Source organism: Larus michahellis, chromosome 11 (assembly GCF_964199755.1).
Source record: "Larus michahellis chromosome 11, bLarMic1.1, whole genome shotgun sequence".
NCBI lineage: Eukaryota > Metazoa > Chordata > Aves > Charadriiformes > Laridae > Larus > Larus michahellis.
In genome coordinates, this window is record NC_133906.1 from 1,737,531 (window position 1) to 2,290,348 (window position 552,818).

The window sequence follows — 552,818 nt, forward strand, 5'->3', positions numbered from 1 at the left end:
TCCCATAGCTGCTGCTCTAATCCAGCTTTTATTATTGGTACTAAGCCTCACCGCTTTTCTGCTTTGCAACACCCTGGAACACATTGGATATTTCCTTGTGGAAGCTGTATTTTCAGACTAGTGTTCCGAAGCTGGAGAGCATTTGAGCCATCAATGAGGTAAGAAGGAAAGCAGCTAAAAGGAAAGGAGTTAAAAATTTCAGATTCTAGGAGGCAACATCAATCAGCTTGTCTGAATGCTATGCAAATTAAAAGACTAATATCATATTAGTTTGGTCTTTTTTTCACCTTTGGGCAACACTGCCTTGAAGAAAATTTTTTTCTGTACTCTCGTGACACTGGAATTCAAGTATCTGTGCAGTTCAACACCTATCTTGATTTTTGTAATGTTTTGCTTGTGAGGCATATGCATAAGTAAGAGAAGGTTATGTACAAAGCAAGAATTGCTGTACAGGTTTAGTTTGTTCAACTTAAAGGTTTTGCCAAACAGTTTCTCTGATGCCTTTTTGTTACGTGAGAAAGTGTCAATAAGCAAAGAGACTGGAGAGCTAGGAGTCCCTTGGTTTAGCATTTTTATGTAAAAGTAACTCATACTCCATCTACTGAACAACAATATAATGAACATTTATCTGTTCCTGTCACTATCCAATACCCCAGGTTTACCCTCAGAATGGCAGATGATTGTGTACTGGGCACAGAGCTCTTTTTTCCATATGTTCAAAACGATGCACATGTAAACTTGGGTTTGGGGTTAAAAAGTTCAACTTAAGGAACACAATGCTTATTCACGCAGGCAGCCTGTATCAATTCTTAAAGCCTCACAGTCACCCATGACTTTGTACCGGGTTTGGGTTTGGTTGTTTGGTTTTTTTTTTTTAGCATTTCTTTTTTAGCTGCCTTGATGAATATATCAAGAAATAGAATGATGTAGATGAAAGAAATAAAATGAGGAAACAAAGAGACACTGATTTAGTTGTTAACTACCACCTGATAATGAATATAATGTATATTTTGAGAGGAAGGCCAAGAATCACCCCAGTTCCATGCTAAATTTCCTACCATCTGATACCCAGTAGTGAGTTTGAACCCTTTTAGGCAGAGTTTAACTTTAAAACTTTAAACATAGAATGGTATTAGAGAAAAAGGGTATCATATAATATTATTCTCCATTTGAGAGTTTTAAAAGAAAGCACTGAACTTTGCATAGCAGCACTGCATTTTGCATAGGCTCTGGGCAAAGTCTGCCCTTTAAATGCCAAGTGAACCCAATCCCTTCTGGAAGACTGACATGGGATTACAAACTTCTGGACAACAACTGGGCACTTAAAGGAAAAAAAAAAAAGTTGCTCAGTAGTGTCAGGACACATCTGCACATGCAGAAGCAGAATTTTGTGGGCTTACAGAACTCTACAGTTAAAGAGCTAATGATCTTCAGCAGTGTATTGCCAAGTTCAGGAGACACAGAGCAGGGTTTTCAGGATTACACTTTAAGAAATCTGTCCTTAATTTCCAGTTAAGACATATTTTAAGTAATCTCTCATCATCTGGGCCTTCAGGGCTGGTCCTAACTACTCATGTGATGTTTGGTGAAGTTGAGTAAGACATGCATTTTATATACATGTAATTTTCTTCAACAGTGGAAATATTATGTACCTGCTGAATTTGAAGTATACAAATCCATTTTCCTCTAACAATACATATCACACTGCCCATTTGCATTTCAAATATCTTTGCCTAACTAAACTTACAGTCTAGAGGACTAAACTGTACCAAAATAAAATGAAACAAAAAACTGATCTTCAGCAGAAATTAAATAGTACTGTGAAGTGCAGGAACAAAAATGTTTTGCACAAAACAATTTTATAAAAGAAGAAAAATGAGACAAACTCTATTTTTCTTGTACCTTAAGGATCTAAATGGGAGATGTACAGTAGTGCATGATATGCTTGCTTCTTGAAAATCATATTTGCTCACTTTACCTTGGCTGAAACTTATTAATATCAAATGCCTCCACAACACTAATCTTATTTAAAAATCTTGGCTTAAAAATTTTAAGTTGTATTTTCCTTAAAGCATTATGAATGAATAAATCAGTCATGAACAAACCTGGGAATGTCGCTTTAAATTGAAGTGTGTGATTAGGAATATTATACATATATATGAATTACTAACAACTGTCTCTCTCTCTAAATAAGTGCTTGTATCCCCTTTTTTTTGACTTCTATAAAGATTAAAACAGAAGACAAGCATGTAGTAATGAATGTGGATACAGTTCTTTAAGCATATTTAAAATGATATAAATATTTTCTGCATTATACACGCATTGGCCTGACAGAGAAGGAAGTTAAGAGATTATTCAGCCCTGGTGTCTCCTACAGCAATCCCTGATTCCCAGGGTTTAAGCCGGCTGCTGTCCTCACTTGCCCTGTAGTCCCAGTGCTGGGGGGAACCAACACTGCTCAATACTACTGCAATTTCATTTTTGATCTGTGGCAAGGACAGAAAGCCAGTGTTAGGGACCCCAAGGGATAAAACAATCCTCATAGCTGCTCCATGACCCATATTCCCACATAAACCCAGCTCAGTCCAGAGTTCTGGGTCCCCCCTCACAATCTCATGGCCTCACTAATGACCTCATAACTCCCCTTTCTCTCCAGCTTCCTGCTTTGAGCCAAAAACTCTCAAGATCTGAGCTTGTTCCCCTGGATCTGCATGTGTGCTCCTTTCCCCCATGCACTGAGAAGCACAACTGGAGCCAGCGTCTGTGAACAAGGATGCTGATGGATGGATGGATAGATAGATACATAGATAGGTAATAGATGGATGGATGGGTAGGTAGGTAATTAAATGGATAGATAGATGGATAAATGGATGGATAAATGAATTGACATACATGAATAGACGGATAAATGCATAGATAGATACATACGTAGGTAGAAAGAAAGAGAGAGAGAAAGAAAGAAGAAAATAAAGAGACCTGCCTCTCTCCGGGGACTCTGTCCCTTGCCCTAGCCGAACCCGAGGAGCTGCCGAGTCCAGTTGTTTCCAAGCTGTATTCTGCCGCACCTTCCCATGACTTGCAAATTCACCACGCGGTTTTTTTCCCTGGTGGCTGCTGCCCTCCGCCGGTGAGCAGCGGGAATTGCAGCAGAATATCCCCGGCCTGCCGAGCCAGGCAGGCGGATCCGACCCCGCTGCCTCCAGCCCTGCCTGGGCCAAGCTCGGGGCAGGGGCCGATTTACTGGTGGACAAAAAACTTCATTTAAGTGATCCCAAGGTGTGCCCAAATCTCACTACCTTTTTTGTTGGGCTTGAGCAGATAATATTTTTATATATGACTCATGGACTACAGGTTATTTTATATTAGGCCTCCCCATCATTGATGGAATTCAGTACCCTTGTTATAAAAATAGATAATAGATTACAGATTACTTTTTTTTTTTTTCAGATTTATGAACCCAGCAGTAGAAGAATTTTGACATCAGAGATGTGCTGCACCTGTCCAGGTATAAACTCTTTGGAAAGTAAATTAGCTGTCATGCACCTTCAGCAATACCCACTAAATGCGTTGCTTTCATATCTGTTTACTTTGTAATTATTCACTAGGAACTGTGTGTGTACATCTATCTTTAAGTTGCTGTTCAGTTTTTCATTGCCAGTGTGTCCACTCCATTAGTAAATGGGATATTGACGTGAGTATATGTCTGTTGCCTGAACAGTGAATAAACCCTTTCTGGATTTGTTCCCACAGGATGGATGTTTTCTGCTCTGGAAGTCTCCTCTCTTTCAGAGTATCTACATGTCATTGGTCAGCAGTACTGAACATGTCAAAACATTATCCAACAGAAATATGGCTTTTCACAGCTCAGCTTTGACAAGATACAACAGGTATAAAACAAAATAGTCACAGTACAAGGGTATGTTAGGACACTGAGAGCCTAAACTTCACAACTTGGTGTAAAAGATGTCCCAGAATGTTCACTGGTCACCCTGTATTTCTGGGAATGGTTTAGTTGTGTAGGAGAAACAAGGGTGATATTGTGAGCCTAGAGGGTGCCTTATGTGCAGTTGCTGCTGGAACCATAATGTGAGAGGAATGAACCTGCAACTGGGCATAAAAAGCCTTTGTTTTCCCAGGTATCCTCCCAGGAAGTCTCTGCTGCTTCTGTAAAGCATAGGCCAGATTTATCTTATGCTGGGGTTATACAGCTCTTATTACTTAGCTGGATTTGGTTTACTAACAGTTATGGCCACTTAGTTAACCATTGGACTGGTCACTGTGTCTTCAGGAGCAGTAGACGTGAAGTGTGAGGTGGTTCCCTCACGTTGACCCATCTCCCTATTCACATGTGACATAAGTAAAAGTGACAAAGCCTCAGTTCAGAAACTGGTTTCTTTCCAGGCAGTGACCAACCACACTGTCCATGAGACTATACTTGAATGGCTTCTCCATTGACCGCCATTTTAGGTGGCACTGGGCCAAGTGTTTCTCCCTTCTCAATATGTTCATGCCATCCAATAGTTACAGGATTGGGAACTTGGCATGAAGATAAGCCAAGCCTGGCATCAGGAGACAGAAACTCGGGCACTCATGCTTGCCTTCTCTGGGGACTTAATTCTGTTAAACTGGATGAGATACTAGGGTTCCCTTTGGTTTGCTGCTACCTTCTGATCATTTTCTTGCTCCCCAAGTGGAAGGAGAGGCATTCTGAGGGAGAAAGATGGAAAAGAGGAAATTTATGTCCTAAGCCAGACACTGAGAATGGGGAAAGGACAGGCACAAACTTTCTCCTGTCTTCCTTCTATCTTCCTCTAATCTTCCTCTCCTGACTAACTGTTTTGTTTCTTCCTTCTTTATGTCCATTTTCACTCCTTTCTGATCCATACATCTGCTTTGACTTCAAACCATATCTAATACCCTTTCTGCTTTTCTCCAGAATTCCCCATACTCTTTTCCCTCTGGCTGATTGGACCCCACTTCCCCTTTACTAATGCCTATTCTGATTCTTTTCTTACAGATGCTACACCAACAAGCTTCTCCTAAGTTGCCTTCAGGATGGATCCTCTGTCCTTACCCTTCTTAATCAGCCTTGTCAACAAAACAGGTTCATGCTTGTCCTATCTTGGCCCCTCTTGCATAGCACCTTTCCCTCCTTTAACCATTGCTCCTCAGTCTTCCTGCTCCTGCTTTATCTCCAATTCCAAATCTGCTTCTCAGTTCAAGTCCTGTTTCTCTCCTCAGGTGATGTGATAGAATTTCAATATTATCTCATCCAAAGCCAACCTCTCCCCAGCTTGGTTCTTTCCTGGCTTGTCCATTAAAAAGAAAATGTGCTATTTCTGTGCCCAAAGCAGCATACAGTCTGGTTATTTCTCGCTTTCTTATTATATTGCTCAACTGTTTTCCTTCAATCACTTCTAGTGACTATTTTCAGGTAACCAACAGTAGAAACATTTCTTCACAAGCTGGAAGTTTCTTGCCCTTTTTCATGAAATGCTGTGTGGCACTTCTGTCCCTGAAGTCTCTTTTTCAAGGCTATCCAAATGTCATTGGGAAAATCATCTTATTCTCCTCTGTTGCTTCATGAAAAGCACATGGAAAGCCAAGATTATTCACACAGTGGACCTGAATTGCCTGACAACCTTGTGCTGCTTGACTGTTCATCATGTGACTTTGTGTATTTTCTCCTCCTAGGCAACCACAACAGCCACTGCAGGAAACTGTGGAAGGAGTCATACAGAAATTGGACAAAAGAACATGAAAAAAAAATCTCAATAGATTACATTTTTGGCCCACAAAATGCATGGATTTAGAGCTAGAAATTAAACTATTATTTGTGGGCTGTTTGAGTCCTCAGGATGCAAGAAAACACACAGCTCTAAGGATTTATGAAGAAAATTGTCTGCTGCATATTTGACCTAGGAGTGAGGTCGAAGATGCAAAAACTCAGTACCACTGAGCACAAAGTTTACTAAATGACAATTGCTAAGTTGGCTTCAAGGGTATTCATAGTAGCAAAGTGTTGATGTTGTGATTTATTTTCAAATGAGAAGTACTGAGATTGTCATGGCTAGAGAGAATAGCAAGAATTTCTTGTCTTCAAAGAGGTAGGATTGTTCTCCAGGGGTCAGTACTGGGTCCAGTCCTCTTCAATATATTCATCAACGACTTGGACGAAGGAATGGAGTGTACCCTCCGCAAGTTTGCTGATGATACAAAACTGTGAGGGGTTGCTGACACAGCAAAAGGCTGTGGTGCCATACAGTGAGACTTGGACAGGCTGGAGAGTTGGGCAGAGAGAAACCTTACAAAATTCAATAAGGGCAAGTGTAGGGTGCTGCACCTGGGGAGGAATAACCCCATGCATCAGTACAGGTTAGGGGCTGACCTGCTGGAGAGCAGCTCTGTGGAAAAAGACCTGGGAGTCCTGGTGGACAACAGGATGACCATGAGCCAGCAATGGGCCCTTGTGGCCAAGACCAATGTCATCCTGAGGTGCATCAAGAGGAGTGTGGCCAGCAGGTCGAGGGAGGTTATCCTCCCTCTCTACTCTTCCCTGGTGAGGCCTCACCTGAAATGCTGTGTCCAGTTCTGGGCTCCCCCGTTCAAGAAGAACAGGGAACTGCTGGAGAGGGTACAGCAAAGGGCTACCAAGATGATTACGGAACTAGAACATCTCTCTTATGAAGAAAGGCTTGGGTCTTTTTAGTCTGGAAAAAAGACGACTGAGGGGGGATCTTATCAATGCTTATAAATACTTAAAGGGTGGGTGTCAGGAGGATGGTGGTGCACAGTGACAGGACAAGAGGTAACAGGCACAAACTTGAACATAGGAAGTTCCATCTAAACATGAGGAGGAACTTTTTTTCTTTGAAGGTGGCAGAGCACTGGAATAGGCTGCCCAGAGAGGTGGTGGAATCTCCATCTCTGGAGACATTCAAAACCTGCCTGGACACATTCCTGTGCAACCTGCTCTACCTGCTCTAGGTGAACCTGCTGTGGCAGGGGGGTTGGACTAGATGATCTCCAAAGGTCCCTTCCAACCCGTACCATTCTGTAATTCTGTGTGATTCTATGAAAAGGTCTGGGTAGACATCTGGCAGGTGTCTTCTGTCCAGCATTATCTTTGGAGACTGGAGAGTGCAGAATGTTTGTGAGAAGGTTTGTGAATTCAGACTTCTGAAGCAGGGAATTTCCCTTTATTCTTCAAAGTTGGAAGGTAGGCAGGGGAGATTTTAGAGCAGAAACCACACAAACTGATGCTAGTAGAAAAGAAGTACTACTACCCAGGAGGAAATATGGTCCACCTTGCGGCCAAGGAGAACAAACAACATTTCCACCTCAATCAAAACTCCAGAGTCCTGACAGTAAAGGAGTCGCTGGACTGAGAGAAGACCTGTCCACAGAGCAATACCTGCACACTCTTCTTTAATATATTATTTGAAAATCCATTTCAGCTGATCCAAGGGGCAGTTGGAAGTTCATGATGCTGAAGATGAACTGAATTGGTTCTTAAATTCAGATTACTCTAGGAGGGGACATACAACAGCTGGAGATTGCCTTGTGAAGTAGAAATCAGCCTGTGCTTGAAAACGCCTCCATTTCCTCTCTGTCTTCTGGAAGATGCAGTGCACAACAGATGAGCAATTCTTGCTACATATGTCCATAGCTTCCATCTTTGTTAAGCACATTTAACAGAAGGTTTGTATAGGACGCCTTCTAGACGTTTGATACTTGCCTGAATTATTAATGCCAAACCAAATGTCTCAATAAGTACTAAGAAAGTGCGTTTATTTGCCAAAGACTTCAGGTGGGAAATGCGTTTCATCATTTGCCCTAGCAATAGCCAGAACCTAGCGGAGGAGGTGCGCGCTGAGCGAGACTCGGGAGTGGACGCCCACGTGCAGTTCCTGAGTTGGACGCCCAGCGCCGCTGTTGGCCGGCGCTGTGCGTGTATTGCTGCTGCTGGGCGGGGAGCTGCCAAGCAGGGAGGGACCAGTCAGCACCAGACAGATGCTGCATGGCTGACATTAGCTGAGAGCCCAGCCAAAAAGTCCTAGTTCACAGCCTTTCCAAGGGATATGCTGGGAATTGCCACATCGAGAACCGTCTGGAAAAGCCAAGAGCACAAGGCAGAACCGGGGATGTGAAGGAGGGAGACAGTCTCCCGGGCTTCCCGAGCCCGCTGATGCCACACTCCGTCCCTGGGGGATTTGGAAAGATTTCGCCGCAGGTCTGGAGTGGCTCAGGTTGGTTGGTAAGCACCGACTTAATACCGCGAGAAAGAAATGGTTACCTTTAACAGAGTGATGGGGAAATCATTAACTGGGCTGAAGGCAGAGAGAGTGGAGGTCGGTTTACCTCTCAGAAAATGAACCACAAATAGGATATGTTTCACCGCTATTCAGCGTAACAGAGCCAGAAGTTTGGGAACGATTCTCCCAGCTTTCGTCACCTTTGCATATAGCAGACAGCTCAGGGCAGCAGTTCCGCGGGAGAGCTGGGAATTCAGGCGCTGTCTGAATGCTACACGGGAAAGAAGAAATCCATCCTCGGAGCTGGCTGGGACTGAGAGGACGGGAACGTTAGCCCCTCTTTTCACTCGGGCATGGAAACCACAGTGACTCGGGGAAGCATCTGTGCTGCAGGCAACTGCTCCTCCCAAGCCGCGCTATCTGCAGGCTGTGCTGGAGGTGGATGGGCAGTGACCCGAGGGATGGGGAAGAAGCCTTTACAGAGCGGGGAACAAAACCCGGCATGGGGCCCCTGAGATTTCACTCGGCAGATCTGAATTCCTAGCTGGAAGACCAAGAAGGGGATTTTGGAAACTGAAATTTCTTAGGCTGCTTTCTTAAGTGCGGGGAGAATCCTCTTATAGTTGAAATACAGAGATATATCAGGAACTGAGCAGAATATGTTGCTGTAGCATTTCTCCAGCATTTATATAAATCTCGTGGTAAAGAGGAAACAGTGTTTCGGAAATTTCAAGCTACGTTCTTATGATACAGACATCATCACTAAATCAAAAAACGAGGAAGCTTGCAATATCACAGTGTGCTCAAGGAGATAAGTGAGTTCTCTGACACATTTATGTGAATAACATTCTTATTATGGCTATGGTTCCTTAGTCTGTCCTAAAACACAGTGTGCTCTCATCAGACTTATACATACTTCTTTTTTCCTCTCATACACATCCATTGTATTGTTGTGACCCAATGGAAGACACCGGCATCCAGTGGTGCACGGTAAGTGACCCCTCTTTATTTCACAGTTCTCTAAAACCTGAAAGAATATGACCTTCACTCTAAGAGAATCTTCTGATGTGCGAAGATACTATGATAGCCAAGAGCTCCGTTAAGCATCCCTATTCCTCTTACACCCTTCTACACCTGACGCTGAAGGACACCATTTCCCTTCGGAAATGAGGGGAGCAACAAATCCCGGGTTACTGCAATCAGGGTGTGAAGTGTCTGTGGAAGATCTTCTCAGCTTGTGCCTGTTCCCTGCTGCGTAGTGGTGACAAGGATTAGGTTACAGAGAAGAAAATACACCTTCCCTTCTCGGTGGTGCCAAGAGCTGAGTAGGAGCACTGGCAAAGGCTCAAAGCAAATGTATTCCAGATATCACTGATATTTTTGCATGGCAGAAATGAGGAAAGAAGCCACATCCCCAACACACCTACTGCGGTACTTGGCTTGTGTTTGGTTTTACATCAAGCTTCCGTTTTGGTGATAATGGTAGTAACTCGAGAGATGGAAGAGAAGAAAGGAAGAAAAAGCTGACATGACCTTTGATGTAAGTTAACCTTTTAGATCCAATCACGCTTCCAAGTCAAAGGGCAATAAGAGGATATCACCAAAAAATGGCTGCATCCCTGCAAAGTCCTCTAGTAGCTCAAAATCTGGGGAATCCTAAAGTCGACCCTGATTGTTCTAAGACTTCACTTGGTGAGTATTGTTTGACAGTGTCAGGCTTTTTAGCAACCAGAAATAAGGGGAAAAAAATCTAAGAAACTAAAGGAAAGGTGTCAAAACCAAGGAGGTTAGGATACTTTCTTTGTAAAAAAAAAAATAAAAATAGCGTTGTTCCTTTTATAGTAAAAGCGGAATTAAAATTGTTTGAAGCAAAAAATAAGTAGTGCAAGTTGTATTTTGTTTTCTCCATATATTTTTTTATTATTATTATTCTGTAAGACGAAGACTGGTCTTGGAGGCAGCTGTGCGCAACTCCAGTACATTGTGTGTCCGTTTGCTGGAACTCGCCATGGAGCCCGCAGGAGCAGACGCGATATAAGTCGATCCTCAGGACTGGCGACGAGTGCCTGACCCTGGGGTTTTTATCCGGTCTTTGGCCTGGATCCTCGCTCGCACTACCAGGGCGTACTCAGGACACTTCCCTCTCCCCTTCCACCTCCTTTTCCCCACGGCTTTTCCTCCCAGATCCACTCTTGACCTCTCCCTTTTATGGAGTTTGATCCTGCTTCTAATCATCCCATAATAAGCTTTGCATATTCCTAGAACCCTCCTCAGACACTTCGTAATCAGTTTGCTTTTTCCTATGAGATCCTTTCTGATAATCCATGACAATCTTTTTTTTTTTTTTTTTTTTTTTGCCCCTTATCGCTTACAAGGTTTGTGGTCGAACTTCTTGGAGTTTACACTTGAATGGTTCCTTTAATGGCCCGTCCATCAGTGTCATTAGAGCCCCGGTCTTTACTATTATCTCCCTTAGCTTCTGCTAGTTAGCGCTTGTGTATCTGCGGGTTCAATTTATCCTGTTAGTTTCCTTGCCTTTTGTACTAAACAGCTGTTGGCCATATAGCCTTTACACAGGTGCAGGAGTTCAGTTTTGGTCTCTGAGTACAGGGATTATTTCTAAGCCTGTGTGATAACATCTGAGGAGAAAGGACCGTATACCTCCGAAATATGACAACAGGTTGCAGCATTTCGATTTGTGTGTACGGCTGGGGACATTTTTCATGAATGTGTTATACAATGACACACCTTATCATGGTGTCAGCAGGCAGCAGGGGAGGATACTTCTGTCAATTAAGGAGGAAAACGCTTTTCTGTGTGAAAATTGTGTGTCTTTTGGGCAAGGTGTGATACACAATGTGAAGAAAACAGCAGTAGGATGATAGCTTCTAGAACTAGAACAGCATTATCATTCTAATGTGATGGTGAAGTAAGGGGACCTCTCCCTTTCGGAACCTCTCCCTGGCACCAGCTCTCGTATTCAGTAGCGGTACTTCTCTGACCAGCCGCACTTGCGAACTGTCCTGTGTTGATTAACAAGTGAAGAGAAGGAAAATGCCGCAATGCGTCCTGTGGAAGTGGCAGATCTCGAAGTGCCTACATAACACAGGGGGAAACTAAAGAGCTGCGTATGAAGAGTTCCCGGTGGCGAGCTGGCGAGTGATACCCGGAGCAGCGCTCTGTATGGAGGAGGGAGCCTGCTTCCGAGCGAGGAGAGCTTTTAAACTGCGTTTTTCGGCTTCGGTTTGGCACGGAGAGTGCAGAATCAAGCAATAAACTCGGAATCAGCAGCGCTGCCCGGAATGAGAAGGCAGAGGAAATATTCCCCCTTGCGACGCTGGGTGGGGATGTTGGCCACGGACCGGCAGGTTCCTCTGCCCGCACCAGGTTTGCAGGCATAGGGAGACAAAAAAAAAAAAAAAAAAAAAAAGCCCTGTGAGCTGCTCGGGAAGGGCAGCGGGACACGGAGTCGGGGTGCTCGGCGCCTTTCACACACCCTCACCCCGGATTCCTGACAAACACCGCTCTGCCTCGGACGCTGCTTAAAAATGCTGGGAACCACGGAGGACGCTGGCTGGCTTTTTTGGAGAGTAATGGCGTGTGGGAGACAGAGCAGAGGCAGCAAGAGGCAAGTGATCTTGTTTATTCTATGCGTTTGCGTGTGTCAGAGCGGGGCCGAAACCCTCCGCTATTCTCTGGCGGAGGAAATGGAGAGGGACTCCTTTGTCGCCAACATTGCAAACGACCTGGGGGTTTCTCCGAGCCAGCTCGCAGCTCGCAAGGCCCGTGTTGTGTCCGAGGGAAGCGAGCAGCTTTTCCGCCTTAATCAAAACACTGGAATCCTGACGGCAAAGGAGTCGCTGGACCGAGAGGAGATCTGTCCGCAGAGCGATACGTGTACCCTCTTCTTTAAGATATTCTTTGAAAATCCCTTGCAGCTGATACGAGGGGAGATGGAGGTTCGTGACGTGAACGACAACTCCCCCGAGTTCCCGGAGAAGGAGATGGTTTTAGAGATTCTGGAAACGGCACCACCCGGGTCCCGCTTCCCTCTGGAAGGCGCCCAGGACAAGGACATGGGCAGCAATGGCTTGCAGAACTACAGCCTCGGGTCCAATTCGCATTTCTCTCTCGCTCTCGGAACAGGGAAAGATGGAGTAAAATACGTGGAGCTCGTCCTAGAGCGGCAGCTGGACCGCGAAGAGCAGCGAGAGCTCAATTTACTCCTCACCGCCACCGACGGGGGCTCGCCACCCAGGTCGGGCACAGCTCACGTCCGGGTCGTGGTGCTGGATGCTAATGACAACATCCCGGTCTTCGGTAGGGAGGTCTACGAGGTGCGCCTGGCCGAGAGCAGCCCCCCGGAGCAGCTGGTAGTCAGAGTCGTGGCCATGGATCCTGACGAAGGGTCCAATGGGAAAGTGCGGTATGCTTTCACCCAGACATCGGAGCGGTCCCGGCAGCTCTTCGAGCTGAACCCTGTCACTGGGGAGATACGGGTGGCGGGCAATCTGGACTTTGAGGAAGCGAAGAACCACAAGATGGTGGTGAGAGGCACAGACGGTGGGGGGCTGTCTTCGCATTGCAAAGTGCAGGTGGAGGTCCTGGACGTGAATGACAACGCCCCGGAGATAGTGCTCACCTCCCTCACCGCCTCCATTCCCGAAGATGCCCCGCCCCGGACCGTGGTGGCCCTGTTCAGTGTGCGGGACCGGGACTCCGGGGACAACGGCAGGACGGAGTGCACAATCGATGGGAACTTGCCCTTCAGTCTCAGTCCCACTTTCGATAATTACTATGAGCTGAGGACAAACGCGGCGCTGGACAGGGAGAGGACGGCAGAGTATAACATCACCATCACAGCCATGGACTGGGGCACGACGCGGCTGAGCTCTCAGGAAAGCATCTTCGTGCAGATATCAGACGTGAACGACAATCCCCCGGAGTTCACGCAGGAGATTTACACCATGTCGGTCACAGAGAACAACAGCCCCATGCTCCAGATCGGCAGCGTGAACGCCATAGATGCCGACGCGGGAAAAAACGCCCACGTGCGATACGCGCTGGTGCGTCAGGAGAGCAAGGAGCAGCACAACGTGTCGGTCAATTCTGAAAATGGGGAGGTTTATATCCTCCGCCCGCTGGACTACGAGGAGGTGCGCGCCTTCGAGGTGATGGTGCGCGCCGCCGACAGCGGGTTGCCGCCACTCAGCGCTCAGGCGGTGCTGCGCGTGGTGGTGCGGGACGAGAACGACAACACACCCGTCCTGCTGCACCCGCCCCCCGACAGCAGCGCGACGGCGGGCGAGCTGGTGCCGCGCTGGGCACGGGAGGGCTACCTGGTGGCCAAGGTGGTGGCAGTGGACGCGGATGAGGGGCAGAACGCGTGGCTGTCGTACGAGCTGGCGAAGGCGACGGAGCCGGGGCTGTTTCGCGTGGGGCTGCACAGCGGCGAGGTGCGCACGGCGCGGGCTGTGGCGGAGAGGGACACGCCCCGCCAGAGGCTAGTCGTGCTAGTGCGGGACCACGGGCAGCCGCCGCGCTCCTCCACCGCCACCCTCGGCATCGCCCTGGTGGATGGCTTCTCTGACGCCCATCTGCGGGTGATCGAGGAGGCACCGGCCGCCGAGCCTGATGGGCTGCTGACCCTGTACCTCATCGTCTGCCTGGCCTGCGTGTCGGCACTATTCCTGGCCACCGCGGTGGCCACCGTCGTGGTGAGGGTGCGGCGGGCCAGGAAGAGAGAGGCCGAGACCTTGCCCACGTTCCCGAAGGCTGCCACGGAGAGCAACGCGGGGTCCCTGCCCCGCAGCTACGTGTACGACGTCTGCTTTGCTGCTGGCACCGTCAACAGCGAGTTTCGGTTCCTCAGGCCACTCTTCCCCTGCTTCCCCTCCGGGCTGCCCCCCGGCCCGGGCGAACAGCGAAGCTCGGTGTGCTCGCAAGAGGTGGCCAACCTCGGGGAAGAAGGCGACTGGGCTGCACAGGTGAGGGACCTGTCCGGGCCAAGGCGATGGGGGGAGCGGGGAGGGAGCAGCGCTGGGGGCGGGGGGGGGTGGGGTGTGCCCACCCCTGGCATTAAGGACTACCATTGTTGCAGAGCTGCTGGTGGAGAAGCCACTGGGGAGGGAGGAGAGGGTAGAGAGAGTCTCAAAGCTGCTGGCGGGGCTCCACTGCCCCCCCCGGCGGGGACCTTCCAGGAGGATCCGCCAAGGCTCAGTGGCTCCCCAATGCTGACTTATCTTGCCCCTCTGCATCTAGCTTTATGCCCTGAGTATTTGCGTTAGAGCAAGTCTTTGCTGTCACCGCAAAGAGGGGCAGCTGGACTCATGAGAAGATGAGAAGTAGGGGCCTGGATGTGTGAGCCACACAGTGGGTCCTTTCCATGCACTGTGTAGAGCTCGTAGGGAGCCAGGGCAGGAATGACCCTGCTCCTAGTGACACGTCTTCCCGGAGGCGACAGCACCAGGAATGTAGTGGTCCTGTCCAGTGTCAACAGGGACTGTGGGGACAACGTGCAAAGGGGTGCAAAAAACATCCCTGACGGCATCCCCTGCACTGCTGTTAGGAGCTGGAGCTCGGCGCTGCCAAGTGCCGTCCATTCACGAGGGTGGTAGCAGTACTGAACTCAAGCTGTCTTACAAGCTGCTGGAGGCCACGGAGGTGGGTACCTCTGCCATTAAGTTCCCTTGCATTTTTGTGGCTTGGGTGAACAGTGTTGGCCAGAACAAGGTGGTTATCAGGGCTTTACATATATGAGAGTGAAGACCCACAAACAACATCTTACACCTAAGCCCGAAACACCACAACACCCAATAACATTTTTATGTTTCATAACTACTGATGGCTTGGACTCACTTTACTGCATGTTGTCAGAACTGCAGCCGCAGTAGCCTCAGAGGAGACAAGGACCCACCTCGATACATCAGCATTAAACCACATTTACTGTTTGTGAGAAAGTGGTTTTATTTTGAGCTCTTACCATCTTAAATTACTCCCTCAGACTCCTCAAAGGTTTGCAGAAGTGCCTTTGTGACATCCACAGTGGAGGATGGTTTCCAGCTTTAGATTGTCTCCATTCAGGTCAGAGACCCCCCACCTGGTCCAACCTCCTCTTTGGCTTTGGGTCTTGCTGATGTGTACTTCCCTTCAACGCCCAAACGACAACCTCCACTCTCTGTTCTTTGCAGGGCAGAGCTCCCCTCTCTGAAGAGCCAGGTCCCAGACCTGCGGAAGCAGCTTGCACTGCAAACAGGGGGATGGAGCTAAACATCAATTCTGATCAAAACCCTTGGCTCACCCATCAGTAAGTGAGGAGAAAGACAAGCATGTCTGTCCTCACTGGCTAACGTCCCCACAGGGAAAAGAGAATGAAGAGAACAAGCACCCACCAAAAAAGGACCGGGGAGGTGAAAGGCTTCTCTGTGAGAGAGCAAAACCACTCTCCTTTTGAGCAGTACTTTATTCATGTAGGTATTTTGTAATTGTGATATGGCTGGAAGAGGACTGTGTTGCATGTTGATTACACCGAGACTTGATGTATGATTTTGAGAGTGCTACTGCTTCTAGATGTCAAGGTAAATCCTGAAAACTGGAAGCAGACCTTCAAGATAACTTTTTCCTACATCACCTTTTCTGTGGTATTTTTTGTTTGGTTGTCTGTTTTTCTTATGGAGAGGGCTCTGTAACTGTGTCTTAATTTTCTGCAGTCTGTGCAACACCAGGCCAAACAGATATCATTAAGCAAAATCAAGTGGTGTCTGCAAAGTAACTCCTTAATAACAAGCAGAAGCTGATTACATTAGAAACGGCTGGCATCATTGGCACACTTCGCATATTTGAACAGGAGTTTACAGGTTCTTCGTACTGTAAGATTGAGCTCTGAAGCTTTGAGCAAAATATTCTCTCCTTTTTTTTTTTTTTTGTAATGTGAAGTTGAAATGAACATTTCAGGATTTTTCAGTATAAGGTAGTAGAGAATTAAAAGTGCTGTTTGTGGTTTTACGGTAAAATAGGCTAAAACATTTACATTAAACTTAAGGCACTGTAGAACATAGAGCATCAAGAAGTTTTCTTTCATTAATAGGTATTGATCTATAATGTAACGTGATATTTCCTGTCGCTCACACATTTTTAAGAGTCAAATGCCTGATGACAGAAAACAATAAAACCTACTTGGAATTCCCTCGGGTGATTGTGCTGTCTCGAAGGTCACTTCTTAGTCATCGCTGAGGAAACAGCCCCCCACGAGCAGGATTTCGGGAATAAATCGGTGCTTTTGGAGTAGATTTTATGGAGGGGAAAATAGAGCGACCTGGAAACAGGCCGTTCTTAGAAGCCGAAGCAAGGCTTTTCTGAGCCAAGCCCGAGAGATGCTGCCCCACGCCTCTTTGCGAGAGCTTCCAGTTGGGGGAACAATCTCAGTCCCTTCCAGAAACCCGCCCGAGAATTGCTACTGGGAATTACGCGGCGATCGCTGCCGTGGTTCATGGACCAGCTAGACACCCGTAACACTACACAGCTTTTTGTAGCTAAACAGCCTAAAAGTAATTTCTTCACTGTGCATAAACAGTTCAAGCCGGTGTACGAAGGGACATTAGAAAAACAGCTTTAAATAAATCTAATTTTCAAACAAAAGGCAAACAGAAGCACTGCTCATTCAAGTGGTGGCCATACTTTGAATAGGATTCTATGGACAATTAAATCTGTATGCCTTGACTTCGGAACAGAGAAAGAAATCGGTTTCTCTCCGTTTTGCCGGCTTTGCGCTGGGAAATCTCCGCGTCCTTCTGCAGGTCGGCCGCCTGGTGCCGCTGCTGACCGCAGAGGCGCGGAGGCTCTGCGCAGCTCCCAGATCCGCCTCCCCCGGGGCTCTGCCGGGCGGGGCTGCACCATCCCGGCTGCTCTGCTCGGGGGTTGTCAGGCTGGATGGGCAGCTCTGTCCAGCTCGCAAGGGGAAGAGATCGGTTCGCCGGAAGGGAATGGAGCTGAGGAAGAACGAGGAACCGCTCCCAGGGCAAGCAGTGGCTCTGATCCTGCTTCTCTGTGTGTCGGGGATGAGAGCAGAAACCGCCCGGGACTCCGTGCCCGAAGAGGCGGAGAGAGGCTCCTTTGTGGCGAATATCGCTAAGGATTTGGGACTGACCGCTGAGGAATTATCCGCTCGACAGGCTCGGCTCGTTCCTGAAGGAGAAAAGCAGTATTTACAGTTGGACCAACACACCGGGGATTTGGTGGTGCGAGAGTAGGTGGACCGGGAGGAGCTGTGCGGGCAGAGCGAGCCCTGCCTGGTGCGTTTCGAGGTACTGCTGGAGAGCCCACTGCAGTCCTCCTGAGCTGAGGTGAGCCTCACCGACATAAATGATCATGCTCCCGTGTTCTTAAATAAAGAGATAGTTTTAAAGATCCCGGAAACTGCAATGCCGGAGGCTCGATTTTTGTTGGAAAGCGCTCAGGATCCAGATGTAGGGAACAACAGCCTTCAGCATTACAGGATCAGCTCGACCGACTACTTCCATATCTACACCCGGAGGCGGAGTGACGGCAGGAGGTATGCCGAGCTGGTGTTGGACCGGGCCCTGGACCGGGAGCAGCAGGCAGAAGTGGCTTTCAGTGTCATGGCTGTGGACGGTGGGTCTCCACCGCGCCCTGGTACCGCCTTAATCCGCGTGGTAGTCCTGGATATAAATGACAACATCCCGGTATTTTCCCGCAGTCTGTATACAGTCCGAGTATTAGAAAACAGCGCCGAAGATACCCCAGTGGCGGTGGTGTCTGCTAGCGATTTAGACTCGGGAACGAACGGGGATATAACCTATTCCATAGTTCAAAATTCAGAGGAAAATCTCCGAACATTTAAAATAAATCCAGGGACTGGGCAGATTCGACTGAAAAAGCCGGTGGACTATGAAGAAACAAAGACCTACGAAATAGACGTCCAGGCCACAGACGGAGGGGGCCTGACCACGTACTGCAAGGTGAAGGTGCAGGTGGAGGACGTGAACGACAACGCCCCCAAGGTGATCATCACCTCCCTCACAAGTACGATCTCGGAAGCCGCCCCGCCAAACACGGTGGTGGCCCTCTTCAACGTGCGGGACTGGGACTCGGGGGACAATGGCAGGACAAGGTGCGAGCTGCCGGGCGAGCAGCCCTTCAGTCTCACGCCGCTGGCGGCGGACTCGTACGCGCTGGTGACATCAGGGGAGCTGGACCGCGAACAGGTGGCGGAGTACAACGTGACGGTGCGCGCCTGCGACGAGGGCTTTCCGCCTCTCTCGGCGTCCAAGACGCTGCTCGTGGGGCTCTTGGACGTGAACGACAACGCACCCTCCTTCTCCCAGGACGTTTACACCATGGTGCTGAGCGAAAACGAGCCCGCGGGGACAAGCCTGGGCCGCCTGAGCGCCACGGACGCCGACACAGGAAAAAACGCCTGCGTGAGATACGCGCTGGGGCCGCTGCCGCGTCGCAGCGGCATCCTTCGTGTCCGTGGACGCGGAGAACGGAACCGTGCGGGCACTGCGCCCGCTGGACTACGAAGAGTTGCGTGCCTTCGAGGTGATGGTGCGCGCCGCCGACAGCGGGTCGCCGCCGCTCAGCGCTCAGGCCGTGCTGCGCGTGGTGGTGCGGGACGAGAATGACAACGCACCCGTCCTGCTGCACCCGCCCCCCGACAGCAGCGCGACGGCGGGCGAGCTGGTGCCGCGCTGGGCACGGGAGGGCTACCTGGTGGCCAAGGTGGTGGCGGTGGACGCGGACGAGGGGCAGAACGCGTGGCTGTCGTACGAGCTGGCGAAGGCGACGGAGCCGGGGCTGTTTCGCGTGGGGCTGCACAGCGGCGAGGTGCGCACGGCGCGGGCTGTGGCGGAGAGGGACGCGCCCCGCCAGAGGCTAGTCGTGCTAGCGCGGGACAGCGGGCAGCCGCCGCGCTCCTCCATCGCCACCCTCGGCATCGCCCTGGTGGACGGCTTCTCCGACGCCTTCCTGCAGCTCTCCCACGCTCCTGCGGGGCGGCAGCAGCAGCAGCCGCAGACGCCCGAGGAGGACTTGCTCACCACCTACCACACGGCTGCCCTGGGCTGCGTCTCCTCGCTCCTCCTCCTCTCCGTCCTCGCCTTTTCGGCGGCCAAACTCTCCAAGGCTCGCCTCCGGGCACGCCTTTCGCCTCCCTCTGCCCGCTGCTACGCTGACAGCGACTTCACCGCCGACACCGTGGACGTGGCCGGCACGGTCACTCTGTGGCCGGCCGAGCGCTACGAAGTGTGCCTGAGCAGCGGCTCGGGGAGGAGGCAGTTCCAGTTCCTGAGGCCCGTCCTGCGCAGCCCGCAAAGCAGCGTCGCAGCGGGGCCGGGCAAGGGCGAAGAGCCGCTGTGCAGCTGGCAGGCCGCGGGCGAGAGGGAAGGCGAGGCGGGGAGCACGGCCCCTCTGCCCGTTCAGCCGCCGGACTGGCCGGACGACAGGCGCGTCCATGCGTGAGCCTTGTTGAAACCCGCCTGCCTTCCCCGTCCTCAGCCCGAGACTCCTGAGTAGATGTAGTACCGTGCTGGGCTGTTACATGCATGCTGCCCGATTGCAGCTTCCCCGGCCGGGGAAGGCGGCTCGATCCCTCTGGGTTGCGACTCCGCCCTACGGTGCAGCAGGAAATGCCGTCCCACACTCTCGCCGCCGTGTTCCTGGAACTGCAGGGAGCGGCCGTCCGGGTGCCAAGACTGTCTGCCGGCTCTGGGCAACGGGCATCGGGGAAAGAGACGGGGCAGCTGCCGGCGCTGCCGGTGCGCTCGGAGTCAAGCGTCGGACCCGCAGGATTCCCGGCGCTCCTGCGCTGCGCTTCCCACGCCAGCACCGTGTGCGCGCGGGCCCGTGTGCCGGTGCGAGGCGGCAGCGCGGGCAGCGGGCGGCGGCGGGCGCAGTCCCGCCGCGGGCCGCAGGGTGGTGCTCCCGGCCAAGGCGGCGCCGAGCGGCTGCGGGCGGGGAGGCGGCCCAGCCCAGCCCGCCGTTACCCAGCCCAGCCCAGCCGAGCCGAACCGAGCCGAACCGAGCCGGGCAACGGCGGCGAGCGGCGGCGAGCGGTGCCCCGTGCCAGCGGCTGCCGGGCCAGGGCGGCCGCGCTCCGTGCCGCCATCCGGAGTCGGCGAGAGGGAGGCCGCCCGACCGCCGCCCCGCCGCGCTGCTGCCGGGCGCCGCTCTCCGCGGAGGAGTGCGCGGCGATCCGCGAGACGGAGGCTGTCCGCCGGCCCGAGATGGCGATCGCAAGGCAAGTGCTTTGTCTCTGTGCTTTCCTCTCCCTGCCGCTCGCTCGCTCCGAGCCCATCCGCTACTCCGTAGCCGAGGAGGCGGCGAGCGGCTCCGTGGTAGCCAACGTGGCGGAGGACGCGGGGCTGTCCCCGGCGCAGCTGGCGGCTCGCGGCGCCCGCCTGGCCTCGGAGGACGGCCGGCAGCACTTTCGCTTAGACCCCGCCACCGGCCGGCTCGTCGTGGCCGAGAGGCTGGACCGGGAGGAGCTGTGCGGCCAGTCCGCTACGTGCACGCTCCCCTTCGAGCTCCTGCTGGCAAACCCGCTGCAGTTCTTTCGGGTGGAGGTGGCCGTGGAGGACATCAATGACCATTCCCCCGTTTTCCCAGTGGAACGAGTAGTTTTTAAGATCCCGGAAAGGAGCGACCTGGGCTCGCGTTTCCCTCTGGAGGGTGCTCGGGACCTGGATGTTGGCAGCAACAGCATCCAGGCTTACAGCATTTCTCCCGAGAACGAGTACTTCAGTGTCTCCTTTGCAAGTCAGATGGAGGAGAACAAATATGTTGAACTGGTCTTGGAGAAGGCTCTAGACAGAGAGGAGGAGGCAGAGGTGGTTTTCAGTCTCATTGCCATAGACGGGGGCTCTCCTCCCAGGAGTGGGACCACACAAATCCACATTGTTATTCTAGATGTAAATGACAATTCTCCTGTCTTCACACAGAAGCTGTATGTTGGGCTGGTTTTGGAAAATGCGCCAGAGGGCTCTGTGTTACTCAAAGTGGTGGCAACTGATCAGGATGTGGGAGTTAACGGGGACATCACGTATGAGTTCAGTGAAGCAGTGGGCCAGAGTAGGTCATTATTTGTGATTGACGCCACGAGTGGTGAAATTAAACTCGCGATGCCTCTGGACTTTGAGGTGGCAGAGAATCATGAGCTCAGTGTGCGGGCCACGGATGGCGGTGGCCTGTCAGCAATCTGCAAGGTGTTGGTGGAGGTGGTGGATGTGAACGACAATGCACCTGAGCTGGTGGTCAACTCCTTCAACAGCCCCCTCCCCGAGAACGCATTGCCTGGAACAGTGGTTGCCCTCTTTACTGTCAGGGACCGGGATTCTGGTGCAAATGGGAAGATCTCCTGTGCCCTTGAGGACCAGCTATTGTTCTCCCTGCATCTGGCTTATAAGAACTACTATGAGCTTGTCACCGTCAATGCTCTGGACAGGGAGGAGATGGCACGGCACATCGTCATTTTAACAGCAGCAGACGCAGGGTCACCTCCTCTCACAACCACCCAGACCTTCACGGTGGACATCTCCGATGTCAACGACAATGCACCTGCCTTCAACCAGACATCATACACGATGTACGTGCATGAGAACAATGTCCCCATGGTGCTTGTTGGAGCTGTCAGTGCTGCAGATGCTGATGTGGGGCCCAATGCCAAGGTGACATATTTCCTGGCACCGTCCCAACCCACAGAGCAGCCTCCCTGCTCCTGCATCTCCGTGAACTCTGACAATGGGCACGTGTTTGTGCTGCGGCCTCTGGACTATGAGCAGGTGAAGCAGATTGATGTCTTGGTGAGTGCCTCCGATGCGGGATCTCCTCCTCTCAGTGCCAACGTCACCGTCCACCTTGTTGTGGTGGATGAGAATGACAATGCGCCTCTGGTGCTGTACCCATCACAGGACAGCGGTCCACCATCCAGCGAGCTGGTGCCTCTATCAGCTGAGGCAGGGTACCTCATCACCAAAGTGGTGGCTGTGGATGCAGACTCGGGACAGAACTCGTGGCTCTCATACCACCTGCTGAAGGCCACCGAGCCCGGGCTGTTTGTGGTGGGTGCCCAAAGCGGTGAGGTGCGGCTGAAGAGGCCAGTGACAGAGAGGGACGCTGTGAAGCAGAAGCTTGTTATTGTGGTGCGAGATAATGGGCAGCCACCGCTGTCAGCCACTGCGGCACTGAGTGCACTCCTGCTCAATGACTTCTCAGACGTGCGCCTACCGCACAGCAGCCTGGCCACAGAGGATGAGAGTGACTCCCTGACAACCTATTTAATCATTTCCTTGACCTTTGTCTCACTCCTCTTCCTCGCATCCATGACAGCCTTCATCACTCGCAAGGTGTGCAAGAGAAAGGAGCTGAAGGCAGGGCACGTGCTTTATGGTGCTGGCAACTTGCAGAGCAGCCTGGCTGATGCAGCCACAGCAGGGACCTTGCCGCATGGCTATTGCTATGAGATCAGCCTCACAACGGGCTCTGGCAACAGCGAGTTCAAGTTCCTGAAGCCCATCCTCCCCAGCCTGCCACCACAGCAGTGCACCACGGTTGGGGGCACCCATGATGAACAGGATTTCCCCCATGGCCCCATTACTGCAGAGGACATGGCACCAGAGAACCCCGGGACCCTCTCTGCAGAACAGTTCAATAGTCTTTCCTTTAACTAGCATGGAGTCAGCACATACAGAGGCTTCATTCATGCCTCACGATAGGAAGGGATCCCTGTTACAGCATGTGGCAATGGTTCCTCCCAGGTTAATCTGCATTTGCAATTGGTGTCAGTGATTTCTGCCAAATTCTATGTCAGAAGAAATTTTGTCTCCCCCTCCAAACAAACAAACAAGCAAACAAACAAACAAAAGGACCTCAAGCCTCCTTCACCCAGGAAATAATATTCTTCAGCTGTGAAATGCTTTGCGAGTGGGGTTAGGTCCAGGGTCACCAGTCAAGTTCTTGTCTCACTTGCTGTTAGGCAAGCTCCTGGCCCTCTTATTCTGTGCTGTAACGCAATGGCAAAGTCAGGCAGACAAATCCCATTGTCCTGGTTTCAGGTGGGATAGAGTTAATTTTCTTCCTAGTAGCTGGTAGCCTAGTAGCTGTGTTTTGGATTTAGCATGAGAATAATGTTGATAACACACTGATGCTTCAGTGGTTGCTAAATCGTGCTTGCACTAAGTCAAGGACATTTCAGCATCCTAAGCCCTGCCAGTGAGGAGGCTGGAGGTGCATAAGCAGTTGTGAGGGGACAGAGCCAGGACAGCTGACCCAACCTGGCCAAAGGGATAATTCATAGCATATGACATCATGCTCTGCATATAAAGTGGTGGGAAGTGGCCGGGCATCTGAGAATGCTACTCAGGAAGAGACTGGGCATCAGTCCTTTGATAGTGAGCAGTTGTTTTTCATTTGTGTCACTTGTCTTTTCTTGGGTTTTAGTTATCTTTTGGTTGTTGTTGTTGTTGTTATTTTCCTTTAATTATTATTAGCATTAGTATTTGTTTTGGTATTAGTTTTAGTATTTTAATATTTTATTTCAATTCTTATACTGTTTTCATCTTTACACAAGAGTTTTGTCACTTTTACTCTTCCAGTTCTCTCCCCCTTCCCACTGTGGGTGAAAGGGAGAGGCAGTGAGTGAATGGCTGTGTGGTGCTTAGCTGCTGACTGGGGTTACACCACGACACACACGCTCACAGAAATGCATGTAGTTGTCCACCCGGGTCAGAAAAGCAAGGAAATTGTGAGTACTGTGTTACTGTGTGGTGCAAGCAAGGGACTCTTTCTTCTCGGGGTGCTGGATGGCTCTGTCTGAGATGTGTGGGCTCTGTCTGTTTTTCCGTCTGGTCTCAATGTCTGTCTGGACAGCCGTTGTGTGCCTGCCTATGCTGCAATAGTGCTTCCCAGTGAAGCAGGGAGTTGCTGCCATCCAGACGCTCTGATCAGGCAAGAAGGGTATTTTCAACCATCACCCACAGATCCCTTTCTGCAGGGCTGCTCTCCAGCCACTCCTCTCCCAATGTATATACATACCCAGTACTACTCTATTCCAGGTGCAGAATCTGGCCTTTGGACTTGTTAAATGTCATGCCGTTGATGATTGCCCAATGCTCCAATCCATCTAGATCCCTCTGCAAGGCGTCTTTTTCCTTCAGAGAGTGAGCAGCACCTTCCTGTTTGGTATCATTAGCAAAGTTGCTAATGGTACCTTCAACTCCTGCACCCAGAGCAGTGAAAATAGTATTGAACAGGACTAGGCCTAGAATTGAACCCTGAGGAACACCGCTGGTGACGTGTCACCCGCCAGACGTTGCTCCCCTATTCACTGCAACCCTTAGAGCTCTGCCCTTCAGCTGGTTCTTCACCCCGCTGACAGTGAACGTGCTCATCTCACAGTTGAACAACGTGTCCAGAAGAATTCTCCGAGGGATGATATCTACAGTCACACAAGAATCCAGAAAAACTACATCCACAGCCTTGCTTCATGCACAGGGCAGGTGACCTTATAATAGAAGAGTGTGGACCTGTTGGAGTGAGTCCGGAGGAGGGCCATGAGGATGACCAGAGCACTGGAGCACCTTTCCTATGAAGAGAGACTGAGAGAGTTGGGGTTGTTCAGCGTGGAGAGGAGAAGGCTTCAGGGAGACCTTATAGAAGCCTTCCAGTATGTAAAGGAGGCCTCCAGCAAAGATGGGAAGGGACTCTTTATTAAGGAGTGTAGCAATAGGAAAAAGGGGAATGGTTTTAAACTGAAAGAGGGGAGATATAGATTAGATATTAGGAAGAAATTCTTTACTGTGAGGGCGATGAGACACTGGAACGGGTTTCCCAGGGAAGTTGTGGATACCCCTTCCCTGTAAGTTTTCAAGACCAGGCTGGATGGGGCTTTGAGCAACCTGGTCTAGTGGGAGGTGTCCCTGCCCATGGCAGGAGTGGTGGATCTAGGTGATCTTTAAGGTGCCTTCGAAATCAAACCATTCTATGATTTTATGACATCAAATTAATTAAAGAGGACTTTCCCTTGGTGAATCCATGTTGACTGCACCTGATGATTGCATTGTTCTTTCAATGCTTTTCAGTAGTACTCAGTATCATCTTTAATCTATAATTTTCCCAGGGTCTGAGGTTGGACTAACAGGTCAGTAGTTTCCTGGGTCTTCCCTCTTGCCCTTCTTGTAAATTGGAAGAACATTGTCTAGCTTCCAGTCAGCGGGACCCCCTCCCCAGTCTCGCAAGGCCTCTGGCAGCTGATCAAGTGGTGTCTTGCTGTAACATGAACTAGCTCCTTCAGTAATCTGGGACAAATCCCATCAGGCGCCATGGACTTGTGAACATTCCGCTGATGCATCCAATCCCTGACAATTTCTGTGTCCACCAATGGAAAGTCACTGTTCCTGCATTCGTGGTCCTCTGACTCAGTGGACTGGGCAGCCCAATGTTCATTTGCAGTATTAAAGACTGAGGGAAGAAAAGCATTGAATGCCTCCTCTTCTTCTTCATCCCTGTCGGTCAGGTTACTGTCTTCAACAAGTATCAGTCTCATGTTTTCTTTAGACCTCCTCTTGATATTGACATACTTTAAAAAGCCTTGCTTGTTGTCTGACACAACGCTGGCCAGTTTCCACTCTAATAGTGCTTTGTGCATTCATGTCTTCTCCCTGCATAAACAAACCTCAGATCTGCAGTCTTCCTGCAAAGCCTGACCTTGCTTCCCGAGATCACACAATTTCTTTTTCCTCTTGAGCTCGAGGAGGAGTTCCCTGTTTGGCCAAGCTGCTCTTCTGCCCTGTTTGCTTGACTGTTGACACAGTGGAATTGCTTGCTTGTAGACTGTAACTGTTCAGAGTTGTGAAAACATGCTCATTGCCTTTGGGTGCATTGTAAGGAAACTGCACAGGTTGCTTCAAAGGACTTTGTCTGAAGGTAGAATTGAGGTGAACCTGGAAAAATCCCATTGAGTTTTCTCTGATCATTGTTCCTGAGTTCAGAGGCTTCTTGATGGGAGGGGAAATCTGTCCCACCAGGATTTCCTGGGTTTGTGTTAGAGCATTTGCATTCTCCTTTTTGCCCTTTCTCCTTCTACTTTGTGAACTGTGTTTGAGCATTGTCTTACCTCTTCCCCTTAAGAAGGACTGTCACTCCATGTAGAATATTGGATTCTTTAAAAGAAGGCTGTTTGAATGTTTGAATGGCACAGAATATTTGGAAACGTGACGTTGTGTTGTGCTGCAGTTATTAATTGTAAAGCAGGATACCCTTGAGTGTAAAAATGAAATAAAGAGAACACCTGAATGCCTTGTGTGGAGACAGTAGTCTTTGTTGAGTTGTTTGTTGGTTTTTTTTTTTCTGGGGAAGCTCTGTCAAAGTTTTTCCAAAGGTTGTGAGCTTTTTTCTCATTTTTGTCCCTTGGCTGATGTAAAGTTGAGCAGGTACATTTCTTCAGTTTGGCAATGAGGCCTGTATCGCATTGAGTGAAATTGTGGGGAGCACGGCTTTGCTGACAGACCTGTATGGGTCTTCTGAGCACTGAGTTGCTGGTTGCTACAGGGCCCAGTTAGACCCAGTCAGCAGAAACTGGCCCCCACCCTAACAGGGACCGTGGGTATGCAAAGGCCTCTGCAAAGCAGTGAGGTTGCGGATAGTGACCTATCCCACTCTTCCTAGAGTGCCAGCTGCAGAGGGCAACTGGGAAGGCTTTGAGCACAAAGTATTCTGATTCCAAATGTTTTGATGGATGACAGCATACATGTTGCTTTGGAGAAGTCTTTCGGGGAGTCCCAGGAGGTTGGGAATTGGTGGATGAAGAACTACTACCAGGGATACGGTTCACTCTCAGGAAACGCAGAGCACTACAGGCATCTGCTCCACAAAGGCCTCAAGAAAAGGATAAGGCCTGAGGACAGGCCACTGTAGTGATGCTGACCAGAAGACAGTTGTAGAGCGAGGGGTGAATGATATACTCTCCAGCTAACCTGAGAGGAAACATAGAATCGTTTGGTTTGGAAGAAATCCTTGAGACCATTGAGTCCTACCGTTAAGCAAACACTACCAAGTCCACCACTAAACCCTGTCCCTCAGCACCACATCCAGGGACGGCAGACACTTCCTTTGGCAGCCCGTGTTAATGCTTGGCAATCCTTTTGATGAAGAAATTGTTCATAATATCCAGTCTAAACTTCCCCTGTCACAACTTGGGGCCATTTCCTCTCATCCTATCACTTCATACTTGGGAAAAGAAACCAACACCTACCTCCTTAAATGTTTGAGGCATAGGCCTGTGCTGTCCTGTGCTGTGTTGTGTGGCACAAATCCTTTGGTGGGAAGATAAACTCAGCTCATTGTAATCGCAGAGGCTGCAGGCAAGTCCTGCTTGGTACTGGATAGAAAGCCACCTGCAAGCAAGAAGTCCACCTGCCAAAGTCTTTTACTGCAGCTGTAGAAACAATCAATAGAATTGCTTTCTTGCAGGGAAGTCCTAAGATGGCTTGAATGACTGAAACAGGGACACTCCGTCTTTTCTATGACCAGGGTCTGCACAGCATGTTGTGCATGGCTGCAGTTCTTTCATGAAGCTCCTCTGCTCAGGGTTCTCCACATCTACCCTTCCAGTAGGGTGATCTATAATAGAGAGAGTTGTGAATGACACTTTAGAGAGTGGGCGTGTTTCTCTTGCTGAGATCACAAGGAACCAGCAGCTCCTGGTGTAAAAGTGCTGGTTCTCGGGTCGTTCCAGGTCGAAGGTCCAGGTGTCTGATGCAGTTCATAACCGGATGGTTTCTTACAGTTTGTGACCTATGAAAGGGGACATGGCGTTTCCTGCATTGGAGGGCCAGCACACACGGCTGAGCTTTCCCAAGGGGCTCTTTGCAGGTGCCCTTTAGGAAGGAAAACTTCTAGGCCAGGTAATAGACAGCCCTAGCAGAGGGGAGGCTTTTAACCCCCTGGAAACTGCTTTCAGGGACAAGGGAGCACAAGAGAGCTGGCAGATGTTTAAGGATGCTTTCCACAGAGTGCAAGAGCTCTTGATCCCCACATGTAAGAAATGAGGGAAGGAAGGCAAGACACCAGCATGGCTGAGTAAAGACCTGCTTGTCAGACTAAAGGGCAAGAAGGAAACGCACAGTCAGTGTACAGGGACCTTGCCCAGTTTTGTAGGGATGCGGTCAGGAAGACCAAGGTGTGGCTGAAGCTGAACACAAAGTACAACAAGAAGGGCTTCTAGCGGTATGTCAGACAGAAAAGGAGGGTCAAAGAAAGTGTACCTCCGCTGATGAACATGAGTGGCAAACTGGTAACAACAGGCAAGGAGAAGGCTGAGGCAGTCAGCAACTTTTTTTGCTTCAGTTTTCACTGTCAATCTCTCTTCCCACACTTCTCGAGTGGATGGATCTGAAGGCAGGGACCGGGGGAGCAAAGTCCCTCACGCTGTAAGAGAAGATCAGACCACCTGAGAAACCTGAACATAGAGAAGTCTCTGGGACCTGAGAAGGTGCCTTCCGGAGTCCTGAGGGAATTGGCTGATGTGGTTGCTAAGCCACTCTACATGATATTTGAAATGTCATGGCAGTGAGGTGAAGTCCCTGGTGACTTGAAAAGGGAAACATTACACCCATTTTTAAAAAGAGTAGAAAGGTGGACCCTGGGAAGTACCAACTTGTCATCCTCCCCTCTGTGACTGGGAACATGATGGAACAGATCTTCCTAGAAATTATGCTAAGGCACATGGAGGGCAGAGATGCGCGTCAAGACAGCCAGCATGGTTTCACCAACGTCGTCTTGCCTAACTGACCTAGTGATGTGGGTCAACTTATAGGACGGAATGACTGTATGAGAGGACAAGGGAGGACTGGACTTCTGTAAGGCCTTTGTCACGGTTCCCCACAACATACCTCTCTCTAAGTTTGGACACATGGATTTCACGGATGGAGTATTTGGTGGGTAAGGAATTGTCTGGATGGTCCTATCCACAGAGTCATGGTCAAGTCTCAATGTCTGGATGGAGATGAGTGGAGAGTGGTGTCCCTCAGGGGTCCATATGGGGACAAGTCCTGTTTGACACCTTCATCAACGACACAGTGGGATCAAGTGCACTCCCAGCACGGTTGCAAATGGCACCAGGCTGAGTGGTACGGCTGACACGCCTGCAAGGCGAGACTCCGGGCATGACTTTTGCCTCCCTCGGCCCGCTGCTACGCTGACAGCGACTTCACCGCCAACAGCGTGGACGTGGCTGGCCCGGGCACTCTGTGGCCGGCCGAGTGCTACGAAGTGTGCCTGAGCAGCGGCTCGGGGAGGAGGCAGTTCCAGTTCCTGAGGCCCGTCCTGTGCAGCCCGCAAAGCAGCGTTGCAGCAGGGCCGGGAAAGAAGAACGAAGAACCCCTGTGCAGCTGGCAGGCCGCGGGCGAGAGGGAAGGCGAGGCGGGGAGCACGGCCCCTCTGCCCGTTCAGCCGCCGGACTGGCCGGACGACAGGCGCGTCCATGCGTGAGCCTTGTTGAAACCCGCCTGCCTTCCCCGTCCTCAGCCCGAGACTCCTGAGTAGATGTAGTGCCGTGCTGGGCTGTTACCTGTGTGCTGCCCCTGCGGGCGTTTCTGCCGGGCTTCCCGGGCCGGGGAATGCGGCTCGATCCCTCCGGGCTGAGACTCCGCCCCACGGTGCTGCGGGAAATGCCCTGCCCCTCTCTCGACGCCGTGTTCCTGGAAGTGCAGGGAGCGGCCGTCCGGAAGCCATGAGAGCCCACTTGCCGGAGGGCAACGGGCACCGTGGAAAGAGACGGGGAAGCTGCCGGCGCGGGCGACCGGCCGGAGCCGCGCGTGTGCGCGCGGGCCCGTGTGCCGGTGCGAGGCGGCAGCGCGGGCAGCGGGCGGCGGCGGGCGCAGTCCCGCCGCGGGCCGCAGGGTGGTGCTCCCGCCCAAGGCGGCGCCGAGCGGCTGCGGGCGGGGAGGCGGCCCAGCCCAACCAGCCGCTACACAGCCCAGCACAGCCCAGCCCAGCCAAGCCGGGCAACGGCGGCGAGCGGCGGCGAGCGGTGCCCCGTGCCAGCGGCTGCCGGGCCAGGGCGGCCGCGCTCCGTGCCGGCATCCGGAGTCGGCGAGAGGGAGGCCGCCCGACCGCCGCCCCGCCGCGCTGCTGCCGGGCGCCGCTCTCCGCGGAGGAGTGCGCGGGCGATCCGCGAGACGGAGGCTGTCCGCCGGCCCGAGATGGCGATCGCAAGGCAAGTGCTTTGTCTCTGTGCTTTCCTCTCCCTGCCGCTCGCTCGCTCCGAGCCCATCCGCTACTCCGTAGCCGAGGAGGCGGCGAGCGGCTCCGTGGTAGCCAACGTGGCGGAGGACGCGGGGCTGTCCCCGGCGCAGCTGGCGGCTCGCGGCGCCCGCCTGGCCTCGGAGGACGGCCGGCAGCACTTTCGCTTAGACCCCGCCACCGGCCGGCTCGTCGTGGCCGAGAGGCTGGACCGGGAGGAGCTGTGCGGCCAGTCCGCTACGTGCACGCTCCCCTTCGAGCTCCTGCTGGCAAACCCGCTGCAGTTCTTTCGGGTGGAGGTGGCCGTGGAGGACATCAATGACCATTCCCCCGTTTTCCCAGTGGAACGAGTAGTTTTTAAGATCCCGGAAAGGAGCGACCTGGGCTCGCGTTTCCCTCTGGAGGGTGCTCGGGACCTGGATGTTGGCAGCAACAGCATCCAGGCTTACAGCATTTCTCCCGAAAACGAGTACTTTAGCGTCTCTTCTGGGAGTCGGGTTAAAGGCAAGAAGTACGTGGAACTGGTCTTGGAGAAGGCTCTAGACAGAGAGGAGGAGGCAGAGGTGGTTTTCAGTCTCATTGCCATGGATGGGGGCTCTCCTCCCAGGAGTGGGACCACACAAATCCACATTGTTATTTTAGATGTAAATGACAATGCTCCCATCTTCACACAGGAGCTGTATGTTGGGCAGATTTTGGAAAATGCGCCAGAGGGCTCTGTGTTACTCAAAGTGGTGGCAACTGATCAGGATGTGGGAGTTAATGGGGACATCACCTATCAGTTCAGTGAAGGGGTGGGCCAGAGCAACTCAGCATTCACTATTGATCCTACTAGTGGTGAAATTAAAGTCACGAAGCCTCTGGACTTTGAGGTGGCAGAGAATCATGAGCTCAGTGTGCGGGCCACGGATGGCGGTGGCCTGTCAGCAATCTGCAAGGTGTTGGTGGAGGTGGTGGACGTGAACGACAATGCACCTGAGCTAGTGGTGAATTCCTTCAACAGCCCCATCCCCGAGAACGCATTGCCTGGAACAGTGGTTGCCCTCTTTACTGTCAGGGACCGGGATTCTGGTGCAAATGGGAAGATCTCCTGTGCCCTTGAGGACCAGCTATTGTTCTCCCTGCGTCTGGCCTATAAGAACTACTATGAACTGGTGACTGTCAGTATGCTGGACAGGGAGGAGATGGCAAGGCACATCCTCACTGTCACAGCAGCAGACGCAGGGTCACCTCCTCTCACAACCACCCAGACCTTCACGGTGGACATCTCCGATGTCAACGACAATGCACCTGCCTTCAACCAGACATCATACACGATGTATGTGCATGAGAACAATGTCCCCATGGTGCTTGTTGGAGCTGTCAGTGCTGCAGATGCTGATGTGGGGTCCAATGCCAAGGTGTCATATTTCCTGGCACCGTCCCAACCCACAGAGCAGCCTCCCTGCTCCTGCATCTCCGTGAACTCTGAGAATGGGCACGTGTTTGTGCTGCGGCCTCTGGACTATGAGCAGGTGAAGCAGATTGATGTGCTGGTGAGTGCCTCCGATGCGGGATCTCCTCCTCTCAGTGCCAACGTCACCGTCCACCTTGTTGTGGTGGATGAGAATGACAATGCGCCTCTGGTGCTGTACCCATCACAGGACAGTGGTCCACCATCCAGCGAGCTGGTGCCTGTATCAGCTGAGGAGGGGTACCTCATCACCAAAGTGGTGGCTGTGGATGCAGACTCGGGACAGAACTCGTGGCTCTCATACCACCTGCTGAAGGCCACCGAGCCCGGGCTGTTTGTGGTGGGTACCCAAAGCGGTGAGGTGCGGCTGAAGAGGCCAGTGACAGAGAGGGACGTTGTGAAGCAGAAGCTAGTTGTTGTGGTGCGAGATAATGGGCAGCCACCGCTGTCAGCCACTGCGGCACTGAGTGCACTCCTGCTCAATGACTTCTCAGACGTGCACCTACCGCACAGCAGCCTGGCCACGGAGGACGAGAGTGACTCCCTGACAACCTATTTAATCATTTCCTTGACCTTTGTCTCACTCCTCTTCCTCGCATCCATGACAGCCTTCATCGCTCGCAAGGTGTGCGAGAGAAAGGAGCTGAAGGCAGGGCACGTGCTTTATGGTGCTGGCAACTTGCAGAGCAGCCTGGCTGATGCGGCCACAGCAGGGACCTTGCCCCATGGCTATTGCTATGAGATCAGCCTCACAACGGGCTCTGGCAACAGCGAGTTCAAGTTCCTGAAGCCCATCCTCCCCAGCCTGCCACCACAGCAGTGCACCACGGTTGGGGGCACCCATGATGAACAGGATTTCCCCCGTGGCCCCATTACTGCAGAACACTTTGCACCAGACAATCGTGGGACCCTCTCTGCAGAACAGTTCAATAGTCTTTCCTTTAACTAGCATGGAGTCAGCACATACAGAGGCTTCATTCATGCCTCACGATAGGAAGGGATCTCTGTTACAGCATGTGGCAATGGTTCCTCCCAAGATAATCTGCATTTGCAATTGGCGTCAGTGATTTCTGCCAAATTCTATGTCAGAAGAAATTTTGTCTCCCCCTCCAAACAAACAAACAAGCAAACAAACAAACAAAAGGACCTCAAGCCTCCTTCACCCAGGAAATAATATTCTTCAGCTGTGAAATGCTTTGCGAGTGGGGTTAGGTCCAGGGTCACCAGTCAAGTTCTTGTCTCACTTGCTGTTAGGCAAGCTCCTGGCCCTCTTATTCTGTGCTGTAACGCAATGGCAAAGTCAGGCAGACAAATCCCATTGTCCTGGTTTCAGCTGGGATAGAGTTAGTCTTCTTCTGAGTAGCTGGTACAGTGCTGTGTTTTGGATTTAGCATGAGAATAATGTTGATAACACACTGATGCTTTAGTGGTTGCTAAAACGTGCTTGCACTAAGTCAAGGACTTTTCAGCTTCCTTGCGCTGCCAGTGAGGAGGCTGGAGGTGCATAAGTAGTTGGGAGGAGACAGAGCCAGGACAGCTGACCCAACCTGGCCAAAGGGATAATTCATAGCATATGACATCATGCTCAGCATATTGAGCGAGGGGAATTGTACGAGCATCTTGTGATGCTACTGAGGAACAGGCTAGGCATAGTTTGGTTGGTTTTAGGTTTTTTTTTTTTTATTTTCACTTTCTTCTTCTTCTTCTTCATATATTATTATTATTATTATTATTATTATTATTATTATTATTATTATTATTATTTATTTTATTTCAATTATTAAAAATTTCTCATCTCAACCCATGAGTTTTCTCACTTTTAGTCTCCCGATTCTCTCCCACATCCCACCATGGGGATGTCTAGGGGGGTTAGTGAGTCAATGGCTGTGTGGTGCTTAGCTGCCAGCTGGGGTTAAACCATGACACACGAGCTCACGGAAATGCCCATAGCCCTTGTCCCAGTTCAGAAAAGCAAGGAAGTTGTGAGTACTGTGATACTATGTGGTGGAAGCATGGGGGGCTGGCTCTTCCCTGGGTGCTGGATGTCTCTGTCTGAGATGTTTGGGGTCTATGTGTTTTGCCTTCTTGTCACGATGTCTGTCTGGACAGCCATTGTGTGTCTGCATATGCTGCACTAGTGCTGCGTGGTGAGGCAGGGAGTTGCTCACATCAAACCCCTGTGGTGCACGCAGTTCCAGCTCATTGGGCAAGAAAGGTTTTTTGTCCCCTCGAGTACAGCAGTCTCCTCTTCTCTAGGGGAGAGCAGTAAGGCACACAAGATCTTCCTTTGGCCCACAAGATGTGGTGGGCGTGCTGTCTTCCTGGGATTACCTTGGAAATATAGCAGTGCTAACAGGAGTGGAATGGAATGGAGCCGAGCATAGCGGAATAGACTAGACTAGACTAGACAAGACTAGACTAGACTATAATAGAATAGAATATTTCAGTGGGGACGGACCTGCCAGGATCATTTAGTCCAACTGCCTGAGCACTTCAAGACTGACCAAAAGTTAAAGCATGCTTTTAAGGACATTGTCGAAGCGTCTTTTGAACACTGGCAGCCATGAGGCATCAACCCATTGACTCTGGGAAGCCTGTTCTAGTGTTTGACCATCCTCTTCATGAAGAAATGTTTCCTAATGTCAAGTCTGGACGTCCCCTGATGCAGTTTGCACCATTCCCACGCGTCCTGTCTCTGGATACAAGGGAGAAGAGATGAGCACCTCCCTCTCTCAGCCTCCTTTTCTCCTAACTAGGCAAACCCAAGTCCTTAGCCACTCCTCATAGGACATTCCTGCCAGACCTGTCACCAGATCAGTTGCCCTTCCTCTGGATGCAGCTGAGTATCTTAGCATCCTCCTTTAATGGTGCGGCCCAGGACTGCACAGAGAACTCAAGATGAGGCCGCACCAACACTAAATAGAGTGGGATAATCACCTCTTCTGACTGGATGGTTTCACTGTGTTTGATGCACCCAAGGATGCAGTTTGCTATCTTGGCTGCCAGGGCCCAACGCTGACACGTCCTGGGCCTGCTGTCAACCAACACCCCCAGATTCCTTTTTGCAGGGCTGATCTCCAGCCACTCCTCTCCCAATTTATACTTGTGCCCAGCATTACTGCATCCCAGGCACAGAATCTGGCACTTGGACTTCTTCAATTTCATGCTATTTATGATTGCCCAATGCTCCAACCTAACTAGATCCCTCTGCAAGCCCCATTGTCCCTTGAGAGAGCGAGCAGCACCTCCCAGTTTGGTATCATCAGCAAAGTTGCTAATGATGCATTCAACTCCTGCATCGAGATCATTGGAAAAATATTGAACAGAACTGGCCTGAGAATTTCACCCTGAGGAACATCGCAGGTGATATGTCAGCAGCCAGATATATCCTCCCCCAGCCCCATTGACTACAACGCCTCTTTAGCCTCTTCTTTAGCCAGTTCACCATGAACCTGCTCATCTCAGAGTTGGACAACGTATCCAGAAGAATTCTCTGAGGGACAGTGCCTCAAAATGTACTAAAATCCAGAAATCTACATCCACAGCGTTCCTTCATCCACAGGGCGTGTGACTTCATAATAGAAGGACATGGACCTGTTGGAGCAAGTCCGGAGGTGGGCTGTGAAGATGATCAGAGTGCTGGAGGACCTCTCCTATGAACAGAGGATGAGAGAGTTGGGGTTGCTCATCCTGAATAAGAGGGGGCTCCAGGAAGACCTTAGAGCCCCTTCCAGTCCCTAAAGGGGGCCTTCAGAAAAGCTGGGGAGGGATTCTTTATTGGGGAGCGTAGCGATAGGATGAGGGGTAACAGTTTAAACTGAAAGAGGGTAGATTTAGATTAGTCATTAGGAAGAAATTCTTAGAGTGTGGTGAGATGCTGTCACAGGTTTCCTAGGGAAGTTGTGTATGCCCTGTCCCGGGAAGTTTTCAAGACCAGGTTGGGTGGGGCTTTGGGCAACCTGGTCTTGTGGAAGGTGTCCCTGCCCATGGCAGGGGAGTTGGAACACGATGATCTTTAAGTTGCCTTCCAAATCTAACCATTCTATGATTCTATGATATCAAAGCAGTTAAGCAGGACTTTCCCTTGGTGAATGCACGTTGACTGTGCCTGATGATTGCATTGTTCTTTAAATGGCTGTCATTAGTAACCTGTATGATCTTCTCCATAATTTTTCTGTGAACTGAGGTTAGACTAACAGGTCGGTAGTTTTCCTGGGTCTTCCCTCTTGCCCTTCTTGTAAATTGGAGGAACATTGGCTAGCTTCCAGTCAACAGGGACCCCTCCCCAGTCTCCCAAGGCCTTTGGCAGCTGATGGAGAGATGTCCTGCTCTAACATTGACTAGCTCCATCAGTACTCTGGGACAAATCCCACAGGTGCCATGGACTTGTGAACATTCCACTGACACCGCTGGTCCCTGACAATTTCAGCATCCACCAATGGAAAATCACTGTTCCTGCACTCACTGTCCTCTGTTTCAGTGGACCGGGCAGCCCAGCGTCAATCTCTATTGTTAAACAGCAGGTCAAGAAAAGCATTGAATGCCTCTGCTGCTTCTTCATCCCTGTCAGTCAGGTAACCATCTTCAACAAGTATCAGTCTAATGTTTTCTTTAGACCTCCTCTTCCTATTAACATATTTTAAAAAGCCTTTCTTGTTGTCTGACACAAGGCTGGACAGTTTCCACTCTAATTGAGCTTTGGACTTTCATGTCTTCTCGCTGCATAGACAAACACTAGCTCTACAGTCTTCCTGCAAAGCCCGACCTTGCTTCCAGAGGTCACACAATTTCTTTTTCCTCTTGACCTCCACAAGGAGTTGTTCAAACATGCTCATTTCCTTTGTGTGCATTGTAAGGAAACTGCACAAGTTGCTTCAAAGGACTTTGAAGGTAGAATACAGTTGAACTTGGAAAAGGGACATTGAGTTTGGTGTCATCGCTGTTCTTCCTGAATTCAGAGGCTTCTTGATGGGATTGGAAAGCTATCTTGATAAGATTTCTTGTGTTTCTATTAGAACACTTACATTCTCCATTTTTCACTTATTCTTTCTACTTTGTGAACTGTCTTTAAGCATGGAATATTTGGAAACCCTGAGGCTATATTGTGCTACCTTTATAAACTGTATTGTTGTAAACTGGGATACTTTTGAGTGTAAAAATGAAATAAGGAGAGACCTGAATGCCTTGCGTGGAGACTGTGATCTTTGTAGAGATGTTTTTTTCTGGGAAATGTCTGTCAACTTTTTTCAAAAGGCTTTACCTATCGATGGCAGCTGTGAGTTGTTTGAGTACAAAGTGTTTGTGACTTTAAGGGTGTAGGAGTTTCAGAAGATGGATGGCACAAAGACACCATACATATTCCTTTTGGGAAGTATTTGCGCGTACAGGAGGAAGTGGGCAGTTGGTAAGTGAAATCTGCTGTCTGGGAGAGGCTTTGATCTCAGGAAATGTAAAAGATTTTACTGATCCCTTCCGCAGGGACCGGATAAAAATGTAACACAGGAGGCTGGTGTAGCGAAGACTGTTATATGTCAAGAAGTGAATGCTGCACTATCCAGTTAGCCCGAGTAGCATCATGGAGAAGATCCATGAGACCATCAAGTCCAACTGTTAAGCTTACATTACCAAGTCCACCACTAAACCCTGTCCCTAAGCACCACGTCCACGGACGCTGGGCGCTTCCGTGGGCGGCCGGTGTTAAGGTTTGAGAATCCTTTTGGTGAAGAAATGTTTCCCAACGCTGTGCAACGGGGATCGGGGGAAGAGACGGGGCAGCTGCCGGCGCTGCCCGTGCAGTCGGAATCAAGCGTCGGCCCCGCAGGACTCCCGGCGCTCCTGCGCTGCGCTTCCCTCGCCGGCGCCGAGTGCGCGCGTCCTGCCGCGGAGCCCCGAGGCGGGCGACCGGCCGGAGCCGCGCGTGTGCGCGCGGGCCCGTGTGCCGGTGCGAGGCGGCAGCGCGGGCAGCGGGCGGCGGCGGGCGCAGTCCCGCCGCGGGCCGCAGGGTGGTGCTCCCGGCCAAGGCGGCGCCGAGCGGTTGCGGGCGGGGAGGCGGCCCAGCCCAGCCCGCCGCTACCCAGACGAGCCGAGCCGAGCCGAGCCGAGCCGGGCAACGGCGGCGAGCGGTGCCCCGTGCCAGCGGCTGCCGGGCCAGGGCGGCCGCGCTCCGTGCCGCCATCCGGAGTCGGCGAGAGGGAGGCCGCCCGACCGCCGCCCCGCCGTGCTGCTGCCGGGCGCCGCTCTCCGCGGAGGAGTGCGCGGGCGATCCGCGAGACGGAGGCTGTCCGCCGGCCCGAGATGGCGATCGCAAGGCAAGTGCTTTGTCTCTGTGCTTTCCTCTCCCTGCCGCTCGCTCGCTCCGAGCCCATCCGCTACTCCGTAGCCGAGGAGGCGGCGAGCGGCTCCGTGGTAGCCAACGTGGCGGAGGACGCGGGGCTGTCCCCGGCGCAGCTGGCGGCTCGCGGCGCCCGCCTGGCCTCGGAGGACGGCCGGCAGCACTTTCGCTTAGACCCCGCCACCGGCCGGCTCGTCGTGGCCGAGAAGCTGGACCGGGAGGAGCTGTGCGGCCAGTCCGCTACGTGCACGCTCCCCTTCGAGCTCCTGCTGGCAAACCCGCTGCAGTTCTTTCGGGTGGAGGTGGCCGTGGAGGACATCAATGACCATTGCCCCATTTTCCCGGAGGAAAGAGTCATTTTTAAGATCCCGGAAACGAGCAACCCTGGCTCGCGTTTCCCTCTGGAGGGTGCTTGGGACCTGGATGTTGGCAGCAACAGCATCCAAGCTTACAGCATTTCTCCCGAAAACGAGTACTTTAGCGTCTCTTCTGGGAGTCGGGTTAAAGGCAAGAAGTACGTGGAACTGGTCTTGGAGAAGGCTCTAGACAGAGAAGAGCAGGCGGAAGTGGTTTTCAGTCTCATTGCCATGGATGGGGGCTCTCCTCCCAGGAGTGGGACCACACAAATCCACATTCTTGTTCTAGATGTAAATGACAATGCTCCCATTTTCACACAGGAGCTGTACGTTGGGCAGATTTTGGAAAATGCACCAGAGGGCTTTGTGTTACTCAAAGTGGTGGCAACTGATCAGGATGTGGGAGTTAATGGGGACATCACCTATCAGTTCAGTGAAGGGGTGGGCCAGAGCAACTCAGCATTCACAATTGATCCTATTAGTGGTGAAATTAAAGTCACGAAGCCTCTGGACTTTGAGGTGGCAGAGAATCATGAGCTCAGTGTGCGGGCCACGGATGGCGGTGGCCTGTCAGCAATCTGCAAGGTGTTAGTGGAGGTGGTGGATGTGAACGACAATGCACCGGAAGTGGTGGTAAGTTCCTTCAACAGCCCCATCCCCGAGAACGCATTACCCAGAACGGTGGTTGCCCTCTTTACTGTCAGGGACCGGGATTCTGGTGCAAATGGGAAGATCTCCTGTGCCCTTGAGGACCAGCTATTGTTCTCCCTGCGTCTGGCCTATAAGAACTACTATGAGCTTGTCACCGTCAATGCTCTGGACAGGGAGGAGATGGCACGGCACATCGTCATTTTAACAGCAGCAGACGCAGGGTCACCTCCTCTCACAACCACCCAGACCTTCACGGTGGACATCTCCGATGTCAACGACAATGCACCTGCCTTCAACCAGACATCATACACGATGTATGTGCGTGAGAACAATGTCCCCATGGTGCTTGTTGGAGCTGTCAGTGCTGCAGATGCTGATGTGGGGCCCAATGCCAAGGTGACATATTTCCTGGCACCGTCCCATCCCACAGAGCAGCCTCCCTGCTCCTGCATCTCCGTGAACTCTGAGAATGGGCACGTGTTTGTGCTGCGGCCTCTGGACTATGAGCAGGTGAAGCAGATTGATGTGCTGGTGAGTGCCTCCGATGCGGGATCTCCTCCTCTCAGTGCCAACGTCACCGTCCACCTTGTTGTGGTGGATGAGAATGACAATGCGCCTCTGGTGCTGTACCCATCACGGGACAGCGGTCCACCATCCAGCGAGCTGGTGCCTGTATCAGCTGAGGCGGGGTACCTCATCACCAAAGTGGTGGCTGTGGATGCAGACTCGGGACAGAACTCGTGGCTCTCATACCACCTGCTGAAGGCCACCGAGCCCAGGCTGTTTGTGGTGGGTACCCAAAGCGGTGAGGTGCGGCTGAAGAGGCCAGTGACAGAGAGGGATGCTGTGAAGCAGAAGCTTGTTATTGTGGTGCGAGACAATGGGCAGCCACCGCTGTCAGCCACTGCTGCACTGAGCGCCCTCCTGCTCAATGACTTCTCAGAAGTGCGCCTACCGCACAGCAGCCTGGCCACGGAGGACGAGAGTGACTCCCTGACAACCTATTTAATCATTTCCTTGACCTTTGTCTCACTCCTCTTCCTCGCATCCATGACAGCCTTCATCGCTCGCAAAGTGTGCAAGAGAAAGGAGATGAAGGCAGGGCATGTGCTTTATGGTGCTGGCAACTTACAGAGCGACCTGGCTGATGCAGCCACAGCGGGGACCTTGCCCCACGCCTATTGCTATGAGATCAGCCTCACAACGGGCTCTGGCAACAGCGAGTTCAAGTTCCTGAAGCCCATCCTCCCCAGCCTGCCACCACAGCAGTGCACCACGGTTGGGGGCACCCATGATGAACAGGATTTCCCCCGTGGCCCCATTACTGCAGAACACTTTGCACCAGACAATCGTGGGACCCTCTCTGCAGAACAGTTCAATAATCTTTCCTTTAACTAGCATGGAGTCAGCACATACAGAGGCTTCATTCATGCCTCACGGTAGGAAGGAATCCCTGTTACAGCATGTGGTAATGATTCCTCCAGAGTAAATCTGCATTTTTATTTGGCATCAATGATTTCCTTCAAATTCTATGTCAGAAGAAAGACTATAACCCTCTCCAAAATAGAAACACACAAAGAAAAGAACCTAAAGACTGCTTTAGTCATGAAAGTATATTTCCACTCTGTTACAACCTCTTCCAAAATGCTTTGAGAGGTACAGGTTACCCAGCGTAGTTTTTGTGTCACTTACTGTCAGGCAAGCCCATGGACCTCTTTCTCTGTGCTGTAACGCAATTTCAAAGTCAGGCAGTGAAATCACATTGTCCTGGCTTTAGCTGGGGTAGAGTTAATTTTCTTCGTAGTAGCTGGTATAGTGCTGTGTTTTGGATTTAGCATGTTGATAGCACACTGATGTTTTTGTGGTTCCAAGGTAGTGCCTACAGTAAGTCGAGGACTTTTCAGCTTCTCATACCCTGCCAGTGAGGAGCCTAGGGGTACAGAAGAAGTTGGGATGGGGCACAGACAGGACAGCTGACCCAAGCAGGCCAAAGGGATATTCTATACCATAGGACGTCATGCTCAGCATATGAAGTGGGGGCAGGTGGCCAGGGGTAGGCTTCGGCTTGGGAAGTGGCTGGTCATCAGTCAGTTGGTAGTGAGTAATTGTTTTTCATTTGCATGATTTGTCTTTTCTTAGAGTTTTGTTATCTTTTCCTCTCCCCCCCCCTTATTATTATTTTATAGTAATATTTTATTTTATTTCAATTATTAAGCTGTTCTCATCTCAGACCACGAGTTTTGTCACTTTTACACTTCCAATTCTCTCCCCCTTCCCACTGCAGGGGGAGGGGAGGAAGAGTGATAGAGTCGCTGTGTAGTGCTTGTCTGCTGGCTGAAGTCACACCATGACACACATGCTTGCTGAAACGCACGTAGCCCTCTCCCTGCGTCAGAAAAGCAAGGATGTTGTGAGTACAGTGTTACAATATGGTGCAAGCAAGGGGCTCTTTCTTCTCTGGGTGCTTGGCTCTGTATAAGATGTTTGGGGCCTGTGTGTTTTGTGTTCTGGTCACTATGTCTGTCCAGACACCCGTTGTGAATCTGCATACTCTGCACTAGTGCTGCCCAGTGATGCAGGGAGTTGCTCACATCCAGCTGTTGCGATGCACACAGTTCCGGCTCATTGAGCAAGAGTGGTATTTTTTCCCTTTGAGTACAGCAGTCTCATCTTCTCTAGGGGGGAGCAGCAAAACACAGAAGATCTTCCTTTGTCCCATAAGAGGGTGGTGGGCGTTCTGTCTCCTTGGGATTTCCATGTAAGTATAGCAGTACTAACAGTGTTGGGATGGAACAGAGTAGAATAGATTAGACTAGACTAGACTAGACTAGACTAGATTTCAGCAGGAAGGCACCTGCAACTATCATCTAGTCTAACCGCCTGACTACTTCAGGGCTGACCAAAGTTAAAGCATGTTGTTAAGGACATTGTTCAAGTGTCTCTTAAACACTGACAGCCATGGGACATTGACCCATCAACTTTATGAAGCCTCTTCCAGTGTATGACCGCTCTCTCAATAAAGAAATGCTTCCTAATGTCTGACCCTCCCCTGATGGAGTTTGAACCATTCCCAGGTGTCCTGTCGCTGGATACAAGGGAGAAGAGATGAGCACCTCCCTCTCTCAGCCAAGTTCTCCAAACTAGACAAACTCAAATCCTTAGCTGCTCCTCGTAGGACTTCACTTCCAGCTTTGTCACCAGCTTTGTAGTAGAAAAACTGCATCCACAGCCTTCCCTTAATCCAACAGTCAGGTGACCTTATCGTAGGAGGACATGGACCTGTTGGAGTGAGTCCAGAGGAGTCCACAAAGATGATCAGAGGGCTAGAGCACCTCTCCTATGAAGACAGGCTGAGAGAGTTGGTGTTGTTCAGCCTGGAGAAGAGAAGGCTCCGGGGAGAGTTGATTGTGGCCTTCTAGTACCTAAAAGGGGTCTATAGGAAAGCTGGGGAGTGACTCTTTATCAGGGAGTGAAGTGATAGGGTGAGGGGTAATGGTTTTAAACCAGAAGAGGGTAGATTTAGATTATATATCAAGAAAAAATTCTTTACTCTGAGGATAGTGAGACTCTGGAACCGGCTGCCCAAGGAAGTAGTGTATGCCCTGTCCCTGGAAGTATTCAGTGCTGGCTTGTGTGGGGCTTTGAGCAACCTGGTCTAGTGGAAGGTGTCCCTGCCCATGGCAGAGGGGTGGGAACTAGGTTATTTTTAGGTCCCTTCCAACTCTAACCATTCTATCATTCTATTATGTCAAAGCAGTTAAGCAGGACTTTCCCTTGGTGAACCCATGATGACTGCGCCTGATGATTGTATTGTTCTTTCAATGCCTTTCTTTCACTAGTACGCAGTTATGATCTTCTCTATAGTTTTTTCAGGGTCTGAGGTTAGACTAACAGGTCAGTAGTTTCCTGGGTCTCCCCTCTTGCCCTTCTTGTAAATTGGAAGAACATTGTCTAGCTTCCAGTCAGCAGGGACCCCTCCCCAGTCTCCCAAGACCTTTGGCAGCTGATGGAGAGATGTCCTGCTGTAACATCGACTAGCTCCATCAGTACTCTGCAACGAATCCCATTAGGTGCCATGGACTTGAGAACATTCCTCTGATAAAGCTGGTCCCTGATAATTTCTGTGTCCACTGATGGAAAGTCACTGTTCGTTCACTCGCGGCCCTCTGTTTCAGTGGACCGGGCAGCCCAGCATCAATCTGTCTTGTTAAACTTCGGGTCAAGAAAAGCATTGAATGCCTCCTCTTCTTCTTCATCCTTGTCGGTCAGGTGAGCATCTTCAACAAGTGTCAGTCTAATGTTTTCTTTAGACCTCCACTTCCTATTAACATCCTTATAGACTGTAACTGTTCAGAGTTGTGAAAACATGCTCATTGCCTTTGGGTGCATTGTAAGGAAACTGCACAAGTTGCTTCAAAGGACTTTGTCTGAAGGTAGAATTGAGATGGACTTGGAAAAATCCCATTGAGTTTTCTCTGATCATTGTTCCTGAGTTCAGAGGCTTCTTGATGGGAGGGGAAATCTGTCCCACCAGGATTTCCTTGGTTTCTGTTAGAGCATTTGCATTCTGCTTTCTGCCCTTTCTCCTTCTACTTTGTGAACTGTGTTTGAGCATTGTCTTACCTCTTCCTCTTAAGAAGGACTGTCACTCCATGTATAATATTGGATTCTTTAAAAGAAGGCTGTTTGAATGTTTGAATGGCACAGAATATTTGGAAACGTGACGTTGTGTTGTGCTGCAGTTATTAACTGTAAAAGCAGGATACCCTTGAGTGTAAAAATGAAATAAAGAGAACACCTGAATGCCTTGTGTGGAGACAGTAGTCTTTGTTGAGTTGTTTGTTGGTTTTTTTTTCTGGGGAAGCTCTGTCAAAGTTTTTCCAAAGGTTGTGAGCTTTTTTCTCATTTTTGTCCCTTGGCTGATGTAAAGTTGAGCAGGTACATTTCTTCAGTTTGGCAATGAGGCCTGTATCGCATTGAGTGAAATTGTGGGGAGCACGGCTTTGCTGACAGACCTGTATGGGTCTTCTGAGCACTGAGTTGCTGGTTGCTACAGGGCCCAGTTAGACCCAGTCAGCAGAAACTGGCCCCCACCCTAACAGGGACCGTGGGTGTGCAAAGGCCTCTGCAAAGAAGTGAGGTTGGGGATAGTGACCTATCCCACTCTTCCTAGAGTGCCAGCTGCAGAGGGCAACTGGGAAGGCTTTGAGCACAAAGTATTCTGATTCTAAATGTTTTGATGGATGACAGCATACATGTTGCTTTGGAGAAGTCTTTCGGGGAGTCCCAGGAGGTTGGGAATTGGTGGATGAAGAACTACTACCAGGGATACGGTTCACTCTCAGGAAACGCAGAGCACTACAGGCATCTGCTCCACAAAGGCCTCAAGAAAAGGATAAGGCCTGAGGACAGGCCGCTGTAGTGATGCTGACCAGAAGACAGTTGTACAGCGAGGGGTGAATGATATACTCTCCAGCTAACCTGAGAGGAAACATAGAATCGTTTGGTTTGGAAGAAATCCTTGAGACCATTGAGTCCTACCGTTAAGCAAACACTACCAAGTCCACCACTAAACCCTGTCCCTCAGCACCACATCCAGGGACGGCAGACACTTCCTTTGGCAGCCTGTGTTAATGCTTGGCAATCCTTTTGATGAAGAAATTGTTCATAATATCCAGTCTAAGCTTCCCCTGTCACAACCTGGGGCCATTTCCTCTCATCCTATCACTTCATACTTGGGAAAAGAGACCGACACCTACCTCCTTAAATCTTTCAGGCACAGGCCTGTGCTGTCCTGTGCTGTGTTGTGTGGCACAAATCCTTTGGTGGGAAGATAAACTCAGCTCATTGTAATCGCAGAGGCTGCAGGCAAGTCCTGCTTGGTACTGGTTAGAAAGCCACCTGCAAGCAAGAAGTCCACCTGCCAAAGTCTTTTACTGCAGCTGTAGAAACAATCAATAGAATTGCTTTCTTGCAGGGAAGTCCTAAGATGGCTTGAATGACTGAAACGGGGACACTCTGTCTTTTCTATGACCAGGGTCTGCACGGCATGTTGTGCATGGCTGCAGTTCTTTCATGAAGCTCCTCTGCTCAGGGTTCTCCACATCTACCCTTCCAGTAGGGTGATCTATAATAGAGAGAGTTGTGAATGACACTTTAGAGAGTGGGCGTGTTTCTCTTGCTGAGATCACAAGGAACCAGCAGCTCCTGGTGTAAAAGTGCTGGTTCTCGGGTCGTTCCAGGTCGAAGGTCCAGGTGTCTGATGCAGTTCATAACCGGATGGTTTCTTACAGTTTGTGACCTATGAAAGGGGACATGGCGTTTCCTGCATTGGAGGGCCAGCACACACGGCTGAGCTTTCCCAAGGGGCTCTTTGCAGGTGCCCTTTAGGAAGGAAAACTTCTAGGCCAGGTAATAGACAGCCCTAGCAGAGGGGAGGCTTTTAACCCCCTGGAAACTGCTTTCAGGGACAAGGGAGCACAAGAGAGCTGGCAGATGTTTAAGGATGCTTTCCACAGAGTGCAAGAGCTCTTGATCCCCACATGTAAGAAATGAGGGAAGGAAGGCAAGACACCAGCATGGCTGAGTAAAGACCTGCTTGTCAGACTAAAGGGCAAGAAGGAAACGCACAGTCAGTGTACAGGGACCTTGCCCAGTTTTGTAGGGATGCGGTCAGGAAGACCAAGGTGTGGCTGAAGCTGAACACAAAGTACAACAAGAAGGGCTTCTAGCGGTGTGTCAGACAGAAAAGGAGGGTCAAAGAAAGTGTACCTCCGCTGATGAACACAAGTGGCAAACTGGTAACAACAGGCAAGGAGAAGGCTGAGGCAGTCAGCAACTTTTTTTGCTTCAGTTTTCACTGTCAATCTCTCTTCCCACACTTCTCGAGCGGATGGACCTGAAGGCAGGGACCGGGGGAGCAAAGTCCCTCACGCTGTAAGAGAAGATCAGACCACCTGAGAAACCTGAACATAGAGAAGTCTCTGGGACCTGAGAAGATGCCTTCCGGAGTCCTGAGGGAATTGGCTGATGTGGTTGCTAAGCCACTCTCCATGATATTTGAAATGTCATGGCAGTGAGGTGAAGTCCCTGGTGACTTGAAAAGGGAAACATTACACCCATTTTTAAAAAGAGTAGAAAGGTGGACCCTGGGAAGTTCCACCTTGTCATCCTCCCCTCTGTGACCGGGAACATGATGGAACAGATCCTCCTAGAAATTATGCTAAAGGCACATGGATGGGCAGAGATGCGTGTCAAGACAGCCAGCATGGTTTCACCAACGTCAAGTCTTGCCTGACCAACCTAGTGATGTGGGTCAACTTATAGGACGGAATGACTGTATGAGAGGACAAGGGAAGACTGGACTTCTGTAAGGCCTTTGTCACGGTTCCCCACAACATACCTCTCTCTAAGTTTGGACACCTGGATTTCACGGATGGAGTATTTGGTGGGTAAGGAATTGTCTGGATGGTCCTATCCACAGAGTCATGGTCAAGTCTCAATGTCTGGATGGAGATGAGTGGCGAGTGGTGCCCCTCAGGGGTCCATATGGGGACAAGTCCTGTTTGACACCTTCATCAACGACACAGTGGGATCAAGTGCACTCCCAGCACGGTTGCAAATGGCACCAGGCTGAGTGGTACGGCTGACACGCCTGCAAGGCGAGACTCCGGGCATGACTTTTGCCTCCCTCGGCCCGCTGCTACGCTGACAGCGACTTCACCGCCGACAGCGTGGACGTGGCCGGCACGGGCACTCTGTGGCCGGCTGAGCGCTACGAAGTGTGCCTGAGCAGCGGCTCGGGGAGGAGGCAGTTCCAGTTCCTGAGGCCCGTCCTGTGCAGCCCGCAAAGCAGCGTTGCAGCGGGGCCGGGAAAGAAGAACGAAGAACCCCTGTGCAGCTGGCAGGCCGCGGGCGAGAGGGAAGGCGAGGCGGGGAGCACGGCCCCTCTGCCCGTTCAGCCGCCGGACTGGCCGGACGACAGGCGCGTCCATGCGTGAGCCTTGTTGAAACCCGCCTGCCTTCCCCGTCCTCAGCCCGAGACTCCTGAGTAGATGTAGTGCCGTGCTGGGCTGTTACCTGCGTGCTGCCCCTGCGGGGGTTTCCGCCGGGCTTCCCCGGCCGGGGAAGGCGGCTCGATCCCTCCGGGCTGAGACTCCGCCCCACGGTGCTCCAGGAAATGCCCTGCCCCTCTCTCGCCGCCGTGTGCCTGGAAGTGCAGGGAGCGGCCGTCCGGGAGCCAAGAGCGCCCACCTGCCGGAGGGCTCTGGGCAACGGGCATCGGGGAAAGAGACGGGGCAGCTGCCGGCGCTGCCCGTGTGCTCGGAGTCAAGCGTCGGCCGCGCAGGACTCCCGGCTCCCCTGCGCTGCGCTTCCCTCGCCGGAGCCGAATGCGCGCGTCCTGCCGCGGGGCCCCGTGCGCGCGGGCCCGTGTGCCGGTGCGAGGCGGCAGCGCGGGCAGCGGGCGGCGGCGGGCGCAGTCCCGCCGCGGGCCGCAGGGTGGTGCTCCCGCCCAAGGCGGCGCCGAGCGGCTGCGGGCGGGGAGGCGGCCCAGCCCAACCAGCCGTTACACAGCCCAGCCCAGCCGAACCGAGCCGGGCAACGGCGGCGAGCGGCGGCGAGCGGTGCCCCGTGCCAGCGGCTGCCGGGCCACGGCGGCCGCGCTCCGTGCCGCCATCCGGAGTCGGCGAGAGGGAGGCCGCCCGACCGCCGCCCCGCCGCGCTGCTGCCGGGCGCCGCTCTCCGCGGAGGAGTGCGCGGGCGATCCGCGAGACGGAGGCTGTCCGCCGGCCCGAGATGGCGATCGCAAGGCAAGTGCTTTGTCTCTGTGCTTTCCTCTCCCTGCCGCTCGCTCGCTCCGAGCCCATCCGCTACTCCGTAGCCGAGGAGGCGGCGAGCGGCTCCGTGGTAGCCAACGTGGCGGAGGACGCGGGGCTGTCCCCGGCGCAGCTGGCGGCTCGCGGCGCCCGCCTGGCCTCGGAGGACGGCCGGCAGCACTTTCGCTTAGACCCCGCCACCGGCCGGCTCGTCGTGGCCGAGAGGCTGGACCGGGAGGAGCTGTGCGGCCAGTCCGCTACGTGCACGCTCCCCTTCGAGCTCCTGCTGGCAAACCCGCTGCAGTTCTTTCGGGTGGAGGTGGCCGTGGAGGACATCAATGACCATTCCCCCGTTTTCCCAGAGGAACGAGTTACTATTAAGATCCCGGAAACGAGCAACCCTGGCTCGCGTTTCCCTCTGGAGGGTGCTCGGGACCTGGATGTTGGCAGCAACAGCATCCAGGCTTACAGCATTTCTCCCGAGAACGAGTACTTTAGCGTCTCTTCTGGGAGTCGGGTTAAAGGCAAGAAGTACGTGGAACTGGTCTTGGAGAAGGCTCTAGACAGAGAGGAGGAGGCAGAGGTGGTTTTCAGTCTCATTGCCATGGATGGGGGCTCTCCTCCCAGGAGTGGGACCACACAAATCCACATTGTTATTTTAGATGCAAATGACAATGCTCCCATCTTCACACAGGAGCTGTATGTTGGGCAGATTTTGGAAAATGCACCTGTAGGTTGGGTATTACTCAGAGTAGTGGCAACTGATCAGGATGTGGGAATTAATGGGGACATCACCTATCGGTTCAGTGAAGGGGTGGGCCAGAGCAACTCAGCATTCACAATTGATCCTACTAGTGGTGAAGTTAAAGTCACGAAGCCTCTGGACTTTGAGGTGGCAGAAAATCATGAGCTCAGTGTGCGGGCCACGGATGGCGGTGGACTGTCAGATATCTGCAAGGTGTTGGTGGAGGTGGTGGACGTGAATGACAATGCACCTGAGCTGGTGGTCAACTCCTTCAACAGCCCCCTCCCCGAGAACGCATTCCCTGGAACAGTGGTTGCCCTCTTTACTGTCAGGGACCGGGATTCTGGTGCGAATGGGAAGATCTCCTGTGCCCTTGAGGATCAGCTATTGTTCTCCCTGCGTCTGGCCTATAAGAACTACTATGAGCTTGTCACCGTCAATGCTCTGGACAGGGAGGAGATGGCACGGCACATCCTCATTGTCACAGCAGCAGACGCAGGGTCACCTCCTCTCACAACCACCCAGACCTTCACGGTGGACATCTCCGATGTCAACGACAATGCACCTGCCTTCAACCAGACATCATACACGATGTATGTGCGTGAGAACAATGTCCCCATGGTGCTTGTTGGAGCTGTCAGTGCTGCAGATGCTGATGTGGGGCCCAATGCCAAGGTGACGTATTTCCTGGCACCGTCCCATCCCACAGAGCAGCCTCCCTGCTCCTGCATCTCCGTGAACTCTGAGAATGGGCACGTGTTTGTGCTGCGGCCTCTGGACTATGAGCAGGTGAAGCAGATTGATGTGCTGGTGAGTGCCTCCGATGCCGGATCTCCTCCTCTCAGTGCCAACGTCACCGTCCACCTTGTTGTGGTGGATGAGAATGACAATGCACCAATGCTGCTGTACCCATCACAGGACAGTGGTCCACCATCCAGCGAGCTGGTGCCTGTATCAGCTGAGGCAGGGTACCTCATCACCAAAGTGGTGGCTGTGGATGCAGACTCCGGGCAGAACTCGTGGCTCTCATACCACCTGCTGAAGGCCACCGAGCCTGGGCTGTTTGTGGTGGGTGCCCAAAGCGGAGAGGTGCGGCTGAAGAGGCCAGTGACAGAGAGGGACGCTGTGAAGCAGAAGCTTGTTATTGTGGTGCGAGACAATGGGCAGCCTCCGCTGTCCGCCACTGCTGCACTGAACGCCCTCCTTCTCAATGACTTCTCAGAAGTGCGCCTACCACCCACCAGCCTGGCCACGGAGGACGAGAGTGACTCCCTGACAACCTATTTAATCATTTCCTTGACCTTTGTCTCACTCCTCTTCCTCGCATCCATGACAGCCTTCATCACTCGCAAGGTGTGCGAGAGAAAGGAGCTGAAGGCAGGGCACGTGCTTTATGGTGCTGGCAACTTGCAGAGCAGCCTGGCTGATGCAGCCACAGCAGGGACCTTGCCCCATGGCTATTGCTATGAGATCAGCCTCACAACGGGCTCTGGTAACAGCGAGTTCAAGTTCCTGAAGCCCATCCTCCCCAGCCTGCCACCACAGCAGTGCACCACGGTTGGGGGCACCCATGATGAACAGGATTTCCCCCGTGGCCCCATTACTGCAGCAGACATGGCACCAGACAACCCTCGGACCCTCTCTGCAGAACAGTTCAATAATCTTTCCTTTAACTAGCATGGAGTCAGCACATACAGAGGCTTCATTCGTGCCTCACGATAGGAAGGGATCCTTGTTACAGCATGTGGCAATGGTTCCTCCCAGGTTAATCTGCATTTGCAATTGGTGTCAGTGATTTCTGCCAAATTTTATGTCAGAAGAAATTTTGTCTCCCTCTCCAAACAAACAAACAAGCAAACAAAGAAACAAAAGGACCTCAAGCCTCCTTCACCCAGGAAATAATATTCTTCAGCTGTGAAATGCTTTGCGAGTGGGGTTAGGTCCAGGGTCACCAGTCAAGTTCTTGTCTCGCTTGCTGTTAGGCAAGCTCCTGGCCCTCTTATTCTGTGCTGTAACGCAATGGCAAAGTCAGGCAGACAAATCCCATTGTCCTGGTTTCAGGTGGGATAGAGTTAATTTTCTTCCTAGTAGCTGGTAGCCTAGTAGCTGTGTTTTGGATTTAGCATGAGAATAATGTTGATAACACACTGATGCTTTAGTGGTTGCTAAATGGTGCTTGCACTGAGTCAAGGACTTTTCAGCTTCTCATGCCCTGCCAGGGAGGAGGCTGGAGGTGCATAAGCAGTTGTGAGGGGACAGAGCCAGGACAGCTGACCCAAACTGGCCAAAGGGATAATTCATAGCATATGACATCATGCTCAGCCTGTTGAGTGAGGGGAACTGGCTGGGCATCTTGGGATGCTACTGAGGAACAGGCTTGGCATAGGTTGGTTGGTTGTGAGCAGTTGTTTTTCATTTGTATCACTTGTCTTTTCTTGGGTTTTAGTTAACTTTTCGTTGTTTTTATTTTCACATTCTTTTTCTTCTTGTTGTTCTTATTATTATTTCATTTTATTTCAATTATTAAAGATTTCTCATCTCAACCCATGAGTTTTCTCACTTTTAGTCTCTCAATTCTTTCCCACACCCCACCATGGGGCTGTCTAGGGGGGTTAGTGAGTCAATGGCTGTGTGGTGCTTAGCTGCCAGCTGGGGTTAAACCATGACACACGAGCTCACAGAAATGCCCATAGCCCTCGTCCCAGTTCAGAAAAGCAAGGAAGTTGTGAGTACTGTGTTACTATGTGGTGGAAGCATGGGGGGCTGGCTCTTCCCTGCGTGCTGGATGTCTCTGTCTGAGATGTTTGGGGTCTATGTGTTTTGCCTTCTTGTCACGATGTCTGTCTGGACAGCCATTGTGTGTCTGCATATGCTGCACTAGTGCTGCGTGGTGAGGCAGGGAGTTGCTCACATCAAACCCCTGTGGTGCACGCAGTTCCAGCTCATTGGGCAAGAAAGGTATTTTGTCCCTTTGAGTACAGCAGTCTCCTCTTCTCTAGGGGAGAGCAGTAAGGCACACAAGATCTTCCTTTGGCCCACAAGATGTGGTGGGCATGCTGTCTTCCTGGGATTACCTTGGAAATATAGCAGTGCTAACAGGAGTGGAATGGAATGGAGCCGAGCATAGCAGAATAGACTAGACTAGAGAAGACTAGAATAGAGGAGAATATTTCAGTGGGGACGGACCTGCCAGGATCATTTAGTCCAACTGCCTGAGCACTTCAAGACTGACCAAAAGTTAAAGCATGCTTTTAAGGACATTGTCGAAGCGTCTTTTGAACACTGGCAGCCATGAGGCATCAACCCATTGACTCTGGGAAGCCTGTTCTAATGTTTAACCAACCTCATGATGAAGAAATGTTTCCTAATGTCAAGTCTGGACGTCCCCTGATGCAGTTTGCACCATTCCCACGCGTCCTGTCTCTGAATACAAGGGAGAAGAGATGAGCACCTCCCTCTCTCAGCCTCCTTTTCTCCTAACTAGGCAAACCCAAATCGTTAGCCACTCCTCATAGGACATTCCTGCCAGACCTGTCACCAGATCAGTTGCCCTTCCTCTGGATGCAGCTGAGTATCTCAGCATCCTCCTTTAATGGTGCGGCCCAGGACTGCACAGAGAACTCAAGATGAGGCCACACCAACACTAAATAGAGTGGGATAATCACCTCTTCTGACTGGTTTCACTGTGTTTGATGCACCCAAGGATGCAGTTTGCTATCTTGGCTGCCAGGGCCCAACGCTGACATGTCCTGGGCCTGCTGTCAACCAACACCCCCAGATTCCTTTTTGCAGGGCTGATCTCCAGCCACTCCTCTCCAAATTTATACTTGTGCCCAGCATTACTGCATCCCAGGCACAGAATCTGGCACTTGGACTTCTTCAATTTCATGCTATTTATGATTGCCCAATGCTCCAACCTAACTAGATCCCTCTGCAAGCCCCATTGTCCCTTGAGAGAGCGAGCAGCACCTCCCAGTTTGGTATCATCAGCAAAGTTGCTAATGATGCATTCAACTCCTGCATCGAGATCATTGGAAAAATATTGAACAGAACTGGCCTGAGAATTTCATCCTGAGGAACATCGCAGGTGATATGTCAGCAGCCAGATATAGCCTCCCCCAGCCCCATTGACTACAACGCCTCTTTAGCCTCTTCTTTAGCCAGTTCACCATGAACCTGCTCATCTCAGAGTTGGACAACATATCCAGAAGAATTCTCTGAGGGACAGTGCCTCAAAATGTGCTAAAATCCAGAAATCTACATCCACAGCGTTCCTTCATCCACAGGGCATGTGACTTCATAATAGAAGGACATGGACCTGTTGGAGCGAGTCCAGAGGTGGGCTGTGAAGATGATCAGAGTGCTGGAGGACCTCTCCTATGAACAGAGGATGAGAGAGTTGGGGTTGCTCATCCTGAATAAGAGGGGGCTCCAGGAAGACCTTAGAGCCCCTTCCAGTCCCTAAAGGGGGCCTTCAGAAAAGCTGGGGAGGGATTCTTTATTGGGGAACGTAGCGATATGATGAGGGGTAACAGTATAAACTGAAAGAGGGTAGATTTAGATTAGTCATTAGGAAGAAATTCTTAGAGTGTGGTGAGATGCTGTCACAGGTTTCCTAGGGAAGTTGTGTATGCCCTGTCCCGGGAAGTTTTCAAGACCGGGTTGGGTGGGGCTTTGGGCAACCTGGTCTTGTGGAAGGTGTCCCTGCCCATGGCAGGGGAGTTGGAACACGATGATCTTTAAGTTGCCTTCCAAATCTAACCATTCTATGATTCTATGATATCAAAGCAGTTAAGCAGGACTTTCCCTTGGTGAACGCACGTTGACTGTGCCTGATGATTGCATTGTTCTTTAAATGGCTGTCATTAGTAACCTGTGTGATCTTCTCCATAATCTTTCCAGGATCTGAGCATAGACTAACAGGTCGGTAGTTTTCTGGGTCTTCCCTGTTGCCCTTCTTGTAAATTGGAAGAACATTGTCCAGCTTCCAGTCAACAGGGACCCCTCCCCAGTCTCCCAAGGCCTCTGTCAGCTGATCAAGAGGTCTCTTGCTGTAACATGAACTAGCTCCTTCAGTAATCTGGGACAAAAAATTCCATCAGGCGCCATGGACTTGTGAACATTCTGCTGATGCATCTGATCCCTGACAATTTCTGCGTCCACCAATGGAAAGTCACTGTTCTCGCACTCGCAGCCCTCTGACTCAGTGGACTGGGCAGCCGAAAGTTGATTAGGAGTATTAAAGATTGAGGGAAGAGAACCATTGAATGCCTCCTCTTCTCCTTCATCCCTGTTGGTCAGGTTACTGTCTTCAACAAGTATCAGTCTCATGTTTTCTTTAGACCTCCTCTTGATATTGATATACTTTACAAAGCCTTGATTGTTGTCTGACACAATGCTGGCCAATTTCCGCTCTAATTGTGCTTTGTGCATTCGTGTCTTCTCCCTGCATATACAAACCTCAGCTCTGCAGTCCTCCTGCAAAGCCTGACCTTGTTTTCCGAGATCACACGATTTCTTTTTCCTCTTGAGCTCCAGCAGGAGTTCCTTCTTTGGCCAAGCTGCTCTTCTGCCCTGTTTGCTTGACTGTTGACACAGTGGAATTGCTTGCTTGTAGACTGTAACTGTTCAGAGTTGTGAAAACATGCTCATTGCCTTTGGGTGCATTGTAAGGAAACTGCACAAGTTGCGTCAAAGGACTTTGTCTGAAGGTAGAATCGAGATGGACTTGGAAAAGGGCCATTGAGTTTGGTGTCATCTTTGTTGTTCCTGAGTTCAGAGGCTTCTTGATGGGAGGGGAAATCTGTCCCACCAGGATTTCCTGGGTTTGTGTTAGAGTATTTGCATTCTCCTTTTTGCCCTTTCTCCTTCTACTTTGTGAACTGTGTTTGAGCATTGTCTTACCTCTTCCTCTTAAGAAGGACTGTCACTCCATGTATAATATGAGATTGCTTGAATGAAGGCAGTGTGGCACAGAATATTTGGAAACCCTGACACTGTGTTGTGCTTGAGTTATAAACTGTACCATTGTAAACAGGGATACTCTTGTGTGTAAAAATGAAATAAAGAGAACTCTGGAATGCCTTGTGTGAAGACAGTAGTCTTTGTAGAGATGTTTATTTTTGTTGGAAAGGTCTGTCAAAGTTTTTCAAAAGGCTGCAATTTTTTTTTCTCATTTTGTCCCTTGCCTGATGTACGTCTGAGTGGGTGCAATTCTTCCATTTGGAGATGAAGCCTAAACCGCATTCAGTGATACTGTGGGGAGCAAGGCTTTGCTGGCAGTCCTGCATGGATCTTTGGGGCACTGAGCTTCTGGTTGCCACAGGGCCTATTTAGATCCAGGTCATTGGAAAGCGGACATCCCAATTGGTCAATGGAAATCCCATTCTTCCTAGAGCGTCACCTCTGGATGGCAGCTGTGAGGTGTTTGAGCCAAAAACATTTGTGACATTAAAGGTGTAGGAGTTTCAGAAGATGGATGGCCGAAAAACAGCATACATGTTCCTTTCGGGAAGTATTTGTGGGCACAGGAGGAGGTGGGTATTTGATGAGCGATATCTGCTACCAAGGAAAGGCTTTGATCTCAGGAAATGTAGAAGACTTCACCCATCCCTTCCACAGGGACCGGATAAAAAGGTAACACCGGAGGCTGGTGTAGTGAAGACCATTATCTGTCAAGATGTGAATGCAGCACTATCCAGTTAACCGAAGAAGAATCATGGAATCATTTAGGTTGGAGAAGACCCTTGAGACCATCGAGTCCAACTGTTAAGCTTACATTACCAAGTCCACCACTAAACCCTGTCCCTAAGCACCACGTCCACGGACGCTGGGCGCTTCCGTGGGCGGCCGGTGTAAAGGATTGACAATCCTTTTTGGGTGCAGAAATGCTTCCGAGCAAGGGCAACAGGGATCGGGGAAAGAGACGGGGCAGCTGCCGGCGCTGCCCGTGCGCTCAGAGGCAAGCGTCGGCCCCGCAGGACTCCCGGCGCTCCTGCGCTGCGCTTCCCTCGCCGGCGCCGAGTGCGCGCGTCCTGCCGCGGGGCCCCGAGGCGGGCGAGCGGCCAGAGCCGCGCGCGTGCGCGCGGGCCCGTGTGCCGGTGCGAGGCGGCAGCGCGGGCAGCGGGCGGCGGCGGGCGCAGTCCCGCCGCGGGCCGCAGGGTGGTGCTCCCGGCCAAGGCGGCGCCGAGCGGCTGCGGGCGGGGAGGCGGCCCAGCCCAGCCCGCCGTTACCCAGCCCAGCCCAGCCGAGCCGAACCGAGCCGAACCGAGCCGGGCAACGGCGGCGAGCGGCGGCGAGCGGTGCCCCGTGCCAGCGGCTGCCGGGCCAGGGCGGCCGCGCTCCGTGCCGCCATTCGGAGTCGGCGAGAGGGAGGCCGCCCGACCGCCGCCCCGCCGTGCTGCTGCCGGGCGCCGCTCTCCGCGGAGGAGTGCGCGGGCGATCCGCGAGACGGAGGCTGTCCGCCGGCCCGAGATGGCGATCGCAAGGCAAGTGCTTTGTCTCTGTGCTTTCCTCTCCCTGCCGCTCGCTCGCTCCGAGCCCATCCGCTACTCCGTAGCCGAGGAGGCGGCGAGCGGCTCCGTGGTAGCCAACGTGGCGGAGGACGCGGGGCTGTCCCCGGCGCAGCTGGCGGCTCGCGGCGCCCGCCTGGCCTCGGAGGACGGCCGGCAGCACTTTCGCTTAGACCCCGCCACCGGCCGGCTCGTCGTGGCCGAGAGGCTGGACCGGGAGGAGCTGTGCGGCCAGTCCGCTACGTGCACGCTCCCCTTCGAGCTCCTGCTGGCAAACCCGCTGCAGTTCTTTCGGGTGGAGGTGGCCGTGGAGGACATCAATGACCATTCCCCCATTTTCCCAGTGGAACAAGTAGTTTTTAAGATCCTGGAAACGAGCAACCCTGGCTCGCGTTTCCCTCTGGAGGGTGCTGGGGACCTGGATGTTGGCAGCAACAGCATCCAGGCTTACAGCATTTCTCCCGAAAACGAGTACTTTAGTGTCTCCTTTGCAAGTCAGAGTGAGGACGACAAATATGTTGAACTGGTCTTGGAGAAGGCTCTAGACAGAGAGGAGGAAGGAGAGGTGGTTTTCAGTCTCATTGCCATGGATGGGGGCTCTCCTCCCAGGAGTGGGACCACACAAATCCACATTGTTATTCTAGATGTAAATGACAACTCTCCTGTCTTCACACAGAAGCTGTATGTTGGGCAGGTTTTGGAAAATGCCCCTGTGGGCTCTGTTGTTCTCAGAGTGGTGGCAACTGATCAGGATGTGGGAGTTAATGGGGACATCACCTATCAGTTCAGCGAAGCAGTGGGCCAGAGTAGGTCATTATTTGTGATTGACCCCACGAGTGGTGAAATTAAACTCGCGATGCCTCTGGACTTTGAGGTGGCAGAGAATCATGAGCTCAGTGTGCGGGCCACGGATGGCGGTGGCCTGTCAGCAATCTGCAAGGTGTTGGTGGAGGTGGTGGATGTGAACGACAATGCACCGGAAGTGGTGGTAAGTTCCTTCAACAGCCCCCTCCCTGAGAACGCATTCCCTGGAACAGTGGTTGCTCTCTTTACTGTCAGGGACCGGGATTCTGGTGCGAATGGGAAGATCTCCTGTGCCCTTGAGGATCAGCTATTGTTCTCCCTGCGTCTGGCCTATAAGAACTACTATGAACTGGTGACTGTGAGTATGCTGGACAGGGAGGAGATGGCACGGCGCATCCTCATAGTCACAGCAGCAGACGCAGGGTCACCTCCTCTCACAACCACCCAGACCTTCAAGGTGGACATCTCCGATGTCAACGACAATGCACCTGCCTTCAACCAGACATCATACACGATGTATGTGCGTGAGAACAATGTCCCCATGGTGCTTGTTGGAGCTGTCAGTGCTGCAGATGCTGATGTGGGGCCCAATGCCAAGGTGACATATTTCCTGGCACCGTCCCATCCCACAGAGCAGCCTCCCTGCTCCTGCATCTCCGTGAACTCTGAGAATGGGCACGTGTTTGTGCTGCGGCCTCTGGACTATGAGCAGGTAAAGCAGATTGATGTCTTGGTGAGTGCCTCCGATGCGGGATCTCCTCCTCTCAGTGCCAGTGTCACCGTCCATCTTGTTGTGGTGGATGAGAATGACAATGCACCAATGCTGCTGTACCCATCACAGGACAGTGGTCCACCATCCAGCGAGCTAGTGCCTGTATCAGCTGAGGCAGGGTACCTCATCACCAAAGTGGTGGCTGTGGATGCAGACTCAGGACAGAACTCGTGGCTCTCATACCACCTGCTGAAGGCCACCGAGCCCGGGCTGTTTGTGGTGGGTGCCCAAAGCGGGGAGGTGCGGCTGAAGAGGCCAGTGACAGAGAGGGATGCTGTGAAGCAGAAGCTTGTTATTGTGGTGCGAGACAATGGGAAGCCACCATTGTCAGCCACTGCTGCACTGAGTGCACTCCTGCTCAATGATTTCTCAGCAGTGCGCCGACCACCCACCGGCCTGGCCACGGAGGACGAGAGTGACTCCCTGACAACCTATTTAATCATTTCCTTGACCTTTGTCTCACTCCTCTTCCTCGCATCCATGACAGCCTTCATCACTCGCAAGGTGTGCAAGAGAAAGGAGCTGAAGGCAGGGCACGTGCTTTATGGTGCTGGCAACTTGCAGAGCAGCCTGGCTGATGCAGCCACAGCAGGGACCTTGCCCCATGGCTATTGCTATGAGATCAGCCTCACAACGGGCTCTGGCAACAGCGAGTTCAAGTTCCTGAAGCCCATCCTCCCCAGCCTGCCACCACAGCAGTGCACCACGGTTGGGGGCACCCATGATGAACAGGATTTCCCCTGTGGCCCCATTACTGCAGAGGACATGGCACCAGAGAACCCCGGGACCCTCTCTGCAGAACAGTTCAATAATCTTTCCTTTAACTAGCATGGAGTCAGCACATACAGAGGCTTCATTCATGCCTCACGATAGGAAGGGATCCCTGTTACAGCATGTGGCAATGGTTCCTCCCAGGTTAATCTGCATTTGCAATTGGTGTCAGTGATTTCTGCCAAATTCTATGTCAGAAGAAATTTTGTCTCCCTCTCCAAACAAACAAACAAGCAAACAAAGAAACAAAAGGACCTCAAGCCTCCTTCACCCAGGAAATAATATTCTTCAGCTGTGAAATGCTTTGCGAGTGGGGTTAGGTCCAGGGTCACCAGTCAAGTTCTTGTCTCGCTTGCTGTTAGGCAAGCTCCTGGCCCTCTTATTCTGTGCTGTAACGCAATGGCAAAGTCAGGCAGACAAATCCCATTGTCCTGGTTTCAGGTGGGATAGAGTTAATTTTCTTCCTAGTAGCTGGTAGCCTAGTAGCTGTGTTTTGGATTTAGCATGAGAATAATGTTGATAACACACTGATGCTTTAGTGGTTGCTAAATGGTGCTTGCACTGAGTCAAGGACTTTTCAGCTTCTCATGCCCTGCCAGTGAGGAGGCTGGAGGTGCATAAGCAGTTGGGCGGGGACAGAGCCAGGACAGCTGACCCAACCTGGACAAAGAGATAATTCATAGCATATGACATCATGCTCTGCATATATAGTGGTGGGAAGTGGCCGGGCATCTGAGAATGCTACTCAGGAAGAGACTGGGCATCAGTCCTTTGATAGTGAGCAGTTGTTTTTCATTTGTATCCCTTGTCTTTTCTTGTGTTTTAGTTATCTTTTGGTTGTTGTTGTTATTTTCCTTTAATTATTATTAGTATTAGTTTTTGTATTAGTATTAGTATTTTAATTTTTTATTTCAATTCTTAAACTGTTTTCATATTAACACAAGAGCTTTGTCACTTTTACTCTTCCAATTCTATCCCCCTTCGCACTGTGGGTGGAAGGGAGGGGCAGTGAGTGAATGGCTGTGTGGTGCTTAGCTGCTGACTGGGGTTACACCACGACACACACGCTCACTGAAATGCATGTAGTTGTCCACCCGGGTCAGAAAAGCAAGGAAGTTGTGAGTACTGTGTTACTGTGTGGTGCAAGCAAGGGACTCTTTCTTCTTGGGGTGCTGGATGGCTCTGTCTGACATGTGTGGGCTCTGTCTGTTTTTTCGTCTGGTCTCAATGTCTGTCTGGACAGCCGTTGTGTGCCTGCCTATGCTGCAATAGTGCTTCCCAGTGAAGCAGAGAGTTGCTGCCATCCAGACGCTCTGATCAGGCAAGAAGGGTATTTTCAACCATCACCCACAGATCCCTTTCTGCAGGGCTGCTCTCCAGCCACTCCTCTCCCAATGTATATACATACACAGTACTACTCTATCCCAGGTGCAGAATCTGGCCTTTGGACTTCTTAAGTGTCATGCCGTTGATGATTGCACAATGCTCCAATCCATCTAGATCCCTCTGCAAGGCCTCTTTTTCCTTCAGAGAGGGAGCAGCACCTTCCTGTTTGGTATCATCAGCAAAGTTGCTAATGGTACCTTCAACTCCTGCACCCAGATCAGTGAAAATAGTATTGAACAGGACTAGGCCTAGAATTGAACCCTGAGGAACGCCGCTGGTGACATGTCACCCGCCAGACGTTGCTCCCCTATTCACTGCAACCCTTAGAGCCCTGCCCTTCAGCTGGTTCTTCACCCTGCTGATAGTGAACCCGCTCATCTCACAGTTGAACAATGTATCCAGAAGAATTCTCCGAGGGATGATATCTACAGTCACACAAGAATCCAGAAAAACTACATCCACAGCCTTCCTTCACGCACGGGACAGGTGACCTCATAATAGAAGAGTGTGGACCTGTTGGAGTGAGTCCAGAGGAGGGCCATGAGGATGACCAGAGCACTGGAGCACCTTTCCTATGAAGAGAGACTGAGAGAGTTGGGGTTGTTCAGCCTGGAGAGGAGAAGGCTTCAGGGAGACCTTATAGAAGCCTTCCAGTATGTAAAGGAGGCCTCCAGCAAAGATGGGAAGGGACTCTTTATTAAGGAGTGTAGCAATAGGAAAAAGGAGAATGGTTTTAAACTGAAAGAGGGGAGATATAGATTAGATATTAGGAAGACATTCTTTACTGTGAGGGTGATGAGACACTGGAACGGGTTTCCCAGGGAAGTTGTGGATACCCCTTCCCTGTAAGTTTTCAAGACCAGGCTGGATGGGGCTTTGAGCAACCTGGTCTAGTGGGAGGTGTCCCTGCCCATGGCAGGAGTGGTGGATCTAGGTGATCTTTAAGGTGCCTTCGAAATCAAACCATTCTATGATTTTATGACATCAAAGCAATTAAACAGGACTTTCCCTTGGTGAATCCATGTTGACTGCGCCTGATGATTGCATTGTTCTTTCAGTGCCTTTCAGTAGTACTCAGTATCATCTTTAATCTATAATTTTCCCAGGGTCTGAGGTTGGACTAACATGTCAGTAGTTTCCTGGGTCTTCCCTCTTGCCCTTCTTGTAAATTGGAAGAACATTGGCTAGCTTCCAGTCAGCAGGGACCCCTCCCCAGTCTCCCAAGGCCTTTGGCAGCTGATCAAGTGGTGTCTTGCTGTAACACTAACTAGCACCTTCAGTAATCTGGGACAAATCCCATCAGGCGCCACGGACTTGTGAACATTCCGCTGATGCATCCAATTCCTGACAATTTCAGCATCCACAAATGGAAAGTCACTGTTCCTGCATTCGTGGTCCTCTGACTCAGTGGACTGGGCAGCCCAAAGTTCATTTGCAGTATTAAAGACTGAGGGAAGAAAAGCATTGAATGCCTCCTCTTCTTCTTCATCCCTGTCGGTCAGGTTACTGTCTTCAACAAGTATCAGTCTCATGTTTTCTTTAGACCTCCTCTTGATATTGACATACTTTAAAAAGCCTTGCTTGTTGTCTGACACAACGCTGGCCAGTTTCCACTCTAATTGTGCTTTGTGCATTCATGTCTTCTCCCTGCATATACAAACCGCAGCTCTGCAGTCTTCCTGCAAAGCCTGACCTTGCTTCCCGAGATCACACAATTTCTTTTTCCTCTTGAGCTCCAGGAGGAGTTCCCTGTTTGGGCAAGCTGCTCTTCTGCCCTGTTTGCTTGACTGTTGACACAGTGGAATTGCTTGTTTGTAGACTGTAACTGTTCAGAGTTGTGAAAACATGCTCATTGCCTTTGTGTGCATTGTAAGGAAACTGCACAAGTTGCTTCAAAGGACTTTGTCTGAAGGTAGAATTGAGATGAACTAGGAAAAAGCCCATTGAGTTTTCTCTGATCATTGTTCCTGAGTTCAGAGGTTTATTGATGGGAGGGGAAATCTGTCCCACCAGGATTTCCTGGGTTTGTGTTAGAGCATTTGCATTCTGCTTTCTGCCCTTTCTCCTTCTACTTTGTGAACTGTGTTTGAGCATTGTCTTACCTCTTCCCCTTAAGAAGGACTGTCACTCCATGTATAATATTGGATTCTTTAAAAGAAGGCTGTTTGAATGTTTGAATGGCACAGAATATTTGGAAACGTGACGTTGTGTTGTGCTGCAGTTATTAATTGTAAAGCAGGATACCCTTGAGTGTAAAAATGAAATAAAGAGAACACCTGAATGCCTTGTGTGGAGACAGTAGTCTTTGTTGAGTTGTTTGTTGTTTTTTTTTTCTGGGGAAGCTCTGTCAAGGTTTTTCCAAAGGTTGTGAGCTTTTTTCTCATTTTTGTCCCTTGGCTGATGTAAATTTGAGCAGGTACATTTCTTCAGTTTGGCAATGAGGCCTGTATCGCATTGAGTGAAATTGTGGGGAGCACGGCTTTGCTGACAGACCTGTATGGGTCTTCTGAGCACTGAGTTGCTGGTTGCTACAGGGCCCAGTTAGACCCAGTCAGCGGAAACTGGCCCCCACCCTAACAGGGACCGTGGGTGTGCAAAGGCCTCTGCAAAGCAGTGAGGTTGGGGATAGTGACCTATCCCACTCTTCCTAGAGTGCCAGCTGCAGAGGGCAACTGGGAAGGCTTTGAGCACAAAGTATTCTGATTCTAAATGTTTTGATGGATGACAGCATACATGTTGCTTTGGAGAAGTCTTTCGGGGAGTCCCAGGAGGTTGGGAATTGGTGGATGAAGAACTACTACCAGGGATACGGTTCACTCTCAGGAAACGCAGAGCACTACAGGCATCTGCTCCACAAAGGCCTCAAGAAAAGGATAAGGCCTGAGGACAGGCCGCTGTAGTGATGCTGACCAGAAGACAGTTGTACAGCGAGGGGTGAATGATATACTCTCCAGCTAACCTGAGAGGAATCATAGAATCGTTTGGTTTGGAAGAAATCCTTGAGACCATTGAGTCCTGCCGTTAACCAAACACTACCAAGTCCACCACTAAACCCTGTCCCTCAGCACCATGTCCGGGGACGGCAGACACTTCCTTTGGCAGCCCGTGTTAATGCTTGGCAATCCTTTTGATGAAGAAGTTGTTCATAATATCCAGTCTAAGCTTCCCCTGTCACAACTTGGGGCCATTTCCTCTCATCCTATCACTTCATACTTGGGAAAAAAGACCGACACCTACCTCCTTAAATCTTTCAGGCACAGGCCTGTGCTGTCCTGTGCTGTGTTGTGTGGCACAAATCCTTTGGTGGGAAGATAAACTCAGCTCATTGTAATCGCAGAGGCTGCAGGCAAGACACCTGCAAGCAAGAAGTCCACCTGCCAAAGTCTTTTACTGCAGCTGTAGAAACGATCAATAGAATTGCTTTCTTGCAGGGAAGTCCTAAGATGGCTTGAATGACTGAAACAGGGACACTCTGTCTTTTCTATGACCAGGGTCTGCACGGCATGTTGTGCATGGCTGCCGTTCTTTCATGAAGCTCCTCTGCTCAGGGTTCTCCACATCTACCCTTCCAGTAGGGTGATCTATAATAAAGGGAATTGTGAATGACATTTTAGAGAGTGGGCATGTTTCTCTTGCTGAGATCACAAGGAACCAGCAGCTCCTGGTATAAAAGTGCTGGTTCTCGGGTCGTTCCAGTTCGAAGGTCCAGGTGTCTGATGCAGTTCATAACCGGATGGTTTCTTACAGTTTGTGACCTATGAAAGGGGACATGGCATTTCCTGCATTGGAGAGCCAGCACACACGGCTGAGCTTTCCCAAGGGGCTCTTTGCAGGTGCCCTTTAGGAAGGAAAACTTCTAGGCCAGGTAATAGACAGCCCTAGCACAGGGGAGGCTTTTAACCCCCTGGAAACTGCTTTCAGGGACAAGGGAGCACAAGAAAGCTGGCAGATGTTTAAGGATGCTTTCCACAGAGTGCAAGAGCTCTTGATCCCCACATGTAAGAAATGAGGGAAGGAAGGCAAGACACCAGCATGGCTGAGTAAAGACCTGCTTGTCAGACTAAAGGGCAAGAAGGAAACGCACAGTCAGTGTACAGGGACCTTGCCCAGTTTTGTAGGGATGCGGTCAGGAAGATCAAGGTGTGGCTGAAGCTGAACACAAAGTACAACAAGAAGGGCTTCTAGCGGTATGTCAGACAGAAAAGGAGGGTCAAAGAAAGTGTACCTCCGCTGATGAACACAAGTGGCAAACGGGTAACAACAGGCAAGGAGAAGGCTGAGGCAATCAGCAACTTTTTTTGCTTCAGTTTTCACTGTCAATCTCTCTTCCCACACTTCTCGAGCGGATGGACCTGAAGGCAGGGACCGGGGGAGCAAAGTCCCTCACGCTGTAAGAGAAGATCAGACCACCTGAGAAACCTGAACATAGAGAAGTCTCTGGGACCTGAGAAGATGCCTTCCGGAGTCCTGAGGGAATTGGCTGATGTGGTTGCTAAGCCACTCTCCATGATATTTGAAATGTCATGGCAGTGAGGTGAAGTCCCTGGTGACTTGAAAAGGGAAACATTACACCCATTTTTAAAAAGAGTAGAAAGGTGGACCCTGGGAAGTACAACTTGTCATCCTCCCCTCTGTGACTGGGAACACGATGAAACAGATCCTCCTAGAAACTATGCTAAGGCACATGGAGGGCAGAGATGCGTGTCAAGACAGCCAGCATGGTTTCACCAACGTCAAGTCTTGCCTGACCAACCTAGTGATGTGGGTCAACTTATAGGACGGAATGACTGTATGAGAGGACAAGGGAAGACTGGACTTCTGTAAGGCCTTTGTCACGGTTCCCCACAACATACCTCTCTCTAAGTTTGGACACCTGGATTTCACGGATGGAGTATTTGGTGGGTAAGGAATTGTCTGGATGGTCCTATCCACAGAGTCATGGTCAAGTCTCAATGTCTGGATGGAGATGAGTGGCAAGTGGTGCCCCTCAGGGGTCCATATGGGGACAAGTCCTGTTTGACACCTTCATCAACGACATAGTGGGATCAAGTGCACTCCCAGCACGGTTGCAAATGGCACCAGGCTGAGTGGTACGGCTGACACGCCTGCAAGGCGAGACTCCGGGCATGACTTTTGCCTCCCTCGGCCCGCTGCTACGCTGACAGCGACTTCACCGCCGACAGCGTGGACGTGGCCGGCACGGTCACTCTGTGGCCGGCTGAGCGCTACGAAGTGTGCCTGAGCAGCGGCTCGGGGAGGAGGCAGTTCCAGTTCCTGAGGCCCGTCCTGTGCAGCCCGCAAAGCAGCGTTGCAGCGGGGCCGGGAAAGAAGAACGAAGATCCCCTGTGCAGCTGGCAGGCCGCGGGCGAGAGGGAAGGCGAGGCGGGGAGCACGGCCCCTCTGCTCGTTCAGCCGCCGGACTGGCCGGACGACAGGCGCGTCCATGCGTGAGCCTTGTTGAAACCCGCCTGCCTTCCCCGTCCTCAGCCCGAGACTCCTGAGTAGATGTAGTGCCGTGCTGGGCTGTTACCTGCGTGCTGCCCCTGCGGGGGTTTCTGCCGGGCTTCCCCGGCCGGGGAAGGCGGCTCGATCCCTCCGGGCTGAGACTCCGCCCCACGGTGCTCCAGGAAATGCCCTGCCCCTCCCTCGACGCCGTGCTCCTGGAAGTGAAGGGAGCAGCCGTCCGGGAGCCAAGAGCGTCCACCTGCCGGAGGGCTCTGTGCAACGGGCATCGGGGAAAGAGACGGGGCAGCTGCCGGCGCTGCCCGTGTGCTCGGAGTCAAGCGTCGGCCCCGCAGGATTCCCGGCGCCCCTGCGCTGCGCTTCCCTCGCCGGCGCCGAGTGCGCGCGTCCTGCCGCGGGGCCCCGAGGCGGGCGAGCGGCCGGAGCCGCGCGTGTGCGCGCGGGCCCGTGTGCCGGTGTGAGGCGGCAGCGCGGGCAGCGGGCGGCGGCGGGCGCAGTCCCGCCGCGGGCCGCAGGGTGGTGCTCCCGGCCAAGGCGGCGCCGAGCGGCTGCGGGCGGGGAGGCGGCCCAGCCCAGCCCGCCGCTACACAGCCCGGCCTAGCCGAGCCGAGCCGAGCCGGGCAACGGCGGCGAGCGGCGGCGAGCGGTGCTCCGTGCCAGCGGCTGCCGGGCCACGGCGGCCGCGCTCCGTGCCGCCATCCGGAGTCGGCGAGAGGGAGGCCGCCCGACCGCCGCCCCGCCGCGCTGCTGCCGGGCGCCGCTCTCCGCGGAGGAGTGCGCGGGCGATCCGCGAGACGGAGGCTGTCCGCCGGCCCGAGATGGCGATCGCAAGGCAAGTGCTTTGTCTCTGTGCTTTCCTCTCCCTGCCGCTCGCTCGCTCCGAGCCCATCCGCTACTCCGTAGCCGAGGAGGCGGCGAGCGGCTCCGTGGTAGCCAACGTGGCGGAGGACGCGGGGCTGTCCCCGGCGCAGCTGGCGGCTCGCGGCGCCCGCCTGGCCTCGGAGGACGGCCGGCAGCACTTTCGCTTAGACCCCGCCACCGGCCGGCTCGTCGTGGCCGAGAGGCTGGACCGGGAGGAGCTGTGCGGCCAGTCCGCTACGTGCACGCTCCCCTTCGAGCTCCTGCTGGCAAACCCGCTGCAGTTCTTTCGGGTGGAGGTGGCCGTGGAGGACATCAATGACCATTGCCCCATTTTCCCGGAGGAAAGAGTTACTATTAAGATCCCGGAAACGAGCAACCCTGGCTCGAATTTCCCTCTGGAGGGTGCTTGGGACCTGGATGTTGGCAGCAACAGCATCCAGGCTTACAGCATTTCTCCCGAGAACGAGTACTTTAGTGTCTCCTTTGGTAGTCGGAGTAAGGGTGACAAATATGTTGAACTGGTCTTGGAGAAGGCTCTAGACAGAGAGGAGGAGGCAGAGGTGGTTTTCAGTCTCATTGCCGTGGATGGGGGCTCTCCTCCCAGGAGTGGGACCACACAAATCCACATTGTTATTTTAGATGCAAATGACAACGCTCCTGTCTTCACAGAGGAAGGATACATTGCGCAGGTTTTGGAAAATGCGCCTGTTGGCTCTGTGGTCCTTAGAGTGACGGCTATTGATCGGGATGAGGGAGTTAATGGGGACATCACCTATCAGTTCAGGCAAGCAGTGGGACAGAGCAACTCAGCATTCACGATCGACCCTACTAGTGGTGAAATTAAACTCACGAAGCCTCTGGACTTTGAGGTGGCAGAGAATCATGAGCTCAGTGTGCGGGCCACGGATGGCGGTGGCCTGTCAGCTATCTGCAAGGTGTTGGTGGAGGTGGTGGACGTGAATGACAATGCACCGGAGCTGGTGGTCAACTCCTTCAACAGCCCCCTCCCCGAGAACGCATTCCCTGGAACAGTGGTTGCCCTCTTTACTGTCAGGGACCGGGATTCTGGTGCAAATGGGAAGATCTCCTGTGCCCTTGAGGACCAGCTATTGTTCTCCCTGCGTCTGGCCTATAAGAACTACTATGAGCTTGTCACCGTCAATGCTCTGGACAGGGAGGAGATGGCACGGCACATCCTCATTGTCACAGCAGCAGACGCAGGGTCACCTCCTCTCACAACCACCCAGACCTTCACGGTGGACATCTCCGATGTCAACGACAAGGCACCTGCCTTCAACCAGACATCATACACGATGTATGTGCGTGAGAACAACGTCCCCATGGTGCTTGTTGGAGCTGTCAGTGCTGCAGATGCTGATGTGGGGCCCAATGCCAAGGTGTCATATTTCCTGGCACCGTCCCATCCCACAGAGCAGCCTCCCTGCTCCTGCATCTCCGTGAACTCTGAGAATGGGCACGTGTTTGTGCTGCGGCCTCTGGACTATGAGCAGGTGAAGCAGATTGATGTGCTGGTGAGTGCCTCCGATGCCGGATCTCCTCCTCTCAGTGCCAACGTCACCGTCCACCTTGTTGTGGTGGATGAGAATGACAATGCGCCTCTGGTGCTGTACCCATCACAGGACAGCGGTCCACCATCCAGCGAGCTGGTGCCTGTATCAGCTGAGGCAGGGTACCTCATCACCAAAGTGGTGGCTGTGGATGCAGACTCGGGACAGAACTCGTGGCTCTCATACCACCTGCTGAAGGCCACCGAGCCCGGGCTGTTTGTGGTGGGTGCCCAAAGCGGAGAGGTGCGGCTGAAGAGGCCAGTGACAGAGAGGGATGCTGTGAAGCAGAAGCTTGTTCTTGTGGTGCGAGACAATGGGAAGCCACCATTGTCAGCCACTGCTGCACTGAACGCCCTCCTGCTCAATGACTTCTCAGACGTGCGCCTACCGCACAGCAGCCTGGCCACGGAGGACGAGAGTGACTCCCTGACAACCTATTTAATCATTTCCTTGACCTTTGTCTCACTCCTCTTCCTCGCATCCATGACAGCCTTCATCACTCGCAAGGTGTGCAAGAGAAAGGAGCTGAAGGCAGGGCACGTGCTTTATGGTGCTGGCAACTTGCAGAGCAGCCTGGCTGATGCAGCCACAGCAGGGACCTTGCCCCATGGCTATTGCTATGAGATCAGCCTCACAACGGGCTCTGGGAACAGCGAGTTCAAGTTCCTGAAGCCCATCCTCCCCAGCCTGCCACCACAGCAGTGCACCACGGTTGGGGGCACCCATGATGAACAGGATTTCCCCCGTGGCCCCATTACTGCAGCAGACATGGCACCAGACAACCCTCGGACCCTCTCTGCAGAACAGTTCAATAGTCTTTCCTTTAACTAGCATGGAGTCAGCACATACAGAGGCTTCATTCATGCCTCACGATAGGAAGGGATCCCTGTTACAGCGTGTGGCAATGGTTCCTCCCAGGTTAATCTGCATTTGCAATTGGTGTCAGTGATTTCTGCCAAATTCTATGTCAGAAGAAATGTTGTTTCCCCCTCCAAACAAACAAACAAGCAAACAAACAAACAAAAGGACCTCAAGCCTCCTTCACCCAGGAAATAATATTCTTCAGCTGTGAAATGCTTTGCGAGTGGGGTTAGGTCCAGGGTCACCAGTCAAGTTCTTGTCTCGCTTGCTGTTAGGCAAGCTCCTGGCCCTCTTATTCTGTGCTGTAACGCAATGGCAAAGTCAGGCAGACAAATCCCATTGTCCTGGTTTCAGGTGGGATAGAGTTAATTTTCTTCCTAGTAGCTGGTAGCCTAGTAGCTGTGTTTTGGATTTAGCATGAGAATAATGTTGATAACACACTGATGCTTTAGTGGTTGCTAAATCGTGCTTGCACTGAGTCAAGGACTTTTCAGCTTCTCATGCCCTGCCAGGGAGGAGGCTGGAGGTGCATAAGCAGTTGGGAGGAGACAGAGCCAGGACAGCTGACCCAACCTGGCCAAAGGGATAATTCATAGCATATGACATCATGCTCAGCCTATTGAGTGAGGGGAACTGGCTGGGCATCTTGGGATGCTACTGAGGAACAGGCTTGGCATAGTTTGGTTGGTTGTGAGCAGTTGTTTTTCATTTGTATCACTTGTCTTTTCTTGGGTTTTAGTTAACTTTTCGTTGTTTTTATTTTCACATTCTTTTTCTTCTTGTTGTTCTTATTATTATTTCATTTTATTTCAATTATTAAAGATTTCTCATCTCAACCCATGAGTTTTCTCACTTTTAGTCTCTCAATTCTTTCCCACACCCCACCATGGGGCTGTCTAGGGGGGTTAGTGAGTCAATGGCTGTGTGGTGCTTAGCTGCCAGCTGGGGTTAAACCATGACACACGAGCTCACAGAAATGCCCATAGCCCTCGTCCCAGTTCAGAAAAGCAAGGAAGTTGTGAGTACTGTGTTACTATGTGGTGGAAGCATGGGGGGCTGGCTCTTCCCTGCGTGCTGGATGTCTCTGTCTGAGATGTTTGGGGTCTATGTGTTTTGCCTTCTTGTCACGATGTCTGTCTGGACAGCCATTGTGTGTCTGCATATGCTGCACTAGTGCTGCGTGGTGAGGCAGGGAGTTGCTCACATCAAACCCCTGTGGTGCACGCAGTTCCAGCTCATTGGGCAAGAAAGGTATTTTGTCCCTTTGAGTACAGCAGTCTCCTCTTCTCTAGGGGAGAGCAGTAAGGCACACAAGATCTTCCTTTGGCCCACAAGATGTGGTGGGCATGCTGTCTTCCTGGGATTACCTTGGAAATATAGCAGTGCTAACAGGAGTGGAATGGAATGGAGCCGAGCATAGCAGAATAGACTAGACTAGAGAAGACTAGAATAGAGGAGAATATTTCAGTGGGGACGGACCTGCCAGGATCATTTAGTCCAACTGCCTGAGCACTTCAAGACTGACCAAAAGTTAAAGCATGCTTTTAAGGACATTGTCGAAGCGTCTTTTGAACACTGGCAGCCATGAGGCATCAACCCATTGACTCTGGGAAGCCTGTTCTAATGTTTAACCAACCTCATGATGAAGAAATGTTTCCTAATGTCAAGTCTGGACGTCCCCTGATGCAGTTTGCACCATTCCCACGCGTCCTGTCTCTGAATACAAGGGAGAAGAGATGAGCACCTCCCTCTCTCAGCCTCCTTTTCTCCTAACTAGGCAAACCCAAATCCTTAGCCACTCCTCATAGGACATTCCTGCCAGACCTGTCACCAGATCAGTTGCCCTTCCTCTGGATGCAGCTGAGTATCTCAGCATCCTCCTTTAATGGTGCGGCCCAGGACTGCACAGAGAACTCAAGATGAGGCCACACCAACACTAAATAGAGTGGGATAATCACCTCTTCTGACTGGTTTCACTGTGTTTGATGCACCCAAGGATGCAGTTTGCTATCTTGGCTGCCAGGGCCCAACGCTGACACGTCCTGGGCCTGCTGTCAACCAACACCCCCAGATTCCTTTTTGCAGGGCTGATCTCCAGCCACTCCTCTCCAAATTTATACTTGTGCCCAGCATTACTGCATCCCAGGCACAGAATCTGGCACTTGGACTTCTTCAATTTCATGCTATTTATGATTGCCCAATGCTCCAACCTAACTAGATCCCTCTGCAAGCCCCATTGTCCCTTGAGAGAGCGAGCAGCACCTCCCAGTTTGGTATCATCAGCAAAGTTGCTAATGATGCATTCAACTCCTGCATCGAGATCATTGGAAAAATATTGAACAGAACTGGCCTGAGAATTTCATCCTGAGGAACATCGCAGGTGATATGTCAGCAGCCAGATATAGCCTCCCCCAGCCCCATTGACTACAACGCCTCTTTAGCCTCTTCTTTAGCCAGTTCACCATGAACCTGCTCATCTCAGAGTTGGACAACATATCCAGAAGAATTCTCTGAGGGACAGTGCCTCAAAATGTGCTAAAATCCAGAAATCTACATCCACAGCGTTCCTTCATCCACAGGGCATGTGACTTCATAATAGAAGGACATGGACCTGTTGGAGCGAGTCCAGAGGTGGGCTGTGAAGATGATCAGAGTGCTGGAGGACCTCTCCTATGAACAGAGGATGAGAGAGTTGGGGTTGCTCATCCTGAATAAGAGGGGGCTCCAGGAAGACCTTAGAGCCCCTTCCAGTCCCTAAAGGGGGCCTTCAGAAAAGCTGGGGAGGGATTCTTTATTGGGGAACGTAGCGATATGATGAGGGGTAACAGTATAAACTGAAAGAGGGTAGATTTAGATTAGTCATTAGGAAGAAATTCTTAGAGTGTGGTGAGATGCTGTCACAGGTTTCCTAGGGAAGTTGTGTATGCCCTGTCCCGGGAAGTTTTCAAGACCAGGTTGGGTGGGGCTTTGGGCAACCTGGTCTTGTGGAAGGTGTCCCTGCCCATGGCAGGGGAGTTGGAACACGATGATCTTTAAGTTGCCTTCCAAATCTAACCATTCTATGATTCTATGATATCAAAGCAGTTAAGCAGGACTTTCCCTTGGTGAACGCACGTTGACTGTGCCTGATGATTGCATTGTTCTTTAAATGGCTGTCATTAGTAACCTGTGTGATCTTCTCCATAATCTTTCCAGGATCTGAGCATAGACTAACAGGTCGGTAGTTTTCTGGGTCTTCCCTGTTGCCCTTCTTGTAAATTGGAAGAACATTGTCCAGCTTCCAGTCAACAGGGACCCCTCCCCAGTCTCCCAAGGCCTCTGTCAGCTGATCAAGAGGTCTCTTGCTGTAACATGAACTAGCTCCTTCAGTAATCTGGGACAAAAAATTCCATCAGGCGCCATGGACTTGTGAACATTCTGCTGATGCATCTGATCCCTGACAATTTCTGCGTCCACCAATGGAAAGTCACTGTTCTCGCACTCGCAGCCCTCTGACTCAGTGGACTGGGCAGCCGAAAGTTGATTAGGAGTATTAAAGATTGAGGGAAGAGAACCATTGAATGCCTCCTCTTCTCCTTCATCCCTGTTGGTCAGGTTACTGTCTTCAACAAGTATCAGTCTCATGTTTTCTTTAGACCTCCTCTTGATATTGATATACTTTACAAAGCCTTGATTGTTGTCTGACACAATGCTGGCCAATTTCCGCTCTAATTGTGCTTTGTGCATTCGTGTCTTCTCCCTGCATATACAAACCTCAGCTCTGCAGTCCTCCTGCAAAGCCTGACCTTGTTTTCCGAGATCACACAATTTCTTTTTCCTCTTGAGCTCCAGCAGGAGTTCCTTCTTTGGCCAAGCTGCTCTTCTGCCCTGTTTGCTTGACTGTTGACACAGTGGAATTGCTTGCTTGTAGACTGTAACTGTTCAGAGTTGTGAAAACATGCTCATTGCCTTTGGGTGCATTGTAAGGAAACTGCACAAGTTGCGTCAAAGGACTTTGTCTGAAGGTAGAATCGAGATGGACTTGGAAAAGGGCCATTGAGTTTGGTGTCATCTTTGTTGTTCCTGAGTTCAGAGGCTTCTTGATGGGAGGGGAAATCTGTCCCACCAGGATTTCCTGGGTTTGTGTTAGAGTATTTGCATTCTCCTTTTTGCCCTTTCTCCTTCTACTTTGTGAACTGTGTTTGAGCATTGTCTTACCTCTTCCTCTTAAGAAGGACTGTCACTCCATGTATAATATGAGATTGCTTGAATGAAGGCAGTGTGGCACAGAATATTTGGAAACCCTGACACTGTGTTGTGCTTGAGTTATAAACTGTACCATTGTAAACAGGGATACTCTTGTGTGTAAAAATGAAATAAAGAGAACTCTGGAATGCCTTGTGTGAAGACAGTAGTCTTTGTAGAGATGTTTATTTTTGTTGGAAAGGTCTGTCAAAGTTTTTCAAAAGGCTGCAATTTTTTTTTCTCATTTTGTCCCTTGCCTGATGTACGTCTGAGTGGGTGCAATTCTTCCATTTGGAGATGAAGCCTAAACCGCATTCAGTGATACTGTGGGGAGCAAGGCTTTGCTGGCAGTCCTGCATGGATCTTTGGGGCACTGAGCTTCTGGTTGCCACAGGGCCTATTTAGATCCAGGTCATTGGAAAGCGGACATCCCAATTGGTCAATGGAAATCCCATTCTTCCTAGAGCGTCACCTCTGGATGGCAGCTGTGAGGTGTTTGAGCCAAAAACATTTGTGACATTAAAGGTGTAGGAGTTTCAGAAGATGGATGGCCGAAAAACAGCATACATGTTCCTTTCGGGAAGTATTTGTGGGCACAGGAGGAGGTGGGTATTTGATGAGCGATATCTGCTACCAAGGAAAGGCTTTGATCTCAGGAAATGTAGAAGACTTCACCCATCCCTTCCACAGGGACCGGATAAAAAGGTAACACCGGAGGCTGGTGTAGTGAAGACCATTATCTGTCAAGATGTGAATGCAGCACTATCCAGTTAACCGAAGAAGAATCATGGAATCATTTAGGTTGGAGAAGACCCTTGAGACCATCGAGTCCAACTGTTAAGCTTACATTACCAAGTCCACCACTAAACCCTGTCCCTAAGCACCACGTCCACGGACGCTGGGCGCTTCCGTGGGCGGCCGGTGTAAAGGATTGACAATCCTTTTTGGGTGCAGAAATGCTTCCGAGCAAGGGCAACAGGGATCGGGGAAAGAGACGGGGCAGCTGCCGGCGCTGCCCGTGCGCTCAGAGGCAAGCGTCGGCCCCGCAGGACTCCCGGCGCTCCTGCGCTGCGCTTCCCTCGCCGGCGCCGAGTGCGCGCGTCCTGCCGCGGGGCCCCGAGGCGGGCGAGCGGCCAGAGCGGCGCGCGTGCGCGCGGGCCCGTGTGCCGGTGCGAGGCGGCAGCGCGGGCAGCGGGCGGCGGCGGGCGCAGTCCCGCCGCGGGCCGCAGGGTGGTGCTCCCGGCCAAGGCGGCGCCGAGCGGCTGCGGGCGGGGAGGCGGCCCAGCCCAGCCCGACGTTACCCAGCCGAGCCGAACCGAGCCGAACCGAGCCGGGCAACGGCGGCGAGCGGCGGCGAGCGGTGCCCCGTGCCAGCGGCTGCCGGGCCAGGGCGGCCGCGCTCCGTGCCGCCATTCGGAGTCGGCGAGAGGGAGGCCGCCCGACCGCCGCCCCGCCGTGCTGCTGCCGGGCGCCGCTCTCCGCGGAGGAGTGCGCGGGCGATCCGCGAGACGGAGGCTGTCCGCCGGCCCGAGATGGCGATCGCAAGGCAAGTGCTTTGTCTCTGTGCTTTCCTCTCCCTGCCGCTCGCTCGCTCCGAGCCCATCCGCTACTCCGTAGCCGAGGAGGCGGCGAGCGGCTCCGTGGTAGCCAACGTGGCGGAGGACGCGGGGCTGTCCCCGGCGCAGCTGGCGGCTCGCGGCGCCCGCCTGGCCTCGGAGGACGGCCGGCAGCACTTTCGCTTAGACCCCGCCACCGGCCGGCTCGTCGTGGCCGAGAGGCTGGACCGGGAGGAGCTGTGCGGCCAGTCCGCTACGTGCACGCTCCCCTTCGAGCTCCTGCTGGCAAACCCGCTGCAGTTCTTTCGGGTGGAGGTGGCCGTGAAGGACATCAATGACCATTCCCCCATTTTCCCAGTGGAACAAGTAGTTTTTAAGATCCTGGAAACGAGCAACCCTGGCTCGCGTTTCCCTCTGGGGGGTGCTGGGGACCTGGATGTTGGCAGCAACAGCATCCAGGCTTACAGCATTTCTCCCGAAAACGAGTACTTTAGTGTCTCCTTTGCAAGTCAGAGTGAGGACGACAAATATGTTGAACTGGTCTTGGAGAAGGCTCTAGACAGAGAGGAGGAAGGAGAGGTGGTTTTCAGTCTCATTGCCATGGATGGGGGCTCTCCTCCCAGGAGTGGGACCACACAAATCCACATTGTTATTCTAGATGTAAATGACAACTCTCCTGTCTTCACACAGAAGCTGTATGTTGGGCAGGTTTTGGAAAATGCCCCTGTGGGCTCTGTTGTTCTCAGAGTGGTGGCAACTGATCAGGATGTGGGAGTTAATGGGGACATCACCTATCAGTTCAGGCAAGCAGTGGGCCAGAGTAGGTCATTATTTGTGATTGACCCCACGAGTGGTGAAATTAAACTCGCGATGCCTCTGGACTTTGAGGTGGCAGAGAATCATGAGCTCAGTGTGCGGGCCACGGATGGCGGTGGCCTGTCAGCAATCTGCAAGGTGTTGGTGGAGGTGGTGGATGTGAACGACAATGCACCGGAAGTGGTGGTAAGTTCCTTCAACAGCCCCCTCCCTGAGAACGCATTCCCTGGAACAGTGGTTGCTCTCTTTACTGTCAGGGACCGGGATTCTGGTGCGAATGGGAAGATCTCCTGTGCCCTTGAGGATCAGCTATTGTTCTCCCTGCGTCTGGCCTATAAGAACTACTATGAACTGGTGACTGTGAGTATGCTGGACAGGGAGGAGATGGCACGGCACATCCTCATAGTCATAGCAGCAGACGCAGGGTCACCTCCTCTCACAACCACCCAGACCTTCAAGGTGGACATCTCCGATGTCAACGACAATGCACCTGCCTTCAACCAGACATCATACACGATGTATGTGCGTGAGAACAATGTCCCCATGGTGCTTGTTGGAGCTGTCAGTGCTGCAGATGCTGATGTGGGGCCCAATGCCAAGGTGACATATTTCCTGGCACCGTCCCATCCCACAGAGCAGCCTCCCTGCTCCTGCATCTCCGTGAACTCTGAGAATGGGCACGTGTTTGTGCTGCGGCCTCTGGACTATGAGCAGGTAAAGCAGATTGATGTCTTGGTGAGTGCCTCCGATGCGGGATCTCCTCCTCTCAGTGCCAGTGTCACCGTCCATCTTGTTGTGGTGGATGAGAATGACAATGCACCAATGCTGCTGTACCCATCACAGGACAGCGGTCCACCATCCAGCGAGCTAGTGCCTGTATCAGCTGAGGCAGGGTACCTCATCACCAAAGTGGTGGCTGTGGATGCAGACTCGGGACAGAACTCGTGGCTCTCATACCACCTGCTGAAGGCCACCGAGCCCGGGCTGTTTGTGGTGGGTGCCCAAAGCGGGGAGGTGCGGCTGAAGAGGCCAGTGACAGAGAGGGATGCTGTGAAGCAGAAGCTTGTTATTGTGGTGTGAGACAATGGGAAGCCACCATTGTCAGCCACTGCTGCACTGAGTGCACTCCTGCTCAATGATTTCTCAGCAGTGCGCCGACCACCCACCGGCCTGGCCACGGAGGACGAGAGTGACTCCCTGACAACCTATTTAATCATTTCCTTGACCTTTGTCTCACTCCTCTTCCTCGCATCCATGACAGCCTTCATCACTCGCAAGGTGTGCAAGAGAAAGGAGCTGAAGGCAGGGCACGTGCTTTATGGTGCTGGCAACTTGCAGAGCAGCCTGGCTGATGCAGCCACAGCAGGGACCTTGCCCCATGGCTATTGCTATGAGATCAGCCTCACAACGGGCTCTGGCAACAGCGAGTTCAAGTTCCTGAAGCCCATCCTCCCCAGCCTGCCACCACAGCAGTGCACCACGGTTGGGGGCACCCATGATGAACAGGATTTCCCCTGTGGCCCCATTACTGCAGAGGACATGGCACCAGAGAACCCCGGGACCCTCTCTGCAGAACAGTTCAATAATCTTTCCTTTAACTAGCATGGAGTCAGCACATACAGAGGCTTCATTCATGCCTCACGATAGGAAGGGATCCCTGTTACAGCATGTGGCAATGGTTCCTCCCAGGTTAATCTGCATTTGCAATTGGTGTCAGTGATTTCTGCCAAATTCTATGTCAGAAGAAATTTTGTCTCCCTCTCCAAACAAACAAACAAGCAAACAAAGAAACAAAAGGACCTCAAGCCTCCTTCACCCAGGAAATAATATTCTTCAGCTGTGAAATGCTTTGCGAGTGGGGTTAGGTCCAGGGTCACCAGTCAAGTTCTTGTCTCGCTTGCTGTTAGGCAAGCTCCTGGCCCTCTTATTCTGTGCTGTAACGCAATGGCAAAGTCAGGCAGACAAATCCCATTGTCCTGGTTTCAGGTGGGATAGAGTTAATTTTCTTCCTAGTAGCTGGTAGCCTAGTAGCTGTGTTTTGGATTTAGCATGAGAATAATGTTGATAACACACTGATGCTTTAGTGGTTGCTAAATGGTGCTTGCACTGAGTCAAGGACTTTTCAGCTTCTCATGCCCTGCCAGTGAGGAGGCTGGAGGTGCATAAGCAGTTGGGCGGGGACAGAGCCAGGACAGCTGACCCAACCTGGACAAAGAGATAATTCATAGCATATGACATCATGCTCTGCATATATAGTGGTGGGAAGTGGCCGGGCATCTGAGAATGCTACTCAGGAAGAGACTGGGCATCAGTCCTTTGATAGTGAGCAGTTGTTTTTCATTTGTATCCCTTGTCTTTTCTTGTGTTTTAGTTATCTTTTGGTTGTTGTTGTTATTTTCCTTTAATTATTATTAGTATTAGTTTTTGTATTAGTATTAGTATTTTAATTTTTTATTTCAATTCTTAAACTGTTTTCATATTAACACAAGAGCTTTGTCACTTTTACTCTTCCAATTCTATCCCCCTTCGCACTGTGGGTGGAAGGGAGGGGCAGTGAGTGAATGGCTGTGTGGTGCTTAGCTGCTGACTGGGGTTACACCACGACACACACGCTCACTGAAATGCATGTAGTTGTCCACCCGGGTCAGAAAAGCAAGGAAGTTGTGAGTACTGTGTTACTGTGTGGTGCAAGCAAGGGACTCTTTCTTCTTGGGGTGCTGGATGGCTCTGTCTGACATGTGTGGGCTCTGTCTGTTTTTTCGTCTGGTCTCAATGTCTGTCTGGACAGCCGTTGTGTGCCTGCCTATGCTGCAATAGTGCTTCCCAGTGAAGCAGAGAGTTGCTGCCATCCAGACGCTCTGATCAGGCAAGAAGGGTATTTTCAACCATCACCCACAGATCCCTTTCTGCAGGGCTGCTCTCCAGCCACTCCTCTCCCAATGTATATACATACACAGTACTACTCTATCCCAGGTGCAGAATCTGGCCTTTGGACTTCTTAAGTGTCATGCCGTTGATGATTGCACAATGCTCCAATCCATCTAGATCCCTCTGCAAGGCCTCTTTTTCCTTCAGAGAGGGAGCAGCACCTTCCTGTTTGGTATCATCAGCAAAGTTGCTAATGGTACCTTCAACTCCTGCACCCAGATCAGTGAAAATAGTATTGAACAGGACTAGGCCTAGAATTGAACCCTGAGGAACGCCGCTGGTGACATGTCACCCGCCAGACGTTGCTCCCCTATTCACTGCAACCCTTAGAGCCCTGCCCTTCAGCTGGTTCTTCACCCTGCTGATAGTGAACCCGCTCATCTCACAGTTGAACAATGTATCCAGAAGAATTCTCCGAGGGATGATATCTACAGTCACACAAGAATCCAGAAAAACTACATCCACAGCCTTCCTTCACGCACGGGACAGGTGACCTCATAATAGAAGAGTGTGGACCTGTTGGAGTGAGTCCAGAGGAGGGCCATGAGGATGACCAGAGCACTGGAGCACCTTTCCTATGAAGAGAGACTGAGAGAGTTGGGGTTGTTCAGCCTGGAGAGGAGAAGGCTTCAGGGAGACCTTATAGAAGCCTTCCAGTATGTAAAGGAGGCCTCCAGCAAAGATGGGAAGGGACTCTTTATTAAGGAGTGTAGCAATAGGAAAAAGGAGAATGGTTTTAAACTGAAAGAGGGGAGATATAGATTAGATATTAGGAAGACATTCTTTACTGTGAGGGTGATGAGACACTGGAACGGGTTTCCCAGGGAAGTTGTGGATACCCCTTCCCTGTAAGTTTTCAAGACCAGGCTGGATGGGGCTTTGAGCAACCTGGTCTAGTGGGAGGTGTCCCTGCCCATGGCAGGAGTGGTGGATCTAGGTGATCTTTAAGGTGCCTTCGAAATCAAACCATTCTATGATTTTATGACATCAAAGCAATTAAACAGGACTTTCCCTTGGTGAATCCATGTTGACTGCGCCTGATGATTGCATTGTTCTTTCAGTACCTTTCAGTAGTACTCAGTATCATCTTTAATCTATAATTTTCCCAGGGTCTGAGGTTGGACTAACATGTCAGTAGTTTCCTGGGTCTTCCCTCTTGCCCTTCTTGTAAATTGGAAGAACATTGGCTAGCTTCCAGTCAGCAGGGACCCCTCCCCAGTCTCCCAAGGCCTTTGGCAGCTGATCAAGTGGTGTCTTGCTGTAACACTAACTAGCACCTTCAGTAATCTGGGACAAATCCCATCAGGCGCCACGGACTTGTGAACATTCCGCTGATGCATCCAATTCCTGACAATTTCAGCATCCACAAATGGAAAGTCACTGTTCCTGCATTCGTGGTCCTCTGACTCAGTGGACTGGGCAGCCCAAAGTTCATTTGCAGTATTAAAGACTGAGGGAAGAAAAGCATTGAATGCCTCCTCTTCTTCTTCATCCCTGTCGGTCAGGTTACTGTCTTCAACAAGTATCAGTCTCATGTTTTCTTTAGACCTCCTCTTGATATTGACATACTTTAAAAAGCCTTGCTTGTTGTCTGACACAACGCTGGCCAGTTTCCACTCTAATTGTGCTTTGTGCATTCATGTCTTCTCCCTGCATATACAAACCGCAGCTCTGCAGTCTTCCTGCAAAGCCTGACCTTGCTTCCCGAGATCACACAATTTCTTTTTCCTCTTGAGCTCCAGGAGGAGTTCCCTGTTTGGGCAAGCTGCTCTTCTGCCCTGTTTGCTTGACTGTTGACACAGTGGAATTGCTTGTTTGTAGACTGTAACTGTTCAGAGTTGTGAAAACATGCTCATTGCCTTTGTGTGCATTGTAAGGAAACTGCACAAGTTGCTTCAAAGGACTTTGTCTGAAGGTAGAATTGAGATGAACTAGGAAAAAGCCCATTGAGTTTTCTCTGATCATTGTTCCTGAGTTCAGAGGTTTATTGATGGGAGGGGAAATCTGTCCCACCAGGATTTCCTGGGTTTGTGTTAGAGCATTTGCATTCTGCTTTCTGCCCTTTCTCCTTCTACTTTGTGAACTGTGTTTGAGCATTGTCTTACCTCTTCCCCTTAAGAAGGACTGTCACTCCATGTATAATATTGGATTCTTTAAAAGAAGGCTGTTTGAATGTTTGAATGGCACAGAATATTTGGAAACGTGACGTTGTGTTGTGCTGCAGTTATTAATTGTAAAGCAGGATACCCTTGAGTGTAAAAATGAAATAAAGAGAACACCTGAATGCCTTGTGTGGAGACAGTAGTCTTTGTTGAGTTGTTTGTTGTTTTTTTTTTCTGGGGAAGCTCTGTCAAGGTTTTTCCAAAGGTTGTGAGCTTTTTTCTCATTTTTGTCCCTTGGCTGATGTAAATTTGAGCAGGTACATTTCTTCAGTTTGGCAATGAGGCCTGTATCGCATTGAGTGAAATTGTGGGGAGCACGGCTTTGCTGACAGACCTGTATGGGTCTTCTGAGCACTGAGTTGCTGGTTGCTACAGGGCCCAGTTAGACCCAGTCAGCGGAAACTGGCCCCCACCCTAACAGGGACCGTGGGTGTGCAAAGGCCTCTGCAAAGCAGTGAGGTTGGGGATAGTGACCTATCCCACTCTTCCTAGAGTGCCAGCTGCAGAGGGCAACTGGGAAGGCTTTGAGCACAAAGTATTCTGATTCTAAATGTTTTGATGGATGACAGCATACATGTTGCTTTGGAGAAGTCTTTCGGGGAGTCCCAGGAGGTTGGGAATTGGTGGATGAAGAACTACTACCAGGGATACGGTTCACTCTCAGGAAACGCAGAGCACTACAGGCATCTGCTCCACAAAGGCCTCAAGAAAAGGATAAGGCCTGAGGACAGGCCGCTGTAGTGATGCTGACCAGAAGACAGTTGTACAGCGAGGGGTGAATGATATACTCTCCAGCTAACCTGAGAGGAATCATAGAATCGTTTGGTTTGGAAGAAATCCTTGAGACCATTGAGTCCTGCCGTTAACCAAACACTACCAAGTCCACCACTAAACCCTGTCCCTCAGCACCATGTCCGGGGACGGCAGACACTTCCTTTGGCAGCCCGTGTTAATGCTTGGCAATCCTTTTGATGAAGAAGTTGTTCATAATATCCAGTCTAAGCTTCCCCTGTCACAACTTGGGGCCATTTCCTCTCATCCTATCACTTCATACTTGGGAAAAAAGACCGACACCTACCTCCTTAAATCTTTCAGGCACAGGCCTGTGCTGTCCTGTGCTGTGTTGTGTGGCACAAATCCTTTGGTGGGAAGATAAACTCAGCTCATTGTAATCGCAGAGGCTGCAGGCAAGACACCTGCAAGCAAGAAGTCCACCTGCCAAAGTCTTTTACTGCAGCTGTAGAAACGATCAATAGAATTGCTTTCTTGCAGGGAAGTCCTAAGATGGCTTGAATGACTGAAACAGGGACACTCTGTCTTTTCTATGACCAGGGTCTGCACGGCATGTTGTGCATGGCTGCCGTTCTTTCATGAAGCTCCTCTGCTCAGGGTTCTCCACATCTACCCTTCCAGTAGGGTGATCTATAATAAAGGGAATTGTGAATGACATTTTAGAGAGTGGGCATGTTTCTCTTGCTGAGATCACAAGGAACCAGCAGCTCCTGGTATAAAAGTGCTGGTTCTCGGGTCGTTCCAGTTCGAAGGTCCAGGTGTCTGATGCAGTTCATAACCGGATGGTTTCTTACAGTTTGTGACCTATGAAAGGGGACATGGCATTTCCTGCATTGGAGAGCCAGCACACACGGCTGAGCTTTCCCAAGGGGCTCTTTGCAGGTGCCCTTTAGGAAGGAAAACTTCTAGGCCAGGTAATAGACAGCCCTAGCACAGGGGAGGCTTTTAACCCCCTGGAAACTGCTTTCAGGGACAAGGGAGCACAAGAAAGCTGGCAGATGTTTAAGGATGCTTTCCACAGAGTGCAACAGCTCTTGATCCCCACATGTAAGAAATGAGGGAAGGAAGGCAAGACACCAGCATGGCTGAGTAAAGACCTGCTTGTCAGACTAAAGGGCAAGAAGGAAACGCACAGTCAGTGTACAGGGACCTTGCCCAGTTTTGTAGGGATGCGGTCAGGAAGATCAAGGTGTGGCTGAAGCTGAACACAAAGTACAACAAGAAGGGCTTCTAGCGGTATGTCAGACAGAAAAGGAGGGTCAAAGAAAGTGTACCTCCGCTGATGAACACAAGTGGCAAACGGGTAACAACAGGCAAGGAGAAGGCTGAGGCAATCAGCAACTTTTTTTGCTTCAGTTTTCACTGTCAATCTCTCTTCCCACACTTCTCGAGCGGATGGACCTGAAGGCAGGGACCGGGGGAGCAAAGTCCCTCACGCTGTAAGAGAAGATCAGACCACCTGAGAAACCTGAACATAGAGAAGTCTCTGGGACCTGAGAAGATGCCTTCCGGAGTCCTGAGGGAATTGGCTGATGTGGTTGCTAAGCCACTCTCCATGATATTTGAAATGTCATGGCAGTGAGGTGAAGTCCCTGGTGACTTGAAAAGGGAAACATTACACCCATTTTTAAAAAGAGTAGAAAGGTGGACCCTGGGAAGTACAACTTGTCATCCTCCCCTCTGTGACTGGGAACACGATGAAACAGATCCTCCTAGAAACTATGCTAAGGCACATGGAGGGCAGAGATGCGTGTCAAGACAGCCAGCATGGTTTCACCAACGTCAAGTCTTGCCTGACCAACCTAGTGATGTGGGTCAACTTATAGGACGGAATGACTGTATGAGAGGACAAGGGAAGACTGGACTTCTGTAAGGCCTTTGTCACGGTTCCCCACAACATACCTCTCTCTAAGTTTGGACACCTGGATTTCACGGATGGAGTATTTGGTGGGTAAGGAATTGTCTGGATGGTCCTATCCACAGAGTCATGGTCAAGTCTCAATGTCTGGATGGAGATGAGTGGCAAGTGGTGCCCCTCAGGGGTCCATATGGGGACAAGTCCTGTTTGACACCTTCATCAACGACATAGTGGGATCAAGTGCACTCCCAGCACGGTTGCAAATGGCACCAGGCTGAGTGGTACGGCTGACACGCCTGCAAGGCGAGACTCCGGGCATGACTTTTGCCTCCCTCGGCCCGCTGCTACGCTGACAGCGACTTCACCGCCGACAGCGTGGACGTGGCCGGCACGGTCACTCTGTGGCCGGCTGAGCGCTACGAAGTGTGCCTGAGCAGCGGCTCGGGGAGGAGGCAGTTCCAGTTCCTGAGGCCCGTCCTGTGCAGCCCGCAAAGCAGCGTTGCAGCGGGGCCGGGAAAGAAGAACGAAGATCCCCTGTGCAGCTGGCAGGCCGCGGGCGAGAGGGAAGGCGAGGCGGGGAGCACGGCCCCTCTGCTCGTTCAGCCGCCGGACTGGCCGGACGACAGGCGCGTCCATGCGTGAGCCTTGTTGAAACCCGCCTGCCTTCCCCGTCCTCAGCCCGAGACTCCTGAGTAGATGTAGTGCCGTGCTGGGCTGTTACCTGCGTGCTGCCCCTGCGGGGGTTTCTGCCGGGCTTCCCCGGCCGGGGAAGGCGGCTCGATCCCTCCGGGCTGAGACTCCGCCCCACGGTGCTCCAGGAAATGCCCTGCCCCTCCCTCGACGCCGTGCTCCTGGAAGTGAAGGGAGCAGCCGTCCGGGAGCCAAGAGCGTCCACCTGCCGGAGGGCTCTGTGCAACGGGCATCGGGGAAAGAGACGGGGCAGCTGCCGGCGCTGCCCGTGTGCTCGGAGTCAAGCGTCGGCCCCGCAGGATTCCCGGCGCCCCTGCGCTGCGCTTCCCTCGCCGGCGCCGAGTGCGCGCGTCCTGCCGCGGGGCCCCGAGGCGGGCGAGCGGCCGGAGCCGCGCGTGTGCGCGCGGGCCCGTGTGCCGGTGTGAGGCGGCAGCGCGGGCAGCGGGCGGCGGCGGGCGCAGTCCCGCCGCGGGCCGCAGGGTGGTGCTCCCGGCCAAGGCGGCGCCGAGCGGCTGCGGGCGGGGAGGCGGCCCAGCCCAGCCCGCCGCTACACAGCCCAGCCCAGCCCGGCCGAGCCGAGCCGGGCAACGGCGGCGAGCGGCGGCGAGCGGTGCCCCGTGCCAGCGGCTGCCGGGCCAGGGCGGCCGCGCTCCGTGCTGGCATCCGGAGTCGGCGAGAGGGAGGCCGCCCGACCGCCGCCCCGCCGCGCTGCTGCCGGGCGCCGCTCTCCGCGGAGGAGTGCGCGGGCGATCCGCGAGACGGAGGCTGTCCGCCGGCCCGAGATGGCGATCGCAAGGCAAGTGCTTTGTCTCTGTGCTTTCCTCTCCCTGCCGCTCGCTCGCTCCGAGCCCATCCGCTACTCCGTAGCCGAGGAGGCGGCGAGCGGCTCCGTGGTAGCCAACGTGGCGGAGGACGCGGGGCTGTCCCCGGCGCAGCTGGCGGCTCGCGGCGCCCGCCTGGCCTCGGAGGACGGCCGGCAGCACTTTCGCTTAGACCCCGCCACCGGCCGGCTCGTCGTGGCCGAGAGGCTGGACCGGGAGGAGCTGTGCGGCCAGTCCGCTACGTGCACGCTCCCCTTCGAGCTCCTGCTGGCAAACCCGCTGCAGTTCTTTCGGGTGGAGGTGGCCGTGGAGGACATCAATGACTATTCCCCCGTTTTCCCAGTGGAAAAAGTCGTTTTTAAGATCCCGGAAACGAGCAACCCTGGCTCGCGTTTCCCTCTGGAGGGTGCTCGGGACCTGGATGTTGGTAGCAACAGCATCCAGGCTTATAGCATTTCTCCCGAGAACGAGTACTTCAGTGTCTCCTTTGCAAGTCAGAGTGAGGACGACAAATATGTTGAACTGGTCTTGGAGAAGGCTCTAGACAGAGAGGAGGAAGGAGAGGTGGTTTTCAGTCTCATTGCTAGGGATGGGGGCTCTCCTCCCAGGAGTGGGACCACACAAATCCACATTGTTATTTTAGATGCAAATGACAACTCTCCTGTCTTCACACAGAAGCTGTATGTTGGGCAGGTTTTGGAAAATGCCCCTGTGGGCTCTGTTGTTCTCAGAGTGGTGGCAACTGATCAGGACGTGGGAGTTAATGGGGACATCACCTATCAGTTCAGCGAAGCAGTGGGCCAGAGTAGGTCATCATTCATGATCGACCCTACTAGTGGTGAAATTAAAGTCACGAAGCCTCTGGACTTTGAGGTGGCAGAAAATCATGAGCTCAGTGTGCGGGCCACGGATGGCGGTGGACTGTCAGCAATCTGCAAGGTGTTAGTGGAGGTGGTGGATGTGAATGACAATGCACCGGAAGTGGTGGTAAGTTCCTTCAACAGCCCCATCCCCGAGAACGCATTACCCAGAACGGTGGTTGCCCTCTTTACTGTCAGGGACCGGGATTCTGGTGCGAATGGGAAGATCTCCTGTGCCCTTGAGGACCAGCTATTGTTCTCCCTGCGTCTGGCCTATAAGAACTACTATGAGCTTGTCACCGTCAATGCTCTGGACAGGGAGGAGATGGCACGGCACATCCTCATTGTCACAGCAGCAGACGCAGGGTCACCTCCTCTCACAACCACCCAGACCTTCACGGTGGACATCTCCGATGTCAACGACAATGCACCTGCCTTCAACCAGACATCATACACGATGTATGTGCGTGAGAACAATGTCCCCATGGTGCTTGTTGGAGCTGTCAGTGCTGCAGATGCTGATGTGGGGCCCAATGCCAAGGTGTCATATTTCCTGGCACCGTCCCATCCCACAGAGCAGCCTCCCTGCTCCTGCATCTCCGTGAACTCTGACAATGGGCACGTGTTTGTGCTGCGGCCTCTGGACTATGAGCAGGTGAAGCAGATTGATGTCTTGGTGAGTGCCTCCGATGCGGGATCTCCTCCTCTCAGTGCCAACGTCACCGTCCACCTTGTTGTGGTGGATGAGAATGACAATGCGCCTCTGGTGCTGTACCCATCACAGGACAGCGGTCCACCATCCAGCGAGCTGGTGCCTGTATCAGCTGAGGCGGGGTACCTCATCACCAAAGTGGTGGCTGTGGATGCAGACTCGGGACAGAACTCGTGGCTCTCATACCACCTGCTGAAGGCCACCGAGCCCGGGCTGTTTGTGGTGGGTGCCCAAAGCGGAGAGGTGCGGCTGAAGAGGCCAGTGACAGAGAGGGATGCTGTGAAGCAGAAGCTAGTTGTTGTGGTGCGAGACAATGGGAAGCCACCGCTGTCAGCCACTGCGGCACTGAGTGCACTCCTGCTCAATGACTTCTCAGAAGTGCGCCTACCACCCACCAGCCTGGCCACGGAGGACGAGAGTGACTCCCTGACAACCTATTTAATCATTTCCTTGACCTTTGTCTCACTCCTCTTCCTCGCATCCATGACAGCCTTCATCACTCGCAAGGTGTGCAAGAGAAAGGAGCTGAAGGCAGGGCATGTGCTTTATGGTGCTGGCAACTTGCAGAGCAGCCTGGCTGATGCAGCCACAGCAGGGACCTTGCCCCATGGCTATTGCTATGAGATCAGCCTCACAACGGGCTCTGGCAACAGCGAGTTCAAGTTCCTGAAGCCCATCCTCCCCAGCCTGCCACCACAGCAGTGCACCACGGTTGGGGGCACCCACGATGAACAGGATTTCCCCTGTGGCCCCATTACTGCAGGGGACAGGGCACCAGAGAACCCCGGGACCCTCTCTGGAGAACAGTTCAATAGTCTTTCCTTTAACTAGCATGGAGTCAGCACATACAGAGGCTTCATTCATGCCTCACGATAGGAAGGGATCTCTGTTACAGCGTGTGGCAATGGTTCCTCCCAAGTTAATCTGCATTTGCAATTGGTGTCAGTGATTTCTGCCAAATTCTATGTCAGAAGAAATTTTGTCTCCCCCTCCAAACAAACAAACAAGCAAACAAAGAAACAAAAGGACCTCAAGCCTCCTTCACCCAGGAAATAATATTCTTCAGCTGTGAAATGCTTTGCGAGTGGGGTTAGGTCCAGGGTCACCAGTCAAGTTCTTGTCTCACTTGCTGTTAGGCAAGCTCCTGGCCCTCTTATTCTGTGCTGTAACGCAATGGCAAAGTCAGGCAGACAAACCCCATTGTCCTGGTTTCAGGTGGGATAGAGTTAATTTTCTTCCTAGTAGCTGGTAGCCTAGTAGCTGTGTTTTGGATTTAGCATGAGAATAATGTTGATAACACACTGATGCTTTAGTGGTTGCTAAATCGTGCTTGCACTAAGTCAAGGACATTTCAGCATCCTAAGCCCTGCCAGTGAGGAGGCTGGAGGTGCATAAGCAGTTGTGAGGGGACAGAGCCAGGACAGCTGACCCAACCTGGCCAGAGGGATAATTCATAGCATATGACATCATGCTCAGCATATATAGTGGTGGGAAGTGGCCGGGCATCTGAGAATGCTACTTGGGAGGAGAGTGGGCATCAGTCCTTTGATAGTGAGCAGTTGTTTTTCATTGTGTCACTTGTCTTTTCTTGTGTTTTAGTTATCTTTTGGTTGTTGTTGTTGTTATTTTCCTGTTATTATTATTAGCATTAGTTTTGGTATTAGTTTTATTATTTTAATATTTTAGTTAATTTCTTAAACTGTTTTCATATTAACACAAGAGTTTTTTCACTTTTACTCTTCCAATTCTCTCCCCCTTTCCACCGTGGGGGGAGGGGAGTGGCAGTGAGTGAATGGCTGTGTGGTGCTTAGGTGCTGACTGGGGTTACACCACGACACACACGCTCACTGAAATGCATGTAGTTGTCCACCCGGGTCAGAAAAGCAAGGAAATTGTGAGTACTGTGTTACTGTGTGGTGCAAGCAAGGGACTCTTTCTTCTCGGGGAGCTGCTTCTTCTCTGCTCTGTCTGAGATGTGGGCTCTGTCTGATTTTCTGTCTGGTCACAATGTCTGTCTGGACAGCCGTTGTGTGCCTGCCTATGCTGCAATAGTGCTTCCCAGTGAAGCAGAGAGTTGCTGCCATCCAGACGCTCTGATCAGGCAAGAAGGGTATTTTCAACCATCACCCACAGATCCCTTTCTGCAGGGCTGCTCTCCAGCCACTCCTCTCCCAATGTATACACATACACAGTACTACTCTATCCCAGGTGCAGAATCTGGCCTTTGGAATTCTTAAGTGTCATGCCGTTGATGATTGCACAATGCTCCAATCCATCTAGATCCCTCTGCAAGGCCTCTTTTTCCTTCAGAGAGGGAGCAGCACCTTCCTGTTTGGTATCATCAGCAAAGTTGCTAATGGTACCTTCAACTCCTGCACCCAGATCAGTGAAAATAGTATTGAACAGGACTGGCCCTAGAATTGAACCCTGAGGAACGCCGCTGGTGACATGTCACCCGCCAGACGTTGCTCCCCTATTCACTGCAACCCTTAGAGCCCTGCCCTTCAGCTGGTTCTTCACCCTGCTGATAGTGAATCCGCTCATCTCACAGTTGAACGACATGTCCAGAAGAATTCTCCGAGGGATGATATCTACAGTCACACAAGAATCCATAAAAACTACATCCACAGCCTTCCTTCACGCACGGGACAGGTGACCTCATAATAGAAGAGTGTGGACCTGTTGGAGTGAGTCCAGAGGAGGGCCATGAGGATGACCAGAGCACTGGAGCACCTTTCCTATGAAGAGAGACTGAGAGAGTTGGGGTTGTTCAGCGTGGAGAGGAGAAGGCTTCAGGGAGACCTTATAGAAGCCTTCCAGTATGTAAAGGAGGCCTCCAGCAAAGATGGGAAGGGACTCTTTATTAAGGAGTGTATCAATAGGAAAAAGGGGAATGGTTTTAAACTGAAAGAGGGGAGATATAGATTAGATATTAGGAAGACATTCTTTACTGTGAGGGTGATGAGACACTGGAACGGGTTTCCCAGGGAAGTTGTGGATACCCCTTCCCTGTAAGTTTTCAAGACCAGGCTGGATGGGGCTTTGAGCAACCTGGTCTAGTGGGAGGTGTCCCTGCCCATGGCAGGAGTGGTGGATCTAGATGATCTTTAAGGTGCCTTCGAAATCAAACCATTCTATGATTTTATGACATCAAAGCAATTAAACAGGACTTTCCCTTGGTGAACCCACGTTGACTGCACCTGATGATTGCATTGTTCTTTCAATGCCTTTCAGTAGTACTCAGTATCATCTTTAATCTGTAATTTTCCCAGGGTCTGAGGTTGGACTAACAGGTCAGTAGTTTCCTGGGTCTTCCCTCTTGCCCTTCTTGTAAATTGGAAGAACATTGTCTAGTTTCCAGTCAGCAGGGACCCCTCCCCAGTCTCCCAAGGCCTTTGGCAGCTGATCAAGTGGTGTCTTGCTGTAACACTAACTAGCTCCTTCAGTAATCTGGGACAAATCCCATCAGGCGCCATGGACTTGTGAACATTCCGCTGATGCATCTGATCCCTGACAATTCAGCATCCACCAATGGAAAGACATTATTCCTGCATTCGTGTACCTCTGACTCAGTGGACTGGGCAGTCGAAAGTTGATTAGGAGTATTAAAGATTGAGGCAAGAGAACCATTGAATGCCTCCTCTTCTTCTTCATCCCCGTCGGTCAGGTTACCGTCTTCAACAAGTATCAGTCTCATGTTTTCTTTAGACCTCCTCTTGATATTGACATACTTTAAAAAGCCTTGCTTGTTGTCTGACACAACGCTGGCCAGTTTCCACTCTAATAGTGCTTTGTGCATTCGTGTCTTCTCCCTGCATATACAAACCTCAGCTCTGCAGTCTTCCTGCAAAGCCTGACCTTGCTTCCCGAGATCACACAATTTCTTTTTCCTCTTGAGCTCCAGGAGGAGTTCCCTGTTTGGGCAAGCTGCTCTTCTGCCCTGTTTGCTTGACTGTTGACACAGTGGAATTGCTTGTTTGTAGACTGTAACTGTTCAGAGTTGTGAAAACATGCTCATTGCCTTTGTGTGCATTGTAAGGAAACTGCACAAGTTACTTCAAAGGACTTTGTCTGAAGGTAGAGTTGAGATGAACTAGGAGAAAGCCCATTGAGTTTTCTCTGATCTTTGTTCCTGAATTCAGAGGCTTCTTGATGGCAGGGGAAATCTGTCCCACCAGGATTTCCTGGGTTTGTGTTAGAGCATTTGCATTCTGCTTTCTGCCCTTTCTCCTTCTACTTTGTGAACTGTGTTTGAGCATTGTCTTACCTCTTCCTCTTAAGAAGGACTGTCACTCCATGTATAATATGAGATTGCTTGAATGAAAGCAGTGTGGCACAGAATATTTGGAAACCCTGACACTGTGTTGTGCTTGAGTTATAAACTGTACCATTGTAAACAGGGATACTCTTGTGTGTAAAAATGAAATAAAGAGAACTCTGGAATGCCTTGTGTGAAGACAGTAGTCTTTGTTGACTTGGGTTTTTTTCTGGGAAAGGTCTGTCAAAGTTTTTTAAAAGGCTGCAATTTTTTTTTCTCATTTTGTCCCTTGCCTGATGTACGTCTGAGTGGGTGCAATTCTTCCATTTGGAGATGAAGCCTAAACCGCATTCAGTGATACTGTGGGGAGCAGGGCTTTGCTGGCAGTCCTGCATGGGTCTTTGGGGCACTGAGGTTCTGGTTGCCACAGGGCCTACTTAGATCCAGGTCACAGGAAAGCGGCCCCTACCATAAGAGTGTGTACAAAAGCTTCTGCAAAGGAGTGAGGTGGGGGAGTGACCTATCCCATTTTCCCTAGAGTGTCACCTGTGGATGGCAGCTGTGAGGTGTTTGAGCACAAAGTGTTTGTGACCTTAAAGGTGTAGCAGTTTCAGAAGATGGATGGCACAAAGACAGCATACATGTTCCTGTTGGGAAGTATTTGCGGGCACAAGAGTACATGGGCAATTACTGAGTGAAATCTGCTATCGGCGAGAGGCTTTGATATCAGGAAATGTAGAAGATTTCATCCATCCCTTCCACAGGGACCAGATAAAAAGGTTAACACCGGAGGCTGGTGTAGCGAAGACTGTTATATGTCAAGACATGAATGCTGCACTATCCAGTTGGCCCGAGTAGCATCATGGAATCATTTAGGTTGGAGAAGATCCTTGAGACCATCGAGTCCAACTGTTAAGCTTACATTACCAAGTCCACCACTGAACCCTGTCCCTAAGCACCACGTCCACGGACGCTGGGCGCTTCCGTGGGCGGCCAGTGGTAAGGCTTGACAATCCTTTTCGTGAAGAAATATTTCCGAGCGCTGGGCAACAGGGATCGGGGGAAGAGACGGGGCAGCAGCCGGCGCTGCCCGTGTGCTCGGAGTCAAGCGTCGGCCCCGCAGGACTCCCGGCGCTTCTGCGCTGCGATTCCCTCGCCGGCGCCGAGTGCGCGCGTCCTGCCGCGGAGCCCCGAGGCGGGCGACCGGCCGGAGCCGCGCGTGTGCGCGCGGGCCCGTGTGCCGGTGCGAGGCGGCAGCGCGGGCAGCGGGCGGCGGCGGGCGCAGTCCCGCCGCGGGCCGCAGGGTGGTGCTCCCGGCCAAGGCGGCGCCGAGCGGCTGCGGGCGGGGAGGCGGCCCAGCCCAACCCGCCGCTACCCAGCCCAGCCCGGCCTAGCCGAGCCGAGCCGAGCCGGGCAACGGCGGCGAGCGGCGGCGAGCGGTGCCCCGTGCCAGCGGCTGCCGGGCCAGGGCGGCCGCGCTCCGTGCCGGCATCCGGAGTCGGCGAGAGGGAGGCCGCCCGACCGCCGCCCCGCCGCGCTGCTGCCGGGCGCCGCTCTCCGCGGAGGAGTGCGCGGGCGATCCGCGAGACGGAGGCTGTCCGCCGGCCCGAGATGGCGATCGCAAGGCAAGTGCTTTGTCTCTGTGCTTTCCTCTCCCTGCCGCTCGCTCGCTCCGAGCCCATCCGCTACTCCGTAGCCGAGGAGGCGGCGAGCGGCTCCGTGGTAGCCAACGTGGCGGAGGACGCGGGGCTGTCCCCGGCGCAGCTGGCGGCTCGCGGCGCCCGCCTGGCCTCGGAGGACGGCCGGCAGCACTTTCGCTTAGACCCCGCCACCGGCCGGCTCGTCGTGGCCGAGAGGCTGGACCGGGAGGAGCTGTGCGGCCAGTCCGCTACGTGCACGCTCCCCTTCGAGCTCCTGCTGGCAAACCCGCTGCAGTTCTTTCGGGTGGAGGTGGCCGTGGAGGACATCAATGACCATTCCCCCGTTTTCCCGGAGGAAGTAGTCATTTTTAAGATCCTGGAAACGAGCAACCCTGGCTCACGTTTCCCTCTGGAGGGTGCTCGGGACCTGGATGTTGGCAGCAACAGCATCCAGGCTTACAGCATTTCTCCCGAGAACGAGTACTTTAGTGTCTCCTTTGGTAGTCGGAGGAACGGTGACGAATATGTTGAACTGGTCTTGGAGAAGGCTCTAGACAGAGAGGAGGAAGGAGACGTGGATTTAAGTCTCATTGCCATGGACGGAGGCTCTCCTCCCAGGAGTGGGACCACACAAATCCACATTATTGTTCTAGATGTAAATGACAATGCTCCTGTCTTCAAAGAGGAAGGATATATTGCGCAGATTTTGGAAAATGCGCCTGTTGGCTCAGTGGTCCTTAGAGTGACGGCTATTGATCGGGATGAGGGAGTTAATGGGGACATCACCTATCAGTTCAGGCAAGCAGTGGGACAGAGCAACTCAGCATTCACGATCGACCCTACTAGTGGTGAAATTAAAGTCACGAAGCCTCTGGACTTTGAGGTGGCAGAGAATCATGAGCTCAGTGTGCGGGCCACGGATGGCGGTGGCCTGTCAGCTATCTGCAAGGTGTTGGTGGAGGTGGTGGACATGAATGACAATGCACCTGAGCTGGTGGTCAACTCCTTCAACAGCCCCCTCCCCGAGAACGCATTCCCTGGAACAGTGGTTGCCCTCTTTACTGTCAGGGACAGGGATTCTGGTGCTAATGGGAAGATCTCCTGTGCCCTTGAGGACCAGCTATTGTTCTCCCTGCGTCTGGCCTATAAGAACTACTATGAGCTTGTCACCGTCAATGCTCTGGACAGGGAGGAGATGGCACGGCACATCCTCATTGTCACAGCAGCAGACGCAGGGTCACCTCCTCTCACAACCACCCAGACCTTCACGGTGGACATCTCCGATGTCAACGACAATGCACCTGCCTTCAACCAGACATCATACACGATGTATGTGCGTGAGAACAATGTCCCCATGGTGCTTGTTGGAGCTGTCAGTGCTGCGGATGCTGATGCGGGGACCAACGCCAAGGTGACATATTTCCTGGCACCGTCCCATCCCACAGAGCAGCCTCCCTGCTCCTGCATCTCCGTGAACTCTGACAATGGGCACGTGTTTGTGCTGCGGCCTCTGGACTATGAGCAGGTGAAGCAGATTGATGTCTTGGTGAGTGCCTCCGATGCGGGATCTCCTCCTCTCAGTGCCAACGTCACCGTCCACCTTGTTGTGGTGGATGAGAATGACAATGCGCCTCTGGTGCTGTACCCATCACAGGACAGCGGTCCACCATCCAGCGAGCTGGTGCCTGTATCAGCTGAGGCAGGGTACCTCATCACCAAAGTGGTGGCTGTGGATGCAGACTCGGGACAGAACTCGTGGCTCTCATACCACCTGCTGAAGGCCACCGAGCCCGGGCTGTTTGTGGTGGGTGCCCAAAGCGGGGAGGTGCAGCTGAAGAGGCCAGTGACAGAGAGGGACGCTGTGAAGCAGAAGCTTGTTGTTGTGGTGCGAGACAATGGGCAGCCTCCGCTGTCCGCCACTGCTGCACTGAACGCCCTCCTTCTCAATGACTTCTCAGAAGTGCGCCGACCACCCACCGGCCTGGCCACGGAGGATGAGAGTGACTCCCTGACAACCTATTTAATCATTTCCTTGACCTTTGTCTCACTCCTCTTCCTCGCATCCATGACAGCCTTCATCACTCGCAAGGTGTGCAAGAGAAAGGAGCTGAAGGCAGGGCACGTGCTTTATGGTGCTGGCAACTTGCAGAGCAGCCTGGCTGATGCAGCCACAGCAGGGACCTTGCCCCATGGCTATTGCTATGAGATCAGCCTCACAACGGGCTCTGGCAACAGCGAGTTCAAGTTCCTGAAGCCCATCCTCCCCAGCCTGCCACCACAGCAGTGCACCACGGTTGGGGACACCCATGATGAACAGGTTTTCCCCCGTGGCCCCATTACTGCAGCAGACATGGCACCAGACAACCCCGGGACCCTCTCTGGAGAACAGTTCAATAGTCTTTCCTTTAACTAGCATGGAGTCAGCACATACAGAGGCTTCATTCATGCCTCACGATAGGAAGGGATCCCAGTTACAGCATGTGGCAATGGTTCCTCCCAGGTTAATCTGCATTTGCAATTGGCGTCAGTGATTTCTGCCAAATTCTATGTCAGAAGAAATTTTGTCTCCCCCTCCAAACAAACAAACAAGCAAACAAAGAAACAAAAGGACCTCAAGCCTCCTTCACCCAGGAAATAATATTCTTCAGCTGTGAAATGCTTTGCGAGTGGGGTTAGGTCCAGGGTCACCAGTCAAGTTCTTGTCTCACTTGCTGTTAGGCAAGCTCCTGGCCCTCTTATTCTGTGCTGTAACGCAATGGCAAAGTCAGGCAGACAAATCCCATTGTCCTGGTTTCAGGTGGGATAGAGTTAATTTTCTTCCTAGTAGCTGGTAGCCTAGTAGCTGTGTTTTGGATTTAGCATGAGAATAATGTTGATAACACACTGATGCTTTAGTGGTTGCTAAATCGTGCTTTTCAGCTTCTCATGCCCTGCCAGTGAGGAGGCTGGAGATGCATAAGCAGTTGTGAGGGGACAGAGCCAGGACAGCTGACCCAACCTGGCCAAAGGGATAATTCATAGCATATGACATCATGCTCAGCCTATTGAGTGTGGGGAACTGGCTGGGCATCTTGGGATGCTACTGAGGAACAGGCTAGGCATAGTTTGGTTGGTTGTGAGCAGTTGTTTTTCATTTGTATCACTTGTCTTTTCTTGGGTTTTGTTAACTTTTCGTTGTTTTTATTTTCACATTCTTTTTCTTCTTGTTGTTGTTATTATTATTTTATTTTATTGGAATTATTAAAGATTTCTCATCTCAACCCATGAGTTTTCTCACTTTTAGTCTCTCAATTCTTTCCCACATCCCACCATGGGGCTGTCTAGGGGGGTTAGTGAGTCAATGGCTGTGTGGTGCTTAGCTGCCAGCTGCGGTTAAACTATGACACACCAGCTCACGGAAATGCCCATAGCCCTCGTCCCAGTTCAGAAAAGCAAGGAAGTTGCGAGTACTGTGTTACTATGTGGTGGAAGCATGGGGGGCTGGCTCTTCCCTGCGTGCTGGATGTCTCTGTCTGAGATGTTTGGGGTCTATGTGTTTTGCCTTCTTGTCACGATGTCTGTCTGGACAGCCATTGTGTGTCTGCATATGCTGCACTAGTGCTGCGTGGTGAGGCAGGGAGTTGCTCACATCAAACCCCTGTGGTGCACGCAGTTCCAGCTCATTGGGCAAGAAAGGTATTTTGTCCCTTTGAGTACAGCAGTCTCCTCTTCTCTAGGGGAGAGCAGTAAGGCACACAAGATCTTCCTTTGGCCCACAAGATGTGGTGGGCATGCTGTCTTCCTGGGATTACCTTGGAAATATAGCAGTGCTAACAGGAGTGGAATGAAATGGTGCCGAGCATAGCAGAATAGACTAGACTAGAGAAGACTATAATAGAATAGAATATTTCAGTGGGGACGGACTTGCCAGGATCATTTAGTCCAACTGCCTGAGCACTTCAAGACTGACCAAAAGTTAAAGCATGCCTTTAAGGACATTGTCGAAGCGTCTTTTGAACACTGGCAGCCATGGGGCATCAACCCATTGACTCTGGGAAGCCTGTTCTAGTGTTTGACCATCCTCTTCATGAAGAAATGTTTCCTAATGTCAAGTCTGGACGTCCCCTGATGCAGTTTGCACCATTCCCACGCGTCCTGTCTCTGGATACAAGGGAGAAGAGATGAGCACCTCCCTCTCTCAGCCTCCTTTTCTCCTAACTAGGCAAACCCAAGTCCTTAGCCACTCCTCATAGGACATTCCTGCCAGACCTGTCACCAGATCAGTTGCCCTTCCTCTGGATGCAGCTGAGTATCTTAGCATCCTCCTTTAATGGTGCGGCCCAGGACTGCACAGAGAACTCAAGATGAGGCCGCACCAACACTAAATAGAGTGGGATAATCACCTCTTCTGACTGGATGGTTTCACTGTGTTTGATGCACCCAAGGATGCAGTTTGCTATCTTGGCTGCCAGGGCCCAACGCTGACACGTCCTGGGCCTGCTGTCAACCAACACCCCCAGATTCCTTTCTGCAGGGCTGATCTCCAGCCACTCCTCTCCAAATTTATACTTGTGCCCAGCATTACTCCCATCCCAGGCACAGAATCTGGCACTTGGACTTCTTCAATTTCATGCTATTTATGATTGCCCAATGCTCCAACCTAACTAGATCCCTCTGCAAGCCCCATTGTCCCTTGAGAGAGCGAGCAGCACCTCCCAGTTTGGTATCATCAGCAAAGTTGCTAATGATGCATTCAACTCCTGCATCGAGATCATTGGAAAAATATTGAACAGAACTGGCCTGAGAATTTCACCCTGAGGAACATCGCAGGTGATATGTCAGCAGCCAGATATAGCCTCCCCCAGCCCCATTGACTACAGTGCCTCTTTAGCCTCTTCTTTAGCCAGTTCACCATGAACCTGCTCATCTCAGAGTTGGACAACATATCCAGAAGAATTCTCTGAGGGACAGTGCCTCAAAATGTGCTAAAATCCAGAAATCTACATCCACAGCGTTCCTTCATCCACAGGGCATGTGACTTCATAATAGAAGGACATGGACCTGTTGGAGCGAGTCCAGAGGTGGGCTGTGAAGATGATCAGAGTGCTGGAGGACCTCTCCTATGAACAGAGGATGAGAGAGTTGGGGTTGCTCATCCTGAATAAGAGGGGGCTCCAGGAAGACCTTAGAGCCCCTTCCAGTCCCTAAAGGGGGCCTTCAGAAAAGCTGGGGAGGGATTCTTTATTGGGGAGCATAGCGACAGGATGAGGGGTAACAGTATAAACTGAAAGAGGGTAGATTTAGATTAGTCATTAGGAAGAAATTCTCAGAGTGTGGTGAGATGCTGTCACAGGTTTCCCAGGGAAGTTGTGTATGCCCTGTCCCGGGAAGTTTTCAAGACCAGGTTGGGTGGGGCTTTGGGCAACCTGGTCTTGTGGAAGGTGTCCCTGCCCATGGCAGGGGAGTTGGAACACGATGATCTTTAAGGTGCCTTCCAAATCTAACCATTCTATGATTCTATGATATCAAAGCAGTTAAGCAGGACTTTCCCTTGGTGAACGCACGTTGACTGTGCCTGATGATTGCATTGTTCTTTAAATGGCTGTCATTAGTAACCTGTATGATCTTCTCCATAATTTTTCTATGAACTGAGGTTAGACTAACAGGTCGGTAGTTTTCCTGGGTCTTCCCTCTTGCCCTTCTTGTAAAGTGGAAGAACATTGGCTAGCTTCCAGTCAACAGGGACCCCTCCCCAGTCTCCCAAGGCCTTTGGCAGCTGATGGAGAGACGTCCTGCTGTAAGATTGACTAGCTCCATCAGTACTCTGGGACAAATCCCACAGGTGCCATGGACTTGTGAACATTCCACTGACACCACTGGTCCCTGACAATTTCTGCGTCCACCAATGGAAAATCACTGTTCCTGCACTCGCGGCCCTCTGTTTCAGTGGACCGGGCAGCCCAGCATCAATCTCTATTGTTAAACAGCAGGTCAAGAAAAGCATTGAATGCCTCTGCTGCTTCTTCATCCCTGTCAGTCAGGTAACCATCTTCAACAAGTATCAGTCTAATGTTTTCTTTAGACCTCCTCTTCCTATTAACATATTTTAAAAAGCCTTTCTTGTTGTCTGACACAAGGCTGGACAGTTTCCACTCTAATTGAGCTTTGGACTTTCATGTCTTCTCCCTGCATAGACAAACACTAGCTCTGCAGTCTTCCTGCAAAGCCCGACCTTGCTTCCAGAGGTCACACAATTTCTTTTTCCTCTTGACTTCCACAAGGAGTTGTTCAAACATGCTCATTTCCTTTGTGTGCATTGTAAGGAAACTGCACAAGTTGCTTCAAAGGACTTTGAAGGTAGAATAAAGTTGAACTTGGAAAAGGGACATTGAGTTTGGTGTCATCGCTGTTCTTCCTGAATTCAGAGGCTTCTTGATGGGATTGGAAAGCCATCTTGATAAGATTTCTTGTGTTTCTATTAGAACACTTACATTCTCCATTTTTCACTTATTCTTTCTACTTTGTGAACTGTCTTTAAGCATGGAATATTTGGAAACCCTGAGGCTATATTGTGCTACCTTTATAAACTGTACCGTTGTAAACTGGGATACTGTTGAGTGTAAAAATGAAATAAGGAGAGACCTGAATGCCTTGCGTGGAGACTGTGATCTTTGTAGAGATGTTTTTTTCTGGGAAAGGTCTGTCAAAGTTTTTCAAAAGGCTGCAAGTTTTTTTCTCATTTTGTCCCTTGCCTGATGTAAAGCTGAGCAGGTACATTTCTTCAGTGTGGCGATGAAGAGGCAGTGAAGGCTATACCGCATTCATTGAAATTGTGGGGTGCACGGCTTTGCTGGCAGGCGTGTATGGGTCTTCTGAGCAGTGAGCTTCTGGTTGTCACAGAGCCCTGTAAGATCCGGGTGAATGGAAAGCGGCCCCTACGATAAGATGGTGTGCAAAAGCTTCTGCAAAGGAGTGAGGTGGGGGGAGCGACCTATCCCATTCTTCCTAGAGCTCCCCTCGGATGGAAACTGTGAGTTGTTTGAGCACAAAGTGTTTGTGACCTTAAAGGTGTAGCAGTTTCAGAAGATGGATGGCACAAAGACAGCATACATGTTCCTGCCGGGAAGTATTTGGGGGCACAAGAGTACATGGGCAATTACTGAGTGAAATCTGCTATAGGGGAGAGGCTTCGATCTCAGGAAATGTAAAAGACTTCACCCTTCCCTTCCACGGGCACCTGATAAAAATGTAACACAGGAGGCTAGTGTAGCAAAGACTGTTATATGTCAAGAAGTGAATGCCGCACTATCCAATTAGCCCGAGTAGCATCATGGAATCATTTAGGCTGGAGAAGACCCTTGAGATCATCGAGTCCAAAGTTAAGCTTACATTACCAAGTCCACCACTGAACCCTGTCACTAAGTGCCACGTCCACGGACGCTGGGCACTTCCATGGGCGGCCGGTGTTAAGGCTTGACAATCCTTTTGGTGAAGAAATGTATCCGAACGCTGTGCAACGGGGATCGGGGGAAGAGACGGGACAGCTGCCGGCGCTGCCCGTGCGCTGGGAGTCAAGCGTCGGCCCCGCAGGACTCCCGGCGCTCCTGCGCTGCGCGTCCCTCGCCGGCGCCGTGTGTGCACGGGCCCGTGTGCTGTCCCGCCGCGGGCCGCAGGGTGGTGCTCCCGGCCAAGGCGGCGCCGAGCGGCTGCGGGCGGGGAGGCGGCCCAGCCCAGCCCGCCGCTACACAGCCCAGCCCAGCCCGGCCGAACCGAGCCGGGCAACGGCGGCGAGCGGCGGCGAGCGGTGCCCCGTGCCAGCGGCTGCTGGGCCAGGGCAGCCGCGCTACGTGCCGCCATCCGGAGTCGGCGAGAGGGAGGCCGCCCGACCGCCGCCCCGCCGCGCGGCTGCTGGGCGCCGCTCTCCGCGGAGGAGTGCGCGGGCGATCCGCGAGACGGAGGCTGTCCGCCGGCCCGAGATGGCGATCGCAAGGCAAGTGCTTTGTCTCTGTGCTTTCCTCTCCCTGCCGCTCGCTCGCTCCGAGCCCATCCGCTACTCCGTAGCCGAGGAGGCGGCGAGCGGCTCCGTGGTAGCCAGCGTGGCGGAGGACGCGGGGCTGTCCCCGGCGCAGCTGGCGGCTCGCGGCGCCCGCCTGGCCTCGGAGGACGGCCGGCAGCACTTTCGCTTAGACCCCGCCACCGGCCGGCTCGTCGTGGCCGAGAGGCTGGACCGGGAGGAGCTGTGCGGCCAGTCCGCTACGTGCACGCTCCCCTTCGAGCTCCTGCTGGCAAACCCGCTGCAGTTCTTTCGGGTGGAGGTGGCCGTGGAGGACATCAATGACCATTCCCCCATTTTCCCGGAGGAACGAGTTACTATTAAGATTGTGGAAAGGAGCGACCTGGGCTCGCGTTTCCCTCTGGAGGGTGCTCGGGACCTGGATGTTGGCAGCAACAGCATCCAGGCTTACAGCATTTCTCCCGAGAACGAGTACTTCAGTGTCTCCTTTGCAAGTCAGAGTGAGGACGACAAATATGTTGAACTGGTCTTGGAGAAGGCTCTAGACAGAGAGGAGGAAGGAGAGGTGGTTTTCAGTCTCATTGCCATGGATGGGGGCTCTCCTCCCAGGAGTGGGACCACACAAATCCGCATTGTTATTCTAGATGTAAATGACAACTCTCCTGTCTTCACACAGAAGCTGTATGTTGGGCAGGTTTTGGAAAATGCCCCTGTGGGCTCTGTTGTTCTCAGAGTGGTGGCAACTGATCAGGATGTGGGAGTTAATGGGGACATCACCTATCAGTTCAGGCAAGCAGTGGGCCAAAGCAACTCAGCATTCATGATCGACCCTACTAGTGGTGAAATTAAAGTCACGAAGCCTCTGGACTTTGAGGTGGCAGAGAATCATGAGCTCAGTGTGCGGGCCACGGATGGCGGTGGCCTGTCAGCTATCTGCAAGGTGTTGGTGGATGTGGTGGATGTGAATGACAATGCACCTGAGCTGGTGGTCAACTCCTTCAACAGCCCCCTCCCCGAGAACGCATTCCCTGGAACAGTGGTTGCCCTCTTTACTGTCAGGGACCGGGATTCTGGTGCGAATGGGAAGATCTCCTGTGCCCTTGAGGATCAGCTATTGTTCTCCCTGCGTCTGCCCTATAAGAATTACTATGAACTGGTGACTGTGAGTATGCTGGACAGGGAGGAGATGGCACGGCACATCCTCATTGTCACAGCAGCAGACGCAGGATCACCTCCTCTCACAACCACCCAGACCTTCACAGTGGACATCTCCGATGTCAACGACAATGCACCTGCCTTCAACCAGACATCATACACGATGTATGTGCGTGAGAACAATGTCCCCATGGTGCTTGTTGGAGCTGTCAGTGCTGCAGATGCTGATGTGGGGCCCAATGCCAAGGTGTCATATTTCCTGGCACCATCCCATCCCACAGAGCAGCCTCCCTGCTCCTGCATCTCCGTGAACTCTGAGAATGGGCACGTGTATGTGCTGCGGCCTCTGGACTATGAGCAGGTGAAGCAGATTGATGTCTTGGTGAGTGCCTCCGATGCCGGATCTCCTCCTCTCAGTGCCAACGTCACCGTCCACCTTGTTGTGGTGGATGAGAATGACAATGTGCCACTGGTGCTGTACCCATCACAGGACAGCGGTCCACCATCCAGCGAGCTGGTGCCTGTATCAGCTGAGGCGGGGTACCTCATCACCAAAGTGGTGGCTGTGGATGCAGACTCAGGACAGAACTCGTGGCTCTCATACCACCTGCTGAAGGCCACCGAGCCCGGGCTGTTTGTGGTGGGTGCCCAAAGCGGGGAGGTGCGGCTGAAGAGGCCAGTGACAGAGAGGGATGCTGTGAAGCAGAAGCTCGTTGTTGTGGTGCGAGACAATGGGAAGCCTCCGCTGTCAGCCACTGCGGCACTGAACGCCCTCCTGCTCAATGACTTCTCAGACGTGCGCATACCTCACAGCAGCCTGGCCACGGAGGATGAGAGTGACTCCTTGACAACCTATTTAATCATTTCCTTGACCTTTGTCTCACTCCTCTTCCTCGCATCCATGACAGCCTTCATCACTCGCAAGGTGTGCAAGAGAAAGGAGCTGAAGGCAGGGCACGTGCTTTATGGTGCTGGCAACTTGCAGAGCAGCCTGGCTGATGCAGCCACAGCAGGGACCTTGCCCCATGGCTATTGCTATGAGATCAGCCTCACAACGGGCTCTGGCAACAGCGAGTTCAAGTTCCTGAAGCCCATCCTCCCCAGCCTGCCACCACAGCAGTGCACCACGGTTGGGGACACCCATGATGAACAGGTTTTCCCCCGTGGCCCCATTACTGCAGCAGACATGGCACCAGACAACCCCGGGACCCTCTCTGGAGAACAGTTCAATAGTCTTTCCTTTAACTAGCATGGAGTCAGCACATACAGAGGCTTCATTCATGCCTCACGATAGGAAGGGATCCTTGTTACATCTGCATTTGCAGTTGGTGTCAGTGATTTCCTATCAAATTCTAAGTGAGAAGAAATGTTTATCTCTACCTGCAGGAAAAAAACAAACAATAGTAACTGAATTTTCCTTCAGTCCAATAAGAATATGGTTTTGCTCTCTTACAGCCGCTTCTGAAATTTTTCAAGAGTGGTGTTTGTTCCAGTGCTCCCAGCTAAGTTCTTCTCTCACTTGCTGGCAGTCCAGCCCGTGGACCTCTTATTCTGTGCTCTAACACAATGTCAAAGTCAGGCTGACAAATCACATCCCTGCTGAAATGCACATAGCCCTCTTCCCAGCAATGAAGGTGTGAGTACTGTGTTACAATGTGATGCAAGCATCGAGCTCTTTCTTCTCTGGGTGCTGGGTGTCTCTGTCTGAGTTCTATGGGCTCTGTGTGTTTGTCTTCTGGTCAGCTATGTCTGTCTGGACAGCCTTTGTGTGTCTGCCTGTGCTGCAATAGTGCTGCCCAGTGAATGCAGCAGTTGCTCTCAACTACTGTGGTGACCTCAATTCCAGCTCATCAGGTAAGAAGGGTATTTTGTCCTTTTGAGTACAGCAGTCTCACTTCTCTAAGGGAGAGCAGCAAAACGGACAAGATCTTCCTTTGGACGATGAGAGGGGGGAGGGTGGTCTGTCTTCTTGGGGTTTCCTTGGAAATATAACAGCTGAAGTAAAGTTTGCATAGACAGTAACTGTTCAGAGTTGTTAAAACACGTTCATTGCGTTTGAATGCATTGTAAGGAAACTCCACATGTCACTTCAAGGGCTTTTTCTAAAGTTAGTATCAAGATGAACTTGGAAAAGGACTATTGAGTCTGGTTTTGTTATTGTTACCAAATTCAGAGGTTTCTTGATGGGAGGGGAAAGTGGTCTCAACAGGATATTCTCTGTTTTTGTTAGAGCATTTGCATTCTGCTTTTTGCCCTTTTTCCTTCTACTCTGTGAACTGTGTTTGAGCATTGTCTTACCTATTCCTATTAAGAAGGACTGTTAACCCATGTATAATATCAGATTGTTTGAATGAAACCAGAGTGTGGCACAGAATATTTGGAAACCCTGACACTGTGTGTTGCTACAGTTATGAACTCTACTGTTATAAACAGGGTTATCCTTGTGTGTAAAAATGAAATAAAGAGAACACCTGAATGGCATGTTTGAAAATGGTCTTTGTAGACATGTTTTTTGTGGGAAATCTCTGTGAAAGTTTTTCAAAAGGCCGGGATTTTTTTTTCTTATTTTGTCCCTTGGCTGAGGTTAGGATGAGCGGGTAGATTTCTTCAGCTTGGAGATGCAGCTAATGGAGTATTCAGGAAAATTGCGGGGAGGAGGCAATTACTGGCAGGCCTACATGAGTCTTCTGAGCACTGAGCTTCTGGTTTCAACAAGGCCCAGTTAGATCCAGAAACTGGCCCCTACCCTAACAGGAAACTGGCCCCTGCCCTAACAGAGGCAGTGGGTATGCAAAGGCCTCTGCAAAGCAGTGAGGTGGGTGGAGTGACTTTTCCAATTCTCTCAACAGCTCCAGCTGCAGATGGCAACTGTGAGGTGTTGGAGCACTAAGTGTTTTGATTCTAAATGTTTTGGAGGATGGATGGCAGAAGAAGAGCATACGTATTCCTTTAGGGAAGTGTTTGGGAAAGCCCTCGGAAGTGGGCAATTGCTGGGATAATACTACTACCTGGGAGAGGATTCACCCTCAGGAAATGCAGAGGACTACACCTGTCCCTTCCTTAAAGGCCCCAATAAAAAGGTAAGTCCTGAGGGCATGCTGGTGTAGTGATACTGACTAGAAGACCATTGTACATTGAGGACTGAGTGATCCACCATCCAGTTAATCTGGGAAGGCATAGGCCTGTCCTGTGCTGTCTTATTCTTTGTTGTGCTGCATAAATCCCTGGGTGGCAGGATGAACTCAGCCAGCTCACTGGGGAGCTGGTAGGGAGGGGGAGGGTGGTGTTGTCATGCTGGAGTTGCTGCTTGGAGCGCCCTGGGCTTTGGGTTCTGGTCGGTAAGTGGTGGTACATTAATGGCACTTTGTGTATTCCTCTATCAGTATTATTGTTGTTTTCCCCTTTCCTTTGCTGTTCTGTTAAACTGCCTTCATCTCAGCCCACGAGTTTTGCCTTTTTCTTCTGGTTCTGCCTCCATCCCACTGCTGGGGGAGAGTGAGCAAAAGACCATGTGGTTCTTTATTGCCAGCTGGGGCTAAACCACAACAGTCCTTTTTTGCACCCAACATGGGACGCAAAAGGTTGAGATAACAACAGATCTGACTAGAATATGTTAAAATGAATTTGTTATACACATTTATTTTATTAGTTAAATAGTCACTGGTCACAATGTTGCTTTGTTTGTTTGCATGGCTGTGTTATGAAAATTCATATATGCTCATGAAAATTCTTATATGCTCTATGTACACCCTGTGATCCTGTTCACCTCCTCTGGGAGAGAGATCAGATTATCATTTTGCCGTCCTGTGTAATATCAGCTTATGATATGATAACATCACTCTTCAGGCTGTTATATTGGTGTGTTTATGCAGCATTGCTGTCCTGTTTGTACCTCAGGCACCATCTCTTGGAATTTATTAATAATCGCACCCAATTTATGGGGAAAAAGGGGATTTAGGGGGGGCTAGTTTCCCCAGCTTTTTCACCTCCATTTTCTCCTTTGGGATGAGTACATCGGCTTTTGAGAATTTTGAATATCCTTGGCATGTTCAAACCAGCATGGTTCTGTTGCTACGTATCCTGAAAGTGTTTCAGGTCTTGTTTAGGGTTAAACAACTATTTAAGAATACTACCCAGAGATGTGCCCGAGGCTGGATAGTCATGGGTAGCATGGCATGTGGGAGAATATGAGTGGGTATCTGGAGAACTTCTCACCTCCAATGGTTTGGAACTTCAGCTCCAGACAACTACAGGACCCTGATAAAGTGATAAAATATTTGGAAGGAAAACGCTGTGGCTATTCCAGAGAGGCACAACTTACTGCACTGTCCTGGGCCCTGGCCAGTATCTACCAATCACGGCTCAATACTATGCAGCACCCTCAGAGGAAAGAAAGGGAAACCAGACCATCAGACAGGACAGCTACTCCAATCCCTGAGACAGGCACTGATACAGGTACTGTGGCTGCTCAAACCCTGGTAACAGGCACTGCAGCTGAATCAGAAAACCAACCCATGAGAGTATCAGGTGCCCCTATTCAGAAGAATAAATACACAAAGAAATTGGTTCACTTAGTAAGGGATGATGATAAACCAGGGCCATCACAAGAACCAGACATAATCACCCAATCCCTATCCCTGAGTGAACTTCGAGTTATACAAAAGATTTCAGCTGCCATCCAGATGAGCACATTGTCACGTGGCTGCTCCAAAGCTGAGATAACGGGGCCAGGAGCTTGGAGTTAGAGAGTAGGGAAGCCAAGCAACTGGCATCCCTGTCTAGGGAAGGGGGCATTGACAAGGCAATTGGGAAAAAGACACAAGCCCTTAGCCTCTGGAGGCCACTCATGTCAGGCATGAAGAAAAGGTATTCCTTCAGTGAAGATGTTGCATGTCCTCCAAGCAAGTGGACCACCATAGAGAGAGGTATCCAGTACCCCTGAGGGAATTAGCCATGCAGGAGATAGATTATTATCACCTGGACAATGCACACTTACCCACAGATCCTGATGAAGTCCAATGCACACAGCCCATGTTGTGCAAGTTTGTACAGAGCGCACCATCATCGAATGCCAGTTCATTGGCACTGATGGAATGGAAAGGCGAAGAAGTACCAATGACGGATGAAGTGGCTGGCCAACTCCAGCAATACAAAGAAAGTTTCTCTTCCTCCCTCATCTCAGCTGTGGAGAAACTGTCCTGGAAGTTACAGCAACTCAAAGAATATGTCCTGTTCCCCACCTGTACGGGCCAGTATCTCAGTTCTTAGCAGGAGGCGTCTCTCTGCTCAAGAGACAAGATATAGAGGGTACTCACCACAAGGCACTGTGTGGTTTTACCTGTGTGACCATGGAAAGGACATGAGGAAGTGGGATGAACAACCTACCCTGACCTTAGAGGTACAAGTACATGAGTCACAAGGAAGAACAATCCAGGAAAAGTGCTTCTCCAGTTTCCAGTGGACAGTTCCCCACACAGAGTAGAAGGCTTGATCTTATTTCTGATCCCCTTGAAGGGACTTATAAGTCGTTTTTGCAAGATGTGAGTAAGAGATATTATGGCCATGATTAGAGAGGCCCTGCCTACAGCCAGGTAGAGGAAAGGGACAACCTCATTTATTGGACTGTGTGAATTCAATGGCCTGGCACATCAGACCCACAGGAGTATAAGGCTCTAGTGGACGTTGGTGCACAGTGTACCTAATACCATCAAGCTATAAAGGGGCAGAACCCATCTGTATTTCTGAAGTGACAGCAGGATCCCAACAGTTGACTGTATTGGAAGCTGAAGTGAGCCTAACTGGGAATGAGTAGCAAAAGCACCCCATTGTTACTGGCCCAGAGGCCCTGTGCATCCTTGGCACAGACTACATCAGGAAAGGGTATTTCCAGGACCCAAAAGGGTACCAGTGGCCTTTTGGCATAGCTGCCTTGGAGGCAGAGGAAATTAAGCAGCTGTCTACCTTGCCTGGTCTCTCAGAGGACTGTTCTGTTGTGGGCTTGCTGAGGGTCGAAGAACAACAAGCGACAATTGCACAACATTGCATTGACGACAGTATCACACCAATCAAGACCTTTTGATTCCCATCCATAAGCTGATTCATCAACTGGAGACCCAAGGAGTGATCAGCAAGACTCGCTCACCCTTAAATAGTCCCATGTGGCCAGTGAGAAAATCTAATGGAGAATGGAGACTAACAGTGGACTATCATGGCCTGAATGAAGTTGCACCACCACTGAGCGCCACCATGCTAGAATGTTAGAATTTCAATATGAACTGGAGTCAAAGGCAGCCAAGTCATATGCCTCCATTAATACTGCTAATGCATTTTTCTCAATCCCTTTGGCAGCAGAGTGCAGGCCACAGTTTGCTTTCACTTGGAGGGGTGTCCAGTACGCCTGAAACTGACTGCCCCAGGGGTGGAAACACAACCCCACCATTTGTCATGGATTGATCCAGACTGCACTGGAACAGGGTGAAGTTCTGTAACACCAGCAATACATTGACAACATCATTATATGGGGCAACACAGCAGAAGAATTTTTTGAGAAAGGGAATAAAAGAGTTCAAATCCTTCTGAAAGCCAGTTTTGCCATAAAACAAAGTAAGGTCAAGGGGCCGGCACAGGAGATCCAGTTTGTAGGAACGAAAAGGCAAGATGGACACCATCAGATCCCAATGGATGTGATCAACAAAATAACAACTATATCTCCACTGACTAGCAAAAAGGAAACACAAACTTTCTTAGGCATTGTATGTTTTTGGAGGATGCATATCCCAAATTACAATCTGATTGTAAGGCCTCCATATCAAGTGACCTGGAAGAAAAATTATTTTAAATGGGGCCCTGAGCAATGGCAAGACTTTAAACAAACTAAATAGGTAGTAGTTCATGCAGTAGCCCTGGGGCCAGTCCAGGCAGGGCAAGATGTTAAAAATGTGCTCTACACTGCAGCCATCAAGAATGATCCTACCTGGAGACTCTGTCAGAAAGCACCGGAGGATACTCAAGGTCAGCCCCTAGAGTTTTGGGGTTGGGGATACAGAGGATCTGAGGCCCACTAAGCTCCAACTGAAGAGATACTGACAGCATATGAAGTGGTTCAAGCTGCTTCAGGAGTGGTTGATACCGAAGTACAGCTGCTCTTAGCACCTCGACTGCCAGTGCTGAGATGAATGTTCAAAGAAAGGGTCCCCTCTGCACATCAAGCAACTGATGCTACATGGAGTAAGTGGGTCACAATGATCACACAGTGAGCTAGGATGGGAAACCCCAGTTGCCCAGGAATTCTGGAAGTGATCATGGACTGGGCAGAAGGCAAAGATTTTGGAATATCACCAGAGGAGGAGGTGACGCATGTGGAAGAGGCCCTACCATATAATAAACTATCAGAAAATGAGGAGAAATATGGGCCCTGTTGTATTGTAGGAAAACATCAAAGGTGGAAGGCTGCTGTGTGGAGTCCTACATGACAAGTTGCAGAAGCCACTGAACGACAAGATAAATCAAGCCATTTTGCAGAGGTAAAAGCCATCCAGCTGGCTTTAGACATTGCTGAACAAGAAAAATGGACAGTACTTTACCTCTATAGTGAGTAATGGATAGTGGCAAATGCTCTGGGCGGGTGGGCTTTACAGCAATGGAAGCAGAGCAACTGGCAGCACACTGACAAACCCGTTTGGGCTGCTGCACTGTGGCAAGATATTGCTGCCCAGATAGAGAATCTGGTCATAAAAGTACCTCTTCTTTGATGGTCTGACCTATGAATAATTCAGTCTTATGTTGCCAGTCCAGATCCACCTGAGCCACTTTAATCTTAGCAGCCTGAGGTACTTGCTTGTTGTTTTGATGTTCCCCAGTGGCCCGACTCTTGGGTGAGTATCTATGTGAGGACGATGGCTGAAATATAATTATGGGGAGGCCTGGTGGATTGATTATATCACACTCCCACAAACTGGCCTAGGTAAGTGCCATGTGCTTACAATGATGAGATGGCTGGAAACATACCCTGTGCCCCATGCCACCTCCCAGAACACTATCCTGGGCCTTGAAAAGCAAGTCTTATGGTGACATGGCACCCCAGAGAGAATTGAGTCAGACAACAGGACTCATTTCCAAAACAACCTCATAGACACCTGGGCCAAAGAGCATGGAATTGACTGGGTATATCACATCCCCTATCATGCACCAGCCTCTGGGAAGATTGAAAGATACAGTGGACTGCTAAAACCTACACTGAGAGCAATGGGTGGTGGGACCTTAAAACACTGGGATACACGTTTAGCAAAAGCTACCTGGTTATTTAACACCAAGGCATCTACCAATGGAGCTGGCCCTGCCCAGTCAAAACTTCCATGTACTGTAGAAGGGGATAAAGTCCCCATGGTGTACATGAAGCATATGTTCGGGAAGACACTCTGGGTTAGTCCCTCCTCAGGCAAAGGCAAACCCATCCACAGTGTTGCTTTTGCTCAAGGACCTGGGTGTACTTGGTGATGCAAAAGGATAAGGAGGTTTAATGTATACCTCATGGGGATTTGATTTTGGGTGAGAATAGCCAATAAAACAAATTGTATGATGTTGATTGCCAAATAACCCTGCCACTGTATGTCATCACTATGACAATTACTATGTGCTATATCAATGGAACTATTTTAAGAATCACCGTAACTAATGATGCGTGGACTTTGATGAAACTGAATATAGAGCAGCGGTGATGGGACCAGAACGGGCTTCAGCAATTGGTGCCCAGCAACTTCCTCGAGATCAACATCTTCAACCCAGAGACGGTGGGCACAGGCTGCACCAGATACACCAGCCACAAGCTCCGAAGTCAGCATGTAACTGTCCAGCACCACACACCTTCTCTCCTGCCCTAAGAGACCGTGATAACAGATGGAGCCCAAAGTAATAGATTAAATGAACTCAATGGATATTTCAGAGAGATTGCCCATAGACTAAGATGATATCTGCATGTACATATATATAAATATATATATAAATATATATATATATAAAACAGGGAAAAGTGGTTAATTGGAAAGTGTTAAGATCTGGGCATGATATAGATGGTATAGGATAAGGGCTGAATAATGTCCTGTTTCTGGCAGGGATAGGGTTAATTTTCACAAGGAGCTTGGATGGGACAGAGGCAGTTTGGCCGACCCAAACTGGCCAAATGGGTATTCAATGACAAGTGAGTCATGCTCAGTATATAGCTGGGGGAGCTGGTGGCAGAAGGTGGGGGGGGGGTTGGGCGGGAAGAGGGACGGGCAGTAGGAGGGGGAGAGGGGGCTTCTCAGAGTGGGCTGGTCTTTGGGTTCCAGTTGGTGAGCGGTGGTACATTAATCATGTTTTGTATATTCCTCTATCAGTATTATTGTTGGTTGTTTTTCTTATTCCTTTGCTGTTCTGTTAAACTGCCTTTATCTCAACCCACGTGTTTTGCCTTTTTCTTCCAATTCTCCACCTATCCCGCTCCTGGGTGTGTGTCTGCGTGTGAGCAAAAGACCATGTGGTTCTTTGTTGCCAGCTGGGGCTAAACCACAACAGTGTGTCTGATGCAGTTCATAACAAGATGGTTTATTTTGTTTTTTACACTACGGGAGGGCAAGGCTGTTTCCTGTATTGGAGGGCCTGAACACATTGATGAGCTTTCCCAAAGGGCTCATCGGAGGTGCCCTTTAGGAAGTATAACTTCTTAAGCCAGGTGTTGCATTAAAAAGGTCTTAGTTTTGTCACAGAAACAAGGCCCTGCCAAGGGCCTTCACTGAAACAATTCTGTTTCAGAGCCAATGGCTCTGACTAAGACAGTTTAACATTTGCCCATTTCAGAGACCTGCCAAGGGCTTTTACTGAAATAGCATGACAAAGCTGAAAAGATAAATATTTCCTGCTTCGGAGCCCTGCTAAGGACTTCCACTGAGGCAGTTTCACAAAGTTGAAAAGATAAAATGATTTATTGAAGCAACAGATATAATAGTTTCTGAATTGCTGTTGATAAATGCACTAGCTGCAATAGCGCTAATATACTATAATAATGATAGCAAAATAAATTGATAAATGAATAAATGTTATCACAGGTGTTCTTCACCAAGAGGTGAAGGTGCAATGCTTACCAAGAAGGTGTCCCTGTTTTGGTAGAGGAAGAGGAACACAGCCCATTGACTGTCTCTTCTAGGTCTCAAGTTTCTTCTCCCTCGGAGAGATCTCTCTCTCCTGATACTCTCCTCAACATCCCTTACAGAATCATAGAATGGTTTAGGTTGGAAGGGACTTTGAAGATCCCTAGTTCCAACCCCCCTGCAATGGGCAGGGACACCTCCCATTAGACTATAATACACCATATCATATAACATATCAGACCATAATTTATATCCTAACCTTACCTGATCCCTTCCCTGGGGTGATGTTTTAGCATGATTTGGGTGGAGAGTTGGGTGCTATAGTCATATATGTTTAGTGTGTTCTTCTTTTAGCTCATTACCATACTTAGGGATGCCAACTTTAATATTTATTTAATGGATAATTAAGCAAAAAGTCTCACTCTGGGCACCGCGGGCTTCCAGATTCTGTGCTGAAGCTGTTTATCTGCCCATTCCTGCATTCACGAAATTTTGAGCCAAAACAGGACTGACCTGCTGCCACAAGACTCCCTTCTTCAACTGTTCTTTACACTGACCTCTCAGCTCTTCCCCACAAGGTTTGCATAGGAGATAAACAGTCATTAGCGTTGTTATCCTCTTACATATTAAATTCCCATATCAGGTAATAGACAGCCCTAGCAGAGGGGATGTGTTTCTGGACCTCTCGGTCACCAGCGCAAGTGAGCTAATCATAGATATCAAGATTGAAGGCAGACTAGGCTGCAGTGACCATGCACTGGTGGAGTTCTCAGTCCTGAGGGATATGGGACAGGTGAAGGGTAAAGTCAGGACCCTGAATTTTAAGAAAGCAAAATTCCAGCTGTTCAAGTCAAAGAGACACCCGGGGAAACTGTCTTCAGGGACAAGGGAGCAGGGAAAAGGAAGGTCAAAGAAAGCGTACCTCCCCTGATGAACGCAACTAGCAAACTGGTAGCAACAGGCAAGGAGAAGGGTGAGGTACTCAAGAAATTTTAGCCTCCATCTTCACTAGCAATCTCTCATCCCACACCTCTCGAGTGGATGGGCCTCAAGGCAGGGACAGAGGGAGCAAAGCCACTCTGAATGTAATAAGAAGATCAGGTTCGAGACCACCTGAACATATGTAAGAGAACCTGAGCATATGTAAGTCCATGGGACCTGATGAGATGCTTCCCCGAGTCCTGAGGGAATTGGCTGGTGTAGTTGCCAAGCCAGTCTCCATGACACTTCAAAAGTCATGGCAGTCAGGTGAAATCCTTGGTGACTGGAAAAGGGGAAACATTGCACCCATTTTAAAAAAAGGTAGAAAGGATGACCCAGGGAACTACCAACCTGTCAGCCTCCCCTCTATGACTGGCAAGATGATGAAACAGATCCTCCTAGAAGCTATGCTAAGGCACATGGAGGACAGAGAGGTACTTCGAGACAGCTAGCATGGCTTCACCAAGGTCAAGTCTTACCTGACCAACCTAGTGGCTTCTAGGACAGATTGACTACATCAGTGGGCAACGGAAGAGCTATGGATGTCATCTATCTGGACTTCTGTAAGGCCTTTGACATGGTCCCTAGCAGAATCCTTCTCTAAATTGGAGACACATGGGTATGATGGATGGACTATTCAGTGAATAAGAATTGGCTGGATGGTTGCACCCAGAGGGTTGTGGTCAATGGCTCAATGTCCAGAAGGAGATCAGTCAAAAGAGGTGCTCTCAGGGGTCCATATGTGCACCAGTACTATTTAATATGTTCATCAATGACATAGTTGGATTGAGTGCTCCTTCAGCACATTTGCAGATGGCACCAAGCTGAGTGGTGAGGTTAACATGCCTAAGGGATGAGATGCCATTCAGAAGGACATGGAGAAGGTCAAGAAGTGGGCCCATGTGAACCTCATGAGGTTCAACAAGGCCAAATGCAAAGTCCTTCATCTGCGTTGGGGCAACCCTCAGTATCAATACAGACTGGGGGAAGAAGGGATCAGGAGCAGCCCTGTGGAGAAGGACTTGGGGGTACTGGTGGATGAAAAAATGGACATGAGCTGACAATGTGCGCTTGCAGCCAAGAAAGCCAGCTGTACCCTGGGATGCATCAAAAGAAACATGGCTGAGGGAGGGGATTCTGCCTCTCTGCTCCACTCTCCTGAGACCCCTCCTGGAGTGCCACATCCAGTTCTAGAGTCCTCAGTACAAGAAAGACATGGACCTATTGGATCAGGTCCAGAGGAGGACCAGGAAGATGGAAGACCAGGAAGACCAGTGGGACGGAACACCTCTGCTATGAGAACAGGCTGAGAGTGTTGGGATTGTTCAGCCTGGAGAAGAGAAGGCTCCAGGAAGACCTTATTGTGGCCTTTCAGTACTTAAAGAGGGCTTACAAGGAAGATGGAGACAGACTTTTTAATAGGGCCTGTAGTGATAGGGTGGAGGGGTAATGGTTTTAAACTAGAAGAGGGTAGATTCTGATCAGATATAAGGAAGAAATTTTTTATGACATGAGTGGTGAAACTCTGGAACAGGTTGCCCAGAGAGGTGGTAGATGCCCCATCCCTTGTAACATTCAAGGTCAGGCTGGACGGAGCTCTGAGTCATTTAATCTAGTTAAGGATATCCCTGCTTATTGCAGGGGGTGGACAAAATGATCTTTAAAGGTCCCTTCCAACCCAAACTATTCTATCATTCTATGACTCTGTGAAGCCATGCGGTGGGCAGGACTTGTCAGAGATACTATCCCGAATGCATACATGTAAGGAGTGTTAACAGGGATGATCGCAAGCGCGGGGCTGCAGCAGACGCTGCTCGCTGAGCAGGAGTGGAAGAGCCCGAGCGCTGCAGTGTCTGTCTGCCGCTGCGAGTGTCGCTGTTGGCTCACGCTGAGCCGAAAGGCGGGCGGCGGAACAAGGGCAAGCGGCGAGTGAGCAGCGGGGCTGCAAAGTGCGAGTCCGAAGCAGCACGGGGGGAGCGATCAGAATCGGGCTGCTCGGGGGAAGGTGCGGCGGGAAGAGCGCGGCGGCAGCGGTGACCCGCAGGTCGGCACCGGCGGTCGGAGGGACGAGCGGGCAGCTGGTGCCGGGCTTTGCAATGGCGGAGAGAGGAGGACGCCGGGGCTGGTGGGGACGAGCCCTGTTGTGGTGCGTCCTGGTGGCGGCGTGGGAGGCGGCGTGGGGGCAGCTGCGCTACTCGGTTCCCGAGGAGATGCCGAAGGGCTCGTTCGTGGGCGACGTGGCCAAGGACCTGACGCTGAAGCTGCCGGCGCTCCGCGCCCGCGAAGCCCGCGTTTTTGACACCGGTAGGACGCAGTACTTCGTTTTCGACTTGCAAAACGGCCACTTATCGATGAAGGAAAGGGTGGACAGAGAGAAGATATGCGCAGCTGTTGCTAAATGCGTTCTAAATTTTGAGATTCTTGTTAAAAATCCAGTGAACCTTTACAGAGGGGAGGTAGAAATACTGGATATTAATGATAATTCGCCGACTTTCCCCGAAAGGAACAGCGTCTTGGAAATCAGCGAATATACTGCACCTGGCACGCGTTTCCCATTGGAGAAAGCTCAAGATCCCGACATAGGAGTGAACTCTCTACAGAATTACGAGTGTACCGAGAGCACCTATTTCACCTTGGACGTGAAAAACGGAGACGACGGTATGAAATATCCGGAATTAATATTGGTGAAATCTTTGGATCGGGAACAGCAGGCTGCTCATAATTTAATCCTGACAGCCACGGACAGAGGGACTCCTGTGAAATCGGGATCGACAACAATCAAAATAATTGTGTTAGATGGAAATGACAATGCTCCGGAATTTACTCAGCCCGTTTATAAGGTGACCGTGAGAGAAGACGTGGCCGTGGGAAGCCGGCTGTTACAGGTGTCAGCGACTGACAGAGACGAGGGGCCAAACGCCGAGGTGAAGTACTCGTTCTTTAAAATCCCGGAGAAGTTCGACAAGACTTTTAAACTAGATCCGGAAAGCGGAGAAATTGAGATAACACAGAAGCTGAATTTCGAGGAACAGGAGTTTTACGAATTGGACGTGCAGGCTCGGGACACGGGCGGACTCTCGTCCCACAGCAAAGTTCTCATCACGGTCGCTGATGTGAACAACCATGTCCCTGAGATTGTGATTATGTCCGTGCTCAGTCCGGTCCCGGAAGATACACCGCTGGGGACAGTCATTGCAATTTTCAGCGTTCAAGACCGGGACTCGGGAGCGAACGGCGAGGTGAGGTGCAGCATCGGCGGACGCCTCCCGTTCCGTCTGGAGAAGACCTTTGAGGACTACTACCGCGTGGTGACTGCCGAGGTGCTGGACCGTGAGGCGGTGTCGGAGTACAACGTGACGGTGCGGGCGTCGGACGGCGGTTCGCCGCCGCTGTGGAGCAGCGCGGTGCTGTCGCTGCGGGTGCTGGACGTGAACGACAACGCGCCGGTGTTCGCGGAGGCGCGGTACAGCGCGCGGGTGGCCGAGAACAACGCGGCGGGCGCGCTGGTGCTGACGGTGCGGGCGGCGGACGCGGACTGGGGTCAGAACGCGCGCGTGCGGTACCGGCTGTGGGAGGGGCGCGTGCGGGGCGCGCCGCTGTCGTCGTACGTGTCGGTGCACGCGGAGACGGGCGCGCTGTACGCGCTGCGCTCCTTCGACTACGAGGAGGTGCGCGAGGTGGGGCTGTGGGTGCGGGCGGAGGACGGCGGCGCGCCGTCGCTGAGCAGCAACGTGTCGGTGCGCCTGGTGATCGTGGACGAGAACGACAACGCGCCGCAGGTGCTGTACCCGCCGCCGGCGTCGGGCGCGGGCTGGGCGGGCGTGGAGCTGGCGCCGCGGTCGGCGGAGCCCGGGGCGCTGGTGGCCAAGGTGGTGGCGGTGGACGCGGACGCGGGGCAGAACGCGTGGCTGTCGTACGAGCTGGCGAAGGCGACGGAGCCGGCGCTGTTCCGCGTGGGGCTGCACAGCGGCGAGGTGCGCACGGCGCGGGTGCCGCTGTCCCGCGACGCGGCGCGGCAGAGCCTGGTGGTGGTGGTGAAGGACCACGGGCGTCCGGCGCTGTCGGCCACGGCCACGCTGACGGTGGTGCTGGCCGAGGGCGTGGGCGAGCTGCTGTCGGAGCTGGGCAGCGCGGCGGCGGCGGCGGGCGAGCCGCCCGTCAGCCTGACGCGCTGGCTGGTGCTGGCCGTGGCGGCCGTGTCCTGCCTCTTCCTCGCCTTCCTGCTGCTGCTGCTGGCGCTGCGCCTGCGGCGCTGGCGCCGCTCGCAGCTGCTGGCGGCGGGCAGCGGCGCCTTGCGCGGCGTCCCGGCCTCGCACTTCGTGGGCATCGACGGCGTCCGCGCCTTCCTGCACTCCTACTCGCACGAGGTGTCGCTCACCGCCGACTCGCGCAAGAGCCAGCTCCGCTTCTCGGGCGGCAGCTGCTGCGACACCCTCCCGGCGCGCCCGCCAGCTGAGTCTTCAGGTGATTTCGTGCCTACGGGAGATCGAGTTACTGAAAATGATGGCCAAGTTTCCTTTCAGGTACGTTAATTTATTTTCTTTTGTTTACGCAATGCTTAGGATTGTTAAGGTAGCCACAGACATTTCGAAGTGCATCGTTCGCAGTCTTGTAAATAACATTTTACGATGGTCACCAGTTTATGAATGTCACCTCCTGAACACGTACTGAGTCTGCTGCCTGTGTTTTATGTGTCATGTTCTGTACCTGCTGGGCGGAGCTCGCCTTATCTAGCTGTCTCTAAGACTGGAAGGTTCTGTTGCATGTGCAGCTGCCCAAGGAAATTTCGGTTTCTAGGTCTTATGACACTTCCTTGATTTTTTTAAGTACTTTTTAATACCCAGTTCCCAGCATTTAGTTGCTATCCCCAGTATTAGCTCTCAATTGCTGGCAGAATTGGGCAACCTTGAACCTGAAAGCCAATAACTGAAGTCCCATGTTACTTGGAAATCTACCTTCAACGAACGAATTAATCAGTCCCAAATAAAGACACTCAAATTTTACAAATAGGTTCGTATTACACGGTGAACCAATTCCTCTGATATCCCATCGAGTTTTTTCCCACTGGTGGGCTTCATGGCTTAACCATTCGATACAAAAGTAATTGCCGGTTAGTGTACAGGCGAAATAGAATATATTTACTAGACTACAGATGGAAAATATTTTAAAAGAAAGTACGATGCATCACAGTCTGTTTATCCTGCGTTTAATTTCGAAATGTGAGTTAATCTCAGACTACAAAATATTTTACTTCTTGTTTTCTTTATAATATAAAACATTCTTTCCTGCCAAACACGCTATTCTGTTCTGAAAGCACATCTACCAAACAGGCTATCTTGGAAGCGGCCTGCCTTATTTCCTCCATTACTGACCTTTCATCAAGGACTGAACAGGCTTTTAGGACTTCAGGAATATAATTAATAAATAATATTACATTGCTGTATTGTTTGTTATTCTGCTATTTATGCCGGTGATACTTTGTATCGTTGCATTTTCAAAAAAATCAACTAGTGGCACATAAAAATGACTGCTTTCAAACTGAGAGAAAATCATACTGTAAGATTCCCAGTGAAGGTCTGCACATGGTTTTTTTGTGCTGATCTTAGATCTTGCCAAAATATTGTGACTTTCTACTGGTGTATACTGTGTGTAGTGGGAATGTAAGCCGAGACATAATCTTCACATGAACTAACCTTGTGGTCGTTACCTCTTTCTGCTGCCACCCATCAGACACAAACTCACATGCATGTGGGAAGAACATGTTTCCCTTTCTGATGCAGGCTTGTTCTTAGCTGCGTCCTCCCGGGATTTCACTGTGCTGTGGCCCACAGTATCGGGTACAAGGGGGAAGAGAAAATCCTGGAACTAGGAGACATCAATCTCTGCTCGGAAACAGCGATTTGGAGGGTGCTTCGGTGTGTGAAGATACACGAAAATGTGTTTCTGGGTTGTGATATGCAATTCTCGCTATATAGGAGGTGAATTGACCCCATAAATAGCCACATCCTTCTCTTGTCCTCATATACAGATGCCCACATGATTGCTACCCTTTGATTCCTGAAACACTACAAATTCAAACCAGCTTCTCGTTCTGATAGGTTATTCATTTGTTACCGTGAGTTGTGTATAGGTGCAGCTGGAGGAAAAGACGTTATCCTCCACTGGATAAATGGCCAGCGTTAGCAGGAAAACATATTTTCTAACGACACCTTACTGAGAAGGGGAGGAGATCTTCACATTGGCGCCTACAGAGAGTCAGCATTGGTGTACGCACGAGAGCTGCTCCTCTAGGTAGGTCGTGTGGAGTGTTTTCTAACCGTTTCTTATCTTCTACATAAGGGGCTGTGGTGATATATCCCTCCTTCAGATCTTTTTTTTAATTTATTCTTCAAAATATGAGAGACAAGATTTTAATGTACAGGTGAGATACCACGGCTTTTCATGAGGATGGGATCTATCTATTTTCTCTTGGCTTGTTCAAGCAACAGTAACGGCCGTCGACATTTGCCAGAAAAATGTTCTTAAGGTTCGAGACCCGCTGCAGCAACGGCCGGCTTAGAAATTGAGGCCGTGGTTTGTGAGAGACACAGACAAAAGAAATTCGGGATTGGATTGTATGGCACTGATACGGTGATGCTGGGTTTTGAATGTCGAAAGAGATGGGATCCAGTAGGCCTGGTGTGCCTGCTGTGGTTTTCTCAGTGGCTGGGATTCCCGGCTTTGCTTGTCCATCAGCGACCACTGTTCGAAGTGGGAAAGCTGGGCGCTAAATCGGGATCGTACAACTATCGAAAATAAACCGACTATCTCCAAGCAGCGTCCATCCCGTCCTGCCGTTTCTCTCACAGTGGGCGGACAAGCCCGCGCCCTCACATTAGAGACCAGTAAGATCACTGTGGGGCAGAGATGGAGATCCTCTCCCACATCCACCAAGCAACGGGGGAGGGTTTTTCTTGCAGAATACTTGCAAATTTAAGAAATTCCTACAATGGGAATTCCTAGATGTACCGTTGCAGCACAGATACAAGTTTTCTGTTTGGCGCTACTGGTAACACCTGCGCTTTCCGGGCACGCGTGTGAGTACGAATTAAGGATGTGCACGGCAGGACCTTCGGGCTGTCGTCTTCCTCTCGGACGCTGCGGTTCTCAGGCACCGGCTCAGGGTGTCGCTGTTGGCCAAGGCGGAGAAGCGGCTCCGCAGTCGTCTCCTCCACGGACCCTGCGCCCGCGCAGTGCCGGTCCGGGCAGAGCAGAGCAAAGAGAAGAGCAGGAACTGCCCAACTCAGCCGGTCCTCCGATCGGCAACAGGGATTTTATGTATTTATTTCTCTCAGGTACTGATTCAGCTGCTCGGAAAACCCATTTTAAAATCGTCTGCAGGATACGCTTCATCAAAGCAGAGAATGGAGGTCCGACCGGCAGCACAGGGCCGGGTAGCCGCAGGGCGGGTCGCGCTGTTGGCTGTGCTGCTGGTGTTGTGCTGCCGGGCGGCGGCGGAGCGGATCCACTACGCCATTCCCGAGGAGCTGGGCAGAGGCTCGCCGGTGGGGCCGCTGGCGCGGGACCTGGGACTGAGCCCGGCGGAGCTGCCGGCACGCAAGCTGCGGATAGTCTCTGGTGACGAAAAGCAATACTTCACTCTCGGGGAAGACAATACAAATCTGCGGGTAAACGGGAGGATAGACCGAGAGGGGATCTGCGGGGCCGTGTCGCCCTGTGTCCTCAGCTTGGAGGCAGTAGTGGAAAACCCATTCAATATATTTCATGTAAGCGTTACTATCCAGGATATTAATGACAACGCTCCGCAATTTGACAGAGAATTTGTTGCCATAGAAATGATCGAGTCCACCCCTCCTGGGGCCAGGTTCCCATTGGGCAATGGCAGAGACCCCGACACTGGGGTGAATTCATTGCAAAACTACCAACTTACCCCCAACCCGCTTTTCTCCCTTGTAGTGAGGGAGAGTCCCGATAGGACGAAGCAACCTGAATTAGTGCTGGAGAAAAGCTTAGACCGAGAAAAACAGAGAAATCACCATTTGATACTGACGGCGGTGGATGGTGGGGATCCAGTCCGATCCGGGACCGCCCAGATTAAGATTAACGTGACGGACGCAAATGACAACCCGCCGGTATTCACGAAAGATATTTACAAGGTTCGACTGTTGGAAAACCTGCCAGAGAGCTCCTTAGCTTTTCAGGTGAAAGCTACTGACGGCGACGAAGGCACAAATGCAGAAATTACCTACTCTTTTAGTGACATTGCAAACAGTCCTCATCATCTTTTCACTCTGGACTCCAGGACGGGGGATGTGAAGGTAGCAGGCCCCTTAGATTATGAAGAAGGGAAATATTATGAAGTGACTGTTGAAGGCAAGGACGGGGGTGGGCTGAGTGCGCACGCAAAAGTGCACATAGACATTCTAGACGTGAACGACAATGCGCCAGCCCTTTCCCTCCTGCCTATCCTGAACCTGATACCTGAAGACACGGTTCCAAGCACTGTTGTAGCTGTGATCAATGTCCGTGACAGAGACTCGGGAGATAACGGCAAAGTGAGCTGCAACATCGACGGCGATTTGCCTTTCAGATTAGAGCCGTCATCAGAGAACACCTATAAACTAATAATAGCCAGTGCCCTGGACAGGGAAAAGGACTCCGCTTACAATATCACCATCACTGCCAGGGACCGTGGCAGCCCGTCGCTGTCGAGCCGCGCGTCTCTGGTGCTGGAGGTATCGGACGTGAATGACAACGCGCCGGTGTTCGAGGAGGCGGCCTACAGCGCCTACGTGGCGGAGAACAACGCGGCGGGCGCGCCGGTGGTGCGCGTGCGCGCGCGGGACGCGGACGCGGGCGCCAACGGGCGCGTGAGCTACTGGCTGGCGGGCGGCAGCGCGGGCGCGGCGCCCTACGTGTCGGTGGAGGCGCGGAGCGGCGCGGTGTACGCGCAGCGCTCCTTCGACTACGAGCAGTGCCGCGAGTTCGCGGTGGCGGTGCGGGCGCAGGACGGCGGGGCGCCGGCGCGGAGCTCCACGGCCACGGTGCGCGTCTTCGTGCTGGACCGCAACGACAACGCGCCGCGGGTGCTCTGGCCGCCGCCGGCGGGAGCGTCGGGGTCGGGAGCGTCGTCGTTGCCGGCGGCGTTCGAGGTGGTGCCGCGTTCGGCCGAGGCCGGCTACCTGGTGGGCAAGGTGGTGGCGGTGGACGCGGACGCGGGGCGCAACGCGTGGCTGTCGTACGAGCTGGTGCAGGCGTCGGAGCCGTCGCTGTTCCGCGTGGGGCTGCACAGCGGCGAGGTGCGGACGGCGCGGGCCGTGTCGGAGAGGGACGCGGCGAAGCAGCGTGTGGTGGCCGTGGTGAAGGACCACGGGCAGCCGGCGCTGTCGGCCACGGCCACGCTGCACGTGGTGCTGGCCGAGAGCTTGCAGGAGGCGCTGCCGGAGCTGAGCGAGCGGGCGGCGGGCGCCGACTCGCCGGCCGAGCTGCAGTTCTACCTGGTGCTGGCGCTGGCGCTGCTCTCCGCCCTCTTCCTGCTGAGCGTGGCGCTGGCCGTGCTGGCGCGGCTGCGCCGGGCCGGGCCACCCGCCGTGCTGCGCTGCCTGGGCGCGCAGCGCTTCTCCGTGCCCGGCGCCGCCTTCCCGGCCGACTTCTGCGAGGGCACCTTGCCCTACTCCTACAACCTGTGCGTGGCGCCGGCACGCGCCGTGGCCGAGGGCGCTTGGCTGCCGCCGCCGCCGCTGCCCAGCGTGCCCGCGGAGGAGCTGCTCGGCACGGAGCCCTGCGGGAAGCCGAGCCCGAGCAGCAGCGCCGGCGCGGGAGAGCCGCCCACCGACGCCGACGCCCCGCAGGTGTGTAAGCCCTCTCGCTCTCGCTTTTTTCTTTGATCTGTGCTGAACCTCCTTGGCTGTTCCCCTGGGATTTCGGGGGGTGATGTGGATGGGGAGTGCTGGTCCTTGTGTCCCTGAAGAAATGAAAGATCGGGGTAACATTATTCCATTCAGAGCAAGCCGTTAGCCGTGCTCTCCTTGATTTATGGGTGCTCACGGGTTGATGTTCAGCTGAGGGGTTTTGTCTCCAAGTCTTGTGCTGCCTAAAGTCTTCTGAGGTATTAAGGGTGAAGGGAATGCCTATTGTGTAGAAAGAGATCCGCTGATTCTGCATGACAGACTCGGGATTCAGACGTGCAGTTGGAGATGTTTCATTTCTGTTCGATTTTTCCCGAAACTGTTCACTTGGGCCTGGTTGATAACTGGACACAAACCCGTTGGTTAATGTCTTTTTCGGTATTGGACTCTAAAAGGAAACGTACTTGTGTCTCCATGAACGGAAAAGTGACGGATTTCTCATCCCTAGTGAAAAAAGAGTGTCGCCCGTCTTTTTTGGAAATGCTGCTGCAGAAATTCCAATGGTGGGACGGGTTAATTTTGTGTTTCTGTGGAGCGCTGATCCTCGTTTCCATGAAAGAAGGAACACCGTATCCCCCTTCCACTCACATCAGGAATCAAGCGTCGGCACTTCTTAGTTCTTTGGTGGTCGCAGGTTCAGGTGAGAGCTTTTGGCTACAACTCTCGAATGAGTTAGTAACGGTGAACCCGGTAAATTAATGATTCTGCATGACGAAGTCCGGAAAATGTGGTGTGGAAAGGAAAGGTGCGTGTGGCTCCATGAATTGAGAAGTGACAGTTTCTTCCTCCCTCGTGAATGTTCCCCTGTTCCACCGTCTGCCCTCATCTTTTGGGGAAAGATTGCTGCAGAAATGGCAGGATTAATGGGATAGATAAACTCTTTTTCCAGGCAGACCTTTTCCGAGTTCTTTGTGCAGTTATTTCTCTTTTTTTTTCTTCCATGCTAGGTGGTAGCTCCCTCTTTTTTTCCCGTTCCTGATCAGTCTTTCATACACAGGTGAAGGTGTAAAATGAGATCTCAAGGGGAAAAAAAAAACCAACCAAAAAAAACCCCCACAACAACCCCAACAACCTAAATCGGCGTTTAGTACTTCAGAGCCTGTCTTCTTTACCTCTCCCCTTTTCCCAAAACGAGGTAATTGGACCTAATTGATTGCGTTTACGGGGCAATACTTTTTGCAGCAGTTGTTGTGTCTGCCTGTTTACAAGAGGAGGGCTCTACCCGTCCTGAAAACATATGGAAAACAACGGTAGAATACTCAAAATGACAGCAATTAGGCACTTGAATAGACTCCATTTGCACATTTACAATTGGTCCGCTCATAGTTTAAGGGTGTGCAGCCGTACTTGTCTTCTGTCGTCCTACAGTGTGTGGTCGAAAAGGTGAAGAATCAAGAAATAGATGAATACTAATAAGCATCAGTGTTTTACACTATGATTTCTGAGAAAATCAAAGCCCCTTCCTGGTTGTTCGAGCTACTGAATTACTTGTTTAAATGTAAATGTGTATAAACTCTAAAACCCCTAAATCAATGTGGGCTAATGAAAAGGGAAACCACACAGTAGAGTCCTTCAACTTTCCTTTTCCACTATTAGCTGTCACTGTAAATGTAGCAGCAGTTTAATGTAATTCATCTTCTCTCAACCAATTTAAAAATACTGTTGAGAAGATATTAATATCCAGAAAATAGCTGGACAAGAAGAATTTAGAGAAAATCAGCTCTGCCGTATGACTGCTTTCAGCCCCTTTTGCTGGTGTGGGATACAGACTAGGCAGAGAAGCAAAGGCAGATGTGCCTGTTATTCTTCTTGCTGCACTCGCAAAGCCATTTTCCCTGCAGATTGCGGGGAACCGAGCAGAAGATTCTGGCCAGGCTCACTGCAGGTGCTTCCCGCCTCCCGGGTAGCTGTAGTACAATGAGTGCAAAGTGATGAAGTGACCTACAGCCTGCAAGCGGAGTGGGTCGGAGAGGGTGATTTTCGAGAAGTAGGGGAGCCTTCTCCTGCGCTGTGTTCTCACGAATGTCTTCTAGGGAGAAATCCCAAATTAAATCGGATTCTCTCTTGATTGCCCACACCTTCTTCAGCCTTTAAATGTTTAATCTCAGTCAGTAGTGGTGGTGGTGTCATTAACTTGAAGCGTGTTCCGTGTGAACTGTAGTAATTACAGCAAAGTTCCTACCGCTCAGGTTTTTGAACCTAATACCTGGCAATCTGGTTCTCTGCGGCGGGGTGGGTCTTAATATCAGGTTTTCTATGGCAGAGCCTGTTTTCTTTTGCTGGCCCTGTACCAGTCATTCAAGCATGACTGCTACACAAATTCGTGGTGGGGATTGTTATTTGGGATGAATGGGATAAGACTCGTAATACTCTGCGGGTCATATTACGAAGTTGTTTTACTTTACATCTGTCGCCATTAGGAGGTCATTTTTCCCGTGCAGTAGAAATTACACTCATCGTTAAAGAAAGGAACATCTTAGAGAAAAGCCAAAGGAGGTCTCCATTTGAGGGAGGATCTTCATTGCTACTTTGTTCTATTGGTCGGGATGTGGTGAATTAATGTGGCTGCATGACTCTCTTTTGATCTGCAGAAAGGATGAGTGAAAAGTAATGAAACACGACTGCTACAAAATGCCGTGCAATTCGTGATGGCGATTGTGCTGTCGGGCTATATGGATAATGCTTGTAGCATTCTACACGTCATATTCAGAAAAAAATAATAGCTATAATATATCACCATTACAAAAACACGTTTCCCGTGCGATAGAAGTCACACGCCCAGTGAAGGCGTGTTATTTCTTCTGGTCGTGATTTCCTCGAGGATCAAATGAGAGATGCTCTGGAGAAAAGGCATTGGAGGAGATCCGCGGTGGCCGGGAAGCGAAGTGTCCGTGGCGAGTGTCCCGTCGGCGCGAACTGACCGTGGGAAAGGGCGGCGGGCAGCGCTGGGTGGCTGCAGTACCGGGAGGAGGCTGCGGGCGCCGCTGTTGACCGAGGAGGAGCGAGAGGAAGGCTGGAGCGGTGCAGGCAGCCCCGCCCGCTGCGTCCAGGCTCGCTCGCTGGCTGGCTGCGTGTCTGTTTGAGCGGGCGGGCGGGCGGTCTGCGAGTGTCCCCGCGGTGCGGAGCCGCGGTGCAACGAGGTGGAGGAGCCGGCGGCAGCATCCTGGAGCGGCGACACAGGGACGGAGCTGGAGAGGGAGGCGACACAGCGAGGGGTGGTATTGCGTCGCCGGCGGTGCCGCGTTGGAGATGTTTGCGACGGGGAGGCACTGGGTCCGTCAGGATCGAGCCCTGCTGTGGTGTATCCTGGTGGCAGCGTGGGAGGTGGTGTGGGGTCAGCTGCGCTACTCGGTTCCCGAGGAGATGCCGAAGGGCTCGTTCGTGGGTGACGTGGCCAAGGACCTGACGCTGGAGCTGCCGGTGCTCCAAGACCGCGGTTTCCGCCTCTTGGACAAAGGTAGGACGCAGTATTTCGCTCTGCACGGGAAGACGGGACATTTAGTGACAGCGGAGAGGATAGACAGAGAGCAGCTGTGCGAGAGTGTGCAGCAATGCGTGCTCCGCTGTGAGGTGATAGTGGAGGGAGAAATGCGGGTTTACGGAATCGAAGTGGAAATCAGGGACATTAACGACAACGCCCCCAGCTTCCGAGAGGTAGAAACTGAATTGAGGCTTGCCGAGACGACAGCCCCGGGTTTGCGGTTTCCCCTCCGTGAAGCGCAAGACCCAGACGTGGGACGGAATTCCCTGCAGAGGTACGAGCTGAGCGGCGACGAGCACTTCTCGCTGTCCGTGCAGACGGGCCCCGGCGGGGACCAGCGTCCCGAGCTGGTGCTGGCGAAGGCGCTGGACCGGGAGGAGGCGGCCTTTCACGAGCTGGTGCTGAGGGCGAGCGACGGCGGCGAGCCGTCGCGGACGGGCACGGCACGGATCCGCGTGGCGGTGCTGGACGCCAACGACAACGCTCCCGCGTTCAGCCAGGCGGAGTACACGGTGCGTGTGGCGGAGGACGTGCCCGCGGGCTCCGCCCTGCTCACCGTCACGGCCACCGACGCCGACGAGGGGACAAACGGCGACGTGAAATACAGTTTCCATAAAATTTCAGACCGGGCGTCGAAACTTTTTTCCCTGGACTCTGAGACAGGAGAAATATCCCTTAAGGATGATTTGGACTTTGAGGAAACGTCCGTACATGTATTGCAGGTGCAGGCACGAGACGCAGGAGAACTGTCTGACACGGCGAAAGTCGCGATCACAGTGACAGACGTGAATGACAACGCACCCGAAATGACAGTGTCGTCGGCGCTGAGTGCGATCTCTGAGGACGCCCCGCCGGGGACGGTGGTGGCCCTGCTGCACGTGCAGGACCGCGACTCGGGCCCCAACGGCCAGGTGACCTGCTCGCTCGACGACGGCATCCCGTTCCGTCTGGAGAAGACCTTTGAGGACTACTACCGCGTGGTGACTGCTGAGGAGCTGGACCGTGAGGCGGTGTCGGAGTACAACGTGACGGTGCGGGCGTCGGACGGCGGTTCGCCGCCGCTGTGGAGCAGCGCGGTGCTGTCGCTGCGGGTGCTGGACGTGAACGACAACGCGCCGGTGTTCGCGGAGGCGCGGTACAGCGCGCGGGTGGCCGAGAACAACGCGGCGGGCGCGCTGGTGCTGACGGTGCGGGCGGCGGACGCGGACTGGGGTCAGAACGCGCGCGTGCGGTACCGGCTGTGGGAGGGGCGCGTGCGGGGCGCGCCGCTGTCGTCGTACGTGTCGGTGCACGCGGAGACGGGCGCGCTGTACGCGCTGCGCTCCTTCGACTACGAGGAGGTGCGCGAGGTGGGGCTGTGGGTGCGGGCGGAGGACGGCGGCGCGCCGTCGCTGAGCAGCAACGTGTCGGTGCGCCTGGTGATCGTGGACGAGAACGACAACGCGCCGCAGGTGCTGTACCCGCCGCCGGCGTCGGGCGCGGGCTGGGCGGGCGTGGAGCTGGCGCCGCGGTCGGCGGAGCCCGGGGCGCTGGTGGCCAAGGTGGTGGCGGTGGACGCGGACGCGGGGCAGAACGCGTGGCTGTCGTACGAGCTGGCGAAGGCGACGGAGCCGGCGCTGTTCCGCGTGGGGCTGCACAGCGGCGAGGTGCGCACGGCGCGGGTGCCGCTGTCCCGCGACGCGGCGCGGCAGAGCCTGGTGGTGGTGGTGAAGGACCACGGGCGTCCGGCGCTGTCGGCCACGGCCACGCTGACGGTGGTGCTGGCCGAGAGCGTGGGCGAGCTGCTGTCGGAGCTGGGCAGCGCGGCGGCGGCGGCGGCGGCGGGCGAGCCGTCCGTCAGCCTGACGCGCTGGCTGGTGCTGGCCGTGGCGGCCGTGTCCTGCCTCTTCCTCGCCTTCCTGCTGCTGCTGCTGGCGCTGCGCCTGCGGCGCTGGCGCCGCTCGCAGCTGCTGGCGGCGGGCAGCGGCGCCTTGCGCGGCGTCCCGGCCTCGCACTTCGTGGGCATCGACGGCGTCCGCGCCTTCCTGCACTCCTACTCGCACGAGGTGTCGCTCACCGCCGACTCGCGCAAGAGCCAGCTCCGCTTCTCGGGCGGCAGCTGCTGCGACACCCTCCCGGCGCGCCCGCCGCCCGACGAGCCCGCGCCGCTGCTCGCCGAGGACGCCGACGGCGCCCGCCGCGCCGACCCCGCCGCTCCCCCGGTGAGTTCCTCCCACCACGCTTGCTCCGCGACTTCTTCCTCTCCTGCTTCTCTGCCCTTTCTTACCCATGTTGAGGGACACAAGAGATAGACTTTTCTCCTTTCCTTGTTTAGTGTCCCGCTGTAGAATCGTTCAGTGTGAGGTTTGCCTTCGCAGGGAAGTTTTACCTAGGACACGTTATTCCATCTGTATTGTGAGTCCTGGGAGATTCTTGCAATTTGTCTTCTATCCTTAAGCAATAGCTCAATTATGTACTTATGACCAATGGCATAAGGGGAGCTTTGGGAAGAACAATCTGAGTATTCACTGCCTGCTAAACACCTTTGGATCTGATAGTGTGTGGAAGGCCACATCTGTTATATTGGACTGTCCTATGTGTGAGTTTGATGTTTACAGCTGTAAAGGGAAAGACTTTTATAGACCTGTTTTCTTAAAATATTACTGTAAGAAATGCTCCTGCTTGTGACATAAACATGGTTAGAAGTCAAATATTATCCATGGTAAGAATTTGTCTGAGCACCTTTTCTTTGGATGGAGTCTATCTGCTATTTATGAAGAGCTGTGGCAATAATGCAAGCTACAAAGGGTTTTAGTAGAGTCTTGGGGATGACATGGCACATATTTTCTTGATTCCCAGGGTTTATTCCTGGCCTTCTGAAAATGCATCTGTAGGTGTCCTAAATTTTGAGTTTGTGAGTACATCAGTTTGCCTTCCTGTGGCATGTTTTTCCTTGTGATGGTAAGTATATTCTCAACAGTGCTTCTCAGTGGAAGAAATGCTTTTATTTGTTACATACACACGGTGAGAAGTCAGTGCAGGATCAGCAAGAGACTGGCCTGGAAGTGGAAAAAGAGGGGGTTGTATGGTCCATCTGGCCTGGTGGTGCTTTAATATCCTGCCTACTGCCAAGGCCCTTTTCCTGCATCCTGAGAGCAGATGACAATGTTCTGATGAATTTGTCTGCAAGCAATAGCCGTCGAAGTGCAGCATACTTCAGGGGTGCTATTTCTAGTAATTGCTGTGTGAAACGTTCTTCTTCCAGCTCTATGTCCTTCTGAGACTGTGATGTAGAGTTTCATTTTGTCTGTATTAAAGCTTTTCCTAGCCTTGACCGACCATCAGGTGTTATTAGTGGCTCTTGCTCTTGTGAAAGTTACTTGTGAAGTAACTGCTGATGCTTTGTTGGTATCAAAATTGATGTAAATGTAGGGGATGGGAAGGTATTTTTGTGATGAATTTCTGTCATGTCCGGTGCAGGTTTTCCTGTGAAATGTAGTTACTTTATGTGGATGTAAACATTGCATTAATGGTAGCAGAGTTGCATATCTTTGAAATTGCCCATATGCTAAGGAGGAATGATGGTGTCTTTGAGCAGATACTGATGACTGAGTCTTCAACTGGGCATATTGCTTATGCGATTTAGAACATGAAGAACATGTTTCTTCAAAGGAGTGCAATGAGCAGAGAAGTTGCTCTGCATGTGTCTGCATTGTGATCCTTCTTCTCCCTCAGAAGAAGGATTTATTTCAGTGATGTCTGTCTGCAAAGTTAGCTTCCCCATTGCATGATGTTTGTGCATGTTGAAGGATTCTGTCTGCACAGAGACTCAGCAGGTGGAAGAGTTCACTGTGGTGTGTCTAAAAGGGATATTAAATGTTCAGTTTCTGCCAGTAGTTTTACGAATGCATAGGTGTGGTCCTGTGTATTTTCTTTTTCTTATTGTGCAAAAGAATGACTTTGAGAACTGTGTCTGCGGTGCTTGTTGTGAACTCCTGTGTGATCCTCCCTTGTACATTTTACCAACAAGGTGACCTCCTTGTGACCCTACTACAGTTGACATAATCTGAATTCTTAACTGTGATGCCTTCACTTCTGTAAATTTCCCATTACTTCCTTGTTTTCTCTCATGTTTTAAAGCTAGGCCTTAATTTGGCTGATAGCCCTTAATAATCTATTCAACATTTAAGGCTGGGGAGCAGTTTACTTCCACACCCTGAGGGTGTTCAACTGCCAAGAAACAGACTTTGATATACTCTGTTTCCCTAAGATGTTGCTGAATGAAATGCTCTTTCACCTGTGGCTGAATACATGGCCAAAAGCTGGATTTAGTCTGTGGTGCACCTAAAGTCTGAGAATGTAGAGCAAGGATGGTGGGGAGGACAGATTCCAAACATAAAAAGACGTGGGTCAATGTGGTTTTGTCTGCACAATGGTTTGATTTCATGCCTGGTGCCAAGGCCTGTGCCATTCATGTTACGTTCTTAACTTCACTGTCCGTAAAGGTTATTGTAATCCACTGATAATAAAATATTTAAGCATAAGTGTGTTCCTAGAATGATGATGCATGGATAGAATGGCTTAAAATGCCTGTGTGAAACTGTCTTTATCCGCCTCTATCTCCCTGGAACATTGCGATGTAAAGGTTCTTCACAGTTGTAATTAGACTTTCTTTCAGGCCACTGTTTCCTGGAAGGTCATGGTTTATTTTCCCCATTTCTGGGTTCTGCGATTGCATTTGAAACAGGGAGCGTTGTTTTGTGACAAGTACTTCAACCACTTAAGAAAGAATTTTATGTGTGAGGAAAATAAAGCAGGAGCTAAAGAGGAGTTTCTATATTTTCATAGCTTTAGAAAGATGCCCTTAACAAAGTGCTTACACTTAACAGAATTTTACTGGTAGGGGGATTAGCGGGTGACATAGTGGGGAAAAAAATGGATGTGAGCTGATGAGTATTTCGTGAAATGAAACCCTCTACTATGCAGTCCAGAGTAAGATTTTTAAGGTCACAGCTGGACCTTGAGACCTCAGTGACTTCCAAGTGCTCTGGGGGATGAATTTCAATACCTGCAGTGAAGACCGAGATGTCCTCCCAGTGACTTTCCTCTGACAACAGTTTTCTCTGTTGAGGCTTCCTTCTGTTGCTTGTCTGTTTGGGGTTTTTTTGTTTGGTTGGGTTTTTTCTTTTTTTTTGTTGGTTTTTTTTTTTTTCTTTTTCTGGTCTCCTATGTTGAAAGATATTATTTATTTAGCTTAGATAAGTAAGTTTTAATTAGAATAATTTACTTAGGGTTATACTATGGTGTGATTTACGCTGTTTGCCTAGCTTTATTTGGCATCAGAACTAGACTTGCTGAAGCCTTTAGGCTGCAATAGAGTTCATAGTAATTTTCCTAGCAGCTGTGCTGTGTTTGGTCTTTTAGTATGAGGTACATGTGGATTACATGTTGATGATGTTTTGGTAGTGTTTTCCCTAAGTTAGCTGTGTCATATTTGGAAACATCTAAAAGATACAAGTAGAAGTTCAGTTTCTCCTAGTTGATCTAGGAGGCCCACTGTTGCAGTTACATGCATTTTCAAGATGAAAATTGTCCAAAGAAATTACTTTGAGGAACAGTGGCTCTGGTGTTTTGTGTGACCCCTTTGTAAGCCTCTGGTGGACTTTTTACTAACTAGATAGCTTTCTTCTGTACATACTTCAGTTGTTCTCATATAAGAGGAAGTTGTGTGTGCAACTTTTCCTTCAACGGTGTCTTCCTGCAAAAGTAGCTTTCACGTTGTGTGATGTTTGGTCAAGGTGGAAGATTCTGTCTGCCCAGAGACAGGGAAGGTGAAAACATTTGCTGTGATATAATTTGAAATATCTGAAAGATGGGATTAAAGGTTAAATTAGTCCTAGTTTTTATATGAGGCCTACAGTTGTTCCATGCATTTTCCCTATTTCATTGTCAAAAGAAATCACTTTGAGGTACTGTGGCTCTCGGTTTTGGTGTGAGATTCTGTGTGAGCCTCCTGTGGACTTTTTGCCAACTAGATACCCTTCTTGTGTACCTTCTAATCTGACATACCTGACGCATAATCTGTGTATTTGACAAAATCTGAAATGTGAAGCTATGATTCCTTCACTCCTGCAAGCTTCCCATTCTTGTATTAGTGTTTTTGTTTTGACTTGGTTTGGTTTATTTGTTTGCTTGTTTTGTCCAGGTCTGAAGCTGGGCCTCAGACTGGGTATTGTGGCTGGTAACCCTTAAAACATTGAAAGATCTCTTAGAATTGTTGGGCTGGGGAAGCAGTTTCCATCCATACCTTGAAGATGTTCAACTGCCAAGACAAAGACTTTGATAGACCTCTGTTTCCCTAAGATGTCACTGAAGGAAATGCTCTTTTGCCTCTGTCTGCCATATGGCCAAAATATTGGATGTTGTCCATGGTGCAAGTAAAGGCTGTGAATGCAGAGCAAGGAGCGTGAGAGGCTGGCTTCAAACCATGAAAATAGGTGGGTGACTGTGTCTTTGGCTGAACAATGCTTTGATTTCATACCTGCTTGTCGTGGTTTAGCCTCAGACGGCAACAAAGAACCACGTGCCGCTCGCTCAGGCCTTCCCGATACAGGAAGAATCGGAGGAAAAAAAAGGCAAGACTCTTGGGTTGAGACAAAGGCAGTTTAACAGAACAGTAAAGGGAACAGGCAAACAACAACAATAACACGGATAGAGGAATATACGAACACGATTACGGAACCGCCGCTCCCCGACCTGACCCGGTAGCCCCAGCCCGCTCCAAGCGGCAACTTCCTGCCCCCTCCCCCGGCAGCTCAGGGTGGGCATGGCTCACATGGCATGGAATACCAGGAAAAATTAACCCTATCCCCGCCGGAACCAGGGCATTATCCACCCCTTATTCCATACCATCTATGCCATGCCCAGCAGGTTCCAATGAATTGCCACCACTTTCGCCTGTCATGTATATATATATACATATATATTCATGCAGATATAATGCCCTTAGTTTATGGGCCATCCCTCCAAAGTGTCCGTTGAGTTCTTTTAATCCATGGCTTTGGGCTCCATCTGTTAGAACAGTCTCTCAGGGCAGGTGAGATGCTGGGTGGTGCTGGTCTGTTGCATGCTGGTTTTTTCGGAGCTTGTGACTGATGCACCCGGTGTGGCTCATGCTCACAGTCCGTGGGCTGAAGATGTAGATCTTGAGGAAACTGCTGGGCGCCAGCTGCTGAGGTCAGTTCTTATCCCATCATCCCTGTGCCTTACTTGTAGTACAACTGATAGCAATTATAGCAACGAGGACATACAGTGACAGTGTTACTTAGCAATTAACAGCACACAATCTGATTCATTGGCTATTCTCGCCCAAAATCAGATCCCCATGAGGTACACATCGGACTTCCCCATCCTTCCGCATCACCCACCAAGTGCACCCAGGTCCTTGGGCAAAAGCAATCCCACACATGGGTTTGCCTTTGCCTGAGGCAGGACTAACCCAGACTGTCTTCCCTAGCATATTCTTCATGTGCACTACGGGGACTTTATCCCCTTCTACAGTACGTGGAAGTTTTGATTGGGCAGGGCCAGCCCGATTGTTAGATCCCCTGGTGTTAACTAGCCAGGTAGCTTTTGCTAAATGTGTATCCCAGTGTTTTAAAGTCCCACCGCCCATTGCTCTCAGTGTAGTTTTTAACAGTCCATTGTATTGTTCTATCTTCCCAGAGGCTGGTGCGTGATAGGGGATTTGATATACCCACTTGATACCATGCTCTTTGGCCCAGGTGTCTATGAGGCTGTTTCGGAAATGAGTCCCCTTGTCTGACTCAATTCTCTCTGGGGTACCATGTCGCCACAGGACTTGCTTTTCAAGGCCCAGGATAGTGTTCCGGGCAGTGGCATGGGGCACAGGGTATGTTTACAGCCATCCAGTGGTTGCTTCCACCATTGTGAGCACATAGCGCTTGCCTTGACGGGTTTGTGGCAGTGTGATATAATCAATCTGCCAGGCCTCCCCATATTTATATTTCAGCCATCGCCCTCCATACCAAAGAGGCTTCAAACGCTTGGCTTGTTTGATCGCAGTGCATGTCTCACATTCATGGATGACCTGTGCAATAGTGTCCATGGTCAAGTCCACCCCTCGGTCACAAGCCCATCTATATGTCGCATCTCTCTCTTGATGGCCTGAGGAGTCATGGGCCCACCGAGCTATGAATAGTTCACCCTTATGTTGCCAGTCCAGATCCACCTGAGCCACTTCAATCCTAGCGGCCCGATCCACCTGCTGGTTGTTCTGATGTTCCTCCGTGGCCCGATTCTTCAGTACGTGGGCATCTACATGGCGTACTTTCACAACCAGATTCTCTATCCGGGCAGCAATATCTTGCCATAGGTCAGCAGCCCAGATGGGTTTGCCTCTGCGCTGCCAGTTGCCCTGCTTCCACTGCTGTAACCACCCCCACAGAGCATTTGCCACCATCCATGAGTCAGTGTAGAGATAAAGTACTGGCCATTTTTGTCACTCAGCAATGTCCAAAGCCAGCTGAATGGCTTTCACCTCTGCAAACTGGCTCAATTCACCCTGTCCCTCACTGGCTTCTGCAACCCGTCGTGTAGGACTCCACACAGCAGCCTTCCACTTTCGATGCTTTCCCACAATTCGGCAGGACCCATCAGTGAACAGGGCATATTTTTTCTCATTTTCTGGCAGTTTATTATATGGTGGGGCCTCTTCTGCACGCGTCACCTCCTCCTCTGGTGACATTCCGAAATCCTTGCCTTCTGGCCAGTCCATGATCACTTCCAGAATTCCTGGGCGATGGGGGTTTCCCATTCGAGTTCGCTGCGTGATCAGTGCAGTCCACTTACTCCATGTAGCATCAGTTGCACGATGTGTGGTGGGGACCCTTTCTTTGAACATCCAACCCAGCACCGGCAGTCGAGGTGCTAAGAGGAGCTGTGCTTCTGTGCCAACTACTTCCGAAGCAGCTCGAACCCCTTCATACGCTGCCAATATCTCTTTTTCTGTTGGAGTGTAGCGGGCTTCGGATCCTCTGTATCCCCGACTCCAAAACCCTAGGGGTCAACCTCGAGTCTCCCCTGGTGCTTTCTGCCAGAGGCTCCAGGTAGGGCCGTTCTCCCCGGCTGCAGTGTAGAGCACATTTTTAACATGTTGTCCTGCCCGGACTGGCCCCAGGGCCACTGCATGGACTATTTCCTGTTTGATTTGTTCAAAAGCTTGTCGTTGCTCAGGACCCCATTTAAAATCATTCTTCTTCCGGGTTACTTGATACAGAGGGCTTACAATTTGACTGGAATCTGGGATATGCATTCTCCAAAAACCCACAATGCCTAAGAAAGCTTGTGTTTCCTTTTTACTAGTTGGTGGAGACATAGCTGCTATTTTGTTGATCACATCCATTGGAATCTGACGGCGTCCATCTTGCCATTTTATTCCTAAAAACTGGATCTCCTGCGCAGGTCCCTTGACCTTACTTCGTTTTATGGCAAAACCAGCTTTCAGAAGGATTTGGACTATTTTACTCCCTTTCTCAAAAACTTCTTCTGCTGTGTTTCCCCATACAATGATGTCATCAATGTACTGCAGATGTTCTGGAGCTTCACCCTGTTCCAGTGCAGTCTGGATCAGTCCATGGCAAATGGTGGGGCTGTGTTTCCACCCCTGGGGCAGTCGATTCCAGGTGTATTGGACGCCCCTCCAAGTGAAAGCAAACTGTGGCCTGCACTCTGCTGCCAAAGGGATTGAGAAGAATGCATTCGCTATATCAATCGTGGCATACCACTTGGCTGCCTTGGACTCCAGTTCGTATTGGAGTTCTAGCATGTCCGGCACGGCAGCACTCAGCGGTGGCGTGACTTCATTCAGACCACGATAGTCTACAGTTAGCCTCCACTCTCCATTAGATTTTCGCACCGGCCATATGGGACTGTTAAAGGGTAAGCGAGTCTTGCTGATCACTCCTTGAACCTCTAGTTGACGAATCAGCTTATGGATGGGAATCAGAGAGTCTCGGTTAGTGCGATATTGCCGCCGATGCACCGTTGTGGTAGCAATCGGCACCTGTTGTTCTTCGACCCTCAACAACCCCACAACAGAACAGTCCTCTGAGAGACCAGGCAAGGTACACAACTGTTTAACTTCCTCTGTCTCCAAGGCAGCTATGCCAAAAGCCCAGCGGTACCCTTTTGGGTCCTTAAAATACCCTCTCCTGAGGTAATCTATACCAAGGATGCATGGAGCCTCTGGGCCAGTCACAATGGGATGTTTTTGCCACTCATTCCCAGTTAGGCTCACTTCTGCCTCCAGTACAGTCAACTCTTGGGATCCGCCTGTGACCCCAGAAATACAAATGGGTTCTGCCCCTCTATAGCTTGATGGTATTAAAGTACACTGTGCACCCGTGTCCACTAGAGCCTTATACTCCTGTGGGTCTGATGTGCCAGGCCATCGAATCCACACCGTCCAATAAACCCGGTTGTCCCTTTCCTCCACCTGGCCGGAGGCAGGGCCCCCCTAATACTGGTCTTAGTATCCATTACTCACTTCTTGCATAAATGACTTGGAAGTTCCTTCAAGAGAATCAGAAGCAAGATCAGGCCTTCTGCTCTGTCTGGGGAACGGCCCACTGGAAACTGGGGCGGCACTTTTCCTGGAGGGATCCCCTTTTATGGTTGTCCTTCCTTGCAACTCCTGTACCCGTGTCCACAGGATCGAAGTAGGTTGTCCATCCCACTTCCTCATGTCCTCTCTGTGGTCCCACAGGTAGAACCACAGGGTGCCTCGTGGTGTGTACCCTCTGTACTCTCTCTCTTGAGTGGGGAAATGCCTGCTTCTAATAGCTGAGATGCTGGCCCGTGCAGGTGGGGAGTAGGAGATATTCTCTTCAAGTTGCTGGACCTTCTGCGACAGTTTCTCCACAGCTGAGACAAGGGGGGAAGAGAGACTTTCTTCATATCGCCGGAGCCGGCCAGCCACCTCATCCACCGTTGGTCCCTCTTCACCTTTCCATTCCATTACTGCCAGTGAGTTGGCATATGACGATGGTGCGCTCCGCACAAGCTTCCGCCACATGGGCGTTGTGCATTGCACCTCATCAGGGTCTGTGGGTAAGTCTGCATTGTCAAAGTCATAATAAATCATCTCCCGCACGGCTAATTCTCTCAGGTACTGGATACCTCTTTCCATGGTAGTCCACTTGCTTGGCTGACATACAACACCCTCACTGAAGGGATACCTCTCCCTCATGCCTAACAGGAGTCGTTTCCAGAGGCTGAGGGCTTGGGTCTTTTTCCCAATTGCCTTGTCAATGCCGCCTTCCCTAGACAGGGATCCCAGCTGCCTGGCCTCCCTACCCTCTAATTCCAGGCTACTGGCCCTGTTATCCCAGCACCGGAGCAGCCAGGTGACAATGTGCTCGCCTGAAAGTCGGCTCAAATCTTTTCGCATATCCCGCAACTCACTCAAGGATAGGGACTGAGTAATTATCTCTGGTTCTGCCTCTTCCTCCTGCTCTCGTGATGACCCTGGTTCATCATCATCTCTTACTAAGTTAACTGATTTCTTTGTGTACTTCTTCTGTATGGGGGCAACTGATACCGGCACGGGTTGGTTCCCTGGTTCAGTGGCAGTGGCTGCCGCAGGGGTTGCAGTAGCCGCAGTGTCCGTTGCAGGGGTTGCAGTAGCCGCAGTGTCCGTCGCAGGGGTTGCAGTAGCCGCAGTGGCTGCTGGTCTGGTTTCCATCTCTTCCCCCTGAGGGTGCTGCATAATTCTCAGCAGTGCCTGGTAGATACTGGCCAGGGCCCAGCACAATGCGGTGAGTTGTGCCTCTCTAGAATAGCCACAGCATTTTCCCTTCAAATATTCTACCACTTTATCAGGGTCCTGTAATTGTTCAGGGGTGAAGTCCCAGACCATTGGAGGTGAGTAGTTCTCTAGGTACCTGCCCATGCTCTCCCACATGCCGTGCCACCCCTGACTATCCAGCCTCGGAGCAGATCTCCGGGTGGTAGTCTTAAATAGTCACTTAACCCTAAACAAGACCTGGAACGTATTCAGGAGACATAACACTAGGAACACGCTGGTTTGAGTATCCCAAGGATATTAAAAATTCTCAAAAGTTGTCATACCTGACCCGAAGGAGAAAAGGGAGGCAAAAGAGCTGGGGAAAGTGCCCCCCCCTGTTTCCCCCACAGACTGGGTGTAATTATTAATAAATTCTGAGAGACGGTGTCCAATGTACGGACAGGACAGCAAAACCACATAAACACCCCAAAATAGCTGTCTGAACAGTGATGTTATCATATCATAAACAGATATCGCACAGGACAGCAGAATGATAATCCTCATCCCTCTTCCAGAGACAGTAAACAGCATTGCAGGGAGTACATAAGCCATATAGGAATTTATATAACACAGCCATGAGAACAAACAAAGCAACATGATGACCAGCGACTATTTACCTAATAAAATAAATGCATACAAAAAAAAAATAAATCCGTTTTTCCACGTTCTAGTTGGATTCTGTCATTATCTCAACCCTTCGAGCCCCACGTTGGGTGCCAAAAAGGACTGTCGTGGTTTAGCCTCAGACGGCAACAAAGAACCACGTGCCGCTCGCTCGGGCCTTCCCGATACAGGAAGAATCGGAGGAAAAAAAAGGCAAGACTCTTGGGTTGAGACAAAGGCAGTTTAACAGAACAGCAAAGGGAACAGGCAAACAACAACAATAACACGGATAGAGGAATATACGAACATGATTATGGAACCGCCGCTCCCCGCCGCTCACTGACCTGACCCGGTAGCCCCAGCCCGCTCCAAGCTGCGACTTCCTGCCCCCTCCCCCAGCAGCTCAGGGTGGGCATGGCTCACATGGCATGGAATACCAGGAAAAATTAACCCTATCCCCGCTGGAACCAGGACTCTGCTGCCAAGGCCTGCGGCATTCATGCTGTGATCATGGATTCCCTGTCCTGAAAGATGATGCTAGTCCTCCAATCATAAGGTATTTGCACACTAAATGTGCATGTAGAATGATGATGCATGAGTAGAAGGCTTATAATTCCTGTGTGAAACCTCCTTGATATAGTGCTATGTTTTATATTTGGGATGGACATAGTGTTGGTAGAACAGTGATGTTCTTGGTTGTGCTAAGCAGTCAAGGCCTTTTCTGCTCCTCACGCTGCCCTGCCAGCGGGTAGGCTGAGAGTGCACAAGAAGTTGTGAGGGGATACAACAAGGACAGCTGACCCCAACTGACCAAAATGCTATTCCATTCCATGTGACATCATGCTCAGTATATAAAGTTGGGGGAAGAAGAAGGAAGGGGGAGACAAATTTGGAATTATGGTGTTTGTCTTCCCAAGGAACTGTTACACGTGATGGAGCCCTGCTGTCCTGGAGAGGGCTGAACATGTGCCTGCCGATATGAAGTGGTGAATGAACTCCTTATTTCACTTTGCTTGTGTGTGTGGCGTTTTCTTTACTTATTAAACAGTCTTTATGTCAACCCATGGGTTTTCTCACTGTTACTGTTCTGATTCTCTTCCCCACCCCAAATGGGGGAGAGAGCAAGAGGCCATGTGGTCCTAGCTGCCAGCTGGAGTTGAACCTTGACAGTGATACAGATGGTAGGATTCAGTGTACCCACAGCATTTTGCAGACAACACCGAGCTGAGTGGTGCAGTTAATTCACTAGAGGGAAGGGATGCCATTCAGAGGGATCTGGACAGGTTGGAGGGGTGGCTCCATGTGAAACTCATGAAGTTCAAGAAGGCCAAGTGCGAGGTTGTGCACCTGGGGCAGGGCAACCCCCACATTTTATAGAGACAGAGGTAGTGAGAGCAGCCGTTGAGCCCAAGAAGGACGTGGCCAGCAGGTCGAGGATTCTCCCCCTCTACTCTGCTTTCATGAGACCCTACCTGCAGTGCTGTGTCCAGTTATGGGGCCCACAGTCAAAAAAGACATTGACGTGCTACAGTAGGTCTACAGAAGGACAGAAAAATGGCCAAAGGACTGGAACACTTCTGCTTGCTATGTAGAATGGCTGAGAGAGTAGAGGTTCTTCAGCCTGGAGAAGATAAGGCTCTGGGGAGACTTTATTGTGCCTTTTCATTAAATAAAGGGGGCTTCTAAGAAAGACGGAGAGTTTTTACCAGGTCCTGTTGTGACAGGAGAAAGGCAATGGTTTTAAACTGAAAGAAGGTAGATTTCAATGGAACATAAGGAAGAAATGTTTTACGATGAGGGTGGTGAGATGCTGAAAGAGGTTTCCCAGAGAAGTTGTGCATGTACCATCCACAACTCGACCAACAGGTTGAGGGAAGGGATTTTCCACCTCTACTCTGCTTTCATGAGTCCCCACCTGGAGTGCTATGTCCAGCTATGGAGTCCACAATTGAAAAAGACATGGACCTTTTAGAGTAGATCCAGAGAAGGATCAGGAAATTGGTGAAAGGGCTGGAATATTTCTGTTTGCTATGTAGCAGGCCTGAGAGAGTAGGGGTTCTTCAGCCAGGAGCACAGAAGGTTCTGGGGACACTTTATTGCACTTTCTTATTATATAAAGGGGGCTTCTAAGAAAGACAGAGAGTACTTTTTACCAGGGCCTGTTTTGATAGGAGAAGGGACAACAGATTTAAACTGAAAGAGGGTAGGTTTCAATTGGACATGAGGAAGAAATGTTTTACAATGAGAGTGGTGGAAGAAGTTTCCCAGAGAAGTAGTGGATGTGCCATCATTGGAAGGATTCAAGGTCAGGTTGGGTGGGCCTTTGAGCAATGTGATCTAGTGAAGGATATCCCTGCTCTTGGCAGCCAACTAGATGATCTTTGAAGGTCCCTTCCAACCCAAACTTTTCTATGATTCAATTAAAGACTCGATGTGGCTTTGCACTTTCCCATTGTCAGTCCCTCAAGTATGGACGTGCAAAAGAAGGAACTTTTGTGAACTACAAACAAAATAGCTAATGTTCCTCTGCTAACTTGGAGCTATAAACCTTCCTTAAGGGTGATACTTTTCTCAGTGTGATACTTCTCCCTAAAAAAAAAAAAGTCAACAGTGGTCAAACGTGAGAGATTTCAATGAGACAAAGGGGGAAATGCAGGGAAGGTGGAAACACTTTGGAGGTCTGGCGTGACAGGATTGAAAAGACTTGTGCTTCATTCTTTTTCTGATCACTTATGAATTACTGAAATACAAATATTTCCTTCTGAGTCCCCCATAAAGGAAGCAGAATTGAAAATACCTGACAGAGTGCTAAAAGTCTCCTAATGCATTCTGTAGTTGTAGCATCATATCTTGCTCTTATAACTCTCTCTTGATGTTCTTAAGTGCAGCTCAGTTCCTCTACGTATTGCTCTGCCACAAAGATTTCCTTCAAATATTCACTATGACTCAAGGAGATGACCTAAAAATACTTGACAGCGTATGTCAGTTTTAAAAGCCTTTGAAGTTGAACCAAGAATGTGTTTCTGTACTTCCGGATTCTGGTGTACAAACTGTATCTCAAGTACAAGAGTTACACAAAAAGTGTAAAGTGTCTTAGAACATGGCATTTAAGATTTTGAATTCAATTCTCAGAGTGTGCATGAGGAAACTTCTTTATTGCCCTTGAACACTTATTTCCTTCTTGGTTTTCATGCCAACTAACACCACAAGCCCTAAAAGTCCTTTATCAAGCGTAATAGTAGTTTAAAAATCCACTGCAAGTAGAAAATCCTTTTCAGTATGAGACTGCTGTTGGTGTTAAAATGAAGAGCGTTCCTGCTAACAATTAAGCAAGTGCCTCCGTGCTTACTGAACCTAAAAAAGGAGAGACCCCAAAGCTGGGGGCAGCCACTGAACAGCGGCCAAAAGTCTGGGCCCCGGGAGCGCGGACACGGGCCGGCTGCGGTGTCGTGGCGGCGCCTCCGGGTGCCGCTGTTGGCCGACACGGAGCCGCGCTGGAGCCGCAGCCGAAGCCGGAGTCCCGGCAGCGGCAGGAGGGAGGAGCGCGGCAAGCTCTGGCGAGAATGGCGGTGAGGCAGAATCAGACTGACTGTCGGCGGCGAGCGGCCGGGCGAGCGGTGCTGCTGCCCGCTTTGCTGCTGGTGTTGTGCTGCCGGGCGGCGGCGGAGAGGATCCGGTACGCCATCCCCGAGGAGCTGGGCAGAGGCTCGCTGGTGGGGCCGCTGGCGCGGGACCTGGGGCTGAGCTCGGCGGAGCTGCCGGCACGCAAGCTGCGGGTGGCGTCTGCCGCTAACAGGCAGCTGAAATACTTCACGGTGAGCGGGGAGAGCGGGAACCTGTACGTGAGCGAGAGGCTGGACCGGGAGGAGATGTGCGGCGAGTCGGCTTCTTGCTCCGTCAGCTTCGAGGCGCTGGTGCAGAACCCGCTCAACGTTTTCCACGTCGAGGTGGCCATCCAGGACGTCAACGACAACGCGCCGACCTTCAGCAAGGCTGCTCTCCACCTCGAGATCGCAGAGTTGACCCTTCCCGGGGCTCGTTTTCCGCTGGAGATGGCCCGAGACGCAGATGTGGGCAGCAATTCATTACTGACTTACCAACTCACTGCCAACCCGTCCTTCACTCTGGCCCTCAAGGAGAGACCGGGTGGAAAGAAGCAGCCGGAATTAGTGCTGGAGAGAGAGCTGGACCGGGAGAAGCAGAGCTCCTTTGAGCTGGTGCTGACGGCGGTGGATGGCGGGGACCCCGTGAAATCGGGGACTGTCCAGGTTCGCGTGAACGTGACGGACGCCAACGACAACGCGCCCGTGTTCAGTAAGAGCGTGTACGAGGCGCGAGTGCGGGAGAATGTGCCGTCCGGCTCGCTGGTGGTGCGGGTGCGAGCCACGGATGCGGACGCGGGGTCCAACGGGCGGGTATCCTACTCCTTCGGCAACGTCCCGGACGGCGTCCGCGCCTTGTTCAGTGTCGAGAGCGACAGCGGCGAGGTGAGGACGGCGGGGCCCCTGGATTTCGAGGAGAAGAGTAAATACAGCTTCGGTCTGGAGGCGAGAGACAGCGGCGGGCTCACGGCTCACTGCGAATTGCAGATCGACATCAGCGACGAGAACGACAACGCTCCCGAAATCACGGTGTTGTCGGTGTCGAGCCCTGTGCCCGAGGACGCGCCGGCCGGCACGGTCGTGGCCCTACTGAACGTGAACGACGCGGACTCCGGGGAGAACGGTCAGGTGTGGTGCGAGCTGTCGGGCGAGGCGCCGCTGTCGATGGTGTCGTCGTCGGTGGGGTCGTACAAGGTGGTGACGGCGAGCGCGCTGGACCGCGAGCAGGCGTCCGAGCACCGAGTGACGGTGGTGGCCAGGGACCGGGGCAGCCCGTCGCTGTCGAGCCGCGCGTCGCTGGTGCTGGAGGTGTCGGACGTGAACGACAACGCGCCGGTGTTCGAGGAGGCGGCCTACAGCGCCTACGTGGCGGAGAACAACGCGGCGGGCGCGCCGGTGGTGCGCGTGCGCGCGCGGGACGCGGACGCGGGCGCCAACGGGCGCGTGAGCTACTGGCTGGCGGGCGGCAGCGCGGGCGCGGCGCCCTACGTGTCGGTGGAGGCGCGGAGCGGCGCCGTGTACGCGCAGCGCTCCTTCGACTACGAGCAGTGCCGCGAGTTCGCGGTGGCGGTGCGGGCGCAGGACGGCGGGGCGCCGTCGCGGAGCTCCACGGCCACGGTGCGCGTCTTCGTGCTGGACCGCAACGACAACGCGCCGCGCGTGCTCTGGCCGGCGGCGGCGGCGGCGGGAGCGTCGGGGTCGGGAGCGTCGTCGTTGCCGGCGGCGTTCGAGGTGGTGCCGCGTTCGGCCGAGGCCGGCTACCTGGTGGGCAAGGTGGTGGCGGTGGACGCGGACGCGGGGCGCAACGCGTGGCTGTCGTACGAGCTGGTGCAGGCGTCGGAGCCGTCGCTGTTCCGCGTGGGGCTGCACAGCGGCGAGGTGCGGACGGCGCGGGCCGTGTCGGAGAGGGACGCGGCGAAGCAGCGTGTGGTGGCCGTGGTGAAGGACCACGGGCAGCCGGCGCTGTCGGCCACGGCCACGCTGCACGTGGTGCTGGCCGAGAGCTTGCAGGAGGCGCTGCCGGAGCTGAGCGAGCGGGCGGCGGGCGCCGACTCGCCGGCCGAGCTGCAGTTCTACCTGGTGCTGGCGCTGGCGCTGCTCTCCGCCCTCTTCCTGCTGAGCGTGGCGCTGGCCGTGCTGGCGCGGCTGCGCCGGGCCGGGCCGCCCGCCGTGCTGCGCTGCCTGGGCGCGCAGCGCTTCTCCGTGCCCGGCGCCGCCTTCCCGGCCGACTTCTGCGAGGGCACCTTGCCCTACTCCTACAACCTGTGCGTGGCGCCGGCCCGCGCCGTGGCCGAGGGCGCTTGGCTGCCGCCGCCGCTGCCCAGCGTGCCCGCGGAGGAGCTGCTCGGCACGGAGCCCTGCGGGAAGCCGAGCCCGAGCAGCAGCGCCGGCGCGGGAGAGCCGCCCACCGACGCCGACGCCCCGCAGGTGTGTAAGCCCTCTCGCTCTCGCTTTTTTCTTTGATCTGTGCTGAACCTCCTTGGCTGTTCCCCTGGGATTTCGGGGGGTGATGTGGATGGGGAGTGCTGGTCCTTGTGTCCCTGAAGAAATGAAAGATCGGGGTAACATTATTCCATTCAGAGCAAGCCGTTAGCCGTGCTCTCCTTGATTTATGGGTGCTCACGGGTTGATGTTCAGCTGAGAGGTTTTTGTCTCCAAGGCTTGTGCTGCCTAAAGTCTTCTGAGGTATTAAGGGTGAAGGGAATGCTTATTGTGTAGAAAGAGATCCGCTGATTCTGCATGACAGACTCGGGATTCAGACGTGCAGTTGGAGATATGTCATTTCATGATGTTCAGCTGAGAGGTTTTTGTCTCCAAGGCTTATGCTGCCTAAAATCGTCTGAGTTATTAACGGTGAGGGCGAAACCTTACCATTCATGATCTGTGTTTTATACACAGGTGAAGGTGTAGGCCGAGATCTGAAAAAAAAAAAAAAAAAACAAAAAAGAAAGTAAAATAAAAAGAGAGAGGTACTTGGACCTCCAGGTTGGTCGCGTTGACAGGGGAATACTAGACCGCGAAATTCAGTGTCTCGGACAATTTTGCAACAGTCGTTGTATCTGCCTGTTTACAATGGGAGGGCTCTACCCATCCTGAGAACAAATGTCAATCGAGAAGGAAGTACTCCAAATGAGAGCAATTAGGCACTTTAACAATGTCCATTTCCACATTTACCTGTGTTCCGGGCACAGTTTAGAGTGTGCAGCCGTACTTGTCTCACGCCGTCCTACAGTATTTGGTTGAAAAGGTTTCCTACCAGCGTAAAGGATCAAGAATTAGATGAATGCGTTACTAACAAGCATCAATCTCTTAGACCGTGATTTCTGAGAAAATCAAAGCCCCTCCATGGCCATTCAAGCTATCGAATTACTTGTTTAAAATGTAATTTGGAGTATTAAAAGTGGAAACCACATGTTAAAGTCCTTCCACTTTCCTTTTCCAGTATTAGCTCCGTCTGCAGATGTACCAAGATTTTAGGGTAATTCAGCTTCTCCCATACAATTCAAAAATACTGTTGAGAGTAGACCCATATCCGGAAAACGGGTGGACAAGAAGAATTTGCGGCAAATCAGCTCTATCGTATGGCTGCTATCAGCCCCTTTTGCTGGTGTGGGATATAGACTAGGCATAGGAGAAAAGGCAGATGTGCCTGTTATTCTTCTTGCTGTACTCGCAAAGCCATTTTCCCTGCATTTTGTGGGGAGCTGAGCAGATGATTCTGGCCAAGCTCACTGCAGGTGCTTCCCGCCTCCTGGATAGCTGCAGTACAATTAGTGCGAAGTGATGACCCACAGCCTGCAAGTGGAGTGGATGGGAGAGGGTGATTTTCGAACATTAGGAGAGCCTCCCTCTGTGCTCTTTTGTAAGGAATGTCTTCTATGGAGACATTCCATAGCCCATGGCAGGTGCCTGATCAACTCCACCTCCTCAGGATCTTTACTGGCTTAGCTGGCATATATTCTCTGTTGATTGATCCCGCCTTCCGCAGCCTTTAAATATCTAATCTCAGTCAGTGGTAGTGGTGTCGTTAATTTGAAGCGTGTTCCGTATGAACTGTAGTATTTACAGCAAAGTTCCTGCTGCTTGGGTTCATAAGCCTGATACCTGATAACCTGGTTCTAGGCGGCGGGGTGGGTCTGAATATCACGGTGTCTGTAGCTCAGCCTGTTATCTTTTGCTTTCCTTGTACCGGTCATTCAAGCACCACTGCTACAGAAATTCGTGATGGGGATTGTGCTTTCGGACGAATGGGATAAGGTTCATAATATTGTACAGGTCATATTCCCAAAAAATATTTTAATTCATATATAACGTCATTAGCAAGTCGTTTTTCCCATGCGGTAGGACTAACAGTCCCACGGGATGATTCTACGGTTGTAATCACCTTGATGAAAAGGAAGGATGATGTCGCATCGTTGAAGAAAGGGACGGCTTAGGGAAACGCCAATGCAGGATATCTCTTGGTCTCCATTTGAGGAAGGATCTTCATTGCTGCTTTGTTCTATTTTTCGGGATGTGGGAAATTCATTGATCTGCTGATGAAAACGTTATGCAAGCACGACTGGTACTAAATGCTGTAGAATTCGTGATGGAGATTGTGCTGTCGGACTAATGGGATAAGGTTCGTAATATTCTATACCACGCAAAATATAAAACTCGACATACAAAAAAATTATTAGATATAATATATAAACATTACAAAAGTATATTTCCCGTGCGGTAGAAACACCACAAAGAGGGAAGACGTGTTATTTCTTTCCCGTCTTGATCACTTCGAGGATCAAAGAAGTGATCTGCTGGAGAAAAGGCATCGGAGGAGATCCGCGGTGGACGGGAAGCAATGTGTCCGTGGCGAGTGTCCCGTCGGCGCGAACTGACCGTGGGAAAGGGCGGCGGGCAGTGCTGGGCAGTGCCGGGTGGCTGCAGTGCCGGGAGGAGGCTGCGGGCGCCGCTGTTGACCGAGGAGGAGAGAGAGGAAGGCTGGAGCGATGCAGGCAGCCCCGCCCGCTGCGGCCAGGCTCGCTCGCTGGCTGGCTAGCTGGCTGGCTCTCTGGGCGGGCGGACTGTGAGCGTCCGTGCGGTGCGGAGCCGTGGTGCAGCGAGGTGGAGGGGCCGGCGGCAGCGGCCGGGAGCGGCGAACCTGTGCCGGAGCTGGAGAGGGAGCTGTATCGTGCGTCAGATCGTCGTGCGGCAACGGTGAGGTGCCGTCCCTATTGAGGTGCCGGCAGTGCCGCGTCAGAGATGTTTGCGGCGGGGTGGCTCTGGGTCCGTCAGGATCGAGCCCTGCTGTGGTGTGTCCTGGTGGCGGCGTGGAAGGAGGCGTGGGGTCAGCTGCGCTACTCGGTTCCCGAGGAGATGCCGAAGGGCTCATTCGTGGGCGACGTGGCCAAGGACCTGGCGCTGGAGCTGCCGGTGCTTCGCGCCGGCGGTGTTCGCGTTATGCTGGAAGGCAAGGGACAATATTTTGCTCTGGATATAAAGACTGGCCATTTGTATGTAAACGAACGGATAGATCGGGAACAACTCTGTGGACGAAAAGCAGACTGCGTAATAAAGTCAGAAATTCTTCTTAAGGGGCAGATGAAAATATATAAGGTGGCTATTCACGTTACTGATGTTAATGATAACACTCCCCTCTTTCAACTCAGGGAATTCGTCCTGAGAGTGAATGAAAACGCAGTTAAAGGTTCGCGGTACCTCCTGCCCAAAGCCCAAGACGCCGATATAGAGCAGAACACTGTACAGACGTACGAACTTAGCGATAACAAGCATTTCTCCCTGGAAGAGCAAACGGGACCAGACGGCTCGAAATTCGCCGAGCTGGTGCTGGCGAAGGCGCTGGACCGGGAGGAGGCGGCCTTTCACGAGCTGGTGCTGAGGGCGAGCGACGGCGGCGAGCCGTCGCGGACGGGCACGGTGCGGATCCGCGTGTCGGTGCTGGACGCCAACGACAACGCTCCCGTGTTCAGCCAGGCGGAGTACACGGTGCGTGTGGCGGAGGACGTGCCCGTGGGTTATCACCTGCTTACCGTGAACGCTACGGACGCGGACGACGGAACTAATTCAGACATAACATATTCCGTCAGAGAAAGTACAGACAAAGCATCTTCTATTTTCCACCTCGAGCCTAAAACAGGGGAACTTACAATTCAGTGCGAACTGGATTATGAGGACGATGAAAGTTATGAGTTAGAAATAGAAGCCCGGGATGGCGCTGGACTCTCGACTCGGGGAAAAATATTGGTGCACATTGATGACACAAACGACAACGTTCCCGAGATTACAGTGTCAAGCAGCGTAACAGACATTGCTGAAGACGCTCCGTCTGGAACAGTTGTCGCTCTTCTGAGAGTCAAGGACCGGGACTCGGGCGACAATGGGGAGGTGAGGATTTCCCTACAGGGCAGTCTGCCTTTCCGTCTGGAGAAGAATTTTGAGGACTACTACCGCGTGGTGACTGCTGAGGAGCTGGACCGTGAGGCGGTGTCGGAGTACAACGTGACGGTGCGGGCGTCGGACGGCGGTTCGCCGCCGCTGTGGAGCAGCGCGGTGCTGTCGCTGCGGGTGCTGGACGTGAACGACAACGCGCCGGTGTTCGCGGAGGCGCGGTACAGCGCGCGGGTGGCCGAGAACAACGCGGCGGGCGCGCTGGTGCTGACGGTGCGGGCGGCGGACGCGGACTGGGGTCAGAACGCGCGCGTGCGGTACCGGCTGTGGGAGGGGCGCGTGCGGGGCGCGCCGCTGTCGTCGTACGTGTCGGTGCACGCGGAGACGGGCGCGCTGTACGCGCTGCGCTCCTTCGACTACGAGGAGGTGCGCGAGGTGGGGCTGTGGGTGCGGGCGGAGGACGGCGGCGCGCCGTCGCTGAGCAGCAACGTGTCGGTGCGCCTGGTGATCGTGGACGAGAACGACAACGCGCCGCAGGTGCTGTACCCGCCGCCGGCGTCGGGCGCGGGCTGGGCGGGCGTGGAGCTGGCGCCGCGGTCGGCGGAGCCCGGGGCGCTGGTGGCCAAGGTGGTGGCGGTGGACGCGGACGCGGGGCAGAACGCGTGGCTGTCGTACGAGCTGGCGAAGGCGACGGAGCCGGCGCTGTTCCGCGTGGGGCTGCACAGCGGCGAGGTGCGCACGGCGCGGGTGCCGCTGTCCCGCGACGCGGCGCGGCAGAGCCTGGTGGTGGTGGTGAAGGACCACGGGCGTCCGGCGCTGTCGGCCACGGCCACGCTGACGGTGGTGCTGGCCGAGAGCGTGGGCGAGCTGCTGTCGGAGCTGGGCAGCGCGGCGGCGGCGGCGGCGGGCGAGCCGTCCGTCAGCCTGACGCGCTGGCTGGTGCTGGCCGTGGCGGCCGTGTCCTGCCTCTTCCTCGCCTTCCTGCTGCTGCTGCTGGCGCTGCGCCTGCGGCGCTGGCGCCGCTCGCAGCTGCTGGCGGCGGGCAGCGGCGCCTTGCGCGGCGTCCCGGCCTCGCACTTCGTGGGCATCGACGGCGTCCGCGCCTTCCTGCACTCCTACTCGCACGAGGTGTCGCTCACCGCCGACTCGCGCAAGAGCCAGCTCCGCTTCTCGGGCGGCAGCTGCTGCGACACCCTCCCGGCGCGCCCGCCGCCCGACGAGCCCGCGCCGCTGCTCGCCGAGGACGCCGACGGCGCCCGCCGCGCCGACCCCGCCGCTCCCCCGGTGAGTTCTTCCCACCACGCTTGCTCTGCCACGCCTCCCTCTCCTGCTTCTCTGCTCTTTCCCACCCGTGCTCTCTGTCCTGTCTGTACGATGAGGTTTATTTACAGGGAAGGCAAAGCTTCGTTGATCAGCTCGCTGTGTGGTGGTGCCTCTTTCTCTGGGCAGGTGAACGTGGTCTCATTGCTTAGCATTAGAGTATGTGTGTGAGGCAGGAGAAGTGGGGCAGCTGTTGTCTTGAGTTTGGTTAGATCAGGGCTTTGTGTTGTTATCATGTGCCAGGTCGTTTTTCTTTTTGTCCTCTAACGTGAGTAACACCGATTTACTTGTCAGTATTAACTCTTCTCAACGAATGTTTTGCATTGTCAGCAAAAGGCAGTTTTCTTTATTAGCAGGGTCAGTTATCTTCCCGACAGCACCTGTGCTTGAGTAGGATGGAGTGTCTTGAAAGGGACTGTTAATGGCGCCGTGTTTTACTTAGCTGCTCCTTCTTTCTGCTTTTCTCAGGCTTTTTGTTTCTCCATGATAACGGAGCCATGATGGCTGCCTCTGAAGGTCTATTCCGTGGAGATGTGTTTTGCCGATTCCCGCTTTTTTAAAGTTCATTTATTGGAAAGCCTCTAGTTGTGTCTTGTTTGGACCATAGATGCTATGGTAAGAGCCATATGAGGGTGGGAGGGGAGAGATTCAATGTGTGTGGGAAGACATAAGGAATGGGATGCAGACGTTCACTAACCCAGCCTCCCCTGGTGGACCACTCCCCTTTTACTCTTAGACTCCTGATGTTTCTTCTCTGAAGTGTCATGAGCAGACGATTGTATCTTCCTTCTCAGTATGGAGATGTGAAGATATCTATTTGAAGTCCATGGGGTGCTCCTCATGAAAGGTGAAGAGAAATGTTTTGGGGCACCTGGCTCTTTTATGTCGTGTGCTTGTAAATTATAAGGGTCAAAGAACTCCATGCAAGTTGTGAAGGGCTGGAGATGAGAGTGGTGGGAGCTGTGGGGGGGGGGCACAAGAGATATGTTTGTTCCCTTCACTGTTCAATGTCCAGCGGTAGTATCATAAAATGTCAGTTTCATCTTCCCAAAGAAATTTGGCTAGAGGACATGTGATTCCAGCTGTCTTGGGAGCCCTGGGATGTTCTTCCTCTGGTTTTGCATGTTGTTGTCAATACTTACCTAACAATGAATTATGTACTTATGACAAGTGACATAATGGGAGCTTTGGGAAGAGCTAACTGTGTATTTGCTACCTTCTAAACACATGATTTATGTGCCTTCCTTGTGTGACATAATCTAGAAGTGTATGTTGTGATCCCTTCCTTTCTGTGGGGGCTCACTTCTTGCCTTACTTGTGATGATCTGAAGATGGGCCTTTGTATCTGATAATGTGTGGAAGGTCACATCTGTTACATTTGTCAGACTGTCTTGTACATGCCTTTCATGTTTACAGCTGTAGAGAGAGACATGTTTCCTAAAAATGTTAAGGAGAAATATATCTTCCTTCTTAGGATGGAGATGTGAAGATACCTGTGTGTATGATAGTGGTAAGTGTTGAAGAAAAATGGTTGGGGCAACTGGCCTTTTCATGTCATGTGCTTGCAAATTATAAGGGTCAAAGAACACCATGCAAGTTGTGAAGGGTTGGAGATGCGAGTCCTGGGAGCTGTGCATGAGGGCCTCTTGAAGGACACAAGAGATATATTTGCTCCTTATCCCATTCAATAGTATCATGCAACACGATCAACCTGTTCTCTTATCAACGGTTATCAATACTTCAAGGGTGGATGTCAGGAGGATGGGGCCAGGCTCTTTTCAGTGGTGCCTGGGGACAGGACAAGAGGTAATGGGCACAAACTTGATCATAGGAAGTTCCACCTAAACATGAGGAGGAACTTCTTGACTTTGAAGGTGGCAGAGCACTGGAAGAGGCTGCCCAGAAAGGTGGTGGAGTCTCCAACTCTGGAGACATTCAAAACCTGCCTGGACGCATTCCTGTGTAACCTGCTGTAGGTGACCCTGCTCTGGCAGGGGGGTTGGACTAGATGATCTCCAGAGTTCCCTTCCAATCCTATGATTCTATGATTCTATGATTCTATGCAGTGCGAGTTTCATCTTCCCAAAGAAATTTGGCTAGAGGATGGGCGATTCCATCTCCATTGGGAGCCATGGGACATTCTTTGTTTGTGTTTGCAAGTTGTCATTCTGTTGTTTGCAATTCTCAACTAGCAGTGAATTATGAACTTACGACAAGTGCCATAATGGGAGCATTGGGAAGCGCCAACCATGTATTTTGTACCTACAATTATGTGAATTAGGTACCTACCATAAGTGCCATAATCTAGAAGAGGATGTTGTTATCCTTTCCTTTCTGCAGGTGTTCACTTCTTGCCTCGATCGTTGTGGTGATATAAAGGTGGTCCTTTCTGTCTGGTAGTGTGTGGAAGAAACTGTGAGTGTTGTTTTGCAGCAAATATTTTCTTCCCTTGTCAAGCCTTCAGCCACCTGAAGAAGCCTAGAACAACTTGAGAAAGAGGCCTATAATAAGTGCTTGCACTTATGGCTTCATATTTTTCCGCAGATGAGCAGGCAACAGAGAAGAAAAATTGATGAAAACTGATGACTATTTCTTAAAGTGAACCTCTGTGAGATGCAGTCCAGAGGAAAAACTTAGGTTTGCACTTGTGCTTGAAACATCAGTGATTTGCAGGTGCTCAGGGGGATGAATTTCAACACCAGCAGTGAAGACTGAGAAAAATTCCCAGTGAGTTTGGCAAGACTTTGTCTTTAATGGTTCCTTGCCTTCCTGATCTGATTTTGTTCAGCTCCTGGTTTCCTCTGTATGTAGGTTAAGTTTGAAGTAGTGGCATATCTTCATTTATCCACGTGTTGTGCGCTAGTGCCTCTTGCTTAGCCTTCCTTTTTTGTGGAAGGCGGGAGATGTGAGGTTATATTTGCATTCTGGTTGTGGTACGGAGAGGGGATTAAAGCATGACGTCAGTAGAAGTGCCATCTCTGTGGAACAGTGTGTGTGATAAAAGATGGGAGGAAATTCCCCAGAAGTTGATTGTTAGATTTTCCCCAGTCTCTGTTGGATGTGTGCTCCTCTTTTAGTTCAGACATTTATCATCCATGTGCTTTACAATCCTTCTATTTCTTCACAGAATATTAGTTAGCAGACAAATGTACCTCTTTTTTTGGTGTGATCTTGGTGCATTACACTCTCATGATATGTTTTTGCCAATTCTGACGGTCAGAAGAAAAGCTGCAGGTTGTGTAGGGTTGTAGAGAAGACTTGGGGAAGCTCTGTTGGTGGGGGGCCATAGAAGAACTGATGGTCATTTCCCTGCCTGTCATAGTTAGTCTGTTGGGTACATGGTTGTGGTACTATGCAGTTTCAATTCCTTCTGATGAATATGTTTGCCCTAAGATATATTATTGCACCTGATCTGTTTCTATCTGTTCCAATAGAATATAATATAGTACACAGTGTATATTTTATAGTATTTAATATAGGAAAGAGCTATAGTCAGTAGCTCACTGTCGAGGTGGGCACCAGTAACATGGGGTGTTTCTCTAGGGTCCATACTGGGACCAATACTATTTAATATATCTCAATAATATCTTCCTCAATGAGTGTCATGGTTTCATCTGGGATGGATGTGACGTTCTTGCTAGCAGATGGTGTAGTGCTATGTTTTGGATTTGGGGTGGAAATAGTGTTGGTATAAGAGTGATGTTCTTGGTTGTGCTAAGCAGTCAAGGCCTTTTCTGCTCCTCATGCCACCCCCTGCCAGTGGGTAGGCTGGGAGTGCACAAGAAGTTGGGTGGGGATACAGCCAGGACAGCTGACCCAGACTGACCAAAGGACTATTCCATACCTTGTGGCGTCATGCTCCGTATATAGAACTGGTGGAAGAAGAAAGAAGGGTGAGACTTTTGGAGTTACGGCGTTTGTCTTCTCAAGTAGACATTACGTGTGATGGAGCCCTACTTTCCTGGAGATGTCTGAAGAACTGGCTGCCAATAGGAAGTGGTGAATGAACCCCTTATGTTGCTTGCCTTGTGTGTGCGACATTTTCTTTACTTATTAAACTGTCTTTTTCTCAGCCCATGAGTTTTCTCACTTTTCTCCTTCTGATTCTCTCCACCATCCCAACCAGGTAAGTGAGCAAGAGTCTGTACAGTCTTAGCTGCTGGCTGTGGTTATCCCACAACAATGACATAGATGGTAGGAGTGATCGCACAGCAAGATTGCAGACAACACCAAGTTGAGTGGTACCATTGATTCACTGGAGGGAAGGGAAGCGATCCAGAGGGACCTGGACAGGCTGGCAGAGTGGGCCCATGTGAACATAATGAAGTTGAAGAAGGCCAAGCTCAAGGTCTTGCACCTGGGTGAGGGCAGTCCCCAGTTTCAATACAAACTGGGTTACTGAGAGTACCCTTGTGAAGCAGGACTTGAGGGTAGTGGTAGGTGACAAAAAAGACATGAGCTGTCAATGTGCACTTGATTTCCAGCGGCATTATTGCTCAGAGTTATAGTTGGTATGAGAGGCAGGTAAAGTGGAGTTAACTGTTGACTTGAGTTTCTTTAGAGCGAGGCTTTGTATTTTATTATGCATTACTGTGTTACACACTGTTCACTGACCCACTGTCTCCTGGAGGAGAACTCTTCTTTTACTTTTAGAACCTTGATGTTTCCTTTCTAAAGTGCAGTCAACACACAAATCTATTTTCCTTCTTAGTACAGAGATGTCAAGATATGTACGTGAAGTTTGTGTCCTGGTGCTCGTGCAGTTTATGGAAAAATGGTCTAGAAAGTTGGACATTTGAAGCCATGTGCTTGCCAAAACTCCATGGAAGTTGTGTGGGGTTGGAGAAGAGCAATGCAAGTGTCGTCTTCCCATATAAGTTTGGTCAGAGATATTGGGAGCTCTGGGAGGTGCTTCCTGTGTGTTTGCATGTTGTCATCAATTTTTAACTAACATTTTATTGAAGTACTTATGATAAATCTGTAAGGGGAACTGTGGAGGAGCCAACTGTGTACTCATTTCCTACTAAATACCTTAATTGTGTTTCTACTCTAAGTGCCATAATGTAGAAGATTATATTCTAATCCCTTCCCTTTTGCAGGTGTTAACTTCTTGCCTTCCTTGTTTTGATGTGCTGAAGGTGGGCTGCCTTTTGAGATAATGTGTGGAAGATGCCATCTGTTACATTTGTCTGACTGTCTTGTGGGTGTCTTTCATGTTTACAGCTGCAAAGAGCTTTCACAGACATGCTTCCATAAAGGGTTACTGTGTTACTGTAAGCAATGCTCTTGCTTGTCAAATACAGAAGCTGAGAAATCAAATATTATCCATGGCAAGATGTTGTCTGTGCAACTGTTCTTTGGGTGGAGTCCATCTGCAAATTAGGAAGATCAACAACCATGCAAGCTCTGAATGGTTTGAGAAGAGTCTCTGGGGTGTTGTGTGTGAGAAGGTACTGGTGGAGGGAAGGCATGTGTTTTGTCAGTTCTCAGGGTTTCTTCCTGGCCTATGGAAAATAGGTCTCAAAGTGTCTTATTTCTGGATATCGCATAGTAGTTTGGACTCCAGCTGGCTAAGTTGTGGGTTCATCAGTTTACTTTCCTGTTGCATGAGGTTTCCTGTGAATTCTGGTTTCATTCTTGCCCTTGCTTGTTGCAAAGAGGTAAAGGTTTGCCCCTCTGTGTTTGGTAATGTGTCCTAAAATGTGTGTCTGATAATGTGTCACTGGAAGGAATGCTCTTGCTTGTTGAATACTTGTGGTGAGAAGTCCTTGCCACGTTGGTGAGAGGGTGTCCTTGAAACAGGAAGAAAGGGGGTTGTACACTCCATCGGGCTGGGCTGTGGTATAATTTCACGCCTGCTGCCAAGGCCTCGGTCACTCACTAAGGCTGCCTTTAAGAAACTCCTGAAAGGGAATGACAACGCTCTGATGAATTTTGTCTGCAAGCAGTAACCATGGAAGTGCAAACACGCTTCAGGGTTGGGCACTGTGTCTAATACCTGCTGTATGAAATGTCATCTTTCCATCTATATATCCTTGAAAGACTGTGATGTGGAGTTTTATCCTGGTTGTATAAAGGTTTCCCCAGCCTCGACCAATCTTCAGATGTTATCCATGCTTCCTGCTAATGTGAAATGACTGCTGATGTTTTGTCAATGTTAAAATTGGTGTGAATGTAGGGGATGGGAGGGTATTTTTGTCAGAAATTTCTGGTTTTGGAATTGTTATTTGAAGCATGTGTGAGGCAGTTGCTCATTTAATGACCTGCCATGTCTGGTACAGCATTTCCTGACAATGCTAGTTATTAGGCATAGATGTAAACATTGCATTAATGGCTGCAGAGTCACATAACTTCCAAAGTGCCCATGTGCATGATGGTGTCTACGAGCTCTTGAACTGAGTTGCGGATCCCTTATGCCCCTTAGAACATTTACTTCTGTTTCCCTGAAAGAAATGGTCTTTTTCCTGTGGCTGACACATAACCAAAACATGGGATACTGTCTGTGGAGTAATTAAAGGCTGTGAATGTAGAGCAAGGAAGGTGAGAGGTGGGTTAATGTGGTTTTGTCTGAACAATGGTTTGATTTCGTGCCTGGTGGCGAGGCCTGTGCCATTTTTTCTGTGACCCTGGTTTTCCTGTTGTGAAAGTCACGTAAGACAGAATTTTATGTGTAAGGAAAATGAAGCAGAAGCTAAGAGACAATCTGTTGTCATTTCTGAGAAGACTGAACTTGAGAAAGAGGCCCATGATAAGGTGTTTACACCTATGGATCCATATCTGTGGGAGATGAGCTGGCCACAATGTAGAGGGACATTGCTGTGAGCTGATGATTGTTTCTTAAAAAGAAACTACCTACTAATTAATCCAGAGTGAGATTTTAGGGACACACTTGTAGCTTGCTATATGAATGAATTCTGGTTTGGTGACCCATTCCCTATTACACGGCAGCTTGTCTTATATTTTGGCTGATTATCAATCATGTGCTTTATGATCTTCTGTTTCTTCTCATAATGGTGGTGATCAGATAAACATACCTCCCTTCTTGGTGTGCTCATAGTGCATATCATCTCATGATTTGATTTTGCCAGTTATGAGACAGTCAGGTGTAAACCTGTCAGTTGTGTTGGGTTGTAAAGAAGACAAATGAGCTCTGAAGCAGTTGAGGTTCTTCAGCATGGAGAACAGAAGGCCCTTGGGAGACCTTATTGTTAATTTCTAATATATAAAGGAGGTTTAAAAGAAAGATGGAGAAAGACTTTTTACCAGGGCCTGTTGTGCCAGGACACGGAGCAATAGTTTTAGACTGCAAGAAGGTAGGTTTCAAACAGTCAAAAAGGAAGAACTGTTTTATGATGAGAGTGTTGAGGCAGTGGAACAGGTTGCCCAGAGAAGCTGTGGATGCAGCAGCACTGAAAGGCTCAAAGGACAGATTTAATGATGCTTTGGGCAACCTGATCTAGTGAAGACTGTCCCTGACCATGGCAAAGACGTGGCTTCCATCATCCTTAAATGAACCCAAACCGTTCTATGGTTCTATGAAAGACATGATGAGGCTTTGCACTTTCCCATTTTCCACTTCTCCAGGTATGGAGAGGCAAAAAAAATAACTTTTTGGTGAAGCAGAAACAAAATACTAAATGTTTCTCTGCTGTCTTAACATAGAGTTATACAGCTTGCTTTTAGGATGATACATTTCTTAGGGTGACTATTCTTCTCCTTAAAATAAAAATCTAAAGTGGGTAAAACGTCAGAGACTTCCATGAGCAAAAGGAAGACATGCAGTGAAGATGGAAACCCTTTGTCAGCCCACCATGAAAGAACAGCCCTAACTTCTGCATCATTCTATTTCTGATTACTTACTGATTACTGAAACAGGAATCATTCCTTCTTGGTAGTCATACCATGTCAGGAAACCAGAATTGAAAATACCTGAAAGAGTTCTAAAAAGCCATGCCGTGTTTCTTGCTCTTATAGATCCTTCTGGATTTTATGAAGAGCAGCTGAGTTGCTTTATTTCTTGCCCTGCCATGACTATTTACTACCAACTATTCTTATGGCTCAAGGAGATGACCTAAAAGTACTTGACAGCGCATCTCAGTTTTAAAAGCCTTTGGAGTTGCTGCAAAAAAATATTCCTGTGCTTCCTGATTCTAACAAAAGAGAAACCACAAAGCTGGGGGCAGCCACTGAACAGCGGCCAAAAGTCTAGGCCGCGGGAGCGAGGGCATGGGCCGGCTGCGGTGTCGTGGCGGCGCCTCCGGGTGCCGCTGTTGGCCGACGCGGAGCAGCACTGGAGCCGCAGCTGGAGCCGGAGTCCCGGCAGCGGCAGGAGGGAGGAGCGCGGCAAGCTCTGGCGAGAATGGCGGTGAGGCAGAGGCGGCGGCGAGCGGTCGTGCGAGCGGTGCTGCTGCCCGCTTTGCTGCTGGTGTTGTGCTGCCGGGCGGCGGCGGAGAGGATCCGGTACGTCATCCCCGAGGAGCTGGGCAGAGGCTCGCTGGTGGGGCCGCTGGCGCAGGACCTGGGGCTGAGCCCGGCGGAGCTGCCGGCACGCAAGCTGCGGCTCAGCGCGGAGAAGCAATACTTCACGGTGAGCGGGGAGAGCGGGAACCTGTACGTGAGCGAGAGGCTGGACCGGGAGGAGATGTGCGGCGAGTCGACGTCCTGCTCCGTCAGCTTCGAGGCGCTGGTGCAGAACCCGCTCAACGTTTTCCACGTCGAGGTGGCCATCCAGGACGTCAACGACAACGCGCCGACCTTCAGCAAGGCTGCTCTCCACCTCGAGATCGCAGAGTTGACCCTTCCCGGGGCTCGTTTTCCGCTGGAGATGGCCCGAGACGCAGATGTGGGCAGCAATTCATTACTGACTTACCAACTCACTGCCAACCCGTCCTTTACTCTGGCCCTCAAGGAGAGCCCGGATGGAAGCAAGGAGCCGGAATTAGTGCTGGAGAGAGAGCTGGACCGGGAGAAGCAGAGCTCCTTTGAGCTGGTGCTGACGGCGGTGGATGGCGGGGACCCCGTGAAATCGGGGACTGTCCAGGTTCGCGTGAACGTGACGGACGCCAATGACAACGCGCCCGTGTTCAGTAAGAGCGTGTACGAGGCGCGAGTGCGGGAGAATGTGCCGTCCGGCTCGCTGGTGGTGCGGGTGCGAGCCACGGATGCGGACGCGGGGTCCAACGGGCGGGTGTCCTACTCCTTCGGCAACGTCCCGGACGGCGTCCGCGCCTTGTTCAGTGTCGAGAGCGACAGCGGCGAGGTGAGGACGGCGGGGCCCCTGGATTTCGAGGAGAAGAGTAAATACAGCTTCGGTCTGGAGGCGAGAGACGGCGGCGGCCTCACCGGGCACTGCAAGCTGCAGATCGACATCAGCGACGAGAACGACAACGCTCCCGAAATCACGGTGTTGTCGGTGTCGAGCCCTGTGCCCGAGGACGCGCCGGCCGGCACGGTGGTGGCCCTGTTGAAAGTGCGGGACCGTGACTCCGGGGAGAATGGTCAGGTGTGGTGCGAGCTGTCGGGCGAGGCGCCGCTGTCGATGGTGTCGTCGTCGGTGGGATCGTACAAGGTGGTGACGACGAGCGCGCTGGACCGCGAGCAGGCGTCCGAGCACCGAGTGACGGTGGTGGCCAGGGACCGGGGCAGCCCGTCGCTGTCGAGCCGCGCGTCGCTGGTGCTGGAGGTGTCGGACGTGAACGACAACGCGCCGGTGTTCGAGGAGGCGGCCTACAGCGCCTACGTGGCGGAGAACAACGCGGCGGGCGCGCCGGTGGTGCGCGTGCGCGCGCGGGACGCGGACGCGGGCGCCAACGGGCGCGTGAGCTACTGGCTGGCGGGCGGCAGCGCGGGCGCGGCGCCCTACGTGTCGGTGGAGGCGCGGAGCGGCGCGGTGTACGCGCAGCGCTCCTTCGACTACGAGCAGTGCCGCGAGTTCGCGGTGGCGGTGCGGGCGCAGGACGGCGGGGCTCCGGCGCGGAGCTCCACGGCCACGGTGCGCGTCTTCGTGCTGGACCGCAACGACAATGCGCCGCGGGTGCTCTGGCCGGCGTCGGGGTCGGGAGCGTCGTCGTTGCCGGCAGCGTTCGAGGTGGTGCCGCGTTCGGCCGAGGCCGGCTACCTGGTGGGCAAGGTGGTGGCGGTGGACGCGGACGCGGGGCGCAACGCGTGGCTGTCGTACGAGCTGGTGCAGGCGTCGGAGCCGTCGCTGTTCCGCGTGGGGCTGCACAGCGGCGAGGTGCGGACGGCGCGGGCCGTGTCGGAGAGGGACGCGGCGAAGCAGCGTGTGGTGGCCGTGGTGAAGGACCACGGGCAGCCGGCGCTGTCGGCCACGGCCACGCTGCACGTGGTGCTGGCCGAGAGCTTGCAGGAGGCGCTGCCGGAGCTGAGCGAGCGGGCGGCGGGCGCCGACTCGCCGGCCGAGCTGCAGTTCTACCTGGTGCTGGCGCTGGCGCTGCTCTCCGCCCTCTTCCTGCTGAGCGTGGCGCTGGCCGTGCTGGCGCGGCTGCGCCGGGCCGGGCCGCCCGCCGTGCTGCGCTGCCTGGGCGCGCAGCGCTTCTCCGTGCCCGGCGCCGCCTTCCCGGCCGACTTCTGCGAGGGCACCTTGCCCTACTCCTACAACCTGTGCGTGGCGCCGGCACGCGCCGTGGCCGAGGGCGCTTGGCTGCCGCCGCCGCCGCCCAGCGTGCCCGCGGAGGAGCTGCTCGGCGCGGAGCCCTGCGGGAAGCCGAGCCCGAGCAGCAGCGCCGGCGCGGGAGAGCCGCCCACCGACGCCGACGCCCCGCAGGTGTGTAAGCCCTCTCGCTCTCGCTGTTTTCTTTGATCTGTGCTGAACCTCCTTGGCTGTTCCCCTGGGATTTCGGGGGGTGATGTGGATGGGGAGTGCTGGTCCTTGTGTCCCTGAAGAAATGAAAGATCGGGGTAACATTATTCCATTCAGAGCAAGCCGTTAGCCGTGCTCTCCTTGATTTATGGGTGCTCACGGGTTGATGTTCAGCTGAGAGGTTTTTGTCTCCAAGGCTTGTGCTGCCTAAAGTCTTCTGAGGTATTAAGGGTGAAGGGAATGCTTATTGTGTAGAAAGAGATCCACTGATTCTGCATGACAGACTCGGGATTCAGACGTGCAGTTGGAGATATGTCATTTCATGATGTTCAGCTGAGAGGTTTTTGTCTCCAAGGCTTATGCTGCCTAAAATCGTCTGAGTTATTAACGGTGAGGGCGAAACCTTACCATTCATGATCTGTGTTTTATACACAGGTGAAGGTGTAGGCCGAGATCTGAAAAAAAAAAAAAAAAAGAAAGAAAGAAAAAAAAAGAGAGAGGTACTTGGACCTCCAGGTTGGTCGCGTTGACAGGGGAATACTAGACCGCGAAATTCAGTGTCTCGGACAATTTTGCAACAGTCGTTGTATCTGCCTGTTTACAATGGGAGGGCTCTACCCATCCTGAGAACAAATGTCAATCGAGAAGGAAGTACTCCAAATGAGAGCAATTAGGCACTTTAACAATGTCCATTTCCACATTTACCTGTGTTCCGGGCACAGTTTAGAGTGTGCAGCCGTACTTGTCTCACGCCGTCCTACAGTATTTGGTTGAAAAGGTTTCCTACCAGCGTGAAGGATCAAGAATTAGATGAATGCGTTACTAACAAGCATCAATCTCTTAGACCGTGATTTCTGAGAAAATCAAAGCCCCTCCATGGCCATTCAAGCTATCGAATTACTTGTTTAAAATATAATTTGGAGTATTAAAAGTGGAAACCACATGTTAAAGTCCTTCCACTTTCCTTTTCCAGTATTAGCTCCGTCTGCAGATGTACCAAGATTTTAGGGTAATTCAGCTTCTCCCATACAATTCAAAAATACTGTTGAGAGTAGACCCATATCCGGAAAACGGGTGGACAAGAAGAATTTGCGGCAAATCAGCTCTATCGTATGGCTGCTATCAGCCCCTTTTGCAGATGATTCTGGCCAAGCTCACTGCAGGTGCTTCCCGCCTCCTGGATAGCTGCAGTACAATTAGTGCGAAGTGATGACCCACAGCCTGCAAGCGGAGTGGATGGGAGAGGGTGATTTTCGAACATTAGGAGAGCCTCCCTCTGTGCTCTTTTGTAAGGAATGTCTTCTATGGAGACATTCCATAGCCCATGGCAGGTGCCTGATCAACTCCACTTCCTCAGGATCTTTACTGGCTTAGCTGGCATATATTCTCTGTTGATTGATCCCGCCTTCTGCAGCCTTTAAATATCTAATCTCAGTCAGTGGTAGTGGTGTCGTTAATTTGAAGCGCGCTCCATATGAACTGTAGTATTCAAAGCATTAAGGTATTTAAAGCGTAAAGTATTTAAGGTATTCCTGACGCTTGAGCTAGTGAGCCTGATACGTCTGGTTCCCTGGGGGAGCGTCTGAGTATCACGTTTTGGTTTTCAGAGCTTGTTTTCTTTGCTGGCCTTACACCAGTCATTCAAGCATGACTGCTATAAAAATTCATGGTGAGGGTTTTGCTTTTGGACTAATAGAATAAGAGTCATAACAGTATACAGGCCATATTAAGCAAAAGACAATATTTTATTTCACATCTATAGCCATTAGCAAGTCATTTCTCCCGTGCGTTACAAATAACATGCGTCATTAAAGAAAAGAACGGCTTAGGGAAAAGCCAATGCAGGAAGTCATCGGACTCTATTTGAGGAGGATCATCCTTGTTCCTTTGCATATTATTCGGGATGTGGGGAATTAAATGGGTGAGGGAAACGTCATTCAAGCACGACCGCTAAAACCGCTGTGTAATTCGTGATACAGATTGTGCTGTCGGACTAATGGGACAAGACCAGTTATATTCTATACAACATATTAAGAAAAAATAATAGATATAATCTATCATCATTACAAAAACATGCTTCCGTGCGGTAGAAATCACAGGTCCACGGAAGGTCTATTATTTCTTTCTGTCGTGATTAATTCGATAATCAAAGAAGTGATGGATGGTTTAGAGATAAGGCATCGCAGGAGGGATCCCCAGGGAAGGGGAAACGATGTGTCCGTGTCGAGTGTCCGTCGGCGCTACCTGCCCGTAGGAAAGGGCGGCGGGCAGCGCTGGGCAGTGCTGTGTGGCTGCACTGCCGGGAGGAGGCTGCGGGTGCCGCTGTTGACCGAGGAGGAGCGAGAAGGCGGCAGGAGCGGTGCAGGCAACCCCGCCCGCTGCGGCTCGGCTCGCTCGCTGGCTGGGCGGTCGGTCTGTCTGCGAGCGTCCGGGTGGTGCGGAGCAGTGGTGCGGAGGGGCCGGGGGCAGCGGCGAGAAGGGGAAGGAGCCTGATCGGCAGCCGGATCGGGAGGTAGATCGAGAGGCGGAACGGCGCGCGGCGGTGCCGCGTAGGAGATGTGCGTGTTGGGATGGCTCTGGGTCCGGCGGGATCGAGCCCTGCTGTGGTGCGTCCTGGTGGCAGCGTGGAAGGCAGCGTGCGGACAGCTGCGCTACTCGGTTCCCGAGGAGATGCCGAAGGGCTCGTTCGTGGGTGACGTGGCCAAGGACCTGGCCTTGGACCTGCCGACGCTCCAAGACCGCGGCGTCCGCGTTGTGTCCGAAGGTAGGACACAGTATTTCGGTCTGCACGGGAAGACGGGACATTTAGTGACGGCGGAGAGGATAGACAGAGAGCAGCTGTGCGAGAGTGTGCAGCAATGCTTGCTGCGCTGTGAGGTGATCGTGGAGGGGGAGATGCGGGTTTACGGAATCGAAGTGGAAATCAGGGACATTAACGACAACGCCCCCAGCTTTCGAGAAACAGAAACGGAGCTGAAAATGAGTGAGACGACAGCTATGGGGTCGCATTTTCCCCTGGCCGAGGCTCACGACCCGGACGTGGGACGGAATTCCCTGCAGAGGTACGAGCTGAGCGGCGACGAGCACTTCTCGCTATCCGTGCAGGCGAGCCCCGGCGGGGACCAGCGTCCCGAGCTGGTGCTGGCGAAAGCGCTGGACCGGGAGGAGGCGGCCTTTCACGAGCTGGTGCTGAGGGCGAGCGACGGCGGCGAGCCGTCGCGGACGGGCACGGCGCGGATCCGCGTGGCGGTGCTGGACGCCAACGACAACGCGCCCGCGTTCAGGCAAGCGGAGTACACGGTGCGTGTGGCGGAGGACGTGCCCGTGGGCTCCGCCCTGCTTACCGTCATGGCCACCGACGCCGACGAGGGGATGAACGGCAACGTGAAATACTCGTTCAAGAAAATCTCAGACAAAACCTCGAAAATTTTCCAGCTGCACGTCGAGAGGGGAGATATCATTCTGGTGCGTAGCCTGGACTTCGAGGAAGGCGACTCGTACGAACTGGAGGTGCAGGCACGGGACGGCGGGGGCCTTTCCGACACTGCAAAAGTCACAATCACGGTGACAGACGTGAATGACAACGTGCCCGAGATTTCGGTGCGGTCGGCGTTGAACGACATCTCTGAGGACGCCCCGCCGGGGACGGTGGTGGCCCTGCTGCACGTGCAGGACCGCGACTCGGGCCCCAACGGCCAGGTGCGGTGCAGCATCGCCGAGAGCCTCCCGTTCCGTCTGGAGAAGACTTTTGAGGACTACTACCGCGTGGTAACGGCGCGGGAGCTGGACCGTGAGGCGGCGTCGGAGTACAACGTGACGGTGCGGGCGTCGGACGGCGGTTCGCCGCCGCTGTGGAGCAGCGCGGTGCTGTCGCTGCGGGTGCTGGACGTGAACGACAACGCGCCGGTGTTCGCGGAGGCGCGGTACAGCGCGCGGGTGGCCGAGAACAACGCGGCGGGCGCGCTGGTGCTGACGGTGCGGGCGGCGGACGCGGACTGGGGTCAGAACGCGCGCGTGCGGTACCGGCTGTGGGAGGGGCGCGTGCGGGGCGCGCCGCTGTCGTCGTACGTGTCGGTGCACGCGGAGACGGGCGCGCTGTACGCGCTGCGCTCCTTCGACTACGAGGAGGTGCGCGAGGTGGGGCTGTGGGTGCGGGCGGAGGACGGCGGCGCGCCGTCGCTGAGCAGCAACGTGTCGGTGCGCCTGGTGATCGTGGACGAGAACGACAACGCGCCGCAGGTGCTGTACCCGCCGCCGGCGTCGGGCGCGGGCTGGGCGGGCGTGGAGCTGGCGCCGCGGTCGGCGGAGCCCGGGGCGCTGGTGGCCAAGGTGGTGGCGGTGGACGCGGACGCGGGGCAGAACGCGTGGCTGTCGTACGAGCTGGCGAAGGCGACGGAGCCGGCGCTGTTCCGCGTGGGGCTGCACAGCGGCGAGGTGCGCACGGCGCGGGTGCCGCTGTCCCGCGACGCGGCGCGGCAGAGCCTGGTGGTGGTGGTGAAGGACCACGGGCGTCCGGCGCTGTCGGCCACGGCCACGCTGACGGTGGTGCTGGCCGAGAGCGTGGGCGAGCTGCTGTCGGAGCTGGGCAGCGCGGCGGCGGCGGCGGCGGCGGGCGAGCCGTCCGTCAGCCTGACGCGCTGGCTGGTGCTGGCCGTGGCGGCCGTGTCCTGCCTCTTCCTCGCCTTCCTGCTGCTGCTGCTGGCGCTGCGCCTGCGGCGCTGGCGCCGCTCGCAGCTGCTGGCGGCGGGCAGCGGCGCCTTGCGCGGCGTCCCGGCCTCGCACTTCGTGGGCATCGACGGCGTCCGCGCCTTCCTGCACTCCTACTCGCACGAGGTGTCGCTCACCGCCGACTCGCGCAAGAGCCAGCTCCGCTTCTCGGGCGGCAGCTGCTGCGACACCCTCCCGGCGCGCCCGCCGCCCGACGAGCCCGCGCCGCTGCTCGCCGAGGACGCTGACGGCGCCCGCCGCGCCGACCCCGCCGCTCCCCCGGTGAGTTCCTCCCACCACGCTTGCTCTGCCACGCCTCCCTCTCCCGCTTCTCTGTCCTTTCCCAGTCGTGCTCTCTGTCGTGTCTGTAGGATGAGGTTTATTTACAAGGAAGGCAAAGCTTCGTTTACCAACTCGCTGTGTGGTGGTGCCTCTTTCTCTGGGGAGGTGAACGTGGTCTCATTGCTCAGCGTTAGAGTAGGTGTGTGAAGCAGGAGAAGTGGGCAGCTGTTGGCTGGAGCTTCCTTGGAGTGGAGCTTTGTGTTGTTATCATGTGCCAGGTCGTTTCTCCTTTTGTCCCCGACATGTGTCAGTATTAGCTCTTCTGAAGGTATGTATTGCATGACCAGCAAAAGGCAGTTTTCTTTATTAGCAGGGTCAGCTATCTTCCCGACAGCACCTGTGCTTGAGTAGGATGAGAGTGTTTTGGAAGGTACTGTTAATGGCTCCCTGTATAACTCAGCTGCTCGTCGTTTGCACTGTTCTCAGCCTTTCTGTTTCTCCATGGTAACGTGGTGGGCAACGATATGTCTTTGTATTCGTTCATGCTTTGATCTTTGTGCACCGGGTGGAGGAAGGGACTGGGCAACAACTGGTCCCTTGTCGATGTCTGTCTGCCTGATTTGAAGATGAAGGACAACCGTAGAAGTTGTGACTATTTGTGAAGGTCCTTGGGTGGTTGCATATGAAGGGATATTGGAGGAAATGGGAGATGTGTTTCACCGATTCCCTGTCTTCTAAGTTTGACTTCTTTGAAAGAGAGCTAGATGTGTCTTGGCTTGACGATAGATGCTATGGCAAGAGCCATAGGAGGGTGGGAGGGGAGAGATTCAAGGTAAGGGAGGAGACCTAAGGAGGGGGCTTGGCCCTGTGAAGATGTTCACTGACTCCGTCTTTTCTGGAGGACAGCTCCTCATTTACATTTAGAACCACCATGTGTCTTCCCGGAAGGCTGTTGAGTAGACAAATATACGTTCCTTCTTAGTGCAGTGATGTAAAGATATTGATGTGAAGTCCACGGGTGATTCTGGTGCATGTTGAAGAGAACTGGTCTGGGCAACTGGACCTTTGATGTTATATGCTTTCAAATTATGAGTGTCAAAGGACACCATGCAAGTTGTGAATGGTTGGAGATGACAGTCCTGGGAGTCTTCGTGAGGGTCTGTTGAAGGACACAAGAGATTTGCAGTGTTCCCTGTTTAGTGTCCATGTGTGATGTCATGCGATTGCATCTTCCCAAAGAATTTTTGCTAGCACATATATTATTCCAGCTGTATTGGGAGCCCTGGGTGGTTTTTCCCATGTCATTGCAGGGTGTCATCATTTCTTAACTAACATCTGAATTGTGTAGTTAGGAGAAATGACATAAAGGGAGCTTTATGAAGAACAAACTGTATTAGTTTTCTACTAAATACCTGAATTATGTACCTACTGTAAGTTCCATAATCTGGAAGCGTATGTTGTGATCTCTTCCTTTCTGCATGTGTCAGCTGGGCGATTCTCTCTGACAACATGTGGAAGATCTCATCTGCTATATTTGTCTGACTGTCCCGTATGTGGCTTTCATGTTTACGGCTGTAAAGGGAAAGACTTCCGTAGACATGTTTGGTTTTTTTTTTTAAATATGACTGGAAGAAATGCTCTTGTTTGTCACATGCACATGGACAGAAGTCAAATACTATGCATGGTAAAGAGAAGTTGTCTGTGCATCTTTTCTCTCATTGGAGTGTATTTCCAAATTTGGATGATCAGGGTTTGTTGCTAGACTACGTAAAATGAATCTGAAGGTGTCTCATTTTTGGATATCACACTACTCATATTCCAGCTGGCCAAGTCGTGGGTTCACCAGTTTGCTTTCCTGTTGCATGATGTTTCCCATGAGTGGCAGTTATTGCGCACTGATGCCAACCTTACATTAAGGTTTGAGAGTGACCTGTCTTCCAATTTGCCCAATGTGCTGAGGTCAGATGACGCTGTCTTTGGGGTGATACTTAGGCAGCTGGGTCTCTATTTAAGCTGCAAATCACTTATGCCCTTGAGAACATTTGTCATTTTTTCAAATGAGTATGATGAGCAGAGAAATCTCTTTGCATGTGTCCATGTTGCGATCCTTGTTGTCTGTAACGAGAAGTTGTGTGTGCAACTTTTCCTTCAATGGTGTCTGTCAGCAAAGGTCATTTTCACATTGCAAGACGTTTGGTCAGGGTGAAAATTTCTGTCTGTGCTGAGACAGGTCAGGTGAAGAAGTTTGCTCTGCTATAATTTGAAATCCGTGTTGTGATCCTTATTCTCCATATTATTTAATTTGGTTTGTATTGTTATTATTAGTAGTAGTAGTAGTATTTTTGTCCAGGTGTAAATCTGGGCCTCATTGTGGCTTGTAACATTTAAAACCCTAAAAGATCTTTTGTAATTGTTCGGCTTGGGCAACAGTGGGCGTTCATTCCTTGAAGTTGTTCAGCTGCCAAGACAAAGACTTTGATGGACTCTGTTTGCCTAAGGTGTCACTGAACGTAATGGTCTTTTGCCTGTGGCTGACATTTGGACAAAATATTGGATACTATCTGTGGTCAAGTAAAGGCTGTGAAAGCAGAGGAAGGAGGGTGAGAGGCTGACTCGGAACCATGCAAATATGTGTGTCACTGTAAATTTGGCTGAGCAGTGGTTTGATTTCATGCCTGCTGCCGAGGCCTTGGGCGTTCATGCTGCGATTGGAGATTCCCTGTTCTGAAAATCATAAAGTATTTGCACAATAAAAGTGCATCTAGAACGATGATGCATGGGTAGAAGGGTCTAATTCCTGAGTGAAAGCTCCTTTATCCGTCTGTATTTCATTGGAAAACAGCTATGTGGAGTTTCTTCATAGATGTAATTACACTTTCTTTTAGGCCTTTGCGTCCTGCAAGGTCATGGTTCATTTTCCCCATGGCTGCATAGCTCTTTTGAATTTGAAACTGTGGGTGTTGTTTTGTAGCAAATATTTTCTTCCCTTGTCAAGCCTTCAGCCACCTAAAGAAGCCTAGGATGACGTACCTTGAGAAAGATGCCTATAATAAGTCTTTACTTTTACAACTCCATATTTGTCTGCAGATGAGCAGGCCACAGAGTAGAAAAAGTTGATGAGAACTGATGACTATTTCTTAAAATTAACCCTTGTACGATGCAGTCCAGAGGAAGACCTTAGGTTTGCACTTGTGCTTGAAACATCAGTGATTTGCAGGTGCTCAGGGGGATGAATTTCAACACCAGCAGTGAAGACTGAGAAGACTTCCCGGTGGGTTTCTCTGCAAGACTTTGTCTTTAATGGTTCCTTGCCTTCCTGATCTGATTTTGTTCAGCTCCTGGTTTCCTCTGTATGTAGGTTAAGTTTGAAGTAGTGGCATATCTTCATTTATCCACGTGTTGTGTGCTAGTGCCTCTTGCTCATCCTTCTGTTTTTGTGGAAGGCAGGAGATGTGAGGTTATATTTGTGTTCTGGTTGTGTTAGGGAGAGGGGATGAAAGCATGATGTCAGTAGAAGTGCCATCTCTGTGGAACAGTGCGTGTGATAAAAGAGGGGAGGAAATTCCCCAGAAGTTGATTCTTAGATTTTCCCCGGTCTCTCTTGGATGTGTACTCCTTTTTTGGTTCATATATTTATCGTCCATGTACATTACAGTCCTTCTATTTTTTACATAGAATGTTGGTGAAAAAATCTACCTCCCTTTTGTCTTGATCTTGCTGCATTATACTCTTGTGATATGTTTTTGCCAATGCTGAGGGTCAGAAGCAAGCCTGCAGCTTGTGTAGGGTCGTAGAGGAGACATGGGGAAGCTCTGTTGGCAGTGACATCATAGAAGAACTGATGGTCATTTCCCTGCCTGTCGTAGTTACTATGTTAGGTGCATGATTGTGGTACTATGCAGTTTCAGTTCCTTGTGCTCAATAAGTTTGGGCTAAGAAATGTTATTGCACCTTTTCTGTTAATTTGTATATGTTTTTAACTCTTGCCTTGATTGTCATGAGCTAGAGCCAGTCCTCAGGCTGTCTGATGAAATGGGGAAGGTCAGATTGCTTCTAATTGTCTGAGTGCAGGGGCACTTCCTGTGCCCACCTTGAAGGGTCACAGCTGTAAGAAGGGCAGCTGTTGTGTGCATACCTGTGCTGCCAGAGGCACACTTGTTTGTAGGGAAAGAAAGCAAACCCATTTCTATTGCAGTCTTCAAAGTGCAGAGTGGCAACCCAGCCCAGCCAAGGTTTCCATGAACAGAGTAGGGATCAGTGGGGGAACAAGTGCAGGGTGTTCCCCACCGCATGTCCCATTGCATGGTGGCCTCTGAGTTGGAGAGATATGGGTTGGACAGGTGGACTGTTAGATGGATAAGGATCTGCTGGCTGGCTGCATCAAAAGAGCTATAGTCAGTGGCACAGTGTCCAAGAGGAAACCGGTAACATGTGGTATTCCTCAAGGGTCTGTACTGTGTCCAATACTATTTAATGTATCTCAATAATATCTTGCTGAATGAGTGTCGTGGTTTCATCTGGGATGGACTTGACTTTCCTACTGGCATCTGGTACAGTGCTATGTTTTTGATTTGTGATGGAAAAAGTGTTGGTAAAACACATATATTTTTAATTGTGCTAAGCAGTCAAGGCCTTTTCTGCTCCTCATGCTACCCCTGCCAGTGAGTAGGCTGGCAGTGCACAAGAGGGGATACAGCTGGGAGAGCTGACCTGAACTGCCCACAGGGCTATTCCATACCATGTGACATCATGTGCAGTATATAAAGCTGGGGGAAGAAGAAGGAAAGGAGGGACATTTGGAGTTATGTTGTTTGTCTTCCCATTAATCCTGATGGAGGCCTGCTTTCCTGGAGAGGGCTGAACACCTGCCTGCCAATGGGAAGTGGTGAATGAATTTGTTTTTCAGGAGCTTTGCTCATGTACTTGTGTGTGTGTCTTTAAACTGCGTTTGTCTCGAGCCATGAGTTTTCTCCCTCTTACTCTTCTGATTTTCTCCCCCATCCAGCCCTGGGAGTGAGCAGGCGGCTGCGTGGTCTTAGCTGCAGCCTGTGGTGAAACCACACACAATGACACAGAGTGAGCGAGTGATCAGTGTGGGAGTGAGGGATCAGAGTGAGGGAGTCAGTTATCCCACAGGAATTTTGCAGATGACTCCAAGCTAAGCGGTGGAGTTGATAAGCTGGAGAGAAGGGATGTCATCCAGAGGGATCTGGACAGTCTGGAGAAGCTGGTCCTTGCAAATGTCATGAAGTTCAATGAGGCCAAATGGGAGGTCCTGCACCTGGGTCAGTGCAATCCAGAGTTTCGATACATAGAGGGGGATTGTGAATAGCCTTGTGGAGAATGACTTGGGGGTACTGGTGAGTGACAAATGGGACACAAGCTGGCAATGTGCACTTGCTGCGCAGAAAGCCAATTGTATCCTCAGCTGCATAACAAGTAGCGTGGCCAGCAGGTCAAGGGAGGTTATTCTCCCCCTCTACTCCACTTACAAAAGACGTCACCTGGAGAGCTGTGCACAGCTCTGGGGCCCACAGTCGAAAAAGACATGGAACTGTTAGAGTAGGTCCAGAGAAGGATCAGGAAAATGGTGATAGGGCTGGAACATTTCTAGTTGCTATGTAGAATGTCTGAGAGAGTAGAGGTTCTTCAGCCTGGAGAACAGAAGGCTCTGGGGACAATTTATTGCTCCTTTTTATTATATAAAGGGGGCTTCTAAGAAAGATGGAAACAGATTTTTACCAGGGTCTGTTGTGACAGGAGAAGAGATAATGGATTTAAACTGTAAGAGGGTAGGTTTCAATTGGACATAAGGAAGAAATTTTTTACAATGAGGGAGGTGAGGCACTGGAAGAGGTTTCCCAGAGAAGCAGTGGATATGCCATCCTTGGAAGGTTTCGAGGTCAGGTTGGACAGAAATTTGAGCAATGTGATCTAATGAAGGATGTCACTGCACATGGCAGAGGGGTTGGACTAAATGATCTTCAAAGGTCCATTATGACTCAAACCATTTTATGGTTCTATGAAAGGCTCGACATGGCTTTGCACTTTCCCATTGTCAGTCCTTCAAGTATGGAGACGCAAAAGGAGCAACTTGTGTGAATCACAAACAAAACTGTAAATGTTGTTCTGCTGTCTTACCATACAGCTATACATATTATATTTAGACTGATGCATTTCTCAGTGTGATTATTCTTCCCCCTAAACTAAAAATCAACAGGGGGACAAACACCCGAGACTTCCATGAGCAAATGGAAGCAATTCAGGGAAGAAAGAAAACCTTTGCAGGTCCAGCATGAGAGGACTGCAATGACTTCTGCTTCTTTCTGTTTCTCACTACTTATTTTTTACTCCAACAAGAATATTTCCTATATTATAATACCTAACTGGGTATTCATCCCAGGTAAGGAAAGAACAGTTCAAAGTAACTGACAGAATGCTAGAAAGCTCTTAAAGACTTTGCTAGCTATAAAATAGCTTCCTGCTATTATGGTTGCGGCTAGACTCATGAAGAGCACCTGAGTTCCTTTATTTATTGCTCTGACACGAATAGTTATTTCAGAGTATTTATTGCGTCTGAAGGAAATGACCTAAAAGTACTTGACAGCACATCTCAGTTTTAAAAGTCTTTGGAGTTAATGCAAGAAAATCTTCCTGTGCTTCCTGATTCTAACGAAAAGAGAGACCCCAAAGCTGGGGGCAGCCACTGAACAGCGGCCAAACTACTAAGTCCCCGGGAGCGGGGGCATGGGCCGGCTGCGGTGTCGTGGCGGCGCCTCCGGGTGCCGCTGTTGGCCGACACGGAGCCGCGCTGGAGCCGCAGCCGCGGCAGCGGCAGGAGGGAGGAGCGCGGCAAGCTCTGGCGAGAATGGCGGTGAGGCAGAACCGGCGGCAACCGTTCGGGCGAGCGGTGCTGCTGCTCGCTTTGCTGCTGGTGTTGTGCTGCCGGGCGGCTGCGGAGAGGATCCGGTACGCCATCCCCGAGGAGCTGGGCAGAGGCTCGCTGGTGGGGCCGCTGGCGCGGGACCTGGGACTGAGCCCGGCGGAGCTGCCGGCACGCAAGCTGCGGGTGGCGTCTGCCGCTAACAGGCAGCTGAAATACTTCACGGTGAGCGGGGAGAACGGGAACCTGTACGTGAGCGAGAGGCTGGACCGGGAGGAGATGTGCGGCGAGTCGGCTTCTTGCTCCGTCAGCTTCGAGGCGCTGGTGCAGAACCCGCTCAACGTTTTCCACGTCGAGGTGGCCATCCAGGACGTCAACGACAACGCGCCGCACTTCCTGCGAGACAATTTCCAGCTAGAGATCAGCGAGTTGACTCCTCCCGGCGCTCGATTTGCCTTAGGCGTCGCCGAGGACGCAGATGTGGGCAGCAACTCGTTGCAGGGCTACGAGCTGGAGGCCAACGGGTACTTCGCGGTGGAGGTGAAAGAGAGGCAGGATGGCAGAAAGTTCGCGGAGCTGGTGCTGCGCCGTTCGCTGGACCGGGAGAGCGAGCAGGGCCTGCGTCTGGTGCTGACGGCGGTGGACGGCGGCGATCCGCCCCGCAGCGGCACCGCCCAGCTCTGCATCAACGTCACGGACGCCAACGACAACCCACCCGTGTTCGCGCAGGAACGGTACCGTGCGAGCCTGCGCGAGGACGCGCCGCCGGGCTCGACGGTGCTGAACGTCTCCGCCTCCGACGCCGACGCCGGCACCAACGCTCGCATCACCTACGGCTTCCAAGAAGCTCCGGCCAAGGTGCTTCAGAAGTTCGTGGTGGAGGCGGAGAGCGGGACGATCAGGCTGCAGGAGGCGCTGGACTTCGAGGACACGCGAGGCTACACGCTAGTGGTGGAAGCGAGGGACGGGGGCGGTCTGGTGGCGCACTGCGAAGTGGAAGTGGAGGTGCTGGACGTGAACGACAACGCTCCCGAAATCACGGTGTTGTCGGTGTCGAGCCCGGTGCCCGAGGACGCGCCGGCCGGCACGGTGGTGGCCCTCCTGAACGTAAACGACGCGGACTCCGGGGAGAACGGTCAGGTGTGGTGCGAGCTGTCGGGCGAGGCGCCGCTGTCGATGGTGTCGTCGTCGGTGGGGTCGTACAAGGTGGTGACGGCGAGCGCGCTGGACCGCGAGCAGGCGTCCGAGCACCGAGTGACGGTGGTGGCCAGGGACCGGGGCAGCCCGTCGCTGTCGAGCCGCGCGTCGCTGGTGCTGGAGGTGTCGGACGTGAACGACAACGCGCCGGTGTTCGAGGAGGCGGCCTACAGCGCCTACGTGGCGGAGAACAACGCGGCGGGCGCGCCGGTGGTGCGCGTGCGCGCGCGGGACGCGGACGCGGGCGCCAACGGGCGCGTGAGCTACTGGCTGGCGGGCGGCAGCGCGGGCGCGGCGCCCTACGTGTCGGTGGAGGCGCGGAGCGGCGCGGTGTACGCGCAGCGCTCCTTCGACTACGAGCAGTGCCGCGAGTTCGCGGTGGCGGTGCGGGCGCAGGACGGCGGGGCGCCGTCGCGGAGCTCCACGGCCACGGTGCGCGTCTTCGTGCTGGACCGCAACGACAACGCGCCGCGCGTGCTCTGGCCGCCGCCGGCGGCGGGAGCGTCGGGGTCGGGAGCGTCGTCGTTGCCGGCGGCGTTCGAGGTGGTGCCGCGTTCGGCCGAGGCCGGCTACCTGGTGGGCAAGGTGGTGGCGGTGGACGCGGACGCGGGGCGCAACGCGTGGCTGTCGTACGAGCTGGTGCAGGCGTCGGAGCCGGCGCTGTTCCGCGTGGAGCTGCACAGCGGCGAGGTGCGGACGGCGCGGGCCGTGTCGGAGAGGGACGCGGCGAAGCAGCGTGTGGTGGCCGTGGTGAAGGACCACGGGCAGCCGGCGCTGTCGGCCACGGCCACGCTGCACGTGGTGCTGGCCGAGAGCTTGCAGGAGGCGCTGCCGGAGCTGAGCGAGCGGGCGGCGGGCGCCGACTCGCCGGCCGAGCTGCAGTTCTACCTGGTGCTGGCGCTGGCGCTGCTCTCCGCCCTCTTCCTGCTGAGCGTGGCGCTGGCCGTGCTGGCGCGGCTGCGCCGGGCCGGGCCGCCCGCCGTGCTGCGCTGCCTGGGCGCGCAGCGCTTCTCCGTGCCCGGCGCCGCCTTCCCGGCCGACTTCTGCGAGGGCACCTTGCCCTACTCCTACAACCTGTGCGTGGCGCCGGCCCGCGCCGTGGCCGAGGGCGCTTGGCTGCCGCCGCCGCTGCCCAGCGTGCCCGCGGAGGAGCTGCTCGGCGCGGAGCCCTGCGGGAAGCCGAGCCCGAGCAGCAGCGCCGGCGCGGGAGAGCCGCCCGCCGACGCCGACGCCCCGCAGGTGTGTAAGCCCTCTCTCGGTTGTTCTTGATCTGTGCTGCACCTCCGTGCCTGTTCCCCTGGGATTGGATGGAGTGGATGGGAGCTGGTGTGAATGGTGAGCGCTGGTCCTTGTGTCCGTGAAGAAATGAAAGACTGGCATAACTCTATTCCATTCAGAGCAGGTCGTTAGCGGCTGCACTCCTTAGTTTATCTTCAGTCATGGGTTGAGGTTCAGCTGAGAGGTTTTGTCTCCAACTCTTGTGTTGCCTAAAATCGTATGAGTTAGTAACGGTGAAGGCGAATCCGTACTGTGTAGAATGAGATCCGCTGCTTCTGCATGGCAGACTCGGGACTGACTCTTGCAGTTGGAAATGTGGCCTTTCTGATATATTTTTCCCAAAACTGTGTGTACTTGGACCCGGGTGAGAGATGGACACAAACACGTTGGTTAATGGTTTTTCAATATTGGACTCTCAAAGGCAACCTACATGTGTCTCCGTGTGTGGAAAAGAGACAGATTGCTGCCTCTTCATAACTGGTAGCGGTAGTGCGAGGGGCTCACATTGTGTGTCTGGGGAGCGTTGATCCGATTGTCCGTGAGGGAAGGAACGGGATTTCTCCCTTCCACTCACAGCAAGAATCAAGCGGCGGCACTTCTTGTTCTTCACGTGTTCACGTAACAGTGAACGCGGGAAATTAAGGATTCTGCATGACGGAAACCGCGGTGAACCGTTTGTTTAGGCATTTTTCTTTTCTGGTCGCTTTTTCTGTAACTGCTGTACTTGGACCTGGTTGATAGCTGGATGCAAAGCCGCTGGTTAATGCTGTTTCCCAAAGGAAAGGTGCCTGTGGCTCCATGAATGGAGAAGTTACAAGTTGTTCCTCCTCACAGTTACAGAATGTTCCCGCTTTCCCCCTCTTTTGCCGTGTGCCCCCTCATCTTTTTGAGGAAGGTTGCTGCAAAGTGTCAGCATCAGTTGGACGGATGAATGTTTTCCGGAGATGATTTTTCGGAGCTCTTTGTGCTGTGATTTCTCTTTTTTTTTCTTCCACCTGGGTGGTAGTTCCCTCTTTTTTTCCCGTTCCTGATCTGTCTTTCATAACCAGCTGAAGGCAGAAACGAAAGTGTAGAACGGGATCTCAAGAAAAAAAAAATCGCATTTAGTATTTCATAGGCTGTCTTCTTTTCAGCTCCCATTTTCCCAAAGAGAAGATCCTGGACCTGGTTGATTGCGTTGACAGGGCAATACTAGACTGAGCAATTTGATCTCTTGGCCACTGTTTACAGCAGTTGTGTCTCTCTCTTTGCAAGCGGAGGTCTCTAGTTAGCCTGAGGACATATCCAAAACCAGAAGGAAATACTCAAAAGGAGAGCAATTAGGCACTTGAATTGAGTCCATTTGCACATTTACAAATGGTCCGCGCAGAGTGTAGGGTCAACAGCCGTGCTTGTCCTCTGCCGTCCTGCAGTATTTGGTTGAAAAGGTGTTCTACCCACGTGAAGACTTAAGAATTAGATGAATTGGCTTTACTAGATGGCTTTACTAATGAGCATCGATCTCTTAGACCGAGATTTCTGAGAAAATCGAAACCCCTTCCTGGTCGTTCAAGCTATCGAATTACTTGATTAAATGTGATGTGTGCTCTTAAAAAGGGAAACCACAGGTTAAGGTCCCTCATCTCTCCTTTTCCAGTGTTAGCTTTCTCTGTAGAAGTACCAATATTTTAGTGTAATTCGGTTTATAAAGGGAGAACTTTACCCATCTTGAGAACATACATAACATGAGAACAGCCATCCTATAGCTTTTGGTTGAAGAGCTGTCCTACGAACATGAAGATTCAAGAATTAGATGAATGTTTTATTAATAAGCATCAATCTCTTACATTGCGATTTCTGGAAAAAAAACTTTCTGGCAGCATGGTCTAGTGACCCTGATACCTCTCGTTGTCCGGGTCGGAGCGGATTTTAATAGCACGTTTTCTACAGCAGAGCCTCTTATCCTTTGCTGTCCTTGTACTAGTCATTCAAGCAAGACTGCTAAAGCAATTTCTGATGGGGATTGTGCTTTGCGCAGATCTTTAACCGTCATATTTTAGTTTACGTCTCTCGCCAGTACGAATTCGTTTTTCCCGCGCCTATTCCCCTGGGATTTCGGGGGTCGGTGTGGATGGGGAGGGCTAGTCCGTTTGTCTGGGGAAAGAAGAAAGATTGTGGTAACTCCCGTCCATTCAGAGCAGGCCGTTACCAGCGGCACTCCTTGGTTTCTCGATGGTCACAGGTTCAGGTTCAGCTGAGAGGTTTTGTCTCCAACTCTTGTGCTGCCTAAAGTCGTCTGAGTTATTAAGGGTGAAGGCGAATCCTTACTGCGTAGAATGAGATCCGCCGATTCAGCGTGACAGACTCGGGGTTGGCATTTGCAGTTGGAGATGTTTCCTTTTTGACGGAATTTTCTCCGAAACCGTGTACTTGGACCTGTTTGATGGCCAGACACAAACCCGTTGGTTAATGGTTTTTCGGTATTGGACTCAGAAAGGAAACGTGGATGTGGCTCCATTAATGGAAATGTGACAGGTTCTTCATCCCTAGCGAAAGGAGAGAGTGTTGCCCAACTTCTGGGGGATTGCTGCTGTAGAAATGGCAGAAATGGTAGCAGTAATGGGAAGGGTTAATTCTATGTGTCTGGGGTTTGCTTATTCTCGTCTCCGTGAAGGAAGGAATGGGGTATCCCCCTTCCACTCCCAGCAGGAATCAAGGGGAGGAATTCGGAGACCTGTGGAATGATTTATTAACGCTGAACGCGGTAAATTAAGGGTTCTTCATGACGGAGTCGGGAATGTGTGGTGGACGGTAGGTGATTTTTCCTTCCTGAACGCTTTTCCCAAAGCGGCTTTACTGGGACCTGGTTGATAGCTGGATAATACAAACAGGGTGGTTAATTCTGTGGTACGAAGGAAAGGTGGGTGCGGCTCCATGAATGAAGAAGTTAGAGGTTTTTCCTACATTTTTTAGATATGTGCCCTCTAGCATTTTTGAAGAAGGCTGCTGTAGAAATGGCAGCATGAATGGGACGGATGAATTTTGTCCAGGCATCACTTTTACGAGTTTCCTGTGCAGTTATTTCTCTCTCTTTCTTTTTCTGTTCTTCCATATTCTTTGGTTGTTCCCTCTTTTTACACTTCCTGATCTGCCTTTCATACACAAGTTGAGATACAGAATAGGATGTCAAGGAAAAAATCCCCTCACATTTAGCATTTCAGAGCCTGTCTTGTTTTCCTCTCCCCTTTTCTCAAAGAGAGGTGCTTGGACCTGGTTGATCGCCTTGAGAGGGGAATGCTAGACTGAACAACTTATGAGCAACTTGTTGAAAGAGTTGTGTCTGCCTGTTTACAAGGGGAGGGCTCTACCCACCCTGAGAACATATGTAAATCGACAGTGAAATACGCAAAATGGGAGCAATTAGGCACTTGAATGAAGTCCATCTGCACGTTTACAAATGCTCCGCACAGAGTTTAAGGTCCTGTGCCGTCGTACAGTAGTTGGTGGAAAAGGTGTCCTACCAAAATAAAGATTAAAGAATTAGGTGAATGAATTACTAATAAGCATCAGTCTATTACACCGTGGTTTCTGAAAAGAATCAAAGTGCCTCCCGCTGGTGTTAATGAGCCTGATATCTCAGGTTCTTCGCGGCGTGGTCGGTGTTTATATCACGTTTTGCATAGAAGAGCCTGTTATGTTTTGCTGTCCTCGTTCAAGTGATTCAAGCATGCCTGCTACAAAAATTCCTGAAGCGGACGGTGATTTTGGAGGAATGGGATGAAACTGGTAATAATCTACAGGTCATATTACGAAACAATATTTTACTTCCCATCTATCGCCAATAACAAGTAATTTGTCCTGTGCGGTAGAAATAACACGCATCGTTAAAAAACAGGACAGCTTAGAGAAAAGGCAACGCCGGAAATCCCCGCTTTCCCTTTGAGGGAGGATCTTCCTTGTTGCTTTGTTCTATTCGTCGGGATGTGGGGAATTAATCTAGCTGTATGACGCCCTTTTGATTTCCACAAAGGGTGAGCAAGGAGTAATTCAATCAAGACTGCTTCAAAAAGCTGTGCAATTCGTGGTGGAGACAACGTGATTTCGGACTAATGGGATAAGGGTAGCAGTATTTTGCACGTCACATTCAGAAAGATTAATAGATATAATATACCACTGTTACAAAACGTGTTTCCCGTTCGTTAGAAATAACACAAAAACGGAGGGCTTGTTATTAATTTCTGCTGTCCGTGATCACCTCGAGGATGAGAGAAGAGATGGTCTGTAGAAAAGGCATCGCAGGAGATCCGCGGTGGACGGGAAGAGATGTGTCCGTGGGCAGCGCTGGGTGGCTGCAGTGATGGGAGGAGGCTGCGGGTGCCGCTGTTGACCGAGGAGGAGCGAGAGGAAGGCTGGAGCTGTGCAGGCAGCCCCGCCCGCTGCGGCCAGGCTCGCTTGCTCACTGGGCTGGCTGGGCGGTCGGTCGGTCTGGGAGCGTCCGGGTGGTACGGAGCTGTGGTGCAGCGAAGCGGAGGGGCCCGCGGCAGGGTCGAGGAGCGCGAAGCGGGGACGGAGCCGATCGGCAGGCGGATAAGTAGGCGGAACGGCGGGCGGCGGTGATGTTTGCGGCGGGGAGGCAATGGGTCCGGCGGAATCGAGCCCTGCTGTGGTGCGTCCTGGTGGCAGCGTGGGAGGCGGCGTGGGGCCAGCTGCGCTACTCCGTTTCCGAGGAGATGCCGAAGGGCTCGTTCGTGGGCGACGTAGCTAAGGACCTGGCGCTGGAGCTGCCGGCGCTCCAAGACCGTGCCGTCCGCATTTTAGGCAGAGGCCGAACGCAGTATTTCGCCCTGCACGGGAAGACGGGACATTTAGTGACGGCGGAGAGGATAGACAGAGAGCAGCTGTGCCGGCTGGTGGAGAAATGCGTGCTGCGCTGTGAGGTGATCGTGGAGGGGGAAATGAAGGTTTATGGAATCGAAGTGGAAATCAGGGACATTAACGACAACGCCCCCAGCTTCCAAGAGGCAGAAATGGAGCTGAGAGTGACAGAGATGACAGTTCCGGGGTCGCGGTTTCCCCTAGCTGAGGCTCACGACCCGGACGTGGGACGGAATTCCCTGCAGAGGTACGAGCTGAGCGGTGACGAGCACTTCTCGCTGTCCGTGCAGGCGGGCCCCGGCGGGGACCAGCGTCCCGAGCTGGTGCTGGCGAAAGCGCTGGACCGGGAGGAGGCGGCCTTTCACGAGCTGGTGCTGAGGGCGAGCGACGGCGGCGAGCCGTCGCGGACGGGCACGGCGCGGATCCGCGTGGCGGTGCTGGACGCCAACGACAACGCGCCCGCGTTCAGCCAGGCGGAGTACACGGTGCGTGTGGCGGAGGACGTGCCCGTGGGCTCCGCCCTGCTCACCGTCACGGCCACCGACGCTGACGAGGGGATGAATGGCGACGTCAAATACTCGCTGAAGAAAACGAAGGATATGGCACTAGAGTTATTCCATCTGGATTCTGAGACGGGAGTGATCACTCTGTTGCGTAGCCTGGACTTCGAGGAAGGCGACTCGTACGAACTGGAGGTGCAGGCACGGGACGGCGGGGCTCTTTTTGACACGGCGAAAGTGGCGATCACTGTGACAGACGTGAACGACAACGCACCCGAAATGACAGTGACTTCTCAGCTAAGCGAGATCTCTGAGGACGCCCCGCCGGGGACGGTGGTGGCCCTGCTGCACGTGCAGGACCGCGACTCGGGCCCCAACGGCCAGGTGCGGTGCAGCATCGCCGAGAGCCTCCCGTTCCGTCTGGAGAAGACTTTTGAGGACTACTACCGCGTGGTGACTGCCGAGGTGCTGGACCGTGAGGCGGCGTCGGAGTACAACGTGACGGTGCGGGCGTCGGACGGCGGTTCGCCGCCGCTGTGGAGCAGCGCGGTGCTGTCGCTGCGGGTGCTGGACGTGAACGACAACGCGCCGGTGTTCGCGGAGGCGCGGTACAGCGCGCGGGTGGCCGAGAACAACGCGGCGGGCGCGCTGGTGCTGACGGTGCGGGCGGCGGACGCGGACTGGGGTCAGAACGCGCGCGTGCGGTACCGGCTGTGGGAGGGGCGCGTGCGGGGCGCGCCGCTGTCGTCGTACGTGTCGGTGCACGCGGAGACGGGCGCGCTGTACGCGCTGCGCTCCTTCGACTACGAGGAGGTGCGCGAGGTGGGGCTGTGGGTGCGGGCGGAGGACGGCGGCGCGCCGTCGCTGAGCAGCAACGTGTCGGTGCGCCTGGTGATCGTGGACGAGAACGACAACGCGCCGCAGGTGCTGTACCCGCCGCCGGCGTCGGGCGCGGGCTGGGCGGGCGTGGAGCTGGCGCCGCGGTCGGCGGAGCCCGGGGCGCTGGTGGCCAAGGTGGTGGCGGTGGACGCGGACGCGGGGCAGAACGCGTGGCTGTCGTACGAGCTGGCGAAGGCGACGGAGCCGGCGCTGTTCCGCGTGGGGCTGCACAGCGGCGAGGTGCGCACGGCGCGGGTGCCGCTGTCCCGCGACGCGGCGCGGCAGAGCCTGGTGGTGGTGGTGAAGGACCACGGGCGTCCGGCGCTGTCGGCCACGGCCACGCTGACGGTGGTGCTGGCCGAGAGCGTGGGCGAGCTGCTGTCGGAGCTGGGCAGCGCGGCGGCGGCGGCGGCGGCGGGCGAGCCGTCCGTCAGCCTGACGCGCTGGCTGGTGCTGGCCGTGGCGGCCGTGTCCTGCCTCTTCCTCGCCTTCCTGCTGCTGCTGCTGGCGCTGCGCCTGCGGCGCTGGCGCCGCTCGCAGCTGCTGGCGGCGGGCAGCGGCGCCTTGCGCGGCGTCCCGGCCTCGCACTTCGTGGGCATCGACGGCGTCCGCGCCTTCCTGCACTCCTACTCGCACGAGGTGTCGCTCACCGCCGACTCGCGCAAGAGCCAGCTCCGCTTCTCGGGCGGCAGCTGCTGCGACACCCTCCCGGCGCGCCCGCCGCCCGACGAGCCCGCGCCGCTGCTCGCCGAGGACGCCGACGGCGCCCGCCGCGCCGACCCCGCCGCTCCCCCGGTGAGTTCCTCCCACCACGCTTGCTCCGCCACGCCTCCCTCTCCTGCTTCTCTGCTTTTTCCCACCCATGTTCTCTGTCGTGTCTGTACGATGAGGTTTAGTTACAAGGATGGCAGAGCTTCCTTGATCAACTCTCTGTGTGGTGGTGCCTCTTTCTCTGGGGAGGTGAACGTGGTGTTGTTGCTCCGTGTTAGAGTAGGTGTGGAGGCAGGAGAAGTGAGGCTGCTGTTGTCCTGAGTTTCATTGGAGCGGAACGCTAGACTGTGGCCTTCTCACATGCCAGGTTGTTTCCCTTTTTGTACCGACTTTCCTGTCACTATTAGGAGTTCTGAAGGTATGTATTGCATGATCAGCAAAAGGCAGTTTTCTTTATTAGCAGGGTCAGCTATCTTCCCGACAGCACCTGTGCTTGAGTAGGATGAGCATGTCTTGAAACAGACTGTTAATGGCTCTGTGACCATTTCCTCTCCTGTTTCTCTTCCCTTTCCTACCTGTCTTCTGTGTTGGAGAGAGACTTTTCTCCTTTCCTAGTTCAGTGCCCAGCTCTAAGATCATGCAATGTGGGGTTTAGCTTCTCAAATAAGGCTGGCCTAAAACATGTTACTCCAATTCTATTGTGAGCCCTGGGAGGTTCTTCCTCTGTGTATGCAGGTTATCATCCATTCTGAAGTAATAACCTATTTGTGCACTCATGACGAATGCCATAAGGGAGCTTTGGGAAGAGCACACTGTGTAATCACCACCTACTAAACACCTGAATTAAGTAGCTACCCTAAGTGCCATAATCTAGAAGAGTAAGTTCTGATGCCTTCCTTTCTCCAGGTTTTAACTTCTTGTCTTGCTCGTTGTAGTGATCTGGAGGTGGGCCTTTGGATCTGAAAATGTGTGGAAGATCACATCTGTTATATTTACCTGGACTGTCCTGTACATGCCTTTGATGTTTACAGCTCTAAAGGGAAAGACTTTCATAGATGTGTTTCCTTAGAATATTACTGTTAGAAATTCTTTTGCTTGTCATATAGAGATGGTGAGAATTCAAATATTGTCCATCGTAAGGAGAAGTTCTCTGTGCACCTTTTCCTTGGAAAGGAGTCCATCTGCTAGTTATGAAGATCCACGACAACCATGCAATCTGATGCAATCTGTGAAGGGTTTGAGGAGAGTGTTGGGGGTGGTATGTGTCAGGAGGCAGTGGTGGAGACATGGCATGTTGTTTTTTCAATTCCCAGTTTTTATTGCTGGCCTTCTGAAAAAGAGTCTGCAGGTGTTCTAAAATTTGATTTTGTAAGTTCATCAGTTTGCTTTCTTATTGCATATTTTTCCCTGTGATTGTAATTAAATTCTTGCCCTTCCTGTCACCGGAGTAAACGCTCTTGCTTGCCACATAGACATGGTGAGAAGTCAGTGCAGGTTCAGCAAGAGACTGGCCATGAAGCAGAAAATGAGGGGATTGTATGCTCCCTCTGGCCGGTTGGTGTTTTAGTATCATGCCTAATGCCAAGGCCACTCCCTCTTATATCAGGTGCCCCTTTCCTGCACCCTTGAAAGGGGACGACAATCCTCTGATCATTTCTCTGTAAGCAATAACCATGGAAGTGCAACATGCTTCAGGGGTACTATTTCTAGTAATTTCTGTGTGAAACATCCTTTTTCCAGCTCTATGTCCATCTGAAAGTGTGATATAGAGTTCCGTTGTGGTTGTATTAATCTTTTCCCAGCCTTGACCAACCTTCAGATGTTATTAGTGGCCCTTGCTCTTATGAAGCAAGCTCTTGATGTTTTGTTGGTATTAAATTGGTGTGAATGTAGGGGGTAGGAAGGTATTTTTGTCAGGAATTTCTATTATGTCCAGTACAGCTTTTCCTGTGAGTGGTAGTTGTCTATGTAAACATGGCACGAATTGCTTGCAAAGTCACATATCTTTGAAATTTCCCATGTGGTAAGGAAGAATGATGATGTCTTTGAGCAGATACTGACAACTGAGTCTTCAACTGGGCATATTGTTTATTCCTTTTAGAACACTTTATGCTTCTTCAAAGGAGTGTTACAAGCAGAGAAGTCTCTATGCATGCATCTGTGTTGTGATCCTTCTTCCTAAGAAGGAGGATTTCTTTTAATGGTGTCTGTCTGTAATGTTAGCTTCCCTGTTGTGGGATGTTTGAGCATGTTGAAGCATTCTGTCTGCACAGAGATTTGGCAGGTGGAAAAGTTCACTGTGGTATGTCTATCAGGTAGGTGTAAATGTTCACTTTCTCCTAGTTGTTATATGAATCCCATAGTTGTGGTACAGTGCATTTTCTTTTTCTTATTGTTCAAAGAAATGACCTTGAGAACTGTGACTATGGTGTGAACTCCTGTGTGGTCCTCCTGTGCACATTTTACCAACTAGATAACCTTCTTGTGTAGCCACTACAGTTGACATAATCTGGAATCTTAAACTATGATTCCTTCATTTCTGTAGGATTCCCATTGCTTCCTTGTTTCTTTGCATGTTCTGGAACTGGGCCTCAGTTTGGCTGATAGCCTTTAAAAGTGGATATCTGTTTGATTTCATGCCTGATGCCAAGGCCTGTGCCATTCATGTTACATTCCTAGCCTTGCTGTCCATAAAGGCCCTTGTAATCCTCTGATAATAAAGTATTTGAGTATGTGTGTACCTAGAATGATGATGCATGGGTAGAACAGCTTATAATTCCTATGTGAAACTTCCTTTATCAACCTGCATCTCACTTGAACATTACGATGTAGAGGTTCTTCACAGTTGTAATTAGACTTTCCTCCATGTCTGCCTTATTTATTTATTTATTTATTTATATTATTTATTTTTATAAAATCCTTCATCTGATGATACTGTGCTGCGGTAAACCTAGGGTCAAGCCTGAAGATGGAGGAAGCATGCCCGAGAGTAGGGGTGTGTGTGCATGTGTAGAGTTGAAAGGGACACCCGTTGGCTCAATGGAGTTGCCCACTGTGAAGGGATTCTGGTTCTAGCAGTTAAAGTTTTGAGTGGTGTATGTGTGACTCCTTGAATGATGTGTGAATGCTGGGGCAGCAGCTTCTCCTTTAACACGTAGTTTTAGTTATAAGCAGTAGGTTATCTTCCATTGTGTGTTAGTGCCTCTTGCTGATGCTACAGCTGGTATGGAGGGCAGGGCTTGTGAAGGTACGTTTGTGTTATGTTTCTGGTGGGGAGAGTAGATGTAAACATGACCTTAGTAGAACTCATATCTCTGTGGAACAGTGTGCGTGAAAAATATACAAGGTATGTGTTTTGTTAATTTTGAGGGTTCATTGCTGACCTACATAAAATGAGACTGAAGGTGCCTTGTTTTTGGATATCATACTGCTCAGATTTCAGCTGGCCAAGTTGCGAGTTCACCAGTTTGCTTTCCTGTTGCATGATTTTTCCAGTGAATGGCAGTATTGAGCACCTATGTGTACTTTAGGTTAAAGTTTGAGCATTGTCTATCTTTCAAGTTGCCCATGTGCTGGAGTAGGATGATGGTGTCTTTGAGGTGATACTTTGATGACTGGGTCTTTATCAGAGCTGCATATCGCTTATGCACTGCACTTGAGTACATTTTCTGTTTCTTTGAATGAGTGTGATGAGCAGAGATATGTCTTTGCATGCGTTCCTGTTGTGATCCTTGTTCTCCATAAGGAGTTGTATGCACAACATTTCTGACAGACATTTGATGTCTGCAAAGTTAGCTTCTTTGTTGACTAATGTTTGGGCAGGGTGAAGAATTCTCTCTGTATGAAGACAAGGCAGGTGTAAGAGTTTGCTGTGTCACAGTTGGAAATGTCTAAAAAATAGATGTAAAAGTTCAATTTCTCCTGGTTCTTCTATGAGGCCCACAGTGGTCATTCCGTATGTTTTCATCTTTTTTTCATTGTCCAAAGAAATTACGTTTTGGAACAGTGTCCATGGTCCTTTGTGAGACCCCTATTGAAGCCTCCTGTGGACTTTTTACCAACCGGATACCTTTCTTGTGTATCTACTACAATTGATCTCAGACAAGAAGAAGTGGTGTGTGCAACTTTTCCGTTGGTGGTGTCTATCTGCAAAAATTTTTGTGTTGCATGATATTTGGTCAGGGTGAAAAATTCTGTCTGTCCAGAGACAGGCCAGATCAAAAAGTTTGTTGTGGTATAATTCGAAATATCTGAGAGATAGGACTAAAAGTCATGTTTGTCCTAGATGTTCTATGAGACCCACAGTTGAGGTTCCATGCATTTTGCCGACTTTATTGTCCAAAGAAATTACCCTGAGGAGCTGTGGCTCTGGTCTTTGGTGTAAGCTCCTATGTGAGCCTCCTATGGACTTAACAACTAGATACCTTTTTGTGTACCTTCTAATCTGATATACCTGACACATAATCTCTGTACCTGACATAATCTGAAATGTAAAGCTGTGATTCCTTTGCTTCTGCGTGTTTCCCATTCTTGCCTCGTTTGTTGTTCACGTCTAAAGCTGGGCCTCATTGTTGCCAGTAAGCCTTAAAACATTAACAGCTCTCTTACAATGGTTGGGGTGGGGAAGCAGTTTCTTTCTGTACCTTGAAGGTGTTCAGTTGCTAAGAGAAAGACTTTTATATAGTTCTAGTTCCCTAAGATGTCACTCAAAAGCTTTTTTGCCAGTGGCTGACATTTGGATGGCCAAAATACTGGTTATCGTCCATGGTGCAACTAATGACTGTAAATGTTTTACAAAGAAGGTGAGAGGCTGCCTTTAAACCAGTAAAATAGATGGGTCAAGATGGTTTTGGCTGAGAAGTGGTTTGATTTCATGCCTGGTGCCAAGGCCTGTGCCATTCATGGTATGTGCCTGGTCTCGCTCTCCTGAAAGGCAATGATAGTCCTCCAGCGATATTTGCTGCTCCACAAGTATTTGCACAATGATTGTGCATGTAGAATGATGATGCGTGTGTAGAATGTCTTATAATTCCTCTGTGAAATTTGCATTATCCATCTGTATCTTCCTGTAACATTGTGATGTAGAGTTTCTTTGCAGTTGGAATTGCACTTTCTTTCAGGCCTTTGTTTCCTGGAAGGTCGTGGTTCAATTTCCCCATTTCTGGGTTCTGTTTTTGCATTTGAAACTCTGTGTGTTGTTTTGCAGCAAATACTTACCTCATCCATGTAAAACAAAATTTTATGTGTGAGGAAAATGAAGCAAAATCTAAAAGAGAATCTGTTGTCATTTCTCAGAAGACAGTGCTTGAGAAAGAGGCCCATGATAAGATGTTTACACTTATGGCTTCATATTTGTGGGAGATGAGCGGGTCACACATTAGAAAAAAATCGCTGAGAACTGATTACTATTTCTTAAAATGAAACCCCCCACTCTGGAGTCCAGAGTAAGACTTTAGAGTCGCACTTGCAGCTTGAGATATGAATGACTTCCAGGTGTGCTCAGGGATGAATTTCAACACCCACAGTGAAGACAAAAAAGACTTCCCAGTGAGTTTCTCTGACAACACTTTGTCTTCCACCATTCCTTGCCTTGCTTGTCTGATTTATGGTGTTGGTTTTTTCCTTGGTTTCCTATGTATGTAGGTTTACTTTTAATTACCAGCATAGCTCATTTAGTAATCTGTTGTTTCTTAATACCTCTTGCTCATGCTACAATGGGTGTGAAAGGCAGAAGTGAGGGTATCTTTGTGTTCTGTTATTTCCAGGAAAAATATAGGTGTAAACATAACCTTAGTAGAAGTTGCAAGTCTGTGGAACACTGCATATTATAAGAGGGGAAGGCATCCTGATGGGCTGCATCAGGAGAAGCGTGGCTAGCAGGTTGAGGGAGGTGATTCTCCCCGTCTACTCCACTCTTGTGAGACCCCACCTGGAGTACTGCATCCAATTCTGGAGCCCCTACTACAAGAGAGATATGAACGTGCTGGAACGTGTCCAGAGAAGGGCCACGAGGATGATCAGAAGGCTGGAGCACCTCTCCTATGAGGACAGACTGAGAGAGTTGGGGTTGTTCAGCCTGGAGAAAAGAAGGCTCCAAGGAGACCTTCTAGTGGCTTACCAGTATCTTAAGGGGGCCTACAAGAAAGCTGGTGAGGGACTTTTTAGGATGTCAGGTAATGGTAGGACTAGAGGGAATGGACTAAAACTGGAGATGGGTCGATTCAGACCGGACGTTAGGAAGAAGTTCTTCACTATGAGGGTGGTGAGACACTGGAACAGGTTGCCCAGAGAGGTGGTGGAAGCCCCATCCCTGGAAGTTTTTAAGGCCAGGCTGGAATCGGCTCTGAGCAACCTGATCTAGTGGGAGGTGTCCCTGCCCATGGCAGGGGGGTAGAACTAGATGATCTTTAAGGTCCCTTCCAACCCTAACAACTCTATGATTCTATGATTCTATTCCCCCTAAGGCACTAGTCTGATGACTCATTCTCTCTTGGATGACCACACTTTTTTTTGGCTGTTTATCATTTCTGTGCTTTAGACTCCTTCTTTTTCTTCTCAGAATGGTGGGGAGTAGACAAATGCGCCTCCCTTCCTGGTGTGATCATACTGCATTATACTCTCACAATATGTTTTTTGCCAGTTATGAGAAGGTGAGAAGCTAACTGGCCAGTTGTGTACGGTTGGACAGAAGACAGGGGAGCTCAAGGCAGAGGACTATAGAAGAACAGGTGGTCATTTCTTCCTAGTCACAGTTAATGCAACTGTGTGCGTAATGGAGTACCATGCAAAAGTTGCTTCTGCTCAATAAGTTTGGCCTAAGAAATGTTACTGCACTGTATCCGTACATTTCTCTATGTTTCTAAGTCTTGCCTTGCATCTTGTCATGAGCTCTACCTGAGAGTCTCTGATCATATGTGGACGGTCAGATCTTTTCCACTTCCCTGAGTGCAGGGGCAGTTCCTGTACACACCTTTGATGTTTACAGCTGTAAGGAGGAAGGCTTTCATAGGCATATGCATGGTCCCAGAGGCACACTTGTCGTGTAGCAAAAGCAAGCAAGGTCATCAATCTCTACTGCAGTAGAGTGATGCAAAGTGCAAAGCGGGAACCCAACCCAGACAAAGTTTCCACGAACAGACTGGAAGTCAGCGTGAGAACATGTGCAGGGTGTGCTCCACCACAGGCTGGCCACTCAAATGGAGAGATATGGGTTTGAGAGATGGGCTGTTAGGTGGATAGGGAACTGACTGGATGTCTTCATCCATTATAGTCAATGGCTCAATGTTCAACAGTAACATATGGTGTTCCTCAAGGGTCTGTATTTGGAACAATTACTATTTAGTACCTCCATAGACAGTGGGATTGAGTGCAACCTCAGCAAGTTTGCAGACAACACCAAGCTGAGTGGTGCTGTTGATTCGCTAGAGGATAGGATGCCATCCAGAGGGATCTGGACAGGCTGGAGCAGTGGGCCCACATGTGAACTTCATGAAGTTCAAGAAGGCCAAGTGGAAGGTCCTGCACCTGTGTCTGGGTAATCCCCAGTTTCAATGCAGAGAGCGGAATTGAGAGCAGCCTTGTGGAGAAAGGACCTAGGGGTATCAGTGGGTGACAAATGGTACATGAGCTGTCAATGTACACTTGCTGCTCAGAAAGCCGATTGTATCCTTGGCTACATAACAAGCAGCGGGGTCAGCAAGACAAGGGAGTTTTGGGTTGGAAGGGACCTTTAAGATCATGTAGGCCACCCCTCCTCCACTTTCATGAGACACCACCTGGAGTACTGCGTGGAACTCTGGGGCCCACAATTCAAAGACAAGGACAAAGAGAAGAGAAGGCTCCAGGGTTAGCTTATAGCACCTTTTCAATATATAAAGGATGCTTATAAGAGAGAGAGAGACTTTTTACAAGGGCCTGTCATGACAGAACAAGGTGCAACAGTTTTCAACTGAAAGAGGGCATATTTTCATTTGGTTTAAAGAAGAAATTTTTTATGATGAGGGTGATGAGACACTGGAAATGGTTGCCTAGAGCAGTTGTGGATGTTCCATCATTAGAAGTGTTCATGGTCATGTTGGAATGGGATTTGAGAAATGTGGTCTAGTGGAGGTTGTTCCTGCCCTTGTCAGAGGGATGGGCTAGATGATCTTAAATGTCCCTTCCAACCCAAACCTCTCCCTGGTTACATGAAATACTTCTCCTGGCTTTGCCCCTCAAGTATGGATATGAAAAAAAGAAAGAATTTTTGTGAGTCAGAAACAAAATAGTACGGAATATTCTGCTGTCGTAGCATAGAGCTATGCACATGACATTTGGGTTGATATATTTATCAGTGAAATCGTTCTTCATCCTATAATAAAAATTGACAATGGGACAAAAGTTAGAGACTTCCATGAAGAAAAGGAAGAAATGCAAGAAAGATGGAAACCCTTTGTAGGTCTGGCATGACAGGACTGAAAATACTTTTGCTTCATTCTCTGATTACTTATTAATGATTCAAACACAGATATTTCCTTCTTGGTATTTCTTGCAGGTAAGGAGAGCAGAATTGATAATAAAGTCTTCCGCAGATATAAAATTTTATATTGGTTTTATAGTTCCACATTGATTTCATTATGGACTGCATGGTTTCTTTCTTTTTCACTCTGCCACAAATTTTTCCTTCTGAAAATTCAGAGTGACACAAGGAGATGACCTAAAAGTGCTTGACAGAGTATCTCAGTTTTAAAAGCCTTTGGAGTTGAAGCAATCAAGTGCCCCTACGCTTCATAATCCCAATAAAAGAGAGAGGCCAAAGCTGGGGCAGCCACTGAACAGCGGCCAAAAGTCCGGGCGTCCGCGAGCGCAGGCATGGGACGACTGCAGCGTCGTGGCGGCGCCTCCGGGTGCCGCTGTTGGCCGACACGGAGCGGCGCTGGAGCCGGAGCCGCAGTCGCAGCCGGAGCCGGAGCCACGGCAGCGGCAGGAGGGAGGAGCGCGGCAAGCTCTGGCGAGAATGGCGGTGAGGCAGAGGCGGCAGCGACAGGTCGTGCGAGCGGTGCTGCTGCCAGCTTTGCTGCTGCTGGTGTGCTGCCGGGCGGCGGCGGAGCGGATCAGGTATGCCATCCCCGAGGAGCTGGGCAGAGGCTCGCTGGTGGGGCCGCTGGCGCGGGACCTGGGGCTGAGCCCGGCGGAGCTGCCGGCACGCAAGCTGCGGGTGGCGTCTGCCGCTAACAGGCAGCTGAAATACTTCACGGTGAGCGGGGAGAGCGGGAACCTGTACGTGAGCGAGAGGCTGGACCGGGAGGAGATGTGCGGCGAGTCGGCTTCTTGCTCCGTCAGCTTCGAGGCGCTGGTGCAGAACCCGCTCAACGTTTTCCACGTCGAGGTGGCCATCCAGGACGTCAACGACAACGCGCCGCTCTTCCTGCGAGACAATTTCCAGCTAGAGATCAGCGAGTTGACTCCTCCCGGCGCTCGATTTGCCTTGGGCGTCGCCGAGGACGCAGATGTGGGCAGCAACTCGTTGCAGGGCTACAAGCTGGAGGCCAACGGGTACTTCGAGGTGGAGATGAAGGAGAGCCAGGACGGCAGCAAGTTCGCGGAGCTGGTGCTGCGCCGTGCGCTGGACCGGGAGAGCGAGCAGAGCCTGCGTCTGGTGCTGACGGCGGTGGACGGCGGCGATCCGCCCCGCAGCGGCACCGCCCAGCTCTGCATCAACGTCACGGACGCCAACGACAACCCACCCGTGTTCGCACAGGACCGGTACCGCACAAGCCTGCGCGAGGACGCGCCGCCGGGCTTGACGGTGCTGAACGTCTCCGACGCCGACGCCGGCACCAACGCCCGCATCACCTACAGCTTCGGGAAAATGCCGGCCAAGGTGCTTCAGAAGTTCGTGGTGGAGGCGGAGAGCAGGACGATCAGGCTGCAGGAGGCGCTGGACTTCGAGGACACGCGAGGGTACACGCTAGTGGTGGAGGCGAGGGACGGGGGCGGTCTGGTGGCGCACTGCGAAGTGGAAGTGGAGGTGCTGGACGTGAACGACAACGCTCCCGAAATCACGGTGTTGTCGGTGTCGAGCCCGGTGCCCGAGGACGCGCCGGCCGGCACGGTCGTGGCCCTCCTGAACGTGAACGACGCAGACTCCGGGGAGAACGGTCAGGTGTGGTGCGAGCTGTCGGGCGAGGCGCCGCTGTCGATGGTGTCGTCGTCGGTGGGATCGTACAAGGTGGTGACGGCGAGCGCGCTGGACCGCGAGCAGGCGTCCGAGCACCGAGTGACGGTGGTGGCCAGGGACCGGGGCAGCCCGTCGCTGTCGAGCCGCGCGTCGCTGGTGCTGGAGGTGTCGGACGTGAACGACAACGCGCCGGTGTTCGAGGAGGCGGCCTACAGCGCCTACGTGGCGGAGAACAACGCGGCGGGCGCGCCGGTGGTGCGCGTGCGCGCGCGGGACGCGGACGCGGGCGCCAACGGGCGCGTGAGCTACTGGCTGGCGGGCGGCAGCGCGGGCGCGGCGCCCTACGTGTCGGTGGAGGCGCGGAGCGGCGCGGTGTACGCGCAGCGCTCCTTCGACTACGAGCAGTGCCGCGAGTTCGCGGTGGCGGTGCGGGCGCAGGACGGCGGGGCGCCGTCGCGGAGCTCCACGGCCACGGTGCGCGTCTTCGTGCTGGACCGCAACGACAACGCGCCGCGCGTGCTCTGGCCGCCGCCGGCGGCGGGAGCGTCGGGGTCGGGAGCGTCGTCGTTGCCGGCGGCGTTCGAGGTGGTGCCGCGTTCGGCCGAGGCCGGCTACCTGGTGGGCAAGGTGGTGGCGGTGGACGCGGACGCGGGGCGCAACGCGTGGCTGTCGTACGAGCTGGTGCAGGCGTCGGAGCCGGCGCTGTTCCGCGTGGAGCTGCACAGCGGCGAGGTGCGGACGGCGCGGGCCGTGTCGGAGAGGGACGCGGCGAAGCAGCGTGTGGTGGCCGTGGTGAAGGACCACGGGCAGCCGGCGCTGTCGGCCACGGCCACGCTGCACGTGGTGCTGGCCGAGAGCTTGCAGGAGGCGCTGCCGGAGCTGAGCGAGCGGGCGGCGGGCGCCGACTCGCCGGCCGAGCTGCAGTTCTACCTGGTGCTGGCGCTGGCGCTGCTCTCTGCCCTCTTCCTGCTGAGCGTGGCGCTGGCCGTGCTGGCGCGGCTGCGCCGGGCCGGGCCGCCCGCCGTGCTGCGCTGCCTGGGCGCGCAGCGCTTCTCCGTGCCCGGCGCCGCCTTCCCGGCCGACTTCTGCGAGGGCACCTTGCCCTACTCCTACAACCTGTGCGTGGCGCCGGCCCGCGCCGTGGCCGAGGGCGCTTGGCTGCCGCCGCCGCTGCCCAGCGTGCCCGCGGAGGAGCTGCTCGGCGCGGAGCCCTGCGGGAAGCCGAGCCCGAGCAGCAGCGCCGGCGCGGGAGAGCCGCCCGCCGACGCCGACGCCCCGCAGGTGTGTAAGCCCTCTCTCGGTTGTTCTTGATCTGTGCTGCACCTCCGTGCCTGTTCCCCTGGGATTGGATGGAGTGGATGGGAGCTGGTGTGAATGGTGAGCGCTGGTCCTTGTGTCCGTGAAGAAATGAAAGACTGGCATAACTCTATTCCATTCAGAGCAGGTCGTTAGCGGCTGCACTCCTTAGTTTATCTTCAGTCATGGGTTGAGGTTCAGCTGAGAGGTTTTGTCTCCAACTCTTGTGTTGCCTAAAATCGTATGAGTTAGTAACGGTGAAGGCGAATCCGTACTGTGTAGAATGAGATCCGCTGCTTCTGCATGGCAGACTCGGGACTGACTCTTGCAGTTGGAAATGTGGCCTTTCTGATATATTTTTCCCAAAACTGTGTGTACTTGGACCCGGGTGAGAGATGGACACAAACACGTTGGTTAATGGTTTTTCAATATTGGACTCTCAAAGGCAACCTACATGTGTCTCCGTGTGTGGAAAAGAGACAGATTGCTGCCTCTTCATAACTGGTAGCGGTAGTGCGAGGGGCTCACATTGTGTGTCTGGGGAGCGTTGATCCGATTGTCCGTGAGGGAAGGAACGGGATTTCTCCCTTCCACTCACAGCAAGAATCAAGCGGCGGCACTTCTTGTTCTTCACGTGTTCACGTAACAGTGAACGCGGGAAATTAAGGATTCTGCATGACGGAAACCGCGGTGAACCGTTTGTTTAGGCATTTTTCTTTTCTGGTCGCTTTTTCTGTAACTGCTGTACTTGGACCTGGTTGATAGCTGGATGCAAAGCCGCTGGTTAATGCTGTTTCCCAAAGGAAAGGTGCCTGTGGCTCCATGAATGGAGAAGTTACAAGTTGTTCCTCCTCACAGTTACAGAATGTTCCCGCTTTCCCCCTCTTTTGCCGTGTGCCCCCTCATCTTTTTGAGGAAGGTTGCTGCAAAGTGTCAGCATCAGTTGGACGGATGAATGTTTTCCGGAGATGATTTTTCGGAGCTCTTTGTGCTGTGATTTCTCTTTTTTTTTCTTCCACCTGGGTGGTAGTTCCCTCTTTTTTTCCCGTTCCTGATCTGTCTTTCATAACCAGCTGAAGGCAGAAACGAAAGTGTAGAACGGGATCTCAAGAAAAAAAAAATCGCATTTAGTATTTCATAGGCTGTCTTCTTTTCAGCTCCCATTTTCCCAAAGAGAAGATCCTGGACCTGGTTGATTGCGTTGACAGGGCAATACTAGACTGAGCAATTTGATCTCTTGGCCACTGTTTACAACAGTTGTGTCTCTCTCTTTGCAAGCGGAGGTCTCTAGTTAGCCTGAGGACATATCCAAAACCAGAAGGAAATACTCAAAAGGAGAGCAATTAGGCACTTGAATTGAGTCCATTTGCACATTTACAAATGGTCCGCGCAGAGTGTAGGGTCAACAGCCGTGCTTGTCCTCTGCCGTCCTGCAGTATTTGGTTGAAAAGGTGTTCTACCCACGTGAAGACTTAAGAATTAGATGAATTGGCTTTACTAGATGGCTTTACTAATGAGCATCGATCTCTTAGACCGAGATTTCTGAGAAAATCGAAACCCCTTCCTGGTCGTTCAAGCTATCGAATTACTTGATTAAATGTGATGTGTGCTCTTAAAAAGGGAAACCACAGGTTAAGGTCCCTCATCTCTCCTTTTCCAGTGTTAGCTTTCTCTGTAGAAGTACCAATATTTTAGTGTAATTCGGTTTATAAAGGGAGAACTTTACCCATCTTGAGAACATACATAACATGAGAACAGCCATCCTATAGCTTTTGGTTGAAGAGCTGTCCTACGAACATGAAGATTCAAGAATTAGATGAATGTTTTATTAATAAGCATCAATCTCTTACATTGCGATTTCTGGAAAAAAAACTTTCTGGCAGCATGGTCTAGTGACCCTGATACCTCTCGTTGTCCGGGTCGGAGCGGATTTTAATAGCACGTTTTCTACAGCAGAGCCTCTTATCCTTTGCTGTCCTTGTACTAGTCATTCAAGCAAGACTGCTAAAGCAATTTCTGATGGGGATTGTGCTTTGCGCAGATCTTTAACCGTCATATTTTAGTTTACGTCTCTCGCCAGTACGAATTCGTTTTTCCCGCGCCTATTCCCCTGGGATTTCGGGGGTCGGTGTGGATGGGGAGGGCTAGTCCGTTTGTCTGGGGAAAGAAGAAAGATTGTGGTAACTCCCGTCCATTCAGAGCAGGCCGTTACCAGCGGCACTCCTTGGTTTCTCGATGGTCACAGGTTCAGGTTCAGCTGAGAGGTTTTGTCTCCAACTCTTGTGCTGCCTAAAGTCGTCTGAGTTATTAAGGGTGAAGGCGAATCCTTACTGCGTAGAATGAGATCCGCCGATTCAGCGTGACAGACTCGGGGTTGGCATTTGCAGTTGGAGATGTTTCCTTTTTGACGGAATTTTCTCCGAAACCGTGTACTTGGACCTGTTTGATGGCCAGACACAAACCCGTTGGTTAATGGTTTTTCGGTATTGGACTCAGAAAGGAAACGTGGATGTGGCTCCATTAATGGAAATGTGACAGGTTCTTCATCCCTAGCGAAAGGAGAGAGTGTTGCCCAACTTCTGGGGGATTGCTGCTGTAGAAATGGCAGAAATGGTAGCAGTAATGGGAAGGGTTAATTCTATGTGTCTGGGGTTTGCTTATTCTCGTCTCCGTGAAGGAAGGAATGGGGTATCCCCCTTCCACTCCCAGCAGGAATCAAGGGGAGGAATTCGGAGACCTGTGGAATGATTTATTAACGCTGAACGCGGTAAATTAAGGGTTCTTCATGACGGAGTCGGGAATGTGTGGTGGACGGTAGGTGATTTTTCCTTCCTGAACGCTTTTCCAAAGCGGCTTTACTGGGACCTGGTTGATAGCTGGATAATACAAACAGGGTGGTTAATTCTGTGGTACGAAGAAAAGGTGGGTGCGGCTCCATGAATGAAGAAGTTAGAGGTTTTTCCTACATTTTTTAGATATGTGCCCTCTAGCATTTTTGAAGAAGGCTGCTGTAGAAATGGCAGCATGAATGGGACGGATGAATTTTGTCCAGGCATCACTTTTACGAGTTTCCTGTGCAGTTATTTCTCTCTCTTTCTTTTTCTGTTCTTCCATATTCTTTGGTTGTTCCCTCTTTTTACACTTCCTGATCTGCCTTTCATACACAAGTTGAGATACAGAATAGGATGTCAAGGAAAAAATCCCCTCACATTTAGCATTTCAGAGCCTGTCTTGTTTTCCTCTCCCCTTTTCTCAAAGAGAGGTGCTTGGACCTGGTTGATCGCCTTGAGAGGGGAATGCTAGACTGAACAACTTATGAGCAACTTGTTGAAAGAGTTGTGTCTGCCTGTTTACAAGGGGAGGGCTCTACCCACCCTGAGAACATATGTAAATCGACAGTGAAATACGCAAAATGGGAGCAATTAGGCACTTGAATGAAGTCCATCTGCACGTTTACAAATGCTCCGCACAGAGTTTAAGGTCCTGTGCCGTCGTACAGTAGTTGGTGGAAAAGGTGTCCTACCAAAATAAAGATTAAAGAATTAGGTGAATGAATTACTAATAAGCATCAGTCTATTACACCGTGGTTTCTGAAAAGAATCAAAGTGCCTCCCGCTGGTGTTAATGAGCCTGATATCTCAGGTTCTTCGCGGCGTGGTCGGTGTTTATATCACGTTTTGCATAGAAGAGCCTGTTATGTTTTGCTGTCCTCGTTCAAGTGATTCAAGCATGCCTGCTACAAAAATTCCTGAAGCGGACGGTGATTTTGGAGGAATGGGATGAAACTGGTAATAATCTACAGGTCATATTACGAAACAATATTTTACTTCCCATCTATCGCCAATAACAAGTAATTTGTCCTGTGCGGTAGAAATAACACGCATCGTTAAAAAACAGGACAGCTTAGAGAAAAGGCAACGCCGGAAATCCCCGCTTTCCCTTTGAGGGAGGATCTTCCTTGTTGCTTTGTTCTATTCGTCGGGATGTGGGGAATTAATCTAGCTGTATGACGCCCTTTTGATTTCCACAAAGGGTGAGCAAGGAGTAATTCAATCAAGACTGCTTCAAAAAGCTGTGCAATTCGTGGTGGAGACAACGTGATTTCGGACTAATGGGATAAGGGTAGCAGTATTTTGCACGTCACATTCAGAAAGATTAATAGATATAATATACCACTGTTACAAAACGTGTTTCCCGTTCGTTAGAAATAACACAAAAACGGAGGGCTTGTTATTAATTTCTGCTGTCCGTGATCACCTCGAGGATGAGAGAAGAGATGGTCTGTAGAAAAGGCATCGCAGGAGATCCGCGGTGGACGGGAAGAGATGTGTCCGTGGGCAGCGCTGGGTGGCTGCAGTGATGGGAGGAGGCTGCGGGTGCCGCTGTTGACCGAGGAGGAGCGAGAGGAAGGCTGGAGCTGTGCAGGCAGCCCCGCCCGCTGCGGCCAGGCTCGCTTGCTCACTGGGCTGGCTGGGCGGTCGGTCGGTCTGGGAGCGTCCGGGTGGTACGGAGCTGTGGTGCAGCGAAGCGGAGGGGCCCGCGGCAGGGTCGAGGAGCGCGAAGCGGGGACGGAGCCGATCGGCAGGCGGATAAGTAGGCGGAACGGCGGGCGGCGGTGATGTTTGCGGCGGGGAGGCAATGGGTCCGGCGGAATCGAGCCCTGCTGTGGTGCGTCCTGGTGGCAGCGTGGGAGGCGGCGTGGGGCCAGCTGCGCTACTCCGTTTCCGAGGAGATGCCGAAGGGCTCGTTCGTGGGCGACGTAGCTAAGGACCTGGCGCTGGACCTGCCGGCGCTCCAAGACCGCGGCGTCCGCTTAGTTTCCGAAGGTAAGACGCAGTATTTCGCTCTGCACGGGAAGACGGGACATTTAGTGACGGTGGAGAGGATAGACAGAGAGCAGCTCTGCCGGCTGGTGGAGAAATGCGTGCTGCGCTGTGAGGTGATAATAGAGGGAGAAATGCAAATTTACAGAATCGAAGTGGAAATCAGGGACATTAATGACAACGCCCCCAGCTTCCGAGAGAAAGAAACGCAACTTAGACTTAACGAGATGACAGCTCCGGGCTGGCAGTTTCCCCTGTCCGAGGCTCACGACCCGGACGTGGGACGGAATTCCCTGCAGAGGTACGAGCTGAGCGGTGACGAGCACTTCTCGCTGTCCGTGCAGGCGGGCCCCGGCGGGGACCAGCGTCCCGAGCTGGTGCTGGCGAAGGCGCTGGACCGGGAGGAGGCGGCCTTTCACGAGCTGGTGCTGAGGGCGAGCGACGGCGGGGAGCCGTCGCGGACGGGCACGGCGCGGATCCGCGTGGCGGTGCTGGACGCCAACGACAACGCTCCCGCGTTCAGCCAGGCGGAATACACGGTGCGTGTGGCGGAGGACGTGCCCGTGGGCTCCGCCCTGCTCACCGTCACGGCCACCGACGCCGACGAGGGGATGAATGGCGACGTCAAGTACTCGCTGAAGAAAGTGACGGATATGGCATCGGAGATTTTCCATCTGGACCCTAAGACGGGAGAGATCACGCTGTTGCGTAGCCTGGACTTCGAGGAAGGCGACTCGTACGAAATGGAGGTGCAGGCAAGAGACGGAGGAGAGCTTTTCGACACGTCAACAGTGACGATCACAGTGACAGACGTCAACGACAACACGCCCCAAATTTCGATACGGTCGACGCTGAGCGAGATCTCTGAGGACGCCCCGCCGGGGACGGTGGTGGCCCTGCTGCACGTGCAGGACCGCGACTCGGGCCCCAACGGCCAGGTGACCTGCTCGCTCGACGACGGCATCCCGTTCAGTCTGGAGAAGACCTTTGAGGACTACTACCGCGTGGTGACTGCCGAGGTGCTGGACCGTGAGGCGGTGTCGGAGTACAACGTGACGGTGCGGGCGTCGGACGGCGGTTCGCCGCCGCTGTGGAGCAGCGCGGTGCTGTCGCTGCGGGTGCTGGACGTGAACGACAACGCGCCGGTGTTCGCGGAGGCGCGGTACAGCGCGCGGGTGGCCGAGAACAACGCGGCGGGCGCGCTGGTGCTGACGGTGCGGGCGGCGGACGCGGACTGGGGTCAGAACGCGCGCGTGCGGTACCGGCTGTGGGAGGGGCGCGTGCGGGGCGCGCCGCTGTCGTCGTACGTGTCGGTGCACGCGGAGACGGGCGCGCTGTACGCGCTGCGCTCCTTCGACTACGAGGAGGTGCGCGAGGTGGGGCTGTGGGTGCGGGCGGAGGACGGCGGCGCGCCGTCGCTGAGCAGCAACGTGTCGGTGCGCCTGGTGATCGTGGACGAGAACGACAACGCGCCGCAGGTGCTGTACCCGCCGCCGGCGTCGGGCGCGGGCTGGGCGGGCGTGGAGCTGGCGCCGCGGTCGGCGGAGCCCGGGGCGCTGGTGGCCAAGGTGGTGGCGGTGGACGCGGACGCGGGGCAGAACGCGTGGCTGTCGTACGAGCTGGCGAAGGCGACGGAGCCGGCGCTGTTCCGCGTGGGGCTGCACAGCGGCGAGGTGCGCACGGCGCGGGTGCCGCTGTCCCGCGACGCGGCGCGGCAGAGCCTGGTGGTGGTGGTGAAGGACCACGGGCGTCCGGCGCTGTCGGCCACGGCCACGCTGACGGTGGTGCTGGCCGAGAGCGTGGGCGAGCTGCTGTCGGAGCTGGGCAGCGCGGCGGCGGCGGCGGCGGCGGGCGAGCCGTCCGTCAGCCTGACGCGCTGGCTGGTGCTGGCCGTGGCGGCCGTGTCCTGCCTCTTCCTCGCCTTCCTGCTGCTGCTGCTGGCGCTGCGCCTGCGGCGCTGGCGCCGCTCGCAGCTGCTGGCGGCGGGCAGCGGCGCCTTGCGCGGCGTCCCGGCCTCGCACTTCGTGGGCATCGACGGCGTCCGCGCCTTCCTGCACTCCTACTCGCACGAGGTGTCGCTCACCGCCGACTCGCGCAAGAGCCAGCTCCGCTTCTCGGGCGGCAGCTGCTGCGACACCCTCCCGGCGCGCCCGCCGCCCGCCGAGCCCGCGCCGCTGCTCGCCGAGGACGCCGACGGCGCCCGCCGCGCCGACCCCGCCGCTCCCCCGGTGAGTTCCTCCCACCACGCTTGCTCCACCACGCCTCCCTCTCCCGCTTCTCTGTCCTCTCCCACCCATGTTCTCTGTCCTGTCTGTAGGATGAGGTTTCGTTACAAGGAAGGCAAAGCTTCGTTTCTCCTTTTGTCCCCGACATGTGTCAGGATTAGCTCTTCTGAACCCATGTATCGCATGATCAGCAAAACGCAGTTTTCGTTATTAGCAGGGTCAGCTATCTTCCAGACCGCACTTGTGCTTGAATGGGATGAGAGTGTTTTGGAAGGGACTGTTAATGGCCCCCTGTATAACTCAGCTGCTCGTCGTTTCCGCTCTTCTCAGCCTTTCTGTTTCTACTTGATAACGGGGTGAGCAACGATATGTCTTTGTATTCGTTCGTGCTTTGATCTTTGTTCACCGGGTGGAGGAAGGGACTGGGCAACAACTGGTCCCTTGTCGATGTCTGTCTGCCTGATTTGAAGATGAAGGACAACCGTAGAAGTTGTGACTATTTGTGAAGGTCCTTGGGTAGTTGCATATGAAGGGGTATTGGAGGAAATGGGAGATATGTTTTGCTGATTCCCTTTCTTTTAAGTTTGACTTCTTTGAAAGAGAGCTAGATGTGTCTTGGCTTGACGATAGATGCTATGGCAAGAGCCATAGGAGGGTGGGAGGGGAGAGATTCAAGGTATGGGAGGAGACGTAAGGAGGGGGCTTGGCCCTGTGAAGATGTTCACTGACTCCGTCTTTTCTGGAGGACAGCTCCTCATTTACATTTAAAACCACCATGTTTCTTCCCGGAAGGCTGTTAAGTAGACAAATATATGTTCCGTCTTAGTACAGTGATGTAAAGATATTGATGTGAAGTCCACAGGTGGTTCTGGTGCATGTTGAAGAGAACTGGTCTGGGCAACTGGACCTTTGATGTTATATGCTTTCAAATTATGAGTGTCAAAGGACACCATGCAAGTTGTGAATGGTTGGAGATGACAGTCCTGGGAGTCTTCGTGAGGGTCTGTTGAAGGACACAAGAGATTTGCAGTGTTCCCTGTTTAGTGTCCATGTGTGATGTCATGCGATTGCATCTTCCCAAAGAATTTTTGCTAGCACATATATTATTCCAGCTGTATTGGGAGTCCTGGGTGGTTTTTCCCATGTCATTGCAGGGTGTCATCATTTCTTAACTAACATCTGAATTGTGTAGTTAGGAGAAATGTCATAAAGGGAGCTTTATGAAGAACAAACTGTATTCGTTTTCTACTAAATACCTGAATTATGTACCTACTGTAAGTTCCATAATCTGGAAGAGTATGTTGTGATCTCTTCCTTTCTGCATGTGTCAGCTGGGCTATTCTTTCTGACAATGTGTGGAAGATCTCATCGGCTATATTTGTCTGACTGTCCCGTATGTGGCTTTCATGTTTACAGCTGTAAAGGGAAAGACTTCCGTAAACATGTTTGGTTTTTTTTTTTAAAATATCACTGAAAGAAATGCTCTTGCTTGTCACACGCACATGGAGAGAAGTCAAATATTATGCATGGTAAAGAAAAGTTGTCTGTGCATCTTTTCTCCCATTGGAGTGTATTTTCAAATTTGGAAGGTCAGGTTTTGTTGCTAGACTAAGTAAAATGAATCTGAAGGTGTCTCATTTTTGGATATCACACTACTCATATTCCAGCTGGCCAAGTCGTGGGTTCACCAGTTTGCTTTCCTGTTGTATGATGTTTCCCATGAGTGGCAGTTATTGCGCACTGATGTCGATTTTATATTAAAGTTTCAGAGTGACCTGTCTTGCAAGTTGCCCAACACGCTGTGTCAGATCATGCTCTCTTTGGGGTGATACTTAGGTGACTGGGTCTCTCTTGAAGTTACAAATCACTTATGCCCTTGAGAACACTTGTCATTTTTTCAAATGAGTATGATGAGCAGAGAAATCTCTTTGCATATGTCCATGTTGCGATCCTTGTTGTCTGTAAGGAGAAGTTGTGTGTGCAACTTTTTCTTCAATGGTGTCTGTCAGCAAAGATCATTTTCACATTGAAGATGTTTGGTCAGGGTGAAAAGTTCTGTCTGTGCTGAGACAGGTCAGGTGAAAAAGTTTGCTGTGGTATAATTAGAAATCCTTGTTGTGATCCTTGTTCTCCATATTTTTTAATTTGGGTTGTATTATTATTATTATTATTATTATTATTACTATTAATATTAATATTATTACTATTATCATTACTACTACTATTATTACTATTATTACTATTATTATTATTGTTATTGTCCAGGTGTAAATCTGGGCCTCATTGTGGCTTGTAACCTTTAAAACCTTAAAAGAGCTCTTGTGGTTGTTGGGCTGAAAGAGGAATGTACGTTCATTCCTTGAAGTTGTTTAGCTGCCAAGACAAGGACTTTGATGGACTCTGTTTGCCTAAGGTGTCACTGAATGTAATGCTCTTTTGCCTGTGGCTGCTGTTTGGACAAAATATTGGATACTGTCTGTGGTCAAGTAAAGGCTGTGAATGCAGAGGAAGGAGGGTGAGAGGCTGGCTCTGAGCCATGCAAATAGGTGTGTCACTGTGGATTTGGCTGAGCAGTGGTTTGATTTCATGGCTGCTGCTGAGGCCTGTGCCATTCATGTGGTGATCGGAGATTCCCTGTCCTGAAAAACCATAAAGAATTTGCACAATAAAAGGACACGTAGAATGATGATGCATGGGCAGAAGGGTCATAATTCCTGAGTGAAAGCTCCTTTATCCATCTGTATTTCATACAACGTACCCTTGTACGATGCAGTCCAGAGGAAGACCTTAGGTTTGCACTTGTGCTTGAAACATCAGTGATTTGCAGGTGCTCAGGGGGATGAATTTCAACACCAGCAGTGAAGACTGAGAAGACTTCCCGGTGAGCTTCTCTGCAAGACTTTGTCTTTAATGGTTCCTTGCCTTCCTGATCTGATTTTGTTCAGCTCCTGGTTTCCTCTGTATGTAGGTTAAGTTTGAAGTAGTGGCATATCTTCATTTATCCACGTGTTGTGCGCTAGTGCCTCTTGCTCATCCTTCTGTTTTTGTGGAAGGCAGGAGATGTGAGGTTATATTTGTGTTCTGGTTGTGTTAGGGAGAGGGGATTAAAGCATGATGTCAGTAGAAGTGCCATCTCTGTGTAACAGTGTGTGTGATAAAAGAGGGGAGGAAATTCCCCAGAAGCTGATAGTTAGATTTTCCCCAGTCTCTCTTGGATGAGTGCTCCTCTTTTAGTTCAGACATCTATCCTCCATGTACTTAACATGCTTTCTATTTTTTCACAGAATGTTGGTGAGCAAATCTACCTCCCTTTTGTCTTGAACTTGCTGCATTATACTCTCATGATATGCTTGTGCCACTGCTGAGGGTCTGAAGCAAAGCTGCAGCTTGTGTAGGGTTGTAGAGAAGACATGGGGAAACTCTCTTGGCAGAGGGGCCACAGAAGAACTGATGGTCATTTCCTTGGTTGTCATAGTTACTATGTTAGGTGCATGGTTGTGGTACTATGCAGTTTCAGTTCCTTGTGCTCAATATGTTTGGGCTAAGAAATATTATTACAGCTTTTCTGTTCATTTGTATCTGTTTTTAACTCTTGCCTTGATTGTCATGAGCTAGAGCCAGTCCTCAGGCTGTCTGATGAAATGGGGAAGGTCAGATTGCTTCTAATTGTCTGAGTGCAGGGGCACTTCCTGTGCCCACCTTGAAGGGTCACAGCTGTAAGAAGGGCAGCTGTTGTGTGCATACCTGTGCTGCCAGAGGCACACTTGTTTGTAGGGAAAGAAAGCAAAGCCATTTCTACTGCAGTCTTCAAAATGCAGAGTGGCAACCCAGCCCAGCCAAGGTTTCCATGAACAGAGTAGGGATCAGTGGGGGAACATGTGCAGGGTGTTCCCCACCGCATGTCCCATTGCATGGTGGCCTCTCAGTTGGAGAGATATGGGTTGGACAGGTGGACTGTTAGATGGATAAGGATCTGCTGGCTGTCTGCATCAAAAGAGCTATAGTCAGTGGCTCAGTGTCCAAGAGGAAACCGGTAACATGTGGTATTCCTCAAGGGTCTGTACTGTGTCCAATACTATTTAATGTATCTCAATAATATCTTGCTGAATGAGTGTCGTGGTTTCATCTGGGATGGACTTGACTTTCCTGCTAGCAGCTGCTGTAGTGCTGTGTTTTGAATGAGGGTTGGAAATAGTGTTGGTAAAACACTGACGTTTTTGGTTGAGCTAAGCAGTCAAGGCCTTTTCTGCTCCTCACACTGCCCTGCCAGTGAGTAGGCTGGCAGTGTACAAGAAATTGTGAGGGGATACAGCTGGGAGAGCTGACCTGAACTGCCCACAGGGCTATTCCATACCATGTGACATCATGTGCAGTATATAAAGCTGGGGGAAGAAGAAGGAAAGGAGGGACATTTGGAGTTATGTTGTTTGTCTTCCCATTAATCCTGATGGCGGCCTGCTTTCCTGGAGAGGGCTGAACATCTGCCTGCCAATGGGAAGTGGTGAATTAATTTGTGTTTCAGGAGCTTTGCTCATGTATTTGAGTGTGTGCCTTTTCTTTTACTTTTTAAACTGTGTTTATCTCAAGCCATGAGTTTTCTCCCTCTTACTCTTCTGATTTTCTCCCCCATCCAGCCCTGGGAGTGAGCAGGCAGCTGCGTGGTCTTAGCTACAGGCTGGGGTGAAACCACAACAATGACATAAAAAGTTTCTGCTTGCTATGTAGAAGGGCTGAGAGAGTAGAGGTTCTTCAGCCTGGAGAACAGAAGGCTCTGGGGACATTTTATCGCTCCGTTTTATTATATGAAGGGGGCTTCTAAGAAAGATAGAGAGAGACTTTTTATCAGGGCCTATTGTGACAGGAGAAGACACAATGGTTTTAAACTGTAAGTGGGTAGATTTTGATTGGACATAAGGAAGAAATGTTTTATGGTGAAGGAGGTGAGGCACTGGAAGAGGCTTCCCAGAGAAGTAGTGGATGTGCCATCATTGGAAGGTTTCAAGGTCAGGTTGTATGGGGCTTTGAGCAATGTGATCTAATGAAGGATGTCATTGCACATGGCAGAAATGTTGAACTAAATGATCTTTAAAGGTCCATTTCGACCCAAACCATACTATGAAAGACTCAACGAGGGTTTGCACTTGTCAGTCCCTCAAGTATGGAGAGGCAAAAGGTGCATCTTCTGTAAGTCACAAACAAAAAAGTAAATGATGTTCTGCTATCTTACCATAGATGTATAAACATGATCTTTAGGCTGATACACTTCTCAGTGTGATTATTCTTCTCCGTAAACTAAAAATCAACAGGGGGACAAACATCCAATATTTCCATGAGCAACTGGAAGAAATACAAGAAAGACAGGAACCCTTTGCAGGTCCAACATGACAGGATTGCAATGATGTTCGCTTCATTCTTTTTCTGATTATTTATTGATTACTCCAACATGAATTTTTTTGCTCTACCATGAATAATCACTTCGAACTATTCACTGCAACTCAAAGAGATGACTTAAAAGTACTTGACAGCATATCTCAGTTTAAAAAGCCTTAGAGGGTGAAGCAATCAAGTGTCCCCGTGCTTCCTGATCTTCCTCCATGTACTTAACATGCCTTCTTTTTTTTCACAGAATGTTGGTGAGCAAATCTATCTTCCTTTTGGTGTGATCATACTGCATTACACTCTCATGATATGTTTTTTTCCAATTCTGAGGTTCAGAAGCCAGCCTGGAGGTTGTGTAGGGTTGTAGAGAAGACTTGGGGAAGCTCTGTTGGTGGGGGGGCTATAGAAGAACTGATGGTCATTTCCTTGCCTGTCATAGTTAGTCTGTTGGTACGTGGTTGTGGTACTATGCAGTTTCAATTCCTTCTGATGAATATGTTTGGCCTAAGATACATTATTGCACCTGACCTGTTTCTATCTGTTCCAGTAGAATTTAATATAGTAAGCAGCACATATTTTATAGTATTTAATATAGGAAAGAGCTATAGTCAGTGGCTCACTGTCGAGGTGGGCACCAGTAGCATGGGGTGTTCCTCAAGGGTGCATTCTGGGACCAATACTATTTAATATATCTCAATAATATCTTCCTCAATGAGTGTCATGGTTTCATCTGGGATGGATGTGACGTTCTTGCTAGCAGATGGTGTAGTGCTATGTTTTAGATTTGGGATGGAAATGCTGTTGGTATAAGAGTGATGTTCTTGGTTGTGCTAAGCAGTCAAGGCCTTTTTTTGCTACTTATACCACCCCCGCCAGTGAGTAGGCTGGGAGTGCACAAGAAGTTGGGTGGGGATACAGCCAGGACAGCTGACCCAGACTGACCAAAGGACTATTCCATACCTTGTGGCGTCATGCTCCGTATATAGAACTGGTGGAAGAAGAAAGAAGGGTGGGACTTTTGGAGTTATGGCGTTTGTCTTCTCAAGTAGACATTATGTGTGATAGAGCCCTACTTTCCTGGAGATGTCTGAAGAGCTGCCTCCCTATAGAAAGTGGTGAAAGAACTCCTTATTTTGCTTGGCTTGTGTGCATGACATTTTCTTTTAAGTAAAGAAAATTTAACTGTCTTTATCTCAGCCCATGAGTCTTATTACTTTTGCCCTTCTGATTCTCTCCACCATCCCAAGTAGGGAGTGAGTGGGAGGCTGCGTGATCTTAACTGCTGGCTGTGGTATAACCCAGGAGAATGACATAGATGGTAGGAGTGAGTGATAGCACAGCAAGTCTGCAGACAACACCAAGTTGAGTGGTACCGTTGATTCACTGGAGAGAAGGAAAGCGACCCAGAAGTGAACTTCATCCATAATAAAATTCAAGAAGGCCAAGTGCAAGGTCCTGCACCTGTGTCGGGGCAATCCCCCGTTTCAATACAGACTGCTGGATTGAGTGCAGCAGGTTACTTTTGGAGTTACTTTTGACTTGAGTTTCTTTAGATCGGGGCTTTGTGTTTTATAATGCATTACTGTATTGCACAATATCTGCTGACCCCGTGTCTCCTGGAGGACAACTCCTCTTTTACTTATAGAACCTTGATTTTTTTTTCTAAAGCGTAGTCAACATACAAATCTATTTTCCTTCTTAGTTCAGAGATGTAAAGATGTGAAATCTGTCTGTGGTCCTCTAGACAGTTGGAGCTTTGAGGCTATGTTCTTGCCAAAAACTCCATGCAAGTGTGCGAAGAGAGTCGTGGGAACTTATGAATGTTAGTAGAATGTGCTGTTGAAGGACAAAAGAGGGATGGTTTCCTCTTTCCCTGTTCAGTGCCTAGCTGTAATTTAACACAATCTGAATGTCTTCTTCCCTTGTAAGTTTGGCCTGAGATATTGGGAGCCCTGGGAGGTGCTTCCTCTGTGTGTTTGCATGTTGTCATCAATTTTTAACTAACATTTTATTGATGTACTTACAATAAATCCATAAGGGGAACTTTGGAGAAGCCAACTGTGTACTCATTTCCTACTAAATACCTTAATTGTGTTTCGACTCTAAGTGCCATAATGTAGAAGATTATATTCTAATCCCTTCCCTTTTGCAGGTGTTAACTTCTTGCCTTCCTTGTTTTGATGAGCTCAAGGTGGGCTGCCTTTTGAGATAATGTGTGGAAGATGCCATCTGTTACATTTGTCTGACTGTCCTGTGGGTGTCTTTCATGTTTACAGCTGCAAAGAGCTTTCACAGACATGCTTCCATAAAGGGTTACTGTAAGCAATGCTCTTCCTTGTTACATACAGAAGCTGAGAAGTCAAATATTATCCATGGCAAGGAGATGTTGTCTGTGCAACTGTTCTTTGGGTGGAGCCCATCTGCAAATTAGGAAGATCAACAACCATGCAAGCTCTGAATGGTTTGAGAAGAGTGTCTGGGGTGCTGTGTGTGAGAAGGTACTGGTGGAGGGAAGGCATGTGTTTTGTCAGTTCTCAGGGTTTCTTCCTGGCCTATGGAAAATAGGTCTCAAAGTGTCTTATTTCTGGATATCGCATAGTAGTTTGGACTCCAGCTGGCGAAGTTGTGGGTTCATCAGTTTACTTTCCTGTTGCATGAGGTTTCCTGTGAATTCTGGTTTCATTCTTGCCCTTTCTTGTTGCGAAGAGGTAAAGGTTTGCCCCTCTGTGTTTGGTAATGTGTCCTAAAATGTGTGTCTGATAATGTGTCACTGGAAGAAATGCTATGCTTGTTGCATGCACGTGGTGAGAAGTCCATGCTACATTGGTGAGAGGGTGTCCTTGAAACAGGAAGAAAGGGGGTTGTACACTCCATCGGGCTGGGCTATGGTATAATTTCACGCCTGCTGCCAAAGCCTCTGTCACTTACACTAAGGCTGCCTTTAAGAAACTCCTGAAAGGGAATGACAACGCTCTGATGAATTTTGTCTGCAAGCAGTAACCATGGAAGTGCAAACACGCTTCAGGGTTGGGCACTGTGTCTAATACCTGCTGTATGAAATGTCATCTTTCCATCTATATATCCTTGAAAGACTGTGATGTGGAGTTTTATCCTGGTTGTATAAAGGTTTCCCCAGCCTCGACCAATCTTCAGATGTTATCCATGCTTCCTGCTAATGTGAAATGACTGCTGACGTTTTGTCAATATTAAAATTGATGTGAATGTAGGGGATGGGAGGGTATTTTTGACAGGAATTTCTGGGTTTTGGAATTGTTATTTGAAGCATGTGTGAGGCAGTTGCTCATTTAATGACCTGCCATGTCTGGTACAGCATTTCCTGACAATGCTAGTTATTAGGCGTAGATGTAAACATTGCATTAATGGCTGCAGAGTCACATAACATCCAAAGTGCCCATGTGCATGATGGTGTTTACGAGCTGATACTTAAGACCAATTCTTGAACTGAGTTGCAGATCGCTTGTGCCCCTTAGAACATTTACTTGTGTTTCCCTGAAATGAAATTCTTTTTTTCCTGTGGCTGACACATAGACAAAATATGGGATATTGTCTGTGGAGTTATTAAAGGCTGTGAATGTAGAGCAAGGAAGGTGAGAGGCTGTCTTGGAACCAGGAAAATAGGTGGGTTAATGTGGTTTTATCTGAGCAATGGCTTAATTTCATGCCTGGTGCCAAGGCCTGTGCCATTTTTTCTGTGACCCTGGTTTTCCTGTTGTGAAAGTCATGTAAGACAGAATATTGTGTGTGAGGAAAATGAAGCAGAAGGTAAAAGAGAATCTGTTGTCCTTTCTGAAAAGACTGACCCCTTAATATGTTGTTTAAACATCTGGCTCCATGTTCGTGGGAGATGAGCAGGCCACAGAGTCGAATATAATTGCTGAGAGCCGATTGTTTCTTAAAAAGAAACCACCCACTAAATAACCCAGAGTAAGTCCTTAAGGCCACACTGGTAGCTTGCTGTATGAATGAGTTCAGGTTTGTTGACCCATTCCTTGTTAGATGACAGCTTGTTTTTTATTTTGACCAATTATCACTCATGCGCTTTAGAATCCTTCTTATTCTTCTCAGAATGTTGGTGAGCAAATAAATATACCTCCCTTCTTTGTGTGCTCATAGTGTATTATCCTCTCAAGAGATGTTTTTTGCCAATTAAGAGAGGGTCAGAAGTAAACCTACCAGTTGCATAGGGTTATAGAGAAGACAATTTAGCTCAGAAGCAGTTGAGGTTCTTCAGCATGGAAAACGGAAGGCTATGGGGAGACCTTATTGTTCCTTTCTAATATATAAAGGAGGCTTAAAAGAAAAACGGAGAAAGATTTTTATCAGGGTGTGTTGTGATAGGAGGAGGGGCAACGGTTTTAAACTGCAGGAGGGTAGGTTTCAAATGGTCAAAAAGGAACAACTGTTTTATGATGAGAGTGTTGAGGCAGTGGAACAGGTTGCCCGGAGAAGTTGTGGATGCACTAGCACTGAAAGGGTCAAAGGACAGGTGTAATGGTGCTTTGAGCAGCCTGATCTAGTGAAGGATGTGCCTGACCATGGCAGAGAAGTGGACTGCATCATCTCTAAAGGAACACAAACCATTCTAAGGTTCTATGAAATATTTGACGTGGCTTTGCACGTTCGTGTTTTCTGCCCCTCAAATATGGAGATTAAAAAAATAAGGAACTTCTGTGAATGACAAAACTGTAAATGTTGTTCTGCTGTCTTAATATAGAGATATACAGCTTGGTCTTAGGATGATACATTTCTCAGAGTGATTATTCCTCTCTTTAAAATATAAATCGACAGTGTGACAAACGCCAGAGACTTCCATGAGCAAAAGGAAGACATGCAGTGAAGATGGAAACCCTTTGCCAGCCCATCATGAAAGAATAGCCCTAACTTCTGCTTCATTCTGTGCCTGATTGCTTATTGATTACTGAAACAGGTATCCTTCCTTCTTGGTAGTCGTCCCATGTCAGGAAAGCAGAACTGAAGATACCTGAAAGAGCGCTAAAAAGCCATGCCATCGTTTCTTCCTCTTATAGATCCTTCTGGATTTTATGAAGAGCAGCCGAGTTGCTTTTTTTATTGCTCCGCCATGAGTAGTTACTACCGACTATTCATTGTGGCTCAAGGACATGACCTGAAAGTACTTGACAGCGTATCGCAGTTTTAAAAGCCTTTGGAGTTCCAGCAAGCAAGTGCCCCCGTGCTTCCTGATTCTAACAAAAGAGAGACCCCAAAGCTGGGGGCAGCCACTAAACACTAAAAAGGCTGCGGTGTTGTGGCGGCGCATGAATACATGCATATGTTTTGCTCTACCATGAATAATTACTTCGAACTATTCACGGCGACTTAAGGAGATGACCTAAAAGTACTTGACAGCATATCTCAGTTTAAAAAGCCTTAGGAGTTGAAGCAATCAAGTGTCCCCGTGCTTCTTGATTCTAAAAAAAAGAGACCCCAAAGCTGGGGACAGACACTGAACAGCGGCCAAAATTCTGGTCCCCGGGAGCGCTAGCATGGGCCGGCTGCTGTGTCGTGGCAGCGCCTCCGGGTGCCGCTGTTGGCCGACGCGGAGCGGCGCTGGAGCCGCAGCCGCAGCCCGAGCCGGAGCCACGGCAGCGGCAGGAGGGAGGAGCGCGGCGAGCTCTGGAGACAATGGCGGTGAGGCAGAGCAGGCAGCGAGCTGTGGGGCGAGCGGTGCTGCTGCTCGCTTTGCTGCTGGTGTTGTGCTGCCGGGCGGCGGCGGAGAGGATCCGGTACGTCATCCCCGAGGAGCTGGGCAGAGGCTCGCTGGTGGGGCCGCTGGCGCGGGACCTGGGGCTGAGCCCGGCGGAGCTGCCGGCACGCAAGCTGCGGCTCAGCGCGGAGAAGCAATACTTCACGGTGAGCGGGGAGAGCGGGAACCTGTACGTGAGCGAGAGGCTGGACCGGGAGGAGATGTGCGGCGAGTCGGCGTCCTGCTCCGTCAGCTTCGAGGCGCTGGTGCAGAACCCGCTCAACGTTTTCCACGTCGAGGTGGCCATCCAGGACGTCAACGACAACGCGCCGCACTTCCTACAAAACAATTTCCAGCTGGAGATCAACGAGTTGACTTCTCCTGGAGCTCGGTTCTACTTGGGCATAGCGGAAGACCCGGACGTGGGCAGCAACTCACTGCAGGGCTACGAGCTGGAGACCAACGCATACTTCGAGGTGGAGATGAAGGAGAGCCAGGACGGCAGCAAGTTCGCGGAGCTGGTGCTGCGCCGTGCGCTGGACCGGGAGAGCGAGCAGAGCCTGCGTCTGGTGCTGACGGCGGTGGACGGCGGCGATCCGCCCCGCAGCGGCACCGCCCAGCTCTGCATCAACGTCACGGACGCCAACGACAACCCACCCGTGTTCGCGCAGGACCGGTACCGCACAAGCCTGCGCGAGGACGCGCCGCCGGGCTTGACGGTGCTGAACGTCTCCGCCTCCGACGCCGACGCCGGCACCAACGCCCGCATCACCTACGGCTTCGGGAAAATGCCGGCCAAGGTGCTTCAGAAGTTTGTGGTGGAGGCGGAGAGCGGGACGATCAGGCTGCAGGAGGCGCTGGACTTCGAGGACACGCGTGCGTTCAGCCTGGCCGTGGAGGCGAGGGACGGGGGCGGTCTGGTGGCGCACTGCGAAGTGGAAGTGGAGGTGCTGGACGTGAACGACAACGCGCCCGAAATCACGGTGACGTCGGTGTCGAGCCCGGTGCCCGAGGACGCGCCGGCCGGCACGGTGGTGGCCCTGTTGAAAGTGCGGGACCGTGACTCCGGGGAGAACGGTCAGGTGTGGTGCGAGCTGTCGGGCGAGGCGCCGCTGTCGATGGTGTCGTCGTCGGTGGGGTCGTACAAGGTGGTGACGACGAGCGCGCTGGACCGCGAGCAGGCGTCCGAGCACCGAGTGACGGTGGTGGCCAGGGACCGGGGCAGCCCGTCGCTGTCGAGCCGCGCGTCGCTGGTGCTGGAGGTGTCGGACGTGAACGACAACGCGCCGGTGTTCGAGGAGGCGGCCTACAGCGCCTACGTGGCGGAGAACAACGCGGCGGGCGCGCCGGTGGTGCGCGTGCGCGCGCGGGACGCGGACGCGGGCGCCAACGGGCGCGTGAGCTACTGGCTGGCGGGCGGCAGCGCGGGCGCGGCGCCCTACGTGTCGGTGGAGGCGCGGAGCGGCGCGGTGTACGCGCAGCGCTCCTTCGACTACGAGCAGTGCCGCGAGTTCGCGGTGGCGGTGCGGGCGCAGGACGGCGGGGCACCGTCGCGGAGCTCCACGGCCACGGTGCGCGTCTTCGTGCTGGACCGCAACGACAACGCGCCGCGGGTGCTCTGGCCGGCGTCGGGGTCGGGAGCGTCGGGGTCAGGAGCGGCGTCGTTGCCGGCGGCGTTCGAGGTGGTGCCGCGTTCGGCCGAGGCCGGCTACCTGGTGGGCAAGGTGGTGGCGGTGGACGCGGACGCGGGGCGCAACGCGTGGCTGTCGTACGAGCTGGTGCAGGCGTCGGAGCCGTCGCTGTTCCGCGTGGGGCTGCACAGCGGCGAGGTGCGGACGGCGCGGGCCGTGTCGGAGAGGGACGCGGCGAAGCAGCGTGTGGTGGCCGTGGTGAAGGACCACGGGCAGCCGGCGCTGTCGGCCACGGCCACGCTGCACGTGGTGCTGGCCGAGAGCTTGCAGGAGGCGCTGCCGGAGCTGAGCGAGCGGGCGGCGGGCGCCGACTCGCCGGCCGAGCTGCAGTTCTACCTGGTGCTGGCGCTGGCGCTGCTCTCCGCCCTCTTCCTGCTGAGCGTGGCGCTGGCCGTGCTGGCGCGGCTGCGCCGGGCCGGGCCGCCCGCCGTGCTGCGCTGCCTGGGCGCGCAGCGCTTCTCCGTGCCCGGCGCCGCCTTCCCGGCCGACTTCTGCGAGGGCACCTTGCCCTACTCCTACAACCTGTGCGTGGCGCCGGCCCGCGCCGTGGCCGAGGGCGCTTGGCTGCCGCCGCCGCTGCCCAGCGTGCCCGCGGAGGAGCTGCTCGGCACGGAGCCCTGCGGGAAGCCGAGCCCGAGCAGCAGCGCCGGCGCGGGAGAGCCGCCCACCGACGCCCCGCAGGTGTGTAAGCCCTCTCGCTCTCGCTGTTTTCTTTGATCTGTGCTGAACCTCCTTGGCTGTTCCCCTGGTGTTTCGGGGATGGTATGGATGGGGAGGGCTTGTCCTTGTGTCCGTGAGATAATGAAAAACTGGAGTAACTGCCATTCGGGTTTGGGCATGTACTTAGACTTCGCTGATAGCTGGAAAGAAACCCCTTGGTTACGGTTTTTAGGTATTGTTCTCCGAAAGGGAACTTCCGTGTAGCTCCATGAATGGAAAAGAGACAGGTCTCTTGTCCCTAGTGAAAGAAGAAAGTGCTGCCAAACTTTTTGTTGAATGCTGCTGCAGAAACAGTAGTAGTAATTAATGGGACGGCTTAATTTCGCGTGTATGGGAAGTCCTGATCCTTGTGTCCGTGAAGGAAAGAACAGGGTATGCCCCTTCCACTCACATTAGGAATCAAGTGGCCACACTTCGTGGTTCTTCGCTAGTCATGGGTTCAGATGAGAGGTTTTGACTACAACTCTTGCTCGAGTTTGTTACGGTAAACGCGGTAAATTAAGGGTTCTGAAACACGGAAAATGTAGTGAACGCTCGTTGTCCGAAAGAAGGGTGAGTGGGGCTCCACGAGTGGAGAAGTTATAGGTTGTTCCTCTTCATTGTTACAGAATGTTCTACCTCTTCCACCGTGTGTCCTCTCGTCCTTTGGAGTCCTGCTGCTGCAGAAATTACAGCATTAATGGGATGGATGAATTTTGTCCAGGAATGATTTATCTGAGTTCTTTTTTCTTCCATCCGGGAGGTAGTCCCTTTTTTTTACCGTTTCCTTATCTGTCTTTCATACACACGTGGAGGTGTAGAACAGGATCTCAAGAAAAACAAAATAATCACGTTTAGTGTTTCAGAGCCCTTCTTTTCAGCTCCCCTTTTCCCAAAGAGAAGTACTTGGACCAGGTTGATCGCGCTTACAGAGGAATACTAGACTGGGCAATTCGGTCTCTTGGCCACTTTTTGAAGCAGTTGTTATGTCCTCCTGTTTACAAGTGGAGGCCTGAGGACATAGGTAAAACGAGGAGGAAATGCTCAAACTGACAGCAATTAGGCACTTGAACCAAGTCCATGGTCCGCATAGTTCAGGGTGTGCAGCCGTACTTGTCCTTTAGCCGTCTTACAGTATTTGCTTGAAAAGGTGACCTACCAATGTGAAGACTCAAGAATTAGACGAATGCTTTACTACTGAGCATCAATCTCTTACATCATCATTTGTGAGAAAATCAATCTCCCTCCATGGTCGTTCAAGCTATCTAATTACTCGATTAAATGTAATGTGTGCTCTTCAAAAGGGAAACCACACGTTGAAGTCCTTCAACTTTCCTGCTCCAGTGTTAGCTTTCTCTGTATATGTACCAACATCTCAGTGTAATTCAATTTAGAAGGGGGGGGGCTCTACCCACCCTGAGAACATAAATAAACGGACAAGGAAAAACTCAAAATGTCAGTTTATGGTGTGCAGCCATACTTGTTTTCAGCCACCCTACAGTATTTGGTTGAATACGATCCTACGATCGTATGTCCTACGATCATGAAGATACATGAATTAGATGAATGCTTTACTGATAAGCATCAATCTCTTCAACCGCTATTAAAAACGTTAAACATTTTTTAAAATCTAAAAAAAATTAAAATTAATACCATTGAAGTTCCGACTGCGTGGGTTAGTGACCCCGATATCTCACGTTGTCCGGGACGGAGTTGGTCTGAATATCACGTTTTCTTATAGCAGAGCATGTTTTCTTTTGCCGTCCTTGTACCAATCATTCAGGCATGACTGCTACAACATGTTCTGATGAGGTCTGTGCTTTGGGACGGATACGATAAGACTCATAATATTCTACTCGTCATATTAGCAAAAAAAATATTTCACTCTACATCTTTCTGCAGTAGAAAGTCATATTTCCTCTGCGGTAGAAATAATATGCGTCGTTAAATAAAAGAAGGGCGTAGAGAAAATGCTCTGCCCGGAAATCCCTGCCCTCCCTTTGAGGGAGGATCTTCATTGTTGCTTTGTTTTCTTAGTCGTGATGTGGGGACTAATGTGGCTGTAGGACGTCCTTTTGATCTGCAGAAACCGTGAGGGAAACGTCATTTAGCACGACCGCTAAAAAAAGCTGTGCAATTCGTGATCGAGATTGTGCTGTCGGATTAATGCGATAAGGGTCGCAGTACTTTACACGTCATATATTACCGTACATCTCTCGCCATTACCAATTCGTTTTTCCCGTGTGGTAGAAATACCACAACCACAGTAAGTGTCTGCCTCCCTGCTGGTCATGGGATCCTCGGGGAACAAAGGAGAGATGGGCTGGAGAAAAGACATCGCAGGAGAATCCCGGAGGAGGGGAAACGATGTGTCCGTGTTGAGTGTCTCGCCGCCGTGAGCTGCCTGTGGGAAAGGGCAGCGCTGGGTGGCTGCAGTGCCAGGAGGAGGCTGCGGGCGCCGCTGTTGACCGAGGAGGAACGAGAGGAAGGACGGAGGGTGCAGGCAGCCCCGCCCGCTGCGGCCAGGCTCGCTCGCTGTCTGCCTGGATGGGCGGGCGGGCGGGTGGGCGGTCTCGGAGCGTCCGGGCCGTGCGGAGCCGTAGTGCAACGAGGTGGAGGGGCCGGCGGCACCGCCCGGGAGAGGCGAACCCGTCTCCGAGACGGATCGGGAGGCGAAACGGCGGGCTGCGGTTCCGCGTCGGAGATGTTTGCGGCGAGGAGGCTCTGGGTCCGGCAGGAGCGAGCCCTGCTGTGGTGTGTCCTGATGGCAGCGTGGGAGGCGGCGTGGGGTCAGCTGCGCTACTCGGTTCCCGAGGAGATGCCGAAGGGCTCGTTCGTGGGCGACGTAGCTAAGGACCTGACGCTGGACCTGCCGGCGCTCCAAGACCGCGGCGTCCGCGTTGTCTCCGAAGGTAAGACCAAGTATTTCGCTCTGCACGGGAAGACGGGACATCTAGTGACAGCGGAGAGGATAGACAGAGAGCAGCTGTGCGAGAGTGTGCAGCAATGCGTGCTGCGCTGTGAGGTGATCGTGGAGGGGGAGATGAAGCTTTATGAAATCGAAGTGGAAATCAGGGACATTAACGACAACGCCCCCAGCTTCCGAGAGAAAGAAACGGAACTGAGAATGAGCGAGACGACAGCCCCGGGGTCGCGATTTCCCCTGGCCGGGGCACACGACCCGGACGTGGGACGGAATTCCCTGCAGAGGTACGAGCTGAGCGGTGACGAGCACTTCTCGCTGTCCGTGCAGGCGGGCCCCGGCGGGGACCAGCGTCCCGAGCTGGTGCTGGCGAAGGCGCTGGACCGGGAGGAGGCGGCCTTTCACGAGCTGGTGCTGAGGGCGAGCGACGGCGGGGAGCCGTCGCGGACGGGCACGGCGCGGATCCGCGTGGCGGTGCTGGACGCCAACGACAACGCTCCCGTGTTCAGCCAGGCGGAGTACACGGTGCGTGTGGCGGAGGACGTGCCCGTGGGCTCCGCCCTGCTCACCGTCACGGCCATCGATGCCGACGAGGGGATGAACGGCGACGTGAAATACAGTTTCCATAAAATTTCAGACCGGGCGTCGAATCTTTTTTCCCTGGACTCTGAGACAGGAGAAATATTTCTTAAGGACGATTTGGACTTCGAGGAGATCTCCTCACATGAACTCGAAGTGCAGGTACACGATGGAGGAGAGCTTTTCGACACAGCAAAAGTTGCGATCATGGTGACAGACGTGAATGACAACACACCCGAGATTTCGGTGAGGTCTGTACTGAGCGAGATCTCTGAGGACGCCCCGCCGGGGACGGTGGTGGCCCTGCTGCACGTGCAGGACCGCGACTCGGGCCCCAACGGCCAGGTGACCTGCTCGCTCGACGACGGCATCCCTTTCCAGCTGCGGAGCTCTCGGGGCAGCTACTACAGCGTGGTGACGGCGCGGGAGCTGGACCGTGAGGCGGTGTCGGAGTACAACGTGACGGTTCGGGCGTCGGACGGCGGTTCGCCGCCGCTGTGGAGCAGCGCGGTGCTGTCGCTGCGGGTGCTGGACGTGAACGACAACGCGCCGGTGTTCGCGGAGGCGCGGTACAGCGCGCGGGTGGCCGAGAACAACGCGGCGGGCGCGCTGGTGCTGACGGTGCGGGCGGCGGACGCGGACTGGGGTCAGAACGCGCGCGTGCGGTACCGGCTGTGGGAGGGGCGCGTGCGGGGCGCGCCGCTGTCGTCGTACGTGTCGGTGCACGCGGAGACGGGCGCGCTGTACGCGCTGCGCTCCTTCGACTACGAGGAGGTGCGCGAGGTGGGGCTGTGGGTGCGGGCGGAGGACGGCGGCGCGCCGTCGCTGAGCAGCAACGTGTCGGTGCGCCTGGTGATCGTGGACGAGAACGACAACGCGCCGCAGGTGCTGTACCCGCCGCCGGCGTCGGGCGCGGGCTGGGCGGGCGTGGAGCTGGCGCCGCGGTCGGCGGAGCCCGGGGCGCTGGTGGCCAAGGTGGTGGCGGTGGACGCGGACGCGGGGCAGAACGCGTGGCTGTCGTACGAGCTGGCGAAGGCGACGGAGCCGGCGCTGTTCCGCGTGGGGCTGCACAGCGGCGAGGTGCGCACGGCGCGGGTGCCGCTGTCCCGCGACGCGGCGCGGCAGAGCCTGGTGGTGGTGGTGAAGGACCACGGGCGTCCGGCGCTGTCGGCCACGGCCACGCTGACGGTGGTGCTGGCCGAGAGCGTGGGCGAGCTGCTGTCGGAGCTGGGCAGCGCGGCGGCGGCGGCGGCGGGCGAGCCGTCCGTCAGCCTGACGCGCTGGCTGGTGCTGGCCGTGGCGGCCGTGTCCTGCCTCTTCCTCGCCTTCCTGCTGCTGCTGCTGGCGCTGCGCCTGCGGCGCTGGCGCCGCTCGCAGCTGCTGGCGGCGGGCAGCGGCGCCTTGCGCGGCGTCCCGGCCTCGCACTTCGTGGGCATCGACGGCGTCCGCGCCTTCCTGCACTCCTACTCGCACGAGGTGTCGCTCACCGCCGACTCGCGCAAGAGCCAGCTCCGCTTCTCGGGCGGCAGCTGCTGCGACACCCTCCCGGCGCGCCCGCCGCCCGCCGAGCCCGCGCCGCTGCTCGCCGAGGACGCCGACGGCGCCCGCTGCGCCGACCCCGCCGCTCCCCCGGTGAGCTCCTCCCACCACGCTTGCTCTGCCACGCCTCCCTCTCCCTCTTCTCTGTCCTTTCCCACCCGTGTTCTCTGTCGTGTCTGTACGATGAGGTTTAGTTACAAGGATGGCAGAGCTTCGTTGATCAACTCGCTGTGTGGTGGTGCCTCTTTCTCTGGGGAGGTGAACTTGGTCTCGTTGTTCAGCGTTAGAGTAGGTGTGGGAGGCAGGAGAGGTGGGGCTGCTGTTGGCTGGAGCTTCCTTGGAGTGAACCTTTGTGTTGTTATCATGTGCCAGGTCGTTTCTCCTTTTGTCCCCATCGTGTGTCAGTGTTAGCTCTTCTGAACCTATGTATTGTCAGTAAAAGGAAATGTTAGTTATTTTCAGGGTCAGCTATCTTCCCGACAGCACCTGTGCTTGAGTAGGATGAGGGTGTTTTAGAAGGGACTGTTAATGTCCCCCTGTATAACTCACCTGCTCCTCCTTTCTGCTCTTCTCAGCCTTTTTTTTCTCCATGATAGCGTAGTGGGCAACAAAATGTCTTTGTATTCGTCCAAGCTTTGATGTTTGTGCACAGAGTGGAAGAATGGGCCTCGATACAACCGGTCCCTTGTAGATGTCTGTGTGCCTCTGGTGAAGATGAAAGAAAGTCGTAGAAGTTGGGTGGCTGCACATGAAGGTGTACTTCACAGGAGATATGTTTTAATGATTCCCTGTCTTTTAAGGCTGATTTATTGAAAAGCCTCTGCTTGTGTCTTGGGTTGACACAAGCATATGGGAAGAGCCATAGGAGGGTGGGAGGGAGATATTCAAGGTGTGAGGGAGGATGTAAGGAGGGGGATGCAGATGTTCGCTGATCCAGTCTCCCCTGGAGGACCGCTCTCCTTTTCCCTGTAGGCTTCTGATGTTTCCTCTCTGAAGCATCATGAGCAGACAATTGTATCTTCCTTCTCAGTGTGGAGATGTGAAGATATCTATGTAAAGTCCATGGAGTGCTCCTTATGAAAGGTGAAGAGAAATGTTTTGGGGCACCTGGCTCTTTTGTGTTGTGTGCTTGCAAATTATAAGGGTCAAAGAACACCATGCAAGTCGTGAAGGGTTGGAGATGAGAGTGGTGGGAGCTGCATGCTAGAGGCACAAGAGATATGTTTACACCCTTCATCATTCACTGACCTGCTGTAGTATCATAAAATGTGAGTTTCATTTTCCCAAAGAAATTTGGCTAGAGGACATGTGATTCCAGCGGTCTTGGGAGCCCTGGGATGTTCTTCCTCTGGTTCTGCAGGTTGTTATCAATGCTTACCAAACAATGAATTATGTACTTATGACAAGTGACATAATGGGAGCTTTGGGAAGAGCTAACTGTGTATTTCCTACCTTCTAAATACATGATTTAGGTGCCGCCTTTGCATGCCATATTCTAGAAGAGTATGTAGTGATCCCCTCCTTTCTGTGGGTGTTCACTTTTTGCCGTACTCATTGTGATGATCTGAATATCCATTCCTTGAACTTGTTCTGCTGCCAAGACAAAGACTTTGATGGACTCTGCCTAGGTTGTCACTGAATGTAATGCTCTTTTGCCTGTGGCTGATATTTGGACAAAATATTGCATACTGTCTGTGGTCAAGTAAAGGCTGTGAATGCAGAGGAAGGAGAGTGAGAGGCTGGCTCCGAGCCGTGCAAATAGGTGTGTCACTGTGGTTTTGGCTGAGCAGTGGTTTAATTTCATGCCTGCTGCTGAGGCCTGTGGCATTGATACTCTGATTCTTGATTCCCTGTCATGAAAAATTTTAAAGTATTAGCACAATAAAAATTCATGTAGAATGATGATGCATGGGTAGAAGGGTCATAATTCCTGAGTGAAAGCTCCTTTGTCCATCTGTATTTCATCGGAACATAGCTATGTTGAGTTTCTTCATAGATGTAATTACACTTTCTTTCAGGCCTTTGCGTCTTGCAAGGTCATGGTTCATTTTCCCCATGGCTGCATAGTTGTTTTGAATTTGAAACTGTGGGTGTTGTTTTGTAGCAAATATTTTCTTCCCTTGTCAAGCCTTCAGCCACCTGAAGAAGCCTAGGATGACTTAAATTGAGATAGAGGTCTATGATAAGTGTTTATACTCACAACTCCATATTTGTCTGCAGATGAGCAGGCTACAGTGTAGAAAAAGTTGATGAGAGCTGTTGAGTATTTCTTAAAATGAACCCTTGTACAATGCAGTCCAGAGGAACACCTTAGGTTTGCACTAGTGCTTGAAACATCAGTGATTTGCAGGTGCTCAGGGGGATGAATTTCAACACCAGCACTGAAGATGAAGAAGACTTCCCGGCGAATTTCTCTGCAAGACTTTGTCTTTAATGGTTCCTTGCCTTCCTGATCTGATTTTGTTCAGCTCCTGGTTTCCTCTGTATGTAGGTTAAGTTTAAAGTAGTGGCGTATCTTCATTCAGCCACATGTTGTGTGTAGAGAAGACTTGGGGAAGCTCTGTTAGCAGGGGTGTCAAAGAAGAACTGATGGTCATTTCCCTGCCAGTCATAGTTAGTCTGTTGGTACATGGTTGTGGTACTATGCAGTTTCAATTCCTTCCGCTGAATATGTTTGGCCTAAGATATATTATTGCACCTGATCAGTTCCTATCTGTTCCAATAGAATTTAATATAGTAGGCAGTATATATTTTATAATATTTAATATAGGAAAGAGTTATAGTCAGTGGCTCACTGTCAAGGTGGGCTCCAGTAACATGGGGTGTTCCTCAAGGGTGCATTCTGGGACCAATACTATTTAATATATCTCAATAATATCTTCCTCAATGAGTGTCATGGTTTCATCTGGGATGGATGTGATGTTCTTGCTAGCAGATGGTGTAGTGCTATGTTTTGGATTTGGGATGGAAATAGTGTTGGTATAACAGCGATGTTCTTGGTTGTGATAAGCAGTCAAGGCCTTTTTTTTGCTCCTCCTACCACCCCCACCAGCGAATAGGCTGGGAGTGCACAAGAAGTTGGGTGGGGATACAGCCGGGACAGCTGACCCAGACTGACCAAAGGACTATTCCATACCTTGTGGCGTCGTGCTCCGTATATAGAACTGGTGGAAGAAGAGAGAAGGGTGGGATTTTTGGAGTTATGGCATTTGTCTTCTCAAGTAACCATTATGTGTGATGGAGCCCTACTTTCCTGGAGATGTCTGAAGAGCTGCCTACTGATAGGAAGTGGTGAAAGGACTCCTTATTTTGCTTGGCTTGTGTGTGCGACATTTTCTTTACTTATTAAACTGTCTTTTTCTCAGCCCATGAGTCTTCCCGCTTTTCTCCTTCTGATTGCCTCCACCATCCCAACCAGGTAAGTGAGCAAGAGTCTGTACAGTCTAAGCTGCTGGCTGTGGTTATCCTACAACAATGACATAGATGGTAGGAGTGATCGCGCAGCAAGTTTGCAGACAACACCAAGTTGAGTGGTAATATTGATTCACTGGAGGGAAGGGAAGCCATCCAGAGGGACCTGGACAGGCTGACAGAGTGGGCCCATGTGAACATAATGAAGTTGAAGAAGGCCAAGCTCAAGGTCTTGCACCTGGGTGAGGGCAGTCCCCAGTTTCAATACAGACTGGGTTACTGAGAGTACCCTTGTGGAGCAGGACTTGAGGGTAGTGGTAGGTGACAAAAAGGACATGAGCTGGCAATGTGCACTTGATACCCGTGGGATTATTGCTCAGACTCATAGTTGGTATGAGAGGCAGGTAAAGTGGAGTTAACTGTTGACTTGAGTTTCTTTAGAGCGGGGCTTTGTATTTTATTATGCATTACTGTGTTACACACTGTTCACTGACCCAGTGTCTCCTGGAGGACAAATCCTCTTTTACTTTTAGAACCTTGATGTTTCTTTTCTAAAGTGCAGTCAACACACAAATCTATTTTCCTTCTTAGTACAGAGATGTCAAGATATGTACGTGAAGTTTGTGTCCTGGTGCTCGTGCAGTTTGTGGAAAAATGGTCTAGAAAGTTGGACATTTGAAGTCATGTGCTTGCCAAAACTCCATGGAAGTTGTGTGGGGTTGGAGAAGAGCAATGCAGATGTCTTCTTCCCATATAAGTTTCGTCGGAGATATTGGGAGCTCTGGGAGGTGCTTCCTGTGTGTTTGCATGTTGTCATCAATGTTTAACTAACATTTTATTGATGTACTTATGATAAATCCATAAGGGGAACTGTGGAGGAGCCAACTGTGTACTCTTTTCCTACTAAATACCTTAATTGTGTTTCAACTCTAAGTGCCATAATGTAGAAGACTATGTTGTAATCCCTTCCTTTTTGCAGGTGTTAACTTCTTGCCTTCCTTTTTTTGATGTGCTGAAGGTGGGCTGCCTTTTGAGATAATGTGTGGAAGATGCCATCTGTTACATTTGTCTGACTGTCCTGTAGGTGTCTTTCATGTTTACAGCTGCAAAGAGCTTTCACAGACATGTTTCCATAAAGGGTTACTGTAAGCAATGCTCTTCCTTGTTACATACAGAAGCTGAGAAGTCAAATATTATCCATGGTAAGGAGATGTTGTCTGTGCAACTGTTCTTTGGGTGGAGTCCATCTGCAAATTAGGAAGATCAACAACCATGCAAGCTCTGAATGGTTTGAGAAGAGTGTCTGGGGTGCTGTGTGTGAGAAGGTACTGGTGGAGGGAAGGCATGTGTTTTGTCAGTTCTCAGGGTTTCTTCCTGGCCTATGGAAAATAGGTCTCAAAGTGTCTTATTTCTGGATATCGCATAGTAGTTTGGACTCCAGCTGGCGAAGTTGTGGGTTCATCAGTTTACTTTCCTGTTCCATGAGGTTTCCTGTGAATTCTGGTTTAATTCTTGCCCTTGCTTGTTGCAAAGAGGTAAAGGTTTGCCCCTCTGTGTTTGGTAATGTGTCCTAAAATGTGTGTCTGATAATGTGTCACTGGAAGAAATGCTATGCTTGTTGCATGCACGTGGTGAGAAGTCCATGCGGCATTGGTGAGACAGTGTCCTTGAAACAGGAAGAAAGGAGGTTGTACACTCCATTGGGCTGGGCTATGGTATAATTTCACGCCTGCTGCCAAGGCCTCTGTCACTTACACTAAGGCTGCCTTTAAGAAACTCCTGAAAGGGAATGACAACGCTCTGATGAATTTTGTCTGCAAGCAGTAACCATGGAAGTGCAAACACGCTTCAGGGTTGGGCACTGTGTCTAATACCTGCTGTATGAAATGTCATCTTTCCATCTATATATCCTTGAAAGACTGTGATGTGGAGTTTTATCCTGGTTGTATAAAGGTTTCCCCAGCCTCGACCAATCTTCAGATGTTATCCATGCTTCCTGCTAATGTGAAATGACTGCTGATGTTTTGTCAATATTAAAATTGGTGTGAATGTAGGGGATGGGAGGGTATTTTTGTCAGAAATTTCTGGTTTTGGAATTGTTATTTGAAGCATGTGTGAGGCAGTTGCTCATTTAATGACCTGCCATGTCTGGTACAGCATTTCCTGACAATGCTAGTTATTAGGCGTAGATGTAAATATTGCATTAATGGCTGCAGAGTCACATAACATCCAAAGTGCCCATGTGCATGATGGTGTCTATGAGCTGATACTTAAGACTGATTCTTGAACTGAGTTGCAGATCCCTTATGCCCCTTAGAACATTTACTTGTGTTTCCCTGAAATGAAATGCTTTTTTTCCTGTGTCTGACAGATAGCCAAAATATGGGATACTGTCTGTGGGGTTATTAAAGGCTGTGAATGTAGAGCAAGGAAGGTGAGAGGCTGTCTTGGAACCAGGAAAATAGGTGGGTTAATGTGGTTTTGTTTGAGCAATGGCTTGATTTCATGCCTGGTGCCAAGGCCTGTGACATTTTTTCTGTGATCCTGGTTTTCCTGTCATGAAAGTCACGTAAGACAGAATATTATGTGTGAGGAAAATGAAGCAGAAGGTAAAAGAGAATATGTTGTCCTTTCTCAGAAGACTGACCCCATGATAGTGTGTTTATACTTATGGCTCCATATTTCTGGGAGATATTTTTCCAATTATGAGAGGGTCAAACCTGCCAGTTGTGATGGGTTGTAGAGAAGAGAAGTGAACTCTGAAAGAGTTGAGGTTCTTCAGGTTGCAGAACAGAAGGCTCTGGGGAGACCTTATTATACGTTTTTAATATACAAAGGTGGTTTAAAAGAAAGCTGGAGAAAGACTTTTTACCTGGCCCTTTCTTAACAGCAAAAGGGGCAATGGTTTTAAACTGCAAGAGGATAGGTTTCAAATGGTGAAAAGGAAGAACTGTTTTATGATGAGAGTGTTGAGGCAGTGGAACAGGTTGCCCAGAGAAGTTGTGGATGCAACAGCACTGAAAGGGTCAAAGGACAGGTGTAATGGTGCTTTGAGCAACCTGAACTCGTGAAGGATGTGCCTACCAGGGCAGAGACATGGACTCCATCATCTCTAAAGGAACACAAACCATTCTATGATTCTATGAAAGACTCAACGTGGCTTTGCACTTTCCCATTTCTGCCCCTCAAGGATGGAGACGAAAAAAAGAAGGAACTTTTGGGAATGACAAAAAAAATGCAATTGTTTTTCTGCTATCTTAGCATATCGCTATACAGCTTGCCTTTAGGGTGATACATTTCTGAGGGTGATTGTTCTTCTCCCTAAAATTTAATTCGACAGTGTGAAACATCACAGACTTCAATGAGCAACAGAAAGACATGCAGTGAATATTGAAACCCTTTGCCAGCCCATCATGAAAGGATAGCACTACCTTCTGCTTCATTCTGTGCCTGATTGCTTATTGATTACTGAAACAGGTATCCTTCCTTCTTGGTAGTCCATATCAGGAAAGCAGAATTGAAATACCTGAAAGAGTGCTGAAACGATATGACATCCTTTATTGCTCTTATGATGCTTCTTGATATTATGAAGAGCAACTGAGTTGATTTATTTATTACTCTGCCATGAGTAGTTACAACCGACTATTCACTGCGACTCAAGGAGATGACTTAAAAGTACTTGACAGCGTATCTCAGTTTTAAAAGTCTTTGGAGTTGCAGAAAGCAAGTGCCTCCGCGCTTCGTGATTCTAAAAAAAAAGAGACCCCAAAGCTGGGAACAGCCACAGAAAAGCGGCCGAAAGCCCGGCCCCCGGAAGCACGGGCATGGGCCGGCTGCTGTGTCGTGGCGGCGCCTCCGGGTGCCGCTGTTGGCCGATACGGAGCGGCGCTGAAGCCGCAGCCGCAGCCCGAGCCGGAGCCGAAGTCGCGGAAGCGGCAGGAGGGAGGAGTGCGGCAAGCTCTGGCGACAATGGCGGTGAGGCAGAGGCAGAGTGAGAGGCGGCGAGCGTTCGTGCGAGCGGTGCTGCTGCCAGCTTTGCTGCTGGTGTTGTGCTGCCGGGCGGCGGCGGAGAGGATCCGGTACGCCATCCCCGAGGAGCTGGGCAGAGGCTCGCTGGTGGGGCCGCTGGCGCGGGACCTGGGGCTGAGCCCGGCGGAGCTGCCGGCACGCAAGCTGCGGCTCAGCGCGGAGAAGCAATACTTCACGGTGAGCGGGGAGAGCGGGAACCTGTACGTGAGCGAGAGGCTGGACCGGGAGGAGATGTGCGGCGAGTCGGCGTCCTGCTCCGTCAGCTTCGAGGCGCTGGTGCAGAACCCGCTCAACGTTTTCCACGTCGAGGTGGCCATCCAGGACGTCAACGACAACGCGCCGCGCTTCTTGCGAGACAATTTCCAGCTGGAGATCAACGAGTTGACTCCTCCCGGCGCTCGGTTCTACTTGGGCATGGCAGAAGACCCGGACGTGGGCAGCAACTCACTGCAGGGCTACGAGCTGGAGACCAACGCATACTTCGAGGTGGAGGTGAAGGAGAGCCAGGACGGCAGCAAGTTCGCGGAGCTGGTGCTGCGCCATGCGTTGGACCGGGAGAGCAAGCAGAGCCTGCGTCTGGTGCTGACGGCGGTGGACGGCGGCGATCCGCCCCGCAGCGGCACCGCCCAGCTCTGCATCAACGTCACGGACGCCAACGACAACCCACCCGTGTTCGCGCAGGACCGGTACCGCACAAGCCTGCGCGAGGACGCGCCGCCGGGCTCGACGGTGCTGAACGTCTCCGCCTCCGACGCCGACGCCGGCACCAACGCCCGCATCACCTACGGCTTCGGGGAAACGCCGGCCAAGGTGCTTCAGAAGTTCGTGGTGGAGGCGGAGAGCGGGACGATCAGGCTGCAGGAGGCGCTGGACTTCGAGGACACGCGTGCGTTCAGCCTGGCCGTGGAGGCGAGGGACGGGGGCGGTCTGGTGGCGCACTGCAAGGTGGAAGTGGAGGTGCTGGACGTGAACGACAACGCGCCCGAAATCACAGTGACGTCGGTGTCGAGCCCGGTGCCCGAGGACGCGCCGGCCGGCACGGTGGTGGCCCTGTTGAAAGTGCGGGACCGTGACTCCGGGGAGAACGGTCAGGTGTGGTGCGAGCTGTCGGGCGAGGCGCCGCTGTCGATGGTGTCGTCGTCGGTGGGGTCGTACAAGGTGGTGACGACGAGCGCGCTGGACCGCGAGCAGGCGTCCGAGCACCGAGTGACGGTGGTGGCCAGGGACCGGGGCAGCCCGTCGCTGTCGAGCCGCGCGTCGCTGGTGCTGGAGGTGTCGGACGTGAACGACAACGCGCCGATGTTCGAGGAGGCGGCCTACAGCGCCTACGTGGCGGAGAACAACGCGGCGGGCGCGCCGGTGGTGCGCGTGCGCGCGCGGGACGCGGACGCGGGCGCCAACGGGCGCGTGAGCTACTGGCTGGCGGGCGGCAGCGCGGGCGCGGCGCCCTACGTGTCGGTGGAGGCGCGGAGCGGCGCGGTGTACGCGCAGCGCTCCTTCGACTACGAGCAGTGCCGCGAGTTCGCGGTGGCGGTGCGGGCGCAGGACGGCGGGGCGCCGTCGCGGAGCTCCACGGCCACGGTGCGCGTCTTCGTGCTGGACCGCAACGACAACGCGCCGCGCGTGCTCTGGCCGCCGCCGGCGGCGGGAGCGTCGGGGTCGGGAGCGTCGTCGTTGCCGGCGGCGTTCGAGGTGGTGCCGCGTTCGGCCGAGGCCGGCTACCTGGTGGGCAAGGTGGTGGCGGTGGACGCGGACGCGGGGCGCAACGCGTGGCTGTCGTACGAGCTGGTGCAGGCGTCGGAGCCGTCGCTGTTCCGCGTGGGGCTGCACAGCGGCGAGGTGCGGACGGCGCGGGCCGTGTCGGAGAGGGACGCGGCGAAGCAGCGTGTGGTGGCCGTGGTGAAGGACCACGGGCAGCCGGCGCTGTCGGCCACGGCCACGCTGCACGTGGTGCTGGCCGAGAGCTTGCAGGAGGCGCTGCCGGAGCTGAGCGAGCGGGCGGCGGGCGCCGACTCGCCGGCCGAGCTGCAGTTCTACCTGGTGCTGGCGCTGGCGCTGCTCTCCGCCCTCTTCCTGCTGAGCGTGGCGCTGGCCGTGCTGGCGCGGCTGCGCCGGGCCGGGCCGCCCGCCGTGCTGCGCTGCCTGGGCGCGCAGCGCTTCTCCGTGCCCGGCGCCGCCTTCCCGGCCGACTTCTGCGAGGGCACCTTGCCCTACTCCTACAACCTGTGCGTGGCGCCGGCCCGCGCCGTGGCCGAGGGCGCTTGGCTGCCGCCGCCGCTGCCCAGCGTGCCCGCGGAGGAGCTGCTCGGCACGGAGCCCTGCGGGAAGCCGAGCCCGAGCAGCAGCGCCGGCGCGGGAGAGCCGCCCACCGACGCCCCGCAGGTGTGTAAGCCCTCTCGCTCTCGCTGTTTTCTTTGATCTGTGCTGAACCTCCTTGGCTGTTCCCCTGGGATTTCGGGGGGTGGTGTTGATGGGGAGTGCTGGTCCTTGTGTCCCTGAAGAAATGAAAGACTGGGGTAACTTTATTCCATTTAGAGCAGGCCGTTACCAGAAGCACTCCTTGGTTTCTCGATAGTCACAGGTTGATGTTCAGCAGAGAGGTTTTGTCTCAAATTCTTGTGGTGCCTGAAGTCGTCTAACTTATTAAGGGTGAATGCGAATGTTTATTGTGTAGAACGAGATCCGCCGGTTCGGCGTGACAGCCTCGGGGTTAGCACTTGCAGTTGGAGATGTTTCCTTTGTGATCGAATTTTTCCCTAAAACGTTTACTTGTACCTGTTTGATGGCCAGACACAAACCCGTTGGTTAATGTTTGTTCGGTATTGGACTCACAAAGGAAAAGTGGATGTGGCTCCGTTAATGGAAACGTGACAGGTTCTTCATCCCTAGCGAAAGGAGAGAGTGTTGTCCAACTTTTGGTGGCAGGCTGCCGCAGAAATGGCAGAAATGGTAGCAGTAATGGGACGCGTTAATTCTATGTGTCTGGGGAGCGCTGATCCTCGTCTCCGTGAAGGAAGGAATGGGGTATACCCCTTCGACTCCCAGCAGGAATCAAGCGGTGGCACTTCTTGGTTCTTCGGTGGTCAGACTTCAGGCAAGAGGTTTAGAGAGAACTGTCGAATGACTTATTAACGCTGAATGCGGTAAATTAAAGGTTCTGTACGACGGAGTTGGGAAAGTGTGTTGAACGCTGGGTGTTACAGGTTTCTTCTTCCCGTTCACTTTTTTTCTGAAGCGGCTGTAGTTGGCCCTGGTTGATAGCTGTATACAAACCCGCTGGTTAATTCTGTCTTTCGAAGAAAAGGTGGGTGTGGCTCCATGAATGGAGAAGTTAGAGGTTGTTCCTACGTTCTAAATACTCCCCTTTTCAGACATTTACCCTCTCGTCTTTTGGCTGAAGGCTGCTGCAGAAATGGCAGCGTGAATGAGACGGATGAATTTTGTCCAGGCATGACTTTTACGAGTTCCTTGTGCAGTTATTTCTCTCTCTCTTTCTTGTTCTGTTTTGTTTTCTTTTGTTTTTATGTTCTTCCATACCCTTTGGTTGTTCCCTCTTTTAACCCGTTCTGATCTTGCCTTTCATACACAAGTGAAAGTGTAGAATGAGATCTCAAGGGAGAAAAAACAGCGCATTTAGCATTTCGGAGCCTGTCTTGTTTTCCTCTCCCCTTTTCCCGAAGAGAGGTGCTTGCACCTGGTTGATCGCCTTGAGAGGGGAATGCTAGACTGAACAACTGCGAGCAACTTGTTGAAAGAGTTGTGTCTGCCTGTTTACAAGGGGAGGGCTCTACCCTTCCTGAGAACATATGTAAATAGAGAGTGAAATACTCAAAATGAGAGCAATTAGGCACTTGAATGAAGTCCATTTGCACATTTCAAAATGGTCCATGCAGAGTTCAGGGTCTTGTGCCGTCGTACAGAAGTTGGTGGAAAAGGTGTCCTACAAAATAAAGATTAAAGAATTAGATGAATGCGTTACTAGTAAGCATCAATCTGTTACACCGTGGTTTCTGAAAAAAAAATCAAAGTGCCTCCCGCTGGTGTTGCTGAGCCTGATATCTCAGGTTCTGCGCGGCGCGGTCGATGTTTATATCACGTTTTGTATAGAAGAGCCAGTTATGTTTTGCTGTCCTCGTTCGAATGATTCAAGCATGCCTGCTACAAAGATTCCTGAGGAGGACCGTGATTTTGGAGGAATGGGATGAAACTCGTAATAATCTACAGATCTTATTACGAAAAATTATTTTACTTCCCATCTATAGCCAATAGCAAGTCATTTTTCCTGTGCGGTAGAAATAACATGCATCGTTTAAGAAAAGAAGGGCTTAGAGAGAAAAGGCAACGCCGGAAATCCCCGCTTTCCCTTTGAGGGAGGATCTTCCTTTGTGCTTTGTTCTATTGGTCGGGATGTGGGGAATTAATGTAGCTGTATGGCGCCCCTTTGATTTCCAGAGAGGGTGAGGAAAAAGTAATTCAAGCGGGACTGCTACAAAAAGCTTTAAAAATCATGATGGAGATTGTGCTGCAGGACTAATGGGATAAGGGTCGCAGTATTTTGCACGTTATATTCAGAAATATTAACAGATATAATATATCACCGTTACAAAAAGTGTTTCCAATTCGGTAGGGAGAAAAGACATCGCAGGAGATCCGCGGTGGACGCGAAGCGATGAGTCCGTGGCGAGTGTCCCACCGCCGCGAGCTGCCCGTGGGAAAGGGCGGCGGGCGGCGCTGGGTGGCTGCAGTGCCGGGAGGAGGCTGCGGGCGCCGCTGTTGACCGAAGAGGAGCGAGAGGAAGGCCGGAGCGATGACGGCAGCCCCGCCCGCTGCGGCCCGGCTTGCTCGCTCGCAGGCCTGCTGGCTGGGGCGGTCGGTAGCTTTGCGAGCGTCCGAGCCGTGCGGAGCCGTGTTGCAACGAGGCGAAGGGGCCGGCGACAGTTCCCGGGAGCGGCGAACCGGGGAAGGAGCCAGAGAGGGAGCTGTATCGTGCTGCAATCGTCCTGTGGGAGGGGGAAAGTGCGGCGGTTCCGCGGCGACGATGTATGTGGCGGGGAGGTGGCGGTGCCGGCTGAATCGAGCCCTGCTGTGGTGTGTCCTGGTGGCAGCGTGGGAGGCGGCGTGGGGGCAGCCGCGCTACTCGGTTCCTGAGGAGATGCCGAAGGGCTCGTTCGTGGGCGACGTGGCTAAGGACCTGGCGCTGGACCTGCTGGCGATCCAAGACGGCGGCGTCCGTCTTCTGTCCGAAAGTAGGACGCGGTATTTTGCCCTGCACGGGAAGACGGGACATTTAGTGACGGCGGAGAGGATAGACAGAGAGCAGCTGTGCGAGAGTGTGCAGCAATGCGTGCTGCGCTGTGAGGTGATAGTGGAGGGGGAAATGAAGGTTTATGGAATCGAAGTGGAAATCACGGACATTAACGACAACGCCCCCAGCTTCAAGGAAATAGAGCTGGAGGAGAGAATAAGCGAGACAACAGCCCCGGGGTCGCGTTTTCTCCTGGCCGAAGCTCACGACCCGGACGTGGGACGGAATTCCCTGCAGAGGTACGAGCTGAGTGGCGACGAGCACTTCTCGCTGTCCGTGCAGGCGGGCCCCGGCGGGGACCAGCGTCCCGAGCTGGTGCTGGCGAAGGCGCTGGACCGGGAGGAGGCGGCCTTTCACGAGCTGGTGCTGAGGGCGAGCGACGGCGGCGAGCCGTCGCGGACGGGCACGGCGCGGATCCGCGTGGCGGTGCTGGACGCCAACGACAACGCGCCTGTGTTCAGCCAGGCGGAGTACACGGTGCGTGTGGCGGAGGACGTGCCCGTGGGCTCCGCCCTGCTCACCGTCACGGCCACCGACGCCGACGAAGGGATGAATTGTCACGTGAAATTCTCGGTGAAGAAAATCTCAGAGAAAGCCTCAAAAAATTTCCATCTGGACTCTGAGACGGGAGCGATTACGCTGTTGCGGAGCTTGGACTTCGAGGAAGGTGACTTGTATGAATTGCAGGTGCAGGCACGAGATGCAGGAGAACTTTTCGACACAGCGAAAGTCATAATCACGGTGACAGACGTGAATGACAACGCACCCGAAATGACAGTGTCGTCGGCGCTAAACGCGATCTCTGAGGACGCCTCGCCGGGGACGGTGGTGGCCCTGCTGCATGTGCAGGACCGCGACTCGGGCCCCAACGGCCAGGTGCGGTGCAGCATCGCCGAGAGCCTCCCGTTCCGTCTAGAGAAGTTGTTTAAAAATTACTACCGCGTGGTGACTACTGAGGAGCTGGACCGTGAGGCGGTGTCGGAGTACAACGTGACGGTGCGGGCGTCGGACGGCGGTTCGCCGCCGCTGTGGAGCAGCGCGGTGCTGTCGCTGCGGGTGCTGGACGTGAACGACAACGCGCCGGTGTTCGCGGAGGCGCGGTACAGCGCGCGGGTGGCCGAGAACAACGCGGCGGGCGCGCTGGTGCTGACGGTGCGGGCGGCGGACGCGGACTGGGGTCAGAACGCGCGCGTGCGGTACCGGCTGTGGGAGGGGCGCGTGCGGGGCGCGCCGCTGTCGTCGTACGTGTCGGTGCACGCGGAGACGGGCGCGCTGTACGCGCTGCGCTCCTTCGACTACGAGGAGGTGCGCGAGGTGGGGCTGTGGGTGCGGGCGGAGGACGGCGGCGCGCCGTCGCTGAGCAGCAATGTGTCGGTGCGCCTGGTGATCGTGGACGAGAACGACAACGCGCCGCAGGTGCTGTACCCGCCGCCGGCGTCGGGCGCGGGCTGGGCGGGCGTGGAGCTGGCGCCGCGGTCGGCGGAGCCCGGGGCGCTGGTGGCCAAGGTGGTGGCGGTGGACGCGGACGCGGGGCAGAACGCGTGGCTGTCGTACGAGCTGGCGAAGGCGACGGAGCCGGCGCTGTTCCGCGTGGGGCTGCACAGCGGCGAGGTGCGCACGGCGCGGGTGCCGCTGTCCCGCGACGCGGCGCGGCAGAGCCTGGTGGTGGTGGTGAAGGACCACGGGCGTCCGGCGCTGTCGGCCACGGCCACGCTGACGGTGGTGCTGGCCGAGAGCGTGGGCGAGCTGCTGTCGGAGCTGGGCAGCGCGGCGGCGGCGGCGGCGGGCGAGCCGTCCGTCAGCCTGACGCGCTGGCTGGTGCTGGCCGTGGCGGCCGTGTCCTGCCTCTTCCTCGCCTTCCTGCTGCTGCTGCTGGCGCTGCGCCTGCGGCGCTGGCGCCGCTCGCAGCTGCTGGCGGCGGGCAGCGGCGCCTTGCGCGGCGTCCCGGCCTCGCACTTCGTGGGCATCGACGGCGTCCGCGCCTTCCTGCACTCCTACTCGCACGAGGTGTCGCTCACCGCCGACTCGCGCAAGAGCCAGCTCCGCTTCTCGGGCGGCAGCTGCTGCGACACCCTCCCGGCGCGCCCGCCGCCCGACGAGCCCGCGCCGCTGCTCGCCGAGGACGCCGACGGCGCCCGCCGCGCCGACCCCGCCGCTCCCCCGGTGAGTTCCTCCCACCACGCTTGCTCTGCCACGCCTCCCTCTCCCGCTTCTCTGTCCTTTCCCAGTCGTGCTCTCTGTCGTGTCTGTAGGATGAGGTTTATTTACAAGGAAGGCAAAGCTTCGTTTACCAACTCGCTGTGTGGTGGTGCCTCTTTCTCTGGGGAGGTGAACGTGGTCTCATTGCTCAGCGTTAGAGTAGGTGTGTGAAGCAGGAGAAGTGGGCAGCTGTTGGCTGGAGCTTCCTTGGAGTGGAGCTTTGTGGTGTTATCATGTGCCAGGTCGTTTCTCCTTTTGTCCCCGACATGTGTCAGTATTAGCTCTTCTGAAGGTATGTATTGCATGACCAGCAAAAGGCAGTTTTCTTTATTAGCAGGGTCAGCTATCTTCCCGACAGCACCTGTGCTTGAGTAGGATGAGAGTGTTTTGGAAGGTACTGTTAATGGCTCCCTGTATAACTCAGCTGCTCGTCGTTTGCACTGTTCTCAGCCTTTCTGTTTCTCCATGGTAACGTGGTGGGCAACGATATGTCTTTGTATTCGTTCATGCTTTGATCTTTGTGCACCGGGTGGAGGAAGGGACTGGGCAACAACTGGTCCCTTGTCGATGTCTGTCTGCCTGATTTGAAGATGAAGGACAACCGTAGAAGTTGTGACTATTTGTGAAGGTCCTTGGGTGGTTGCATATGAAGGGATATTGGAGGAAATGGGAGATGTGTTTCACCGATTCCCTGTCTTCTAAGTTTGACTTCTTTGAAAGAGAGCTAGATGTGTCTTGGCTTGACGATAGATGCTATGGCAAGAGCCATAGGAGGGTGGGAGGGGAGAGATTCAAGGTAAGGGAGGAGACCTAAGGAGGGGGCTTGGCCCTGTGAAGATGTTCACTGACTCCGTCTTTTCTGGAGGACAGCTCCTCATTTACATTTAGAACCACCATGTGTCTTCCCGGAAGGCTGTTGAGTAGACAAATATACGTTCCTTCTTAGTGCAGTGATGTAAAGATATTGATGTGAAGTCCAGGGGTGATTCTGGTGCATGTTGAAGAGAACTGGTCTGGGCAACTGGACCTTTGATGTTATATGCTTTCAAATTATGAGTGTCAAAGGACACCATGCAAGTTGTGAATGGTTGGAGATGACAGTCCTGGGAGTCTTCGTGAGGGTCTGTTGAAGGACACAAGAGATTTGCAGTGTTCCCTGTTTAGTGTCCATGTGTGATGTCATGCGATTGCATCTTCCCAAAGAATTTTTGCTAGCACATATATTATTCCAGCTGTATTGGGAGCCCTGGGTGGTTTTTCCCATGTCATTGCAGGGTGTCATCATTTCTTAACTAACATCTGAATTGTGTAGTTAGGAGAAATGACATAAAGGGAGCTTTATGAAGAACAAACTGTATTAGTTTTCTACTAAATACCTGAATTATGTACCTACTGTAAGTTCCATAATCTGGAAGCGTATGTTGTGATCTCTTCCTTTCTGCATGTGTCAGCTGGGCGATTCTCTCTGACAACATGTGGAAGATCTCATCTGCTATATTTGTCTGACTGTCCCGTATGTGGCTTTCATGTTTACAGCTGTAAAGGGAAAGACTTCCGTAGACATGTTTGGTTTTTTTTTTTAAATATGACTGGAAGAAATGCTCTTGTTTGTCACATGCACATGGACAGAAGTCAAATACTATGCATGGTAAAGAGAAGTTGTCTGTGCATCTTTTCTCTCATTGGAGTGTATTTCCAAATTTGGATGATCAGGGTTTGTTGCTAGACTACGTAAAATGAATCTGAAGGTGTCTCATTTTTGGATATCACACTACTCATATTCCAGCTGGCCAAGTCGTGGGTTCATCAGTTTGCTTTCCTGTTGCATGATGTTTCCCATGAGTGGCAGTTATTGCGCACTGATGCCAACCTTACATTAAGGTTTGAGAGTGACCTGTCTTCCAATTTGCCCAATGTGCTGAGGTCAGATGACGCTGTCTTTGGGGTGATACTTAGGCAGCTGGGTCTCTATTTAAGCTGCAAATCACTTATGCCCTTGAGAACATTTGTCATTTTTTCAAATGAGTATGATGAGCAGAGAAATCTCTTTGCATGTGTCCATGTTGCGATCCTTGTTGTCTGTAACGAGAAGTTGTGTGTGCAACTTTTCCTTCAATGGTGTCTGTCAGCAAAGGTCATTTTCACATTGCAAGACGTTTGGTCAGGGTGAAAATTTCTGTCTGTGCTGATACAGGTCAGGTGAAGAAGTTTGCTCTGCTATAATTTGAAATCCGTGTTGTGATCCTTATTCTCCATATTATTTAATTTGGTTTGTATTGTTATTATTAGTAGTAGTAGTAGTATTTTTGTCCAGGTGTAAATCTGGGCCTCATTGTGGCTTGTAACATTTAAAACCCTAAAAGATCTTTTGTAATTGTTCGGCTTGGGCAACAGTGGGCGTTCATTCCTTGAAGTTGTTCAGCTGCCAAGACAAAGACTTTGATGGACTCTGTTTGCCTAAGGTGTCACTGAACGTAATGGTCTTTTGCCTGTGGCTGACATTTGGACAAAATATTGGATACTATCTGTGGTCAAGTAAAGGCTGTGAAAGCAGAGGAAGGAGGGTGAGAGGCTGACTCGGAACCATGCAAATATGTGTGTCACTGTAAATTTGGCTGAGCAGTGGTTTGATTTCATGCCTGCTGCCGAGGCCTTGGGCGTTCATGCTGCGATTGGAGATTCCCTGTTCTGAAAATCATAAAGTATTTGCACAATAAAAGTGCATCTAGAACGATGATGCATGGGTAGAAGGGTCTAATTCCTGAGTGAAAGCTCCTTTATCTGTCTGTATTTCATTGGAAAACAGCTATGTGGAGTTTCTTCATAGATGTAATTACACTTTCTTTTAGGCCTTTGCGTCCTGCAAGGTCATGGTTCATTTTCCCCATGGCTGCATAGCTCTTTTGAATTTGAAACTGTGGGTGTTGTTTTGTAGCAAATATTTTCTTCCCTTGTCAAGCCTTCAGCCACCTAAAGAAGCCTAGGATGACGTACCTTGAGAAAGATGCCTATAATAAGTCTTTACTTTTACAACTCCATATTTGTCTGCAGATGAGCAGGCCACAGAGTAGAAAAAGTTGATGAGAACTGATGACTATTTCTTAAAATTAACCCTTGTACGATGCAGTCCAGAGGAAGACCTTAGGTTTGCACTTGTGCTTGAAACATCAGTGATTTGCAGGTGCTCAGGGGGATGAATTTCAACACCAGCAGTGAAGACTGAGAAGACTTCCCGGTGGGTTTCTCTGCAAGACTTTGTCTTTAATGGTTCCTTGCCTTCCTGATCTGATTTTGTTCAGCTCCTGGTTTCCTCTGTATGTAGGTTAAGTTTGAAGTAGTGGCATATCTTCATTTATCCACGTGTTGTGTGCTAGTGCCTCTTGCTCATCCTTCTGTTTTTGTGGAAGGCAGGAGATGTGAGGTTATATTTGTGTTCTGGTTGTGTTAGGGAGAGGGGATGAAAGCATGATGTCAGTAGAAGTGCCATCTCTGTGGAACAGTGCGTGTGATAAAAGAGGGGAGGAAATTCCCCAGAAGTTGATTCTTAGATTTTCCCCGGTCTCTCTTGGATGTGTACTCCTTTTTTGGTTCATATATTTATCGTCCATGTACATTACAGTCCTTCTATTTTTTACATAGAATGTTGGTGAAAAAATCTACCTCCCTTTTGTCTTGATCTTGCTGCATTATACTCTTGTGATATGTTTTTGCCAATGCTGAGGGTCAGAAGCAAGCCTGCAGCTTGTGTAGGGTCGTAGAGGAGACATGGGGAAGCTCTGTTGGCAGTGACATCATAGAAGAACTGATGGTCATTTCCCTGCCTGTCGTAGTTACTATGTTAGGTGCATGATTGTGGTACTATGCAGTTTCAGTTCCTTGTGCTCAATAAGTTTGGGCTAAGAAATGTTATTGCACCTTTTCTGTTAATTTGTATATGTTTTTAACTCTTGCCTTGATTGTCATGAGCTAGAGCCAGTCCTCAGGCTGTCTGATGAAATGGGGAAGGTCAGATTGCTTCTAATTGTCTGAGTGCAGGGGCACTTCCTGTGCCCACCTTGAAGGGTCACAGCTGTAAGAAGGGCAGCTGTTGTGTGCATACCTGTGCTGCCAGAGGCACACTTGTTTGTAGGGAAAGAAAGCAAACCCATTTCTATTGCAGTCTTCAAAGTGCAGAGTGGCAACCCAGCCCAGCCAAGGTTTCCATGAACAGAGTAGGGATCAGTGGGGGAACAAGTGCAGGGTGTTCCCCACCGCATGTCCCATTGCATGGTGGCCTCTGAGTTGGAGAGATATGGGTTGGACAGGTGGACTGTTAGATGGATAAGGATCTGCTGGCTGGCTGCATCAAAAGAGCTATAGTCAGTGGCACAGTGTCCAAGAGGAAACCGGTAACATGTGGTATTCCTCAAGGGTCTGTACTGTGTCCAATACTATTTAATGTATCTCAATAATATCTTGCTGAATGAGTGTCGTGGTTTCATCTGGGATGGACTTGACTTTCCTACTGGCATCTGGTACAGTGCTATGTTTTTGATTTGTGATGGAAAAAGTGTTGGTAAAACACATATATTTTTAATTGTGCTAAGCAGTCAAGGCCTTTTCTGCTCCTCATGCTACCCCTGCCAGTGAGTAGGCTGGCAGTGCACAAGAGGGGATACAGCTGGGAGAGCTGACCTGAACTGCCCACAGGGCTATTCCATACCATGTGACATCATGTGCAGTATATAAAGCTGGGGGAAGAAGAAGGAAAGGAGGGACATTTGGAGTTATGTTGTTTGTCTTCCCATTAATCCTGATGGAGGCCTGCTTTCCTGGAGAGGGCTGAACACCTGCCTGCCAATGGGAAGTGGTGAATGAATTTGTTTTTCAGGAGCTTTGCTCATGTACTTGTGTGTGTGTCTTTAAACTGCGTTTGTCTCGAGCCATGAGTTTTCTCCCTCTTACTCTTCTGATTTTCTCCCCCATCCAGCCCTGGGAGTGAGCAGGCGGCTGCGTGGTCTTAGCTGCAGCCTGTGGTGAAACCACACACAATGACACAGAGTGAGCGAGTGATCAGTGTGGGAGTGAGGGATCAGAGTGAGGGAGTCAGTTATCCCACAGGAATTTTGCAGATGACTCCAAGCTAAGCGGTGGAGTTGATAAGCTGGAGAGAAGGGATGTCATCCAGAGGGATCTGGACAGTCTGGAGAAGCTGGTCCTTGCAAATGTCATGAAGTTCAATGAGGCCAAATGGGAGGTCCTGCACCTGGGTCAGTGCAATCCAGAGTTTCGATACATAGAGGGGGATTGTGAATAGCCTTGTGGAGAATGACTTGGGGGTACTGGTGAGTGACAAATGGGACACAAGCTGGCAATGTGCACTTGCTGCGCAGAAAGCCAATTGTATCCTCAGCTGCATAACAAGTAGCGTGGCCAGCAGGTCAAGGGAGGTTATTCTCCCCCTCTACTCCACTTACAAAAGACGTCACCTGGAGAGCTGTGCACAGCTCTGGGGCCCACAGTCGAAAAAGACATGGAACTGTTAGAGTAGGTCCAGAGAAGGATCAGGAAAATGGTGATAGGGCTGGAACATTTCTAGTTGCTATGTAGAATGTCTGAGAGAGTAGAGGTTCTTCAGCCTGGAGAACAGAAGGCTCTGGGGACAATTTATTGCTCCTTTTTATTATATAAAGGGGGCTTCTAAGAAAGATGGAAACAGATTTTTACCAGGGTCTGTTGTGACAGGAGAAGAGATAATGGATTTAAACTGTAAGAGGGTAGGTTTCAATTGGACATAAGGAAGAAATTTTTTACAATGAGGGAGGTGAGGCACTGGAAGAGGTTTCCCAGAGAAGCAGTGGATATGCCATCCTTGGAAGGTTTCGAGGTCAGGTTGGACAGAAATTTGAGCAATGTGATCTAATGAAGGATGTCACTGCACATGGCAGAGGGGTTGGACTAAATGATCTTCAAAGGTCCATTATGACTCAAACCATTTTATGGTTCTATGAAAGGCTCGACATGGCTTTGCACTTTCCCATTGTCAGTCCTTCAAGTATGGAGACGCAAAAGGAGCAACTTGTGTGAATCACAAACAAAACTGTAAATGTTGTTCTGCTGTCTTACCATACAGCTATACATATTATATTTAGACTGATGCATTTCTCAGTGTGATTATTCTTCCCCCTAAACTAAAAATCAACAGGGGGACAAACACCCGAGACTTCCATGAGCAAATGGAAGCAATTCAGGGAAGAAAGAAAACCTTTGCAGGTCCAGCATGAGAGGACTGCAATGACTTCTGCTTCTTTCTGTTTCTCACTACTTATTTTTTACTCCAACAAGAATATTTCCTATATTATAATACCTAACTGGGTATTCATCCCAGGTAAGGAAAGAACAGTTCAAAGTAACTGACAGAATGCTAGAAAGCTCTTAAAGACTTTGCTAGCTATAAAATAGCTTCCTGCTATTATGGTTGCGGCTAGACTCATGAAGAGCACCTGAGTTCCTTTATTTATTGCTCTGACACGAATAGTTATTTCAGAGTATTTATTGCGTCTGAAGGAAATGACCTAAAAGTACTTGACAGCACATCTCAGTTTTAAAAGTCTTTGGAGTTAATGCAAGAAAATCTTCCTGTGCTTCCTGATTCTAACGAAAAGAGAGACCCCAAAGCTGGGGGCAGCCACTGAACAGCGGCCAAACTACTAAGTCCCCGGGAGCGGGGGCATGGGCCGGCTGCGGTGTCGTGGCGGCGCCTCCGGGTGCCGCTGTTGGCCGACACGGAGCCGCGCTGGAGCCGCAGCCGCGGCAGCGGCAGGAGGGAGGAGCGCGGCAAGCTCTGGCGAGAATGGCGGTGAGGCAGAACCGGCGGCGACCGTTCGGGCGAGCGGTGCTGCTGCTCGCTTTGCTGCTGGTGTTGTGCTGCCGGGCGGCTGCGGAGAGGATCCGGTACGCCATCCCCGAGGAGCTGGGCAGAGGCTCGCTGGTGGGGCCGCTGGCGCGGGACCTGGGACTGAGCCCGGCGGAGCTGCCGGCACGCAAGCTGCGGGTGGCGTCTGCCGCTAACAGGCAGCTGAAATACTTCACGGTGAGCGGGGAGAACGGGAACCTGTACGTGAGCGAGAGGCTGGACCGGGAGGAGATGTGCGGCGAGTCGGCTTCTTGCTCCGTCAGCTTCGAGGCGCTGGTGCAGAACCCGCTCAACGTTTTCCACGTCGAGGTGGCCATCCAAGACGTCAACGACAACGCGCCGCACTTCCTGCGAGACAATTTCCAGCTAGAGATCAGCGAGTTGACTCCTCCCGGCGCTCGATTTGCCTTAGGCGTCGCCGAGGACGCAGATGTGGGCAGCAACTCGTTGCAGGGCTACGAGCTGGAGGCCAACGGGTACTTCGCGGTGGAGGTGAAAGAGAGGCAGGATGGCAGAAAGTTCGCGGAGCTGGTGCTGCGCCGTTCGCTGGACCGGGAGAGCGAGCAGGGCCTGCGTCTGGTGCTGACGGCGGTGGACGGCGGCGATCCGCCCCGCAGCGGCACCGCCCAGCTCTGCATCAACGTCACGGACGCCAACGACAACCCACCCGTGTTCGCGCAGGAACGGTACCGTGCGAGCCTGCGCGAGGACGCGCCGCCGGGCTCGACGGTGCTGAACGTCTCCGCCTCCGACGCCGACGCCGGCACCAACGCTCGCATCACCTACGGCTTCCAAGAAGCTCCGGCCAAGGTGCTTCAGAAGTTCGTGGTGGAGGCGGAGAGCGGGACGATCAGGCTGCAGGAGGCGCTGGACTTCGAGGACACGCGAGGCTACACGCTAGTGGTGGAAGCGAGGGACGGGGGCGGTCTGGTGGCGCACTGCGAAGTGGAAGTGGAGGTGCTGGACGTGAACGACAACGCTCCCGAAATCACGGTGTTGTCGGTGTCGAGCCCGGTGCCCGAGGACGCGCCGGCCGGCACGGTGGTGGCCCTCCTGAACGTAAACGACGCGGACTCCGGGGAGAACGGTCAGGTGTGGTGCGAGCTGTCGGGCGAGGCGCCGCTGTCGATGGTGTCGTCGTCGGTGGGGTCGTACAAGGTGGTGACGGCGAGCGCGCTGGACCGCGAGCAGGCGTCCGAGCACCGAGTGACGGTGGTGGCCAGGGACCGGGGCAGCCCGTCGCTGTCGAGCCGCGCGTCGCTGGTGCTGGAGGTGTCGGACGTGAACGACAACGCGCCGGTGTTCGAGGAGGCGGCCTACAGCGCCTACGTGGCGGAGAACAACGCGGCGGGCGCGCCGGTGGTGCGCGTGCGCGCGCGGGACGCGGACGCGGGCGCCAACGGGCGCGTGAGCTACTGGCTGGCGGGCGGCAGCGCGGGCGCGGCGCCCTACGTGTCGGTGGAGGCGCGGAGCGGCGCGGTGTACGCGCAGCGCTCCTTCGACTACGAGCAGTGCCGCGAGTTCGCGGTGGCGGTGCGGGCGCAGGACGGCGGGGCGCCGTCGCGGAGCTCCACGGCCACGGTGCGCGTCTTCGTGCTGGACCGCAACGACAACGCGCCGCGCGTGCTCTGGCCGCCGGCGGCGGGAGCGTCGGGGTCGGGAGCGTCGTCGTTGCCGGCGGCGTTCGAGGTGGTGCCGCGTTCGGCCGAGGCCGGCTACCTGGTGGGCAAGGTGGTGGCGGTGGACGCGGACGCGGGGCGCAACGCGTGGCTGTCGTACGAGCTGGTGCAGGCGTCGGAGCCGGCGCTGTTCCGCGTGGAGCTGCACAGCGGCGAGGTGCGGACGGCGCGGGCCGTGTCGGAGAGGGACGCGGCGAAGCAGCGTGTGGTGGCCGTGGTGAAGGACCACGGGCAGCCGGCGCTGTCGGCCACGGCCACGCTGCACGTGGTGCTGGCCGAGAGCTTGCAGGAGGCGCTGCCGGAGCTGAGCGAGCGGGCGGCGGGCGCCGACTCGCCGGCCGAGCTGCAGTTCTACCTGGTGCTGGCGCTGGCGCTGCTCTCCGCCCTCTTCCTGCTGAGCGTGGCGCTGGCCGTGCTGGCGCGGCTGCGCCGGGCCGGGCCACCCGCCGTGCTGCGCTGCCTGGGCGCGCAGCGCTTCTCCGTGTCCGGCGCCGCCTTCCCGGCCGACTTCTGCGAGGGCACCTTGCCCTACTCCTACAACCTGTGCGTGGCGCCGGCCCGCGCCGTGGCCGAGGGCGCTTGGCTGCCGCCGCCGCTGCCCAGCGTGCCCGCGGAGGAGCTGCTCGGCGCGGAGCCCTGCGGGAAGCCGAGCCCGAGCAGCAGCGCCGGCGCGGGAGAGCCGCCCACCGACGCCGACGCCCCGCAGGTGTGTAAGCCCTCTCTCGGTTGTTCTTGATCTGTGCTGCACCTCCGTGCCTGTTCCCCTGGGATTGGATGGAGTGGATGGGAGCTGGTGTGAATGGTGAGCGCTGGTCCTTGTGTCCGTGAAGAAATGAAAGACTGGCATAACTCTATTCCATTCAGAGCAGGTCGTTAGCGGCTGCACTCCTTAGTTTATCTTCAGTCATGGGTTGAGGTTCAGCTGAGAGGTTTTGTCTCCAACTCTTGTGTTGCCTAAAATCGTATGAGTTAGTAACGGTGAAGGCGAATCCGTACTGTGTAGAATGAGATCCGCTGCTTCTGCATGGCAGACTCGGGACTGACTCTTGCAGTTGGAAATGTGGCCTTTCTGATATATTTTTCCCAAAACTGTGTGTACTTGGACCCGGGTGAGAGATGGACACAAACACGTTGGTTAATGGTTTTTCAATATTGGACTCTCAAAGGCAACCTACATGTGTCTCCGTGTGTGGAAAAGAGACAGATTGCTGCCTCTTCATAACTGGTAGCGGTAGTGCGAGGGGCTCACATTGTGTGTCTGGGGAGCGTTGATCCGATTGTCCGTGAGGGAAGGAACGGGATTTCTCCCTTCCACTCACAGCAAGAATCAAGCGGCGGCACTTCTTGTTCTTCACGTGTTCACGTAACAGTGAACGCGGGAAATTAAGGATTCTGCATGACGGAAACCGCGGTGAACCGTTTGTTTAGGCATTTTTCTTTTCTGGTCGCTTTTTCTGTAACTGCTGTACTTGGACCTGGTTGATAGCTGGATGCAAAGCCGCTGGTTAATGCTGTTTCCCAAAGGAAAGGTGCCTGTGGCTCCATGAATGGAGAAGTTACAAGTTGTTCCTCCTCACAGTTACAGAATGTTCCCGCTTTCCCCCTCTTTTGCCGTGTGCCCCCTCATCTTTTTGAGGAAGGTTGCTGCAAAGTGTCAGCATCAGTTGGACGGATGAATGTTTTCCGGAGATGATTTTTCGGAGCTCTTTGTGCTGTGATTTCTCTTTTTTTTTCTTCCACCTGGGTGGTAGTTCCCTCTTTTTTTCCCGTTCCTGATCTGTCTTTCATAACCAGCTGAAGGCAGAAACGAAAGTGTAGAACGGGATCTCAAGAAAAAAAAAATCGCATTTAGTATTTCATAGGCTGTCTTCTTTTCAGCTCCCATTTTCCCAAAGAGAAGATCCTGGACCTGGTTGATTGCGTTGACAGGGCAATACTAGACTGAGCAATTTGATCTCTTGGCCACTGTTTACAACAGTTGTGTCTCTCTCTTTGCAAGCGGAGGTCTCTAGTTAGCCTGAGGACATATCCAAAACCAGAAGGAAATACTCAAAAGGAGAGCAATTAGGCACTTGAATTGAGTCCATTTGCACATTTACAAATGGTCCGCGCAGAGTGTAGGGTCAACAGCCGTGCTTGTCCTCTGCCGTCCTGCAGTATTTGGTTGAAAAGGTGTTCTACCCACGTGAAGACTTAAGAATTAGATGAATTGGCTTTACTAGATGGCTTTACTAATGAGCATCGATCTCTTAGACCGAGATTTCTGAGAAAATCGAAACCCCTTCCTGGTCGTTCAAGCTATCGAATTACTTGATTAAATGTGATGTGTGCTCTTAAAAAGGGAAACCACAGGTTAAGGTCCCTCATCTCTCCTTTTCCAGTGTTAGCTTTCTCTGTAGAAGTACCAATATTTTAGTGTAATTCGGTTTATAAAGGGAGAACTTTACCCATCTTGAGAACATACATAACATGAGAACAGCCATCCTATAGCTTTTGGTTGAAGAGCTGTCCTACGAACATGAAGATTCAAGAATTAGATGAATGTTTTATTAATAAGCATCAATCTCTTACATTGCGATTTCTGGAAAAAAAACTTTCTGGCAGCATGGTCTAGTGACCCTGATACCTCTCGTTGTCCGGGTCGGAGCGGATTTTAATAGCACGTTTTCTACAGCAGAGCCTCTTATCCTTTGCTGTCCTTGTACTAGTCATTCAAGCAAGACTGCTAAAGCAATTTCTGATGGGGATTGTGCTTTGCGCAGATCTTTAACCGTCATATTTTAGTTTACGTCTCTCGCCAGTACGAATTCGTTTTTCCCGCGCCTATTCCCCTGGGATTTCGGGGGTCGGTGTGGATGGGGAGGGCTAGTCCGTTTGTCTGGGGAAAGAAGAAAGATTGTGGTAACTCCCGTCCATTCAGAGCAGGCCGTTACCAGCGGCACTCCTTGGTTTCTCGATGGTCACAGGTTCAGGTTCAGCTGAGAGGTTTTGTCTCCAACTCTTGTGCTGCCTAAAGTCGTCTGAGTTATTAAGGGTGAAGGCGAATCCTTACTGCGTAGAATGAGATCCGCCGATTCAGCGTGACAGACTCGGGGTTGGCATTTGCAGTTGGAGATGTTTCCTTTTTGACGGAATTTTCTCCGAAACCGTGTACTTGGACCTGTTTGATGGCCAGACACAAACCCGTTGGTTAATGGTTTTTCGGTATTGGACTCAGAAAGGAAACGTGGATGTGGCTCCATTAATGGAAATGTGACAGGTTCTTCATCCCTAGCGAAAGGAGAGAGTGTTGCCCAACTTCTGGGGGATTGCTGCTGTAGAAATGGCAGAAATGGTAGCAGTAATGGGAAGGGTTAATTCTATGTGTCTGGGGTTTGCTTATTCTCGTCTCCGTGAAGGAAGGAATGGGGTATCCCCCTTCCACTCCCAGCAGGAATCAAGGGGAGGAATTCGGAGACCTGTGGAATGATTTATTAACGCTGAACGCGGTAAATTAAGGGTTCTTCATGACGGAGTCGGGAATGTGTGGTGGACGGTAGGTGATTTTTCCTTCCTGAACGCTTTTCCAAAGCGGCTTTACTGGGACCTGGTTGATAGCTGGATAATACAAACAGGGTGGTTAATTCTGTGGTACGAAGAAAAGGTGGGTGCGGCTCCATGAATGAAGAAGTTAGAGGTTTTTCCTACATTTTTTAGATATGTGCCCTCTAGCATTTTTGAAGAAGGCTGCTGTAGAAATGGCAGCATGAATGGGACGGATGAATTTTGTCCAGGCATCACTTTTACGAGTTTCCTGTGCAGTTATTTCTCTCTCTTTCTTTTTCTGTTCTTCCATATTCTTTGGTTGTTCCCTCTTTTTACACTTCCTGATCTGCCTTTCATACACAAGTTGAGATACAGAATAGGATGTCAAGGAAAAAATCCCCTCACATTTAGCATTTCAGAGCCTGTCTTGTTTTCCTCTCCCCTTTTCTCAAAGAGAGGTGCTTGGACCTGGTTGATCGCCTTGAGAGGGGAATGCTAGACTGAACAACTTATGAGCAACTTGTTGAAAGAGTTGTGTCTGCCTGTTTACAAGGGGAGGGCTCTACCCACCCTGAGAACATATGTAAATCGACAGTGAAATACGCAAAATGGGAGCAATTAGGCACTTGAATGAAGTCCATCTGCACGTTTACAAATGCTCCGCACAGAGTTTAAGGTCCTGTGCCGTCGTACAGTAGTTGGTGGAAAAGGTGTCCTACCAAAATAAAGATTAAAGAATTAGGTGAATGAATTACTAATAAGCATCAGTCTATTACACCGTGGTTTCTGAAAAGAATCAAAGTGCCTCCCGCTGGTGTTAATGAGCCTGATATCTCAGGTTCTTCGCGGCGTGGTCGGTGTTTATATCACGTTTTGCATAGAAGAGCCTGTTATGTTTTGCTGTCCTCGTTCAAGTGATTCAAGCATGCCTGCTACAAAAATTCCTGAAGCGGACGGTGATTTTGGAGGAATGGGATGAAACTGGTAATAATCTACAGGTCATATTACGAAACAATATTTTACTTCCCATCTATCGCCAATAACAAGTAATTTGTCCTGTGCGGTAGAAATAACACGCATCGTTAAAAAACAGGACAGCTTAGAGAAAAGGCAACGCCGGAAATCCCCGCTTTCCCTTTGAGGGAGGATCTTCCTTGTTGCTTTGTTCTATTCGTCGGGATGTGGGGAACTAATCTAGCTGTATGACGCCCTTTTGATTTCCACAAAGGGTGAGCAAGGAGTAATTCAATCAAGACTGCTTCAAAAAGCTGTGCAATTCGTGGTGGAGACAACGTGATTTCGGACTAATGGGATAAGGGTAGCAGTATTTTGCACGTCACATTCAGAAAGATTAATAGATATAATATACCACTGTTACAAAACGTGTTTCCCGTTCGTTAGAAATAACACAAAAACGGAGGGCTTGTTATTAATTTCTGCTGTCCGTGATCACCTCGAGGATGAGAGAAGAGATGGTCTGTAGAAAAGGCATCGCAGGAGATCCGCGGTGGACGGGAAGAGATGTGTCCGTGGGCAGCGCTGGGTGGCTGCAGTGATGGGAGGAGGCTGCGGGTGCCGCTGTTGACCGAGGAGGAGCGAGAGGAAGGCTGGAGCTGTGCAGGCAGCCCCGCCCGCTGCGGCCAGGCTCGCTTGCTCACTGGGCTGGCTGGGCGGTCGGTCGGTCTGGGAGCGTCCGGGTGGTACGGAGCTGTGGTGCAGCGAAGCGGAGGGGCCCGCGGCAGGGTCGAGGAGCGCGAAGCGGGGACGGAGCCGATCGGCAGGCGGATAAGTAGGCGGAACGGCGGGCGGCGGTGATGTTTGCGGCGGGGAGGCAATGGGTCCGGCGGAATCGAGCCCTGCTGTGGTGCGTCCTGGTGGCAGCGTGGGAGGCGGCGTGGGGCCAGCTGCGCTACTCCGTTTCCGAGGAGATGCCGAAGGGCTCGTTCGTGGGCGACGTAGCTAAGGACCTGGCGCTGGACCTGCCGGCGCTCCAAGACCGCGGCGTCCGCTTAGTTTCCGAAGGTAAGACGCAGTATTTCGCTCTGCACGGGAAGACGGGACATTTAGTGACGGTGGAGAGGATAGACAGAGAGCAGCTCTGCCGGCTGGTGGAGAAATGCGTGCTGCGCTGTGAGGTGATAATAGAGGGAGAAATGCAAATTTACAGAATCGAAGTGGAAATCAGGGACATTAATGACAACGCCCCCAGCTTCCGAGAGAAAGAAACGCAACTTAGACTTAACGAGATGACAGCTCCGGGCTGGCAGTTTCCCCTGTCCGAGGCTCACGACCCGGACGTGGGACGGAATTCCCTGCAGAGGTACGAGCTGAGCGGTGACGAGCACTTCTCGCTGTCCGTGCAGGCGGGCCCCGGCGGGGACCAGCGTCCCGAGCTGGTGCTGGCGAAGGCGCTGGACCGGGAGGAGGCGGCCTTTCACGAGCTGGTGCTGAGGGCGAGCGACGGCGGGGAGCCGTCGCGGACGGGCACGGCGCGGATCCGCGTGGCGGTGCTGGACGCCAACGACAACGCTCCCGTGTTCAGCCAGGCGGAGTACACGGTGCGTGTGGCGGAGGACGTGCCCGTGGGCTCCGCCCTGCTCACCGTCACGGCCACCGACGCCGACGAGGGGATGAATGGCGACGTCAAGTACTCCCTGAAGAAAGTGACGGATATGGCATCGGAGATTTTCCATCTGGACCCTAAGACGGGAGAGATCACGCTGTTGCGTAGCCTGGACTTCGAGGAAGGCGACTCGTACGAAATGGAGGTGCAGGCAAGAGACGGAGGAGAGCTTTTCGACACGTCAACAGTGACGATCACAGTGACAGACGTCAACGACAACACGCCCCAAATTTCGATACGGTCGACGCTGAGCGAGATCTCTGAGGACGCCCCGCCGGGGACGGTGGTGGCCCTGCTGCACGTGCAGGACCGCGACTCGGGCCCCAACGGCCAGGTGACCTGCTCGCTCGACGACGGCATCCCGTTCAGTCTGGAGAAGACCTTTGAGGACTACTACCGCGTGGTGACTGCCGAGGTGCTGGACCGTGAGGCGGTGTCGGAGTACAACGTGACGGTGCGGGCGTCGGACGGCGGTTCGCCGCCGCTGTGGAGCAGCGCGGTGCTGTCGCTGCGGGTGCTGGACGTGAACGACAACGCGCCGGTGTTCGCGGAGGCGCGGTACAGCGCGCGGGTGGCCGAGAACAACGCGGCGGGCGCGCTGGTGCTGACGGTGCGGGCGGCGGACGCGGACTGGGGTCAGAACGCGCGCGTGCGGTACCGGCTGTGGGAGGGGCGCGTGCGGGGCGCGCCGCTGTCGTCGTACGTGTCGGTGCACGCGGAGACGGGCGCGCTGTACGCGCTGCGCTCCTTCGACTACGAGGAGGTGCGCGAGGTGGGGCTGTGGGTGCGGGCGGAGGACGGCGGCGCGCCGTCGCTGAGCAGCAACGTGTCGGTGCGCCTGGTGATCGTGGACGAGAACGACAACGCGCCGCAGGTGCTGTACCCGCCGCCGGCGTCGGGCGCGGGCTGGGCGGGCGTGGAGCTGGCGCCGCGGTCGGCGGAGCCCGGGGCGCTGGTGGCCAAGGTGGTGGCGGTGGACGCGGACGCGGGGCAGAACGCGTGGCTGTCGTACGAGCTGGCGAAGGCGACGGAGCCGGCGCTGTTCCGCGTGGGGCTGCACAGCGGCGAGGTGCGCACGGCGCGGGTGCCGCTGTCCCGCGACGCGGCGCGGCAGAGCCTGGTGGTGGTGGTGAAGGACCACGGGCGTCCGGCGCTGTCGGCCACGGCCACGCTGACGGTGGTGCTGGCCGAGAGCGTGGGCGAGCTGCTGTCGGAGCTGGGCAGCGCGGCGGCGGCGGCGGCGGCGGGCGAGCCGTCCGTCAGCCTGACGCGCTGGCTGGTGCTGGCCGTGGCGGCCGTGTCCTGCCTCTTCCTCGCCTTCCTGCTGCTGCTGCTGGCGCTGCGCCTGCGGCGCTGGCGCCGCTCGCAGCTGCTGGCGGCGGGCAGCGGCGCCTTGCGCGGCGTCCCGGCCTCGCACTTCGTGGGCATCGACGGCGTCCGCGCCTTCCTGCACTCCTACTCGCACGAGGTGTCGCTCACCGCCGACTCGCGCAAGAGCCAGCTCCGCTTCTCGGGCGGCAGCTGCTGCGACACCCTCCCGGCGCGCCCGCCGCCCGACGAGCCCGCGCCGCTGCTCGCCGAGGACGCCGACGGCGCCCGCCGCGCCGACCCCGCCGCTCCCCCGGTGAGTTCCTCCCACCACGCTTGCTCCACCACGCCTCCCTCTCCCGCTTCTCTGTCCTTTCCCACCCATGTTCTCTGTCCTGTCTGTAGGATGAGGTTTCGTTACAAGGAAGGCAAAGCTTCGTTTCTCCTTTTGTCCCCGACATGTGTCAGGATTAGCTCTTCTGAACCCATGTATCGCATGATCAGCAAAACGCAGTTTTCGTTATTAGCAGGGTCAGCTATCTTCCAGACCGCACTTGTGCTTGAATGGGATGAGAGTGTTTTGGAAGGGACTGTTAATGGCCCCCTGTATAACTCAGCTGCTCGTCGTTTCCGCTCTTCTCAGCCTTTCTGTTTCTACTTGATAACGGGGTGAGCAACGATATGTCTTTGTATTCGTTCGTGCTTTGATCTTTGTTCACCGGGTGGAGGAAGGGACTGGGCAACAACTGGTCCCTTGTCGATGTCTGTCTGCCTGATTTGAAGATGAAGGACAACCGTAGAAGTTGTGACTATTTGTGAAGGTCCTTGGGTAGTTGCATATGAAGGGGTATTGGAGGAAATGGGAGATATGTTTTGCTGATTCCCTTTCTTTTAAGTTTGACTTCTTTGAAAGAGAGCTAGATGTGTCTTGGCTTGACGATAGATGCTATGGCAAGAGCCATAGGAGGGTGGGAGGGGAGAGATTCAAGGTATGGGAGGAGACGTAAGGAGGGGGCTTGGCCCTGTGAAGATGTTCACTGACTCCGTCTTTTCTGGAGGACAGCTCCTCATTTACATTTAAAACCACCATGTTTCTTCCCGGAAGGCTGTTAAGTAGACAAATATATGTTCCGTCTTAGTACAGTGATGTAAAGATATTGATGTGAAGTCCACGGGTGGTTCTGGTGCATGTTGAAGAGAACTGGTCTGGGCAACTGGACCTTTGATGTTATATGCTTTCAAATTATGAGTGTCAAAGGACACCATGCAAGTTGTGAATGGTTGGAGATGACAGTCCTGGGAGTCTTCGTGAGGGTCTGTTGAAGGACACAAGAGATTTGCAGTGTTCCCTGTTTAGTGTCCATGTGTGATGTCATGCGATTGCATCTTCCCAAAGAATTTTTGCTAGCACATATATTATTCCAGCTGTATTGGGAGTCCTGGGTGGTTTTTCCCATGTCATTGCAGGGTGTCATCATTTCTTAACTAACATCTGAATTGTGTAGTTAGGAGAAATGTCATAAAGGGAGCTTTATGAAGAACAAACTGTATTCGTTTTCTACTAAATACCTGAATTATGTACCTACTGTAAGTTCCATAATCTGGAAGAGTATGTTGTGATCTCTTCCTTTCTGCATGTGTCAGCTGGGCTATTCTTTCTGACAATGTGTGGAAGATCTCATCGGCTATATTTGTCTGACTGTCCCGTATGTGGCTTTCATGTTTACAGCTGTAAAGGGAAAGACTTCCGTAGACATGTTTGGTTTTTTTTTTTAAAATATCACTGAAAGAAATGCTCTTGTTTGTCACACGCACATGGAGAGAAGTCAAATATTATGCATGGTAAAGAAAAGTTGTCTGTGCATCTTTTCTCCCATTGGAGTGTATTTTCAAATTTGGAAGGTCAGGTTTTGTTGCTAGACTAAGTAAAATGAATCTGAAGGTGTCTCATTTTTGGATATCACACTACTCATATTCCAGCTGGCCAAGTCGTGGGTTCACCAGTTTGCTTTCCTGTTGTATGATGTTTCCCATGAGTGGCAGTTATTGCGCACTGATGTCGATTTTATATTAAAGTTTCAGAGTGACCTGTCTTGCAAGTTGCCCAACACGCTGTGTCAGATCATGCTCTCTTTGGGGTGATACTTAGGTGACTGGGTCTCTCTTGAAGTTACAAATCACTTATGCCCTTGAGAACACTTGTCATTTTTTCAAATGAGTATGATGAGCAGAGAAATCTCTTTGCATATGTCCATGTTGCGATCCTTGTTGTCTGTAAGGAGAAGTTGTGTGTGCAACTTTTTCTTCAATGGTGTCTGTCAGCAAAGATCATTTTCACATTGAAGATGTTTGGTCAGGGTGAAAAGTTCTGTCTGTGCTGAGACAGGTCAGGTGAAAAAGTTTGCTGTGGTATAATTAGAAATCCTTGTTGTGATCCTTGTTCTCCATATTTTTTAATTTGGGTTGTATTATTATTATTATTATTATTATTATTACTATTAATATTAATATTATTACTATTATCATTACTACTACTATTATTACTATTATTACTATTATTATTATTGTTATTGTCCAGGTGTAAATCTGGGCCTCATTGTGGCTTGTAACCTTTAAAACCTTAAAAGAGCTCTTGTGGTTGTTGGGCTGAAAGAGGAATGTACGTTCATTCCTTGAAGTTGTTTAGCTGCCAAGACAAGGACTTTGATGGACTCTGTTTGCCTAAGGTGTCACTGAATGTAATGCTCTTTTGCCTGTGGCTGCTGTTTGGACAAAATATTGGATACTGTCTGTGGTCAAGTAAAGGCTGTGAATGCAGAGGAAGGAGGGTGAGAGGCTGGCTCTGAGCCATGCAAATAGGTGTGTCACTGTGGATTTGGCTGAGCAGTGGTTTGATTTCATGGCTGCTGCTGAGGCCTGTGCCATTCATGTGGTGATCGGAGATTCCCTGTCCTGAAAAACCATAAAGAATTTGCACAATAAAAGGACACGTAGAATGATGATGCATGGGCAGAAGGGTCATAATTCCTGAGTGAAAGCTCCTTTATCCATCTGTATTTCATACAACGTACCCTTGTACGATGCAGTCCAGAGGAAGACCTTAGGTTTGCACTTGTGCTTGAAACATCAGTGATTTGCAGGTGCTCAGGGGGATGAATTTCAACACCAGCAGTGAAGACTGAGAAGACTTCCCGGTGAGCTTCTCTGCAAGACTTTGTCTTTAATGGTTCCTTGCCTTCCTGATCTGATTTTGTTCAGCTCCTGGTTTCCTCTGTATGTAGGTTAAGTTTGAAGTAGTGGCATATCTTCATTTATCCACGTGTTGTGCGCTAGTGCCTCTTGCTCATCCTTCTGTTTTTGTGGAAGGCAGGAGATGTGAGGTTATATTTGTGTTCTGGTTGTGTTAGGGAGAGGGGATTAAAGCATGATGTCAGTAGAAGTGCCATCTCTGTGTAACAGTGTGTGTGATAAAAGAGGGGAGGAAATTCCCCAGAAGCTGATAGTTAGATTTTCCCCAGTCTCTCTTGGATGAGTGCTCCTCTTTTAGTTCAGACATCTATCCTCCATGTACTTAACATGCTTTCTATTTTTTCACAGAATGTTGGTGAGCAAATCTACCTCCCTTTTGTCTTGAACTTGCTGCATTATACTCTCATGATATGCTTGTGCCACTGCTGAGGGTCTGAAGCAAAGCTGCAGCTTGTGTAGGGTTGTAGAGAAGACATGGGGAAACTCTCTTGGCAGAGGGGCCACAGAAGAACTGATGGTCATTTCCTTGGTTGTCATAGTTACTATGTTAGGTGCATGGTTGTGGTACTATGCAGTTTCAGTTCCTTGTGCTCAATATGTTTGGGCTAAGAAATATTATTACAGCTTTTCTGTTCATTTGTATCTGTTTTTAACTCTTGCCTTGATTGTCATGAGCTAGAGCCAGTCCTCAGGCTGTCTGATGAAATGGGGAAGGTCAGATTGCTTCTAATTGTCTGAGTGCAGGGGCACTTCCTGTGCCCACCTTGAAGGGTCACAGCTGTAAGAAGGGCAGCTGTTGTGTGCATACCTGTGCTGCCAGAGGCACACTTGTTTGTAGGGAAAGAAAGCAAAGCCATTTCTACTGCAGTCTTCAAAATGCAGAGTGGCAACCCAGCCCAGCCAAGGTTTCCATGAACAGAGTAGGGATCAGTGGGGGAACATGTGCAGGGTGTTCCCCACCGCATGTCCCATTGCATGGTGGCCTCTCAGTTGGAGAGATATGGGTTGGACAGGTGGACTGTTAGATGGATAAGGATCTGCTGGCTGTCTGCATCAAAAGAGCTATAGTCAGTGGCTCAGTGTCCAAGAGGAAACCGGTAACATGTGGTATTCCTCAAGGGTCTGTACTGTGTCCAATACTATTTAATGTATCTCAATAATATCTTGCTGAATGAGTGTCGTGGTTTCATCTGGGATGGACTTGACTTTCCTGCTAGCAGCTGCTGTAGTGCTGTGTTTTGAATGAGGGTTGGAAATAGTGTTGGTAAAACACTGACGTTTTTGGTTGAGCTAAGCAGTCAAGGCCTTTTCTGCTCCTCATGCTACCCCTGCCAGTGAGTAGGCTGGCAGTGTACAAGAAATTGTGAGGGGATACAGCTGGGAGAGCTGACCTGAACTGCCCACAGGGCTATTCCATACCATGTGACATCATGTGCAGTATATAAAGCTGGGGGAAGAAGAAGGAAAGGAGGGACATTTGGAGTTATGTTGTTTGTCTTCCCATTAATCCTGATGGCGGCCTGCTTTCCTGGAGAGGGCTGAACATCTGCCTGCCAATGGGAAGTGGTGAATTAATTTGTGTTTCAGGAGCTTTGCTCATGTATTTGAGTGTGTGCCTTTTCTTTTACTTTTTAAACTGTGTTTATCTCAAGCCATGAGTTTTCTCCCTCTTACTCTTCTGATTTTCTCCCCCATCCAGCCCTGGGAGTGAGCAGGCAGCTGCGTGGTCTTAGCTACAGGCTGGGGTGAAACCACAACAATGACATAAAAAGTTTCTGCTTGCTATGTAGAAGGGCTGAGAGAGTAGAGGTTCTTCAGCCTGGAGAACAGAAGGCTCTGGGGACATTTTATCGCTCCGTTTTATTATATGAAGGGGGCTTCTAAGAAAGATAGAGAGAGACTTTTTATCAGGGCCTATTGTGACAGGAGAAGACACAATGGTTTTAAACTGTAAGTGGGTAGATTTTGATTGGACATAAGGAAGAAATGTTTTATGGTGAAGGAGGTGAGGCACTGGAAGAGGCTTCCCAGAGAAGTAGTGGATGTGCCATCATTGGAAGGTTTCAAGGTCAGGTTGTATGGGGCTTTGAGCAATGTGATCTAATGAAGGATGTCATTGCACATGGCAGAAATGTTGAACTAAATGATCTTTAAAGGTCCATTTCGACCCAAACCATACTATGAAAGACTCAACGAGGGTTTGCACTTGTCAGTCCCTCAAGTATGGAGAGGCAAAAGGTGCATCTTCTGTAAGTCACAAACAAAAAAGTAAATGATGTTCTGCTATCTTACCATAGATGTATAAACATGATCTTTAGGCTGATACACTTCTCAGTGTGATTATTCTTCTCCGTAAACTAAAAATCAACAGGGGGACAAACATCCAATATTTCCATGAGCAACTGGAAGAAATACAAGAAAGACAGGAACCCTTTGCAGGTCCAACATGACAGGATTGCAATGATGTTCGCTTCATTCTTTTTCTGATTATTTATTGATTACTCCAACATGAATTTTTTTGCTCTACCATGAATAATCACTTCGAACTATTCACTGCAACTCAAAGAGATGACTTAAAAGTACTTGACAGCATATCTCAGTTTAAAAAGCCTTAGAGGGTGAAGCAATCAAGTGTCCCCGTGCTTCCTGATCTTCCTCCATGTACTTAACATGCCTTCTTTTTTTTCACAGAATGTTGGTGAGCAAATCTATCTTCCTTTTGGTGTGATCATACTGCATTACACTCTCATGATATGTTTTTTTCCAATTCTGAGGTTCAGAAGCCAGCCTGGAGGTTGTGTAGGGTTGTAGAGAAGACTTGGGGAAGCTCTGTTGGTGGGGGGGCTATAGAAGAACTGATGGTCATTTCCTTGCCTGTCATAGTTAGTCTGTTGGTACGTGGTTGTGGTACTATGCAGTTTCAATTCCTTCTGATGAATATGTTTGGCCTAAGATACATTATTGCACCTGACCTGTTTCTATCTGTTCCAGTAGAATTTAATATAGTAAGCAGCACATATTTTATAGTATTTAATATAGGAAAGAGCTATAGTCAGTGGCTCACTGTCGAGGTGGGCACCAGTAGCATGGGGTGTTCCTCAAGGGTGCATTCTGGGACCAATACTATTTAATATATCTCAATAATATCTTCCTCAATGAGTGTCATGGTTTCATCTGGGATGGATGTGACGTTCTTGCTAGCAGATGGTGTAGTGCTATGTTTTAGATTTGGGATGGAAATGCTGTTGGTATAAGAGTGATGTTCTTGGTTGTGCTAAGCAGTCAAGGCCTTTTTTTGCTACTTATACCACCCCCGCCAGTGAGTAGGCTGGGAGTGCACAAGAAGTTGGGTGGGGATACAGCCAGGACAGCTGACCCAGACTGACCAAAGGACTATTCCATACCTTGTGGCGTCATGCTCCGTATATAGAACTGGTGGAAGAAGAAAGAAGGGTGGGACTTTTGGAGTTATGGCGTTTGTCTTCTCAAGTAGACATTATGTGTGATAGAGCCCTACTTTCCTGGAGATGTCTGAAGAGCTGCCTCCCTATAGAAAGTGGTGAAAGAACTCCTTATTTTGCTTGGCTTGTGTGCATGACATTTTCTTTTAAGTAAAGAAAATTTAACTGTCTTTATCTCAGCCCATGAGTCTTATTACTTTTGCCCTTCTGATTCTCTCCACCATCCCAAGTAGGGAGTGAGTGGGAGGCTGCGTGATCTTAACTGCTGGCTGTGGTATAACCCAGGAGAATGACATAGATGGTAGGAGTGAGTGATAGCACAGCAAGTCTGCAGACAACACCAAGTTGAGTGGTACCGTTGATTCACTGGAGAGAAGGAAAGCGACCCAGAAGTGAACTTCATCCATAATAAAATTCAAGAAGGCCAAGTGCAAGGTCCTGCACCTGTGTCGGGGCAATCCCCCGTTTCAATACAGACTGCTGGATTGAGTGCAGCAGGTTACTTTTGGAGTTACTTTTGACTTGAGTTTCTTTAGATCGGGGCTTTGTGTTTTATAATGCATTACTGTATTGCACAATATCTGCTGACCCCATGTCTCCTGGAGGACAACTCCTCTTTTACTTATAGAACCTTGATTTTTTTTTCTAAAGCGTAGTCAACATACAAATCTATTTTCCTTCTTAGTTCAGAGATGTAAAGATGTGAAATCTGTCTGTGGTCCTCTAGACAGTTGGAGCTTTGAGGCTATGTTCTTGCCAAAAACTCCATGCAAGTGTGCGAAGAGAGTCGTGGGAACTTATGAATGTTAGTAGAATGTGCTGTTGAAGGACAAAAGAGGGATGGTTTCCTCTTTCCCTGTTCAGTGCCTAGCTGTAATTTAACACAATCTGAATGTCTTCTTCCCTTGTAAGTTTGGCCTGAGATATTGGGAGCCCTGGGAGGTGCTTCCTCTGTGTGTTTGCATGTTGTCATCAATTTTTAACTAACATTTTATTGATGTACTTACAATAAATCCATAAGGGGAACTTTGGAGAAGCCAACTGTGTACTCATTTCCTACTAAATACCTTAATTGTGTTTCGACTCTAAGTGCCATAATGTAGAAGATTATATTCTAATCCCTTCCCTTTTGCAGGTGTTAACTTCTTGCCTTCCTTGTTTTGATGAGCTCAAGGTGGGCTGCCTTTTGAGATAATGTGTGGAAGATGCCATCTGTTACATTTGTCTGACTGTCCTGTGGGTGTCTTTCATGTTTACAGCTGCAAAGAGCTTTCACAGACATGCTTCCATAAAGGGTTACTGTAAGCAATGCTCTTCCTTGTTACATACAGAAGCTGAGAAGTCAAATATTATCCATGGCAAGGAGATGTTGTCTGTGCAACTGTTCTTTGGGTGGAGCCCATCTGCAAATTAGGAAGATCAACAACCATGCAAGCTCTGAATGGTTTGAGAAGAGTGTCTGGGGTGCTGTGTGTGAGAAGGTACTGGTGGAGGGAAGGCATGTGTTTTGTCAGTTCTCAGGGTTTCTTCCTGGCCTATGGAAAATAGGTCTCAAAGTGTCTTATTTCTGGATATCGCATAGTAGTTTGGACTCCAGCTGGCGAAGTTGTGGGTTCATCAGTTTACTTTCCTGTTGCATGAGGTTTCCTGTGAATTCTGGTTTCATTCTTGCCCTTTCTTGTTGCGAAGAGGTAAAGGTTTGCCCCTCTGTGTTTGGTAATGTGTCCTAAAATGTGTGTCTGATAATGTGTCACTGGAAGAAATGCTATGCTTGTTGCATGCACGTGGTGAGAAGTCCATGCTACATTGGTGAGAGGGTGTCCTTGAAACAGGAAGAAAGGGGGTTGTACACTCCATCGGGCTGGGCTATGGTATAATTTCACGCCTGCTGCCAAAGCCTCTGTCACTTACACTAAGGCTGCCTTTAAGAAACTCCTGAAAGGGAATGACAACGCTCTGATGAATTTTGTCTGCAAGCAGTAACCATGGAAGTGCAAACACGCTTCAGGGTTGGGCACTGTGTCTAATACCTGCTGTATGAAATGTCATCTTTCCATCTATATATCCTTGAAAGACTGTGATGTGGAGTTTTATCCTGGTTGTATAAAGGTTTCCCCAGCCTCGACCAATCTTCAGATGTTATCCATGCTTCCTGCTAATGTGAAATGACTGCTGACGTTTTGTCAATATTAAAATTGATGTGAATGTAGGGGATGGGAGGGTATTTTTGACAGGAATTTCTGGGTTTTGGAATTGTTATTTGAAGCATGTGTGAGGCAGTTGCTCATTTAATGACCTGCCATGTCTGGTACAGCATTTCCTGACAATGCTAGTTATTAGGCGTAGATGTAAACATTGCATTAATGGCTGCAGAGTCACATAACATCCAAAGTGCCCATGTGCATGATGGTGTTTACGAGCTGATACTTAAGACCAATTCTTGAACTGAGTTGCAGATCCCTTATGCCCCTTAGAACATTTACTTGTGTTTCCCTGAAATGAAATTCTTTTTTTCCTGTGGCTGACACATAGACAAAATATGGGATATTGTCTGTGGAGTTATTAAAGGCTGTGAATGTAGAGCAAGGAAGGTGAGAGGCTGTCTTGGAACCAGGAAAATAGGTGGGTTAATGTGGTTTTATCTGAGCAATGGCTTAATTTCATGCCTGGTGCCAAGGCCTGTGCCATTTTTTCTGTGACCCTGGTTTTCCTGTTGTGAAAGTCATGTAAGACAGAATATTGTGTGTGAGGAAAATGAAGCAGAAGGTAAAAGAGAATCTGTTGTCCTTTCTGAAAAGACTGACCCCTTAATATGTTGTTTAAACATCTGGCTCCATGTTCGTGGGAGATGAGCAGGCCACAGAGTCGAATATAATTGCTGAGAGCCGATTGTTTCTTAAAAAGAAACCACCCACTAAATAACCCAGAGTAAGTCCTTAAGGCCACACTGGTAGCTTGCTGTATGAATGAGTTCAGGTTTGTTGACCCATTCCTTGTTAGATGACAGCTTGTTTTTTATTTTGACCAATTATCACTCATGCGCTTTAGAATCCTTCTTATTCTTCTCAGAATGTTGGTGAGCAAATAAATATACCTCCCTTCTTTGTGTGCTCATAGTGTATTATCCTCTCAAGAGATGTTTTTTGCCAATTAAGAGAGGGTCAGAAGTAAACCTACCAGTTGCATAGGGTTATAGAGAAGACAATTTAGCTCAGAAGCAGTTGAGGTTCTTCAGCATGGAAAACGGAAGGCTATGGGGAGACCTTATTGTTCCTTTCTAATATATAAAGGAGGCTTAAAAGAAAAACGGAGAAAGATTTTTATCAGGGTGTGTTGTGATAGGAGGAGGGGCAACGGTTTTAAACTGCAGGAGGGTAGGTTTCAAATGGTCAAAAAGGAACAACTGTTTTATGATGAGAGTGTTGAGGCAGTGGAACAGGTTGCCCGGAGAAGTTGTGGATGCACTAGCACTGAAAGGGTCAAAGGACAGGTGTAATGGTGCTTTGAGCAGCCTGATCTAGTGAAGGATGTGCCTGACCATGGCAGAGAAGTGGACTGCATCATCTCTAAAGGAACACAAACCATTCTAAGGTTCTATGAAAGATTTGACGTGGCTTTGCACGTTCGTGTTTTCTGCCCCTCAAATATGGAGATTAAAAAAATAAGGAACTTCTGTGAATGACAAAACTGTAAATGTTGTTCTGCTGTCTTAATATAGAGATATACAGCTTGGTCTTAGGATGATACATTTCTCAGAGTGATTATTCCTCTCTTTAAAATATAAATCGACAGTGTGACAAACGCCAGAGACTTCCATGAGCAAAAGGAAGACATGCAGTGAAGATGGAAACCCTTTGCCAGCCCATCATGAAAGAATAGCCCTAACTTCTGCTTCATTCTGTGCCTGATTGCTTATTGATTACTGAAACAGGTATCCTTCCTTCTTGGTAGTCGTCCCATGTCAGGAAAGCAGAACTGAAGATACCTGAAAGAGCGCTAAAAAGCCATGCCATCGTTTCTTCCTCTTATAGATCCTTCTGGATTTTATGAAGAGCAGCCGAGTTGCTTTTTTTATTGCTCCGCCATGAGTAGTTACTACCGACTATTCATTGTGGCTCAAGGACATGACCTGAAAGTACTTGACAGCGTATCGCAGTTTTAAAAGCCTTTGGAGTTCCAGCAAGCAAGTGCCCCCGTGCTTCCTGATTCTAACAAAAGAGAGACCCCAAAGCTGGGGGCAGCCACTAAACACTAAAAAGGCTGCGGTGTTGTGGCGGCGCATGAATACATGCATATGTTTTGCTCTACCATGAATAATTACTTCGAACTATTCACGGCGACTTAAGGAGATGACCTAAAAGTACTTGACAGCATATCTCAGTTTAAAAAGCCTTAGGAGTTGAAGCAATCAAGTGTCCCCGTGCTTCTTGATTCTAAAAAAAAGAGACCCCAAAGCTGGGGACAGACACTGAACAGCGGCCAAAATTCTGGTCCCCGGGAGCGCTAGCATGGGCCGGCTGCTGTGTCGTGGCAGCGCCTCCGGGTGCCGCTGTTGGCCGACGCGGAGCGGCGCTGGAGCCGCAGCCGCAGCCCGAGCCGGAGCCACGGCAGCGGCAGGAGGGAGGAGCGCGGCGAGCTCTGGAGACAATGGCGGTGAGGCAGAGCAGGCAGCGAGCTGTGGGGCGAGCGGTGCTGCTGCTCGCTTTGCTGCTGGTGTTGTGCTGCCGGGCGGCGGCGGAGAGGATCCGGTACGTCATCCCCGAGGAGCTGGGCAGAGGCTCGCTGGTGGGGCCGCTGGCGCGGGACCTGGGGCTGAGCCCGGCGGAGCTGCCGGCACGCAAGCTGCGGCTCAGCGCGGAGAAGCAATACTTCACGGTGAGCGGGGAGAGCGGGAACCTGTACGTGAGCGAGAGGCTGGACCGGGAGGAGATGTGCGGCGAGTCGGCGTCCTGCTCCGTCAGCTTCGAGGCGCTGGTGCAGAACCCGCTCAACGTTTTCCACGTCGAGGTGGCCATCCAGGACGTCAACGACAACGCGCCGCACTTCCTACAAAACAATTTCCAGCTGGAGATCAACGAGTTGACTTCTCCTGGAGCTCGGTTCTACTTGGGCATAGCGGAAGACCCGGACGTGGGCAGCAACTCACTGCAGGGCTACGAGCTGGAGACCAACGCATACTTCGAGGTGGAGATGAAGGAGAGCCAGGACGGCAGCAAGTTCGCGGAGCTGGTGCTGCGCCGTGCGCTGGACCGGGAGAGCGAGCAGAGCCTGCGTCTGGTGCTGACGGCGGTGGACGGCGGCGATCCGCCCCGCAGCGGCACCGCCCAGCTCTGCATCAACGTCACGGACGCCAACGACAACCCACCCGTGTTCGCGCAGGACCGGTACCGCACAAGCCTGCGCGAGGACGCGCCGCCGGGCTCGACGGTGCTGAACGTCTCCGCCTCCGACGCCGACGCCGGCACCAACGCCCGCATCACCTACGGCTTCGGGAAAATGCCGGCCAAGGTGCTTCAGAAGTTTGTGGTGGAGGCGGAGAGCGGGACGATCAGGCTGCAGGAGGCGCTGGACTTCGAGGACACGCGTGCGTTCAGCCTGGCCGTGGAGGCGAGGGACGGGGGCGGTCTGGTGGCGCACTGCGAAGTGGAAGTGGAGGTGCTGGACGTGAACGACAACGCGCCCGAAATCACGGTGACGTCGGTGTCGAGCCCGGTGCCCGAGGACGCGCCGGCCGGCACGGTGGTGGCCCTGTTGAAAGTGCGGGACCGTGACTCCGGGGAGAACGGTCAGGTGTGGTGCGAGCTGTCGGGCGAGGCGCCGCTGTCGATGGTGTCGTCGTCGGTGGGGTCGTACAAGGTGGTGACGACGAGCGCGCTGGACCGCGAGCAGGCGTCCGAGCACCGAGTGACGGTGGTGGCCAGGGACCGGGGCAGCCCGTCGCTGTCGAGCCGCGCGTCGCTGGTGCTGGAGGTGTCGGACGTGAACGACAACGCGCCGGTGTTCGAGGAGGCGGCCTACAGCGCCTACGTGGCGGAGAACAACGCGGCGGGCGCGCCGGTGGTGCGCGTGCGCGCGCGGGACGCGGACGCGGGCGCCAACGGGCGCGTGAGCTACTGGCTGGCGGGCGGCAGCGCGGGCGCGGCGCCCTACGTGTCGGTGGAGGCGCGGAGCGGCGCGGTGTACGCGCAGCGCTCCTTCGACTACGAGCAGTGCCGCGAGTTCGCGGTGGCGGTGCGGGCGCAGGACGGCGGGGCACCGTCGCGGAGCTCCACGGCCACGGTGCGCGTCTTCGTGCTGGACCGCAACGACAACGCGCCGCGGGTGCTCTGGCCGGCGTCGGGGTCGGGAGCGTCGGGGTCAGGAGCGGCGTCGTTGCCGGCGGCGTTCGAGGTGGTGCCGCGTTCGGCCGAGGCCGGCTACCTGGTGGGCAAGGTGGTGGCGGTGGACGCGGACGCGGGGCGCAACGCGTGGCTGTCGTACGAGCTGGTGCAGGCGTCGGAGCCGTCGCTGTTCCGCGTGGGGCTGCACAGCGGCGAGGTGCGGACGGCGCGGGCCGTGTCGGAGAGGGACGCGGCGAAGCAGCGTGTGGTGGCCGTGGTGAAGGACCACGGGCAGCCGGCGCTGTCGGCCACGGCCACGCTGCACGTGGTGCTGGCCGAGAGCTTGCAGGAGGCGCTGCCGGAGCTGAGCGAGCGGGCGGCGGGCGCCGACTCGCCGGCCGAGCTGCAGTTCTACCTGGTGCTGGCGCTGGCGCTGCTCTCCGCCCTCTTCCTGCTGAGCGTGGCGCTGGCCGTGCTGGCGCGGCTGCGCCGGGCCGGGCCGCCCGCCGTGCTGCGCTGCCTGGGCGCGCAGCGCTTCTCCGTGCCCGGCGCCGCCTTCCCGGCCGACTTCTGCGAGGGCACCTTGCCCTACTCCTACAACCTGTGCGTGGCGCCGGCCCGCGCCGTGGCCGAGGGCGCTTGGCTGCCGCCGCCGCTGCCCAGCGTGCCCGCGGAGGAGCTGCTCGGCACGGAGCCCTGCGGGAAGCCGAGCCCGAGCAGCAGCGCCGGCGCGGGAGAGCCGCCCACCGACGCCCCGCAGGTGTGTAAGCCCTCTCGCTCTCGCTGTTTTCTTTGATCTGTGCTGAACCTCCTTGGCTGTTCCCCTGGTGTTTCGGGGATGGTATGGATGGGGAGGGCTTGTCCTTGTGTCCGTGAGATAACGAAAAACTGGAGTAACTGCCATTCGGGTTTGGGCATGTACTTAGACTTCGCTGATAGCTGGAAAGAAACCCCTTGGTTACGGTTTTTAGGTATTGTTCTCCGAAAGGGAACTTCCGTGTAGCTCCATGAATGGAAAAGAGACAGGTCTCTTGTCCCTAGTGAAAGAAGAAAGTGCTGCCAAACTTTTTGTTGAATGCTGCTGCAGAAACAGTAGTAGTAATTAATGGGACGGCTTAATTTCGCGTGTATGGGAAGTCCTGATCCTTGTCTCCGTGAAGGAAAGAACAGGGTATGCCCCTTCCACTCACATTAGGAATCAAGTGGCCACACTTCGTGGTTCTTCGCTAGTCATGGGTTCAGATGAGAGGTTTTGACTACAACTCTTGCTCGAGTTTGTTACGGTAAACGCGGTAAATTAAGGGTTCTGAAACACGGAAAATGTAGTGAACGCTCGTTGTCCGAAAGAAGGGTGAGTGGGGCTCCACGAGTGGAGAAGTTATAGGTTGTTCCTCTTCATTGTTACAGAATGTTCTACCTCTTCCACCGTGTGTCCTCTCGTCCTTTGGAGTCCTGCTGCTGCAGAAATTACAGCATTAATGGGATGGATGAATTTTGTCCAGGAATGATTTATCTGAGTTCTTTTTTCTTCCATCCGGGAGGTAGTCCCTTTTTTTTACCGTTTCCTTATCTGTCTTTCATACACACGTGGAGGTGTAGAACAGGATCTCAAGAAAAACAAAATAATCACGTTTAGTGTTTCAGAGCCCTTCTTTTCAGCTCCCCTTTTCCCAAAGAGAAGTACTTGGACCAGGTTGATCGCGCTTACAGAGGAATACTAGACTGGGCAATTCGGTCTCTTGGCCACTTTTTGAAGCAGTTGTTATGTCCTCCTGTTTACAAGTGGAGGCCTGAGGACATAGGTAAAACGAGGAGGAAATGCTCAAACTGACAGCAATTAGGCACTTGAACCAAGTCCATGGTCCGCATAGTTCAGGGTGTGCAGCCGTACTTGTCCTTTAGCCGTCTTACAGTATTTGCTTGAAAAGGTGACCTACCAATGTGAAGACTCAAGAATTAGACGAATGCTTTACTACTGAGCATCAATCTCTTACATCATCATTTGTGAGAAAATCAATCTCCCTCCATGGTCGTTCAAGCTATCTAATTACTCGATTAAATGTAATGTGTGCTCTTCAAAAGGGAAACCACACGTTGAAGTCCTTCAACTTTCCTGCTCCAGTGTTAGCTTTCTCTGTATATGTACCAACATCTCAGTGTAATTCAATTTAGAAGGGGGGGGGCTCTACCCACCCTGAGAACATAAATAAACGGACAAGGAAAAACTCAAAATGTCAGTTTATGGTGTGCAGCCATACTTGTTTTCAGCCACCCTACAGTATTTGGTTGAATACGATCCTACGATCGTATGTCCTACGATCATGAAGATACATGAATTAGATGAATGCTTTACTGATAAGCATCAATCTCTTCAACCGCTATTAAAAACGTTAAACATTTTTTAAAATCTAAAAAAAATTAAAATTAATACTATTGAAGTTCCGACTGCGTGGGTTAGTGACCCCGATATCTCACGTTGTCCGGGACGGAGTTGGTCTGAATATCACGTTTTCTTATAGCAGAGCATGTTTTCTTTTGCCGTCCTTGTACCAATCATTCAGGCATGACTGCTACAACATGTTCTGATGAGGTCTGTGCTTTGGGACGGATACGATAAGACTCATAATATTCTACTCGTCATATTAGCAAAAAAAATATTTCACTCTACATCTTTCTGCAGTAGAAAGTCATATTTCCTCTGCGGTAGAAATAATATGCGTCGTTAAATAAAAGAAGGGCGTAGAGAAAATGCTCTGCCCGGAAATCCCTGCCCTCCCTTTGAGGGAGGATCTTCATTGTTGCTTTGTTTTCTTAGTCGTGATGTGGGGACTAATGTGGCTGTAGGACGTCCTTTTGATCTGCAGAAACCGTGAGGGAAACGTCATTTAGCACGACCGCTAAAAAAAGCTGTGCAATTCGTGATCGAGATTGTGCTGTCGGATTAATGCGATAAGGGTCGCAGTACTTTACACGTCATATATTACCGTACATCTCTCGCCATTACCAATTCGTTTTTCCCGTGTGGTAGAAATACCACAACCACAGTAAGTGTCTGCCTCCCTGCTGGTCATGGGATCCTCGGGGAACAAAGGAGAGATGGGCTGGAGAAAAGACATCGCAGGAGAATCCCGGAGGAGGGGAAACGATGTGTCCGTGTTGAGTGTCTCGCCGCCGTGAGCTGCCTGTGGGAAAGGGCAGCGCTGGGTGGCTGCAGTGCCAGGAGGAGGCTGCGGGCGCCGCTGTTGACCGAGGAGGAACGAGAGGAAGGACGGAGGGTGCAGGCAGCCCCGCCCGCTGCGGCCAGGCTCGCTCGCTGTCTGCCTGGATGGGCGGGCGGGCGGGTGGGCGGTCTCGGAGCGTCCGGGCCGTGCGGAGCCGTAGTGCAACGAGGTGGAGGGGCCGGCGGCACCGCCCGGGAGAGGCGAACCCGTCTCCGAGACGGATCGGGAGGCGAAACGGCGGGCTGCGGTTCCGCGTCGGAGATGTTTGCGGCGAGGAGGCTCTGGGTCCGGCAGGAGCGAGCCCTGCTGTGGTGTGTCCTGATGGCAGCGTGGGAGGCGGCGTGGGGTCAGCTGCGCTACTCGGTTCCCGAGGAGATGCCGAAGGGCTCGTTCGTGGGCGACGTAGCTAAGGACCTGACGCTGGACCTGCCGGCGCTCCAAGACCGCGGCGTCCGCGTTGTCTCCGAAGGTAAAACCAAGTATTTCGCTCTGCACGGGAAGACGGGACATCTAGTGACAGCGGAGAGGATAGACAGAGAGCAGCTGTGCGAGAGTGTGCAGCAATGCGTGCTGCGCTGTGAGGTGATCGTGGAGGGGGAGATGAAGCTTTATGAAATCGAAGTGGAAATCAGGGACATTAACGACAACGCCCCCAGCTTCCGAGAGAAAGAAACGGAACTGAGAATGAGCGAGACGACAGCCCCGGGGTCGCGATTTCCCCTGGCCGGGGCACACGACCCGGACGTGGGACGGAATTCCCTGCAGAGGTACGAGCTGAGCGGTGACGAGCACTTCTCGCTGTCCGTGCAGGCGGGCCCCGGCGGGGACCAGCGTCCCGAGCTGGTGCTGGCGAAGGCGCTGGACCGGGAGGAGGCGGCCTTTCACGAGCTGGTGCTGAGGGCGAGCGACGGCGGGGAGCCGTCGCGGACGGGCACGGCGCGGATCCGCGTGTCGGTGCTGGACGCCAACGACAACGCTCCCGTGTTCAGCCAGGCGGAGTACACGGTGCGTGTGGCGGAGGACGTGCCCGTGGGCTCCGCCCTGCTCACCGTCACGGCCATCGATGCCGACGAGGGGATGAACGGCGACGTGAAATACAGTTTCCATAAAATTTCAGACCGGGCGTCGAATCTTTTTTCCCTGGACTCTGAGACAGGAGAAATATTTCTTAAGGACGATTTGGACTTCGAGGAGATCTCCTCACATGAACTCGAAGTGCAGGTACACGATGGAGGAGAGCTTTTCGACACAGCAAAAGTTGCGATCATGGTGACAGACGTGAATGACAACACACCCGAGATTTCGGTGAGGTCTGTACTGAGCGAGATCTCTGAGGACGCCCCGCCGGGGACGGTGGTGGCCCTGATGCACGTGCAGGACCGCGACTCGGGCCCCAACGGCCAGGTGACCTGCTCGCTCGACGACGGCATCCCTTTCCAGCTGCGGAGCTCTCGGGGCAGCTACTACAGCGTGGTGACGGCGCGGGAGCTGGACCGTGAGGCGGTGTCGGAGTACAACGTGACGGTTCGGGCGTCGGACGGCGGTTCGCCGCCGCTGTGGAGCAGCGCGGTGCTGTCGCTGCGGGTGCTGGACGTGAACGACAACGCGCCGGTGTTCGCGGAGGCGCGGTACAGCGCGCGGGTGGCCGAGAACAACGCGGCGGGCGCGCTGGTGCTGACGGTGCGGGCGGCGGACGCGGACTGGGGTCAGAACGCGCGCGTGCGGTACCGGCTGTGGGAGGGGCGCGTGCGGGGCGCGCCGCTGTCGTCGTACGTGTCGGTGCACGCGGAGACGGGCGCGCTGTACGCGCTGCGCTCCTTCGACTACGAGGAGGTGCGCGAGGTGGGGCTGTGGGTGCGGGCGGAGGACGGCGGCGCGCCGTCGCTGAGCAGCAACGTGTCGGTGCGCCTGGTGATCGTGGACGAGAACGACAACGCGCCGCAGGTGCTGTACCCGCCGCCGGCGTCGGGCGCGGGCTGGGCGGGCGTGGAGCTGGCGCCGCGGTCGGCGGAGCCCGGGGCGCTGGTGGCCAAGGTGGTGGCGGTGGACGCGGACGCGGGGCAGAACGCGTGGCTGTCGTACGAGCTGGCGAAGGCGACGGAGCCGGCGCTGTTCCGCGTGGGGCTGCACAGCGGCGAGGTGCGCACGGCGCGGGTGCCGCTGTCCCGCGACGCGGCGCGGCAGAGCCTGGTGGTGGTGGTGAAGGACCACGGGCGTCCGGCGCTGTCGGCCACGGCCACGCTGACGGTGGTGCTGGCCGAGAGCGTGGGCGAGCTGCTGTCGGAGCTGGGCAGCGCGGCGGCGGCGGCGGCGGGCGAGCCGTCCGTCAGCCTGACGCGCTGGCTGGTGCTGGCCGTGGCGGCCGTGTCCTGCCTCTTCCTCGCCTTCCTGCTGCTGCTGCTGGCGCTGCGCCTGCGGCGCTGGCGCCGCTCGCAGCTGCTGGCGGCGGGCAGCGGCGCCTTGCGCGGCGTCCCGGCCTCGCACTTCGTGGGCATCGACGGCGTCCGCGCCTTCCTGCACTCCTACTCGCACGAGGTGTCGCTCACCGCCGACTCGCGCAAGAGCCAGCTCCGCTTCTCGGGCGGCAGCTGCTGCGACACCCTCCCGGCGCGCCCGCCGCCCGCCGAGCCCGCGCCGCTGCTCGCCGAGGACGCCGACGGCGCCCGCTGCGCCGACCCCGCCGCTCCCCCGGTGAGCTCCTCCCACCACGCTTGCTCTGCCACGCCTCCCTCTCCCGCTTCTCTGTCCTTTCCCATCTGTGTTCTCTGTCGTGTCTGTACGATGAGGTTTAGTTACAAGGATGGCAGAGCTTCGTTGATCAACTCGCTGTGTGGTGGTGCCTCTTTCTCTGGGGAGGTGAACTTGGTCTCGTTGTTCAGCGTTAGAGTAGGTGTGGGAGGCAGGAGAGGTGGGGCTGCTGTTGGCTGGAGCTTCCTTGGAGTGAACCTTTGTGTTGTTATCATGTGCCAGGTCGTTTCTCCTTTTGTCCCCATCGTGTGTCAGTGTTAGCTCTTCTGAACCTATGTATTGTCAGTAAAAGGAAATGTTAGTTATTTTCAGGGTCAGCTATCTTCCCGACAGCACCTGTGCTTGAGTAGGATGAGGGTGTTTTAGAAGGGACTGTTAATGTCCCCCTGTATAACTCACCTGCTCCTCCTTTCTGCTCTTCTCAGCCTTTTTTTTCTCCATGATAGCGTAGTGGGCAACAAAATGTCTTTGTATTCGTCCAAGCTTTGATGTTTGTGCACAGAGTGGAAGAATGGGCCTCGATACAACCGGTCCCTTGTAGATGTCTGTGTGCCTCTGGTGAAGATGAAAGAAAGTCGTAGAAGTTGGGTGGCTGCACATGAAGGTGTACTTCACAGGAGATATGTTTTAATGATTCCCTGTCTTTTAAGGCTGATTTATTGAAAAGCCTCTGCTTGTGTCTTGGGTTGACACAAGCATATGGGAAGAGCCATAGGAGGGTGGGAGGGAGATATTCAAGGTGTGAGGGAGGATGTAAGGAGGGGGATGCAGATGTTCGCTGATCCAGTCTCCCCTGGAGGACCGCTCTCCTTTTCCCTGTAGGCTTCTGATGTTTCCTCTCTGAAGCATCATGAGCAGACAATTGTATCTTCCTTCTCAGTGTGGAGATGTGAAGATATCTATGTAAAGTCCATGGAGTGCTCCTTATGAAAGGTGAAGAGAAATGTTTTGGGGCACCTGGCTCTTTTGTGTTGTGTGCTTGCAAATTATAAGGGTCAAAGAACACCATGCAAGTCGTGAAGGGTTGGAGATGAGAGTGGTGGGAGCTGCATGCTAGAGGCACAAGAGATATGTTTACACCCTTCATCATTCACTGACCTGCTGTAGTATCATAAAATGTGAGTTTCATTTTCCCAAAGAAATTTGGCTAGAGGACATGTGATTCCAGCGGTCTTGGGAGCCCTGGGATGTTCTTCCTCTGGTTCTGCAGGTTGTTATCAATGCTTACCAAACAATGAATTATGTACTTATGACAAGTGACATAATGGGAGCTTTGGGAAGAGCTAACTGTGTATTTCCTACCTTCTAAATACATGATTTAGGTGCCGCCTTTGCATGCCATATTCTAGAAGAGTATGTAGTGATCCCCTCCTTTCTGTGGGTGTTCACTTTTTGCCGTACTCATTGTGATGATCTGAATATCCATTCCTTGAACTTGTTCTGCTGCCAAGACAAAGACTTTGATGGACTCTGCCTAGGTTGTCACTGAATGTAATGCTCTTTTGCCTGTGGCTGATATTTGGACAAAATATTGCATACTGTCTGTGGTCAAGTAAAGGCTGTGAATGCAGAGGAAGGAGAGTGAGAGGCTGGCTCCGAGCCGTGCAAATAGGTGTGTCACTGTGGTTTTGGCTGAGCAGTGGTTTAATTTCATGCCTGCTGCTGAGGCCTGTGGCATTGATACTCTGATTCTTGATTCCCTGTCATGAAAAATTTTAAAGTATTAGCACAATAAAAATTCATGTAGAATGATGATGCATGGGTAGAAGGGTCATAATTCCTGAGTGAAAGCTCCTTTGTCCATCTGTATTTCATCGGAACATAGCTATGTTGAGTTTCTTCATAGATGTAATTACACTTTCTTTCAGGCCTTTGCGTCTTGCAAGGTCATGGTTCATTTTCCCCATGGCTGCATAGTTGTTTTGAATTTGAAACTGTGGGTGTTGTTTTGTAGCAAATATTTTCTTCCCTTGTCAAGCCTTCAGCCACCTGAAGAAGCCTAGGATGACTTAAATTGAGATAGAGGTCTATGATAAGTGTTTATACTCACAACTCCATATTTGTCTGCAGATGAGCAGGCTACAGTGTAGAAAAAGTTGATGAGAGCTGTTGAGTATTTCTTAAAATGAACCCTTGTACAATGCAGTCCAGAGGAACACCTTAGGTTTGCACTAGTGCTTGAAACATCAGTGATTTGCAGGTGCTCAGGGGGATGAATTTCAACACCAGCACTGAAGATGAAGAAGACTTCCCGGCGAATTTCTCTGCAAGACTTTGTCTTTAATGGTTCCTTGCCTTCCTGATCTGATTTTGTTCAGCTCCTGGTTTCCTCTGTATGTAGGTTAAGTTTAAAGTAGTGGCGTATCTTCATTCAGCCACATGTTGTGTGTAGAGAAGACTTGGGGAAGCTCTGTTAGCAGGGGTGTCAAAGAAGAACTGATGGTCATTTCCCTGCCAGTCATAGTTAGTCTGTTGGTACATGGTTGTGGTACTATGCAGTTTCAATTCCTTCCGCTGAATATGTTTGGCCTAAGATATATTATTGCACCTGATCAGTTCCTATCTGTTCCAATAGAATTTAATATAGTAGGCAGTATATATTTTATAATATTTAATATAGGAAAGAGTTATAGTCAGTGGCTCACTGTCAAGGTGGGCTCCAGTAACATGGGGTGTTCCTCAAGGGTGCATTCTGGGACCAATACTATTTAATATATCTCAATAATATCTTCCTCAATGAGTGTCATGGTTTCATCTGGGATGGATGTGATGTTCTTGCTAGCAGATGGTGTAGTGCTATGTTTTGGATTTGGGATGGAAATAGTGTTGGTATAACAGCGATGTTCTTGGTTGTGATAAGCAGTCAAGGCCTTTTTTTTGCTCCTCCTACCACCCCCACCAGCGAATAGGCTGGGAGTGCACAAGAAGTTGGGTGGGGATACAGCCGGGACAGCTGACCCAGACTGACCAAAGGACTATTCCATACCTTGTGGCGTCGTGCTCCGTATATAGAACTGGTGGAAGAAGAGAGAAGGGTGGGATTTTTGGAGTTATGGCATTTGTCTTCTCAAGTAACCATTATGTGTGATGGAGCCCTACTTTCCTGGAGATGTCTGAAGAGCTGCCTACTGATAGGAAGTGGTGAAAGGACTCCTTATTTTGCTTGGCTTGTGTGTGCGACATTTTCTTTACTTATTAAACTGTCTTTTTCTCAGCCCATGAGTCTTCCCGCTTTTCTCCTTCTGATTGCCTCCACCATCCCAACCAGGTAAGTGAGCAAGAGTCTGTACAGTCTAAGCTGCTGGCTGTGGTTATCCTACAACAATGACATAGATGGTAGGAGTGATCGCGCAGCAAGTTTGCAGACAACACCAAGTTGAGTGGTAATATTGATTCACTGGAGGGAAGGGAAGCCATCCAGAGGGACCTGGACAGGCTGACAGAGTGGGCCCATGTGAACATAATGAAGTTGAAGAAGGCCAAGCTCAAGGTCTTGCACCTGGGTGAGGGCAGTCCCCAGTTTCAATACAGACTGGGTTACTGAGAGTACCCTTGTGGAGCAGGACTTGAGGGTAGTGGTAGGTGACAAAAAGGACATGAGCTGGCAATGTGCACTTGATACCCGTGGGATTATTGCTCAGACTCATAGTTGGTATGAGAGGCAGGTAAAGTGGAGTTAACTGTTGACTTGAGTTTCTTTAGAGCGGGGCTTTGTATTTTATTATGCATTACTGTGTTACACACTGTTCACTGACCCAGTGTCTCCTGGAGGACAAATCCTCTTTTACTTTTAGAACCTTGATGTTTCTTTTCTAAAGTGCAGTCAACACACAAATCTATTTTCCTTCTTAGTACAGAGATGTCAAGATATGTACGTGAAGTTTGTGTCCTGGTGCTCGTGCAGTTTGTGGAAAAATGGTCTAGAAAGTTGGACATTTGAAGTCATGTGCTTGCCAAAACTCCATGGAAGTTGTGTGGGGTTGGAGAAGAGCAATGCAGATGTCTTCTTCCCATATAAGTTTGGTCGGAGATATTGGGAGCTCTGGGAGGTGCTTCCTGTGTGTTTGCATGTTGTCATCAATGTTTAACTAACATTTTATTGATGTACTTATGATAAATCCATAAGGGGAACTGTGGAGGAGCCAACTGTGTACTCTTTTCCTACTAAATACCTTAATTGTGTTTCAACTCTAAGTGCCATAATGTAGAAGACTATGTTGTAATCCCTTCCTTTTTGCAGGTGTTAACTTCTTGCCTTCCTTTTTTTGATGTGCTGAAGGTGGGCTGCCTTTTGAGATAATGTGTGGAAGATGCCATCTGTTACATTTGTCTGACTGTCCTGTAGGTGTCTTTCATGTTTACAGCTGCAAAGAGCTTTCACAGACATGTTTCCATAAAGGGTTACTGTAAGCAATGCTCTTCCTTGTTACATACAGAAGCTGAGAAGTCAAATATTATCCATGGTAAGGAGATGTTGTCTGTGCAACTGTTCTTTGGGTGGAGTCCATCTGCAAATTAGGAAGATCAACAACCATGCAAGCTCTGAATGGTTTGAGAAGAGTGTCTGGGGTGCTGTGTGTGAGAAGGTACTGGTGGAGGGAAGGCATGTGTTTTGTCAGTTCTCAGGGTTTCTTCCTGGCCTATGGAAAATAGGTCTCAAAGTGTCTTATTTCTGGATATCGCATAGTAGTTTGGACTCCAGCTGGCGAAGTTGTGGGTTCATCAGTTTACTTTCCTGTTGCATGAGGTTTCCTGTGAATTCTGGTTTAATTCTTGCCCTTGCTTGTTGCAAAGAGGTAAAGGTTTGCCCCTCTGTGTTTGGTAATGTGTCCTAAAATGTGTGTCTGATAATGTGTCACTGGAAGAAATGCTATGCTTGTTGCATGCACGTGGTGAGAAGTCCATGCGGCATTGGTGAGACAGTGTCCTTGAAACAGGAAGAAAGGAGGTTGTACACTCCATTGGGCTGGGCTATGGTATAATTTCACGCCTGCTGCCAAGGCCTCTGTCACTTACACTAAGGCTGCCTTTAAGAAACTCCTGAAAGGGAATGACAACGCTCTGATGAATTTTGTCTGCAAGCAGTAACCATGGAAGTGCAAACACGCTTCAGGGTTGGGCACTGTGTCTAATACCTGCTGTATGAAATGTCATCTTTCCATCTATATATCCTTGAAAGACTGTGATGTGGAGTTTTATCCTGGTTGTATAAAGGTTTCCCCAGCCTCGACCAATCTTCAGATGTTATCCATGCTTCCTGCTAATGTGAAATGACTGCTGATGTTTTGTCAATATTAAAATTGGTGTGAATGTAGGGGATGGGAGGGTATTTTTGTCAGAAATTTCTGGTTTTGGAATTGTTATTTGAAGCATGTGTGAGGCAGTTGCTCATTTAATGACCTGCCATGTCTGGTACAGCATTTCCTGACAATGCTAGTTATTAGGCGTAGATGTAAATATTGCATTAATGGCTGCAGAGTCACATAACATCCAAAGTGCCCATGTGCATGATGGTGTCTATGAGCTGATACTTAAGACTGATTCTTGAACTGAGTTGCAGATCCCTTATGCCCCTTAGAACATTTACTTGTGTTTCCCTGAAATGAAATGCTTTTTTTCCTGTGGCTGACACATAGCCAAAATATGGGATACTGTCTGTGGGGTTATTAAAGGCTGTGAATGTAGAGCAAGGAAGGTGAGAGGCTGTCTTGGAACCAGGAAAATAGGTGGGTTAATGTGGTTTTGTTTGAGCAATGGCTTGATTTCATGCCTGGTGCCAAGGCCTGTGACATTTTTTCTGTGATCCTGGTTTTCCTGTCATGAAAGTCACGTAAGACAGAATATTATGTGTGAGGAAAATGAAGCAGAAGGTAAAAGAGAATATGTTGTCCTTTCTCAGAAGACTGACCCCATGATAGTGTGTTTATACTTATGGCTCCATATTTCTGGGAGATATTTTTCCAATTATGAGAGGGTCAAACCTGCCAGTTGTGATGGGTTGTAGAGAAGAGAAGTGAACTCTGAAAGAGTTGAGGTTCTTCAGGTTGCAGAACAGAAGGCTCTGGGGAGACCTTATTATACGTTTTTAATATACAAAGGCGGTTTAAAAGAAAGCTGGAGAAAGACTTTTTACCTGGCCCTTTCTTAACAGCAAAAGGGGCAATGGTTTTAAACTGCAAGAGGATAGGTTTCAAATGGTGAAAAGGAAGAACTGTTTTATGATGAGAGTGTTGAGGCAGTGGAACAGGTTGCCCAGAGAAGTTGTGGATGCAACAGCACTGAAAGGGTCAAAGGACAGGTGTAATGGTGCTTTGAGCAACCTGAACTCGTGAAGGATGTGCCTACCAGGGCAGAGACATGGACTCCATCATCTCTAAAGGAACACAAACCATTCTATGATTCTATGAAAGACTCAACGTGGCTTTGCACTTTCCCATTTCTGCCCCTCAAGGATGGAGACGAAAAAAAGAAGGAACTTTTGGGAATGACAAAAAAAATGCAATTGTTTTTCTGCTATCTTAGCATATCGCTATACAGCTTGCCTTTAGGGTGATACATTTCTGAGGGTGATTGTTCTTCTCCCTAAAATTTAATTCGACAGTGTGAAACATCACAGACTTCAATGAGCAACAGAAAGACATGCAGTGAATATTGAAACCCTTTGCCAGCCCATCATGAAAGGATAGCACTACCTTCTGCTTCATTCTGTGCCTGATTGCTTATTGATTACTGAAACAGGAATCCTTCCTTCTTGGTAGTCCATATCAGGAAAGCAGAATTGAAATACCTGAAAGAGTGCTGAAACGATATGACATCCTTTATTGCTCTTATGATGCTTCTTGATATTATGAAGAGCAACTGAGTTGATTTATTTATTACTCTGCCATGAGTAGTTACAACCGACTATTCACTGCGACTCAAGGAGATGACTTAAAAGTACTTGACAGCGTATCTCAGTTTTAAAAGTCTTTGGAGTTGCAGAAAGCAAGTGCCTCCGCGCTTCGTGATTCTAAAAAAAAAGAGACCCCAAAGCTGGGAACAGCCACAGAAAAGCGGCCGAAAGCCCGGCCCCCGGAAGCACGGGCATGGGCCGGCTGCTGTGTCGTGGCGGCGCCTCCGGGTGCCGCTGTTGGCCGATACGGAGCGGCGCTGAAGCCGCAGCCGCAGCCCGAGCCGGAGCCGAAGTCGCGGAAGCGGCAGGAGGGAGGAGTGCGGCAAGCTCTGGCGACAATGGCGGTGAGGCAGAGGCAGAGTGAGAGGCGGCGAGCGTTCGTGCGAGCGGTGCTGCTGCCAGCTTTGCTGCTGGTGTTGTGCTGCCGGGCGGCGGCGGAGAGGATCCGGTACGCCATCCCCGAGGAGCTGGGCAGAGGCTCGCTGGTGGGGCCGCTGGCGCGGGACCTGGGGCTGAGCCCGGCGGAGCTGCCGGCACGCAAGCTGCGGCTCAGCGCGGAGAAGCAATACTTCACGGTGAGCGGGGAGAGCGGGAACCTGTACGTGAGCGAGAGGCTGGACCGGGAGGAGATGTGCGGCGAGTCGGCGTCCTGCTCCGTCAGCTTCGAGGCGCTGGTGCAGAACCCGCTCAACGTTTTCCACGTCGAGGTGGCCATCCAGGACGTCAACGACAACGCGCCGCGCTTCTTGCGAGACAATTTCCAGCTGGAGATCAACGAGTTGACTCCTCCCGGCGCTCGGTTCTACTTGGGCATGGCAGAAGACCCGGACGTGGGCAGCAACTCACTGCAGGGCTACGAGCTGGAGACCAACGCATACTTCGAGGTGGAGGTGAAGGAGAGCCAGGACGGCAGCAAGTTCGCGGAGCTGGTGCTGCGCCATGCGTTGGACCGGGAGAGCAAGCAGAGCCTGCGTCTGGTGCTGACGGCGGTGGACGGCGGCGATCCGCCCCGCAGCGGCACCGCCCAGCTCTGCATCAACGTCACGGACGCCAACGACAACCCACCCGTGTTCGCGCAGGACCGGTACCGCACAAGCCTGCGCGAGGACGCGCCGCCGGGCTCGACGGTGCTGAACGTCTCCGCCTCCGACGCCGACGCCGGCACCAACGCCCGCATCACCTACGGCTTCGGGGAAACGCCGGCCAAGGTGCTTCAGAAGTTCGTGGTGGAGGCGGAGAGCGGGACGATCAGGCTGCAGGAGGCGCTGGACTTCGAGGACACGCGTGCGTTCAGCCTGGCCGTGGAGGCGAGGGACGGGGGCGGTCTGGTGGCGCACTGCAAGGTGGAAGTGGAGGTGCTGGACGTGAACGACAACGCGCCCGAAATCACAGTGACGTCGGTGTCGAGCCCGGTGCCCGAGGACGCGCCGGCCGGCACGGTGGTGGCCCTGTTGAAAGTGCGGGACCGTGACTCCGGGGAGAACGGTCAGGTGTGGTGCGAGCTGTCGGGCGAGGCGCCGCTGTCGATGGTGTCGTCGTCGGTGGGGTCGTACAAGGTGGTGACGACGAGCGCGCTGGACCGCGAGCAGGCGTCCGAGCACCGAGTGACGGTGGTGGCCAGGGACCGGGGCAGCCCGTCGCTGTCGAGCCGCGCGTCGCTGGTGCTGGAGGTGTCGGACGTGAACGACAACGCGCCGATGTTCGAGGAGGCGGCCTACAGCGCCTACGTGGCGGAGAACAACGCGGCGGGCGCGCCGGTGGTGCGCGTGCGCGCGCGGGACGCGGACGCGGGCGCCAACGGGCGCGTGAGCTACTGGCTGGCGGGCGGCAGCGCGGGCGCGGCGCCCTACGTGTCGGTGGAGGCGCGGAGCGGCGCGGTGTACGCGCAGCGCTCCTTCGACTACGAGCAGTGCCGCGAGTTCGCGGTGGCGGTGCGGGCGCAGGACGGCGGGGCGCCGTCGCGGAGCTCCACGGCCACGGTGCGCGTCTTCGTGCTGGACCGCAACGACAACACGCCGCGCGTGCTCTGGCCGCCGCCGGCGGCGGGAGCGTCGGGGTCGGGAGCGTCGTCGTTGCCGGCGGCGTTCGAGGTGGTGCCGCGTTCGGCCGAGGCCGGCTACCTGGTGGGCAAGGTGGTGGCGGTGGACGCGGACGCGGGGCGCAACGCGTGGCTGTCGTACGAGCTGGTGCAGGCGTCGGAGCCGTCGCTGTTCCGCGTGGGGCTGCACAGCGGCGAGGTGCGGACGGCGCGGGCCGTGTCGGAGAGGGACGCGGCGAAGCAGCGTGTGGTGGCCGTGGTGAAGGACCACGGGCAGCCGGCGCTGTCGGCCACGGCCACGCTGCACGTGGTGCTGGCCGAGAGCTTGCAGGAGGCGCTGCCGGAGCTGAGCGAGCGGGCGGCGGGCGCCGACTCGCCGGCCGAGCTGCAGTTCTACCTGGTGCTGGCGCTGGCGCTGCTCTCCGCCCTCTTCCTGCTGAGCGTGGCGCTGGCCGTGCTGGCGCGGCTGCGCCGGGCCGGGCCGCCCGCCGTGCTGCGCTGCCTGGGCGCGCAGCGCTTCTCCGTGCCCGGCGCCGCCTTCCCGGCCGACTTCTGCGAGGGCACCTTGCCCTACTCCTACAACCTGTGCGTGGCGCCGGCCCGCGCCGTGGCCGAGGGCGCTTGGCTGCCGCTGCCCAGCGTGCCCGCGGAGGAGCTGCTCGGCACGGAGCCCTGCGGGAAGCCGAGCCCGAGCAGCAGCGCCGGCGCGGGAGAGCCGCCCACCGACGCCCCGCAGGTGTGTAAGCCCTCTCGCTCTCGCTGTTTTCTTTGATCTGTGCTGAACCTCCTTGGCTGTTCCCCTGGGATTTCGGGGGGTGGTGTTGATGGGGAGTGCTGGTCCTTGTGTCCCTGAAGAAATGAAAGACTGGGGTAACTTTATTCCATTTAGAGCAGGCCGTTACCAGAAGCACTCCTTGGTTTCTCGATAGTCACAGGTTGATGTTCAGCAGAGAGGTTTTGTCTCAAATTCTTGTGGTGCCTGAAGTCGTCTAACTTATTAAGGGTGAATGCGAATGTTTATTGTGTAGAACGAGATCCGCCGGTTCGGCGTGACAGCCTCGGGGTTAGCACTTGCAGTTGGAGATGTTTCCTTTGTGATCGAATTTTTCCCTAAAACGTTTACTTGTACCTGTTTGATGGCCAGACACAAACCCGTTGGTTAATGTTTGTTCGGTATTGGACTCACAAAGGAAAAGTGGATGTGGCTCCGTTAATGGAAACGTGACAGGTTCTTCATCCCTAGCGAAAGGAGAGAGTGTTGTCCAACTTTTGGTGGCAGGCTGCCGCAGAAATGGCAGAAATGGTAGCAGTAATGGGACGCGTTAATTCTATGTGTCTGGGGAGCGCTGATCCTCGTCTCCGTGAAGGAAGGAATGGGGTATACCCCTTCGACTCCCAGCAGGAATCAAGCGGTGGCACTTCTTGGTTCTTCGGTGGTCAGACTTCAGGCAAGAGGTTTAGAGAGAACTGTCGAATGACTTATTAACGCTGAATGCGGTAAATTAAAGGTTCTGTACGACGGAGTTGGGAAAGTGTGTTGAACGCTGGGTGTTACAGGTTTCTTCTTCCCGTTCACTTTTTTTCTGAAGCGGCTGTAGTTGGCCCTGGTTGATAGCTGTATACAAACCCGCTGGTTAATTCTGTCTTTCGAAGAAAAGGTGGGTGTGGCTCCATGAATGGAGAAGTTAGAGGTTGTTCCTACGTTCTAAATACTCCCCTTTTCAGACATTTACCCTCTCGTCTTTTGGCTGAAGGCTGCTGCAGAAATGGCAGCGTGAATGAGACGGATGAATTTTGTCCAGGCATGACTTTTACGAGTTCCTTGTGCAGTTATTTCTCTCTCTCTTTCTTGTTCTGTTTTGTTTTCTTTTGTTTTTATGTTCTTCCATACCCTTTGGTTGTTCCCTCTTTTAACCCGTTCTGATCTTGCCTTTCATACACAAGTGAAAGTGTAGAATGAGATCTCAAGGGAGAAAAAACAGCGCATTTAGCATTTCGGAGCCTGTCTTGTTTTCCTCTCCCCTTTTCCCGAAGAGAGGTGCTTGCACCTGGTTGATCGCCTTGAGAGGGGAATGCTAGACTGAACAACTGCGAGCAACTTGTTGAAAGAGTTGTGTCTGCCTGTTTACAAGGGGAGGGCTCTACCCTTCCTGAGAACATATGTAAATAGAGAGTGAAATACTCAAAATGAGAGCAATTAGGCACTTGAATGAAGTCCATTTGCACATTTCAAAATGGTCCATGCAGAGTTCAGGGTCTTGTGCCGTCGTACAGAAGTTGGTGGAAAAGGTGTCCTACAAAATAAAGATTAAAGAATTAGATGAATGCGTTACTAGTAAGCATCAATCTGTTACACCGTGGTTTCTGAAAAAAAAATCAAAGTGCCTCCCGCTGGTGTTGCTGAGCCTGATATCTCAGGTTCTGCGCGGCGCGGTCGATGTTTATATCACGTTTTGTATAGAAGAGCCAGTTATGTTTTGCTGTCCTCGTTCGAATGATTCAAGCATGCCTGCTACAAAGATTCCTGAGGAGGACCGTGATTTTGGAGGAATGGGATGAAACTCGTAATAATCTACAGATCTTATTACGAAAAATTATTTTACTTCCCATCTATAGCCAATAGCAAGTCATTTTTCCTGTGCGGTAGAAATAACATGCATCGTTTAAGAAAAGAAGGGCTTAGAGAGAAAAGGCAACGCCGGAAATCCCCGCTTTCCCTTTGAGGGAGGATCTTCCTTTGTGCTTTGTTCTATTGGTCGGGATGTGGGGAATTAATGTAGCTGTATGGCGCCCCTTTGATTTCCAGAGAGGGTGAGGAAAAAGTAATTCAAGCGGGACTGCTACAAAAAGCTTTAAAAATCATGATGGAGATTGTGCTGCAGGACTAATGGGATAAGGGTCGCAGTATTTTGCACGTTATATTCAGAAATATTAACAGATATAATATATCACCGTTACAAAAAGTGTTTCCAATTCGGTAGGGAGAAAAGACATCGCAGGAGATCCGCGGTGGACGCGAAGCGATGAGTCCGTGGCGAGTGTCCCACCGCCGCGAGCTGCCCGTGGGAAAGGGCGGCGGGCGGCGCTGGGTGGCTGCAGTGCCGGGAGGAGGCTGCGGGCGCCGCTGTTGACCGAAGAGGAGCGAGAGGAAGGCCGGAGCGATGACGGCAGCCCCGCCCGCTGCGGCCCGGCTTGCTCGCTCGCAGGCCTGCTGGCTGGGGCGGTCGGTAGCTTTGCGAGCGTCCGAGCCGTGCGGAGCCGTGTTGCAACGAGGCGAAGGGGCCGGCGACAGTTCCCGGGAGCGGCGAACCGGGGAAGGAGCCAGAGAGGGAGCTGTATCGTGCTGCAATCGTCCTGTGGGAGGGGGAAAGTGCGGCGGTTCCGCGGCGACGATGTATGTGGCGGGGAGGTGGCGGTGCCGGCTGAATCGAGCCCTGCTGTGGTGTGTCCTGGTGGCAGCGTGGGAGGCGGCGTGGGGGCAGCCGCGCTACTCGGTTCCTGAGGAGATGCCGAAGGGCTCGTTCGTGGGCGACGTGGCTAAGGACCTGGCGCTGGACCTGCTGGCGATCCAAGACGGCGGCGTCCGTCTTCTGTCCGAAAGTAGGACGCGGTATTTTGCCCTGCACGGGAAGACGGGACATTTAGTGACGGCGGAGAGGATAGACAGAGAGCAGCTGTGCGAGAGTGTGCAGCAATGCGTGCTGCGCTGTGAGGTGATAGTGGAGGGGGAAATGAAGGTTTATGGAATCGAAGTGGAAATCACGGACATTAACGACAACGCCCCCAGCTTCAAGGAAATAGAGCTGGAGGAGAGAATAAGCGAGACAACAGCCCCGGGGTCGCGTTTTCTCCTGGCCGAAGCTCACGACCCGGACGTGGGACGGAATTCCCTGCAGAGGTACGAGCTGAGTGGCGACGAGCACTTCTCGCTGTCCGTGCAGGCGGGCCCCGGCGGGGACCAGCGTCCCGAGCTGGTGCTGGCGAAGGCGCTGGACCGGGAGGAGGCGGCCTTTCACGAGCTGGTGCTGAGGGCGAGCGACGGCGGCGAGCCGTCGCGGACGGGCACGGCGCGGATCCGCGTGGCGGTGCTGGACGCCAACGACAACGCGCCTGTGTTCAGCCAGGCGGAGTACACGGTGCGTGTGGCGGAGGACGTGCCCGTGGGCTCCGCCCTGCTCACCGTCACGGCCACCGACGCCGACGAAGGGATGAATTGTCACGTGAAATTCTCGGTGAAGAAAATCTCAGAGAAAGCCTCAAAGAATTTCCATCTGGACTCTGAGACGGGAGCGATTACGCTGTTGCGGAGCTTGGACTTCGAGGAAGGTGACTTGTATGAATTGCAGGTGCAGGCACGAGATGCAGGAGAACTTTTCGACACAGCGAAAGTCATAATCACGGTGACAGACGTGAATGACAACGCACCCGAAATGACAGTGTCGTCGGCGCTAAACGCGATCTCTGAGGACGCCTCGCCGGGGACGGTGGTGGCCCTGCTGCACGTGCAGGACCGCGACTCGGGCCCCAACGGCCAGGTGCGGTGCAGCATCGCCGAGAGCCTCCCGTTCCGTCTAGAGAAGTTGTTTAAAAATTACTACCGCGTGGTGACTACTGAGGAGCTGGACCGTGAGGCGGTGTCGGAGTACAACGTGACGGTGCGGGCGTCGGACGGCGGTTCGCCGCCGCTGTGGAGCAGCGCGGTGCTGTCGCTGCGGGTGCTGGACGTGAACGACAACGCGCCGGTGTTCGCGGAGGCGCGGTACAGCGCGCGGGTGGCCGAGAACAACGCGGCGGGCGCGCTGGTGCTGACGGTGCGGGCGGCGGACGCGGACTGGGGTCAGAACGCGCGCGTGCGGTACCGGCTGTGGGAGGGGCGCGTGCGGGGCGCGCCGCTGTCGTCGTACGTGTCGGTGCACGCGGAGACGGGCGCGCTGTACGCGCTGCGCTCCTTCGACTACGAGGAGGTGCGCGAGGTGGGGCTGTGGGTGCGGGCGGAGGACGGCGGCGCGCCGTCGCTGAGCAGCAATGTGTCGGTGCGCCTGGTGATCGTGGACGAGAACGACAACGCGCCGCAGGTGCTGTACCCGCCGCCGGCGTCGGGCGCGGGCTGGGCGGGCGTGGAGCTGGCGCCGCGGTCGGCGGAGCCCGGGGCGCTGGTGGCCAAGGTGGTGGCGGTGGACGCGGACGCGGGGCAGAACGCGTGGCTGTCGTACGAGCTGGCGAAGGCGACGGAGCCGGCGCTGTTCCGCGTGGGGCTGCACAGCGGCGAGGTGCGCACGGCGCGGGTGCCGCTGTCCCGCGACGCGGCGCGGCAGAGCCTGGTGGTGGTGGTGAAGGACCACGGGCGTCCGGCGCTGTCGGCCACGGCCACGCTGACGGTGGTGCTGGCCGAGAGCGTGGGCGAGCTGCTGTCGGAGCTGGGCAGCGCGGCGGCGGCGGCGGCGGGCGAGCCGTCCGTCAGCCTGACGCGCTGGCTGGTGCTGGCCGTGGCGGCCGTGTCCTGCCTCTTCCTCGCCTTCCTGCTGCTGCTGCTGGCGCTGCGCCTGCGGCGCTGGCGCCGCTCACAGCTGCTGGCGGCGGGCAGCGGCGCCTTGCGCGGCGTCCCGGCCTCGCACTTCGTGGGCATCGACGGCGTCCGCGCCTTCCTGCACTCCTACTCGCACGAGGTGTCGCTCACCGCCGACTCGCGCAAGAGCCAGCTCCGCTTCTCGGGCGGCAGCTGCTGCGACACCCTCCCGGCGCGCCCGCCGCCCGCCGAGCCCGCGCCGCTGCTCGCCGAGGACGCCGACGGCGCCCGCCGCGCCGACCCCGCCGCTCCCCCGGTGAGTTCCTCCCACCACGCTTGCTCTGCCACGCCTCCCTCTCCCTCTTCTCTGTCCTTTCCCACCCGTGTTCTCTGTCGTGTCTGTACGATGAGGTTTAGTTACAATGAAGGCAGAGCTTCGTTGATCAACTCGCTGTGTGGTGGTGCCTCTTTCTCTGGGGAGGTGAACGTGGTCTCGTTGTTCAGCGTTAGAGTAGGTGTGAGGCAGGAGAAGTGGGGCAGCTGTTGTCTTGAGTTTGGTTAGATCAGAGCTTTGTGTTTCTATCATGTGCCAGGTCGTTTCTCATTTTGTCTGCTGACTTAACACCGATTTACCTGTCAGTATTAGCTCTTCTGAACAAATATATTGCATTATCGGAAACTGGAAGTTTTCGTTATTTTCAGTGTGAACTTACTAGGTACTAGGATGTGCTGTTGAAGGATAAAAGAGGGATGGTTTGCTCTTTCCCTGTTCAGTGCCTAGCTGTAATTTAACACAATGCAGATGTCTTCTTCCTATATAAGTTTGGTTTGAGATATTGGGAGATCTGGGAGGTGCTTCCTATGTGTTTGCATGTTGTTATAAATTTTTAACTAACATTTTATTGAGGTACTTACGATAAATCCATGAGGGTAACTTTGGAGGAGACAGCTGTGTATTCATTTCCCACTAAATACCTTTATTATGTACTTCTTTCCTTTTTGCAGGTGTTAACTTCTTGCCTTCCTTGTTTTGATGTGCTGAAGGTGGGCTGCCTTTCGAGATAATGTGTGGAAGGTGCCATCTGTTACATTTGTCTGACTGTCCTGTGGGTGTCTTTCATGTTTACAGCTGCAAAGAGCTTTCACAGACATGTTTCCATAAAGGGTTACTGTGAACCATACTCTTCCTTGTTACTTACAGAAGCTGAGAAGTCAAATATTATCCATGGTAAGGAGATGTTGTCTGTGCAACTGTTCTTTGGGTGGAGTCCATCTGCAAATTAGGAAGATCAACAACCATGCAAGCTCTGAATGGTTTGAGAAGAGTCTCTGGGGTGCTGTGTGTGAGAAGGTACTGGTGGAGGGAAGGCATGTGTTTTGTCAGTTCTCAGGGTTTCTTCCTGGCCTGTGGAAAATAGGTCTCAAAGTGTCTTATTTCTGAATATCGCATAGTAGTTTGGACTCCAGCTGGCGAAGTTGTGGGTTCATCAGTTTACTTTCCTGTTGCATGAGGTTTCCTGTGAATTCTGGTTTCATTCTTGCCCTTTCTTGTTGCAAAGTGGTAAAGGTTTGCCCCTCTGTGTTTGGTAATGTGTCCTAAAATGTGTGTCTGATAATGTGTCACTGGAAGAAATGTTATGCTTGTTGCATGCACGTGGTGAGAAGTCAGTTGCATGCACGTGGTGAGAAGTCTGTTGTATGCATGTGGTGAGAAGTCCATGCTACATTGGTGAGAGGGTGTCCTTGAAACAGGAAGAAAGGGGGTTGTACACTCCATCGGGCTGGGCTGTGTTATAATTCCACGCCTGCTGCCAAGGCCTCTGTCACTTACACTAAGGCTGCCTTTAAGAAACTCCTGAAAGGGAATGACAACGCTCTGATGAATTTTGTCTGCAAGCAGAAACCATGGAAGTTCAAACAGGCTTCAGGGTTGGGCACAGTGTCTAATACCTGCTGTATGAAATGTCATCTTTTCATGTATATATCCTTGAAAGACTGTGATGTGGAGTTTTATCCTGGTTGTTTAAAGGTTTCCCCAGACTCGACCAATCTTCAGATGTTATCCATGCTTCCTGCTAATGTGAAATGGCTGCTGATGTTTTGTCAATATTAAAATTGGTGTGAATGTAGGGGATGGGAGGGTATTTTTGTCAGGAATTTCTGGTTTTGGAATTGTTATTTGAAGCATGTGTGAGGCAGTTGCTCATTTAATGACCTGCCATGTCTGGTACAGCATTTCCTGACAATGCTAGTTATTAGGCGTAGATGTAAACATTGCATTAATGGCTGCAGAGTCACATAGCTTCCAAAGTGCCCACGTGCATGATGGTGTCTACGAGCTGATACTTAAGACCGATTCTTGAACTGAGTTGCAGATCGCTTGTGCCCCTTAGAACATTTACTTGTGTTTCCCTGAAATGAAATGCTTTTTTTCCTGTGTCTGACACATAGACAAAATATGGGATATTGTCTGTGGAGTTATTAAAGGCTGTGAATGTAGAGCAAGGAAGGTGAGAGGCTGTCTTGGAACCAGGAAAATAGGTGGGTTAATGTGGTTTTGTCTGAGCAATGGCTTGATTTCATGCCTGGTGCCAAGGCCTGTGCCATTGTTTCTGTGATCCTGGTTTTCCTGTCATGAAAGGCACTTAAGACAGAATATTATGTGTGAGGAAAATGAAGCAGAAGGTAAAAGAGAATCTGTTGTCCTTTCTGAAAAGACTGACCTCTTAATATGTTGTTTAAACATCTGGCTCCATGTTCGTGGGAGATGAGCAGGCCACAGAGTCGAATATAATTGCTGAGAGCCGATTGTTTCTTAAAAAGAAACCACCCACTAAATAACCCAGAGTAAGTCCTTAGGGCCACACTGGTAGCTTGCTGTATGAATGAGTTCAGGTTTGTTGACCCATTCCTTGTTAGATGACAGCTTGTTTTTTATTTTGACCAATTATCACTCATGCGCTTTAGAATCCTTCTTATTCTTCTCAGAATGTTGGTGAGCAAATAAATATACCTCCCTTCTTTGTGTGCTCATAGTGTATTATCCTCTCAAGAGATGTTTTTTGCCAATTAAGAGAGGGTCAGAAGTAAACCTACCAGTTGCATAGGGTTATAGAGAAGACAATTTAGCTCAGAAGCAGTTGAGGTTCTTCAGCATGGAAAACGGAAGGCTATGGGGAGACCTTATTGTTCCTTTCTAATATATAAAGGAGGCTTAAAAGAAAAACGGAGAAAGATTTTTATCAGGGTGTGTTGTGATAGGAGGAGGGGCAACGGTTTTAAACTGCAGGAGGGTAGGTTTCAAATGGTCAAAAAGGAACAACTGTTTTATGATGAGAGTGTTGAGGCAGTGGAACAGGTTGCCCGGAGAAGTTGTGGATGCACTAGCACTGAAAGGGTCAAAGGACAGGTGTAATGGTGCTTTGAGCAGCCTGATCTAGTGAAGGATGTGCCTGACCATGGCAGACAAGTGGACTGCATCATCTCTAAAGGAACACAAACCATTCTAAGGTTCTATGAAAGATTTGACGTGGCTTTGCACGTTCGTGTTTTCTGCCCCTCAAATATGGAGGTTAAAAAAATAAGGAACTTCTGTGAATGACAAACAAAACTGTAAATGTTGTTCTGCTGTCTTAATATAGAGATATACAGCTTGGTCTTAGGATGATACATTTCTCAGAGTGATTATTCGTCTCACTAAAATATAAATCGACAGAGACTTCCATGAGCAAAAGGAAGACATGCAGTGAAGATGGAAACCCTTTGCCAGCCCATCATGAAAGAATAGCCCTAACTTCTGCTTCATTCTGTGCCTGATTACTTATTGATTACTGAAACAGGTATCCTTCCTTCTTGGTAGTCGTCCCATGTCAGAAAGCAGAACCGAAGATACCTGAAAGAGCGCTAAAAAGCTATGCCATCGTTTCTTCCTCTTATAGATCCTTCTGGATTTTATGAAGAGCAGCCGAGTTGTTTTTTTTATTGCTCCGCCATGAGTAGTTACTACCGACTACTCATTGTGGCTCGAGGAGATGACCTGAAAGTACTTGACAGCGTATCGCAGTTTTAAAAGCCTTTGGAGTTCCATCACGCAAGTGCCCCCGTGCTTCCTGATTCTAACAAAAGAGAGACCCCAAAGCTGGGGGCAGCCACTAATCACTAAAAAGGCTGCGGTGTCGTGGCGGCGCCTCCGGGTGCCGCTGTTGGCCGACTCGGAGCGGCGCTGGAGCCGCAGCCGCAGCAGAAGCCGCGGCAGGAGAGAGGAGCGCGGCAAGCTCTGGCGACAATGGCCGTGAGGCAGAGTGAGAGGCGGCGGCGAGCGTTCGGGCGAGCGGTGCTGCTACCCGCTTTGCTGCTGGTGTTGTGCTGCCGGGCGGCGGCGGAGAGGATCCGGTACGCCATCCCCGAGGAGCTGGGCAGAGGCTCGCTGGTGGGGCCGCTGGCGCGGGACCTGGGGCTGAGCTCGGCGGAGCTGCCGGCACGCAAGCTGCGGCTCAGCGCGGAGAAGCAATACTTCACGGTGAGCGGGGAGAGCGGGAACCTGTACGTGAGCGAGAGGCTGGACCGGGAGGAGATGTGCGGCGAGTCGGCGTCCTGCTCCGTCAGCTTCGAGGCGCTGGTGCAGAACCCGCTCAACGTTTTCCACGTCGAGGTGGCCATCCAGGACGTCAACGACAACGCGCCGACCTTCAGCAAGGCTGCTCTCCACCTCGAGATCGCAGAGTTCACTTCTCCTGGTACTCGTTTTCCGCTGGAGATGGCCCGAGACGCAGATGTGGGCAGCAATTCATTACTGACTTACCAGCTCACTACCAACCCGTCCTTCACTCTTGCCATCAAAGAGGGCACGGATGGAAAGAAGCAGCCGGAATTAGTGCTGGAGAGAGAGCTGGACCGGGAGAAGCAGAGCACCTTTGAGCTGGTGCTGACGGCGGTGGATGGCGGGGACCCCGTGAAATCGGGGACTGTCCAGGTTCGCGTGAACGTGACGGACGCCAACGACAACGCGCCCGTGTTCAGCAAGAGCGTGTACGAGGCGCGAGTGCGGGAGAATGTGCCGTCCGGGTCGCTGGTAGTGCGGGTGCGAGCCACGGATGCGGACGCGGGGTCCAACGGGCGGGTATCCTACTCCTTCGGCAACGTCCCGGACGGCGTCCGCGCCTTGTTCAGTGTCGAGAGCGACAGCGGCGAGGTGAGGACGGCGGGGCCCCTGGATTTCGAGGAGAAGAGTAAATACAGCTTCGGTCTGGAGGCGAGAGACAGCGGCGGGCTCACGGCTCACTGCGAATTGCAGATCGACATCAGCGACGAGAACGACAACGCTCCCGAAATCACGGTGTTGTCGGTGTCGAGCCCGGTGCCCGAGGACGCGCCGGCCGGCACGGTGGTGGCCCTGTTGAAAGTGCGGGACCGTGACTCCGGGGAGAACGGTCAGGTGTGGTGCGAGCTGTCGGGCGAGGCGCCGCTGTCGATGGTGTCGTCGTCGGTGGGGTCGTACAAGGTGTTGACGGCGAGCGCGCTGGACCGCGAGCAGGCGTCCGAGCACCGAGTGACGGTGGTGGCCAGGGACCGGGGCAGCCCGTCGCTGTCGAGCCGCGCGTCGCTGGTGCTGGAGGTGTCGGACGTGAACGACAACGCGCCGGTGTTCGAGGAGGCGGCCTACAGCGCCTACGTGGCGGAGAACAACGCGGCGGGCGCGCCGGTGGTGCGCGTGCGCGCGCGGGACGCGGACGCGGGCGCCAACGGGCGCGTGAGCTACTGGCTGGCGGGCGGCAGCGCGGGCGCGGCGCCCTACGTGTCGGTGGAGGCGCGGAGCGGCGCGGTGTACGCGCAGCGCTCCTTCGACTACGAGCAGTGCCGCGAGTTCGCGGTGGCGGTGCGGGCGCAGGACGGCGGGGCGCCGTCGCGGAGCTCCACGGCCACGGTGCGCGTCTTCGTGCTGGACCGCAACGACAACACGCCGCGCGTGCTCTGGCCGGCGGCGGGAGCGTCGGGGTCAGGAGCGTCGTCGTTGCCGGCGGCGTTCGAGGTGGTGCCGCGTTCGGCCGAGGCCGGCTACCTGGTGGGCAAGGTGGTGGCGGTGGACGCGGACGCGGGGCGCAACGCGTGGCTGTCGTACGAGCTGGTGCAGGCGTCGGAGCCGTCGCTGTTCCGCGTGGGGCTGCACAGCGGCGAGGTGCGGACGGCGCGGGCCGTGTCGGAGAGGGACGCGGCGAAGCAGCGTGTGGTGGCCGTGGTGAAGGACCACGGGCAGCCGGCGCTGTCGGCCACGGCCACGCTGCACGTGGTGCTGGCCGAGAGCTTGCAGGAGGCGCTGCCGGAGCTGAGCGAGCGGGCGGCGGGCGCCGACTCGCCGGCCGAGCTGCAGTTCTACCTAGTGCTGGCGCTGGCGCTGCTCTCCGCCCTCTTCCTGCTGAGCGTGGCGCTGGCCGTGCTGGCGCGGCTGCGCCGGGCCGGGCCGCCCGCCGTGCTGCGCTGCCTGGGCGCGCAGCGCTTCTCCGTGCCCGGCGCCGCCTTCCCGGCCGACTTCTGCGAGGGCACCTTGCCCTACTCCTACAACCTGTGCGTGGCGCCGGCCCGCGCCGTGGCCGAGGGCGCTTGGCTGCCGCCGCCGCTGCCCAGCGTGCCCGCGGAGGAGCTGCTCGGCGCGGAGCCCTGCGGGAAGCCGAGCCCGAGCAGCAGCGCCGGCGCTGGAGAGCCGCCCACCGACGCCGACGCCCCGCAGGTTTGTAAGCCTTCTCGCTCTCGCTGTTTTCTTTGATTTGTGCTGAACCTCCGTGCCTATTCCCCCGGGCCTGGGTGGAGGGAATGGGACATGGTGTTGATGGGGAGTGCTGGTCTGTGTGTCCGTGAAGAAATGAGAGATCGGGGTAACTCCTTTCAATTCGAAGCAGGCCGTTAGCCGTGCTCTCCTTGGTTTATGGGTGCTCACGGGTTGAGTTTCAGCTGAGAGGTTTTGTCTCCAAGTCTTGTGCTGCTTATGAGTATGAGACAGTAAGGGTGAAGGCGAATGCTTACTGTGTAGAATGAGATCCGCTGATTCTTCGTGACAGACTCTCGCTTGAAATATGCAGTTTGAGGCGTCTCCTTGCTGATCGATAATTCCGAAACTGTGTACTTGGATCTGGTTGATAGACGGACAGAAACCTGTTGATTAATGGTTTTTCAATATTGGACTCCCAAAGGAAACGTGCGTGTAGGTCCATGAATGGAGAAGAGACATATTCTTCGTCCCTAGAGAAAGCAGAGTGTGTCGCACAACGTTTTGGGGAATGCTGCTGCAGAAATGGCAGCAGTAATAGGACACATTAACGTTGCGTGTCTGGGGATTGCTGATCTTTGTCTCCGTGGAAGAACGGGGTATCCCCCTTCCACTCACAGCGGGAATCTACTGGCGGCAATTTTTGGTTCTTCGGTGGTCACAGGTTCAGGCGAGAGGTTTAGACGAGAACTGTCGAATGACTTACTAAGGGTGAACCCGTTAAGAATTAAGAATTCTGCATGACGGAGTCGGGAAAGTGTGGTGGACGCTGGGTGTTACAAATTCTTCCTTCCTGATTTTTTTTCTGAAACGGCTGTACTTGGACCTGGTTGATAGGTGAATATAAAACCCCTGGTTAATGCTGTTTTGCAAAAGAAAGGTGTGTGGGGCTCCATGAATGGAGTTGTTGTTAGAGGTTGTTCTTACCTAGTGAATACTCACGTTTTTTAGATATGTTCCCTCTCGTCTTGTTGGGGAAGGCTGCTGGAGAAATGGTAGCATGAACGAGACGGATGAATTTTGTCCAGGCATGATTTTTCCGAATTACCTGTGCTGTTATTTCTCTCTCTTTTTCTTTTTTTGTTCTTCCATACCCTTTGGTTTTTCCCCCTTTTTAACCTTCCTAATGTGCCTTTCATACACAAGTTGATATATAGAATGGGATCTGAAAGAAAAAAAGAATCGCATTTAGTTTTTCTGAGGCTATCTTCTCTCCTCTTTTCTCAAAGAGAGGTGTTTGGACCTGGTTGATCGCCTTGAGAGGGGAATGCTAGACTGAGCAACTTATAAGCCACTTGTTGAAAGAGTTGTGTCTGCCTGTTTACAAGGGGAGGGCTCTACCCATCCTGAGAACATATATAAATCGACAGTGAAATACTAAAATGAGAGCAATTAGGCACTTGAATGAAGTCCATTTGCACCTTAACAAATGGTCCGTGCGGAGCTTAGGGTCTTCCGCTGTCCTACTGTAGTTGGTGGAAAAGGTGTCCTACCAACGTAAAGATTAGAGAATTGGATGAATGAGTTACTAATAAAGACCAGTCTTATGCATCAGAAGCATCAGAAACCCCGTGGTTTCTGAAAAAAATCAAAGTCCTTCCCGCTGGTATTAATGAGCCTGATATCTCAGGTTCTGCGCGGCGTGGTCGGTGTTTATATCACGTTTTGCATAGAAGAGCCTGTTATGTTTTGCTGTCCTCGTTTGAATGATTCAAGCATGCCTGCTACAAAAATTCCTGAAGGGGACGGTGATTTTGGAGGAATGGGATGAAACTGGTAATAATCTACAGGTCATATTACGAAACAATATTTTACTTCCTATCTATTGCCATTAGCAAGTCATTTTTCCTGTGCGGTAAAGATAACATGCATAGTTAAAGAAAGGTACGGCTTAGAGAAAAGGCAATGCTGGAAATCCCCGCTCATCCTTTGAGGGAGGATCTTCCTTGTTGCTTTGTTCCATTGGTCGGGATGTGGGGAATTATTGTAGCTGTATGACGCCCTTTCGATTTCCAGAAAGGGAGAGCGAGAAGAAATTCAACTACGACTGCTACAAAAGCTGTGTAATTCGTGGTGGAGACAACGTGATTTCGGACTAATGGGATAAGGGTAGCAGTATTTTGCACGTCACATTCAGAAAGATTTATAGATATAATATACCACCGTTACAAAACGTGTATCCCGTGCAGTAGAAATAACACAAAACCGGAGGGCTTGTTATTACTTTCTGCTGGTCGTGGTCTCCTCGAGGATAACAGAAGAGATGTGCTGAAGAAAAGGGTTTGCAGGAGATCCGCGGTGGCCGGGAAACGATGTGTCCGTGTTGAGTGTCCCGTCGGCGCGTGCTGCCCGTGGGAAAGGGTGGCGGGCAGCGCTGGTCAGGGCTGGGTGGCTGCAGTGCCGGGAGGAAGCTGCGGGCGCCGCTGTTGACCGAGGAGGAGCGAGAGGAAGGCCGGAGCGGTGCAGGCAGCCCCGCCCGCTGCGGCCCGGCTCCCTGGCTCGCTCACTAGGCTGGCTCGGGCGGTCGATCGGTCTGGGAGCGTCCGCGCGGTGTGGAGCCGTGGTGCAGCGAGGTGGAGGGTCCGGCGGCAGCATCCTGGAGCGGCGAGACGGGAACGGAGCCGGATAATCAGCCATCGGGAGGCGACATAGCGGGCGGTGGTGTTGCGGTGCCGGCGGTGCTGCAGCGGCGATGTTTGCGGCGGGGAGGTACTGCGGGCGGCGGGCTCGAGCCCTGCTGTGGTGCGTCCTGATGGCGGCGTGGGAGGCGGCGTGGGGGCAACTGCGCTACTCGGTTGCCGAGGAGATGCCGAAGGGCTCGTTCGTGGGCGACGTGGCCAAGGACCTGGCGCTGAAGCTGCCAGCGCTCCAAGACCGCGGCGTCCACCTCTTGGACAAAGGTAGGACGCAGTATTTTGCCCTGCACGGGAAGACGGGACATTTAGTGACGGCGGAGAGGATAGACAGAGAGCAGCTGTGCCGGCTACTGGAGAAATGCGTGCTGCGCTGTGAGGTGATAATAGAGGGAGAAATGAAGGTTCATGGAATCGAAGTGGAAATCAGGGACATTAACGACAACGCCCCCAGCTTCCGAGAGAAAGAAACGCAACTTAGACTTAACGAGATGACAGCTCCGGGCTGGCAGTTTCCCCTGTCCGAGGCTCACGACCCGGACGTGGGACGGAATTCCCTGCAGAGGTACGAGCTGAGCGGTGACGAGCACTTCTCGCTGTCCGTGCAGGCGGGCCCCGGCGGGGACCAGCGTCCCGAGCTGGTGCTGGCGAAGGCGCTGGACCGGGAGGAGGCGGCGTTTCACGAGCTGGTGCTGAGGGCGAGCGACGGCGGCGAGCCGCCGCGGACGGGCACGGCGCGGATCCGCGTGGCGGTGCTGGACGCCAACGACAACGCGCCGGCGTTCAGCCAGGCGGAATACACGGTGCGTGTGGCGGAGGACGTGCCCGTGGGCTCCGCCCTGCTCACCGTCATGGCCACCGATGCCGACGAGGGTATGAACGGTCACATGAAATACTCGTTGAAGAAAGTGACGGATATGGCATCGGAGATTTTCCATCTGGATACTGAGACGGGAACGATCACGCTGTTGCGGAGCCTGGACTTCGAGGAAGGCGACTCGTACGAACTGGAGGTGCAGGCACGGGACGGCGGGGGCCTTTATGACACTGCGAAAGTGGCGATCACAGTGACAGATGTCAACGACAACGCACCCGAAATGACAGTGTCGTCGGCGCTAAACGCGATCTCTGAGGACGCCCCGCCGGGGACGGTGGTGGCCCTGCTGCACGTGCAGGACCGCGACTCGGGAGCTAACGGCGACGTGACGTGCTTGCTGGAAGGCAGCGTCCCATTCCTTCTGGAGAAGACATTTGAGGACTACTACCGCGTGGTGACTGCCGAGGTGCTGGACCGTGAGGCGGTGTCAGAGTACAACGTGACGGTGCGGGCGTCGGACGGCGGTTCGCCGCCGCTGTGGAGCAGCGCGGTGCTGTCGCTGCGGGTGCTGGACGTGAACGACAACGCGCCGGTGTTCGCGGAGGCGCGGTACAGCGCGCGGGTGGCCGAGAACAACGCGGCGGGCGCGCTGGTGCTGACGGTGCGGGCGGCGGACGCGGACTGGGGTCAGAACGCGCGCGTGCGGTACCGGCTGTGGGAGGGGCGCGTGCGGGGCGCGCCGCTGTCGTCGTACGTGTCGGTGCACGCGGAGACGGGCGCGCTGTACGCGCTGCGCTCCTTCGACTACGAGGAGGTGCGCGAGGTGGGGCTGTGGGTGCGGGCGGAGGACGGCGGCGCGCCGTCGCTGAGCAGCAACGTGTCGGTGCGCCTGGTGATCGTGGACGAGAACGACAACGCGCCGCAGGTGCTGTACCCGCCGTCGGCGTCGGGCGCGGGCTGGGCGGGCGTGGAGCTGGCGCCGCGGTCGGCGGAGCCCGGGGCGCTGGTGGCCAAGGTGGTGGCGGTGGACGCGGACGCGGGGCAGAACGCGTGGCTGTCGTACGAGCTGGCGAAGGCGACGGAGCCGGCGCTGTTCCGCGTGGGGGTGCACAGCGGCGAGGTGCGCACGGCGCGGGTGCCGCTGTCCCGCGACGCGGCGCGGCAGAGCCTGGTGGTGGTGGTGAAGGACCACGGGCGTCCGGCGCTGTCGGCCACGGCCACGCTGACGGTGGTGCTGGCCGAGAGCGTGGGCGAGCTGCTGTCGGAGCTGGGCAGCGCGGCGGCGGCGGCGGCGGGCGAGCCGTCCGTCAGCCTGACGCGCTGGCTGGTGCTGGCCGTGGCGGCCGTGTCCTGCCTCTTCCTCGCCTTCCTGCTGCTGCTGCTGGCGCTGCGCCTGCGGCGCTGGCGCCGCTCGCAGCTGCTGGCGGCGGGCAGCGGCGCCTTGCGCGGCGTCCCGGCCTCGCACTTCGTGGGCATCGACGGCGTCCGCGCCTTCCTGCACTCCTACTCGCACGAGGTGTCGCTCACCGCCGACTCGCGCAAGAGCCAGCTCCGCTTCTCGGGCGGCAGCTGCTGCGACACCCTCCCGGCGCGCCCGCCGCCCGACGAGCCCGCGCCGCTGCTCGCCGAGGACGCCGACGGCGCCCGCCGCGCCGACCCCGCCGCTCCCCCGGTGAGTTCCTCCCACCACGCTTGCTCTGCCACGCCTCCCTCTCCCGCTTCTCTGTCCTTTCCCATCTGTGTTCTCTGTCGTGTCTGTAGGATGAGGTTTCGTTACAAGAAAGGCAAAGCTTCGTTTCTCCTTTTGTCCCCTGACATGTGTCAGTATTAGCTCTTCTGAACCGATGTATTGCATGATCAGTAAAAGGCAGTTTTCGTTATTAGCAGGGTCCGCTATCTTCCCGACAGCACCTGTGCTTGAGTAGGATGAGAGTGTTTTGGAAGGGACTGTTAATGGCTCCCTGTATAACTCAGCTGCTCGTCGTTTGCACTGTTCTCAGCCTTTCTGTTTCTCCATGATAACGGGGTGAGCAACGATATGTCTTTGTATTCGTTAGTGCTTTGATCTTTGTGCACTGGGTGGAGGAAGGGACTGGGCAACAAATGGTCCCTTGTCGATGTCTGTCTGCCTGATTTGAAGATGAAGGACAACCGTAGAAGTTGTGACTATTTGTGAAGGTCCTTGGGTGGTTGCATATGAAGGGATATTGGAGGAAATGGGAGATGTATTTTGCTGATTCCCTTTCTTTTAAGTTTGACTTCTTTGAAAGAGAGCTAGATGTGTCTTGGCTTGACGATACATGCTATGGAAAGAGCCACAGGAGGGTGGGAGGGGAGAGATTCAAGGTACGGGAGGAGACGTAAGGAGGGGGCTTGGCCCTGTGAAGATGTTCACTGACTCCGTCTTTTCTGGAGGACAGCTCCTCATTTACATTTAGAACCACCATGTGTCTTCCCGGAAGGCTGTTGAGTAGACAAATATATGTTCCGTCTTAGTACAGTGACGTAAAGATATTGATGTGAAGTCCACGGGTGATTCTGGTGCGTGTTGAAGAGAACTGGTCTGGGCAACTGGACCTTTGATGTTATATGCTTTCAAATTATGAGTGTCAAAGGACACCATGCAAGTTGTGAATGGTTGGAGATGACAGTCCTGGGAGTCTTCGTGAGGGTCTGTTGAAGGACACAAGAGATTTGCAGTGTTCCCTGTTTAGTGTCCATGTGTGTTGTCATGCAATTGCATCTTCTGAAAGAATTTTTGCTAGCACATATATTATTCCAGCTGTATTGGGAGCCCTGGGTGGTTTTTCCTGTGTTTCTGTGTCATTGCAGGGTGTCATCAATTCTTAACTAACAACTGAACTGTGTAGTTAGGAGAAATGTCATAAAGGGAGCTTTATGAAGAACAAACTGTATTCGTTTTCTACTAAATACCTGAATTATGTACCTACTGTAAGTTCCATAATCTGGAAGAGTATGTTGTGATCTCTTCCTTTCTGCATGTGTCAGCTGGGCTATTCTTTCTGACAATGTGTGGAAGATCTCATCTGCTATATTTGTCTGACTGTCCCGTATGTGGCTTTCATGTTTACGGCTGTAAAGGGAAAGACTTCCGTAGACATGTTTTTTTTTAAAAAATGTCAGTGGAAGAAATGCTCCTTTTTGTCACATGCACATGGACAGAAGTCAAATACTATGCATGATAAAGAGAAGTTGTCTGTGTGTCTTTTCTTTCAGTGGAGTGTATTTCCAAATTTGGAAGATCAGGGTTTGTTACTAGACTACCTAAAATGAATCTGAAGGTGTCTCATTTTTGGATATCACACTACTCATATTCCAGCTGGCCAAGTCGTGGGTTCATCAGTTTGCTTTCCTGTTGCATGATGTTTCCCATGAGTGGTGGTTATTGCGCACTGATGTCGATTTTATATTAAAGTTTGAGAGTGACCTGTCTTCCAAGTTGCCCAACGCGCTGTGTCAGATGATGCTCTCTTTGGGGTGATACTTAGGTGACTGGGTCTCTCTTGAAGTTACAAATCACTTATGCCCTTGAGAACACTTGTCATTTTTTCAAATGAGTATGATGAGCAGAGAAATCTCTTTGCATATGTCCATGTTGCGATCCTTGCTGTCTGTAAGGAGAAGTTGTGTGCGCAACTTTTTCTTCAATGGTGTCTGTCTGCAAAGGTCATTTTCACATTGAAGATGTTTGGTCAGGGTGAAAAGTTCTGTCTGCGCTGAGACAGGTCAGGTGAAAAAGTTTGCTGTGGTATAATTAGAAATCCTTGTTGTGATCCTTGTTCTCCATATTTTTTAATTTGGGTTGTATTATTATTATTATTGTTATTACTTTTATTATTACTACTACTATTATTACTATTATTACTATTATTATTGTTATTGTCTAGATGTAAATCTGGGCCTCATTTTGTCTTGTAACCTTTAAAACCTTAAAGGAGCTCTTGTGGTTGTTGGGCTGGGAGAGCAATGTGCATTCATTCCTTGAAGTTGTTTAGCTGCCAAGACAAGGACTTTGATGGACTCTGTTTGCCTAAGGTGTCACTGAATGTAATGGTCTTTTGCCTGTGGCTGCTGTTTGGACAAAATATTGGATACTGTCTGTGGTCAAGTAAAGGCTGTGAAAGCAGAGGAAGGAGGGTGAGAGGCTGGCTCTGAGCCATGCAAATAGGTGTGTCACTGTGGATTTGGCTGAGCAGTGGTTTGATTTCATGGCTGCTGCTGAGGCCTGTGCCATTCATGTGGTGATCGGAGATTCCCTGTCCTGAAAAACCATAAAGTATTTGCACAATAAAAGGACACGTAGAATGATGATGCATGGGCAGAAGGGTCATAATTCCTGCGTGAAAGCTCCTTTATGCATCTATATTTCCTTGGAGAACAACTATGTGGAATTTTATCATAGATGTAATTACACTTTCTTTCAAGCCTTTGTGTCCTGCAAGGTCATGGTTCATTTTCCCCATGGCTGCATACCTCTTTTGAATTTGAAACTGTGGGTATTGTTTTGTAGCAAATATTTTCTTCCCTTGTCAAGCCTTCAGCCACCTGAAGAAACCTAGGATGACTTACCTTGAGATAGAGGCCTATGATAAGTCTTTCCGTTTACAACTCTGTATTTGTCTGCAGATGAACAGGCTACAGAGTAGAAAAGTTGATGAGAACTGATGACTATTTCTTAAAATGAACCCTTGTACGATGCAGTCCAGAGGAAGACCTTAGGTTTGCACTTGTGCTTGAAACATCAGTGATTTGCAGGTGCTCAGGGGGATGAATTTCAACACCAGCAGTGAAGACTGAGAAGACTTCCCGGTGAGCTTCTCTGCAAGACTTTGTCTTTAATGGTTCCTTGCCTTCCTGATCTGATTTTGTTCAGCTCCTGGTTTCCTCTGTATGTAGGTTAAGTTTGAAGTAGTGGCATATCTTCATTTATCCACGTGTTGTGCGCTAGTGCCTCTTGCTCATCCTTCTGTTTTTGTGGAAGGCAGGAGATGTGAGGTTATATTTGTGTTCTGGTTGTGTTAGGGAGAGGGGATTAAAGCATGATGTCAGTAGAAGTGCCATCTCTGTGGAACAGTGTGTGTGATAAAAGAGGGGAGGAAATTCCCCAGAAGTTGATTGTTAGATTTTCCCCAGTCTCTGTTGGATGAGTGCTCCTCTTTTAGTTCAGACATTTCAGTTCCTTGTGCTCAATATGTTTGGGCTAAGAAATATTATTACAGCTTTTCTGTTCATTTGTGTCTGTTTTTAACTCTTGCCTCGATTGTCATGAGCTAGAGCCATTCCTCAGGGTGTCTGATGAAATGGGGAAGGTCAGATTGCTTCTAATTGTCTGAGTGCAGGGGCACTTCCTGTGCCCACCTTGAAGGGTCACAGCTGTAAGAAGGGCAGCTGTTGTGTGCATACCTGTGCTGCCAGAGGCACACTTGTTTGTAGGGAAAGAAAGCAAAGCCATTTCTACTGCAGTCTTCAAAATGCAGAGTGGCAACCCAGCCCAGCCAAGGTTTCCATGAACAGAGTAGGGATCAGTGGGGGAACACGTGCAGGGTGTTCCCCACCGCATGTCCCATTGCATGGTGGCCTCTGAGTTGGAGAGATATGGGTTGGACAGGTGGACTGTTAGATGGATAAGGATCTGCTGGCTGGCTGCATCAAAAGAGCTATAGTCAGTGGCTCAGTGTCCAAGAGGAAACCGGTAACATGTGGTATTCCTCAAGGGTCTGTACTGTGTCCAATACTATTTAATGTATCTCAATAATATTTTGCTGAATGAGTGTCGTGGTTTCATCTGGGATGGACTTGACTTTCCTGCTAGCAGCTGCTGTAGTGCTGTGTTTTGAATGAGGGTTGGAAATAGTGTTGGTAAAACACTGACGTTTTTGTTTGAGCTAAGCAGTCAAGGCCTTTTCTGCTCCTCATGCTACCCCTGCCAGTGAGTAGGCTGGCAGTGTACAAGAAATTGTGAGGGGATACAGCCGGAACAGCTGACCCAAACTGACCAAAGGGCTATTCCATACCATGTGACATCATGTGCAGTATATAAAGCTGGGGGAAGAAGAAGGAAAGGGGGGATGTTTGGAGTTACACCGTTTGTCTTCCCATTAATCCTGATGGAGGCCTGCTTTCCTGGAGAGGGCTGAACACCTGCCTGCCAATGGGAAGTGGTGAATGAATTTGTGTTTCAGGAGCTTTGCTCGTGTGCTTGAGTGTGTGCCTTTTCTTTTACTTTTTAAACTGTGTTTATCTCAAGCCATGAGTTTTCTCCCTCTTACTCTTCTGATTTTCTCCCCCATCCAGCCCTGGGAGTGAGCAGGCGGCTGCGTGGTCTTAGCTGCAGGCTGGGGTGAAACCACAACAATGACATAAAAAGTTTCTGCTTGCTATGTAGAAGGGCTGAGAGAGTAGAGGTTCTTCAGCCTGGAGAACAGAAGGCTCTGGGGACATTTTATGGCTCCGTTTTATTATATGAAGGGGGCTTCTAAGAAAGATGGAGAGAGACTTTTTATCAGGGCCTATTGTGACAGGAGAAGACACAATGGTTTTAAAATGTAAGAGGGTAGATTTTGATTGGACATAAGGAAGAAATGTTTTATGGTGAAGGAGGTGAGGCATTGGAAGAGGCTTCCCAGAGAAGTAGTGGATGTGCCATCATTGGAAGGTTTCAAGGTCAGGTTGTATGGGGCTTTGAGCAATGTGATCTAATGAAGGATGTCACTGCACGTGGCAGAAATGTTGGACTAAATGGTCTTTAAAAGTCCCTTTTGATCCAAATCATTCTATGGTTCTATGAAAGACTCAATGAGGGTTTGCACTTGTCAGTCCCTCAAGTATGGAGACGTAAAAGGTGCATCTTCTGTAAGTCACAAACAAAAGAGTAAATGATGTTCTGCTATCTTATCTTTAGGCTGATACACTTCTCAGTGTGATTATTCTTCTCCATAAACTAAAAATCAACAGGGGGACAAACATCCAAGACTTCCATGAGCAACCGGAAGAAATACAGGGAAGACAGGAACCCTTTGCAGGTCCAGCATGACAGGATTGCAATGATTTTTGCTTCATTCTGTTTCTGATTATTAAATGATTACTCCAACACGAATATGTTTTGCTCTACCATGAATAATTACTTCGAACTATTCACTGCGACTCAAGGATGTTGCGTGAAACGGGGCCAAGTGGTTTTGGCAGAAGATAAACCCCCTTGCGTTCTAACACTCCTCACCGAGGTGGGAGGCTAGGAGCGGCTAGGTTTAAATTCTGAGTGATGCCCAATTCAGCACTATCAGTCCAATTGCGTTTAATATGTATTAAACTACTACGATTTGGATACACTAATAGTGGACTGCACCTTCAGTCTAGTCGTGCTCCTGAACTAGCACGGCCTCTCTCAAGTTTTGGTCGCGTTCAGTGAGAAAGCGAAACGACTAGCTACTGAAACAGTGCAGTTTATTTAAACAACAGATATACAGGTTCTTTAGGATTGCCAGTGATAAATACACTGTCTGCAAAGCACGTGCAAACAAAGATATTGTTAAGTATACAAACGCACGACAAAATTATAAACGATACAGCCTGGCTATAAATGTAGGGTAGAGATTCTCTAGAGAAATTTCTAAGTCCCCGAGAAAGCGCTCGGTGTAATCGAAGTCTTACCCAAAGGCATCCCTATGGGGGGAAGAAAGGCTCAGCCCGTCGACTGATCCCGGAAATCAGCAGTGGAATCCTTCGCGATGGTGTCTTCCCTGACATCCCCTCTCTCTTGGGCTATTTTTATATTATTTTTTTATCTTCAAAGTGGAGTTTGAGTGACTTTAGTCATACGTACTTTTATTATGATTAATGTATTCAAGGAGGAGTGTTCACACCTCGGGGGCGGATAGCCTCCGGGATGGAGGTGTGTTTTGGTACATTGTGGTGAGCAAACTTCGCACAAAAGGACAGCATTTCATCAACATTTGACGAAATGTTGGCTCGGGTAGCGTGTAGGCCGCTTATCAGTTCCGTAGTACCATCTCGTCCCCATATCTGCTATTCGTCACAAGGGAAGGCCACGGAACAAGCGTGTTCCGTTCCATCCCTCGTGTAGTTTTGCAAACAACCTTGTACAGGGAATCACAGATGTTGCATACTTCGTGTGCTAGCTGCGGCTGTATTGTACCTCAGAAGCCTCTTGATTTTATGACTTTCCTTAATGTGTGAACAATGCTGTATTTTTTGTATTCTTGGCCAATTTAGTAATTATTCCACAAAGGAGATGGCCTAAAAGTACTTGACAGCATATCTCAGTTTTAAAAGCCTTAGGAGTTGAAGCAATCAAGTGTCCCATGCTTCCTGATTCTAAAAAAAAGAGACCCTAAAGCTGGGGACAGATACTAAGTCGCGGCCAAGATTTGCGCTTGCCCAATACTCCATGCAAGTAGTAGGATTGTGCTTGAGTAGGATGAGAGTGTTTTGGAAGGGACTGTTAATGGCCCCGTGTATAACTCAGCTGCTCCTCCTTTCTGCTCTTCTCAGCCTTTCTGTTTCCCCATGATAACGTAGTGGGCAACGAAATGTCTTTGTAATAGCCCAAGCTTTGATCTTTGTGCACGGAGTGGAAGAATGGGCCTGGATACAACTGGTTCCTTGTCGAAGTCTCTCTGCATCTAATGAACATTAAAAAGAATCATAGAATTTGTGACTATTTGCTAAATTCTCTGGATGGCTGTGTGTGAAGATCTACTCGATGGAGATGTGTTTTGCTGGTTAACTGTCTTTTAAGGCTGATATATTGAAAAGCCTATGGTTGTGACTTGTCTGGACCAAGGATGCTATGTCAAGAACCATATGAGAGTGGGAGGGGAGAGATTCAATGTGTGGGGGAAGACATAAGAAGGGGATGCAGATGTTTGCTGACCCAGCCTCTCCTGGAAGACTGCTCCCCTTTTTACTGTTAGACTCCTGCTATTTCTTCTCTGAAGTGTCATGAGCAGACAATTCTATCTTCCTTCTTAGTATGGAGATGTGAAGGTATCTATTTGAAGTCCATGGAGTGCTCCTCATGAAAATGGAAATGTTTTGCGGCACCTGGCTCTTTTATGTCGTGTGCTTGCAAATTATAAGGGTCAAAGAACACCATGCAAGTTGTGAAGGGCGGAAGATGAGAGTGGTTTGAGATATGTTTGTTCCCTTCACCGTTCAATGTCCAGTGGTAGTATCATAAAATGTGAGTTTCATCTTCCCAAAGAAATTTGGCTAGAGGACATGTGGTTTCAGCTGTCTTGGGAGCCCTGGGATGTTCTTCCTCTGGTTTTGCATGTTGTCGTCAATACTTACCTAACAATGAGTTATGTACTTATGACAAGTTCCATAACAGAAGCTTTGGGAAGAGCTAACTGTGTATTTGCTACCTTCTAAATAAGTGATTTAGGTGCCTTCTTTGAGTGCCATAATCTAGAAGTGTATGTTATGATCCTTTCCTTTCTGTGGGTGTTCACTTCTTGCCTTACGTGTTGTGATGATCTGAAGATGGGCCTGATAGTGTGTGGGAGATCACATCTGTTACATTTGTCAGACTGTCTTGTGCATGCCTTTCATGTTTACAGCTGTAGAGAGAGACATGTTTCCTTAAAATGTTAAGGAGAAATATATCTTCCTTCTTAGGATGGAGATGTGAAGATACCTGTGTGTAATCTATGGTATGATAGTGGTAAGTGTTGAAGAAAAATGGTTGGGGCAACTGGCCTTTTCATGTCATGTGCTTGCAAATTATAAGGGTCAAAGAACACCATGCAAGTTGTGAAGGGTTGGAGATGCGAGTCCTGGGAGCTGTGCATGAGGGGCTCTTGAAGGACACAAGAGAGATATTTACTCCTTACCCCATTCAATAGTATCATGCAATGCGAGTTTCATCTTCCCAAAGAAATTTGGCTAGAGGACGTGTGATGCCAGGTCCGTTGGGAGCCCTGGGAGATTCTTTGTTTGTGTTTGCAAGTTGTCGTTCTGTTGTTTGCAATTCTCAACTAGCAATGAATTATGAACTTACGACAAGTGCCATAATAGGAGGATTGGGAAGCGCCAACCATGTATTTTCTACCTACAATTATGTGAATTAGGTACCTACCATAAGTGCCATAATCTAGAAGAGGATGTTGTTATCCTTTCCTTTCTGCAGGTGTTCACTTCTTGCCTCGATCGTTGTGGTGATATAAAGGTGGGCCTTTCTATCTGGTAGGTAGTGTGTGGAAGAAACTGTGAGTGTTGTTTTGCAGCAAATATTTTCTTCCCTTGTCAAGCCTTCAGCCACCTGAAGAAGCCTAGGATGACTTACCTTGAGAAAGAGGCCTATGATAAGTCTTTGCACTTATGGCTTCATATCTGTCTGCAGATGAGCACGCCATAGAGAAGAAAAAAATGATGAGAGCTGTTGACTTTTTCTTAAAATGAACTCTTGTACGATGCAGTCCAGAGGAAGACCTTAGGTTTGCACTTGTGCTTGAAACATCAGTGATTTGCAGGTGCTCAGGGGATTGATTTTCAACACCAGCAGTGAAGACTGAGAAAGAATGCCAGTGAGTTTGGCAAGACTTTATCTTTAATGGTCCCTTGCCTTCCTGATCTGATTTTGTTCAGCTCCTGGTTTCCCCTGTATGTAGGTTAAGTTTGAAGTAGTGGCATATCTTCGTTTAGCCAACATGTTGTGCGTTAGTGCCTCTTGCTTAGCCTTCCTTTTTTGTGGAAGGCAGGAGATGTGAGGTTATATTTGTGTTCTGGTTGTGTTAGGGAGAGGGGATGAAAGCATGACGTCAATAGAAGTGCCATCTCTGTGGAACAGTGCGTGTGATAAAGGATGAGAGGATGTTCCCCAGAAGTTGATTGTTAGATTTTCCCCAGTCTCTGTTGGATGAGTGCTCCTATTTAGTTCAGACATTTATCATCCATGTGCTTTACAATCCTTCTATTTCTTCACAGAATATTAGTTAGCAGAGAAATGTACTTTTTTTTTTTGGTGTGATCTTGGTGCGTTATTCTCTCATGAGATGTTTTTGCCAATTCTGACGGTCAGAAGAAAAGCTGCAGGTTGTGTAGGGTTGTAGAGAAGACTTGGGGAAGCTCTGTTGTTGGGGGAACCATAGAAGAACTGATGGTCATTTCCCTGCCTGTCATAGTTAGTCTGTTGGGTATATGGTTGTGGTACTATGCAGTCTCAATTCCTTCGGATGAATATGTTTGGCCTAAGAGATATTATTGCACCTGATCAGTTCCTTTCTGTTCCAATACTATTTAATATAGTACACAGTATATATCTTATAGTATTTAATGTAGGAAAGAGCTATAGTCAGTGGCTCACTGTCGAGGTGGGCACCAGTAACATCGTGTGTTCCTCAAGGGTCCATACTGGGACCAATGCTATTTAATGTATCTCAATAATATCTGCCTCAATGAGTGTCATGGTTTCATCTGGGATGGATGTGATGTTCTTGCTAGCAGATGGTGTAGTGCTATGTTTTGGATTTGGGGTGGAAATAGTGTTGGTGAAACAGTGATGTTCTTGGTTGTGCTAAGCAGTCAAGGCCTTTTTTTTGCTCCTCATGCCACCCCCACCAGCGAATAGGCTGGGAGTGCACAAGAAGTTGGGTGGGGATACAGCCAGGACAGCTGACCCAGACTGACCAAAGGACTATTCCATACCTTGTGACGTCGTGCTCCGTATATAGAACTGGTGGAAGAAGACAGAAGGGTGGGACTTTTGGAGTTATGGCATTTGTCTTCTCAAGTAGACATTACGTGTGATGGAGCCCTACTTTCCTGGAGATGTCTGAAGAGCTGCCTGCCAATAGGAAGTGGTGAATGAACCCCTTATGTTGCTTGCCTTGTGTGTGCGACATTTTCTTTACTTATTAAACTGTCTTTATCTCAGCCCATGAGTTTTCTCACTTTTCTCCTTCTGATTGTCTCCACCATCCCAAACAGGGAGTGAGCAAGAGTCTGTACGGTCTAAGCTGCTGGCTGTGGTTAACCCACAACAATGACATAGATGGTAGGAGTGAGTGATTGCCCAGCAAGTTTGCAGACAACACCTAGTTGAGTGGTACCATTGATTCACTGGAGGGAAGGGAAGCGATCCAGAGGGACCTGGAAGGCTGGCAGAGTGGGCCCATGTGAACATAATGAAGTTGAAGAAGGCCAAGTGCAAGCTCCTATACCTGGGTCAGGGCAATGCCCAGTTTCAATACAGACTGGGGGACTGAGAGTACCCTTGTGGAGCAGGACTTGAGGGTAGTGGTAGGTGACAAAAAGGACATGAGCTGGCAATGTGCACTTGATTTCCAGCGGCATTATTGCTCAGAGTTATAGTTGGTATGAGAGGCAGGTAAAGTGGAGTTAACTGTTGACTTGAGTTTCTTTAGAGTGGGTCTTTCTGTTTTATTATGCATTACTGTGTTACACGTTGTTCACTGACCCAGTGTCTCCTGGAGGAGAGAGAGTTCTTTTACTTTTAGAACCTTGATGTTTCTTTTCTAAAGTGCAGTCAACACGCAAATCTATTTTCCTTCTTAGTACAGAGATGTCAAGATATGTACGTGAAGTCTGTGTCCTGGTGCTTGTGCAGTTTATGGAAAAATGGTCTAGAAAGTTGGACATTTGAAGCCATGTGCTTGCCAAAACTCCATGGAAGTTGTGTGGGGTTGGAGAAGAGCAATGCAGATGTCTTCTTCCCATATGTTTGGTCTGAGATATTAGGAGCTCTGGGAGGTGCTTCCTGTGTGTTTGCATGTTGTCATCAGTTTTTAACTAACATTTTATTGAGGTACTTATGACAAATCCATAAGGGGGACATCGGAGGAGACAACTGTGTACTCATTTCTTACTAGACACCTTAATTATGTGCCTGCTCTAAGTGCCATAATGTAGAAGACTATGTTGTAATCCCTTCCTTTTTGCAGGTGTTTTCCAGGTCTTTGCTTGCTTGTTTTGGTGGGCTCAAGGTGGGCTGCCTTTTGAGATAATGTGTGGAAGATGCCATCTGTTACATTTGTCCTGTAGGTATCTTTCATGTTTACAGCTGCAAAGAGCTTTCACAGACATGCTTCCATAAAGTGTTTCTGTAAGCAATGCTCTCGCTTGTCACATACAGAAGCTGAGAAGTCAAATATTATCCATGGCAACTTTTCTTTGGGTGGAGTCCATCTGCAACTTAGGAAGATCAACAACCATGAAGCTCTGAATGGTTTGAGAAGAGTCTCTGGGGTGTTGTGTGTGAGAAGGTACTGGTGGAGGGAAGGCATGTGTTTTGTCAGTTCTCAGGGTTTCTTCCTGGCCTATGGAAAATAGGTCTCGAAGTGTCTTATTTCTGGATATCGCATAGTTTGGACTGTATGAATGAATTCCAGTTTGATGACCCATTCTCTGTTAGATGACTGCTTGTCATCTGTTAGATGTCATCTTGTTAGATGACAGAAGGCTATGGGGAGGCATTATTATAACTTTTTAATATATAAAGAAGGTTTAAAAAAGAGATGGAGAAAGATTTTTACTAGGGCATGTTGTGACAGGAGAAGGGGCAATGGTTTTAAAGTGCAAGAGGGTAGATTTCAATTGGTCAAAAGGAAGAACTGGTTTATGATGAGAGTGTTGAGGCAGTGGAACAGGGAGCCCGGAGAAGTTGTGGATGCATCAGCACTGAAAGTGTCAAAGGACAGGTATAACAGTGCTTTGAGCAACCTGATCTAGTGAAGGATGTGCCTGACCATGGTAGAGGTGTGGACACTATAATCTTCAAATGAACAGAAAGCATTCTATGAAAGGTTTGACGTGGCTTTGCACTTTCCCATTTTCCAATTCTCATTCTGGAGACCACAAATAAAAAAAAAAAAAAAAAGGAACTTTTGGTGAATCAGAAATAAAATACTAAATGTTGTTCTGCTGTCTTAAGATAGAGCTACACACCTTGCTTTTACGGTGATACTTTTCTCAGGGTGATTATTCTTCTCACTAAAATGAAAATCGACAGTGGGAAAAACGTCAGAGACTTCCATGAGCAAAAGGAAGACATGCAGTGAAGATGGAAACCCTTTGCCAGCCCATCATGAAATCATAGCGCTAAATTCTGATTCATTCTGTTTCTGATTGCTTACTGATTACTGAAACAACAATCCTTCCTTATGAAGAGTAGCTGAGTTGCTGTTTTTATTGCTCTGCCGTGCCTATTTACTACCGACTATTCATTGTGGCTCAATGAGATGACCTAAAAGTACTTGACAGCGTAACTTAGTTTTAAAAGCCTTTGGAGTTCCAGCAAGGAAGCGACCCTACGCTTCCTGATTCTAAAAAAAAAAAAAAAAGACCCCAAAGCTGGGGGCAGCCACTGAACAGCGGCCAAAATATCGGGCCCCCGTGAGAGCGGGAATGGGCCGGCTGCGGTGTCGTGGCGGCGCCTCCGGGTGCCGCTGTTGGCCGACGCGGAGGGGCGATGGAGCCGCAGCCGCAGCCGCAGCCGGAGCCACGGCAACGGCAGGAGAGAGAAGAGCGGCAAGCGCTGGTCAGAATGGCGGTGAGGCAGAGGCAGAGTGAGAGTCGGCGGCGAGCGGTCGGGCGAGCGGTGCTGCTGCCCGCTTTGCTGCTGGTGTTGTGCTGCCGGGCGGCGGCGGAGCGGATCCGGTACGCCATCCCCGAGGAGCTGGGCAGAGGCTCGCTGGTGGGGCCGCTGGCGCGGGACCTGGGGCTGAGCCCGGCGGAGCTGCCGGCACGCAAGCTGCGGGTGGCGTCTGCGGGTAACAGGCAGCTGAAATACTTCACGGTGAGCGGGGAGAGCGGGAACCTGTACGTGAGCGAGAGGCTGGACCGGGAGGAGATGTGCGGCGAGTCGGCGTCCTGCTCCGTCAGCTTCGAGGCGCTGGTGCAGAACCCGCTCAACGTTTTCCACGTCGAGGTGGCCATCCAGGACGTCAACGACAACGCGCCGCACTTCCTACAAGACAATTTCCAGCTGGAGATCAACGAGTTCACTTCTCCTGGAGCTCGGTTCTACTTGGGCATGGCAGAAGACCCGGACGTGGGCAGCAACTCACTGCAGGGCTACAAGCTGGAGACCAACGGGTACTTCGAGGTGGAGGTGAAGGAGAGGCAGGATGGCAGAAAGTTCGTGGAGCTGGTGCTGCGCCGTGCGCTGGACCGGGAGAGCGAGCAGAGCCTGCGTCTGGTGCTGACGGCGGTGGACGGCGGCGATCCGCCCCGCAGCGGCACCGCCCAGCTCTGCATCAACGTCACGGACGCCAACGACAACGCACCCGTGTTCGCGCAGGACCGGTACCGCACAAGCCTGCGCGAGGACGCGCCGCCGGGCTCGACGGTGCTGAACGTCTCCGCCTCCGACGCCGACGCCGGCACCAACGCTCGCATCACCTATGGCTTCGGGAAAATGCCGGCCAAGGTGCTTCAGAAGTTCGTGGTGGAGGCGGAGAGCGGGACGATCAGGCTGCAGGAGGCGCTGGACTTCGAGGACACGCGGGCGTTCAGCCTGGCCGTGGAGGCGAGGGACGGGGGCGGTCTGGTGGCGCACTGCGAAGTGGAAGTGGAGGTGCTGGACGTGAACGACAACGCTCCCGAAATCACGGTGTTGTCGGTGTCGAGCCCGGTGCCCGAGGACGCGCCGGCCGGCACGGTCGTGGCCCTCCTGAACGTGAACGACGCGGACTCCGGGGAGAACGGTCAGGTGTGGTGCGAGCTGTCGGGCGAGGCGCCGCTGTCGATGGTGTCGTCGTCGGTGGGGTCGTACAAGGTGGTGACGGCGAGCGCGCTGGACCGCGAGCAGGCGTCCGAGCACCGAGTGACGGTGGTGGCCAGGGACCGGGGCAGCCCGTCGCTGTCGAGCCGCGCGTCGCTGGTGCTGGAGGTGTCGGACGTGAACGACAACGCGCCGGTGTTCGAGGAGGCGGCCTACAGCGCCTACGTGGCGGAGAACAACGCGGCGGGCGCGCCGGTGGTGCGCGTGCGCGCGCGGGACGCGGACGCGGGCGCCAACGGGCGCGTGAGCTACTGGCTGGCGGGCGGCAGCGCGGGCGCGGCGCCCTACGTGTCGGTGGAGGCGCGGAGCGGCGCGGTGTACGCGCAGCGCTCCTTCGACTACGAGCAGTGCCGCGAGTTCGCGGTGGCGGTGCGGGCGCAGGACGGCGGGGCGCCGTCGCGGAGCTCCACGGCCACGGTGCGCGTCTTCGTGCTGGACCGCAACGACAACGCGCCGCGGGTGCTCTGGCCGGCGTCGGGGTCGGGAGCGTCGGGGTCGGGAGCGTCGGGGTCGGGAGCGTCGTCGTTGCCGGCGGCGTTCGAGGTGGTGCCGCGTTCGGCCGAGGCCGGCTACCTGGTGGGCAAGGTGGTGGCGGTGGACGCGGACGCGGGGCGCAACGCGTGGCTGTCGTACGAGCTGGTGCAGGCGTCGGAGCCGTCGCTGTTCCGCGTGGGGCTGCACAGCGGCGAGGTGCGGACGGCGCGGGCCGTGTCGGAGAGGGACGCGGCGAAGCAGCGTGTGGTGGCCGTGGTGAAGGACCACGGGCAGCCGGCGCTGTCGGCCACGGCCACGCTGCACGTGGTGCTGGCCGAGAGCTTGCAGGAGGCGCTGCCGGAGCTGAGCGAGCGGGCGGCGGGCGCCGACTCGCCGGCCGAGCTGCAGTTCTACCTGGTGCTGGCGCTGGCGCTGCTCTCCGCCCTCTTCCTGCTGAGCGTGGCGCTGGCCGTGCTGGCGCGGCTGCGCCGGGCCGGGCCGCCCGCCGTGCTGCGCTGCCTGGGCGCGCAGCGCTTCTCCGTGCCCGGCGCCGCCTTCCCGGCCGACTTCTGCGAGGGCACCTTGCCCTACTCCTACAACCTGTGCGTGGCGCCGGCCCGCGCCGTGGCCGAGGGCGCTTGGCTGCCGCCACCGCTGCCCAGCGTGCCCGCGGAGGAGCTGCTCGGCGCGGAGCCCTGCGGGAAGCCGAGCCCGAGCAGCAGCGCCGGCGCGAGAGAGCCGCCCACCGACGCCCCGCAGGTGTGTAAGCCCTCTCGCTCTCGTTGGTTTTATTCATCTGTGCTGCACCTCCGTGCCTATTCCCCCGGGCCTGGGTGGAGGGAATGGGACATGGTGTTGATGGGGAGTGCTGGTCTGTGTGTCTGTGAAGAAATGAGAGATCGGGGTAACTCCTTTCAATTCGAAGCAGGCCGTTAGCCGTGCTCTCCTTGGTTTATGGGTGCTCACAGTTTGAGTTTCAGCTGTGCTTTTAATCATATGAGTTAGTAAGGGTGAACGCGAATGCTTATTGTGTAGAATGAGATCCGCTGATTCTGCATGGCAGACTCGCGATTGATACTTGCAGTAGGAGATGTTTCCTTTCTGATCGATAATTCCCGAAACTGTGTACTTGGATCTGGTTGATAGACGGACAGAAACGTGTTGATCAATGTTTGTTCGGTATTGGACTCCCAAAGGAGACGTGCGTGTAGGTCTACGAATGGAAAAGAGACAGATTCTTTGTCCCTAGAGAAAGCAGAGAGTGTCGCCCAACGTTTTGGGGAAATGCTGCTGCAGAAATGGTAGCAGTAATGGGACGGGTTAACGTTGCGTGTTTGGGGATTGCTTATCCTTGTCTCCGTGGAAGAAAGAACGGGGTATCCCCTTTCAACTCACAGTAGGAATGAAGTGGCGGCACTTCTTGGTTCTTCGGTGGTCAGAGGTTGAGGCACGAGGTTTAGACGAGAACTGTCGAATGACTTATTAAGGCTGAACCCGTTAAGAATTAAGAATTCTGCATTACGGAGTCGGGAAAATGTGGTGTGCGCTGGGTGTCAGAGAGTTTTTCCTTCCTGAACTCTTTTTCTGAAACGTCTGTACTTGGAGCTTGTTTGTAGCTGGATACAAACACACTGGTTAATGCTATTTTACATAGGAAAGGTGGGTGTGGCTCCATGAATGGAGAAGTTAGAGATTGTTCCTACCTCGTGAATACTCCCCTTTTTTAGATATGTACCCTCTCGTCTTTTTGGGTAAGGCTGCTGCAGAAATTTTAGCAGGAATGGGAGGGATGAATTTTGTCCAGGCATGATTTTTCCGAGTTCCCTGTGCATTTATATCTCCTGGGTTTTTTTTTTGTTCTTCCTTTGGTTGTTCCCTTTGGTTCCCTTTGATTCCTTTGGTTGTTGTAACCCGTCCCGATCTGCCTTTCATATACAAGTGAAAGTGTAGAATGAGATCTCAAGGGAGAAAAACCCTCGCATTTAGCATTTCAGAGCCTGTCTTGTTTTCCTCTCCCCTTTTCCCAAAGAGAGGTGCTTGCACCTGGTTGATCGCCTTGAGAGGGGAATGCTAGACTGAACAACTACGAGCAACTTGTTGAAAGAGTTGTGTCTGCCTGTTTACAAGGGGAGGGCTCTACCCATCCTGAGAACATATGTAAATCGACAGTGAAATACTCAAAATGAGAGCAACTAGGCACTTGAATGAAGTCCATTTGCGCCTTTACAAATGGTCCGGGCAGAGTTTAGGGTCTTGTGCCGTCGTACAGTAGTTGGTGGAAAAGGTGTCCTACCAAAGTAAAGATGCAAGAATTAGATGAATGCGTTACTAGTAAGCATCAATCTGTTACACCGTGGTTTCTGAAAAAAACCAAAGTGCCTCCCGCTGGTGTTGCTGAGCCTGATATCTCAGATTCCGCGCGGCGTGGTCGGTGTTTATATCACGTTTTGTATAGAAGAGCCTGTTATGTTTTGCTGTCCTCGTTCAAGTGATTCAAGCATGCCTGCTACAAAGATTCCTGAGGGGGACCGTGATTTTGGAGGAATGGGATGAAACTCGTAATAATCTACAAGTCATATTACGAAACAATATTTTACTTCCCACATATCGCCAATAGCAAGTCATTTTTCCTGTGCGGTAGAAATAACATGTATCGTTAAAGAAAAGGAGGGTACAGAGAAAAGGCAATGCCGGAAATCCCCGCTCTTCCTTCGAGGGAGGATCTTCCTTCTTGCTTTTTTCAATTGGTCGGGATGTGGGGAATTAATCTAGCTGTATGACGCCCTTTTGATTTCGAGAAAGGGTGAAAAAAGAGTAATTCAAGCGGGACTGCTACAAAAAGCTTTAAAATTCATGACGCAGATTGTGATTTCGGACTAATGGGATATGGATGGCAGTATTTTGCACGTTATGTTCAGAAAGATTAACAGATATATCACCGTTACAAAACATGTTTCCAGTGCGGTAGAAAAAAAAACAAAACCAAAACAAACACAAAACCGGAAGGCGTTTTATTAGTTTCTGCGCGTCGTGCTCTCCTCAAGGATGAAAGAAGAGATGCTCTGGAGAAAAGGCATCGGAGAAGATCCCCGGTGACCGGAAAGCGATGAGTCCGTGTCGAGTGTCCCGCCGCCGCTAGCTGCCCGTGGGAAACGGCAGCGAGCAGCGCTGGGCAGCGCTGGGTGGCTGCAGTGCCGGGAGGAGGCTGCGGGCGCCGCTGTTGACCGAGGAGGAGGGAGAGGAAGTCCGGAGCGGTGCAGGCAGCCCCGCCCGCTGCAGCCAGGCTCCCTCGCTCGCTGTCTGTCTGGGAGCGTCCGGGTAGTGCGGAGCCGTGGTGCAGCGAGGTGGAGGGTCCGGCGGCAGCATCCTGGAGCAGCGAGACGGGAACGGAGTCCGATCGGCAGGCGGAAAAGGAGGCGGAACGCCGGGCGGCGCTCTTACGGTGCTGGCGGTGCCACGTCGGAGATGTTTGCGGCGGGGAGGCAATGGGTTCGGCGGGCTCGAGCCCTGATGTGCTGCGTCATGGTGGCAGCGTGGGAGGTGGCGTGGGGTCAGCTGCGCTACTCGGTTCCCGAGGAGATGCCGAAGGGCTCGTTCGTGGGCGACGTAGCTACGGACCTGGCGCTGGACCTGCCGATGCTCCAAGACCGCGCCGTCCGCCTAGTTTCCGAAGGTAAGACGCAGTATTTCGCTCTGCACGGGAAGTCGGGACATTTAGTGACGGTGGAGAGGATAGACAGAGAGCAGCTGTGCCGGCTACTGGAGAAATGCGTGCTGCGCTGTGAGGTGATAATAGAGGAAGAAATGAAGGTTCATGGAATTGAAGTGGAAATCAGGGACATTAACGACAACGCCCCCAGCTTCCGAGAGAAAGAAACAGAGTTGATAATGAGCGAGATGACAGCCCCGGGCTCTCGGTTTCCCCTGTCCGAGGCTCACGACCCGGACGTGGGACGGAATTCCCTGCAGAGGTACGAGCTGAGCGGTGACGAGCACTTCTCGCTGTCCGTGCAGACGGGCCCCGGCGGGGACCAGCGTCCCGAGCTGGTGCTGGCGAAGGCGCTGGACCGGGAGGAGGCGGCCTTTCACGAGCTGGTGCTGAGGGCGAGCGACGGCGGCGAGCCGTCGCGGACGGGCACGGCGCGGATCCGCGTGGCGGTGCTGGACGCCAACGACAACGCGCCCGCGTTCAGCCAGGCGGAATACACGGTGCGTGTGGCGGAGGACGTGCCCGTGGGCTCCGCCCTGCTCACCGTCACGGCCACCGACGCCGACGAAGGGATATACGGCGACGTGAAATACTCGTTGAAGAAAGTGATGGACGTGGGATCCCAGATTTTCCATCTGGATTTAGAGACGGGAGCGATCACGCTGATAAGAAGCCTGGACTTCGAGGAAGGCGATTCATACGAACTGGAGGTACAGGCAAGAGACGGTGGGGGCCTTTTTGACACTGCAAAAGTCATAATCACGGTGACAGACGTGAATGACAATATGCCTGAGATGTCGGTGCGGTCTGCGCTGAGCGAGATCTCTGAGGACGCCCCGCCGGGGACGGTGGTGGCCCTGATGCACGTGCGGGACCGCGACTCGGGCCCCAACGGCCAGGTGCGGTGCAGCATCGCCGAGAGCCTCCCGTTCCGTCTGGAGAAGACCTTTGAGGACTACTACCGCGTGGTGACTGCCGAGGTGCTGGACCGTGAGGCGGTGTCGGAGTACAACGTGACGGTGCGGGCGTCGGACGGCGGTTCGCCGCCGCTGTGGAGCAGCGCGGTGCTGTCGCTGCGGGTGCTGGACGTGAACGACAACGCGCCGGTGTTCGCGGAGGCGCGGTACAGCGCGCGGGTGGCCGAGAACAACGCGGCGGGCGCGCTGGTGCTGACGGTGCGGGCGGCGGACGCGGACTGGGGTCAGAACGCGCGCGTGCGGTACCGGCTGTGGGAGGGGCGCGTGCGGGGCGCGCCGCTGTCGTCGTACGTGTCGGTGCACGCGGAGACGGGCGCGCTGTACGCGCTGCGCTCCTTCGACTACGAGGAGGTGCGCGAGGTGGGGCTGTGGGTGCGGGCGGAGGACGGCGGCGCGCCGTCGCTGAGCAGCAACGTGTCGGTGCGCCTGGTGATCGTGGACGAGAACGACAACGCGCCGCAGGTGCTGTACCCGCCGTCGGCGTCGGGCGCGGACTGGGCGGGCGTGGAGCTGGCGCCGCGGTCGGCGGAGCCCGGGGCGCTGGTGGCCAAGGTGGTGGCGGTGGACGCGGACGCGGGGCAGAATGCGTGGCTGTCGTACGAGCTGGCGAAGGCGACGGAGCCGGCGCTGTTCCGCGTGGGGCTGCACAGCGGCGAGGTGCGCACGGCGCGGGTGCCGCTGTCCCGCGACGCGGCACGGCAGAGCCTGGTGGTGGTGGTGAAGGACCACGGGCGTCCGGCGCTGTCGGCCACGGCCACGCTGACGGTGGTGCTGGCCGAGAGCGTGGGCGAGCTGCTGTCGGAGCTGGGCAGCGCGGCAGCGGCGGCGGCGGCGGGCGAGCCGTCCGTCAGCCTGACGCGCTGGCTGGTGCTGGCCGTGGCGGCCGTGTCCTGCCTCTTCCTCGCCTTCCTGCTGCTGCTGCTGGCGCTGCGCCTGCGGCGCTGGCGGCGCTCGCAGCTGCTGGCGGCGGGCAGCGGCGCCTTGCGCGGCGTCCCGGCCTCGCACTTCGTGGGCATCGACGGCGTCCGCGCCTTCCTGCACTCCTACTCGCACGAGGTGTCGCTCACCGCCGACTCGCGCAAGAGCCAGCTCCGCTTCTCGGGCGGCAGCTGCTGCGACACCCTCCCGGCGCGCCCGCCGCCCGACGAGCCCGCGCCGCTGCTCGCCGAGGACGCCGACGGCGCCCGCCGCGCCGACCCCGACGCTCCCCCGGTGAGTTCCTGTAGGATGAGGTTTCGTTACAAGGAAGGCAAAGCTTCGTTTCAGCAACACGCTGTTTGGTCGTGCCTCTTTCTCCGGGGAGGTGAACGTGGTCTCGTTGTTCAGCGTTAGAGTAGGTGTGTGAAGCAGCAGAGGTGGGGCTGCTGTTGGCTGGAGCTTCCTTGGAGTGAAACTTTGTGTTGTTATCGTGTGCCAGGTCGTTTCTCATTTTGTCCCGACATGTGTCAGTATTAGCTCTTCTGAACCTATATATAATCAGCAAATGGAAATGTTAGTTATTTTCAGGGTCAGCTATCTTCCCGATAGCAGCTGTGCTTGAGTAGGATGAGTGTGTTTTGTAAGGGACTGTTAATGGTCCCGTGTATAACTCAGCTGCTCCTCCTTTCTGCTCTTCTCAGCCTTTCTGTTTCCCCATGATAACGTAGTGGGCAACGAAATGTCTTTGTAATAGCCCAAGCTTTGATCTTTGTGCACGGAGTGGAAGAATGGGCCTGGATACAACTGGTTCCTTGTCGAAGTCTCTCTGCATCTAATGAACATTAAAAAGAATCATAGAATTTGTGACTATTTGCTAAATTCTCTGGATGGCTGTGTGTGAAGATCTACTCGATGGAGATGTGTTTTGCTGGTTAACTGTCTTTTAAGGCTGATATATTGAAAAGCCTATGGTTGTGACTTGTCTGGACCAAGGATGCTATGTCAAGAACCATATGAGAGTGGGAGGGGAGAGATTCAATGTGTGGGGGAAGACATAAGAAGGGGATGCAGATGTTTGCTGACCCAGCCTCTCCTGGAAGACTGCTCCCCTTTTTACTGTTAGACTCCTGCTATTTCTTCTCTGAAGTGTCATGAGCAGACAATTCTATCTTCCTTCTTAGTATGGAGATGTGAAGGTATCTATTTGAAGTCCATGGAGTGCTCCTCATGAAAATGGAAATGTTTTGCGGCACCTGGCTCTTTTATGTCGTGTGCTTGCAAATTATAAGGGTCAAAGAACACCATGCAAGTTGTGAAGGGCGGAAGATGAGAGTGGTTTGAGATATGTTTGTTCCCTTCACCGTTCAATGTCCAGTGGTAGTATCATAAAATGTGAGTTTCATCTTCCCAAAGAAATTTGGCTAGAGGACATGTGGTTTCAGCTGTCTTGGGAGCCCTGGGATGTTCTTCCTCTGGTTTTGCATGTTGTCGTCAATACTTACCTAACAATGAGTTATGTACTTATGACAAGTTCCATAACAGAAGCTTTGGGAAGAGCTAACTGTGTATTTGCTACCTTCTAAATAAGTGATTTAGGTGCCTTCTTTGAGTGCCATAATCTAGAAGTGTATGTTATGATCCTTTCCTTTCTGTGGGTGTTCACTTCTTGCCTTACGTGTTGTGATGATCTGAAGATGGGCCTGATAGTGTGTGGGAGATCACATCTGTTACATTTGTCAGACTGTCTTGTGCATGCCTTTCATGTTTACAGCTGTAGAGAGAGACATGTTTCCTTAAAATGTTAAGGAGAAATATATCTTCCTTCTTAGGATGGAGATGTGAAGATACCTGTGTGTAATCTATGGTATGATAGTGGTAAGTGTTGAAGAAAAATGGTTGGGGCAACTGGCCTTTTCATGTCATGTGCTTGCAAATTATAAGGGTCAAAGAACACCATGCAAGTTGTGAAGGGTTGGAGATGCGAGTCCTGGGAGCTGTGCATGAGGGGCTCTTGAAGGACACAAGAGAGATATTTACTCCTTACCCCATTCAATAGTATCATGCAATGCGAGTTTCATCTTCCCAAAGAAATTTGGCTAGAGGACGTGTGATGCCAGGTCCGTTGGGAGCCCTGGGAGATTCTTTGTTTGTGTTTGCAAGTTGTCGTTCTGTTGTTTGCAATTCTCAACTAGCAATGAATTATGAACTTACGACAAGTGCCATAATAGGAGGATTGGGAAGCGCCAACCATGTATTTTCTACCTACAATTATGTGAATTAGGTACCTACCATAAGTGCCATAATCTAGAAGAGGATGTTGTTATCCTTTCCTTTCTGCAGGTGTTCACTTCTTGCCTCGATCGTTGTGGTGATATAAAGGTGGGCCTTTCTATCTGGTAGGTAGTGTGTGGAAGAAACTGTGAGTGTTGTTTTGCAGCAAATATTTTCTTCCCTTGTCAAGCCTTCAGCCACCTGAAGAAGCCTAGGATGACTTACCTTGAGAAAGAGGCCTATGATAAGTCTTTGCACTTATGGCTTCATATCTGTCTGCAGATGAGCACGCCATAGAGAAGAAAAAAATGATGAGAGCTGTTGACTTTTTCTTAAAATGAACTCTTGTACGATGCAGTCCAGAGGAAGACCTTAGGTTTGCACTTGTGCTTGAAACATCAGTGATTTGCAGGTGCTCAGGGGATTGATTTTCAACACCAGCAGTGAAGACTGAGAAAGAATGCCAGTGAGTTTGGCAAGACTTTATCTTTAATGGTCCCTTGCCTTCCTGATCTGATTTTGTTCAGCTCCTGGTTTCCCCTGTATGTAGGTTAAGTTTGAAGTAGTGGCATATCTTCGTTTAGCCAACATGTTGTGCGTTAGTGCCTCTTGCTTAGCCTTCCTTTTTTGTGGAAGGCAGGAGATGTGAGGTTATATTTGTGTTCTGGTTGTGTTAGGGAGAGGGGATGAAAGCATGACGTCAATAGAAGTGCCATCTCTGTGGAACAGTGCGTGTGATAAAGGATGAGAGGATGTTCCCCAGAAGTTGATTGTTAGATTTTCCCCAGTCTCTGTTGGATGAGTGCTCCTATTTAGTTCAGACATTTATCATCCATGTGCTTTACAATCCTTCTATTTCTTCACAGAATATTAGTTAGCAGAGAAATGTACTTTTTTTTTTTGGTGTGATCTTGGTGCGTTATTCTCTCATGAGATGTTTTTGCCAATTCTGACGGTCAGAAGAAAAGCTGCAGGTTGTGTAGGGTTGTAGAGAAGACTTGGGGAAGCTCTGTTGTTGGGGGAACCATAGAAGAACTGATGGTCATTTCCCTGCCTGTCATAGTTAGTCTGTTGGGTATATGGTTGTGGTACTATGCAGTCTCAATTCCTTCGGATGAATATGTTTGGCCTAAGAGATATTATTGCACCTGATCAGTTCCTTTCTGTTCCAATACTATTTAATATAGTACACAGTATATATCTTATAGTATTTAATGTAGGAAAGAGCTATAGTCAGTGGCTCACTGTCGAGGTGGGCACCAGTAACATCGTGTGTTCCTCAAGGGTCCATACTGGGACCAATGCTATTTAATGTATCTCAATAATATCTGCCTCAATGAGTGTCATGGTTTCATCTGGGATGGATGTGATGTTCTTGCTAGCAGATGGTGTAGTGCTATGTTTTGGATTTGGGGTGGAAATAGTGTTGGTGAAACAGTGATGTTCTTGGTTGTGCTAAGCAGTCAAGGCCTTTTTTTTGCTCCTCATGCCACCCCCACCAGCGAATAGGCTGGGAGTGCACAAGAAGTTGGGTGGGGATACAGCCAGGACAGCTGACCCAGACTGACCAAAGGACTATTCCATACCTTGTGACGTCGTGCTCCGTATATAGAACTGGTGGAAGAAGACAGAAGGGTGGGACTTTTGGAGTTATGGCATTTGTCTTCTCAAGTAGACATTACGTGTGATGGAGCCCTACTTTCCTGGAGATGTCTGAAGAGCTGCCTGCCAATAGGAAGTGGTGAATGAACCCCTTATGTTGCTTGCCTTGTGTGTGCGACATTTTCTTTACTTATTAAACTGTCTTTATCTCAGCCCATGAGTTTTCTCACTTTTCTCCTTCTGATTGTCTCCACCATCCCAAACAGGGAGTGAGCAAGAGTCTGTACGGTCTAAGCTGCTGGCTGTGGTTAACCCACAACAATGACATAGATGGTAGGAGTGAGTGATTGCCCAGCAAGTTTGCAGACAACACCTAGTTGAGTGGTACCATTGATTCACTGGAGGGAAGGGAAGCGATCCAGAGGGACCTGGAAGGCTGGCAGAGTGGGCCCATGTGAACATAATGAAGTTGAAGAAGGCCAAGTGCAAGCTCCTATACCTGGGTCAGGGCAATGCCCAGTTTCAATACAGACTGGGGGACTGAGAGTACCCTTGTGGAGCAGGACTTGAGGGTAGTGGTAGGTGACAAAAAGGACATGAGCTGGCAATGTGCACTTGATTTCCAGCGGCATTATTGCTCAGAGTTATAGTTGGCATGAGAGGCAGGTAAAGTGGAGTTAACTGTTGACTTGAGTTTCTTTAGAGTGGGTCTTTCTGTTTTATTATGCATTACTGTGTTACACGTTGTTCACTGACCCAGTGTCTCCTGGAGGAGAGAGAGTTCTTTTACTTTTAGAACCTTGATGTTTCTTTTCTAAAGTGCAGTCAACACGCAAATCTATTTTCCTTCTTAGTACAGAGATGTCAAGATATGTACGTGAAGTCTGTGTCCTGGTGCTTGTGCAGTTTATGGAAAAATGGTCTAGAAAGTTGGACATTTGAAGCCATGTGCTTGCCAAAACTCCATGGAAGTTGTGTGGGGTTGGAGAAGAGCAATGCAGATGTCTTCTTCCCATATGTTTGGTCTGAGATATTAGGAGCTCTGGGAGGTGCTTCCTGTGTGTTTGCATGTTGTCATCAGTTTTTAACTAACATTTTATTGAGGTACTTATGACAAATCCATAAGGGGGACATCGGAGGAGACAACTGTGTACTCATTTCTTACTAGACACCTTAATTATGTGCCTGCTCTAAGTGCCATAATGTAGAAGACTATGTTGTAATCCCTTCCTTTTTGCAGGTGTTTTCCAGGTCTTTGCTTGCTTGTTTTGGTGGGCTCAAGGTGGGCTGCCTTTTGAGATAATGTGTGGAAGATGCCATCTGTTACATTTGTCCTGTAGGTATCTTTCATGTTTACAGCTGCAAAGAGCTTTCACAGACATGCTTCCATAAAGTGTTTCTGTAAGCAATGCTCTCGCTTGTCACATACAGAAGCTGAGAAGTCAAATATTATCCATGGCAACTTTTCTTTGGGTGGAGTCCATCTGCAACTTAGGAAGATCAACAACCATGAAGCTCTGAATGGTTTGAGAAGAGTCTCTGGGGTGTTGTGTGTGAGAAGGTACTGGTGGAGGGAAGGCATGTGTTTTGTCAGTTCTCAGGGTTTCTTCCTGGCCTATGGAAAATAGGTCTCGAAGTGTCTTATTTCTGGATATCGCATAGTTTGGACTGTATGAATGAATTCCAGTTTGATGACCCATTCTCTGTTAGATGACTGCTTGTCATCTGTTAGATGTCATCTTGTTAGATGACAGAAGGCTATGGGGAGGCATTATTATAACTTTTTAATATATAAAGAAGGTTTAAAAAAGAGATGGAGAAAGATTTTTACTAGGGCATGTTGTGACAGGAGAAGGGGCAATGGTTTTAAAGTGCAAGAGGGTAGATTTCAATTGGTCAAAAGGAAGAACTGGTTTATGATGAGAGTGTTGAGGCAGTGGAACAGGGAGCCCGGAGAAGTTGTGGATGCATCAGCACTGAAAGTGTCAAAGGACAGGTATAACAGTGCTTTGAGCAACCTGATCTAGTGAAGGATGTGCCTGACCATGGTAGAGGTGTGGACACTATAATCTTCAAATGAACAGAAAGCATTCTATGAAAGGTTTGACGTGGCTTTGCACTTTCCCATTTTCCAATTCTCATTCTGGAGACCACAAATAAAAAAAAAAAAAAAAAGGAACTTTTGGTGAATCAGAAATAAAATACTAAATGTTGTTCTGCTGTCTTAAGATAGAGCTACACACCTTGCTTTTACGGTGATACTTTTCTCAGGGTGATTATTCTTCTCACTAAAATGAAAATCGACAGTGGGAAAAACGTCAGAGACTTCCATGAGCAAAAGGAAGACATGCAGTGAAGATGGAAACCCTTTGCCAGCCCATCATGAAATCATAGCGCTAAATTCTGATTCATTCTGTTTCTGATTGCTTACTGATTACTGAAACAACAATCCTTCCTTATGAAGAGTAGCTGAGTTGCTGTTTTTATTGCTCTGCCGTGCCTATTTACTACCGACTATTCATTGTGGCTCAATGAGATGACCTAAAAGTACTTGACAGCGTAACTTAGTTTTAAAAGCCTTTGGAGTTCCAGCAAGGAAGCGACCCTACGCTTCCTGATTCTAAAAAAAAAAAAAAAAGACCCCAAAGCTGGGGGCAGCCACTGAACAGCGGCCAAAATATCGGGCCCCCGTGAGAGCGGGAATGGGCCGGCTGCGGTGTCGTGGCGGCGCCTCCGGGTGCCGCTGTTGGCCGACGCGGAGGGGCGATGGAGCCGCAGCCGCAGCCGCAGCCGGAGCCACGGCAACGGCAGGAGAGAGAAGAGCGGCAAGCGCTGGTCAGAATGGCGGTGAGGCAGAGGCAGAGTGAGAGTCGGCGGCGAGCGGTCGGGCGAGCGGTGCTGCTGCCCGCTTTGCTGCTGGTGTTGTGCTGCCGGGCGGCGGCGGAGCGGATCCGGTACGCCATCCCCGAGGAGCTGGGCAGAGGCTCGCTGGTGGGGCCGCTGGCGCGGGACCTGGGGCTGAGCCCGGCGGAGCTGCCGGCACGCAAGCTGCGGGTGGCGTCTGCGGGTAACAGGCAGCTGAAATACTTCACGGTGAGCGGGGAGAGCGGGAACCTGTACGTGAGCGAGAGGCTGGACCGGGAGGAGATGTGCGGCGAGTCGGCGTCCTGCTCCGTCAGCTTCGAGGCGCTGGTGCAGAACCCGCTCAACGTTTTCCACGTCGAGGTGGCCATCCAGGACGTCAACGACAACGCGCCGCACTTCCTACAAGACAATTTCCAGCTGGAGATCAACGAGTTCACTTCTCCTGGAGCTCGGTTCTACTTGGGCATGGCAGAAGACCCGGACGTGGGCAGCAACTCACTGCAGGGCTACAAGCTGGAGACCAACGGGTACTTCGAGGTGGAGGTGAAGGAGAACCAGGACAGCAGCAAGTTCGTGGAGCTGGTGCTGCGCCGTGCGCTGGACCGGGAGAGCGAGCAGAGCCTGCGTCTGGTGCTGACGGCAGTGGACGGCGGCGATCCGCCCCGCAGCGGCACCGCCCAGCTCTGCATCAACGTCACGGACGCCAACGACAACGCACCCGTGTTCGCACAGGACCGGTACCGCGCAAGCCTGCGCGAGGACGCGCCGCCGGGCTCGACGGTGATGAACGTCTCCGCCTCCGACGCCGACGCCGGCACCAACGCTCGCATCACCTACGGCTTCGGGAAAATGCCGGCCAAGGTGCTTCAGAAGTTCGTGGTGGAGGCGGAGAGCGGGACGATCAGGCTGCAGGAGGCGCTGGACTTCGAGGACACGCGGGCGTTCAGCCTGGCCGTGGAGGCGAGGGACGGGGGCGGTCTGGTGGCGCACTGCAAGGTGGAAGTGGAGGTGCTGGACGTGAACGACAACGCGCCCGAAATCTCGGTGTTGTCGGTGTCGAGCCCGGTGCCCGAGGACGCGCCGGCCGGCACGGTCGTGGCCCTCCTGAACGTGAACGACGCGGACTCCGGGGAGAACGGTCAGGTGTGGTGCGAGCTGTCGGGCGAGGCGCCGCTGTCGATGGTGTCGTCGTCGGTGGGGTCGTACAAGGTGGTGACGGCGAGCGCGCTGGACCGCGAGCAGGCGTCCGAGCACCGAGTGACGGTGGTGGCCAGGGACCGGGGCAGCCCGTCGCTGTCGAGCCGCGCGTCGCTGGTGCTGGAGGTGTCGGACGTGAACGACAACGCGCCGGTGTTCGAGGAGGCGGCCTACAGCGCCTACGTGGCGGAGAACAACGCGGCGGGCGCGCCGGTGGTGCGCGTGCACGCGCGGGACGCGGACGCGGGCGCCAACGGGCGCGTGAGCTACTGGCTGGCGGGCGGCAGCGCGGGCGCGGCGCCCTACGTGTCGGTGGAGGCGCGGAGCGGCGCGGTGTACGCGCAGCGCTCCTTCGACTACGAGCAGTGCCGCGAGTTCGCGGTGGCGGTGCGGGCGCAGGACGGCGGGGCGCCGTCGCGGAGCTCCACGGCCACGGTGCGCGTCTTCGTGCTGGACCGCAACGACAACGCGCCGCGGGTGCTCTGGCCGCCAGCGGGAGACGCCGTGGCGTTGCCGGCGGCGTTCGAGGTGGTGCCGCGTTCGGCCGAGGCCGGCTACCTGGTGGGCAAGGTGGTGGCGGTGGACGCGGACGCGGGGCGCAACGCGTGGCTGTCGTACGAGCTGGTGCAGGCGTCGGAGCCGTCGCTGTTCCGCGTGGGGCTGCACAGCGGCGAGGTGCGGACGGCGCGGGCCGTGTCGGAGAGGGACGCGGCGAAGCAGCGTGTGGTGGCCGTGGTGAAGGACCACGGGCAGCCGGCGCTGTCGGCCACGGCCACGCTGCACGTGGTGCTGGCCGAGAGCTTGCAGGAGGCGCTGCCGGAGCTGAGCGAGCGGGCGGCGGGCGCCGACTCGCCGGCCGAGCTGCAGTTCTACCTGGTGCTGGCGCTGGCGCTGCTCTCCGCCCTCTTCCTGCTGAGCGTGGCGCTGGCCGTGCTGGCGCGGCTGCGCCGGGCCGGGCCGCCCGCCGTGCTGCGCTGCCTGGGCGCGCAGCGCTTCTCCGTGCCCGGCGCCGCCTTCCCGGCCGACTTCTGCGAGGGCACCTTGCCCTACTCCTACAACCTGTGCGTGGCGCCGGCCCGCGCCGTGGCCGAGGACGCTTGGCTGCCGCCGCCGCTGCCCAGCGTGCTCGCGGAGGAGCTGCTCGGCGCGGAGCCCTGCGGGAAGCCGAGCCCGAGCAGCAGCGCCGGCGCGGGAGAGCCGCCCACCGACGCCCCGCAGGTGTGTAAGCCCTCTCGCTCTCGCTTTTTTCTTTGATTTGTGCTGAACTTCCGTGCCTGTTCCCCTGCGATTTCGGTGGGTGGTATGGCTGGGAAGGGCTGGTCCGTGTGTCTGTGAAGCAATAAAATACCGGTGTAACTGTCCGGCAACTGGGTGGTCACCGGTTCAGGTTCACGGGAGACTTTTTGTCTCCAACTTTTGTGCTGCCTAAAATCGTATGACTTAATAAGTCATACGAATCCTTACTGTGTAGAATGAGATCCACTGCTTCTGCATGACAGACTCGGAATTGACTCTTGTATTTGAAACTGTTTACTTTCAGATTGATTTTTCCCGTAACGGTGTAGTTGGATCCGGTTGATAGCTAGACACAAACCCATTGGTTACTGCTTTTTTGGTATTGGACTCCCAGAGGAAACGTGCGTGTGTCTCCATGTATGAAGAGAGACAGATTGCTGCTGCTGCAGAAGTGATAGCAGTAGTGGGACAGGTTCGCGTTGTGTATCTGGGGAGCGTTGCTCCTTGTCTCCATGAGGGAAGGAACGGGGTATCCCCCTTCCACTCACATCAGGGATCAAGGATTGGCACTTCTTTGTTCCTCGGTGGTCTCAAGTTCAGGTTCATCTGAGAGGTTTAGACAACTTTCGTATGAGTTACTAACGGTGACCGCGTCAAACTAAGGATTCTGCAGGACGGAAAACTGTAGTGGATGCTTGGTGATTTTTCCTTGCCGTTCACTTTTTTTCTGAAGCGGCTGTACTTGGACCTGGTTGATAGCTGGTTACAAAGCCAGTGGTTAATGCTGTTTCCCAAAGGAAAGGTGCATGTGGCTTCATGAATGGAGAAGTTACTGGTTGTTCCTCCCTCGCGAATGTTCTCCCTCTTCCGCTGTGTGCCCTCTCATCCTTTGGAGGAAGGCTGCTGCAGAAATGGCAGCATGAGTGGGAGGGATGAATTTTGTCCAGGTATGATTTTTCAGAGTTCTTTATGCAGTTATTTCTCATCTGTCTTTCATACACAGGCGAAGATGTAGACCGAGATGTAAATAAATAAATAAATAAATAAATCGCGTTTAGCATGTCAGAACCCGTCTTGTTTTTCTCTCCTGTTTTTCCAAAGAGAGGTGCTTGGACCTGTGTGATCATGTTGACAGCAGATTCCTGGACCGCAGAATTCAGTCTCTCAGCCACATTTTGCAGCAGTTGTGGTATCTGCCTGTTTACAAGGGGAGGTCTCTACTAAGCCTGAGGACATATGTTAAATGAGAACAAATACACAAAATGAGAGCAAGTAAGCACTCGAATAAAGTCCATTTGCACGTTTACAAATGGCCGCATAGTTTAGGGTGGGACGCTGTACTTGTCTACTGCTGTCCTACGCTATTCAGTTGAAAAGGTGTCCTACCAACGTGAAGATTCAAGAATTAGATCAATGCTTTACTAATAAGCATCAATCTCATAAACCCTGATTTCTGAGACCGTTCCTGCCGCTTGGGTTAGTTCGGTTAGCCGGATACACCTAGCTGTCTAGGGGAGGGTATGAATGTGACGTTTTTGTTTTGAGAGCCGTTTATTCTTTTGCTGTCCTTGTACCAATCATTCAAGCATGACTGCTACAAAAATTCGTGATGGAGATTGTGCTTTCGGACGCATGGGATAAGACTCATAACATTTTTCAGGTCATATAACGAAAAATTAATTTACTTCACACATATTGACACTCGTGCGGTAGAAATAGCACGCCCGCGGGATGATTCTGCCTCCCTCCTGATTGTGATGACCTCGATGAAAAGGAAGGATGATGAAGCATCATTAAAGAAAAAAAACTGCTTAAAGAAAAGCCATTGCAGGGAATCCCCTGTCTCCATTTGAGGGAGGATATTCCTTGTTGCTTTGTTCTATTGGTCGGAATGTGGGGAATTAATGTGGCTGCATGACGCCCTTTTGATCTGCAGAAAGTGTGATGAAATCCTTATTCAAGCATGACTGCTACAAAAAGCTGTGGAATTCGTGATGAGGATTGTGCTGTCGGACTAATGGGATAAGGCTGGTAATATTCTACACGTAAAATTGAAGAAAAAGTAATAGTTATAACATACCACAGTTACAAAAACTCGTTTCCAGTGCGGTAGAAATAACATAAAACCGGAACCCGTGTTATTTCATTCTCGTCGTGATCTTCTCGAGGATCAAAGAAGAGATGGATCGGCTGGAGAAAAGGCATCGGAGAAGATCCCCGGTGGCCGGGAAGCAATGTGTCCGTGGCGAGTGTCCTGCCGCCGCGAACTGCCCGTGGGAAACGGCGGCGGGCAGCGCTGGGCAGTGTTGGGTGGCTGCAGTGCCGGGAGGAGGCTGCGGGCGCCGCTGTTGACCGAGGAGGAGCGAGAGGAAGGCCGGAGCGATGCAGGCAGCCCCGCCCGCTGCGGCCCGGCTCCCTCGCTCGTTGTCTGTCTTGGCGGTCTGTCTGGGAGCGTCCGTGCGGTGCGGAGCCGTGGTGCAGTGAGGCGGAGGGTCCGGTAGCAGCGTCCAGGAGCCCCCAGCCGAGAAGGGAGCCGGATCGGCAGGCTGAACGGCGGGCGGCTGTGCCGCGTCGGAGATGTTTGCAGCGGGGTGGCGCTGGGTCCGGCAGGAGCGAGCCGTGCTGTGGTGCGTTATGATGGCAGCGTGGGAGTCGGCGTGGGGTCAGCTGCGCTACTCCGTTCCTGAGGAGATGCCGAAGGGCTCGTTCGTGGGCGACGTGGCCAAAGACCTGGCGCTGGACCTGCCGATGCTCCAAGACCGCGGCGTCCGCTTAGTTTCCGAAGGTGGGACGCAGTATTTCGCCCTGCACGGGAAGACGGGACATTTAGTGACGGTGGAGAGGATAGATAGAGAGCAGCTGTGCCGGCTACTGGAGAAATGCTTGCTGCGCTGTGAGGTGATAATAGAGGGAGAAATGAAGGTTTACAGAATCGAAGTGGAAATCATGGACATTAACGACAACGCCCCCAGCTTCCGAGAGAAAGAAACGGAACTGAGAATGAGCGAGATGACAGCCCCGGGGTTGCGTTTTCCCCTACGGGTCGCACAGGACCCGGACGTGGGACGGAATTCCCTGCAGAGGTACGAGCTGAGCGGTGACGAGCACTTCTCGCTGTCCGTGCAGGCGGGCCCCGGCGGGGACCAGCGTCCCGAGCTGGTGCTGGCGAAGGCGCTGGACCGGGAGGAGGCGGCCTTTCACGAGCTGGTGCTGAGGGCGAGCGACGGCGGCGAGCCGTCGCGGACAGGCACGGCACGGATCCGCGTGGCGGTGCTGGACGCCAACGACAACGCGCCCGCGTTCAGCCAGGCGGAGTACACGGTGCGTGTGGCGGAGGACGTGCCCGTGGGCTCCGCCCTGCTCACCGTCACGGCCATCGACGCCGACGAAGGGATGAACGGCGACGTGAAATACAGTTTCCATAAAATTTCCGACCGGGCATCGGAACTTTTTTCCCTGAATTCTGGGACAGGAGAACTATGCCTTAAAGACAATTTGGACTTCGAGGAGATCTCCTCACATGAACTCGAAGTGCAAGCACATGACGCAGGAGAGCTTTTCGACACAGCGAAAGTCGCGATCATGGTGACAGACGTAAATGACAACGCGCCCAAGATCTCAGTGAGGTCTGCACTGAATGAGATCTCTGAGGATTCCCCGCCGGGGACGGTGGTGGCCCTGCTGCACGTGCAGGACCGCGACTCGGGCCCCAACGGCCAGGTGCGGTGCAGCATCGCCGAGAGCCTCCCGTTCCGTCTGGAGAAGACTTTTGAGGACTACTACCGCGTGGTAACGGCGCGGGAGCTGGACCGTGAGGCGGTGTCGGAGTACAACGTGACGGTGCGGGCGTCGGACGGCGGTTCGCCGCCGCTGTGGAGCAGCGCGGTGCTGTCGCTGCGGGTGCTGGACGTGAACGACAACGCGCCGGTGTTCGCGGAGGCGCGGTACAGCGCGCGGGTGGCCGAGAACAACGCGGCGGGCGCGCTGGTGCTGACGGTGCGGGCGGCGGACGCGGACTGGGGTCAGAACGCGCGCGTGCGGTACCGGCTGTGGGAGGGGCGCGTGCGGGGCGCGCCGCTGTCGTCGTACGTGTCGGTGCACGCGGAGACGGGCGCGCTGTACGCGCTGCGCTCCTTCGACTACGAGGAGGTGCGCGAGGTGGGGCTGTGGGTGCGGGCGGAGGACGGCGGCGCGCCGTCGCTGAGCAGCAACGTGTCGGTGCGCCTGGTGATCGTGGACGAGAACGACAACGCGCCGCAGGTGCTGTACCCGCCGCCGGCGTCGGGCGCGGGCTGGGCGGGCGTGGAGCTGGCGCCGCGGTCGGCGGAGCCCGGGGCGCTGGTGGCCAAGGTGGTGGCGGTGGACGCGGACGCGGGGCAGAACGCGTGGCTGTCGTACGAGCTGGCGAAGGCGACGGAGCCGGCGCTGTTCCGCGTGGGGCTGCACAGCGGCGAGGTGCGCACGGCGCGGGTGCCGCTGTCCCGCGACGCGGCGCGGCAGAGCCTGGTGGTGGTGGTGAAGGACCACGGGCGTCCGGCGCTGTCGGCCACGGCCACGCTGACGGTGGTGCTGGCCGAGAGCGTGGGCGAGCTGCTGTCGGAGCTGGGCAGCGCGGCGGCGGCGGGCGAGCCGTCCGTCAGCCTGACGCGCTGGCTGGTGCTGGCCGTGGCGGCCGTGTCCTGCCTCTTCCTCGCCTTCCTGCTGCTGCTGCTGGCGCTGCGCCTGCGGCGCTGGCGCCGCTCGCAGCTGCTGGCGGCGGGCAGCGGCGCCTTGCGCGGCGTCCCGGCCTCGCACTTCGTGGGCATCGACGGCGTCCGCGCCTTCCTGCACTCCTACTCGCACGAGGTGTCGCTCACCGCCGACTCGCGCAAGAGCCAGCTCCGCTTCTCGGGCGGCAGCTGCTGCGACACCCTCCCGGCGCGCCCGCCGCCCGACGAGCCCGCGCCGCTGCTCGCCGAGGACGCCGACGGCGCCCGCCGCGCCGACCCCGCCGCTCCCCCGGTGAGTTCCTCCCACCACGCTTGCTCTGCCACGCCTCCCTCTCCCTCTTCTGTGTCCTTCCCAGTCGTGCTCTCTGTCATGTCTGTAGGATGAGGTTTATTTACAAGGAAAGCAAAGCTCGCAACTCGCTGTGTTGTGGTGCCTCTTTCTCTGGGGAGGTGAACGTGGTCTCTTTGTTCCACGTTAGAGTAGGTGTGTGAGGCAGGAGAGGTCGGGCTGCTGTTAGCTGGAGTGGAGCTTTGTGTTTTTACTATGCACCAGGTCGTTTCTCCTTTTGTCCCCTGACATGCGTCGGTATTAGCTCTTCTGAAAGTATGTATTGCATGATCAGCAAAAGGCAGTTTTCGTTATCAGCAGGGTCGCCTATCTTCCCGACAGCACCTGTGCTTGAGTAGGATGAGAGTGTTTTGGAAGGTACTGTTAATGGCTCCCTGTATAACTCAGCTGCTCGTCGTTTCCACTGTTCTCAGCCTTTTTGTTTCTCCATGATAACGGGGTGGGCAACGATATGTCTTTGTATTCGTTAGTGCTTTGATCTTTGTGCACCGGGTGGAGGAAGGGACTGGGCAACAACTGGTCCCTTGTTGATGTCTGTCTGCCTGATTTGAAGATGAAGGACAACCGTAGAAGTTGTGACTATTTGTGAAGGTCCTTGGGTGGTTGCATATGAAGGGATACTGGAGGAAATGGGAGGTGTGTTTCACCGATTCCCTGTCTTCTAAGTTTGACTTCTTTGAAAGAGAGCTAGATGTGTCTTGGCTTGACGATACATGCTATGGAAAGAGCCACAGGAGGGTGGGAGGGGAGAGATTCAAGGTACGGGAGGAGACGTAAGGAGGGGGCTTGGCCCTGTGAAGATGTTCACTGACTCCGTCTTTTCTGGAGGACAGCTCCTCATTTACATTTAGAACCACCATGTGTCTTCCCGGAAGGCTGTTGAGTAGACAAATATACGTTCCTTCTTAGTACAGTGATGTAAAGATATTGATGTGAAGTCCACGGGTGATTCTGGTGCATGTTGAAGAGAAATGGTCTGGACAACTGGACCTTTGATGTTACACGTTTTCAAGTTATGAGTGTCAAAGGACACCATGCAAGTTGTGAATGGTTGGAGATGACAGTCCTGGGAGTCTTCGTGAGGGTCTGTTGAAGGACACAAGAGATTTGCAGTGTTCCCTGTTTAGTGTCCATGTGTGTTGTCATGCAATTGCATCTTCCCAAAGAATTTTTGCTAGCACATATATTATTCCAGCTGTATTGGGAGCCCTGGGAGGTTTTTCCCGTGTCATTGCAGGGTGTCATGAATTCTTAACTAACATCTGAATTGTGTAGTTAGGCGAAATGACATAAAGGGAGCTTTATGAAGAACAAACTGTATTCGTTTTCTACTAAATACCTGAATTATGTACCTACTGTAAGTTCCATAATCTGGAAGCGTATGTGGTGATCTCTTCCTTTCTGCATGTGTCAGCTGGGCTATTCTCTCTGACAACGTGTGGAAGATCTCATCGGCTATATTTGTCTGACTGTCCCGTATGTGGCTTTCATGTTTACAGCTGTAAAGGGAAAGGCTTCCATAGACATGTGTTTTTCTAAAAAATGTCACTGGAAGAAATGCTCTTGCTTGTCACATGCACATGGACAGAAGTCAAATACTATGCATGATAAAGAGAAGTTGTCTGTGTGTCTTTTCTCTCATTGGAGTGTATTTCCAAATTTGGAAGATCAGGGTTTGTTGCTAGACTAAGTAAAATGAATCTGAAGGTGTCTCATTTTTGGATATCACACTACTCATATTCCAGCTGGCCAAGTTGTGGGTTCATCAGATTGCTTTCCTGTTGCATGGTGTTTCCCATGAGTGGCAGTTATTGCGCACTGATGTCGACTTTATATTAAGGTTTGAGAGTGACCCGTCTTGCAAGTTGCCCAACGCACAGAAGTCAGATGATGGCGTCTTTGGGGTGACACTTAGGCAGCTGGGTCTCTATTGAAGCTGCATATTGCTTATGCCCTTAAGAACATTTGTCATTTCTTCAAATGAGTATGATGAGCAGAGAAATCTCTTTGCATGTGTCCATGTTGCGATCCTTGTTGTCTGTAAGGAGAAGTTGTGTGCGCAACTTTTCCTTCAACGGTGTCTGTCTGCAAAGGTCATTTTCACATTGAAGATGTTTGGTCAGAGTGAAAAGTTCTGTCTGTGCTGAGACAAGTCAGGTGAAAAAGTTTGCTGTGGTATAATTTGAAATCCTTGTTGTGATCCTTATTCTCCATATTATTTAATTTCGGTTGTAGTTTTTATTACTATTATTCTTATTCTTATTCTTATTCTTATTATGTTTTTTTTTTTTTATAGTCCAGCTGTAAATCTGGGCCTCATTTTGTCTTGTAACCTTTAAAACCTTAAAAGAGCTCTTGTGGTTGTTGGTCTGGGAGAGCAATGTGCATTCATTCCTTGAAGTTGTTCAGCTGCCAAGACAAAGGCTTTGATGGACTCTGTTTGCCGAAGGTGTCACTGAATGTAATGCTCTTTTGCCTGTGGCTAACATTTGGTCAAAATATTGGATACTATCTGTGGTCAAGTAAAGGCTGTGAATGCAGAGGAAGAAGGGTGAGAGGCTGGCTCTGAGCCGTGCAAATAGGTGTGTCACTGTGTTTTTGGCTGAGCAGTGGTTTGATTTCATGGCTGCTGCTGAGGCCTGTGCCATTCATGTGGTGATCGGAGATTCCCTGTCCTGAAAAACCATAAAGTATTTGCACAATAAAAGGACATGTAGAATGATGATGCATGGGCAGAAGGGTCATAATTCCTGCGTGAAAGCTCCTTTATCCATCTGTATTTCATTGGAAAACAGCTATGTGTAATTTCATCATAGAAGTAATTACACTTTCTTTCAGGCCTTTGTGTCCTGCAAGGTCATGGTTCATTTTCCCCATGGCTGCATTTTTCCTTTGAATTTGAAACTGTGGGTGTTGTTTTGCAGCAAATATTTTCTTCCCTTGTCAAGCCTTCAGCCACCTAAAGAAGCCTAGGATGACTTACCTTGATAAAGAGGCCTATGATAAGTCTTTGCATTTACGCCTCCATAATTGTCTGCAGATGAGCAGGCTACAGAGTAGCAAAAGTTGATGAGAACTGGTTACTATTTCTTAAAATGAACCCTTGTACGATGCAGTCCAGAGGAAGACCTTAGGTTTGCACTAGTGCTTGAAACATCTGTAATTTGCATGTGCTCAGGGGATTGATTTTCAACACCAGCAGTGAAGACTGAGAAAAATTCCCAGTGAGTTTGGCAAGACTTTATCTTTAATGGTCCCTTGCCTTCCTGATCTGATTTTGTTCAGCTCCTGGTTTCCTCTGTATGTAGGTTAAGTTTGAAGTAGTGGCATATCTTCGTTTAGCCACATGTTGTGCGCTAGTGCCTCTTGCTCATCCTTCTGTTTTTGTGGAAGGCAGGAGATGTGAGGTTATATTTGTGTTCTGGTTGTGTTAGGGAGAGGGGATGAAAGCATGATGTCAGTAGAAGTGCCATCTCTGTGGAACAGTGTGTGTGATAAAAGAGGGGAGGAAATTCCCCAGAAGTTGATTGTTAGATTTTCCCCAGTCTCTGTTGGATGAGTGCTCCTCTTTTAGTTCAGACATTTATCATCCATGTGCTTTACAATCCTTCTATTTCTTCACAGAATATTAGTTAGCAGACAAATGTACCTTTTTTTTTGGTGTGATCTTGGTGCATTACACTCTCATGATATGTTTTTGCCAATTCTGACGGTCAGAAGAAAAGCTGCAGGTTGTGTAGGGATGTAGAGAAGACTTGGGGAAGCTCTGTTTGTGGGGGGGCATAGAAGAACTGATGTTCATTTCCCTGCCTGTCATAGTTAGTCTGTTGGGTATATGGTTGTGGTACTATGCAGTCTCAATTCCTTCGGATGAATATGTTTGCGCTAAGATATATTATTGCACCTGATCTGTTTCTATCTGTTCCAGTAGAATTTAATGTAGTAGGCAGTATATATCTTATAGTATTTAATGTAGGAAAGAGTTATAGTCAGTGGCTCACTGTCCAGGTGGGCTCCAGTAACATGGGGTGTTCTTCAAGGGTCCATACTGGGACCAATGCTATTTAATATACCTCAATAATATCTGCCTCAGTGAGTGTCATGGTTTGATCTGGGATGGATGTGACGTTCTTGCTAGCAGCTGGTATAGTGCTATGTTTTGGATTTGGGGTGGAAATACTGTTGGTATAACAGTGATGTTCTTGGTTGTGCTAAGCAGTCAAGGCATTTTCTGCTCCTCATGCCACCCCCACCAGCGAATAGGCTGGGAGTGCACAAGAAGTTGGGTGGGGATACAGCCGGGACAGCTGACCCAGACTGACCAAAGGACTATTCCATACCTTGTGACGTCGTGCTCCGTATATAGAACTGGTGGAAGAAGAGAGAAGGGTGGGATTTTTGGAGTTATGGCGTTTGTCTTCTCAAGTAACCATTATGTGTGATGGAGCCCTATTTTCCTGGAGATGTCTGAAGAGCTGCCTGCCAATAGGAAGTGGTGAAAGGACTCCTTATTTTGCTTGGCTTGTGTGCGCGACATTTTCTTTACTTATTGAATTCTCTTTATCTCAGACCATTCAGAGTTTTCTCACTTTTCTCCTTCTGATTCTCTCCACCATCCCAAGTAGGGAGTAAGCAAGAGTCTGTACAGTCTTAGCTGCTGGCTGCGGTTATCCCAGGACAATGACACAGATGGTAGGAGTGAGTGATCCCACAGCAAGTTCACAGACAACACGAAGTTGAGCGGTAGTATTGATTCACTAGAGCGAACGAAAGCCATCCAGAAGTAAACTTCAACCCTAATGCAGTTTAAGAAGGCCAAGTGTAAGGTCCTGCACCTGTGTCAGGGCAATCCCCCGTTTCAATACAGACTGCTGTATTGAGAGCAGCCTTGTGGAGGACTTGAGGGTAGTGATAGGTGACAATTAGGAAATAAACTGGCAATGTTTACTTGATTCACGGTGGATCATTACTTATGCTAACATTTGGTGTGGGAGGCAGGTAAAGCGGAGTTACTTTTGACTTGAATTTCTTTAGATATGGGGTTTGTGTTTTATAAGGCATTACTGTGTTGCACACTGTCTGCTGGCCCAGTGTCTCCTGGAGGACAACTCCTCTTTTACTTTTAGAACCTTGATTTTTTTTTTCTAAAGCGTAGTCAACATACAAATCTATTTTCCTTCTTAGTTCAGAGATGTAAAGATCTGAAATCTGTGTGTAGTCCTCTAGACAGTTGGAGCTTTGAGGCTATGTTCTTGCCAAAAACTCCATGCAAGAGTGAGAAGAGAGTCGTGGGAACTTATGAATATTAGTAGAATGTGCTGTTGAAGGACAAAAGAGGAATGGTTTCCTCTTTCCCTGTTCAGTGCCTAGCTGTAATTTAACACAATCTGAATGTCTTCTTCCCTTGCAAGTTTGGCCTGAGATATTGGGAGCCCTGGGATGTGCTTCCTATGTATTTGCATGTTGTCATCAATTTTTAACTAACATTTTATTGATGTACTTATGATAAATCCATAAGGGGAACTTTGGAGGAGCCAGCTGTGGCCAATACCCTTCCTTTTTGCAGGTGTTGACTTCTTGCCTTCCTTGTTTTGATGTGCTGAAGGTGGGCTGCCTTTTGAGATAATGTGTGGAAGATGCCATCTGTTACATTTGTCTGACTGTCCTGTAGGTGTCTTTCATGTTTACAGCTGCAAAGAGCTTTCACAGACATGTTTCCATAAAGGGTTACTGTAAGCAATGCTCTTCCTTGTTACATACAGAAGCTGAGAAGTCAAATATTATCCATGGTAAGGAGATGTTGTCTGTGCAACTGTTCTTTGGGTGGAGTCCATCTGCAAATTAGGAAGATCAACAACCATGCAAGCTCTGAATGGTTTGAGAAGAGTCTCTGGGGTGCTGTGTGTGAGAAGGTACTGGTGGAGGGAAGGCATGTGTTTTGTCAGTTCTCAGGGTTTCTTCCTGGCCTATGGAAAATAGGTCTCAAAGTGTCTTATTTCTGGATATCGCATAGTAGTTTGGACTCCAGCTGGCTAAGTTGTGGGTTCATCAGTTTACTTTCCTGTTGCATGAGGTTTCCTGTGAATTCTGGTTTAATTCTTGCCTTGCTTGTTGCAAAGTGGTAAAGGTTTGCCCCTCTGTGTTTGGTAATGTGTCCTAAAATGTGTGTCTGATAATGTGTCACTGGAAGGAATGCTCTTGCTTGTTGAATACTTGTGGTGAGAAATCCTTGCCACGTTGGTGAGAGAGTGTCCTTGAAACAGGAAGAAAGGAGGTTGCACACTCCATCGGGCTGGGCTGTGGTATAATTCCACGCCTGCTGCCAAGGCCTCTGTCACTTACACTAAGGCTGCCTTTAAGAAACTCCTGAAAGGGAATGACAACACTCTGATGAATTTTGTCTGCAAGCAGTAACCATGGAAGTGCAAACACGTTTCAGGGGCGGGCACAGTGTCTAATACCTGCTGTATGAACTGTCATCTTTTCATGTATATATCCTTGAAAGACTGTGATATGGAATTTTATCCTGGTTGTATAAAGGTTTCCCCAGCCTCGACCAATCTTCAGATGTTATCCATGCTTCCTGCTGATGTGAAATGACTGCTGACGTTTTGTCAATATTAAAATTGGTGTGAATGTAGGGGATGGGAGGGTATTTTTGACAGGAATTTCTGGGTTTGGGCTTGTTATTTGAAGCATGCGTGAGGCAGTTGCTCATTTAATGACCGTGTCTGGTACAGCATTTCCTGACAATGCTAGTTATTAGGCGTAGATGTAAACATTGCATTAATGGCTGCAGATTCACATAGCTTCGAAAGTGCCCATGTGCATGATGGTGTCTACGAGATGATACTTAAGACCGATTCTTGAACTGAGTTGCAGATCCCTTATGCCCCTTAGAACATTTACTTGTGTTTCCCTGAAATGAAATGGTCTTTTTCCTGTGGCTGACACATAGGCAAAATATGGGATACTGTCTGTGGATTAACTAAAGTTTGTGAATGTAGAGCAAGGAAGGTGAGAGGCTGTCTTGGAACCAGGAAAATAGGTGGGTTAATGTGGTTTTGTCTGAGCAATGGCTTGATTTCATGCCTGGTGCCAAGGCCTGTGCCATTTTTTCTGTCATGAAAGGCACGTAAGACAGAATATTACGTGTGAGAGAAAAGAAGCAGAAGCTAAAACTGAATCTGTTGTCATTTCTCAGAAGACTGAGATCATATGACCCCATATATGTGGGAGATATTTTTGCCAACTATGAGAGCGTCAGAAGCAAACCTGCCAGTTGTGATGGGTTGTAGAGAAGACAAATGAGCTCTGAAGGAGTTGAGCTTCTTCATCATGGAGAACAGAAGGCTCTGGGGAGACCTTATTATAGCTTTTTAATATATAAAGGAGGTTTAAAAGAAAGATGGAGAAAGACTTTCACCATGGCGTGTTTTGACAGGACAAGGGGCATTGGTTTTGAACTGCAAGAGAGTAGGTTTCAAATGGTCAAAGGGAAGAACTGTTTTATGATGAGAGTGTTGAGGCAGTGGAACAGGTTGCCCAGAGAAGTTGTGGATGCAGCAGCACTGAAAGGGTCAAAGGACAGGTGTAATGGTGCTTTGAGCAACCTGATCTAGTGAAGGATGTGCCTGACCATGGCAGAGGTGTGGACTTCACCATCTTTAAAGATCCCTTCCAACACAAACCACTCTATGGTTCTATGAAAGACCTGATGAGGCTTTGCACTTTCCCATTTTCCACTTCTCAAGTATGGGGAAAGAAAAAATAAGGAACTCTGCTGAGTCAGAAATAAAATACTAGATGTTGTTCTGCTATCTTAACATAGAGCTATACAAATTACCACTAGGTTGACACATTTCTCAGGATGACTATTCTCCCTTAAATACAAATCGACAGTGGCAAAACTGTCAAGAGACTTCCATGAGCAAAAGGAAGACATGCAGTGAATATTGAAACTCTTTGCCAGCCCATCATGAAAGAACAGCCCTAACTTTTTCCTTCATTCTGTTTCTGATTACTTAGTGATTACTGAAATGGGAATCCATCCTTCTTGGTAGTCATCCCATATCAGGAAAGCAGAACTGAAAATAACTGAAAGAGTGCTATAAAGCTGTGCCGTCGTTTCTTGCTTTGATAGATCCTTCGTGATTATTTGAAGAGTAGCTGAGTTCCTTTTCTTATTGCTCTGCCATGACTATTTACTACCAACTATTCCTTGTGTTTCAAGGAGACGACCTAAAAGTACTTGACAGCATATCTCAGTTTAAATAGCCGTTGGAGTTCCAGCAAGCAAGTGCCCCCGTGCTTCCTGATTCTAAAAAAAGAGAGACCCCAAAGCTGGGGACAGCCACTGAACAGCGGCCAAAAGTCCGGGCGTCCGCGAGCACGGGCATGGGCCGGCTGCGATGTCGTGGCGGCGCCTCCGGGTGCCGCTGTTGGCCGACGCGGATAGGCGCTGGAGCCGCAGCCGCAGCCCGAGCCGGAGCCACGGCAACGGCAGGAGGGAGGAGCGCGGCGAGCTCTGGCGAGAATGGCGGTGAGGCAGAGGCAGAGCAGGCAGCGAGCTGTGGGGCGAGCGGTGCTGCTGCCCGCTTTGCTGCTGATGTTGTGCTGCCGGGCGGCGGCGGAGCGGATCCGGTACGCCATCCCCGAGGAGCTGGGCAGAGGCTCGCTGGTGGGGCCGCTGGCGCGGGACCTGGGGCTGAGCCCGGCGGAGCTGCCGGCACGCAAGCTGCGGCTCAGCGCGGAGAAGCAATACTTCACGGTGAGCGGGGAGAGCGGGAACCTGTACGTGAGCGAGAGGCTGGACCGGGAGGAGATGTGCGGCGAGTCGGCGTCCTGCTCCGTCAGCTTCGAGGCGCTGGTGCAGAACCCGCTCAACGTTTTCCACGTCGAGGTGGCCATCCAGGACGTCAACGACAACGCGCCGCACTTCCTACAAGACAATTTCCAGCTGGAGATCAACGAGTTCACTTCTCCCGGCGCTCGCTTTGCCTTGGGCGTCGCCGAGGACGCAGACGTGGGCAGCAACTCGTTGCAGGGCTACGAGCTGGAGACCAATGGATACTTCGCGGTGGAAGTGAAGGAGAGGCAGGATGGCAGAAAGTTCGCAGAGCTGGTGCTGCGCCGTGCGCTGGACCGGGAGAGCGAGCAGAGCGTGCGTCTGGTGCTGACGGCGGTGGACGGCGGCGATCCGCCCCGCAGCGGCACCGCCCAGCTCTGCATCAACGTCACGGACGCCAACGACAACCCACCCGTGTTCGCGCAGGACTGGTACGGCGCGAGCCTGCGCGAGGACGCGCCGCCGGGCTCGACGGTGATGAACGTCTCCGCCTCCGACGCCGACGCCGGCACCAACGCTCGCATCACCTACGGCTTCGGGAAAATGCCGGCCAAGGTGCTTCAGAAGTTCGTGGTGGAGGCGGAGAGCGGGACGATCAGGCTGCAGGAGGCGCTGGACTTCGAGGACACGCGAGGGTACACGCTGCTGGTGGAGGCGAGGGACGGGGGCGGTCTGGTGGCGCACTGCGAAGTGGAAGTGGAGGTGCTGGACGTGAACGACAACGCGCCCGAAATCACAGTGACGTCGGTGTCGAGCCCGGTGCCCGAGGACGCGCCGGCCGGCACGGTGGTGGCCCTGTTGAAAGTGCGGGACCGTGACTCCGGGGAGAACGGTCAGGTGTGGTGCGAGCTGTCGGGCGAGGCGCCGCTGTCGATGGTGTCGTCGTCGGTGGGGTCGTACAAGGTGGTGACGGCGAGCGCGCTGGACCGCGAGCAGGCGTCCGAGCACCGAGTGACGGTGGTGGCCAGGGACCGGGGCAGCCCGTCGCTGTCGAGCCGCGCGTCGCTGGTGCTGGAGGTGTCGGACGTGAACGACAACGCGCCGGTGTTCGAGGAGGCGGCCTACAGCGCCTACGTGGCGGAGAACAACGCGGCGGGCGCGCCGGTGGTGCGCGTGCGCGCGCGGGACGCGGACGCGGGCGCGGGCGCCAACGGGCGCGTGAGCTACTGGCTGGCGGGCGGCAGCGCGGGCGCGGCGCCCTACGTGTCGGTGGAGGCGCGGAGCGGCGCGGTGTACGCGCAGCGCTCCTTCGACTACGAGCAGTGCCGCGAGTTCGCGGTGGCGGTGCGGGCGCAGGACGGCGGGGCGCCGTCGCGGAGCTCCACGGCCACGGTGCGCGTCTTCGTGCTGGACCGCAACGACAACACGCCGCGCGTGCTCTGGCCGCCGCCGGCGGCGGGAGCGTCGGGGTCGGGAGCGTCGTCGTTGCCGGCGGCGTTCGAGGTGGTGCCGCGTTCGGCCGAGGCCGGCTACCTGGTGGGCAAGGTGGTGGCGGTGGACGCGGACGCGGGGCGCAACGCGTGGCTGTCGTACGAGCTGGTGCAGGCGTCGGAGCCGTCGCTGTTCCGCGTGGGGCTGCACAGCGGCGAGGTGCGGACGGCGCGGGCCGTGTCGGAGAGGGACGCGGCGAAGCAGCGTGTGGTGGCCGTGGTGAAGGACCACGGGCAGCCGGCGCTGTCGGCCACGGCCACGCTGCACGTGGTGCTGGCCGAGAGCTTGCAGGAGGCGCTGCCGGAGCTGAGCGAGCGGGCGGCGGGCGCCGACTCGCCGGCCGAGCTGCAGTTCTACCTGGTGCTGGCGCTGGCGCTGCTCTCCGCCCTCTTCCTGCTGAGCGTGGCGCTGGCCGTGCTGGCGCGGCTGCGCCGGGCCGGGCCGCCCGCCGTGCTGCGCTGCCTGGGCGCGCAGCGCTTCTCCGTGCCCGGCGCCGCCTTCCCGGCCGACTTCTGCGAGGGCACCTTGCCCTACTCCTACAACCTGTGCGTGGCGCCGGCCCGCGCCGTGGCCGAGGGCGCTTGGCTGCCGCCGCCGCTGCCCAGCGTGCCCGCGGAGGAGCTGCTCGGCGCGGAGCCCTGCGGGAAGCCGAGCCCGAGCAGCAGCGCCGGCGCGGGAGAGCCGCCCACCGACGCCGACGCCCCGCAGGTGTGTAAGCCCTCTCGCTCTCGCTGTTTTCTTTGATCTGTGCTGCACCTCCGTGCCTCTTCCCCTGGTATTGGATGGAGTGGATGGGATATGCTGTGGATGGGGAGCGCTGGTCCTTGTGTCCGTGAAGAAATGAAAGATTGTCCTAACTCTATTCCATTGAGAGCAGGTCGTTAGCGGCTGCACTCCTTAGTTTATCTTTAGCCATGGGTTGAGGTTCAGCTGAGAGGTTTTGTCTCCAACTCTTGCGCTGAATATAATCGTCTGAGTTATTAAGGGTGAAGGCGAATTCTTAGTGCGTAGAACGAGATCCGCCGTTTCAGCGTGACAGACTCGGGGTTGGCACTTGCAGTTGAACATGTTTCCTTTCTGATCGAATTTTTCCTGAAACCGTGTACTTGGACCTGTTTGATGGCCAGACACAAACCCGTTGGTTAATGTTTTTTCGGTATTGCACTCCCAAAGAAAACGTGGATCTGGCTTCATGAATGAAATGTGACAGGTTCTTCATTCCTAGTGAAAGCAGCGTGTTGCCCTACTTTTGGGGGCATGCTGCTGCAGAAATGGCGGAAATGGTAGCAGTAATGGGACGGGTTAACGTTGCACATCTGGGGAGTTCTTATCCTTGTCTTCGTGAAGGAAGGAACGGGGTATCCCCCTTCCACTCACCGCAGGAATGAAACGGCTTCACTTGGTTCTTCGGTGGTGGAAAGGTTTTGACTACAGCCCTCGTATGACTTATTAGCGCTGAACGCAGTAAATCAAGGGTTCTGCACGACGGAATCGGGAAAATGTGGTGGACGCTCGGTGTTACGGATTTTTCCTTCCTAATAGTTTTTCCTAAAATGGCTGTAGGTGGGTGTGCCTCCATGAATGGAGGACTTGGATGTTGTTCCTACCTTGTGAATACTCCCATTTTTAGATATGTTCCCTCTCGTGTTTTTGGCGAAGGCTGCTGCAGAAATGGCAGCATGAATGGGACGGATGAATTTTGTCCAGGCATGATTTTTCCGAGTTCCCTGTGCATTTATTTCTGTCTCCTGCTTATTTTTGTTCTTCCTTTTGTTGTTCCCCCTTTTAACCCTTCCTGATCTGCCTTTCATAAACAAATTGAGATATAGAATGGGATCTTAAAGGGGGGGAAAAAAATCGCATTTAGTATTTCAGAGCCTGTCTTGTTTTCCTCTCCCATTTTCCCAAGTAGAGGTGCGTGGACCTGGTTGATCGCCTTGAGAGGGGAATGCTAGACTGAACAACTATGAGCAACTTGTTCAAAGAGTTGTGTCTGCCTGTTTACAAGGGGAGGGCTCTTCCCATCCTAGGAACATCTGTAAATCAACAGTGAAATACTCAAAATGAGAGCAATTAGGCACTTGAATGAAGTCCATTTGCGCCTTTACAAATGGTCCGGGCAGAGTTTAGGGTCTTGTGCCGTCGTACAGTAGTTGGTGGAAAAGGTGTCCTACCAAAGTAAAGATGCAAGAATTAGATGAATGCGTTACTAGTAAGCATCAATCTGTTACACCGTGGTTACTGTAAAAAAAAAATCACAGTGCCTCCCGCTGGTGTTGCTGAGCCTGATATCTCAGGTTCCGCGCGGCGTGGTCGATGTTTATATCACGTTTTGTATAGAAGAGCCTGTTATGTTTTGCTGTCCTCGTTCGAGTGATTCAAGCATGCCTGCTACAAAAATTCCTGAAGGGGACGGTGATTTTGGAGGAATGGGATGAAACTCGTAATAATCTACAGGTCATATTACGAAACAATATTTTACTTCCCATCTATCGCCAATAGCAAGTCATTTTTCCTGTGCGGTAGAAATAACATGCATCGTTAAAGAAAGGTACGGCTTAGAGAAAAGGCAATGCTGGAAATCCCCGCTCTTCCTTTGAGGGAGGATCTTCCTTGTTGCTTTGTTCCATTGGTCGGGATGTGGGGAATTATTGTAGCTGTATGACGCCCTTTTGATTTCCAGAAAGGGACAGCGAGAAGAAATTCAAGAGCGACTTGAAAAAAAAAAAAAAAAAAAGCTGTGCAATTCGTGGGGAAGATTGTGATTTCGGGCTAATGAGATAAGGGTAGCAGTATTTTGCACGTCATATTCAGAAAGATTAACGGATATAATATATCACCGTTACAAAAAGTGTTTCGAATTCGGTAGAAATAACACAAAACCGGAAGGCGTGTTATTACTTTCTGCTGGTCGTGGTCTCCTCGAGGATGAAAGGAGAGATGGGCTGTAGAAAAGGCATCGCAGGAGATCCGCGGTGGCCGGGAAGCGTTGTGTCCGTGTCGAGTGTCCCGTCGTCGCGAATGCCCGTGGGAAAGGGCGGCGGGCAGCGCTGGGCAGCGCTGGGTGGCTGCAGTGCCGGGAGGAGGCTGCGGGCGCCGCTGTTGACCGAGGAGGAGGGAGAGGAAGGCTGGAGCTGTGCAGGCAGCCCCGCCCGCTGCGGCCCGGCTCGCTCGCTCCCCGGCTGGCTGGGGCGGTCTGTTGGTCTGCGAGCGTCCGCGCGGTGTGGAGCCGTGGTGCAGCGAGGTGGAGGGTCCGGCGGCAGCATCCTGGAGCGGCGAGACGGGAACGGAGCTGGATCGGAAGCTGGATAGGGAGGAGGAACGACGGGCGGCGGCGGTGAGGAGCCACGGCGGAGATGTTCGCGGCGGGGAGTCTCAGGATACGCTGGGATCGAGCCCTGCTGTGGTGCGTCCTGGTGGCGGCGTGGGAGGCTGCGTGGGGTCAGCTGCGCTACTCGGTTCCCGAGGAGATGCCGAAGGGCTCGTTCGTGGGCGACGTGGCCAAGGACCTGGCGCTGGACCTGACGGCGCTCCACGACCACGGCGTTCGCATCATAGACAGAAGTAGGACGCAGTATTTTGCCCTGCACGGGAAGACGGGACACTTAGTGACGGCGGAGAGGATAGACAGAGAGCAGCTGTGCGAGAGTGTGCAGCAATGCGTGCTGCGCTGTGAGGTGATAGTGAAAGGTGAAATGCAGATTTATAGAATCGAAGTGGAAATCAGGGACATTAACGACAACGCCCCCAGCTTCAAGGAAAGAGATCTGGAGGAGAGAATAAGCGAGATGACAGCCCCGGGTTCCCGGTTTCCCCTGGCCGAAGCTCACGACCCGGACGTGGGACGGAATTCCCTGCAGAGGTACGAGCTGAGCGGTGACGAGCACTTCTCGCTGTCCGTGCAGGCTGGCCCCGGCGGGGACCAGCGTCCCGAGCTGGTGCTGGCGAAAGCGCTGGACCGGGAGGAGGCGGCCTTTCACGAGCTGGTGCTGAGGGCGAGCGATGGCGGCGAGCCGCCGCGGACGGGCACGGCGCGGATCCGCGTGGCGGTGCTGGACGCCAACGACAACGCGCCCGCGTTCAGCCAGGCGGAATACACGGTGCGTGTGGCGGAGGACGTGCCCGTGGGCTCCGCCCTGCTCACCGTCACGGCCATTGATGCCGACGAAGGGATATACGGCGACGTGAAATACTCGTTCAAGAAAGTCACAGAGAAAGCATCGAAGATTTTCCATGTGGACTCTGAGACGGGAGCGATCATGCTGTTGCATAGCCTGGACTTCGAGGAAGGCGACTCGTACGAACTGGAAGTGCAGGCACGGGACGGCGGGGGCCTTTTTGACACGGTGAATGTCGCCATCACCGTGATAGACGTGAACGACAACGCACCCGAAATGACAGTGACTTCTCAACTGAGCGAGATCTCTGAGGACGCCCCGCCGGGGACGGTGGTGGCCCTGCTGCACGTGCAGGACCGCGACTCGGGCCCCAACGGCCAGGTGCGGTGCAGCATCGCCGAGAGCCTCCCGTTCCGTCTGGAGAAGACCTTTGAGGACTACTACCGCGTGGTGACTGCCGAGGTGCTGGACCGTGAGGCGGTGTCGGAGTACAACGTGACGGTGCGGGCGTCGGACGGCGGTTCGCCGCCGCTGTGGAGCAGCGCGGTGCTGTCGCTGCGGGTGCTGGACGTGAACGACAACGCGCCGGTGTTCGCGGAGGCGCGGTACAGCGCGCGGGTGGCCGAGAACAACGCGGCGGGCGCGCTGGTGCTGACGGTGCGGGCGGCGGACGCGGACTGGGGTCAGAACGCGCGCGTGCGGTACCGGCTGTGGGAGGGGCGCGTGCGGGGCGCGCCGCTGTCGTCGTACGTGTCGGTGCACGCGGAGACGGGCGCGCTGTACGCGCTGCGCTCCTTCGACTACGAGGAGGTGCGCGAGGTGGGGCTGTGGGTGCGGGCGGAGGACGGCGGCGCGCCGTCGCTGAGCAGCAACGTGTCGGTGCGCCTGGTGATCGTGGACGAGAACGACAACGCGCCGCAGGTGCTGTACCCGCCGCCGGCGTCGGGCGCGGGCTGGGCGGGCGTGGAGCTGGCGCCTCGGTCGGCGGAGCCCGGGGCGCTGGTGGCCAAGGTGGTGGCGGTGGACGCGGACGCGGGGCAGAACGCGTGGCTGTCGTACGAGCTGGCGAAGGCGACGGAGCCGGCGCTGTTCCGCGTGGGGCTGCACAGCGGCGAGGTGCGCACGGCGCGGGTGCCGCTGTCCCGCGACGCGGCGCGGCAGAGCCTGGTGGTGGTGGTGAAGGACCACGGGCGTCCGGCGCTGTCGGCCACGGCCACGCTGACGGTGGTGCTGGCCGAGAGCGTGGGCGAGCTGCTGTCGGAGCTGGGCAGCGCGGCGGCGGCGGCGGCGGGCGAGCCGTCCGTCAGCCTGACGCGCTGGCTGGTGCTGGCCGTGGCGGCCGTGTCCTGCCTCTTCCTCGCCTTCCTGCTGCTGCTGCTGGCGCTGCGCCTGCGGCGCTGGCGGCGCTCGCAGCTGCTGGCGGCGGGCAGCGGCGCCTTGCGCGGCGTCCCGGCCTCGCACTTCGTGGGCATCGACGGCGTCCGCGCCTTCCTGCACTCCTACTCGCACGAGGTGTCGCTCACCGCCGACTCGCGCAAGAGCCAGCTCCGCTTCTCGGGCGGCAGCTGCTGCGACACCCTCCCGGCGCGCCCGCCGCCCGACGAGCCCGCGCCGCTGCTCGCCGAGGACGCCGACGGCGCCCGCCGCGCCGACCCCGCCGCTCCCCCGGTGAGTTCCTCCCACCACGCTTGCTCTGCCACGCCTCCCTCTCCCGCTTCTCTGTCCTTTCCCACCCGTGTTCTCTGTCCTGTCTGTACGATGAGGTTTAGTTACAAGGAAGGCAAAGCTTCGGTTCATCAACTCGCTCTGTACTGGCGCCTCTTTCTCCTGAGTAACTACTACTGAGTAGGTTTTCTTATAAGATGGGACTATAACGATTTCAAAATGATTTTTACTGTGAACTGTCTGTTAACTGAGGAGCTTTTCTCAAGTCTGTCTTTTGTTCATTTATTTATCACTCTTCCCTTGTTTCACATAATTTTCATCTAACAGCTATTATTTAGGTTGAATGTAAGCTATTATTGGACATGAACATAGAGCTGCCTGTGCCAGATTTGGGGCGGGTCTTAAACTTGTCTGATGTGTGAAAGTTCCTCACACAGCTTGTTCCTCAGCCAGTAGTGACTGCAGTGACAATTTTATGTACCAGAATATCGTGTGTGTCTTCCACGCTGGAGTTACTTCCTCAATCCGGAGACCATTCCTGACGTTCTTGCGAATTCTTTGTTGCTTGCAGGATTTTCCTTGGCTGGGTCAAAAGTGAGCTCCATGCTCCGAATTGTGGAAGAAGGTGGAAGAGGAGTGAAATTACTTGTTGATAAATTTTAAATTCTAAAATACATGTGTGTACGTGAGCACTGTTTGACCACCTTGGTAGTGAGCCACGGCTGTACTCTTCCAAAGACGGAGTGGAGTTGAAGAACTGGATGTTTCCATACTGAATGGTGTGCTTATAGACACTATAGCCTCTTCTTAGGCCTTCAAACTATGGGTGAAATTCTAGAAAGTAGAGAGTGTTTTCGCAGTTTTGGCTTACAGAGGGCATGACACTTAAGAAACGTCAAGATACTCTTGCTGTGAAGGGTTATGAATTTGTTGGTTTTTATGTCGTCTTACAGCTCATTTCCTATCCTCATCCCTCGTATAGCAGTGTTTATCTTTCGATGTTAAGTATTTAAAATCGACGCAAACGGAGTATGAGGAACAGAGTAGGATGCATTCTGAATAGTGTTACTCGTTAGGAGGGTTGTTTTCTCCTTCTGTGCTGCTTACCAGCTGGTAGGCACATCTAGATTCTTACTGCACCCGGAACGATTTTGTAAGAATGACCTTGCTGACCACGAGAAGCAACCTTGTGGCCTCTTCTGCCAAATGAGGGTTAATCTCCGAGCGATCATTACAGTCCTATGGGCATTTTTCATCTGCTTTACTGTTCGTCGTCTTGTATTTTACATAGAAGTGTAGTTAGAGGGAGCGGTGTAGCCGAGGGTGTGGCGACAGTATGTCCTAATGTGGCTAATGCCAGTATAATGTTCATTTATTTCTCGGGAGCATTACTCACAGGATTGGACTACTAGACATATAGAGGTATTTTTATCATGAACGGCTTTTTAGTGGAAGGTTTTTCTATAAGTCTGTCGTTTATTGCTTTATTTACCACTATTGTCTTACAACACAATAATGGGTTTCGATTTAACGTTAATTCTTTGAAGTGCGTGTAAGCAGTACCTCAGTAATGCAATCACAAACGTTGAGGAAGGGCGAGATTCTGCATAAATATCTGCTCAGGACGGGTAGGTGACCCTTTTGTATGTGTTTTTTCATCTGAAGTAGAGTGCAGCTAATTCTTTGTGAGGATGCTCTTGTTGGTGAAGAAAAGCCTGTTCTCACAGCGACATTGTGGCCAAGCGATCATTTGCTGATAACTGTTACAGTGGGAGAAGCTTGTGAAGGAGAAACTGAGTCCTGCAGTACTTGTCTTTGTATCTTTTGAGGGAATGTCGAGAGTGGCATAATTGGGAACGGAATTATCACCAGGACCCTGTGAATGGACATATTAGTCATCCATGGAGTTATGTCGTGTTTGGAGCAATAAGAGTTTTAGGAAAATCTGCTGTACCTGTAGTTTCCAAACTTGTGAGCTGTGTAGCACTTCAAATGATTCAGCTGGTCAAAATGTGCCCTGCTTTCTCCCTGGTCAAAGATTGAACAAAGATTTTTTTGTTTGTTTGTTTGTTTGCAGAGTCTTGCATTCTATGATTTTCTTTGCGTGTTGCTGAGAGCTGGTGTTATCGCACTGGGGAGGATCAAGTACTCTTTCATAGTTGCACTCAAGAGGGTTTGATCCTTTCGGTTTTCAGACCACCCCATGGCTGGAATGTTCTCTGTACTGTCAGTGCAAAGTACACATCGCTGTGTTTGTGTCATGGGTAAATTGCCTTCCTTAGTGCTGCCCTTCTGATTTTCTTCTTGCGACTTTTTTTGCCGTCTTTTTTTCTGCAAGGCTCTGAGTGTCCCGGAAAAGGTAGGTGACATGTCACGCACACCTCAAACATCACCACGGAGCAGTATACCACTTCTCTACAATTCTTGGAATATCACACTGGTAATTGAAGTATCCTGGGAGCATGGATACTTTTTTTTTGCTGCCCGTTCATGTTATTATTTCTATTTACTTACCCCGTTCACTGAAAGAAGCAATTTTGGAGAAATGCTTTAAATGCTGTGTCTTCCCAGTTCTAGAGCAAGAAGTCATGATGATCTCGGTGATTTGTAAAACTGGGAGCATGTACTGATAAAGTTGTTGGGAATAGGGCTTGCCATGTTCTCCCAGAGCCTCAATCACTCTAGGTGTATAAAATAAAAAGGATGTAATCAAGACTCTCCTTAAGGAAAAGGGCGGGTCTGGTGCTTCGTTTCTACAAGAGCTTCTCCTGTCAAGTTCTTTGTAGCTGCTGCTTCTCAGAGCTCGTAGGAATTAAAGAACTGGTCAAAGACAACCCGCAGCAATAGTAGAAGCTGTTGGAATATGTCAGACATTTGCTGTACTTACCTGCACCCACCTGTGCTTTGCTATACGAAGTCTGTGCGCTCCTCCACCGCCCGATAACACGTTCCCCAGCCAGACTCTTCATTTCCACTACAGAACGGAGCTGCTTGGCTCGCCTTTCCGCGAGTATGAGAAAACTCGCCAAACTGAAAGCTGAATCGCGCTTTTCGGTAGCCGATGGCGCCGACTCCCGGCAGATGCCTACAGTGCGGCTCGGAGGGCGGAGACCGAAGCGCCGCAAGGCATGGGCCGGCTGCGGTGTCGTGGCGGCGCCTCCGGGTGCCGCTGTTGGCCGACGTGGAGCGGCGCTGGTGCCGGAGCCGCAGCCGGAGCCGCCGCGGCGCCCTGCTCACGCAGCCTGCTGGCTCTCAGGGCGCCGGCCAGAGCGGCAGCGGCACCGGCAGCAGAAGCAAGAAGCGGCGAGGGGAGCAGCGGCGTCCGAGGCAGCGCCGAGAACTCTGCCCTCCGGCGGCCCCTGCTCTCGCTGGGGAGAGGTGCTGGAAGGGAGGGAGGGCGGAGTGGGTTGGAGACAATGGCTGTGAGGCAGAGTCAGAGGTGGCGGCGACCGGTCGTGCAAGCGGTGCCCCTGCCCGCTTTGCTGCTGATGTTGTGCTGCCGGGCGGCGGCGGAGCGGATCCGGTACGCCATCCCCGAGGAGCTGGGCAGAGGCTCGCTGGTGGGGCCGCTGGCGCGGGACCTGGGGCTGAGCCCGGCGGAGCTGCCGGCACGCAAGCTGCGGCTCAGCGCGGAGAAGCAATACTTCACGGTGAGCGGGGAGAGCGGGAACCTGTACGTGAGCGAGAGGCTGGACCGGGAGGAGATGTGCGGCGAGTCGGCGTCCTGCTCCGTCAGCTTCGAGGCGCTGGTGCAGAACCCGCTCAACGTTTTCCACGTCGAGGTGGCCATCCAGGACGTCAACGACAACGCGCCGCGCTTCTTGCGAGACAATTTCCAGCTGGAGATCAACGAGTTCACTTCTCCCGGCGCTCGCTTTGCCTTGGGCGTCGCCGAGGACGCAGACGTGGGCAGCAACTCGTTGCAGGGCTACGAGCTGGAGGCTAACGGGTACTTCGCGGTGGAGGTGAAGGAGAGGCAGGATGGCAGAAAGTTCGCAGAGCTGGTGCTGCGCCGTGCGCTGGACCGGGAGAGCGAGCAGAGCGTGCGTCTGGTGCTGACGGCGGTGGACGGCGGCGATCCGCCCCGCAGCGGCACCGCCCAGCTCTGCATCAACGTCACGGACGCCAACGACAACCCACCCGTGTTCGCGCAGGACCGGTACGGCGTGAGCCTGCGCGAGGACGCGCCGCCGGGCTCGACGGTGCTGAACGTCTCCGCCTCCGACGCCGACGCCGGCACCAACGCTCGCATCACCTACGGCTTCCAAGAAGCTCCGGCCAAGGTGCTTCAGAAGTTCGTGGTGGAGGCGGAGAGCGGGACGATCAGGCTGCAGGAGGCGCTGGACTTCGAGGACACGCGAGGCTACACGCTAGTGGTGGAAGCGAGGGACGGGGGCGGTCTGGTGGCGCACTGCGAAGTGGAAGTGGAGGTGCTGGACGTGAACGACAACGCGCCCGAAATCACAGTGACGTCGGTGTCGAGCCCGGTGCCCGAGGACGCGCCGGCCGGCACGGTGGTGGCCCTGTTGAAAGTGCGGGACCGTGACTCCGGGGAGAACGGTCAGGTGTGGTGCGAGCTGTCGGGCGAGGCGCCGCTGTCGATGGTGTCGTCGTCGGTGGGGTCGTACAAGGTGGTGACGGCGAGCGCGCTGGACCGCGAGCAGGCGTCCGAGCACCGAGTGACGGTGGTGGCCAGGGACCGGGGCAGCCCGTCGCTGTCGAGCCGCGCGTCGCTGGTGCTGGAGGTGTCGGACGTGAACGACAACGCGCCGGTGTTCGAGGAGGCGGCCTACAGCGCCTACGTGGCGGAGAACAACGCGGCGGGCGCGCCGGTGGTGCGCGTGCGCGCGCGGGACGCGGACGCGGGCGCCAACGGGCGCGTGAGCTACTGGCTGGCGGGCGGCAGCGCGGCGCCCTACGTGTCGGTGGAGGCGCGGAGCGGCGCGGTGTACGCGCAGCGCTCCTTCGACTACGAGCAGTGCCGCGAGTTCGCGGTGGCGGTGCGGGCGCAGGACGGCGGGGCGCCGTCGCGGAGCTCCACGGCCACGGTGCGCGTCTTCGTGCTGGACCGCAACGACAACGCGCCGCGGGTGCTCTGGCCGGCGTCGGGGTCGGGAGCGTCGGGGTCGGGAGCGTCGTCGTTGCCGGCGGCGTTCGAGGTGGTGCCGCGTTCGGCCGAGGCCGGCTACCTGGTGGGCAAGGTGGTGGCGGTGGACGCGGACGCGGGGCGCAACGCGTGGCTGTCGTACGAGCTGGTGCAGGCGTCGGAGCCGTCGCTGTTCCGCGTGGGGCTGCACAGCGGCGAGGTGCGGACGGCGCGGGCCGTGTCGGAGAGGGACGCGGCGAAGCAGCGTGTGGTGGCCGTGGTGAAGGACCACGGGCAGCCGGCGCTGTCGGCCACGGCCACGCTGCACGTGGTGCTGGCCGAGAGCTTGCAGGAGGCGCTGCCGGAGCTGAGCGACAGCGACGCCGTGTCCGAGCTGACATCTGATCTAAATCTCATTCTTGTAGTTGCGCTCGCTCTTGTGTCCTTGTTATTCGTTTTCACAGTCATTTTGGTATTGTTCTTTAAATGCCGACGGTCAAGGGGCCCTCCTGTTTTTATAACTTCTGATAAGGAATTTTATTCCAGCCTGGGCTCGAAGGCTCCGTACAACTATTGCAGCAGTACTCTGCCCTTGCCCTACTCCTACGAGGTGTGTTTAGCCTCCGAGTCGGGCCAGAAGGACTTCACATTTCTGAGACCAGGGACGGCAGTGCGGTCTGATTGTCTCCTGGCTGGGGAACCCGGCTCAGGCACTCGTTCCGGGAAGGGCCCTCCTAGCCCTCGGAGCTCGGCACAGGTGAGCTTTCGTCCTGGGGTCCCTCTCTGCGGACTTGTGTGTATCTTTTTCCCCTTTCCTGCGGTTGGGCGGAGAGCTCAACATCTCCTCACGGTCACTGCTCAATAGCTCAAGGTTGAGGTGTGCGTGTGTGTGAGTGTGGGTATGTGTATTGTGATTTGACTCTTCCTTTTGACGTGCCCAGTCTAATCCATGATTTGTTGGTTGTGTCCCTTGAGGACCGAGGACGCTTGTGAGTATGTTGTCAGTACTGCTGTCATACTCCAGGTGCGACTTTCACTGAGCCGAAGTGGTGGAGTGGACATGGGGTGGAACGGAGGCAAAGGGTCGTGGGATCCGAGGCTGAGACAACCATTTTGTCTTGTCCCAGTGACTGCTTCATTTATTGTGTCTGCCAGATTTAAGCACTTTCTGTGGTAACAATATGTGATCGATCCCGACTTATTCACTCAGTGAGGACAGCGACTCTGTAGTCCTCTGTTTTCTATTTCACCTGGCTTCTTTTCATACTCTGAACCCCTCAAAAGGAAAATGTTGTGTACACCCCTGACCTAACATTTCCTCTTCATCTGGGAGCCGGGGCTGGTGTCTCACTGTATCTCCAAGCACGGAGCCAAGCAGAGAATGCTTTGGACCAACAAAGCTTCTCTGGAGCACTGGCAGAGTTGGGAATAGCACTGGAGTGAGCGTCTCTGGATGGGGTTTGGCTTGAACCCGCCCCCAAAGGAATTGCTGGTGCTGGGGAAAGGGACCTTTTCCCTTAGCTGTTGCTCGTTTCCACTCCTCTCCCTCCAAATGGTGCTTTCAGGAGCTTCGAGGCATCACTTTCAGTATTCGGGCTTCCCGTCACAGTGGAAGAGATGTAATGTCTGCAGATGAGTAGAAATGTGGAAGATGGAAAATTTCAGTCTTCCATGCCTTTCTGAGATCTCTTCACTGTATGTAGCTATCCGCTGCTTGGACGTCCTACAACAGCTGGGATTAAGCAGACAAATGAATATGAATACGGGTCATGTGTGCACTCATATAAAGAGAATCTTCTTCAGAATTGCGATATGCATGCTAGAGAAATTGCTCAGTAAACAGAGTCTAGGAAAGACACCAAATGGGCAGTGGTTAGAAAAAAGATTCAGAGCTTATTTCAGAGAAAATAAGAAAATAAGTGGCTGAAGACTGTCTAAAGATTTGTCTCGGAGAGAGCTGTGGATTTTCTTCTTTTCAGATTATATGTAAGAGAGAAAGGTAATTGGGATTTGGTTGCGTAAGGGCCTATGGGAAAAGAAATCTGCTGTCAGCACTGTAAGCCTGCAGACGTGGTCTGCTGCAGAAGCGCTCCAAAATGGACAGAGAAGCATAACAGTTCCTAATTACATGCATAATGCAGCTGCGGTACGTAAAGCATATCGTTTTCCTCCTCAGTCTTTAAATTGCTCCAAAATTAAATTCTATTAAAATCCAGCGTTAGATGACTAACGTTGGATTTTATCGGCACGACGCCCATCCTTCTATCACGTTCTATGGGCTGGTGATAAGAATGGTAAGTGGCGCTGATATCTTTCGGCACCGATTATTCGGTAGAAAAAGAAATAGCTGAATATGCAGAGAGGAAAGACCGTGCCGATCCGCTTTATATCGTTGACTCTTCTCATATTGTCCTTTTGGGTGGATCCCGTGTGCTCACGGCAGTTGGCAGGACTGTGGGGGGCGAGGACACGTAGCCAGAATCTAGTTCCTTATCGCTGTGGTGTGTGCCGTGCCTCCCACGTTGGTGCGGGTGATTTGCAGCCGTTCCACAACGCGCTCAGGCACGATGAGCAGTGGGGTAACAAATAACCATCCACAGCATTTCTGAGACAGTTCTGCAGGGCGTGGAGACTTTCATCGTTTCTCTCGATGAGCGAATAAACGCCTGGGTGCTGATTTCCAGTCCGTTTTCTTTCCCAGACATCTTTGTCCCTTCCTTGTCAGGTTCGGCTGTGGGAAGACACCTGGTGTCGCAGGACGCTGTGTTTCTCAGCCACGGCCGGGTTTTCACAGGGCTCCTCGCACTCCCTTATCAAGCTCCCTTGGTCCCTTCCCATTGCACCCTGACAGCTGAGCAGTTGCGCGGGTGATGGACAACGAACGCCGAAATTGCGGTAGTTTTATCCGCATGGGCGCTCGAAAGGTGGGAAAACCCGACGTATCACGGGTTGTTGTTGACAGCAACAACGCCAAACGCAGGCAAGCAGCCCGGGAATTGGCTGTTTCTCGCCCAGGGGCTGCCGGTGCCGTGGTCTACGCGGCCCCGTGACCCTCCGGGCTGTTGCTGCACGGGAACAGGAACCGCTCCTGTCCGCGGTGAACCAGCACCTCGCAGACCGTGATTTCCCTGCGTCTGGCAGGTGGAAACAGGTATCGGGGAGTAAGCTGGAACGTGGCGAGAGCAGGAGGGTGTATTAAACCGAGACTTCTATGATTTGTCGGGGAAGATACCTGCTAGGACAGTGGTGGCGGTGGGGAGCGGGAGGAGCGATGCTCCCAGGAACCCCGCAGCAGGAGCTCCCCCGCGGGGTGACCGTGTGCAACGGCCCGAGGAGCTGCTCGTAACTCGGCAGCACGAAATCCGCGTCGTTTTGCCGGCGTCGCTGCTTTGGTGGCACATCGAGGGGCGACGTCGCAAAGCTGTGGGATGTCAAGAAGGGGCTGCCCAAGCACTTGAGTGGGCGGACCGGCATCCTGAAGGTCCCGAGGGACACTCGGAACTGGAGTATTGTGCCGGGGCTATCTCTCCCCGGTGCCCTGCGTTCCCCGGCCGACCTTCGCCACCCCTCGTCCCGTCTGCACCACACCTTTCCTTTTTGCTCCCACTACCTCTTTCCAACGAGGTTTTCCCTGGGGGGATCCGCCCCCCCGCTTTCTATACAGCCCCTTTTGGCGTCATCCTCTCCACCAACTCTCTTACACCTTCCTGCCCTCACACACAGTCCCCGTGCCCGATCTACGCTGCCAGCGCTCTCCCAGCCCGGTTGTCCCTATTAGCTGGGTTTCTCGCAGGGCTGCGCTCTCCCTTCAGGGTCAGACGGCTTCAAGCCCCGCTGCCTTCCGCCGGGGCCGCCGCTCTCCCTCCCGCCGGCGCTCAGCAGGCGGCTGCCCCGCAGCGGGGCTCCGGCAGCCCTGCGTTCCGTGCAGTTATTGACCGGGACTCTGTGTGCCGCTGTCGGCCAATGATGGAGCGGGGGGGATCTGGCGGCCCGGCCCCGCTCGGAGCCGGGATGAGGCGCAGACGGCCTCTGAGAGAGCCTGGGAGTGAGTCACGGCGGAGCCCTCACAGCAATGCCCGTGTCCCCGCCGGACGCCGCTTCCCGGGGCGCGCTGGGCAGCGGCATGAAGGGGCGAGCTGAGGATTTCTAGCCGGGGCGGGGGGACGAAGCGGGGAGCGCGGCCGTCCTGTGCGATGAACGGCGTTGCTGTAAGGAGCCGCGGGGTGACGACGGGGCAGGTACTGAGCCTCTTGCTTTTGTTCAGCGTTTCCGACTGGGTTTCCGCCGCGATTCGCTATGCGATTCCCGAGGAGGCGCGGAGAGGCTCTGTGGTGGGGAACGTGGTAGGCGACCTGGCGCTGGACCTCGGGCGGCTGCCGGGGCGCCGGTTGCGAGTGGTGTCCGGCGGCAACAAGAAGTACTTCGCAGTGGACCTGACGAGCGGCGCGCTGCTGGTGAGCGAGCGGATAGACCGGGAGGAGCTCTGCGGAGCGCTCTCTCCCTGCTCCCTCAGCTTTGAGATCGTGGTGGAAAACCCACTGGAGCTGTACAGCGGCGCCGTGGAGATCCAAGACATCAATGACAACGACCCGGTTTTTCCCAGCAGCCAGGCGAGGCTGGAAATCAGCGAGTCGGTGGCGGCCGGAGCGCGCTTCCCGCTAGAGAGCGCGCAAGACCCCGATGTGGGGATTAACTCTTTGCAGACCTACCAGCTCAGCGCGAACCCGCACTTTGCCCTCGACGTGCAGACGAGGGTGGATGGCAGCAAGTATGCAGAGTTGGTGCTAGAGAAGGAGCTGGACAGGGAGGAGCAACGGGAGCTGCACTTGGTCTTGACTGCGTTGGATGGAGGCAGCCCGCCACGGTCGGCCCACGTGCAGATCCACATTGACGTTGTGGATGCCAACGATAATGCCCCGGTCTTCAACCAGTCCACCTACAAGGCAAGCGTGAGGGAGAACACGGCCACTGGTACCCTGGTTGCTAGGATCAGTGCGTATGATCTGGATGATGGGCCCAATGGAGACATCATCTATTCCTTCAGCAGCCACACACCTGCCAAGGTACGAGAACTCTTTGCTCTAGACTCGGCCACTGGGGAGTTGAGGGTCAAGGGTCAGCTGGACTACGAGGAAACGAAGCTGTATGAGATTTACTTACAGGCTAAAGACAAGGGTGCCGTTCCTGGTGTGGCTCATTGCAAAGTGCTGGTGGAAGTTGTGGATGTGAACGACAATGCTCCAGAGGTAACAGTGACTTCTGTGTACAGCCCCGTGCCTGAAGACGCAGCCCCAGGAACAGTCGTAGCTCTGCTGAGTGTAACGGACTTGGACTCCCATGACAATGGTCTGGTGAACTGCTTAATTTCCCCTGGGATCCCCTTTATGCTCAGCTCCTCCCTCAAAAATTATTACACCTTGAAAACGAAAACAGCTCTGGACCGGGAAAAGGCATCGGAGTATAACATCACTATCACAGCCAGGGACTCAGGCTCGCCACCCTTGTCTGCAGTAAAACAGATCCTGGTACAGGTGTCAGATGTCAACGACAATGCGCCCAAATCTTCCCAGGACTCCTATGACGTCTATGTGCTGGAGAACAACATGCCTGGCATCCCCATCCTCAACGTGAGCGCCACAGACCCGGACCTTGGGCGCAATGCTCTTCTTTCCTATACCCTCTTGCAGGGTGACCCCACTGTAGGCCACATCTTCTCCATCAACCGGGACAATGGCACCCTCTACCTGCTCACCTCCCTGGACCATGAGGACCAGGTGGAGTTCAGCATGGTGGTGCAGGTCCAGGATGGCGGCTCTCCGCCTCTGGCCACTAATGTCTCAGTCAGCGTGTTTGTCACTGACCTCAATGACAATGCCCCAACTGTGCTGTACCCTCACCCCAACACCACCGCCACCTATACTGATGTGGTGGCACCAGGCAGTCCTGCTGGGCACATGGTCACCAAGGTGGTGGCGGTGGATGCAGATGCAGGGTATAATGCCTGGATCTCCTATACTCTGTTGCAGGCCACTGACCCCAGTCTCTTCTCAGTTGGTCTGCACAGTGGGGAGATCTTCACGGCCCGCCAGCTCCGGGAGGATGACGCTCCCCAGCACACACTAGTCATCCTGCTGAAAGACCATGGGGAGCCTGTGCTGTCCTCCAGTGCCACTGTCTCCATCTCTGTGGCCGAGATGGTCAAGGAGGTACTCACTGACCTCACTGATGTGGCACCTGCCAATGATCCCAGGAAGCATGTAACTTTCTATCTCATCCTGGCTGTGATTTTGGTGTCAGCAGCTTTCTTCATCACCATGTTGTCAGTGGGCATCTTCAAATGCTACAAGTGGAGGCAGTCAAAGGAGCTGTTCAACAGCTCCAGGAGCACCCTGTACAGGACACCGGGGCCTTTCCACCACATTGATGCTGTGCGGGGCGGCCTCACGCCACCCAACTTCTACCACCAGGTCTATCTCACCACGGACTCTCGCCAGAGTGATCTCCTGTGTAAAAAGCCCTTCACTTCCAGCCCCCTGGGGAGCCGCCAGAGCACCATGAGGAACGGTGAGCCAGGGCTGTACCACCAGATCGTGGGCACTGCCAGCCGGCTTCCCACACCTGCCGAGGTAATGTAGCTCCTTCCTTGGCATATCTTGGTGCCAGGCAGAGCCATGGTTCACTTGTGCCATATGCATATGGTAGCGGATTGGGGTTGGGGGGAACATCCAGTCACGCCGTGCCTCTAAAGAGTGGTTAGCTGTAGCTGAACACATCATCTTCAAAGTCAAATGTGCCGTCCTGAGTGTCAGTGACATTTGCATTGTGGTGAGCAGGGTCAAGAGAGTCAGTTTACCCAGATTAGTGAACATACATCTTTCAGATGAAGTTTTGGGTACGCCTTCTGTGTTTACCAGCGGAGGCTGAGGTCAGCTTGCAATCACCTTCAAATCCTTGGCAGAAAGTTTGCTGCTAATTGCATTTCCTTTTCTTTGCAAAATAAGAGCTGAGGGGAGAGCTGCGGCGTCAGGCCCTGGGAGGGGAACATAGCCTCTCTGCGTCGTGCCCTGGTGTAGGCTGGGGAGGTGGTGGTGCAAGTGGGGCTGGGAGCCACCAGCTGCCAGTGGAGCATTGAGGCATCGCTTCCCACAGTGTGGCATGCAAAGCTGAAGGACGATGCTGGTTCCTCCATTTGACAGACTGTAGCCACAGAGCAGTCCCTCCCGTCCATGCCTCACTTCATGTTTGATCCGTGGTGGTTCCGGTTTTGTTTCCATGGAAGTTTTGCAAGGATGTTCGCCTCAGGGTTGAGGGGGGAAGATTGCCTCCCCCGGCTGCTTGCAGGATCCGCTGAGCTGGACTGTGGCTCTGAGCAGGATGGTGAGTCCTCCACCCAGGTGTTATTTTAACAACCCTATTACAAGCCCTACACAATTTGTAATATGCGCTATCTCCAGGTGATGTCTAATGTCCTGACTGAACAAACTGCAGCTAGGAAGGCGTTTGCGCATGGCAGGCAGCTTCTGTGCTTCTTCCCTGGTGGGAATTGTGCAGCTTAATTTGAGAGCTTTCAATTACAGGAACACTTTGATCTTCAGAGACGAGCCTGCGTAGTGGATCCAGCAGAGGTGGTGGTGGGGGGAATCTGATGGGTTTCCAAGGAGGTTGGTGTCGGTAATGTGTCCCTTCCTGGGAGGCTGTCAGTAGGAGCGACTGATTCCTCAGAGCAGAAGGAAGTGAGGTGCAGCGGAAGCTGTGCGTGGGTGTGGGGCTGTGTGTGCTGCCTGCTCGCTGTGGTCGAATCACAGGCAGAGGCAGAAATCTCCCAGAATTATTTTATGCATTTTTTTTTTTTTTCCCTCTTGCATGTCTGCTCAGACTCAGCACTTCTGATTTGTGGCAGGTGGGAACTGCTGCGGCAGCTGCAGGAGCAAGTGTTCCTCTGCATTGTGTGGGTTTTGCTACAGCTGGGGACAAGGATGTCCCCTCCACCAAAGTGTCCTGGCAAGATGCCTCTAGGGGTGGGGGCAGTAAATGATTTGAGAGTGGGGACGGAAGGAGGTGATAAAAGGCAGGCAGTAAGCCTGAGCCCTAGACATGACTCCCCCCTACTGCCCAGTACTACACTGGAAAGGTACTGGTAGTGAAAAATCAACTGGCCTGGCTCTGGGTCCTGGATTTTCAGTCTTTGCGGTCAGAGAAGATTCATCCCAATGCCATGGACCATGTCAAGCCTGCAAAGGCTTTACACCTCTTTGCTCTGCAGGGCAACAGGCAGACCCCCAAGCTGATGCAGTAGGGATGCTGCTGGCCTTATCTGCAGCAGGTGATGCGTTCTGCCATGAGGTATTCTACCCTGCAGGATCTCCAGTGATCCCTTAGCTCCCTGGGTTGTCTGAGTTGGAGCCTTTCCACAGGGAGAGCTCTAGCCCTCTGGAATGGGGACATCTCCTTCTCCATCCTAGACACACCATACCCTTCCTGCCTTGCCACCATCTCCATCCCAGGCTGTGGCAGACACAAGGAACAGCAGGATCTCACATGTGAAGTAGCCCCTTGGTGACCGAGCCACCTCAGGACACTGAGTGGATTCTCCCAGACTGTGTGGGCTTCACAGGGGGTTTATGCTGAGGCACTGCAGCAGCACCAAACCCATTCCCAGGAGTGCAGCATCCTGTGCTGCCCATGGCAATGTCTGTCACCCAGCTGTGTTGTCCAGGGCCCTGCCCAGGATGGGACAGGGCACATCCCAGAGTCAAGGTTACTGCAATAGCTTCCTGCTGGTGGCATTGTCGGAAGCCCTCGGGGAATGAGTAAATGCAAGCAGCTATTGGTTTCTGGACGCTGGGCAATCCAGTTGTCCAGCATTTTGCTGCCTTGGGCCTTTAAGAATACTTTCTCCCCTCCCCTGGAGCAGGCCATAGGTGGGACCAGGGTGGTGTCTGCACCAATTGCGATGTTCTTTGCTCCATCTCTCCCTGCCTGGCAGCAGGGTGGTCCTGCCCCGTGGCATCTTGGAATGGGCAGGGAGGGGCTGCAGAGGTGAGGGAGGCCCCTCAACGGCAGCACCTCCACCACCTCTGTCCTCACCCAGAAGGATGGTGTCCCTGTCACCATCCCAGCCTCTCTCACCTATTCCACCAGGTCCCCTTGGGGCCCTAGTAGTGGGGACAGGCAGGGTCCCAGGCAGGAGCTGGCTACCCTGCCTGCCACACTGCTGTCCACCCCAGCCCCCCAGTGTCTGCATGCACCCAAGGGAGGTCAGGGTGGCCTTGAGTTCACTGAGGACAGGACTCCAGGGCATGACTTCTGTAGGTGTGTGAACTGAGCTAACACCCTGCAGCTTGCCACCATCCTCTAGGACTGGGAGAGGGGGAAATGACTGCTCCACTCCCCCCTGGGAAGGCTGAGACCCCTGCTTTTGTCCTCTGGGAGACTGGTTGGCTACAAAGCTGTCTCTGCCACAGAATTTCAGTATGTGTATCTGCCAGGTGGGAGGCTCGGGCCTCCTTCCCAGTCTGATGTCCTGACTTGATGTTGCGATCTGGTGGTGATCTGCTAGGCTTGTTGGCTTGCTCTGTGCATTTACAGTGACTCGGGTACTGTGAACGTTGGCCCCTTCCTTATCCCAGGGTGAGGAAGGGGCATCCAGCCGGGTTTGTGTGGGGAGCAATTGCGTTCCAGCTTTGAATGGTGCACCCAACTCTGCCTTCCCACCTTCTGCCTCCAACACCCATGGGGAACTCGCAGGGACTGGCATCTCTGTCTTGGTGTGAGGTCTCCTGGCTGATAGTGGTACTGGTGGCAGTGATGCCTCACTTACAGAGGCAATCATGGGGTGCAGGCAGTGGCCAAAGCATTAGCTGGGGGGGGGGGTGGGGAGCAGAGAAAAGGGGTGGGAGAAGAGCCCCTGGCACCTCAGGGCTCTAACAAACACCTTTTCATTGGGCATGAAAAGTTCTTTGGCCTGCGTTCATGACAGCTGCCTTTTGTCTGTGGGCACGATGACAAGCCACCATTGTGGAAGGGGGAGCACACAGGGAGGGCTTGTACCTAGCTTCCAGGCTGCCAGGACGTGCAGTTTCCCTGCGAACGGGAAGCGAGCTGTCGGAGCAAGTGACTCAGGCTGGCAGAGGGGAGGCTGGGGGTGGCAGCCCCCACTGATGCCAGCTCGGGCCCCTGCTTCCCGCACCTCCAGGGAGTCACTGCTGGCCGAGAGGGGACGGAGCTCTCGGCCAATTGGGCGCTGATCTGAAGCGGGGGGGGGAATCTGCTTCTCCCCCCTCCTTCCACCTCCGCGCTGGGGCTGTGATTCAGTTCCCCTCCCCCAGCCCACCCCCTCTGCTCGGAGGCTGACAGCCGGAGCCGCAGCCTGCCGGAGCCCCGGAGCTGTTTTCCAAGCCGTGGAAGAGAGACCCAGGGATTTTTTCTCAGCTCCTCAGTACCTGCTGTGTCCCGGGCCACACGCGCACGGACATGGAGAGCGTCAGCCTCCAACGACCCGCCTGGAAATGGCAAGTACTGAGTTTGTTTTCACTCTGCGGCTGGGGCTGGGTCTCCGGGCAGATCCGCTACTCGGTGGTTGAGGAGTCAGAGGTGGGAACCGTGGTGGGGAACGTGGCCCGGGATCTGGGCTTGAAGGTGGAGGAGCTGCCGGGTCGCAGGCTGCGCCTGGGCTCGGAGGAGAGCCTGCGCCACTTCGCCGTGCGCCTGGACAGCGGGGCGCTGGTGGTGAGCCAGCAGCTGGACCGGGAGCGTCTGTGCGGAGCGGCTGTCAGCTGCGTGCTGTCGGTGCAGGTGGTGACAGAGAACCCCCTGCAGCTCTTCCGCCTGGAAGTGGAGATCCTGGACCTGAATGACAACTCCCCGAGCTTCCCCACTGCTCACCGCACCCTGCGCATTGCTGAGTCTGCCACAGTGGCTGCACGCTTTCCCCTGGAGAGCGCACAGGACCCTGATGTGGGCACCAATGCTGTGGGTTCCTACCGGCTGAGCCCCAACTCCCACTTCTCCCTGGACGTCAAGCAGCAGCAGGATGGCAAACTCTTCCCAGAGCTGGTGCTGGAGCGTGCCCTGGACAGGGAAGAGCAGCCAGAACTGCAGCTGGTGCTGACGGCCATGGATGGGGGAAGCCCAGCCCGCTCGGGCACGGCACAGATAACAGTCCTGGTCCTGGATGTCAATGACAACGCACCCACCTTTGACCGTGCCACATACAAGGTGCAAGTCCCGGAAAACACGCCCATGGGGGCTCTGCTCCTCCGGCTCAATGCATCTGACCCTGACGAGGGCCCCAATGGGGAGACAGAGTACTCCTTCGGGGTTCACACCTCCGACTTGGTCCGAAGGCTCTTTGCCTTGGATCCCCACAGTGGCGAGGTCCGGGTGAGTGGGGCCTTGGACTTTGAGGAATCCCCTTTCTATGAGATCTATGTGCGAGCCCATGATGGTGGGGTCCCAGAGATGGAGGGCCACTGTGTGCTACAGGTGGTAGTGGAGGATGCCAATGACAACCCCCCGGAGGTGCTGCTCACCTCCCTGCTGAACCCGGTGCCAGAAGACACCCCACCAGAGACTGTTGTGGGGCTCTTTAATGTACGGGACCGAGACTCAGGGGTCAATGGGGATGTGAGCTTGGAGATCTCCCCCGATGTGCCTTTTTCCATCAGGTCCCTTCAGAACCACTTCTCCCTCGTCACCCGGGAGAGCCTGGACCGAGAGTCCACCTCACAGTACATAGTGGAGCTGATTGCCCAGGATGGTGGGTCACCCACCTTCACAACAACGCTCACGCTGCTCCTTAACATATCTGATGTGAATGACAACCCCCCACGCTTCTTGCAGCCTTCCTACGATGCCTTCCTGATGGAGAACAACCTGCCTGGCTCCCTGCTGTGCACTGTCTCTGCCTCAGACCCTGACGACGGGGATAATTCCCGGCTTGTTTACTCCATAGAGAGTGGCCAAGTGCAGGGTGCCCCCACCTCTTCCTTCGTCCACATCAACCCTGACAATGGCAACCTCTACGCTCAGCGCACCTTTGACTTTGAGCTGCTGCAGGTTCTGCCAGTCTCTGTGGCCGTGCGGGACTCGGGGTCCCCCCCACTCCACGCCAACGTTACTGTCTACATCTTTGTGCTGGACCAGAATGATCACCCCCCCACCATCCTGCACCCTGCCAGCGACAGTGACATGCTGGCACCCCAGAGGGTGCCGCTGTCTGCCCCACCAGGCTACCTGGTCACCAAGGTGACAGCAGTGGATGCAGATGCTGGGCACAATGCCTGGCTCTCATATCGACTGCTGCCACAGTCCACCGACCCCTCCTTGTTCCACATGTCACTGTACACCGGGGAGGTGCGGACGGCACGTGCCCTCCAGGACACCGACACCGCAGTGCAGCAGCTCATTGTCCAGGTGACGGACAATGGTGACCCACCGCTCTCCACCACTGTCACCATCACTTTGGCCCTGGAGGAGGCAGCCCTGGAGGAGAGCTACAAGCCTCGGGATTTCCTGGCTGGTGCCAAGGAGAAGCCGGACCTGACCCTCTACCTGATCATTGCGCTGGCAGCCGTTAGCACCGTGGCCCTTGCCACTGTCACCCTCCTGGCCGCCCGGTGCCTCCGGCGCAGAGGCCGTGCTGCCACCTCGCCCTGCTGCTGCTGCTGGCTCAGCGAGTCGCCCTCCCGGGACTTCTTCAAGCACTCCAGCCCCAAGCTCCAGCTCAGCTCCGACGGCACCCTTAAGTACATGGAGGTCACCCTGCGACCCACCGACTCCCAGTCCCAGTGCTACAGCACCTGCTTCTCCCCCGGCTCCGACCGGAGCGACTTCACCTTCCTCCGGCCATGCCCGCCCCCCGCCACCCTACCGCGGGAAACCGGGGCTTTCCTCTCCGCTACCGGTACGCTGCGGGACCCCGGCCAGGTGAGAGCCTAGGGGCAGGGGGAAGGAGGTGCCGGCGCGGGGCTGGCCGGGCGGCCGGACGGCTCATTTCCCGCCGGGGTAGCCCTCGGTCCCCTCGCCGCGGCGCCGGGGGCGCGGGGGCCCCCGCTGTCGCTCGGGGGAAGCGTCCGGGCAGGTTGTGGCGGCAACCGCCGGCGTGTCGCGATTGGCGCCGGTGTTGCTGTCCTGGGAAAGGAGCTCGGCGATTGGAGGAGCGGCGGGGAGCTCGGAGCCAATGGCGAGGCGGCTGCGCGGAGCACCGGCGCTCCCCCGCCCCGACTCGCCGCCACCCCTCCATCATCCCCGCCCCCCCGCATCGAACGGCGTCCGCCCCAAACAATGAATGGGAGCGGCGAGCGCTGAGCGCGGCCCCGCAGCGTGGAGGGCATCGCTCCCTCGGCCGGCCACCCGGCAAGGATGCCGAGGGCAGGGAAGGCGGGCCGGTGCCTGGGACTGCCGCCTGTCTTCTCTTTCTGTTTGTTCTTGCACAGCTCCTCTGCTCAGATCCGGTACAGCATCCCGGAGGAGCTCACCCGGGGCGCCTTCGTGGGCAATATCGCGAAGGACCTGGGCACAGATGTGGCGAAACTGGCGGCAGCTAATCTGCAGGTACTGTCCGATTCGGATTCCCAGTACTTCTCGGTCAATGTGAACACCGGCGTTATAATGGTCAGCGAGCGAATAGACCGTGAGCAGCTCTGCGGGCAGAACCCCCGCTGCTTCCTCCACCTGAAACTTGCCATCGAGAACCCAGTGGAGTTTTACCGCATCGAGGTGGAGATTCTGGATATCAACGACAACCCCCCGGAGTTCCCCAGTGAGGAGGTTTCCTTGCGCATCTATGAGCTGGCATCTCTGGGTGCCCGCTTCCCTATCCAGCCTGCCCAGGACCCCGACGTGGGCACCAACACCTTGCAGACCTATCACCTGAGTGCCAATGAGAACTTCAACCTTAACGTGAAGGCGCGCACAGATGGCGGCAAGTTCCCCGAGCTGGTGCTGGAGAGGGCCCTGGACCGGGAACTCAGAGCTTTCCACCACCTCGTCCTGACTGCCGAAGATGGGGGGTCTCCCCCCAAGTCCAGCAAGACACGCATTACTATTCAGGTTCTGGATGCCAATGACAACCACCCGGTCTTTGACAAACCATCGTATGGAGCCCGCTTGGTGGAGAACTCGCCGCTGGGCACCCTCGTGGTGAAGTTAAATGCCACTGATGTGGATGAAGGTCCCAACGGAGACATCCGCTACTCCCTCAGCAGCCACAACTCGGCTGCCTTACGCCAGATCTTTGCCATCGATGAGCAAACTGGGGAGATTCGCGTCCAGGGCAACCTGGACTTTGAGGAGGCGACAGTATATGAGATTGAAGTGGAAGCCAAGGACATGGGATCGCCCACCATGGAGGAGCACTGCAGTGTGGTAGTGGAAATCACTGATGTGAATGACAACGCCCCCGAGGTCATTCTTACCTCCTTCTCCAGCTCCCTGAGTGAGGATGCACTCCCGGGCACAGTGGTGGCCGTGATACACGTCAGAGACAGGGACTCTGGTGAGCAGGGCAAGGTCCAGTGTCACGTGTCTCCAGATCTTCCCTTCCAGTTGCGTAAGGACTACGAGCACCAGTACTCGCTGCTAACCAGCACCCGTTTGGACCGGGAGCATGTTGCCTACTACAATGTCACCATCTCTGCCTCGGACCTGGGCAGTCCCCCACTCTCTCGCCACACCGTCTTGCCAATCGCCCTGGCAGATGTCAATGACAACGCACCCCAATTTGACCAAGTGTCCTATGAAGTGCTGGTGGCAGAAAACAACCCGGTGGGCAGCATGCTGGTTACGGTCTCTGCTGCCGACCCTGACTCGGAGCAGAATTCCCGTCTCTCCTACTCCATCCTGCGAGCTGGTGGGACAGATCCAGGCCTGGATCCAACTCGCTACCTCTCCATACATCCCACAAGTGGGCAGGTCTCTGCCAAACTCCCCTTTGACTATGAGCAAACCACCTATCTCCAGTTCCACGTGGAGGTCTCTGATGGTGGCTCCCCGGCCCTGAGGAACAGGACGCTGGTTCATGTTTTTATAGTGGACCAGAATGACAATGCCCCACGGGTGCATTTCCCCAGGGCCGGGGAGGACTCTGCTACCCAGTTCCGAATCTCCCCCCTCACCGTCCCTCCAGCGCTCATCACCAAGGTGGTAGCAATAGATGCGGACTCGGGGCGCAATGCCTGGCTCTCCTACCACCTCGTGGAAGCCACAGATCCAGGGCTTTTCAGCGTGGCCCTGCGCTCTGGGGAGATCCGGATCACACGGGCCCTGCAGGAGACGGATGCCTCTGCGCATGAACTGCTGGTGGTGGTCCGGGATGCTGGCGAGCCCCCGCTTTCCACAGCCATCACACTGGTTGTGCTGGTGGAGGAGAAGGGCCCAGAGGCCTTGCAGGGCTCCGAGGGTCGGGCCACCGACGGTGGGGGCTTACCCTCGATTACACTTTATCTGATTGTATCCCTAGTGCTCATCTCCACCGTTTCGCTGGTGGGACTGGCAGCACTGGGTGTCCGGTGCCTCCGACGGGGCTCTGCGCCTGCCAACCAGGGCTGCTGCGTGGAGAGCGTGAACACGCTTCAGCCCCCTCCCAGCCACATTTTTGGGCACTTGCACTATGAGCCTAAGCAAGGGGACACGGTGATGGGCGTCCAGGTGACGGCCACGGCACCCCCCGCCCCGCGTTACCGCTCCTGCTTTTCGCCGGTCTCGGACATCAGCGAGTTCATGTTTGTGAAACCCTCCGCGGGTCCCGCCGGTGTCAACCCGCCGGATCCCACCCTGTGCAGCGAGGTGAGCTCGGGAGCGTGTCCCCCCCCGACCCCAGCCCCAGCGTCTGCGGGGCTCGGCGCCGGAGCGGCTCGTGATGCGGCTCCCCCGCGCCGGTTTCGGGGAGGGGGTGCCCGCCGGTACCCGCTGCCAGCAGCCGGGCGGGGCGGAGCGGAGCGGGGGTTCCCGCTGCCGGGAGTCCCCGGCGCCCCCCCGGAGCTGCGGGGGCGGAGTAGCCGCGGCGGGGCGGGGGGAGGGTGTAGGGGGGGGCTACGCCGTGCGTATTTTGGGGAAGGCGGCGGAGGAGGGAGAGTAGGAGGAGGGAAAGGAAAAGGAGGAGGAGGAGGAGGAGGGGGCTGTGGAGAGACGTAAAACTGTCATTCGGTCCATCCCCTCCGCTCGCCGACTTTGTGTGTCTTTGCGTGCCGAGGAGCGGCTCAGACGGCCGGGCTGCTATCGCCCCCCCCCACACCCCCCACGCCCCCTCCATCCCTCCCTGTCCGGCTCCGGGGGCTCCGGCGGCGGCTTCCTCCCTGCGCAACCCGCTCGGACCCCCCTCCGGGGCGCGGGGGTTCCGGCGCGGCGGCGGCTCCCGGGGCCGGCAGCGAGGGCGGGGAGGCGGGGGGAGGCTGCGCGGAGCCGCCGCCGCCGCCGCCGTTCCGCGCCGCTCCGCGCTGCTCCGCTCGCACGCCCGGCACGGGATGCTCCGGGGACGGAGTTTGCCATGGCAGCTCCCGCTGCTGCTCGCAGCCCTCTCCTGCCTGCCGGCTCCCAGCAGCGCCCAGCTCCGTTACTCCGTGCCCGAGGACCGAGAGCCGGGCTCCTCGGTGGGCGACCTGGCCAAGGACTTGGGGGTGGACGTGCGGAGCCTGGCCGCCCGCAACTTGCGCCTGGTGAGCGAGGGTGGGCAGCGGCACTTCCAGGTGGACCTGGCGGCAGGTGTGCTGCTCCTCGATAGCAGGCTGGACCGGGAGGCACTGTGTGGGCAGAGCCTCACGTGCTCCCTGCACCTTCAGCTCGTCATGGAGAATCCCCTCCAGCTCCACCGTGTTGAGGTGGACGTCCTCGACGTGAATGACAACGCGCCCCAGTTCCCCAAGCCGGAGGTGGTCTTGGAGATCACTGAGGTAGCCAACCCTGGGACTCGGCTACCCTTGGAGGTAGCAGAAGACCCGGATATGGGCTCCAACTCCATCTCCACCTACGAGCTCAGCCCCAGTGAGCATTTTGCCCTGAGTATCAATGTGAGAGGAGATGGTGTTAAAATGCCTGAGATTGTACTTGAAAAAGCACTGGATAGAGAGAAAGTGGCTGTTCACCACCTAACACTGACAGCCCTGGATGGAGGGAATCCAGTGAAATCTGGCACTGCCAAGGTTACCATCCATGTCCTGGATGCAAATGACAACCCTCCTGTCTGTGACCCACCCATATCCATGGTGTATCTGGAGGAGAACGTGCCAGTGGGCACTCTGGTCACCAAGTTGAATGTCACCGACCTGGATGAAGGTCCCAACGGGGATGTGGAATATTCTTTCAAAATTAGCAATAATGCACCTGGTAAATTCACCAACCTGTTCTCCTTAGATCCCCGGACAGGGGAGATCAGAACCAAAGGCCTGCTGGATTATGAGGAATCCAGTGCCTATGAGATTGCGGTTCGAGCCAGGGACAAGGGATCCCCAGCCATGGAAGGACACTGTCACCTGCGAGTGGAATTAATCGATGTCAACGATAACAGCCCAGAAATCGTGCTGACCTCTCTCTCCAGCCCAGTGCTGGAGGACGCAACCCCAGGCACTGTGATTGCCCTCATTGGTGTGAAGGACAGCGATTCTGGTGACAACGGGCAAGTCCGTCTGCAGATAGCGAAAGAGCTCCCATTTAAACTGGTGTCATCTTTTAAAGAGCATTTCTCGCTGGTCACGAGTGGTCCCCTTGATCGGGAGAAGACCAGTGGATACAACATCACTGTGAGGGCTGTGGATTCAGGGTCCCCACAGAGGGCCACGCAAAAAACCTTTTACCTCCGAATTGCTGATGTGAATGATAATGCACCAAATTTCTCCAGCCCTTTTGATACAGCTCACGTTCAGGAAAACGCTCTTCCTGGAACTTCAGTTTTTTCAGTGTCAGCATCTGATCCCGATGAGGGTAGCAACGCCAAGCTCTCTTACTCCATCCTTCACAACGGGATGCAGGATGTACCCATATCAACCTACTTCCGCATAGACCAGGACAATGGCACCATCTACACTGTGAGAGCTCTGGACTATGAGCAGGATAAAGTGTTCCAGGTGCCCGTAGAGGTGAAGGATGCTGGGTCTCCCGCGCTCAGTAGTACTGCTGTAGTCCATGTGTTCGTCCTGGATGAGAACGACAATGCCCCCACTATTGTCTACCCTTCCGTCCCCAAGGGCTCTGCCTTCCACCAAACCATCCCAGCCTTGGCAGAACCTGGCTATCTGGTCACCAAAATTGTAGCCGTTGATGCTGATAGTGGCCATAATGCCTGGCTCTCCTACCAGCTGCAGGAGGATGCTGAGGCTTTGCCTTTCCAAGTGGAACGCCGCTCTGGAGAGATAAGGGTTGCACAGGCTCTCAGGGAGTCAGAAGATCCCCACAGGCTGGTGGTCGAAGTGAGGGACAATGGGACACCGTCCCTTTCGGCCTCAGTGGTATTAGTTATTTCCCCAGAGGAAAACAGCGTGCAGGACTTCTCCAAGTCCTTGGACCTCCCCAAATCTTCTCCCAAGGACACCAACCTAACACTTTACCTCATCATCTCCCTGGTGTCCATTTCCCTCGTGTCCTGTGTGATGTTTGCAGTGGTGGCTGCTCGGTGTCTCAAAGCTGGCACTGCCAGCTGGACCTTTGTGGATTGCTGCCGAGGGACTGGCCGCAAGCCTGCCTCCCATTTCCGCGGGCAGATGAAGCCAGATGGCTTCATCAAGTACCTGGACGTGGGAGGAGCGGGCTTGACCTCCCAGGCACAGAATTACACCTCTTGTTTCTCACCCATGTCTGACCAGAGTGATTTCCTCTTTGTAAAACCTTTCAGCCATTCTAGCACCGCGGAGACCGTGGCTGCCTATGAGCAGGTGACCAGCACATTAGCGAGTCCCTGCGATGGGGTAAGAGATGGATCTTTCTTACTGTCCTGTCTGCTAAGAGCAACGGTCCGTAATATCCAGGCTAGGTGACTGTTCTCTGGCTGTCCTTCCACCTAAGAAGGTGGCTTCAGGGAATGTGTGTCACTGTCACCTCCTGGGAGGTGGCAGGTGAAAGCTTTGGCTCAGTTTGATGGAGGTGGGGGAAGGGGATGGGCATCACTGTGAAATCAAAGACTGTGTGTTTGTAGACGTGGAGAGTTTTCCTTTGGCCCCGTTCGTACTCTTTTCTTTTTAAAGTGATTCTTAGCATGGTCAGGAACATGTTTTTTTGGGTGCTTAACTTCTTGATTCTGTTTAACCTCTTTATTCTGCACGGCATACGAATCACGGTGTGGGAGGAGATTATCTGAAAGCAAAGTTTGTCGGTGTTGCTTTTGCTCTGTTTTAGAGGTGCATTGTAGGAATTTCTCATTTCTTGACTCCCCCAAATTTACTGTTTGTGTCCTGGCAAGAGATCGTTTTTCAGTTAGGCTGTTTCCAGCGAGGGACTAAATTCAGTGTTCAGCACTGAACGTAGTGACGTTTTTTGCAAAGATCCTTGTGACCTTATGTGCCCTTGGGCTTGCAGAGACCTAGGCAGCGGCGTGCTTTGAAAACTTCAGCCACTTGTATTCAGATGTCTAAATATGGATGTAGGTGATTGTATTTAGCTGTAGCTTTTATAACTTCGGGACATAAAAAGTAAAGTAATTTTGTGCCATAAATGCGTGCCCTAAATTTGAAAGTGGTAATTACAACAGGAATTCAAAATATAGATTGGGAAGGGCTTATCAGGTGCAGGATTGTGTGTCAGCGTGTGCAAAAATTTGTATCTGAAATCTGGAGGGCAAGTATTTAAACAGCTTAATTTGCATTCCGCATGGGTAGCAGTGGGGACTCTATTTTAGGGGAGTAATTTATGCTAATATATTCTTTCATGAGAATCATCAAAGCTGTGGAGAAATTAGTGAAATCACATCTACTAAATAAAAATCTAGGTCAGCTGTACCCGTCTTCACTTTTCCTTAGTAATTGCATGTACAAGCAGAATAATCCTATAAAATTGATGTTCCACTGTATGGACTATGAACAGCGGATTCCTAAGGTAACTGTGAGAAATGTTGTCCTTTCCAGGTAGCGTGTTATCATTCTGGAGTTAATTAAGGAGATTATGATTTTCGGAAGTATGTGCCTTCCAGACAGAAAACAGTTCTGCTATTTAGTGCCTTTCACAAAGGCGTGATTCAAACAGGAATATACAAGCCTGCTTCATGTCCTTCCTCATTTACAGACTGTCCATTGTCTAATGGTAAAATAACACGGGCAGAAAGCGATACGGGGGCTTACTAATGAAGTTACAAAGTGTGCTGCTGTGTCTGAAGTTTAGTGTGTCTCCTAAACAAATAATGCTTTTTGTCTTTTGCTGTCGGAAGTTTATTCTTTTCTCTGTGGACAGAAAAATATTGTAGTGGTCCGGGGCCACAGCATCTAGGAAAAGTCATTCAAAAACAATGTGTGAAATCAAGATCTCAGGCAGGCCTTTTTCAGGACAGAAGAAGGACAGATTAGGAAGGTTTGTTATCATTTTACCTTCTGGCATTAAAAGCATCTTTCTCAGTATCAATTAACTCTGCCACCCCCACCCCCTCACTCCTGCAAGTTCATTACTTTGGTACCATTGCTCCTGCTGAATTGATGCCCTTATCAGTTTATTTCATGCTTCATTTCTTTCACAGCCTGGTTTCCTGAGCTGCTTTGGAAGATTATTCGCTGAATAGTTTTTGTCATGCTTTTCAGTATTCATGCTGGTTCAGAAATACTCAGGAAAGAGGCGGGGAGGGGGGGGAAGCTTTCTTTTTGTTCTAATTGATTTTCTTTACTTGAAAGGAACACGCTGATATTCCAGACTGAAATAATCCAGGATCAGTTCGCTTTCATTTTCAAAGGCAAGAATGGAGGTATTAAAACTCTTCTATTTTCTCTGCAGCAAGCTCAGCCTAACACAGACTGGCGCTTCTCTCAGACCCAGAGACCTGGAACGAGTGGGTAAGTGCATCTTTCTCTATTTTCGTGTCCAGGGAAGGTTTCTTTCTTTTGTGTGCCACTTTCAGTGCTGTAAAGTCCACGACTGGCAGTTCTTGAGGATGGGTGTTCCCTGTCGTTTGTAGAATTGTCCAGCCAAAGAGTCTGAAATACATCTGTTTCTGTGTCAGCTCTATTTGATGATGATGATGGTGATGTGACAGCTGTTGTTTCTAATGGTGTGTCTGGTTTTGGTGTCTACAGCTCAAGAAAGACAGTCAGGAATGGGGGGCAAGCTCCAGGTGAAGTTGTGAGATGGTTAAAGGACTGGCAAACATGCTTCACAGAGAAAGGTTTCTTCTCTAAAGCAGATTTTGAGCATTTGGACCAGATTCTGAGTCCAAAATCTTGATTCCTCCCCCTGCAGGGAGGCCACTGGAAATCACTGTTTGAGTCCCTTTACCAGCCATGCAACCTCGAGCTCTGTGCTGCTGAAGTGTATCACCTGCTCTGGTGGTGCCAGACTGCTGTGTAAGCCCCCGTGGCAGCCAGAAGTTGAGTAGATGAGCCCCAGGTCCCCAAAGGCCCCTCTAGAGAAATATGTTGCAGCCACATCTAACTTGGCAGGAGCAGGTACCTCGTGAAATGCCACTGTATGTCCTTTCCCCTGAGGGCTGGTCTGGCTGAATCAGGGTTGGGAGCCCCAGATCCAACTCCATTTGTTGAGGAGTTTGGAACCTTTCTTGCATTCCTTGGGAAGTGCCATCACCAACACGGGGTGATTCGTTAGTTCATCCAGGTGAGGAGCCCTCTGCACGCTTCCTGCTGGAGGTGGGCAATGGGATAGAGGGAGGCTAAGGAAGAAGGAATTAAACCCAATGAATCAGGAGCCTCACAGGAAGGAGGTCTCCTAAGGTCTGGTCTTGCTATTAAAACCATGGCTGAATTTTTGCCAATTTACATGTGATACCGAAAAAGCAAGATGCCCTGGCAGCAGAGCAGAGACCTGCCTCCCAAGTGACCACCCCTCTCTTGACCGTGCGCCCCCTTGGCCCTGAACCAAACAAAGTTTGCTTTTCTTGGCACACAGTGAGAAAGCGTCAACAAGGAAACATTGAGCAGGCGCCGTGTGCCTCTCCCATTTTTTTTTTCCTGGTTCACAGGCAGGGGCAGGGGTTGTCTCCAGAGGGTGACCTTCCTTGGTACCGTCAGGGTAATAAAGGACTTAAACCGGGAGTCCACCTTCCTCCGTGAATACCCTAACCAGACGTTATTGTGTATGAGGAAACTGACTCTGGGATAATTTGTATGTGAAAAGATCATGTCTCTTGGGGTGTACCTCGGAGCAATCAGGAGAAAATTCGGATGCTGTCCTTCCTTGACTGGCGGGGTCAGGCACCCTATCTCTGTGGAAAAGAGAGAAGCTTACCCCTCTGTGTTTTATTGTTCCTGGTGGCCACTTGGCCACCTCCTGTGAAGGTTTAAACAGTGCCACAGGGAGCATCTGGTCCTGGATTTCAGTGTCGGAGCTTGCAATTAAACATCTGCAGGTTGTGTCTTGAGTCTTTCCCTGGGTCTGTCTCGATAATTTAGCTTAACAGAAAATTAAGAGACTACTATAGCTAAGTTGTTGTAACAATTAAACTTTGTTATAGGCTCTTCTAGCTGACAAAGGCAAAATGGAACGAGGGTTTGTTGTAAAACGTATAACGCATTCCCACTGGAAAACAGCCATGGACTTTAACAACAAGGCTATTGCTGGAACAGTTTTGCTGGAGCTCTGTTGAATTCTCCATCACTGACAACATTTTAATCAAGAAAAATCTTTCTAACTGTTTACGCTCTAGTTCAAATGACAATTAGCTGGAAAGCCGTGTTAATACAGAAGTGCACCAGAGCAGCTGTAATAGTTTTGCTACAAGAAGTGAGTAAATGAGCCCCATCAGAGCAAGCTCTATTGCTCCTTCTTCTAGCATCATGCTGCAGCTCTTCAAAGCACAGAGCTGATGTACTGCAGACCTACTTAACTCAGTGCCAGGGACCTTTTCTCAGGTCATGGGACAGCGATGCTCACCTCAGCCCCCAGCCTCTGCCTGAAGATCTTTACAAGCTCCAGCCCCTTCCCAGTGCCTAAGTGGGAGCAGCAGCATGTAGAGTGGGAAGAGACAGGGCAGGAGAAGAAAAGGTGGCCTCAGACTCATTCAGGGGGGAGCTGATGTAGAACCACATGCTGGTTCTGGTGGACAAGCTGTGATGTTGCTCCTGAGGGTCTGCGTGACCTGGGTTCCTGTGGTAGTCCTTGAAAAAGCCACCTGAAAAGCTCATGTTAGTGCCTGTTGTGGCAGGGGTTCCCATAGCATGGGGTGCCCAGGGTGGCCCCGGGTTTGGAAAGGGGCTTTGCCAGAGTACAGGTTGGTACTGCGATAACTCAGTGGATTTTAATTCCCGCTGGTTTCCCCCCCTACCTGTGAGCAGATTCCACATTTGCAATGAAACAGCTCTTCCTGCTTTGGTTTTTTTTTTCCTGTTTCTTTTGTCCCGTTTTAAGTTAAATCAAGGGAGATGTTTTTATTCTAAACCTGTGTTACAACACTAAAGGATGGAAATAGAAAGTGCTGTCATATGTTCATTGCCCAGCCCTGACATCTCTCTGGTGATTAAACAGACAGATCCTGGAGAGCAGTCTGCTCCCCATTGTGCCCTTCCCGTGCTCTCCCCAGCATTTTGATGTCTGGTGTGTGAATTCCCTGAGCGCTGATTGCTAGTTCAGGTATTAAAGAGGGTGCAAGGACAGTTGCCTGAGCTCTGCCCGTGGTTACTCTTTCCAATGTTTGCTCATGTTCAACTGTGTCTCCTGCTGACAGGCAAACCGCTCCAGCACTGTGAGGTCTCCAAAGCGCGGGGCCCTGCTTGGTGCTTGGGAACACAGGCCACCTCTTAGCTGAAAAGAAAAAGAAGGGATGTGTTCTTAACTGCGTTTGCCTGACCCAAATTAAATAGCAATAAAGATAAGGCAGCTTAGACTAACGGTTTGAATGGATCCCGGAGGGAGTCCAGCACAGACCCGAAGCCAGAAAGCAGGCTTAAACCCATGTTGTGATTTCCCCTTTGCTGTCTTTGTTGAGCTGGAGAAGGCAACAATCCTGTCTTTTCTCAGCGTAGCCCTGTCCACCAAAACAAATCCCACGTGTCCCTGAGCACCAGAAAAAAAAAAAGGGGAAGCTCAATAAGGCAGAGACCATCTCTCGATCTTGTACATCGCTGCACTCAGAGCGCTGTTACAGGACAACAAAGAGAATTTGTTCTTTGTTCTGAAACACAGGAGAGCTCTGGTGCACATGCTCAGGAAATAAGAGCTCAGACAATATCCTTTAAAAACGTGGTCGGGAGTCAGACTTGAGTAGAGCGATTCTCGACTAATCTTGTTTGGGAGAAACAGAAGGTTAGATTAATTCATTTAATGATGTTTGTATTTTGTTTTCAAAAAAAACCACAACCAAACCAAACCAAAAAAAACCCACCTGTGCTGTCTCTGGGCAAATTTAAATGAATACAGAATGATACCGAGCAGCAGATGCCATTCCTAGACAAATCAGATCAGTGGCTGTAGTGGAGATTACAGCGATGAATTGCCCAACGCACAGTCCAGCAGCGTTGCAGGACATCCCTGTGGGATTGTCACCATGGGGTTTCCCTGGCAGGGGTGGAGTAAGGGGGGAGAACGAAGGGGCTAGGACTGGTACGAGGGACCCATCTTGCTGCTTTTTCACTATTCAACAGAGGAGCATAGGCTGGGATTGTGCCTTTCACATTCACGGTACTTGCCTGGCTGGCAGCTCTTTGTTCTGATCTCTGTGTGACGGTTTATTCAGGAAAACACCCGGCTCAAGTCAGGATTTCCCTCCTGGAGGAGTGAGGAAGGTTCTGTGTTGCTCACAGGTGGGCACAGGAGGGTGAGACATCCCAGGATGGGAAGAGCCTGTATGTCCTGGGTAGCTTGTGGGAGGAGAGGGGACAATTTCGGCCACGTGGGTAGGCTAGGAGGAGATCCCAGGCAGGAGGCATCCTGGGGACTGTGGTGGGGGACTCACAAGGAGGTGGGGAGCAGCATGAGAATCCCTGGTAGCTCTGGGGGAGGGAAGAGCAAAGCATGCAAAGAAGATATAGAGTGCTATTTCACACCCCGCCCCCCATTTATTTTCACTAATCCTTAATCTCCCCGTGTTACTGGTTTCCGACTGGTTACAAGCCAGGCTCCCCCTCCGAGGCCGAACACAGCCAATAGTGGTGTTCGCTTCATTCGCCCATTAAACAGCATCACGGCAGCCCTGGCTGACCCTGGCCATCCTCCCCCAGGCTGTGCGGAGGGAGGAAGGAGAGTGCAGCAGGGGGGGTTTGGGGCTGCCAGTGGAGAGACTGCAGCAGTGCCCACAGAAGAGCTCGGAAGGAAAGGAGGGATTTTCATTCTTTATTTTATTTTCACGCCTGAGGTCCAAGACCTGGGCTTGCAGGAGTCATGGCAGCCTGCCTGTGTGCAGTAAGGGATGGGGAGGGGGAAAAAGGTATTCCAAGGGTAGTCCTTAAATGTTCTCAGGAGTGTTCATAGAATCATAGAATTGACTAGTTTGGAAGGGACCTTTCAGATCATCTAGTGTTCTCAGTGTTCAGAGTGTGCAGGTACTTCCAAGGGGTGGCTGGAGCTCGGGGGGCTTCTGCTGTGTGTTTGGGGTTGTCAGGAGGAACCACGTGACAGCAATACCCCAGTGTATCAGGACACGGTCCCGCCAAGGGGACACTGTATGTACGTATCTGTGTGGGACATCCCAGAGCAGGCAGCAGCTGGGGCCAGGGGACAGAGGCAGAGAGAGACATGTACATTCATGGGTTTACGCAGTGAGGGGGTGGAAACACAGCAGAAAGACAACTGGTCACAGATGCAGGCTTTAGCACGTCCTTCCTAAAAAAAAACCCAGCTTGCTAACCCAGCAGACACAGGGGTGTCTGCGAGTGTTGTAACGCCATAGGAATTTACGTTGCAAGTTTGCGTAATGTTATAGTGGGTACAGCAGCAAGTGCTCTAAGGCACACGCACACATGCAGCAGTGGAGATGTCTGGGTAAACACCAACAGGTTTACCTTGTCTTCACTCATTCATTGAAAGTGTGGCGAAAACCGGCAGATGCTGGGGAGAGGCGCCGGCCAAGCTGCAGCCTGCAGCAGTCCTCTCCCCCGCCTCCAGAGCTACTGCTGAGTTGCAGGGATGGGTCACCCTGGCTGTGACCCCTCTGTCCCACTCATGCCCCACCTTGACTCTTCTGACGTCTTTTGATAGACTCACAGAACAGTTTGGGTTGGAGGAACCTTTTCAAAGATCATCCACTTAACCCCCCCTCCCCTGCTATAGGCAGGAACATCCTGCACTAGATAAGGTTGCTCAAAGCCCCGTCCAACCAGACCTTGAACACTTCTACAGTTTCTCTGGGCAACTTCTTCCAGTGTCTCACCACCCTCATCGTAGAACATTTCTTCCTTATGTCCAACCTAACCCTACCCTTTTTCAGTTTAAAACTGTTGCCCCTTGTCCTGTCATGACTGGCCCTGGTAGAAAGTCCTTCTCTGTCCTTACCCCTTTAGATATTGAAAAGTATGGTAAGATTTCTCCAGACCCTTCTCTTCTCCAGGCTGAACAACCTCAACTTTCTATGCCTTTCTCCATAGCAAAGCTGTTCCAGCCCTCTGACCATTTCTGTGGCCTCCTCTGAACCCGCTCTCACAGGTCCATGTCTGTCTGGTGCTGAGGACCCCAGAGCTGGACTCAGTGCTCCAGGGCAGGTCTCAGGAGAGCAGAGTAAAGGGAGAGAATCACGTCCCTCGACCTGTTGGCCATGTTGCTGCTGATGCAGCCCAGGATACATCTGGCTTTCTGGACTGCAAGTGCACAGTGCTGGCTCATGCCCCATTTTTCGTCCACCGGTATGCCCATGTCCTTCTCTGCAGGGCTGCTTTCAATCCATTCATCCTACATTGCCCCAGCTGAGGTGCAGGACCTTGCAGCTGGCCTTGTTGAACTTCATGAGGTTCATGTGGACCCAGTCCTCCAGCCTGTCCAGGTCCCTGGTGTTTCCCACCACAATACCTGCTTTTGCTGCCTTCCTGCGTACCATGCAGCAAGGGTCTCCCTATGCTCCTCTTCTCCATTCCCCACAGCATCTCCAGCCTCCTGTTTTCTCTGAGCCCCTCCCCAGCACCACTGTCATCCCACACAGCATCCCAGGCTGTGTCCAGCTCTGAACCAGCAGCAGAACAAGCAGCTTTTGCAATTTCCAGCCACCTGTGTGATGCCAAGCAGTGACAGATGAGCTTGCGGACCTAGCATGGCTGGCAACTGAGCCTTTCCCTAGCAGGAGACATCATGAGGGTCTTTCCCGGTTGATTTTCATGCAAGTGATGGAAGAGTGGCATATCAGAAACTTCCACCTCGCCATCGGATCTGGTTGAAAGCACTCAACAGCTTCCAGAACCCAGGGGTAGTTGAATGAGTGGATGGACAGCATGGGGGAAACAGGTTGAAAAAGAGAAAAGGAGACAGTTTTCAGGACAGTGTTACCTGGAGAACATGCAGCTCATGGGACATGCAGTGAAGCTGGTGGCACTACGATTCCTGGGGAAGGCCAGGAGCCCTGGGAGCACTTCTGGGCTGTGCAGGGTTCCCAGACTCAGCTTCTCATTGACAGGGGCAAGAGGAGCAGTAGAAATAACTGCCACCCTGGAAAGTTTAGGAAATAATTGTAATCCTCAAGTTTCCATCCCAAATGCACTCAAAGGTTGAAGCCAACAGTGGTATTTGCCAGGTCAGCTTCCACATGTTTTGCAGGTGGATCAAAAGAAGGGTAACAGTCTTTGGGCCAAAATTACTGCTTCTTCTCGTTTGCATTCATGTGCCTGTGCAGATGCTTGAGTATTGAGTGATTCCTCCAGGGCTTCTGCAGCACGCAGAGTACGGAGCTGCTCTCAGCTGCCATCCTGGGGCCTCAGGAAGGTGTGAGCAGAGCCTGGCAGCCTGGAAAATTGCGGCACCGTCTGGAGATCCCTTTGGGGTCATCACTTTGCAGGAACAGCCATAATCTAAGTGACACTGCGCCCACCTAAGGTTGAGAGCTGCTGTGCTTTAATGTGGGCTGTGGACCCCTGAGCGAAGGAGGAGTTGTGCTAGTAAAGGGGCTCTGCTCTGAAGGGAGAGTTCCGGCCCCCTCCCCCCAACAAAGCCTCTGGGGCTGCAGAGCTTAAAGCACCAGCTTGTGTCAGGTCCTGAGGAGCCTGGGAGAGAAATTGCCTTTCTGGGGAGTATTTGAGGTGGTTGTTTATGCCCAATGACGCAGCCCACGCCAGTCCCCAGCCTGTTTTTGTGGTTTTTGCTCAGAAAACACCTTGGAGGAAACCATGGAAGCCCAGCAAGAACCAGAGGGTCACGTCTGCCAGGTTTGGTGTTGCCCTGGTGGGTCTTGAAACAGGAAAGTTTGACGACGACTCAGAGGCTCATGGCTTTGAGGTGCTGGAGCATGTCCAAAGAAGAGCAACAGAGCTGGTGAGGGCTCTGGAGCACAAGCCTTATGAGAAGCAGCTGAGGGAGCTGGGGGTGTTCAGCCTGGAGAAAAGGAGGCTGAAGGGAGACCTTCTTGCTCTCTACAACTCCCTGAAAGGAGGGTGTAGCCAGGGGGGGTCGGTCTCTTCTCCCAAGGAACAGGCAATAGGATGAGAGGAAACGGCCCCAAGTTGCACCAGCTGAGGTTTAGACTGGATAGGAGGACAAATTTCTTTACTGACAGGGTTGTCAAGCATTGGAACAGGCTGCCCAGGGAAGTGGTTGAGTCACCATCCCTGGAGGTGTTTAAAAGAAGTGTAGACGAGGTGCTGAGGGACATGGTTTAGTGGTGGACCTGTCGGTGTTAGGTTTACAGTTGGACTCGGTGATCTTAAAGGTCTTTTCCAACCTAAATGATTCTATGATTCTATGACTGGGGTTTCCTATCAAACGCTGCAGAGAAAACGCTGCTTTAATGTATTACGGGGCTGCTCAGAGCCTGGCTTTGCTCTGAGCGTGGGCTGCAACCCCCTGGTGCAATTTTTAGAGTGGATTTGAGGCAGTGGGACAGGCAGGAGCTGTTTTGATGCTGGGAACAGGAGTTGTCCCTGGATAACTGCTCTCGTTCCCCACTTCCTGCAGAGCTGAGCCGATCCTGGGACTGGAAGCTGAAGGTTTTGTAGTGATGTGTCCTGGTCCCAACCCCACCTCTCCGTCCACAGCTAGGAGACCACAGAGTTGGTCCCCCATGGTGTGGACGATGCCTGTGAGCACTCCTGCTTGCAGGGTTCACCCTTTTGTCTAGTAACAGCCCAAATCTGAGCAGATTCAGTATTTGGGCTTCTTTCTACATCACACAGCCCTCTTAGCTGAATGTTTCCTTCCCTTATTGACCATTCTGGGCCAATAATCCCTTTATCTGCATTTGTGACGGCCCTTGAAGTCTGAGCCACCTGGATCCTGCCAGGCAGGACAAAAGCTGGGGAGTCTTTTATGGAAAAAGGGAAATATCCAAACAACGGGACGCACTTCTCATTCTGGAAAGCCCCCAGAATATCAGTAGTGTCACCATCACAATGTTATGTATAGAAATGCTATTTTAGGTAGTTTAGCAGGTGCTACGTGTATTAGTTTAATTTTCCTGTCTCCATCTGCTTCCTGCGCAGCTGAGCACATGCCACGGCCGGCTGCAGAGGCGCAAGGATCGGCCAAATAGACACAATAACCTTTCCAAAGAATTTCTCAAAATATCCTTCCTTGCGCATTTAGGGCATGGATGGCGGCAGGATGGGCTGGGCGAAATAATGCTCGTCTCAGCTTTGCCTCATCCAGGAGGGCTGGAAGAATCCCCTGGAGGGGGTACACTGCCCCTGGTCCCCCTTTTAGACACATCGTGGCTTATTGTTCTGCCTCCATGGCAGAGCAGCATCCCAACAGCTCCACTGGCTGGAAGTAACGACTCACGGGTGCTTTGGGAGGCTGCAAATCTTCCCCCCCGTTTGCCCGCTAACGATTTTCAATCCCATCTTTGCAAAATCATGATCTTAAAGCTGGGCCTCATCCAGGTCCTCTCCAGCCCTTGCAATTGCATTACAGAAGCGGCAGGGAATGTGTGGAGCTGAGGGAGCATGGGGGAAGGGCCAGCAGCATCGTCTGTTAAGGAAGGGAGAAAGGCAGGAAATTGTGGATATTTTGGAGCCGGTTCCATTTTTTCAGAGGCTGGGGGAGGTGGGAGGGTGGGGGGCTGTGGGAAGCTGGCATGGGTGGTGGGGCAGAGGTATACTGGCCCTGGGGCTGCATCTCCAGCCATGGGGTTGTGTCCCCAGCACGCCTCGAGCACGGCAGAGACTCAGCACCGGCAGGGACAGATCTGTTCCCTTTTGCTTGTCACTTTGCCAGCCGAGAAATGCGTGGGCTGAGATTTTTACTTCTGCTGCTGCCTCCGTCTGGAGCTGTGTGTAGGGAAATGGTGGGCAGGGGGCGCGGGGAGGGCTTGGGGGAAGCTGCGAGACTGGAAACAGCAGTGCAGGGGGGGTTAGGCACAGGGAGCAGCCTGGGGGGACCAGGGGCTGCCCAGGAATGGGGCTGAAGGAATGGGCTTGAAGATACCCCCTGGTCCTGGGAGGTGGGTGGGGAGGGGAGGGCAGAATGCTGCCCCAGCCAGGCTGCTGGGGTGGGGGTGATGGGAGAGTGGGAGCAGCAGCCAGAGCTGGGGAGCAAACGGGAGTGAAAGGGGAAGAGATTGGGAAGAGAAACAAACCCCAGCCACATCCCCCTTCACGGAGTGGGGAAGCCTGGAAGCAGCCAGGGCTGTGGGGTAGGAGCTCTGCTGGCCGTAGGAGCCAGAAAGCCCCAAATGAGAGAGAAGGGAGGATGTTGAGGGTATCCCAGGAAAATCCCCAGGCCAAGCGCTGCCGATGCCCTGCCAGGCAACCCTGGGGTGTCGGGTTCTCATCCCTGGGGTGCTGGGCTGTCCTCTCCAGTCCCTGGGGCTTTGACAGCGCTGCTCTGGCACGAATAATCTCCAGTTTGCTGTGGTGCTGCTACGGCTTGTGTTTCCAGCTGCAGAGCGAGGAAAACAATTTTTCAGGAATCCACCGGGCAGTTGTGCAAATAAATGTTTGCAGGGCCCTCGGCTGCCATAGTGACGAGCTCCATAGCAACCCCGCAAGGAAATGAATAATTCTGTGCTCGAAAGGGAAGTTAAAAAGGGATGCGGTGGCCAGAGGTGCCACAAAATAGCTGGTGAGGAAAGCACCCGGGTCCACCCTGTGCAGCTTGGGCAGATGCTCGTGGAAGCCCTTGACAATGGGGCAGCCTCACGATGCAGCATGGAGTGGGGCTGCGTCAAGGCTGCAGGACAAGCCTTTCATTTTGGCATTCCCTGGTTTCCAGGTAGCCAGGTTTAATGAAGACATTTGCGGGTCATGCGCTGGCTGTACCTGCCTCTGCTGGCACAGCCCCCATCCTGTGCTTCGTGCCCACCATGCCCTGAGCCCCCCTAAGACGCTGCATCCCTGGGTTTGTCTCAAACGTGGGTTTGCTTCCTTCCCTCCAGTCCTAGCTGTGCTGGAAACATTCCCGAAAATGAAAGCCAGCTCTTTTCTGAGCTTTGAAGTGTGGAGTAGAATTGAACAGAGAGAAAAAAAAAAATGTGTCCTATGGGGGGGATGGGTTTTTAGAAAAAAACCTATTGAGTCAACGGCATTTGTATTAAAAACAGCAAGTCCTTGGAATCATTTCCATAGGAACCAGCCCTCCCGTTCCGGGCAGCCTCCCCGCAGCAGCGCCCAAGGCTTCAGCTGAGTGGGGAGCAGTGCTGCAAGGGGGGGCTCCGAGGTCTGCCCGCCCCAGGCAGGGGGAGTAAGGGCAGGGCAGGCTGCTCGCTAGTAAATCAGTGATTCACAGCTCTGATTCACAATTCCATCCTATAGCTATGGAAGACGGCCAGGTCTGGTCATCAGCTGTGTGCCTTTTTTCCAATGCGAGCAGTTATTTTTGGGTGTTTTTAGATTACAGCACTTGTTTTTTTTTTCTGTGCCTTTGAATTCTGGATGATTGCACTGCAAGTAATTGAGGGACTTGAATTTCCTGCTTGGAGAAGTGAGCTCAATAGCGTTTTTTGCAACCCTAAGGCATTTCTAAACTAGCTTTTATGTGTGGCATCATGGGGAGCAGGCACACAGCTTTGAGCCTGTTCGTGGAAAATTTGGGAACACTGGGTGCAGCAGGTTTGCAGAAAAGGACCTGGGGGCCATCAGGTTGAACACCAGTCACCAGTACACCCTTGCCGTGATGGAGACTGACTGTATACTGGGTTTTACTGATAAGATTGTAGACAGCAGGTCAAAAGAATACATGGTTGCCCTCAACTTGGCAGTTAATGGGACCACACCTGGAGCTCTGTGCCCGGTTATGGGCTTCCAACTGCAACAAAGACATGGCCATAATGGGAGCCACTAAAATGATGAGAGGTCTGGAGCCTGTGGCAGGCAAGGAGAGGCTGGGAGAGCTCCTTCATCTTGGAGATGTGAGAGCTAGGAGAAGGGTCTCATTGCCATCTTCAGAGGTGCACAGTAAAAGGACGAGGGTCAATGGGCACATGTTGCAACAAGATAAATTTGGAGTAGAAGTTAGGAAACATTTTTCACCCAAGGGTGGTCAAACACTGGAACAGGAAGCCGGAGAGATGGAGAAGTCTCATACTTAAAATGTGGTTGCTCAGAGCCTTGAGCTTCTAATATAAAGTTGGATACATCTGAAAGCATGGCCCTGTTTTGAATGGGGTGTTGGACCAGAGACCTTCCAAGCTTCTTTAGGCTGGGTGCTTCATGTGCCTCTCCGTCTGAATCAGTCTGTGATTTTGTGATCCCACAGGGCATTAAGGGGATATAGGGGTCTGTCTGTCCCCCTGACACTGGGGTATAGCTGTAACGCGGGTGCCGGTGAAGTCATAGAATCATAGAATCATAGAATGGTTTGTGTTGGAAGGGAGCTTAAAGATCATGTAGTTCCAACCCCCCTGTCAAGCAGGTTGCTTGACCACCAGACCAGGTTGCTCAAAGCCCCATCCAACCTGGCCTTGAGCACTTCCAGGCATGGGGCATCCACAGCCTTCTTGGGCAACCTGTTCCAGTGCCTCACCACCCTCACAGTAAAGAATTTCTTCCTAATATCTAATCTAAATCTCACCTCCTTCAGTTTGAAACCGTTATCCCTCATCCTATCATTACACTCCCTGATAAAGAGTCCCTCCCCTTCCTTCCTGTAGGCCCCCTTTAGGTACTGGAAGGCCGCTATGAGGTCTTCCTGGAGCCTTCTCTTCTCCAGGATGAACACTTCCAACTCTCTCAGCCTGTCCTCATAGCATAGGTGCTCCAGCCCTCTGATCATCTTCATGGCCTTCCGCTGGACCCGTTCCAACAGGTCCATGTCCTTTCCATGCTGAGGACTCCAGAGCTGGATGCAATACTCCAGGTGGGGTATCACCAGAGCGGAGTAGAGGGACAGAATCACCTCCATCGACCTGTTGGCAATGCTGCTTTTGATGCAGCCCAGGATGCAGTTGGCTTTCTGGGCTGCAAGTGCACATTGCCTGCTCATGTTGAGCTTCTTGTCCACCAGCACCATGTCCACCATGTGAGTTCATGTGTGTTCACTCCCTCTCTAAGACAAGAAGAAAGGAAAAGGGTTTGAAAAACTGCCCATCTCCCCATCCTCTGGAGATGAATCTCTCTCTGCTCACTGGTGACATGGGGTCGCCCTTCCCTGGGAGCACACATCTCTAAAACATGAGCTCAAACCTGAACAAGATCCACATGTTTCTTGGTACAGCCGTTCCTCTTGTGCCGTGCTCTGGAGGGGTTGGACTGTGTTGCACAATGCCCTCCCAGGCTGCAGGGACTGACCATGGCCCTTCTTTCCTCCCCGTCCAACTCAGCCCTGGGCAGGTCTGGTGCTCGGTAGTGGCTGGCTTTCCTGTCTGTGCCTGCAAGCAGCCATGGGGCCAAGGGTCATTGAGGTGGAGAGTGAAGACCCCTAGTTAGGGAGCTCAGTGAGGTTGGGGGTCCTGGTACTACCTCCCAGGTGAATGTCCTGGCCGCAGGGTGAGCCTTTCCTTCCATGTGTTCCCGCTGTCCTAGGGCATGGAGGCCCAGCTTTGACAGGAGGCAGGAGAAGCTTCTGTCCAGTGCAGCCCATTGCCCAAAGGAGAGGTGGGAGGGGAGGAAAGAGTCTCTTGGGAGGTGGAAAATGTGACGCTGGCACTGCCACGTCAAAGAGGGAGTTGAACCTGAGCCTCCGATTTCAAAACACAGTTCAAACCACTGGAATATTACAATTTAAGAAAGAAATGGATTTGGCACTTGCTTGTGCTTTCCCTTTCCCCATTCCCGGATCCCATCAGCATGCTGGGGCAGCCCTCAGAGCCACGAGCAGCTGCTCGGGAGGCACTGGGGTGTTCCTGGCCATCTTTTCTCCAACCCTGAAAAACCCGGGAACCTCAGTTGCCAGCCTGGGGGGGCAGCTGGTGGGGCAGCAGCTGCTGGGGTTAACTGGTGGCTGAATGGGTTGTGGTTTGCAATGGGTTTTAGGTTCCTAAGTCCTTTATTGGATCTAGCCCGGGGCTCTATTCCCAGCCCTGCCTGTGACATTAACAGGTCACTGCAGCCCTAGGGCTGTCCCCACCCTGTCCTCGCTGCCTGCACTGCCTGCGCTGCCTGCACACAGCTCCCTGACACAACACCGAGCGCAGGGCAGCGGTACCCACCTCTGCAGAGTCTCGGCACAAGCATCATGCAAGTGCTGAAATCAGTTTGCGAGGCGAGCAAGCCTCGCTTCTGGCCTTCTTGAAACTGTGCCACCACACGTGTCGCGGAGGATGGATATAAATAGTTTTCAGGATGCCCTGGGTTGCAGCAGACGGCAGGTATTTCAGAAGCAGCGCTGTTGGCAGTGTCATGCCGGGGCAGCCTCTGCTACATTAGGGATTGTTTGCATCTTCCATAGATAAAAACCAGTGTGAGAGCAGTGCCCTGTGCCTGGCTGGGGATGGATCAGCCAGGCGATGCAGAAGGGGAAGGAACAGGATGATAGTGTGGTCTTGGCACTCCCACATGCCTCCCTTACATACAGATCTTGTGTTTCAGAGGGAGTTTGCCCATCTATTACCCCTCACTGTGTCCATACCAAGCTGAGCAGGGCTGTGTGGGGTCTGATCAGAGCTCACGGGCACTCTCATCCATCCTGTGCAGTTTTTCTTCATGTGTGCAGGACATTTGCACAGGGAGGATGGGGAAGGCTCTTGTGCATTCAGGGCTCCCCTCCTTGTAGAGCTTTTATGCAGCTGCCCACACTACAAGGTCACTGTGGTAGATAACAACCTCCGAGGATGTGCCTGTGGGTCTGTCCCATTTCCAAAATATTGAGCCTGTCCTGTGTGTGAGGGCTGCAGCGGGTGCAACTGTTGGGAGCACTCAGGCAGCAGGATGCTCGGTGTGGTGGTAAAGAGCCCATCTGCCGCCCAGCGTGCGGTGTTGAGTTGGCGGCGGCAGTGCCTGCGTTGGCATTTGCAGCACAGGGGGTGCTGAGCATTCGAGCATAGAGCTGCCATGCTGGAGCTGGGGCAGATCTCAGCTCCTTGAGCCTGTCTGATCAGGGCTTTGGGGTCTGGCAGCTCCTGGGTGCAACGGCTGGGTTCATGACGGTAAAGGAGGAGGCTACCTCTGTGCCTTGCAGCCTGGTGGTTTGAACACTTGCCTGGGAAACGGGCTCAGGTTTCTCCAAGGGGAAGGGCTTTCAAACCCCCAAATCTCACTTCTGGAGAGCTCCCAGCTGCAAGAGCGGGGCAGCCCTCATCCCAAGTGAGCCAGCGCACAACCAAGGGACAGATCCTGGCATCCCAGTGGGCAGAGCACTCAGCTGAGAGAGACCGGTGGTCTGAATGATGTGGTCACTTAAGGTCAGAGCAGAAGAGGACCCAGGAAGCTGGTGAGATGTTTAGGTGTCTCTGCTGGAGGCAGTGAGGTGCTAGGGGGGCTCTGGGAGCACAGCCCTGACATGGAGAGGAAGTGTTACCAGTGAATGGTGGCCAAGCACAGCTGGCACCTGGCAAATGTGAAAGCGGGGCTTGTTAGACTGTACACAGACTGCTGATTGTAACCTCTGTCACAAATCCTCCTTAATCAAAGCCTGGGAGCATCCCCAGAGTTTTCCCAGGCAGATCTGTGGTGCTCAGCCCCCCCATCATCCAGCCTCAGGGAACAAAGGTGGGCACCCATCTCCCTTCTCTCAGCGTTGCTTCGACCTCCCCAGGACTGTTTGCTGACAGGTCTGTAGAGCTGGCAGCTGCTCTTGGACTCCTTTCAGAGCAGGTTTCATGGTGCTGGGCAACTGGCTCTGTGGGATCCCAAATCCCATCACGCTGTGGAGTTTTCTCACCCTCAGTCTCCCAAATGAAGCTGCAGACCAGATGTGTGACCTGAAATTGCTTGAAAGGGTCATCCCCTCACATGGTCTGCAAAAGGAACAGAGGACCTGGTTGTACAAGGGTGCGTGCAGCTCTGGGACTTTATGACCAGCATTTTTTTGCGGTATTATTTTGGTGGGAAGGCACCTAGGGGGGGTTTTGAGGAGTTGAGGTACTGGCTATCTCTGAAGTCAGCAGGAGTTAGGTAGGTGTTGCTGAAAACACTGCTGAACCCTCCTCAAGTGCTTTTGGTGTTGGTGGTTACTCTTCAAAAGCCTGGAGAGGGATGGAGACCTCTGAAAGTGTTTTGATTCTTGAGTGTTATTTAATAGAAGGGTTTAAAGCCTGCAAACTCCTCTCTGCCAGTAGTCAAGCCCGCAGCCTTGGCTTCTCGTGCTCCCTGACATGTCTACTCCTCCTTATGGAGCTGCAGTAACTTGCTGTTTCTTTTCTTTTCCCATAGCTCCCAGAATGGAGAGGAAGGTGGAGCCTGGCCGAACAACCAGTTTGACACGGAAATGCTCCAGGCCATGATCCTGGCTTCAGCAAACGGTTGGTCTCCATTCCATGTGGGAAAACCATGGCACTTGCTCTCGCGTGGACATCTCAGATGCATGCCATTAGATAAGATGCTGGTGGGACTTATGTATATGGGTTATTTGGGGTGGCTTCAAAAGTGCTTCAGCAGTTGCTGGTGGAAAAGCACTGCCCTCTGTGTTACCAGGCAGAGGAGAGGGATCGGGAAGTATTAAGGCAGAGGAGATACCAGATAGTCATCGGCATCAGACATACTGTAGGCATGGGTACTTCTTCCACCCAAACTATGTTATCTGTGTATGACAGAATGTTATCTGGATCGCGATGTGGTTGTGTTCCACAAAAAAGCTGGTCTTGAGCCGATATTTTATAAACTACTTGGTTCCTTAAGGTCACAGTAAATGAAATATCTGCTATGTGGCAACTTGCTGTAAGGTGAGGAGGTAGGAAGCCTGGAAGATTTGCTTATGGCTAGAGGCTCGGTCAGGAATACAGTAAATGCCAGACTCAGTATCCCCAACAAACCTCATGTCTAGAGATGCCGGCGTGTGCTCCCTGCTCACGCTGGTCCCTCCGCCAAGCTGCGGGCTCGCCAAGGTTTGCCCCACCGGCTGCTGCTGGCTCTTTGCAGTTGTAATCACTAGGGTTTGCTTTGGGGGTCATTTTGAGTTGGTTTGTTCAGGTTTATGGCCATGCCATACGGAAGCAGTGAGCAAGGAGGCGTGTTCCCATGCACCCACGGTCTCCATGGCTTTGTATAAAAGATATGCGCAACTGTCACTCTGTGCAGCACTACGGATAAAGAGGCTGGTTTTCATACAGCTTTTGTTTATAAATACCTCCAAGTCTTTTCCCCTTTGATTTAAAAATAGAAGCAACAGCACAGCCATAAAACCCTGCGCAAAATGCTTAGGATGTTTCCTTTGAGCTGTTGGGAGAGAAGGAATCTGGGGGAGGAGGGGATGGCTTTGCTGTTACTTTCTTGGAAAGCTGCTGCAGCTGAACTTTGCTGCTCTGCAGACACCAGGCAGGCTGGAGACACAGCTGCCGTGGCCAGGGAAGGGGACGAAGGTCTTGGGCAAGGGAGTTGTTTACACTCAAGGGAAAGAAACAATGCGAAAAAGTGTCTCTGCTCTGAAAAACGACTATGGAAAAATAGCCGCTGGGGCTGCATGTGGTTATCATCACTCCGTGCCTCCAGATCCGGTTTCCTTACTCGCAAATAAAGCTGTTTTTCTGACTGCTGCTTGAGAGTCCCCAGGATCAGAGAGCTGAGCGGGTCCCTTCCAGGTTAAGCACCGGCTTCCGTGTAGCCCCAGGCCCTATTGCAGCAAATCTCCCCCAATCCACAAGTCTCAAACAGTCCTAACCTCTCCCACGACTTCAGTCTGCCCAGGGGGTTAATTTTAATCAGATCCATCCACTAGATAAGGGCATTCCCTGCTGCAGCCCTAGGGAGAGGATGGCTCCATCCACTCCATCCTTTTCTGGCCCCTGCTGGTCCCTTGCTGCGCTGGCTGGGGACACAGCACAAGCTTTGTCCACCAGCACTGTCTTTTCATGTCTCCCCTGCTCCCTGTCCCCCCCTTTTTTCTCTCACTCATTAAGCTAATAGTGTTGATTGGAGCAGGCTTTGATGAGGGGCAGTGCTAATTGCCCATTAAGCTTTGTGCTGCCCATCGTTGGGTAATGTTTCCTGGTTATTTAAATGGTCCTTATCTCTTACTGTCACCTGCTGAACTCAGTTTGAGCTCCGAGGTGGTGGGTGGGACACAATGACACAGGTGATGGCACTGTGCCGTTTGTTCGCCCGCTCCTCTGAGCATGAGCTGCTCCCACACAGGGTGGTCGATGATGGCTTGCACGACACGACATCAAGCCCATGCTCAAGTCTGCGTCGAGCAGAGACCACCCGGGAGGCAGAAATTCCTCTGCTGCTGTTCTGGTCCATGAGCCAGGGATGCCCCGCCCCCACCTCAAAAAGGGGCTAGTGATGCCCTGCCCGCATCCTGACCCTGTGCCAGGGGTTATCCTTCGCTTCAGCAAGAGGCAGAGCTGGCCCTGCCACGCCAACCCTCTGCCGACCCAGTCACTCTGAGGGTTAAATCACTTGCCCAGTGGTTAAATCACCCTCCCACACCAGAGTGCCTGGCGACCTGGTTTCTCCCCAGGGTTGCAACCCTGTTGTAGGGCTTCTGCCTCCCTTCCCGGGCTCCCTTCCTCTGGATCTTCCTCCCTTAGAGCTGGGAACAACGTGAAAAGCCAGTGTTTTGAGCCATCTAAAAGGGCAGAGGCAGCTGCTGAGACAGACCAAGGAGCGCAGATGCTCCAGGACACCAGACACTGAAGGGCAGACATCCTGTCCTTAAAATACTCTGGCTTCCAGCGAGAATTTAAAGGGGTGCCATGAGATGGCGGGAGAGCAGACAGGCAGCCCGAGGAGGTCCTTCTCCCCAGCTCCACTCCCCACGGGGCAGGGGCAGTCGTTCTATATTCGGTTCTCCTGAAAGCCCCACCAGCAGCTGCAGCAGCACATGCTGCCTCAAGCCTCTCCTCCCCTCTGCTTATGAGGGCGATGGAGCCCCTCACTGGTTATTTTTGCCAAAGTCCAAATTCTTATTTTCCTCCTCAGGACTGTTTGGGATAATGGCTGGCTGCTGGTAAAGGCTGAGCGTAACCTTTCCAGCAGCAGCAGCAGCTGAAGTGCCCTCCCTGCTTGGCAAGAGCAACTCGGTGCCCATTTATAAACCTCTATTGTCCCTGTTCTCTCTTCTTTTCAGCTTTAATGTCAATGTTACCTAGAAACAGCCCTTTGCTCCTACCCTGGACCAACTGGCAGGCTGGGAACTTCACAGGCGGCTTTTTCTCCCCCGTGAAAGCTGTGCTGTGACTGCAAACTAGTTCATGGGGACCGGTTGTCCCAGATGCCACTGGGAGCCCCCAGCCTCCTCACTGCCCTGGTGCAGCTGGGATTGTCCAGGAGGGAAGCAGGGCAGCGGCACCCAGTGGGGAGGCCACAGGAGAAGGTGCCCAAGCCCACCAAGCCCCCAGCTGGGCTGTATCCAGCTGGGGGAGCCCAGAAAAAAGATCTTCCCCGCTGCCAAAGGTCATAGTCCACCTGTGAGGTGGTCCCTGGCTGCAGCCTGGCCTGATAGCACATCTCCAGCCATCCCATAACACCCCAACAGATGTGGGGTTGAGTTGGTTGTTAGTGTAACAAGCTACTGATGAGACAAACGAGGCTTAGTGATAAATATCACTAACTGTATACACACGTCTCCTCCAGCCTTCCTCCAACCCAAGGTCCTCAAAGTCCCACCGGGTCTGAGACCCATTTAATGGGGACTGTAGAAAAGTTCTGCTGGCGAATGTGGAAAGCGAAACGGCAGTTCCCAGTGTTTCGCTGTGTTTGTACACTCTCCTGTGCGCCCCCCGTCCCCGTTACACAATATCTTGCCTGTTTTCAGACTCGCTATGTGTTTTCCTCCTCCAGCAGAGCAGCTGTAACTTTTCAAACTGCAGTTGCTTCATGCTTCCGACCTCTGCGAGGGGATGCGGATGCAGCAATATTTCAGGGGGTTGGTGGGATGTGGCCCAGCTTTTTGTCTAGCTTTCTGGCTGGTTTAACCACCTCCATCTGCTCAGGGGAAAGCAAAGGCAACACGGAGGCGTGCACAGCTCTGGTCTGGAGCGAGGAAAAACACGAGAGGATCAGCCCACGTTCTCTGCTCATTGCTTTTCTGTATTCCCTCAGTCTTTCCACCTCAAAAAGGAGGGAGTAACAGCCCCGGACTCTGCCTTGGGCCCTTCAGGTGCCCTCACTGGGTTTCTCCAGCCTCCCAGGAGAGCGTGTCGATAGCCCCATACATGAAGCAGTGAAAAGGCTGAGATGGGACCCACAGTATCCGATGCAGAGACAGAGTTTTAGCAAATTATTTCTCAGCAGGGCGCTGCAAGGATCCCACCCTCAGCCGTGCTGGGGCAGCCATGCCAGAGCAGATTGCTCCGCCGCTCATGGCAACAGCGTCGCTCGTGCCCTGCCGTCCCCCCCCCGTGCTCATCTCTCCCCCTGCCTCCACGCATCTCCCCGGTCTCCATCTGCTCTCTACCTCCCAGCAGTGCCCCAGCAACCCAGGGTGGGGGGGGATCCCTAGGGTGGGGGGGGATCCCTGTGCCCTTCTCCGCCCCTGCGCTTGCTCTTGCCATGCTGGGGCTTTGCACAGCAACAGGAATGAATTTGCCTTCCCCTCCCCCTGCTCCCAGATCTGGATCATCAGACGTGCGCTTCGGCATTGATTCGCTTGGTGCTCGGCTTCCTAGAGCCATTTTGTGGTATTGCAGGGGAGGGATTTTCTTTCTCCTCGCATGTGCTCAGCTCCCTGGATAAACCTGGCGGGAGAAAGACTGGGGGCAGGGTTTTAAATGCAGCGGAAAAAAAATTAAAATATTGGATTTCCCTTAATGCATTACTAATGGTTGTGGCTGTACAATATGTTTGTAATGGGCTGCTTTCGGAGGGGGTGTGTGTTTTTCTGCAGAGGCAGCAGCCAGGGAGGGGACCAGAGCAGCCAGCATTGGGCAGGCAGGGAGGGACAGGCAGCCCCGTGGCTGCTGAGGGCAGAGGAGAGGTTGCCCTACCCCAGCCAGCCTCCAGCCCCAAATCCCAAACTTTTGGCAATGATGTGAGACGGAAACAAGGAATTTCGGTGCCAGTGATGCCGTGCTCCCCAGCATGCATGTCGTAGCCATCCCATGGAGTGACAGGTCTGAAGGGTAGTAAAGGTTGGTGGCGCCAAGGTCTGGGTTTGTCACCCGGTGGGAGCCTTTTGGGGCTGCTGGGGCTTGGGGTGGTCCCTGGCTGGCACTAACGATCTGCCCTTCTCTTTTGCCCCCCCTGCCTCCGGCATCCCCCACAGAAGCTGCTGATGGCAACTCGACCCTGGGCGGCGGGACGGGCACCATGGGGCTGAGCGCCCGCTACGGCCCCCAGTTCACCCTGCAGCACGTCCCCGATTACCGGCAGAACGTCTACATCCCGGGCAGCACTGCCACCCTCACCAATGCTGCCGGCAAGCGCGATGCCAAGAGCGCCGGCTCCTCGGGAGGCAACAAGAAGAAATCCGGGAAGAAGGAGAAGAAGTAGAAAAGAAGAAGGAGACCTTAGAGCTACAGGGCAGCCGGCTCCAGCACTCCCCCCAAATCACAGCCCAGGCCGGAGGATGAATGTCAATTTTTTTTTTTTTGATGCAAAAAGTAGGAAACGCTGCTGCGAATGTATCTCCTCATCATCAGAGCTAGGAGCAGGGTCTCGCTGCTGTTAGGTCTCATGATGAAAACCAATCCGTAAGCTAAACCGAACGCAAACAAGTGCCCTGTGAATAATTGCTAACATTTTATACGATCCCTCGGGTATTAGAATATGCAAGGGCGGAAGGTCTTCTGCCACATCTTTGGATCCGATTTGCTCCCAGATAGTCTGAGAAAGGCACAAAGCTTGTGCTTGACTTTGCCCAGTGTAAATAATTTTAACGCGGATCTTTTAATTTATAGGCCTTCGATCATATTTTTTTGGAAAGGAAAAGGCAGCTCCTAGCTTAAAGCCCATGCTCCAGTTCTTTGCTCTTAAACTTTCCATTAGTAAAAGTCACCCTGAGTTAATGCTAGCGATGGATTTGTTGCTGAGAAGTTGGTAGGGAGTGCTTCAGTTCCTGCTTACCTGTTACCCGGAAAAAAAATAATAAGTAAGTGTTTATATTGCATGAGTCAAAGGGAATATGGCAAAGCTGCATCCTAAATATTTTTCTTTTTTAGAAATGCAACCACCAATGGCCTGAAATATGAGACAAAAACAAAAGAAACCAACACCCTCCTGATAGCTGGGAGGTAGGGAATTCAATGAGGAGTGTGCCGAGGTGTGCGGCAGCTGCCCCAGCGGTTCTAGGGGTCTCCGAAGAGCAGACACATCTCATCCCTTCCTTGCAGTAAATATTTATGTGTACAGTCAATGTTCTTCTGGAATTAAAGCTAAGAGAGTCTCGCTCCCCTGCGGCCAGGCTCCTTTCAGGCAGCCAACTGGCCGAGTCCCCGCCGAGGGGACTGGGGGGGGATGAGGATGCTTCACGTTTCTGCACACTGTGTCTGCATGCACGTCCTTCACCTCACACCTGCACTAGCGCAGTTAGCTCCACGGACCCACCGAAGTCCTCGCATGCCCACGCAGCATGGTGTGAACGTGCCGGCAGCTGCCCGAGTCTCCGTGCTGGGGCTGCCTTGGGGAGGGGTGGGGGGGTTGGGTGGTAGGATTGGTCAAACAGGGGTAGGGAAACTCATTGCTTCTTATTTGGGGTGCAGACCCCAAATAAGGGGGTTGTTTGGGGTCTCGCCCAAAGGGGTGAGATCCGCAGAGCTGCCAGCACGTGGCTTTGGTGCAGAGTTGGCAACCGAGTAAGTGACAGTTGGTTGGGTGGCGCCTGGGGACCAGATCTGGAGGAGGGACCTGAGAACTGGGGGGCGAGTACAGGGTGGTGCCGCAAAGCTGGCAATCCGGAGCAACAAGGGACAGGGGTCGCGTGGGACCACGCCAGGCCAGCCCGGGGCAGGTGATGCTCCTGCTGGCTTTGGGCTTTCCACCCCGAGGAGGGAATCAAAGGATAAGGAATAGAGTTTCTCCATGTGCCCATCACCCTTGCACCGGGCCGGCTTCCCATATCAAAGCAGCTCTGAGCCCCCCCCAGGAAGGCAGAGAGGGGCTTTGTGTAGCTAGAGGGAGGAGAGGGGCTGCGGGATGGCCAGGAAGGGGCCACGCCGGGTTTCCCAGGGGGTGTGTGTGTTGTTTTACCCCTTTTTAATCACTAACACATAACTCACCCGAGCAGATCCAGCCCTCTCAGCCAGGCTCCGGCATGGCAGCAGTCACCCCACCGCCACCCCCTCCCCAAACCCAGGGCAGCAGGAGCAACCGCCGTGTTTCTTCCGGATCCAGCCACCTCCGGCGCTGGCTGTGCTGGGAGCGGTTCCCACCCTGTCCCCCGCAGCTGCCACCTGTCCCCCCCCCCCCCCCCCCAGAAATGCTGTAGCTGAATCGTAGTCTTTATATTTCTTTTTAATCTGCAATCTGAGGTAGCGTAGTGCGTGTCGTGTATTTAGTGGCGTGTTATTTTTAATCTCGGTAACTAACTTGTGAACACCAGTATTTTCAATTTTCTCTGTATCCTCTTTCCATGTGGTCTGTGCTCCGAGTGTACGTGAAATGAAACACGTTTGCCCTTTCAATGTGTCTAATATTGAATTATACTTATATATTATATATATGCTTATATCCTTCTTATACCCATATAGACCAATGTCGATGTGTTACACGCAAGTTTTATACTCTAATATTTATATTGCTTTTTTTTCTTTGGGAAAAAAAAAATAATAAAATGGTTTCTTCTGAATCAATGGTATTTATTTCCAGTGGGAAGAGGGGGGCAGAGATGGGGGCCGTCCATCCTGATGCTGCCGCTGTGCCGAGGTGGCTGACGGGGCGGTGGTTCAGCCCCAGCCTGGCTCCGAGAGCGCGGATGCGCTTGGACACCCCTGTCCTTGCATCCCCCAGGCCTTTGGGTTGAGGGTGACATGGCTGTGGGTGCCACTGGTATGCTCCACGCTGGCATTTTTGGGGAAGGGCAGGGCAGAATGTGGCACACCCCACCAAGGAGACCACGGTGTCCACAGCTACAGCTCTGAAGGGATCCAGTTGCCCTTCCCCATTACTGGCAGGGATCTGGTCACCCATCCCTAATTTTGGGGGATCTGTTAACCCAGTGGGTTCCCCAGCCCCGGTGGAGATCTGATAACCCTTCCCCATCACTGGCAGACATCCGGTCACCCTTCCCCAGCCCCAGAGGGGATCAGATCACTCTTCCCCGTCACTGGCAGGGATCTGGTCACTTCCCCAGCCCCAGTGGGGATCAGATCACCCTTCCCCATAATTGGCAAGGATCTGTCACCTTTCCTCAATTCTGGGGGCATCCAGTTACCCTTCCCCATCTCCAGCAAGGAGTCTCCCTTCTCTGACCTCAAGGTGATCAGCTTTATGGCATGAGGGTCAGGTGCCGTTCCTGGCCCCCCCTGGCCAGGACGAGGTCCCCCTTCTCTTCCTGCGGGGCGGGGGGTGGGGGGGGGTGGGGGTCTGACACTGGCCGGGGAGAAACGTCCCCAGAATCGGGGTGTTGCAACCGCAGAGGAAAAAATAAGCTACTGCTGTCCAGATGTGAGGGGCGGGGGGGTGGGGGTCGGGGGCAGAGCAGCCCCAGGAGACAGACAGACAGACACATACACACAGAGCCTGGGGGACGGAAGGCTGGGTCTGGTCCCCCTCATTAAGGGCATGCGGGAGGCTCCAGGAGCCCAGGTCATGGCTCCCCCCCTCCCATTCCCATCACCCCCCTGAAGTGTCTCCATCCAGGCTGCAGTTCTGTGGCCTCCCCCCGCCCCCAGCACCCCGCTGAGACTGCCGTCCCGCACAGAGACGACCCCCCGAAACTCCCTCGCAGACTGACAGACGCTCCCCATATCCCCCTCCAGCCCACAAAGATACCCCCCCGACCCCCAAATCCTGCTGCGCTCCCACAGAGACCCCCGGAAATCCCCATGCACGTGCACCTCTCATAGGGACACCCACCCCCCCCCTAAATTTCCCTGCACCCCACAAAGCCAAACCTTCTCCCCTCCCTGTGCACGTGGGGACAGCCCTGATGTCACACACACACGTGCACGTGCCTGCGCACATGCACACACCCACATGGGAGGGGGACCCCACCACAGCATCCTCCTTTGGGGCAGGCGGTCCCAGAGCACAGGGGAGGGCATGAGGGTCAGGGCAGTGACAGGGCAGGGGTCTGGGGCTGTGGGGGCCCCTGTCACACTGTGCCCTCTGCCCTGGGGCCACCGTCCCTCCCATGCTGAAGCACCTGGAGGGCATTAGGGGCAGCTCCAGGGGGGGTGATGGTAGGGATCAATCACATTGACCCACCACTAACAGGCAGTAGGGCTGAGCACATCCAGCTGCCACCCACAGGCTGTCCCCAGCACCCGCCCCAGCCTGGGTGATACCGTCCCAGGGCACCAGACATCGCCGCCTCCTTTGCCAGTGACGCCACCCGGCTCCTGGAGCAGGGTGATGGGGGCTGCCGATGGAGGAAGAGGGGATAGTCAGGCCTGTGGGTCCCCCGGCCAGGTGACGGCCACTGCTGGAGAGAACCAAAGAGGCTTTGCAGAGCTGTGGGATGTGGGTCTGGCTTCAGGAGCCCACAGCCTCCCTGGCACCGCGGTGTCCCCATGTCCCCAGCTGCTTGTGTCAGTGTAAGGATGTAGGCAGTGTGAGGGTGTGTATTTAGTTTCATTTTATTTCTCCTCTCTGTTGCACTAAAATCACCCAAGGACACTGCAAACACCAGGAAGGGAAAGGCGCAGAGATACAAACCTGGCCAATTAGCACTGATGAAGGGAACCCAGTCAGCCGTGCTAATTAACTGGGACGCGCGGGAATGGGAACATGTTCATTGCAGCATGGTTAGCTGATGGAGAGCTTCCTGAGCTGAGGTGACGTGAAAAGGGAGGCCAACACAAACAGAGCCTGAGTCATAGCCCTGACAAAAGGGACATAAAGAAGGTGACAAGACCAAGCCCCAGCAGCCGCTCACAGGCTGAGTGGCCATTGGGAATTAGAAGCATTGCTCCTGGGAAGGGAGGCTTGACCTTGGAAAGGAGGGGACGATCCTGGATGTGGGATGGGAGTGAGTGAGCAGGTTTGGCGGGGCTGAGGGGGACGTCTTTCACCTCCAGCCATGGCGGGGAGTGAGGGCCTCCGTGGCTGGGGTGGGACCTGTGTGCTTGGTGCTGGCTGCTGGGGGTGGTGAGTGGCTGTATCCCACCCCAAACCAGCTGCGTGTGGGGTGTGCTGTATATTCACCAGCAAACTTTGAGGTGGCCCAACCGGTGAGCAGAGGGGGACCTTGGGTCCGGGTGGGGGTATCAGGTGGGTGAGGGTCCGTGCTGGGATGATCTAAACATCCCTCAACAGCCAGAAGGAGCATCCTCCTCCACCCTGGTGCCCTCCTGCTGCTGCTCCGTTCTGCTCCTGCTCGTCTTCCATCTCCTTCTTACCCCCCGTCATTGGGAGCAGCTCAACGCCTCTTCCTCCCCCTCCTGCTGTCCCTTGTCACCCTTCCAGATACATCCGTGGCATGGGACCAGAGGGGCCCTGGGCTTCCCCACAGGCAGCTGAGCTAGAAGCCCTTGGTGGTGCAGGAACAGGTCACACTAGGGCTGGAGCACCCGTTGTTCCCCTGGGCATTGTCCCCAACTCACTGTCAGCTCCTGGGGGCGGGGAAGGACCCTGTGGATGCTGCTAGCAGGGACAGCCCTACATCACCAGCTTGTGGGGCCCTTGTTCACAGCAGTCACTTTTTTTTGTCCAGCTGACCTTGAAAACCAAAGCAAAACATCATCGACGACAACAAAAAAAAAGGGGACTTCAGCAAACTCAAGTTTTCCACTGGATTTGTGAGCGGCGCTGACCCGTGGTCGCTGGGCCCTGGGGAGGGCTGGGTGGGGAGCTGGCATCCTGCCCACTGACGTGCTCCTCGGCATCAGGCTGTGGTCATGGGCCGAGTCCCACAAGGCAGCTCCTCCAGCCATGACTTCACCCAGCAAAGAGTCGGGGGTGGGGGGGAAAAATCACCAAAAAACTCGAGTTTTCACACAGCTCCCTCTTGCCTACTCCTTTGGGGCCCCTAAGGAGCTCTGGATGTCTGACACAGACACTGGCAGCTGCGGGGTTAAATGGGGCTTTGTGCATTCCCCTGCCAAGAGCCTGCAGCTGGATTTTGAGCCGGTCCCAAGCAGAAGGAAACCCGGGGAGCTGGCGGCAGTCGGGTGGGGGGGATGCTTCTCCTCCCATAAACACATCAGCAGGGAGGGCAGCCAAGGCTGGCAAAAAGCACTTCGAAACCTCGGGGTAGAAAAGGTCTAAAAGGGACTCGCTGGGGCAGCAGGTACAAAGGGGGCAGGCGTGGAGAGCGGGTGTCCGTAGCAGGGTGGTGTGGTGGGAAAGCCCTTCCCGCAGCCCGATGCCACCCGGCCCCCCCCCCCAGCCCCTCGCCGTAACATCCCCTGGGATTTTATATCCCCCTGATCCAGCTGGCTCTTCTCACAGCCTCACATTCCCAGGTGGGAATGAGAGATGTTTCACCATCCTCCGCATCCTTTCCTGCTCCATAAATCCACTTCCCAACACTTGGATTTTATTATTTTTTATTTTTTTTAAAACAGCTTAAGCCCAGCGTGCGGAGACGGAATAAAATTTGCCTTTTGCTGGCTGAAACCTTGTGACTGAGGTGAAGGAGAGGGTGGAGGGAGGGCACTGCCTGCCCTTTGCCGCTCCCGCCGGGGCTCGGTGGCTGCCAAAAGCTCATCCATCACGCAGAGGAGCAGGGCCAGCCCTCAGCCGCCCTCCAGGCAAAACAGGACGTGGTGGGATTTTTGCCCTTTTGCAGCCCGCGTGACCTCGCGGTGGCCTCTGCCATGCAGTGGCATGAGCTGCTTGGAGCCTGCTCTGTCTGTGCGTCCGTCCTTCCCCGCGGGGCAGAGCTCTCTCCCTGGCCGTGCTGGTGGCCGGGTGCCAGAGGAGCTCGGTCCCAGGGAGCCGGCGGCAGTGACAGCCAAAACCTGAAGTCATGAAGCCGGGGAGAAAGGAGGGCAGGGAGGGGAAAGAGAAGATGCCAGGCGGGACAAAGGCAAACTGGGTGGAGTGGGGAGATGCTGCAGCCACTGCTGACCGGCGACGGTGTGGCTGGAGGGGCTCAGCTCCAAGGGGACACTGCTGTCCCCGCCGCCGGGAGCCCACATGCTCTGCTGGAACTTGCTGGGGGTCCTACAATGCTGTGGGTGGGATCTGCTAGGGTCAGTGTCACCGAGCTGCTGGTGGAGGAGCCAGCCCACTTGGTCCCTGGGTCTGATGCTGCCTCTGCAGTCAGGAACACCCCTCCACTGCCCCGGAGCCCAGTACTGGCCCCACAAAACCAGTCCCAGGGAGTCCCTGGGGACACACAGCCAGGCAGGGCTGTGGATCCCTCCTGGATGCCCTCAGCCCCCATCAGCCAGCCCCCAGGGACTTTGGTCAGAGGCAGCATTTTGGGAACCCCCCCATCTGAAAAATAAAGTCAAAAACCCCACTCATAGCCAAAATGTCCCTCTGGCAGTGTGCAAGGGCTGCCCGTGCTCAGCACTGCCTGCCTGGCACATCTCCCTTCTGCACATGCCGAAACTGGCCATGCCCAGTGTGGGGAGGAGGATTTTGGCACCCTTTCCACATAAATGGGCATCAATGCTGAGCCAAACCACCCAGGCCTTGGCCAGAGCTTCTGGGAGCAGGAAGGGGACTGGAGATGGCCGTGTTGGGGCATGTCCCCCCCTGCAGGGGCCAGGGATGTGGGTGGCATGGTGACAGGCACATCCCACTGGCCAAAGTCTGGAAGCTGCTACCACTTTGGGGCTGGGGAGAAAAATACACATCCCGGGGAGCAAAGGCACATCCCAGGGACCTCCCCTCCTCTCCCACACATGGGATTCGGGGGGAGCCCTCCCAGGTGAACCCCGAGTGACACAGCCCTGTGACACAGGGAAGGGAAAGCAGCTGGTGAAGCCGTGCCATGCCAGAGGGAAAGGGCCCCCCCGTCATGCCACCCCAGCTCCAGAGAGCTTTGGGGAGCAACGTCCACCGCTCACCCCGGTGGCAGCTGCGTAACTGGTCCCCAGGATGTCAGGGTGTCAGGGCCAGTGGGGTGGGGACCCTGCCATCCTCCTCCCCATCGCCTCCGGACCTAGGCACAGCCCGGGGCGGGGGGTCCTGTGAGCTGCAATGGGGGTTTGGACCCCCTCCCCCAAGATAAATAGGGAAGGAAGGTCCTTGCTCTGCAGAGGGAGATGGGACAGGCGCCAGGGAGGGAGAGCAGCCAGATGGGAGGAGAGGAAGAGGAAGAGGCAGACAGAGCTGCTTTGTGTGGGGCAGCGTCCGGGGGGGCGGGAAGTGGGGACACGGGAGAGGCCCCTGGGTGCCAGATGGGGAGGGGCCGGGTTGGCTCCCTCCGACCCCATGGTCCCCAAAGTGGGGTGTAAGAGACAGACCCCTGGAGTGTGGGAAGAAAATATTTTTTGTACTGTTAATAAATTTTAAAAAATACTTTAAAAATAGCACTTTTTAAAATCTCTACCCAATCCTTTTTTAATTTCTGGTTTAATTTGTGCCTTGCAATGAACACGTTAGCCCAGTAGTACATGTAGGTAATTTATAAATCAATACATATGCTGGGGGCAGGGGGGCGGTGTGGAATAAAAAAATTTGGAGCCTGCTGCTCTACACGATGCTGGTGGGTGCCTCAGAAAAACCAGAATAAAACACCCTAGAAACCAGATATCCTCCCCCACTGCCGCAGCACCCCAGGGCGATGCGGCACTTCTCCCCGCCGGAGCTCATGACGTCTCTGCTGGTCCCTGCAGAGCGTTGGGGTGTCCCCACCCCCGACCCCAGCACCAGCCCCATGGCCTCTCTGAAGCCACCCCAGCCTGGCTTTGCGCCATCCCCCCGGTCGGTCTGGTCAGGCCCAGTGCCAGGTTTAGGCAATTATTTGATCACAGCTCTTCTTTCCCCATTTTAGCAGGACAACGCGGGTGCGTTGAGCCATGTTGGTGCCCCAGGAGACCCCGCTCCCTGTCCCACTACCCCAATTCAGGGCCTCCGGTTCCCCAATTAGCAACTTGTCATTGACGAGCTCATCAAAAGGCTGCTAAAAAAAAAAAAAAGAGCTGAGGTTTGACACAAACTAGGACAATAATCAGGTCTCTGCCCTCATTTTTAAATTATCTCGGCAGTCCCCTGTGTCCATGCCTGCAGGGACCAGCTCCCGAAAGCCCTGTGGAGCTAATTCCAGCTGGCTGGTCCCATCTCGTGTCCACCGCAGCAACAGGGACACCTCAGAGTAGAAAGGGGGCTGGGGAAGAGGCAGGGACATTTTGGGACACAGGCCTGGTTCACGGGCACATCCCCCCAAGACTGTGTCTGTGGGGAGACAGGGAAGGCACAGAGGAGGACCGAGGATGAGGAGGAGATGCTGGTGGCAGCTCGCTGCAGCAGGAGGGGCTGGAGCAGCTCCAAGGGATTTTGAGGACGCCCTCGGTGATGTCCCACCACCACCTTTCTAAGCTCAGGGTGGCAAGGAGGGGAGCAGGGACTGGTCTCCACTGCAGGCCGGGGGTAAAGGGGAATGGGAGGAGGGATTTGGATGCTCCATGGGGCACCTACCATGAGATGCCAGCAGGACTTCAGCAGCAAAACAGCTGCTGCAACGTGTGCTTGGCCGTAGGACGAGGAACACAGCCCGGGCTCGGTTGTCCACGTGTGAAGGGTGCAGCCTTTCACCCTCAGCTCCAGCCCCATGCACAGAACCAGTCACAAGGACAAACTCTTCCCAGACCAAGCCAGGGCCACCAGCATGTGGCGAAGCATTTGTTCCTCTGAAGTGGCCATCTGGGAGAAAGTGTCCTTCATCCCAGCAGAGCAGCAGGGAGCTGCAGCCTGGCCGATTTCTGGCCGGGTCGACCTCTAAACTCAGCCGGTGGCCGGGCTGGCGCTGCTCACGTGAGAGGAAGGGCAGGAGGACCCCTCCTCGGGGTCACCAGAAGGGACACTGCTGTCACAGACCTGCCACATAGGTATGTACACTTTTGGGGACAAGAGCAGCTGAAGCAGCGTGACCAGGGCTCTGCTTACCCTTTTATCCTTGGGGAATATCCATCATGGCAAGTATTTAGATGGTGACAGTGGCTCCTGTCCTCACCAGCTTCCCACCAGCCTGGCTTTCAGCTCGGGTGACTTTTGGGCAGGGGGACGCCTGCATCCCCAGAGCCCACTCCACATCTGGGCTTCCAAGGACCAGACCAGGTTTGTCAATGTGGATTTTCTCGGCACGGAACAGGACTTGCAGCTTCCTCCTGGGACGTGGTGGCAGCATCCAACCCACCGCAGGCAGCTGTGATGCTGCTCCAGCTCCCCAGCAGCTCCTCCCAACCTGGACAAGGTGCCCGCTCAGTGCCACAAGGCTCAAAGTTCATCTCCCCACCACCAAAGTTACGATGTGGAGGCAAAGAAACTCAAGATCACATTTTTTTACAAAAAAAAAAAAAAAGTTTATTTCTCCATCTTTTGTGCATAAAAACTGCCATGGTAACACGATGCTACCAGAGCGTCACTTGCCCACAGCTGCGAAGCCATGAAAAAAGGCTTTAAATCAAAGGAACCATTATCATAAAATAAAAGCTCTCAGGCAAGGCTCCAGGCTGGCTTGGGTGCAACTCACGTATCCCCATTTCTCTTTCATTTTGCAGCTTTCCGGGGATGCTAAAAGCAGCAGCTATGGGCATTTGGCTGCGCAAAGACAACTCCTCCGTGTGCGTGCAGAGCCCACCACCACCCTGACCGAGGGTAACGCAGCTCCCAGCCCTGCAAGAAGCCCCGTGATGCCCTCAGTATTGATGAGGCAGAGGGACTGATGCCTGAATTGTCCTACCTGCCCTTTTTTGACTCCCTCATCCCTTCCCTGGGACAAGGGGCCGGCGGGTGGCAGGGGAAGGAGTCAACCTAGTCTAATGGGGTTGTTCAGCCTGGAGAAGAGAAGGCTCTGGGGAGACCTCAGAGCCCCTTCCAGTCCCTGAAGGGGGCCTACAGGAAAGCTGGGGAGGGGCTGTTGGCAAGGGCATGTAGCAACAGGACGAGGGGCAATGGTTTAAACTAGAGCAGGGCAGGGTTAGATCAGCCATTAGGAAGAAGTTCTTTACACTGAGGGTGGTGAGACACTGGCCCAGGTTGCCCAGAGAGGTGGTGGAGGCCCCATCCCTGGAGACATCCGAGGCCAGGCTGGATGAGGCTCTGAGCGACCTGATCTAGTTGAAGGTGTCCCTGCTCACTGCAGGGGGGGTGGACTAGATGGCCTTTAGAGGTCCCTTCCAACCTGACATATTCTATGATTCTAATGGGAGGTGTTCTAACGGGAGGTGGGTTCCAACCCCCCATGGCAGGGGGGTTGGAACAAGATGATCTTCAAGGTCCCTTCCAACCCAAACCCTTCTATGATAAGCCTTACTTGTAGTGGGCTCCTGGTCACCCAGGTGTGTGTGTGGGGAGTGCCTGGACCACCGCCAGCACCATCCTGCCTGACTATCCTGCCTGACCAGCTGCCTGAGGCCAAACAAGAACAACTCCTCTCCCCTCCTACAAGCAGCGTTTTTCTCTTTCAAGCACAAAGCTCTCGCGCGCAAGCACGTACCGACCTCTTCCCAAGGGCCCATCTGCAGCCGCTTGCTCGCTGTTATTCTCTCCGGTTCATGCACGGCTGGGTTTGCATGCCGGAGCCGAGCACCTGGGATGGGAGCGAGATAATAGACATCAAGCACATTTGAAGCAGGGAGCAGGCATCGTGCCCCGCACAAAGAGCCCCACTGAGTGCAGCCGCTGCTGTGAGGGGACCGGTGGCCATGCCACGTGCCACACGGGGCTGCTGGGCTGACCTGGCACAGGGGCACAAGCCCTTCTTGGCTCTCCCAGCTTTCTGTCAGCACTGCCAATCCGTGATGTGATAACATGCCCCAGGAACACTCGAAATGCTATGAAAAATGGAATTGTATTGTTATTGAACATAAAAGTACATTAAAAGTAAAAGCTGCAAAGGCTCAGCATGACCCCAGGAGGGACCAGTGCTCCCAGCAGCACACGGGCAGGCACAGGCTCCTGCAGAAAAGAGCCTGCCTTGTGTTGGGTGACCCCAGCCATGCTGCAAGACCCCAGACACTGCTGTACTGCCTGTGCTGGCTCATCCCTTCTTGGGTGGCTCTCCCCCATCGGAGGGTGCCATCCTGCCTTCTCTCTGAGAGCATTCCCAGCCCCCCTATTTCCTTCTCCACCCTCCTGGTACCCCCAGCTCCTACCTGGGCTGGGATCACCCTGCCTCCTCCTGCAGGGCTGTGACAGCAGCCAAGCTATGCGCCGGTGCCAGATGATGCTGGGCTGTTATGGATTGCTCCATTACACCAACGTTACAAATATGTTAAATTAGAACGAGAAAACAACTTAACGCCTGGAAGCCACAAGCTGGGGCAGAGCCGTTCCCACTGTGAACTATTGCACCAAGAGCCAGCACCCTGCAAGATGAGACCTGGGGTCCCCGCTTTGGCACCCCAACACTGAGCTATGTGTAGGAAGGGCTGTGGCCTTTCTGCCCAGTCTGCTCCACCACAGGAACTGCAGACCATGTCCCTCCCCTTGGCTGAAGATTTTGACCCTTCAGTTGCCTACAGAGACAGACCAAATATTGTACAGGAGAGCTAGAATGACACAAAACTAGCACAAACAGCCCCAAGAGTGAGAAGAATAATAAATTACCCTTCATAGCCATACAGAGATCCTGTAATTAAACCATTTTACTTACTGAAAGCTCTCACAGGTCCAGCAGTTTCTGCCTTTGTCCAGGCGCAACGTCTAGCTCGAGTAGCTGATGACCTCCATGGCTTCCTGAAGGATGTGTCCATCTCTTGTCTTCTCCCCAGCTTTGTGGGTCCTGCTTGGTTCTGAAAACAAGGTGTTGTTAAAAACATGGGGGAGAAGCACCTCCAGGCCAGCTCTGGTACAGATCACCTTCCTTGGGGACAGCGGTCCTCTGGGCTCGAGGAGCTACCTGTGACCTGAGGACACCAGGGAATGGAGAAGTTCCCATCATGGGGTCCATGGCTGAAAAATGCACCACTTTTAGGGTTCAGGCTTCCGCCTGTCTTTGCCCCAACTCCAGAGTGCAGGCGTAGCTCCCTGACGAGCAACATCACGACCCAAATGGGACTCCACACCTCAGGATATAACCTCCTTAAGAGGCCCCTGGGCATCCCATGGGAGAAGACAGCAATGGTGCCAGGCTCTCGCAGGGGATTACAGTCCCCCAAGTTCGCCCACACTCTGCGCTTTGGCTGTATCCATTTAAGCCCTTCAGTGCCTTCCAGACACAGCCGAGTGCTGGTGCCCCAGTAACGGGGCTCAGACAGCACCTACCCTTAAGAAGCCCTTTATAACTTAAAGCCTGAGCTCATCCAGCTCATGACGCCACGCTCAAATTAGAGCAGCCTCTGAGCACCGACTGGCACCGGGGCACTGGGTGGAAGAGGGCACGGGGCGAGCGTGGCCGCTTGAGCACTGGCACAGCTGTGGGCAGGTTACCCTGGGGCAGGCACCAGCACAGCCGCGCGGCGCTGCCTGCGCAAGCTCCTGCCTTCAGTGCCTGGGAAGATGTATTTTTTATGATTGGGAGGGGACGGCAGAAGGAAGAGGGAATATAAAGCAGCAGCTGAATTACTGCCCAGGCGCTGCAGGCATGAGAAATTAACTCTTTCAGGACTGAAAAGCTTTCGTGCTGTCACCCTAGCTCCTCAAACACCAAGGCCAGACACACGAAACTGTGCAGAGACAAGCTATAGGCTTCTGTGCGGGATTTAAAAGCCTTTTGGAGACTCTGTTAAATAACTATCAGAAACCCAGCACCCCTCTCTCACCCTCTCCATGCCCTGGTGCACCCCTGAAACTACCCCTCACCTCTCCTTGCCTTATCTGCCTCTCCCTGCCCGGCTTCCCAGCCACTGCCCCATGGGGTGTCCACTTCACCAGCGACACAGCGGGCAGGAGACATCACTTATGGGTCTGTCCCTCACCTCGCCCCCCCCAAACTAGAAAAGGAAGAGAAACGTGGGCTGTGTGTGGGAGACGGACAGGACAACACTTCTGTTGTGCGCAGCAGGTCTGATGCACGCAGATCACACACAGAGCCTGGCCGGGAAGGAACCAACAGCCTCCAAACCCAGGCAGCGACCATCTCCCTTCCCTTCCAGATCTGCCGGCAAGATGTCCCCTCTGCAGGGTGGGCAATTTTCGGTGCTGGACCCTGGTGTATGGACCTTGTGTGGGTGCTGCTGCTGGGGCAGCCCCTCTGGGTGGTCTCAGGTTAGTGCTGCTGGGTTGCACCAGAGCTGCCCGAGAGCTGCTCTCCCATCTCCATCCGGCAGCGAGTGGGGATGAAGCATTCGGTTTGCACAGACAACACAGGGAGCATTCAGAGCTGCCAGGCTTTGTGCACTGATCCCCTCGGGGCTACAGCAGAAAGGAGCGGGGGGAGGGGGTGGGGGTGGGATGAGAGATGTCCCCCCCAGCTGCCAGCTGGACCATAGCAGAGCTAGAGAGAGCTGAAAGAAAGCGGGAGCCTGTACTCAATGCACTTCTTGTCCTCCTTCCTCTGCAAACCCTCTTCTCATCCAGCAGCCCCTTCTCCCCCCCGGGCTCTCCCACATCCCCCGACCCCTCTCCTGAGCCCCAACCCACAGCAGCAGCTTCTCGCTACCCCGGGGCAGAGCCGTCCTCCTCCTCCTGCAGCCTGTCTTTCTTTCCCCGGGGCCAAACCCCTTCCCAACACAGCACGAACCCTGCAGACGGCTCCCTCCCTCCCTCCCTCCACCTCCGCTCCTTGCAGGTCCCAAATATTCCCTCCCACCCCCACTAACACTCTCTCATCTTTCTCAGCCAGTCAATTTTCTCACATCCTCCCACCTTTGTCTTCCAAAAATGTATTCGGTTGCTTTTTTTAACCTGTGTAAACTGTAAGCATCTGCAACATCCTGTAAAGAGGAGGGCTGTGAAATTACAGCTTGGCATTTAAGCATGTCCCCCTCCGTCCCCCCAGCTTCATTCAAGCCCTCGCGGAAGAGACACATCTCTGGTTTATAATTTCATAAGCCTCTTTCATGCCCCTTTTCTAGATTAAGCAGCCCCGGCTCTACCCAGTCATCCTTGCTGACACCCTCTGTGCCTTCTCTAGCTTATGATGTCCCTCTGCAAGCAGGGGAACCAGAACTGCAGGCAGCACAACACGCTTAAAAGCGACAAAAAAAGCCGCTGCTGTGGTTGCTTTTCCTTCCTCTCCTTCTTTTCCCAGGGATTCCTGGGTCTCGAATGGGGATTTGGGAGTTTAACTCCTGCACAGCACTGGGCTGACATTGCCACAGACACCCGCCGCACCCTGTGTTTCGCTCCAACGGGCAGCGATCAGCTCAGAGCAGCCCCCTGCCCACGGAGAGAAAAGGGAAAGGCGCAGGGCAAGACTTCAAGATGCTATAAGCCACCGAGCACCCAGGTGAGGTCTTTCTGCAGCCCTTCACAGTTGGTCTATTTTTTATACTGAAATATTACCAGAAATATTCCTACTATTCACGGTCTTCCTGATGGATTTTGTTTCCCCCCTTTTGGCCTGGTAAATAGAGGGTTTAGTCATGCTAAAGCTAAAGCTTAGCTGCTTTAGGGGACCCTGAAGAGACTGCAAGAGACCCCTTTGGAAATTCAGGTGGGCTTCATCAACTTGCTCCTCAAGCCATCTTCATCAACAGTACGACAATGGAGCTACTGACCATTAATGGTGTTTTGAGCAATGAGTATTTATGGCTTGACCGAGGGATAGCTGGGCTGGAAACCCATGTCTAAAGATACATTTTTTTTGGTCATCCCCAGCAGATCCTATTTGAGATTGCAGTGGCATTACAGAGGACTGGCAAAACATTTCAGGAAAACTCGGAAATTGCTGCCTTCGGCCCACGATACACAGATTTTTGCCTTGGCAGGATTGCACCCATCAGTAAAAACTGCTACCTAACCATTTGGTGTTAGCACCACCTGGATTAAATATGAGCATCTTCCTCCCTCCCACAAACCCTGCAACAGCCTGAGGGACAGGTTGTCTGCCCCGTGCACCACTGCTTCATCCTGAGAAATGAAGGCCCCTCGCATCCAGCTAAACCCTTGTTCTCTTCCCTTTGGATGCCTGGGCCAGCAGTGATGGATTTGTGATTGATTTTCTGCCTTCGCTTCGCCGTGTGGTGGGGAGCAGATGGCATTATGCATGACGTCGAGGCGACAGAAAAGGACATGGCTTGAGTCACTTCAACCACAACCCAATTCTGAATCATCCGGTTGATGCTTTGAGGGTAGGACAAGCACCGAGCCAGGGCGGAGGAGGACACTGAGCTATTGTGTGCGTACCCCACCATGGTCCGCACGCCTTTCTCAACAAGCTGGCTGCAGCACTCCCCTTTCGCTGACCTCGCTCCCCCACAACGGGTCCTTTAAGCTGTTAAGCAGAAGCCTGGTGGCTTTTCCCATTTCTTTACAGTCTTGGGATAGAGCTGCTCGTGGCTGAATAGACACAGCTGCCTGGGCAGGACGGGAGTCGGAGATCAGAGCTGACAAGGCTCACACGCTGAGCTCCCGTCTTCCTCGGCAGCTGTGACGGGGGATGGAGAACCGTCCTGACAACTGGCGATGGAGAAGGACAATACATCCCACTGGGAGATCGCCTGGGGACCACAAAGCATCAGATACGAAGTTCATGGGGAGGATGACTCAGAGAAGCATCAGCTCTGGCAGGATCCTCTATAAAAATACGCTTTGAGGGCACCACGTGGCAATGCCAAAACCAGTACAGGCTTGGGACCTGGCGTGGGTTAACCCCAGTGGGCAGCTCAGCCCTACACTTGCTGACTCCCCCGCAGTGGGATGGGGGGGCGGAATTGGAAGGGTAAGGGTTGAGATAAAGGAGGTTTAATAGGTAAAGCAACAGCTGAGTGTGCAAGCAAAGCGAAATAAGGAATTCATTCACCACTTCCCATCGGCAGGCAGGTGTTCAGCCATTAAGGGGCTGGTGGTGTTTAGCTGCCCACCGGGGTTAAACCGTGCCAGACACCGTACTGAAATCACCTTCTGAAAAGAGGGGGGGAAAAAAAGGGGAAAAGCCAGAGAGCAAGGGAAGGAAATCCCTCGGTGAGAGGCAGAGGTCAGGCTCACGTGCCTGGGATCCCCCCCTGCTCCTACCCCCATAAAGGGAGCCCTCCTGGCCCTCGCACCCTGTAGGCAGTGAGTCAGCGCCCCTTGTTTTTGCAGGTGTGGAAAGGGAAATCCTCCCCCTCCAAGGGAAGCTGGGTCTGAAACGGCTGCGAAGGCAGCGAGCATCCCCCTGGGGTTTCGATTACAGCAGGAGAGCTTCCTGTGACCAGAGCACACGGTGTTCCTCTGGAGAAAGGGCCAGAGGGGTGAAACCAAGTTGGGGAGATGTCAATGGGACACAGGGCAAGCCGTCGCCAACAGCTGAGACGGCATACAGGAACACACGTGGTGCTGTGGTTATACGTAGAATCATAGAATGATTTAGGTTGGAAGGGACCTTCAAAATCATCTAGTTCCACCCCCCTGCCCTGGGCAGGGACACCTCCCACCAGACCAGGTTGCTCCAAGCCCCGTCCAGCCTGGCCTTGAACCCCTCCAGGGATGGGGCAGCCACAGCTTCTCTGGGCAACCTGGGCCATGGGCTCACCACCCTCAGAGTGAAAAATTTCCTCCTGATATCTCATCTAAATCGCCCTTCTTTCAGTTTGAAGCCGTTACCCCTCATCCTATCACTACATGCCCTTGTAGCAAGTCCCTCCCCAGCTTTCCTGTAGGCCCCCTTCAGATACTGGAAAGCTGCTATAAGGTCTCCCTGGAGCCTTCTCTTCTCCAGGCTGAACCCCCCCAGCTCTCTCCGCCTGTCCTCACAGCAGACGGGCTCCAGCCCTCGGAGCATCTTTGTGGCCTCCTCTGGCCCCGCTCCAACAGCTCTGTGTCCTTCTGCTGTTGGGGGCTCCAGAGCTGGATGCAGTACTCCGATACTGTGTACTCCCATACCTACAGGTTTGGGGCTGCTGCCGCTCACAGCCATGGCCCCATCACCCGTGGAGGACTACAGGGACCCTGCAGGTCCAACAGCACAAGAGACACGTCTGCCAGGCAGACACCAAGCTGGGCAGGGTCTGACAGGGTGGCAAGGCTACACTAACCACACATTAGCCTTGGACCCTGCTGAGGCCAAAAGGCAGAACAGCCCATTACTTTAAATCCCAGCCCCTTTCTGCATGTAAAATATGAGCAAAGACCCCACTGCTATTGCAGGCTGCTGAAACCGAGCTGGAGCTTTCTCTCTGTGCTGCTCCTGACCTTCCTCCTCCTATACTTGAGACTGAAAAGTTGTAGAATTCTCTCTTTTACATCTCTACTCCGGTTTTCTTTTTCCAAATGCTTGGCTGAGAGATCTTCCTCCCCCACTCTTCTGGTCTGGTCACTGGCTTGTGGCCACTTCTAGCACCATGGCTCCTCACTCCCACCTTGGGTCCTGCTTTTCTCTGCTTTCTTTTCCACCCTGGGCACATCATATCCCCCCTCCCCAGGATCCCCCATACAGGGAACACTTTCAGCTGCTCTAGCGTTTCCTTCCCACTGTTCTCAAACCCTGTCATTTCTGAACCTGCTGCTATGCTGTCTCCTTTTCCAAACCCTCTTGATCTCTCTTCCTTCTGCCTCTAGCATGGCGCAAGCCCCTTCTCACTATCTTTTACTGGAGTTTCTGGCACCGCGGGTACCCACATATATCTTAATTGACTCCTTCCATCTCTGTGAGCCTTTGGGCAGGAGTGTAACAGCCCTGTGTTAACTTATGCATATAAAAGCTACGATTCTGCTTCCTCAGCCCAGAAGAAGATTTTTTTAGTAGGGCCTGTTGCAACGGGACAAGGGGCAATGGTTTTAAACTAAAAGAGAATAGTTTCAGACTAGGTATAAGGATGACATTTTTTTTACAATGAGGGCAGTGAAACACTGGAAGAGGTCACCCAGAGAGGTGGTGGATGCCCTGGAAATATTCAAGGCCAGGTTGGACGAGGCTTTGAGCAACCTGATCTAGTTGAAGATGTCCTTGCTCAGGGCAGGGGGGTTGGGTTGAACTAGATGACCTTTAAAAGTCTCTTCCAACCCAAACTATCCTATGATTCTTAGAAAAAATCTGGCGTCCTGGTCATCATCACTGGGCAGGAGAACAAACGAGGGCAGGCGGGAGTGCAGAGGGGAAGGTGCTATGTAAGCCAGCTCTCATGGAGGGGTGGGGAAGCTATTTTGGATATGGATTAAAAGGACGTAACAGGTCAGCAACTGCAGCAATACCAGCTGGGTATGCAAACCATGCCATGGTTTCCTTGACAGCTGAGTGGAAGGAACAAACACCAAGTAGTAACAGTAGGCACCCTTTTTTTCCTTCCCTTACCAGCCCTGGAGCTCCCTGCGGGAAGAAGTGCGGGGTGACACAACCTGGTGAGCAGCACCTCCCCTGCCACGCTCCCTTGCTCCGTCAGGACAGGCTGCTGGACTACAAAGCTTCCTGTAAAACATCCATCATTCCAGCCCTGTTAGCCACCTGCAAAGAAAACACAGGACCCCGTGACACCCACGTGGCAGGAACAGGGAATGGAGCCCAGCATCTGGACTCCTTCATGGAAGCTTTGTGAGCAACAGCCTCACATCCTGCTCTGCTACAGAAAATCGCATCTTTTGCCTCTTGTATGGTGGAAAGGGACAATAAATACCCCACGTCCTGTTCCTCCATGTCTCTCAGTGGTTTTCTCTCCCCTCTGTATTCCTTCAAGGGAATGTTTTCATGCCCCACTGATATGACAGGGGGTGGGGGAAGGCATCCACCTCCCCCGCTCTGGATGGCAGGGAATGGATTAGGATCCAGACTGCCTGGCAACACCTTCCTCCTGGGGGAGGAGAGAGTAGGGTCGGCTCCGCCAGGATTTTGGGGCATGTTGTCTAAAGCCTTTCACTTCCTCAGAGATCCCAGCTGTTGGGCTATTTGCTGCTGATGGAGGCCCCTCCAGCTCCTCTTGCTGATCTCCCCCAGGGTCTTCTCCGTCTCTGCTTGGCTCAGTTATCTCCTTGCTCCTCTCCAATGAGCGGCCTGGGCTGCTAATGCCACCCTGCTCTCTAATCTCCCTTTCACTCTCGTGATGGTGCTCAGGACACTAAGGAGATTAGCCTGGCCTCAGTTCCTCACCCTCCCTAGCAACAGGGATGTCACCCCTCGGGGAGCCATGTGCAGGCGTGACACATGTGCTGCCACCATCCCAGTGGCAGTGCAGCTCCGGTGCCCTCTCCTGTCCAGCCACAGTCCCAGAGGAGGTGTCCAAGCCACAGCGTAGGATGAGATGTACTGGGACAAGGCATCGGTCAGACATTCCCCCCCCTCCCCAGTGGGAACCTGGGAGTCCTGCACCCGTCCTCACTTGCTGTCTCCTCTTGTTTGTGTGGGAAGCTTGAAAACGCAAGGGCCAGGATACCCGGGCAGAGGACGGAACCCCCCCTGCACTGCTCTGGGGCACAGCTTTGTGCTCCAACAGCACAGAAGCAGCTTTGAAAAGGCCATTAAAACCCCAGTCCTAAATAAAACAGCCCATTCCTGCTGCCTCTGCAAAGCCAGGTGGAGGTTGCGAGCTCCGGGCACAAATCGCTCAACGACAGTGTAACGATAGGACATGGGGTAACAGCTTCAAACTGAAGGAGGGGAGATTTAGATGAGAGATGAGGAAGCAATTCTTTGCTGTGAGGGTGGTGAGCCCCTGGCCCAGGTTGCCCAGAGAAGCCGTGGCTGCCCCATCCCTGGAGGGGTTCAAGGCCAGCTTGGATGGGGCTTGGAGCAACCTGGTCTGGTGGGAGGTGTCCCTGCCCAGGGCAGGGGGGTTGGAAATAGGTGATCTTTAAGGTCCCTTCCAACCCGAACAATTCGGTGATTCTGTGACAGCCTTTAAGAGAAGCCTCCCGGGGCTGCTCGTTGCCCTGCGCCTCCTCCCTCGGCCATCGGCGCGGCGCCGAAGCGGTTAACACCGAATGCACGGGGCTCTCTGCAGATCTCCGTTACCGTGACAACAGCTCCCGATGAAACCCAGAGCTATAAAATCCCATTAAACATCTGCGAGAGCCCGCCCGTGCTGCCTGCACAGGCTGCCACCTGCCGGCAACCCCCCCACCAAGCTGACCCACATTGCCCACGCCGGGGCAGAGCTGGTGGCACCCAGCACCCCAAAAACACAGCTGAAAGGAGCAGGAAGAGCAGCAGCATGCTGGGGGGGATGACTGGGGCATGAAACATGGCTACCAGCCCCGGCTTTTGGGCTAGTAAAGGGAGGCTGTAAGGATGGAGGGTGCAGGTATACACCCCACAGGTCGCTGGAGCCTTGAGGGGGCTCCTAGGAAGGACACAGTGCCCATCACTGTGATTTTGGCTGGCAGAGGTGCTTTTCTCGGAGCAAACCGGTCTAAATTCACCTGTAGGGGCTCTCAAAGTTTTAAGGGCAGGTTTGAGCGATAGCAGAAAGCCACTGGCATCTATTACAGCTTTCTAGTTCCTTACACTCACTCATCGGCTTGTACCAAGCCCAAGCGAAGGGTCTGGGCTGCTGCGAAGGGTCTCTGAGTATGAGACAGGGCAGTGGCCCAACGGGGACTTCAGACTGAACTCAGCCCAAGCCAGACAACGGGACCGGCAGGCTGGGGAAGGATGCTGGGACATTGGGAGTTGGGGTCCCTGCCTCACCTCTGTGCTTCATTTATTCCCCTCCAGCTTTAGTGGACTCAAGAGACTTCTAAACACCCTTCATACTTCACCTGATTTGAGAAGTTCAGGCCTTTCCTTCCCTTTCCGTGCTTCCACCATTCTTGCAATAGCAGAAGGCACCAGAAAGCCTGATATCCCACAAAAGGCTCTCCGGGTACTGGACATACAGGGCTCTGGCACTCAGGAGACGCCGAGGAGTTACTGGTCCTCGTGGGGGAAGTGGTCCAGGACAGAACCAGCACCATCCCTTGAGGGGAAACTAAAACAACATCCACAGGGAAAACCCATTCCCGTGTGCCTGTTGCTGGGGCTCAGTGACCTTAGGTGAGAGAACCTGGACACACAGTGTACAGGCTTATTATAATACAGGTTATTATACAATATATAACTATATATGAGCCATATATATAACAATATTTAAACCTAATTGTATAATAAGGCTCTTGCATCTGAAGCTGACTGCAAACCTGCTCAGCAACGGATATTTATTTGTTGGATCTTCTCCCAAGCTGTCCCCTAAGTTGCTCCCCCACGTTCCCGGATTCAGAGGGTCAGAAGCTGCAGCTTTCCCTTCCATTTGTAAGTGCTGCTGCATCGCTTGGATCCTGGGAAAAAGCCTCTCCTCTGTTTGGGGAAGGATGGGGGCAGGAAGCAAGCAAGGACCAAACATCTTCATCCCCCCCCGCCATCATCTAACTCCATCGCCGGGGAGAGGAGGGAAAACAGTCAGAGGGACTCGCAGCAGCAGGAGCCCTGGAAACTCTGGCATCTGTGGGAGTCAGGGGAATCCAAAGGGGCCACGGATGAAAGCCGACACAGAAAGAAAATACTCTTTTTGAGCTACAATTGCTGGCACAGCTGCTGGCCAGACCCCCTTCCGAATACTAAAACATGCCAGCAAGGGGATGGAAATCATTAACTTGTTCGTTTGCGTGATTTAACCGTTTCCATCTCCCCCTGCCCCTTGAAGCTGCTCAGATTTCTTCAGATTTCCAGCCCCCACAATGCTGCAGCACCTGCCCCCCCGAGCAGCAGGCAGGGGCTGAGAGAACCACCGATGGAGAAGATGGGGCTCCCTCTCCCCTCCTCCTCAAACGCTTTTAAAGGCCAAAGCCATGGGCATGCGGCTTTTCTGCAGGAGTGGATGACCGGGAAAGAAGCCAAACAGCACCCAGGAGAAACACAGAGCGGTTTGATGCTCCTTTTCAAAGCGCAGAGGCTCAGAAAGCCCACGGCCTCTGAAGGGAATAGGAAAAATGCCTGAAGTCTTGTAAATGAAGCAGTTGGCTGAAAACCGGAGCGTGATCTAGGAATGATGCTGTGGCAGGGTGGGGACCTCTGTCAAGAGGAGCTGGGACACAGCCCTGCCAGTCGCTGAACATGCATTTAGTGGGCTGGCTAGTGAAGCTGGGGAAAGCCAAGCCCTTGAGGTTCCTGGCCTCAGCTGTAGCGACAGCGCGGGGCTGCAGCGTCCTCTGTGCGTGCTCTGGATTGGGACCACCTTGTGAGAGGCAGCAAAGCGGCAGGAGGGAGGGAGGGAGGGAGAGAGGGAGGAATGTGAGAGCTTGCAAAGCATCTCACTGCGGGAGTTGAAGCTGCCAGGAGGAGGGGATGCATTTCAGGAAACCCAACGAGGCAGGAAATCAAGAGGGAGAAGGGGGACAGTAATTGAATCCATATGTTGGAAGCAAGGAATGCAGCCGGCAGCGGGGAGCAGGCTGAGGGAGAAAGCCCACGCTGTGGGGACAGCGCGGGGGCACTCGCAGAGTCACGTTAAACCTCCTGGGCTAAGCAGAAGGTGGAATTCCAACCAGCCACAACCGCTGAGACAGGTTACTTTGTCACTTGCGTGGGCTTTCAGGTCTGCGCCTGTAGTAGCTACAGGTCAGGAGGCTTCCAACCTTCAACTCATGAACATCCTAATGTAGCAGTTAATGTTGCAAAAAGGGGAAGGAAATGGCGCTTTTAGTACAAAGTGACAGGGTTAGATCTACGCCCCTGGCCCTGAGCACGTATGGAGCTGGGAAGGGAAGCGGGCAACAGCAACATGGGAACACGGTTTTGCTGTTCAGCCGGCGAAGGGAGGGATGACAGGTCCACTCTGCTCCCGGAGAGCAGTGCAGCCGTGGTGCAGGAGCACCTGCTATCGGACGCACGCACTCAGAGGTAAGGGCACAGACGGGGTGACGAATAAGGCACCCAAGTCCATGCAATCATGGCAAGGCTATCCCACAGAGCCCGTCCCACTGGTTTAGGTACTCCCAGGTTCAGGCTACAGCACTGGAAAAGCTCCTAAGATTGTTTATGGTCTCTCCCCCTCCCACCCCCCCTTTTGAAACACATTTGCAAAGAAATCTGAGGCGTGTGTGGTTGGAAGAGAGGAGCGTAATGCCAGACTCCCGCACTAATAGAGCACAGCATCACGGTTTGGGACGGGGGGAACTCTAGCACCCACCGGGCCTCCCAAGGAAACAAGGGAGGAGACGGAGCGCGGGACTGCACCGCTGAAAAGGCTTTTGTGTGTTTCATGCAAATTGCTGCATTTTTATATAGGCAAAGAAGGCTCTCAAGAAGGCCCCCAGGTTTGGTAAAGTTCTCTGCACCTTAGGAGGCTTTGCACTTCGCTGAAGATGGATTTAGTGGGGCTTGTCCAACATTTATGTTGAAAGCTCTCCAGGAAAACCTGCAAACTGCTGCTCTCAGGACTTATCCCCTCAGTGAAACAGAAAGAAACATCACTCATGCTGTCCCAAGCCTCCATCCTTGGGAATCCAGCTCCAGAGCATTTCTCTCTTCACCTGTAGCCCTCCACACACGTTATTATTAGGGCTTTGCATCCAGTTCAAAACTTCTGCTGTCCCAAACACCCAATTGCATCTCGTACCTGCATCCGTGTCTACCAGCTGTTCCCTGCTCCTGTCACTCCTGGCCTTTCTTCTCTGCCTCCTCCTTCGCCAGCGTTGCACGGTGTATCATCTGTTTCACGCTGCTTTGGATTCTCCGTGACAGCTTCCTGCAGAACAAGAGAAACAGCTGCTTCGGGGCGACAGGATGGCTGGGGTGGGGGGGAAACATACAAAAGCAGTTAAGGTCCCTCTTTGGAACAGGGGGAGTAAGAAGCATTGTAGATCTGGGCAGTGAGGGAAACACCCAGTTCTGCAGAGAGGCCCTCCATGCGTGAGCACGTCACTTGCAACTCGTCATACTGTGTCTTAAAATCATGGAATGGTTTGGGTGGGAAGGGACCTTAGAGATCATCCAGTGCCACCCCCTGCCCTGGGCAGGGACACCTCCCACCAGCCCAGGTTGCTCCAAGCCCCATCCAACCTGGCCTTGAACCCCTCCAGGGATGGGGCAGCCACAGCTTCTCTGGGCAACCTGGGCCAGGGGCTCACCGCCCTCAAGGAAAGAATTTCTTCCTGAGATCTCATCTAAATCTGAAGCCCAGAATCTGGAGGAACACAGTCAGGCAGCTCACTTTTAGACAACAACTGACCAGAGCAGCAATCCCTTTGTCCAAAGCCATCAAGGAGGCTCCGAATGACAGAAATCCCCTGCTGATGGCAAACAGCATCCCTGCAGCACTCCAAGATCCGCGCCCCCCTCCCCTCCTCAGCTGTAGAGGAACACCCCACGGTCCACACCACGACAGAAATGCCTCTTCCCACGTGATGGGCCCTTCGGCTCTATCCCTCTCCAAACTTTGCTGAGATCCATGAATCCCTTCTGCCACAGCTCACATCCACTTTGAAACGTTTCTCTTGCTAAAAGCAAAAGGATATTGTCATTTTTTTTCCCCCCCCCACAAATTTGTCATTCTTACCCGTGTTGGCTGGAAAGTTCAGAATGTTACACTGCACATTCAGACTCTCTCCTTTTGTCATGTTTAAGCTTTTCTTCAAGTTCTCAGCAGACACTAAAAAAAAAAAAAAACAAAACACCACCAAAACCCCAACATAAAAACAGAGAAGGACATTCCTAAAATATTTGCTTTAAGCAGGAGCATAGTTTCTACTCCGCAACTGTCATCAGGACTCCAGATGTACTCCCCAAAAATGCCTTTTGACCTTTGCCAGAAGCGTGGCTCACCCCCTGTTTAGATCCAGGCAAATTGCCCCCGTGCACTGACAATCAACTGGTTCAGGCAACGCCTCAGCGCTCCCTCGGCAGCGGATCTCCTGGGAAATATGCTCCTTTCTCCTCCTGGATGTGCTCAGACCAAGGGCACAACTCACTCATACACACCCTCATGGGCATTTCCCGGGCAGATGGGGTGGGTGCAAACACAAACCGAGCCATACCAAGGCACCACACCAAGGCTCTGCTTTCCATTTTTTTTTTATTTTTTTTTTTTTAAATTTTTGGTATTTTGGTAAGGGCTGGGACACAACAGAAAAAGTCCGCACGCTTCGGCAATCTCCAGTCTCCAAAACGAGATTAAAAAGTGACCTTGGACCCGTCATTTGAAGCCAGTTAAAGGCTGACAGCCCCAGAGAAAGGTGCAAAGGCGCCGTGAAGCCCAACTCCAGTGCAGCACAGCGGGGTGGGCCCAGCAGCCGGGGACAAGGGATGGAGCTACACTGGAAATGTTATTCTATGTTAAAAAACAGCTTATTAGCCAAAGGTAAATATTAGACCAGGTAAGAGCACCGGGGTTGTGCGGGGGCAGCAGTCAGGTATTCAGCAGAGCTTTCGTCCTCTCTCCGGGTGACGGATACATCTGCATCCCGCATCCTGCTGCTGCCTCCTGCTTTCCTTCCTCCCTGGACACTGACTCAGCACCACCAGCCTTTTATCACAGGACAAAACAATAGGTATCCTTCCTTCCACACATCGCATCCGCTCATTTCATCCATGTTTCTTTCCTTCGCCGCCCTACGCGGCCGCAGCTCTAATAGGAAAAAGGCTTCCACTGTAACGCCGCAAATAAGGCATCTTTGGGATGCAGCCTCAGGCTCTGCAGCCACAGCAACGAGCCAAAACTGTCTTTGTTCAGAGCAGCCGAGATCCCAAGCCTTGTTTCCCAAGGCACAGCAAACGTCTCGCCTTCACTGGGATCGCTTTTGATCCCAGGACTTTGTGTCTCGGAGCTGGTCATGAGAAAAACTGGTCAGAAAGGATGGTACAAAAGGCGTGGGAAGCCTCGCCAGCAGGTATTCCCAGGTCCTGGAAATCCTCTGGGTGTATTTTCTAGCCACGTGCAGGTAGCTGGGAAATAAACCCAGAGGGTACTATCCAGTTCCCCAAACTGCCCACGGAAAAGCCCTCACCTTGCAGAGAGCTGATTTCTCTAGCTCTATCCAGACCCACTCCGGAGTCCCCAGGCTGCCCTAGAGCAATCCCCCCCCAGAGACCCCCACGTCACTTCCTCTTTTTAGCTGCAGAGATTGAGCCCACGCACCGTACCATGCTCAGATCCACTCTACGAAGAAAAAAAAAAACTAATTAAATTAAGTCTTAGTGCCAGAGGCCTGCTGCCTCTGCAGGTAAGCGAGGAGGTGCAGGATGCAGGCAAGAGGAGTGGCAGGCAGCAATCTTTTTCTTTGCTGTCACCAGCTCCCATGTGGAGGATTAAACGCAGAAAGCATTAAAGCGTTGCCTACGGTCTCCCAGACTTCAGAGCTATCAAGCATTTGGTTCCTGCTGACCTGAGCCAGAGCCCAACACAGTGACAAGCACAGGAATCAGCGGGAGGATAACGCAGAAAGATGTTTAAGCAGAGATGAAGAGATGCTGCCCAAGATGAGCACCGATCTGCTGAGTCTCGTGGGACCGTCACCGAGCACGTCTGTGTCACAGGGTCCTGCAGCAGCACAGGCACGTCTCTGAAGCAGCTTGTTAGGCGAGACCATCTCCTTTTTGGACTCTCACACAACTGAATACAGGCAGTTATTGACAAACAATGGCTCATTACTGGTGCTGCTTCCCAACCTGTTACAGCCACCAGAACGATTTTGTGAACAGGCAGGTTCTGTCTCTGGAACAGTTTCTTTCAGATCCCATCCTCGGGCAAGCTATCGGGAAGGAGAATCAGAATCACAGAATGGTTTGGGTTGGAAGGGACCTTAGAGATCATCCAGTGCCACCCCCTGCCCTGGGCAGGGACACCTCCCACCAGCCCAGGTTGCTCCAAGCCCCGTCCAACCTGGCCTTGAACCCCTCCAGGGATGGGGCAGCCACAGCTTCTCTGGGCAACCTGGGCCAGGGACTCATCGCCCTCACAGCAAAGAATTTCTTCCCGAGATCTCATCTACATCTCCCCTCTTTAGAAGACCTCAGACTGAGCGTACATTATCATGGCCAGGGCTGGGCTTCGAAGGTTACCCAGGAGTTGAGGAGGAGAAGGAAGGAGACTAAGTTGAGGTTGCAGATACCAGACAGGTTACACGCAGCCGGGCACAGGAGGAGATGCTTCCAGAAACGGATTGAGCAATGTCAGAATCATCATCCTTCCCGGAAAAGGTCATTCTAAGCCCTGAGTGCATCTTAACTGTAAAAATGGTACTCTGATCAATAATAGTAAAAAAAAAAATACAGAAATAGGCATCCTGCCTGATGGATTTTGTCAGTCTTAGGTCGATGGTTGGACTAGATGATCCGAAAGGCCCCTTCCAACCTAGGCAATCCTATGATTCTCAAACTTTATGAAGGCTCCAGCGTAGTAACAAGATCAGATTTATTTTCCACTCCCCCGTTTCTGACAAGTGGCAGAGCTCTCATTTGAGGTCACAGTCTTAACTCCTAGAGAGTCCTCCTCGGTGCAGGATTCATCAGAGCTGGGGTCTTGCTCTTCCCCTTCCCCACCTCGCTCTCTCCCTGCCCGTTATCCCGCAGCAAGGCTAAACGGGCTTGTGAAAACTTAACCGGTCTGCTAAAGGAGGCTTTTTTAGATCTGACCATGTGAAGACTTCTTGCACTGAAGAAAGGGGGGAAAAAAAAAAATAATAAAATATTCCTGATGGGAGTTTCCTCCAGGCATTGCACGGCCAAATTTTTATTTTTTTGGAATTAAACGTGGCAGGAGAAAATGACTTACCCTGTTGGAGTTTTACCAGATGCTTTTGCATTTCAAACATCAGATTTCTCCTATGTCTCAAAAATAGGACAGCTGAGACCGTCTCAAAGTGCTTGGGGAAGACAAATAGGGAGCTCTTAGCTCTTCATTTATTTTCTTGCCTTTAAAAAAAAAACAAAACAGGGATGTGTGTGTGTTGGGGGCGGGGGGGGGGATGTAAACCCAAACCACGCACTTTATACAAGCTTGTTTGCAGGGAACAAGAACAGGAACCGTAGATTTTCCAGAACACAGATAGAAGGACAGATATTGTTTGGATCTTAAAAATCCACCAAGTCCAAAATTTACTCACTTAGACTCTCCCCAAACCAAAGCATGACGATAAAACTGCCTTATCTGTAGGAACCGAGTCAGACTATTTGGAAACTTAGGTAATAAAGTTAGTACTAAGCAGCCCAAAGAGAATTCCTGCTGTCCAAGCAGGTTAAAGACATTTATAGCCTCTTTTTTTTTTTTTTTTTGACAAATTAAGTGCAGAATTTAAATTTGTCACTGATTGGTCATAAGGATGCTAAAAAGCATCATCAGGAAGCAGGCCGAGGAAGAAAAGGATCCTACAGAAATAAATCCCTACCGTAAGACAGGGTGTGCAGCAGACAGGCCAGGCAGAGGAGACTTCTTGGTTTTATTGGTTTTATTTTCCTTAAAAGTGTGTAAGGGCTCACAAAACCAGAGGTAAGACTGACGATGAGTCCTCACTGCTGTAACCTGCCTCTCCCTTATCTCCCTCAAATCAACCCCCCAGCCCAGGCCTATTGTGCTGGGTTGTTGCAGTGGGAAGCAATTAGAATAGAATAGTTAATTACCACTGATGGGAGAGCTGATCTTCCTTTTCACAGAATCACAGAATGGTTGGGGTTGGAAGGGACCTCTGGAGACCCTCTAGTCAACCTCTCTACGACTACTTGAGAGGACGTTGCATTGTAGAGAGGTTGGTGCTGGTCTCTTCTCACAGGTAATTAGCAATAGAACAAGAGGGAATGGGTTCAAGCTGCATCAGGGGAGGTTTAGGCTGGACATTAGGAAAAAATTCTTCACAGAAAGAGTGGTCAGACACTGGAATAGGCTGCCCAGGGAGGTGGTGGAGTCACCATCCCCAAATGTGTTTAAGAGTCGTTTAGACGTGGTATTAGGGGATATGGTGTAGGGGACAACTTTGTAGAGTGGGGTTGATGGTTGGACTTGATGATCCCAAGGGTCTTTTCCAACCTAAACTATTCTGTGATTCTAGCCCAATCCCCCTGCCAGAGCAGGGTCACCCGCAGCAGGTGGCACACGAACGCCTCCAGGCGGGTTTGGAATGTCTCCAGAGACGGAGACTCCCCCACCTCTCTGGGCAGCCTGTGCCAGGGCTCTGCCACCCTCACAGCAAAGAAGTTCCTCCTCATGTTGAGATGGAACTTCCCATGGTCAAAAGTTTGTGCCTGTTACCCCTTGTCCTGTCGCTGGGCACCACTGAAAAGAGCCTGGCCCCATCCTCCTGACACCCACCCTTTCAGTATTGATAAGCATTGATAAGATCCCCCCTCAGTCACCTTTTTTCCAGACGGAAGAGACCCAAATCCCTCAGCCTTTCTTCATAAGAGAGGTGTTCCATCCCCTCAGCATCTTGGTAGCCCTTTGCAGCCCTTGCTTTGTGCTCTGATCTGAGAGCTGGTACCTGGGCCCTCACCAGGCAACAATAGAAGACAAGGGTTATTAAAGCAACCACTAAACATCACCCGAGGATGGGCAACGCTAAGCTTAATGGGCAATGAGCGCTGCAACACCTGCACCTAATCAAAGCCTGCTCCAATCCACACTCTCAGCCTAAGGACTTGACAATGGGGAGACTGAGCAAGACCTGAAGTGTCCAAAGAGTTACTGCAGGAAAAGTATTTAAGGGAATGCACTGGAGAAAGTGTTTATTCAGGGAGACTCCTGCTGTTTCTCATCCCAGGTGGCCTCTGGGGAGTTTTCCCTTTCCCTTTGCTCTCTTTTCTCCCATTTATTCCCCCTCCCAACATCCCCAAAATGGAACTTTTACTGCTGTAGTTGATGTTTACCACTAGCTCCGGGTCCTGAGAATAAATCTGTGTCTCTCTCATCATCTTCTGTGCAACATTGGACAGAGAAAACACAGAGACGCTGCAAGGAGCATGAAGCGGGAGGCGGAGTGGGGCATCACGCAAGGAACAAAACAGTGAAAAACGCGATTTTTCTGTTAGGGGAAGATGCTGATGTGATCTGTTTGTCTGAATAGAGGAAAAATCACTTACCAGAACCCCCAACTGCTCATACTCTGCCATACTCGTTTTTCTGAGCTTCACCACCTGTGGCAGCAGCTTGAGCAAGTTCTGCAAGAGAAGTGCACAAACCAGTGGGATGGAGCTGCCTGGACCGGCACTGGGGCGAAGCCCAAGAGATGCAGGGTACAAATAGCTCTCTGACTACGCGCCTCTCCCACCCTTACACGAAAGAGCAGGCTCAGAAACTCACCTGCACCGCGCTAGTGCTCAGCACAGTCTCGTCCAGCTCCAGGACTGCAGTCTTCATCTTTTCATAAGACAAGTGGAGAAAAACGATCTGCCAAGGCCCAGGAAGAAACGCGGGTCAAGCTTTATGAACAATCCCCTGATGAGCACCAAAGAGAAGCAGTTTTTGACTTGCTCCTACTGGCAGAAGATTGTCCAAACTCAGCAAGTGCAGCTCCTTCCCCTTTTTTCTTTGGAGGTTCTTTCTTCTCTTGCCCTCCTGGTCTTTCTTTTCTGAGGACAGCAAAGGCAGGTAAGCTGTGAGCTGTTGAAGGAGTTATCCCTTGGGTAACCACGCAGCTTTTCTTCATGCAACGTCCGGCCAGAACTGCTCTCCTAATAAGTACCAAAGCTCTGGCTGCTCCAGGCAACAACCACCTTTTCATAGGGGTAGGGAAAAATCAGAGCACTGCTCTCCCTGGTGTTCACAGATATGGACACAGGCGACTCTCCCATAAAGACGACCTCGCTAAAGACATCTTTTGCCTTAAATAAATGCAGCAACTTTGGGCCTGACAATATCCACGCGGACATCAGTGCGAGCTTTGTGGAGCGGCATGAGGGGAAGCGTTTTGGGAGACACGTCTGCAGGTTTGGTGTAGGAAGAGTGACTGAAAAATGCCCAACATCATCACAGCCCCTAGACTGTCTTTACCCTTGTGAACAGCCCCCCACCTCTGTGTTGCACCACAGTCAGGCTGTCACAGACACCCCCTTCTCCGGGGGCATGAACAGCCCCACCAAGACTCCTAGGACTCACACAGAGAAGCGCGGAAAGGGTTTGTACCCCGTCCTGTGACTCCAACTGCCTCCACACCGGGAGAGGAACGACTGAGGCATCCCACTGCTCGGATACCTACAAACTCACTGCTTCACCGCAGGCTGGACCAAGCAGGGGGGGTCTGCACCCATCCCAGGGTGACTACGAAAGCCAAGACGCCCCTTCCTGCTGCATCCCGACCATGGGGAAGGGGAGAAGCAGCACAGAAACCCACCCCTCACCAGCTGACCCTTCGACACCTTGGGCAAAGGGGCCGCGGAAGCCTGTAGTGCTGCCCCCTCCACCCCGCTCGCCGGTCCCCAAAAGCTCCAATGCTGCCCAGCAACAAGGCAGGGGAGGACGAGCATCGCTCCCCGGCAGCTGACCTATGGCTGTGCCGCTCCTCCTCCTCCTCCTCCTCCCTCAGCCCCGCTGCCGCCCGAGGCCAGCGAGCAGACAGCACGGCTGCTGCCGCCGCCACAGAATCGCTGACCTATTTTCGTATATGCGGGCACGCAAGCTCATATAGCAAGATCACAGACAAAGGGCACTTTAGCTTAGGATATTTAAAGGGAAAAGATACTCGGCTAACTGCCCCCAAAAACCACAGCGGCTCTCATGACGTTTATTATCTTCCCGAGAAGCATCCTTGTGCCTGGCTGTGGGAAGCGGAATAAAAAAAAAAAAGCACAGAGCCATTGGATAAAAGCAAAACAAAAAGCTCCGTTAAGCTGCAAAAATCATGTTTCTAGGGAAGAAATAAAAGGGGATGGAAGAACTTGAGAATAAACTGGGCCTAGGACTTGATAAGCACAAGAGTGACCAGGACTCACCTACGTGGAAGGAAGAGGTTTCTATAACAAGGAGTGACTGAGCATTCCTGCAGGGATACCCCCCACCTCCCTGGCACCGAGGGCTGAGCTGCTTGTGCCGACTCATCCGAACAGACGTTAAACAAGTCAGCTTTCCTAGGGAGTTTTGTTCAAGTTTGCCGATGGACTTGGACCAAATTGCGAAGTATTTAATCTGCACCTCCGGCAGGTTTCGGAGCTGGCAGCTTGGGCTGGTTTGAAGTTTACATTACATTTACGCCAGCTGCTCTCTCTGTGCACATACCCATAAGGGTGAGGACCTACCAATTTGGTTCTCAGGTATTGGAACGACAGATGCCACCAAAGAAAACCTTTAAGGTGCACTCCTCAGCCTGCAAAAAACCCCAAACAAGCCCAGGAGCCCTACAGAGGTTCACAAAACTTGTCTCCTGCCAACCGCCTTTCATGGATGGGAGACATGGGCTGCGGTCCGGAGCGGACCATCGATGCGTGAGTCCATCTCCAAGCCCACAGCATCCTTGTTTGGTTGGTTCAAGGAAGTTCACTGTTGGAAAAGAACTCCAGCTGTTTGGTTTGCCGGCTTGCTTCATCTCCTGGATTGGGAAATGCCCGCTGGCCCCTAAGCGCTCCACTGCACAACACGAAGGATGCAGTGACGAATAACAGAAAAATGGTAACTACAAATAGAGAAGCTGACAACAGTTACTCAATATCACACGCTGGCAGCTCTCCTGGGGCTCTCCGCGCAGCTGGGAAAGGTGCCGCTGCCAGGATTTGTCGCAAACGACCCTGGGGCAACAAGCCACCCCCTCAACGTGCACAGGCAGGAAGGGAGAACAAAAAAAAAAAACACACACACAAAAAAAAACCCACAAAGAGGAAGAACAGATCTCAGTGTCCTGAACAATGAAAACAGGAAAGTCCCCTCTTGTCTGGGCAGCCCGGAGAAGAGCAGGTCTGCAGAGAAACCTCAGCTCCATCCTGCCTCCAGGCACCCTGTGGGGGCTGCTCAGCCTCCTACAGAGATGGGGGTTAAAAAAAAGCAGCTTCCAGCATCCTGCCACAGCGAGGGATGGAGGGAAGGGGGGGTACCATCCAGCCTCGGGGAGGGGGGGGGCTGGCAGGGGTGCTCCAAGCAGGATTTCATCTGAAATGCTAGCTCTTCTCTCTACAGCCACCCCCCCCCGCCCCTTTTTCCCCAATTCCGGCATCTCCCCTCCCCAGAGATTCCCTCTGCATCCCCCTGGGTACCAGTCGGGGCTCAGAGCATCCCTCCTCCCCAGCCCCACATCCTGCCCCGGCGCCGAGAAAGCCGCCGCCAAGCTTTGCCTCGTCACATCCTGCTTTTCCCCCCATCCTCCCCCCGCCCCCCCCCTCCTCTTTTTGCTGGCCTTTTTATTTTTCTGCGTCAGAAACATAAAATGGAGACTGCAGGGAAGGAAAACACCCTGCCTAAGATGGCTGAGGGAGCAGAAGGATTTGCACGATGGTGCACGAGCACCCTCTGCCGCTGGATGGGCCGCCTTGGGGGGGGGCAAACAGCTCTCTAGCCCTGCTCCAGCCCCACAGACTCCAAGCAGAAAAAGAGACTCCAATCAGCACTTACTGGGTCATTTAAATTGTTGTTATAGCCAAAATATCGGCTTAAAAAACTTCAGCAGCCTCGTTGCCTCCTGTGCTCTCCTGGTTGCCTCTCCCCACCACCCCTTTTATATTCCGCTTCTCCTCGCTGTGTTAAATTCACAATCCTTAGGAAAAGAATAGTATTTGACACTAAAACCAACGTGTTTCACACATATAACTCCCAACAACTAATACCGCTGCCCTCCACATTTATATATTTTTCCAGGTTTGAGAAAACCCATCAAATTTCCTTTGTATTTAGTTCCACAGCAGGGTGAGGGCCAGAAGCCTGGCGTTACCTCTCGTGGGAACACACCCAGGCCCAGGGATGGGACAAAAGGGCTGAAGATGGACTTGGGGGGGGGAGAACCAGCACCCACCTGAATGAGGGTGACCAGATGCTGTCCCTGGGAAAGGTTCAGGGACCAAAGGATACAGGCAAAAAAAATAGCACAAGGAGACCTTGCAAGCTGCTCCCTGAGCATCCCACTTTTGATCCAGGAGTATGTCAGCGCAGGGCCAAATCCAGCAGAATCTGAGGTTTAAATTCCCAGGTGAGTCTCGCAGGAAGTTTTCCCAGTATCGGTTCAAAAAGGACCAAAAAGCATCACTGGGCTACGAGATGAAAAACGCAAACAGATCCAGGATCCCAAGCCCCTTGCAGTAACTTAAACACCAAGGAGGATGAGGAAGAAAAGCAAGGAGTTTTAAAACGAATGAAAGGAAAAGACAGAGAGAGAGGAAGTGCTTACATACATAGGTGACAGCAGGTAATACCCTAACACTGAAGGATTAAACTCAGTGAGAAGCAGGGTGCCCAGCACGCATTTTGGCATCAGAGCTGCACCCATCCAGCCTGCAAGGACAGAGCCTGGCAGGCGCCGGGTCTGAGGTACCAGCGCTTACATGCCACAAAGCTGGTCACAAAAAGTCCCACTGACTGCATAACTAACTACAAAAATCCCTTTTAGGGGCCTTTTCTAGGGGGAGAAACAGTCTTTTTTTGTGGGATCGGGGTGACCTGAAGCCGGAGCTCGACGGTGATGCGCCTGCCACAGCAGCACGCCTGGGTGCGGGACAGCCGAGATGGGACACCCAAGGGAGGCTTGATTTTATTCCTGCAACTGCAAAAAACTCCAGGCATGTCCCCCTGTGTGGCAGGAGACACGCAAGGCTGGCACGGGGATGGCAGGGAGCTCGGCAGGTCGGAGTCAGCTGCCAGGGCAGGGGGATCAGCACCCCAGGTGTGCTGGGGAGCCGGCATTTTTTGCCACGATGCCGCATGGGGAAGGGGTAGCAAAAGATGAAGTGCCAGCACACCTCATCCTATGAGCAATGTGGGGCCCGAAAAAAAAAATAATAAAATATTGCAAAACCTAGCTTTGGGGCTCCTAAAAGCCGGGTGTTTTCCCAGCACACCCTTGGTGAGTCAGACTGGGAGTGCTGGGAAAGAGAGACATCGGGGTGGGCCCCAGCCTGGTATGATGGTGCCATGGGGCAGGAGTGCTGGAGATGGGCGGAGATGTGGGGGAACCCAGGAGTGGGGTGCGCTGGCACTGCTGGGCAGCCACCTAAAGCCTGTCATGTCAGCAGGGAAGGGGATTTTGGGGGTGGGTGGGTGGGCAGGAAGAGAAGAACACTCCACCAGCGCAACAGCAATGGCTGAGAGCTCAGGGCAGGCATGGGGCGCACTGGAGAGATGTGGGGAGCCCCACAACAGAGGGACGCGCAGAGGGGCACGCACAATGCTCCAGATGTCCCCGTTTCATTTAATGGCACTAAACACTGCTAATCCCTGCTCCTGCTCTCAAACTGCTTAATAACTAAGCACCCAAAAGGCTAGTGATGCCAGCGCGGGGGGGGGTGGGGGTGGGGGGGCATGCTTTTGTGTGCCAGGGCAGGTGATTTCTCCCTGTGACATCCCCCCCCCCCCGCCATTTTCCCTAGCAGCAGATGGAGACCCCCTTCCAATTATGGTCCTGTGACAGGCAGGGAAAAAAGAAAGACAAATCTCCCCAAGCAAGCTGCCTGAGAGGACAAAGGCTCCTTGAAATAGGAGCTGAGCTGTTTTTTCCAGGTTCAGAGCGGGGACGGAGGCGGGGGGGGGCACAGAAAAAGGAGGATGGAGGGGGCGGGGGGGGCGCTGCCAGTGGCGCAGGGCAGGATGCGCACGCAGCCGGCACTTCCCTTCTTTGTCTGGAAAAAGGAGGTCACGGGGAGGGGGGGGATGTTGGGGGGGATGCGGGGGGGGTATTGGGGGGGGATGCAGGGGAGGATGCAGGGCCGCGTCAGCGCTTCGTCAGGAGAGCAGCTGATCCCTTCTCCCAATCCCCATCCTCTGACCTCACTCCCGGGATCGGAGCCAACGCGGCTCAACTGCGCGCATCTGGCGGATGGAAACAGCACTGCAAGGGACCTGGAAATATTAACACACAGCAAAGGGGGCCCAAAGAAAACCCCCAGTTTTCAAAGCCAGAAAAGCCCCAAGATTCACACCAGGCCAAAAAAAAAAAAACCCACCCCTAGGGCACCGCCGGCCCTAACCTGGGGCTCACCCCGGGGGCCTCTCAAAGCTCAAATTGCAAATAAAATCACTGCCCAGTGATGACACCCCAGGTGCAAAAGCCAAGGATGCGCGTCGCAGGCGCTACAGGCCCAGTCCGGCTCCCAGTATCTCCCAGTAAGCACCACACACCTGCAGAGAGCCCACCAGTAACATGCCAAGTGCTTCTCACAGCAGCAGCAAAGCCCAGGACAGGCAGGAGCTACACTCCGGAGCTGGGCTCACACATCACCCGCAGCACCCCAAAAACCAGCGCCGGCAGCCGACTGCCACACCGGCAGTGCCAACACCGATGGGGACAGCAGCAGCTCCTCATTCCTAAGGAGGTACCCCTGGGTCACAGCCCCATCTGGTCCCCACCGACTTTTCTACACGTCCTCTGTCAGAAACGTCACCTCCACCTGGCAAAACATCCGCACCGGGACGTCTGCTGCAGCTGGACCAGCGCCTGGGCAGCGGGTGGGTGCCCTGGGGGTGGCACTGGGATGGTAGGAAAAGTGCTGCTTGCCCTAAAGCGTAAGGAAAGGTCAGTCCAAGGCACACAGGCAACACCCATCGCCTGCTGCGAGATGAAAACATTGGTTGCAGAAGCCCGCAGCTGTGCGGTCTGGGGTACCAGCACTTACATGCCACAAAGCTGGTCACAAAAAGTCCCACTGGCTGTATAACTAACTACAAAAATCCCTTTTAAGGGCCTTTTCTGGGGAAGAAACAGTCCTTTTTGTGGGATCAGGGTGAAGCTGACCTGGAAGCAGAGCTCTGCGGTGATGCTCCTGCCGCAGCAGCACGCCTGAGTGCAGACGGAGCGCGGAACAGCCGGGATGGGACACCCAGGGAGGCTTGATTTTACTATTACGGCTGCAAAAACTCCAGGCACGTCCCCCTGTGTGGCAGGAGACACGCAAGGCTGGCATGGGGACAGCAGGGAGCTCGGCGGGTCAGCTTCGGCTGTGCGGAAAGGGGCTGAGCTGGTTGTGGTTCTTCTCTCCAGACTCTGATACACGTGGGTGGGAAACAGCGGGGACGTACAAACACCTCCCAGAGCAGCCACCACTGTACCTGTACTCATAGATTGCATACATGCCACGAGGAGTGACTTCAGTTTCTAGAAACTCTAGGGAACACACTCAAGATCCTTTCCTCGGGCACGACCCAGGGAGCGGACACCCCACGTGTTCTCCAGAGATGAAACACAAGACACAGGGAGAAAGCTCTCCAAACAGGTTCTGCCTCCTCCGCAAAAGCAAGCAAAGGTTCAGTTCCCCGTCATCGCCGCTCCCAGAGCCTTGTCAAAGTCCACTAATGCTGCTGGTGTGCGCTCCCCAACGCCACTCCAGCAGAAACGAGGAAGGAAGAGCAGGGAGGGGGTTAAGAGATAACAGCCACCAGCTCCAACAAGGGAAATCCTGACTTGAAACATTTTCACAAGGGTGGTTGAACACCAGAGAAAGGACTCCCAGTTACGTCTAGAGAGCAAGGACAATTTCTGGCCTTGAAGAGACTCAAACTTGACTGCAAAAGGCCCTGAGCAATCTCTAACTTTCAGGTTAGCCTTACTTGGAGCAGGATGGGTGAACCTGAGACCTCCAGAGGACCTTTTGAATCCGAATCGTTCCCCGATGATGGAAGGACACCTGGTGAGCTCTCCCCATTCATTCTCCTCAGCAGACGCTTTTGAAACAGGGTTTAGCAGCCCCCAGGGTTGTGGACAGACTTTCCTTTTTTTTTTTTTTCTTTTCCCAAGAAGGTTCCTGAGCAACGTAAGAAGGGAGAAGTTTCTGTCACTGCCCCTTCTCAGACAACGTTGGCACCACAGGCACAGATGCTCCAGGAAGAGAGAAGCTACAGCTGCAGAACCCTGAAAGGCCTCTGCCTCACCAGAGAGAGAGGTGACGGAGCCAGGGACACCGGGCTGGAAAAGGAAAAAGGAGGGAGGTACTGCCAGAGGAGACGCTTGTGCTGGTGATCCCTTCCCTGTGAGCAAGAGAAAGTGATGCCTCCCAGCAGCCTGGAACACACGAAGAGCATGTGGGGAAACTTCAAATGCATTTGCGAGCACCCGGAGGGCCCAGCTAACCAGTAACAGACATTTTGTGAGCTAGTCCACAGTCCCGGGCAGTATTTTCAGAAAAAAAACCCCAAAGTTTCACGCTCAGGAGAAGCTTTGGTTTGAGTCCACAGAAGGTGTTCAGGGGCCCTGACCCATAGGCCAGGTGTACAACGCTGCGTGTCCGCAATGGTGTCTTGTGTTTCTGTGTGTTGGGAGCTAAATACCTTTCTGAATCTGGCCTTCAGATCCTCAAATCCTCAGCCTGGAGCTACGGAGTCACTGATTTCCGGCAAAGCTCTTGGATCTTCTTTGATGGATAAGAAATTGGCTGGCGGGCTGCATCCAAAGAGTTACAGTCACTGGCTCTCAGTGTCCAAATGGAAAGCAGTAATGAGAGGTGTCCCTCAAGGGTCCGTACTGAGACCTACACTGTTTAATATCTTTATCAGTGTTATGGTTTGAGGAACCCACAACAATTTATTGTCGTTTAGACAATTATTCGCTCCCCCAATGACCCCGCCCCACCCGGGAAGGGGAATTGGGGAAAAACAAGGAAACCCGCGGACTGCGGTATAAAATGGATTTAATAGGATAAGACTAAATAATTAACGTTAATAATATTAAAGAACCAGTATTGATCCCGATACCAATATAAAATATACAAGGATTATACTCAGCCTGTTCTCCCAGCAGGAGCCGTGCACTCCCCGCAGGGACAGCCAATGTGGGACCCTGCGAGCGCTGCGGCTGCGGGAGGAAGGGAAGGGCTCAGGGCTCTGGCACCAGGGCGAGGAGTGCTCTGGACCGACCACTGCCATCAAGGGAGAGAGAGAGAGACCTCCTCAGCAAACTTTTTAATTTCTACCGAATGTGACATTCATGGTATGAAATAATCCCATTGTCCAGCTTGGGTCAAGTGCCCGGGTCTTGCTCCTTCCAGTGACAGGACAAGGGGTAACGGGCACAAACTTTTGACCATGGGAAATTCCATCTCAACATGAGGAGGAACTTCTTTGCTGTGAGGGTGGCAGAGCCCTGGCACAGGCTGCCCAGAGAGGTGGTGGAGTCTCCGTCTCTGGAGACATTCCAAACCCACCTGGACACGTTCCTGTGCCACCTGCTGTGGGTGACCCTGCTCTGGCAGGGGGTTGGACTGGATGATCTCCAGAGGTCCTTCCAACCATGAGCATTCTGTGATTCTTTCTGATTCATTCCCACACCCAGCTAACTTCAAAGTACTGAGACCTTGAAACCTGCACACCAGAGCTGGCCATAAAGTAGATATATTCACAAATTCAGACACTAGAGTGTTCTAAAAGTGCAGTTTTCACAAGCATTAGAAGAGAAATTGGTGCTGTGTCGCTCAAATCAGGACGACCAGTGACAGAAGACAGTGGGATTGAGTGCACCCTCACCTTGGTCACATCTGCAGACTGGCCAAGTGGTGCCATCGATTCAGTCAGGGGAAGAGATGCCATCCGGAGGGACCTGGACAGGCTGCAGGAGTGGGCCCTATGAACCTCATGAAGTGCAAGGTCCTGCTCCTGGGTCAGGACAATCCCCAGTGCGAGTACAGACTGGGGGATGAATGGGTTGGGAGCAGCCCTGAGGAGGACTGGGGGATACTGGTGGGTGACAGATGGCACACGAGCTGGCACTGTGTGCTTTCAGCTCAAAATGCCAACCATGTCCTGGGCTGCATCACCGGCAGCACGGCCAGCAGGTCGAGGGAGGGGATGCTCCCTCTCTGCATCGCCCTGGTGACACCCCCCTGGAGAACTGCATCCAGCCCTGGGGTCACCAGCACAAGACAGACATGGACCTGTGAGAGTGGGGCCAGAAGAGGCCACCAAAATAGTCCGGGGGTTGCAACAGCTCTGCTGTGGAGAGAGGATGAGATAGTTGGGGTTGGTCAGCCTGGAGAAGAGAAGTCTCCAGGGAGACCTTGTTGTACCTTTCAATAGATAAAGGGAGCTTGTAAGAAAGACGGAGAGAGACTTTTTACCAGGGCCTGGCATGACAGGACGAGGGGCAAGGGCTTGAAACTGAAAGAGGGTTGGTTTAGATGAGATATTAGAAGGAAATTGTTTGCTGTGAGGGCAGTGAGCCCCTGGCCCAGGTTGCCCAGGGAAGCTGTGGCTGCCCCATCCCTGGAGGGGTGCAAGGTCAGGTTGGACGGGGCTTGGAGCAACCTGGTCTGGTGGGAGGTGTCCCTGCCCAGGGTGGGGGATTTGAGTGGATGGTCCTTGAAGGTCCCTCCAACCCAAACCATTCTATGCTCTCTCAATATTACCACCTCCGGCCCCTCTAAATTACACCTACCAGAAAATAATACAGACAAATGCGGAAGGAACTTTATCCGCAGACTGTTTAACGTGGAAAACAACCCCATACAGAAAATGTTTGCGTGCCCTTGAATGAGTTCTCTGGAGCAGCGCACCTGAGGCTGGAGCACCCAGGCTGGCCCCTGTCACCAGCACAGCCAGGGCCAGCCTTGCCCCAGGGCACAGCTCAGCTCTGCACGGTGGCAGCACGGAAAGCATCCCAGGAAACACAGAAGAAAAGGAATTGCTGCCAAGGAGGGAAGCTCTGGGCCAGAGGGCTCTCCTGCCGCAGGAGTTAGTGCTGAGAAAGGACAGTGCCACCATGGCCACAGCTCTGCTCGCCCAGCTGGCCACAATGGTGGTGGCAGAGGATTTGCTGGGCTGGTGCGGAAGCTCACCCAGGGAAGGCCGGGACGTGCAGCAGGAGCAACCTCTGCTCCTCTGCAGCCTGGGCATCGTCCAGCCAGAAACCTGCCTCTGAGGGGGCTCTGCGGGCGCTGCACGGCACCGGCACTCCCAGACCACTCCCACAGCATGGCCAGGGCTCTGCTCCCCCAAAAACCCACACCCGGCACTGGCACTTCACTGGCACAGCCTCTGAAGCTGGGCTGGCAGCGCAGCCTGCAGCAGGGACACGAAGCCTCCCTAGAAACCAAGAGATCCAGCTGCCACCTGGTGTCCAAAAGCAGCTCCGCACCCTGACCTCAATTGCCCAGAGACTCAAACTGGGACCTGTCTAAAAGGGGTGCTGCTGGTCCCCATGGGGATGTTCTTGACCCGACTCTGCTGCAGAAACAGCGAGTGACGCCCGGCCTGTCCTGAGCCCCTGCAGGTTCCAGCAACCGCAACACAGGTCAGCAGGAAACACCTCCATGCTTTCCTTCACTTCTGTCCCAGGTGGAAAACATTTGCCAGGCTCCCGGGTCCCACGGACACCTCAAGCTACGACCATTAGTTAAGGAAAAATAATGAGGACGCTCAGACAAACAGCCTTCAACTTAGAAATCAAGAGAAGAGGGGAAACACAAAGCAGATGCTTCCAGTACCAGTGCTCTGAGTGGACGTTTGGGGATAGCACACAGCAGCAGATCAAGGAGCTGCCGATAAAAAAGCAACGTAAAATGGCCTTAAACAGAAATCTTGCTGTCCCTGCAGCTGGGGCCACCGCTGAGGCAGGTCCCGGGCTGGCCCTGGGGCAAAGCACCGAACAACAGCCATACACTTTTGGAAGAGCAGATTCCTCTGATGAACGTGCAGTTCTCTTCCCCAGAGCAGGAAGAAAAGCACAAAGGCATGGAATTTTTCCTCCCCTTCCCCCTTTTTAAGGAAGATGAGGGTGGGAATGTCTGTGTACGTTGCCTTTCAAGCCCTCCTTTTCATACATCCCCTCTATTACTGAACTGCAGGGCTTGCCTTAAGTGCTGGGACATAACACTGTCCCAAACCCCGTCCTCAGGGCAGGGGCAAGTCCCCTCCAAAGGGCATGGCCTGGACCTCAGGCGGAGTGAAGAACAGAGAGCGTGGGGGCAGGCGATACACACACGCACACACACACAGAGCCCCTGGGTCCTGCAAAGTTGTGAAATAGCTCCACAAATGTTTGAGAGAGATGTTACAGAGTTCTCTGAGATGGGAGATGAGAACCCCAGCATCTACCTGGTAACGCAGGAGGAAGGAGAGGAGAGAAAACCAGTGAGAAAAGCCGTAATGGGCTGTACAAGGTGCCAAGAAGACATCTCTGCCAGGCTGCCTACTCTTACCACCACTGTCGGGACAGGTAACGAAGCAGAAGCAAGAGGGGCGGTGCAGAAAGCAAGCATGAAGCCCAGTGTCCGTACTCAAGAAGATGTAAGGCACAGAGGGTGGAGTGGTGAGCCGCCCACCACATCGCACAATGTCCTGCCACCACCACAAAACCCTGCCTACAGCCGAAACTGCTCTGCCTCGCAGGCTGCTTGTGAGTCACACCAAAAAGCAGGCATTGCTTAGCCAGGACATCCCTCCCCTCATAGCTGAAGAGGACCTCATCATCTGGAAGGGCCTCCAGGTCTTCACATGGTCTTACTAAGGTCTACCAGCTTATTAAACCAGCTTACACAGGAGAGACACCTCAAGTCAACAAAGACCTTACAGTTCATCAAAGCCTTCCAAGGTGGCAGAGGTAAACACATGCCAGCACGCTGCAAGCCAGGCCTCCGGCACAGTTTCTGGAGGACCAAGCACTTCAGGTCCCTGCGTGCTCTGCCCTGCCCTCTCTGCAGGCAAAGGCAAAGAAGAAACCTCCTCCTTCTACAGAAAACTGGCTTTTCTACAGAGTGCAGAAAACAGGGCCATGAAACCCCTCAGCCATGGTGACGTGAACAGATAAAACACAAGGGAAGAGGAGCTTGCTGGGGTGAAAGAACAAGGTGTAAGGTGGCCTTTGAAATGTACGTCCTACCTTAGTCCAATGTGGTCTTCACAGTTGTACGTCTGGCTGAGAATCTTTGTAGATGATCCTCATGGAAGCAGTCGAGGTGCACCTGGTGGAGGCGGTGGGATGCTAGAACACCCTGGGAGCAGAGAAGCTGGTGAGATGACTCCAGAAACAGTGCCCGGTAGTGGATGGGGTGTGGTGGTGGGATGTTCCTTGCAGTGCCTGAAAGTGAAGCTGCAGGTAGGGAAGAAGAGCCCAAAGCCATTTCTTTCTTGGTGTCTTCAGGCTCTTCTTTCAGCCTCTCCATCTGAAGTAGAAACAAGAACATGCTGGTGGTCAGTTCACGTTCAGTTGCCCAGGGCAAAGAGGGTACCACTCTGAAGTATGTCCCAAAGGATCAGGCCTATCGTAGATCCCCACCCTTCCCTTCCCAAGATGCTGCCAACTTCCCTTGCCAATGACCAGAAGGCAGCAGCACAACAGGTGACCTGTGTGATCATTTGGGGGCTTAAGTCCTCCACCCATGAGAGGGAAAGCATTCCTGCAGCAAGACGACCTCAGAAGAGCGCTGGCAAGCCAGCTACAAGCAGGAAGCACAGTAGTGAAGTAAAGTCTGCTCCCAACCCCAAAAGTCAGTGGTTGAACATCAAACTGTGTGTAGAGACACACAGTGTAGGATAGACAGAAACCCCCAATTCTCCACTTGCACTATTTGCTCATCCTAGTGTCAGTGAGGAGGAAAAGGGAAGAAAGTCGGTGGATCTGCAGGACAACCAGAGCCTGTGCTCTTGCGGTGGTGCATCCACACCATGGTCAGCCTGTAGCCCTCGTTGTTTGACATCTTGTAGACCCTGATAGGCCTTCTCTTGTGCTGCATGACCCCTTTTGACCATCTGCTCTCCTCTCCTCTCTCAGCTCTTGACCTAACCCTGGCGTCAGGCAGTACAAGCCTGGTGAGGTGAAACCTCTTGCCCACAGTATCCAGGATCTCAGAAAGGAGAGATGTCCCCTGGTTGGCTCACTCCTGCCTCCTGATGGGGCAGAGGCATAGCAGGAGCTGCCACAACCAACTACTCAGTCCCAGGCAGCCTGAGAACTGCAGCAAAATTAGTTGAATGTTTCCCTCCTTCCAACCCGTGCTTTCTCATCTTGTCAAAAGTAGGCAGCCAGAGGGAGAAGGCTCAATAATGGAGGCAATTTTCTTCCTCCTCTCCACCAGAGGAGCTACTTACAAAAGTAAGTAGTCACCAAGAAAGGGAGTTCTATTGAACTTTGATTTCAAGACCATTTGTTTTGTGTGAACAACTGCAAAAAGCTTTATCTTGCTTTCTGCTATTTCTGTCAGGGGTAAAGTACTCAATACTTCAAAAAAAAACAACCCCAAACAAAAAAACAAAGAGTGCACATTTCTTTTCTATCAGACAAGGGACTTAGGAGCAGAAATGTCCACATTCAAATCCAAAAATTCCCTTAACTGTTTGGTCTTTACTCTTCAGACAGGAAAGCTAAGAAGGCACAGCCTGCCCGGGCTCCAGGGGGAGCACAGCACTCGGCACCGCAACAGGAGACTGCTTGAACTAAGGACACCAGCTACCACTGGGCATCCCAAAAACCACACTCATGACGTTTCTGCTTTTTTCCTCCCCCACGCTTTTGTTACTACAAAAAAGCAACTCTGAGAATAAGCTTATCAACTTCTGGGGGGAGTCGCTGTGGCCAGGGAAAAGCCAAGATGCTTTAGGGTCAGTCCCACATAAGCCAGGTCTCTCCAGGGCAGATGTTGGTGACGCTGAGCTGAGAGAAGGGTGCGAGGGGGACGCTGGACAAAGTACAGGAAGAAAGATTCAAGGCAGACCACCCTATGCATGTTAAATCTGGGATTCAAACCTCATCAGAGCACAACAAAACACCAGAGCTGCCCGCAGAGCAGAAGAGCAGGACAAGAATCACCTCAAAGAAAGCCAACCCAGAGACCGCTTTTGGGCTAGAGAGAAATTAGCCATCTGTGGACTGATTCGGCTGATCTGTGGACTGATCCTCGGGTCTACGGATACCACCAAGAGAAAAAGAAAGCAGGGAGCAGCCAGAAGCAGCACCAGTGTCATTCAGCCTCTACCTGTTTAAGCAAAAGTGGCTCAGAGCCTCCTGAGGGCACCCCCCAAATCTCTGACCAGGGGAGCCTCTTATTGTTTCTCCTCCTTCCAACGTCACCTCCTCACAGAGAGGGACAGAGCATTTTGAGGAGGACAGGGTGCCTGACCTGCTGTACCCCATCCCCAACTCGTCAGCCCGTTTCTCAGGCCGAGAGGGACCTCCTCGCTCAGACGGGACACTTTGCTTGCCAGCTCCTGCTTCTCCGCAGTCATTTGCTGCTTCTCCACCTCCAGCATCTCCTTCTCACCAGGGGCATCAAGTAGTTCCTCCTCAAAGTTCCTTTTCATCTTCTTCATTTCTTTTTGCAGCTCTTCCGTGCAGTCCGTCTTGAGTTCAGCTGAAGAGGCAACAAAATATATGGGCTGAGCAGGGACATACAAGGAGTATGTGCATATACAGGGATGGGGGGGTGCGGAATTCCTTGCTTTTCCCAAAAAACCTCTCAAAACCTCAACAACCCATCCCTCGTGCAATACTCCAGTCCCACAACCAGAGACAAAGGTTCATACCTCTGCCTAATCCAAGGGGCAAAAACTCTTAACAGTCTGTCTCCGGGCCAACAGTGATGGCTCCAAGTTTCCCAGCGCACGTATGTTACGGTTTGAGAAAACCCATAACAATTTATTGTCATTTAGACAATTATTCTCTCACTCGATGACCCCTCCCCACCCGGAAAGGGGAATCGGGGAAAGCAAGGAAACATGAGGGTTGAAATGCAAATAGATTTAATATGATAAAACTAAATAATTAACAATAATACTAAAGAACCAGTATTAATCCTGATACTAATATAAGATATACAAGAATTACACTCAGCCAATTATATCAGTAGGAAGCTGTACACTCCCAACAGGGACAGCCAATGCGGGACCCTGCGAGCACTGCGGCTTCGGGAGGAAGGGAAGGGCTCAGGGCTCCGGCATTGGGGCAAGGAGTTCTCTGGACCCCTGCCACCAAGGGAGAGAGGAACTACGCAGCAAACTTTCTAATTTATATCAAATGTGACATTTAAGGTATGAAACAATACAGTTGGCCAACCTGGGTCAGATGCCCAGGCCTCGCTCCTCCTCATCCCTGCACCTGGCAAGGCTCGAAAACACCGAGACCTGGAATCCCACAGAGCCTAGCTGGCTATAAAGTGAATATTTTCACAAATTCAGACACTAGAGTCTTCTAAAAGTGCAGTTTTCCCCAGCATTAGGAGAGAAATCAGTCCTGTGTCGCTCAACCCAGGACAACATAGAATCACAGAATGGTTTGGGTTGGAAGGGACCTTAAAGATCCTCTAGTTCCAACCCCCTGCCCTGGGCAGGAGACACCTCCCAGTAGACCACGTCTTCACACTGAAACACAGGGCAGCGACACCTTTCTTGCTGGCAAGGACTCACCAGAGACCGGGCACACTCTGGAGGCAGCTGCTTCACCGCTGTGACGGGAACAGCCTTTACCAATTCCACTCCATCCCAGCTTCCATCATCTCCTACCAGACAGAAACCGCAGGGGACTATCTGACTGCCTGTGAGTTCAAGAGGTAGGGGAGGCCCATGCCCACAGCTCAAACTTTGTTTTTCCTCACTGGGACAGCTGCAACCTGTTTGTTCAGGTTGTTTTTTTTTTTAATTAAGATGTAAGCACACGCTCTGTCAGGAAAATTAAGCACAACATGTCGCTGATAACCAATTAGGCCAAAGTGAGTGACAGCACTTGTAGCCCAGCACCAGGTAGAACAGGCTTTAGTTTGATCCCCCCCAAACCTATTAGTTACCCGACCACATCAGCCAAAACTCTTTCTCCAGTTCCACCACTCTGGCTTCAATTTTCTCCATTTTGGTTTTATCAACCAAGTTACCTAAAAAAAAAAAAAAGGAAATACAATTAAGAAAAGCACTAATGTAAACACCTTTTCTTTCTCCAATACATCCCACAAGCCTCACACCACTCACTGCAGGGCTGTGCTCTGCCCTTGCTGGAGAAACCCTGTCTCCTCCCTATCTGCTACCGCAGAACCTCTGCCTGAAGACCGACAGGTCCTTCTCTTAGGGAGGACACCATGGGATAATGGTTTCTTCTGGAAGCTGCTGTCAATATAAAGCACTGAATCCCGGCAGCACTCCCTGCCCGAACACATATGGGTGAAACCACTGTGCCTCAAGCAATGGCAGACATGCCCGAAATGAAGTAGTGAAGATCAGCCTCAATACTCATCCCACACATTGAACACTAACATAAACACTAGAAGACAGCTCGACTCAAGGGAAAAACACGGAGAGAGGAAGCAAGAAGCTCTGATGGCCAACAGTTGCTCCTCTGATGGCCAACAGTTGCTCCTCTGATGGCCAACAGTTGCTCCTCTGATGGCCAACAGTTGCTCCTCTGATGGCCAACAGTTGCTCCTCTGATGGCCAACAGTTGCTCCTCTGATGGCCAACATTGAGTACAGGGATGAAGTAACAGGGTTTGCTCCAAGACCATGAACTGACAGGGATGGTTTCAGCCAAGCCATAATCAGTGAAAGGACTTACCTCTCCACCGCTCAGGGTTCACGTCAAGGTGCTTGCACCCGAAGTCAGGGTCAGGTCCATTCTCATACGCTGTACAAGATGATGAATGGATGATCTGGGCGTCACATTCATCAGCCAGCTTATAATAGCGAGGTCTGCAGCAGAAGACAAAGCAACAAAGCATTAATATTCCTGCAAGTGGTTGCCTTCAAATAAGGAAAGGTCTCACAACAAAGTATTTGTTGTTGAGTTTACATAAAGATGCCCAATTGTAACTTCTCAAGATTTCAGAGAACGTGAGTGAGGAAAACATGGAAAGGCATGTCCATGCAGGAAAAGCAAGCAAGCTAGGACTTGTGCTCATCTTTCCAAGTAGAAAGACAGTGAAGGAGGTTTAAAATGATGCATTGTAGGGGGATGGAAAGGATGGGGAGGATTCTGCTCTCCACCGTCTACTGAAACAAGACTGGGGCCATCCTGCAAGATCAGGAATCTGATTCAAAACAAACGAGAAGAGGATGCTCTTCATATGAGGGACAGCAGAGCTGAGGTTCTCTGGCCCAGGATCTCACAGATACTCAGAGATGATACAGCTTCAACAGAGGACCAGGCAGGTTTATGGAAAACGAATCCACTCAGGGTTACCAGCTACATTGAAACTGCTCCTGAATCCAACAGTCTTGGAGCAGCATGAGCTTGGAGGCCAGAAGAGCACTGGGAGAACTGCTATAGACGCTTCCCCTTTCCCACATGCTTCCTCTGACCCCAGCTTTTGGTCACCATGGCAGGCAGGACACGGGGCTGGACACTCAGGCAACCCAAGTAATCAACCATTTGGTCTGATCCCCTATGTTATGCTATTTTAAATAAGGAGCTTGCTTTTTAGATAACTTGGGGTCTCTCATTTCTCAGAATCTCCCCTAGAAGCAATAAAGCATCAAGAGACGGGCAGCAAGTAGACTGTGTACTAGTCAACCCTCTCCTTTTTGACTAGTGTCTCCCCTACCACAGCTATCAGCTATTTCGGATTGGCACAGCGTCTTTCCTCTTCTGAGAGGCAACTTCTTTGAAGAAGGAGAGCATAAGCCACAAAACGTTAAAAATCAACATCATCTGAAAGTCGTGAACTCTACAGCCCTTTATCCTTCTACAAGGAAGCACACAAGTAACTAGATTTAAACGGAGTTTGTTCTACACACAAATTTGCTGGATTCCACCCTTGGTGTATTTAAGCACAGTGGTAGAAATATGAAGGGAGTACGTGCACAGATACAGTAAAGGAAGGAATACATAAATTTTAACTTTTTTACTTATTTTGGGACCGATTTCAAGTAATTTCAAGCTTTCAATAAAGCCTTCAGGTGAGCACCACCTTTTGCACGAGGGTTTCCCTGGCGATCCTCTGCACGATACTCATTTTCTCTTCCTTTGCCCTAAAAATATTAGTCTCGCAAGCCTTCCTCACAACCTAAGGGAACAAAGACACTTTAACAATAAAAGGGGACAAACCAGCCGTGATAACCAGAAAGCAACGCTGCAATTTTTGAAAGCCTCCAGCCCAGAATCTGGGAAATAGGGTCACCCCACAAAACTGGAGTTTATTTTTTCGGATGTTAAGACCTCCTCGGATACAACGTACTGACTCTCCACTAGTTTTCTCTCTCGCAAAGAGATGTTTTTAAACATAACAAGAAACATCCAAAACGTTCATAACGCATCGAGGTTTTCTTTATAGTAAAAACTTTAGTCTGAATAATGAAAAGCATTTTCAGGGACCTTCAGAAAATTAGAATCAGAGCATCGATTTGGTTGGAAGAGACCTTTAATATCATCAAGTCCAACCATTAACATAGCACCGGCAACTTATCACTAAACCGTGTCCCTCAGCACCAAATCCACCCATCTTTTAATCACCTCCAGGGATGGCGACCCAACCAGAAAAGAAGAAAACAGTTACATTAAAAGAAAAGGTGCCATCACTACCTGCACAGCTCCATGGTTCCCCCTGTTGCTGTAAATCCGAGCTGTGGAAGTTGGCCAAATGGTGAAACGAGGGACAGACGAATCTTTATTACAGTTTCAGGTTGGCTTAATTACTGCCTGAGAGCTGCCTGCAAGGCTTCAATAAGCAACCAAATAAAGAGTTGTGGTGTGATACATTATTGCCAGTAAGATTTAACACTTACTGTCTAGGTAGTACGTTCCTTTCAACTTATTCAAAGGACTCGGGTGAATAAGGTCACGTCCTTCTCCTGCAGAGGCCGCTGCTTCTCCTTGCTCAGGTTCATCTCCAGCTGTTGAAGAAAAGCACGCTGTTTTTAAAACGCCTACACTCGTGCAATAAGCAAGTTCAGCCAGCAGATCACCATTTCCGACACGAGCGATTACACCAGTGTGGTGCAAATACAAGTACCACGTGTACTCACAGCCTGGAAAGCCCCCCCACGCCCCGACCCCGCATCCTGGGCTGCACCAAAAGAAGTGCGGCCAGGAGGTCAACGGAGGTGATTCTACCCCTCTACACTGCCCTGGTGAGACCCCACCTGGAGTACTGCGTCCTGCTCTGGAGTCCTCAGCACAAGGAGGACACAGAGCTGTTGGAGCGGGACCAGAGGAGGCCCCGGAGATGCTGGGAGGGCTGGAGCCCCTCTGCTGTGGGGACAGGCTGAGAGAGCTGGGGGGGTTCAGCCTGGAGAAGAGAAGGCTCCGGGGAGACCTTGGAGCCCCTTCCAGTCCCTAAAGGGGCTCCAGGAAAGCTGGGGAGGGACTCTGGATCAGGGAAGGGAGCCCTGATCAGGAGGAATATGTTCATCCTTGTTTTTTATATTTAACATACATTAAATATTGTCATCCTTCACTATGCTGAAGGCTGACAATAGCGTGCAAGGACAGTCTTTCCTGGACTTCTAACTCCTGTGTATATATCCTTGGTAATTTCCTTGATTTTCGTCCATAAAATGGTACCAAATTTATCGACAGAAATCCAAAGAGTTACAATAAGCTTTGAGAACAGAGCACAGCAAATTAAACCAACACAAAATACCCCAGCTGAACCCCTGAGGAGGAATGAAGGGTCTCCCTTCAGTCCAAGCTCAATGAAAGGGACAAGAAGGACAACACAAAGGACGACAAAAGGCAACGCCAGGGCCAGGAAGGGCCAAGGTAGGAGTCCTGGCCCACATCAAAGGCCTCTGAGTGAGAGGAAAACCAAGGCAGCATCATTTGTTTCTGCCCGCTGTTGAGAAAGTTTCCTCTCTAACCATGAGCCTTTGTCCCATCCAACAGGATCAGGAACTGGGAAAGAGATTTTACACGCTCAATCACACAGTCTGGAATCGATAAAGGACACGTCACTCCCAAAATCCTGCACACGCCATCCGAGTTCTGGGGTCAGGACACTTAGGGGAGGATGATAATAATACAAAGGAGGAGAAAGGAGGAGAAGGAGTGGACATTATCATCAGCAAAGCAAAAACTCCTGCAAGAGACAGAGATTTTCTCACTAATCAAACAGGCCAAACCCAGAAGCTAAAGAAAAAGATAAGACATTCACATTTTTCCCCTCTTTGGAGGGGACAAAGGTTTATCGGCCAGCGCTGCCTGGAAAATCAGCAGCTTCAAAACAAGCTCATTAACTCCCAAAGCCCAGCAACTCCGGGCCAGTGAGAAGGACAAAGAAACACCAGACCTGTCATTAGAACGCTGCTGCTCCCCAGTGAGCCCGGCTTGACCTCTCCGTGACACAGGAGCTCCTGGAAAGTCTTTGGATCCCAACACTCGGGGTGTCCATCTACCAAACCCTGAAAATAAACTTGATTATCAAAACGCACAAGCACAACTTCACAGACTACACTTGCTCCCTGCAACTTTGGGGTGTTTTATGAGCTCACAGGGGCGGATTTCCCCCCTCCATCCCTCAGCCGGGTGCTGTGATGGGAGCACAAACATCTCCTGCTCCGGCTTTTCATGTGCAAAGAGTCGGGGGACCCCGGGGTGAAGTGACAACCCGGACCCAGCAACTCAGGGTTTCTGGACCCTTCCAAAAATGTAAGATTTAAGGGTAAGAATGGAAATACACTTTTTTTTTTTTTTTTGGAACGAAAAGCGGCCCCGCCGTTTGCCAAGCCCCGGGTGCCTGCATCAAGCGCCCAAACAGCAACACAACCTAAATAAACCCCACTAAAATAGTACAATTAAATGTTTTCATAGCGATCAGTGATAATTTAGGGTGCAAAAACACCAAGTTCTTGTTTGGTCCTCTAAAAGCTGGAGGCGCGAGAAGGGGCCGCCCAGTTCTGCCCACCGGGCCGGGACCCCACGGAGTCTGCGACACCGGGACCCCCCCGGGACCCCCCCTCCGGGTCCCCCGCGGCGAAGAAACCGCGACATCGGCTCCGGGGCACCAGGAGCCCCCTGAGTCCCTCCCCGGGTCCCCCCTAGGTTCCCCGCGGCGGAGGAACCGCGACACCGGCTCCGGGGCACCAGGACCCCCCCCCCCCGAGTCCCTCTCCGGGTCCCCAGCGGCGGAAGAACCGCGACACCGAGACCCCCGCTCCGGGTCTCCCACGGTGGAGGACCCCCGACACCGGCTCCGGGGCACCGGGACTGCCCCGAGTACCTCCCCGAGTCCCCCACATGTTCCCCGAGGCGGAGGAAGCCCGACACCGGCTGCGGGGCACCAAGACCCCCGCGAGTCCCTTCCCGCGTCCCCCCCCGGCGCAGAAACCACGACACCGGGACCCCCCCGGGTGACTCCCCGGGATCCCCCGTCCGGGCCCCCCTAGATGGAGGAACCCGAACCCGGGGCACAGGGAAGCCCCCGCGCCCCTTCCCGAAACACTCCCGGCCCCGCCGCGCTCACCGCCGCCGGCGCCGACACGATCCCGCCCAGGCAACGTCACGCCTGGACATGAATATTCATGAGGCCCCGCCCCTCCCGGCACCGCCCACCTCGCCCCCTCACCCAGGGCAAGGAGCGCATCCCCGGGGCATCCCCCCGGCCCCCACTCCGGGGGCAGGAGGGGGGGGCACCAGAGGAGCAAAGGGAAAACAGCAAGAGAGGAAAAACCACGCTTTAGCACCCAAAATCGGTTTCACCCTCGTCTGCCCCCTCCCGGTTGCCATCCATCACTGCAGCGCAGCGTAGCCCCGCTCCGGAAAAACTTGGGGTACAGAGGTGTGCTCCCAAACGCTTCCTACGGATAATTAAATCAGGCTGGATAATTAGATCAGGCCCCTTTTAAGGTCAGTTGTTGCCAGCCCAGGCAGTACTTTAGCGAGCAGCCTGGCAATGGCTTGGGGTCGGGTAGGGATGGCGACCCAGGAGGAGGGATCCCCCTCTGGGGCACCAAGGTGGGTGTGCAAGGGGGTGTGAGGCTCATCCTGGCCTTACCCTGGCACCCGGCATCCATGACCGGGCGATGCCAGGGATAAAAGTTGGTCTAAGGCAGCTCCAGTAGCCCTGCAAATACCAGACAGGAAGGGTAGTGCGCGCTTTCTTGCTTTTGCTGCCGTGCAAAGATAAAACTATAAGGAAAATAAATAAGTCTTTAGAGCCAGAACTAGTTCCCTAGCTATTTAAAAAAACCAAAAACAACCAAACCAACAAAAAAACCAAAACAACACACCCACCCACAAAACACCCAAACAAATCACCTTAGAAACCCAGGAAATCTCAGTACCTTCACAGTACCTGGCGGCAAATCTTGCACTGCTCAACTAGGTGCATGCAAAGCATCCTCCTTCTTTTGAGCCGGCCACTCGTTCCATTTGATGCTCTTCTAACTTCTACATATTTGGAGAAATGATGTCCCGACCCTCGTGGTTTTACAGACCTTACAAACCCTTTCCCACTCGGTTCTCTCTCCCCAGGTAAGAATGACAGAATCATAGACTGGAAGAGACCTTAAAGCTCATCCAGTGCCACCCCCTGCCCCAGGCAGGGACACCTCCCACCAGACCAGGTTGCTCCAAGCCCCGTCCAACCTGCCCTTGAACCCCTCCAGGGATGGGGCAGCCACAGCTTCTCTGGGCAACCTGGGCCAGGGGCTCACCGCCCTCACAGCAAACAATTTCTGCCTCAGATCTCATCTCAATCTCCCCTCTTCCAGTTTAAAACTGTTCCCCCTTGTCCCATGGCTCCCCTCCCTGCTCCAGAGTCCCTCCCCAGCTTTCCTGGAGCCCCTTTAGGGACTGGAAGGCTGCTCTAAGGTCTCCCCGGAGCCTTCTCTTCTCCAGGCTGAACCCCTCCAGCTCTCTCAGCCTGTCCTCACAGCAGAGGGGCTCCAGCCCTCCCAGCATCTCCGGGGCCTCCTCTGGCCCTGCTCCGACAGCTCCGTGTCCTTCTGCTGTTGGTGCCCCAGAGCTGGAGGCAGGACTGCAGGGGGGTCTCCCCAGAGCGGACCAGAGGGGCAGAATCCCCCCCTGCCCCCCTCACCCTGCTGCCCACGCTGCTGGGGATGCAGCCCAGGATGCGGGGGTGTCTCTGGGCTGCCAGGGCACGTTGCTGGCTCATGAGGAGCTTCTCAGCAAGTCCTTCCTCACGCAGGAGCTGCGCCGTCATCCCTCTCTGCGCCCAGTCTAGTTCTTACGCTGTCGGTACGTAAACCGTAGTCGGTACGTGAACCGTACTCGCTTCTGGCCAAGCTTTACCTCCTCCCCACCCCAAGCCGAAGCCTTGGGCTGGCGGTTGTGTAAAACATCCCAACGGGAAGAGACATCACCTATCAGCAGAGCTGCTCAGGTCGGTGCCTCCCTCTGGTCCCCGTTTCTCAGGTGAGATACCTGTTTCTTTTCTACCTCTCTTGGTTTTCCACATGAGGAACGTCAACCCAGGCAGTCCATTACAAGCTTATTTGATAAAGGACAAGTGCCATGGACCTGGGGAGGGCAAGCGAAGAGCGAGACGGCAGCAGGTCTAAAAATGAAGAAAAATAGTCACTAATACAGGCTTTAGGAAAGCACGACTGCAAAGAGCAGACTCTTATGGAAACTGCAACCCAAAGAAACCACATTATTTAGAAAAATTGCATGAAGGTTTCTGGAATCAGCTCCACAGCTTCCCGCAAGGCTTTTACTGGCCTCGGAGGCGTAAGCGTGAACATCCACCAGCCCAGCTGTCCTCTTGTGAGGGAATTCGGGGCGCTTTCCTCACGGTGCGCTGAGGCTGAAAACTCACCAGTGTACGCTTGGAGGAGCTGAGCGCCCCCTCCATTCCTTCCGAGAGGTGAGACGGTGGCGGACACCACCCTGCCAGGGACGATACGCACCTTCTCAACCCTTGGGAGGACAGGAGCCAGAAGGGTGCGAGCATTAAACAGACGAACAACAGGTCTGGTAAGAAAAATACTGCCTCTTCATTTAATGTTTAAAGACATCAGTAAACAAACAGAACAGTACGGACAGAGGCTGAACCACCCCCCCCCCGCCTCCCCAAGCGGCACGCTCCAAACCACGACAGGTACCAGGGTGACGACTCCGGCAAAGGAGCAGCAGAAATCTGGGATTTGAGTGACGGCCGAGAGAAATCTCTGCTGTGTGAGGGCGAGAAAGACGGGACTTGGAGGAAGCAGCTTCCCTCACCCGCGAGCAGAGTGACGTCTCCTGGGCACGGTCAAAAGGGAACGGCGGCTGCTCCGAGCGGGCAGCCCAAATCTCTCGCTAGCATACAGAAAGGCCGTGTGTGACCTTGGAAAACACATCTGGAAGCTACATTAGAGGTGCAAGACACACTACGTACTGACCTTGGCAGCCAAACCTCTGTTCCACAGTGATTTTAGCCTCTCGAAGAATAAAGAAAAAGGGGCAGTTAGGTCCGACTCGGCAACGTGTTGCAGTACTCGTTTGGGAACGCAAAGCTGAGCGGGAGGGGAACAAACCAGAGTAAGCTCTGCGTACATTCTTCCGTCCTGCTCCATCAAGCTGCTCCCGGGACACTCCCGACCCCTATCCCACAACTGGCCTCGTCTTCTCGAACAGTTTTCCTTGAGCTGTGGAGCATCAGATGGTTAGGAGGGACATCAGGAAGCGACTCTCAGGGCAGGTTTTAGAGGACAGTCGACTGGGAGGGCTGGGGAGAGCGGGGCGCTGCTGCTGAAGAGAGGCAGAGATCGTAGGCACAACCGCTCCAGCTCCCACTGTGGCGGCAGAAGCCCGCACGGGAGTTACGGGAGGTGAAGGAACCGGCACGGGTCAGGCTCTGAAGGCAGCGGCACGGCTGCCAGCCAGTACACAGTATGGATTCAGCCGCTAGTTGCTTTTCCATTTCCCAGAGCAGTGACAGCTGGAACCGTGACACATGGTGGGAAGTAAGGAACACATTTCACCGCGCTCTGCCTCTCCAGGTAGCACAAGCCTGCAGTGGCGGTGTTTCTGCTGCCACCGCAGGCAATCAAATACGAAGGGAGGGCTAACTGGCTCCAACGCGGCCCAGTTAACTGCGCCAAGCACCAACGTCCAACGCGGGGCCCCCCATAGTCCAGAGTCCCACAACAGAGCCCTCAGATCTCAACGTCACTCTCTTTGTCGTTATCATGGTCGCCGTCATAAAACTCGTTGGCAGCTTCAGGCCTGGGGGAAAGACAATCACCATCAGCGAGGAGAGGCCTGGCACCCCTGGGGCCAGAGAAGAATGCCTAGGTCACACCGTCGGAGGTCAGGAGACGCCCTGCACCCAAACACCCCACGAAATGTTATGTGAGGAGACCACAGATTTCTAGAGAGAGGCTCCCTGAATAAAACCAGGGACTCTAAAGTGACTTAGTATCTGTTGTAGGAACCAGACAGGCTCCAGTGTATCATCCACCCATCCCAGTAGGGACAGAAAGGGAAACCCGTTTCTCCAGGAGGAGATCTGGTACCTGCTGTAGTTTTCCTCAGAGCCTCTTTCCTCTGGATCAGGCTCATCTGTGCGATCGTAGCTGAGCAAGTCAGAAGGGACATCATGGATCTGCACGCTGGGAGCGTGGTTCAGCATTTTCAGATTCTCAAATATCGTCTGCCTGATCTGATCCAAGTACTACACAGAAAAAAACACAGAGGGATCACCAGAGTGAGATCTGGCAGTCCACACAGAGCCATAGCTGTTAGCGCTGCGACCTGCCTGTATCATCTACGTGATGGCCATGAGAACCAATTTTGTGCCAAAAACTCTTTATCAGTGCAGAGGAGGCGAGAGAGTTAATTCAGTGGTTGATACTCAAGCACACGGAAAACAGTAAGATGACCCAGCAAGGTTCTCAAATGCTATGAGATTTTCTGACATCCCAGAGGAAAGGTTCTGCTTGTTTTTTGTCAGTTTTCTGCCCTGCAAGAATTCCTTGCCTGGGCTCTACCTGGTTTCACAGGACAGAGCATCAACCACAGGGGTTTGGAAGAACATGGACCTGTTGGAGTGGGAGCAGAGGAGGCCCCGGAGATGCTGGGAGGGCTGGAGCCCCTCTGCTGTGGGGACAGGCTGAGAGAGCTGGGGGGGTTCAGCCTGGAGAAGAGAAGGCCCTGGGGAGACCTTTGAGCCCCTTCCAGTCCCTAAAGGGGCTCCAGGAAAGCTGGGGAGGGACTCTGGAGCAGGGAGGGGAGCCATGGGATGAGGGGGAACGGTTTTACACTGGAAGAGGGGAGACTGAGATGAGATCTCAGGCAGAAATTCTTTGCTGTGAGGGTGGTGAGCCCCTGGCCCAGGTTGCCCAGAGAGGCTGTGGCTGCCCCATCCCTGGAGGGGTTCAAGGCCAGGTTGGCCGGGGCTTGGAGCAACCTGGTCTGGTGGGAGGTGTCCCTGCCCAGGGCATGGGGTGGCACTAGATAGTCTTTAATGTCCCTTCCCAACCCATTCTGTGATTCTATGAACACAGCTGTGATATTGCAATAAGGCTGCAAGCACTCACCTGCCTGGAGTTCTGATTTTCAATCCTCGTACTGACGTCAGGATGAAGGGTGAAGTCTGGAGCAAAATACTCGAAGTACTCTGTGATGGGACAAGTGAGAGAGTTACAGCGAAGAGACAAGGCAGCCCAGCCACCAGCTGCCCTGCACAAAAGCAGAGCTCACTCTCCCACAAGGCTGGGAGCAACCAGACCTTAAAAAGCAGAGTGACGTACAGCCCTGCGACCGCGAGGAATTATATGAAATGACGGAGTGAGCAAAAGTAACGCTCAGGTCACTGAATAGGAAATGATCCAAATTAAAGGATCCAGGACACAGTAAGGGTGCATCTGCCCAGCAAAGTCTACAAGTGGGTGGCAGGAGACGACTAGGGCCATCTCTAAGATCAGAAAGTGCTGTCACTTTGGCCCTGGTCTTATCTCTGGTCAGCGCAGAATAGAAGTGTTAATTCTTCAGCTGATGTAACATATATTTTAGCTACGCTAATGAGGAAAAAACGGAACTCCAGCTTACCACTGTATGGGAGCTCTTCGCTAATTGCTTCATCTACAAGCAATGATGTTTCGTAAGTCCTGAAAACATGGAATAAGATGAGCTCAGTCCAGAGAAAGCTACGTGGTGCATGCAGGGAGAAAGCGCACAGAAACCACTTAACTAGTGACCTTCGACAGAGAAGAGACTCACCAGCATCGTGCCACATTGCGGACTGTGTAACCACCTCCTCCCAGTACCAGCAAGGGGATGTTGAAGCTCTTTACGTACTCCACGCACTCCCTAGAAACCCCAAACACAAAAAAAAAATGTCAGAGCTGTTAACTGCAGCACACATTCACGTGTCAAAAAAATGCCACCGTGCCCTCAAATGCCACCATGGCTGGTGTGATACACCAGGAGCCCAGGGCTTCCACCCAGGGAGCCTGAACCACCTGCTACTCTGTGAACCACCGCTCTGCAGCGCCTTGTACAATGCCTCATTCTGAGGCCCCCTCCTGTCACAAAAGAGTTAAACAAAACCCCAAAAAACTGCCGGTGCTGCTTGGAAGGCTGAAGTCAAAGCTCAAGCCTCCCAGCAGGGGACTCATTAGAGCCCTTCAGACTAAAGGACAGTCCTTCAGCTAACTGCTCTGCCCCAGCCCCGCTGTACTTACCCATGTCCTCTTATACTGAGGTTAAAACAACCCAAGCGGTCGCAACCCAGAGAATCAGCACCGCACTGGGGAACAGAAAAAGAAGAAACCGAATTTTTACTACGGAGGCACTGCTTTCCAGACACCCCCACCCCTCGGCCACCTTCATTCACCAGAGGGTACAGAGAGCAGCCGGGCTAGGACACACCAACCCTCATCCCCTGGGAAGAGAAAGTAACACACCGATAGCAGCTCCCTCCAACCTACAGCCCCTGAAAGGGATGGACACGCACACGGAGGCTCGCTCTTACCTGCAGCACTATGCAGGTGGGCTGATAGTAATCTACCACCTGGTTAATGACTGGCTGGAAGAGGTGTTTGTAACCTTTGGAGAGAGAAAAGCAGATTAGTCACGGCTCTGGAGCAGAAGGACCAGCAAGTGTCCGGGCAAGGGGAAGCGGCAGGGAACACCTACTTACTTTGGTCGTCAATGCCATCTCGCAGAGGCACGTTGAGACAGTAATAACGGCCGCTCTCTGCGCCGACTTCATACATGTCACCTGGCCAGGGAAAGACAGGAGAGTCACAACAGCTCTGCGGCTTCAGAGCTGGCGTGGAAAGGCCGGATCTGGTCTGGGTTGAGATGTCTGTTAATCTACCTAGGATCCCTTTTCTTACAAATAACTACACTTCTGTTCCTCTCTAATTGCTTTTCCATGCCCTTTCTTCCATCACTTCTCCCTGCAGCTCTCATTTCGTGATTTTACACTTTTATACTCCAGCAGAGCCTTCAAAGGATTCTGGAGCGAGGCCAGGTTCACACTGTAAGGGAAAATACACACCTGTACCAGGAAAGAAATAGTTCCCATATTTATGAAATGACACGGTCATGACACGGTCTGTCAAGTAGAAAGCCTCCTGCACGCCGTCTCCGTGATGGATATCAATATCAATGTACAGAACACGTGGGTGATATCTATTGAATACAGAAGGAAAACCAGCATTAGCGTCTGCCCCACACCCAACCTCACTATTCCCCACGTGCCTCAGTACCCCCTAGAGGTCTAAAAGCCACCACCGTCATCTACCTGTGAGCCCTCTTGCCAAAAGAACTCGCTTGTCCCGCCCCAAGCATATCAAGCTTTAGATATGTGACACCTGTATACAGTCAAACACACCCCACCACTAAAACATTTTCTTCTGATGTGCCTGGAAAGAGATATTAGAATAAAAGGCTTTCACATGGGGCCGGAAATATCTTGGAAAGCCCACGATGAAGAGAACCCGTTTTAACCACTTGGGGGTTAGAAAGTTGTGGGGTTTTGTTTCCTCTACAAACAACATGCCATTAGTTAATCTTTAAGAGTTCCAAAGATCTTTAATCATATCAGGAAATGAAAGGTAAGCTAGCCAAGGAGGAGGCAGGAACACTTCCTTCCTCCATGTGCCCGAGTACTGGCAGCGCTATGTCCCAGCTGGCCTGATGGTCCTAGCTGTCCCAAACTGGTTGATGGTGCTGACCCAAGCTGATGAGCAGACCAGTACCCTGCCCCAGTCTCCCAACAGACAGCCCAGATCACTCATGCCAGCTGGGACACAGCGGCTGGACTACATTTACTGGAGAAGCAGCCTGCCGGGTGACAGACACAGAAGGCGAAGGAGGGAGGATCACCCCAAGTAAATGCACTGGGGTAATGGTCAAAGCTGATGTGCTGTCGGGTGCTGGAGACACAGCCCATTGCCATCCCTGCCTGCCAGCTCCAGAGCTGCCTGCTCGGATGGAGAGAACTTCTCCGGCTTTTCATAAGGAAATATTGCATCTGGTCAATCCCCAAAGAGCAGAGGATCTGGCATCCGTGCCAAAACCCTAGGGGACTGGGGAGGGCCCTGAAAAAAAACAAGACAACATCCAAACAAGGGGAAGTGCATGCAGTTTGTGCCATCTGCCTTGCAACCACGGCTTAAGTGTGCCTGCAGCGATGTGATCAAACTGGTCGATGGTGCTGACCCAAGCTGATGAGCAGACCAGTACATCTCAACAGAGACACAAATCATTTAAGACAGCCCAGATCATTCATCCCGTAGACAAAACAGCAGCAAGGAGGAAAACGGGATGCATGGACACAGCCCCTGCACACCGGTAAAGGGACAAAGGGACCTTCTAAGAGCAGAGGCACCACAGTTCTCCCATTGTGGGAAGCAAGCTCAAGGATGAGCCACCTGCTGCGGAAATGGTTCCTGAAAACAGGGAATAAAAGAATAGGGACATATTATAATCTCCCATGGGGGGCAACCAGGCTGTATTTGAAGCCTATGGCATATGGCACTCAGGTGAGACTAGAAAACGGGTGTGCAGAGATACACAGTGAAGACATGAGGTTGAGCAGGGAGGACTGGCAGAGAGGAAGGAGGTACAATAAACCCCAGTACGTCCTGCAAACGTGACTTCGAGAGCAAGTAAGCTTGCCACCAGTCACGTAACTATTCTCTGGCCAACCCCGAATCTTTTTTCTTTTTTTTTTTTTTTTTCCTAATTCCATAACATCTTGTCTCAGATCCAGTGACAAGGAGGACATTTGAGAATACAAAAAAATAATAATCACAGATTAACCCAAGAAACGGAAGGTATTTCTGTAACTCGTCCTCCCATTCTGAATTTATTTTTCATTTTCTTCAAAAAAATTCCCTCTAACTCTTTTCTACTCGAAGTCCTTTGATCATCCATGCGTTGCTCAAGTCCTACTCCTAAGCCACTCAGGCAAATCAAGAAAGATTCAAGCCGTTGAATTGCCTCCAGTGAGCCATAATTTGCATTTACCTACAACAGGCTCACTGTAGCAAAAACGCTGAGACTCAGGAGACCCTGAAATGAGTATTTCACAGACGGATAAGGAGAAATGGAACGGCAGAACTGTTCTGTATCACTTAAGCTGCACACAACAAAACTGGAGTCAGATATTCCAATTTTCAAGCCCTCCCTTCTTGTGCCTAAAGAGGCAGCCAGGCCAAAAATCAAGTTGTTGGCCTTCCTGGGCTCTAGAAAGTCAAACGAGGAGGGAGAACAGAGAGAGAGAACAGTAAAACAGCAGAGGGAAACCACACACCAGCCAGGACAGTACTGCACTTGCCCCATGCCCTTACTTGAGCAGCTCCAGGATGCCGATAACTATGTCATTGACGTAACAGAACCCAGAAGCCTGCAACACAGGAAACCAAACAGCATTAAAACAGGATGAATACAGAGCCTGGGCCTCAAAAAGACAGAGGAGTATGCAGATTTGCCTCATTACCTCAAACTTTTTGGCATGATGCAGGCCCCCTGCCCAGTTTATTGCAATGTCACAGATCTAAAAAAGGAAAGATAAGTTAGTTTAAAGCGACAATGTGGTAACGACAGCCTTGCACTCACTTCCCCAGTGCACCCACTTCAACCTGCCAAGCCCTGTGGTCCACAAACACCTTTCTGGCTTTTCCTTCTCCCATGGAGGCCTTTCCAAAGCTCCATCTTGGTAGGTAGCCCAGACAACAGTTTTGGTTATGTTATGTCCATACCGGATTAGTCCTGTTAGGACTGTTAGGTCCGTTAGACCAGAAAAGATCATCTCCCACAACCGCTGCTCCCCCTCCAGCCAGCAGCAGGCAGAGCACCTGGCACATACAGTTTGTTCCTGCACTTGTTCTTTACACTCATTAGACTTTTCTCAGGTCTCTAAAAGACTCAAAACTCCGTAGGTTTTTTTGCTACCCTCCTGAGGGACCCTTTTCTTCAGCCCTTCTGCATGGTCTTATTTAGTGCATTTCCACAGCAGACACCCAGAAGCACTCTCAAGTTCTCCCAGCAGCCAGTTTCACTGAAGACCCCAGCTTTGTTCTACAGCGCTGAGAGCACTTTGTGACATTAGTACATGCAGCTTTAGTATCCTCTGACTCCCTCCGGATTAAAATGGTTGCCTCTGACAGTATAGGAATGGGGTCTCAAGCTTAACAGTCCTACAGCACTAAGTATATATACTGCAACACAGCAGTGCCTGCTATGTTGTTTTACAAGAAAAATCCATGAGGTTCTCCTTAAATTGAAAATCAGTTGGCTTATGCTTGTGTTTCCAAAGAAAAGCACATCAGCTCAGTTACCTTGTTGTTCAGCTGCGTTGCTCCCTGCAGGGAGGCCCCAGTATAGCGAGAGCAAAATTCAAAGAGGCCTGGAAACACCGGGCTGAAAAAGAAACCATGATTCAAAGACAGAACATCTTCTCATTCCTTCCCATTTCTCCAGAGCAAAGCCAGGAATAAAACTGTCCAGGGCCATCACTTGAGCAAGATCAAAACCCATTCTCTGTGAAAGCGTTAATTTGGGATCACTCTGACCCTGCTTATAACTCACTGAGAACCAGCAGGCGAGCAACCTGACTGCAAACACAATGGAAAACTCAAGAGAATTTGACGATGATTACCAGAGCTTCCAAGCTAGTCCTGAAAAGGCTCCCCGGCTCACAGTGTGTGCCAGCGCCTGTCCCACAGCCCTGCTGACATGTGCCCAGAGCTAGGACGTGATATGACACTGCATCAGGAGAGGGGAGGGCTGGCACCAGGACAGCACAGAAACACAGGACACGAAGCCCCTGTGCCACCAGCTTGCTGGCATCACGTCACAAACTGCTTGTCCATGAATGTAATGTCTTGAAGACCATGGGGTTTTCTTTCCCCCCCTCTCATTTCTGCTAAGATGATGGTTTCTGATCATCAGAGCAGCATCAGAACAGTCTTTTGATTCTCAGCCTAAATGTTAAAAACCAGGCTATACTAATGCCTGCTTGGGATAACACTGTTCTCCAGCTAACGTAACTCCTCCCATGCCAGCACAGCTTTCCCCTCCACAGAATACAGAAGAACAATCTTACTCTCTGACAGCCCTTATATCCTCATCCAGACAAGACATATTGCTATTCCCTCAGTCACCCACGGAGCCCTTCCACGCTCTTCTTTCATGTTTCATCTCTCGCGAGCATTAAAGGCTGGAATTGAATAACCTCCACAAGATCTCATGTAGTTCTGTGCAGAAGCATGAACATCTCCTTAGTTCTACCTGAAAGTCAGGCTCTCAAAGCTTGTCTTGAATTTAACACGCGCATATCAAAGTAGCTCAAATGACAGGCAATTATTTAAAAAAAATAGTTAGCATGTTCAAGAAGAACTGGAAGCTCTGCAAGAACAAGTGGAGATACAGTCTCTAACCCAAGAAGCTTAGAGACTAAATATAGATCTTAAAAAGAAGACTGCAAGATCTAAAGAGAAGGGAAAGGAATCAAGGAGGTTTCAATAATATACACAGGAGGGACAAGCTCCTCATTCTGCTTAAAAACAAATAAGGAATGGGACATTCTAAAAGACCTCTCTGGACACGAGCAACGCAGGAGCACCCTGTCCAGTTGCGGGTTCACCAGAGGCACAGAGCACTCACCAGTCATCGCCCACGTTGAAGGCGTTGAGGCTCTTGGTGAATCCCTGCATGTTGGTGGGACTCACTCTCTGCAGGAAGTCTATGTAGTCCTCGGAGTGGAATCGGCACATGTCATGCTGCGACGCCTGGTACGGTTTGAAAACCTTCAAGAGAGAAAGGCGAGACTTATTCCCCATCCAAACATGCGTTTGCTTTGGCTGTAAGAAATCTCAAGCTAATGGACAAATGACCTGCACGAAGCATAGCAAAAAATGTCCAATACATCGGCTTCCTGACATTCGTGTTCATTTAAATTCAACCAGTTGCTTCAGGAAGCCTGCTCTCCTACCGATTTTTCTCTTTCGGCCATAAACCTATCTCCTGCCTCTCGTAATAACCGCAGCTCTTGCTACATACTCTCTGATGCCTTCCTTCCCCCACTGCACACCCCCGCTCCTTGGCCAAGCCAGCAGAATAACACAGCCCAGTTCAAACCACAGCTTTTTCTTCACTGGGGGGCACTATTCCCTTATCACTCACCAGCGTTCATACAATTTTAAGACCTTGATATAGGGGAGGTTTCGGTCCCTCTGTCAGATTTGCCTGTAACGGGCTGTCAGGTTCAAAAGTTGTTTGGAGAAAGCTCACAGACGGAAGAGTTGCATAAGCTTTGTTTCCTTTGGAAAGCCGGCAAAAAACGGTCAGGGAACTGGATGGATTCAAATGAAAGATCTTGTGATGATACAGGCTTGCCAGTTTGGCACTTAACACACATACCTCAACATACAGGAAGTTAAAAATTAACACCAGATACCTGGCAAGAGGAAATTAAAGCTGCACTGAAACCAGTAAGATATCTTATTGGTGGTTCCCGACTTCTCTTAATTAAAGCATGCACTTTATAGAAAAAGTGGAACATGAGAAAAGTAGTGAGAGCTTGTCTCCAAAGGGAAAATTTACCAGGGCAACGTGCCTGGGCTAAGCAGGAAACGTTAATTTTCAGAGACGCGATATACCCTAACAAACACGTCGGCTCCTTTCCCTAATTGATCTGCATGTGGTACGGTGTTTTCCACATGGATGCGTGGGGTTGGGTGTTTCTTGGAGGCTGCTGCATCTGACAACTCAAACAAGGAGGATGAGGAGACTGCAAGCCATTAGTGCAGCTGCTAAGGGTGAAGGCAGGACCTGTTCCCCGGGACGGCTCTGCACCAGTACCTCCCAGGAATCCAGATGGCTGATTAAATAAAACAAGACCAAAACCAATGCTAAAGAGCCATCACAGAGAAGAAACAGCTCTCGCAGGATATTCAGAGGCTCTCTTGGACAACATAAATTAGGGATGTGTGATTCAAAACAGAAAGGGGTGGGGTGAAATAAAATAAAGACGACCAAAAGCTTCAACTGACTCAGCTGCTAGCAGAAGAAATTTGTCTCCTTCCACCCTTCACCCTGCTCCCAGCTTCCAGAGCAAGCTCTGGCATTCAGCCCCCTCTGCCTCATTTTGACAACTTCCATAGAAAACTCTCCTGGCTTTGCCGAGTTATTGAGTTGCGTCAGTTCACACAGGGATCCAGCGGCTTCCAGAGGCAGCACAAGAAAGGCAGTGGGAAGACGCAGGAGAGGAGCAGGGAAGGTGAGCAAGAGGACAACCCTCCTGCTTTCGGCAACGCCGAGCCTTCGTTCACCGCGTTCTCCTGCGCCGCAGCCACAGATAAACTGGGAAAGGTGCAAAAAGGGGATCCTGCCTTGACAGGAGAGCAGGCTTTTATTTGGAGGAGGCAGAGGGGGTAGATAACGATGTAACCACAACGCAAAGTTAACAGGACCTTTTATAGTCACAACTGACCATAATCTCCGCTTTTATTTGCTCGTAAACTCTGCCAGTCACCCACTGCTCAGGATGAAGTCTCCTCCACTGCTTTCAGCTTCACGATGGCATCTCGTGGAAAATATAACCCCCAAAGAAGGCTCTCAAGACTCAAAATGTGGCAAAGCGTACAGCTCTGCTGCTGCCTCATGCAGGTGTGGATCTGACATTTAGAAGTCTTGTGTCAGAACAGGCTTTTTGCTGTTTCCGCAAGAAAAAAATCCCAACTCTAGGGACATTACTCATAGAAGTTCATACATCTACAGTCAAAATCTGAAAGATAAATTCTGCAAAGATTCCACGTGCCCTGAATGTACCGCTGCAAATGCAACAGCAGGTCACCGTGGCTGGATGCAGTTTTACTAGGGAATTATATTAATTACACTGGAGAGCTTTTCTAGTGTTTTAACATACCAAATTAATTTTATATATTGCATCAAAGAACTGTTCCACTGGTCCATTTTAGCACCTTCCTTTAAAAACTGATACCGTGCTTTAGTTTTTGGGGCGGCTTATTTTCTATTTGCTTTCACTCAACCCACAAGCCTCTCACCACCAAAGCAGATACGCTGGTAGTGGAAGAGCTTGAACTTGAGCCCGCACCAAATGCCAGGCACTGGTGCAGCGCTAGAGATAATGACAAAGTTGTGCAGCACGGACAGGCAGGTAAAAAGCAGCCGAGATTTACCTTTTCCCTCTGCCCCAACCCGTATCGGTTTGGCTGTTCAGACTTTGCCCTAAAAAAATAAAAAGCAGGACAACAAAAAGCATATTTGCTATCACACCTGCAAGAATTTTGCACCTTGTCCTGCCCATATAGTGGAGAAGAGGCTGTAAACATGCCAGAATTAAAACCACTGCTCCAATACTGCTCTTTTGTGCTCACAGTGATGCAACTTCCATTTTAAAATTGCCTGATCTCAAGTGCTTGAGAAGTGACCTTTAAGGACAGGTCACTGTCCTTTTTTTGGTATCACAACAACTAAATATTTACTCAGGTTTTTGAGGGCACAGTGAAAGCTGGTTATAGATTTGTTTAACATCTAATGGTGGGGATGAGGGAAGCTGGGAAGCTAAACCATAGTCCGGAGAATTGCCTGGTCTAGCTGGAGGGGGACTGGAATTTGCACGTTTCTGGGTGACAGCTCTGCACGATCGCCTTGCTTTCACAACGGCTCATGATTTACCCCTAAAGCACGCTGCAGATGTGAAAACATCCCTGAGACAAGTTGATTGTGTTTTCTTCTCCACAGCCTCAAAATAAGCCTGACTGGATTACTGGTTACTTGCAATCACCGACAACTGCAAGCAACAATCTAGGATCACGTTCTACAATCGTCCTGAGAGCAGACGCCTTTGAGTAACCTGTGGGGTCATCCAGTTCAGGCTCATGAGTAACAGGGGAAGTGGCTGGTCTGCAGAGCCCGATTGCAGAAGGGCGAGGAACGCGCGTGGGATGCACGAGCGTAAAGAGGAAGGCCGGGGGAAAGTCACAACACCCCTCACAGATCAGAGCCATGACGGCTTTGCGCTCTTTTTTTCACCTCCCCTCCCTGTTTGCTAGCTATGCACACCAATGACTGTGACAGAGCGTTCTTCACCTCTTTTAATGAGGTAATTCCCATGAAAAGATGCCATAAATGCCCTATATGTACACATATAAATAGATACATATTTGTACATAAAACCAGAGGCACCTGGAGCTGTAGCCTATTATGTTTTGAATAATATTCTGGGTAGTGACCCTCCCCCAGGGCACATCAAACAGATGACAGGCTGGGGAGACAACAGGCAGCAGCTACACCCGGCCTCCAGATCGACAGCACGTCCTGGAACCGCACCAGTCAGCCCAGGAATTAAAGCACTTAATGATCCAAAACAGCTCAGAAGGAATCCAGCCCCACTGAAAATCAGAATAAGCCAACAGGAGACTAAACAAGTTGCCCCAAAACAATCAGCAGTCGCAGGTGGTGTGTTCTGCACGTCCAAATGGGCAAATGCCATCTCGAAAGGGGCAGAATGGGAGAAGACTTTTACCATTCCTGCCTTGATCTTGTATTGTGAGGCATTAAGTTACGTGCCCTGTACTCCTGAGAGTTTTTAATTTCCCCTGTGCTGCAAGAACAGGCAGAAAAGTGAACAAGGATTCTAGGGAAAGGAGCACGGTGCAATCCTACTCGCACCAAGTGAAATAAAACGCCTCAAAAGAGAAGTATCACACATTTGTAGTGATATTCCATTATCCCCAAACTAGCTCATTTCTTGAAAGATGACGACTTAAGTCTTCTTTTTCATTATTGCTACACGCTGATCATGTTTTATCAGACTTACACAGGCTAGATTTTAGGAACAGAAAAATCTTTCTAATGGTAAGAACTGTAACGCACTGGACTAAACTACTTGAGCTGGCTGGGCAACAAAGACTTGAGCAGGCTGGACAATCGCTGCTCAGGTATGAGATGGGATTAGTGAACCTGTTGAGGCATCAAGGTGAATTAGCAAGCCTCCTGAGGGTTGGGTTTTTTTTCAGCTTTACTATTCTACAATTACACGGTCTCACAGCAGTCACTGGGTGCTGTGGAGTCACTTAAGGAGCAGCTACAGACACAGAGAATTCACACACGGTCTCCAGCAGCAGCACTGCAGTTCCAGGCACAGTGCCGCACACACAAGTTTGAACAAGAAACCGACAACCAATGATGGCGCCTTTCAAATGAGCTCTGGCTGGTACAGTGGGGGCTCGGGGTGGCGAGAACCCCTCACAGTGTCCTGTCTGCAACAGCTCTGTCACCCGCCATGCCAAGTGTGGGGCTGAAGGAGAGACAGTGACACAAGAAAGCTGTGAAGAACCTACTAAAATGGGACAAGACTTAACATGGAGGCTGCAACTAGAGCCAGCAGGACAGCACGCAGGTCTCCAGCACCTTTCACGTGTGTCAAAGCTTCCGATGCCCACTCTGTCAGCCCAAAGCAGCCCCCCGCAGCTCCCGCTTCCCCCCGACGCCTGGGTGGGTGGGTGGGTGGGGGGCCAAAGGTGGAGAAGAAGCACCGCTTACGATCATCTTCTTGTAGAGCCCGTAGTGCAGGACCAGGCTGTGGGTGAGCGCCAGGCGGTGCGGCTTCATGGGGTGCCCGGCTCCTGGAAGGGAAACGACACCGGGAGTCACCGGGAGGGACACACACACACCTCCCCCACCCAGCCACCCCCCGGCCACCCCGGCCCTAAGAGAACTGGCCAAGCAACCCCCTACCAGGCCCGCTGGGCCCCGGGACGCGGTGAGGAGACCATCCCAGGCCACCCCGGGGCGGGGGCAGGGCCGAGGTAGGCCGTACCCCCAACCCCGAGCCGGGGCCAGCCGCCAGCCCGGCCCCCGACCCTTCCACCGCTGCCCCGGCTTCCCCCCGGCCCCGCCGCCCGCACCATAGTGGAAGTTGCCCACGTCCGGGTCGTAGAAATAGGCCACGGTCTTCGCCATGGCGCAGACGCCTCCTCCTCCACCGCCGCCACCCCCCGCCGCCGCCGCCACTCGCGCCCGCTCACGTCATCACGCCGCGACGGCGCCGCCGGCGCCACGCTCCGCCAACGGCGAGCGGCGGACGGCTCCGGGGGCGGGGCGAACACTGCCGCGGCGTCCCCGCGGTCCTACCGTCCGCCCTCCCGCCCGCCCCGGCCACCCCCAGTCACTCCCAGCTGATCCCAGTCGCCCACTGGATTCCCTCCTGGAACCCTGGAGATGCCCCCAGTTACCCTCCTGCTTCTCCCCAGTCACCCCTTGCTGCCCCCCAGGCACCCCCAGCTGCTCACCAGTTACTCCCACTTTCTCCCCAGTCACCATTCGTTACCCCCAGATCCCCTCACCCACACCCTCAGCACCCCCCAGTCACCCCCAGCTTTTCCCCAGTTACCTCTAGTCGCACTCCAGTTACTGCTTGCTGCCCTCCAGGCACCCCCAGCTGCCCCCAGTCAACCCCCAGCTTCTCCCCAGTTACCTCAAGTCACACCCCAGTCACTCCTTGCTGCCCCCCAGGCACCTCCAACTCTCCCCAGTTCCTTCCAGTTGATCCCAGTAACTCCCAGGTGTTCCCAGTTGCCCACTCGATTATCTCCCATAACCCTGTACCAGCCCCCAGTCACCTCTACTTTCTCCCCAGTTACCTTGAGTCGTACCCCTGGCTGCCCCCAGTTACTCCCAGCTGATCCCAGTTGCCCGCTGGATTCTCTCCCATAACCCTATAGCTGCCCCCCAGCCACTCCCAGCTACTCTCCAGTTACCCCTACTTTCCTCCCAGTCACCGTCTATTATCCCCAGTTGTTCCAATCACCCCCAGATCCCCTCACCCACTCCCTCAGTGCCCCCCAGTTGCCCCCAGCTTCTCCCCAGTTACCTCAAGTAGCACTCCAGTCACCTCTTGCTGCCCTCCAGGCACCCCCAGCTGCCCTCAGTTACTCCCAGCTGCCCCCAGTTACTTCCAGCGGCTCCCAGTCACCCGCTGGATTCTCTCATATAACCCTATAGCTGGCTCCCAGTCACACCCAGCTGCTCACCAGTGACCTAGAGTCACAACCCAGTAACCCCCAGCTGCCCCCCAGGCACCTCCGGCTGTCCCCAGTCACTTCCAGCTGATCCCAGTTGCCCACTGGATTCTCTCCCATTACCCTATATCTGCCACCCAGGCACCCTCAGCTGCTCACCAGTTACCCCCACTTTCCTCCCAGTCACCCTCCGTTATCCCCAGCTGCCTCAATCACCCCCAGATCCCCTCACCCACACCCCCATTTCCCCCCAGTAACACCCAGCTGCTCCCCAGTTACCCCCGCTTGCCCGCAATGACTCCCAGCTGCCCCCAGCTACCCCACCCCGGCTGCCCCCCACCTCCCATCCCCACCGTGCGGGTGCAGCCCTTGTTCCCCCCCTGCCCCACGTCCCACCTCTGGGTGCTGGTGGGATTGGGGTGCAGTGAGCGTGGGGGGGCAGGGATGGGAGCAGGCTTGGGGGCACTCCCTGTGCCACAGCCCACCCGCCGAAGGCACCGGAGATGGGGCACGGGGTCACCATGGGGTGCTTTGATGGGACTCCCTTCCCGGGAGCAGCACCCGCAAAGCTGTGAGGGACAGGGACCGTGGCTGTCACCCGGCCAAGGCCCCCTCCCAGGTCCCCCCCTGTCTGGGTGCAGGGGTTGGCAGGGAGCGGGGACAGGGAGGCACCGCCAGGCAGGCGGAGAACAAAAGCTGGGCAGAAAATTGCCGGGGATGAAAAAAGCAGCCATGGGGAACGGGGGACAAACCCAGCTGCCGGAGAGGGACGGGGACGGGACAGTGCTGCGGGTGAGGCCAGCGACAGAAAATCTGTCCCCTGTGGGCTGGGACGAAGAAAGGAAGAAAGGAGCAGGTAGACTTGCCCAAAGGCTCGGAAAACAAATTAGCCGGAATCGGCACGTGGCAAGGATTTGGTCCCCCGGGTCCCCTGCCTGTCCCCTTCCCAGGGGCAGGAGGCTGGGGGTGAAGGATGCCACGCGTCACCTGCGATGGAGCGGTGCGTCGGAGAGGAGCAGGCGAAGGGAAAGAACCCCCCCGAGGCTCTCCAAGAGCTGGCGGAGGATGGAGACCACAGCAGATCAACGCCGGGACGTTCCCCGACATCTCGGTGCCGGGATTTTTTATGCCAGGTAATTTTACGTAGGTGCAGCTTCGTGTGCGCGTGGGATGGGGCTGGTGGGGCGGGATGGGATTTTGGATGCCGTGCCAGGGTGCCAACCAGGTGAGAGAGCTTTTCCCAAGGCACCATTAAATTGTAGGATTATTAAATGATTTTCTCCAGCTGGGTCCGCCACTTACTGTAGGGACACTGCTCCCTTTGCGTCCCTCCTCGTGCCCTCTGGAGGTGTTTCTCTTTGGGATGCCGGCTCCCGAGCATGGAGTGAGGATGCTCCAGGGGACACCAGCACCTTCTGGCCGTGACGCTGCAGGACGCAGCTGTGGTTGGGGACGCTCAGAGCCGTGATCCTTGAGCCCAGTGCCCTCCCGCCTTAAATAAATGGAATTTTACGTGCCGAACAACAAGGGTGTAGCAGCAAACGCGTGGTGTGTGCTGACGTCTTGGTGGGGGCTGCTCGCTCGGCGTGACGATCGTCCCACCGCCGCTCCGCAAGGTGCTGCCACCAGATAGCGTCTGGCCGGGGCCACCGGCATCCTGGCCAGGGCGGGGAAAAAGGAGCAAAGAGGGGAAAAACATGTCCTTGCCTTGAGAGGGGTTCTCTTGTGAGGAGGGTTTTCCAGCTGCGTTTGCTCTCTGGAAGCCAGTCACTGCTCCGGGCATCTTCCCGGGTCTTGGAGCTGTGCAAAGAAAGTATCGGAGAGGGATATTTTTAGATGTTCTTTGTGCTCAGAGGGCAAAAAAACACCCTATGGTTTAGAGGCCATTAGCTCTCTGGGGATGTTTGAAAAACTTAAGCGAGGGCTGAAGCTTTAGGGAGATGTCTGACACGATGGGATGCGGCGTTTTGGCAGGGACGATGCCAGTTTACGGGCCGAGCATCATAGCGGAGACCCCGGGAGGAGCCCGCCCGGGGAATTGCCAGGGCCGGGCAAGCTGTCCCGTTTAGCTACCACCTGGACAACCGGCGGGGCCGGGGCAGCCGATCCCCTGAGCGGCTGCGTTCGCATTGTTCGCGGGGTGACACGTCTGTCGCAATGGCTCCGGAGGAGGCGTGGGAAGAGAGCGGGCAAGAGGTAACGTGGCGATACGCTGGGACCGGAGCCTGCTGTGGTTCAGGGCGATGGGCGACGGTGCTGTCCCTCCACCCTCTGCTGGCTTTCTCGATCCCCTCCCTCCCCGGCCACCTCTTGGCTCGGTGGCTTAAAATTTAAGGGCTTCCAGGCGATGTCATGAGAGGGACCAAAACCTCCAAGGTCTCTCCAGGACCTGTTAGGGAGCCGTGAGTGGGTGACATGGGGAGGAAGGGCAGGGGGATGGTGATGGTGTGCGCAGGGGGCAGGCAGCAAGCAGGCAGCTGCCTGGGCCAGAGCTCTGGCCGTTGCGTCCCAGCTTGCGCTGCCTTGGCTGGTTGGGGTTGGGGACAGGAGCTGGGATGGGGTCAGGAGGGGACAGAGGACGGATGGCATCCCAGCCTCTGGAGATGCCATCAGCATCCAGCGTGCAGCCGTGTCCGCACCTCCCTACGTGGTGTGGGTCTGTCCCCATGGGCCAGGATGGACGTGGCCAGCCTGTTTGGGAGGGAGAGCCATGCTGCATGGATCCACGCCTGCCGTGCTGGCGGATCTCAGGGCAGAGAGGAGCTGTGGCCTCTTTTTTGGGTCACCTGCGAGGCGCTGCGTGGCACACAGCTCAGGCCTGGCCGTAAAAGTGCTAACAGGATCCGTCCGCAGGATGAGGATGGAGCAGCCCGGAGGGATGCTGTGGCCGGGGTGGCAGAAGCAGGATGGAGACCTGGGGACACACAACGCCCAGGGGGGAGTGTTGGAGGAGAAACGTGACCAGCTGGGATAACCCAGCTGCGGAGCCAGGTGGAAGCAGCTTCATGGCAGCGGTGTCCCCTCCTCGTCCCAGTTCACCCCACCGCAGGGCCAGGAGTTGTCCCCAGGTGACCTCTTGCGCCGTCCTTCCTCTCCCACATCCTGCGCCCCCCAGGTTGTGGAAATGCTTTGACACCAGATGCTGTAGGAAAATGGGAATCTTCTCTTGAAGCGGGAAGGGCTGAGCAACCCGGGCTCGTTTTGCCCAGCGTGGCTGAAGGCTGGAAGGGATAGTAGGGTGCAGCAACGCGTTGAGTGGGTGGGAACGCCCGGGAGGAGAAAAAGCGATTTATTGTGCAGGACAGTGTGCGTGGGCACGAGGGAAATGGGAATAAGGTCACCATGACTGCATCTCCCCAGGGCTGCAAGGTCCCCCGCTTCGAAGAACTAAGCGCAAGAAATAAACGGCATTTAAGGTCTTGATCAGCAGAGACTCGCGTGAGGTTGCAACTTGTTGGTTCAGCATCTCCTGCAGCCTTAGCAAGGCATGGCAGGAGCAGTAAATCTTGCTGCCCATGGTCTTCTCTTGCCATAGTTCGTCCATCGTCTCCCTGCCAGGATGGCAGATGGATGGGTGGCACCTACGATGAGGTGACCTCCTGAAGTCACGGTGGTGGAGGGGGCTCCTGGGAGAGTTGACACTTGGTCACTTGCGGAGAGGGACAGGAGCCCTCATCGTGGCGCAGTTGAAAGCCTGGAGGAGCTGCAGGTTGCCTCACAGCAACACAGAGTGGGGAGGGATAATTCCCACAAATGAATATTCATATAGACAGACAGTCAGTTTAGTAGCCGGGGTGGGAGGGGTTTTGAGGATTGCCCGTGCTTTTCAAGGTCTGGGTAGAGAACTGGCAGGTGGGTGAAGGACTGAGAGGAGCAAGCCTAATTTGTAGTAGTAAAGGAGATTTGGGTGAAGCGTCCCAGACTGAGGACGATGTGGTGGAGATGAGGAGCTCATGGGACCCCCCCAACTGGAGATTTCAATCAGCTTAGCTGTCCCTTTCTTAAGAAGGAGGGAGAGGCAGCTGGCTTGGGGCAGGGTTTTGGTCTGTGGGGTCTCCTGGGGCTCCTTTTCCACCGTCTCCTCGGTACCATGATCACAGTGCGGGTGTCTGCAACCCTCTCCCCCCACGCCCGCCGGTGTGGGATCACTCCTGCTCTTGCTGAGCCCCACTTCCACCCCCCTGCCTTCCCATCGCCACGGCTCTCTGCTCTAAAAATCGCCGGGAGCTTTGGAAAGGAGGGTGCCAGGGGAAATGGGGGTTGGCTTGCGTGCGGGTGAGGTTATTCACCCCGGGGCGGGCAGCCGCTTGCCAGCGCCGGCTTCCTTGAGTCGCGCTCCTATTTGCTCCCTGCTGCAGCTGCCGGCGTTTCCCTGAGCTTCCCTCTGCACCTTCATCCGCTGGAACCGCTTCGGAGAGATTTTTCCGGGGTCGGGACAGGGGGGTGCTCTCGCTGGCAGACAGCAGCAGGCTGCTGCGGCAGCCAGAAGCAGCTTGGCTCCTTCCCGAGGAAGGAAGAAAGGAAGGAAGAAAGGAAGGGAGCCGGGAGCCGGGAGGCCGGAGGATGCTCGCCGCGGTCCCCAGCCGCGGGGATGCGGGGTTGCTAGGAGGCAGGTGAAGGTGAAGAGGAGAGCGCTGCGGAGGACCGCAGGCCCAGGTACCGCCGCTGCAGCGGGGACGGGGGATGACCGGGGGACACCCTGCCTGCGCTGGGAAGCGGAGCTCCGCGGGCGGGCGGCTGAGCCCCCCCCCGGCGAAGGGAGACGGGGATAAACCCAGGGGAGCTGGGGCAGAGTGAGCCAGCTCGGTTCTGCGGGAGGACGATGCGAGAGCTGCCGGCCGGCTCGGCCCTCCGCCAGCCTGGCTGCCACGGCTCCCTGCCTGCCCTGCCTTTGCCTTTGCCGGCAGAGGCCCTCGGCCGTGAGTGGCGAGGGATGTCAGGGGAGCGGGCTGGCGCAGCGCGGTGAGGATGCTCATCCTCCCGCAAGGGCAAGCGGGGTGATGCTGCCCGTCGCAGAGCCTCGGGGGAGGCCAGGGGACCGGTGCCCTTGGGAAGCCGCCTGCAAGGGATGGGGGAGCGCCGCAGCCTGGGGCCGGGAGGGCCTGCGGGGATGCAGCTGCTGCACCGCTGCCCTTGGGATGCCTCTTGCCGGGTGTGTGCGGGGCAGTGGTGTCCTTGGGAGACCACGCGGAGCCACCTCCAACCTGCGCTCTCCTCAGCGGGGCCCCCTGCCATGCCAGACCTTGAGGGGTGAGAGATGAGCCCTTGGCAGCCCACCCTGAGCCAGGAGCCAGCTCTTGCCCAAGAGAGACAGGAAGAAGAGGAGGAGAAGGATGGGCATGGGGAGCCTGGCAGGGGGGTGAGCACTGGGGTCTCTGATCCACCTTCCCCCTTCTCCTAGATCCGCATGTCAGACCAGAACAGCACCGACGATGGGGAGTCAGACCCCCAGCACAGCCTGTCTATGGTCTTTCTCCTCGTCCTTGTCTTCTTCATCATGGGGCTGGTGGGTTTCCTCATCTGCCATGTCCTGAAGAAGAAGGGTTACCGGTGCCGGACTTTCCGGGACGAGCTCGACCCAGATAACAAAGATGTGCTGGCAGAGCTCCAAGCCAGTGAGTGCTGGGACAATGGGGGCTCAGTGGGGGCTCAGGTGCTGCCTTTCGCTGGTGTGGGCTGAAGCTCCTTCAACGTGCTTCTGGGATGTGGGCTAGGGGTGGGAGGGTTACCCATCACGTGCCCGTGGGTTGGAAAAAAGGGATGGGGTGGTGAGAGCAGCGCGGTGTTCCCCAGGGAACAGGAATGTGTGGCCCAGAGAGCCCTCTGATCTGCTAGCTCCACAGGCTGGTGGTGCCAGGGAGGTGGGAGCCAGCATACGCCCCTTCCCAAAGTGGTGTTACCACGGAAAGATAATTCTGATGAACAGCCAGGACCTGCCGAATCCCCAGACCCTGAATTATAACCCACACACCCTACAAGGAAAGCATCCCTAGCCATGGCACGAGCTGTCCTTCTGCCCCTTTGGCATTAGGAGGTCCAGCATGGGGCCAGCATGGTGTTTGCTATCAGGCATGTGCTCTTCTAGTCCCTGGTGTGCTCATGCAGGCCAGAGAAGCAGGGATATTCCCTTGGGATCTCTGCCCCACACTGGGAAGGGACCTTCAGGGGTTTTTTCATCACTTCAGGCCATCGTAAGCAGCTCCTGGGTAGTAGGATTGGGAAGTCAGTGCAGCATTGAGCATGGGTGCAAGCCAGAGCTCAGTCCAAGCAGACTCTGTCATTTAGTGTTTTCATGAGTCTCTGCTGAGATGGAGAAGACACGTTCCTCTGGCTGCTTCCTTGCATTAAAATAGCCAAATGGTTCTACACAACTCCTCTGGTTCCTCTCTGCCACTGTCAGTGCTCAGGAGTGTCAGCATGTCCCGCTGACACTTCTAGTGCACAGGAGGGAAATGTGGCTTCCTCAGCTTGCCCACAGATACAACGGGAGCTTCCAGACATCCTTGGATATGCTCTTCTGGCTTCAATAACTTGTCTGCACATGACATGAAGACAATGTCTGAGCTTTCCAGGGTTGGTTTTGCCCGCTGGAGTTGCCATGGCCCAGGGAAACATCTCTGTAGGCTTCCAGGAACACAGCAGAAGCTCCTTACCATGCTCTTTGAGGCAGCTGCCTACCAGACCACAACTCTGACCTGCTCCCAGGAACTTATAACATCGCAGACTGGGCTGAAGGTCCAACCAGCCAAGCTTTCTACCTCCAACAGTGGCCAGAAGCAGGTTGAGATGAATGCTGGGGACGAATACCACAACCGAGTAGCCAAGTTTCCCCAGCATACTCTTTTAAGCTTCTGACAGTGTGTAGCTCTGGGGCTTTCTCCATCAGAGATGGTTTCTCTGTATTTAACAGGCCCCAGCATGTTTCTTTTCTGTGAACTTGTCCCATTTACCCTTGGAGACTTTTAGCACCCGTAGCATCCTGCACCCAGTGGCTCCAGGGCTGGACTGTCCCCATGAGGAGCCTTCAACTTGTTTCGAACCTTCTTCCCACAAGTTTCATGTGATGCTCCCCAGTGCTGAAGGAGCAACACAACCCCTCTCTCCCTGCACACATGGCTGCTGGTTCAGACATTTCTTTTCCAGGGCGAGGGATCTGGTGTTCCCCAGGAGCTTCCCACTGCGATGGGGGACACAAGGCTTCTCTGACATCTCTGTTAACATGGCTGCTCCTGGAGATGAGACTGGTGAGCTGAGTGTCCAAATCCCAGCCCTCAGTGCCACTTTTTCTCCTTTCAGATGAAGAGGAGGAGCTGAACGAGGATACTGTAGAGAAGATTGTGAGATGTATCATCCAAAATGAAGGTGAGCATTTCCTAAGGCTGTCCCAAAGACTTACTGACCACTTTGGCTGATGCGTTCCCTTTTTCCTCTGTCTTTAGCAAATGCAGAAGCCCTCAAAGAGATGCTAGGGGACAATGAAGGGGACATCCCAGTGCCAGTGCCCAGGTGAGAGAAGCCTATACCAGCTCGCAATGCTTGCAGAGTAAGGGAGAAGCAGCCTTTGGGTATCACCTTGGTCTGCAGACTCTGCAGCCAGCCCCTTTCCAGCTTGTTATAGAGCATCTTCCCAACAAGAAGTCCTGGTCCCCCAGGGCCTGTGATGACTGCCACCCTACTGTCAAGGAGAATAGCCCTTCCTCATTCCTGTCTTCACAGGAGGTCCCCTCCAGAGCTTCTGCTTCTCAGGGCTTGCTGTAGTGAGGCTGCACCAAGTTTGTTATCCTCCAGAAAACATGACCTGTCATGTCCTTCTCCTATTGCAGCCTTTGTCCTCATCGTAACAGCCAGGATGGGGGCCCACCACATCACCACACGGTGCATCTGGGCTCCACGCAGGCCCCCTGCATCCACTGCAGCAAGAGGAAGAGGCACCCACTGCATCGGCAAGGACGGTCCAAGGATGGAAAAGGCAGGATGCATCCTGGAGAGACCACCGTCTTCTCAGTGGGCAGGTACGTAAACGAGCCTTGCCAGACATGGCCCATCTGCTCTGATGGCCTCTTGCTCTTTCCTGTTTAGATGCCCCAGTAGTAGCTGTGCAGCTGGAATTCCCAAGGAACCAGGTGCCTCCTGCACCTGGAAATGCCTGTGGTATGTGGCAGGCCGTGACGCACTAGTGGCTTCTCTCCTCCTTCTCTGGGAAGGTGACTCAAGCCTGGCTTGTCCTGCTGACTCAGTGCTGGGCAAAGACCCAAATACACAACCTTTCAAAGCCTGACGTCCCAGCTACGTGCAAGCAGGGCTGTTGCTGCACAACAGGGGCAGTGACCCCACTTTTAGGGATCTCATCAGGAAGGGGAGGAGGTGATGGCAGGTCCCAGGTGCAAGTTACCAGCCATCACCTCCAGAATGAAAGAGTGGCTCTGCTCCTCCAGGTTGTTGCCTCCAATGATGACTGTAATTAGATGCCATGGGAGGAATATAAGAATAGGGGAGTGTACCCAATACTTCCCACAAATACTCTTTCAGTCCCCACCTGGTCTCACCTCAAGGGACTTCCTGAGCTGTCTGTGGTGTCTGTGTAGTCAGTAACCTTTAATACAATCTGCAGGCTTGCCCAGGTTGCCCCATTCCCCAGCAGAAAGCACACGCAAGACGTTTAGCAAGGTCTTCCAGGGCTCAGCTCTGTACCATCATGGTGACTGGGGCAACTACTGCTCCCTGGATGGCCACCTTGGTGAGACACAAAGCTCTGCTGTGCTCAGATCCTCAGCAGGTCCTCATTCAGGGCCTAAGCCTTGATGAAGTTCCATGCTGTGGTCCGCAGAGACAGTCCTTTCATGGTGATGTAGATCCAGACTGGGCATCAGGGGGTGTGGGTTTTTTCACCATCAGAGCTAGGAGTCTCAGTAGGGATGTGAACTGGGGGCTCGACGGGCAGCTGGTAAAGGGGAGAGACATGCCAGACCTCCCCATGCTGAAGCCCAGCTAAGATCACATCTTCTGGAGACCGACAGCTTCCTCTTTGTCAGCTGTCCTTGGTTTAAGGGGTGGTGTTTGGTAAGCCAGATCTCTGCATACTCATGGCTAATCTCATTCCCTGGCCAGTACCCAGCTTCATCCACTCCTCTGTGTCCTTTGGCCATGCTCTTCACAGTCTCCTCTCATTCACCTCTGAATGCTGGAGAAGGTGGTCTTCTTTCCTAAAGGCACTTTCCCTCAAATGTTGGTTTCCTCTCTTTATACTTAATATCCCATATCACACCAGCCTTCTTCGTGGCACTGTCATTACATTTCTCCAAGGTTATATTTTAAAAGTTTCCGCTTCCTGAATCTCCTTGGTGTGAGGCCCAGCTGCTAAGGGGCCTATGTGCCCATGAGGTACAAAACTACCTCCAACTTCTGGTTCTTGTTTGCAAGCTGGCCCCTTTGCGCTTTCAGATCCTGGATGACATTTCTGGGATTGCCCTTGCTGTGTCTTATTTACTGTGAATATCCTCATTGCACGAAGTAACTCGTTTCATGACTGATCCTACACAGAAATGCTCCTTTAACCCAGCTCTTCCATTGCAGTCCTCAGGTCTCGTTCCTTTTTTTGTGGTATTGTTTTTGTTTTGGACACAGTGGTTGAGAGTCCATCCCCCTTCCCAATTACCTACAGCTCACTGACTGGGTCTGGTCCCCAGCTGGTATTCCCAGGCTTATCGCTGAAGGAGTGGAAAGGAGTGAGGTTAGTGGAGGTCCACCAAGACCATCAGGGGCTGGGGCAGGTAGCATGTGAGGAGCTGCTGAGGGAATGGCGTTTGTTTGGCCTGGAGAAGTCTAAGGGGAAGAATTAATTTCTCTCTAAAAATATTCAAAGGAGTGGGGGCAGTTTAAATGAAGATGGAGCTAGAGTCTTCTCAGAGGTGCACAGGGAAGGACAAGACACAACGGCCACAAGTTGCAAGAGAAATCCAGATAACACTTAAGGAAAAACTATCACCCTGAGAATGGTGCAGCCCCAGGACAGGACCCAGAGGAGTGGAGGGGTCTCCATCCTCGGAGATCTCCAAAACCTGACTGGACGGGGTCCTGGGCAACCTGATTGAGGGTGGGAGGTGGCCTAGTTTTGAGCAGAGGGTTGGACTGGAGCCCTCGCAAGGGCTTTTCCCACCTAAATTATTCTATACTTCTGAGGCAATCAGGGTTATATGATCTGTACTTTCATATTATTGAATGATTTACCATTTATCTTAGGGCTTTTCCTAAACCAGTTGTCAGTGGCAGAGGCTCATCCACCAAAGCATCTGCCCCTCCGTCCTTAGCCTGATCAGCCGCAGTGTGTCATGTCCTACTGAATCAAACTCCTCAGCGATGCTGACTAGGCAGACAGCCAAAGCTGTCCTGCCTTTCCCCTCACCATCCAGAGGCTGGTTACGTTATCTCTTGTGCCCCCTCCAGTCTGAACCCTGCCTGCTCCTTTGAATCCATTCCTGGCTCTTCCAGGCTGACGTTGCTCAATGGCTTTACCAAGAAATGTTCCTGCCACTTGTGCCTCCACCCTGTCCCTCTTCAGGACTGGTACATTCTTCGGTATTCCTGAATCACAGCACTGGTGCCTTGTCTCCAAATATCTGGATAGACCTGAAAGGGTACATTTGCTGCTGCTTGGCCTGACCCGAGCAGTCCCATGGGTACCTCATCTGGAGCTGGAGCATTTCTCTTCTTGACCCTTCCGATCATGAGCAGCATTTCTGACTGCAGTGCTGAGGGGTCTGTACTGTCCACAGACTGCTGCCTGGTCCTCAATCTGGTGGTGGTCTCCATCTCTGGCATCTCATCTGGCATCTATTCTTATCCTTTGGACCTTTCTTCTCAGCTTCTTCCTTCAGAATGGCCATACTGCCATGTGCTAGACCTTTGGGTCTTGGTTGTTCTTTCAACCCCAGCAGTGCTTGAACTTTGCTGCTGAAACTCTATTTTGGCCTGATGCTGACTCGCAGCTGAACCTCAGCAGAGCCAGGGCCATCTGCAGGTTCTCCGCGTGTGACTCAAGTGCAAGGAGAGCGGTTGCTGGGTGAGTCACGGACTCTGTGGCAGGATCATCATTCTTTGGCTGGTGGACACCAGCTCATGGTGGAAGAGATTTCCCATCTGCTGGTCCAGCAGTGGCTTGCATTGCTTACAAAGAGGAATCACAGCATTACTCACAACCAGCTCACTTGCAATTCAGGCTTTGCCTACGTGTTACCCCTCAAAAATCCCAAGGTTATGGTAGAGCGCTAACTTCTCTCTTCTTCCCAGGTGCAATATTGCATCACCTCTGATTATAAATGCACCCTTTGTGGGCATCAGACCAACTTCTCCAGCTGTTCTCCTGCCTACCCTGGAGCTCTGAGCTGTTACCTGCTACATGGTGGAACCTTGGTGAACCACCCAGGTACCATCCATCGCTCCAGGGGACGGTGCACGGTATGGTCTGGTAGATATTAGCCAAACAACTCCTGCCTTTGGTCCTTGAACCCAAATACAGCTTGCTCTGCCAAAACCCTGTCCCTGCCCTCACTTATGGTGCACCGTCTGCTGACAACGCTGGCTTTTGTTCCCCTGATGGCAGTCAGTCGCTGGGCGCAACGTCCATGCAGCTCTGCACGGCCATCCCTTCCTCACCAGGCTCAGCCCGTTTGCATTTCACCTCCCGAATCAACATCTGAATTCCTGTACAAGCTCTTGTTTGTCCAGGTTGCATCTTGGAGGATTTCCAAGAGCTACAACCCATCTTGAGGCAGGGAGGACAGGCTGGCTGTGCACCAGCCAACATCTGGATTGACCTTTTCATCCTTCTCTTTCTATTTGTTTTGCCAAAAAAGGAAAGGGAAAATGGAGTTAAGTCAGTGGGGGCATGGCTAGAGGCGGGGTCGGTGGTGTTGAATGGGTTCAAAAGGCTGGAGATCAGCACCAGTCAATGACAAAGAGAGGAGACCCAAGGCTGGAGGTGCAGGCAAGCTGGAAATAGAGCTGGGGGAGAAGAGGGAAAAGATTTTGATCTGTCCTGCCCCCTTTCCAGGTTTCGTGTCACACACATCGGGAAGAAACCCACTTTCCACGAGCAGCAGGATGGTCCCCTGCCCGACGGCAGCCGGGAGCCGAGCACAGAGGAGCTGGAGCACAGCAGCGACCGGCTCCAGCGGGAGCGGGCACGTAATGGGACTGTCCCCACGGGTGGCCTGCAGAACGGAGCCGTCCAGAAGGGTGCCCAGAGTGGCAAGGGTGGGGAGCAGAGCCGCTCCACCACCCCAGCCTCGAACACGCCAGTCAGCTCTGGCACTCGCAGCAGCAGGCGGGCAGGCAAGGGGTCCGGCGTGGCAGGCTCGCTGCAGGATGCTGGCACCACTCCAGGGAGCACAAGCCGCCAGAGGAAGCTCCTGAGCCATCGGGTGCTGGGAGGGTCAAGTCCCAGCATCCCGGGAGAGCTAGTGCAGGAAGGAGGCAGTATCTGCCTGGAGGAGACCGGACTGGGGTCGGCAGATGAGGTGTCGGATATTCACGGGAGCCTGAGTCTGCACGAACAGGCGGATGAGTTGGGAAGAGACGACAGCAGCAGAAAACAGCCCGGAGTGGAGGACAAGGGGCAGCAGGTAAGTTCCTCCTCTTCCCTGTCCCCATGTGGTCCCCTGGGCTGGAGGGCTTGAAGGGTTGCAGCACAGCACCGCAAGTCCCGCTGCCGACAAGATCGACCAGCCCAAGCATGGTGGTGTGAGCTGTGCAGCAGGGACAGGCGAGCCGAGGCTTGCGTCAGGTTAATTGCGGCGTGGGGACCTGCCCTGTCCTGCCCACCCTGTTTCTGCTCACCTTTTTTTGATTGCATTTTCCCATCTCTTTTCTAATGTCTGAGGCATGCAGAGCCACCGCGACAGTCCTCCCCCACAGGGGAAAAGCTGTGTCACTGCTTGACTTGCATGGGAGATGCTCCAGACCTGCTGCCAGCTGCCCTTTGGGCAAGGGATGCGTTTTCCTTTGTGGTTGGGCTCTTTGGAGACATCTATTTGGACCACATTTTCTTGACCTGGGGGAGCTCTGCTGCTGCACAACACTTGGTGTCTCTAAAACTGTTGGGCCAGAACATGGCCAGCAACGTACAGGCAGGGACAGATGTCTCCAGGAGCCCTTCTTGCCTTGAAGTCTAGGAACTGGTGAAGCCAACTGGTCATTCATTTCTTGGTTGTTCTTCCCTGCTCCAGAGGGGCTGTCTGTGCTCAGAGAGGAGGACAGCCCACCCTGGCTGGAGCTCCCAGCACCCTGCTATCTCTCAACCTTCCCACCCGACCACCTTGCTGGAGGTGCTAGAGATCTCCAGGGCAGCACTGATGAGGACACCATTTGCTTGGGCATTGATGGCTCCCGATTTGGGGGATTTGCTCCCTGCCCCTGAGCAAATGATGCTGTTGGTGGTGGTAGCAGACACCCACCATGGTCATTCACTCGCACACTCACCCGTGGCTCTGCAGTAGGGGAAACACGATTTTTCATGGAAGGGGGCTGCCTCCATCGAGCAGCCCCAAGAGCTGGCCTCGGCTCACCCCACAGAACCAGCATCAGGGCACATGTGGCAAAGCCCTTAGAAGGAAAAGGAAGCAAAGCATCTGTGTAAAAATCCCAGTGTGCTTCAAAGGCAGGGACATTCCCTGGGGCTAGCTCTGCCAGAGCTCCACGGGCCACGCACGGCCCGTGCCAGCAGCCCTTGGCAGGGAGATGGGCTGGGGCAGGACTCGGTCAGCGTGGTAGAGCCAGGGGAAAGGTGCCGAGCTGAACATAAGCTAAGGAAAAAGCAGGTACTTGCTGTGGTTTTTGTTCCTCTCTTTGCTTTCTGGTGGCCGGGCTGGAAGGTTTAATCCACTTCATGGAGAAGGGCAGCCCAAGGCAGCCACACAGGACAGAGCTAATGGGCTGTAGCCCTTCTCCAGAGACCTGGAGAGGTGGAGACAGGTCCTCCTTCCTCCCATGGCCCACCATGCACGCCTTGGGCAATGACTGCGGTCCCTCTGATCACTGAGGGAGCAATTATGTGCAAAGCAAGCCCAGGGACACGGTGATTTTTCTCCTCTTGGTCTGTCTCCTCTGCGGTGCCAGGCACCCTGCACCCAGTGCCTGAGACGCTGCACTAGGCTTTGGCGTGTTCCTTTGGTGGGGTCCCAGGGCAGTGGTGATGGGACCTCACTGGGATGTTTGTCACCAAGCCCTGGCACCACTTGGACTCTCCCTCCTCCCCTATATCCCAGCCGGGGCCACCATGAGGGTTGTTAGCTGCTGCCCAACGTGTCCTGCAGGTGATGGGGAAGGGCAGAGAGATGGCACTTGGGCTGTAGTCACCTCCTGGAGCTTCAGTGGGGTTCTGCCCACTGGCTCGTGGGTCACTGCTGTGGCCAACAGAGACCCGGCCTCTCCACCCCAGACCCCAGCTCCTGCAGGAGCGCTGACATTCACATCCCTCCTCCATCCCACAGGAGCCCAGCGCGGCGGTGCAGGACCGAGGAGCAACTGTGTGACGTGAGTGCTCATCCCCAGCCCCTGGGGCCGTGTCCGGGGTGGGGTGGGAAGGCAATGGCAGTGGCCCTGCCCCGGTGGGTGACAGCCTGATGATGAAGACAGGGTGAACCCCTTCTCCAGGAGGGTCGGTTCCCAACGCTTCAGGTCCTGCAGAGGCAGGTCCTCTTGCCCATGTGCTCAACAATGATGCTAGTGGGCAACCATGCCAGCTCCGGGCAGAGACGGGTCCAGGACAGTCTGGTTGTGGCTCGGTGGGGGACTCCACAGCCATGGGGATGAGCTCCATTCTGCCCCTCTCCCTGCAGCTCCTCTCCGCTCCTGGCTGGAGCACGGATGGGAGGCGTTGCGGCCCCCCGCCTCCATGCTGGGCTGGGGGCTCTGCAGTGGGGGGGACCGCGGGGCAGCCGGCCCCGGGCGAGCAGCTACGCGCTTGGCATGGCCGGAGCGACGCGCCGATGTTACAGACAACCGCACTCGGCGCCAGACCTCATCCCATTGGCAATAGGTACCTGACTCCCACCCACCGCACCTGCCCCAGAGAACCCCACCCCGCGGGGGACCCTGGGGCCTGGCAGGGGCAGGACAGCACCCAGTCCCTGCTGCCCACCTGGTCCCCGCAGCCCCCCGGCGCTGGGGGAAGGATGCATCAGAGGGGCAGGGATGGAGGCAGCGGCTCGAGCCCCCCCTCGGGGCAGGGGGGGCAGCACCCCCCCAACCCACCCGGCACGTTCACCGCAGAGCACAGCCCCCCCGCCCTGGGCACCCCTGCCACGCAGAGCGGTCACAGGCACAAATCCTGCACCGGCGAGGGACCCCCTCCGCGGGTCCCCAAGGAGACGCTGGCAGAGAGAGGAGCCTCCGGTCCCATCCCAGCACACGAGGGTCTGGAGCCCGGTCCTGGGGGGGCAGGATGGGACCCTGTCCGGGCCAGCGGGTAGCTACGGTGCCCGCGGCCAGCTTTGGTGTGTAACCGCACTGTACATAGACAAGCTAAAAACCATTAAAGCTGCTGAACCCCTGGGCAGAGGCAACTGGTTTTATTGGGGCACAGCCCCCACCTGCCTGCGGGGAGATGCCCAGGGTGGGGGGGGAAGGCAGGGGGCCAGGGCTGAGCCCCCGCACCCCGGGGAACCAGGGCTGCACTGGGGGTGCAGAAGGGGCAGAGGCAAAAGCTGGGGCCCGGCCGTGGCACCCTGACACACCGGCTGCCAGGATGCCCCCCCGCCCCGCCCCGTGCTGTACAGGGATGCAGGACCACTCCGCAAGCAGCACAGGGCAGGATGCAGACCTCTCTGCCCCCCCTGGCAAGACCAGCTTGGGGCGCGGGTCACCCCCAGCCCCTGCCGCAGGGATGGCAGCCTGCGGGAGCTCGCTCGGGAGGAGTTTTTTGGGGAGCGGGGAACGACGGAGGGGGGGGACGACACCCACACGGTCAGCTGAAGTGCAGCTCAGGGTCGGGCTCGGGGGCTCTGCCGGGTGGCGGGGGAGGGGCGCGGAGCTGCAGAGAGAGGAGATGCCATGCCAACATGCCAAGGCTGCTTGCCCCCCTCCCTATCCCCTCCAAAGCACAGGGGTGGCACCGTCCCCCCCACACCCCATTTAAGGGAGGGCTGGGGGCGGGTTTGGGGTGGGGCCCAGCATCGCTGTGATGGGACTTACTGGCCGGAGGCGGGTGGCTGCCAGGTCCGGAGAGCTCTGCCCGCTGCCCGCGCCATCCTGCCGGCAACCTGGAAGGGCTCGGGCAGCTCAGCCCAGCTCTCCGCCTGCCTCCCCCCCAGCCCCCTTCCCAGTTCCACCCCCCTAACCCCAGCACTCACCTCCCAGCGGCGTTTCAGGAGAGGGGCTGGGGGTCAGGCTGGCACCGGGCACAAGGCCAGGCGGGGAGAAGGGCGGTGGGGACGGCGACGGCAGCTCCTGTGAAGGCAGAGCCAAGAAGGGTGGGAACAGCAGGGAGGGCGCCCACCCACCAGCACCCATGGCACAAGATGGTGGGGGGTTGCCCCACGCTGAGGGGACGCGGTGACCCTCCTGCCACCGACCTGCCCCGCTGCCTCCCGGGCCCCGGTGAGCTCCTCCACCACCAGGGAAGGAAAGACGCCGATGCGGCCGTCAAAGTCGCCCATCCAGAAGCCATCGTCCACTTCACCGGGGGCACGGGGCAGCACCCGGATGATGGCCCCCTCGGGGAAGCTCAGCTCCTCGGGGCTCTGCCCCTCGTAGTCGTACAGGGCTCGCACCAGCCAGGCTGGGGGGAGGATGGGGTGGGGGGCTCAACACCCACCTGGTGCTGCTGCTGCTGCAGGGGCTCAGCATCCCCCAGGCACCAGCCCCAGGCATCTGTCCCCGTCCCCAGAGAAGGTGACACCCCGGCACCCACCTCCAGGCTCCAGCACCAGCTCCGCAGCCATGATGCTGGAAAGCTGGCGGTGCAGGGCAGAGGGTCCTGGGGGGCCAGCCCCAGCCCCCGGCTCACCGCCCAGGGACAGCAGGTACTTTTCAGGGACGTAGCCAACCTGGCCCGCCTTGTTCCGAGCCTGAAGGGACAGAAAGCACATGATTGTCCCAGCCCCGGTGGCAGGGACAGCCTGGGGACCTCTGAAATGTGTCCCTCCCTACAGCACCGAATGGGGGGGCTCAGCCTGCTCCTACCTTCACCCACTCCTCTGCGTCACCATCCTCGATGACCTCCAGCTCCTCACCCTGCGCGATGGACAGCTCGTCCGCCTGGCAGCCCTGTAGGTGACAAGGGGACAAAGTGGCAGGGAAGGGCTGGGGATGCTGTCCCCGGGCAGGCAGGGCGAGGGACAGGCAGCCATGGCCGTACCTGGTACCCAAAGATCACCCGGCAGGTGTAGGGGTAGGTCCGGGCAGTGGGACCGGGCTCGTTGTCCTCATCTGGTTCGTCACTGTCCTCGTAGTCGTCGAACTCGGCCGGATCCAGCCCCGCGGGCGCCTCCTCGCCCGCCCCCACCATGGCCCCCGCCAGCCACGCATCCACGTCCAGCCCTGCCGCCCGCAGCAGCGCCAGCCGTGCCTCTGCCTTCACCCGGCTGACCTGGGGACACACACGCACACACATTCTCAAGGTCTAAAGGGGACACTTAGGGGGTTGGGGGGACAGCCCAGCAAGCCCCATCACCCCTGGTCCCCACCGTGGGTGCCACAGTGGCAGAGCTTCCCCAGCGCTGCATCCCCTGCAAGCCCCCTCCCTGTGTCACCATCCCCGGGGGTGACACCTCGAGGCCACCCCAAGCGTGGGGTGAACACACCTCCGCCTTCCGGATGTTCTCCCTGGCTTCTTCCATCTGCCGCTCCACAGTGGCCGCCTCCGCCTCCGGGACCTGCTGCCTCCTGGCCTCCAGCCACTGCAGCACCTGGGTGGGCACCCGCAGGTCAGTGGGGTGGTGGGATTTGGGGGGAAGGGGGGGAACAGGGCACTGGGGGGGTGCTCTGTGGGGAAGGACAGCACCCACCTCCTCGCCGTGTGCCTTGTTTTTGTGGTCCCGAGCCACCCGCGTGGCCCAGCGCCGTGCCTCCTTCTCCAGGCTTGCCCCATCATCCCCCGGCGGCAGCAGGCACACCTGGGTGAGGACAGGGTGGCTGAGAAGGGGCTGGCTGTGTGGACCCCCCTGCCGTAATGTTGTCCCCCACCACCACCTACCTCCTCCACCCCGGCGAGCTGGAAGTGCTGCTCGGGGGCCAGGGAGAAGGCGGGGTGGTCCTGCAGGAAGAGGAGGAGGTCCTGCTCCCGGCAGACCTGCAGCAGAGGAGCAGTGTGGGGCTGGGGGGCTCACCTGTGCCGCCCCCCCCCCCCCCAAGGCTCCCAGGACGGGAGCTGCCGTTACCCGTGCAGATGCCTCCGCAACGCTCTGGAACCAGTCCCGCGTGGCCCGGCAGGTCTCCACCTCCGTCCGGCTGGCCACCGACAAGTGCTCCCGCAGCCGCTCGTAGAGGTCACCGTCCAGCGCCTGGGGGAAAATGAGTGGGAAACCCCCCCAGGGGCAAACGGGTGGGAAAACAGGTGGGAAACCCACCCTGGGGGCAAATGGGTGGGAAACTCCCCCCCCGCCAAGCACTGCCCGCATTCCCCTGCGGAGCATCCCTGACCCCCCAGGGTACCAGCCCTGTCCCTGCACCGGTGTGACCCTCTGCGTGGCAGTGGCACTGGGGAGATGCTTCGTGTGGGCCCCTGGGGAGGGGACGCGGAGGGGAAGCTCCTACCTGGATGGCGGCGGGCAGCTCCACCCGCCGGTAATGCTCCAGGTGGGCGGTGGCAGACACCAGGGCGAAGCCGTACTCGTTCTGCACCCCGGCCAGCTGCCTCGAGTGCTCAGCCAGCCGCGCCGAGAACTGCGGGGACGGGCAGAACGGGGTTTGGTGACAGAGTGGGGGCCACCCCAGCATGTCCCCCTGCATCCCTGTGCTTGGGGGATCCCGCCGGCCCCCCGCGCTGCTGACCTTGGCGCTGAGTTTTTGCAGGCTGGCCTTGGTGTGAAATATCCTCCGGTCGCTCTTGCGGAGCCTGGGGAGGTTGGGGGTGACGTGAGACCGCCACGTGGCCACGGCAGCACCCCTGCCACAGTCCCTTCTGCTCACCGAGCCTCCACATCGGCCGCCTTGTCCTTGGCCACCTCGCTGCTCCGCTGGAGGTGGGTGAACTGCTTCTTCGCCTTGTCCAGCTCCTTCACCGTCTCCAGCAGTTCCGCCTGTGCCTTCTGCAGCCGCTCGATGCCCTGCGGGGAGCGTCAGCCATGGGAGGACAGCTGTCCCCACCACCCCGGCACAGGGGACATGTCCTCGCCCCACTACCTTCTTGAGCATCCGCTCCTTGGAGAGGCGGGTAGTCCGGGCGGCCTCCGCGGCGAGGGCACGGTAGGTCTCCGAGGCGGTGACACGGACCTGCCCGGCGTGCGCGGTCCCCTCGATGACACCCTTCCAGACAGCCACCGCACTCCTGCGGGGGTTAAGACAGGGCAGGGTCCTCTCTTGCCTCCCTGACGGCTTTTGGGGATGCCAGCAGGACAGCCAGCACCCGCCCAAGCCCCTGCGGTCCCCTCTGAGTCGGGTACCACATCCTTGGGGACATCCCACCCAGGGCTGCATCCCCAGGACACCCAAATCTTGGTTGGGATTAGGCATTTCCCAGCTGCGAGAGCCATGGATGGGCACTGCCATCCCCAGCCCCTCGTCCCCGTGTCCCTGTCCCCAGCCCACCTCGAGTCACCGGCATCACTGCGGCCCCGCTGCCAGTCTCTCTTCACGAACTGGCTCGCCAGCCTCTGCAGCGCCTGCAGACAGACCCACCATCACCGGCCCTCCCCAGCCCTGCTGGCCACCCCAGCACCCACCGTCCCACTGCGGGGACGAAACTGGGCTCCCCCACCCTGGCTCGCCACCCCATGGGGGTCCCCAGAGCAGGGGATCCTCCCCGCCTCCCAGTGGCTCGGTGTCAGCAGGGACCCAATCACCCTCCCTGTGGGAAAACCTTTTTGGGCAGCAACCACCACTATGAGAGGACCCCCCCTTGGGACAGACAGGGAAGGGGACACCAGTGCGGGACACTGGTTGCAGAGGCAGAGTAGAGAAGCCCCCAGCAAAGCCAAGAACAGCAAGACCCCAACCCTGGGGGGACGGTCCCCTCCCCAGCCTCTTGCCCCCCCAAGAGGGAGCAGGGTGGCACCCTGCCCGGCTGCAGGACGGGGGACGCCTCTCTGCTGCAGGGTGTCCCCAAGGGAAGCTGCGGGGACATCTCACGGAGCGAAAGCAGGCTCTGACATTTAAAAGCAGAGCCCTGCAATGACCCAGCAGAGAGCGGAGCCGAGCGTTTTCCTCCCCCCCACAAGATTTTCCCTCCGGGCCCCCAAAACACCCGAGGTTTGGGTCACACTGTCCTCAGCAAAGCCCCCCAGTGGGTCCCCTAATGTGGATGGTCCCCCCCCAGCAGGGAAAATGCTGAGCCCACCCGCCACTGCCCTCCATGGCCAGCATGGAGCAGCCGAGACCCGCTTTGCTCCAATAATTTCCAATGCTGCCCATGGCCTGCATGGGGCTGTGTCCCACTCCGGAACACCCTGCCGGGGAAGGATGGGGCTCGGTGCTCGTGGCCATCGTCTCGTGGCTCCCTGGGCCATCAGTCCTCAAACTGGTGTCACCTCCTTACCTGCCCGTACTCCCGGTCGATGGCCGCCCTCTGCTTGCTGTAGGACCTGCGGGGAGACGGGGTGCCAGGCAGGCGAGGACCCACGCAAGGGGACAGGCATGGGCCACCCCTGCTGTCACCCCCCTGCTGTCACCCTGCACAGGGATGTCCCCATCCGTCCACCTTGGCGGGTGATGGTGCCCACGACCTCAACATAGCTGGCTCAAGGTGAGCCGTGCCTGGCAGGCTGGCCCCGGTCCCACGTGTGGGATGAGCTGGCCTGTCTCAGCTGGGGGACACACACGCACACGACATGGGGGACACGCATGGGGACCCTACCTGATGTCCTCCAGCAGCTCGGCGTCCCGCTGCTGCTTGCCCTGCAGGCCCGAGAGCTGCTCGAGGAGGTGGACCCGCACCTCCTGGGTGAGCTTCACCTGCGGGACGGCACCGTTCAGCGCCCGGTTCCGCTGCGGCCCCGGCCGGACCGCGATGCGGGGGGGCGCCCGCTGTTCCCGGTACCGCTCTCCGCCGCGACCCCCTCCCCGGGTGCCACTGCAGGTCACTGCCCAGCCGCGGCCCCGCTTCCCCAGCCCCGCTCCGGGTCCGCCGGGGGCGACTCCCGATCCCCGATCCCCGCTCCAAGACCCGGCCCTGCTCCGCCGGCACCGCCGGAGGACCCCGCGCTCCCGCTGCCCGGGACCCCGCTCCCGCTGTCCCCCCCCGGCCCCCCCGCTCACCTTACGCGGCGGCGGCTGCATCGCTACACTCCCCCCGGCACCGCTCCCGGTCCCGCAATCCGGCGGCCACCGCCGCCGCCCGGCGTGTGCGGAGCCCGGAACTGCCGGGCCCGGCCCGGCCCCGCCCACTCCGGGGACACGCCCTCGGCAAGCCCCGCCCCCCACTCGGCCTCTCCCCCTCTCTCAGGCAAGACACGCCCGGCGTCAGGCAAAGCCCCGCCCACCGCGTCAGGAAGCCCCGCCCACTACGCAAGAGAAGCCACGCCCACGGCCGCGCCCCGCGCGCCGCCTGGTGGTCAGTGCGGCAAGTGCCGCCGGAGCGCGGGGGGGACGGGAACGGGGGGACACGGGGGCACGGGGACACCGGGACATGGGGACATATGGACATGGGTACATATGGGGCACGGGGACATATGGACACGGGGAGACGGGGGCACAGGGATACGAGGACACGGGGACATATGGAGCATGGGGACACGGGGGCACGGGGACATGGGGAGGTGGCAGAGATGGGTACACAGGGAGAAGGGGGCATAGGGGCAAGGGGACATTGGGGTATGGGGACACGGGGACATGGGGACATGGGGACACGGGGACATATGGGACATGGGAACATATGGACATGAGGAGACGGGGGCACAGGGACACGAGGACATGGGGCCATATGGACATGGAGACATGGGGACATGGGGGCACAGGGACACGGGGAGGCGGGGCAGATGGGTACACAGGGAGAAGGGGGCATGGGGACAGGAGGACATTGGGGTATGGGGACACGGGGACATGGGGTCACAGGGACATTTGGAGATGGGGACACGGGGACATGGGGTCACAGGGACATTTGGAGATGGGGACATAGGGACATGGGGTCACAGGGACATTTGGAGATGGGGACATAGAATCATAGAATAGAATCAGAATCATAGAATTGTTGAGGTTGGAAGGGACCTTTAAGATCATCGAGTCCAACCTTTAGCCTACCCTGACAAGAGCCACTTCTAAACCATGTCCCTCAGTGCCCCATCTACTCTTTTTTTAAACACCTCCAGAGATGGTGAATCCACCACCTCCCTGGGCAGCCTATTCCAATGTTTAATAACCCTTTCAGTGAAAAAATGTCTCCTAATATCTAATCTAAACCTCCCCTGACGTAACTTGAACCCGTTTCCCCTCGTCCTATCACATGTCACCAGGGAGAAGACGTCAGCCCCCATCTCTCTACAACCTCCTTTCAGGTAGTTGTAGAGGGTGATAAGGTCTCCCCTCAGCCTCCTCTTCTCCAGGCTAAACAACCCCAGCTCCCTCAGTCGTTCTTCATAAGGTTTGTCCTCCAGACCCCTCACCAGCTTTGTAGCCCTTCTCTGGACACGCTCCAACACCTCAATGTCCCTCTTGTAGCGAGGGGCCCAAAACTGAACGCAGTACTCGAGGTGGGGCCTCACCAGTGCCCAGTACAGGGGGATGATCACTTCCCTAGTCCGGCTCACCACACTATTCCTGATACAGGCTAGGATGCTGTTGGCCTTCTTGGCCACCTGGGCACACTGCTGGCTCATATTCAGCCGGCTGTCAACCAACACCCCCAGGTCCTTTTCTGCTGGGCTGCTTTCAAGCCACTCTGCCCCAATCCTGTAGCGCTGCATGGAACATGGGGACATGTTCCATGCAGCATAGGCATGCATAGGGACATGGGGACACAGGGACATATGGACAGGAGGACACAGGGACAAGGGGAGATGGGGATGTGGGGGTATGGGGAGACAGGGGCATGGGGACACAGGGGCATGGGGACACAGGGACAGGGGGACATATGGACAGGAGGGACAGAGGGACAAGGGGAGATGGACAGATGGGGGACATGGGGAGAGATGGGGACATGGGGAGAGAGGGGGACATGGGGATGTAGGGATATATGGACAAGGGGACATGGGAAGATGGGGACATGGGAACATGGGCGTACAGGGACATATGGATGGGGGGACACAGGGACAAGGTGAGTTGGGGAGATGGGGACATAGGGAGAGATGGGGACATAGGGAGAGATGGGGACATGGGGACACGGGGACACAAGGACATGGGGGCAGGGGGACATGGGGAGATAGGGACACAGGGACACAGGGACAGGGGGAGATGGGGAGATGGGGACGGGGGACATGGGGACGTGGGGAGATGGAGACATGGAGACATGGACAGTTGGGGAGACGGGACCTTGAGGAGACAAGGACATGGGGAAATGGGGGGACAGGGAGATGGGGAGACAGGAGGACCGGGACACGGGGAGATGGGAACATGGGAACACAGGGAGAAGGGGACACGGGAACACAGGGAGACAGGGACATGGGGAGATGGGGTGATGGGGAGCACTGGAGCCCATGTCCTTGGGCAAGGGGACATGGGGACATGGGGAGAGCTTGGGCATGGGGACACCAGGAACACTGGGGATCAAGTCCTTGTGCATGAGGACACACAGGACAGGCTCTGGGATTTGGTGACACGTAAGGTGCCAGGGCACTGGTTCTGGGGCACAGGGAGATGGGAGGTGCTGGGGCACTGATCCTGGGGTGTGGGGGCACGTGGGGCAGTGGGGCCTCAGCCTCCAGGAACAGGGACACATGGGGTCTCATGTCATGTGGAGGACGCAGAGCCCCTGGCCTGGCAGGACCCTGCCATGGGGACATGGGGGCAGTGCTGAGTGGTGGCACTTGGAGGGGGGCACCTGGAACCACAAGGGCTCCCCAGCCAGCCCCTGCCCCATCTGTCACCTGGTCCCTCTGTCCCCCTCCCATCCCCTTCAGCTCCCACTTCTCTCTCTGTCCTGCTTTTTCTCTGGCTGTGGATCCTGCAGAGCTTGTGGCTCTCCCCGCTGTCCCCTTTGTCCCCATTTTGCTCTTTTTCTGACATTTTTGGGGTCAGCTGCTTCCCCAGCTGCATGTCAATGCACAAGGCTGGGGCTGTGTCACCGGGTCCGTCATTCCCCTCCGTAGCCCCTCTCCTGCAGCAGGGAGCTGGGAAAATGGATCGGGGGCCACCCAGCACCCACTTGGGTGACAGGAAGGGGACGGCAGAGTGGGACCCATCTACAGGGTGACATTGGCTTGTCAGCCTGACTGAGGCGACAGTCCCTGGGGATGTCCAGTCCTGGCAGCGCTGGGCAGGTGGGGTGCCCTGTGACTTGGGATGCTGCAATGGGGCAGGGGCCCACATCACCGGGCTGGGAGCCAGTTGGGAGCCTTCTTCCTGCCCCACGCTTAGGACAAGTATAGCTCCACCTGCCTCCTGTGGTTCACGACCGTCTTTCGACGTCGGCCTTACGTCTGCTTCCTCCTCCCCTCAGCATCCCATTGCGTGCCAGTGGCTGGAAACCACCCCGGCCTTGGTGACGTCCCCTGAGTGCTTGGCGGCGGTGACAGCTGGTGGTCATCTCGTGCTCCCCGCCTCCTGTCTGGCCGCTTGGACCACGGGGACGAGGGCGTGACGTAGAGGACAAAGAGGAAGGGTGACAGCGGGGAGGCGGCTGGTGCCTGTCCTGCCTGTGGCATTTGTGGAGACCCAGCTTGCCCAGAGGCCACCCTGTGGAGATGTCCCGGCCGGCTGCTGCCTGCATCACCCTCCTGCTTGGCTGTGCCTGGCTCGGCTCGGCCACCCAATCCTCCCCAAGTAAGTGCACTGGTGGGGCTGGGGTCTGATGGAGCAGGGCAGGGAGGCTTTGCTGGGGGACCCCGACATTGTGTCCCGTGATACTCGGAGGGGATAGCCGGGTGTCACGGTGAAAGCTCAGGGCATTGCTCTGCTGCCGTCCCTGGGTGTCCATGTTGAAAAGCTAAGTGAGGACCTGAAACCCCGCCACCCCTTCCCCTTTTGGCAGCAAAAATGAGGTTACTGCTCTCCCAACCTGAGTTTCCCCTGTCATCTGGATGCGGAGAGGTGACAAAGGTTGCGGGAAAACTGTTGGATGTAGCTGGGGTCCCCTGGGCCTGGACGTCCTGGGGACCACCTGGATGGAGCTTTTGGAGCCGGGGTTGATGTGCGGGTGAGCGGAGTCCACTGTGATTTCTGAGCAAGCCATAAAAGGGATTTGATCAGAAATTGTTTGTCTGGTGTCCCGGGACCTTCCTGTTCTTCACTTTTTTTCTGAGCACGCAGTGAAAAGCCTCCGACCACAGGAAGACGGGGAGGAGTGCACAGACCTGAGTGGGGTGGGAGGCTGAGCTGGGGGGCTGGCCAGGAGGAGGAAGAGGAGACAGAAGCTCCAGTGGGAGAACATCTCCCATCCTGGCATGGGTGGCCATATCCTGACCTTGTCCTGGCGTGGGTTTCCTATGTGCCCTTTTGATCCCGTTGGGTTGTGGAGGACCCATTGTGCTGGGCTCAGTAGGAAAAGGGACATTGGCAGAGCCGTGTGTCACCGTAGCGGCATGTGGGAGCAGAACCCATCTGGACTGTGGGCAGGGTGCGTGTCTGGCACCACCAGGAGACACAGACCACCACAGACAGCACAGGATGTGGCACAGGTCTGGGTGGCGGGGGCAGTGGGATGTTAAGGGTTCCCTTGTCTCGAGCTGCCCCTGCCATGGGTCAGGGAGATGCAAACTCCGGCATTTGCCGGTGGGTCTGCAGGGAGGGGTGACAGATCCTGTGTGGTCCCGAGTGGGAAGGGGCAGTGGGAGGGGGGTCTCAGCTGAGCCTGATGCCTTGTGTCCTCCGCAGTGCGCAGCAAAGGGAGAGCCTTGATCCCCCTCACTCCCCAAGAAGAAGATGAGTGTCCCAACGCCTCCATAGAAACTTTCCTCAACAGCACCCTCACCACCCGCCTCCTCCCTGCCCTCTACTCTGTGGTCCTGCTCGTGGGGCTGCCGGCCAATGCTCTGGCCTGCTGGGTCCTGGTGGCCAACTTCAGGAGATGTTCCAGCACCCTTTTCCTGCTCAACCTGGCCAGTGCTGACCTGCTCTTTGTCCTCCTGCTGCCCTTCAAGATCTCCTACCACCTTTTGGGCAATCACTGGCTCTTTGGGGACTACCTGTGCCGCACCATGATGGCCTTCTTCTACGGGAACATGTACAGCTCCATCCTGTTCCTCACCTGTATCGGCCTGGAGCGCTACATCTCTGTGGTGCACCCATTCCTGTGGAAGGGCGCCAGTTGGACACGGGGCAAGGCGAGTGTCTGTGTGGGCGTCTGGCTGGTGGTGGGGCTGGGCATGAGCCCTCTGCTTTTGCACCCCCAGATAAGTCATATCCCGAACCTGAACATCACAACGTGCCATGATGTCCTGGAGAAGGATAAGCACATGTTCCTCGCCTACTATTTCCTCTCCCTGGTGGGGGTGGGCTTTGGCTTGCCGTTTGTGCTCATGACCATCTCCTATAGTTGCATCCTGGTGCGGCTGCTGGCCAAAGGGAGACGCTATGGGCGGTTGGTGCATGTCCTGGCCTTGGTCCTGCTGGTCTTCATCCTCTGCTTCACCCCCAGCAACGTGCTGCTCTTCATCCACTACATGCTGGAGGCCAAAGGGTGCCACAACGTCACCTACATCTGGTATGCTGTGGCCCTGGTGCTCAGTGCCTTCAACAACTGCTTTGATCCCTTCGTCTACTTCTACGTTTCCGAGGATTTTCGGGGCTGGGTCCGGGATGCAGTCAGCTGCTGCCCGGGAGGGCTCAAGACCTCATCAGGGAGGGCCTCGGAGAAGACAGTCTTGCCCCTGAGGTCCAGTGAGTAGAGCCAGCTGTAGGCAGGGCTAGAGGGTGCTGGGCTGTGTCCCCCTGCCCCTGGGAGGGGGGGACCCTGCAGTTTGGTACCCAGCATGAAGGGCCATGCCATCCCAGGCTGGCAGCAGACGTGGGCAGAAAATCCTGCCCTGGATCTGAGGTTCACTAGGGCTTTGCCCCAGTTTTGCAGTTCCTCTGACGCCACTGGTGCTGCCGCCATCCCACGCATCCCTCACCACTCCTCCTGCAGTGACCAAACCCTCCAGAGTACAAATAAAACTTTATTTCTCCCCACTGGTGGAAGGAACAGGTATAAATACCCCAGCTGAGCAGGAACCGTCCTCCATCGCCAGGACTATGCGCCGAGCACACACGGCCAGCCCTGCTCCTGTTGACCCCCCGCTAAAATATGCCACAGTAGATGCAAGAATGGAAGTGGGGGATGACTTGGGTGTCCTGACCCTGCCCCACGGGCCCAGTGCTGGGGAGGGGACATCATGCTGTGTTCCCCTGGGCTGGAAGGCACCACATGCCCCCCTGCCTGACACCGTGCGGTGCTGCCAAAACATGCGGACAGGCTTTTATTCTCCCTTTTAGTTTCTTCCCTTGGCACTGGGCCTGATGACAGATGTGCCACCTATGAGCAAGAGCAATGTGTGGCAGCATCCTCAGCCCTCCCGACAGGGGGTACCGCCCCACAGCATCCCAGCCCCGACTAGTCCCCTGCTCCCCGCTGGTCCTGGTTCCCAGCCCAGCACTGGGGTCAGGAGGAGGAGGAAGAGGGTGCAGGCTCCATGATGCGGGAGTGTGGGGTACCTGTTGTCGCTGCCGCCGGGTGCGAATTGACCCCCAGGTCGGTGGCTGCCCCTTCGGCACACCAGGTCATGTCACCGGCTGGCCCGGCCCCGGTGGCTGGCCCTCGTTCTTCCTGAGGATGACGCTGCTGAGCTCCTGGATGAGTTTGTCGTTGATGGGGGAGGGAGACTGCATGCTCCTCTTCCTGGGGTTCTCCAGGGAGGTTTCCGTGCTGGGACTGCTCCCTGGTGTGGCTGCCTGCTCCCAGTCTCTGCCCAGTGCCACAGAAGGCTCCACGTTCCTCTCCAGGGAGGCTGTTTTGGTGGGTCTGAGCCCCTGGGCTGGAGCTTTGTCGCTCTCCAGGTTCAAGCCCCTTTCTAGGGACAGGGCTTTGGGGACGGAGGGACCTGCCGCCCTCTGAGCCGGGCTGGCAGGCAGCGAGGAGCGCAGCGCTGTGTCCGGGGGCTGCTCTGGGAACAGGGCTGGCTTCTTGGACCTGTCCACAGGGGGCACGGCCGACAGGTCTGCCAGCAGCCCTCGCCCCAGCTCCAGTGCAGCCAGCTCGGGGAAGTTGCCCACCTCTTCGTAGACAGGATCGGCATCCACCTCCTTCTCCTGCTGCTCCTCCAGGGAGTCCTGGTGCATCTTCATGGGCTGGGGAAGGGGGGGGGGGTCAGTGTGAGGGACACGGTCCGCACTGCTCAGCTGTACCCCTCCATCCCCCCTCATCTTGCCCTCCCTACACTCGGGTGCTGCCCGGGTAGCCTTGCCCCCTCAATGTGGGGCTGGTGCCTGCAGGGTACCCACCCTCCAACAGGTCTCTTGACTTAGTCCCTGTTCCCCTTTTTTCCCCCATTGCTGATGGACGGGGAGAGTTTTGATTCCTGCCAAGGCATGGTCCATGCCACCAGGCTGTGGCACCAGCCCAGCATCCCTTGGCAGAGACGGTCTGGGGTGGGGAGGGCAGGTGGGTGCCCACACAGAGCACAAAGCCAGGTGAGGTGGCATCCAGCCAGGTGGCCCCCAGGGAAATAACCTGATGGTGAGGAGGACCCAAACCTACTTCCTCATGTTTCTTATGTGGATGCCCTCTGGGCAATGTGCACCCAGCAGGAGAGACTCTGGGAGCTGGGCTGGACTGTTGTGGTCTTGCTTGCACACACTGGGACCATGCAGGGTCCCCCATCCCCGGGTATGGGACACACAGAGCAATAGGCACCCTCTCCTCTGCCACACGGCATGGGCAGGATGGCCCGGGCATGTCTCTGAGTGCAGGTGGGATGCTGCAGGTGAGCCCTTGCCGCCGTAGCCAGGAGGCACGGTGCAAAGCCAGCAACGGACGCGCTCCACGTGTGCGGGTACTTACAAAGAACATGGACAAAGTCCTTCGTGTGTGCAGGCGGCGCTAGAAACAGAGGAGACGGGCAGAGGTAAGCACGGGATAGTGCGGAGCAGGGTCACGGGTGCCTCGGCAGGCAGAGGACGGGCAGTGGGGTGCAGCACCCCACATGCCCTCACAGGGCCCTGCACGCACAGAGAGGTGGCACAGACACAAGCAGAGCATGCAGCACGCACACACCGCCGAGCACAGGGACACACATCCAAAGCATCCATCGGTGCCAGGCAGCATGCACCCGCCTCCAGGGCCCAGGGGTGGGCGCATGGTCTCGGGATGGGTGCATGGACCTGGGTGGGTGCAGGAGCACCCATAGGCAGGGGTAGCTGCGGGGGCTTTACCAGGGTCTGGTTGGCAGAGAGCATGGTGGCGTCGGTGCTGTCCCCGTGCAAGGGGACCAGTGGCATGGTGCCGAACTTCTGCTTGGCGAGGTCGGAGGAGGAGCGCCGGCGCATGATCACAGGGCGCAGGTCATCGTGCTGTGCACAAGGACAGGGCAGGGAGGGGGGGTCATGCCAGGCTGCCCTGCCAGCCCCTGTCCCATCCCATCCCAGCCAGTCTGCACCCACCTGAGCCTTGAGGATGCTGGTGGTCCAGTCCCACAGCTCAGCCTGCCCCGAGCACACCAGGTACCTGCAGAGGAGTCAGCTGAGAAGCTGCCAGGGAGCAGGGCCAGGGCTTGGAAGACGCATCTCCCAGGGTGCACATCTCCTTGTCACCTTGCCTGTGAGCCCGGGGCTGTCAGGCACAACTACACCCAGTTGGGCTGCACCTCTGAAACTCTTTGCACGCCCAAATCGTAGCTTCAGGGCAAGGCGAGAGCTCATTGGGCACCTATGAGGCACCTCGGCTCAGCTGCCCTTGCTGCCTTTAGAAGAACATCTCAGCCCCATGTTGGGGGGCAGGTGACGTGCACAGCTGCTGCCCCAGCACCAGCAGTGTCAGGAAAACGGGGACAGGATCAGCAGGATGGGTGGGTGTGCCCGGGTACCCAGTGATGCCAGGGAGACAGGGGCAGGGAGCCCAGCTTGGTGCAGGGTGCAGGAATACCCAGTGTTGGCTGCGTGGAGACACAGAGCAGTGTTGGGTGAAGGCTGGCAGGCAGCACAGCCATGGAGGTGACACTCACATCTGGGCTGGGAACCCTCTGGAGCCTGGTGCTGGGTGTTTGGAAGGTGCATCTCCCAGGGGTGCTGATGTGGATGGGGAGGTAGGAAGGGTGCATGGTATGGAGATGGATTGCCCCTGGACCCTGGCCCCCACCTTGTGCCAGGGAGCATTTGGCCCCACCACTCTGTCCCTTGAGTGCCCCAGCCAGGCACCAGCTCTGTCTTGAGCCCCAGGGCCCTGTCACACTGCCCTTGGCTGTCCCACTCCCACTAAAACTGGGGACAGATCTCAACATCCCCCCATCCCTAGGATGGCAGGGGCAGGTACTCACAGCTGCTGCTTGTCCAGGGTCAGCGTGAAACCCCACCTGGGAAAGGAAGAGACGGGCTGTGGGGCAGCACCACCAAGCTCAGGCACAGCCCAGGGTCCGTGGGCAGTGGGGTGGAGGGATAAGTTTGCCCCACGGGCCCAGGCTTGTCATGGCTTTGGGTCCTGGTGGAGCTTGGCATGCTCCCAGCAGCTGGGTTTGCGTGCAGGGTGCTGGGGGCAGGGACCAAGGGGTGCATGCTCCAGGGCGACTTCCAGGGAAGGTCCCACTTACTGGGCTGGTGGCTTCAGCTTCTTCCTAATACCCATGTAAACCTTGGCTGCATCCAGGGGCCACTCGCGCTCCGGCTTGGCACTCTGGGGAAGGAGATCCATTGGGTCAGCTCAGCTTGGTGCCAGCCTCCGGGCCAGGAGGACAGTCACCACCGTGCTACCACTATCACTAGGCTCCCCCTCCCTGTCTCTCCTTCTGCTCTTGGGGCGCCAGTCTATCCCCACAGCATCCCCTGAGTACCCTCTTCTCCTTGAGCAGCAGCAGCCTCCGGTCCCGGATGACGAAGTAGCGCTCCTGAAACTTGTTCCCCAGCAGCTTGGGGGGCTCCTCACGGCATTTCAGCAGCCCACACTTGGGGGTCTCACGCTTGGTGCCTGCCCAGTGGGAGGAGACAGGGGTCAGGAGGTCTGAGGACATGTGAGGGTGGCTGTGGGTCTCAGGGATGTGCCCCTGATGGCTGCAGGGAGGTGGCCAAAGGAAGCTGGGGCAGAGCTATCCCCCTCTGGGGACACCCCTAGGCGCTGGGACCCTCTGTGATTGCCTTACCTGTGAAGAGACAGCTGCCCTCACCGATGGGGACCTTCCTCACCAGCAGGTACGCAGCGCTGGGCTCTGGGAGCTTGCACCACTGCAAAGCCTGCTCCAGCACCTTCTCCTTGGGGTGCAGGGGCCGCTCTGGAGGGGCAGGGACACTGTCATTACCATATCTCCTCCACTGTGCCAGTCCCTGTCCCCCCGCCACTGGCAGCAAGCTGACCCCCGTATCCCACACCTCCTCCTCACCAGTCCGGCTGTGCCGAGAGCATCTCCCCGTGCCATCCCTACCATGCTCACCCAGCTCCCCGTTCTCCAGGACCTCGAAGGTCAGCCAGATGTCCAGGCTAGCGGCCACGTTGCGCATCTCCAGCACCTGGTTGGTGAGCTCCTCTGCTGTCATCGTGGGGGAAACCTGGGGCCAGACACGTGGGGAGCTGCCATGGGTGGTGGCAGGATGGTTCCCAGGGACAAGCTACGCCAGGAGCCTGCATCCCTCCTTGTTTCCTCTGGCACGGCCCTCCTTTGAGACTCACCTTGAGGGTGACGCAGCAGTCGGGCAGCTTCTGCTCCAGGTAAACCTCGATGATGAGGTCCCCTGCTTGGGAGAGCTGGGGGAAGAGTAGGAGGCATTGGTGCCATGCTGGCATGGGTACTGTGCACATCCCCTCTCCCCAGGGGCTGGTGAGGGTGTCCCAGGGAGCTGGGGCTGCTTCTCCCCTGGGCAGGAGCCTCAAGGTGATGGGCATAGGGGAGACAAGTGAGGGAAGGTCCTTCCCCAAATATCTGGTCTAGGACAGCAGGAACACAAGGTAGGCAGATGGGAGTGCCCCCATCCTCCAGCCAGTACCACCAGCCCGGGGGTCTCTGACATGGTGGGGGCTGGCAAGCACATCCCTAGTACCTGGGTGTCCTTCCAGGTGGTGATCAGGCTGTTCTCCAGATCCATCTGGGATACCTGGTCCTCGTCAATCTGCCAGGGGAAAGGTGCACAGGGTGAGAAGGGAGACACATGGAGTCAATGTGGAGTGGGATATGGCTTGCGGACACAGGGCCAGGATGGAGGGATGCAAGCAGATGATGTATGGGGGCATACAAGGGGAGATGGATAGGTTCAGCATGGAGGGGGCTGGCGAGGCCCCTGCAGGGAGCTTACGTTGAAGATGCTGACATAGTTGTCAATGAGGTCTTCCATCACCTTGACCTCGTGCTCCCCTTTGCCATCAGTCTGGAAAAGGCTGGGTGCGAAGAGCAGCGACAGGTTCTTGGTGCTCATCTGATTGAGGTCTGCACATTTCTGCACCCTGGGCCAAGGAGGACAGAGGTGAGGGACCTCTTTGGATGGGGCTTCAGTCCCAGCCACACTCCTCTGCCTCATAAAAACTTTCCTGAAAACCAGCCCATTTTTCCCCAGCTCCTCTTCAAGCCGAGCAGTTCCAGTTTGGAGGACTTCCAGCTGCCGTCAAACCAGACAACAGCCCCACCTCATACTCTGAGTTGGGGACAGGAACACGTTTTTTTCCCTGTTTTTTGGGCACTCATGAAGATTACATCCTTTAGGAGGGTGTCACCCACTCCCAAACATCCTGTCAATCTCCCTTTGGGAACTTTTGAGGTATCCCCGAGTAGCATACTGCAGCACACCCCATGTATTTCTGCTGGGGGGCTGGTGGGGCAGGGCGTGGCCACTGGGCTCTTCCTGGCTCACAGGGACGGAAGCCAGTGTTCCCTGGGCAGTGGGGAGACCTCACGCTGCTGGCTGGCTCTGGGGACCCTGGCTGGACCAGAGGACCCATCTGGGAGGTGGCCCACTGACCGGTAGAGGTGCCCTATCAGCGCAGCCAGGGTCTTGTGGTTGAGGCGAGGCAGGCGATGAATGAGCTCCTTGTACCTCTCCAGGCGCTGGGGCTTCGAGGAGATTTCTGGAGGGAGGAAAACAAGTCGTGGACCATTTCTGAGTCCACTGGACACAGAGCTGACATGGCTCTAGGGCTGGTACCGGGACGCCTTCCTGAGGGACACCAGCCCTGGGGGTCCCTGGCAGGCAGCCCAGCGTGGGAGCAGGCGTTGGGTGAACGAGGTACCTGCAGCCTCCTTCCACTGTGGGTGCAGCTCCAGGGTGAAGACGGGGTCCTCAAGCTCGCGGAAGAACCTCTTCAGCACATCGGTGACGTCCTCGATGAAGTTGTCATTGATGCGCAGCTTGACATTGCGGGCATCCCGCCGAAACTCCTCCATCAGTACCTTGATCCGGGACTTGGCTCCATTCTTGCGGTAAATCCCCTCGTGCCGCAGCCCTGGGGCAGGGACATAGGGTCACAGGGGCCCAATCCTGCCCAGAGAGTTCCCAGTGGGGCTGGTGCCTCGAGAGCAGTGCCTCCTGCCTGGACCCCTCCTCTGCCCGGTGTGTGCCGGAGGATGCTCCGGCAGTGATGCCACCACACTGGACTCACCGTACTGTGTGATGAAGGCGATGCAGCTGTCCACGATGATGGGGATGTCCCCCCGGCTCAGCTGCTGGTCCTTCAGTGCATTACCTCGGCCCCCCGCTGATGCCTGGATGTCAGCGTACCATGCTGCTGAGTCTGCCCGTGACAAGCCCTGCAGGTAAAATGTCCTGAGAACGACAAGGGCAGAGAAGAGGCAATGAAGGTTGTCGGGGTGGGGGGATGGGTTACCCCCTCCTGCCTGTAGGCACAGCTTTGCTCGGGACAGGGCATAGCCAGGCTGAGCCGAGAGACACCCTACCCTGGTGAGAGACCCCACTCTGGGGTGCTCTCTGTAGGCCCCTTGGCCACAGCCCTGCTGTCCCAGAAGCAATCCCCACCGAGGGTTTGGGATCAGCATTGAACCACGGAAGAGTGCCTTTGCCCCGGCAGCCTGCTGAGCTCACTTGGCACATTCTGCAGCCATGACTTACCTTCCCATTTCCACGAGGACCAGCAGCTCCTTCTTCTCAGGGGTCTCTGTGGGGGGAACCAGACCTGCATTGGGGTGAGAAGTAGAGGTGTCAGAGCTGTGTATGGCTACCCACCGTGTGGTGTCCATCCTGGGCTGTAACATGGCACTTACTGAGCTCCTGCAGCCGCCGGAGGTTGATGCTGTCCTCAGCCCCGTTGTCCTCGGCAGGGCAGATGAAGAGGTGGGCTTTCTGCAGGATGAAGAAGGCCTGCTGCCACCGCTCAGGGTTGAGCATGCACTTGTAGCGCAGCTGGCCCACGCGCTGGAATTCGTAGCCCAGCAGGCAATGACAGCTCATGGGCGTGAACCACTGCAGGATGGAGCAAGAGACAAACTGGGTAAAGACACGGCTCAACCCTCAAGCATGGACACCCTTGAGGATGGGGGCAGGTCACTGGGGAGAATGGGAGTCCCTAGAAAGGGAAGGAGGGTGCTTGACACAGAGGATGAAGAGGGTGGGGAGCTGGGAGGAATTACAACGGAGAAGGAGGGATGGGCCCCAGGAACCCACCAGTGGCACAGGGTGCTGGGGCTGGGGCTGGCTCACCTTGCCGATGGCACTGGCCCAGGCTTGCAGCGTCTCTGGTCCTTCGGTTCCCAGCTGCTGCACTTTTTCCCCAATGAGGAAGAGCTCGAGGGTGAAGCGAAACCTGCAGAGGACGAACTAGTCCATCAGGGCAGCCCCTACCCCGAACCTGCACCCAAAGCCACCAGACCATTGCACCAAGCAGGGTGTGACGCCCGTCCCTGCCATCTGCGTGCCCATGGGCTCTCTGGGCAAGCAGTGGGGGTGAGGCTGGGAGTACCTTTCAGTGGGGCTGGGGCTGGTGACAGCCGGGGCTCTGCTCACACCCAGGGAGATGAGGTCCCCACTCTCGATGTGGCCCAGGGGCTCAGTGCATTTCTCTGTCTCAAAGAAGAGCAGGGCTCTCTCCAGGGAGCACCAGGTGCGCTGGAAGTCTGCGGGATTGGGGGGGGTCAGTGGCACTGGGGTGAGCACCCCACTGGCTGTTCCCCCACATTCCCCACACTTACCCTCTTTGCTCTTCTTGGCACCTGGAAGCTTGGTGGGGGCTGTGGACCGGTACAGGTACCCGCTGTGTGTCACGGGCTGCGTGATCTCATTGTAGACGCCCTCTGGACCCAGTTCCTGTGTGTGGGGGCTACCTGCGGGGAACAGTGCTGAGAGTAGGACAGAAGCAGTGACCCACTAAAATGTGGGTACTGGGAGGCAGGGACACCCCACTCATGCAGGTGTAGGCAAGGGGATGCATCAGGCATGGGGTTCCCTCTTAGGGGCTTCAGAGGAACCCGCTGTCTTGCCTATCCCAAAAGAGGGGTGCAGTGGGGCAGGCAGGTCCCCCAGAGACCCATAGCACCTGATGTCTGTCCCCAGCCTCAGGGCACGCAGTCGAGGGCAGAGGTAAGGAGGACGCCCCCCATAACAGCCATATGGGGCTTGAGGGTCTTCATTACCTGAATGGTTCCTGGGTCTTTTGCTCTCCGGTCCCCACCAAAGGTCGGCCCCAGGGGCCACCTCACAGACGGCAGGGTCAGCTGCCAGCCCAGCCTCCGAGGACGAGAAGAACTTCAGCACGGTCTTGAGCAGGGCTGGTCCTGCCACAGCAGTGCACAGTGCCTGGGACAAGACAGGCTCTTGTAGGGACCACATCCTGGCTCATGGAGACCCCCCAGCCCACTGTCAGAGGTGCTCAAAGGCAGGCAAAGCAGGGCACAACCTCCCACCCGAGACAGCAGGACTGCTTGGCACAGGGGTGCGGGCACATGCAGCCAAGCAGGAGGTGTTGGCATCTCAGACCCAGAACTCTGGAGTGGTTCCCAACACCCCAGCATCCTGTCTGCATCCCAAGGTGGTCCCTACCTGGAGCACGTCCTCCTGAGTGGCATAGTGGGGGTGGGGCAGGCGGTACCGACCCTCTCGGTATTTGCGGGAGATGAAGTCTCGTCTTTGCTCAGCACTGGCATCCGGGTAGAGCGCCTCAGCAGTGGGGAGGCGAGCAGCCCAAAACCGGTTGGCTCGGTCATTCCCCAGCATGATGAAGAGCTGCAGGAGAGTCCCCTGGTCATGGCGAGCACCAGGACCAGCTGGATGCTGGCATCCCTGCATCCTGGGGGAGACTGTGGGGCTGCTGCCCTGCCCGGTGAAGCAGCCTGGCCCCTTAGCGTGCCGTGCCAACCCCAGCGCCCTGCCCTGAGTGCCTCTACCTGTACAATTTCGTTGGACCAGACGCTGGTGTCAAGCTTCAGACTTTGCACCTTGGAAATGTTGGAGCCCAGGCTACGGTGCTGCCCTGTGGAGAGCAGGTGAGTGAGCACCCCTTGATCCTGTTGAAGGGCCGTCACCCAAGTGGCACCTGTACCCCAGCCAGCACCCTACGTGCCCAGGCAGGTCCATCCCACACCCGCCGGGAGCCCCACGTGCCCCCCAGGAAGATGTACTGGCCTGCACACTGCTTGCAGATGACCACACACAAGTTGATGGATGCCCAGTCGGGACTCTGAGCCCAGCAGTCTGCACAGTGTTTGTTGGCTTTGTTGGACCAGATCTTCTCTGCCACCTCGTAGTCGTAGAGCATCTCGGCTATGGCCTCCTGCAGTGCCTCCATCCACTCCCGCTTCTCCCGCTCCGACTCCGCCACGAAGCTACGAGCACCAGCACAACTGAAACTCAGGAGCCTGGAGCTTCCAGCACCTGTGTCCAGTGCCCGGCTGCTCCCCCAACCTTGTCCCACCTGGGCACGCAGGGTACCTGAATGTTTTGAAGGGAGTGATGAGCTCAAAGCTGCGGTTCTTAGCTTCGCGGATGGTGGAGCCGCGCATCTCAATCACGCAGATGGCAATGCCCATTTTAAAGAACTGCAATTCAGAGTGACGCTGGTGTTGGCTCTGCAGCACCACAGCCACAGTGGACACTCCACCCTGGACATGCCTGTGATACTGGGCCTGGAGCCAGGGAGCTGCGCCTGGTACCCCCACTCCCATCACTGCTCTGCTTGGACCAGTCAGACCTGGTACCTTGCCTCATCTCTCAGCCATCCCATGTGGGCTGACATAAAACATTCAGCAAGTATGTTATGAAATGCAAGGCAAGTTTTCTCCCCCAGTCCCCAAACCCGGCCATTCAAATCCCTCTGTTTTGGGAATTTGGGTCCTCAGTGAGTCAGGCACACGCATGAAACAAGTATCGACTTGAGCAAAGAACACCGAGGCTTGATACTGCTTAGGGCAGACCAGGCAAACTAGAAACGAGGTGACTGGAAAAAAAAACAGAGTGCTGAGAAAAATTTAGCAGGCAGGAGGCGGGGATTTCCACGGGCAGTGGGCAGGGTGTGATGAGCTGGCAGAGACCTGCTACTCCCATGGGGCAAGCCCATGTTGCAGCAGGTATGTTTGGTGGGGATTTTTTGGTCATTGATCCACCTGGCCTGTGATGGACTGGGACTCTTTGATAGGAGTAAGACCTAAGTGCCAGGCAGAGATTAAGATAATTTGGTAATAATGAGGAGATTGGGAGGGGATAGTGAGTGGTAGTGAGGAGACCCGGTCCTGGCAGTCCCTGCATCTCCAAGCCCAGGCTCCCATTGCAGTTGCTCTGTGCAGGTTCTCCAGCTTCCCACTCCACCATTCCCTTTCTCCTGCCTGTCCTTTTCCTCTCTGCTCTCCCTTTGACACCGACCCTCGCCAAGGTCCTTCCATCCCTCACCCTCCTGCCCACCATTGGCACAGCCCTCTCTGCCAGCCTGGTCCAGCCACGAACCTGCTCGCTCTTGTACAGCCACATCTCAGGCAGGCTCAGGGCTGCGAACACCTTGGACTTCTGGCCTTTCAGTTCCAGGGTTCCTGACTTCTGGCAGTGAGCGGTGTTTGCAGGTCGCGGCCGAGAGCCCACCAGGCGCTGCTCTGTCACCTTCTTCTGCAGCGTGGAGCACCACTCGTTCCTCTGGGCTGGGGACCAGGCATGAGGGAGTGGGTCTGAGCCCTTCCCAACAACCCTGGCATGTAGCAGAGCACCCGGCAGGCATGGAAGGGGGAGAGGTCCCCTTGCTCATTGCAGCCGGAGGTTTTGGGGATGGGATGAAAGCTATCCCTGGGGTGCTGTGCTTGGAGGAGGGAGGCAGGGATGGTTCCTCAGGGACTGGTGGGCGTTGGCCCAGGTTTTCACTTACCCTCATTCTCAGCACGGAAGACGAAGATCCGATGGCTGGTGAAGACCTGGAACTTGTTGTCCTTGGTGGAGCGAGCCATCTCGATGACGGACAGTGGGATCACTCCCTTGGGGTAGGGCTCCTGGAATGAGCCCCAGGAGGAGTTACCCCCTCTTTGCTCCTCCTGAGGGGCACCTCCATAACCCGGCTACCGGCTTGCCAGGCATGATGACACCATAACCACGGGGGTGAGGGATGCTTGCAATCTTCTGCAATAGTGGCTGCTCTGGGGCCATGCATGGTACCTGTTTCTGCATGGGCGCCACTGATGTGGGACCAGCCTGGTTGGCTGTGCTGCAGAACTGGGGCAGCAGTGCCTGTCACCCCAGGTGGTGGGGGAAGCCACCAGCACCCCGTGGCAGGCCCTTATAGGGCTGTGCAGAGGATGAGAGGACACAGGACAGGAAGGGACTGTTGACTCATCCCACGCACATGACCCACAGTGCTTGCACCCACAGCGAGAAAATCTCCCCCCTGCTGCACATCCTCCACATCCCCCAGATGCTCGGCTGGGTGCTGCCTCGTAGCACAGCCCGGGGGGCACCAGCAGCCGGGCAGGAGCTGAGGATTCAGGTAGGGATGGGTCTGCAGCTGGGACCCAAAGATGCTCCATTTGCAGTCTGCCCTAGGGCTTGTGAGCCAGCAGGACCCCCTCTCGCCTGGTCCCTGTTGGCAGAGGGATTCTTGCTGCCCTGGGCTTCCTATGGCATGGAGCTGTGCCCAGAGCCCACCGAGCACAGGGGCCATGGCTGCTCCACCCTGGTGATGGTAAGGCATTGCTGGCTCCTTACAGAAGGATTAAGGAAGGCAAAGGGCATATGACAGCTCATGTGGTGTCAAGGCACCCTGCTTAAGCCGCACGGTGCAGCCTCCCCACACTGCCCGCATCCTGTCCCTCTGTACCTTCTCGCTGCTGAAGTACATCAGGTTCTTCCCATCGAAGCGGACGTAGCGCCTCTGGAAGACATAGTTCCTGTTGGGATGGCAGAAAAACAGGGCTGTTGGCAAGGGGATGATCCCCCCGTGGACCCCATATCTGCTCATAGACCCCACTTCCCCCAAGGACGGCTGCACAGACACCCTTGCAGCACAGCTAGGGCACCCAAGAGGGTCCTTCTCCTGTGGGGAGGAGGTCTGGCTGCCCCAGTAGCATGGTGACCAGCGTGCCCACCTCACCAGTCTTGCCCAAGGGGTCTTTAGCTATGGAGACTGTCCATGGGTGGGCACATACCCCTGTGGGGAGAGTTTGTCCAGCCAGCCGCTGAGCATGGTGGGTCGGGGCTCGGAGAGCGATGTGAAGCTGGCGTAAGGGGAGATGGTGAGGTCATCCAGGACCTCGTCTGGGTAGAGATGGGCTGGCAGGCTGAATGGGGCACCCTCGGCCCTTGGTGCCTCCACAGTGGAGTACCCTTCCGTGTCGTTCTGGATGATGCGGTCGATGAGCCGGGACCGGGTCTCCTCGTCCTCGCTCCTTCCCCCCTCGCTGCTGCATTCGCTGCTTGTCCTGTGAGAAATGGGGCCGTGGGGAAGCCTGGCTGCATCAGCATGGCTGCTCACCTTGTGGGGTCCTGGTCAACTCAATCCCATTCGAGGATGTCTTGCACTGCTCCTGGCCTTATCCTGAGCTCTTGGGGTACCCAGTGACGTGGACATTTGCAGGGTGGGATAAGGGCTCATTGCTGATGAGCTCTGTAGCCACCAGCAGCCTGAGGCTCAGCTGGTCCTACGTGATGGCGAGGCTGGGGGTAGCTGGCAAAATGGTAATACCCCCACCTTAGGTAACACCACACTGACCACCACACACCTTCAAACCCCTCGCATGTCCCTCCCCTCTTGACACCACAGGCAGCCAACCGAAGCCAGGCGGGCCCCCTGCCCACATCCTTCTCCCTGCCCTGCACCCACGCCAGCTCCCTCCCCACTGGAGGTCTCAGCCTGCCTTCTCCCTCCACCCCTCCAGTGTCCACGACACTGAGAAGGTCCTGCCACAGCACCCACCCTCCCGCTCTCACATCCAGCTGAAATATTTTGCAAAATGATTGGGAGGGACAGACAGATGGGCTGGTGGAACTCCTGCATCCATCTCCTTTTCTTGGGAAGTCATGCTAAAACCTGCAGCCAGGCCTGGTGAGACTATCCAGCCATAACAATAAAAGGAAATTGTAAAAATAAACTGCTAAGCCTGCCCCTTCCCCTCAGCCCTCTCAGCCAGACATTCATCTTTCCCCAAAAAGGAAATGTGCTGGAAAATGTCTGACGGTCCCAGGAGCTCACAGGGGAACTGCCCAGGTGCAATGGTGATGGGCAGAAAGAGAGTCATGGCAATGTCTGCCATTGGCAGCCGGGACACCCCAGCACCAGCAGGAGATCTCCTGTGCTACTGGGTCACTTGTGCAATCCAGTACCTGGAGGAAGGGAAGGCTCCAAGAAAGGCAATGAAGATGGCCCAAGGCCTGTCATAGCTTCTGTCTGAGGAGCACCTGAGCAAGCTGGGGATCTCCAGTGGGGAAAGAGTGAGTGATGGGGGGAAGTTTCTGAAGTCATGAGCAGCATGAGAAGGGCAGAGAGGCTTCTGGCCACCTCTGCTTCAGTCACAGGAGCTGGGGACCATCAGACAGGGGACTCAGCAGGAGCAGGGTGCAGAACCACATGGGAAAGGAGTGGCTGACCTGAGGGACTCCTTGCCATGGGATGTCGTAGATGGAGAAATTTATGGAGGAGAAAAGCCCTGGGGGCTACTGAATATGAGAAACCACCTCAAGCTTATGTCCATGTGCTACAAATGCTTTTGGAGAATGACCCCAAACATCATAAATGCTCCAAGCACCTGATTTGAGCACTGCCGCATTGCAGGAACCAAGGCATTGCATGGACCTGTGCTTTGACCCTGGACAGGCACCTTATGAAGCCATCAGACATCAAATGTCCCTGAACCATGTGGGACAGAAGCAAGACCTGAAGCTTGCCTGGGAGGATGTTGGGCTGGAGCCACCCAAGCTAGGGGTCAGCTCCGGAGAAGTGAGATGATGTATGGGGCTGAGGAGGTGGGTGGAGAGGAAAAAAGGCCTGTTTAGCTCCAGTATCTGCAAGAAAGATGAGAAATAGCTGTGGGCAGCTGGGAGGCTCAAAACACAATGAAAATTGCTATTTAATTAGCACAACAGAGCCTTGGCAGAGTGGTTTGTCTGGCTGGAGTCCCAGCCCGGTGTCTAGCTTCTTCAGGATGGACTGGCCAGCCAGTGAGGTGGCTGGAGGATTCTGTAGGTCCTAGGTGGACGTGAGCCTATGGTGCCAGAGCCAAGTGGGAGACAGACCCACTGAATGGGTCAAGGCAAGAGAAAAAGGGGAAAAATCCATGACAGCCCCTCATGAGCCATGATTTATAGACACTGAAACCATGAAGAGCTGGAGGACAAGCAGCATCTGGCAGGGAGAAGCAAAGCTCACAGCCCAGCTGAAGTGGGGTCTCTCAGCATGCCAGGACCCAGGCTATCTGCCAGTTCTGCCTTTGAGGACAGAGTTGGTGAGGAAGCCCTCAACCAGGAAGTCTGCAAAGGCCAAGTCATCTCCCTTTTCAGCTGGTGTCAGGCAGTGAAGACAATTTATCACAGGGCCAAATGAGTCCCCAGGTCAAGGAGAGGGTATTTCCAGGTCACCTGAGCCTGCAGGGTGATGCCTGAGGTGCACTGAGTTGGGGCAGTCTCAACCTGTCACTGCTCATGTGGGAGAGCTGGGTGATGAAAAAAAGGGATCTGCTGGTGGTGAGGGCACCAAGGAGCTGCTGATGGATCTGGTTGCTTCAAATGGGGATCATGGGCGAGAAAATCAACCTGCTGGTGGGGACCTGGAGGTAGGCAGGGAGATAAGGAACAAGCTGTCAAGCACACACCATGCCCAGTGTTTCTTTTCCTGCAGGGAAGATGCCTTGAGGTGTGGGGAGAAGCTGTCCAGGTAGGCATCTGCCTGAGGATCATCTCATTGAGGGTCTCTATGCAAACCAGAGCAGGGTCCACCATCTCCACGACAATGCCTGATGAGTTGCTGTCTGACTGAGTCCCCTGAGCTCTGTGGGGCGACACAGGCACTGCTCTGCCACCTCTCCTGCTGAGGCTGATGTCTGAAGTAGGGCAGATGTTGTCCTCTGCACAAGTACGTGGAGGGGCTGAGCATCACCAGCTCGGATGAAGGTGCTCAGCATCAGAGTGGGCGAATCCCACCATATGCTCCAGGCTCTGCTGGGATCTCAGAGGGTTCCAGTTTCAAGGACTTCCAGTTTTAAGAGGAATTTCGTATTCCTCTTCCTCTTTGCTGAGGATATCTCATTGCTGGCCAAGGTGGCTCTGCCCATCTCTAACACTGACAGTGATTTGCCAGACCCCAAGACACAGAGCGGTGTGGTCCAGACGAAACTCCCTGAGAACAGGGTGAGAGGGGGTGTCTCAGGTAGGAGGAAGATATTGTGCCAATGGGGTGGGAGGGCCTCTCTGACATTTGGGATTGGCAAGTATTTCCCATAATGAGTGGGTTGGTGGGCTGCAGAAGATGCTCACAATATCCCCAGTGGCCAGGTGCCAGCCAGCAGGACGAGTAGCTGGCTGAACTGGAGAAACACCAGTGTAGAAGGGGAGGATCGGGAGGTCCCAGAGAGACAGGGGCAGGATCCAGTGCTGGCTGGCAGCAGCTCAGCAGGAACCCTTAGCTCTGCTCCAGGGGGATCATGGTCAGACTGGTGGGACTGGTCTGGGGAGGAAAGTATTGACGCAGCTGGACAATGGGGTCCATGAGCACAATGCAAAAGGTCTTCAAAGGCTTTTCTGTCACTTGTTCAACCTCCCACACTCCCCACCAGGCTAGTGCTCGGGCTGAGAGGAAAAAAAACCTATGAATGACTGCCTCTGACACCCTGCTGACTGTCTCATCCTGCCTCTTCCCAGCAAGCCCAGGATGCAAAGTTCCTGGTGAGTCCAGGACTGCACATGCCTGGCTGATGTCCTTGGATGCTCTGTATCCCGGCTCCCTGGAAGCAGGTGGATGGAGACTGTGACCCACAGGCCAGCACCCAACCCTGCTCTGAACAGCTGGTTCAGAGTCTCCACAGCAGATTTTGGTATTTCTGGCTACAGAACTCCTGTTCCCAGGTATTTGCAGCTCCGTACGCACAGCCTGTGTTGGCTCTCATCTGCCTGCAATGTCTGGCTGTCTGTGACACTGGATCGGGCCATGCTGCAGTGACTCGCCACCCAGAGCAGGAGAAGGGCTGGACCGACCAATGCTGGGGCCAGAAATGCAGGGACATGGGGATGCACTGGCCAGCATGGCCACAGGCAACACTGAAGGACACAGAGCTGCAGCTTGCCTCCTCCTCTCTAAGCAACACAGGAAAAGGAACCCTCCCCATCTGAAATGGGAAGAGGAGCTTTCCTTCCTCTTTCTGAGATGCTATCAGGAGTTATGGAAAGTACATTTCAAAAACATTTTAAAGGTGCCCCTCACAACCTCGCTGCCCCCCATGGTGTGGCAGATAAGCAAATACTGATCTGATGATGCTGGAGCCTTTGGAGATCACACATTCCTTCATCTGGAGCTCGGAGCCAGCCCATTTCTGAGCAATCCCTGTCCCCCGTGGTGTTTCCCTGTTCCCAGCAGCCAAATCCAGGCTCTGCTCGGTGTGCAGGTGCCCAGTGCTGTTAGCATTGCCCCATCTGTGCACCCAGAGCATCTACTGACAAGCACTGCCCCTTGAGGGCCACCCAACAGCATTGGTTCCTTCTCATCTACAAGACCATCGTCTCTTCTTGAGACGGTTGACCTGATCCCAACCACACCTGCTCAGGTCTACAATGGGGGAAGAACCCCCACTGCCTCTCAGGCTGTCCCTAGGGGTGTCCCTCTGGCATGCAAACCCCAGAGCCCAAGCCCAGCCCCTTCAGCCCAGAGGAGGAGATGCCTACCTGCACGCTTCTCGCTCCAGCTCCAGCTCAGACACTGCCTCGTAGCTCTGATCAGAGGAGATGCCCACACCCTGGGAGGAGAGATTGGTCACATCTCCTGTCCCCTCTGCTCTCTCCCATCCCAGACCTCCTCAACCTGCCTGGCCCACTGGGTGGAGGTCTCAGCCTGTGCCCCCCACCCCAGCAGTGATGCTCAGACAGGCACTGCTGGGCACCACAGTCTCACCAGCTGTAGCTCCCTACTTCATAGCAGCTGGTGTGACAGAGTGATCGTAGGGGACAGCCACCATCCCCACAGTCTCCTCTCACCTTCTGCTCCCGGGGTGGGGCTACATGCCCAAAGATGGTCTCACTGTAGGGGCTGATGGGCTGCTCACCGACCTCTGTGGGCAGAGACATGGGAGGGAAAGGCAGTCAGTAGTGCTTGCTGTGGGGCAGCAATCAGACAGGGCTGCCAGCCCTGGGGGAGGACCCGCCAAGGTGCCCACCACCGAGCCCACCATGGTGCACACCAACATCCAGGGTGTCTGGCACAACAGAGATCCCAGCCCAAATACATGTGGCCTTAGCCTGGGGCCACCCTGGCCCACCCTGGCCCCTGAGCGAGGCAGGAGCATGGGGCAGGACCTGGAGGGAAAGGCAAAGTGTGTGGATGTCCCCCTCATCCCCCTTCTTTGGGGACACCAGGAGGTCCCCACTGTGCACCAGTGGCCTGAGGGCTCTCACCTGGCTTGCCGGTGGGTCTCTTCAGGATGGGGGGCAGGCACCAACTGGGCCAACTGGGACTGCTGGAAAACAGGAGAGGGGTTACTGCGGCTGCCGCTGGGATGCGGTGGGAGCCTGTGAGTTTTTTCCACCTTGTATTCCCATCTGGCTTACACAGGCTGGATGCTGTGCCTGACCAGGGCTGAGCCTGGATTTGTCCCCCTGGGATGAGCAGCATCCCCTCCCTCCTCCAGTGCTCTCCTTGCTCCCTTCTCCTCCCCACCCTGGGACCCACCAGCCTGTTTCTCCTGGGGCTCCTGGACATTTCCCATCCCAGCTCACCCCCCTCTAACTTTTCACGTCTTTCTCACAGCATGAGCCAGCCCCAAAGCCTTCAGCCACCCTCTTACCATGTCAGGCAGCCCCAGCCCTGTTACCTGAGGGGGCTGAGGAGGGGTAGCAGCTTCTGCCGCAAGCAGAGCAAGCCAGCCAGGGGCCCAGGGACACCCTGTCAGCTCAGAGGCATCCCAGCTGCCCTGCAGAACTGCTCCATGCAGAGCCCGGGGAAGGCACAGGGAAGGTGGTGAAAGAGGCTTTGTCAGCACCCGGAGACAGGGAGGGAGAGGCTGGGGATGGGGCCCCGGGTGTGGGGGCTCTCTGGATCCTCAGCTCTGGCTGCTCTGCACCCCTCCCTCCGCTCCCCAGGGCAAGGGAAAGTATCTGCTTACTCAGGCTTGTTGTCCAGCTGGGTCAGATCCTGCGGGGACGGAGCTGGGGGCTGAGCGAGAGCCCGACCCAGGGGACCATGTTCCCCTCCTGAGTCCTCAGTGGGTGCTGACGGGGACTTGAGTCCTTCATAGATGACGTTGGACACCATCTCCAGCCTGCTCTGTCCTGACGCTGGCTGTGAGGCTGCTCTGGGACACGGCGAGGGATCTCTCTTGGCTGGGGCAGCTGCGGTCGGCAAGGGAGGGTTGGATGTGGGGTGTCCCTCTGGCACACTTCCAGGGCTGGGCTCTGCTGCGGGGACCCTGTGGCTGAGCCGTGGTGGGACAGATGGGGCAGACGTGGGGTATTTCTCCGATGCTTCCAGGACTTGTCCATGGTCCGGAGCTGGGGGAGACCGTGTCTCCTCCCGAGCATTGTCCCGTGCTCCCAGCCGGGATGCTCCTATGCCCATGGCCACAGTTGCTCCCAGGCCAGGTGGCAGTGCTGGCCTGGGGTCTGGGCTCTCCAAATCCGTGGAGCTCTCTCCCGGCACAAACCCCTCCAGTACCACAAAGGCTGCAGGTGCCCTGTCGCTGCCCAGGCTGTGTGCCGGCACGGTGGTGCGTGCTGATGGTGTGGGCACCAAGCCTTGCTCCGTCTTTGAACGAGGGAAAATAGTCCTCGGCTTGGGAACTGGCTTCACAAGGGGAGGAGCAGGGTCCTTCTCTAGAGGCAATGCCTGGGCGGGTGCAGCGACACGCTGCTGTGTCCCAAAGGTGTCAGTAGCCTCTCCCGGCTCTGCTTTCATGGCATCCTTGCCCTCCTTGAGGGCATCCAGGACCTCAGTGGCTTGGAAATGGGTGTCTCCTGCTGTGGGTCCCCCCTGGGATTGACTGAGCATCCGTGTCTGCTGTGCCAAGTTCAGAATCCTTTTGCGGTGCCCGGTGGCAGTGATGCCAATCTGCTGCAGGTGGTCACTGTCCAGCAAGGCAGCGTCTCTGGCGACGTGGTACCCATGCTGCCTGAAGACATCCCGGTACCTCTCCAAGTGGATGGTGGCCAGCCAGTCTGCAATATCAGAGTCAGGACCGCACGGGGAGCTCATGGCCCTGGGGTGCCTCTGGGACGGATGCTCAGCCCATCATCTGTGGAAGGAGGAGAGAAAGGGGGTGAGGAGGAAGCAGGAAGGGAGAAGGGGGTTCAACTGCTGTGAAGGGCACAGATCCTGTGGGCTGGAGTGCGGGATTCTCCTGAACATCCCCCCGCCTTGCTTGCTGCTCTCCTCGCAGTCGCTCACCTCCCAGCTCAAGAAGCCGGCATCCTGTTGTTCCTCAGCTCCAAGCCTCTCCGCCCCTCCCCGGAGCTGCCGATCCTGGCCCCGCTTTGTCGGCGAGGCCGTGACCCGAGTCCAGACAGGAACCGAGCAGCCGGGGGCTCACGGGGGAGTGGGTGGTCGGGCAGATGCTGGGTGTTGGGGCATCCTGGGCTCTGCTGTGCGTGGGGCTGGGTGGGAGGAGGACGAGACCCGGCGCAGCCAGAAGGGTGTCCTGGTGGAGGGGGCTGCCCAAGGCAGATAATGGGGGGAGCAGCTGGGCCCCTCCCAGGGGATGAGATCCTGTGCTGGCCAGCTCGGGGAGGGCTCTGCAGCCGGAAGGGCCAGACCATAATCTCTCTCTCTCGCTGCTGGCGAGGGCATGGGAGAGGTCAGCATGACTCACGGGCAGGCAGAGGGGGGACAGCCTCCCACCCACCCCCAACCGGGATGGGCCCCCGCGCGCCCTGCTGCCAGCACCCACAGCTGGAGACAGAGGAGCACGTCCCAGGGCTCGTGCTCAGCACGGTGCCCACCCACCAGGTCCCGCTCCGCTGGGGACCCTCATCCCCAAATTATTTGCTGGCACAGCCCTGGGACCGAGCTGCGGGCTCTCTGCGGAGCGCTGAGGGCCTTTTTCCCATGAATCATGCTGCTCTGCACTAAACCATCTGTGCTGACTGTGCTGCCACTGGGTCTTTTTCCAGTTCCTCCATTTCCCTCTATTGTTCAGCGCAGGCTTCCTTCCTGCTGCCTGCATGCTCCCACGCATCCCCTGCCCCCTCCCACAGGAGCCGTGTCCCAGCACGCTGAGGGACGGAGGGACAGCCGGGCCAGGCTCCCTGCTGCACTAGCCTGCGGGCATCTGCCTGCTCCCCACTGCTGCATGCACAGGCAGGGGTGGCATGGGGAAGCGTGGGCAGGCTGGTGTGCCAGCCGAGGCAGTGGTGTCCCTGGGAGCATGTGGGATGGGATGCTGCCAGCAAGCCCTCGTGAACAGCAGGGCTCTCTGCTCACATGCCTGGGTGTGGGGTGTGCGCCCAACCCCATATGCGTGTGCGCGAGGCGGGGATCCTCATGGGTCTGTGCACTGGTGTGCATTGAGGAGGGACACTTGTGGCAGGAGCTGGCGGAGAAGCTGGGGAAGCAGGGCACGAGGAGCAGGGTATGGGGACTTTGCAGCTGGAAGGCTGCCTGTTGATGTAGGACCTACACAAAGGGCTGGGCAGGGGGATGTGGAAGGTGATATCCTGTGGGTTGGGTGTCTCTGCCGCAGGGTTAAAGGGCTGTACCCACTTCTGCCCAACATCCCGGTGCTGAAATGGGGCAATTTCCCCCTTTCTCATGCCTGTATCACCCCAAGGGATCAGTGGCCAGCTTTGCCCACTGCCTGCCCTGCCTGGGGCTTCAGCAGGCAGCCTCTTGCAGGGAGCTGTCTCCCAAGACCTTCCCATGCCCAAGCAGTGGGCATCAGGGCCGTGCCAGGCATTGGGCTGTGGCACGGCTCTCTGGGGCACTCCAGCTGTGCCTGTGGTCAGTGGCACTTCACAGGGAGGCAGACACCGTCCCTGTCCCTGCAAACCCATGCAGACCAGCCGGTGCAGTGGGCTGGAAGTGGGCATGGACTGCCCTAGTGCTGGCCCTTCCCCCCTGTCCCCAAGTCTGTCCCATCCATCCCTTGCCACCTTCGGGGTTCTCCCTCACCTCTTGCCCCACAGCACGGTCCGCAGCCCCCTGGGGTTGGCTCCAGCGGAGCAGCACGGTGGCAGTGACGCTGCGGGCTCCACGGCTGCCCAGCTCCGGGCTCCAGGGTGATGCCAAGATGTCCCTGTCGGGCACAGGGCTCAGCCTGTGGGCACAGGCAGGCAGCTTTACAGGAACTACTGCGGGTGCAGGCAGGCTTCGCAGCACCCAGCCTGCGCCTCCTACTGCCGGTCCCTCCTCCAAGCCAACCCTCCAGTCCCCATCCCTGTCCCACCCTCCCCTCCCGTCCTGCCCCTTCCCAGGCATGACCCTGTCCCGCACTTGGCCCCTAGCCTGGCTGCCCTGTGTTCTACCGCTCGTCCAGGCTCTGCTCTCCTGCGGGGGCTTCCCCGCCCTCTCTCCATTCACCCCCTCGTGTTCCTTCTCTCACCTTGCCAGGAAGGGTCTTGTTCCCCACCACAAGCCCTCAGACCTGCATTGCCACGGGGGGACCAGGCTTCCCTGAGACCCACACCCCAAGGCTGCACTGCCAAGGGAGATCTTTGAAGTTCTCGGATGCATTCAGCTCTATCTGCTCTGGCTGCAGGCAAAAGGAGATATTCACTATATCCATGATGGGCTGGGGCTGGGCAGGGAGCAGGTGCTGGGAAGGTGCTGCCAAATTGGAGAAAACAGGATAAAATGTTCATGCTGATGAAGGGACTCAGGAGGGCTGGCACTGGGGCTGGTTGGGTAAAATGCTGGGAATGCAAAACCCTCCCCTGTGCTGCAGGGATGCTGGGGATGCAGCACCCTGTCCCACTGCTGGTACCCCATGACGAGGGGGATGTGGAGGGAGCTGGACAGCAGTGGGGTCTGTGGTACCAGGGGGACACTGGGAGGGTTTGTGTCCTTCAAGGAACCTGTGTTCTCACTACTGGCCGACCCAGCTGCCTTTAATGCAACATATTTCAAAACAACCCCAGTGGGGCTGGCGGTTGGTCGGCTCCGCTGTTACCCAACCTTGCACACAAAGGATGTCCGAGGCTGATATCTCACAACACCCTTCAGCCCTTCTCCACTGATAACTGCTCCCTGCCTTGTGAGGGTCCAGCTCCCTGTGGCCCCCGCTTGCTCCAACTCAGGCTGGTCCTTCTCTCCCCCAGTGATGCCCCCAAAAGTCACTGGCGGTGGCTGGGAGCAGCAGGAGCCCCTGGTGTGGGAGGACCACCCTGTACAAGTCTGTGTGTGCACAGCTAGGTGTGGAAAGGCAGCTTCTCCTTATCACAGGCTTGCTCCTACAAAGCAGAAGCAGAACTCAGCATGAATCCACCACGGCTTTTGCTTTCCTCCCCCTTCCCCATCAGCTTCTCCAGTGGGGGATGACAAGTCCTTGAGGCTGGGGACAGCGGGGGCGGCCCCATGGACCACCCTGTGGGTAGGGTGTGGAGAAAGGGCATACAGGGGCCCTCAGGGTATGCAGGGACGCTCTGGCCCTGCACTGTGGACCGTACCATCCCCTTGGGTGTCTCTGCCTCTTAGAGGGAGCTTTTTGACTAAATATAAACACCGCTGCTGATGGGAAGGTTGCTGAGGTCTGCAGTGTGAGCGGCTGGAGGGGCAGAGCAAAGGGAGCTGGTAGTGCTGGTGGCAGCTGGCGTGCCAGCATTTCCATCCCGCCTTGCTGGAGACATCAGCACTGGTGAAGTACGCTCCTCTGTGGGGCCAGATCCTGGCTCACCGCCGTTGGGCACCCAGCAGCATCTCTACAGACCCCTCATAACCTGCTTCTGGGAGCTGTGCTCCTCCCTGCATGCTGGGAGGACAGAGATGGGCTGCTGGAGAGGAACACATTGCCCGAGAGTGGAAGGGATACCCTGGGATTTCCACAGAGTGGTAAGCTGCAGTCCCATTTGGTGGCCCGGCATGACGAAGAGCCGGGCCCAGCCCCCACAACCCACATCCTGATGGCTGCTGACAGGCCAGTTTGGTGCAGAAAGCCTTCTCCTCTGCCTTCCTCCTCCCTCCACAGTCACCTAAGAGCCAGGAGTGGGGCTCGGTTCCCCTGGCAGGGGGGAATCCCCTGCTCAAGCCCCTCTGCTGAGCCTCCAGCACCCAGTTCCCAAGGGGGTATGTCCCTTCCCAGAGCCTAGCCGGGTGGACAACCTGAGCCAGGGCATCGCTCAGCCATGAGATCACCCTGGAGCCAGAGACCTGACATGGGGCTGTGTCAGAGGGTAGTAGGGCACAGCAGAATGCCGGGGCACTGGCAGGGCACTGGCAGCCGTGACGTGTGCTGCGCTGTTTTTTTTCCTGAGGGCTTCCTAACAGCCCACTTTCTACAGTGCAGGTTTCAATGCCTCCGCTTGACTTCTTTGATGTCTGCCAACCTGCCGATGCAATCTATATTTAGATGCTAGCCTTCTTGAGCCGAGGCAGAGAGCCCTGGCATATCTACAGGTTCGCACAGCAGGAAGGTCTTGCCTGCTCCCTGGAGGAGGCAGATGGGCAGGATCAGAAAACACCCCTTGGGCTGGGGGAGTGGACTTCTTGAAAATGCTGACAAGAGCTGTAGGAAGCAAAGATCAAAGTGAAGGCTGGATCCTTCTGGCACATTGGCCTGTGAGGTCCTTCCACTTTCTTGGCAGCACCCATGATGACACTGTCCCTCGGGGTCCACGTCTTCAGCTGCCCATCCATCCATCCATCCATCCATCCATCCATCCATCCATCCATCCATCCATTCCTCCATTCATTTTTCTGTCCCTCCATCCACTCCATCTTCCCTCCCTTCCTCCCTCTTCCCCTCCCTCCTTTCTTCTATGTATCTATCTGTGTCCAGCTCTGGAACCCTCAGCACAAGAAGGACATGGACCTGTTAGAGCAGGTCCAGAGGAGGGCCACAAAGATGATCAAAGGACTGGAGCCCCTCTGCTGTGAGGACAGGCTGAGAGAGTTGGGGTTGTTCAGCCAGGAGAAGAGAAGGCTCCAGGGAGACATTAGAGCCCCTTCCAGTCCCTGAAGGGGGCTTACAAGAAAGCTGGGGAGGGGCTGTTGGCAAGGGCATGTAGCGGTAGGATGAGGGGCAATGGTTTTAAACTAGAGCAGGGCAGGGTTTAGATTAGCCATTAGGAAGAAGTTCTTTACACTGAGGGTGGTGAGACACTGGCCCAGGTTGCCCATCCCTGGACACATTAAAGGCCAGGCTTGATGGGGCTCTGAGCAACCTGATCTAGTGGAAGATGTCCCTGCTTACTGCAGGGGGGTTGGACTAGGTGGCCTTTAAAGGTTCCTTCCAACCTGACATATTCCATGATTCTATCTATCTATCTATCTATCTATCTATCTATCTATCTATCTATCTATCCATTCCTAGCCATCAGGCTTTGCTGCACCCTGGGGCAGCTTTTGCTCTACCTTCAGCCCTACCCGAGCTGGAATGTGCTGGGGGATGTGTGTGGTGATGGTGGGAGCATGTCTTGGGAGCAGGACAGGGTGAGGGACACTCAGGGCTTCTGCCTAGAGGGCAAATGCCACATTGAACAACTGGAAATGTGGGGTTGGGACTGAGCCCAAAGGGTTTGCTGGGGTACGGCAGAGAGCTGAGCCCTTGGGAGGGCTTGGTGGAGGAGTAGGGAGGGGGAAGATGGAGTCTGTTGGGCTTGGAACCCTGCTGGACCTCTCCATGCAAGAGCCCTGCTGAAGGCCAGTCTGTGAGATAAGATGGGCTGCTGGGGGGCTCCCTGCTGGGCTCAGGATCCCGGTGTGGGTGAGAGCTGCCCAAGACCTATCCATGAGTTCAGGAGATGCAAAGTGTGAGATTCCAGGGATGGGGTTACATCCTCCCCCAGACACTAGGGGTACTGGAGTGGGCTGTGGAGCTGTGTGTGGGCAGGACAAGGGGGCCCATCCCATGCTCCCCCTGCCCCTCGTCCATCGGGGGTCTGGCTGACGTCACTGCCTCCGGGCTAATCTCTCGTCCAGCAGCAGCTTCCCGTTTCCTTTCCAATCTCTGCATGGTGGGGCGGCTCCTCTCTGCTCGGGGCCAGGCAGGAAAAGCCATCCAGCTGGGCTCTCGTGCGGGGCTGCAGCCCCCAGTGTATCTGGCCGTCACCCCACTGGGCTGTGGGTCACCCGTTCCCCCAGCATCCCAGCGGGGACACCGGAGGGCTCTGGTCCTCCTACACCCTGCCTGCCCCCTCCCTCACTTAGGTGCCTGGGGATGCTGGTGCACGGTCCCCTTCCTGTTTGTGAGACAGGAAACCCAGCAGTGGCACAACATTCAGTATGAAATCACCGCGATGGGGCTCCTGGCACCCCACAGGGTGTGGGGCAGCCCCCCCTCCCCAGCCTCACCCCTGGCTGGGCTGGTGCTGGGGGCCAGGAGCTCTGCTACAGCCCAGTGCTGGATGTGGACCAGCGTCTCTGCCACCCCAGTGGCCCTTGTCCTCCCCATGCACTCGATGTCACTGCCACCCTGGCTGTTTTGGGCAGCCTCCTGGGCTGAGATGTCACCCGCCCCGGCAGCGGCTGGCTGGGGAGCGGGGACTCCCCGCTGGCCTCTCGGTGCTCACTCAGCAGCTCCTTACAATTACGTAGGGCTGGCTAAAAATAGCCCTGCAGCAGAGCCGCAGCCCGGCTGCTGCAGAGAAACATCCGGGAAATGAGAAGAGCTGAGGCTGTTTCCCGCAGCACCGAGGCTGTGCAGGGTAGTCTTCACCCTAGCATCCTGCGGGCTCGGGGTGCCAGTGGGTTCTGTCCCATCAGGGCAGCACCCTGGAGTGTTTCTGCCCCTTTTTCTGGCCACGGTACCCTGCCCAGCTCTACCATGTTATTGCAAATTGTTATTGGGGCAATTTGGGGCTGGGATGTGTATTTCATGGGTAAAATCTTCCCTCCTGTGGGTGTCCTCCGGCTGCTGACATGGTGGGAGTAGCACAGGGCAGAGAGGACTGCACCCCTTGCTATAAGCCCACTGCGAGGCACATCTCCTGCCCTTGGATTTTCTGCATTTTCCCTGCAGAGGCGGCTTCTCGCCCCTGCTCTGCTTGTGCAGCCAGCCCAGCTGCAAACCGTGGGAGCTGGCTGCCCTGATGGCCAGGACCTCCTCTCCCCTCCTTAGAACTCTCTGCAGTGAGACACGTGTGCGTGATGTTCCCCTGGAGCAGCACAGGGGACATACAAGACCTAACGGGGTGGCTAAAGGGGGACAGTGAACATCTGCACCCGGGATGCTGGGGTTGGCATCTGGACAAACTAGGGAGAAGAGGAGCAGGGTGTGAGGGAAGAAAGCACAGGGCAGCAGCACTCACAGCTTGGGTTGGCACTGCAAGGGATCAGGGTGACCAGGGAGCATGAGGCTGGGAGGATCAGGGGGGCCCTGAAAGCCACAGTGTCAAGTGGGTCTGGGCAGGCTGCAAGCCCTGTGTGCTGCCAGGGGGTTGTCTCCCACCACTGTCAAGGCAGAGCTCTGTCTGTGAGACCGGCTGCCACGTCCTGGCCATGTCCCCTGGTCTTTATCTTGCTAGGACAGGTCTGGAGCTGAGCAGCCCAGCACCATCAGCGGAGACGGCCCCGTTTGCATTGGCCTTGCACAGATCAAGCTAAAACCCATCTGGGGCAGAAGCCCAGCAGGCAGCATTGGAGCGTGGGGGCGAATACTTGGACGGAAAATCCAGCATTTGTCAGCGTATTCCCCCAGCGGTGTCTGTCTAGACTAACTTCCCGTTGTCCGGTGGAAGCTGCCCCGTGCCTACAGATGCTCACCCGCATGCGTGTGGGTGTGTGGACACCAGCATTCACCTCTCCGGCTCCACCGCTGGCTACCTCGCTCCCTGCTGAGGGTCACCCCTGGGTGCTGGGAAGGCTGCGCTCCTGTCCCACCCAGGACCTAGCGCCTGGACAACCTCAGGGTAGGCTCAGTGCCAGTTTCCTCGCCATCCCGTGCCAGCCCAAAGCTCTCTCGCACACACACCAACCCGTTTATTGTTGTGCCGGAAACCACAGCAGCGGCAAACACCGAGAGAGTGGGGACAGAGGCTGCCCAAGACCCCACTGCAAGGACAAGCCCCCCCCCCCCCACCAAACACCACCTAGGGAAGGGGTCCCCAGAGCCAGCTGGGCTAGAGCCAACCTGCAGAGGTGAGCCTGATGACCAGGAGAGGACCTGGGAGGGCTCCCTGAGATGGGGGTGCGGGGTCACACAAAGCCTTGAGGGGGACTTTGTGGGCTGGAAGGGGGCCAGTGTGATTGTGGGTCTGGAAGACCCAGACCTTGGGCCAGAGAGGATCAGTCCAAGCTCTGCTCTTCCACAAAGCCTGGTCAGGATGTCCCAGAGACCCCCCACTGCTGGACCTTTACGGGATACCTCTTACAGTGGGAAGCTCTTACAGTGGCAAAGGGATATACTGGTGCCAGGAAAGCTCCTACCCACCCCATGAAGGGTTGTCCCTCTCTTGCCCTGCCCAGCATCTCTTTGGGGCACCCGCTCCCACTGCTAGCTCTACCTCCTCCATGGGGACATCTCCATGGGCCCCCATGGGTGCAAGGGGGACCAGGGTACCTGTCCTCCCTCTTTCTAGCACCCGTGCTGTAGGTTCCCATGGGACAGTACCCTGCTGCCTGTGTAGGGGGAGTCTATGATGAAGAAGATGGAGAGCAGATGTGATTATTGGGGTGCAGGGGGACATATTCTCACCCAAACCCCCCATATGCCAAGCCCAATCATGAGGGGGTTGCCCTGCAAGAGGGCTGCAGCAAGGGCTCAGGCCTCATGGTCACTGGTGCTCAGGTGGTCCTCGGTCAGCCCCGTCTCGTCGATGTTCTCCAGTGAGTCGGCGTGTTGCACTGAGAGCTCGGCGAGGCTGACACTGGGCAGTGTGTTCTGCTCTGGGTACACCCAGGGCTTGTATCCGGGGTCATGTTTGCGTTTCCATTCCGGGTACTTCAGCCCAGCCTTGTAGATCTTCTTCATTGCCTGTGGGCAGAGTGGGTCCAGCCTGTCACAGTGCCCTAAGTCCCCAGTGGGGATGAAGCCACCCCATGGGCACAGCTCCCAGCTTCCTCATTGCTTGCTTTTTGGGGGTGCTGGGAGGGGATGGAGGTCTGGCTTGGACCACACAGCCTCAGCAGCATGCCCGGTGCATGCCCTGCGAGCCCTGGGTCACCCAGCACCCATCCTGCCCCTACCTCGGGGACAGCTCATCCCTCACGCCTGTGCATCCCACCACCGGCCACGCACCCTGCTTACCTTTGGTGCCACAAACTGGGAGACACGGTTCACCACCCATTTTGGCAGCGACCCTGCAAAAACCCAAAGCCCCACCACTCAGTCAATCTGGGCCAGCCCCAGAGGAGGCACCATGAGCCTACTGTGCCCCGTGCTAGACTGATCCCCACCAGGGCTGATGGCACCTGCCCCACACTGTGCCCTGGGAGGGGACCTCCTTCTTCCCTGGGTTGTCCCCACTTCCCAGTGCCCTCTGGACCTCTGGGTGATGGAAAGCCATGATGGGTCAGCTCTGGGAGTACAATGGGACCCATCCCCAAAGAGACATGCTGTACCCTCCCCTCCTGCTGGCACTCACCACGAGGGTCCACCTGGGTGAGATAATAGAGGACACAGGCACCATCACCATTCGCCTTGATCAGGTATCCTGTCTGCAGGGACACGGCCCTCACAAAATCCTTCCGGGGTGGGTATTTCTGCAGAGAGATGTCATTCACCTCAGAACCTGTCCAAGCCATTGACCAGCCCTGCCTGTGCTTGGTGGCCCGTGGGGCCAGCACCCCTGCCAGGGCTGGGGCCGGCTGGGGGCTCACCGGGTGCTTGACGCTGTAATTGATGATCATGTAGTCATTACCCAGGGGCAGCCAGGAGCGTAGGGTGACGAAATCCCGGTTCTTCAAGGGGCTTGGGCATTTCCCTGTGGACAGACCTTGTTACACCCCAACCCACTGCCACCATGGCCCCACATCCGTGCATGCAGCTGGGGGGTCAGAGAGGAGGGCCCTGGTGGTCCCCAGGGGCTGGGGGATGCTCACAAGAGTAGTATCCCACATCAGCATTAACGGTCAGGCGCCCGATGTCGTAGGTCTCGATCATGTTTGAGTCCCATTTCTTGCGGTAGCGGGTGTCGTGCAGCACATCATAGAGCGTCTCAGCAGGGACATCCTTGCAGGAGATGCGGGTCTGTGGGGAGATGGGCAGTTGGGCAGGGGGGCAGCACCCACCCTCGGAGCACAGAGCTGTGCCCATCTGGGGACAAGGACTTCAGGCTGTTTCTGTGTGTGGTGGCATGGCCCTGTGCTGCTATAAAGACACGTGGACGTGTGCCATGGAGGATACTCTGCATCTGCTTCAGGCCAGGCCAGGCAGAGCCACCAGCCCCACTGTCAGCACGCAGCAGTGCAAAGGCAGGAGGGCAGCAGGGGCAGAAGGACCCTCTGGCCTCAAATGGAGCCAGCGGGTGGTCCAGGCTCTGATGCTGGGGTACCCCAAACCCAGCCCTGTCCCCTCACCCCATGTTCCTGGAGGGCAAGCAAAGGGATGTTCCTGCCCTGGCACAATGCTCTCGGGTGCAGGGTCCAGTCCGGGATGGTTGGTGGGGCCTCGGCTGTAACTGGAGCCGTGGAGCTGCCCGACCGCGCCAGTGAATGCATTATTGATGAAGCCGGCCGCCCTGCTCCTCTCAATGTTGGGAGGAAGGAGATGTCATACGCTCCTTGTTAGAGGCCTTGCATCTTTGATGAGGTGTTCAGCAGGGCCGTGTAATTGGAGATGGCCCTCTGAACATGGCAGGTCCCATCAATCTCAGGCAAGCTTTCCCCGCTGGCCTGGGTGATGTTTTCTGCCTGGTGTGTTGGACTCGTGCCCAGGACAGGCTTGGAGATGTGCTGCACTCCCCGGGCCACCGTGGAGGAGTATGTGGGAGCACCCAGCCGCCTCCTCCTGCTCCTCCCCCCCAGCCACCCCTGCCAGCTGGGTCTGGAGGTGCTGATGCTGCAGGGTGAAGGATACCTCCAGATGCAGTTGGAGCTCATGGTCCTCCTGGACTCATGGAAGCTCTAGTCATCACAGTGGGACCGTCACAGCCTTGCAGTCATAAAATCCTCCACTAAAACCTGTCCACCACCCCTCTTCAGCCATGAATGAACAGAGGCTGCACAACAGCTTCAGCAGGCACAGCAAGTAGTCAACTGGGACGGGGAAAGTGCAGAGCCCAAACCCAGACCATCCACCTGAATTCAGGTGGAAAAAATCCCAAGCTCCAGCTGCTCAGGGACTCTCCAGGTTATGCCTGCATTAATGGAAAGACTGGGGCTCTTCTGACCCCCAAGCCCCAGCCTGTGCAGCTCAGGTCTCCTGCACAGACTGGGTGGGATCCTCCATCCCACATTTATGGAAGGGTCTCTGGGCAGTGCTAACCCCTTCACTGTACCCAGGTACTCTCCAGAGCAGGAAAAAGCCTCACCAGGGAGGTATTACTTGCAATGAACCTGGCTGGGCCATGGTGCTCAGACCCCCATGAACCTTCCCGGGATCCCCTCTCTATGGGGCTTGGTGATGGTGGCAAAGGGGGATATAACTGCATCCCCTCTGCTGGGCTGTGTTTGTTTGAACTTGGCTGGACTTCACGAGGTTCCTGCCAGCCCATCTCTCCAGCCCGTCCCGGTCACGCCGAGCAGCAGCCTTGTCTCCAGCACTGCAAACGCTCTCCACAGTGCTGCCTGCTGAGAGGGCACTCGATCCCATCATCCCAGTAACAGGGCGAGACCCAGCAACTGGCCACCATCTGGACTCTGCACTGCTGACCACCATGCCATGAGCCTCGTGGTGAGCTGTTTTTCCACCCACCTCATAATCCGCTTCTCCAGTCCAGATCTCACCAATGTGGTGATGAGGAGACAACAGGAAACCCTGTCAAAGGCTTTACAGAAGTCAAGGTTTGGGGCTTTCACTGTTCTGCCTGTACCCACACAGCCAGTCCTATCAGTCAGGCTGGTCAAGCATGATTTACCCTTGGTAGGTCCCTGCTGCTGTTACCATTGCCCTTGTCCTTCAGAACAAGGCTTCCAGGAGGATGTTCTCCATCACCTTCCCAAGGATGGAGGTGACACAGCAGCCCATAGTGGCCTGGAGCATCCTTAACCTTCAGGAAGATGGATGTGATATTTGCCTCTCTCTAGCTATCGGGGACCTCCTGCAGTCACCAGGACTTTTCAAAGAGGCGTTGGCCAGATCCTTCAGCTCCCCCTGGTGTATCCTGCCCAAACCTGTGGACTTGTGCATGCCCAACTGACTTAAGTGCTCCCTGATCCTACCCCAGAAGCTCTTCCCCAGATCATGGTGGCAAGGTGGCATGAATTGCAGCTACACCTCTGCAGAAAGCGTTGCTCCTCCTCCTCACCTTGACCCTGAAGGGCCTTCATCCATGGCAGCATTGCAATGACTGTGTGCTCCACTCCACAGCTGCACATGCTGGTGTGCAGGCATCCAAGATGGGCTGCCAGTTACTCTGTGTTCAGGAGAGTGGTGCAAGAGCCTCCTCCAGCATACTGTACCCCAGGCACCTCCTCACCACTTCTCCATGCTTTCCCTGCTCTTCAGGTCGTAGTGACCCTTCCCTGGCACTCCTAGGTGAAAGGCTGTCTGTCCTGTAGGCAAGATGCTCCGGCCCTACTTGCTTAGGCGGATCCCATCCCTGACCAGCAGTCCTGATGGTGGCCAGAAAAGTCACAGCCCTGCCTGTGACACCAGCCATGGAACCAAGCATTGAGGATGCTCTCAAGCAGGGCTTACCCTGTAACAGGGCTCCCATCCCCCTTGGCTCCCATCCCCTTTGCCCCCAGCACCCTGTAAACACTCTTGATGTACTCAGGGTCACCTGGCAGTGTCACTGCTGCCATGTAGATGAGCAACAAGGGGTAACAACCTGAGGGATGGTTGAACCTCTGTAGCATCCCAGGTCTGGCCCCTGGCAAGTAACAAACCACGCGAGACAGCACATGGGGGGGTGTCTTAAACTCTCTGGGATGCTCAACCAAGTGCAGGATGGGAGGTGATGTGCCCCAGGATCAGGATGGTGTGACCAGGGGAGAGGCAGCAGGGAGGCGTCCCGCCAGCCTGTCTCACACCCAGGGGCTCCCGGCAAGGCCGTCTCCATAATGTAATTGATCCCAGGGTCTTCCCGCCTGTGTCTGCACCACGGGCAGCCGCAACGTGAGCCCACATGTGTGCGTGCATGCATGGCAGGACACCGCAGCGGGCATCCCAGCAGGTCGAGAGGCTAAAGCCACGGGGCAGGCAGCGAGAGCCTGCAGAGAAGCTTGCCAGCTGGGGAAGCGCCTCTGGGGATCTAACCCTGCCAGCCCCGCCATTTGGGGCAGAAACACCCCCAGGTAGGCTGGACAAGGGTGCTGTGCACTCCCAGGATGGGCCAGCACACCAGGGACCCTCGGGAGCAGCTGGGCACGCAGTCTGGGGAGGGAAGGGCTGGCGATCCTGCAGCCGCCGGCATCTGCTTACCTTGATTTTCTGCACGGTGCAGCTTTCCTCCTGGCCCTGACTCCACACGGTCACACCAGCCTTGTTATACCGACAGTGCCAGCCCTCCAGGCTCTCGCACTGATCCCTGAAGGAGCTGAAGTCGGAGTCATCTGGAATATAAACCATCTCTCCTCCTCTGGACATGGGGCTGAGCTGCCAGACCCAGGATGCGGGCACCGGCTGCAGGCAGGCTCCTTCTGCCTCACCTCCTGGGAAACCTGGCTCTGCCCTTGAGCTCTGCCTTGCTGGGTGCCTCCTGCAGCTCACATCATCCTCCGAGCCCTGAGCCCGTGCCCCCGGAGCGGACACCAGCCGCCCAGGCACACCGGGATGGGAAGAGACCTCCAGCCACCCCGGCCACGCTGCGCCGCACAGAGCAGCAGGGAGAAAGGCTCTTTCCCTGCAGTTGCTATCGCAGCTGCTGGGAGCTCAGATGTCTTCTCTGGCTGGCTAACCAGGATCACATTTCTCTCTGGCTGGCTGGTAGCTCCTCTATTATTCAGCAGGTAGCAGCATGCAGGTGGCTCGGTTTTCAGGGTAGAGCTGCCCCAGGCTCCCTGAGCCCCCCGGCCCTGCCGGCCCCGCTCTCCCCTCGCTGGCACACTAACAATCTCTGTGCCTGACTTTGCAGCACCAGCTCACTGGCGGGATCAGCTGATCACCTGCCAGCAGCCCGGCGGAAGAGATGGGCTTCAGCATCGGCAGGATGCGGGCCAGCGCGGGTCCTGACACGCCTGGGATGGGGCCGTGGTCCAGTGCACAGGACCTTGGCTGTCAAGGTGTCCTGGGTCTGCAGGGTGGGCTCCTGGCGTGGGAAAGGGAAAGAATTTGCAGGTGGGGAGGTTGGCCCTCACTGGGCTCACGGGATCCTGGTGATGCTGGTGGGAAGGGACCCCTGGGGGTCTCTAGCCCACTCTCCCACTTGGAACAGAAATGCCACCAGATGGGTAATGTCATCCATGGCTTTACCCAGCTGTGTCTTGAAGGACGAACTTGCTGTACCTCCCTGATGGCACGTCCCACAGCTGCACCACCTCCCCAGGAAAAAAATAATAATTCCTACTGTCCAACCTGAAGCTGCAATTAAAGTCCTTTGTTACATCTCATGCCCTACCAAGAGAGCGTGGCTCTGTTCCCTTTGCATCTGCCCTCCAGGTAGCTGCATGATGCTGATAGATCCCAATCCACCCCTCTTGTATTCTCAGGCCCCAGCCCTGCCAGCAGCAACTCCTGGTCCCTCTCCACCTTCTCCACCTCTCCCTGAACTGGGGGGCCAGTCCAGGCACAGCATCCAGCTGGGGGTTTTCTGGTCCTGTGCAACCCATTCTCTCAGGCTGCTAGCCACACTCCACCTCATGTCGCCCAGGATGCAGCTTGCCCCAGTTGTTCAGCCTCTTGTCCAGGACCTTGTCTGGGACCTTGTCCCTGGTCCTTTTCACTGGGACCCTGCTTAACCCCTCAGTCCCCAGACTGGGTGAAACCTGGGGTTATCTTGCCCATCTTGTTGGTGTCCACAAGGTTTCTGTTGACCTGAATTTTGAGTTTCTTGGGGTCCACCTGGACCAAGGCTCTGCTATTTGTTGCACACGCACTCCCCTTAGTTTAGCCTCACCTGCAAGACAAGGGTGCAGTTGTCTTCTCATCTGACCTTCTGATGAGGATGGGGAACATGGCCCCAGTACTGGCCCTGGGGCACCCCATTTGAGACCAGTTGCCAGCTGGGCATCAAGGCACGGGCAAAAACTCACGGAAGGGAGAACAGGGAGAAAGCTGGAGAGCTGCAGCCACTCATAAAGTCTTGCCTGGGAAGGAAGGCTGCCTGCAGTTGCCCACACTGTGCCCAGGGAGGTGGTGGAGTCACCATCCCTGAATGTGTTCAGGAGTCGTTTAGATGTGGTGTTGGGGGATATGGTGTAGGGGAGAACTTTGTAGAGTGGGGTTGATGGTTGGACTCGATGATCCCAAGGGTCTTTTCCAACCTGAATGATTCTATGATTCTATAATTCTATGGTGGGCTGAGCAACTGCTCCTCCATGCAGCATTGCTTGTTGTGGAGCTGTGCTCTGGGTGCCATGGCCATCTACCAGTCAGGCAGAGCTGCCAAGCGCCACGCTTGGTTAAAGAGCTGCCGCAGTGGGCAGGGAGTGGCAGATCCCAAATTGGGGACAATGCAGAGGAAAGACCTTGGAGTGGCCTTGGGGCTGCAGAGCAGGGAGCAAGCAAAGCTGGACGGATTTATGGTCTAGGGCTGTCTAACACCATTGCTGCGCATCGGGCTGCACAGGAGCATGTGTGTGAGCATGTGCACACCTGTGTGTCCACGTGCAAGCGTGTGCAGTCATCCCAGCCCCTGCAAGAGCCGGACATAGCCTGGAGAGCCCACGCATGAGTGCGTGGGGGAAGGTGGGACCTGAGTCTGGGGGCTTTGTGGCTCCAAAGGATGCCCATGGAGTGAAAGAAGGGAGGACACGGCAGTCCTGGGGATGGAGGAGCTTGGACCAGCTGTGTGGGAAGGAGCAGACGGCCTGCCCAGCATCTTTGAAGCAGGAACCAGCCCTGCCTGGGCACACTTGTCTCTGCACCTGAGGGATGGCAGCATTTCTCTGTCAGTGGGTCAGGCTGGAATCTTGAACAGAAAATGCTTTCTTCTTTTCTGAAGGTGGTCCTTGAGGTCATTGTTGAAGCTGGACAACAACACAGCCACCCAAAAGCTTGCTGGTCACCATCACATGTCCCCTGCAAGCTACCAGCTGAGATGAGATAGGTTTCCATGACCCATTTGCCCCAGGAAGAACGCCCATGCATTGCCCTCCACTGGGTTTCTTGAGGGCAGAGCTGAGGCCAAAACTCAAGGCGGGGGTGAGCAGGGAGCCCCCACACATCCATCCATGCTCCTGTTTGCTGTGCCAGCCCCTGGGATGGTGCCTGGCAGTGGCCCCCCACCCACCCACCTGTGCTTTGCCATCGATGCCATCTGATTTTGCCAGCCTGGATGCTCTGAACCCCCCGCCCTGCCTTTGCCCGAGGGAGATGGTGCTGCCCCCTGCCCAGCTCCCTGGGAAATGGTGCCAGGGATGAGACCCTGCACAGGGGACAAGGAAGGGACACAGCAGGGCTGGAGAGAGAGATGAAGGTGACTGTAGCAAACACAAAGCAACACGTTACCGCAGCCTTCCCTCCGTCACATCTTGTTTCACTTCTCTTTGTGAGCATTGAATATAAAACATCCCGTGGCTGAAGCCGACTTGAGTTCTCAGCCAAGCAGTGGCTATCTCAGGAGCAATGTGACACCATCTTGTGGGGTGTCCCTAAGGTACAACAGTCCCACCCTTCCCATCCTCCGCAGAGGAAGTGGCAGGAGCTCAGCAGACGGGAGGGAGGAAATAAGGGATGCTTCTCTGGAGGCATTAGAGCTGACACCCTAGCAAGACTTGCGCCTGAGGAAGATGGACTTTATGGGCTGGTCTTACACCAGTATCTGTTAGCAGGGAGCTGCCTGGGCTCTGGGTGTGTCCCCATTGCATGGTGTCTTCCAGGCCCTGCTGCAGGGGCTGGATGAACCTGCACCCTGGGGTTAGTGGTGTAACCCCACTGTCCCGCAGCATCCAGCAGCTGGTGGTAGTTTGGCATACCTGGTTGAGTTGGACACTGGCTTTCATTAGCCATGGGACTCCAGCAGCTCGTGGTGGCCCAATGGCTCGCATGGGGTTACGCTCCCTGGGCTGTCAGCATGGCTGTGCTCCATGTCTGTCTTCCCAAGTGAGAAATGCAGCATGAGCTGACAGCATTGCTCTTCACAAGGTTGTCCCATCCCTGGGCTGCTCTTCCAGGGTACTGCTGAGATGGGTCCGTCTGCTGTGAGCACGCAGGGTCCTGCTCTTGACCACGCTCTGTCACTGTGCATGGGCAGTGGGGAATGACATGAGAGACCATCACACTAGCAGCCCCTGGGATCCCTGCCTGGACTGTGGCCACCAACTTTGTGAGCAGGGCCCTCTGGTGGGGCCAGGGCATGGTGAGGGTACAGTGAGGAGGGTGCAGCTCCCATCCTGGCTGTGTCCAAACAAGGTCTTTCTTGCTCCTTCCTCCTTCTCTTTTCAGTCTCCAGGTCAAACTTCTAAACTTTCCAAGTGTCTTTACAGACTCTAGAGCCAGGATGTGGGAGTTGAACGCTGGGAGTGGGGTTGCAGGGCTTTGTGTGTGGGTGTTCACGGCTCCACTAACAAGCTCGGATGCCTCAGCAGAATGAGCTCCAGCCTCTCCAGAGCTGGAGAAGAGCATCCAATCCCCTCTGCATTGACCACTCCTGCTCTTCTGAGAATTGGCTTTGAAAGGCTTTGCAAATGGAAATGGAAAATATTCTTTTCTACGGAAAACAGTTGTGCTTTGGCTTTATATGAACCACAGCGGCAGCTCCCCTCAGATCCTTGTTCCACTAGGGTTTATCTGCTGGGGCATGAACAAGAGAGTTAGGAGGAAAAGGTAGAGATGGGCTGAGAGTTTCCTAGCCTGGAGAAACCCAGCTGGAGAAGTTAGGAAGGCTTACAGCCAGCCACACAGCATTAGGAGGTGGTGGCTGGGAGGTGAAGATCTTCCAGGATGGGAGTCGGAAGGTGTTAAGCTCCTGAAAGACATCAGCTCACCAGCTCTGTCTAGGCTGCCTCCCCTTTGAGGGACACAGTGAGAAGCAGGAAAGCCAGGGAAAAGCGAGATCCTGACCCAGGAGTGGGGCAGGCATGAAATACTGCATGGCTGCAGGGACCCTTGGAGCCCTGGGAGACCCCAAAGCCCCAGGCCTGCAGGGACCCCTGGATGCCAAGCGTGGTCCCAGAGTCCCAGGACTTCAGGGACTACCCCAGAGTCCCAGGGCTGCAGGGATCCACAGGGGACTGAGTGAGAACCCAGAGCCCTGGGGCTGAGGAGACCCCTGGGACCCCAGAGCCCCAGTGACATCTAAGCCCTGGGGCTGTGGGAGGCCCTGGGGCCCTGATGAGACCCCAAAGCCCCAGAGCTGCAGGAACCCCAGCATCCTAGTGAGACCCCAGAGCCCAGGTGAGAGGCCAGAGGCCCAGGGCTGGAGGGACCCCTGGATGCCAAGTGTGGTCCCAGGGTCCCAGGATTTCAGGGACTTCCCCAGAGTCCAGAGCTGCAGGGACCTGCAGGGGACCAAGTGACACCCCAGGGCCCTGGAGCTACAGAGACCCCTGGGATCCCAGGGAAACCTCCAAAGCCCCAGAGCTACAGGGACCCCAGGGTCTTGGTGAGACCCCAGAGCCCAAGTGAGAGCCCAGAGCCCTGGGGCTGGAGGGACCCTTGAATGACAAGTGTGGTCCAAGAGTCCCTGGACTTCAGGGTCTGCCCCAGAGTCCCGGGGCTGCAGGGACCTCCAGGGGACTGAGTGACACCCCGGAGCCCTGGGGCTGCAGAGACCCCTGGGGCCCCGATGAGACCCCAAAGCTCCAGAGCTGCAGGGACCCCAGGGTCTTGGTGAGACCCCAGAGCCCCGCTGAGAGCCCAGAGCCCCAGGGTTGCCCCAGGGACTCACAGGGGCCCTGGTGAGACCACAGAGTGCCGGGCCTGCAGGGACACTGGGAGTCCTGGAGCGACCCCAGAGCATCTGGGCTGCAGGGACCCCCCAACCATGTACCCATCCAACCCAACCAAGGTAAAACTCGGCTTCAAGTCCCTGGGGCAGTGCTACACCATGCCCCGCAGGAGGACAACGTCCCCCATAACAGTGACATCCCCAAGCCAGGGCCACCGTGCCCGGGGACCCCACTTTGGGCTGTGCCACTCGCCCGGCGTGTGCAGTCTGGTGTTCGCCCACTGGGTGTCACGCGTGCTCCACGGACCACAGCGACTGGGACATGGCCAGCATCAGGGAGAAACCAGGGAAAGGGACAAGATGAGGGACAAACAGAGGAGTAGTGCCATGCCCGCGGAGGGGTCAGCCACAGCTCCCCTACAGCCACCAGCCGCGGAGGAGATGTGTCCCCCTTGCTCCACGCCGATGCCACCAGTGCGTCCACGGAGGTGGAGGTGATGGCTGGGGCTGTTTCTGACCTGAGTCCCCCACCCTGGTGCCAGGCAGGTGGGGGCTGCTCCCCAACATGCCCTCCCAGAGTAGAGTTGGCAGTGCCTTCACCCCCCTCCCTGTGCGAGATGTCCCCCGCTGCTCTGAGCTGTTTTGTGGCACCCCAGGAACAGCCAGGTCTTGCCAGCTCAAAGCTGAGGGTTTGGGGTGATTTGCACCTCCGTTTCAGCCTCTCGGGACACTCAGTATTACTGGACCCAGTTAAAGGTCCCCATCACAGTGGGTGTGCTGGGGACACGCTCCTCTCAGTGCCAAGGAGCCCAGAGAAGGGAACTCCCCCCTTAAATTTTGCCGTTAAGCAGAGGATGGGATGAAGACCCAGAAACTTTGCTCCTCCTTCTTATTCCTACCCTGCCCTGCCGTTGCATCCTTCCTGCTCTCGGCAGGGTCTGCACAGCCGAGCCGATGCACAGTGGCCCCCTCAGCCACCCTGAGCCCTCCCAGAGAAGGGGACAGGGCAGGGACATCATTGTCACCCTGCACCTGGGGACCACGAGCTTCTGTATGCTTTAGCACAGACTCTTTTCTGCCACTTTGGGAGCTTCTGGTATCAAGGAAAATTGTGTGTTGGGGGGAACTGCTCCCCTCCAGCTCCCCTTGGAGGCTGGGACTCAGGACAGCCAGGGTGTCCAGCCCTGCTGTGTCCCTTCCTTGTCCCCTGTGCAGGGTCTCATCCCTGGCACCATTTCCCAGGGAGCTGGGCAGGGGGCAGCACCATCTCCCTCAGGCAAAGGCAGGGCGGGGGGTTCAGAGCATCCAGGCTGGCAAAATCAGATGGCACCGATGGCAAAACACAGGTGGGATGGGGGGAAGGCTACCAGGCACCTTCCCAGGGGCTGGCAAAGCAAACAGGGGCATAGATGGATGTGTGGGGGCTCCCTGCTCACCCCTGCCTTGAGTTTTGGCCTCAGCTCTGCCCTCAAGAAACCCAGTGGAGGACAATGCATTCGGGGGGGCTCCCTGGGGTGCAGAGACTGAGGAGAAAGATCCCACAGCAGGTCTGCCCCATTGGTGGTGGGGCAGAAGGTCCCTTGGGTGATGTGACTCCTCACACCTCCTGAGTACCTGTGTACCTCCCTGCCACTCCTCAGCACCCTCCTACAACTGGAGTCGTGCCAGGTCAGGGTCCTGCCCCATGAAGATGCTCCTCCAGCTACGTGCATCCCACATACCTGTGTGGACATGGACACTGCGCAGTGACACACCTCTGCGTGACACAGTACAGAAATGGCAGCCCACAGTACGCATGATGCAGAGTTACCTGGGGCAAGTGCCCGTGTGGATGCAGCTGTGGGGCAGCGACCTGCCCAGGGGCTCCTGTTACACCCACAGACATCCAGCAGGTACCTATGAGTCCTCCACCCAACTGGTGGCACAGAAGCCATCACTGATATGGAGAACACACAGCAATGATGTATCTGGACATGCGTGTCAGCCATGCACATGTGGCCACCTGAGCATCACATGTGTGGAACCACATAGAGCTGGTGTGACTTGCACCCCATGGCTTGGCAGTGCATCAGCCAGGGGCCCAGGGCAGCCCATGGATGCTGGGCACCCCCACCCTTGTGATGCACATACATGTGCATGCACACACATGTGCAGGCACACATGGAGCATTGTAAACACGCTGTATGTGCGTGCAGGCACGTGCATACACATTGCAGCTGCTTCGGCATGCTTCTTGATTGATGCTCCTCAAAGGCTTCACCTTAAGCTCCCATCTCACTGAATCACAGAATGGTTTGGGTTGGAAGGGACCTTAAAGATCATCCAGTGCCACCCCCTGCCCTGGGCAGGGACACCTCCCACCAGACCAGGTTGCTCAAAGCCTCATCCAGCCTGATCTTGAACGCTTCCAGGGATGGGGCATTGACAGCTTCCCTGGGCAACGTGTTCCAGTGCTTCACCAGCCTTACAGTAAAGAATTTCTTCCTGATATCCAATCTAAATCTCCCCTCTTTCAGTTTGAGGCCGTTACCCCGTGTCCTATCATTACATTCCCTGATCAAGAGTCCCTCCTTGTCCTTCCTGTAGGCCCCCTTTAGGTACTGGCAGGCTGCTATAAGGTCTCCTCGGAGCCTTCTCTTCTCCAAGGGTCTCCGTCAGCCTCCTTGCTGCATCCTGCTCCCCACTTGCTTCCCGCCACCGTCCCTGTACTGCAGCCTCGTGTTCCCCCTTCCCCAGCTCTCCCACCACATTACGCTTCTCTTTTTAGCTTAACCCTTCTGCTCAGAGCTGCTCAGAGCTGCCTCGTGTCACCCCTACCTTGTCTGCGCTGGGGAGTCCTTCCCTCCCCGTGGTACCCGCTGCCAGCCCGGGACCCTGTGCCAGCCCCCATCCGCCCAAACCCTGGCTCTGCCCCATCGCCCTTTTCCCAGCCTGGAAGATAGGGCTTCAGTGCCCGCAGCCCCACGGCTGCCAGGCCAGGGCTTGTTCGCACAGCGCCCCAGCCGGGCATCAGGATGATTTAAAAGGACTGTGAAAAATGTAGTTATTTTTCCCCCTTTCAGCTGCAAGTCAATACTCGGGGAAGGATGTTTAATTATCTTCGTCACCCTCCTAAATCTCTTTATGAGAGGGTTTGGCTGCAAATCTCCACATCATTTCAAAGTTATTGGCTAGCGCGGTGCACAGCAGCACAGTAAATTAGCTGGTCAGAGCGGGCACGGGTGCCCCCCCCGCACTGCCCGAGCTTTGCACAGCTGTGCCAGTGCGGTTGGCAGTAGGGAAGCCCCCTGCTAGCCCGGGGGAGTTAGGGCTGGTGTCCCCTCCAGGCGTGGGCATCACCTGGTTGTCATGCCCTGGTACATGCCCTGACCCTGGGGGGTAGCTGGTGGCAACGCCACAGGCTGGCAGATCCTGGGGTGTGCAGGACTAGGCAGGATCCAGGGGACACAGGATGGCCAGGACCACAGAATCACAGGGGTTGGACGGGACCTCTGGAGATCATCCAGTCCAACCCCCGGCAGAGCAGGGTCACCCACAGCAGGTGGCACAGGAACGTGTCCAGGCGGGTTTGGAATGTCTCCAGAGACGGAGACTCCACCACCTGTCTGGGCAGCCTGTGCCAGGGCTCTGCCACCCTCACAGCAAAGAAGTTCCTCCTCATGTTGAGATGGAGCTTCCTATGGTCAAGTTTATGCCCGTTACCTCTTATCCTGTCACTGGGCACCACTGAGAAGAGCCTGGCCCCGTCCTCCTGACACCCACCCTTTCAGTATTGATAAGCATTGATAAGATCCCCCCTCAGTTGTCTTTTTTCCAGACTGAAGAGACCCAAATCCCTCAGCCTTTCTTCATCAGAGAGGTGTTCCAGTCCCCTCAGCATCTTGGTAGCCCTTTGCTGTCCCCTCTCCAGCAGTTCCCTGTCTTCTTGAACCGGGGAGCCCAGAACTGGACACAGCACTCCAGATGCGGCCTCCCCAGGGCAGAGCAGAGGGGGAGGACGACCTCCCTCCACCTGCTGGCCACATTCTTCTTGATGCACCCCAGGGTGCCATTGGCCTTTTTGGCCACAAGGGCCCATTGTTGGCTCATGGTCATCCTGTTGTCCACCAGGACTCCCAGGTCTCTTTCTACAGACCTGCCACTCCAGGGTGACCTCCTGCACTGTGAGGTCCATCCTTCTCCCTGTGGCACTGTACCCCCAGGACAGCCTTGCTGGGCTGGGGTCGTCAGGTGCCTGGTACCCCCACGGCTGACAGGACACCCCCGGGGTTACCCAGTTTGATGTGGACGAGGATGGGTCTGAGTCATCGGCACATCAAAGATGCCAGTTCCACTCAGCTGCTCTGAGCCCCCCAAACTCCCCATCCCTCCGCCTGGCACCCCCTCAAAGGCAGAGGGGAGAGCTGGTGGGTGTGCTGAGGCCCAGCGCGGTGCCAGGGGCTGCTGCCACCCCCCGGGGCAGGAGGTACCCATCCAGTGGGCGCAGGGCTGGGTGCTGCAGGGGGGGTGGCTGCAGGCCAGTGGAGGCGCAGGAGGGAGAGCGGACACCGCCATGCTCCCCAACCCCTCTGCTGCAGGGGTGGGGGGCACAGAGAGTGGGGTACAGCCCCCCCCCTCACCCAGCAGCATCCCTGGCAGGCAGCACCCAGCACCCAGCGTGCCCTAAGCCTCCCGTTCTCATGCAAAGCCAGCCGAGCCTGGGCTGGGCTGGAGGCCTGAGATACGCCGGAACAAAATGCCACCTTTCCCGATAATGCCTTTTATTGGACTAGGTGACACGCAGGCTTTAAGGGGATAGCAGGAGAATCCTCTCGGCTCATCCGCAGAAAGGATTTCCACAGCCCTCCTGGCGGCTTGTCACCGCTCGGCTGCGAGTCCCTGAAGAGTTATTACCTCCCGACGCAGGGCTCTGTCTGCCGGCAGCTGAATGGCGTCCCTGCCCCCTGTTTGCTGCTTAGAAAGATTACGCCGCCTTTGGAATAAGCTCCGCGGAGCGCCGCCGCCGCCGCATCAGACAGGGGCTAATCAGAAAATTAGCAGGGAAAGAAAAGTTTGTGGCAGGAACTTATCCGCGGCGCGGGTGCGTGCTGCTGCGGCTGCTCCCGCGCCCGCCCGCAGCCCTCGCTGCGGCTGCAGCAAAACTTCCCCGTGACTTGAGCGATGGAACTGGCTCCAAACGCGTGGGATGAGGAAGTGGTGCACACACGCGCGCGCGCACACACACACACACACACGTGTGCGCTTGAGCACGTAGATAGTGTGCGCGATGCGCGCGCACACACAAGCAAACACACGCAGCCTTGTACACACATACGTCCGCCCCTGCATCCTTGGCACAGAGGTTTCTGTACACGCGTGCACACATGCACACGAAGGGCCCTGGAGATGCTGGGAGGGCTGGAGCCCCTCTGCTGTGAGGACAGGCTGAGAGAGCTGGAGGGGTTCAGCCTGGAGAAGAGAAGGCTCCAGGGAGACCTTATAGCAGCCTTCCAGTCCCTAAAGGGGCTCCAGGAAAGCTGGGGAGGGACTCTGGATCAGGGAGGGGAGCCATGGGACGAGGGGGAAGGGGTTTAAACTGGAAGAGGGGAGATTGAGATGAGATCTGAGGCAGAAATTGTTTGCTGTGAGGGTGGTGAGCCCCTGGCCCAGGTTGCCCAGAGAAGCTGTGGCTGCCCCATCCCTGGAGGGGTTCAAGGCCAGGTTGGACGGGGCTTGGAGCAACCTCGTGTGGTGGGAGGTGTCCCTGCCCAGGGCAGGGGGGTGGCACTGGCTGGGCTTTAAGGTCCCTTCCAACCCAAACCATTCTGTGATTCTACACACAGAGGCACGCCAACACTCACACTCATGCACGCACACGCACACAGACCTGTGCACATATACACACACATACACGTGCACATGTGTGCGTGCATCCCTGTGTACACAGACATGCGATTCCACGCTTGCACGTGCACTCACACACCTGCACTAAGAAGTATGGACCCGCGCACACCTGCACCTGCACACGCGTGTTCCTATATGCATGAACACATATGCATAAGTGCATACACACACATGCGTGGCCACATATGGGCGCCTCGGGACCTCTCCCATCTCTGGCTGAGCGGTGAGCAGGGGACAGGTGCTGCGCCAAGCCCACAATGTGCCACCGATGCCATGCCCGCTCAGGACAGAAGTGCATCCCACTCCTGCATTGGTGTGACATCAGTCCCCATGCCGCGGTGCCACCCCAGGGACAGCCCCCAGGACACCCTTGGGTGGCCCATCCCGTCCTGTGCCACGGGGGTGGGCAGAGGGGGTGGCCCGTGGTGGGCGGGGGGCAGGGAGCCGTGCCGAGAGCAAACCCCCGGGAGTGGCGTGCAGGGGGTGATTAAAACACGCTGTTTGTTTTATTTAAGCCCAAGCCTCAGGGAGAGTCACAGGGCACTGAGCTAGAAAATAGCATTTCCAGAAACTGCCTGCTGACACCTGGAGCCCTGACCTTTGCAAACTTCATTAGTGCCACCGAGACACCAGCGCGTCCCACCCGGGGGGCACCTGGAGGAGGATGGCAGGGACCCCTCCCCGCCTCCCCCACTCCCACCATCGCAGCCCCTCCATGGATCCCCCAAACACATCCATGTCCCAGAGCGGGGACTTTCTGTGGGATGCCCTTGCCCCACGCGACTCAGCGCCGTGGCACAGCAATGGTGGTGGCACCGAGAGCTGGGGGACATGGACCTTGTCCCCCCAGGGGCTTTTGCCCCCAGAGTTGTGGCCAGTCTGGGGTGATACTGCCAGCACTACTGGGCCACGGCCACTTTTTGGGGATGGCTGATCCAGCCGTAGCAACAGTTGCTACGATCCCCTTTTCCCATTCCCTTTTCCCGACTCCAGCGACTTCCCATGGCAGCTCTGGCGCTGCTGGGGATGTGTTTACAGGCAATTAAAGCTCATTAATTGCACAGAAGCAACAGAGGCCCCGTGGCAATGTGTGGGGGTGAATCTAGCAAGGGGGAGCGCCAGACCCGGCAGTCCCTGGCACCTCCAGGGTGGTTTGGGTGGGGCAAGGGGGGGGGTCTGCAGCCGCCTGGGGTGGGATCCCAGAGCTGGCAGCAAAGCCTGCATGATGGGGGGACGTGCGTGGGCATTGTGGTGAGTCTCCACCACCCACTCGGCAGCCCCATGTGGATGTCCAAGCACTGCCCACGTCAACCTCTGAGCCTCGGAAAGGGGGTCGATCCCCCAGCTGCCGCCTCTCTCGGGGGGGTATCAGCTGAATCTCCCCTCCCCCCGGCAGCCTGGTGCTTTGCCGTGGGGGTGAAATGAGCTCCGCTTTCCACAGGCGGGAGCCGAGCCAGGGCTTGCTGGTCCTGAAGGATGCCAAACCGGGCACGGGCAGCAGTGTGTGGGACGTGGGGCTCAGCCTCACACATGGCAGGATAAGTCCCTGTCCCTGGCAGGATAAGTCCCAGGCTCGCAGCTCCTTCCAGTACGGCAGAGCACCCTCCCCATGAATCCCAGCTGCTGGTGACCCCCAGCCATCCAGGGGACAGCTCGTCCCCCCACGAATGATGCGGGACCTCCTACCACAGCAGCACCCAACCCTCCCAGGACTGCACCCAGCATCCCGCATCCAGCAGCCGGGCGCATCCCGCATCCCGCACGTGTCTGAACAGAGCTGGCGCGGGCAGGTGCCGAGCTGCTGCTCCCGAGCTGCCGCGCCTGGGAAAAACAATAGCATTTGGTAGCAGGGGGAGAAAAACCTTCTCCTGAACGGATTGAAATGATGCTTTGATTGGGAACAGATGCGAGAGAAAAGGGGGGGGAGGCAGGTACCCGTGCGGTTCCGGCACGGGGCCAGCCGCCAGCCTGCTGGCTGTTCCTTGCTGCTGGGAAGGGAAGAGGCCCCAGAGGCGGCTGGTGCTGGGTTTCCCGCTGTCCTGGCGGCTCCAGGGACGCCGGGACACCCGGGGACCTGCTGGGTGCCAGCGCCAAGCACGGGAGTGGTTGGAGGATGCCTCGGCACATGGGATGCGCCTGGCTGCTGGACGCGGGATGCTGGGTGCAGTGCTGGGAGGACAGGATGCTGCTGTGGTAGGAGGTCCTGCATCATTCGTGGGGGGACAAGCTGTCCCCTGGATGGCTGGGGGTCACCAGCAGCTGGGATTCATGGGGAGGGTGCTCTGCCGTACTGGAAGGAGCTGAGAGCCTGAGACTTGTCCTTCCAGGGACAACTTATCCTGCCATGTGCGAGGCTAAGCCCTGCATCCCACACACTGCTGCCCGTGCCTGGTTTGGCATCCTGCAGGACCAGGACAAGAAGTGCGGTGGGGAGCATGGCGTGGCTTCCCCCTCCTCTTCCTCCTCTTCCTCCTCCTCCAGCGCAGGCAGCGGGGCTCAGCAAGGCGAGCCACAGCTCTGCCGGGCTGAGGCCAAGGGCGCAGCTGAAAATAAAGGCTAATCACTCCGCTGCTGAAATTCGGTGCCCCCTGTCCTCCTGCCTGCGCAGAGGCTGGGGTGCGTGGGGCTGGGTCCTGGAGTGCTGGCAGAGGTACTCGGGGGCACGCTGCTGTCGATGGGAGATGGAGAGCAGCTCGGCATGACCTGACCCCAGCTCCTCCTCTGTCCTGTCCATCTCTCATCCTTGCCCATGGGGCTGTGGCCTCCTGGCCTCACTCCCTTCCTGGCCGAGGCTGGCGTTGGGAGCGCGAGGGTGCAGGAGAGGTGTGGAGATGCCCAGTGCTGGGTCTGGGCTTGGATGGGCAAAGACATCCTGCACCCACCCGCCCTTTGGAGACCCCCAGATTCCCTTGGAAGGACCCACATAGGGTGATATTCCGAGAAGGTTCAAGCCTTTTCCCACTTAAAAGCCAGCTCCCAAGGCTGGGAGGCGGCCGTGCCACTGTTCCTGGGGAAGGGATGCAGCACGGTGGGAAGGGAGGCAGAGCTCAGCCAGCCTCCCTGCGAGGCTGCAGGCACCCACCCAGCCCCACGCTGCCCCACTGCCCCACTGTGCTCTGCCCCAGGGCTGGGCAAGGCAGAGATGATGTAGGGCTATGTAGGGCTGCTCGCTGATCCCCAGGACCCAGGTTGGGAGGCGGCAGGAGCAGCCGGTGACAATTCCATGAGCCAGGGCATCGCGATGCCCAGCACCCCGGGGAAGCTGGGAAGGGCTTCATCGTGCCTCGCACCCCATCTCAGCACCGGGGTAAGATGCTTGGTCCCTTTTTAACCCTTTCTGTGGTACCGCTGCCTCCGCCGCGTGATTGCCACCGGGCTAGGTCCCCGCGCCCCCCGTCATCCGCAGAAGATCCAGCGGGAGGCAATCGGCAGGCGCACGCTGCGGAGCGGCGCTTTTCTTCTCTAATCTTCTTATTTCATTTTAGCATTTACAATACACCCAGCCGGTAATCCTGACATCAAACACGCCACGCGCACTTTCAAGCTGCACCGACGTCAGGCTCCGTGAGCGCTGGCAGGAGCTGGCAGCTCCGACATCTCGAGATAACACGCAGAAGAAAGACAAGGCAAGCTGCTCTGCCAGCGTGACAAGCAGGCACTGGGTGCCGTGTCCTCCAGAGCCCTTCCCCAGGGTCACCCACAAGGTGTCCCCTCGGGGCTGTGGGGTCCCTCTGTTGGGGTGCCCTGGCTGCTGGACCCATGGGAGATGGCATGGATGAGCTGAGGTGGGTGTCTGTGCCGTTCAGGGCAGGTTTGGTCTCTAGCGAGAGGTTGGAGTCAAAGTCATCCAAGCTGGCAGCCCAGGGGACAGGGGCAGAGCTGGGTGTCCCTGCTGGTGGCCACCCACCTGCCTTCCTCCCCCTGGAGTTGCACACATCACAATGCCAGAATATCCTGGATGTTCTTCCCAGTCTTTACCTCACCTGAGCATCCTCAGCACAAGAAGGACATGGACCTATTGGAGCGGGGACAGAAGAGGCCACGGAGATGCTGGGAGGGATGGAACTCCTCTGCTGTGAGGACAGGCTGAGAGAGCTGGGGGGGTTCAGCCTGGAGAAGAGAAGGCTCCAGGGAGACCTTCCAGCCCCTTCCAGTCCCTAAAGGGCCTCCAGGAAAGCTGGGGAGGGACTCTGGATCAGGGAGGGGAGCCATAGGATGAGGGGGAAGGGTTTTAAACTGGAAGAGGGGAGATTTAGATGAGATCTGAGGCAGAAATTGTTTGCTGTGAGGGTGGTGAGCCCCTGGCCCAGGTTGCCCAGAGAAGCTGTGGCTGCCCCATCCCTGGAGGGGTTCAAGGCCAGGTTGGACGGGGCTTGGAGCAACCTGGTGTGGTGGGAGGTGTCCCTGCCCAGGGCAGGGGGTGGCACTGGCTGGGCTTTAAGGTCCCTCCCCACCCGAACCATTCTGTGATTCTATGGTCCTTCGGTGCCAGGGCACAGCACTGGACCTCGGCTGGGGTACGTGGGGGACCCATCCTCAATGTAGTGCTGTGCCCCCTCCCCAGTGGGAAGGCAGGTGGGGTGCAGCTGCATGATTTGTGTGGGGGGGGACAGTGTCTAATACCCTCTCTCCATAAGCACCACCAGCGATGGGGCTGCGCGATGCCATGGCACTGTGCCCCACATGGGGCTGTACCAAGGCTGGCCGCAGAAATCCGAGGGCCGGGCAGCTGGTGATGCTCAGAATCTCTTTCTCTGCTCCCCTGTCGCTGTCTCTTCTCTGTTGGTCACCAGAAATTTAGGTGGCAAATGCTGCCAGGGAAACATTCCCCTGCTCCAACCAGGTGCGGTGCAACCCCCGCCTCGTTGCAGAGACAGATCCGCCAGCGTTTGCTGAGTCCCCTGGGGTGGCTTTTGTTCCCCAGCCTGGTGTCCAGCACTGAGTTTCCAGCTGCTGGGAAATTCCTGGAGTTTTCTTGGAGCTGAAAGTCTCAGGGGGAGTGGATCAGGGAGAGGGAGACAAAGGGCGGAAAGAGGCAAAAAAGACTGAGAAATCATTTAATCCACCATCAGGCCCCATCAAGAGCGGGACATCTGCCCGGCTGCCTCTCATGGGTGGTTTCAGAGGGAGCCTGAGGCTCAGCGAGGCTTTGCCATGGCAGAGCATCCTAACTCCCTGTGCCCCAATGGTGCCCTGTGCCCACGCGGCGTTACCATCCTCTTCCTCAGCCCATGCAGGAGGAATGAGCCCAGCTCGTGCTCTGCCTGGTGCTGGCAGTGCGAGGAGGTCAATGGCTCATGTCCCCTCCGCCCCTGCCAGCCCCTTCCTTGGCATGCCCGAATGACGGCAGGCGGTTGCTCGCTGGGAGCAGCCCCGGCCCTGCTCCGCATGGTGGGGGGCACCACCCTGGAGGAATAGTCTCAGCTCTAATCCTTGTCTCGATATTTGGGATTTAATCAGCACTGAAGTAAGTAGCTTTTTTTTTTTTTTTTTGCTTCTAAGGCAGAGAAGAGCTGCGACTCTGTAGGAATTAATTTGCCTAATTAGCGTCTTTGGGAAGCTCTCCCTCCCGTGCATGTTCTGCCAGGGGGGAATTTCAGGGCTGGGGGACCCACTACTGAGGCAGTGCGTGGTGGGGGGCTGCCCAGCGTGATGTCCGGACCCCCCCGCCTGCCGGGCCCGGGCAGTTCTGCCCCTGTGTCCCTGCAGGATCCGACCCGGGATGCAGACGTAGAGCATCATCCAGATGCCCAGCGCCGCAGCGGCATCTACCAGCCCCACGCAGTGCCGAGCCCGGCCGGCCACGGCGGGCACGGGCATCACGGGGCGGGGGGCCGGCTGAGGGGGGTGCAGGAGCGGGCGACTGACAGGGAAGATGAATGGTTTTAATCACACCGCTTACAGGGCACCATCTGAAGTTTCGTGTAAGTTATGATAGCGACAGTTTGCACGAAAATTGTATTTCCAGGCTTCATTGACTGGCTTAATGAGAATCTTTACGTGTCAGATATTAAATTAAGAAATTAAAGAGCTGTTTCGGTGTGTATAGACTCCTTCCCTCGCACTGAGCTGCTTCTTCCAGATCAATCAGGAACGCGCCTCTAGAAAAGATGGGAGAAGCCTTTGATTTTCTGTCACCGGGGAAGTGAATCTAATACGCGTTGGCACCTAATTCATGTTTTATTAAAAGGCATGAGGTGGATGCTGCCGGCCCCCGCCTCTGCCCACTGCCCTCTCTCCGCCTGCGCAGCTCCGGGAGGAGGGAGCATCACTGGCTCTGCCATCCTCGGGTCCCTGTGCCACATTGCTGCCACCCCGTATCCCAAACGCCGGCATCCCGGGGCTCAGGTGATGCTAACCACCAAGAGGGTGCAGGGTACTGCATGCCCTGGCCGCTGGGTTTTGTTCTGCTAGCCAGAGGTTAAGGTCAATTTGGAGAAACCCATGTTGGAATTACTAGGTTGGAAAATATTGCTGCTCTCCTGCGGTGCATCCCTACTTTCGTTTCTGTACTGGCTGAGTTCGTCCTGAATTCCCTGGTCATTTTGGTCTTCCTTCAAATTTTGATGGAAATGTGTACTTGGACAACAACTCAGTAGCTGGGTGGAGTGGAGAAGATGTCACGGCCACAGGGAGGGACTTGAATGGCTGGCGGACGGAGCGTGCTGTGGTCGCCAGCAGGCTCTCGGTCATGGTGAGCAGGAGTCACATAGTGGAGCAAGGTGGGAGCAGGGAATCACTTAACACCACACCATGGACACTGGAGATAAAGACCCGGAACAAAGATGCGGGAGAGCAACGCCTGGGGCAGGGACACCGGAGAGAAATACCCCAGGGTGAGGGCACCCAGGGACACAGGGGATAAATGTCCCCATTTAGAGGCACCCAGGGACACCAAGGATAAGTGCTGTCTTTCAGAAAGACCTGGGGACACTGGAGATAACCCCTGGGGCACAGACATGCTAGGACAGTGCAGATAGACTGGGGACCCCAGTCAGCTCGGTATGGTTGGGTAAGGAGTCCAGCTGGGATGTCACCCTGTTTCCTGATTCACTTGGTCCCTGCAACATGTCACAGAGGAGCCCGGGACCACCTTGGCCCCTGCCATCATCTCAGGTGTTCCCAGGAGTGGGACAGGGCCATTGGGCTCTCTCTGGCCAGGAGGATGCTCGGGTGAGCCCCAGGCCCTGGCAGTCAGCGTGTCTGGATGGGGTCCTGCTGCCTGGGTGCTCTCCAAGTCCCCTCGCCGTGTCTCTACCTTCCAAAGTCGAAGGCAAGGAGGAGAAGGCGAGGAGAAGGCCGTCATTGTTGCAAACTGTCTGTCACAGCAAGAAAAATCACACCTCCAGGCCCCTGAGCATGCCATCCATCTTCGGCTCCCTGCACTGGTCCCGGCTTCTTCTTGTGCGGGTAAAGTTTGAGTAAACAGCTTAATTTGGCACTAATATGAGCGGAGACATCGTTCGTGGTGTCAACTATTGATTTGTGTCCTTATGGCCCCATCAGTCATTCGGGCTTTTTCATTTTTTGATATTACAGTCGGAATAGATAAACCTCCTGGCAGCCCTGGGCTGGGCGTGCTGTGCCCGTCCCCAAGCCCGGTGGCCGGGGACCCCGTGTCACCACGGGAGGCTGGTCCTGGTGCTGTTAGCCCTCTCCCCACTGTCGCTTGCAGTGCTGCTCCCACTGGACATAGGTGGGTGCTAAGGGGGAGGTGGGGGGCGCTGGAGCCATGGTGGCCCCTTCGCTGAGGATGTGCTACCAGGATGCCTGTGGGGTCAGTGCCCTGAGGACCATTGCCTAGCCAGGGTCAGGAGCAGGACAAGGATGGGGTCAGGACTGGGATCCATTGGCGCCATTGTCCCCAGGCGATGACCAGGCTGGCCGAGAAACCCCGTGCAGTCCCCGCTTCCATCCCCAGCGCGGCCAGGCACAGGTACCAGCCCACCCCGGCAGCTGGGCACCCCGCTGGCCCTGCCAAAATGTCTCATTAAAGGGATTTGCGGGGCTGCCGAGCTGGGCTGTAATCTGGTGCTTACCCTTCATTTGTTCCAGCGTCTCAAGCAGCCGGCAAAGGTCGTTGGATCTTTAATTACGCCGAGGCAAGCGGCGGGGCGCAGCAGGGAGGAGGAAGGACTGCGGGCAGTGGGCAGGCAGCCCGAGAGCGGCAAGAGCATCCCGGCTAACGAGGGAAATGCTTTCTGCCCTGGGGACCCCGGCAGACGACATGAGCCATCCTTGTGCGGCATTGTGGCTGCGCAGCCAACCCATCCCCTGGCTGCGCAGTGACCGCAACCTCGGCTGGCATTGCCACCCTTCTTCCTCATCTCCCTCCTCCTCCTCCTCTCCCAACCCTGCTCGCCTCCCTCCTGCTCCTCCCATGCTGTGGGACACGATGGGAATGCAGCCCTGGGCGCACAGAGGTGGCTGGGCACATATCTGTGCACGCTTATGCACTCTCAGGGCATGCAATGTCCATGTTTTGGGGCATGATCCCCCCACCCTGGGCAGGTTTTGGGGCCAGAGCTCCATGGGGCATGGAGAGTTGTGCCTGCGCCAGGCTGAGCGGGGTGGCTGGAGCTCGGCTAGGACACGCCAGAGTCCCCAGCTGGCAAAAACACTGGGACATGCCAGTACCTCGTGTACCCAAGGGCGTGTGTGTGCTCCCTGCCTGCAAATGTGTGTAGGATGGAGGGGACGAGTGTGGGAGCATTGTAGGGGTGTGTTTGTGTGCCTCGGTACTGAGGGTGGGCTGTGGGTGCGTGTACATACATCTCCCAGGGCTGACTATGCACACATGTGTGCGTGCACGTGTGTTCGAGCATGTGGGTATGTTTCTTAGCGCTGAACGCCCCCAGAGTAAAGGATGTGCGCGTATATGTCGTGCATGTGTGTGCAGCAACACGCATGCGGGATACAGGCTGCAGCACACGTGTATGTGCAGGTATCTCCCGGGGAGATGTGTGCGGACACCGCGTGTGCATACACGTACGCGAGCTCCCGTGTGCGACGGCTTGGCGCTCGCAGGACACCGTGCGTGTGTGCGTGTGCCGAGCTGTGCAGCGCCTGTGTGTGCTGTGCGAGAGGGCTGGAGGATGCCGCGGGGTTGACAGGGCTCCGAAGAGCAAGTGACAGCAGGAGGGGAAGTAAAGAAAGTCAAACAATTATCCCTCCCCTGCGCGCGGAGCCATCCCGCTCCGCCACGGTCATTAATGGACTGTCATATCCCGCGCTGACAGGTGGGGATTGGCGCCTGACACAGATTGGCAGGGAACAAGGCACTCCGGGGCTGTGGTCTTGGGGTGACAGGCAGGGACCGCGGCCAACGCTGCTGCCTCCCCCTGCCCACACCCTCTGCCTGGCTGCAGCCCCCTGCAACCGGGGGGGTGACACTGCGCCTGGGTGCCCGGGGAGGCTCAGTGGTGATCAGGGAGGATGCTCTAGAAATGGTAAGACTGAGGCAGAGGATGGTCCAGAAACAGTGATGTCAAGGCAGAGGATGCTCCAGAAATGCTGGGCCAAAGCAGGAGGGGGATGCTCCAGAAATGCTGGTGCTGAGGAGGGAGGATGCTCTAGAAATGGTAAGACTAAAGGAGGGGGATGCTCCAGAAATGGTGATACGGAGGCAGGGGGATGCTCCAGAAATGGTGATACTGAGGCAGGAGGATGCTCCAGAAGTGCTAGACTGAAGCAGGAGGATGCTCCAGAAATGGTGGGACCGAGCAGGATGATGCTCCAAAAATACTGGTGCTGAGGCAGGAAGATGCTCCAGAAATATGTTCCAGAAATATGCTCCTGCCTGCTGGAGGAGTGCAAAGCTCTGCCACCCACCCTACGCTGCCGGGAGTCCCTCCAGCCCCAGGTGTGCCCCCAGGGCCGGCTGCAGCCTGAGTGACAGCCTGTCGCGCTAATGAGCCCCCATAGCAAGCGGGGATGGCTGACACCCGCGGCCGCCTCCTCGGGCCATCCCTGGGGGCTCGCCACCATCAGGCACTGCTGGAGGAGGTCCGGGGCGAGGGGGTCTGACACCAATGCCATCCTTTCTCCTGAATGCCAATGGGAAGCTGCTTGGGTTTTCCTGACCCCAGACGTTTTGGGGAGACGATCGTGCTAGAAAACACAACAGCTCCAGGACATGCAGCCACGCTGCCCAGGGACACGCTGCCTCCCCAGACCCATGGTCCACGGGGACCAGTGGGACTGGTCCCAACCACCCTGGGCAGGGCAGAAGGGGATGGAGAAAGGATGAGCCAGGCCAGGGCTGCAGACCATGGTGGGCACTGGGCACTCAGAACTGATTCTGGAGCATCCTTGTCGTGCCACAGCATCATCCTCCTGCCACAGAGCCATTTCTGGACCACCATCCTGCCTCAGCACCAGTATTTCTGGAGCATCCTACTGCTTCGGTCTCACCATTTCTGGAGTGCCCTACTGCCTCAGCACCAGTATTTTTGGAGCATCATCCTGCTCGGTCCCACCATTTCTGGACCATCCTCCTGCTTCAGTCTATCACTTCTGGAGCACCCTCCTGCCTCCGTATCACCATTTCTGGAGCATCCCCCTGCCTCAGTCTTACCATTTCTAGAGCATCCTCCCTCCTCAGCACCAGCATTTCTGGAGCATCCCCCTCCTGCTTTGGCCCCTCATTTCTGGAGCATCCTCTGTCTCGGCATCACTGTTTCTAGAGCATCCTCCACACAGTGTCACCACGTCACTGCAGCTGTGTCCCTGGTGCCAGCTCCAGCATTTTTAATAGCAAGGGGCCCATATTGTGTGTTCGCCTATCTCCTATCTCTCTTCCTTCCTCCCACATCCCGGCTCGCTCGCTCCCTTGAAGACACACGCGCCTAATCCGCTTGTTAGCCTATCCCTTCATCTAAAACCAATATGCAGCTGAATGCCGGAGATAATTAATTGATCAATTAGATAGAGAACTGCCTGTGCTCGTGGCCCGGCACGCACGAGGAGGGGGAGGCTGTGCCAGCGCACCTGCCAAGGCGATTCCCCAGCACGCGTCCCGTGCGAGCGGGCGCCACGATTCCCACCTCGTCGTGCTCAGCGTGTGCACAGGGAGCCCCGCGCACCCCGGCGTGCACGCACAGGCTGCTTTCCGAAGGTGCTGAGCTCAGGGCGACGTGCACCACCGCATGTCCCGCACCCCGCACCCTGCCTTCATTCCCCCGCCGGCTGCAGGGTCACATCCACCGGGGTGCCACCGGAGGGGACAGGCTACCAGTCAAGGTGACCACGGGGCACTGGCAGCTTGCAGACCCCCGGCGCAGGGACAATGGCAGGTGCAATGGGGACCCTCCATTGCAGTCCACTGCCCTGCTGTCCCCCCCACAAGACCAGCTTGGACATGGGCAAGGGACGGGGCAGTGCCAGGCAAAGGGACACCTCGACACCGTGCTATCCACGCTGTGTGACACTGTGACACCATCTGCAAAGCTGCGGGGTGTCTGCTCTGCTCCAAATCTCACCCGGGGGGCTCCTGCCTGGCTGAGCTGGACACCCCCGGTGTCCTCCCTGCCCCCCAGCCCCCCCCCCAATCTCCATGGGTGCTGCTGTGCCTGCGTGCCCCCAACCCCCCCAGAGCACGGGGTGGGATGCCAAGCACCTTGGGGGGGGGCCCAGCTGGTAGGGTGGGTGCCCCAGCACCCAGATGGGATGGTGGGGGGGGACAGGCAGGGCTGCGGGGGAGGCAGGGCGCCGCGGGGAAGTAAATAATGCAGCAAACCCATGTCTACCAACCCCCTCCTCCCCGGGCTTTGAAAAGCAACACATTACCCTGATCTCCAGACATGAGTTTTTGTCACCAAACAGGGTGATGAGGAGACTTTGAAGCAAATACAAACACCGGGAAAGGGAATACATAAGAAGAGAGTCGCGTGTTCTCTTCAGAAAACAATTGCGATGTCAACTACGCGGAGCAGCTCCACGGAGGTGGGGCGGGAGAGGGGGGGAAGCTGCTAACCAGGAACCTGACAGCCCCAAACGCCGGGAAATTATCATCAAAATAAAGAAATTCTCCCTTTGCTGACAGTGCTCCGGCGCCTTCCCCATTCCGGGCTGCAGGGAGCCTGGGGTGTCCCTTTCCCTCCTCCCCTTGCACCCCGGGTGCTGCGTGTGCCCCCATCCCCGCGTCCCGGTGGGTCCCCATTGGTGGCATTGCTGGCCCCAGCTGGGGACACGGAGCCCCCGAGCCTCCCTGCGCCCGCTTGTGCTTTGCACGCGTGCGAACACCGCTTTGCACGCTCGCGCCCTGGATGCAGCTAGCTCGCCCAGCTCGCACGAGGGCTCACACCCTGCACACTCACACCCCGCACACTCACACCCCGCACACACACTCACACCCTGTGCACACACTCGCCCCTGGCACACTCACTCGAGCGCTTGAAACTCACACCCGGCACACTCACACCCCGCACAACTCGCACCCTGCGCACACGCTCACACCCGACACACTCATTCACCCCCCCGCGCGCTCATACTCCGCGCACACACTCGCCCCCAGCACAGTCATACCCTGCACACTCACTCACACCCTGCACACTCACACCCCGCACACTCACACCCCTCACACCTTGCACACCCCTCATGCTCACTCACACCCCACACACTCATACCCCACCTACACTCACACCCTGCACACTCACTCCGTGCACACTCATACTCCGCACACACACTCACCACCAGCACACTCACACCCCACTCACACTCACACCCCTCACAGTCACACCTGGGACACTCACACCCCTCACACTCACTCACACCCTGCACACTCACACCGTGCACACTCATACTCCGCACACACACTCACCACCAGCACACTCACACCCCACTCACACTCACACCCCTCACAGTCACACCTGGGACACTCACACCCCTCACACTCACTCACACCCTGCACACTCACACCCTGCACACTCATACTGCGCACACACACTCACCACCAGCAAACTCACACCCCACTCACACTCACACCCTACACACTCACACCTGGGACACTCACACCCCTCACACTTACTCACACCCTGCACACTCACACCGCGCACACTCATACTCCACACACTCACTTACCCCCCGCACACACTCATACTCCGCACATACACTCACCTCCAGCACACTCACACCCCACTCACACTCACACCCTGCACGCTCACACCATGCACACTCATACTCCGCACACACACTCGCTCCCAGCACACTCACACCCCACTCACACTCACACCCCTCACACTCACTCACACCCCACTCACACTCACACCCTGCACACTCGCACCGTGCACACTCATACTCCGCACACACACTCACCCCCCGCAAACTCACACCCCACTCACACTCACACCCTACACACTCACACCTGGGACACTCACACCCCTCACACTCACTCACACCCTGCACACTCACACCGTGCACACTCATACTCCGTGCACACACTCACCCCTGCACACTCACTCACCCACGCACACTCACACCCCACTCACACTCACACCCTGCACACTCACACCGCGCACACTCATACTCTGCACATACACTCACCCCCAGCACACTCACTCATGGCCCACGCTCACTCACACCCCACTCACACTCACACCCCTCACACTCACTCACACCCTGCACACTCACACCCAGGACACTCACACCCCTCACACACTCACACCCCACACACTCACTCACACCCCACACACTCACACCCGGCACACACAGGCACCCCTGGCACACTGACTCACACCCCGCACACTCACACCCCACACAATCACACACCCCCCACACACAGGCACGTGCGCTCGTGCCCCGTGCTTGTGCTCCCACCTCACATGCCATGCCCCCTTCCCGCCCCCCCCTGCAGTCCTACACACGCCCTACCTGGGTGTTCCCCTTTCTCCCTGCCAGCCTCCTTGAAGCGGCATAAATAAATATCTATCGGTATATGTATATAAAGGCAGCGCTATATATAGCACGGGGAGATGTTATCATTTTGTGGCAGGTCCCTCTCTGCGGCTGCCAGCTCCTGACGGATTTCGCTTGGGCATTTAAGGTGCCTTGGTAATTTGGGCAGTAATTTTGGGGGGCGGTGTCTCCAGCTGAGGCGGGCCCTGCTGGCATGCCCTGCGTGGGAAGGGGCACCCGTCGCGTGTCCTCGGGGAGCTCAGGGCAGCCCCCAGGAGCCCAGCGTGGGGTGCTGCCCCCCATCCCCTCGGGGAGCTGGGGGAGGGCTGTCCCTGAGGGCTCTGAGGTGCCTTGGTGTGAGGGTCCTGCCACAGGGACCCCTGGGAGCCTGAGGGAAGCCGGGGGGGGCCACCTTTGTGTGGCAAACACTCGCCTCCTCGCCTTCAGGTGCACGTGCAGTAATGCTCCGCACGTGCACTCCCGCCCCGTGCGCACTTGCAGGGCGTGCACACTCACCCCTCCCTGCACCAGTACTCCCAATCTGCCCATCTTCACCCCCTGCACCAGCATTCTCGCCCTGCTCACACTCATTCCTGCAACGAGCACTCCCTCTCTGCTCACACTCATCCCCGCCTGAGCCCTCCCAATATGCCCATCTTCACCTCCTGCACAAACACTCCCACCCTCCTCCCACCCGTCCCTGCCCCAGCACTCCCAACCTGCCCATCTTTACCCCCTGCACCAGCACTCCCACCCTGCTCACGCTCACCTCCACCACAAGCACTCCCTCTCTGCTCACACTTGTTCCTGCACCAGTACTCCCAATCTGCCCGTCTTTACCCCCAGTACGAGCATTCCCGCCCTGCTCACGCTCGTCCCTGCCCCAGCACTCCCAATCTGCCCATCTTTACCCCCTGCACCAGCACTCCTGCCCTGCTCACAGTCACCCCCTGAACGAGCACTTCCACCCTGCTTGCACTCGTCTCTGCACCACCACTCACCCTGCTCACACTCACCCCCTGCACCAGCACTCCCAGTCTGCCCATTTTACCCCCAGTACGAGTATTCCCGCCCTGCTCACGCTCACCCCTGCACCAGCGTTCCCAATCTACCCGTCTTCACCCCTTGCAGGAGCACTCCCTCCCTGCTCACAGTTATCTCCATCATGAACACTCCCACCCTGCTTACGCTCACCCCTGCACCAGCATTCCCAATCTACTCATCTTCACCCCCTGCACCAGCACTCCCGCCCTGCTGACACTCACCCCCTGCACGAGCATTCCCAATCTGCCCATCTTTACCCCCAGTACGAGCATTCCCGCCCTGCCCACGCTCGTCCCTGCACCAGCGTTCCCAATCTGCCCATCTTCACCCCCTGCACCAGCACTCCCTCCCTGCTCACCCTCACCCCCTGCACCACCACTTTCACCCTGCTTGCACTCGTCTCTGCACGAGCATTCCCAATCTGCCCGTTTTACCCCCAGTACGAGCATTCCCGTCCTGCTCACGCTCACCCCTGCACCAGCGTTCCCAATCTGCCCATCTTCACCCCCTGCACCAGCACTCCCTCCCTGCTCACCCACGCTGCGCACACCCTCCGGCCCTGCGCGCTTTCTACACTTATCCACACCTCGCACACACACACGCACACACCCCCCCCGCCCCACCTCTCAGGAGGGCGCTGACGGCCTGCGTGCGCACTCGCACCCACCTGGCACCGTCACACCCCCCGTGTGTGTCAGCCACCCCGCACGTGAGCCCACCCTGCCCACGTACCTTACACCCTGGTGCACCCTCGGAGGCGCCTCCTGGGCACGACCAGACACCAACAGCCCCCAAACGCACCCATCCCCATCCCCACAGCTCCGGGCACCTCTCCCCGCCTTCCCGTACCCCTGGACCCCAAACCTTGCTCGTGCCCCCCCCCCCCCTCCACCATGGGGGCACGCTGTGGATCTGGGCACGCCGGCACGCTCCCCCACGCACCCCTGCTGACGCCTCTCCCCGCTCTGCTCATCCCCCATCCACCCATCCATCCATCTGTCCACCCCCTCATCCATCCATCCGTCCGTCTGCCTGACACCTTCCCGCGCTCCGAGCTGGGCACCCTTCTCCTCCCTCTTTATCTCTGGCTCCCAGCTGCTTCTCGCCCCTCCCCGCCGCTCCCTCCATCCCTCCTTCTCCCATCCCTCGCTCCCGCAGCCTCCCGCCGCGGTTATCGCTCCCTCACACGCATCCCTCCTCCCTCCCTTCCTCCTTCTCCTCATCCTTTCGCCCCTCTCGCCCGCTCCCCTTCTTCCTTCTCCATCTCCACCGCTCAGCCCCCTCCATCCCCGCATTTCTCTCCTTTCCATCCCTCCCTCCTTCCACCACCTTCGGGCCCAGCCTCGACGCTGCCACCCCACCCGGCCGACGTGTCCCCCCGTGTCCCCCGTGCTCACGTGCCCCTCCGCGTCCCCGCGACGCCCCGTTTTTCCCCCGCTGCCGCAGCCTTTAAAGTTTCAATCAGTGCTCGGCGGGGAGAGGCGGGGAAGGCTGCGCCTCCCGCTCCCAGCCCCGCGACGCCGCGCTGCCACTCCGAGCGCTCCCGCCTTATAAATTTTACATTATTACCCTCTTTAAAGTATATAAAATAACTATTCATAAATTATTGAGGGGGAATTTAAAATACTACAAATGTTTATAAATGTTTATCAAGAGGTCTTCAGAAGCGAGCGAGCGGAGCCTGAGTGACTTCCCACGGCTGGCAGGAGCACGGCAGCCGCCCCGTCCCTGCCCGCGGGGGGATTTCCGTGGGACCCCCAGCAGGAGATGGGCACGGGTTCCCCCCAGCCGCTTTAATTCGTGTCCCCATGGATGGCGAGGAAATAATTATCATCCGTGCGCTGCCTCCTTCTGCCAGCAGCGCTCTGCATCCCGGCAGCCCTGGCCCTTCCCATCGCCTGCTGCTGTGTGACCCCACTCTGGAGCCGTTCCTGCGCAAGGGCAGGTGGCCTGTCCCA

General features: G+C 53.9%; 39 protein-coding genes across 65 annotated transcripts in view; 35 read left to right on the forward strand and 4 right to left on the reverse strand.

Moving 5' to 3' along the window:
- Positions 1–11,648: 11,648 nt before the first annotated feature.
- LOC141749821 (protocadherin beta-15-like) lies at positions 11,649–16,448 on the forward strand. Of its 2 annotated transcripts, XM_074603965.1 has the most exons (3): positions 11,663–14,242; positions 15,259–15,338; positions 15,446–16,448. In XM_074603965.1, exons 1-2 carry the CDS (start codon positions 11,804–11,806, stop codon positions 15,289–15,291), a joined length of 2,472 nt encoding a protein of 823 aa, XP_074460066.1. In that variant the 5' UTR covers positions 11,663–11,803; the 3' UTR covers positions 15,292–15,338; positions 15,446–16,448. The 2 variants fall into 2 exon arrangements, with proteins under 2 accessions (XP_074460065.1, XP_074460066.1); XM_074603964.1 differs by lacking the exon at positions 15,259–15,338 and having other exon boundaries at positions 11,649–14,242.
- Positions 16,449–17,674: 1,226 nt separating this feature from the next.
- On the forward strand, positions 17,675–18,820 carry LOC141750028 (protocadherin beta-1-like; the record flags this gene model as incomplete). The annotated part of the gene is made up of 1 exon (XM_074604433.1): positions 17,675–18,820. A coding segment is annotated over exon 1 (1,146 nt), but the record flags the coding sequence as incomplete, so codon positions are not given.
- A 1,372-nt stretch (positions 18,821–20,192) lies between these two features.
- Positions 20,193–23,069, forward strand: LOC141749822 (protocadherin beta-15-like). The gene has a single exon (XM_074603967.1). The coding sequence runs from the start codon at positions 20,498–20,500 to the stop codon at positions 22,937–22,939; it is 2,442 nt and encodes an 813-aa protein (XP_074460068.1). The 5' UTR covers positions 20,193–20,497; the 3' UTR covers positions 22,940–23,069.
- A 7,205-nt stretch (positions 23,070–30,274) lies between these two features.
- Positions 30,275–32,914, forward strand: LOC141749864 (protocadherin beta-15-like). The gene has a single exon (XM_074604092.1). The coding sequence runs from the start codon at positions 30,470–30,472 to the stop codon at positions 32,909–32,911; it is 2,442 nt and encodes an 813-aa protein (XP_074460193.1). The 5' UTR covers positions 30,275–30,469; the 3' UTR covers positions 32,912–32,914.
- Positions 32,915–37,664: 4,750 nt separating this feature from the next.
- LOC141749863 (protocadherin beta-15-like) lies at positions 37,665–46,473 on the forward strand. Its single transcript, XM_074604091.1, has one exon. The coding sequence runs from the start codon at positions 37,690–37,692 to the stop codon at positions 40,696–40,698; it is 3,009 nt and encodes a 1,002-aa protein (XP_074460192.1). The 5' UTR covers positions 37,665–37,689; the 3' UTR covers positions 40,699–46,473.
- Positions 46,474–47,803: 1,330 nt separating this feature from the next.
- Positions 47,804–54,946, forward strand: LOC141749969 (protocadherin beta-15-like). The gene has a single exon (XM_074604320.1). It carries the CDS (start codon positions 48,097–48,099, stop codon positions 50,536–50,538), a length of 2,442 nt encoding a protein of 813 aa, XP_074460421.1. The 5' UTR covers positions 47,804–48,096; the 3' UTR covers positions 50,539–54,946.
- A 1,120-nt stretch (positions 54,947–56,066) lies between these two features.
- Positions 56,067–63,387, forward strand: LOC141749787 (protocadherin beta-15-like). Its single transcript, XM_074603892.1, has one exon. It carries the CDS (start codon positions 56,335–56,337, stop codon positions 58,774–58,776), a length of 2,442 nt encoding a protein of 813 aa, XP_074459993.1. The 5' UTR covers positions 56,067–56,334; the 3' UTR covers positions 58,777–63,387.
- A 2,835-nt stretch (positions 63,388–66,222) lies between these two features.
- On the forward strand, positions 66,223–73,227 carry LOC141749788 (protocadherin beta-15-like). The gene has a single exon (XM_074603893.1). It carries the CDS (start codon positions 66,387–66,389, stop codon positions 68,826–68,828), a length of 2,442 nt encoding a protein of 813 aa, XP_074459994.1. The 5' UTR covers positions 66,223–66,386; the 3' UTR covers positions 68,829–73,227.
- A 1,190-nt stretch (positions 73,228–74,417) lies between these two features.
- Positions 74,418–81,667, forward strand: LOC141749789 (protocadherin beta-4-like). The gene has a single exon (XM_074603894.1). The coding sequence runs from the start codon at positions 74,615–74,617 to the stop codon at positions 76,532–76,534; it is 1,920 nt and encodes a 639-aa protein (XP_074459995.1). The 5' UTR covers positions 74,418–74,614; the 3' UTR covers positions 76,535–81,667.
- A 2,409-nt stretch (positions 81,668–84,076) lies between these two features.
- Positions 84,077–87,111, forward strand: LOC141749897 (protocadherin beta-15-like). The gene has a single exon (XM_074604160.1). It carries the CDS (start codon positions 84,667–84,669, stop codon positions 87,106–87,108), a length of 2,442 nt encoding a protein of 813 aa, XP_074460261.1. The 5' UTR covers positions 84,077–84,666; the 3' UTR covers positions 87,109–87,111.
- A 5,035-nt stretch (positions 87,112–92,146) lies between these two features.
- On the forward strand, positions 92,147–94,601 carry LOC141749896 (protocadherin beta-15-like). Its single transcript, XM_074604159.1, has one exon. The coding sequence runs from the start codon at positions 92,147–92,149 to the stop codon at positions 94,586–94,588; it is 2,442 nt and encodes an 813-aa protein (XP_074460260.1). The 3' UTR covers positions 94,589–94,601.
- A 5,030-nt stretch (positions 94,602–99,631) lies between these two features.
- On the forward strand, positions 99,632–110,513 carry LOC141749888 (protocadherin beta-15-like). Its single transcript, XM_074604150.1, has one exon. The coding sequence runs from the start codon at positions 99,651–99,653 to the stop codon at positions 102,570–102,572; it is 2,922 nt and encodes a 973-aa protein (XP_074460251.1). The 5' UTR covers positions 99,632–99,650; the 3' UTR covers positions 102,573–110,513.
- A 4,147-nt stretch (positions 110,514–114,660) lies between these two features.
- LOC141749887 (protocadherin gamma-C5-like) lies at positions 114,661–395,037 on the forward strand. 17 transcript variants are annotated; one of them, XM_074604147.1, is made up of 4 exons: positions 114,661–116,951; positions 371,482–371,540; positions 387,528–387,616; positions 392,518–395,037. In XM_074604147.1, the coding sequence occupies exons 1-4, from the start codon at positions 114,780–114,782 to the stop codon at positions 392,742–392,744; spliced, it is 2,547 nt and encodes an 848-aa protein (XP_074460248.1). In that variant the 5' UTR covers positions 114,661–114,779; the 3' UTR covers positions 392,745–395,037. The 17 variants fall into 17 exon arrangements, with proteins under 17 accessions (XP_074460248.1, XP_074460241.1, XP_074460234.1 ...); XM_074604140.1 differs by lacking the exon at positions 114,661–116,951 and adding an exon at positions 310,431–315,497; XM_074604133.1 differs by lacking the exon at positions 114,661–116,951 and adding an exon at positions 318,121–324,356.
- On the forward strand, positions 119,722–123,749 carry LOC141749767 (protocadherin gamma-B5-like). Its single transcript, XM_074603840.1, has 2 exons — positions 119,722–122,279; positions 123,705–123,749. Exons 1-2 carry the CDS (start codon positions 119,832–119,834, stop codon positions 123,747–123,749), a joined length of 2,493 nt encoding a protein of 830 aa, XP_074459941.1. The 5' UTR covers positions 119,722–119,831.
- On the forward strand, positions 125,491–129,830 carry LOC141750008 (protocadherin gamma-A12-like). Its single transcript, XM_074604398.1, has 2 exons — positions 125,491–128,018; positions 129,750–129,830. The coding sequence occupies exons 1-2, from the start codon at positions 125,586–125,588 to the stop codon at positions 129,828–129,830; spliced, it is 2,514 nt and encodes an 837-aa protein (XP_074460499.1). The 5' UTR covers positions 125,491–125,585.
- Positions 141,816–145,205, forward strand: LOC141749891 (protocadherin gamma-B5-like). The gene has a single exon (XM_074604153.1). The coding sequence runs from the start codon at positions 141,829–141,831 to the stop codon at positions 144,328–144,330; it is 2,502 nt and encodes an 833-aa protein (XP_074460254.1). The 5' UTR covers positions 141,816–141,828; the 3' UTR covers positions 144,331–145,205.
- On the forward strand, positions 147,009–152,157 carry LOC141750009 (protocadherin gamma-A12-like). Its single transcript, XM_074604399.1, has 4 exons — positions 147,009–149,538; positions 150,311–150,367; positions 151,975–151,989; positions 152,119–152,157. The coding sequence occupies exons 1-4, from the start codon at positions 147,109–147,111 to the stop codon at positions 152,155–152,157; spliced, it is 2,541 nt and encodes an 846-aa protein (XP_074460500.1). The 5' UTR covers positions 147,009–147,108.
- LOC141749894 (protocadherin gamma-B2-like) lies at positions 157,696–160,993 on the forward strand. The gene has a single exon (XM_074604157.1). The coding sequence runs from the start codon at positions 157,934–157,936 to the stop codon at positions 160,391–160,393; it is 2,460 nt and encodes an 819-aa protein (XP_074460258.1). The 5' UTR covers positions 157,696–157,933; the 3' UTR covers positions 160,394–160,993.
- LOC141750010 (protocadherin gamma-A12-like) lies at positions 162,773–170,714 on the forward strand. The gene is made up of 3 exons (XM_074604400.1): positions 162,773–165,382; positions 167,205–167,341; positions 170,519–170,714. The coding sequence occupies exons 1-3, from the start codon at positions 162,950–162,952 to the stop codon at positions 170,712–170,714; spliced, it is 2,766 nt and encodes a 921-aa protein (XP_074460501.1). The 5' UTR covers positions 162,773–162,949.
- Positions 172,251–195,887, forward strand: LOC141750011 (protocadherin gamma-B5-like). The gene is made up of 5 exons (XM_074604401.1): positions 172,251–172,799; positions 191,013–193,124; positions 193,422–193,527; positions 195,203–195,319; positions 195,817–195,887. Exons 1-5 carry the CDS (start codon positions 172,251–172,253, stop codon positions 195,885–195,887), a joined length of 2,955 nt encoding a protein of 984 aa, XP_074460502.1.
- Positions 179,162–183,348, forward strand: LOC141750012 (protocadherin gamma-A3-like). The gene is made up of 4 exons (XM_074604402.1): positions 179,162–181,768; positions 182,052–182,102; positions 183,157–183,161; positions 183,252–183,348. Exons 1-4 carry the CDS (start codon positions 179,336–179,338, stop codon positions 183,346–183,348), a joined length of 2,586 nt encoding a protein of 861 aa, XP_074460503.1. The 5' UTR covers positions 179,162–179,335.
- On the forward strand, positions 197,580–200,348 carry LOC141750013 (protocadherin gamma-A2-like). Its single transcript, XM_074604403.1, has 2 exons — positions 197,580–200,190; positions 200,280–200,348. The coding sequence occupies exons 1-2, from the start codon at positions 197,758–197,760 to the stop codon at positions 200,346–200,348; spliced, it is 2,502 nt and encodes an 833-aa protein (XP_074460504.1). The 5' UTR covers positions 197,580–197,757.
- On the forward strand, positions 211,191–214,159 carry LOC141750014 (protocadherin gamma-B5-like). The gene is made up of 2 exons (XM_074604404.1): positions 211,191–213,663; positions 214,064–214,159. The coding sequence occupies exons 1-2, from the start codon at positions 211,231–211,233 to the stop codon at positions 214,157–214,159; spliced, it is 2,529 nt and encodes an 842-aa protein (XP_074460505.1). The 5' UTR covers positions 211,191–211,230.
- LOC141750016 (protocadherin gamma-A10-like) lies at positions 216,022–223,960 on the forward strand. Its single transcript, XM_074604405.1, has 5 exons — positions 216,022–218,815; positions 220,083–220,128; positions 222,088–222,140; positions 222,436–222,537; positions 223,874–223,960. The coding sequence occupies exons 1-5, from the start codon at positions 216,386–216,388 to the stop codon at positions 223,958–223,960; spliced, it is 2,718 nt and encodes a 905-aa protein (XP_074460506.1). The 5' UTR covers positions 216,022–216,385.
- LOC141749892 (protocadherin gamma-B5-like) lies at positions 226,075–230,718 on the forward strand. Its single transcript, XM_074604155.1, has one exon. The coding sequence runs from the start codon at positions 226,103–226,105 to the stop codon at positions 228,578–228,580; it is 2,478 nt and encodes an 825-aa protein (XP_074460256.1). The 5' UTR covers positions 226,075–226,102; the 3' UTR covers positions 228,581–230,718.
- Positions 230,948–238,962, forward strand: LOC141750017 (protocadherin gamma-A2-like). The gene is made up of 3 exons (XM_074604406.1): positions 230,948–233,825; positions 235,453–235,589; positions 238,767–238,962. The coding sequence occupies exons 1-3, from the start codon at positions 230,970–230,972 to the stop codon at positions 238,960–238,962; spliced, it is 3,189 nt and encodes a 1,062-aa protein (XP_074460507.1). The 5' UTR covers positions 230,948–230,969.
- Positions 240,422–265,367, forward strand: LOC141749889 (protocadherin gamma-B5-like). The gene is made up of 3 exons (XM_074604151.1): positions 240,422–241,047; positions 261,375–263,486; positions 264,134–265,367. Exons 1-3 carry the CDS (start codon positions 240,499–240,501, stop codon positions 264,203–264,205), a joined length of 2,733 nt encoding a protein of 910 aa, XP_074460252.1. The 5' UTR covers positions 240,422–240,498; the 3' UTR covers positions 264,206–265,367.
- On the forward strand, positions 247,402–250,170 carry LOC141750018 (protocadherin gamma-A2-like). The gene is made up of 2 exons (XM_074604407.1): positions 247,402–250,012; positions 250,102–250,170. Exons 1-2 carry the CDS (start codon positions 247,580–247,582, stop codon positions 250,168–250,170), a joined length of 2,502 nt encoding a protein of 833 aa, XP_074460508.1. The 5' UTR covers positions 247,402–247,579.
- On the forward strand, positions 273,486–280,535 carry LOC141749893 (protocadherin gamma-B5-like). The gene has a single exon (XM_074604156.1). The coding sequence runs from the start codon at positions 275,926–275,928 to the stop codon at positions 278,395–278,397; it is 2,472 nt and encodes an 823-aa protein (XP_074460257.1). The 5' UTR covers positions 273,486–275,925; the 3' UTR covers positions 278,398–280,535.
- LOC141750019 (protocadherin gamma-A2-like) lies at positions 280,761–287,088 on the forward strand. Its single transcript, XM_074604409.1, has 3 exons — positions 280,761–283,447; positions 285,583–285,641; positions 287,070–287,088. Exons 1-3 carry the CDS (start codon positions 280,787–280,789, stop codon positions 287,086–287,088), a joined length of 2,739 nt encoding a protein of 912 aa, XP_074460510.1. The 5' UTR covers positions 280,761–280,786.
- LOC141750021 (protocadherin gamma-B5-like) lies at positions 287,383–291,990 on the forward strand. Its single transcript, XM_074604410.1, has 3 exons — positions 287,383–289,855; positions 291,364–291,388; positions 291,908–291,990. The coding sequence occupies exons 1-3, from the start codon at positions 287,417–287,419 to the stop codon at positions 291,988–291,990; spliced, it is 2,547 nt and encodes an 848-aa protein (XP_074460511.1). The 5' UTR covers positions 287,383–287,416.
- LOC141749895 (protocadherin gamma-A12-like) lies at positions 291,809–307,758 on the forward strand. The gene is made up of 2 exons (XM_074604158.1): positions 291,809–295,013; positions 307,317–307,758. Exons 1-2 carry the CDS (start codon positions 292,584–292,586, stop codon positions 307,335–307,337), a joined length of 2,451 nt encoding a protein of 816 aa, XP_074460259.1. The 5' UTR covers positions 291,809–292,583; the 3' UTR covers positions 307,338–307,758.
- LOC141749890 (protocadherin gamma-A10-like) lies at positions 324,404–329,652 on the forward strand. Its single transcript, XM_074604152.1, has one exon. It carries the CDS (start codon positions 326,952–326,954, stop codon positions 329,466–329,468), a length of 2,517 nt encoding a protein of 838 aa, XP_074460253.1. The 5' UTR covers positions 324,404–326,951; the 3' UTR covers positions 329,469–329,652.
- A 53,297-nt stretch (positions 395,038–448,334) lies between the features above and the next one.
- HDAC3 (histone deacetylase 3) lies at positions 448,335–462,877 on the reverse strand. The gene is made up of 15 exons (XM_074603770.1): positions 462,736–462,877; positions 462,371–462,453; positions 457,466–457,608; positions 456,139–456,220; positions 455,298–455,354; positions 455,149–455,204; positions 452,850–452,983; positions 452,487–452,567; positions 452,319–452,392; positions 452,029–452,093; positions 451,565–451,654; positions 451,394–451,452; positions 450,883–450,962; positions 449,860–450,017; positions 448,335–449,569 (listed from the first exon to the last, which is right to left on the reverse strand). The coding sequence occupies exons 1-15, from the start codon at positions 462,788–462,790 to the stop codon at positions 449,500–449,502; spliced, it is 1,287 nt and encodes a 428-aa protein (XP_074459871.1). The 5' UTR covers positions 462,791–462,877; the 3' UTR covers positions 448,335–449,499.
- Positions 462,878–465,990: 3,113 nt separating this feature from the next.
- RELL2 (RELT like 2) lies at positions 465,991–479,413 on the forward strand. 3 transcript variants are annotated; one of them, XM_074604235.1, is made up of 8 exons: positions 465,991–466,044; positions 469,250–469,463; positions 471,145–471,210; positions 471,288–471,354; positions 471,672–471,860; positions 475,898–476,468; positions 478,335–478,377; positions 478,683–479,400. In XM_074604235.1, exons 1-7 carry the CDS (start codon positions 466,006–466,008, stop codon positions 478,374–478,376), a joined length of 1,188 nt encoding a protein of 395 aa, XP_074460336.1. In that variant the 5' UTR covers positions 465,991–466,005; the 3' UTR covers position 478,377; positions 478,683–479,400. The 3 variants fall into 3 exon arrangements, with proteins under 3 accessions (XP_074460336.1, XP_074460335.1, XP_074460334.1); XM_074604234.1 differs by lacking the exon at positions 465,991–466,044 and adding an exon at positions 467,679–468,504 and having other exon boundaries at positions 478,683–479,402; XM_074604233.1 differs by lacking the exons at positions 465,991–466,044; positions 478,335–478,377 and adding an exon at positions 468,176–468,504 and having other exon boundaries at positions 475,898–476,430; positions 479,082–479,413.
- On the reverse strand, positions 479,400–485,382 carry FCHSD1 (FCH and double SH3 domains 1). The gene is made up of 19 exons (XM_074604232.1): positions 485,257–485,382; positions 484,856–484,953; positions 484,538–484,583; positions 483,592–483,665; positions 483,187–483,331; positions 482,974–483,110; positions 482,836–482,899; positions 482,599–482,727; positions 482,223–482,345; positions 482,039–482,134; positions 481,851–481,958; positions 481,647–481,751; positions 481,202–481,432; positions 481,027–481,110; positions 480,755–480,911; positions 480,417–480,622; positions 480,195–480,291; positions 480,037–480,104; positions 479,400–479,875 (listed from the first exon to the last, which is right to left on the reverse strand). The coding sequence occupies exons 1-19, from the start codon at positions 485,275–485,277 to the stop codon at positions 479,810–479,812; spliced, it is 2,055 nt and encodes a 684-aa protein (XP_074460333.1). The 5' UTR covers positions 485,278–485,382; the 3' UTR covers positions 479,400–479,809.
- Positions 485,383–488,811: 3,429 nt separating this feature from the next.
- LOC141749689 (proteinase-activated receptor 2-like) lies at positions 488,812–490,976 on the forward strand. The gene is made up of 2 exons (XM_074603598.1): positions 488,812–488,913; positions 489,964–490,976. Exons 1-2 carry the CDS (start codon positions 488,835–488,837, stop codon positions 490,974–490,976), a joined length of 1,092 nt encoding a protein of 363 aa, XP_074459699.1. The 5' UTR covers positions 488,812–488,834.
- Positions 490,977–491,228: 252 nt separating this feature from the next.
- Positions 491,229–513,189, reverse strand: ARAP3 (ArfGAP with RhoGAP domain, ankyrin repeat and PH domain 3). Of its 7 annotated transcripts, none has more exons than XM_074604110.1 (34): positions 512,969–513,189; positions 509,973–511,097; positions 509,266–509,327; positions 508,849–508,922; positions 508,540–508,610; positions 503,820–504,092; positions 503,492–503,561; positions 502,550–502,670; positions 502,141–502,328; positions 501,133–501,239; positions 500,827–501,026; positions 500,589–500,674; positions 500,245–500,427; positions 499,839–500,001; positions 499,398–499,529; positions 499,169–499,322; positions 498,910–499,012; positions 498,474–498,672; positions 498,322–498,385; positions 497,855–498,018; positions 497,486–497,698; positions 497,218–497,323; positions 496,558–496,705; positions 496,306–496,374; positions 495,938–496,012; positions 495,702–495,816; positions 495,414–495,542; positions 495,108–495,241; positions 494,868–494,950; positions 494,598–494,633; positions 493,726–493,789; positions 493,498–493,635; positions 493,127–493,165; positions 491,229–492,414 (listed from the first exon to the last, which is right to left on the reverse strand). In XM_074604110.1, exons 2-34 carry the CDS (start codon positions 511,055–511,057, stop codon positions 491,848–491,850), a joined length of 5,415 nt encoding a protein of 1,804 aa, XP_074460211.1. In that variant the 5' UTR covers positions 511,058–511,097; positions 512,969–513,189; the 3' UTR covers positions 491,229–491,847. The 7 variants fall into 7 exon arrangements, with proteins under 7 accessions (XP_074460211.1, XP_074460212.1, XP_074460214.1 ...); XM_074604111.1 differs by having other exon boundaries at positions 509,266–509,324; positions 512,969–513,105; XM_074604113.1 differs by having other exon boundaries at positions 493,127–493,284; positions 512,969–513,105.
- Positions 513,190–518,906: 5,717 nt separating this feature from the next.
- LOC141749860 (START domain-containing protein 10-like) overlaps positions 518,907–552,818 on the reverse strand; it is a 48,236-nt gene continuing 14,324 nt past the window's right edge. The window contains exons 1-6 of one of the 2 annotated variants that reach the window (XM_074604086.1): positions 524,475–525,300; positions 520,991–521,138; positions 520,769–520,872; positions 520,534–520,651; positions 520,197–520,249; positions 518,907–519,923 (exon numbers count right to left, since the gene is read on the reverse strand). In XM_074604086.1, coding sequence (XP_074460187.1) covers positions 519,711–519,923; positions 520,197–520,249; positions 520,534–520,651; positions 520,769–520,872; positions 520,991–521,138; positions 524,475–524,639 — 801 coding nt within the window. In that variant the 5' untranslated portion in view covers positions 524,640–525,300 and the 3' untranslated portion in view covers positions 518,907–519,710. Of the gene's footprint in view, positions 519,924–520,196; positions 520,250–520,533; positions 520,652–520,768; positions 520,873–520,990; positions 521,139–524,474; positions 525,301–552,818 lie in introns of those variants that run through there. The other variant, XM_074604087.1, reaches the window with a different exon arrangement.

What these genes read in the sequence shown, in the direction of transcription:
- LOC141749689 (XM_074603598.1), top strand. Translation starts at nt 488,835, where the DNA reads ATGTCCCGGCCGGCTGCTGCCTGCATCACCCTCCTGCTTGGCTGTGCC. An exon ending in GGCCACCCAATCCTCCCCAA is followed by an intron (nt 488,914 to 489,963) that starts GTAAGTGCACTG and finishes TGTCCTCCGCAG; the next exon opens with TGCGCAGCAAAGGGAGAGCC.
- LOC141749892 (XM_074604155.1), top strand. Translation starts at nt 226,103, where the DNA reads ATGGCGGTGAGGCAGAGGCAGAGTGAGAGGCGGCGAGCGTTCGTGCGA.
- LOC141749897 (XM_074604160.1), top strand. Translation starts at nt 84,667, where the DNA reads ATGGCGATCGCAAGGCAAGTGCTTTGTCTCTGTGCTTTCCTCTCCCTG.
- LOC141749787 (XM_074603892.1), top strand. Translation starts at nt 56,335, where the DNA reads ATGGCGATCGCAAGGCAAGTGCTTTGTCTCTGTGCTTTCCTCTCCCTG.
- LOC141750016 (XM_074604405.1), top strand. Translation starts at nt 216,386, where the DNA reads ATGTTTGCGGCGAGGAGGCTCTGGGTCCGGCAGGAGCGAGCCCTGCTG. An exon ending in CCGACCCCGCCGCTCCCCCG is followed by an intron (nt 218,816 to 220,082) that starts GTGAGCTCCTCC and finishes CTGGTTCTGCAG; the next exon opens with GTTGTTATCAATGCTTACCA. An exon ending in GAATTATGTACTTATGACAA is followed by an intron (nt 220,129 to 222,087) that starts GTGACATAATGG and finishes TCTTTTTCTCAG; the next exon opens with CCCATGAGTCTTCCCGCTTT.
- LOC141750012 (XM_074604402.1), top strand. Translation starts at nt 179,336, where the DNA reads ATGTTTGCGGCGGGGAGGCAATGGGTCCGGCGGAATCGAGCCCTGCTG. An exon ending in CCGACCCCGCCGCTCCCCCG is followed by an intron (nt 181,769 to 182,051) that starts GTGAGTTCCTCC and finishes CTCACATGCCAG; the next exon opens with GTTGTTTCCCTTTTTGTACC.
- RELL2 (XM_074604233.1), top strand. Translation starts at nt 469,256, where the DNA reads ATGTCAGACCAGAACAGCACCGACGATGGGGAGTCAGACCCCCAGCAC. An exon ending in ATGTATCATCCAAAATGAAG is followed by an intron (nt 471,211 to 471,287) that starts GTGAGCATTTCC and finishes CTCTGTCTTTAG; the next exon opens with CAAATGCAGAAGCCCTCAAA. An exon ending in GTTGGGAAGAGACGACAGCA is followed by an intron (nt 476,431 to 479,081) that starts GCAGAAAACAGC and finishes CAGGGGGGGCAG; the next exon opens with CACCCCCCCAACCCACCCGG.
- LOC141749889 (XM_074604151.1), top strand. Translation starts at nt 240,499, where the DNA reads ATGGCGGTGAGGCAGAACCGGCGGCGACCGTTCGGGCGAGCGGTGCTG. An exon ending in AGGCCAACGGGTACTTCGCG is followed by an intron (nt 241,048 to 261,374) that starts GTGGAGGTGAAA and finishes GTCAGCTTCGAG; the next exon opens with GCGCTGGTGCAGAACCCGCT. An exon ending in CGCCCACCGACGCCCCGCAG is followed by an intron (nt 263,487 to 264,133) that starts GTGTGTAAGCCC and finishes TCATTGTTACAG; the next exon opens with AATGTTCTACCTCTTCCACC.
- LOC141749788 (XM_074603893.1), top strand. Translation starts at nt 66,387, where the DNA reads ATGGCGATCGCAAGGCAAGTGCTTTGTCTCTGTGCTTTCCTCTCCCTG.
- LOC141750011 (XM_074604401.1), top strand. Translation starts at nt 172,251, where the DNA reads ATGGCGGTGAGGCAGAACCGGCGGCAACCGTTCGGGCGAGCGGTGCTG. An exon ending in AGGCCAACGGGTACTTCGCG is followed by an intron (nt 172,800 to 191,012) that starts GTGGAGGTGAAA and finishes GTCAGCTTCGAG; the next exon opens with GCGCTGGTGCAGAACCCGCT. An exon ending in GGGAAAGAAGAAAGATTGTG is followed by an intron (nt 195,320 to 195,816) that starts GTAACTCCCGTC and finishes GTCTCCGTGAAG; the next exon opens with GAAGGAATGGGGTATCCCCC.
- HDAC3 (XM_074603770.1), bottom strand. Translation starts at nt 462,790, where the DNA reads ATGGCGAAGACCGTGGCCTATTTCTACGACCCGGACGTGGGCAACTTC. An exon ending in CGTGGGCAACTTCCACTATG is followed by an intron (nt 462,454 to 462,735) that starts GTGCGGGCGGCG and finishes TTTCCCTTCCAG; the next exon opens with GAGCCGGGCACCCCATGAAG. An exon ending in CGCAATGTGGCACGATGCTG is followed by an intron (nt 451,453 to 451,564) that starts GTGAGTCTCTTC and finishes CCATGTTTTCAG; the next exon opens with GACTTACGAAACATCATTGC.
- LOC141749896 (XM_074604159.1), top strand. Translation starts at nt 92,147, where the DNA reads ATGGCGATCGCAAGGCAAGTGCTTTGTCTCTGTGCTTTCCTCTCCCTG.
- LOC141749887 (XM_074604131.1), top strand. Translation starts at nt 348,623, where the DNA reads ATGGGCCGGCTGCGGTGTCGTGGCGGCGCCTCCGGGTGCCGCTGTTGG. An exon ending in GCCCTCGGAGCTCGGCACAG is followed by an intron (nt 351,338 to 371,481) that starts GTGAGCTTTCGT and finishes TTTTCTCTGCAG; the next exon opens with CAAGCTCAGCCTAACACAGA. An exon ending in GATCCTGGCTTCAGCAAACG is followed by an intron (nt 387,617 to 392,517) that starts GTTGGTCTCCAT and finishes CATCCCCCACAG; the next exon opens with AAGCTGCTGATGGCAACTCG.
- LOC141749821 (XM_074603964.1), top strand. Translation starts at nt 11,804, where the DNA reads ATGCTGGGAACCACGGAGGACGCTGGCTGGCTTTTTTGGAGAGTAATG. An exon ending in AAGGCGACTGGGCTGCACAG is followed by an intron (nt 14,243 to 15,445) that starts GTGAGGGACCTG and finishes TGTTCTTTGCAG; the next exon opens with GGCAGAGCTCCCCTCTCTGA.
- LOC141749863 (XM_074604091.1), top strand. Translation starts at nt 37,690, where the DNA reads ATGTTTCCCAACGCTGTGCAACGGGGATCGGGGGAAGAGACGGGGCAG.
- LOC141749969 (XM_074604320.1), top strand. Translation starts at nt 48,097, where the DNA reads ATGGCGATCGCAAGGCAAGTGCTTTGTCTCTGTGCTTTCCTCTCCCTG.
- LOC141749890 (XM_074604152.1), top strand. Translation starts at nt 326,952, where the DNA reads ATGTTTGCAGCGGGGTGGCGCTGGGTCCGGCAGGAGCGAGCCGTGCTG.
- LOC141749767 (XM_074603840.1), top strand. Translation starts at nt 119,832, where the DNA reads ATGGAGGTCCGACCGGCAGCACAGGGCCGGGTAGCCGCAGGGCGGGTC. An exon ending in CCGACGCCGACGCCCCGCAG is followed by an intron (nt 122,280 to 123,704) that starts GTGTGTAAGCCC and finishes GTCGTCCTACAG; the next exon opens with TGTGTGGTCGAAAAGGTGAA.
- LOC141749789 (XM_074603894.1), top strand. Translation starts at nt 74,615, where the DNA reads ATGGCGATCGCAAGGCAAGTGCTTTGTCTCTGTGCTTTCCTCTCCCTG.
- LOC141750008 (XM_074604398.1), top strand. Translation starts at nt 125,586, where the DNA reads ATGTTTGCGACGGGGAGGCACTGGGTCCGTCAGGATCGAGCCCTGCTG. An exon ending in CCGACCCCGCCGCTCCCCCG is followed by an intron (nt 128,019 to 129,749) that starts GTGAGTTCCTCC and finishes ATTGTGCAAAAG; the next exon opens with AATGACTTTGAGAACTGTGT.
- LOC141749895 (XM_074604158.1), top strand. Translation starts at nt 292,584, where the DNA reads ATGTTTGCGGCGGGGAGGTACTGCGGGCGGCGGGCTCGAGCCCTGCTG. An exon ending in CCGACCCCGCCGCTCCCCCG is followed by an intron (nt 295,014 to 307,316) that starts GTGAGTTCCTCC and finishes TACTTTTCTCAG; the next exon opens with GGTGATTATTCTTCTCACTA.
- LOC141750009 (XM_074604399.1), top strand. Translation starts at nt 147,109, where the DNA reads ATGTTTGCGGCGGGGTGGCTCTGGGTCCGTCAGGATCGAGCCCTGCTG. An exon ending in CCGACCCCGCCGCTCCCCCG is followed by an intron (nt 149,539 to 150,310) that starts GTGAGTTCTTCC and finishes TTTTACTCTTAG; the next exon opens with ACTCCTGATGTTTCTTCTCT.
- LOC141749891 (XM_074604153.1), top strand. Translation starts at nt 141,829, where the DNA reads ATGGCGGTGAGGCAGAATCAGACTGACTGTCGGCGGCGAGCGGCCGGG.
- LOC141750010 (XM_074604400.1), top strand. Translation starts at nt 162,950, where the DNA reads ATGTGCGTGTTGGGATGGCTCTGGGTCCGGCGGGATCGAGCCCTGCTG. An exon ending in CCGACCCCGCCGCTCCCCCG is followed by an intron (nt 165,383 to 167,204) that starts GTGAGTTCCTCC and finishes CTCATATTCCAG; the next exon opens with CTGGCCAAGTCGTGGGTTCA. An exon ending in AATTTGCCCAATGTGCTGAG is followed by an intron (nt 167,342 to 170,518) that starts GTCAGATGACGC and finishes GTTATCCCACAG; the next exon opens with GAATTTTGCAGATGACTCCA.
- LOC141749864 (XM_074604092.1), top strand. Translation starts at nt 30,470, where the DNA reads ATGGCGATCGCAAGGCAAGTGCTTTGTCTCTGTGCTTTCCTCTCCCTG.
- LOC141750019 (XM_074604409.1), top strand. Translation starts at nt 280,787, where the DNA reads ATGACGGCAGCCCCGCCCGCTGCGGCCCGGCTTGCTCGCTCGCAGGCC. An exon ending in CCGACCCCGCCGCTCCCCCG is followed by an intron (nt 283,448 to 285,582) that starts GTGAGTTCCTCC and finishes TCTGACACATAG; the next exon opens with ACAAAATATGGGATATTGTC.
- LOC141750017 (XM_074604406.1), top strand. Translation starts at nt 230,970, where the DNA reads ATGACGGCAGCCCCGCCCGCTGCGGCCCGGCTTGCTCGCTCGCAGGCC. An exon ending in TCTCATTGCTCAGCGTTAGA is followed by an intron (nt 233,826 to 235,452) that starts GTAGGTGTGTGA and finishes CTCATATTCCAG; the next exon opens with CTGGCCAAGTCGTGGGTTCA. An exon ending in AATTTGCCCAATGTGCTGAG is followed by an intron (nt 235,590 to 238,766) that starts GTCAGATGACGC and finishes GTTATCCCACAG; the next exon opens with GAATTTTGCAGATGACTCCA.
- LOC141750021 (XM_074604410.1), top strand. Translation starts at nt 287,417, where the DNA reads ATGGCCGTGAGGCAGAGTGAGAGGCGGCGGCGAGCGTTCGGGCGAGCG. An exon ending in CCGACGCCGACGCCCCGCAG is followed by an intron (nt 289,856 to 291,363) that starts GTTTGTAAGCCT and finishes GTCCTACTGTAG; the next exon opens with TTGGTGGAAAAGGTGTCCTA. An exon ending in GGAAAAGGTGTCCTACCAAC is followed by an intron (nt 291,389 to 291,907) that starts GTAAAGATTAGA and finishes TTCGATTTCCAG; the next exon opens with AAAGGGAGAGCGAGAAGAAA.
- LOC141749888 (XM_074604150.1), top strand. Translation starts at nt 99,651, where the DNA reads ATGTATCCGAACGCTGTGCAACGGGGATCGGGGGAAGAGACGGGACAG.
- ARAP3 (XM_074604106.1), bottom strand. Translation starts at nt 511,057, where the DNA reads ATGAGCTCCCCGTGCGGTCCTGACTCTGATATTGCAGACTGGCTGGCC. An exon ending in CCCCACCCCGGGAGCAGAAG is followed by an intron (nt 508,611 to 508,848) that starts GTGAGAGGAGAC and finishes CTCTCCTCCCAG; the next exon opens with GGTGTGGGCATCTCCTCTGA. An exon ending in TGCTGCTCAAGGAGAAGAGG is followed by an intron (nt 494,951 to 495,107) that starts GTACTCAGGGGA and finishes CTCCTTCCCCAG; the next exon opens with AGTGCCAAGCCGGAGCGCGA.
- LOC141750014 (XM_074604404.1), top strand. Translation starts at nt 211,231, where the DNA reads ATGGCGGTGAGGCAGAGCAGGCAGCGAGCTGTGGGGCGAGCGGTGCTG. An exon ending in CGCCCACCGACGCCCCGCAG is followed by an intron (nt 213,664 to 214,063) that starts GTGTGTAAGCCC and finishes GTGTCCGTGAAG; the next exon opens with GAAAGAACAGGGTATGCCCC.
- LOC141750018 (XM_074604407.1), top strand. Translation starts at nt 247,580, where the DNA reads ATGTTTGCGGCGGGGAGGCAATGGGTCCGGCGGAATCGAGCCCTGCTG. An exon ending in CCGACCCCGCCGCTCCCCCG is followed by an intron (nt 250,013 to 250,101) that starts GTGAGTTCCTCC and finishes TCCTGTCTGTAG; the next exon opens with GATGAGGTTTCGTTACAAGG.
- FCHSD1 (XM_074604232.1), bottom strand. Translation starts at nt 485,277, where the DNA reads ATGCAGCCGCCGCCGCGTAAG. An exon ending in GAGCTGCTGGAGGACATCAG is followed by an intron (nt 484,584 to 484,855) that starts GTAGGGTCCCCA and finishes GTCTCCCCGCAG; the next exon opens with GTCCTACAGCAAGCAGAGGG. An exon ending in AGAACATCCGGAAGGCGGAG is followed by an intron (nt 481,433 to 481,646) that starts GTGTGTTCACCC and finishes GTGTGTCCCCAG; the next exon opens with GTCAGCCGGGTGAAGGCAGA.
- LOC141750013 (XM_074604403.1), top strand. Translation starts at nt 197,758, where the DNA reads ATGTTTGCGGCGGGGAGGCAATGGGTCCGGCGGAATCGAGCCCTGCTG. An exon ending in CCGACCCCGCCGCTCCCCCG is followed by an intron (nt 200,191 to 200,279) that starts GTGAGTTCCTCC and finishes TCCTGTCTGTAG; the next exon opens with GATGAGGTTTCGTTACAAGG.
- LOC141749894 (XM_074604157.1), top strand. Translation starts at nt 157,934, where the DNA reads ATGGCGGTGAGGCAGAGGCGGCGGCGAGCGGTCGTGCGAGCGGTGCTG.
- LOC141749822 (XM_074603967.1), top strand. Translation starts at nt 20,498, where the DNA reads ATGGCGATCGCAAGGCAAGTGCTTTGTCTCTGTGCTTTCCTCTCCCTG.
- LOC141749893 (XM_074604156.1), top strand. Translation starts at nt 275,926, where the DNA reads ATGGCGGTGAGGCAGAGGCAGAGTGAGAGGCGGCGAGCGTTCGTGCGA.